The sequence below is a fragment of the Tenrec ecaudatus genome, chromosome 11 (genome assembly GCF_050624435.1).
Source record: "Tenrec ecaudatus isolate mTenEca1 chromosome 11, mTenEca1.hap1, whole genome shotgun sequence".
Classification (NCBI taxonomy): Eukaryota; Metazoa; Chordata; class Mammalia; order Afrosoricida; family Tenrecidae; genus Tenrec; species Tenrec ecaudatus.
In genome coordinates, this window is record NC_134540.1 from 22857467 (window position 1) to 23434182 (window position 576716).

Consider the following 576716-nt stretch of genomic DNA (forward strand, 5'->3'; position numbering starts at 1 on the left):
GGCAGGGAATGTGCAGATGTGCTTTATACAATTGATGTTTGTATATGTATGGATTGTGATAAGAGTTGTATGAGCCCCTAATAAAATGTAAAAAAAGAAAAGGGAAAAAAAAGAAAATGATTAGGGCAAAGAAAGTACAGATGTGCTTTATATCATTGATGTATGTATATGTATGGATTGTGATAAGAGTTGTATGAGCCCCTAATAAATTGTTTTTAAAAAAAAAGAATGATCACACATTGTGAAGATTATAACCAATATCACTGAACAGTTTGTGTAGAAATGGTTGAGCGGGAACCTGTACACTCCTATGGAAACCTTCCCCTAAAGAACAACACAATATTATTTTTAAATGGCTATGGCTTATTTAATCCATTTTTTTCAAATGCATATCAAAATGACAAATTTTGATGTTGTGCCCTCAAGGGCCTCAACAGTCAACAAATATGTTTTGAGGACGAGTGTGTGCCAGTCCACCGGGACTTGATCTCAAAATCGCTGCCATGAGTCAGTTCCAACTCACAGAGACCTATAGAACGGGGCAGAACTGCCCCGGTGAGTTTCCAAGGCTTTAACTCTTCATGGGAGTAGAAATCCCCCGTTTTCTTACTCAGAGAGGCTGGTGGTCTCGACCTGCTCACCTTGAGATTAGACCAATGTGTAGCCGCTGCACCACCAGAGCCCTTCCTGTCAATCTTGGGAGGAGTAGAAAGTCTCATCTTTCTCCCTGGGAAGAGAGCTGAATTATAAGAAACTGAATCTGGGCGCTTATACATTCAACTTAGTTGTTAGAAATGAAAAGCTACCAAAAACAAAAACAGGACACTATTGTACTAAAAACCTTAGGTAGTCTTCAGGCGAAGAGATCTTTTCAATAAACTCTACCCAAGCGTAGAGTTCATGTTTACAAACCGAATTATGCCAAAGCAATCTTGCATTCACTTAACAATCACAGTGATGGCAGGTTAGAACAGTGTAAATATTCCCTGGCCTCCTGGAAATTTCCTCTAAACTCATGCTTTGTAGGTGAAAGCATCTCCCTCTTGCTAATCGATAACATGATACCTGTTGGTTTTCTTTTGGTTTCTTCCGTGTGCATGATTTGTTGCGAATATGACTGGGCACGTGCTCAGAAGAGGTCATCAGTAAGGCCCTTCCCTTGGCTGTGCTTTCTCAGCATCCTGAAGAGTCGGGGGGGTGGGTGGCCGGGGGGCAGGGACGCAAGGGCTTTTTCTGCCCGCTGCCTGCGCACTGTTTGGTTGGCACCCATGTCCTGTCCTTCAGGCTTTCAGAAAGATGCTGAATGAGCTCTCAGTCATCCCTCCCCACACCAGGACATGCGCAGTGCTTCTCTGCGGTGCGTTGAATCACGTTCTCAGAAGGCTCCGGGGGAACGGTTTGGTTTCTCTCACTCCTTGTAGACATCCACTTGGAATGCGTATCTCCTCGAAGTCTAAACTGTATTCCTGGAGCTCCCAAGCTGCAACCATGGCCATGTTCGGCATCATTTCTCAGAAAACAATAACCAACTAAATCTAGAGACAGTAACCGGATTGATGGTTCCTTGGGGGTATGGGAGGAAAGGCTGGGGGTGGGGTGGGGACTAAGAGAGATGAATCCAAGCATGAAGAAAATGTTCTACAGCTGATTTCAGGAATGACTGTACAACTCTTATCGATGAGATTGAGCTATTGAATGGTATGGTATGTGAATTATACGCCAAATAAAACTGTTGGGGAAAAACACATGCAACCCAAACTTACTGCCATGGAGACGCGTGTCAACCTATAGGGCAGACCTATAGAACTGCCTTTGTGTGCTTCTTCTGAGACTGGAACTCTTGGCGAGAGCAGAAAGCCTCATCCTTCTTCCTCAGAGCAGCTCGTAGTTTCAAACTGCTAACTTTGCGTTAGCCCAACAGGCTAACAGCACGGAGCCACTTGTCCCTGAGAGTCCCTGGGTGAAGCAAGTGTTTAACGCTTGGGGGCTACCAGAAGGGTTGACAGTCGAAGTCCACGCAGCGCGGAGCATCCGAGAAAGACGCGCTGATCTACCGCCCCCAAAATGCAGGCGTTGAAAATGGTGTGGCGCACAGTTCTACTCTCGCACACAGGGGTCGCCTGGAGACTGAGTCCGACGCGGCACCCACTCAGCGCCAACCGGCACCCTCGCTCCCTTTATCTCTGCACCCTTTCTGTCCCCATACCAATCCGTGTTCTTTGCTTTCATCCCGTTCTTCCCTGAGATATTCTAACAATCTTCATGTACCCAGGCTTCGTTTCATAACTCTGGTAGCCCCAAACTTGAAGGAGATGAAGGCCAAGTGTTTTCATTCACCAGATCACCCAAAGTGGGACAGGCCGCTGTCTTTAAAGATATACCAAAGAAAGTTGGTGGTTTTTAAAAGAGAGATAAAGATAGTAGTAACTCAAAAGTACTTTTACCCCCTTCCTATGTTTTTGTCTCATTTAAACAATCCTTACCAAAGATTTCCTCTCCTAAAATCCAAATTTTCTCTTCATTATATTCCTGACAGCCACTACTTCATAGAATCTGGTTCTGGCTCAGTTATTTCCAGAAATTGGATAACTTTTTTTTTTAACTGGCTTTACCAGCAGCGTTCTGTTTAACGCCTAAATTAAGTTTAAAATCACTCTAAAAATAACTGGATCTCATCGTCTTTCCACTCAGCTCGAATCTATTTTAATGCCACTATTCTCTCCTCTACTATAAATAAATTGCAAGGCCTTAACAAACCCTCAGATCATTGTATATGGACACTGGTTTGGAATGGGGTGTTTTAGCATATTCTTACATCCCTCTCCTGGTATTTCTATTGTGAGACTTATCAACCTTCCTGCAATGTTTTATCTGTCTATCCAACTAGATCGAGGGCCCTTTGAGGGCAAGAACAGTGGGCTAGTATCAGATCAGGCTCAGAGCAGATGACCAATAAATGTTTGGTGGGTGAGTAAGCAAATTCCTTTATTTAGCGTGCACATCTCCATTTACAATTCCATCTCTCTAATTTCCAATATTTAGCTTCCTAGACCTAGTCTCCCTCCTGTCCTTTTGATTCCACACGCTCTCTTTCCTCTAGCAAAGCTTGAGGGCAGGAAGCCTCAGGTAACAAACTCACCTAGATTACTGACCACAATTCTATGGATTGCAAATCCAGATGTCAAGGAAGTCCTTCAGAGATAGCTTTAGGTCATCTTAAAATTTGCATATCCTGGATTGTAAATTAGAAGCATTTAGGGTTATTCATTTTCATGGAAATGCCTGACTTTGGATACAATGATGCAAGTCACCTGGAGTCCCCAGAGTCGGCCTATGGTTTAAATGTGAAAGGTGCTAGATACAATGGCACATTGGCAATAAAAGAGTCCAAATGCTTGGATCACAATCAAAGGGCAGGCTAGGGACAGGGCAAATCTGCATTCTCCCTCTTCCTGGTCTCCGTTGAGGCTTGAAACTCTCTTTTTTCCCCTCACCCACTTTGCTTGGTTTTCTAGCCTTTGTAAAGGGTCCAACCCAAGGGTTTGGACAATCCCGTGTCAGAATCGCTGGGGAGCACTCGTTACAATTCAGATGACTGTGCTTCCTGGTTTCCTTCCTGGGGTCCTGGAAGCCCAGAGTCAAATTCAGTGAGACTACAATGGCCTGAGGCCTCTAGATATCTGAATCACTCTCTCATTCTTAGTCTCACTGTAATGGATTCCTTTCCACCTCCGTCACCCTATGGGACCCAGTAAAACTGCCCCTGTGGGTTTCCAAGACTTTACAGCTCCTCTTCCCCCACAGAAGAGTCTCCTCTTCTCCCAGAGAGGCTGGTGGTTTCCAAGCTCTGGCCTTGAGGTTAGCAGCCCAATGCATAATCACTATACCAGGGTTCTTCGGGCACCTAAATCGCTTCCTAGATAATGCCACGCAGCCAGACTCTTCTCCCCCTTCCGAACCAGGGGGAGAATGGTTTTCTTTTTTACACCCCCTCCCCCACCCCCAGCAATTGCCTTAACTCTTGGTTCGTAAATGAAAGCGTTTTTCAGTGTTGAGAAGCACTGAGTGGAAGAAGCTGAGGAGCTGAACTCAGCTGGATAAGCTTTTGTTGTGGGGCTTTTGTTATTCTTGTATTAAAGGAGCTATGCAATGATGTGATGAGACAAAGAGGCCCACAGAGGCGAGCTAAGTCGCTCCATCAAGCAGTAAGCATCTGAGAAAGATGGCTCCATGTGTCTGAATAAGGACACGGGAAGAAGTGGAGCCACGGAATCATACAAGCCCAGATTGGAAGACAAATTTTCAACACAGGTGACTTTGGCTCCCACCTGCCAGGCTTTGCTCAAGGTGCGAGGGGCTCAAGGCTCTCCAGGCATGGGACTTGTCCTCAAGGAGCACAATTCAAACCTCGGGTCCCAGCCACCAGGCGCTAGAGCTTGTGCGCCAGATTTACCCAGTGTGGCCTTTGAGCTCTTGATACTGCTTCCGTGAGCATCATGAGAACAAAAAATGGTGAGGAAGGGGGGCATCTCTGACTTTTCTAGAACATTGCATTTTTTCCTGCTAGATGAGAAGGTCACTTAATTTCCTAATAGCATATCTCTTGGTCCATGAGGCACCACCCAACGCGGGCCTTCATTCCATTGCTTCCATGGTATTATCATCTGCTGCTGGTCTTACTGATTCTGGTCTTTGATATTTGGTTCACTCCTTTTTCATTACCCTTGCTCAAAAATACCCCCTGCCTCATCAACAGGGAGTAAAATAAGACACACACGAAAATGATTCCGTCTCTTAAAATTAATTTAAAAATCTAGATTCCCTGAGAACTAGTTTCAATATTCCTTTCTGTTAGTCGTGGTATTCAGTCAGCACTCATTCACTCAAGATATAATCGACTTGGCCTTTACTACTGATGGAGGAGCCTTGGTGGGGCAGGAGTTAGTGGTGGTCTCCTAATGGCAAGGTCAGCAGTTCAAAACCACCAGCCACTCCTTCAGAGAAAAATGAGGCTTTTTAGTCCTGTAAAGAGTGCTAGTCTTCAAAACTCATGGGGTCAATTTTACCCTATCCTTTTGGGTTGCTATGAGTTGGCATCACTCAATGGGCATGAGTTTGGTTTTGGTTTTGCTACCTGTGGAATCTTGGGGTGGCAGGAAATGTTAACTAGCTCGCCTACTCTCTGAAGGGTTAGAGATTCAAATCCACACAGAGGCACCTTGGAGGAAAGGCTTGGCTGTCTACTTCTTAAAAAATCAAGTATGGTGGTGCTCAGTTCTACTTCACCACAGAATGAGGTCATCACGAGTCACATCAGAGTCACCTAGAGGACAGCTGGCTTTTGTTAAGTCCAGAGCCTTGAGGTCACAAAGGATAAAAGGAAAACAAACCATAACAATAAACACCATGAAGGGAATGGAATTTTAACCCAAACATAGTGGCTGCATAAGAAGACAGGGCAAGTCTAGGGGGCAGGGTGGGGGTGGCAGTGAGAAAAGGGGTATAGGGGTACTAAGGCCGTCTGGGTAGGCTTCAGCAGAAGTGATTTTAGGGTTGGAACCAAAAAATGAGACCAAAAATTCCAGGTAAATAAGACCAGTGAAAGCAAATATGTTAGGTTGTCCCACCTGCCAGGAGTTCAGTACTGCAGATGAAAGAGGGGATGTGGAGGGTGAGGCTGGGCAGCGGGTTCTGCTGTTTAGACGTTGATCACACAGGGCATGGGGAGACAGTGACGAAGGTGTGCCCGGAGAGCAGTCCAATCACAGGGAGCAAGTTCAGCTCCCAGGAAGGCGGACGCTCAGGTGGAGAACATTGACGGCAGTGGTTGGCAGGCAGGAGCTGCTCGTGAGGAGACCAAAGAGCCCATTGCCATGGTGGGCGCTAGAATGGTGAGGGTTCCGCTCCAAATTCAAGCCAAACCATCCTCACTCTTGTTCCTCATTGCAAAACCGCAATTTCCTGTTTTATGGGCCTGTTTGTGCTCTTCTCTCATCAGGAAAGCTCCTGCTCAGCCGCCCCTGCCAAGCCTGCACGTGCACGTTCACCCCAAACACGACTGCTCCTGTGTGCTTTCCCTCAGACCCACGAGAGGAGACCCTCTCTCCGGGGTGACACTGGTCACATTTCATCAGCACTTCCACTGAAGCGTCCCCCTAGCGAGTGACTTCTGAGCGCCTGTGTGGGGTCTTCTGCTACCCCACACTGACAGAGAGGGAGCAAAGCAGGGGCATCCATCTGTGTCAATCGGTCCAAGGACTCAGAAGCTGATTGATGCTACTTCATAGGGAGCACTGCTCCTCGGTAGCATCTGGGGGTCCCTGTGAGTTGAAGCCAACTCAAGAGCGGTTTGGTTGGGTTGTGTGGGTTGGTTTGGTTTGGTTGTTCCTGACCCCCATTACCATCATCCCTGGTAGAATGAGGTGCCCATTCTGTGGTGGCTTGTGTGCAAGCAAGACAGCAGAAGCTGTGCCACCTGTCTTTCAAATACGAGCAGGGTCCCCTGTACTGGGCAGGTTTCAGCAGAGCTTCCAGACCAAGGCTGATGGGGGCCGAAAGGCCTGGGAATCCACTTCTGGAAAATAGTCAGTGAAAACCTTATGGCTCCCCACCGAACACTGCTCCTTGCACTGCGAGGCACTGGAAATACACGGTAACCACAGCAAGAGATTTGGGCATAGGAATGGCCACAAGGGTAGCAGAAGACTGAGCAGTGTTTTCTTCTGTTGCTCATGGGGTTGCCGTGACTCGGGGCCCAGGGTGCCAACAGCTAACAGGATCCCAGAGAGGCTCACTTCCTCATCTATATAACTGGACAACTAAGACCTACTTCTGCAAGGTCTTTTTGAAGAATAAACAAAGTGATAACTAGAAGGCACCTATCACAGAAGCTGAACCACAAGAGGTACCTCATATATGGTAGCTATTCGTGTTACTACAGGATTCATTATTCCATTGCTATGAAATCCATGACCGATCCCCATTTGACTCTGCCGCAGCATCGCTCACAGCGATGTGTTCAAAGTCAGAATCAATGCCCAGTGGCCTGGAACTACTGTAGACTCACTATTTTCATGCCCTCCTTGCTTCATTCGGGCAATCAATGAATCTGGTAGGTGTGCATTGGAAGGCCTGCCCTCTCACCAACCCCCATTGTTTGTGTACCTTGTGCCCGTCACTCAAGAGTTTAATCTGGACAAGTCAGCACTTCATGTATTTCCGTTCACAACTGGCCTATACTTGTATAATTAACTTTTTTCAACAGTGTTTTATATTCTATACCACTGACTGAACTAATGACACTATTAAAGCATAGCAGTTATGAATTTGGCTTCTAACTGCAAGTTCAGCAGTACAAAACCCCCAGCCAGCTTCACCGGGGAAGGATGAGGCTTTCTAATCCGATGACGACTTGCAGGTTTGGAGACTCACAGGAGGCAGCTCTACCCTGCCCTGTAGGCTCTCCATGAGTCAGCACTAACTTAATGGCAGTGGAAGTGATGCTTCCTGTGGACACCAGATAATGTTCTGCAGCATAAAATGACAACGATGTCTCTAAGGTGAACCAGAGACATATGTAAATCATAGATGCATGAATAAATTCTGGGCTTGCACTTAATCCTAGCCCCAATCCAAGAACAAGTACTTCTTTTTTTAAAATTTTGAACAGGTATTTCTTCTTTTTTTTTTTTTAAACATTTTATTAGGGGCTCATACAACTCTTATCACAATCCATACATATACATACATCAATTGTATAAAGCACATCTGTACATTCTTTGCCCTCATCATTTTCAAAGCATTTGCTCTCCACTTAAGCCCTTTGCATCAAGTCCTCTTTTTTCCCCTCCCTCTCCACTGCCCCCTCCCCTTGAGCCCTTGATAATTTATAAATTATTATTTTGTCATATCTTGCCCTATCTGGCGTCTCCCTTCACCCCCTTTTCTGTTGTCCGTCCCCTGTCTGGAGCCATGAGGCCCGGCCATACTTGGAACTCATTAGCCTGAGCTCTGGGTATTCTTGTACCCAGCACTGCAGCCGTAAAGCTTGAGCAAACAAGGTGTGATGATCTTTAGTTAAGCACCTGTGTCCTGCCTGCATCCCCTTGATTGGGTAAAAGATTGTCCTCGCCCGCGCCTGATTTACATAAACATGCCACTCCACAACGTACCTGGTTGAAGACTGTAAGCGGTTACTGACTCACGGGCAGGGAGCGCTCCCCTGAACTCCCTGATTGGCCTGTTGCCAAAGTAGCCTAATTTGCATGTGCGGCGGATGCTTCCCCCCCCCCCCCTGCTGGCTGATATAAGCTGTAACTCTTTGTTCATTAAACAAGACTTGATCAGGATACTGTCTTGACTTCATTCTCCGTGCCTCTTGTACCCCTCCAATTCCCACTCTCTCCTCCAGGATCCACGTTGAAGTTCCCGCGGGACGGGACAGTCCCCCAGGGAGGAGGTCATATGTAGATCCTTGTATTTCTTATGACATAGTTCTGCTCAACACTCAGTCCCATGAAGAGATAGCGGAAGATATCGATGTTACAGCAAAGTGTGGTGAAGAAACTAAGTGGGGACCAGCTATCAGAAGGAATAGTTCCTGGGGTCTTAAAGGCTTCTCTTCAAATACACAACCATCTAAGTGAGGTGTCGATGTGATCCAAGGATTAAACATAACTCAATCCACATCGAGAAGAGGGAATGGCATCAGAGCTTAAATTGTCAATATCTGGTTTGCAGGGGGCTGTGGATAGAGTAGAAGCACAAACTCCACTTGCAAGGTCCACACATGGATTAAGTCTCTGGTGAACTCCCTCTGATTCTACTTGAAGGATGTGAATAACCCCATTATCAGACAGAGAACATTGTGAAGTCAATTATGGCAGATGTAATTAGGTCAAAATAGAATATCTTATCATTTGATCTCCCATTTGACCTTTTTAAAGCTGTTTGGCTTTAGGAAGAGAAGGGGAAGTGCACATGGATTAGGCCCCTGGTGAACCCCCTTGACCATGGACTAGGAATACCAACAGCCTTGATAACATGCAGAAGGCAGTGAAAACGTGTATTGTTACAGATGCAGTTAGGTTAAAATTTAGCACCTTATCGTTGGTCTCCCTTAGGATCTGTTTCAGTTGTCTCTAAATTTTACTGTTTTCTGCTTTCTTTTTATCTGTTGAGGTTTTTTTTATCTTTCACGTTGTTCTTCTTGTTAGTTTTTCTTTGGTTGGTTGGTTGGTTTTTAATCTCTTCCTGTATATGAAATCCAGGTGGTAAATCTATAGGGACACAAACTGGACTAATGGTTCCTTGGGGATGTGGCAGAGAAGGTTGAAGGGAAATAGGCAGCTAACAATGATGTGTACAAGCATGAAGAAATGTTACCAGCCTATGTGATCAGGAGGTGTCAATAGGATCAGGTATCTGGCATCAAAGAACAAAAAATCATATCATTGTGAATGAGGGGGAGTGCAGAGTGAAGACCCAAAGCCCTTCTGTAGGCAACTGGACATCCCTGTACAGAAGGAGCGCGGGGAGGAGACAAGCCAGTCAGGGTGCTGTATAGCACCAATGAAACATACAATTTTCCTCTAGTTCTTTAATGCTTCCTCCCCCCTACCACCACCCAACTACCATGATCCCAATTCTACCTTACAAACCCAGCTAGATCAGAGGATGTGCACTGCTACAGATCAGAGCAGGAAACACAGGATATTCAGGACAGATAAACACCTCAGGACCAATAATGAGAGTAGAGATACCAGGTGGGTAAGGGGAAGGTGGGGGAGAAAGGGGAAACTGATCATAATGATCTATATATAACCCCCTCCCTAGTGGACAGACAACAGAAAAGTGGGTGAAGGGAGAATTGGACAGTGTCAGACATGAAAAAATAATAATTTATAAATTATCAAGGGTTAGGGAGGGAGGGAGGGGAAAAATGAGGATTTGATACCAAGGGCTCAAGTAGAAATCAGATGTTTTGAGAATGATGATGGCAACAAATGTACAAATGTGCTTGACACATGGATGGGTGGATGAATAGTGATAAGAGTTGTATGAGCCCCCAATCAAATGATTTTAAAGAAAAGAAAGTAAATGTTGTGAAACTGATGGTGGTGATGATTGTACAACTCTTCTTCATGTGATTGAACTATTGAATTGTATGGTCTGTGCATTCTATGCCCCCCAAAAAATGGTTTTTAAAAAGTCAGAATCTGATATATATATTTGATAAATAACAGTCGCTAACATTGTTTAGTCTGAGTAAGTGCTGGGCATTGTTCTAAAAGGGCTTACATGGACACCGTGTTACCACTTTGCATGGACATCATGTTACATGCATGCCAGTGCACCTGTGAAGAATGTTGAAATGGAAAATGGTTTGCTGCATCCCTATGTATACACACACACACACACACACACACACACACACTCTTCCTCTGAGTTACCAAAGAATGATCCCCTTCTGAAAGGCACTTGCAAGTTTAACCTGGTTGGTTCTGATCACTTCTTAACCTTGTAGTCCAACGAGCTCTTTCCAGCATTGACCACTGGACTTAGGACACTGGACCTCTGAGAGAGAAGGGACGCTGCAAGGACAAACCGGGGTGCGTCTGCTTGCCCTTACCAGCCCTGCACTCAGAGAAGACCACGGTCCAGCAGACATTTGTGGAAGGCAAACAAACAGGCGATGCCGTCAGAGCACAGCGAGTGGACTATTGCCAGGTTAGAGGGGATGGCAAAGGCTTTGCCAATGATTGTACCTCAGGCCCAAACCAGCCACGTTCGTTCACACATAACATTATCAGGTATTGAAGAATATAAAGGACTTTGACAGCTGGTAACATTATATGTGAACTCTTAGAGATAACACTTTCTAGGATCTAGAAAAATATTATCTCAACAGTGCTTCTCAAAGACAACCCCCCAGGGGACATTTAGCAATGTCTGGGCTACGTAAGCACTGAGCTGCTAGCCACAAGATCAGTGGTTCAAACCCACCAGCCTCTCCATTCCCTTAAGAATTTAAAGGCTCAGAAACCAAAGGGGTGGTTCTACCCCATCCTATAGGGTCGCTATGAGCCAAAATAGTTTTGATGACACAGAGTTGAGTTGGAGACTTTTTTTTACATTTGTACTGGCACCTAATCCACATATCGTACAATTCAATAGTTCAATCGTTCAATCAGCTCAAGAAGAATTGTACAATCATGACCACAATTAATTTTGGAATCTATCCCTCCTCCCCATGGTTAAATCATATTTAAAATGAGTCGTGTAATCACAATCAGTTCTAGTGCTTCCTCCCCACAACCCCCTTCATTGTTTACTCCGGAAATCCCCTCACCCTCCTGATTTCCCACCTCCACCCCCACGTCCCTATAAACTCTTGCATCAGTTATTATCTCTATGCACCCACTCCTTCTGTGCCCCACAAATTGGGAAACCCCATAGAAACAATCAAAAACAAAAGTGAAATCCAGTGGTAAGGATGAAATAATAATATAGAAATTAAAATACAAATAATGAGCAAGCAAGAAAAGACCCCCCTCAGTGTTTAACAAGCCAAGGAAGACACTCCGGTCACGGTAGAGACATTTTCTTAAGGAAGGCTGTTTCGGTAAAGGCTAATGCAGGCCCACAGCTCAGGGTCGGTAGACAGTCAGGAGCGTCTTCCATCCCCAGCAGCTCCTCTCTTGAGGCAACAGCAGTCTAGTTTCACCCTCTGATCTTCAGGGGAGACAGTTTTAGTTGTAGACTTCCGGGGGTGAAGCTACTAGCATTTCATGGGTCCAGGCCAGTGTGCTCCTCAATATCGACAATGCCCGAGCCTCCCCTCACCCCCCCACCTCCACCCCCCCCACTCCACCACCACCACCCCGCTCCCCATATACACACTGAGCTGAGCTGCCCCTAATGTCAATGCTGAGGAAACCAAACCCGGAGCTGCACAAAGTGACTTCTTTATTCCCAAGGAGCTCACGTACGTGGTCTGGGAAGAATGTGGGCGCATGTTTGTGCCCAGTTGGACTCTCTAAGACAGACAAGGCCAGAACAAATTGCTAAGAGACTGCTCGTCTGCATTATTATATCGGTTTGCTTGCAAATACTTTCTGTTTAATTCCACCTGGATGGCTTGGTCTTGGGGTCCTGCAGAAAATCTACTCACTTTCCTTCCATACTGAGGCAGAACGGATTGAAAAAGCCATCTTTCTGAATGAGCATCCAGCTTGGGGCTCAGGTGGCTTATTTATCTTAGTTATATAAATTCTTAATTATATAAATCACCTGTAAAGAGTGTTGTCAGGAGTTTTAAAACTTCTGAACTGCTGCCTTCAACAGGTAAGTGTTCTACATTCTTTGAGCTCTCAAGGCCAATGCTGAGTAATAAGAGAGCACTGGAAAGGGTTGGGGTTAGAGTCTCTGGCCTGGAGACAGACTCTCTATGTCCCCTTGGCAGTAAAAGAAGCTCTCCTCCCTGTTGCCTGGCCTGTGAGGGAGGACTTGACTGTGCCCAGCAGCTCTTCCCTGAATTATTCTGTTCCGGTCTTTCCATTTCATAACTGGGCTTCTCCTCCAGTGGTGAGTTTATCCACGTATTGCACGTCAATTATATCGTAATAAAAGAACCCCTGGTGGTGCAGTGGTTAAGCACTTCTAACTTACCAATGGCTCCTTGGGAGAGAAGACCTTGCAATCTTTTCCCGAATGAACGGCAGCCTCGGAAAGCCCCCTCTTCCTGCAGGGTCACTATGTAGAGTCTGAATGGACTGGATAACACATCACAGCCACGGCTGTCTCAGAAGACCGATCACAGCCAGCGTAGGAGCTGTGGGGGACTCTCTTGGGCAGGACGCAGATAATTCCCTGTGAGGAGTTCCTAAACCGGAAGGCCAGCCTCATGTTCGGCCACAATCTATTGTCTTCCTCTCAATTAACCATATATAATACAAGGAACGCGTAATGTTTTAGCATTTCCCACAGGAATAAGTGGGGGGCTGGTGAAAGGCTCTCATGTGCTCAGTAGGGCAGGGGCCCTTCTTTGGACATGGAAGCTGGCTATAAAGAATGACTTCTAGACCTGGAGCTAGGCAGCAATCCTTTAAGGAGCCACCCATTCACTAGCTGGTGCGGTTGGGGGAAAGGACTGGGCATGCGCAGTTCAGCCACTTCTCCTTGGGAGCCTTGTAGTCCCAGGCAGGGCGTTCGCGGGCACTCTGTCCCAGAGGACATGGAAGTGGCTGAGGGAGGGACAAGAGTCAGGGCGCTTCTTCCAACCTCAGGACGAAGACCACCCATTTGCCCAAATGCTTTATCAGAGTTGAAACTCACAACCAGGCTTTCTCCTTCACTTCCGTCTCCCCCTTCTCTTCTTTCGTAATTGTTCTGGATGTATGTGGGAGGAAGCAGGAGGAAGATGCGACGTTCTGTACCTGTATAGATGAATAGCCTCGGAAACGCACAGGGGTGGTTCAGTTCTGTCTTAGAGCGTCCATATGAGTCAGAATTGACTCGGTGGCTGTGTGTGTGTGTGTGTGTGTGTGTTACATAGCATAGCTTACTATCTAAACTGTTTTAAATGCACAATTCCGTGAATGAGTTCCATTCATAGTGCTGTACAACCATCACCACCATCTTGTATTTCAAGAATTTTTCATCTCAAACAGAAACTCCATACCCCTGAAAAGTTTATTCCAAATTCCACACTTTCTAGCCCCTGGTAAGCTTTATTCTACTTGCTGTCTCTGTTTCAATGAGAAGCAGGAGGAGGAGGAGGAGGAGGAGGAGGAAGAGGAGGAGGAGGAGGAGAAGACTTTCGATGAGATGGATTGACACAAAGGCAGCAACAATGGGCTCAAACATAACAGCAGGGTGAAAACTAGGTGGTGTTTTGGTCTGTTGTCCCTTGGATCACTGTGAGTCAGAGCCACTTACCAGCGACCACACATGAGGCTGTGTTTGCCTGTTCTGGATGTTTGCTATAAGTGGAATCATTCCAAAAGAAGGAACAAATATTATCACCTTCTTTGGAATTCAAAGGTGTAGGCTCATTATAAAGAAAAATCATAAAAAAGAATTAAGGCTTTTTTTTTGTTCTTTGCCTGCATTGTTCCGTTCAGTGTAGATTGTAAGATAGAAAGAATGAACATACACCTGGTTTAAAATAACAAACAAGCTTCACTTGTCTTCATTCAATAGAATCTTTTTTATGTTTTGTTTTTATAAAAAAATAAATCCTTTTATTGGGAGCTCTTACAGCTCTTATAATAATCCATATATCAATTGTAGCAAGCATTTTTTATGTTTCATGGATGAAATATCAGAAAATTTGCAGCTGCACTTTCACTTATGAATTATCGTAAGGGGTGGTCCCTGTCCACAGATGAATTCTGAATAATTAAGGAATGCTGAACGCCACCAGCCACCGACGGTCTCGAGCGTAGGTGACAATGTGAGTCCAATTTCCATCGTAGCTAACACTTTACTGTGCGCTGTGCGCAAATGATTTGAACATAACATTTCTGTCTCCAATAAAACTCTTCCATTGTTTGAGGGTGTTTTTTGTTGTTGTTTTTATTTCTGGGTTGTTTTTTCCCTCCTGCTAAAAGCACAAGCCTGAGGAGAGAAAACATCTAATTTTAATGTAATAGTAAATCCCAAGGCAGTACAGCTGTTTGGTTTTGGTTGTTTAGCTCAGCTGTTTTATTCCGAGAAAAGCCCAGCTGCCTTTTGATGTTGCCTGTTATTCAAGACTGTCCTTGACGGGGTTTCAATGTAGGAGAGAGAGTGCAGCAGGCCACGCTCGGCCCAGCTTCCTCTATTGCTACAGAGCTGTTTCTTAGCCCTGTTCTCTCATTTCAACATCAGCTAATGCAAGTTCCTTCCCTTGTATGGGGTCTTTCTCTCCAGAATTCTGCCCCTCAGAGCAAGCAGCTTCTCGGTGGATGTGTACATTCAAACTTTTTTTTTAAGACAAGTTTTGAGATACTGTGATACAACATAAGATGACATAGCTAGACAATATAAGGAAATTATTAATTTTTTAAGTTTAAAAAAGTAGTCTGGTGGTTACTTTCTAGCTTTCTCCTATGTGATCCTCATTTTAGAGATACATCAGGAGTAAGATGATATGACCTCTGAGATTTGCTATCCGGGAGAACAGGGGGAAGGCTGGGGTGGGGCGGACACAGAGGTCATTTAAGGTGGGTGGTATGTTGGTCACTGTGAAGAGCCAGATCAAGGGTGACTGAGAAGAGTGTTCGTGAAGCCATTCCCTCTGCTTTCGTGTTTGTTTGGAAACTTAGAATAGCCTATAACGTTACAAACCCACTCATTGAAAAGATAATGCATGGTTCTATATCGATCCTTCAGCTCCACATCTCACGCTTGTACACACTTATGTATAAAGATGTCCCTGCGGCAGTGACACAGTGGGTGTGTACAGGGCCTCAAACAGCAATTGCAGGGAGGGCCAAGGACTCGACTATATTTCGTCCTGTTACCGATAGGGTACTAGGAGTTGGATCCAGATTGATGGCCCCTCTCACCACAACAATGGCTTTTGAGAATGATGATGGCAACAAATGTACAAATGTGCTCAACACCATGGATGGATGGATGGATTGTGGTAAGAACTGTAAGAGCGTCCAATAAAATGATTTTTAAAATGGCAATGTAATAGCAAAAAAAAGGAACTTGTATTAATTTCCACAATATTGGGAGTGGGGAGTGATAGTAAATTAACTATAAGGCATTCAACTCTCCTGCTCCACCTAGTTGGATTTCCTATGTAAACTCCCCTCCATAACTCCCTGGATGCTACAGCCCAGCTGTGAGATCCTGGTGACAAAGGAGGAGCTTCTGGGCCCACCCCCTGAAAGCATGAGGGGTCTCTTGTCTTTGTGTGGACCCAGGAGCTATGCCTGCAGGAATTGTCTTTGAGCCACCTGCCCCAGGGCTGGCTGGGAAGCTATGGGTCTCCTGGAAGCGCCACAGGTAAGGCCTCATTATCTCCTGAGTATCTCAGCTAGAACTGTGTTTCCTTAATTTAGAGTTAGTCACTTTAGGAAAATGTCCACCGAGGTGAGAAGAGACTACAGTTAGAAGGACCATGAATGACATTCCAAGGAGATCTTGAAATGGATGGAAGTCTGGCCACTCACTGAGAGCGCCTCAGCACCATGCCAAGCCCGTGCAAGGAGAGTCAATCATCTACCTGGAAATCTTATGGATAACTTTACCAACAATCCCATGACTCAGAGTAAGAGTGGGCTGACAAACACAGGATGACATCACCATTTCCTGGCTCAGGAAGTCTCTTCAAGCGGGGAGGAGAGGGCCAGGGGCAGGTAAAGAAGATCAAAGGCCCGGGATCATCCCCCACTTTCCCTTTATTCTTGTCTCCCCTTTAGGGAGAGTCACAAAGAATGTACTGCTCATTCTTTTCCTACAGGGACTTATCTGAGATGGATAAGACAAGTTAGTGGATCCAGCACAACCTACGCTTGGCGGCTCTGATCTGCCACCATTCCTGTAAAGGACAATCAAGGTCTGCTCGTCTTTCTTTCTCCAAGAAGATAAATCCGCCCACAGCTTTCTTATCAGGCTTACCTGCAACTCTCACCAGGTCCAGGCTGGCAGTACCCTGGGATCGGCACCCATTCCAAAGGGAAGTCTGAAAAGCACGTCTAGAGGAACTGAAAATTGTCTCTTGGTTCAGATTTTTTAAGTTCTTGACACTGACAGTCTTCACTGCATGTACAGCGAGTCTCCTGACTCTTTTTTTTAAGTTTCATTGACTTATAATTCACACACTGTACAATTGAATCGTTTAAACATAGTTAAAAGAGTTGTGCAATCACGAGTCTCCTGACTTGACATCAACAAGGAGTCGAAATCAGGACTTCCAGCTCTGTCTCTTACCAGTGATGATTACAGGAAGTACAATAAGGGGCTTCACCTTCCTGAGCATTATTTCCCAATAAAAAAATTGCAGTACAGGGTCCCTAGTTGCTTGTTCCAGCAACGTTTCTCTGCTCTCCTAGTCACTGTTCATTTTGTTAACTGTGATTCACTGTGTCTGTGATCATGATGTGACGGTCACACATCCATGTCAGTTGGCTCATGTTGCTGTAACAAGCACTGTCACAAGTGAGCGGCTTTAAAGAACAGGAATTTATTCGCACAGTTTTGGAGGCGTGAAGTGCACTTCGATGCTTCGGTTCCATGGGAGAGTCTGTTTTTGTTAGTAACTCCAAAGCCCCTGGGTTTCTTTGGTCTTCTGTGGCATCTGTCGTCCCGAATGTGTGTCTTTGTGTCTTTTCTGGTCTTTTTATGGAGCAAAATGTAGTGCAGCTCTCTGCTCCCCTACATGGTCTTTAAGATTCAGCCTGGACTTGATGGGAGGGGAAGTGAGGCCCCAAGGGGTTGATTGATAAGGCTCTCTAACATGATGTGCCAAGGATGTGTCCTAGGTGAACCAGAGACATGGATAAACTGTAGGTGTATGAATGGATTCTGAACTTGCAGTTAACCCTAGCCCCATTCTAAGAATAATTAGTTCCTTTGATATGGCCCTGCTTGAGGCTCACCTTCATGAAGAGATCAGTGAAGCACTGGGTGCTTCAGGAAATTGTAGCGAAGAAGCTAGATGGTACCCAGCTCTAAGAAAGCATAGTATCTGGGGTCTTAGACACTTCTCTTCAAACAAGCAGCCATCTCAGTGAGGTGTGCCAACAAAGTCCACATGGAAGAAGCACACCAGTTTCTGTGATTAAAGGATCAGGAATAATACAATCCAAATATAGAAGGAATGGTATCAGAGCTTAAATTGTGAACACCTGGTTTGCATAAGGCTGTGGGTGAGAGCAGAAACTTGAATTCCATTTTCAGGGTCCACACATGGATTAAGCCTCAGATGAATCCCCTCGGATCATACCTGAGGGACATGCATAGCTCTGTTGTTAGACAGAGAACACTGTAAATTCGATTGAGGTTTTTATTTGCTTCACTTTGTTATTGATGTTAGTTTTGCTTTGTGTTTTAATATGTTTCTGTACGTGAAATCGGGGGTAGACAAATCTATAGAAACAGTAGCTGGATTCATGGTTCCTTAGGGGCATGGCAGGGGAGGTTGGGGGGAACGCAGAGCCAATAACAATGAGTAGACAAATGAAGAAAATGTTCTAAAATGGATTGTGGTGGTGACTGTACAATTCTTCTTGATATGACTAAACTGTTGAATTATATGATGTGTGAATAAATTATTTGGGGTGGGTGAGAAACAGAATTTAAAGGTAATTAAGTTTAGGACCCACCATTCTCTGGTATGGCCTTGTTAGTAGAAATAACAAAGAAACCCCTATCTCCAAACAATGCCATAGTTACAGGAGGGCCAGGGACTTCAGCACATATTTTGAGGGTTTACAGTTCAGCTTATAACATAATAAACTTCTTGTAGGAATTTGGTTATGGAAAATAAACAAAATGCTAGTTTTTAAAAAAGACATTGTCACTCTCTTTGTTAGCCCTCAGGGTAAGGAGGGTCCATGTGTTTCAGCTCTTTTTCATCCCTGACTCACGTAGATCAAAGGAATACGGCCAGCAAATAAGGTCCTTGCTGCATCCAAAAGTTTCGTCCAGAACGTCAATGAATGGATCTTGTTTTACACCTCTGTAACCAAAGATGCCATCCAGAGCATTGGTTCTGTTGTACCAAAAATAAAGAACAGGTCCCCGAAATACGGTGGAGAAAGCCTGTGCGCTCTCTCTCTCTCTCTCTAACACACACACACACACACACACACACACACACACAGCTTTTCAATCTATTAACATTAAATTGATGATTGATATGCATGATCTAGAGCCACCATTTTACTATTTGTCTCATGTACGTTTCCATTAACTTTCATTCTTTTATTCCTCCTGTTCTGCTTTCTTTTCATGCTTTTAAATTCCATTGTACTTTATTCATTTTAAGCCATATTTCTAGCTTTTTTAATGATTATAGACTACATCGTTAACTTTTCCCAATCTAATTAGAGTTAATATTGTACTACGATCCTGTAAAACATAGAAACCTCTTTGTTATTGTTAGGAGCTCTCAAGAGTTGAGTTGGTTCTGAGTCATAGTGACCCCATGCAGAACAGGACGGAACAGAACCAAACCCTGCCCGGTCCTGTGCCAACTTCACCATTGTTCTCTTGGAGCCCGTTGTTACAGCCACTGTGTCACTCCATCCTCCTTGAGGATCTTCCTCTTCTCGGCTGACCCTCTACTGTACCAAGCACGATGTCCTTTTGCAGAGATGGATTTCGCCTGGTAATATGTCCAATGTACATGAGATAAAGTCTCACCAACCTGGCTGCTAAGGAGCATTTTGGATGCTATTTCTTCCAAAACAAATTTGTTTTTCTAGTACTTTCAATATTCTTCACCAACACCAGAATTCAAATAGCCATTCTTCCCTGGTGTTCCTCATTCATTGTCCATCTTTCACACATTCATTGTCCATCTCAATACATTCCTGTTGACAAGCCACAAAGAGTTATGCTGATGGCAGCCAGAGCCCTGGAGCTGGAGGAGCCACGTGGAAACCAATGCCTGCCCTGAGATGCTTCCACTGCCACCGGATCCACATGACTTTTCACCCACTGGCCTGTGATCTTCCTGCATTTGGCATCATTGCATGTGCTGTGTGAGTTTAAAGAGGAATATATGGCCTGGTATTGGATATACAGGGCAATATCAGACTTATAGACTTGATTTGGACTGGGCTGGGATGTTGTCCTAATATACAATTACTCTTGGATATAATATTCTTCTTATACATACATGAGTGCTTCTGGATCTGTTTCTCTAGTCAACTCAGTCTAACAGAACATGCACCCGCACCCAGGGCAACTGAAAATACCGCAGCTTGGGCCAGCCTCACCTGAGTGACATCCTGCTCTGCAAAGAGGGTTTGCACAACAGATTTGCCCAAAGCACTCCAGCCTTTGACTTATTCTCAGCTCTTCCCTGAACACTCATTGTGGAGTCAAGCAAGCTGAAATCCTTGACAACCGGAAGAGTTGCTCATGCTATGGAGACGTTACGATGTTGGTCGAGTTCTGAGGGTGGTGAGTTTCTTTACTTTGAGATGGACTCCGTACTGAAGGCGGGGTGCTTTCACCAACGAGGGATTCTGGTCAAGCTATCAGCAGGCAAGGTTAGGTTACCTGCACATCAAAAATTGTTAATAAGCCTTTCTCTAATCCTGCGGATCCCTTCTCCTTCACATAGCCCAGCATCTTGGATTCGTTGTTCACCATAGAGATTGAGCAAGTAGGGTGAAAATAATAAAATCCTGACAGGTACCTTTTCTGATGTTAAGTCATGAAGTCAGTATGCCCTCGCTCTGTCCAAACTGTTGCTTCGTAGTCTATGTACCGGTTCCAAATGAGCACGTGAAGTGTTCTGGAAACCTCGCAACCAGGTAAGAGCATTTAATCATTCTTTGATTTTTGTCAAATGTATTGCACCTATATACGCTACAAACTCTATCAAACCATGTTATTATATTTGCATCAAGCTCACATACCTTTTAAGGAAATTACTAGGGACAAAAATAACCTTGGTAAAATATGTCTAATTACTTAAAGGAAAACACTTCCATAAAACAATTCTTAGTGTAAGACATGACAACATAATAATTTATAAATTATCAAGAGTTTGGTGGGTTGGGAAAGGAGAGGAAAAATGAGGAGCTGATACCAACGGCTCAAATAGAAAGCAAATGTTTTGAGAATGACGATCGCAACAAATGTACAAATGTGCTTGACACAGTGAATGGATGTAGGGGTGTGATAAGAGTTGTACAAACCTCCAATAAAATGATTTTTTTTAATAATTAAAGATGATTCTTAGTATCTAGAATATCACAAAAACCCATTTACTTCCTGGTCTCCCCAAGTCATGGGCACTATTCTTTTACATTTAAAGTTCAGTCCTTATGCTGAGCATCTACGACGCTATTCTAGGAGTCTCAATTCTACATTTGTTTTCATTTTTGGTCAAAACAGAGTTTCTGAGTGGTGCAGACAGTTAACACACTCACTGCTCACAAAAGAGCTGGAGGCACTTTGGAAGAAAGGCTTGGGAATCAACTTTCACAAGTTTACAAACAACAACCGCTCCCTATCACTGTGTCAATTCCAACTCATAGCAACCCTATATAGGGTCTCTCAGAGGTTGCACGTTGGCTGCGATCTGTGTGGTTGGCAGTTCAAAAGCACCAGCAGCTCCGGGGGAGAAAGACTGGGCTTTCTGTTCCCATAAACAGTTACAGTCTCAGAAACCCGCAGGAGTTCAGAGCCGGCCCTGATTCAATGGCAGTGAGAGTGAGTTTGTAAATCTTCACATGAGCAAATGGCCTCAACTTTTTCCCTTGGAGAGGCTGGTGGGTTGGCGTCACCAGGGTTACCCAACTCAATGTGATCATGTTGACTCCCATCCCCAAGCCTCTCACATAGGCACATAGCTACTCAGCAATTCACATAGTGACTCAGAGTGACACACTGAGCAAATCAAAGCAACTTAGAGCGATCCCAGATCGTTTCCGAGACTGTAAATTGTTACAGGAGCAGACAACCAACCTCCTCGTTCTCCCACGGAGCAGCTGGTGGGTTTGAGACCCTGGCCCTGTATTTCGCAGCCCAATGCTTACCGACCGTGCCATCAGGGCTCCTTGAAAATTCTATGGAGCATCGTTCCACTTTGACGAGCAGGGAGCCGCAATGAGTGGAAACGAAGTCCATGGCAACCTCACCATCGGCCGTGATTTCATAACGATTGCATTGTCAAGGCCGAGGAACTGAACACATCCTTCAACAAACCAATATCTCATCTTCCAGTGATCAACCTTGGAAGGTGGAAGGGAATCTTTGGAGTGCTATTCATCCTTTCTGTTTTATTTATAATAGCCTTCCCATTCGGTAGGCATGTTTAAGATGACCAAAAGAGCACTCAGCACATCTGTAGTTTATTTCCAAGTATTTAAAGGATAGGACTTTAATATCTCACTGTTTGGGAAGCAATAAATAAATAAATACTTCAATCAATTATACATGTACCCAATTAAAAACATTGGTTCATATTTATATAAAGGGTTAAATTCTCCACCACCTCCCACTAGTGCTGTGAAAAATGAGACAGAAAGGAGCTGTAAAGCTCACACGGATCATTTCACTGAGGTTTCAGAGCTCCACAAGGTACCTGGAGCAGTGGAAATGCAAAGCAGTGCAGCAAGTGAGCTCTTGGCAGCTACTCAAATCGTCAGTGGTTCAAACCCACAAGCTTCTGTACAGGAGAAAGGTATGGCAGGCTGCCTCTGAAAGATTGCAGCCTTGAACCTAGTGTGTCTGATAGACTCACCACGAGTTAGAATCAACTTGTTTACCAAGTGAAAGTAAATCTGGAACCCCAAAGCAATTAAAATTTGAAAACAAAAACCAAACTCACTGCCATTGAATCGATTTTGACTCATAGGTACCCTATAGAACAGGATAGAACTGGTGCTGTAAGCTTCTCAGACTGTAACTCTTTGTTTTCTTTGGATATCGTTTTATTAGGAGCTCATACAACTCTTATCACAATCCACACATACATCAATTGTGTAAAGTACATTTGTACATTCATTGCCCTCATCATTCTCAAAACATTTGCTTTCTACCTAAGACCCTGGCATCAGCTCCTCATTTTTTCCCCTTCCTCCCTGCTCCCTCGACCCTCATGAACCCCTGATGATTTATAAATTATTATTTTGTCATAGCTTGCACTGTCCGACGTCTCTCTTCCCCCACTTTTCTGTTGTCCATCCCCCAGGAAGGAAGTTATGTGTAGATCCTTGTAATCATTTCCCTCTTTCCAACCCACCCTCCCTCTACCTTCCAGTATCGCCACTCACATCACTGGTCCTAAAGGGATCATCGCCCTGGATTCCCTGTGTTTCCAGTTCCTATCTGTACCAGTGTCCATCCTCTGGTCTAGCCAGATTTGTAAGGAAGAATTGGGATCATGATATTGGGAGGTGGCGGGGAGGAAGCATTTAGGAACTAGAGGAAAGTTGTATTTTTCATCGTTGCTGCATCGCACCCTGACTGGCTCGTCTCCTCCCCAAGACCCTTCTGTAAGGGGATGTCCAGTGGCCTACAAATGGGATTTGGGTCTCCACTCTGCACTTCCCCACCCCTCATTAACAATGATATGATTTTTTGTTTGGATGATGCCTGATACCTGATCCCTTCGACACCTCGTGATCCCACAGGCTGGTGTGTTTCTTCCATGTGGGCTTTGTTGCTTCTGAGCTAGATGGCTGCTTGTCTACCTTCAAGCTTTTAAGACCCCAGATGCTGTATCTTTTGATAGCTGGGAACCATCAGCTTTCTTCACCACATTTTCTTATTCACTCACTTTGTCTTCAGCAATTGTGTCGGGAAGGTGAGCATTATAGAATGTCAATTTAATAGAAGAAAGTATTTTTGAATTGAGGGAGTATTAGAGTGGAGGTCCAATGTCCTTCTGCTACCTTAATTTTAAACCTATAAATATATGCACATAGATCTATTTCCTCATCCTTATCTATAAATATATCTACATGCCTTTATTTAGACCTCTATAAATGCCCTTTGCCTGCTAGCTCTTTCCTCTATTTCCTTTTACTTTCCAGACTGTAACTCTTTAAAGGCGTAGAAAGCCCCATTTTTCCTTCAAGGTGGTTTCGAAATGCTGACTTTGTGGTTAGCAGCCCTGTGTAAAGCAAGTTATACTATTTTCAACAAAGCTTACATTTACAAAGCCTTTTGCCTTTGAGAGAAAAGTATTATGGTAGTTTTGTGTCATTTTCGTATGCAAGAGGAGAAGGTGAGAAAAAATATTTCATGGAAAATTTTTAAGTGCTAATATTTTGGCAAAGACACAGATGAGTCCGAGAGGTTGATGCATTCAAACCAGTATTCTAAGGTTAATAATAGATGAGCCTCCCCCAACCCAGACCCTACACTCCTACATCCCTAGAAAATGAACTAAAGATAGGTCAAATAGATTACCCAATAATCTAGCACATTAATGATCATGGCTTAATTTTTATGGAAGTTTCAGATCTTTATTTTAAACCTTAGTGTCAAAGAATGCTTTAAATTAAAAAAATAATTTAAAAATACACTTTCACATGCTTTTCTTCTGTAGAACAAAGGTCCACATCCTTTCAGAAGCACCGAAAATGAGCAGTACTTATTACTGTGCTTTAATTTCAGCGTCTCTGCAGCAGATAGTCAAACAAGATACTAATTTACTTCACAGAGGTATGGCTGTGATTAATCATTGAATATTTTCACAGGACTGTGATGTTGTGGGGACAGTTTGCCATATAATTACGGAGGACATTATGTTTTTTTCTTGTTTTAGGGTCAAAGAGGAATGAAGATCACAATCTTTTAATCTTTGTTTCTTTTAGGCATATAAGAGATTGATGTACTTAGCAAGCTATTTAAGTCCAAAGGATGCTCAAAGTGTAAGGAGCCTGGTACATTCATTACTCAGCAGATCCGTATTGTCAAAAGTAGTTTTGCAACTTTATAAGATACAAACCTGAAAATTCTCTTATTCGGAATGCCAAACATCTCCTACTAGAACACATCAACAATAGCTTTTTTAAAGTTTCTCATAGGAATTCTTGACCCATGTTTATATGTTAGTCAGATTTAGATCACCCTGATTTTCTTAGTCTCACATTTCTTGAACGTTCTTCAGGATTTTTACAGGTTTCCTTATTTATTCAATACATATTTAGTGAGCGGGTACAGTGGACCAGGTCCAGTACAGACTATCAAGAAGCGTATAGACATTCGCTGACTTTTTTCAAAATAACAGCACTGCCTTGTATATTCATTTTTCCTAAATCATCCCAATCCCCCGCCATCCAATCAGTTCTGACTTGTAGCACCCCTGGGAGGGGTCCAGAGACGACATCTCTCAGGAGCAGAGAGCCTCCTCTTTCTCCTTGGTGTGTTCGGACTGCTCACATTGTGGTTACATCCAAATTCGGATCTAAATGCTGCTGGCTTACAACCACACTGTATAATCATCTCCAAGAAGCACCATCACTAACCCAAAAAAACTCCCTGCCACTGAGTGGCTGACGAAATAGAACAGGGCACAGCTGCCCCCCCCCCCCCCGCCCGAGTTTCTAAGACTGTGACTCCTTGCTGGAATAGAGAAGCCCCTGTCTCTCTGCCAGGGAACCTCTGAGGTTTTGACCTGCGGACGAGACGACTTGGCTTTTAGCAGCAGTGACCCAGAGCCACTGCGCCAATTAGTCCTAACTCCTTCCTACAGCTTGCACTTCCTTGCGCATGTGAGTGTGTATGTTCGTTCTTTTGGCGTTGCGTTTGTTTTGGGGGGGTACCACCTGCTGGCCTTTCCATGAGAAAAAGAGCCTGTCCTCACATCAACCGTCCAAAAGGGGGGTGAAAGGAGAGATTCAAGGCAACCATCTAAAAAGGTTCAGCAGTTCCTAAACACATCACAGAAGACACAACTCACTCTTTCTGATGAGCCTCTCCTCCTTCTCCTCACCTCCACCTTCTCCCGCTTATTCTTACAGAGTGTTACAAGTTAAATGGATCTCAGCCTTTTTTATGAAAAGTAGCAGTTGCCACCTCCTTCCCTCTGCCATCCCCTCCCCCCCTAGACCGACACCAAGAAGCAAACAAGCAAGCCCACCGCCTGGGACCCAGCATGACCCTGTAGGGCAGAGGGAATGCCCTCTAGGGCTTCCATGGCGGTGCGGTTTTACAGGAGCCAACTGAGACACGTGTGCCCCCCAAGACTGGACAGTGCGACCCAACCGCGAGTCCGTCCGGTAAGAGCCGCTGGTTGCGCTCTGAGGCACTAACTCCACAGTCAACTTTCATTTGTTCATGGCGTTTCCTTCCCTAGGTCTCCTCAGCAGGTTCCCTGTCTGCTTCTTTAGTTTTCAGATGTATGCATTTGTCTTGAACTCTCAATGCAGAGATTACAAATTTAGCTCGCTCCCTGATCACGCCTACTACGTTTATACATACGTGTTCTTTTTATTGTCCCATAGTGGGGACATTTATTTTAGGCTTTGCTAGCCACCTGCAGTTTTCTTTCTTTTTTTTAAATCGTTTCACTGGGGGCTCATACAGCTCTTATCACGATCCATACACCATCCATTGTGTCAAGCACATTTCTACATTTGTTGCCATCATCATTCTCAAAGCATTTGCTTTCTACTTGAGCCCTTGGTATCAGCTCCTCATTTTCCTCTCCTTCCCCAACCCCCGCCTTCATGAACCCTTGATAAGTTATAAATTATTATTACTTTGTCATGTCCTGTACTGTCCGATGTCTCCCTTCACCCACTTTTCTGTTGTCCATACCCTAGGGAGGAGGTTAAATGTAGATCCTTGTAATCGATTCCCCCTTTCCACCCCACCCTTCCTCCACCCTCCCGGCATTGCCACTCTCACCACTGGTCCTGAGAGGTTCATCTGTCCTGGAGTCCCTCTTTCTTTCTTTTTTGGCAAAGCACATATTTTACTACAATGTCATCACCCAAGCATATCATGTTGGCCTGTTCTTCTTGCCTTTGAATAAGGCCCAAAGGGACACATGGGCTCCTTTGACAGCAGACTGTAGGAGTGTCACCAACAGCATGACCTTGAGACCCAACCCAGCAGCCAGGGTGCTCCCTGGGTTTCCTCAGTCAGATGTGAGCCCCATTTCCTTGGACACAGAGGCTGCCTTTTCTTATTGTTCAGCATCAGTCGGACTCTCGACACTTCCTAGGGGGGTGTCCACCATTAGGGTGGTGTCCACCATTAGGGGCTGTCCACCTTTAGTTTGGCATCCACCCCCACTTTTGGGGGGTAGTGCCTCCAAAAGAATTGGCTTTCAGCACTGTGCCCACATGGGCTGTTTGGTGCGATTGACCCTACCATTTGGGATCCGGCCAGCAGCAATGGAACGTCCTGGCAGTAGGAAACTCTCCACACTTGTCCATATTGGCTTTTGCTGCCCACATAGAGTTGTTGTTTTTTTCTCACATTCTCGATCTGTTTTTCTTTTTCTCTCAACTCTTTAAAAAATGTGCACCTTCTACTTAGCTCATGGGTAGGAGGGTGCGGAAAACGAATTAGGTCATAGGTTTGATTTGGAATAAGGGCTGTATTCTGCAGATTCCTGGTCTTATCGCCTCAAAGGAATTCCTACACATCAGATATGCTATCAGTTTCTGGATCCTGGGGGAGAATGCCCCAAGGATCCTAACTTGGTCCAATCTGGATGGTTGTCCTTTACACCTGGTCCAGAGCTATCCAACTTGGATCTTCTTTCTCCACCCACCTCACCCCCGTTCCAAGGCATTCCCTTCACCTCCATCTGTGCTGGATCCGAAGGAGCCCCTGCGCTTCTCTTACTCGGTTTACCTCTTTGTTTGTGGTCCCAGGCAGCCTTTAACAGCGGTTCTCAACCTTCCTAAGGCCATGACCCTTTAATACAGTTCCTCATATTGTGGTGACTCCCCAACCATAAAAATGTCTTCTCTCTTTTTTTTTTTCCGCTCTCCATAAAAATGTTTTCGTTGCTACTTCATAACTATAATTTTGCTGCTGTTATGAATCAGGTGACCCCTGTGAAAGGGTCGTTCGACCCCCAAAGGCGTCTCGACCCACAGGTTGAAAACCGCTGCTTTAGTACCTTCTTGAGAGATTAAAAAGGTGAACTTTCTTGAGAACTCACAAAATATCTTTCTTCACACTCGATCGATAGTGAGACAAGTTATAAAATTCCAGATAAAAAATCCTTCAGAATTCTAGCAGCATCTCCCTACTGTCTTCCAGAGGCCTGTGCTGCCGGTGAAGTCTGAGCCCGTTTCCTTTCAGTGTGACTTTCACGCTCTCTCTCCGACCCTGTTTCTTGGGGATTTCTTCTTGAACGGAGGACTTCGGATTTCACCCTGATGTGGGTGTGCTTTACACTGATGTGGAGGGGCTCTCACAAGGTTTTAAAACCCTGAGAGTCGTGCCCTGTAGCTGTAAGATCTGTCTTAAAATCCCTCCTCCTCTGTATTTTCTATCCTCGTTCGGAAACTTTCTAGGACTGGAAGTCTAATTTATTTTCCCTTGCACATATTTCCTTTTTGTTCTACTCTTGTGTCTTTCATCCGTGCTATGGAAATTAAATTGTTTTTATTCTCCAGCTATTCTTTAAAGGACCCTGGATTTCTTCACATGACCATATTGCCCCAATCTGTCTGTCTGCAGCTATTCGGAATACTTTCTTTCTATTTCACCATGCCAACCACCTTCTGTAGTCATCTTTTCCTCCAAGTTGTTCTTTTTCTTCTTTGAACTCTATCTTTGAGAAATCTGGGAAACCTCGGTCCTCCGTCCCTATTTCTGAAGAATTCACTGAGCAGCTTACCAGAACTTCTGAGCATGCGTGCGGGCCCACTGTGTATGGGTTTCTCTGACTGGGCCGTATCATTAGAAACATTCCAGTGTTCCAGCTCTTTCTCTGGGGCAAGCACATTCTGAGAAGTGGATTTCAGTCTCTTGTCTGGCGGGTGCAGGCCATCCACCTCGAGGATTCTGAGAACCAAAATTTTATGAGCAAATCGGTTCCCCTTGTGCTTCCTCTGACTGAGGACTACCCCCCAGGACAGAGCAGACCTGCCCCGTGGATTCCCAGGACTGTCATCTTTACAGGAGCTCTGCTGCCGCGGTCGATTGCTGGCTGAACGCTCAGCAGTGGGAATCCACCAGCAGCTCCAAGGAGACACTATGAGGATGTTTGTTCCCATAGAGTTCTCGCCTTGGAAACCTGCTAAGATGTTTTATTCTGTCCTGGAGATTTGCCGTGAGTCTGAATTGGACTCAATGGCAGTAAATAGTGTAGTCTTCATGGATAGATGACCACTTCTTTCTTCCTCAAGTGACTGCTTGGTTCACGCTGTCTTTCTGCCTAGCTGCCAGTGGCTGCCCATGGCACCATGAAGCAAGGGAAAAAGAGGTGACAGGCTCGACAGTCAATGCACACTTCCACCTCATTTCTCTTCTTTTTTAATGTGTATATAATTTATTTATTTACCATGGTACAAAAATCAAGACAACTCTATGGCTGTTAATTATTGCTACCTATTTCTAAACGAGGCTTTTAGCATGGTTGCCTTAAAAGGCAATATTTAAAAAATCATTTTATTGGGGGCTCGTACAACTCTTATCACAATCCATCCATCCATTGTGTCAAGCACATTTGTACATTTGTTGCCATCATCGTTCTCAAAGCATTTATTTTCTATATGACATTCCTACCCTCAGCTGGGCCTGCTTCCATTCGTTTATAGACCGTTGCGGGGTGGGGCACATTAAAGCCTCTCTTTTTACTGGAGTGGTCACTAGCTGATTTTTCTCTATTCACAGGGACAAGAGACGCTTGGGCTTTAGTTGCTTACAAGTTGGGCTACTGACCACAAGATCAGCAGCTTGGAAGCAACACCTGGAGAAAGACAAAGCTTTCTGCTCCCATGAAGTCTACAGTCTCAGAAACCCACAGGGGCCCTTCCCTGTGCCATGAGATTCATGGGTTGGAATCGCACCATGGCAGTGAATTTGATTGGTTGGTTTAGACCAACTCTCAAATATCTGATCTTAGCTCCAATTCCAGGACAGGTGGCGCCCCATCCCTGAGACCTTTGGGGATGTTGCAGGGGGCACATTGTGCTACATAGCCGGCTGCTAAACAAAAGGTCAGCGTTTTGAACCCACCAACTACGGCAAGGACAAGAGATGGAGCTTTTTGCTCTCATGAAGATTTACAGCTTTGGAAACCCGTCAAGGTCGCGCTGTCTTCTAAGGTTACTATGAGTTGAGGTCAACTCAATCGCAGAGAGTTTGGGCTGATTTTGGTTTTGTTTCTGAGGTCAGTTCTTGACTTGAAGCTTCCTAATTCGGTGATCACTCTTAGGTTTTCTCCTATCACAATCCATACATACATCAATTGTGTAAAGCACATTTGTACATTCATTGCCCTCATCATTCTTTGCTCTCCACTCAAGCCCCTGGCATCAGGTCCTCACTTTTTCCCCTCCCTCCCCACTCCCTCCTCCCTCATGAACCCTTGATAATTTATACATTATTTTGTCATATCTTGCTCTGTCCCACATCTCCCTTCACCCAATTTTCTGTTATATGTCCTCTAGGGAAGAGGTCACATGTAGACCCCTGAAATCAGTTCCCCCTTTCCAACCCACCCTTCCTATGCCCTCCCAGTATCGCCACTCACACCACTGGTTCTGAGGTGACCTTCCTCCCTGGATTCCCTGTGTTTCCAGTTCCTATCTGTACCAGTGTACATCCTCTGGTCTAGTCAGGCTTGCAAGGTAGGATTCAGATCATGACAGGGAGGCAGGGGAGGAAGCATTTAGGAACTAGAGGAAAGTTATATTTTTCATAGTTGCTACATCGCACCCTGACTGGCTTATCTCCTCCCAGAGACCCTTCTGTAAGGGGATGTCCAGTGGCCAACAAATGGGCTTTGGGTCTCCACTCCACACTCCCCTGCTCATTCACTATGGTAAGATTTTTTGTTCTGCTGATGCCTGGTACCTGATCACTTGACACCTGTGATCGCACAGGCTGGTGTGCTTCTTCCATGTGGGTTTTGTTGCTTCTGAGCTAGATGGCCATTTGTGTTTACCTTCAAGCCTTTAAGACCCCAGATGCTCTCTCTTTTGATAGCCGGGTACCATCAGCTTTCTTCGCCACATTTGCTTATGCACCCATTTGTCTTCAGCGGTCGTATCAGGGAGATGAGCACACAATGAGATTTTTTTGTTCTTTGATGCCTTATATCTGATCCCTTCAGCATCTCGTGGTCACACAGGCTGGTGTGCTTCTTCCATGTGGGCTTTATTGCTTCTGAGCCAGATGGCCGCTTGTTTACCTTCAAGTCTTTAAAACCCCAGACGCTATATCTTTTGATAACTGGGCACCATCAACTTTCTTCACCACATTTGGTTGTTCACCCTTTGTCTTCAAGGTTGTGTCGGGAAGGTGAGCAGCATAGAATGCCATTTTAATAGAATAAAGTATTTTTGCATTGAGGGAGTACTTGAGTGGAGGCCCAATGTCCTTCTGCTACCTTAATACTAACCCTATAAATATATGCACATAGATTTCCCCGTCCTCAGTATAAATATATTTGCATATGTATATGTCTTTATCTAGACCTCTATAAATGCCCTTTGCCTCCCAGCTCTTTCCTCTAATTCCTTTGACTTTTGTGCCATCTATGATCTTTACCTAAAAGACTATGTAAGCTTCTGTCCTATAAAGATCCTTGCATTTTTGTGTGTTAACAGCTTGGCTTGCCAAGTGTCTTCAGTTGCCATTGGAGACCTCTCTCAATTTACCGGGGTCATGTATTATGCTCCACGATGTTGCCAATGGAAGGCTTTATGACAGCTCTGCCCCGTCAAGTCTAGACACATCATTTTCCCAACGCACACGCTTGCTTCTCCGTTCCCTGTTGCCGTAATTCTCACAGTAGTTCAAACCTTTTCTGAAGGCTGAAGTCACATCACAGACTAGAGCGTGAACGCGCCTTTTACATGTGCTGCGAAACCAGAATTTGTGACTCGCTATATTGGTGGCAATTCAGTGCTTAACCCAAAAAGCATCCCTTAAATTTGGCACCAGCATGGTATGTTAGTCACTAGTGTTGTTAGGGCCTTTGAGTTGATTCTCGCCTCCCAGAGGCCCCCATAAGGGAGCAGACCTGCCCAGAGGGTGATCGAGACCATGATGTTTACAAATGGGCGCTGATCCCCACATCTTTCTACCTGCTGCTGCGAGGTGGGGCCACACCACCAACCTTCCTGTTACCAGCAGAGTGATGAGTCATGTGCCACCAGGTCCCCTTTGGCGATTAATGAACTAACATTGATAGAGTATTGACTAAAACGCAAAGCTTTATTCAGATTTCCTCATCTCCCCCCTCATGTCCTTTCAAGAATCTATCTGGGACACCACTGTCCCTTGATTCAGTCATCCTGTCTCCTTAGGTTCCCCTGGACGGTTGCAGTGTCTCAGACTTGCCATGGTCTCTGATGACCTGAAAGGTGTTTTGTAGACTTGTCCCTCAGTTGCGATTTGTGTTTCACATGATTAGACTGGGCCATTGGCTTAGTGGGTAACTGAGGGGAAGATATTGGAGGAAACAGGCAATTCTTTGGTATCTGTGGGACCTGTTATCATCAACATGGCTTATCACTGTGGATACGTCCACTCATCACCTGGCTGATGTACCATTCGTCAAGATTTCCCACTGTACTCACTCTGCCCCCACCTTTCCAGACTCTACTTGTCACTACACACTCTACATTTGTGAAATTACTCCACATCCTTGAAGGTGAAGGATCTACAATGAATTAGAATTCTCATTAGAGTTCTTTCAGCCATTTAGAGATTCAATTATTTATATGAACCCATGAATATTTATTTTACACTTTGACTGCAACTCTATTTATTCTGGCCTGCACGGCACCCTTCCACTGTGCTCACTTGAGCCTTGGCATTTCCCTACTCTCTCACACTGCAAGGAACTTGATCCTCCGGTCTTAGAAGGACCCCCCCCCCCCACTCCCCACCCCCCCAGCCAAGGGCTGGTTTCCTTTTGTATTGGAGGAATGTTATGAACCAAGAGCTAGGCCCTGGGTGTGGTTTTTACTGTTGGGTGTTAAAAATAAAAGCAAATTTCAAGTGTTCAGTCTTTAAAAGATAGTTTTGTTTGCCTTGGATCCCATTGCCATACTAGCAAATTACAGTATTATTGTCAGCTAATGACTTTGATAGTGTTAGCAGTGTCTTGTCATGACCAGAAAAAATGTCAGCACTCATGAATCCTGTCTCGTACTTGTAATGAAATCTTATCTTTCAAAGGTAGGTATGGGGGGTTCAATGTGGCTCTTAAGGAAACATCTACAGGGACCAGCACAGGAACGACCAAGGCAAAAGGTAGACACTGGCAGTTGCGTGGACAGTGAAAGACAGTGACACATACACAATCCCACAATTTTAACAATAGGTGGGTAATGCAAGTTGAGCCGATGAGGGAAGGCACATGGGGGCGTGCTCATGAATACACATAGGTATGACAGAAGGTATGTCTACCTGCGTACAAGGGGACTTCAGAGTTTGTGGTAAAATGTATGGGATTTTCCTTCTCCTTTCCCATCAGCCTTCCGAAACCCCTTTGTATTTGCACTGGCTGCAAATACATCCAAGTGCAAATGCATCCACAGGTGTAGTACGGCACATACTGGCAAAGGGCTACACACGTCTTAGTCAGAAATAAGCAAACACGTTGGAGGATGACTCACTGACCTTGGGGACTTAGGGTTAACTGGCATCACACAGCCCACAAAAATATCTTACTTTGTGAACTTATTAAGAGACTCTTTAAATCTAAAATTTTGGCCGGGAGGGAAGGGGAAAAATGAGGAGCTGATATTAAGGGTTCAAGTAGATAGCAAATGATTTGAGAATGATGGCAACAAATGTACAAATGTGCTTGACACAATGTATGTATGGATTGTGATAAGAATTGTATGAGCCCCCAATGGGGAAATAGAGAAAAGAGCTAGGAGACAGGGCATTTATAGAGGTCTAGACAAAGACATGTACATGCAAATATATATATGTGTGAGGATGGGGAAATAGATGTGTCTATAGTTATAGGTTTAGTATTAAGGTGGCAGAAGGACCTTGGGCCTCTACTCAATCACTCCCTCAACACATGAATACTTTCTTCTATTAAATTGGCACTCTACGATGCTCACCCTCCTGACACAACTGCTGAAGCCAAAGTGAGTGAACAAGTAAATGTGGTGAAGAAAGCTGATGGTGCCCGGCTATCAAAAGAGATAGTGTCTGGGGTCTTAAAGGCTTGAAGATAAACAAGCGGCCATCTAGCTCAGAAGCAACAAAGCCCACATGGAAGAACACACCAGCCTGTGTGATCACGTGGTTCCGAAGGGATCAGGCATCAAAGAACAAAAAATCATACCATTGGCTGTACACCTCCATGATACAATCACTGAAGACAAACGGGTGCATAAGCAAATGTGGTGAAGAAAGCTGATGGTGCCCGGCTATGGCAAGAGATAGTGTCTGGGGTCGTAAAGGCTTGAAGGTGAACAAGCGGCTATCTAGCTCAGAAGCAACAAAGCCCACATGGAAGAAGCACACCAGCCTGTGCGATCACGAGGTGCCAAAGGGATCAGGGATAAGGCATCATCAAAAAAAAAATCTCACCATAGTGAATGAAGGGGGAAGTGCATGCAGAACGGAGACCCAAGGGCCATTTGTCGGCCACTGGAGATCCCCTCATAGAGGGGTTTAGGAGAGGAGATGGGTCAGTCAGGGTGCGATGTAGTACCGATGAAGAACACAGCTTTCCCCCAGATCCTGGATGCTTCTTCCCCCCAACTACCATGATCCAAATTCTACCTTGCAAGTCTGGATAGAGCAGAGGTTGTACACTGCTGCATCTAGGAGCTGGAGGCACAGGGAATTCAGGGTGGATGATACCTTCAGGACCGGGGGTGAGGGGTGAAAATGGGAGAGTAGAGGGTGAGTGGTTTGGAAAGGGGGAACTGATTACAAGGATCTACATGTGACCTCCTCCCTGGGGGACGGACAACAGACAAGGGGGTGAAGGGAGACGCCGGATAGGGCAAGATATGACAAAATAATAATCTATAAATTATCAAGGGCTCATGAGGGAGGGAGGAGGAGGGAGGGAAGGGGGAAAAAGAGGACCTGATGCCAAGGGCTTAAGTGGAGAGCAAATGCTTTGAAAATGATGAGGGCAAAGAATGTATGGATGTGCTTTATACAATTGATGTATGTATATGTATGGATTGTGCTGAGTTGTATGAGCCCCTAATAAAATGTTTTTAATTGAGGTGACATCTAAGATACAACTATTGGTGTTTATCTCCCCAACTGAAAACTGGAAGCCCCAGGAGGCAATGCGAGAGGTGTGGGGATCTTGACCACGTACCTCAAAACAAAATGTCTATATAAACTGCTGAGTGGAGAATAAACTTTTAACCCAAACTACACCACAAGCACAACAAAAAGGGTAACGTCTGAGAACTGGATTATTTTAACTGCCCTGATGCAATATTCATGTTTAAAAAACTAGCCATGGGAATGAATTTGCTGTTCTCCCCACTCCAGGTTAAAAAGAATGGAAGGCAAATAAATAAATAAACAAAACAATGGAAGGCAAAACACGAAATCTTTTAGGCACTTTTTATTTTCCAAAAAAAATTGTCGTTAATATATAAACATCTCATTCTTTCAAAAAATTCTACAACTATACAGCTGTTTGCTCCATTATTTGCATAGGAAATGACCACGATACAAAAATAAGAGGGAAAAAGAAGCAAAACAGCAACTGATTTATGCTTTTTATGTATGTATGTTTCCATGTATAAACATGTGAAGCCTTACAAAATTATTTACACCATTTTCAACTATTTACACAGGTTTTAAGAGCAACTCTCTAACAAACAAAACTATAATTTATCAAGTTATGAAAATTGTCTTCTAAAAAAACTTACTATATTACCACAAAATAAATAAAGATAAACAATATTTTAAAGACAAAATTAAAATTTCATTTTCAATTAAGACCCCTTTTGGCATTTTGTTTCGGAATCCTGCCTTTGGTTAACAGCGCCAGCATCTCACATTTCTTGTTTATATTGCATATATGTTGCACTTGCTTCTTTAAAGAGTTTTCAACATGTCATTCATATTTAAAGGCAGACACTGAGTCAGTATTAATAGATTAGCACTGTAATTTAGGTAAAATTACTGTGTCTCACTGTATATCACATGCAAAATCCACATAAACTGGCCTTGCACCAACAGTATCACACGAGCACACACTTCGGTACATGAAAACAGCATCGTGAGTCCAACAATGCCATGTGAAAACTAAGTTGTAAATCCTTTTTTTAAAAAATGATACTGTGTGTAGCTTATTGTAAGAGGTTTAAACTTTTGTGTATTGTAACCTTAAGCTCGAGTTCACGATTCATAAAATGTCTTTATTTAAATAAAAACGATCTTCTTTTGATCAGTGCATGAAATTTGCTTTCGTTCATTTTGAATGATTCTGTCCCCCACCTTAAAGAGATGAATTTGGTTAACATTCTGAGTGGCATCTTACCACAAATTCTATGTGTAAATATATTCATGCTCATTTTCAAATGAATTACTATTATGATTTCCCCCAAAATAATCCTAGAAAACTTGTAATAAACCTATAAAGCTGATTTGCATATTTACAAAATTTCAAATAGCAAAATATGCAACTCATATTAAAAACAAACAAACATTTGTTCAATGGCTATTTGTGAATTGCCACGCACACTCGGCACCTCAAAGGAATTATTCTGAATATTGAAAAGAGTACCCCGCCAAGTAAAATCTTGACACAGACTTCCCTCCTCCCTCTTCCTATGCCTGCCAACTGATAGGTTGACTAAGACGCGGTCACATGAAATGACGGGGTGCTTAGGTGGAAACACTGCAAACAGCCCCCCGCCTGCCCCCCCACCCCTCTGCTGCTCGGTGAGCTGGGGCTGACTGTCATTAGCCGGACCTGCTGGAGGAAAGCCAGTCACATTACAGCAAGCATTCCAGATTCTTAAAAGGACCAAACACTTTGGTATTAATACAATGTATTCTCCCTGTTTTCTCAAATATACAAAATATACATTTCCAGTTTTTCTTTCCTTTATAGATAGTTTGCAGTTTAAATTTTGCCAGATTAACGGCATACGTCAGTATAGGTTGCATAGGCTCGGGCCCCCCCGGCAGGAGGCCTCAATTCTGGTGCCTCTTCATGTGCAGGGCCAGGTGGTCGGAGCGCGAGAAGCTGCGGCTGCACACAGCGCACTGGAAGGGCTTTGCCCCCGTGTGCTTCCGGTAGTGGCGGGTCAGCTCATCGGACCGGGCGAACCTCCAGTCACACCCATCCCAGGTGCACTTGTATGGCTTTTCACCTGTGGCAAGGAACAAAGAGGAGGTTGAGGATGCCAATTCTAAAAAAATGTTTTACAAACACTGTCGCCTCCTCCCCACAAGGAATTAGGAGAAATATAAACGTCATGGTTCAAGATAATGTATTACAGTCAGGACTGAATACTGTTAAGCACTTCCCACGCCCCTGAAGTGAAGCGGTGGCCATCTCATAGAAGATCGTGCATCTAGCTATCTGATGAAAACACCATGCCGTGAGCCTCTGCCGAACTGAACTGGCTACCCTAAAGGAGCACTACTATTGCATATTGTCAAAAATGACTCGCTAAGCTTGGGTAGTTCGTCATCACTCTCTAAATGCAGTTTCTCTATCAACCAACTAATTAAATTCTGATGAGACTAATGGTTAGAAGATGGCCAGGGGGAGGGAAATAATCAGTGCCCGCCCCAGATGGAGCGGTTTGGATCATCTATACAATGAAATTAAGGCACCACAATCACCATGTTTTATCTGAAACGAGTCCAAGTCAGCCAAGCTGAAGCTTCCAGCACAGAAACCACTTCACTCGAACGCAAAGGTCCCTAAAATGGACGCAAGGCCACCCACTCTTCTCTGACTCACACTAGCAGAGCAAGCCGCAAGCCATTCAACGGGAACACAAAAATCGGAAATATGAATGAATGGGGCTTATCGCTTTATGCTTTGAGGAGCTTTTATGTGATGGATGAAATTAACCAAGATAAATCAATTAACCAAAATTCCTTACTGATAAAAAGGTCAGCTACTAATTAACTTTACAAAGTCTTAAAACAGCAATTCCAGTATCTTCTTACTACTTCTTTGCGGTGTTGTACCAAAAAGATAAAGTCCATCCCGTAAGTTACTTGTCCATATGTGTGCTATATCCCAGATAAGGTACTTGCCATGTGGCGGCCCTTAAATCCCAGACAGGACAGTCAGGACAGGACGGCAAAAACAAAAAATGCCTGTCCTCGTGGGATATAAAACGTTAGACCTGACAAGATAATAACTATGCTATTAACTTCCTCTAGACATTCACCGCTCTCGGCCTACAGGGAACTGACACTTGAGGACCTTGACATTTACATTATTCTTTGTTTTCCCTAAGTTTCCGAGCTTTTCTTTCAAAACGACTCGATATTTATAATAGAGCCTTAACTTATACTGCTTTGGAATTAATTAATCCTATATAACCATGGCCATATGTTCTCTAAATAAATCCCAGACCTTCCACTAAGCATTAATTCCTGCACTTGTGATGTTTTATAATTTTCTAAGAACCTGTATTTTGGGGGGCTGTTTTTTGTTATGAGTGGGGAGGAAGCTTGAGACTTGTGACCTCTTACACTCTCAAAAGATTTCTAAATGACACACAATATTTAAAGCTGTTGGGGGTTTGGGTTTTTTAAATTGTTTTCTTCATCCAGGAAATAGCCTCAAAGTTGCTTTGAACAATTACTTGTCGTATAGTGTGAATCACAGAGAAAGCCACCTCACCTCTCTGCTTGTTTGAAGCTTATATTCCATGTTTACAGTTATTCAACAGTCTAAATTCTCAGAAAACATTGTCTACATCAAGCGAGATTTCTATAACATGTGCTTCATATAGTTTTGCTGTCCAGATAAGCACGTCTTAAAATTCCATAAGCATAGCGTATATAAAGGGGCTTTCAAAGGTGGAAACATGGAATAAAAAGATCATTGTAGCACTGAATTAGAAGCTGTGGAATTGGAGAATGGTTTCTGTATACTTTTGCCACAATTAGGGAAAAAAGTTACATGAATAACAATGAGTACAAGGAAGAAGTGTTCTAAAACTGCATGTGGTGTGAGAACTTTACAACTCTTCTTGGTGTGACTGAATTGTTTGCCATGTAGATGAAATGCTAATAAAACTCCTTTTTTTGCGGGGGGGGGGGGGCGGAGAAGAATTCCATAAACTTTGCCTAGTTAGACATATACTGTCTAATATATATATATATTTAATTTAATCAATCATTTTATTGAGCACTCTCTTGGCTCAATTAGATCAAGCATAATAGTACAACTTCCATAAACTTTTTGAAGCTCCATCACATACAGAAATTTTGTCAATTATGTTTAAATAAGCTTGTTTCCCCAAAAACAATTTCATTGATAATTACATAAAACATTATTAATAGAAACATTAATACTACAACATGTATTAACAGAATCCCCTAATGGCGACAAGTCAACAGGACAGTAGCTCCAACTATCACTCTTGAAAATCAAACAGAAAAACAATTTTTACACAGGAGTGTTTGTGTTTTTTCCTTACCACAAGCAACAAAACAAACATGTTAGCTAAATACTTTGCCATCATTTAATGACGAGAAAGGTTATTTCTGATGTATGAGGCAGGGCAAGAAGACAGTTCCTTAAGTGCCTCAGTTTCAAAAGAAATCACTGTAGTCTTCTGAGTTATTTAATTAAAGTACATTTCCAAGAGTTCATGTAATAAACAAGGGACACTAGACTTTTTGTTCGGTACTTTTATTGGTTATAAAGCAATCAACTACACCAACTGTTTTTTTTTAAAGTTTACTTTACTGATTGGTGGAAACACCACGGTAGCCGTCAAGGTTCCTAAAATATTTAGATTTTGTTCCCAATGTACGCATATCTAGAGGCTGTCCGGCCAAGAACACTAGCAGAATCTGAAACTGCAGCTACTGGGGCCAAGTCTTACTCTAAAGCAAGGACAACTGCTTCTCCTTTGGGGCAGTTTCTATGGGATTTGTTCAGGTGTCGTCACAGCTCAAGCCAAACATCGAACAGGAAGCTGGTACCCCATTTTGGGCCAAATAGCAGACTCGAGCCTTTCTTCCTTAGCCAGAAACACTATGCAAAGTACTTCTGGGAAACCAGAGTGACTTCCTTTAAGTTGTATTTCGGCAGGATAGAGCTTTCAAGAGTTTAATTGGATTTTTACAGAACCTCTTTCCAATACCATCAATTTAAAATATTTAGTTAAGCTCTTTCAACATCAACTGTATTTTTTAAGTTCTCATGCTGTTAATGTGAAACTTTCCCAAGGCAAAGAGAACAAAAAGGTGACCACTGGTACAGCCCGGAAGACAAGCTTTGAGAGCCATGGCAAACAAAGCCCATGCTTTCTCCGTCCGTTTTTAAATTGGGGGGCTATTTCGCTAAGAATGCCTATCATTGGTGGTGAGGTTGGGAGGAGGGGAGTCAAGGTGAACATATGATCGCTGGTCTAATTACGAGGAGAGTGAGGAGCTTTACCAGTACAAAGAAGGAACAAGCAAAAGCAGTGCGCACATCGCCCAGCAATCACCTCACTTCATCCTTACAATAACCCCCTAAGTTGGAAGCAAAAACAATGAGCTCTCCATTAAGGATTCTGACCTGCCACTTTCCTTAATGTCCTACTTAAATCTGCCATTAGCAAACACTAATATGCTCTCTGTGAATGATTTAAGGAACACATAAATAGTGTTCAAATTTATTTAAAGATTATAAAGCTACTTGTGAAGGTCAGCTACAGAATGGCTTAATGGGCTCACAGCGGACCTTGCACCCCCAGACAGTTTGAAGCATGGGCCACACCCAGACAGAAGCGGGCCTCTGGTATGGAAGACCCCATACAAGACTGGTAGGTCCCCCAAACACAGCTGCATTCACCGGCAGTCACAATAGCAGTTAAGAGCAACCCGGTCCCCCGGCTAAGTGCCGTTCTGGAGGCTAGCAGTATGTAGGTACAGCCTGCAAAAATCTCAAGACTAAAAAAATTATCCCCCACCCCCACCCCGCCAACCCCGATGAATACATTCAAGAAACGCCATTTAAATCCATTCACAATGGAATGGGAGGTTTCTCTGCTCTACTGAACATACTCAATAAGATTCATGGCAAGGCTGGTTCCTAGAATGTTCCAGGTAGACATTCTTCTTACAAAAGGGGAAAAAAACCTGCTGGTGAAAAATGCTTCTCCTAGTCATAGTAGGTCACCTTAAGGTTTACAGTAAATGTACACATCACTTTTGTGATGGCTGGAGGACAAGCCAATCAATTTCATCTGACCAAAGATAAATGCTAAAACAAACAAACAGAATTAAAGCTGATGTTTAGTAAACAAGAGAGTGCATGATCTGAAATAATGCCTTGGCCACACCAAGTAAGAAAGACTTCATATCTGGCCTGAAGAAATTTAAAATCTATATGCTAGTCTGAGAAACAATGTACACTTTGGGAAAAAATTATTTCAATAGCGAGCCCGTATCTAATCTTAGAATTTAAGAGTCCTTGAGATTCAGAAATGAGCTCTGATTTCATGAGGAAAAAATTTTCATGAAATTCAATTAGATCCCCTGCCCCCAATCTCTACATATTTATGAAACTTGGGAGTTAAAAGTAGGAAAGACTTATAACATGATATGAAAGCCATGGGAAAATATTTACACGTATAAGACAACACAGATACAGGGGGAGGTCAATTTGGGCCGATTCTTATTTTTCTGTCTCTACGTCAGTAGTTTTCCGTTTAAAAATGTTTCAATCTGACTCACCATGCCCCTTCCAGAAAACCCCTGCAGAGTCCATAAGTGATCATTCCACTCCTCTGCATGCCCATCACTTAACTTCATTGTGAACTATTGATCTGCACTTGCAGATAGCAGTGCTTTCTGAAGGCTTCCAATAGCTGTATTTTGTCTCCTCAACCAGCTCTTATGGTTCCTCAGGGGTAGAGACTGCCTTCTATTTCTACTGTGAGGCTGTATTTTTTCTGAATGCAGCTTTGGAACACCGGCATGTTATTGGGTTATTCTCATTAAAGAAAAGAAGGCAGGTTTCAGCTAGGGGAAAACATCTTGGGGTGCTGTCAGACTGTCTCCCTTTTTGTCTGTGGTCCAACCTGCAACAAGACTTTGCCTGGCTTCAAGGCTGCTGCCTAGGACCACCAACAAAAGACCTGGTCAATGTGCAGAAACTGCAAATATCCTCAAGTCCATTTGTGTCCCTCCTGAAGTTGATACAGAACAACTCGATGAAAACCAAGAAGTTCTGGAGTTCTCTGTGCTGGACAAAGGCACAAGCAGACTTCCCAAGAAAGTAATGGAGTACTAAAGGAGGGACACTGTACACACGCTGTCAGGATTGCCCTTGGCAGTCCATGTCCTATGAGCTGCTAAGCTACTGGGACTTCTATGGGTTCTTGACAAAAACAATGGAAAAAGCTACTGTCAATTAATAGGGCTAATGAAATGAAATACCAACTCTTGAGTCTCCTGACAAGAACTCATTACTCAGTTTCACTTTCTTGTAATTAAGAACCCAAGGTGGTAGTTTGTCCCCCCCCCTTAAATAGTAAAAGAAAAAAGGTAGTACTGAGCAGCAAAGTCTCAAGACAAGATTTTAATTTTGCCATTTCATAACCAAATTGGAAAATTCTTTTTATTTGTCTAGCACTGAGTAACTAGATAGCTTTCCCTTTGGTTTTCATTTATCGTGATTACCCTGACTGGAGACTCGCCCCAACCCGTCATGTCTGCATTGATAAAGCAATCAGTTTTCAGAGTTACCTACTGTGCACCTTTAAGACACAAGGCAGCAATCACAGCAATTCACCCTTAATGAGTTGTTAGCTATCCCGGAATATAAATAATAGAGGCTGACAGAACAGGAATGCTGCTACAGAGAGTCTTACTAAAGTAGGCCATTTCTGTTTCTAATCTTTCACCAGAAAAGATGTAGGTCATCAAGTAAAGCCAACTAGTATATTCTATTGAGCTAAAAGTACCTGCGCCAAAAGAAAACTTCTTGAAAAATTAAATGATTTTTAAAAAATATTACTCTCTACGTTCTATTTTCACAACCCATTATCTCTATCTTGACTTGAGCATACTATTCACCCGTGGTCCCCAGGTTATGCAAGAGACCTGTTTCAACCTGAGTCCTTTAGTCCAATTCATATGTGTGCCAGAACAGGTGCTTCAGATCCTCATGCAGCCTTACCTGATGCAAAAAAAAAAAAGGGGGGGGGGGCTCCAAGCCTTTTCAAGGATTTTAGCGCTGTACATGCAGCAAGTGAAGATGGATTTTGAAGGATAATTTGTGAGTGGGGATTGGCTGGTTTTGAAAGTGAAGCAAACATTCCTTAAAATTCTGAGACACGTGTGAGTTGGTAAATCAAATATTCTGTAAATCGGACCCCATAATCTGGCAGCTTACTGCAATCTATTTACATGCTATCTTCCCTCAGGAGTTTAGGAACAAAAGGACAAGAAGAGATTATTCCTTTCCATTTTAGGACTCTCCACAGTGATCAGTCAACAAGGTTGCTTGAATCAAATTAAAATTCTTAACCTTTGATAAGGTCTATCATCTCAAAACAATGCTTAATCATAATCAATCTTCTATGTAAATGTTCTTCAGATGAAAGAACAAGTCCTCAAAGCAAAGTTTAATCCTTCAAGTGAGTCACTAAAAAGCTGCTGTTTCTAAGCTCTCATGCCCACCAACACCTTTCCAGGGGTCTGAACCCGCATCTCTAGTTTTTTTTTTTTCACCTTATACAGATTAAGCTCCCTAGATAAGAAGTTTCCATTGGGGGAAAAAAAGGTGTTTCCAATGAAAGGAGATCCCTGCTTTACTTTTTAAAGTCTTTCAGGTCTTTTGTGAGCTTCCAAAATATATTGAGAACATTCTCAGTGTTCTTATACGTGGTGCAATGGAAATATCCCTAAAGTGAACACTGTCAGCATTTCTACTCAAATGGGTGGGTGAAGAGTTCAGCACACAGGACTAGACCAGAAATTTCTAAGGTGTTGAATACCAATAATATCATTTTATGAAAGTTTCTATATATATTTGAGAGCTCCCGGGTAGATTTTTTTTTTTTTTTAAAGTACCACTTCATGGCACCTTCACAATCAGCTGCCACGGAAGAATCTAGTGTTCCCCAGAAGAAGCACCTGGGGCAGAACACAGCATTTACTTCCCTTTACACCTGTGCTGAAGCGTTGGTGGTTATCAGTTGAGCTGCGGTTTGAAAGCGCCAAGACCACCAACTACACGAGAAAGACCCCTGTAAGGAAGGGGTCTCCGAAACACAGCGGCAGTTCCATCCTTACAGGGTTGGCTATGAGCCGTCAAGACTGCATAGCAGTTTGGTTCTTTGGTTCTGGGTTAGGGCGTAAGCTCTCCACGGCGTATTGCGGAGCCCTTTCTTAAACAGGGAATCCTGACTGTAACTCAATGTCCTTTGTTATCCATTTTATTTCTTGAATAGTGTTTCCATTTTTTCCCTGAAGGATTTTGGTGGGGTGGGGGCAGTTTGGGGGTGAACTAGTGGTCAGTCTTTTAGTGTCCAGGTCTGAGAGATGCTTGATCCAAGTATAAATGCGGCCCAGGTTCAAATTTATATTCCATGGACAAATGCCATGTTCAGGCCCATTACAGACCGTTGATAGGCAAATACTTGAAAAATGTTACCATGCCCTCAACTTCCCAACAGCTTTCGTCTCGCTCTAAGATTTAATAAAATAAAACCACGCATCTGTTGCTGCACCGCTTTTTTCAGAATCTTCCCTTCGTGAAGTGCCAACAAATTCAGTTTCCAAAGAACTTCCCACTTCCAATGTAAAAGCGATAATTTTAGGCGTAACAAGAAACCAGTGGTAGTAGTAAAAAGAAATTCCAATTCTAGCAAAATTCTTTGTACGAGACAGAATGAGAAAGGTCCATGAAAAAAATCCCTTTACCATTTTCAATTTTTCAAGCTTTTTGAAGCCCCTCAGTCTTAATATTTTCCCCTATTATTGTCTGGCTTTTAACTTCTGACTCCAAGTGCAGGTTCACCAAAACTAAAAACCAAACTCCCAGCCAACAAGTCGGTTCCGACTCCTGTCTAGGACGAGAAGCCCTGCCCAGTGGGCTGTGGGAGTAGAAAGGCTCCACCGTTCATTCGTGGCGGCCCCATCGGTAACCACTGCCCCACCAGAGCTCCTCCAAGTGCAGTCGCGTTAACTTCCAGAAACGGACCGTGAGATTCCTTTGTACCGATGTTTTAGGAGCAACTGAATGATAGCAATGGGCATAATAACCCCTTGTGGACACACGTTGTGTACACCTTGTTTTATTATTAATACGTTGTTCATATTCAAATACTGCTAAAATAACAAATACGATTTGGAAATAGATCACTTATTGACCCTCTTTGTCTAGAAGCCACAGCTCACACCAAAAGCATGGTGCACACGTGCACACACACGAACAGCCATAAGGAGTGGCCAAGCAACCGTACATGTGTGCTCTTATACACACATGCCTTTAAGTGAAAGAGAAAAAGAGAGGCAAATTACGTTTCAGGTAAAAAGTCTAATCATTAAAAGAAGGCAGAACTTTTCATTACTTTTATGTTTTCTACAAATACAAATCAAACGTTGACTATGGAGTCCTGTGAGAATTCTGGTTCAAGAAACTGGTATCTTCTCTTCCGTCTCATTAAAAAGAAAAAGGTTCTACGCCTTGGAAAGATGAGGCACCTTACGTGGTGGCTAAAATCTAAAAATCCAGAAGAGGCAACAGATGTCGTTTTGCTTTTTGGTTTGTTTTAATTGCATTTTTAAAGCATTAGGGTAACTTGACATTTAAAGCAATTATATATATTCCCACAAAATGGTAGGTTGTTTCACACTCTGCCTGTACAGCGGCAATCATGTGAAAGCTAATGTGTTTCATGTCATCAAAACACAACAACATCCCCTCATAGTTCTTCAAAGTCCCCAGAGAAAAGTGACTGTCCAGGTGAGGAGGAATTTGGGGGAGGGTGCAGTCACAAAATGACAGAAGATATTTTAAAAACGGCTTTAGCTGCCAAGCCTTAGCTCGCTTCAGGATAGAATGGTTTTAAAACAACGGGTAGGGTGGGGAGGATGCAAGGAGAGAGGCACGGGACATTTTAAAAGCATTGTCTGGGAGCTAGAAATGAGGAGAAAACAACCTCAATGTACTATGATTACCCAGAACAAGTTTAGCCAGATGAACAAGTCGGCTACAAACCCTCCCCAAGGCATTTGAAAGACTATCAAACAAAACTTTATTAACTGGATCGCAAGGCCTCATTCATGAGACGTTGAAGGCCACACTGTTTATGATCAGGTGAAAAAGCCCATGTAGGGGATTCACACAAGGCCTGGATCCTCTTTTTAGTTTTTTTGTTTTGTTTTTTTTAATTAGTGCAAGCATGTCAAGCCAGGCCCATATTAAATTTCTCTCCCTGCAGGTCAAGTTCCTGAATCCCAGGTAAAACATTTAGAGCACTAAACCCTGACAGTTGAAAGGCCTTTCGATATGTTCTGATTACATCCCTGCAATAAGCAGGTGATTACATCATGATATGCAATTGTATTCCTTTTATTAGGAGACTTTAACCCCAAGATAGTAAGTTCCCTCCTTACTGTCTCCCATTCAAGGACTTCCAAATAAGGGAAAAAACACTGCCAACAACAAACAGTTCAGATGTCTCTAAACACTTCCCCCCACCCTACCCCACCCTAATCAAAGCATTCAGATGGTAAGACAACAATCGCATATTCTGTAATAGGACATCTAGCTCTTCTACTTATGGAACCTTTTTTGGTGTTCATTTGTATTTAAGAGTTTGGGGTGGGTTTTTGATTCGATGCTTCATTCAATCATGGGAGGTTTTTGTTTGAGAAAAGTAAACATTTCCACCTTAGGCTGCTCTCATTTTCTTCCTCCTTTCACAGAATCCATTTGTCTAGATCTAAAAAGCTCAGGCCTAAAGAAACTACTTATTTCCTCGAGACAAATTTCTCAAAAGTAAAACGGAAAGAAAAAAATAAAATCCCTTGGGTTTACACCTCATTTGTAGCTCGCACTAATAGTGGTCGATCACAAGCAGTGTTTATCTAGCGCGAGGGCCTCACACAATGTTTCCTAAGGTGCAAACAAAATGTCTGCGACCATATTCCTCCCAGTCCTGTATCAGCAGCGCTGACCTTTGTTCAAATGCTTTTACTTTTTAATGCAGCAGTTAGAGATAACTGCTTCATTTATCAAAACTCAATTTCCATAGTAACATCTAGCCTGGGGAGATTCAAGTCCTCACACTAATCCAACAACCCATTCAAAGGCACTGTTGAATACTTGGTTCCCATAGCAATGATGGAATAATACATTTTGCTAGGTCATTGCTTTTATTAGCAAACTTATTCCTTGAACTCTGTGCTTATGGGGGGGGTGGCGGGGAGGGGAGAGAATCACTTTATGTACGCAGATGCCATTAGCACTGTTCCTTTCAAGGAAGTCACAAACAGCAACCATACCCGGATTGGAAATAGGTATTTGGTGGCTTTTTAAAGTATGCCACCTACTTTCATCTTTAAGTGGGTTTAAAAAAAAATAGAAAAACTTTTGAATGTGATTGCTATAGACCTGACAGAACAAATAGTTATCAAATTAATGGGGCTAAACTTACACGCACACTTTAAAGCAAGGATGGAACAAACCAGAATCAAGTCTGAGACACATCAAATGTGGGTTGAGGCGAAGCGTAGAAGAATTTATAAGTCACAGCCCACTCTTGGACTGCCTGGTCCTGCAACTGCAGCCCTACCTTTCCGCAAGCACACACAACCTGCTAGTCCGAGAAAGGTGGGGCTAAAGGTGAGGTTAAAGGTAACAAAGTAAGCACTTAAGTTTTATATGCGGCAGGGAAAAAATCTAATACTTAAAGACGGCCTTCTAGACGTACAGTTGTCTCCCTTCCAGACAAGAATGGTGCCCTTCGCATGTGCTTAAATCCATTAGTGGATGCTTTTGTTTAGATTTGCAAGTAATTAATTCTATGTGAGGTGACAGGGCAAGGTCGTAGTGAAGAGAGCATCATCCTTCCTGGAACCAGACTTTTCCACTGAGCTGGATTCTGAGCCAAGCCAGTGCTGAAAAGGTAGGCCATTAAAAAATAAAAGTTGACAGAAGAAAGAGGAGATCAAACACGTGTTGGCTTTTAAAAGGATGAATACCACTTACACTATTTACACAACTCACAGAATTAACAAGAAAATTACATACCAGTGTGAGTCCTCAGGTGAGCTTTTAAATGAGAAGACTTTGTATAAACTTTTGTGCAGCCTAAAATAAAGGAGGAAGAACAGCTTGTCATTTTGGAGGCCCTTTTGAAATCTTCACATTGGATGATTCAGTGTTTAAAACCTGGCTTTAAAAGAAACCTCTCATGCTAGCTGAGGTATTTGAAGCTTCAGGTTTAAAAGAACTTTTAAAGGGCCCTCCCCCACTGCCTTATTAAAAAAGGCATAAAGCAATCCATCTTCCGCCATCACCTTTTCAGCAACCACCGCAGAAAAGGCAAAGCTATGAACAGAAAATGTCTGTTTGCACTCCAGCAGGTGCTACAAACGAGTAACACATACAGTAGTTACCCGAGGGCTACCACAGTAGATATGGCATGTTACATGTCACATGGAGGCTAGGTAAATGGAAGTGGCTCCAGGGCTGAGCATCTTAAAGCATTACCAGAGATGACTATAATTCAGCACCTTTCCATTTCGTGTTTTCAGTTCCACATGGTATGCCTTATTATGCACCACAGTTAACATTACCTCCTACAGCCGAGTCAATTCTGACTCAGGTATGACCTTATAGGAAAGGGTAGAACTGCCCCAATCAGGTTTCCAAGGCCGTAGTTCTTAACAGAAGAGTTATCTGGTAGACCCGCTGGTGGGTTCAACCCAGATCTTATAGTTTGCAGGGGAGCACTTAACTGCTGGGCTGCCTATTTTAGTACCATCCTGAAATCTAACCTGTGGACCAGCAGTTCTCAACCTGTGCGTCGCGACCCCTTTGGGGGTCGAACGACCCTTTCACAGGACTCGCCTGATTCATAACAGTCGCAGAATTAGTTATGGAGTAGCAACGAAAATAATTTTAGGGTTGGGGGGGGGTCACCACAATATGAGGAACTGTATTAAAGGGTCGCGGCATTAGGTTGAGAACCACTGCTGGAGACAGTCTTGTACCCAACATCAGGCTAGAAGAATTAGTCTGGTCAATCCTTCTCCCAAAGCAAATTAGCCACTTTTTGTTTAAACATGCAAAATAAGCAACAGATAATTAAATGGTTACGTATTCATATAAGGGTAAGACAGGAATGTGAAAAGTACATAGCCGGTTTCTCTTCAACTGTCAAGTACTATACTTTCCTATGGAAATTTAAAATCTTTTCAAGTCTGTGGCTAAGAGATGGGTGCTTGTGCACAGAACCCAAATATACCTGTGGCTTCTTTAACCAGGTAAAATTACCTACCAGGGTAATCACAGTAGTGGATGCGCCTTTTCTCCAAATCGGGATTACTCCTTCTATTGTATCTGACGGGCTGGATGCTTTGTGAATTCACGGGCAGGCTGGCAGGTAAATTCGGATTGTGGATGGCCAGTTTAGAAGCAATGGTGGCCGCATAGGACGGCGGTGGGGTTAAGTTCTGGAGCATTTCTGCTTGCCTATCTGGGCTCCCAGGCTCTGAGCTTGGTGGTGACGGGGGAAAGTAAGTGGCCTGCTGCTGTGGCAGAAACTGACTTGGCATTGCGTATGTGCAAGGGGGCATGCCCTGAAACTGTTTCATTGCAGTCTGTGGGACAGCAGAGGTAAGCGTGTTAAGGCCGGCCATGGCGGCAGACACGGAAACATTAAGCGAGTCCATTACTGCTGTCTGGTTTGTAGAACTGGGCATATCTAGATCCGGTGTGTTCAGGAGCTGGTACAAGTGGCCCTGCTGGGGAGGGACAGAGAGATGAAGATCTGGAGTAGGAAGTTCTTGCTTGATGAAAATACTGTTCACCTCTGGAGCTGCGGTCTGGTGGGAGCTGAATATACTGGTGAACTCGGGGAGGGCCTGGGTCTGGGCCGGAGGAGGGGCAGTCGGTTCACTCTGGTGGCTGAAAATGGTAACAGGTTCGGTCTTGATGTGTGTTACGCACGGTCTCTGGGATTTGTAGAGGCCAGTTCTCAGGTGAGTGATGTCAGGGAGAAAGACGTTCATGTTGATACTGTACGGTAGCCCTTCACTGTCAGTGAAGAACTGGTCTACAACTGAGGCACTGTCGCGTCTATATTTTTTATGCTCTGGAATTAAGGGAACGGGAGGAAGCTGAGGTGTCAGATACTTCTCCATCTCACATCTTGTCTAAAAAAAGAGAGAGATACAAATACATACATGATCCACCTGATCCATCATTAGCTCAGAGAAGCCCAACTGCTCACTGAAGAGCTCCCCCCACCCTCAGCCCCACAATCTGTTTTAAATATATACGGCAAACTCCTAAGTTGTTTTTTTTTTTTTTACAAACACACCGGGTTTATTTTGTCAATTTGTGGAATAATTGGTTCCCCAAAACCTTGTGAAACTGCATATAACTTGCATTTGACAAAATCGCTTCCCCAGCAACCCCAAAGTGAAAGAGGCAAATCAAGAAAGAGAAGCAGACTGGCATTCCTTCTCCTTTCTGATGCAATAAAGTATCACCCACCTACAAGTAAGATTCCCTACCTCGTCGCTTTACAAAGTATTTTAATACTGTCTACCTACCTAAAACACACACACACACACACACACACACAAACACCCCCAAACCTCCGAGAGAAAAAAACATTCAATATTCATGGCAAAGATTTTCACTTGGAGAAATACCTAATCTAAAACATATTCCTTGGCTATTTCGGCGCCTTTGCTTGTTTAAAGTTCAATGGAAACTTAAATACAGTGTTCTGACCAAAACCCAGTATCCACTGAAAAAAAAAGGAGGGCTTCTCATTCAACATTTGATCTGAATGTTGATTTTAATCAGCAGATTCTGTAATTGGTTAATACGATAATGAAACGTTCCTATTCATATCCCTATCTGAAACAGATCTTTAATTACCTAGTTGGGAAAATCACTCCCTTGGTAGAGTGGTGCTAAGAGCCCGTGGGTGGGGAGAGGCTGCTATATTGCTAGCACAGTCATCAGCAAAACATTTATCATGTCCTCCTCAGTGCCCCAATGCTACATTCCCCCTTACTCTGTAAAAAGAGCTCCGTCATCGTCATCCCTAATCCTCCTCTCCGGGTCCCCTGAGCAGTAAAGTGACAAACTGAAATTAACCCAAGAGCTTTCAAATGGTGGTTTCTTAGGACAGCATTCAGCGTGGACGCCCCCGTGGATTCTGAGCGATCGCCTCGCCCAGTGCAACATAAACTCACTTCTGTTTAGTTCACATGGAAAAGGCTAGTCCCAAAAGGACAGAGAGGAAAGAAGCCCCAACATTCAGCTTCAAGGGTAAACACACACCAGTCACTGTTTTCGCCACTACATTTCAAAAGCGTTTCCTTCCTACCCTCCTTCGGGGTGGATGAGGATGAGGTTTCCCCAATCGACTCGATTTAAAAATAAAAGGGACGCTTCAGCCCTGTGAATCACAGCAATGACAAACGCCCTTGCCCTCTCGCAGCACAGCGCCCGGGGTGGGTGGGCGCCGAGCTGGGCGACTAGCCCGCCCCGCCACGGAGCTCCCGGAGTGAGCTGCCTGGAGAGAAACCGACCGAAACGCCTTTCGTGCCCTGCGCTCGCGTGGCGGTTAGTGGTTTCTGATTTTAGCTCTTCCAGCTGTTTGCATGTGGGTATGTTTCCAATTTTTCCCCCCTTTTCCTTTCTCCCCCTTCCTCGGGACTGGCTGAAAGTCCCGGGAAGTTTTTCTAGGCTATCTGACTCCCTGCGTGGGCGAAAGAAACAGGCGGCTGCTCTAATTCGGCTGCTGGGCAAGTGCAAAGCCAACTGCCAGCTTTCAACGCGGCGCGGGGAGGAAATTTACGCGCATGCCACCTCTCCACCCCCATTTTTCTCTTGCTGCCCTTCTTAAGGAAAAATAAGAACTTCGCCACCACCACCTCAGCTCGGCTGCCTTCGCCTTTCCCAAACACGCGGCCTCGCCATCGCCTCCGAACCTGCTCGAAGCTTCCCACTGGCACCCCTAAGGGAACCCAGCCAACACCCCACCTTGAGTGGCTACTGAACCCGAGACGCCGTCGGGGGTGCGGGGAGGGGGGCTCCCCAACGTCATGGCACCGGGAAGGGGAGGGGGTCGTGCTGGCGAGATTAAAGGCAACTCGGCCGTGGGATCCGAGCTCGTGTCGGGGACACGAAGGCGAGCGCGGCTGAGGACCCCGTTCGTCCGGCCCCTGCCCCACCGCCAAACGCGCGTGCGCGCGCCCGGGCGCAGCCAGGCTCGGCTCGGCCCGCCCGCCAGCGCGGGCTCCCGGAGCGCCCCGACGCGCGCCCCAGCCTGGAGCGGCCCCTGCCGCCCGCCCGCCCGCCCGCCCGTCCGTCGCCGCGGCGGACCCGCCCGAGCCCAGGGCGGGGAGCGGCTCTTCCTACCTGGACCAGCTCCTCCGGGGGCAGCCGCGGGCCAGGCGCGGGCGGCGCGGGCTGCGGGGGCGCGGGCGGCGCCTGCGGGTGGTGGTGCGCGTGCTTCAGCTCCTCGCTGGGGAAGAGCGCCGCGTCGCGGGCCGGGTGCGCGGCGTCCAGCACGGGTTTGAGCTGCGCGAACACCGGCTGCTCCTGCGGGGCCGGCGGCTGGGGCACGGGTCCCAGGCGGGCGCTCATGGTCAGCACCCGCGTAGCCATGGGCACTCGGGGGCCGGAGGCGGCTGTGGGCGCGGGGCGAGCGCGGGTTCCCACCTCGCCCACTCTGGCGCGGGCCGGCGAGCTCGGCGCGGGGCAGCGGGCGGAGGAGGGGGCTCCGGGCGGACCCCTCGGCCAGCAGCAGGCGCCGCTTTCGAAGGCGCGCACGAAAAAGCAAAACTCTTCCGCGCGGTCACGCGTACAACGCCGACGTCCTCCGGGCGGCCACTTTCTCCTGCCCCGCCCCGCCGCGCTCTCTCCTCAGAGCCCGCTCCGGCCGCCGCGGATCGCTACGAACGAGCTCCGAGCGCGCGTACCTGCCCCGCGACTACTGACACTTGACGCTCGCCCGTATTTCACCCAACTCCGAGGGGGCGGGGCCCGCTGCACTGACTGGCACAGCGTCCGCCAATCCAGAGGCCGGAAGGCCGGCTCTGCCGGATCTCCCAGCCTACGAGGAGGGGGAATCCTGGACGGGGCTCCGCCCCCCACCAGACCGACCGCACCCCTCTCGGGCCACGAGCTGCGCGCCTAGAGGGGGCCGCGCAGTTTGTACACAACTTCTCTGACAGATTGGGCCGGAGGAAGGAAGGAAGGGGACGGGGTGGAATCTAGAACGAAGGGAACGGTCCGAGGGAGCTTTCTCCGGATCGTTCCCTACCAGGATGAGGGAGAAGCATTTTACACTTCTTAGGTGTTGTGCAGACAGACCTGACACTCAGAGGCTGAAGCCCAGACGTGGGCTCGGCGGGGGCGCCAGGGTTTCCAGAGCTCGCCTTGGGCGGAAAACGCGGGCAGAGTGGCAAACATTTAAAGCACATCTTGTCGCTCTTTCTCTGGCAGTGAATATAGCCAGTTAGCGAAACAAATTCAGAATGGCCTAAATAAAAAGTATAATAGCAATTTTAAAAATTCCTTGCATAAAAGCCTGTAATTTTCCTTCTGAATTTAAATTGGTTCGAAGTTTTCACATCTATTTCTGGTATCCCAAGTGGTGGCCAGAAGCGGGGGGATGGGCCCGATAAATCTTGGAAGTGTTTAATATGTAGAATAGTTCATCCACCCAAAGCACTTAATCTAATTTAAGCACTCGGGAGTAGATGAAATATGTATTTAAATAGCCATCCCAGCTTGGACTTAGATTTCCTAGCCTGTGTGTTCGACAAATGGAGGTGCCTATTAACAAGACAGGAGCAGCACATTTACCAAGCACCCTGGCTACACACCTTTTCCTACGAAAAGACAGACCGTCGAAGAAGCTCAGAGCCAGGAATCAAACTGTAGCAAAGTAATAGCCAAAGAATATTACCGTCCATTTACTATGTGAGTATAATGGGAAGGGGAATTGGCCAGCAATCGCCTCAGGAAACCACTTCCCTTAATCCCTAATGCTCTTGTACATGATTTTATCTGACTTATTGGGAAGCTAGAATAATCAACTGTAATAAAAACGCCTGGATTATTACTGCATATGTACTCTTATGTTGACAGTACACTACCATTAGGCAGCTTTACATATACAACGGCCCACTCATCATTTCACAGGAAGGCACCTTTATGAAAAGGAATTCTTAGAAAAACCTTCACTTCAAAGAGTAATCTCTATCGAAGGTATGGATCTCATGTTCGATATGACGATAAAAATATTAATATGCACATAAAATATCTGATGTACTTACTAGTTATGAAAAAGATACAATTATGATGCAAAATGGGTTTTCCCCCCTCCTTTTCTTTTCCTTCCTGTTAATTCATGATTCGTTTTTATAGCTATAATCACTGCTTTCAGAGAATGGACGATGACTACTTTCATGTAACCAAAGTATTTAATAAGTGTTTTTGCTAAGCAAACAATCCCATACTGTGCACCTTCATTAAAAAGAAGAAGAAAGTTGTCCTGTTTTTTTTTTAATACTAAACCTGCATTTTGAATTAAACACTTTAAAAACAGATTATAGAATTGGTATTGGATTTAATACAACATTACAGTGGAATACTTTTTAGTTATTTAGCACGACCACACCTATGTGTGACATAGATAATTCTTAATAGAACTTTTGCAGATCTTTAAAAAAATTTTTTCTCTTAGCTTTGGTGTAAATCTAATTAGACCATATCCACTAATATTTTACTTTTTAAAATAATCTATGTATAGATTTCCTTTTGTCTTTCTATCAGAGTTTGACTGGCCTGTTATTCCAACCCGTTTTGCCTGCGATAAAATCCCTTTTATTTTACTGGAAATGCTTATATACTTTGACATAATTTTTTTAAATGCTTTCATTACAAAGGCTTTCTCACTGCAAAATAACAAAGAACAACAAATACAAACACAGCAGCTATTTAATACATTTTAAACAATGTATGTGTATAGTCTTATTCAGTGTTTTCATATTTTCCACTTTTCTTAATGAACAATACACGTGAAACTAGCCATGATTGGTTTAAAACAAGCCGTGGACCATAGAAAACTGGAAAGCATTCTTTTTAGCTCAGATACAGAAGCATTTATTTACATTTCACTTCGGGCATAAAGATTCGTGAAATAAGACCGCCACATTCAATTGCTGGTCTTCTCGGAAAGGTCCAGCCCTGCCCAGCTCCCAGGAAATCACTAGCTCCACACCGTATAACAACAGTATGGACGTTCCACAGTCATCCTACTCTGAGACATTTGCCAGGCCGTTCTGAACATATATATGAAGGACACATCCCAGCCACGGTGCCTGCTGTTGCTGTCAACACAAACACTCAGCCGAAGACCTGCTTCAGCAATGTAGCAAAAAAGGGTTACAACGTGATAAAAATTTTGCAAAATGTTTCAGGTTCTACACTGGCGTGAAGCCAGGCAGTGTGAATGGACAGACCCTCCATTACTTTGAACTTTCCAGTTCTCTGCATTCCTTCTTGCTTAGTTAGCAGGCTGTACCATGAGGGAAGATAGGAGAAAACAAGAAAACAAATGTCAGGTTTCAGAAATCAATTAGTGGTCTGGCAGAGGTGTGCTAACCGAACGGTGCCAAAAGAGAGGTTTTCTGAGAGAAAGGAATTAAAAAAAAAAAAGTGAATAGTCAAGTTCGGTCGGAGGGAGGGTGTGCATAGAAGCAATGCATGCTTAAGTCCTTAGTCACCGGGCAACACAGATTTAGTCTTAGAATAAACCTGAAGTGTCACTATCTTTACGGGAATAAATTCGTATGAATGTGTGGGGGCTGAACAGGCAACAAGTGATAGGGGAGGAGGCATTTGAGGGAGGGGCAGGGGGAAAGAACAGGAGAAATAGCTTCTGTATGGCGAGACACAGGGAGATGAGAGCTTTCTCTAGGGCTGTGTTCACGTAAAGACTGGGCAGCAGAACTTCATGCTCAGTTGTTAGGAGAAGCTGCCAGAGCTTGAAATAAGGGAATCTAGAATGCTACGGCCAACACCCTTCCATTCACGTGGCTAAGGGAACATGCTGCTGGACTTGGGTCCATTTCTGTAATATCAGAATCAAACCACCTGGTGAGCTTGGAGCTAAGAACAAGCAGCGGGGAATGGGTACAGTCTCCTGTACAAGAGACTGCCTATGTTCTTTTCTAGGGGAAGGTTTAGTTAAGTGTTACTTTCTGATACTCATTGATTCTCTACTGAGTATTAGGATTTGTGTCAATGGACCCATAGAATTGAATTAATATCCTCTAAAGCACCTTACATGTTTTTTTTTCTTACATGTTTTTTAAAATATCATTTTATTGAGGGCTCGTACAACTCTTATCACAATCCATACACACATTCATTGTGTCAAGCCCATTTGTACGTTTGCTGCCCTTGATCTTACATGTTTTTAATGTTTTTACTTCCCCCCTCCCACGCGTTAAGCCATATTTTTTTTAAGTGGGGGGAATGGTAAAAAAGAACACAAGAAATAGAAGCTTCAAAGAAGATTAGTCAGAATCCAAACCATTTGACTCAAAAGGTTGAGAGACACAAGAGGAGATCCTTTGTCCCTTGCCTTTCTGATGAAAATAGTACAAAATTGAAATAGAACTGGTCAGTTAATACAGAGACGAAAATCGTATTGTCCTTAAGAAAAAAGCCCCATAATATTAAGGGTTTGGAGGGGGCCGTTTTACTGTCTAGTTCTTAACTTTTCCGTGTAAGCTTGGATTTGAATGTGTTCTTTATGAAGGGCTCTTAACGCACCCATTGTGCAGGGATTCCTACTTATGCTGTAATTTACCTAGCCTGATTTAAAAACCCAAGAAATAGTTACACACACGCAACACACGCAACACACGCAAAAATCCAAAACAGTAGATTTTACCTTTGGGGGAAGACTGCAATAGTTTTTTCCACCTTGCTAATCTAATAAGCAGACAAAAAAACACGACATCAATATAAATGCCTTGAACCAAGTTATGGGCCAGGCATCCTGTAGCTTAACTGTCCAGTATTTGAATTCTGCCTCTATCCCTGATAGAGAAGTGTAAGGCAAAACCCTGGACTAAACAGATACACCCAACAATCTTTTAGAACGGGCAGGAGACCACATCATCAGCATCACAATGGGCAGCGCTCTGAGCCAATTGCTGCTCCTGTTGTAACCACAGCAGTGGTGGCCCTTGGTGGTGGGCAGATGCAGAAAATGTTCAGAGGGACTGTTCTTGGTCTTAAGGGAACCGAAGACCATTTTTCAGGTTGATTTATACGTGAGGTGTCTAAAAGTAGTGCTGACACCAACATTGGCTTTCCATGCTTTTACTGTCATATACTTTTCAACTTTTGTGGAGGTCAATTTGGCAGTAAGTATTAAGGAGGCTACACATGTAAATAACCTTGAACGTTATAATTATTCCCCTCCTAGAAATGTATATACTTAACTATTTATTTCATGCAATATACTTTCTACATAGCATTATAAAATACATATTCAATAATATTACATGTATTATAATAAAATGGGAAATCACTTCGATGTCCAACACTGATGAGAGTTAGTTAATAATATCTCTATATACAATGGTTCATTTTTGCCACTAAAATCATGTTATTAAACAATACTTATGCGTGGGGCTTACGTGGAGAAACAAATGTTTTGAGAACGATGAGGGTTGAGAATGATGAGGGTAACGAATGTACAAATGTGTTTTATACAATTGATGTAGGTATGGATTGTGATAAGAGTTGTATGAGCCCCCAATAAAATGATTTAAAAATTTTTTTTAATACTTTAGATCTAGGGACATGGGAAAACACTTCATAATAGTTATGAAAAAGAAAGAGGTTTTGTAAGCACATAAAGACAAAAAGAAAACACAAAAGGTGTATACTCTGGTAGCTAACTCAGGATAGTCAAATTATGGGTACTTTTAAATTTCTTTTTTTTATTCTTTTTTTATTTTCCTTTTTAAATTTCTTTATACTTCTCTGTGTATTCTCTATTTTTTCTACCATACATTTTCATATTCTCCTTTGGGAGTCAGAATACATGATTTTAGTAAAAACATAAATAGTACAGTTACCAGTTAAGAATTAATTAGAACTGTCCGTGATAACACAAGATTTTCTATTTGATACCAGCAAGTACAGCCACACCTGGGAAATTATACAAACTTCATTAATTGACCTGTCAGATTTTCTGGATTCTCCACAGAATCAGCAAGCTAAAGAGAGATTATAAAGAAGAGTTTGAAGTTGCAAAGGGGCAGGGTGGGAAATGTTTTGCACGTAATTATAACATGCAAACTATGCTAAAATTAGTTTTCTAACTGATCAGCAAGACTTCATCTATAATAATCTTTTTACTCGAAGTTTAGGATGAAAAGTTAGGGGACTAGAGTTATTTGATCAGTTCTGTGTCCCCTATTTAAAAAACTAGATTACTTAGAGCTTTAAGAAAATCTTTCAAAGTTTAACCAAATTTATACGATTTTTTAACTGAGTGAAGGAGATTTATTTGAAAATTTTTATCTGACTATAAAGAAATTAGTACTGTCAGCATTCTTGTAGGACAAAAAGAAAACTTTACCTTTCATTAGCTCTATTTATCCCCTCCCAACTTATATATTTGAAGCCCTGGTTGTCTAGTGGGCTAAGAGTTGGGCAGCTCACCACAAGGGCAGCAATTTGAAACTACCAGCCACTCTCTGAGAGAAAGTTGCGGCTGTCTACTCCTATGAAGAGTCACAGCTTCAGAAACTTACTGGGGCTCTTCTGCTCTGCACTATAGGTTGCTGTAAGTCATGTTCCTCTCAGTGGCATTGAGTTTCATTTGGAGAACCTATATATTATCTGCTTTACCTTACCAGATTTAATATTCATTTAAATTCACCCATATATATACTCTTATTAGATGTTTATGTTGATTTTTTTCAAATTCTAAAATACATACATGTAGAAGATGTCAAATGAATAGTGTTCTGATGGGATGGACACATTATCTTTTCCCTCAGAGCTTTATTCTCTTCCCCAGCACCTAGAGTTACTCAAATATGATTCCCCAATTGGCTACTGGGAATTTAAAAATTAAAGGGAGGAAGCAGGGTCCTGGTCTAGAAATTTGACATTTAAAATATTTTCTATAAAGAATTCAAGAGATGAAAAAAATTCTGACTTAATGGCCCGTGCCCCTCCACATATACACCCACGAACCCAGCTCACATGTAAACCACACATTTACACCATGCCTGAAAATACTGACGGAATGTCCTCGGGTGCTGATGGCTGGAGCGGGCCTCATAAATAGAGAGGAGATTGCCCCTTTGAGTTTCCAAGAACAAATCGCAGGAATAGAAAGCCTCATCTATCTCCTGAGGAGCACTTTGGGGTTTGAACCGCGGATTTTGCAGTTAGCAACTAAATGAGTAACCTACTAGTCCTCCACCCCTCCTCAAATATATTTAATTCTGTGATGCAGCAAATTATTTAATATGGTGAGGGGTCAGCCCCAATCCCAACTACATGGACTCCTGGCCCTTCCCCCAGAAGAATTTTTTTTCAGAGGACAGCACTGAAGCTGCAGCTCCAGGAGAGGGGCATGTCTGCTCAGAGCACACGGGAACAAATGAAGGGGGAGGAAGAGAGAGTGGGGCACATCCTGGCCCACCAAGCCTTGAGACGATATCTCTGCTCAGAGTAGCCAATGCACAGAGATCATATGGCTGGCTCCACTCTGAGACACAACATCCCTCACTGACCCATATCCCAACACGGGACAACACTGGAGACACCGTGTGTGAATTGCACCCGATCTGATCCTACAACACCAAGGTAAAACACTAATGGTGTGCAACAGAACAGCAAGGGGAACAGAGCAAGGAAGTCCCGAGGGATTACCAAAAATAGACTTTGGGGCCAAGGCATGGCACCCTATCAGACTCAACAGGTAAATACTCCTAAATGTCAACAAATAGTCCTTGAACTTACTACAGGCTTTTCTTTCTTTTTTTGGATCATTTTTTATTGTTGTTTCATTTTCTTTTGTTGCACTCTTTTGTTCTGTCTTGTTTCTGTGCATGTTATTATCTCCACAGGTCTGTGTAAATAAAATAGGCTGGATGAACAATATGAAGGAGAAAACAATGGGACTGACAGCTCCTGGGGAACATGGAAAAGGGGGAGGTGAGGGAAAGGAAGTGGTGTTAACAAACCCAGGGACAAGGGAACAACAAGTGATCCAAATCAGTGGTGAGGAGGGTGTAGGAGGCCTGGTAGGGCTTGATCAAGGGCAATGTAAGAGGAATTACTGAAACCCAAATGAAGGCTGAACATGATAGTGGGACAAGAGGCGAGTCAAAGGAAATAGAGGAAAGAGCTGGGAGGCAAGGGCATTTATAGAGGTCTAAATACAGGCATGTGCACATGTAAATATATTTATATATGAGGATGGGGAAATAGATCTATGTGCCTATATTTATAGGTTTAGTATTAAGGTAGCAGATGGTCATTGGGCCTCCAATCATGTACTCCCTCAATGCATGAACACTTTGTTCTATTAAATTGGCATTCCATGATGCTCACCGACCTGACATAATCACTGAAGACAAGGCGGGTGCATATGAAAACGCAAAGCCCGGCTATCAAAAGATATAGCCTCTAGAGTCTTAAAGACTTGAAGGTAAGCAAACAGTCATCTAGCTCAGAAGCAAGAAAGCCCACATGGAAGAAGCACACCAGCCTATGTGATCACGAGATATGGAAGAGATCAGGTATCAGGCATCAAGGACAAAAAATCATTGTGAATGAGAGGGAGTGCAGATTGGGGACCCAGGACCCATCTGTAGGCAACTGGATATCCCATTACAGAAGGGTGCTGGGGAGAAGATGAGTCAGTCAGGATGCAGTGTATCAACGATGAAACATACAATTTTCCTCTCGTTCCTAAATGCTTCCTTACCCCCACTCCTATCATGATTCCAATTCTACCTTACAAATCCAGCTAGACCAGAGGATGTACACTGGTACAGATAGGAACTGGAAACCCAGGGAATGCAGGGCACTTGATCCCTTCAGGACCAGTGCTGAGAGTGCCGATACCGGGAGGGTGGAGGGAAGGTGGGCTAGAAAGGGGGAACTGATTACAAGGATCTACATATAACCTCCTCCCTGGGGGACGGACAACAGAAAAGTGGGTGAAGCGAGACATCCGTGTAAAACATGACAAAATAATAATTTATAAATTATCAAGGGTTCTTGAGGGAGGGGGGAATGGGAAGGGAAGGGAAATGAGGAGCTATTGCCAAGGGCTCAAGTAGAAAGCAAATGTTTTGAGAATGATGACAACAATCATACAAATGTACTTGACACAATGGATGGATGTATGAATTGTGATAAGAGTTGTATGAGCCCCCAATAAAATGATTTAAAAATTATTTAATATGACTTTTCTACCATAGCCTCTTCTACTGCGACCAAGTACCCTTCACTTTTCCCTGATAGGAAATGGTGGGGAAGGATACTGATTGGATTACATGATTCAGCTGTAAGTGATTGTGCATAGGGTCAATTGTGATGGTCATCCTGCTGGCTATAAATAAAGGTCAGCTATTTCAGAAGAGGAGAGAAGTTTTCTCTCTTACCAAGAGAGCAGAGCCTGATGTGGAGCTTGTCTTTCTGCTTCATGCCCCAGGGAGAGAGAAATGTGGCAAAATGTTAATGATTAGTGAATGACTGAATGAAGAGTATTATGTGAATTCTTGGTATCATTTTTGCAAGTTGTTGGGAGGGGGGTCGACTTGAAAGATTTCTGAAACAAAGCATAAAAGTCTGGAGGCTATCTCATTGACTTCAAAGATAAGATCCTGCTCTAGACCAGGGTTTGATTTTGGAGGAGTTAGCATTGCACTGAAGAGAACTGTCTCCTCAGAGACAATGCCATCTCAGTGGAAAGGCAATCCGCGTTCCTTTGTCTGTCATTGTTTGGAAGGGCGGAGTCTTAATAGCAGACTCATTTTCTCTCAGTGCTGGTGGATAGGAGCCTGCATCAGTGGGGTGGCTCTACAAAGAGAAGGTTCCTCGTCTACCTCAGCTGTTGGCAGTCCTTAGACTCCCTGGGTTTGTAGACACATCATTTGAAGTCTTCACCCTTTGTGTATTTTTTCCTTCTTACTGGAGCCCTCGTGGTATCATGGTTATGCGTTTGGGCTGCAACCCCCTTGGTAAGCAGTTCAAAACCACCAGGTGCCTTATAGGAGAAAGATGGGCTTTCTATTCCCATAAAGACTTACGGTCTGGGAAAGCCCAGGGGGCAGCTCTACCCTGTCCCAGAGGGTTCCTATGAGTTGGCACTGACTTGATGGCGGTGAGTTTGGTTTGGGTTTTTTTCTTCTTGCCACAACGGCCTTAATTCCTATCGCTTTGCTCTTTGGCTACACTTTTGAACTCTTCCTTGATGAGATTGGCTTGTGTTTTGGTCTGGGTTAGAGTGCTCCCCTACTGGTCTACACCATCCCTTTTCACGTACATGACTATGATAAAGAGATTCTTCTGATTGTGGGACAGACGTGAGACATGCTCCAAGGACAAGTGAGTTTCCTTGGCTGTTATGCACCTGCCACTTCTCTGCCACAGTGGCCTGATTGATGTTCTGAGCACCACCACACCTACCAAAGTCCTTTCTCTTATATCCTCCTGTCATAGTCACCTTTGCCTCCTGGGCCCACTCTCTGCTATAGAATACTGCATAAGTAGGATGTTTGTCTGAATGAAGCGCACGCAAACATACACACACCTTTACAGTTGTGAACCAACTGCCAGACCAGAGAGACTACAAGGGGGCTTCAAAAATTTTATGGGAAAAAAAAGGAATTCAATAATAATGAAAAATTACACAAACTCTTTGAAGCGCCTTTGTATGATTCAAGTGATGCCTAGCAACAAAATATTTACATCTACAATGAAAGGAACTTTGAAATTTGCTTAAAATAACCCAGAGAGGGTAAAGAATAAGTAAAAGTATCCCTGAAACCACGTGGGCCGTGGTTCAATCACGATTGAAGCTGTTCTCTCTTATTTTCATGCTGCTTTGAAACATCTTACAAGGAAAAAGGAAATAAAGAAAATATAATAGAATCAGCTATGAAATCACAAGCATGACGTTTAAAATGAATGAAATGATTCTGTTAATATATTTAAATTAGGTCGGGGCCTTTTCATTTTGAAAAACAAAAAAATGACTGGAAAGGAGGCCAACGCAGCTGCTATGGCGTCAAAGAAAAGGGATTGGATTGGGATACAGCCCCCTATCCACCGCGCCCCGGGAGCCCCTGAGTCTTGCAAAGGTTAACCCCTACCCTTGGCTGCAAATCAAAAGGTCATCTGCTCTAGTCCAGCCTGAGGCACCTTGGCCCCCAGGGACCTGACCATCTACCTCTGCAAGCCACCGGTTAGAAACCCTGCGGAGCAATACCAATTCTACCCTGACCCACCTGAGGGGGCGCCAGGAGGTGGGTTTTGTTCTGTTTTTTAAATCAGGACACAAGTTGGACTTTAGAGGAGAGCCTTTCACATTGGGGAAATACCAGATCCTCCTTTATGTCACCAGAGAATACGGGGGACACCTAACAGGATCCTCCGCGCTGTCCATCATGTGATGGTTGAGATTTAGAACCTCACACCCCGAGGTGGGCTCGTTGCCTGCCACCCACTGGCAGCACCAAACATACGAAGTTAGACAAAACAGATTGTTGATGGGACTCACATTGCCCGCGTTGCCCAAGAACGGGTCTGTGAGAAATAGCTGACAGGCTCATTTTTGTGTAAGAAATTTAAAAACAGCCCTCTATCTGAGGGGTGTCCCAAAAGCTCCTGGGAAGTTGGAGCGGCCCTGACTCCTACTAGGCGCAAAGCATCCTGAGCTGAGTCAAAAGCAAGCAGCTCCGTCCCCTGCATGGCGTCACCTTGAGTTCAATTTACAGCACACGGACGCAGAAAATATACATCATGTGGCAGATGAATAGTGACGAGCAGGGAAATCACTGCGGACTTTGACACTGGACTTGACCCTTCAAGAAAACAGGATTCCAAACGGTGGCTAGGTGAGGGACTAGGAAACACACCAGGCAAAGCCTGGCCTGGTGCTTAGTGTAAAAACAACCTGGATACCTTGGTGAGAACACGCACTTCGGGACTGATCACATCAGATCACCATGTGCCACTTAAAAGAATTTATAGATGAAGTCCAAGAGACTTTCTAGCACAGCAGAAATGCTTGTGAATCAGTATGACCATCAAAGTTAAAAGGTAAGTGCTGGCCCTTTGGAAAACATAAGTAGCCACCTGGGAGAAATCATTTGCAAGGGAGGATTCATGTCCACTAGCATAAAAGAGATGAGAATTTGCGAGGACTGGTCTGCCTTGGTGGCCAAGAGGCAAACTACAAAAGGAGATACGCAAATGGCCAATAAGTACATGAAAGGAGCCTTAGCCCCAATGGGAGCCCAGGAAATGCAAATCAAAACAGCCACGGACTACCATTTGCTTTTTTTTTGCTTTTGTTATTTGGGCTCCACTGAGTTACAGACTTTCAAAAGATTTGGGCAGGTTGTGGAGAAGCTGAGTCTCACAATGATGTCGGTAAAAACACGACTTTAAAAACCAAAAAATTACGACTTTTATCCACTCTGTAAAGTATATGTCTGTGAAGAAGGCCATTTCCACACAAATGTAAAAGTTTTCATAGCGTGGGATTCCACTCTTAAGGATCTCTTCCTCAAAATCACGTAACTGTACACAAAGATATATATATATATATATATATATATATATATATATATATATATATATATATATATATATATATATATTAATTACTGGGAGCGTTCCCATGTGACAGAGTAGAATGGTCCCTGTAGAGATTTCTAGACTGGAATCTCTTCAGTGCCAAACCCCCCACCCCTACCCTGCCCCCAACCCAGAACATTACAGGCCTTTGAATTAGCACCTGAGTGTTGAACTTTTGAGTCTCCAAGACTCCTTTGCCTACTGCTAAGGGTTCATACAATTTGTTGGGTTAAGAAGAATCGGGGCTCACATGTCCTGATAGAACCCTTTTAATTGCAGACAGAATTAAGAACCAAATCCACTGACATCGAGTCAGTGCTGACTCATAGTGACCCTATAGGACAGAGTAGAACTGCCCCTTCCAGTGAGTTTCTGAGAATGTAACTGTTTTTTTGCTATTATTTATTTACAATTTTATTTTCACATAAGCAACATATCAGACAATAAATTCAGTCACATCAAGAACAAACAATCATCCTCACAGTCAAGGTTTGACCCTTTCCCCCCATGGTTAAATTGCTTTTAACCAGAGTTGTGCAATCCCAATCATTTAGTGCTCCCTGCTCCTCCGAAAGTCACTGTTTGCTCCCCAAATCCCCTCACCAGCCAGTGAAGACATTTGTGTCATGGAACAAGCAAGGAAATCTTGCACCTAGAGCAAATTCAGATTGGGTCACCAGGGAGGTCAAGTGACCAAGTTTGATCCAGCATAATCAAGATTACAGTGATCTCTATCTCTGATGGTACAGCTGCTTGAGACCCTGGTCTGTGACCAGACGGGATCTGCCGGCAGCGTCATCTGACCAGACACTCTGCAGATGGGTTTGCGACGCCTGCTGTCCTTCACAACCTTCTACATATGGTGTGTTCACAATTTAAGCTCTGAGACTTCTCCCTTCATCATCTTTGAATTTTGTAATGGTCATCTTTGGATCACACAAGCTGGTCTGCTTCTTCCATATGGACTTAATTGACTCCTCTCTTAGAGGGATGCTATTATGAATACAAGCCTTTAAGACCCCAGACAATATCCCAATTGATAGACGGGCACCATCTGCTTTCTTCACCACACTTTGCTGTAGCGCCCTTCTGGTCAGTGATCATTTCATGAAGGTGAGTATTGAGCAGGGCCATGTTATCAGAAGTAACTGTTCTTGGATTGGGTCTGCAGTGGAAGCCCAGAATCCATCTGCTTGTCCATGGGATATGCATGACTCAGGTTGACTTTGGCAGTCATGTTGTGACAGAATCCAAACCCCATAAGACCAACTACACCAACAACAGCAACAAACCAACCAGCAAATAAACAAAACAAGCAAGCTAAAGGCAAGAAAACAAAAATCCATAAAAAACTAAACAAAGATATAAAACATTGTCAATCATCCTGCTGGGGTAGAAGGTGACCGCCCTGATAACATCATCAATGTTCCCAGTGACACAGCGCTCTGGGCCCGTAGGTGTGAGGAGTCTGTGAGAGTACAGCTGCATCCCCTGAGTTGCTCCTCACAGTTTGCGCTCCCATTCCATTGAGCTCTGTTTACCCTAAGTATGGGGATTAGTACCAGGGGAAAACTTTCTGGATCAATCCTTCCAAGTGCAGATCCTTGCCCAACAGATCCAAATCTGTCATGACACTGCGAGGTAGCCATCTCAGTAGGAAATAAATGGTGATTCCGGGTCCCTCTCCATTAGACGCTCCCCACCCCCAAATGGGGGGTTTCTCCTAAGGTCCAGTGACTGCCACTTCCACAGTCCTGGGGCAGGCACTCTCTGCTTCCTCTCTTATCTGAGTACCCCAGTCCTCAGACCCAGGGTGCAAGGACTCTGTTCCTTCAGCTAGTCTTCTATGGTAAGCCCTTCAGTAGTAACCCCTGGGTTAGGCCAGGCTGTCTACAAGGTCAGCATCCATGGTGCTTAGGCCTTGGCCTGGTTGACCAAGGTTTGAGTAGAAACTTATTTGCAGTGTCTACCCAGGAACATGAAATCTGCTCCATTGCCCCCCTTGGGTACCTACAATCATTTTAGCACCCCTTCCCAATGTGGTTCCTTCTCTCCAATCACCCTCCATACTCACCAACAGAACTACCAGTGTCTCCTCCACAATGTAGATGCTCCCCAACCCTGGTCTTGGCTTGATTTCCTGGCAAGGTTCTTCTTCCGTTCCTGTGGGGGCCCAATGGTTGGCCCAGCCTTGTCTGGATGTTGTGTAGCCTCGAGTGGATGGTCTTCTCCCATTTCCCCCCTCTTGAAGGAGGAACCTCAGACAATGTGAGGTCGCCTTCTTCAAGGTGGCTCTTGTGAAGGACACGACAGTGAGGTGATGCGTGATTCATACCGGTAGGTATGGGTACTCTTTATGGGAGTAGGAAGTCCCATCTTTCTCCTGCAGAGCAGGATGGTGGTTTTGAACTGCTGATCTTGCATATCACAGCCCAAATCATAACTACCGCACCACGAGGGCTCCACTCAGAAGGGAAACCTGTTATTCAGTAAACATTACTGAGGACCTACATGACATGAACTGTGCCAATGAACCCTAGAGACTTAAAGGGAACAAAAGCGTTATTACAAGTTTAGCAAAAAATAGACCAGAAATCTAGAAGACCAACAGGTTCTATGTGTACATGAGGTAGGTAGACCAGGAACCAAGCAGACTTGCCTTTGTGATTGGCACATGTTCTACCGCTGCACAACACTGCCTTTTATGTTACAATTGGAGATAGCCATTTTTCAGGAATTTATGAAAAATTATCGCATTAGAAGAGAAAAATTGAAATCAGTGCCACATTAGCACCGTGACACTCACTATATAGCTATCTTCTTCCCCAACAGTTTTATCTGCACAGAGATCACATGCAATTCAACTGTCCAATCCCATCAAGAAGAGTGCATGATCATTACCACGATCCGTTCTAGAACATTTTCTTCATTCTTGCCCTCAACCTTATCAGCTTCTCATTTCCCCCACCCTCTCCTGCCATACCCCAAAGGACCTATTAATAGTTACCTATCTGGATTTCATACACCGAAAAACTTAAAACAAAAACTAACAATAATAACAAAGTAAAAAAGATTAAAACCTCAATCAAAAAGACAGCTGAAAATATTAACAACTAGACCAAATTTAAATGGGTCATAAAGGAGATCCAATGATAGGGTGGTAAGTTTTAACCTAACTGCACCTGCTACAACCCACTTTCCAATGCAGGCTGCAGGATAGCAAGACTATTCACATCTGTGTCCGTGATCAGAGGGGATTGAGCAGGGGTTTAATCCACACGTGTTTCCCCTTCACTTAAAAAAAATTGTTTTAACCGAAACAGCTTTAAAATGGGTCAGAAGGGAGATTGAATGATAAGACATTGCATTTTTACCTAATGACATCTGCCATAATTGACTCTCCATCTGATAACAGGGCTATCCACATCCCTCAGCTATCAACAGAGGGGATTCGCCAGAGGCTTAATCCACCTGTGGACCCTGCAAATGGATTCTGGGATTCTATTACAGCACAGAAATGACACGGCCAGGGGGCTCTCTAGTTCGCTATGTTTAAAAAGGCAAGCATCAAATTCATAATCAAATATTTGTCTTAAAAAAAAAAGACAAGCCACTCCTCTGCGTTCATGGTTTCAAGGATACAGCCAGTAAGGACTGTTTTATGACAACTTGGGAAATCTCTTAAAGAAAGGGAGAGGTTTATGACAGAAATGACAATAAAGCTTTAAGTGTATGCGCATGGTTAACTGTCTTGCAGCCATTCAAGTTAACATCTAGCTGTATTTATGGGCTTGATTGCATAAAACATGAAGTTTGTAGGAAATACCCAGAAGATAAAGGTTACACAGACAAGTAATTTAGCTTTGAAAACAAACCACAGTTCATGCTGGGAAGCTAGTTTGTGAATAATTTGGTAACTATCCACATGACTATGTCACTCATTTCCAGAAAGAAAAAAACACCTTTTTTTTCCTTTTCTCAGCGTTAATATTATTAGGTGATTAATTCTTGCTAGAAACTCCTGGATAGGCAGTCAGTTAAGCACAGAAAGTAGCATCAGGAATTGATTAGTTTAAAAGTCAGGAAGTTACATTATAAAAAGGAAGATATTCAAACCAGCCTAAAGCAATGGGCGATTTGCAAGTAGGATGATGCCCGGTAAGAGACAATGGCTTCCTTCCCAAGCTTCATCCTGTGAAGAGAGTCATTTCTACTGACAAATAGTACTTGATCAATAGACCTTGATCAAGTTGCCCCAAGAATTGACCTCTCATGGGTAACGTGTGACTGATCAATGTTCTTTCTCTACAGGAGCCTCCATTTTACAGTGGAGAATATCCGGAGCACACACAGCCCCGAGGACACCCAAACCCGACCTGCGCTGCGGATGTACATTCGCCATTGTACACTGGCTCCGCTGCTTTCGCATTGTGCAAACCCAGTTTCAGGTCTTGTGCAATGTAAGTTTTGCCATAATATTTAGGAAGAAGTCATCGAGGATGTTCTTTTTACAAATCTCTTTTTTAAAAAAAAGAGCCTCTAAGGATGGCAACAGAGATGTTGAATGGTAATGTATGCAGACGAGAAATGTCTCCATTCTAATGAAAGCAAATTACCCGAGAATCTTTGTTGTGGAAAATTAAAACTAATGATATGTTCATGCTGTAATGCAAAATTGCCTGTAACCTAATTTCCCAGTGTGAGATGCAGTTTATTTTCCAACTTCAATAACTTGTCCCTTTAATCATTTGCGTTCACCCATTACTGCAAAAAGAGCCGTTTTAAACAGCCAACTTTTGCTTCCATTAATTGTCAAGAACCGTTTAAGGGAGTTTCATTCTTTCTCCTGTGATAACTTCATTTTTCTCCTCCTGTGATAAGTGTAGCAGATTAAACCATTTACAGTTACTCCTAGAGCTGAAAGCCCTAGCTTTTAAATAAGTGCAAATAAAATTTGCCACCTGATTTAGTAGAAAGGGGGCCGGACCTGTTTTCCCCTGGACTTGGTAGCGGTTTGCTACAGGGCAGGAACCAGGTGAGAGAAGTTCTTGGGTGGCAGGGGGCGGGTTCAGGCACCCTCTGGTGTGGGACAGCGCTTAGTGAAGTATTTCGCTTAGCCGGTGCAGGGAACAAAGCTAGGAACACTCTCTCCAGCTCGGGGGTAAACACAATTATTGTTCTTCATCCCAGCGGGCTGGAATGAATGCCAGGCTGCCAAGCTAATTGCTGCTATAATTAGCGAGGGGGAGGGGCGACCAACAACAGGAAATGACTCCAAATGCACGGTCTATGCTCCCGTCAGCCTCCTATACTGGTGTGGCAGGTTCTAGTTGTGGCCTTAGATGATGGATTTCAATGTTAACACACTATGGGGTGGCGGGGGGGTGAGGAGATCTTGTCTCCTTAGAAGGCAACTTTATACCAGGTATAAAGCCTAAGCGCTCTGGCCAGGTGGTCCAAAGCCCCATTTGCTGAATTCGTTGGAACTACCAGGAGAAAGGTTCCCCTATTGGGGCAGGCTCCTTCCCCACATGCCTTTGCCCCACACGATTTCACAAAGCATGCAACTTTCAAAGCATCTCCCCACCAGGCGATTTCACTGGGTGGTTGAGAAAGCCTTCCGCCTATCTAACTAAATCGCCCTATCTGCAAGTTTGGCAATCTCATTTCCTCCCATCTTCAGTAGTGGTATTTAACCTTCTCTATTAACGTACTGTCCCCCCTGGAAGCAAAGAAGGTAAGCCGAATGCCGCAAAATTAAAATACAGGGACTTTGAACTGTACTTTCCAAACTGTAGGACCCCCCACCCCCACCCCCCAGTCCCCTAATTAGATTGCTTAGTTGGGTTCAAATTTAAGAACAAGCTTTCAGGATCAACCAGTCACAGCTGAGGATCCCAGGGGATGCTTCTGGCAGGACAATGAGGGCAGCAGCTTCTGAACCGCCAGCTAGTTCTCCGAAGCACGTGAGCAAGCACAGCTCCAGGTGCCGCTTGAATTCTGTTACTTGCCTTTTAGATGAAAAAAAAAAAAACCCAAAATATCTCTAAGATTTACATTTTATTCTTCAATCCAGTAACTACTCTGGACGAGTAAAATAACGAAAACGCTCCTCATGGCTTTGCTCCTTGTCCTAAGTAGTCTTCCTACTATAATGAGATTTGAAGGGGAACTAGGAAAGACCTTCCATAAAATGCGGTCAAGAAAGTCCCTCCAAAAACACACAGGCTTGCCTGTAATTAAGGTGCATTTACAGATCTGATATTCCCTGAAAAGGGCATTAACATTACAAAGAGCAATTATTCATGGTCAAACGAAGGAGATTCAGATTCTCTGATCAAAGCACTCAGCTCGTTTACAATGGTTAGTTTTGAAGTATCTTCAAACAGGACAAACACACAGGGACTCTGCAAACAGGTCTGGCTGTGGGGCTCCTTCGCTCGCTTCCAGGGTCCAGTCCTGCTCCCACTGGGCTCCCGCTTGGCGTGGTGTATTCTGTTTCTGCTCCAGGCCCGACCGACCCTGCTGAGGCTGCGGAATACAGACACCCAAACACAGCTATTCGCAGGAGAGCGTTGTCAAGGTCAGTTGCCAGGACTTGGTCTGGTACTAGGGTGGCTTCCTTTTTGCTGTGATGCTGGAAGCTTCTGCCAATGGTCTTGTAAACACCACCAGTGGTGTTCCTGGTGACCAGGTTTCATGGAAGCTTCCAGGTGAAGGCCGGCTAGGTAGGGAAATCTGGCGATCTACTTCTAAAACAAAAGTTGGCCAGGTTGCTTAGTCGTACGTAGTATCCTTCTGAGTGTGAACTGACACCATAGGACCGAACAACAACTAAAACCAAAAACCCAAACTTCCTGCCATCTACTCAATGCTGACTCATAGAGACCCTGACTCACAGCGGGGTAGACCTGCCCCCTGTGGGAGTCCAAGGTGAACTCTTCACTGAAGTTCAAAGCCGTCTTTCTCTCGAGGAAAGGCTGATGGTTTCCAAGGACCAAAGCAGCCCAACGCATAGAGGCAAAGGTCATCTTATATCTCCCAGATAACCTTGCCTCTTCTCTCTGTTGTTGTTTTTTAAATAGTGATAAGCTTTTTAAATGATCAAAGGCTGAAAGGTCAAGACTTTCCTTGAAAGAACATTGAACTTGATTTGAGAAACGCTGCATTGGGGTGGACTTGAGCAACTCCTTAACAAGCCTCGATCTTTTTCTTGAGATGTACAATAAGAATACCTTCGCTTAAGGAACTGGGTCATTTTGAAGGCCAAATGAGGTCTCAGGGTGTGAGGCGGCCCTTGTAAACAGGACAGCCTAGCTGAGCCCCGTGAGGGCCTTACATTTACATAAGAATACATGTTTTAAACCACAGTATCTCTGGACAAACACGGGAGGAGGCCCAAAGAGTAAAAAGAAAACTATGAACACATTTTAAGGATTTACACCAAATCTGCTTCTGTGGAAACTCTAGCCCGGTGGCTCAGGAGAGCTCAAAGCATTTCTTTCTTTTCTTAAGAAGGCCTGCTCAGAGCCCTTGGAGTCTCCTAGTAAGATGAAATGTATGTCAAACATTTGATAGCACAGCCCCGAGGCTGTTAGGAACTAGTCTTCAGCTGAAAACACTTTGGGACATCTTGATTTCTGCAATGGGTCAAACCCCGCAGCCTTTCCTGAGGAGAAAGAGGATATTGGCCGTTCCCCTTAAAACTTTAAGGCTTAAAGGCTCAGGAACCCTAAATAAAGTTGCTGGGGAGCTCAAGGCGGGCTGCTGGTTGAGTTGGGTCCCTTCTGCAAAATATAAACCAAGTCTACTGCCATTGTGCTGATTCTCAGCAGCTCCATAGGAAGCTCACACTGAGCAGCTGGTGGATTTGAACGGCTGACCTTGTGGTTAGTAGCCCAACTCATGATCCACTACACTAGCAGGGCTCCATTTGCTTATGTACTCAGGCAATTTTACTCTTTGGTCTAAACCGCTTGGTACACATGAGCCATGGCTGAGGAGTCTCCTAAGAGAAATGACAGCATGGAGTTGCCAAAGTTTTTTCGTCTTTGAGAGAGTCTACAAGTGTGTAGCAGCTCCATCTGAGAGAGTTCCTATTGAAGTCTGTAACACGGGGGCTCTATTCCTACGTGTTGTCGTTGTTAAGAGCCTTCGAGTGGGTTCCAGCCCATGGTGATCGACAGAACAAAACACACAACAGAGCAAAACATTGCCCTGACTGCATTATCCTCACAATTGTTCCAGGGCTTGAGCCTATGCAGCTGTGGTGTCAGTCCATCTCCTTGTCCTTGGAGGCCCTCCTCTCCTTCGCTGCTCCTCTGCTTTCTCAAACTCGATGGCCTTCTCCAGGGCCTGGGCTCTCCTGACAACATGGCCATCCTTGCTTCTGAGGAACATTCTGGCCATACTCTTTCCAACACAGATCCATTTGTCCGTTTAGCGGCCCAGAGCACTTTCAGTATTCTTGTCCAGCACCCCAAGTCACATGCACAGATTGTGACAAGAACGCATGCAGCACAGCCACCCGTCTGGCAGATGGTATGTTTAGTTTAGGTGGTTTTTAAAGGTTTATTATCAATTTTAATCATAGAATAGCGAGTGATGTAGCAAACTGCTTAAAGGTAATATTTACTGGATTATATGAATACTACCAGTAACTTTGTTTTGTAAAATCTTTCTACATTGAATTACTTACAACATGGTTAGTTACAATATTATTAGCAATGAGTGGAAACCTTTTAAAACATTTTTTCTGCTTTTTTTAGCTGTCTTATAGGGTTGCTAGGAGTCAGCATTGACTCGATCGATCGCTGTGAAGGTGGCTGCCAGCCCGTCAGAACTGTCTTTATGGTCCAATTACAATAAGGCTGCAAATCACCTGGTTTTGTCCACAGGGATGACAAAATCTCTACTATTGTTTTAGTTTTTTAAAAATAATTTTTATTGGGGGCTCATACAACTCTTTTCATAATCCATACATTCATCCTTGTGTCAAGCACATTTGTACATTTATTGCCATCATCATTTTCAAAACATTTCATTTCTACTTGAGCCCTTGGTATCAGCTTCTCATTTCACCCCCTCTCTCTCCTCCCCTCTCTCTCTCTCATGAACCCTTGATTATATATATATTTCATGTCTTACACCGACCAATGTCTCCCTTCACCCACTTTTCTGGGAGGGGGTTGTTTTAGTTGTATACATAGTCATTGATTTTCTCAAAATTTCTGGTGTTTTAGTTACAATGCTGTAGTAATTAGTATTTATGAAACGGTATTGATAACGTCTTTGGGAATAAAGAAGTTACAGAGGTCAAAGATTTAGTTTTCTTTCACTCTCTCTTAAGAAAATGGGGAAGATTTCTGTTTCAAAAGCACATCTCCTTGCAGTGGGTGACTTGAAACAACATGTGGACCAGTTGTTAAATGTAGAACTGATAATCTGCTCTGTGAACCTTCACCTAATTCACAATAAAAAGTTTAAGAAAAACAACAGGGACATCCCTTCCTTAGGTCACACAGAAAGTCAGTGACATCGCTTGAAAGGACTAGAATTTGGGGACTGCTACTTGCCTTGTAGAGGAAATAAAACATCTTCCTAATGAATTTGAATCCACCTCTATCGACATCTTAGAATAGATTATAAAAGAAATGATAAGAACTAATGTAAATTTTCCATAAGAACAAGTGGAGCTATAAACGAAGACAGATACTTTTCTCTGTCGATGGGGCTAGTAGACTGGTCAAAGGAGCCCTGTGAGCTGTTAGGCAACTCACCCTCCCCCCCCAAAAAAAAACCACCCCAGCTCCCCAGCTGTTCCAGGGGAGAACAGCCCGGGCTATCTGCCCTCATAAAGATTACAGTCCAGGAAACGCTATGGGGCAATTCTGTTTTGTGCTATAAGGTTGTTATGGGTTGGAATTGGCCTAAGGCGCACAGCAACAGGGTTAGATAAGGAGGTAGCCAGGAGGGGTGTTGGAGGCATGCGGAAAAATATCCTTATTCTGAACAAGATAATCTGATATGTAAATTAGGTCACAATCCAGTAAAATTAATTTATAGCTAGTTGGAAAAACCCTACCAATAAAGCAACTGATTTCCGACTCCTCATGATCCTACGCCAGGTTTCCAAGACCACATCTTTTTTTTTTTTTGGTATGGAGATATTTAATAGACAAAGTAGAATTCCATATGAAAAGCATTATATGAGACAAAGGCAATATTAAATATTTGATAAAATAACTTCTCACTAAAATCATAAATCTTTATGCATCTAACAACAGCTTTTAAACAAGTAAGACAAATACTCAGGGAAATGGACAAACCCACTACAGAGAAGGAGTAAGACCACATCTTTACAGGAGCGAATCGCCTTCTCGTTCTCTGGTGGAGCGGCTGGGGGGGTTGAAGAGCCCACCTTTGGGTGAGCAGGTCAACATCTAGCGCACATGCCCAGACTCCAGCCAAAGTGACTGCCATCGTCGAGTCCTATCACTGGTGACCCAATAGGGCAGCGCAGAACTGTCCTTTTGAATTTCCAAGACTTTAAATCACTACAGGAGCAGAAAGCCTCTTCTTTCTCCTGCAGAGCTGCTGAGTTTGAACCACCGATCTTGCAGTTAGCAGCTCAGAATGCGCTACCAGGACCCCTAGACCCTAGCGCAGAGCGCTCTTGTTTGGATTTCTCTTGGTCAACATTTTACCAAGGATTTGGAGGAAGGCATGGGCTGCTTGCTGCTGTTATGGTCAGACTCATAGCAACTCCACATAAAACAGAGTGAAATACTGCTCAATGGTCCGACTCATAGCAACTCCACATTCACAACAGCTCCCTTGTAATAACTGCTGTGTCAATACAGCTTTTCTCTCCTTTTCATAAGGTTGTGCAGGGGTCTACATTCAGAAGACTTGTTCCACAAAGTTTCCCCCTGGCACCAAGCCCCATACCTAGGGTAAACAGAGCTCAATCGAATGGGGAGGTGGAACTGTGCAGGACAGCCACTGCTGAGGTGAAGCTCTCAGTGACACTGTACTTGCATAAACTCCACATACCTACAGTGTCCAGAGCAAAATTAATGACATCATTGAAATCACCTTATGCCCCAGGGGGCTGATTAACAATGTTTTATATTTTCGTTTCTATGGGTTTTGTTTTCCCGCCTTGAGTTTGTTTGTTTGCTGGTTGGTTTGTTGCTGTTGTTGGTGTAGTTGGTCTTATGGGGTTTGGATTCTGTCACAACATGACTGCCAAAGTCAACCTGAGTCATGCATATCCCATGGACAAGCAGATGGATTCTGGGCTTCCACTGCAGACCCAATCCAAGAACAGTTACTTCTGATAACATGGCCCTGCTCAAAACTCACCTTCATGAAATGATCACTGACCAGAAGGGCGCTACAGCAAAGTGTGGTGAAGAAAGCAGATGGTGCCCGTCTATCAATTGGGATAGTGTCTGGGGTCTTAAAGGCTTGTATTCAAATAAGTGAGGAGTCAACGACGTCAGTCCACATGGAAGAAGCACACCAATTTGTGTGATCCAAAGATGACAAGAACAAAATCCAAAGATGATGAAGGGAGAAGTCTCAGAGCTTAAATTGTGAACAATTTGTAGAAGGCTGTGGAGGACAGCAGGAGCCCGAAACCCATCTGCAGAGTGTCTAGTCAGATGAAGCTGCTGGCAGATCCTCTCTGGTCACAGGCTAGGGTCCTGAACAGCTTCACGATCATAGAGATCATTGTAATTTTGATTGTGTTGAATCGAACTTGATACTTGGGCGCTTGACCTTGCTGGTGACCCAATCTGAATTTGCTCTAGGTGCAAGTATTTCTTGCTTGTTCCACGACACACGTCTTCCCTGGCTCTTTAACCACTGATGGTGGTCTTTTCTTTCTTACTCCTTGCTTGTATGTTTAGCTTTATATTATTATTCTATCCTTACCACTTTATTTTGTTTTTTTATGGTTTCTGTTTGGTTTCCCAGTTTATGAAGCACAGAAGGAATAAATGCAGAGATAATAATGGATGTGAGGGTTACAGGGGATGTAGGGGTCGGTAGTGGGAGATAGGGAGGGTGAGGGGAGAAAATCATGCCTTCTGGGAGGAGGAAGTGATTCGTAGAACTGATTGTGATTCCGCAACTCCTTTCAAAAGTGATTTAACGGTAGAAGTAAGTGATGTGTGGCTACTATATCAAGAAAACCGCTAAAAAGAGAAGAAAACAGAATCCAAACTTGACCAGTGCTTACCATAGGTGAAGTGGAAAGGGTTGTCACCTGGGGTCATTGAGTTTATGTCAATGGTGGTGGAGTAACTTGGAAATGGTTGTTAATAGTGAGTGTGTGACATGAAGAGTGTCGTCCGTGACACTGGATTCTACCAGTAGGAGTTGGGGAATTGGAAGAGGTGAATGGGGCATGGCAGGGGAGGCCTGGGGAGAGATGGGGCGCTAACAACAATGAGCAAGAGAAGACACTGTTCTGAAATCGCTTGTGGAGATGATTGCACAACTCCTCTTAATATGACTGAGGGCTGAAATTGTACGATGTGTGAGGTATGTGCCAATACAACTAATAAAATAACTGTTTTTTTAAAGAAGTTACACTGTGCCAGTAAGAGGTGGTGCTGAACATGGAGGAATAGGAAAAGGGATTCTGTTAGTCGCTGCATTGTCTCAATGTCACTGCTCTGATTTTCATCATTGCACGCTGACTTTGTAAAAGAATGCCCTTGCTCCTAAAAAAATGTTCATTGGGAAATTTGGCAGAAAAAGTCTCTCAAACGTATATAAAAGAGGAAAAAAGAGAGACAGGTAAAAGGAGAAACCACACGCAGTAAGATGCTAATATTTTGAGTGTCTGTGGTAAAAGTTAAAGGAAATTATTCTAATATTCTTGAAACTTTTCTGTAAGTCTGAAATTGATATCAGAAAAAATATTTTTAAAGAATGCAAAGATATGTACGCTAACAAAAAGGAAGAAGAAAAGTGAATGTAAGAGGAATTATTAGGTAGATAATCCTGCAGGTAGTCTGTTACCACAGGTAGAAAAGACAGCGAGGAAGATTTGAAAGCCACGCATGCGATTGGTTGAGATTGACTGATTATCCATCTCTTTGATCCATCGTTCTGAAAATACACATCTTTACATAAGTGAACAAAAGAAACGCAGAGTATTTGATCAAAAAGACCCCTGGTGGCCAAATAGTTATGTGGTTGGTGGTATGAACCCCTCCAACTGCTCCGATGGAGAAAGATGAGCGTCTGTTCAGTAAGGTTTATAGCCTAGAATGTGCTACGCGGCTGTCCTACTGTCACATGGGGGTCCTATGGGTCAGAATGAACTCTGACATACCCAAGAGCAACACTTAGAGCTGACTTTCACCACCCTCTCCTCCAGGTAATGGGGACTTAGCTAGGTGGTGGGGATACAGCAGTGACAGAGAGGAGACTGTTTGCCTTCATGGAACAAATATTCTATTTAGGAGAGACAAGCAATGAAAATAAAACTTAAGTAAATGAGTTTCAGGTAGTACTCTAAAAACAGTTACACAGTATCTTAGGCTGGTTTCTTTCTTTTTTTAAAAAACATTTTATTAGGGATTCATACAACTCTTATCACAATCCAGACATACATCAATTGTATAAAGCACATCTGTACATTCTTTGCCCTCATCATTTTCAAAGCATTTGCTCTCCACTTAAGCCCTTTGCATCAGGTCCTCTTTTTCCCCCTCCCTCCCCGCTCCCCCTCCCTCATGAGCCCTTGATAATTTATAAATTATTATTTTGTCATATCTTGCCCTGTCCGGCGTCTCCCTTCACCCACTTTTCTGTTGTCCTTCCCCCAGGGAGGAGGGTTACATGTAGATCCTTGTAATCGGTTCCCTCTTTCCAACCCACTCCCCCTCCGCCCTCCCAGCGTCGCTCTAGGCTGGTTTCTCTAGAGAAGCAGAACTGTAAAACTTACCTCGGCAAAGCTATAAGGTGATCTCAAGACAACCGCTCGCACAGTGGTAGCTGTGGGCTGTGGCTGCAGAGCGGAAGGAGTCCAAGGTCAGCTGGTGAGAATTGTGGGCTCAGAGGCAAGTCCAGCAGGTCAGGTGGCATGAGGCTGATGACAACCAGAATTGACAGGCAATATGGCATGTCATTGGGTTAAGTCCAAATAACTAGAGTTCCGAATGTTAGGCGCTGCATCCACAGTCAGCAAACAGGATGCATCAACTTTTCCAGAGTGTCCGCTTACACTGGAAGCAGATCACAACCCTGAGGAAATGTCCTTTCAATCAATTGCATCAGGACTGTGATCTGAGTAAGGATGTTATGTTCCACCCAAATCTTCTTACAGCTGATTGGTTGCTTCCAGCAGATCCTATTATGGAAGTGATTCCATTTTGCTAGATTATATCATAGGAAATGACTACTTCTTAACTGTCAAATAATAGTGAGTTCTAGACAATCTGACACAAAATCTTAACTATCATAGTAAACCTCTTGTTACCTGGATATATATATATATATATATATATATATATCTCCTTTCTCTTATTTACTTTTAAACGTTTTACTGACATATAATTAACATATCATACAAATTAATGGTTTAAATACATCAAAAAGAGTTGTACAATCTTTACTACATGTACCCATCTTCTTAAAGCATATGTACTCTGTGTAAAGACAATTAGAAAGTCATTTGTGCCTAACATGGTACAACTAACACATGTGCAACTGGAAACCCACTAACTCCATCTATATCTAATGTTTTGCAAGTGAACACAATAAAAATATTTGATGCATACACTGAAGGGGAAATACTCATAGCAATTACAATTCTCATTTCTATAACTGAACACAAGCTCTGGCTGATGTTTAGAACTACCTTGTTCCATCACCTCGTCTGTATTCCCTTTGCCCTCAGTAAGCAGCCTGGTTATCAGTGATTCTTTGCCTGATGGGGTGACCCAAACCTTCATTCTTGAAAAGTCTGGGCCATTAGTAGTCATATCAGGATTGAGTTTTACTCAAAAGCATGGTAGTGCTGAGACCTCCTAAAGAATCTCATACTCCAGACATATTCTTTGTCACCCCATTATGTAATACCAATTCAGTTTCCCTTTGGTAATCCATATCAATCACACCACTCGATACAGTAACTCCCTTCTTTGCTTGTTGACTGAGTGACATCAGAGCCCAAAGTGCTAGTCTTTGTCATTCTTAACTTTCAGGTCAATGGAATCTGTGCGGTTTCTCCAGGTACTTCTCCCTTTGGAATCAAGACCTCCAGGTTTAAAGGGCGTAAGATTGCAGGGACAAGAAGCAAAGGAAACTTCCAGTGGGTCACTAGGAGTAATAGTGAGTACTCCCACTCCTTTTACCACCCTCTGCTTCCTGGACTTATGAATGCCAGCCATCGGGTAAATGGCACTACGTATTGGACTCTATGCGTTACTGTACTGGTTGTTGTTGTCAGGTGCCATCTAGTTGGCTCTGACACATAATGACATTGTGGACAACACAAGGAAACCCTGCAGGGTCCTGCACCGCCCTCACAATTGTTCCCATGCCTGCGCCCACTGCTCCAGCCACTGTGTCAACCCGATTCCTTGGGGGCCGGGGCCTTCCTCTCCTTTACTACCAAACATGAGGTCCTTCTCCAGGGACTGGTCTCTCCTGATAGCATGTCCAAAGTATAGAAGACAGAACCCTGCCATCCCTGCCTCTCAGCAGTACTCTGGCAGTACTTCTTTGACGACAGATCACTTTGTCCTTCTAGTAGCCCGTGGAGCTTTGAATAGTCTTCTCAGCACCAAAATTCAAATGCATCCGTTCTTCAGTCTTGCCCAGTCAAGGTGGGACATTCACATGCATATTGTTAAGCAATTAAAAATACCATGGCTTGGGTCGGGTGCACCATGACCTCAAAGTAAAATCTGTACTTTTCACTGCTCTAAAGAAGTCTTGTGCAGCAGATTACCGAATACAACATGTCTTTTCAATTTAAAGAAGACCAACATTCTCACAACTCAATTTAAAGAAGACCAACATTCTCACAACTGGACCAAAGGGTAACATGACAAATGGAGAAAAGGTTAAAGTTGTCAAGGCTCTTTGTCTTGCTGCTGTAGTTAGGTGTCTTACTTCAATGAGGGCTCTTTTCCACGGTCAAATCTGACTTACAGAAATAACAATCACAGCAGTCTTTAAAGATACTGGGGCCCTCTGCATACATTTGCACGCGTATGCTTCAGGCACTTGATGTGTGGGCTATGGGTCTGTACCAGCAGTTCTCAACCTGTGGGTTGCTACCCCTTTGGGGGTTGAACAACCCTTTCAGAGGGGTTCCCCAATTCACACCAGTAACAAAATTACAGTGATGAAGTAGCAATGAAAATAATGTTACGGTTGGGGGATCACCACAACACGAGGAACTGTATGAAAGGGTCATGGCATAAAGAAGGTTGAGAACCACTGCTCTATACTATAAATCCACTCTAAACAAAGCAATTTCCCTTAACTTTTGGATACATTCTTTACAGTTTACCAAGGTAGATCTGTAATTTCATCTTGACTTGCTGTAGGCCATCATGCAGTCCGTGCTTCGGTGAATCAAAAACATAAGCTATTAGATCCTTTCCTGACCTCTTAGCAGAAACATTGGATGAAGAACTTGTGTTTAGTAGCCTCCTATCAACAAATTCAGAGTGATCAAACTTTGCTTCTCGCTCCATCGTCCCTCACTCTTAATAGGCTTTCCGAATCTATTCTCCAGCTTTCTCTTTGTACATATTAGAAAACCCCAGCAGTTCTTTGGTGTATGACCTCCTCCTCCTGGATCACTCTTTGTACTTCATCTTTTGGGGCCTGCTGACACTTAAGTCAAGTTAGAGGTCTACGGCAATCAAGGGTCGTAAGGGGGTTTCCTGGCAGCATTCAGCAGTGTCTGGCAGATGCTTCAGGTGGTGTTCCAGAGCGTGTTCCAGGTACCATATCAGTTGCAGAGTTGGAGGGAAATCTCCTTAAACGTGTTTGGAAGGGATAATGGTTTACTGACAATGGATTAGCAGGCAAAGGTAGACTAATCTCTTCCAATGGGATGGCTGGTGCTATTGGCTGAAGTGATTCAGCGTGATTTAGAAGCCCAACTACCCCATCTTCCTGATCTTCCCGCCCCATCAAACTGCCCATCCCAGTTTGTCTCCACTCCAACTTTGTCTTGGGATGTCTCCATCCCACGTTTTAGAGCTCCATTTCTTCACAATAATAACAGACACCATCTGAGGTTGGGAATTCAGTTGGTGGTGTATTTCAGCCACTCCTCTTTTTTTAAAATACTTTTATTGAGGGCTCTTATATCTCTTATCCAATTCATACATTCATCCAGTGTGTCAAGCACATTTGCACATATGCCACCATCATCATCTTCAGAGCATTCTCTTCCCACTTGAATGCCTGATATCAGCTCCCCATCTCTTCCCCCTCCTCCTTCCCCCATATGCCCTTCCTCACAAACTCTTGATAAGTTATAGATTGTTTTCATTATCTTATATCGTCCTCTGTCGCCCCTCACCCACTTTTCCATTTTTTGTCCTCCCGGGAGGGGAGTCCTTGTGATCGATTCCCGCTTTCTCCCCCCAGCCTTCCCTAATCCTCCTGGTATCTCTACTCTCCTTGTTGGCCCTGAAGGGTTTATCTATCCTGGATTGGATTCCTTGTGTTGTGGGCTTCAGCTACTCTGATAAAAAGACTCTAAATTTAGTTTTCGCCAGTATTAACATTGTCGCTACAAGAATCTGGCTTTCTTTCAGGGCATGAAGTGAAAACGTTGAGGTTTTTTATGAAGCAATTGGTCTTTGACTCCAAAGCCCTGGGCTCATCTCTTTCCTTCACTGCTGTCTGTTGTTAGTAATACCAGCCAACCAGCTACCCCAAACCTCTCATGCTGACTACATTGTAGAAAATACCAAACACACAATTACCCAGAACGTCACTTCTGACCAGTTCTTCATTTACCGGTGGTGATAGTTTGCACATTAAAATTGCTGCCTCGTGGCATGGATCAATCGCACTGTCTTTACTAACAGAGGCAGAATTATCAGTGCCTGGAGATTTAATTGATCATATTTTAAAACAATTTAGAAAACTCAACCTTAAACTTTTGTTTCTCTAGAACCACTCTTGGTATAAAATGTCTTAAGCTGTTTTCACTAAAGAAGCACAATCAGTGTAGCATCTAGATGTAAATAGAAAAAGACACATTTATATCAAGCAGATGTGTCACACCATTGTAGAAGTGTACAGGTTCCAAGTCCATGGGTGAAACCTCGGGCTGGAGGCTTCTGCTGTCTCCAGGAGTTGTGCAGGCCGGCGCACCCAAGGAAGAGACAAGCATGTGGCTGCCAACGTGGAATCTTTCCTTTCCCCATGAGCTCCATGTCAGCAGGTCAGGCACTCGGTGGCAGAAACAAATGAAGCCCTGCTGGGTGGGCCAGATGAAAGGCCACTGCCGGCTCTCAGGATAGGGAGGCAATGGTGTAGGCATTTGGCTCAAGTTTAAACAGTAGGACAAGGAGCTGGAGGCAGGATCCAGAGCCAGCAAAAAGCAAGGAAACTCTTCCACAGTGTCTACTTATATAGGAGTCAGACCACATTCCCAAGGGGTTTATATAACTACATATTAAATAAATTATAAAATTCAGATAATTAAACAATTAATTCAAGATTAACTATGAGGCAAAAGAAAAACCACACCCAAATCTTTGCAATTTTTTTATGCTTGTGCCCCAAACTACTTATCCCTAATTCTTTTTTGTTGTTAAGATAAAAAAAAACAAAACAATTGAAAACAAAAGCCAAATCTCTGCCATCAAGTCCATGCTGACTACCGGGTCTCCATGCGTCGTTCGGTTCGGTGCTATCAAATTGGTCTGACTCACAGAAATTCTATGACCAACAGAGTGAAATGCTGCCTGGCCTCTGCCATGCTCACCATTGTTGTCAAGTATGAGCCCATTGTTCACCCTACAGAATTAAAATCATAATAATAAGGGGGTGGGAGAAGGGAGGGAAAAAAGAGGATCTGATACCAAGGGCTCAATAGAAAGTAAATGTCTAGAAGAGAATGATGGCGACATATGTACAAATATGCCTGATCCAACTGATGTATGGATTGTAATAAGAATTGCAAGAGCACACTATAAAATGATCTTTCAATAAATAATAATTAATTAAAAAAAGAAAAGATAATTTATGTTTTTTATCCCTTAGCGGCAAAGATGCCAAGACTTTGTCTCACATATTTTGGATATGTTGTTGGGAGAGACCAGTCCCTGGGGAAGGACATCATGCTTGGAAAAGTGGAGGGGCAGCGAAGCAGAGGGAGGCCGTCAGGGAGAGGAATTGACCCAGTGGCTGCAACAGGGCTCAGGCATGGGAACATGGGAACAGCCATGGAGATGGAGCAGGAATGTGTAGTGTCTCATGCTGTTGTGCATAAGTTGGAATCCACTCGTGTTTTATACCACATTTACTGAAGCAATGGATCCAGAAAGAATTTAGGATTAAACATGCTTCATGGACAAGCATTTCCATTGTATTTGGCCATGCAAGTTATTTTGATCAACTAGAAGAACACAGCATTTAAGCCTATAGTTGATTATATGTACATCTCCAGTCCCACAGAAATAGTGGATATGCTATAGTTCCTACTTGTCCGTTGATTCAATCAACCTATATTGTGTATTTGTCATGGACAAGGCTTTGCTCTAAGTTTTGTGCATACCAGCAGTAAATCTGACAGACAAGGTCTTTGCCCTGCTCAAGTTTGGTCTAGTTTACACAGAGTTTTCTCTCTCTTTGTACTCACCAAAGGTAACCGGAATGAGACAAATGATTCCATCATCTAGTTAAGGTCCTTTATTCACATCTTTATTCTTGCTCTTGGCCAAAGTATGTTAAATATATCTATACATGTATATACAATGTGTGAATGTAGCTTTTCTTTTTTTAAAAAGAAAATCCCTAAAAAAGAGACCAAAAGGTGAGATAACATTTATAAAGTAACTGGTGTGTTCCTGGAACTGTTTGCACTCAATAATGATAATGATGAAATCATACTAGTTATAGTAAATCAAGATAACTATACCAGAATAAATGAAGTGAACGGAAAGTTAAAGAGGCAGCAAATGTATGACTCTTCTTGTAGCATTATAAATAAATGAGGACATTAATGAGAGAGAAGACGGCAGGAGTTGACAATGCCTACACATATCTTAGAGCACAGTTTTTAATGTTAGTGACATTTCTGGTACATGTTTGCTACATAACATTAACAACTTGCTTAACAAAGCACTAACAGATGGTATTTAGGGAAATAACATATGCTATGAATTTGAAGGTTTAGAAGATAGAGATTTAATTTTAGAGTCTCTGTAAATATTTTAATTTTTCTATAGTTGTTAGAGTTTTATAAAGTATCAGATATAGAAACTATCTTTAAATAAATAGCTAAAGTAACAGGTATCAGAGAGAAACAAATGAAATGGATGCTATCATTCTGATTCAGGTGCCAAACAAGTATTAAAGAGAGAAAAAAAAGGAAGCTTTTTTTTTTTTTTGAGAAAAAGAGAGAATGTGCAAGAGCCCTCATAAGTAAATACATGGCCAAGTGTCATCGAACTTTCCAGATAATGATGTCATCGAAAATCTACACGAGTGGTACAAGCAAACCTTATTACTTAAAGATAATGTTTATAAGTTGATTAAAGTGACTCTTACATTTCAATTGTATTTAAATGGATTAGGCAAGTAATGAGGCACAATCTCCTTTCTTAAGAGGGATATTAAACAAAATTAGAAGTTTGAACAAAGACTTAAAAATCACATTAGGGATGAAATACAATTTAAGTAGCTGCCATAGGCTTAAAAACGTTGTGGCATGCAAGACTTGGGTAATAAAGTAAACCTCTAAGAATGAAGCTATGAAAATCACCACTTACTGGATTAAAGTGTTATATGCAGAGTGACCTAGACAGCAACCATAACCAACTCTTACTGCATTATATATATTTAAAACTCATATTAATTTATAGGTATTTTAAACCCATATATAGTTTAAACTCATATTAATCCTATAGGCCAAAGTAGAACTGCCTCAGAGGGTTTTCAAGGCTGCAGTCTTTTGCCCTCAACATTCTCAAAACATTTGCTTTCTACTTGAGCACTTGGTATCAGCTTCTCATTCTCCCCCCTCCCTCACTGGCCCCCTCTCTCATGAACCCTGATAATTTATAAATTATTGTTTTGTCATATCTTACACTGTACATTGTCTCCCTTCACCCACTGTTCTGATATGTAGATCCTTGTAATCGGTTCCCCCTTTCTATCCCACCTTCCCTCCACCCTCCCGGTATCGCCACTCTCACCACTGGTCCTGAAGGGATCATCTGCCCTGGATTCCTTGTATTTCCAGTTCCTATCTGTAGACCAGTGTCCATCCTCCGGTCTAGCCAGATTTGTGAGGTAGAATTGGGATCATGATAGTGGGTGGGGAGGAAGCATTTAAGAACTGGAGGGCCCCTAATAAAATGTAAAAAAAGGAAAAGAAAAAAAAGGAGAAAATGATTAGGGCAAAGAATGTACAGATGTGCATTATACAATTGATGTATGTATATGTGTGGATTGTGATAAGAGTTGTATGAGCCCCTAATAAAACATTAAAAAAAAAAAAGAACTGGAGGAAAGTTATATGCTTCATCATTGCTACCCTGCACCCTGACTGGCTCATCTCCTCTCTGCGACCCTTCCATAAGGGGATGTCCAGTTGCCTACAGATGGGCTTTGGGTCTCCACTCCACACTCCCCCTCCTTCACAATGATATGATTTGTTCTTTGATACCTGATGCCTAATCCCTTCGACACCGCGTGATCACCAGGCTGGTGTGCTTCTTCCATGTGGGCTTTGTTACTTCTCAGCTAGATGGCCACTTGTCTACCTTCAAAAGGCTGCAGTATTTACAGAAATAGTTGACTATATCTTTCTTCTGCTGCGTGGCGGGTAGTTTCTAACCCTTTTTGCTTAGCTGCTGAGCACTTAACCGCTGTGTCACCAGAGCTCCTCCAAAGTGAACAAGAGCAGTCCGTGGTTGGCAGACTCCCAGGACAAGAATGCAAATAGAGACCGTGAAGACTTCTGGCAAGATAGCAGACTAGGGGGCGCTCTACTCAGACCCTCTACAACAGAAGCCCAAGGGACCACATGAAACAGACACAGATGGTAATAGAGGAGAAATGGACCTAATATTGACTCGGAGAAAAAGCTGACCATAAGTATCGCATGAGGAGACAAATGGAATGGGCATAGTTTCAGTTGGCCACGCACAGTTTAGCCACATTTAGAACGTTTACAAGTAGTGTTTAATTGGGACAGTGACAAGCACCCATGCCAAGGACTGGTGACCAGAGGGATTCTCCTCCCCTTGTTCTCCACACCCTCCCAGTGACCATCAGATGGCCACCTCTATCCTTATACACCTGGTGACCAATGATAGCCCGGCCTTTGCCCAGCCTCTATTCTGTCTGAGATTGGAGGTACACCCTTCACGGATCAGGTGTTGAGATTGGAGGTACACCCCTCACGGATCAGGTGTTGAGATTGGAGATACGCCCCTCACGGATCAGATGTTGAGATTGGAGGTACACCACTCACGGATCAGGTGGGGCTGTACACAAACTCTTGTGTCTGGAGGCTCACACTCTAGATTCTTTGACCAGCAGAATGTGCAGTGCCAGGAAGATGCTTGGGCCCAGCCACTGCTGGCTGAGCAGAAATTCCTTCCCAATCGGGGTGGGCTCTGATGTCAGCTGCTCTTGGTGCCCACACCCACTCCTTCAAGGACAAAACACACTGACCCAGCTGTCTTATGTGTCAGCATGAACACTTCCCAGTTCACACGAAGAGACTTGTGGCTCAAACAAGTGACCAAAATACAAAGCAAGGAAATCTTTCTGAAGAAGAAAACACATTGGTATGTCCTGATGAGGAGTTCAAAAGGATGATATTTAGTACCTTCAAAGGATTCGGAGAAACACTGAAGAAACTATAGATGAAACCAAAGAAATCAGAAGATTTTGGAAGTGCTCAGGAAAACACTACAAAACCACCTGATAAAAAAATGGATTAGAAACCACGCAAAAACAGCAAATAGAAATCCACAAGATTAACTCTAAGATGTTAAAAATATAAAATGCATTGAAATATAAAGAAGTAGAATTAAATCAATGGGAGATAGAATCAATGAGAAGGAGGACAGATTTATTAATATGAATCTGCTGGAGGAATAATCAGAAAAAAACCTAATTAAAAAAAAGGCAAGAATTAGTTGGAGGCCATCAAGAAGAAGAATCTACATGTTATAAGAATTCTAAGGAAGAGACAAAAAACACACATAGACACACACACAGAATAAAAACCAAATGAGAAAATCGTCAAAGATTTGTTGAAAGAAAACTGCCCCAGTATCATGAAAGATGAGACTGTAATGAATCAGGAAGCTCAATGGGCCTTAGAAAGTATAGACCTGAAAAACAAATCTTGAAGATCCATCGTAGTAAAACTTTCCAAAACCATGGACATGATAGAGTAGAGAGAAATTACTCGATAAGGCTCTTGGAGCCATATTCTTCGTAACTTCCAATGGATGACTGATGATGTGCATGGGAGTGCAACATGAAGACTGAGCATTGTGTTATTCCCCTGGGTGTAAAGTGAACCATCTATGAAGCATGTGGAACCTCACAACCATCAAGAGTCAACTGAAGAGCCAAAAGTTATTTAAAAAGTTGAACGGAAAAATAGACAACTCTACCATAAGTAAAGCCTACTTTTTTTACACCACTTTTGATGAAGCGCAGAACCACTAGAAACACAACAAGAGAACGAATTAAACAGCACAATCAACCAACTTGACCTCATCGACCTACACTGAGCACCCATGCAGTATTCCCCAGCACAGACCACGTCTTAGGCCACTACTCAAACTCAAAACGAAACTCACTGCTACTGAGTTCACGTTGACTCATAACAAGTCTATAGGGTAGAACTGACCCTGTGGGTTTCAGAGACTGTGACTCTTTAAAAGAGTGGACAGTCTCTGCTTTCTCCTGTTTAGCAGCAGGTGGTTTCAAACTGCTGACCTTGAGGTTAACAACCCAGCACATAACTCTATGCTACCAGGACCCGTAGACCAGAAAGCAAGCCTCAATAAAATCGAAAACAGATTATGCCCCTGTTCCCCTCCTAAAAATCCTCCAGCACAACTTCTTCTTTTATTTATGTACACATCTGTGTGATCATTCTTTTAAAGCAGATTTTCAAAAGAAACACCTAACTCTTTCTTTTAAAAATACCATTAATAAGCCTCATGGAAGGATCTGCTTACCTTAAAATTAAAAAAATAAAAGGCAATTACAATATAATGTCAAAACAACTTCACAGTAACAACTAACATAAAATGAGCCTGCTAAGAATAGAGGCCAGGTCCCTAGTTTATTTTTCACACTTTACACAGTTTTAAAGTATGGCCCCAATTTTTAACTTGTCATCACACATTGTGGTATTTAAGCTTTAATGATTTTTAATTACAAGTAAAATATGTGCCACTGACTAAAATGCGAGACATTTTACAGACACCTACAGCACATCTATCTGCATTCTCTAAAATGCAGAGAATGCAATGACATGTGGCTACTTTTTACTACACGAAGGATGAGAAGCATTTCCCCCATCCAATTCTAAAAGGATATACCAAGGTACACGTTTTTAAGCATAGTGTACTTTTTAAAGAAAACATTTACAAAAAGTAATTTAATTTAGGAGTTTTAAGTTTAAAAAGGGGCCACTTGTTTCCATCAACTCACTTCCAGTTCACAGTGGTCAAGGGCACCCTAGTGTTCTTACAGCTGTCATCTTTACAGAGGCAGAATGGATGCTGGATTAATCTGTGCACACTGGTAGAAAACTATATTATTAATAGGCTGACAATTTTTGTGCTTTGTCTAGAGCTTAAGAAAATGGTAAGTGGGGGATGGGGTGGGAAGAACCAATCCTAGGTCATTTAAACATGTGTTTCTGCATGTTAAGAAATTTCAAAGAGCAGGCTGAGGTTTCAATAATTAACATATTAACCTATGGTGATATCATAAAATTATAGTCAAAGAATAAAAATATAGTAAAAAGATTTTAAAAATATTCAAAAGGCATGCTATATGAGGGTCACCCTACCCTGAAAAACAAACAAACAAACAAAACAAACAGAAAAAGCTCTGAATTAGTGCACTCAGTGGTGTCACCTGGGAAGGTTCTCTCTGGTCACAGTGAATTTTTTTTCGAAAAAGCTGTTTCGCTCAAACCCCATTTTTGTGTGTGTGCGATGGCTGATTTAAGAGAATAGCGTCCAGCTGTGAAATTGTGTTTCCTGCTGGGGAAAATGCCGCAGACATTGTTGGGATGTTGAACCCAGCTGACAAGGACAGTGCTCTGGGGGAAACTCGGGTGTATCATTGTTTTCCTTATTTCAAAAAAGATGAAATGTGGATTGATGGGTGACAAATCTCGTTCTGGGCGTCTGCCAACTTCCTGAAGGGGTGAAAGTATCAACAAAATTCGTGTACTTTGTGCTCAAAGACAGGTGACAGACCATCGAAGAAATGGGGTTGATGTAGATTACCTTGGAGTTGGGGTCAGCAAATTTTAACGGAAGGTTTGGGAATGTGAAGGGTCGCTGAGAAATTTGTGCCTTGGGTTCTGACTCACTATGAAAAAGAGTGTCAATCGGAAACATGCTTTGCTTTGCAAGAACAGCTACGAAGCAACCAGACTGTTCTCCCAAGGTCATTGCTGGTGGGGAGACATTGTGCTATTCTTATGACCATGAAAGCAAACATCAATCAAGCTAGTGGAAGACTCCAGGGTAGACTTGTCCCCAAAAAGCTCATCAAGGAAAATCAGAGATTAAGAAGATGCTCATTTGTGTTTGTTTTTTAAAAATCATTTTATTGGGGGCTCATACAACTCTTATCAGAATCAATACATCCATCCATTGTGTGTCAAGCACATTTGTACATTTGTTGCCATCATCATTCTCAAAACGTGAGCCCTTGGTATCAGCTCCTCATTTTGACCCTCCTTCCCTGCTCCCCCCTCACTCATGAACCCTTGATAATTTATAAATTATTGTTATTTTCTCATATCTTGCCCTGTCCAATGTCTTCCTTCACCCACTTTTCTGATGTCCATCCCCCAGGGAGGAGGTTATATGTAGATCCTTATAATCGGTTTCCCTTCTCTACCTCACCCTTCCACCAACCTTCCGGTATCGCCACTCTCACCACTGGTCCTGAAGGGATCATCTGTCCTGGATTCCCTGTGTTTCCAGTTCCTATCTGGAACAGTATACATCCTCAGGTCTAGCCAGATTTGTAAGGTGGAATTGGGATCATGATAGTTGTGGGGGTAAGGAAGCATTTAGGAATGAGAGGCAAGTTGTATGTTTTATCATTGCTACACTGCACCCTGACTGGTTCATCTCCTCCCTGCAACCCTTTTGTAAGGGGATGTCCAGTTGCTTACAGATGGGCTTTGGCTTCCCACGCTGCACTCCCCCTCATTCACAATGATATGATTTTTTGTTCTTTGATGCCTGATACCTGATCCCTTTGACACCTTGTGATCACACAAGCTGGTGTGCTTCTTCCACGTGGGCTTTGTTGCTTCTGAACTTGATGGCTGCTTGTTAACCTTCAAGCCTTTAAGACTCCAGATGCTATATCTTTTTGATAGCCGGTCACCATCAGCTTTCTTCACCACACTTGCTTATGCACCTGCTTTGTCTTCAGCGATCGTGTAGGGAAAGTAAGCATTATGGAATGTCAGTTTAATAGAACAAAATATTCTTGCGTTCAGGGAGTACTTGAGTGGAGGCCCAATGTCCATCTGCTACCTTATTACTAAACCTATAAATATATGCACTTAGATCTGCTTCCCCATCATCATATATAAATATATTTACATATGTACATGCCTGTATTTAGACCTCTATAAATGCCCTTTGCCTCCTAGTTTTTTCTTCTATTACCTTTTACTTTCCTCTTGTCCCACTATCATGCTCAGCCTTCATTTGGATTTCAGTAATTCCTCATTTGCTTTTTTGATGTTGAGGGGGATAATGCATTTAGAGTTTGTTCTACCAGGTCAGACTGTTAATCAAGCTTTCTATTTAGAGCAGTGGTTCTCAACCTTCCTAATGTTATGATCCTTTAGTACAGTTTCTCATGTTGTGGTGACGCCCCCTCAACCATAAAATTATTTTCATTGCTACTTCATAACTGCAATTTTGTTACTATGACAAAATGGGCGACCCCTGTGAAAGCATTGTTTGAGTCCCAAAGGGGTCGCGACCCACAGCTTGAGAACCTCTGATTTGGAGGTTCTGAAAAGATTGAGCAACAGAAGAAAAGCCTGATTTGTGCTGATGGGGGACGTTTTTGCCACCACGACAATGCACCTGCTCATGCAGCCCCCTCAGTGTGCCAGTTTTTGCCCCACGCACCTTACTCACCAGACCTCACTTCATGTGGTTTCTTTTTGTTTCCGTGAATGAAGAGGGGCATGAAAGGACAATGATCTGACAAAGTTGAAGAGGGGAAGAAAATACTGAGAGCGGTCCTGCCACCCAGAGTGATGAGTTAAAAAAATATGCTTCCAAGAATGGAATTGCAGATTTGACAAATGTATTATGTTTAATGGATAATACTTTGAAGGTGATAAGCTTGTTTGTAAAATAAATAAATAAATAAATAGCTTTGAAAAAAATTCAATTTGAGGGGCTATTCCTCGTGTGTGTATACACACTCGCGTGCGCACGCAGATATGTATGTGTGCGTATGCATATGTGTAGATATATGCTTCACTTTGAAGATAAGTAAATTGGAAAAGGCTCCATGGATTCTCCTAAAATGCGACAGCTAAAGCTCAAGTGATATGATCAGTTGCTCAAGTTTTCTAGTTTTTAAGAGGGCCTTGATTTTGATGGCTTGAGGGAAGAAATTACAATTACCTTATTTTCTTCTCTTGATTCGGTTCTTCCACAGACAGGACCTTTTAGAAAATTAAAGAAAAAATGTACTTCTTTATCTCTTTCTGTGCTTGAAACTACTTGTTATTCATATTATAAAGTTGTCTGTCAGCAATAAGGCACACGCTTCTGCATGATAAGCTGTGGAATTGAGCAATTTAAATATTCATAGTTATAAAATGCCCCCCCCCCCAAGTAAGTGGTACATAGATATTTCCATTATTAGAAGAAAACATTTTAAATATTGCAGCTGGGTTAAAAGGGCAGTTGCTTTAATTCTATTCAATATTATTATATTCTATTCGGGACAATTTTTTAGATAGGTCCCAAGCTACTTTTAGAACCTGTTTCTTTAGTCAGGGAACATAATATGTGGCGCTGTGTTTCTAAATTAGAGAGCTCATCAATGTTGTTTTTAGTTTTGAGTTGATGCCAACTCATGATTCATCTATAAAAACAAACAAAAACAAATAGAGCAACCCAGATGATAAAATAATAAAAATTGAATATGCTCTTAGTTTATACCTGAACTGCAACTTATTCTTTTTCTCAAATTCATGTTTTATAAATATCCTTTATAACCTGTGCATTACATTCTAAAAACATTGTAATGTGGGGGGAAAAACCCAAACACTTTCTGAAGAGAATGACTTGAAGGGAAGGAGGAATAGACTTAGGGGAATCAGAAAGGGGACTGGAAAATCAATCGGGGAAGAGGGTATGATGGTATGAACAGAGGACTTGGTAGAAACTTACCTACAGGGAATGAAATCCAAGTATAAAATAAAAGAAGTTGAAATATTTCCATTTTAAATTTGAATGGGAGCTATCAAGAAGAACTCATGATTTTCCTCCATTAAAAAACATATATTTCATAGATGTCTACTGAAAAGCCCTAGAAACAGCACATTTCCAATGCCCAACTTGCCATCACCAAGTACATCAAAAGGAGACAGGGGTTCTTGGAGAAATGGCTGATTTTAACTCTGGGGCATAAAAGGTACATGATGAACTTGAATTCAAGTTTCCTATTAAAGAATCTAAAGCTATCAAATAGCCAGTGGCCAGAGATGGGATCATTGGAATATGAAAAAACAATAATGACTTTAAGTAAATATTTTAAAGCCAAAGTTCATAAAAGGTGTGTGTGTGCGAGTGTGTGTGTGTGTGTGTGTGTGCGTGTGTGTGTGCGTGTGTGTGTGTGTGTGAAAGAGAGAGAGAGGAGGGAGGGAGGAAGATAGAGGATGGATAGATAGATAGATAGATAGATAGATAGATAGATAGATAGATAGATAGATAGAAAGGCTAACATGTGAGCCCAGCTGACTGCCTTGAGTGAGTTTCCAGCTTGTAGAACAGGCCGAGGGAATCCAGCTAAACTGTCTGTGGTGGACTCCCAGAGTTGAGAAGATGGAACTAAGCACTCAGGTACAACAAAATGTTAGAAGTTTACAGGGCAAATTTTCAGAGAATAGTGATCTTCAGTGAGGAGAAACCTAGGAATCTGGAGAAAATCTCCTTCAGTTATTCAGGAGCGCCCTGATCAGTGCACTAGGTGAAGGTTGGCGAATTAGAACAGAAAACAGTATTCAAATCAGGTTGGAGATATTGGGTTGGGTCCTATGAATCAGACCGGAAAATCTTATTATGCTCTGGTACTCACGAAAGTCTTGTTGCAGTCATGGAGAAAACTCTCCCTAAAAGGACTGCTGTGTTGGTCACAGCTAACAATTAAGCTGATGGTACACAGCAGCAACAGCGAGTCTCACAAACAAGACCCGGAAGCAGGTAACATAATTGCATTCCAGGGCAACGCTCAAGAATATTTCTACGCACACAAAACTATCTAGTCCAGCAAAGTAAAAATCAGAATTTCTGGTATCTAATTGAAGATTCCCAGGAATTCAAAGAAGCTTGTATCTAATACCCAAATGCAACAGATCATTAGTATTTTTGCCATACCTGCTACACTTATTCTCTCTCTGTTTTTCCCCTGGGAATATTTTAAAGCAAATTATAGACTTCATGCCATTCTGCTCTTAACATAATGCATAAAAGAAGAGAGCAGTTTTTACACACTCACGCAGCCATTATGACATATAAGCCACATTCAAACTCAGTGTCATCGAGCCCATTCGGACTCAAAGCAAGTCTCCAGGACAGAGCAGACCTCCTCTGTGGGTCTCTGACACTGGAACCCGGTGTCCTGAACACTTTTATTGGCACTCCATCCACATATCACACCATTCAGTACTTCAAGCATATTAAGAGGAGTTGCATAATCATTATCACAATCAATTTTAGAACATTTCCTTCCCTCCCCCACATGGTTAAATCACTTTTAAAATGAATTGTGTGATCACCATCAGTTCTAGTGAGCGCTCCCTCTGCTCCCACATACATTGTTTGCACCCCCCACCCCCAACCCCCTCACCCTTACCTCCCCTTTAAACCCTTGCGCCAGTTATCTCTGTGCATCTACTCCTTTTGTGCCTCGAAAACTGGAAAACCCAACAGAACCAATAAAAACCAAAAAAAAAATAAAGCGGTAAGGCTAAAATAATAAATAGGGAGATAAAAATATAAATAGTATTAATGAAAAGATCACGGTGAATATTTAAAAGGCCAGAGAAGAATTTGTTGTCATGGAACAAGCAAGACACACTTGCACCTAGCCGAGAGACACTGCAGCTCTCTGTGGGAGTAGAAAGTCTCGCCTTTCTCCCTCCAAACAACTGACCCTGTAATTATCAGCTCAATGCATAATCCCTACATTACCAGAACTCTTATTAATACACAGAGCAAAATAAAAGGTACCGGACATCACTGAATAACTAGATTACATTCCACTGTCGCCAATTGCGTAAAAGATTTTTGTTTAATATTTAGTTTTTTTAAATCCGGCCACAAACGAAGTGTACATACTGCACTTGGTTATGGTCCTGTCTCCTCCACTTTAGGCGCTCCTGCGCTGTCGTAATTACCCGCTAGGCCTGTAAAAAGTTACAGTCTTAGCATGGGAAGGGAAGGGATATCTTGGAATGAGTAAGATATGTCAATAAAAATGTTATTCGAGAGGGAAAAAAAAGTTACAGTCTTGGAGACTCACAGGGCACTTGTACCCTGTCCGCTTAGGTCGCTGTGAACTGGGGTTGACTTGATGACAGTGAATTTGGTTCTTCCTTTGAAAAAAATTGCCCTTGACTTGTAAGAACCAGTCAGTGGGTGTGTACAACGTGCACATTCTACATTTGGTGGCTTGCTTCCTCTTGATGTCATTTAACCTGATCTTCTATTGCTTGTTTTCCCTGGAGACCAGAAGATCCAAAGACTTGTGTGGTAGTTATAGAATTGTTTGTCAATCTGAGAGGATTAGAGTGAAGGGGTGGAGTCCAGCCTGTCAATCAGGTCATAGCCAATGAGGCCTCTGTGGGAGCATGGCCTTCTCCTGCGCATTCTGGAAACACCTGTATTTCCTCCTTAGAGGCAGGAGACACACACACACATTCTCTCTTTCTGTCTGCTCACTCCCTGGGAGACATTACAGTTGACAAGCCACATGGAGACAGACTGATGGCAGCCAGAGCCTGCGAGTTGGAGAAGCCACATGGAGACTCTTGTCAGTGCTGAGATGATTTACAATGCCACTGAACCACAAAATTTCCCACCTACTGGCCTGTGATCTTCTGCATTTGGTGTCACTGCATGTGTTTTGTGAGTCTGAAGAGGACTTTATAGATTGGCATTAGACATATGGGCTAATATTGGACTTATGGACTTGATCTGGATTGGGATGTTTTCTCAATATTCAATTGCACTTGTATATAAAGCTCTTTTAAAAATCATTTTATTGGGGGCTTGTACAATTCTTATCACAATTCATACATACATCCATTGTGTCCAGAAAATATGTACATTTGTTGCCATCACTCATTCTCAAAACATTTGCTTTCTACTTGAGCCCTTAATATCTGCTGCTTGTTTCCCCCTTCCCTCCCCACTCCTCCCTACCTCATGAACCCTTCATCATTCATAAATTATTATTATTTTGTCATATATTACACTGTCCCACGTTTCCCCTGCCTTCTTCTCTGCTGTCCATCCCCCCCAGGGAGGAGGCTATACGTAGATTCTCGTAATCAGTTCCCCCTTTCTAGTCCACATTATCTCCACTTTCACCACTGGTCCTGAAGGAGTCATCTGTCTTGGATTCCCTGTTTCCAGTTTTTATCTGTACCTATGTACATCCTCTGGTCTAGCCAGATTTTTAAGATAGAATTGGGATAATGATAGTGGGGGTTGGGGGGGTGGGAAGAAGCATTTAAGAACTAGAAGAAAGTTATGTTTCATCGTTGCTACCCTGCTCCCTGACTGGCTCATTTCCTCCCCATGACCCTTCAGTAAGAGGTATCTGGTTGGCTACCAATGGACTTTGAGTCTCCACTCTGCACTCACCCACATTTTCAATGATATGATTTTTTGTTCCTTGATGCTTGATACCTAATCCCTTCGACAGCTCGTGGCCACACAGGCTGGTGTGTTTCTTCCATGTGGGCTTTGTTGCTTCTGAACTAGATGGCCACTTGTTTATCTTCGAGCCTTTAAGACTACAGACGCTATATCTTTTGATAGCTGGGCACCATCAGCTTTCTTCACCACATTTGCTTATGCACACATTTTTCTTAATTGATCGTATCAGGGAGGTGGGCACATATGAGTGTCTATGAATTTGTTTCTCTAGTCAACCCAGACTAACACAACTTGATCTAGATTAATTTTTTCAGCAAGGATATTGCATGGGCATTTATATTTCACATTATATCACACGGTAATGCAATAATTTCTGGTTGTCTCACTTTTGGTGCTGCTAAATTGATTAGTGAATTTAGATGACTAGGTCTGACTTCTTCATGAAAAGGTCCCTATTATCCTTTCATCTAATTGCTTTCGTTATTTATTTCCATCGTTACTGAAACTACTTTTTTAAATGAAGAGTTGATAGATGTTGTCTTTTTTAATGAGATTGAGTTGATATTTTTAAAAATGTACAACCTGATGAATGTTGACATATGTCACAAAACTGTCCATTGGAGTAATGAACAGGTCCATCATCCCATGGTGTTTCCTCTGAGTCTTTGTAAGATCAAACGTTTTCATAATAAGAAAAAAAGAAAAGAAAAGATGTATGAGTCATATCAACAGGGTTTGGGGACTGAACCCTGGCTGTTAGTAACAAGGGAACGGTCTACACCAGGGATTGGCATACTGTCTCTCACGAGCCACCTCAGGCTCTCTCAGTGCGTATGTGCACGTGACTCTGAAAATAAAAATCATAGTTTCCCTTATAACCTTTCGAGAGGATATTTTTCAGATAGAGGTGATTTCATTTGTTTGTCAAAATACATTAGGGCTCTCCAATAGTGCTTAGCTTATTGTGAGGGCCAGGACTGGCTCTTTGGCCTCAAAAGTTTGCCGACTCCTGGAATAGAGTGACATCTCGAGTAGGCGGTGTCACCGTTGAGTAGGCGGCATCACCGTTGAGCAGGCGGTGTCGCCCTTGAGTAGGCGGTGTCACCGTTGAGCAGGCGGTGTCACCGTTGAGCAGGCGGTGCCACTGTTGAGCAGGTGGTATCACCGCTGAGCAAACGTTAAAATTGGGAGCATGGAGGAGAAACTGGTGGTTGAATTTTGTGCAACGGGACATTCAGGGAGAGATGCCAAGTAGGGAGGTATTCCATTACAGGAAAAAGTATCACATTAAAGGAGAAAGGTATACACTTGAGAATATTGTATGTAGTCATTAAATTCAGAATGGAAATTAGCTAAAGAGCAATGATAGAGTTGCTTGGAAAGGGTTTAGGGGGGGACGGAAACCCCCCCCCCCCACTGAGAAACCTGTTATGATCCGGTATGAGAAGAGGAGCCAGCTAAGAGGAAGGAGGAAGATGATGAGGGCACGGCGTCACAGAGGTCGAGGACAGCTACAGAGAGGCTATGCGAGCCGTGCCAACCCTCGTACTTCATACTCTGCTACCGGACTTTTACTTCTTTCTCAGAAAGGATAAATGAACGTATCTCATATTCTATTGAACGCGAGTACCCTCTGAAAGATGTGTGCCAGTGTAAAGCAATACATTATTTAATATGATTCTTTTAGATGTAGGCAAATGGCCTTCAGTTTACTGATGGGTCTGGGTAAGAAGGTGGGGGAAGATACTGATTGGATTATATGATTGGGCTGTGAGTGATTATGAACAGGTTTTTTTTTTTTTATTCCCATCCTGCTGGGCATCTGTAATAGTTACATAATCGTGTGTCAACTTGAGGGTATTAAGAGTGAAGGGTCGGAGTCTAGTTCTGTCTTTCAGGTCACAGCCTGAAGACGCCTCTTTGTGGGCAAGGTGGGCCAATTCTCTCTGTTTCACCATTTCTCTTGACAAGCCACATGGAGTCACACTGATGGCAGCCAGACCTCTGGAGATTCTTCCATTGTCATTATTTTCCACAAGACTTTTCACCTACTGGCCTGTGATCTTCCTGCATTTGGCATCACTGTGAGTGGCTACATGGGTCTGAAGAGGAATTTATGGACTAATATTGGAATTATGAACTATATTTGGACTGGGCTGGGATGTTTTCTTAATATATAATTACTCTTTGATATAAAGCTCTCTTAACATATATGAGTGTCTCTGGATTTGTTTCTCAGTCAACCTGGACCAACACAGTATCCAATCAGTCATCTCAGAAGCAGGGGGAGGGATTGCACTATCAGCAGGAGAAGAGCCAGGAGTGGAGTTGGTCCTTTGGATCTGGAGATCTTTGCACATAGAACCTCCTTGATCCGGGAAACAGCTTTGACATCAAAGGAGAGCCAGAAGCACATCTGTACACTCATTGCCCTCATCATTCTCAAAACATTTGCTCTCCACTTAAGCCCTTGGCATCAGCTCCTCATTTTTCCCTCCCCCTCCCTCCTCCCTCATGAACCCTTGATAATTTATAAATTATTATTTTGTCATATCTTGCCCTGTCCAACATCTCTCTTCATCCACTTTTCTGTTGTCCGTCCCCCAGGGAGGAGGTCACATGTAGATCCTTGTAATCAGTTCCCTCTTTCCAACCCACCCTCCCTCTACCCTCTCAGTATCGCGTCTCACACCACTGGTCCTGAAGGGATCATCCCTGGATTCCCTGTGTTTCCAGCTCCTATGTGTACCAGTGTACACCCTCTGGTCTATCCAGACTTGCAAGGTAGAATTGGGATCATGATAGTGGGGGTTGGGAGGAAGCATTTAGGAACTAGAGGAAAGTTGTATTTTTCATCACTTTCACCATGTTTCTTGTGGACCGGTGGCATAACTGTTTATGCATTGGGCTGTGACCCACAAGGTCAGCAGTTCAAAACCACCAGTGGCTCCTTGTGGCAAAAGATGGAGCGTTCTCCCTCCAGAAAGAGTTCCAGTTGAGGAAACCCACCAGGGCAGTCCAACCCTGTCCTAGAGTGTCGACATGAGTCAGTATCAATCGGATGGCAGTGAGTTTGGCTTTTTTGCTTTCCGGTGCGCTATCAGAATTTGATTTCCAGATCCTGCAGGGCTGAGGACTAGACTGCAGTGTGACAGAGCAACTGAAGTAAATGGTACCTTTTGAGGAGTCTGGGTAGCGAAATGACTAGTCTTGTCCGATGACTTCTAAACCTCAGGAAGTCTTTCTTTCAGGAACATAAGCATTGAGCTGCTAACCAACCAAGTCTGAAGTTCAAAAGCACCAGTAGCTCTGCAGGAGAAAGCCTGGGATTTCTACCCTGGTGAAGAATTAGTCTCAGGAACTCACAGATGCAGCTAGGACTGACTAAAAGGTTGCTAAGAGTCTGCACTGACTCCATAGCAGCGAGTTTAGGTTTGGTTTTTAAATTAAGTTTAAAATGAGTACTGTTTAAAAGCTGACTTTTTATTGTGTATTAGTAGGCTACCTAATATTCATGGCAAAATTAGTAACCAAAATTTTTATCCTGAGAGATTAAGCAGGGTGTAAAAAACTCTTGGTATCAATTTCACAGGAGGATATTCCTTTAGAAATAAGACATGTTTCCTTAAGACCATAATTTTAATATTTCTTTAGAGAATTAAATGGGAATTCTTAACATTTTATATACAAACAAACTCCCTAACATCAAATTGATTCTGACTCAAAACTACTGTGGTAGTTACATAATCTGGTGTCAATTTGGGACTTGAGAGGATTAAGAGTAAAGGGGTGGAGTCTAGTCTGTCAATTGGGTCATAGCCAATGAGGCTTCTCTGTGAACATGGCCTTCTCCTGAGATTCTGGGAACTCCAGTATTTCCTCCTTGGAGGTGGGACACACTCTCTCTCGGCTCCTTCCCTTGGAGACTCTCTACTGATAAGGCTCACTCCCTTAGAGACATCCAGGAGGAGAAGCCACATGGACCAGCACTGGGAGCTAGAGAAGCCACGTGAAGACTCCTGCTAATGCTGAGATGCTTACAATGCCACTGGATCCAAAGACTTCCCACCCACTGGTCTGTGATCTTCCTGTTGTTGGCATCGTTGCATGTGTTTTGTGAGTCTGAAGAGGACTTTTTAAATTGGTATCAGGCATATGGACTAATATTGGACTTATGAACTTGATCTGGACTGGGCTGGGAAGTTTTCTAAATATTCAACTGCTCTTGTATATAAAACCCTTTCCTATACACATATGATTGTCCATAAATTTGTTTCTTTAGTCTACCCAGACTGACACAGCTACCCTATAGGACAGAGTAGAATCATCCCTGTGGGTTTCTGAGACTGCAACTCTCTAAGGAAGTGGCCAGCCTCAGCTTTCTCCTTATCTTCAATTAGATAAAAATTATTTATAATATAGTACTGTCCCTGTTTGTTCGAGGATCTTAGCCTGAGAGGGAATCGAATCAACAAGTTCAAACTCCTTTTACTGCATGGATCTTGTCTTCAGCATTTCTGACAGCGACTATCTAGCCACGACCTGTGTACCCAGTGTGACTATGTGGTAGCTCTTCTTTTTAGGGATTTCTGCATTGAGGATTGTCAGAATAAGCTGCTTTTTTTGATGTCCAGGCTATAGCAGGTTTTTAGGTCCCTTTGAGGAAAGGATGAAGAAAAATGATCCATAGATTGAATATCTTCTACATGAGTTTTTCGTATTTGTTGAATCCAAGAATACACGAGTCAATAAAATGATGCCATTTACCGGGTTCTGACCAGTTCACCCTTTACTATTAGCCTAGTAAGAATTGTTAGGAGAACCTTGGAAGTCTTTTACATTAAGTCCTTTATCAGTAACATTAACATCTTCGGGAGCATCTTGAGCACCTGTGCTACATTCTGTGGGTCCCCATGCTGCTGAGCAACATTTCCTTCTCCCTTCCATAATGCTGCGAGTGGTGGTTGGACACAGAGAGAAAGCATGAGAAGTAATGCGTGTGTCAGAAAGAACCTTGTCATTGGAACCAGTAGATATGATTCAAACCCACTCCTTCGGTATGTGATCTTGGGCTATCTTCTTACCCTTGAGTCTCCATTTCCTCATTTTATAAATGAAGATAATGCTTTCTTGACAAATCTCCTAAATGAATTCAGAAAGAGAAGCCAAATTAAGTCTATTCACAGATAATCACCCACTGCCATTGAGATGATGCCAACTCCTACTGCCTCTAAGTAGGGTTTCCAAGGTTGTACATCTTTATGAAAGAGATGAGCCTCCTCTTTTCCCCAAGGAACAGCTCGTGGGTTTGAACTGTGACCATGCAACACACGGCAAGCCCAATGCTTACCCAACAGCGCTACCAGGGTAGGGTCCTATACTTAGAAAGCCCCAACGGGTTCACAAGAAAATAGAGCTAAAAGAATTTAGAAAAGTTTAAAGTTACAAGGTTAACAAACAAAAATTGGTTGAGTTTCTATATACTAGCAATGAGAAACGTGGAAGGAGAGTTAGGGAAGCAATTTTATTTATAGCAGTATCTCAAAGAATAATACATCTAGGGATGTGAAGCACTTATACAAGCAAAATAAAAAAAATATAAAAACACTGCTTAAAGAGATGAAAGTTGGCTTACTAAGTGGAAAGATGTTTCATGTTCATGAATTGGACAACGTAACATTCTTAAGATACCGATACTACCCAAACTCACTACCATGAAGCCAATTCCAACTCATGGCGACCCTAATGGACAGGGTAGAATTGCCCCCATGAGTTTATACTCTTCACAAGAGTAGAAAGTCTCTTCTTTCTCCTGTGGAGCAGTTGTTGGTTTCAAAGTGTAGACCTTGTAGTTAGTAGTCCAATGTATAGCCGCTTGACTACCACAGTTAGGTGCAACTTAGTCCTTGAGGTAATAGGATTAGGTTGTGTTAAAGACTATTGTTTGTTATGATAATGAGACAGGGCTATGATAGAATGCATCACCTTTAATGAAGTCACTACCCTTGCTTAGGTCACAGCCTGATCCTATACTATGGGAGTTTCCATTGAGTGTGGTTTGCAATACCTTTTATCAGATTAGATAAAAAGAGAAAGGAGAGAGCAGAGAGGGGTGCACCTGACTACCATGAAGAAAGAAGAGGTAGAATTGGTGTCCATACTTTGGACCTGGGTCTTGCAATGACAACTTCCTAAACTCAGGGTCAGATTGTTGCCAAGTCACCACAGTGGCATATCTCCAAGGAATGCCAGACCCACAAATGGGAACAGTTGACAAGGACTTTCTCCTCCGGAGTTGACACAGAGAAAGCTTTCCCCTAGAATCAGTTTGGACTTCTAGCCTCCTGGGGTAGTTACATGATCTGTTGTTAAATTGAGACTACAAGTGAAGGGGTGGAGTTTTACTTGTCAATCATGTTGCAGCTTGATGACCTCGTTTGGAGGTGCTGAGACAAATAGCTCACTGGAGGTAGGGCACATACTTGACTCCCTGCAAGACATTCCTGTTGACAAGCCACAAGGAGCTACGCTGATAGAGCCAGAGCCCTGGAGCTGGAGGAGCCCCATGAAGACCCACACCAGTGCAGGGATGCTCCCACCACCACTGGATCCACAAGACTTTCCATCCACTGGCCTGTGATTTTCTTGTATTCAGCATCATTGCATGGCTGAATGAGTCTAAAGAAGAATTTATGGACTCATACAGACATATGGGGTCATATCAGACTTATGGACTTGATCTGGACTGGGATGTTTTCTTAATATATAATTGTTCTTTGATATAAAGTTCTCTCTTACACACAAGTGTCTATGAATTTGTTTCTCTAGTCAATCCAGGTCAACACACCTCCCAACCTTTGAAGGCCTGAATTTGCTTACTAGCGCCAACCTTCTACTTGGTGGTGTATTTCTTTTACAGCGAGATCAGCTAACTAAGACAACTTCCTAAAAGCTGTCATATAGGGATCATTGAGAAACTCTTGGAAGTACTGGAAGGTATTCACAGTTAATTAGGGTAGGAAATGAAAGAAGAAATTAATTTTTTAAAAGTAATTCCTCAAAGGGATCAGGTATCAGGCATCATCAGAACAAAACATCTTACCATAGTGAATGAGGGGGGTAGTGCAGAGTAGAGACCTAAAGCCCATTTGTAAGCCACTGGAGATCCCCTTGTAGAGGGGTCTAGGGGAGGAGATGAGCCAGTCAAGGTACAATGTAGCAACGATGAAAAATACAACTTTCCTCTAGTTCCTAAATGCTTCCCCCCCACCCCACTATCATGATCCAAATTCTCCCTTACAAGTCTGGCTAGACCAGAGGATGTACACTGGTATAGATAGGAACTGGAAACACAGGGAATCCAGGGCGGATGATCCCTTCAGGGCCAATGGTGTGAGTGGCGATATTGGGAGCGTTGAGGGAGGGTGGGTTGGAAAGGGGAAGCCGATTACAAGGATCTACATGTGACCTCCTCCCTGGGGGATGGACAACAGAAAAGTGCATGAAGGGAGACGTTGGACAGGGCAAGATATGACAAAATAATAATTTATAAATTATCAAGGGTTCATGAGGGAGGGAGGAGCGGGGAGGGAGGGGGAAAAATGAGGACTGATGCCAGGGGCTTAAGTGGAGAGCAAATGTTTTGAGACTGGAGGGCAGTGAATGTACAAATGTGCTTTACACAATTGCTGTATGTATGGATTGTGGTAAGAGTTGTACAAGCCCCTAATAAAACTATTTAAAAAAAAAGTAATTCCTACCTAGAGAAACTGATGGCACAATGGTTAAATACTGAGTTGGTCACCAAAGGTTCGTGGTTTGAACCCACCTCTGGCTCCCAGGAGATTTGCTTTGTAAAGACCAGCGCGTGGGAAACCCTATGAGATAGTTCTAGCCTGTCATATAGGTTCGCTATGCGTTGGAACTGACTCAACAGTAAGCACATAACCACAGTTCATATCTAGATATGGAAGGGGGTGTGTGTGAGGACAAAAGTGGAGTAAGAAGGGGACACTTTGCTCATCCTCGTATTTCCTTTCTTGAATTAGCTTTACATTTTCTTTCTTCTGGGCTTTGACCCTGACTTTGATCCTGGTAATCAACCAATGTTTCTTTAAATTAAAATACAGAAGGTTTATGGAAAAATTGAATTAAAAGATAATGGAAGTTCTTCACAACTGTTTCAAGTTCCCTCGTATCTACACGTAACCAACTAGGCTGCTTGAACTCTATTTTTAAAATGCTTTTAGGATAATAGACTGGAAAATAAAAATGGATGTCATCTCCTAATATTTTAAAAGATGTGATTATGTCTTCCAGTTAATTTCGTTTTAATGCACTATAAAGTCATCCTGAATTTAAAGCAGACATTTGAGAGACCTTGGTTGTAGAGCGTCATGTATTCTAAAATGTATCTATCCAAATGAGACTAAAAGAGGGACAGGGCTTGAGAATTTTAGGCATTAAAAGAAAAAGCATGAGCATGTATTATCAGAGGGCCTTCCCATTTTCCTACACTGGCACAGCCTGGTGCTTCTAAGAACACACTGAAGGGACAGAATTCTTCTCTTTGTCTACAAGGGAGGAGTCCTGGCACTCTAGCGGGGCTGCATGCGGGGCTGCTAACCACAAGACCAGCAGTTCAAAACCACCGGCTGGAGAAACAAAAAGAGGGTTTCTATGACCCACGTGGACAGTTTTACCCTGTCCTGTATGGTCTCTATATGTTGGACCCAACTCAATGGCAGTGAACTTGTTTTTGAGTTTGTTTACAAGGATCATCGATATGCACCCCACAAAGGTTCTTCAAAGATGCATGTGTGTGGGGTCAGGATGGATTGCCACTCAGGGGACACGAGACAGTTATTGCTCGTCACAACTGGGGGACAGGGAGTTTGCTACTGGTGTCTAGGGGTAAATGTCAGGAGACAGCCTCCCATCTTATGAATCTGCTACCCTTACTAAAGAATGATCTAACCTAAATCATTGATGCTGCCCTGAGCTTGAACAGCCAACCCTGGAACCACCCCAGGATTGGATCCAAAATTCCCTCCACATCACCATCCCTGGATGTTCAAGTCTTTTATATAAAATGGCATAGTATTTGCATATAACCCACGCACATATTACTCTATACTTGAGAGCACCTCTAGATTGTTTCCAATGCCCAATACAATGTACATGCCATGTAAACAACACTCCATCCTTCCTTTCAGTCTTTCAGTGATTAAATGCCCCCAGGCCCTTTCTTCCCCCCTGATATTTCAATCCACAGTTGATTGAGACTGAGGATTTGGAACCTGTAGACTACATAGCAAGAAGTCAAAAAGTATTGCTAACACATAAGCCATGTTTTAACCTGCTTCTGCAGTCAGTGGGTGGCTGCAGACACACTCTCTCAGTAATGCACGTATCTTATTCTGAAAAAGGGATGCTTTTATTGTGCCAGAGGAAAACATAGATTTTGGTACGGGTTAGTAGAACGTTTCCAACAAAACTGAGGTGGAAATATTCCGAAAACTTTGGAACAAGTTTATATAAATATTGGTCCAAAGCATTGAAGCTTTGGAACAAGATTATAGAAATATTGCCCCATGTAAAACAAGTCTTTAGATGGATCCAGCATTTTAATGAAGGTTGACTTGAATTTACCCTTGATGTTTTTCACAACCTTCTATAAAGTGCTAGATTCGTCCTAAGAAGCCCCGGTGACTGTCCGTTTTCCTTCAAGAAAATCCACCCAGATGACTCCTTTGGAATAAAAAAAAAGCCCCCCACAGGCTTATACAGTTTTACAAAAACTGAAAACTCGTGAGAAAAAGGTCAGGAAAGTCGCACGGAGGAATTGTTTTCCATCGTGACAATGCACCTGCTTATTCCTCCAGGCCGGCAAGGGCTGTCCTGTGAGACGTTTGCTGGGAAACTTACCACCCTCTACCCCTCCACCCCCATCCCACTCTTGCTCATTCAGAATTCTTTTTGTTTTCCAAATGTAAAGAACATCGAAAAGGTACAAAATTTGCGTTTTTTGCCCGTCTGATGAAGTGTAAGGTCGAAGGGGTCAGAAATCTTCAGGCGAAGGTTTAGCGACGGGAACAAGGCCTGCAGAATTGCGGAGACCTCCAGGGAATACATGTTGAGAAACAATAGCTTCACTTTTGGATATTTTTATTTAATAGTTTTCGGGGTTTTCATAGCAATGGCTTTCAATGTACCGATGTACACACCAGGCTAAAAAATATACCCACACCCACAGTCCTGCCTCCTTGTTTTAAATGACAGGCCTTCAATGGCAAAGAGCACATATTTAATGACAAGAAACCCTGTCCATTCTGTATCGGGATATACATTATTCTGACCACTTAAAAAATATTTTATAGTTTATTAATTCTCTGGTGAAAAATCCACATAACCAGTGCAGATCAAGTCCCTGTAGATGCTTTATTCTGTCTTTTGCCAGCACCCACGCTGGCCTTTGCAGCCCCTGACTCTCTTCATTCTGCTCTTGCGCTCCTTGCGCTGCTTCCTGGAGGTCTTTTCTCCTCATACAGACCATGTCTAGCAAGTCTGTGTTTAGGTTCATTTTTCTTTGCATCATCCAAAGAATCGTAGATCATGCCGAAGCCAGTAGTCTTGCTACCACCAAAATGGGTTCTAAATCCAAATACAAAAATGACATCTGGTGTGGTCTTGTACATTTTGGCTAGTTTTTCACGAATTTCTGTCTTAGGCACTGTTGCTTTTCCAGGGTGAAGGACATCAATGACCATTTGTTTTCGCTGAAGTAGTCGGTTGGTCATGAACTTCCTGGTCCGGATGGTTACCGTGTCATTCATGATGGCACAGAACGCTCAGACAGCCAGGGACGAAAAGGAGCGACTCCGCCGCCGGCCAATCATATCAACGCGCACGAAGGATCCTATTCTGACCACTTTTACAACAGATTTCCCACTACATTTTCAGTTGACCCAGTGGTACGGCAGACTTTCCACCAAATTTTAAAGGTTAACGATAATATGAAATATAAGAAAAAGAGAGTACCCAAAGGGCAGCAGTCCACATTCAAGGCTGTGATTCTGAACACTGCTGCCCTTCTTGCCATCGAGCCCATGCTAACTCGCAGTGACCGGTGGGTTTCTGAGGCTGGACCTGTACAGAGGTACAAAGCCTCGTCTTTGTCCTGCTGAGTGGCTGCTGGGTTCAAACTGCTGACGTGCGTGGTTAGCAGACCAACATGCAGCCCACCTCGCCACTGGGGCTCCTGGAACACCATCATTGTTCCCCCGAAAGGCCTTCTAGTGAAGGCATTTACCAATGATTCTTATTTTAAAATGCAAACTAGCTTTGCGCTTTTTATGACATTTTAGATTATGATTTTATATAGTCTAAAAAGTAACTATCTTTCCACATATATATTTATTTATACAATACACACTTTGAAATGTACTGAGCTAACAGGAAATCTCTAAAATTAAAGTCACAAGCACAACAGTTCATTTCTTCTGTATCAAAAAAGAGAAAACCAAATAGAAAGTATACTATTTTTTGAGTTTTACCAAATTTTATTATTATATCAAAATATGTTGACTTAATAGTCAATTAAAATAAACAAAATTAATCATTAAAAATATTGGGTACATGATTAAGGTACGTTCCCCACCCCCCGTCAGAAGGAAGAATATCCAGAATATTACAGATACATGGAAGATCCTAGGTCTTCATCGTTACTTTCTTAGACCACTCAGGTGCTTCTTTTTTGGTCTGTGGAAAAGCGAAAAAGAAAAAATAAATTACAAGTAGGATAAGAGAGACAGGTCATAGAACTAAATACATACACTGAAGTGTTTTTTTTAATGTAAAACTGCAGCAAACAAGTGCTTTTCCTAATTCAGAAAGACATGTTTACAGGCAAAGGTTTTCTGTCTTTTAACAGAAAGAAATCTATTATGCACACACAAGAAAATACGTCTGCGTTTGACGCGGTTAGATTTTTTGGTCAACTTGGACTGTGTAGGGGAATTCCAAAGTGTCAATCAGTGGTAGCCTGGTGGTGCCTCCTTGAATGTGTGGCCTTTCTCTGTGAGAGGTTTTGGGAACTTTCCTCTCTTCTGCCCCACTTCTTTCCTATCGATCTAATCTCTCTCTATCCATCCATCCATCATTGGTTTTGTTTTTCTAGACAACCCAGCCTAACACGTTGTTTTTCTGTGATGAGGCACGACTCAAAGCTGGTATTTAACATAATCTACAGAGGTTAATGTTATAAACTAACCCTCTTTTCTTTCTTTAAAAAAAATCATTTTGTTGGGGGCTCATACAACTCTTATCACAACCCAAGCACATTTGTACATTCGTTGTCATCATCATTCTCAAAACATTTACTTTCTACTTGAGCCCTTGGTATCAGCTCCTCATTTCCCCCCTCTTTCTCTGCCCTCCTCCCTCATGAACCCTTGATAATTTACAAATTATTATTTAATGTTTTACACTGTCTGACATCTCCCTTCACCCACTTTTCTGTTGTCCATCCTCTAGGGAGGAGGCTATATGTAGATCCTTGTGATTGGTTCTCCCTTTCTATCCCGCCTTCCCTCTACCCTCCCGGTATTGCCACTCTCACCACTAAAGGGATCATCCGCCCTGGATTCCCTGTGTTTTCAGTTGCTATCTGTACCAGTGGTATAGCTGGATTTGTAAGGTAAAACTGGGATCATGATAGTGGTGGGGGTGAATCATTAAAGAACAAGAGGAAAGTTGTATGTTTCATCATTGCTATACTGCACCCTGACTGGCTCATCTCCTCCCCACAACCCTTTTGTAAGGGGATGTCCAGTCAATGACCATCATTCATAATAATATGATTTTTTTCCTTCGATGCTTGATTCCTGATCCCATCAACACCTTGTGATCACACAGGCTGGTTTGCTCCGTCCATGTGGGCTTTGTTGCTTCTCAGCTAGATGGCCGCTTGTTTACCTTCAAGCCTTTAAGACCCCAGATGCTATCTCTTTTGATAGCCGGGCACCATCAGCTTTCTTTATCACATTTGCTTATGCACCCACTTTGTCTTCAGCGATTGTGTAGGGAAGGTGAGCATCATGGAATGCCAGTTTAGTAGAACAAAGTATTCTTGCATTGAGGGAGTACTTGTGTGGAGGCCCAATGTCTATCTGCTACCTTAATACTAAACTTATAAATATAGGCACATAGATCTATTTTCCCATCCTAATATATGAATATATTTACATGTGTACATGCCTGTATTTAGACCTCTATAAATGCCCTTTGCTTCCTAGCGCCTTTCTCTATTTCCTTTTACTTTCCACTTGTTCCACTATCATGCTCAGCCTTCATTTGGGTTTCAGTAATTCCTCTCAGTTACATTGCCCTTGATCAAGCCCTATCAGACCTCCTACACCCTCCTCACCACTGATTTTGGATCACTTGTTGTTCCTTTTTCCCTGGGCTTGTTAACACCACTTCCTTTCCCCCCACCTTCCCCTCTCCCATGTCCCCCAGGGATCATTGGTCCTGTTGTTTTCTCCTCTAGATTGTTTATCTAGCCTATCTTATCTAGATAGACCAGCAGAGATAATAATATGCACAAAAACAAGACAGAGCCAAACAAACAAAAAAAAGAAAACTAAATAACAACAAAAAAATCAATGACACACAAAAAAGAGAAAAGCCTGTAAATAGTTCAAGGTCTGTTTGTTGGCCTTTAGGGGTGTTTTCTGGTCGAGTCTGATGGGGTGCCACACTTCGGCCCAAAGTCTATTTTTGGTACTCCCTTGCTCTGTTCCCCTTGCTGTTCTGTTGCTCGCCTTTAGTGTTTTGCCTTGGAGTGGTGGTGTCAGATCGGGCAGAATTCCCACACTGTGTCTTCAGAGTTGTCCCCTGTAGGGCTATGGGTCAGTGAGGAATGTCGTGTCTCATAGTGGGGCTGGCCATGTGGTCCTCCCTGTGGACTGGCTGCTTTGAGCAGGGATATGGTCCTCAAGGCTTGGTGGGCCAGGATGTGTTCTACTCTCTCTTCCTCCCTCTTCATTTGCTCCCATGTGCTCTGATCAGACAGCTTCAGTGCTGTCCTCTGAAGGGAATTCTTTTGGGGGGAGGGGCGCCCAAACTGACCCCATTTTCAAAGAGGATTATCAAGGAAGGACATAACTTCTTTTTAGTTGCTTCATCTGTACATATATTTACAGACACAGAAACACAACAGGTTGAAGGATCACTATGTCTAAATTGCTAGCTTTCTAGACCTTTTAACTTGCTCAGCGTTGACCAGCATGTTGCTCGGTTTATTGTTCAAACATTTCAGTTTGGCCTGAAAAGTTCCAAGAACAGACTACTAACCAACTGCAACACCCGCTACAAAGCTGACGGGTAGGGAAGGGTGTCTCAGGACTTGGCAGTCAGAGCTCCTTGTACAAAACAATGCTCTGGTCAAGGCATCGTAGTTTGCAGCCCCAAGCGTAGTGGCTTTTACACGAGCTCCAGCTTGTGTGGACGGTGTGTATGTGCAACAGAATGCACCGATGCGCCATCACCACGGAGCACAGCCACCCCTCGCCACTGTGCTTCCCTCCAGTGCACTTGGTAGATGATGCCTCGTTTTACAAATCGAACATCGGGGGCAAGCGGGGGTCGAGCAAGTCTATGGTGGACTTGTGCTGACTTCATAGCTCTGTGTCACGGTGCGGCACGTCTTACCTTTCAAGCCTTTCCCTAAAGCTAGCATAAACTTAATAGGCTTTGACAAGGCGGCATAAATGTAACTTTCATACGCATCAGGAAACTGAACTAATTCACGGAGCTCGCTTTATGGCGGTATTTACTTTATCATGGAGGTCTGGAACCAAACCAAAGTGTCTGGGAGGTACTTTAGTATCACTAATTAAATATGCAGGTTACTTCTTCCTGTACCCTTCCCCAAATCCGAAAGTTTGTTGCTTCTCTCCTTCCAGTCTTTAAATTCAAGTATCATCCAGTGTAAATGTAAACATCACAGTATTCTGAGCTTGTTTTCTATTCACTATGCCTCACTGCCTTGGGAGACACAGTCTCCGGCCGCACGCACGCACGCACACACGCACGCACGCACAGGACACTCCTGGCACCCTACCTGCAGCAGCAACGCTCGAAGAAACACCTTCCTCCCAAAACATCCCACTGACACCAGAAAAAGAAACCAATAATAATAACACCAGAGGGGTTCAAACATGTTGTGAGAAATGGCAGCGAGACTGGAAAACGGTATTTTTTCCTGTGTTAGTTACTGGGATTTGGCTGTTGTGAAAAAAAAAGTTATACTTTATTATACATTTTGCTTTACTTAATCTTAGCCAACAGGCTGCGAAGCGGCCCGTTTTGTACTCTACCTTAGGGAGACTTTAACACCCTGGGCCCTAAACGCTTCCGTAGTTAGTAGCTGAAGAGGCTTCTGTGTCGGAATCTAGTTCCATCTGGGCCTGTCCCCATTGGTTATGTTTTCAGCACCGAGACGAAGATGGACGCTAGCAAAACCCGGCAACTCGGAGCTGCGAGCACGCGCTGGAATGTCAAACCTACCCGTGTCTTCATGCGCCCTCCTACTCTGTTTACCTCTGTGGCCGTTACCCCTTGTCCACTTCTTAGATCATTTTTGTTTGTTTGTTTGTTTATACCCCAGTTCACCCAAGAGTGTAAGCTTCATAGAGGTAGGAGGTTTTATACCCTCCCTGCCTAAAAGAACAGTATGCGGCACACCGAAGTACTATTTGGCTCCGTAAACATTTTCTGAACGAATGCTGTCGGATTCTCCCCTTTAGTTATGTCTTTTATGGACAGAAAGTCTCCTGGAAGACATCCTCTGGGCATCTGCCTTACGCAACAGGATGAAAACCGCACCAATAATAACGAAGCACCATGAGCCCAGAGACTCAGCAACTTCGCCTTTAGACGCACGATGAGCCGTCTTTCTGTTTGAAGCAACACCCTCAAAATCTGTAATTATGATTACAGAACATGGATTTCTGATGCTCACCAAGCACATAGTCTTCGTTATTAGATATGAGTATCAATAAAGTGCTTTCCATTAGTGACCGCTCCTGACTCTCCTCACCAGCACAGGACAGCCCATGGAGACTGATCAGGAAGGCCCTTGGCAACTGTGGCCTGGGGACGGCTGCTGCACGAACGAGCTGCTTAGAAGGGCTTGTCTGTCTGTCCTAACAGAACGGTGGACGAAACAACCTCCAAACAAAGCTATGCAGGCGAGTGCGATGTGGCCCACAAACATGAAAATGCAACCTTGCCTTTTACAGAAATGGCTTCTGCTCCTGATAGGTGCCTTTTCAAAACGTGGGCACAAAAAATAATTCCAGCAGCAATCTACCGCTTTTGTTTCATTCCACTCACTTAGGTGTTTGCACAGTGATGTTTCTCACTGCCTTACATCAAAGATAATCAAAACCAAAGCCACTGGCATTGGGCTGATTCGGACTCATACAAAGCACCTCTAACTCTCTCACTCACTGTCATTAAGTTGAGGCTGACCCATAGGACAGGGTAGAATTGCCCTGTGGGTTTTAAGACTGCACATTTTAGTGGGAGTACCAGCCCAGTACTTCTCCCAATTCTCTCTAGGGTTTCTAAAACCATGCATCTTCAAGAGCGCAGAGAGCCTCGACTTTCTCCCACAGAACACTTCGAGGGTTTGCAGCCCGATGCCTAACCCACAGCATCACCAGGCTCCTTCCTAATGCAGCTCCTTACCCTTGATAAACATAAGATGACACATATATTTAGGAGCCCTGCTAGTAGGTTGGGCTGCTAACCTTAAGAACAGCGATTTAAAACCACGAGCCAACTTTAGTCCTGTCGAGGTAAAGTCTCAGAAACCCAGAGAAACGCTTCTACCCGCTCCCCACGGGTCACTATGAGTCAGACGGGACTAGAAGGCAAGGCGTTTGGCTTCGGCTTATACATATATTTGCCAGTACTTTATTGTTGCTTGCTGTCAAGCCAAGTCTGACTCATAGCAACGCTATATGGGGTTTCCTGGGTACAATCTTACTGTGAGGACTAAGGCACACCTGAGCTCAGTCAGTGTAGTATGCAGTCTTCTAGGCATGTGAAAGCTGGACACTCAATAAGGAAGCTAGAGGAAGAATCCCCGTGTTTGAATTAGGGTGCTGGCAAAGAATTCTGAAAGTACCGATGACTGCCTAAAGAGGAAGTACTGGCAGAATGCTCTTTAGTGTCAAGGATGGCAAAGCTTCATCTCATGCACTGTGGACATGTTGTCAGGAGGGACTAATCTCCGGAGAAGAACGTCACTGTTGGGAAAGAAGAGGGGCAGTGTGGGGCTACGACACTCCCATCGTCGTCAGGCCGTGCACAGGGCTGCTGCGGGTCGGAACCCTTCCACGACAGCAATCTGACACAGACATGATCTTTACCCTGACTTTATCGGGGGCTCTTAGAGCCCTTAGAACAAGTCACACATCATATGTATCCAACATATTTGTACATAGGTTGCCATCGTTCTTTTAGAAACATTTACTTTCTGCTTGAGAGTTTGGTATCAGCTCCTTTCTTTCTCTCCCTGCCCCCCTCCCACCATCATGACCCCTTGATAAATTATGAGTATTTTCATATTTTATACCAACCACTTTTTCCGTTCCCCCATGGCTTCTGCCCCACCTTCCCCCTACCCTTATAGGTAACTTTTATATCGGAAATAGTCCCTTCATTTTTATTGTTCTGGCTCAAATTAATTAGATGTGCCATCATTATAAAGGACCAGGATAAGAGTAATATTAATGAAAGCCTTGGGTTCAGTGGAGTGTTTCAGGTATCCAAATAAACTGCCCACGTATTCCAGATGAGGAAAAGCTCAGAAAGCTGTAGCAGAAGCAAGTGATGAGATTAACTAAAAGTCTACCAGAAGTGACTTGCTACATTATGATTCTGGAGATAAATAACTGATAAGATAGGTGTGTTTGTACCAGCTAGAAGCAGCCGACTAAAATATTAACACATAGTTTGGGGATCATCACACATTGAGAAAGCGTGTTACAAGAAAGCAGAGTGACTGCCACAGACTGGCAGAGACTTCTGAAAGCTAGGGAAGGGGCTGGAGATTGCAGACAGACCTACTCGTGGTTAACCAGGACCACTTCTCGCGGGAAAAGAGCGACGATGTCGACTACCTGTAGGTACTCTGCTGTCTGAAACACACACAGGCCATCAATCCAACACATGACTTTCTAGAATGTAAATGAATCTAGGATAGATTCTACCCAGCAGAGGAGACCTTCTTAAGATTATTTCACCCTCTTTGTCTTGCTTCTAAAGCAGAAATTGCTTATTTCCAGGGTAGTGTATGAGCTAAGTCACATCAGAAAGAGGCTGGAATTAGTAAACCTGACACTAGAGATTGAAAATGTGTTCCTTTTAAAGTGTGATTTTGTAGAGCCAGGTATCTTGAGGCCTGATCACACTTGAGTGAGATAAACCTAGTTTCATTTTGAGAAGTAGAAAAGCTCAGTGAGATCAGAGCTTCTCCCCCCACCCCCCCAAAAAAGTACCAAGAAACATCACAGCCCCACTGTCATCAGAGTTTATGAATCCTAGTAGCCAGTAAATCACAGAACCAAACTCACTGCCTTCAAAATGGTTCCAACTCACGCCAACTCTACGGCACAGGGTAGAACTTCACCGGAGCGGTCCTGAGACTGTTACTCTTTACCGGAGTAGAAAACCTTAGCTTTCTTTCCAGGGCCACGGGTGGTAGCCGCCTGCCAGCAGTGCAGTTAGCAGCCTGTGGTAGTTACATGAGCTGTTGTCAATTTGAGACTTAAGAGTGAAGGGGTGTTTAGCCTGTCAATCAGGTTGCAGCTTGAGGACCTCATTTGGAGGCGCTAAGGAGATAAATAGCTCGCTGGAGGCGGGGCGCATGCTCACTCCCTGTGAGACATTTCCGTTGACAAGACACATGGAGCTATGCTAGAGCTCTGGAGCTGGAGGAGCCATGTGGAGACCCTGCCAGCACTGAGATGCTTATACTGCCACTGGATCCACAAGACCTTCCACCCACAGACTGGCCTGTGATCTTCCTGCATTCAGGGCACCATTGCATGTGTTTCGTGAGTCTGAAGAGGACTTTATAGGTTGGTATCAGACATATGGGCTAATATTGGACTTACAGACTTGATCTGGAACTGGGCTGGGATGTTTTCTCAAGATTCAATTGCCCTTGTATATAAAGCTCTTTCTTATACACTTGAGTGTCTATGAATTTGTTTCTATAGTCAACACCAGACTAACACACGGCCCAACATATAACCACGAGGCCAGCCAAGCTTCTCTAATGCCAACAGCCTCTATAAATATTACTCTTTTCATGTATGCAGTGACATGAACAAGGCAGGGAGGTACATGACCTGGTGACAGCACTAGCTTAATGAGGCATTCTGTGTCACTTGTCTTAATGTAGTCGAGTAAACTCATAGGACTGGTATACTACAAATAATCACAAATTAATTGTTTAAATTAAAATGATAGGATTTCCCTCAGAATCAATAATAATGAGAAAACCTTTTTATAAGCTCCCTCTTGATTTCCCTCACTTGTTCTTACATTCTGAGCCCTGGGCTTGCAGCGTAGTCACAGTCCTCCACTCATACTGAGTTGACACATGGACTCAGCCTCAGCCGACTGCTGACCAGCAATGTCAAATGCTTTGCCCTCAGCCAGAATGCGGCTCCCCTGGGAGGTCCTGGAAGGTGCAGTCTCACCTTCAGGAATTTGCCTGGGTGTGCTTCTAGCAGACATTGGGGTACAGCGCCACAGGTCATGAGTCATACCACGGTGGTCAGAGCGCCCTGAACCATTCTTGTAAGCCTAGCCTGTCAATAGTGTGCTAATTCCAATCGCGGTCCCTCTACTGCTTCTGTTGTCCCACCTGTCAGTGAAGTTAACTGATCTGCCACCAATCGCGATTGTGTAGCAAGCAGTTCCTTTGCTCACATGTCCAATTCAGCAGTCATGGCTGTGAATATTTGGGACACCGGTATATCTGTATGCTGATGTGCTCTCTCATCTGGAAGATGTGTCTTTGTCCTGGGTTCGAATTTGTAAAGGGGCTTCTACAAAAGAGATCTGAAGTTAGGGTGGCAGACGACGCCAGGGTTTGCCACTCTGCTGCATGCAGCAGTGAGCCACCAGAAGCAGGAACAGAGCAACCCCATGACCACCAAGAAAGAGAAGACACCACAGCGTGTGTGAGAAATCGCTGCCTGATCACGTGACAGGGAAGAGGAGTCTCACAGCCCAGGAGGTGGAGTGGCAGGGAGACTACCTGGCTCTCAGAGGCAGAAGCCAAAGGATCAAGTGGCTGGGAGGCTGAGGACCAAGGATGTCAGCCAGCATGACTGAGAAGAGACAGAAGGGACCAAGCCACAGTATCTTTATGATTATGTGACATGGCGGAGTCCCAAATGGGCCCCATAACACTTAGTATTGTCTGTTTGGATGAGCAAAAGCAGCCGAGAAATCCAGTGCTAGCAGAGGGATGGTTGGCATCAGAATGGGGTTCAGAGGGGGTTAGACATGGCCCCCAATGCCATTTCTTCAGGGTCCTGTTTTCCTCTTTGACAGGTGAAAGTGTTAATGAGTGGTGAAACCTCTGCCATAAGATAAAAGAATGCACTACAAATGAATACAATCCATCGGCAGAAAATACAAACTACCCATCCTATTCTTGAATCACGAAAGAAGTACAGGCTAGGACACACTTCACGAGTATAGTATTTCCTTTCTACTTGAATTTCTAACCTCGCCTCATCTACATCTCTCAAAATTGTAGTCAATAAAATACAAGTAAATACCCTTTTAGTATTCTGTGCTTTCAGTCAAGATCCATCTGACATCAACAATGATACTTCTGGTTAAATGGCCTCTTTTGAATCCAGTTTGAATTTCCAGCAGCTCTCTGGTGCTGTAACGGCTACTATCAGTTTCGCATTATCTTAAGCCACAATTTACTTGACTGTTGTATTCCTAACAGTGGTCGATAATTTCTGGACTTTTGGGTCACAAATATGGACCTCTTCCAGTTGGCCACGCAGGGTGCTCTCTTCCCAAGTCCTTGGCACAGAATAATGAGTGCTTCCAGGGCTGCATCTGTTTGTTGAAACATTTCAATTGGCATTCTTATTGATTTATTTAATGACTTTATTGGGGGCTCGTACAGATATCGTAACATTCCATAATTCAATCAGATCAAGAACAATTGCACGATTGCTACCACAGTCAGTTTCAAAAAAATTTCTTTCTTCTTGAACTCCTTGATATCAGCTCCCCTTTGTCCCCTCCCTCCCCCTCCCAAACCTTATATTATTTGTTTATTGCCACATCTCACCCCGTCCGATCTGTTTATGTACAATTCTGTTGTTGGTTCCCCTTGAGTGGGGTTATACAGTCATCAGTGCTGTAAGCTATCCCCCTCCCCCCTCCGTTGATAAGCTGTTCATTCCTGAGCCTTGTTTGTCGTGAATCCCTTCAGTGCAGCTTGGAATTCTTTGTTCATTACTGTCGGTTCTAGATCATGTGTCCTCAGAGGCCTGAAATAGTTGAAGATGAACCAATTCTTTCTGGCGTAGTGACTGCATCTCTTCCACTGCCTTTGGATGTTTCTGTCACTGCGTAATATTTTACTCACAGAATTCTTCAATATTGCAACTCAAGGCTTGGATTTTTGCTTCAGTTCTTTCAGCTTGAGAAATGCCAGACATGCTCTTCCTTTTGGGCTGTGTACTTAGGTTTCTGTACATTCATTACAATACTTAACAGTGTCTGCTTGAGCTTCTTCAGGAAATCTCGGTTCAGCTCTTTGCCTTCATCATTTCTTCCACTCGTTTTACCTACACTATGTTCAAGGGCACATTTCAGAGTTTCTTTGGACATACATTCCGATAATTTCTTTCTTTCCTATATTTTAAATGACCTTTTGCTTTCTTCATGCATGGTCTTCTTGATGTCAACTCACAGCTCAGGTCGTCTGGTATTAGCGTTCAACGCATCGGCGTTTTACTGGATGAGGCTCCTTACATTTAGATACAGTGTGGTAGTTATATAATCTGGTTTCAATTTGGGACTTGAGAGAATTAAGAGTGAAGGGATGGAGTCTGTCAATTGGGTCACAGTCAATTAGGCCTCTGTGGGCATGGCCCTCCCTTGGGGATTCTGGGAAAATTCTGGTATTTCTTCCTTGGAGGTGGGAGAGACTCTCTCTCACTATTTTACTTCCTTGGAGACATTGCAGCGGACAAGACACATGGAACTACACTAGTGCCCTGAGCTGGAGAAGCCACATGGACCTACCCTGATGCAACCAGACCTCTGAAGCCGGAGAAGCCATATGGAGACCCCTGCCAGTGCTGAGATGCTTACACCACCACTGGATCCAAAGATTTCCTACTCATTGGCCTGTGACCATCCTGCATTTGGTGTTTTGTGAGCCTGAAGAGGACTTCATAGATTGGTATCGGACATATGGACCAATATCGGACCTTTGGTATTGGACTGGACTGGGTTGCGATGCTTTCTTAAAGTACAATTACCCTTTCTATAAACCTCTCTCTTATACACACATGCGTTTCTATGGATTGGTTTCTCTAGTCTACGTGGACTGACACAGACAGTATAACAGTATACTCAAGGTGGTTTCTTTTGGTTCTCATGGTCTTGTTTTCATTTCAGCTTCAAACTGACCTTGCTTGTGAACAGACGGTTGGGCTCTTGGCCTGGTTTTGGCTTCTGAGTTTCTCAAGGGTCTCTTCCTACAGATGTAGTCCAATGGACTCCTGTGTTTTCCATCTGGTCAGAGGTTCAGTATGTTTCCCTCGGTGTTGTTGAAAAATGGTTTCTGCAATGAAGACATCATTGGTCTTGCAAAATCCTACCATGCACTCTCCAGCTTTGATTCTATCAAAGCCACATTTTCCCACTACTGATCCTTCATTGTCGTTTTCAACTTTCAAATTCTGAATGCCAACAATTACCAATGAGTCTTGATTGCATGCTATGTAAAATGGCATGGGGCTCATATCTGACCTCCCTTGGGTACACAAGAGGGCGGATTCAACTCCTCTCCAGCCCAAGGCACATTGCCATGGGGCAGAGGCCAGATACACTGCCGCCCTCCAAGTTTCTGTTACCCTATTCTGATGCCTTTTGATCGGTAAATAATAAATATATAGTCATTGGTCCACGGCAACACTTCTCCTCCTCAGCCTCTCAACCACATAGTTCCTTGACATCTGCCTTGGTGGACCAGGAGGCCAGCCTGCTGCTCTGCCTCGCCGCTCGGAGTCTCTGTGTTGCTACTCTGTTCTGTCCCATGGTCTCCTTGCCTGGGCCTTTGGCCTCAGCCTGGCCCCATGGTTCTTTCAGACAGTCTTTGAGGCAGCCTCTGGTGCCTTTGGGTCAGCCTCCCCAACTTCAGGCAGAGCTTTCCAATGTGCTCCTCTGATGCTCTCCTCCCTTTATGGGCCCGGGAGTTCACTCTCTCTGCTTCTGAGATGGCTCGTACACACAGAGAGAGAACGCTGATGGAGGTCAGGTTCTCTTTCAGCAGACCATACACAGCCCACATAGAAACAAAGGGTAGTCACTCGATTTATCCCTTTGTGAGGTGGAGACTCACAATACAGGTCACCTGAATCTTGTCTACTAGCACTGACACAGAGTGCCCTCCAGAACGGGATTATATGTAACAACAGGCATGGAGGCTAGAATTTAGAACACATTGCATGAGCGAGTATGGCTAGAATATATCAATACTACATCGGTACTACAAAGCAGTCATAAAATCTCAACGCACATGGAGTAAAACGTCCAATTTCTCTTCCTCCCCTGCACTGTAGCTCTGCTGCTGTTTATTGTCACCAACTTGGTTCTGAGTGAGAGCGGCCTTAGGGACCGAATGAAACTGCCTGGTCCTGCACCGTCCTGCTCACAGGGATTATTTTTGACTCCATTGTTGCAGCTTTTGTGTCAATCCATCTTGTTGAGGGCCTTCCTCTTTTCACTGCCCCTTTACTGTTCCATGGCAGGATGTCCTTCTCCCGTGACGGATCTCTCCTGACAATATGTCAAAGTCTGTAAGAGGAAGTCTTGCCACCACTGCCTGCAAGGAGCACGCATGTCTTCCCAGACAGAGCGGTTTTCCCTTATAACCGTCCACGGCCCCTCGTTGTTCTTCTCCAGCACCACAGTTCACTTACATTGGTTCTTCTTTGGTCTGCCTTATTCAATGCCCAACTTTCACATGCACAGGAAGCAATAGAAAATACCCTGGCTCGGGCCAGGGGCACCTTAGTCCTCAGAGTAACACCCTAGTTTTCCAATACTCTGAAGAGTCCTGAGCAGCAACTTTACAGAATGCCAGACGTCCTTTGGTCTCCTGCCTGCTGCTTCCACGAGCACTGACTATGGGTCCAAGCAAGACTAACTCCTTGACAACTTCAGCCTTTTCTCTGTTTATTATGATGAATCCTTGGTCCAGTTGGGAGGAGTCTGGTCTTCTTTACATCGAGTGGTATAATCTGTACCGAAGGCGGAAACGCGTGATTTTCATCAGTGAATGCTTCAGGTGCTCCTCACGTTCAGCAAGCAGGACGGTGTCACCTGCATCACACAGGTTGTTAGTGCGCCTTCCTCCTAGCAGAGCTGTACTCCTACCTTATTAGCCACCTACCAGCAGTTCTTTTGTGGGTTTGTCCACATTTTGATGCACGTATAAACATGTATCTATATATTCATCAACCACCCATCTTTGAATTTTTTTTAAGGGAAAAAAAACAATAAATAACTTCAACCAAAGAATTTGGAAGTTATTTTTATTTTAGTTATAAAACTATAAGATTATGAGATAATTAGACTTTCTCTTTAAATATTTCTATCATAAAATCCCTATAAAAAGATAAGATCAGAGAAAATATTAAAAAATACATGGTTATGGCAAATTGAAAATATTGAAAAGAGTAACCATAAAAAATGACAATGTGTATTCTAAGAGTCATAGAATGTTAGTAAAAAAGCAGCCAAAAATTCATTCATATAACCTTCCATCCCATTTTATAGAAAGAAAAGCTCAAGGTGTTTCAACAATTAATCCCAGGTACCAGCCAGTTTACATGACTAGTTTCGCACTAGCACAAAGCCTTGATTTGTGTGATTTTCAGCACTAAACATCCAGACAAACCAAAAGCAAAATCAGTTCCTGATTTTCAGCTGATTCTACTGAGTCTTCCAGTCCCATGGCAACCCTGTGTACTACAGAATAGAATAGCTCCGTGAGAGGTTCCTGCTGTAATCATGATGGAGGCGGATCACCAGGCCTTTCTTCTTCAGCACTTCTGGGTGAATCAGCAGTCAAGCACAAACAGTTTACATCCACCCTTTCATTTTCAATAGTACAGAACTAATCTTATACCTTTTGGACAATTTTCTTCAAATTATAAAAGATACAGAACTTATTATAGGAGAGAGAAAGAGAGAGAGAGAGAGAGAGAGAGAGAGAGAGAGAGAGAGAGAGAGAGAGAGAGAGAGAGAGAGAGAGAGAGAATGAATACCGATGAACAAAAAAGAAGACAAATTCTACCCAATTAATACTTTAAATTTTGAATCTTAATTTTATTCTCTAAATAACCTATCTTAAGTAGAAGCTTGGATAGATACGCAGGCGTGGTTAGGCAAAAGGTATAAGAGAGAATGTGGGAGTACATCCACAAATATATATGGTTTGACAGGATATTTACATACATGTAGTTACTTTTGCTGCACATAAATGTCTATCGATGTGGGTGAGGATGCAGGGAGCCAAGTTAGGAAAACTTCTTAGACATTACCCAATACCTTGAGGGGATGAGCTGCTGGGCCTGAGGGATCAGGACCATAATCTTGGGGACACTCTGGTCAGTGGGGATAGTATAGTTCATGAAGACAATGTTCTACAACCTACTTTGGTGAGTAATGACTTGGATCTTAAAGTCCATGAGCAACCATCCAAGGTTTACTCATTGGTCTTTCCCCATCGGGAAGAACTGAGAATGAAGAAAACTGAAAGACAAGGAGTGGAGGGAGGGTGGGTGGAAAGGGGGAACTGATTACAAGGATCTATATATAACCTCCTCCCTGGGGGATGGACAACAGAAAAGTGGGTGAAGGGAGATGTTGGAAAGTGTAAGATAAGACAAAATAATAATTTATAAATTAAGGGTTCATGAGGGAGGGAGAGCGGGGAGCGAGGGGGAAAAATGAGGAGCTGATGCCAAGGGCATAAGTGGAGAGCAAATGTTGTGGGAATGATGAGGGCAACGAATGTACAAATGTGCTTGACACAATTGATGTCTGTATGGATTGTGATAAGAGTTGTATGAGCCCCTAATAAAATGATTAAAAAAAGAAAGGAAGACAAGGGAACATTTCATCCAGTGGACTAATGGACCACGGAAACAGGTGTCCATGACCCTGAGGTCAGAAGAACTAGCTGGTACCAGGCTGCCAAGATTACACTAGCAGTGCCTGGAGAAAGTGAAAGAACAAGGTGGACCTAAACACAAATCATAACAGAGACCAGCTTTATTGGTTGGAGAGAGAATGTTGGAACCCCCAAGACTAATGCCATTCTTGGTTATCCTGCAGGTCTGCAACTGAACTCACTCCCACGTTAGTCTACTGGACCGTTTAAGGTCCAAAGGGCAACATGTACTCCAGGACAGAGCACCGAGGGTCAGGAAAGGAGGAGGCGTGGAAACAGGAAACCCAGGAGGAAACACTGGAGGAAGTGGGATAAGAGACGGCACAGGGAGGGGACTGCAGTGGATGAACTGAAGCAGAAGACCCAGGAACCACTGACTGTAAAACTGAGATCTGCTCTGTGAACCTTCACCTGATTCATAAGCAACCAAAGCCATAATATCTGCAAAGCTCAGTCAGCGAGCTACGCCTGTATGCAGAAGGTACAGAGAAACACGTCTGAAGACAAAGGGCCCTGTGAAAGTTAAGATTATGAGGAAGTGGAAACTCTGCATAAGCAGAAACTAGGGGAGAAACGTATCCACAGAGAGAAGCTGATGGAGCCGTAGATGGAAAGATGCACGCGTGCAGTCGCTGAAGTCCCCAGAGCTGCCTGTCCCCACGTTGGTCAGTCTATGCTTCCTGATTCTGCACTGTCAGTCAGGTCTGCCGGATGTAGTCTTACAGCAGCGGTTCCTTACTTGATTTCGATGGCAACTACTATTCAGAAACCGAAAAGAAGGGCTTGAATTATATGTATAATCACTAAGAAATCACTCGAATCCCACTGATCTTGAGAGGCATTATCTGAATGTATCATGAAATGGTTTAGATCAGAAGTTCCCACGCTTGACCAGTTATTATAACCATCTAGGGAGTTAGCAAAATCAGATTCTGGGTACTCACGAATCAGAGTATCTTAGAGGAAATCTTTCTAGTTTTGAGTCTATATGTTCAGAAGGTTAAAAATCATGCCTTTTATTTCTGGGAAATGAAAGCATTGTTGGGAAACCATGCTGAAAAAAGAGTAAAATGTTTAATAACGCTACTCCTATTTTGATTCTGTAGTCTTTTGATTCCTATTTTTACTACTTGTTAAAAGATATAACTTTCAATATTGCATAATTTATTTTCTCTACCTTTAATTCAAAATTTTCTAGTTTCTGTTCTTTGCCTACTTTCTTTCTTTTATTATTTTTTTAAAGATCATTTTATTGGGTGCTCTTACAGCTTTTATAACAATCCATACATCAGTTTTATTAAGCATATTTGTACATATGTTGCCATCATTATATTCTAAACATTTACTTTCTATTTGAGCCCTTGGTATCAGCTCCTCTTTTTTCCCACCCTCCCCTCCTTTGCCTACTTTCTGTGCACAATAGTTTTAGTCTATTTTCATATGATTGGTTTCAAAGCTTATGAAGAAACTGCTAGAGCAAAATAGGCTATCTTACAAAAAGAAGAGATGAGTGATATTTTGCATCTCTCTTATTCTTATGTAAATTTAAAAACTATACAACAAAGCAGCTTTCTGATTTCCTATAATTAGTCCCTGAAGACTTGGGGGGAAGTAAGCTCTAGATTAGGGTAATTTCTGGAGAAGTCTTGTTCTGTGAATTGAGAACATTAGGCTCAAAAACAGGCTGTAAGACAGTTATTAAAATATTAAGATAATTTTCAATGTCCCCTCACAATCTTATGAAAATTTGTTTAAAACCAAAGTGAGCCATATGAATTTAAGAGATTTAAGGAAAACATATTTCATGAAAGAGATTACCATGAACTTTTTGTTGTACTTACAAAGAGTGTTGGTTTGGGTGTAAACACACTGTCTTCCTGGTCTCTAGGCACATCCAAAGCTTTTGATTTCTGATTTTCTGTCACATTTTTTGCATCCTCCTTAGTAAGGAGCAAGCTGCTCTCGGGGTGCTTACTGCGCATATTGAGGAGAATCTGCTTCATTGCTGCCAATTCCTGTTGGCATACGAAGAGGGAAAACATGATCTTCAGTAAGCAAATGGATACAGAGAGACATTAAAACATTAATTTCCATTCTTGAAGTTGAGACACCTTTAAAGCAATCAGCACATAGACAACAATTGTGAAAATGACAAAATATCCTTGCACAGTAGTGATGCTCATAAATTTTGTAATCAATACTTGTATTTTAATATGTGACCCACATAACATTACATAATCCAGCAGTTCCCAAATGATCAGGTTTGCACACGGGGATTGCCTGATGCCCGAGTCCCATTCCCAGAGCCTGGTTTACAGCAGGGCCTGGGCCGGGGGGCTGTTCACAGCACCTCTGGTGACGCCACTGCAGAGAAACTTGAAAATCATTATGGTTTGTCGACCCGATTGCTGCTGCGTAGATTGTTTCAAGCACTTCACCTTTTCTCCTTTTCACGGGCTGTTTTTACCTTATGGAGTCTTGTAACAATATGATAAAGTGTTCAAAGATCCCCCCACCCCACCCCGGCCACCTCAAACAATAAGCCTAATGCACAAGAGCGATTTTTAAAGTTCATGGGAAAAATAGAATGGAAATATACTGGAATTACTCCATATAACTTTTGAAGTCCCTTTGTAGTTTCAGGATTCCTTTAAGCACGATATTCTCTTAACCCTTTTACAAATGACCATTGGAGCGGATTTTATCACTTGCCTCTGGGAGAAAGAGTTTAGCTGAGTGCTGTGAAGAATTCAGATAGAAACTCACCCAGTTTCTCTTTTCGAAGTCTATCTTGTCTTATTGCTTTTCTCCATAGTTAAACCTTCAGCACCGGCTGCTATGACGTGCTTATTTATGATCAACTACTAAACAGATTCAATTAAACACACTACATGGAGAGATGGTAGACTAAACTCTCCTTTGCTTATTTAGACGAGGGGCAGGCGGTGGTGGACGCACTGCTGTTTTTACCTCCTCTTATTTTATTTTCTGCTTATGCCAAGAGACAAACGCTGTGGCTGAGAGATGTTCTTCTCCCATCTACGAATCTGTTTTTAGACAGCACAGCAAGTCCCTACAAGTCCTTCTTTCCTGGCTGTCATTTGTTCTATTTAGAACTACCTAGCCCGAGCGGGTATTTAAAAACAGATCTGCTGAGTTCAAGCCACGTAGCCTTAGCAGTCTCAGGGATAGGAGAGGAGCTGGAAGAACGGTGCCTGAATCCGCACTCTCTCTTTCTCTTCACGGGGGCTGGCTTGGTCAGTGCATATGGCAACGTAGTCGTGCACCTTTAGACACTCCCAATCTGGTGTGCGTTATTTGAACCTTTTTGGGGGGTGTTTTTATACTTTCAAGATTGTGCTATGCCAATTACACGCTCCCTTAGTACATCACCAGTGACTTAATGTTTAACACATCTGGTGGATTTCGGCTACCACCTATTTACCCAGGTAAGGAGAAGGGAAAGGGGAGATGGCGTGTTCCAGTCTGTGGAAACAACAACGCTATCTGAAAGAACATCCTTCTATTAGCCATGACTTTTGTCTGCTGGCATGAAGATGAGATAAACTAATAGGAAAAAGTGATTCTACGATAGCCTACAGCTAAGTAAAATGAAGGAGAGTTTAGTTTGTCACACCTGCTGGGGGCAGGGTCGAGGGCATGGGAATGAGAAGCGAGCAAAGAAGGACTTGAGGGGGCAGGAGGCAAAGATCTCTGGCCCCCGACTGCCCTAGATGAGCTCGGAATGTTGTTTCTATTTGGCTTCCCGCTGTTGCAGGTAGTGGAGCAGTTACAGGAAGCAGGTAATTTCTAGCATGAGTCAGAAAATGGCTAAGCAAATGCCACGAGGCTTTGCCTTCCTCAGCTTGTCCCAAACGGGAGGCCGACACAGCACTCCTTTGTTCACCTGCCGGGAGAGACAGTGGAATTCCGGTGTCTGCATCTACCTAAAGAACGCTCGAAGCATGCCGAATGGCGTCCCTAGAATTCATGTCCACTCAGAAGATAAGAATGTGAAAGAAGAGTCTTTGCAGATGTGGGCCCTCAATCCACTAACTGGAGTTCTTGTAAGAGGCACAGATAAAACTCGGCAGAAGATGGGCTCTTGAATATGGAGACTGAGGGGATTTGGCTGCCCAGGTCACAGGCTGTCCGGGCTCTGACAAGCTGGACATGTCCGGGAAGGCCTAGAGTCCTCAAAGGGAAAGCAGCACTGCTTATGCCTTCATTCGAACCGCTGGGCGTCCGAAACCAGAAAGAACACATTTCTACTGTGAGATGTTTTGCTAAAGCAGCTGTAGGAAACGAATATAATAAATGGCATAACACTGTAAAATTTCTTTTAGAATAACACAACTACAATGAATACCACAATCACATTTAGAACCTATTCCTTCAGTTACGTTTAATTGAGTGATGATCTCTTTCACAGCAACAGTAAATGAGAACTAGGAAAATACCATCAAATAGTATTCATAAGATCAAGATATTCTGATCACATAGAAAGCCAAGCACATGAAGTAGAAATAGTTTAGTATTTGGTCAGAAATTAAAAACATGACTATTTCTGACTCTGTTACTAATTATGTAAGCTTAGGCCAATCTGGTTCAGAGTTTTAATTTTATAATTGATAAAAGGCGGACTTGTGTAAGTGACAGACTGTTAATGTCAAGGTTGGCAGTTCAAACACACCAGCTGCTCTGTGGGTGAAAGATGAAGCTATCTAGTGCTGTAGGGATGGACAGGAAGTTGCCCCAGTCCCATAAAGAATCACGTGGATGGAATCTCCCCAGGGGTGGTGGTGCTGAGACAGGGAGAGGGAGGGAAGGTGGAGAACTGTCTAGAGCATGGGCAGAGCCCATGACAACATCTTACCTTCTAGAATTTATTTCCCCGAGTCTCTTGATACTGTGAGGAAAGTTCTTGAAAATCTCATGTGATTGGGAACCTTTTAAGAAGTTCAATAAACATGCTGGAGGCAAGAAACACTGAGTCTGGTCATGTGGCTGGGTCGTTTTCTTCCTTTTAGGAGCTTCTAAATAAAATTATTTTATGAATAATAACAATAAGAAGAAATATTTACAGGATGGCAGTGTTTTTGGGTTTTTTTGGTGGGTTGTGGGGGGGAGGGTTATGCTTTTTAAAATCTTTGCCGGTGTGGTAAGAATTTTTAATTTGTGTAGTTCCACAGTTAAGAGCCCTAGTGATTTTGTGGATTACACTTTGGGCTGCTAACCACAAGGTCAGCAGTTCGAACTCACCAGCCACTCTGAGAGAGGAAGGAAGAGGAGGCTTTCTGACCTGGTAGTCACAGAGCCACAGTCTTGGGAGCCCACACGGGCAGTTCTACCCCACTACCACCAGGATCACTATGAGTCAGGATTGACCCCAGGGAATTAAGGACGGTTTTGGTTTTACCGTACGTAAGCTGAGTACCTTAACATATATTTAAGGCTATTTTCTGGGAATACGCTGGGTTAATTTTTCTGGGCTATAAGATATCTTATTAATTTCTAGGATCTCTTTATATATTAGAAAAGTTAACCTTTCAAAATATGGGGGAACAATTATTTTCCCACTTTATCTCAATCTTTTAAAAATAATTTTTGGAAAAAAAATTTTGTTTTGAAATACACAACTGATTTTTTTTTTGGTAACTGAATGTATCAACCGTTTATTTAATGGCCTCATTTATGGTCTCCGTATTTTCTTCTCCCATCTTCCCTCAAGTTACTTCCAGGGTTTCATTTTTATACACTTAAATCTTTGATCTGTTTGACACTTTGCCTGGTTTATGGTGAGAGGTACCCCTACCTACTCCAGATGGCAATCAGCTAGTAACATAACTTGTATAAAAAACAAACATTTTCCCTTCACCGGTCTGACATTCTATCCTTATCATTAACCAAGCTTGCATAAGCACATGGTCAATTTCTGGAATTTTAAACTCTGCTCCAATGGACTTTATGTCAATGCTAATGACAAACTCTTTTAGAGTTTAATGATGACATATTTCCCCGACTATATTCTTGGGGATTAGAGTAGGATTACGATGAATTTTAAATAGAGAGAGAGAGGGAGGGATGGTGGTGGGGGGAGAGAGGGAGGGATGGTGGTGGGGGAGAGAGAGGGAGGGATGGTGGTGGGGAGAGAGACAGGGAGGGATGGTGGTGGGGAGAGAGAGAGGGAGGGATGGTGGTGGAGAGAGAGAGGGAGGGATGGTGGTGGAGAGAGAGAGAGAGAGAGAGAGATGGTGGTGGGGGGAGAGAGAGGGAGGGATGGTGGTGGGGAGAGAGAGAGGGAGGGATGGTGGTGGAGAGAGAGAGAGAGAGAGAGAGAGAGAGAGAGAGAGAGAGAGAGAGAGGGTGGTGGGGGGAGAGAGAGGGAGGGATGGTGATGGGGGAGAGAGAAAAAAAACTGGCTTCCTTGTGATGTCAAGTCTTTCTAACCATAAAAAGTATTTTACTATTTTCAAGTTTAGCTGTAGTTTATATATTGTACTGTCCTAATTGGTGTTACTAAAACAATGAAATGGTCACCACCCACAAACTGGCAAACAAACAGCAAATGTACCAAAATATTGTGCAAGGACTAAAGGACCTGTCGTCTCTTCAAAATGGAATCCTTGGAGCGATGAAGCACTTTGGGTTGGTCCCTACCCTGTGTTTGTACATACGCGCAGCACTGCCGAGCGTCTGTAAATGCTCTTCGCCATGGCAGAGCAGAGCGCGGGCTCAGACCTGCAGAAGAGGATCCGAGGACTCGCCAAGGAGCTGGTTTCAAGCGTCTACAATTTCACTGGGCTTTTTTTCCTATGTTGCATCTATTGCTCAAAATCATGCTGCTTACTTAGGTTCCTAGTTGGATCCTGACTTTCTTAAAGGGAAGTTTTCCTCTCTTCCCAGAGCTCCCGTCCTTTGCTTTTCTCATTAACAGAAAAAACAAACAAACATCCATGGTGCGCATCTCCACATCACTTAAGATCGGCCAGCCTCCTCGCCATGCTGCTTGCTGGGGTCATTTTGGTACCAACTGCCTTCGGGAAGGAGGCACAGCTGCTAGCCTCACTTCTTAACTGCGCAGCCCGGCACGGTGGTTCCCTTGCATCTCGCACCCTTTCTTGCAGCACACCATGCACAGCTTTTGGAGAGAAGGTACTGTGGCAGAAAGCTTTAGGATTCTGATATTCTGTCTTATAGAATCTAATTTCTGAGAAGAGGACAGATGTTTTGTATTTATTTGTAGATATTTTCTTCCTCTGGATATTCTATATTGCTTATGTTTTCCTTTTAAATTCCAATATTTGGATCTTTCCCTAAGTTTTCCAGAGTACCATGAGATTCCTCAGATCCTGCTCATGGCATTGTTACTTATAGTGACTTTGTAATTTTGAGTTTAGTTATTTGTGGAAAATTGCACAGATTGCATTTTGTTCCCTGATTCTTGTTTTATGGAAATATTGCTTTCTCAAAATTTTTGGAAACAGCTAATTGTATAGAAGACATTGTAATTGCTCTTCTGTTCCAGAATCCCTCCATCCAAGGTGGGTGTCATCAATTTCTCTCTTTGGTGGTATTCATTTCCTTCAAGTGTCTAATGGTTTGGGTTGCATGTTCTAATTTAAGAGTGAAGGACTGGCCAGTCACCTAAATGGCATGGTTGGCTAGGGGCTCAGCACATTTGGCCAAAGTAATATGTGAAGCGGGCTTTGCTCGAGGGTCCTTAGGTAGCAAGCAGTACCACCCTCCCCCAATGGACAAACGGTGTTCTCCTCGGAGTGCTTTCATGGTGGCCCTTCTAGCCCATTCCTACTAGATGCCCTATTAATCTAATGTCATTTCCCCCAATATTTAAAATTCCTTCTTTTTAAATTATAAAAGCATTACTTGTTCATTGTAAAATGTAGATACTAAAGTACCATGGCCCCAAACTCTCTTCCTTTTACCCCTTGTGTTCTACAAAATGGTCTTATTTAAAATAATACCCATTGACTTGGATGTATTTTTTACATTGCTTTCAAAAGTCTATAGTACATGTTGTAGATCCAGTATCCTAAATAAATTAAGAACATTACAGTATCTGAAAGAATAAACCATCCACTGGAATCAATAAGTGTAGACTTATTTCTGATGACATACTTGAAACATGACCTAAGAAAACCAAACAAAATGACAATAAAAACCCATATTTAGTACAATGATTACTCTTCAAAATGCAAAAGCCTAGCATTACGTATTTGCAGGGCAAGGGTATTCTTAGGAAATATCTAGATGATGATGATGCACAGATTTCCATAACAGAGATAAACGGTTCTCTTGAATCCCAAAGCACGCATCTTGGCCATGTAACATTCACTGTCTGCATTAAGTGGTGGCATCTTAGAGCCACTCAACTGCAGAGCGGCTGCTCCATGGGACTGCACAGCTTATGCCAATAAGTTGCTGAGAGTTGTGAACCCCGCAGAGACGTGGGCAAGGGGGCACAGAGATGGCATGCTTGATGAATATAGCGTGGACAAGTATAACGCCGCAAACCATGTGCTCTTTCACTTGAGGTTGGTGAAATGCAAGTGCTGTCACACAGGAGGAACAACGCATCACAACTGACCAGCCCGGTAATTCTGGGTGTCTCTCCTTGCGGAAGTAACACAAAGTTAAAAATAAGCAAACAAACAAATGCCTCAACCCTGTTTTTAAACTAGGTTTATATTTTAGGTACTTAATTTCACCTGAAAGGAATTTAAAAAATGTTTTATTATGGGGGTTTCAGAAGCAGAGAGCATAGCATGTTGAGCTGACGCTTGGGGAAGGGGAAAGGCAATGGCACAGAGAAAGGGCCTCAGCAAGATGGGCTGGCCAGTGGCTGCAGCGACGGGCTCTGGCTCAGGACGAGATGTGAGGATGATGGTGCAAGACCAGGCAGTGCCTTGTTCTGTGGGGCATAGGTCACTGTGGGTCACAACCAACTTGATGCAGCCTAACAACAAAAGCAACACCAAAGGCAAGCTCCAACTTGAACAGGGCCCCACAGTCTGTCAGTACTTTGAAACTATCTTTAAAGGAGCTAATTAACATGCCATACCATTAGCTCATTTTCAGTGCATGGTTCAATGGTATATAGTTACGTATGTTCGCAGATATACTGAATCAAACCGTTACCAACGGTGTCACCAGGGTTGGTGTCACGCATGCTATCATCCCCACAGGAACCTGCAAGGATTTAGGAAATACAGTGTCCTCAGTGCTAGTCAGGTGACTTTATGTCAACTTGAACAAGTACCAGAGTGTAGGGGTGGAATCCAGTGTAGGGGCGTCAGTCAGCTCACAGCCTGCTGGGGCTTCCTTGGGGTGTGGCCATCTTATAAGGAGGGTCCTGGGAACATTTTCCTTTCTCTCCCCCTTCCCCTGCCTGCTTGCTGGGACTGGGTCACTGACCTTGAGAGCTGCCAGAGCCCTGCGATTTCCTCCTGCACCCACCGGCCTGTGACTTTCCTGCACTCTGCACCACTGCATGTGGCTGTGTGAGTCTGAAGAGGGACTTATGGACTTGTATCAGACTTATGGACCTGAGTTGGATTGGGCTGGGACAGTTCCTTGATACATAATTACTTCTCGGTATAAAGTTCTTTCTTAAAACATACATGAGTGCCACTGGATGTTTTTTCTCTGTCCAAACATACTGTGAAGTTTTAAAAATCAATTTTATTTACAGAATAAAAATGAAATCTAGCTATGAATTGCTTAAATATAATATTTCTTAGTTATATAAAAAGTTTTATAAAATCTTTTTACACTTAATTATATTATTAGTGACTGAGCTTAAGTATTTTTAAATGTTTCATTCTTTCCCTTTAATTACTACTGCATTCTTAATAGCTATTGACAGAGGTTCATAAACACAAGCTACCACAATATCGTATGGATTGTATGGTTCTGCCCCATACAGATGTAACTAAGACATCCGATAATTTGACAAAATCAGTGATCAGAAACCCCCACTACGTGTCCGTCAGTGAGCTGCACTGTGGTGGGCTGTGTGCTACTGTGCTGCCGGAAGCTGTCTCACTGATACTTCAAATGCCAGCAGGGCCACCCAGAGTGAACAGACTTCCGCAGAGCTTGCAGTCTGAGAACAGACTACAAAGAAGGAATAGGCCGTCCACTGCTGAAGAATTAGCCACGGAAAACCTCATGAACAGAAGAACATTGTCAGAGACAGTACCAGAAGATGAGCCCTCAGGTCAGAAGGCGCTCAAAACATGACGAGCTGCCTTCTCAAAGGACAGTTGACCATAATGACATGGAGGAAGTAAACCTTCAAGATCTTCATTTGCGGATGGGGCATGACTCAAAATATGAAGAACATCTATTAATAACTGGAACTTGGAACAGATGAGGTATGAATCTAGAGCAAGTAAAGTCGTCACAAATGAAAGAGAACATATAAAGGTTGGTATTCAGTGATTCGTGAGTTGAAATGACTGTGCGGTAGTTACATGCTTTTATGTCAACTGGACACTCCTGGCCGGGGTGGAGTCACCCCTGCCAATTAGCTCATAGAGTGATGCTGCCCCCTTGGGAGTGTGGCCTTCTCATAAGGAGGGCACTGGACCCTCCCCTCATCTGTTTGTCTTCCTCTTCCTGCTTGCGGGCCACCCTGAGAGCTGCCAGTGCCCTGCCATGTTAACACCAACCTTGGGTCCACTCAACTCTGCACCCACGGCCTGTGATCTTCCTGCATTCTGCATCATTGCACGTGGCTGCGTGAGTCTGAGCAAGGACACATGGACTAATATTGGACTTAGGGGTCTGAGTAGGACTGGGCTTGGATGCTTTCTTGGTAAGTAATTACTTGGTGCCAGCGGCAGTGGTCTGTGCTGTCAATCCTGACTCACAGGGAGCAGAGTCCTTTCTGGAGGCAGACTGTGAGACTGCCTGGGGAATTAACCAGGAGTGCTGGTGGAGTACTGGGTTATGGGCTGCTAACCTCAAGGTCAGCAGTTCAAAACTACCATCCACTTCTTAGGAGAACAATGAGGCTTTTGACTCCCATAAAGATTTAGTCTTGATTGAGCCAGTCAGGGTATAATATTGCACCAATGAAACAGACAGCTTTCTTCTAGTTCTTTAATGCTTCTGCCTGTTCCCCTACCCCCCCACCCCCACCTCACTGCCATGATCCCAATTCTACCTTACAGATCCAGCTAGACCAGAGGATGTACACTGGTACAGATAAGAGCTGGAAACACAGGGAATCCAGGACAGATAAACACCTCCGGACCAATAATGAGTAGTGATACCAGGAGGGTAAGAAGGTGGGGAAGAAAGGGGGAACAGATCACAATTATCTCCGTGGGGGATGGACAACAGAAAAGTAGGTGAAAGGACACATTGGACAGTGTAAGACATGAAAAAATAATAACTTATAAATTGTCAAGGGTTCATGAGGGAGGAAGAGTGGGAGATGGAGAGGAAAAATGAGGAACTGATACCAAGGGCTCAAGTAGAAAGAAAATATTTTGAGAATGATGATGGCAACAAATGTACAAATGTGCTTGACACAATGGATGGTTGTATGGATTGTGGTAAGAGTTGTACGAGCCCCCAATAAATGATTAAAAACAGATTTATAGTCTTTTTTTATTAGTCATTTTACTGAGGAGCTCTTACAAATCTTATGACAATCCATCATTCAATTGTATTAAGCACCCTTGGACATAGGTTGCCATTCATCAATACTTCCAAAACATTTTCTTTCTACTTGAGCCCTTGGTATCAGCTCTTCTTTTTTCCCTTCTCTCCCTACCTTCCCACCCTCCTGAAACCTTGATCAGTTACGTATTATTATGGCTATTTTGTGTCTTACACTGTCTTGTCTCTCTCCATCCACATTTCTGTTATTCGTCCCCTGGAGAGTGGGCTATCTGTCCAAAGGGTGTACAGTCTTGGAAAGCCACAGGGGCAGTTCTCGTGGGTCGCTGAGTGAGAATGCACGTGCAGGCCGTGGGCACCTGGAGGGCGAGCGGGTTCAATCAATGGGCCTTTGGTCAGCGGCGGAGCCTGTGCAAGCTGCGCCTCCACAGCCAGTTTACGTTTCACTGCCTCAAGAAACCACGTGCCTTTCAGTTGTCTCCCTCTCCCCCTTCATTTCTCCCACTTTTCCATCCCACTCTAGCGTTCAGTAACCGAGAATCTACCGCTGACCTCTGCAGTTTGTGTTTGTGTTTGCCTACTCTGGGCATGGCAGGGACGAGAACTTCATTTCTCTGGATGGCCAAAGCATGTTCTACACACACACACACACACACACACACACACACACACACACACACACACACACTCTCACACTCTGTGCCCTCTCTCATCGATGAACAGTGGGTTATTTCTACCTCGGGGCTATCAAGAGGCAACATCTGTGTATGCGCTTCTGTGTGGATATGCGCCTTCATTTCTCAAGGGGGCGCACACATACGAGGGGAACTGTGAGGTTATGTGCTAACTCATGTTTAATTCATTTGCCAGACTTTCAGTTTTGCCAATATTGTTCTTATTTACCTTGTTATACTACTTTTTCCCCCTTGAACTATTTTAAAGCATATTTCAGACCTTGGATCATTTTGCATGTGAATACTTCAGTAGGGATTCTTAACAGGTGAGGGTTTAACAAAAGGTTAATCAATTGTCACCATAGCTCATACAGGAAACCATAATTAAAAGTGTTATATTTAATTCACAAGCCATCCTTATGTTGAAGTGCTCAGTAAGAAATGATAAAAATTATTATCGAGGCCACTTTTCAGCACAGCTTACTGTGTGTTATGATTTTAGAGAACTTGAATGCCAAAGCTACTACACTATAAACGCCAGGAAAACATTGTCTAAGAGAAAAGAAAAAAAAACATTTTGTAAGGCAAAACTTAGAAAATAGCCTCCCAATATGCAATGGCCAACCAAAGCTGTTTCCACAGCCATTGGGGGGGACGTCCCGGTCTACGGGGACGTACCCAGTGTGGGCTCACACTCATTTGAAGGTTACAGGTGCCATGGGAGCCAGGCCTGGTGACTGCTTACATAAAGATTGAAACTCCAAAGCAGAGAGCCTCACATTTCTCCTGTGGCATGGCTCGTGGTCTGAACTCCCGGCCTTGCGGCTGGCAGCCCAATGCTTACCCAACAGTACCACCGGGTAGCACAAGGGACCACTAGAAGTCAGAATCAATTTAAAGTTCATGGCTTTGGTCTTTCCATGTGCACACTGGCCCTGCCTTAGGCGAGGTATTATTAGTGTCTTGGTTTGCACGGAGGAGTAGGAGGGAAAGGCATGAACATTCACTAGTCTCCAGCGTGCAGCCCTTGGGTGATGCATCCTGTGAAGCGCTGTGTGACGAATGGCCTGGTGATCACGGTCACTGCAATCGCACAGAGCATGTCTCTTCTGCAACACGCAGGGGCGCCTTGAGCTGCGACTAGTTCCTATCTCCTCCGTGCCCGGCAGGCATAGCGGTAACTATTGGACACCATCATGGAATCTTCTTCCAGGCACCAGTGCTTTGTTGTGACTGTTTTCTGCTGTTGGGTCCAGTCCACCCGATGGGGACACTGGTGTGCGCACAGCAGGCTGCTCTACAGGCTTTTCAGGCCGCTCTTCAGGAGCTTCGGTGGATTTGAACCATAGGCCTTTCACTGAGTTGCTGAACTACTTGTGCCACCGGGCTCCTTAACACAAAAGCCCAAACCACCCCCACCACTGTTAAATGCATTCCGACTCACGGTGACCCTATCGCACAGAGCAGACCTGCTTCTTAAGGTTTCTTTACAGAAACGGGCGGCCTCAGCTTTCTTCAGGAGCGGCTGCTGGGTGTCAGTGACTGCTCTTCTGTGAGCAGCCCAACACATGACCCCCCGGGGCCCTGCAAACACCAACAGGCTGATACTGGTTCAAGTTTGAAGACCAGGAGTCTCAGGATCGGAAGACATTTATTCAAGTGGACTTCGCAACTGAGAAGTAGACCTAGGACTCAAAAAGTGGCCTTTTGAGATTCCCCGCTGTCACTATTTACACAATAATTCAGAGGTTTCTGTGGTTTCGAGCCATAGACCCTACTCAGGATTTCCAAGGCTTCATGGGAACAGAGTGCTTCATTTTCCCCCTCTGGAGTGGCTAGTGGGCTTGAACCGCTAACCTTGCAGTTAGTCCAACATAGACCGTGCCACCACGGTTCTGTTAAGACTTTAAAAAACTAAAAACCGAACTCACTGCCGTCTGTTCTGACTCAGAGCAACCTGTGGGGCAGAGTGGCGCTGCTCCTTTGGATTTCCGAGGCTGTGAGTTGTGGTGGGGTCAGCAAGCCTGGGCTTTCTCCTGAGGAGCAGCTGGTGGGGTTGAGCTGCTGATTTTACGGTTAGTGGTCCAACACTTAATCCACCACGCCCAAGACCTTGGTCACGCACAAGTTTAGGTTTGGAAAGGATCTTCACGTTATGCAGTCCGGCCCCTATACACATTTAAGCCTAGCTGATCAGAACTTGATGGCAGTGAGTTTTTTGGCTGACCAAAAGGTGACTTAGCGTGTAACGATTTTTCACAGTAAAATGCAAAAACCAAATAAAATTAAGGCAAAAGAGGAAAAATAAAAACTGTAAGCAAAATAAAACAAATGTCATTGTGCTGGTCTAAATCCCATGCTTTGGAGTCCTGTACTGAGCCTGTTACTGCCTATTTTGCATACGTGCTTTGAATATCTTATCATCACTCTCTGGGGCTTTGCTTCTCTCAATATCAGTTTACTCACCTCTCTTTTGACTAAAAAGAATCTTTCGCGTTGTACATTGTTTGCCTCAGGTTATTTCTTACAAGGAAAACTGAGTCCAAGATAAAAGTAAGGAAGCGGCTCTGGCAGGAGCAGAGCAGAATGTTCTTCCCTGGGGGCACAGTGGTGACACACTGAGCGGCTAACTGCAGGTTCTGCGGTTCAAACCCAGTAGCTGCTCTGAGGGAGATAGGTGAGGGGGTCTGTTCTCATAGAGAATTGCAGCCTCAGAAACCCGAGGGAGCCACTGTATGCTGTCCTATCGGTTCCTATGAGGAATAGACTGGATAGCAGAGTTTGGTTTGTGTGTGCGTGTGTATTTTTTATTATTCTAAGGAATGTAATATGGCAAACTTTTTTTTTGGAGTCTCATCAATCCTAGGACTGAAAGCTCAGTGAGATGTCAGGCATTTACATGACTGATGCTATGCTAACATACCTTAGGGATGCCAACATCACCTAGCACCTGAAAAATTCTTTCCTGGGCCTGCAGAGGATTTCAGGGTCATTCTCAAGTGACCCCGGAACTCCACATTCAAGTGGGCCCCTGAGAAGACATCTGCAGGCCCTCTTCACCTGTAGGAGACCCGATGCTCTTCTGATGGGTTTACCCAGGTCCTTTGGCACAACTGATCCCTGAGCACCACACACCGTGCACCTTGGACTTCTGGCTGCTCCTGCTCTACCTTCAGTTATTCGCATCCTCTTAGAGTTTGGGCTATATTGACCATGCGATGGCTTTGTCCTCTCTGGAGTACCAAATCAGACGAGCTCACTGCTGTCAAGTCAATTCTGATTCACAGTGATCCCATGGGTGTCCAGTAGCTCGTTACCGGAGTAGAAAAGCCTCTTCTTTCTCCCTCAGAGCATCTGGTGGTTTTGAACTGCTGACTCTGCTGTTAGCTGCCACACGCATCACCACTATGCTCCGAGGGCTCCTACTGTCTATAGTAGTACCCCTCTAGTCGCTGCCCCACAGGATCGTCCAGGGTTTCAGTCTGTTGTGCACAGGGTGGCTATGGGCTGGGACTACTCAAAGGTTCCCAACAAGCACGACTGCAGCCCACTTGCTGACGTCCACTATTTCAGCACAAAGGACAGGCTTGGAGGCAGTCTGCTGGGCATTTTCGGCATCAGCTCCAGACTCTAGCTATGTTGCCGTCCCACTTTCCTTCCTCGGCTTTAGCTCCTTGATCTTGGACTTGGGATCTCCTATGCTTACACGAAAGACCGCCCACGAGGTGCCCAGGAGAATGATGACCCTGCTTATCTCGTCCCATTGTAGATATGCTCTCCCGGCCTCACACACTTTCAGAGACTCCGGTTAAGGCTTTGCAGTTTGCTTTGTTTGTGCTTTGGCTCCTTATGTCCTAGAACTGTTTAGTTTGTTATAAACTGCTACTATTCTAAGGGAGTCATAGAAACACAGCATTGAAAATGATAGCAAAGGGTCATCTATTTGTTCCTTACTGATTAAAAAAAAGGGGTGGGCACAGAAGCGTATCTACTATTTGAAAAACCGCAGAGAAGAAAATAAACATTTTGGCTTTTAAAACCAAAAACAAATTGCCCAACAACCGAAATAAACAATGATGTAAAATCATGCAATAGACGTGGAACTGTAACGTGCATTTATTCACAAACTTTTTGAAGCTCCCTCATGTGTACTTTCATGACAAAATATTAGATTGCTTTGCCCAAGAGAAGTCTTGTTAAAGAGAGAGCTTTACTTGTAGGATGCCACAAACATACTTGTCATTTTAAAGATGACGAAAAGGTTAAAGAGGTCAAGATATTTACAGAAACCAAAATAATTTTTACCTAGTCCCAGTAGGTCTGTATAAGTCCACAGAAACCCGAGTCCACAGTGCACAATCTAAAAGGAATTCATGTGTACCTGTAATGCAATTGAAGGAGGCCAGTGTGACACCAGGAGCTCGGGAGACGTAGGCGGTCATGGAGGGGCTGCTAACTGCAAGGTCGGCAGTTTGAACACATCAGCCCCTCCATGGGAGAAGGCTGGAGCTCTGTGCTCCTGTAAAGATGGATAGCTTCGGGAAGCCACAGGGTCACTTCTAGCCTGTCTTGTAGGGTCCTAATCAGTCGGAAGTGGCTTGAAGGCAGGGAGTGAGTATGGCACGGGGGCGCTCATTTACTAGCTCAAAACCAGACAAGCATCTTGAAACTAGGCTTGGAGAACTGAAAACCCTACGGAGGAGCAGCTAGTTCCACTGTACACACGTGGAGGGGCTGTAGTTGTGCTTGTAGTTAACAGCTTTCCACAGAACGGGCACACTGGGGCTTAGTTTCTGGTACTTGGAAGTGGGTATGGATCCCAGGTAGCATAATGGTTATGTGTTGGCTGCTAACTGCAAGGTCGGCAGTTCGAAAACACCAGCTGCTCTGCAGGAGAAAGATGAGGTTTTCTACTGCTATAAAAAGTTACATTCTCAAAAACCCTGTCCTATAGAGTTGCTATGAGTCACGATCAACTCGATGGCAGTGAGCTTGTTTTGTGTTTACTGTAAAATGTATATCTAGCCACTGCAGGGAGGCTGTGAAGCTTAAGTAAAATATGTCACGTATAAAGGACTCCGTGAACGACAGACATTAAAAGGTCATTATTTACTAAAAGGACTATTTTGAGGAAAAGGCTCTTTCCTTCACTCTGGGGGAATAGTTAAGATTTTCATTTCTCTGATTCTTTATTCCCAGATCTACTTGGTTGAAGATAATCTATAACTGAACTCTGAATACAGTTGTAGAATCAACTTGAAAGTCTTTTATCCATGTAGGTAGAAATAAGTTATAAATGCTGATCAATATAGTATTACTCCTATTATACAGGTTTAATTTAGCTATGCTTAAAAGTGTGTAACAATTCCACACTTGGAATGAGTAGGTTTTGCAATATTATTTGCTCCCTGCTTTTCTTCAGACCTGATTTCACATACTCTTACTTGAAAAAAAAAAAAGTATTCTGAAACTTTGCACAGAAAATAAGGCTACAATTGTGTGTGAGCTTTTTGATTTACTCTGCCTTTAAAGTACTCACTGACGTCTAGTAAATAGAAAAGCGCAAATTTTAACATCAAGAAAATTGCTCTGATGAGAAATGTATAGATATTAGAATTATATATATTTTTAAAAATCAATATATCCAGGGTTGTTTTAAGTCATGCTGACTACAAACTTTAACTACGTAGGTATGTAGGAAAGACATGCAAAAAGGTATTCTTAAAGAAAATTGCAAGACAGTGTTAAGTACAAACAAAAAGGCGTGACACACATATAGAAATATGTAATTTGTTTGAAACCTTTATGAAGTGGATTGCCTAAGGGGCACTTGTGATGCCGAAATGTCCCTGAAACCTTCCGAGAACTCACAAAGAGCATAGGAGTTCAAATCTTGAAACATAAACATACCATAAAAGAATGATAATTACACTGTGACTTCACATTTCAGAAACCTAGCTAACTGCTGGTTTTTGTTTTCTTTTCCCTGTCGTCAGAGGGAAGTCATCGGGGCTAACTCCACAGGGCCCGAGAGAGCTCACTGGCAGACATGCTGAATAACAGGGCAAGAGCCAGCCCAGGTCCCAGAAACAATGTCTTCCATTCCACAAGCACATAGCATCCTGGGAGAGCCGGTTCCTGGTTCCTGAGCCGCAGGTACCCTGTGCGGGCGTCGGCCTGCACACACAACTCCCCGACAACACTTCTCAGGGGCTTCCTTCAAATCATTCTCTGAGATTCATTTCTTGCTCAAAGAGAGCTCCTGGGTCCTTTTCCCAGTTAAAATGTTATCAGTTATCAGAGTAGAATTCATCGTTTGAGGAGAGGGCATAAGGATCTATTAAATACCGGGTTTTGAAGCTGTCTATTCAAGTAGATTACACAGCTGCTACCACAATTATTAGGCACTGGAAAGGGCCATGATTATGTGTTACGAACATACAGAGGCTTAAGTACAAAGGGGAAATCATTGGGACATCATTGGGCAATATACACGTGGAGCTACGAACATTACATTGATGTAAGTATTCAAAGAACGTACTTAAAAAATCAGAAGATAAAAAAGACAAACCTTGCTTGGTGAAGTTAAGGAGGTCTTTAAAGAATAGCTGATCCGAGTACCATACATCCCGCTGCCATGGAGTGGATCCTGACTCATTGGGACTGCAGGACAAAGGAGGACTGCCCCGGTGAGGTTCTGAGACTTTAAATCTTAAGGGAGCCAGCAACTTCATGAGGTGGGTGGGCTGGAACTGCTGACCTTGAGGTTAGCAGCCCAATTCATAATCCCCTGCACTACCAGGGCTCCACAAAGGATAAAACTCACTCTCATAGTGTCAATTCTTAATCGTTTCCTATGGGAAAAAGTAGACCTGCTGCTTTGGATTTCCAAGGCTGTAAATCTTTATGGAACAGAAAGCCTCTACTTCCTCTCGAGGAGCGACAGGTAATTTTGAACTGCTGATTTTGTGGTTCGCAGCCAAATGTGTTCACTATACCACCTGGGGCTCCTGGATATGTTGTTGTCTTAATTAATGTTTTCTAGTTTACCTTCCTGTGTTCTAATAACCACTGCAATGGTTACACAGAACTCACAGACAGGATTCATGATTACAAAGTTTATTAAAGAAGTCAACAGGTTGTAATGCCAACAAGAAATACTCAGGGTAGTTGTTTATCAGGACATTTTACAAAGTTCTTTCAGGTTGGCACACCACTCGGCTCCACTTCAGTGGGTCAGCAATCCAGTTTCCCCGATTACCTTTAAGGGCCCAGAAGCATCCTATCTGGCAAAGGCAGCCTCCGGCACAACAGCACCCAGTACTTGCTCCCTGCGGGGCTAAGTCCACTGCTTTGCTCTGGCTCTGCTGCTGCTCCTCTGATGTGATAGCTGTCTTCTGGAGCCAGGAGGTTCACTGCACGGGGATCTCAGGTTTACAGTTTTTAAAAGATCCTTCATGACTTGGTTCCTGCTCACTCGCCTACACTCATGTTTATAAATGCCATATAGGCAGAGGCATAGCTTAGTCTTGTTCTGGACCATCTTAAAAATAAATACTTTATTGTGTTTTAGGCAAAAGTTTACATAGCGAATTAGGCTCCCCTTTAATAATTTGTAAATATGCATTGTTCCATGCCATTGGGGACAACTTTTATAACGTCCTCATTCTCATATTTCCATTGCACCGTTTTGTTTTTATCGATGTAGTTATGTAGCTTCTCTTCCCCTCAGTGTCTTCCTGTCCTTGCTTCTGGGTACATGCTGACTGTTTGGGCTCATGTAAACATATTGTTTACAGTCTTGTGCTGATAGTCTACTTACAAGTGCTACTGTTTATTTTAAAAGTCAATTCAGCTCGAAAGGTGACCTACAGCAATAGCTTCAAGTCAAGTTAAAAAGGAATCTTCAGGCAATACTGTGGGGTCCCTGTAGTCTAGTGCTCCAGGAGGTTAGCCATTTGTAAGGAATTTGAGTTTGGGTCTACATTTTTCGCTGATTCTGTCCTGGACCTTGGCCAGGATGGTCAGCAATGGTAGCCGAACACCATCTAGTTCTTCAAATCTCAGATTAGAAGAGGTTGTGGTTTGTGTGAGTCAGTATTCCCATGGGCTAGTTTCTCCACTGAACTACTGATTTCCTTCATTTTCTCTTGCTTCACCTAAGTAGAAGCCAAGAGTTGTATTTTGGATGGCTGCTTGCAAACTTTTAAGAACCCCCAGACACTGCTCACCAAACTATGATGTGGAATGTAATATTTACTAATTGGCACAGTTATCTTTAAGACTACCGATTCAAGGTATTTATATATATATATATATATATATATATATATATATATATATATATATATATCATACACTTATACACGAATGTACATTTATTTGTGTATGCATTCTATATCTCTATAGAACAACTACCCACAAAGCCACATATATATTGTTTGTTTTACTGTGGTTACAAACTTGTCTTTGTTACAGTGTTTACTGAGATTGTCCCTTTTGCTCATGTATTTTTTGGTGTCTTCCTTGACCATGGTCAAGTGGTGCTGACTTTATCTCTATGTAGTATTGCCTTTCTCACTGCCAACAGTAACTAGTGTGCATTATTCAGAAAGGGGATCCCTTTCATGCTTTCCCAGGCCTGGTAACAATCCTTCTATTGCTTTTGTGTTTTCTGTTTCACTTGTTTCTGCTTTGCTTTTTGTTCTTTTGCCGCTTCTTTCCTATTGCTTGAATTGCGGGGTTAAGTCACTGATTTGGGCCCTCCTTTTTTAATGTGTGGATGACAGGACTTCCAGAAGTTTGTGGGGAATTCCATTATGTTTAGTTCCATTTTGTTATAGTTTTTGAAGTCCCTTATACTTACTGATATACATTCTCCTTTGAGCACTAGTTTTGTTGTGTCCCAAAGCACTGAGAATGCTGAATTCCCATTCTCACTTGATTCTAGAATTTTCAATTTTAATTTTTTGTTACCCAATAGTTTTAAAGTGCTATTTACTGTTTCCATCTACTTAATTTTGTCCTTGTTTTGCTATTGATTTCCAATTGACAGCTATGATCAAAGAAGGTGCTTTGTGTTATTTCAGTGTCTTTTTATTGAGGCTCTCTTTGAGGCCAACACTATGGTCTATTCTGGAGAATGATGCATGTGTGTTGGAGAAGAATGTGTACTACGCTGGTGTTGGATGATGTGTTCTGTACATGTTTATGAGGTCAAGTCAGATGCTGTTATTCAGTGAATCGTTTGATAATGGCTCTTGGAGCTTTTGATAAAGCTCTTGTATTTATAACTTCCACCAAGTTGTGGGGTGGGACCATCCAGATTGGGTGCATTTCTTCTTCTCCTGATGGGTAGAGACGAGAAGATGGGGAAACTGATAGGGTTATATGATTCGGTTGTGAGTGATCATTCACAGGGTTAATTGTGATTATAAAAGCTTGGAGTTCCCAAATCATGACTGGTCAATTATGCCATCCTGCTGGATATAAAAAGTCGCCTCACAAGCAGGAATGGGAGCTTTCCTTGCCATCCATGAAGAGTCAGGATGGAGCATGCTTTTTGTGTTGTTGTTGTTAGGTACTATGGAGTCAGCTCCAACCCACAGCAGCCCTGTGCACAGCAGAATGAAACACTGCCCAGTCCTGTGAAATATTCATAATTAGCTCTTTTCATGCTTGAGGTTATTGTTTCAGTCAGGTGTCAATGCATCTGGTTGCCTCTCCACTTAACCAAGTATTTCTTTCTCCAGGGACTGGTCTCTCTTGACAATGTGTCCTAAAAAGTAAGTAGCACAGGCTTGCCATCCTTGCCTCTAAGGAGCACACTGGCTGTCCTTCTTCTGAGGCAGATGATCGGTTTGTCCTGTTAGCAGTGCCTGGTACTTTCAAGAGTCTTCTTCAGCGCCACCGTTCGAATGCATCAAGTATCCTTGGGTCGTCCTTATTCAATGTCCAACTTTCACATGCACACGAGTAAAAGGAAAATATCATGGCTTAGATCAGGTGCACCCTAATCCTCAAAGAAACACCTTCGTTTTTCACTTTAAGTTTTGTAAAAGTGTTTGACACAATGGATGGATGTATGGATTGTGATAAGAGTTGTACGAGACCCCAATAAAATGATTAAAAAAAAAAAGAAAGTCTTGTACAAGAGGTTGACCCAATGCAATGTGTCCTTTGGCTTCTTGACTGCTGCTTCCATGAGCAGCTTGCGGATCCAGGCCACATGAAATCCTTGACACCGTCAATCTTTTTCCCTTTATCATGGTGTTACTTAGTTGTGGGGATTTTGTTCTTCTTTTCATTGAGTTGTAACCCATACTTAACGCTAAAATCCTTGATCTCCATCAGCAAGTAATTAAGTCCTCTTTACTTTTAGCAAACGAGATTGCGTCAACTGAATATCAAATATCTATGCCACATTCTTCTTCACATAATCCCGTTTCTCTGATTATTTACTCAGCATACAGATGGGTTAAAATGGTGAGAGAATATCAACTCAACACACACTCTTCTTGCAGCATTCCTTTGTTCTGTTCATACAACGGCCTCTTGATCCATGTATAAATTCTCCATGAGCACAATCAAAATCGAATGTGTGGAATTCCCATTCTTTACAAGGGTATCCATAGTTTATTATGATACATATAGTAGATACATGTAGCCTTTGCATAGCCGATAAAACACAAGTAAACATCTTTCTGGTATTCTCTGCTTAAGCCAAGAGCTATCTGACATCATATTCCTTGTTCCACATCCTCTTCTGAATGCAGCCTGAGAGAATCAAGCTTTAAACCTCTCTGATCCAGGGGCAGAAAGCCGTGACACCAGAGGAGAGGTAGAGGAGCTACAGCAGCACAACCAAGAGCCAGAGCATGCGACAAAGTGATGGTCTCTCTGACCCACGGAGTAAGTAAAGCTGGGTCCCTTCAGGTAGGACACTTGCTAGTGGAGTAGGGTGTCTCTAGGCACTTAATTGGGGAATCATGTTTGCTGACCCAAAGAGCTAGAGTTGAGCACTTCCGGCTAAGTGCTGAGCCCTAAGGGCATTTATCAGCAGCAGCGTTATGAGTTTTGCGACTTGGTTTAAGCAGGGTAGGGCTAGGGGTCAGAGAAAGGCCTGTCTATGAACATTTTGGAGAAGAGATTGTCCTGACAAAAGAACTGTCTTCTAAATATTTCTGATCTTGTTAGCTTCTCTCATTTTTCTTTACTCACTGCCATGGAGCCAATGCTGACTTATAGCAACTGTAACTGTTTATGGATGTTGTGTTAGTCTGGGTTGACTAGAGAAACAAATTCATAGATACTCATATGTGTATAAGAAAGAGCTTTATATCAAAGAGTAATTGTATATTGAGAAAATATCCCAGCTCAGTCCAGATCAAGTCCGTAAGTCTGATGTTAGCTCATATGTCCGATATTAGTCCATCAATTCCTCTTCAGACTCACGCAGCATATGCAATGAGGCCAATGCAGGAAGATCACAGGCTGGTGGATAGAAAGTCTTGTGGATCCAGTGTCAGTGGAAGCATCTCATGCTGGAACAGGTCTCCACGTGTCTCCTCCAGCTCTCTGAGTGTCTCAGCAGCAGGAAAGGGAAGGCAGAGAGAGTGGGTCTGGCTTCCAGGGAGCTACTTATCTCCATTGCGCCTCCCAATGAGGCCATCAAGCTGCGACCTCATCAATAAGCTAGACTCCACCCTGTGCTTAAGTTGACAGACTATGTAACTGCCACAGGAGTACAAAGCTGTCTTTCTCCCAAGGAGCTGCTGGTGTTTCTGAATTGCCGCCTATGCAGACCACAGCTCAGTGCATAACCACTATACCACCAGGGCTCCACAGCTGCTCTCATAAGCCCCAGTACTGCCTGTGAGTTCTCCATGGCCACTGCAACAAAAGCCAGCCAGGAGGCCGAGCATGCCATGGCAAGTACAGCTGGTGGCAGACCTGACCAAAGAAGCAAGAGGGTGGAAGCATGATCCACCCTTACCTAATAGGAATCAGCTTTGAGCTGATTTTCTTTCCCTTTCACAGAAGATCAAATGTCACCTCACCACCACTCTTGATTCAATTGTGTCATTTAGATCGTCTGTATCTCTGAGTTTCTTTCTAGTCGATGAAAGTGGTATGCTAAAGTCTCCTACTATTATTGTACAAATGTCTATTTCTCTTTTCAACCCTTTTACTTTATTTTATGTATTTTGGAGTTCTGTCACTGGGTATGTAAATATTTATTATGGTTACACTCTCTTGCTACACTGCTTCTTTAAACATTATATGAGGCTTCAAAAAGCCTGTGGAAAAATTCCATGATTTTTTCATTCCATTTGTCTAAGAACTTTTCCAAGACCCCTCCTAAATACCCTTCCTTCTTTGTGTCATTTTCCTTTTAAATTTTTATGTATTTTGTTCTTGTTGAGACTATGAACCACAGCAAATGACGTTTCCACATGGACCAAATAGTGACTTTGATCGCATCCTTCAAATTGTCCCACCATTCATCTCTCCCTCTGGAATAGTTCTACCCGCATTAACATAAATCCACTGCTCCCCCACCACCCACCCCAAGGCTCCTATTAAATTACCTTTTTATCTCCTCTGGATGTTTTGATACACATTTGGAGGGGCAACTTTAGATATTCACCAACCTTACTGTACACTCAAACTTGCTGCCACGAAGTCAATGCCAACTCACAGCAACCCTATCAAGCAGGGTAGAAACGCCTCTGTGAATTTCTGAGATTGTAACTGTCTTTCTCTTGAGGAGCAGCTGGTAGTTTTGAACCGCTGACCTTGGACCAAAGCTCAACTTGTATCCACTATGCTGCATGGCTCCTAACTTTATTGCACACTTGTAGTCCAATGGAGTGTTTCTAACCTATTTCTATAGTCTTCCCAGCATCTTCATGGGCACTCTTTTCTATACATGAAGGATTTATATTAAGTAAAATATGTTCCCTTCAAGGGCATCCTTTGAACACAAAGGCATCAGTAGGGTAAAAATAAGTGGGCAGGGAAAATATACCAATCAAACAGAAGTCCCTATTATAATCTCTGATAAAGCAGCATTTAACTCAAAATCCATTATTAGCGACAAAGGGAGTATAACCTCACTTGTATTTAAAAAAAAAAGCAATTGTATAGACAAAAATTTATTTGTGGCTACCAGAGGCAGGAAGGAGGGTAAAGTTTCATTTCTTATGGGTAGGCTTGCACAACTGGTTATAGTAGTTGCTGTCAATAAGTTGCACATTGAATGGGCAAAAGTTGTGTTATAGATATATTTACAACAGTCTGGCTGCTGAGGCTACTTATGTACAACCAAACAGCTCATGAAATTTACTATCTTATTTGGAGGTTTAAGGTCATGATTTCTGGCACATGCTAATCAATTAGCCTAATGTGTTCCGGGATTCTTTTCAAAGTCTCAGTTGGTTGTGTAGTGCCTTGGGTGCTACAAGCTTGTAAGCAGTCCACAAGGGCTTCTATTCATCTGAACAACAGAGAAAGGATGAGAGCCAGGTGCGAGATGACAATAGGAAAATGTAACTGATGGCCTCAATGGACAACTGCCTCCTTTGCCAGGAAAACCCAATAACTGGACGGTGCCTGGCTACCATTACAGAAGCATCCTAATCAAAAGGGAGAAAGTTCCAAATTCTGATGGAATTCATACTTTCTGGAAACGTGGACTCTGAATTAACCCCTGAACCCTGAGTTCATCAATCCTTTAATGAGAAATAATCTCTGAATCTTAAAACCAAACAATAGTGTAGATAGTGTCGCTTAACTAGAAGTAATCTCTGCCTGAGCATTATGTTCATTTAAGATATTTCTATATGGGATCAACCTGATAACAGCAAATACTAAGAAAGACAATGTTAGGTATTTATTGAAACCAAAGTTGATTAATCAGGCAATCCACACGCTTTAATGTCCCACTAGGTAGATGCAATCTAGATAAGTTCACTTTCTAGCATAATGTCTGGAATAATAACAAAAACAAAACAAAAATCACCAACATTACCACAATGCTACGAGGACTTATTTATGTTGTGCTAAGTGTCAAGGATGGTTCTTAGTCTCCTTACTGTTAACTCATTTAATCCTTATAGCAATATTCTGTCCTGCTAGAATTCGCATCTGAGGAGACTGAGGTTCATAGATATTCCTAAGTAGCCTGCTTAAGTATCAAAGTAATGACTCGAACACAGCGGAAAGGTTCTAGAGTCTGTCCTCATTGCTAACTCAGAATGTGACTTTATTATATCGGAACACAGCAGGTGGCCTGCAAAGTGTTTGCTGGATTGTTCAGTAATATATAAACAACACAAGTCTCCAGTACATTATTTTGTAAATAGAGTGTAAATTGCTTTTAGATTATGGCAGAGGATGAGAGAAAGGATTTAACATCTACTAACTACCCAATGATAAATAAAATACTGGGCTGAACAATTCATCTTTACAGCTTCATTTTTAAATATCAGTGACCTAAGGTTCACAGATAACAGGCTGCCCACGTTAATGGAACTGAAATGCTGGGCTCTGGAGTTCAGTCTGAACTTGTCAAGTACACCTTTGGAGAAGAGGTGCATCATTTGGGTCTGATCACATGCATAGGGGAGAGAATCAGGTAAAATGCTGCTGACCAGAAAAAAGACTGCTGTTGGTGGACATTCATCCATGAGAGCCTATATATGGGGAGGCTTCAGAAAGTTTGGGGGACATGGAAAGGAAAGACACAGAAACTTTTCCATGCACTTCCTGAAGGCCCCTCATACTTATGGCCATACACTGACAGCGTTGCCAACTACTGGTGCCAATATTCCCTCAACACACCTTTGAAAGAAAACAGAAGAGGGTTTTTACACCAAGTGGTTTACACTTGAACTCGGCGGTCTGTTAGACATTGGGCTAATAGGGAAGACACCTTTGCTCATCTGTAAAGCGTGGATTCTAAGGACATCTGACCAAATACATACAAAGAAGAGGAGAACTAGGCCTTTCCAAAGGCGCTTAGCACATTTTGTTTCATTAAGGCACAGATGAGTGAATAAAAATGAAAATAACTAATGAAGATCACTGAGAGGTAGGTTCAAACACAAAAAGTCAAGACATCATATGCCCTGTACTCACCGTCCTTCCGGCCTGAAGCTTTTACGTGCAGCCACCGTGGCTACAGTGATCTACGAGGGAGACCCTGTCAGCTGATCTCTCCTTTTTTAATGCTCTCTTTCCTACCTAATTATTTAAGCTTCACATTTTAGCTATACCCAAGAGGTCTCAATCACAGGTACAATATATCAAAGCTCCCTTGTGGGAGACTGAAAAAGAGTTGTTCACAGGCACCAGGAGTTCAAAAGGAAAGAAGACTAACATTAACACCTGGTAAGACATTTGTCTCTGAGTTTTCTAGGAATGAAGACAAAAAAAGGAAAACATATTGAATTACATAGTTTTCATTTTCTGACCAACGGGCAAAAAAAAGTGAAGAAGAATATAACTTCATCTAGAGAAGTAATTTTCCTGGAACTAATACAAGTAATTATTCATCCTGAGATTTTAGTCTGAATGTGATTAAGGAAAGTGATCCGAGGCTTTTGTTCTGGGGAAGATGGCTTTCTTTTCAGTGTGGAAGCACGCGTGTTGTCGTGATCAAGTTACTTAACTGTTATCAGTGTCCGCCTCATCTGTACAAACAGGGACAGTGACATGTACCTTAATGGACTGCTGTGGAGATTAAGCTGCAACAGTCATGAAAGTAATTCGTGGCTTAAGCAGTTATATAAAACAAACAAAGACACCTCCAGATTTTACCCGGCGTATTGAGGCAGAAGGCCTGGACATTAAATTGTATTTCAATGGAAGGAACATTTTGAGGAGAAATTATTTTAGCCTGCCTTGAGAAGACTGAGCTTTCTACTCCTGTAAACAGTTACATTCTTGGAACCCTACAGGCGCCACTACGAGTCCGTGGAGGTGAGGGATTTCTGGAGGATCTGGCCTAACTCTGCTTTACAAATATTGCCCTAACCAAATATCGCAAGCATTTGGAAACAACCCAAATTTCCATCAATGGATGAATGGATTAAAAATCTGTGGTACTGATGGGCCGGCCCCAATCCCAACTACTTGGACACCTACCCCTCCCCTCAGAAGAATTTATTTCAGAGAACAGCACTGAATCTGCAGCTCTGGAGAGGGACATGTCGGATCAGAACACGGGAGCAAATGAAGAGGTCGGAAGAGAGAGTGGAGTACATCCTGGGCCATCAAGCCCTGAGGATAATATTCTCATTCAGATTAGCCAATCCACCCAGAAGACCATATGGCCGGCCCCACTATGAGATACGACATCCCTTACTGACCCATAGCCCAACATGGGACAACACTGGAGACAGTGTGTGAATTGCACCCGATCTGATCCTACAACACCAAGGCAAAACACTAATGGTGTGCAACAGAACAGCAAGGGGAACAGAGCAATGGAGTCCGCAGGGAATACCAAAAATAGACTTTGGGGTCAGGGCTTGGCACCCCATCAGACTCGACTGGAAAACATTTCTAAAGGCCAACAAACAGTCCTTGAGTTAACTACAAGCTGTTCTTTCTTGTGTTTTGTTTTATTTTTTTTCATTGACTTGTTGTTTTGTTTTCTTTTGTTGCTTGGTTTTGCTCTGTTTTGTTTTTTGTGCATGTTATTATCTACACAGGTCTGTCTAAATAAGATAGGCTGGATGAACAATCTGGAGGAGAAAACAAAAGGACAGACAGTTCTGGGGGGACACGGGAGAGAGGGAGGTCGGGGGAAAGAAGTGGTGTTAACAAACCCAGGGACAAGAGAACAACAAGTGATCCAAATCGTTGGTGAGGAGGGTGTAGGAGGCCTGGTAGGGTTTGGTCAAGGTAATGTAACCAAGAGGAATTACTGAAACCCAAATGAAGGCTGAGCATGATAGTGGGACAAGAAGAAAGATAAAGGAAATAGAGGAAAGAGCTAGGAGGCAAAGGGCATTTATAGAGGTCTAAATAAAGGCATGCAAATATGTAAATATATTTATATATGAGGATGTGGAAATAAATCAATGTCCATACATGCATAGGTTTAGTATTAAGGTAGCAGATGGACATTGGGCCTCCACTCAAGTACTCTCTCAATGCAAGAATACTTTGTTCTGTTAAATTGTCATTCCATGATGCTCACCTTCACGGCACAATTGCTGAAGACAAAGCGGGTGCATAAGCAAATGTGGTGAAGAAAGCTGATGGTGCCCGGCTATCAAAAGATATAGCGTCTGGGGACTTAAAGGCTTGAAGGTAAACAAGTGGCCATCAAGTTCAGAAGCAACAAAGCCCACATGGAAGAAGCACACCAGTCTGTGCAATCACGCGGTGCCAAAGGGATCAGGTATCAAGCATCATCAGAACAAAAAAATCATATCATTGTGAAAGAGGGGGAGTGCCGAGGGGAGATGCAAAGCCCATCTGTAGGCAATTCGACATCCCCTTACAGAAGGGTTACAGGGAGGAGACGAGCCAGTCAGGGTGCAGTGTAGCAACAATGAAACATACAAGTTGCCTCAAGTTCCTAAATGTTTCCTCCCCTAACCCCATCCCCACTATCATGATCCCAATTTTACCTTACAAATCTGGCTAGACCAAAGGATGTATAGGAACTGGAAACTCAGGGAATCCAGGGCGGATGATCCCTTCAGGACCAGTGCTGAGAGTGGTGATACCGGGAGGGTGGAGGGAAGGTGGAGTAGAAAGGGGGAACTGATTACAAGTATCTACATATAACCTCCCTGGGGGATAGACAACAGAAAAGTGGGTGAAGGGAGACACCAGACAGTGTAAGACATGACAAAATAATAATTTATAAATTATCAAGGGTTCATGAGGGAGGGGGAGTGGGGAGGGAGGGGGAACACTGAGGAGCTGATACCAGGGGCTAAAATGGAGAGCAAATGTTTTGAGAATGAGGGTAATGAATATACAAATGTGTGTTACACAATTGATATATGTATGGATTGTAATAGGAGTTGTATGAGCCATTAATAAAATGATTAATAAATATCTGTGGCACATACATACAATGAAGTACTACTACACATCCATAAAAAGCAGTGATGAGTGCATGGAGCATGTCACCAAATCAGAAGAATTGGAGGAAATTATGCTAAGAGAAATAAGCCAAGCACAAAAGGACAAGTACAACATGAGTCCGCTGAGGTAAGCTTAAAAATGCAAAAGGGGCATAGGGGAAGAGCTACTATATCCATACATTCCTGGGGTGAGATCCAGGTTCTATGGCAGGGGCCAGACTCAATCCAGGGATACATATGGGAGCCAACTAAAAAGGAGGGGAAAAATAAAAAAGACATGGGTAGCAGAGGAACAAGGCACTAACCCACCTAAGGGAGGGTATTGTTTCTATCTCCACAGGAGAGGGAGAGAGGACCAGACTTCAACCCAGTGAGCCAAGACGTGAGTGCAACATCCTGGCACAAAGAAGCAAATCAATGGAGAGGTCTGTGGGACCAGCTCCAAGCCCAACTACGTGGACAACCCCTTCTCTCCCCCTACCCCCACCCCGACCCCCCACAAGAATTCACTTCAGAGAACAACACTGCAGCTATAGTTCAGGGAGAGCCCGTTTCTGATCAGAGCTCACAGGAACAAAAAAAGAGGGAAGGAGAGAGAGTGGAGCACATCCTGGCCCACCAAGCCCCAAGGATGCGATATTCCTGCTCAGAGTGGCCAATGCACAGAGAGGACCATAGGACCGGCCCCACCATGAGAAACAACATCCCTCACTGACTCATAGCACTATGGGGGACAACGCTGGAGACAGTGCGGGAATGTGCTTGCTCTGACCCCACCACACAGTGGTGAAATGCTAAGGGTGTATAACAGAGCAGCAAGGGGAGCAAAGCAATGAGGTCCCTGGGGAATACAAAAAATAGACTTTGGGGCTATAGTGTAGCACCCCATCAGACTCGACTAGAAAACACTCCTAAAAGTCAACATACAGACCTGAAACTATTTATAGACTTTTATTTTTTTGTCATTGTTTTTTTTCTTTTTGTTTTGTCTTGTTTTTGTGCTTATTATTGTCTCTGCATGTCCATCTAGATAAGATAGGAGCGATAAACAAACTGGAGGAAAAAATAATGGGACCAGTGGTTCTGGGGGACATAGGAGAGGGGGAGGCGGGGGAAAAGGAGTGGGGTGTTAACCAATCCAGAGACAAGGGAACAACAAGTGATTTGAAATCAGTGGTGAGGAGGGCCTAGGATGCCTGGTGGAGCTTGATCAAGGGCAATGTAGCTGAGAGGAATTACTGAAACTCGAATGATGGCAGACCATGACAGTGGGACAGGAGGAAAGGAAAAAGACATAGAGGAAAGAACTAGGAGGCAAAGTATATTTATAGAGGTCAAAAACAGGCAAGTACATATGGGAAGAAAGCTAATGGTGCTGAAAAGATATCTGGAGTCTTAAAGGCTTGAAGATAAATAAGCAGATCTAGCTGAGAAGCAACAAAGCCCACATGAAAGAAGTACACCAGCCTGTATGATCATGAGGTGTTTATGGGATCAGATATCAGCCATCAAAGACTTAGAACAAAAAATCATATTGACATGAATGAGGGGGAGGGAGAAGTGGAGACCAAAGCCTATCTGTGGACAATTGGACCTCCCCATACACAAGGGTCACAAGGAAATGACAAGCCTGCCAGGGTGCTGTATAGCACGGACAAAACGCACAACCTTCCTCTAGTTCTACAATGCTTCCTCCCACCCCACTATCATGACCCCAATTCTACCTCACAAATCCAGCTGGACTAGAGCATATACACAGGTCCAGAAAAGAGATCAAAACACAGGGAATTCAGGACAGATAAACTCTCAGGACCAATAATGAGAGTAGTGATGCCAGGAGGGGAAGGGGAAGGTGTGGGGAGAAAGATGTAAATCAAAATGATCTACATATAACCCCATCCCAGGGGGATGGGCAACAGAAAAGTGGGTGAAGAGAGACAGTAGTCGGTTATAAGACATAAAAAAATGATAAATTATCAAGGTTTGATGAGGGAGGGAACATGGGGGAGGGGGAAAAGATCTGATACCAAGGGCTCATGTAGAAAGAAAATGTTTTCAAAATGATGATGGCACCAAATGTACAAATGTGCTTGACACATGGATGGACGTATGCATTGTGATAAGAGCTGTAAGATCTCCCAATAAAATGATTAAACAAAACACTTAGCAAACTAAACCCTGAAAAAAAATTAAAAAGGATTATATACCGTGAAAAAAATTTCCCTGACAATGTTAGATAACTGGAGACATTAGAACAAAGCTGTCTGAATAGGGGCAAGCTCACAGTTTTGCCTTCATGAGACTGGCGTGGGGTCACTGCCTCTTGTGGGCTGCATGCGTTTCTTGCTCTGCGGGCCCATGCCTCTCCTCCGGCCGCGGTGGACGGCAGGGTGCACATTATGGCCTGATCTCACTGCCCACTCTACCTCGGAGCCTGTGTGGAGCAGTGCTCCCTAGCTACCCAAAAGATGAATGATTCGAACTCACCAGGTTCTCGCGGGAGAGATGTGACTGCTTCCCTGGAGACCTACAATTGTGGAAATTCTTCGGGGAAGGTTCACCCCATCCTCTAGAGCAGGGGTGTCAAACTGACAGCCCGCGGCCCCCCGAGGTAATTTTTTGTGGCCCACAATGCTCTGAAATAAAATATAACAAGGGAATTGTGTGTACGTTATTGCCTCGATCTCCCCTAAGCACTATTTTCTTCATAACAATTTTTATCTATTTTCATTTTATTTTAGAGCATCGTGGGCCACAAAAAATTACCTCCGGGCTGCATGAGGCTTGAGGGCCGCCAGTTTGACACCCTTGCTCTAGAGCAGCGGTTCTCAACCTGTGGGTCGTGACTCCTTTGGGGGACAAACGACCCTTTCACGGGGGTCGCCTAAGACCATCAGAAAACACATATTTCCGATGGTCTTAGGAACCGAGACACCGCTCCTCTATCCACCTCCAGGCAGGTCCGCCCACATGCAGATAAGCCTACATGTGAGCATCCGTTTTGAAGACTGTTACCCGTGCTACACCATGATTCAAGACAAATTAGTCATTAGAAATAAATATTTCACAATATATAATTACTTATTGTTTTTGTGATTAATCACTATGCTTTAATCATGTTCAATTTATAACATGACAAATACTCTCTTCATATCATATATTTACATGATGATTCATAACAGTAGCAAAATTATAGTTATGAAGTAGCAATGAATATAATGTTATGGTTGGGCGGGGGTCACCACCACATGAGGAACTGTGTGAAAGGGTAGCGGCATGAGGAAGGTGGAGAACCAGTGGTTTTTATCTTTTCTTTTGGTCTCTTGGTTTAGGTATGTATGAGTAAAGGAGGACCGATCGCCATGATCGATGTACAAACCTCCCCCACCCCCAGGTGGGTGAACAACAGAAACGTGGGTGAAGGGAGACAGGGATGGTGTAAAATATGAAAACAAAATAGTTTGTAAATTACTTTTGGTGAGAGGGTCCGAGAAGGGAGGGGCACAAAAGAGGAGCAGCAAGGGCTCATGTAGAAATAAAATATTTGGAAATGCTGATGGCAACGTATGTACGAATGTGCTCGACACAACTGATGTATGGATTGTTATGGGAGCTGTGAGAGCCCCCAATCAAGTGATTTATTAAAATAAAAAAACATATGGTTGAGCCTTTTAGTGTTTTTTGTACCGCTCTTTTCGACTGATATATTTGCCCTTCCTAGTTGAGCACTGAAGTAAAAACACAACTTAAGATACACTACTTTTCCCTCATTTCCCTATTCGTCCCTTTTATATCTTTTTTTTCCTTACTAGAATTTTTTATCTGAAGAAAAATTGTAACAGGAAATCACTTAATATAAACTTTACAATTCTAGACAGAATTATGAGTTCTCCTTTTTTTCTTGATGTAAAGCTCTCTTTTATTTTTAAAATTTTAATTAATCATTTTATTGAGAACTGTTACAGATATCATATTTCATAGTTCAATCACATCAAGCAGTATTGTGTATTTTCTACCACAATCAGTTTCAAAACATTTTTTTTCTTCATGATATCAGTTCCCCTCTATCCCCACCACCCTCTACCCTACCTCCCAGGAACACCCCCCCATCCCCTTTTCTTTTCCTGTAATAGTGTTTTTGCCATATCTTAACACATTCCAATATATTCATTTCACACACAATTCTACTGTTCAGTCCCATTGAGTGGGATGCACACCTTTCCAGAATGGATTGCCCCTGGGGGTTTCTGAGGCTACGAATCTTGACAAGAAGAGCAGAAAGCCTCATCTTTCTCCTTCAAAGTGGATGTTTGTTTCTAACTGCTGACCTTGTCTTTAGAAGCCTCGTAATCAATTCACTAAACTTCTTTGGAAAACTATATAGCAAATAAAAATCTTTTGTGACTATACGTTAAATGTTGTGGAATTTTCAACCGAAAATCTGTTTAAATTTTCATCATATTGCATTAATTGACACCACTTAAAACATCCAAGACAAAAAAAGTCAATGAAAATCTAATGCTGGGAGAGTGGAGGGTGGGTGGGTTGGAAAGGGGGAACTGATTACAAGGATCCACATGTGACCTCTTCCTTGGGAGAGGGACAGCAGAGAAGGGGGGAAGGGAGACTCCGGATAGGGCAAGATATGACAAAATAACGAGGTACAAATTACCAAGGGCACATGAGGGAGGGGGGAAAGGGGAGGGAGGGGAAAAAAAAAGAAGACCTGATGCAAGGGGCTTAAGTGGAGAGCAAATGCCTTGAGAATGATTGGGGCAGGGAATGTATGGATGTGCTTTATACAATTGATGTATGTATATGTATGGATGGTGATAAGAGTTGTATGAGTCCCTAATAAAATGTAAAAAAAGAAAAGAGGAGAAAAAAATGATTAGGGCAAAGACTGTACAGATGTGCTTTATACAATTGATGTATGTATATGTATGAACTGTGATAAGAATTGTATGAGCCCCTAATAAATTGTTAAAATTAAAAAAAAAGTATCTAAAAAAAAAAGAAAATCTTTTACGTGTTCATTTATTTTTATGATTTACTAAGATGAATTGTCCAAGTTTTACTAACATTAATACTAGAGACATTTTCCAGAGCCTAATCTAGAGAGCCCTAGTGGTGTAGTGGTTATGAATTGGGCTGCTCACCTCAAAGTCAGCAGTTCAAAACCTCCAGCCCCTCCTTGGGAGAAAGATGAGTCGTCCTAGTCCTATTGCAGGGCTGGCAATAGTCAGAATGGACTTGCTGGTCATGGGTTGGGTTGGGTTAAATTAGGTTGAGGCAAACTAGGAACAACATTTCTAAGAATGGAAATTCCAGAATACTTAACTGCACTTATATGGAACCTATACATAGACCAAGATGCCTGTTGCTGCTGGCTGGTACCATTGACGTGGTTCAAATTACAGTGACCTCATGTACAACAGAATGAAACACTGTCCAGTTCTGCACCAGCCTCCCAGTTAGGATGAGTTCTTAAGACAAGCAAAACCCATAATGATTTTATGTGTGGGTAACTAGAAAAAGATATATATCAAGAAATGGCTCATATAGTTGTAGAAGTAAGTTAGTGTAGTCCAGTTCAAGTCTGTGGGTCAGATGTAAGCTGGAGGCTTCTCCTGACTCCTGTAGCTGCTGGGGCTGAAGAACACAAAGCAGGAAGATGAAGCAGGAAGACCACAGGTCAGTGGATACTGACCGGAATGAATCCTAGGTTGGCTCCTGCGATCAGCAGGCAAAACAATAGAGAGTCGATGAACCAGGCGCAGAACTCAAATCCAGCAGTCAAAGTGAGCTTCCTCAGACTGTCAACTTACATTAAGAGTAAGCTAAATTTTGGATGAAACTCTCTTCAATCATCTCAAATCGATGGCTAGATAAAGGAGGTCTATTCTCTCCACAAGTGTGTGGCTGCTTCACAGAAGATTCCATCTTGGAGCTGAGCACACTGCTAGGTCGTATGGAAGAATCCTGGCCCAAACAAGTTGACATCATCCTTAGTTATCACAGGGCTCATCTTTTTTGCTGATCCTTTACTTTACCAAACCTGATGTCCTTTTCCTGATAGCATGTCCAAAGTACATGAGACAAAGTCATACCATTCTCGTTTCCAAGGAACACTGTGGTTGCACCGCCGAGATAGATTTGTTTGTTCTTTTGGCGGTCAAGGTATCGCAACACTCTTTGCCCAGCACTGTAATGCAAATGCGTCATTCTCCTGTCATCTTCCTTTTCCATTTTCCAGCTTTCACAGCTAGAAGAGGCCACTGAAAATACCGTGGTTTGGGACAAGCACCAATCATCTGAAAAGTGACACCTTGGCTGTTTAGCATTCTAAAGAGCTCCCGTACGGCAGACCTTCCCAATGCAATGCATGCTATGATTTCTGACAGCTGCTCTCACGAATGCTGACTGTCGAACTTAATAAATAAAAAAGACATGCTTCACAACTTCATTCTTTTCTCCATTTTCCTGTTCTTCCATTTCTCCAGAATGCTGTTTACTGATCACGCTGGGAGAATTTTTTTAACCTCATTGAGTGGTAATCTGTACGGAAGGCTGGATTGCCTGAGCTTCATTATCAAGTGCTCCAAAGTCCTCTCTACTTAAAACCCGCAAGGCTAAGCCATCTGCATGGTGGAGGCCGTTCTCATCCTTCCTTTAATCCTGATGCCAGGTCTTCATACAGCCTAACTTTTCAGATGATTTGTTCACTGTAGGAGCAGCCCTGGCAGTGCAGTGGTTACGCATTGAGCTGCGATTTGCATCGTTGCCAGTTGAAACCACCAGCAACTCCTAGGGAGACAGACGGGGCTATGTGCTCGTGTACACAGTTAGTCTCGAACACCCACGGGGGTTGCCATGAGTCAGCCCTGACCCCAAGATGGCGAGTTTGGGTTTTATATAGATTACATAAATACAGAGAAACATACCTTTTCTGATTTTAATCACTCACTACACCCTTGTGCTGTTCAAAAACTGTCCCCTGGACTATGCACATCTCTATAAGTATACAATTTGGTATTCTGAAGTTTTCATTCTTTGCAATGTTATCTCTAGTTTGCTTTGGTCCACACAGTCAAATGCCTGGGCATAATCAATAAATTACAAGCAAGCATCTTTCTGGTATTCTGTTTTCAGCCAAGATCCATCTGGGCACAGCAATGATAGCCCTCATGTCACGTCCTCTTCTGAATCCAGCTGGAATTCCTGGCGGCTCCCTAGAGATGTTCTGTTGCAACTGCCTTTGAATCATCTTCAGCACAGCTTTACTTGTGTGCAATCTTAATGGTGCTGCTTGATACTTTCCACTCTCTCTTGGGGCTCCGACTTTAGAAAGCACGCAGATATGTCGTCTGTGGATCTTCTCCAGTCAGGAGCCCAGGGAGGAAAATTTACGGAGGGACTGGTTTTCAGGTGCCAACCTTGCACTTGCATGACTCTGAGCTAAGTGCCTTCTTAAATTGCATGTCCTACATGCCCTGCTTGCTTTACTGTACTGTTGATCCCAATACTTACTTTCAAACAATAATACTTACCAATATTCTTATGCAATTGTGAGTTGTTAGCTATTCTGAGGCCTACGTAACCCTCAGAGACAAAAAGTGAATGAATGAATCCTGCAGTCCCTTGGTTTTATCAGGGAAATATTTAATGGAATTCCCAAGTATTTCCATAGCCACCAGCATTTCCACAGTTTCTGCAACTGTATACGCTGTATAACTAGATAATAAATGATTTCTTAGAAAGAAAATAAGCAGATGGTATCTGATTTTTTAAATTAAACTTTCAGTTTTGCTTTCCTTTAAAAAGAAAAGGAAGTTACTTAAAAATGTTTAGCATTAAGAAAAGCCACAATGTTGGATTACTAAAATATAATTACTGAAATGAGAAGATATTGTGAAATGCATGAAAATTGACAATTATTTTACTAGTTATGTATCTACACAGCAGTAGAGAGTTTATGTGAGTAGTTTAATTTTTCTAGCATTTAGATATTTTATTTTAAATCTACTCAGTTCTCAACCTAGTAAGTAAAAAGCTTTTATTTAGCCTCAAGAGAAATGAACTTCCAGGTACTAAATATAAAAAGGTATAAATCAGAATTGCTCACATATGTTTTGGAGAGTCAATTCTAATCCTTTAAAATCAAATGAGACTTGCCATTTTGAAACACACACACACACACACACACACACAAAACCAACCAACAAAAACCAAAAAAACCAAAAAAATTGTTAGCTTATTGAAAAAAAGTAGTTGCTAAGACCAAATATAATCACTTGTAGTTAAGTATTAAGCAAACAAAACAAAACAAAACAAACACAATTGTAAAAGTTTGTATGAGAATAAATGTGGTAGTTAAGCCAGCGACGAGGGTTGTAATGGATAAGGTCAGAAATGTGAAGAATCCAAAGAAAAAATAAGTTAGCTTCGAAGATGCTTCTTTCACCTCAGCCAACCATTGTTAGATTTATCTACCAAAAGTTATCTCTTAATTTTCTACCTAAAGTTATCTATTTTAGATAGAAAAATGGAGTGAGAGCTTGAGGGAGATAAATAAGCCCCTCTGTCTTTCTCTTATATCATGGGCACATTGAAGAGAATTCAGTTCTAAGATAGAGTCAATTTCTCAGTTGTTCTGATACCATTTCCAGAACATGCCCCTTCAAACGTTTCTAGTAATAGTCCCCCGATTCCTCATTCCCAATAACATCCTGTCAAAAATACGAAATATCTGGCAGACATTCAGCAACCAGTGGCAGCCCTTGAGTATTTCATTTTCTTATGGGATTAGAAAATGGTACAACTTATGGCCAAGAAGAGGCATAATGGTGCCGAGTGGTTCAATGGATAAAGGTTTTGGATTTAAAACACTAGGTTTGAAGAAATCCACTTTGGGTAAGGATGTAGAGCTACTGAAAAACTCTCATCCACCACTAGTAGGAAGGGAAAGGGACAAGTCAGCGTGGGAAATGGTTTAGCAGTTCCTGATAAAGTTAAACACAATCCTGTTTCCAGGTATTCACTCAAGAGAAGTATAAACACGTGGTCACACAAACACCTGTACGTGATTACTTACAGATTCATCCAGAGATGACTAAACTGGAAATATCTGTTCATCGACTGGTAAATCGATAAGCAAGCCATGATGCATCCATGCTATGGGCTATGACAGCGAGAGGGAATAAATGACTAATATCTTCAACAGCAGACGAATCATAGATAGAGCATGCTGTGTGAACAGGCAGACTCAAAAGGCAAAACTATTAACTGGTACTAGTGGCTGCTAGGATTGAGGAATTTTGGGGGCAATAATGAAATTATTCTATCCACTGTAGTGGTGGTCACACAATGGCGTGTTTTAGTAAAAAAAAATCATAGAAATGCCACTAAAAAAGGTGGATTTCACTGACTTATATTGTATACTAGGCACTGTACATACAATGATGAATAAAAAGCACACTAACAAAAAACTGTCGAGTGGGGAAAGAGAGAAAATAAATGTTTCATAAATAAGGTAAAACATTCCGTGATAACCATGTGACTAAGGGGCGTCCAGGGAAACCAGGCAGGACATTCCAGGAATGAGAACGAAAGATTCCCACAAGCTGAATAAAGAAACAAACACAAATGTGCGAAGTCTGTGAGCAACAGAGACAACTGGGATCCAGCAATCTCTACTCAACACATACTTTGAAAGTGTGTTTATGAAAATCCAGGCAAATGAAAAAAGTACCTCACGATGATTTAGAAGTTGTTCCAAATCTAATGCCATTTGATTCTTCATCTGAAGTAAAGCTGACTTTTCTTTATTTAAATTGCTGAAACAGAAACCAACATATTTTAAAAAGTTATATTCTCCTATCTACTTCACAGTAAAAAATTCATTAAAAAATTATATTGGTACAAACTTAACAAATAGTAAATCACAAAATTGCAGGCATAAATCTGATGGTTTGAATTAAAGACATATTTATAGTCTACAAAAAGAAATAAAACCAGCTTTTGTTTTATCCTATTTAATAATGTTATTTTGTAATATATATTAATTCAAAATAAAACAATAATGTCAATGCCACGAAGATACTTTTGTGAGAATACGTCCTTGACTATTTAGGGCATAAAATTAACCTTTTAAAGAGAAATACTTCCTTCTGATGTGTAAAAATGTGGTGAGACTTAAAGGTAAAAATAAAGTATGTATAGGTACAATAATACAACACATAAATGAGAAATCAAAACACGTTCTCTTCAAACCTTGATGTCCTATTTTATATTTACACAGACAAAAATACAAGGAGCCCTGGTGGTGGAACAGGTTAAGTTTTTGACCACTAACCAAAAGGTTGGGGATTCAAATCCACCAATTGCTCAAGAGAAAGAGAGGGAAGCTGCTTCCTGTTAAGGTTTACAGCCTCAGAAGCCCTCGGGAACAGGCTATCCTGTCCTATAAGGGTTGCTATCAGGAGCCGGCTACCCTGTCCTATGAGGGATGCTATCAGGAGCAGGCTACTCTGTCCTCTAAGGGATGCTATGAGACATGGTCGGCTGAATAGCAGTGGATTGGAAATACCAAGGATATAGTTTGGTTAGGTAAATGGGCTGTGTTTGGCTGTGCTAAGCTTGGGAAAATATATATTTTTTAATCTCCAAATTCTTAGCACAGTCTTCAAATTCTTATTTTACATTGTGAATTTCCTTTTGGTATCATGTATTTAAGGAGCCCTGATAGTGCTGTGGGGTAAGAGTTGAGTTTTTAACTGCAAGGTTTTCAGTTCAAAACCCAGCAGCCACACTTTGGGAGAAAGGTAAGGTTTTGTAAAAAGACTTACACTCTGGGAAGCCCTGTATATAGCGCTGCTATGAATTAGAATCAACTCGATAGCAATGGACTTAGGGTTGCCTGGGGGTGGATCTGTGGGTTAGGTGTTTGACTGCTAACGCCAAGATTGGGAGTTTAAACCCACGGCCACTCAGGGAGAGAAAGGTGAGGCGTATTGCTCCCGGAGGAAACATTTACTACATCTGAAACCCTCTGCAGGGTTGCTCTGGGTTGAAGACACTGGATGGCAGTGGGCTGTTTATCAGTTTTTCTCATAAGAGAGGGTGGGAATGAACTATATTTTTGTTATGAAATGAACTGTAAGGGATACATCAATATCTTATAGTATAAATTGTTGGATTCACTCTGATGAACAATCAATTCTAATGGAAGCAGCAGTCAAGAGATCAAACAACGCATCACATTGGGTAAATCTGAAGCACAAGACCTCCTTGAAGTGTTGAAAAGCAAGGAAGTTACTTTGAGGGCTAAGGTGTGCCTGAAAGCCATGGTATTCTCCATTGCCTCCTATGCATGCGAAAATTGGGCACTGAACAAGGACTGAAGAAGAATCCATGCATTTCAATTACGGTGCTGGTAAAGAATACTGGAAGTACCATGAACTGCTAATGAACACATCTGTCTTGGAAGAAGTACAGCCGGAATGCGCGTTAAGAACCAGTATGGCAAGATTTCACTTCACATACTTTGCACGTTGTCAGGAGAGAACTGTGCCCGGAAAAGGACAGCATGTTTGTTAAAGTGGAGGGGCCGTGGAAAGAGGAAGGCCCTTGAGGAGAGGGGTTGACTCAGTGGCTGCAACAGTGGGTTCAAGCTTGAGGACAACTGTAAGGACGACACGGGAGCAGGCAGTATTTTGTTCTGTTGCACATTGGGTCACTATGAGTCAGAGCCAATTCAATAGCACCTAATGACATTTTATACTTTCTGGGGTTTTATTATTCAACATACACATAAATTAATTAGAACCCTTACTAAAACATGCTTCTAAAGTCACTGGGAAGAAGCTGCTCTGCTAACAGTGTAAGAAGAACTGCTTTTGTTAGGTGCCACTGAATTAGTTCCAACCCAGTGCGACCCTATGAGAAAAACAGTAACTGATCGAAACAACTCGTGATAGATTAAGACAAAATTTGGGATAGTAAAATTAATGAGGAATGTTTTGCTCCATAGGTAAAACATCTTATTTTCTTTTTAAAATAGAGATCTCTTTATTAAATCTTAACAAGACTAAGACAAGCTAGGCGGTAATGGTGTCCAAAGGATTCATGGCCACAAAGTAATTACAGAACATAGAAACCAATGCAAACTGTTACAAAACAATGGCTCAAGGTATTTCAATTCATCACTGTCTCAAGTGGGACTAGAGAAGTAGGAAGGGACCGTGATCCTAGTATGCATGCGACTATAGATTTAAAAAGCTTGCAGGATTGGTTCTGGGGCTCTCCAACCAATTCGGTTGTATATGACTCATGACCACGTAGTTTGGTTACCTGGATTTTCATTAGAGGCATGCCCAGGCAAGTCTTTGAGGTCATGATCACCCTTCCCTAGCTAGCTCGGTAGATCTACTTTCAAACACACTGTGTCTGAGAGCAAAGCATTGAACATTGCCTGTTTATAGTGAGAATGAACTCAACGGAGGCTGAATTTATGTTAAGAATCAAAATGGAGTTAGAGTTCCCATGGTAAACCATACATGTGTGTAAACCAATTCTTTAGAATTTAATCTGGTCAGATAAACCACTCAGGAACAGAAATGGGAGTAGCGATACCAAGAGGGTAAGGGCAAGGTAGGGAGAGGAGGGGAGGAATAATAGAAATCATGGGGGATGGGAGACAGTGGACAGTGTAAGATATGAAAATATTAATAAGTTATAATTTATCAAGGGGTCATGAGGGTGGGAAGGAGGGAGGGAGGGAAAAAAGAGGAGCTGATACCAAAGGCTCCACAGAAAGTAAATGTTTGGAAAATAATGATGGCAACACATGTACAAATATACGTGATATAACTGATGTATGGATTGTTATAAGAGCTGTAAGAGGCCCCAATAAAATGATCTTAAAAAATGTTTACACTATAATACATTCCCTTCGCTGATCATGGGTTTTATTAAAATTCCTCTAATCAAACTTAGGTTGGTGAGCTTTCTTTCCGCATGGACTCATTGATGGCTACTTTAAATGGCTGCTTACTTTAGGAAAAGTCTTTAAAATCCCAGATGCCGGGCACCATCAGAGCCCTTCACCACACTTTACTATCGATCCAAATCTTCAGTGATGGCCTTGGCATGCAAACACTGAGCATCCTTAGAGCTACTCGCCCAGTGATTCTGTCTGTGCCGTAAGGTGGTAGCTTCAGTTCCTCCGTAGGATATGCACATACCCACACACCCACTTCACAGATCGCATATTAGATTCTTGAATAATTACATTTCAAGTAACTTCCATATAACATTTGAGAGTTCTTATAATAATAGAATCATTAAACTAGCCAAACAGCACAGATTTTAAAAATATCAGGAATGTTTTTCAATCAGAACACATGGAAAGGCTCACCGATAGAAAGCAATAAAACAGTAGGGCAATGGAGAGATAAGTATAGAAGATTCAAAGGGATGAGTCTGACTTGACCAGTTAAAACCTTGGCATTTGAATGCATGCTGGACCTGATCCAGTTTTAAACATTTTCTGTAACTTTGTTTGTTCATAGTAGGGTTTATCTCAGATGTGTAGCATCCTTGGGGCCACCACCCTTTGGAATTTGTGTTACATGTTTTTTGGTATATGAAACCTATGATTGGTGAGCCTATAGGGACAGCTAGTAGAAAAAGGGTTTCTGGGGGAGCTGAGGGTGGGTACAGCAGTGATGGTGGTGGTGGCTCAATGTGTGTGCGTGTGTGTGAGAGTGAGAAGAGACGGTGTCAAGGAACCCAGGAAGGAAAAGAATGCTGGGGGACTGACTGTGGGAGCACCTGTACAACACTGCTTGATGGGATTGAACTGTGGGATGACGTATGCATTGTGTGTATGTACTAACTTCTACTTTAAATAAATAAGTCAGGCAGATTGCAATGGCAAACAACCCGCAAATTAATAGAACAAATTTACTTAAAATAATGAGAAGTAAGCACAAAACAATAATTTCAATAATATTCATAGGTAAGATATGTTAAATTACTCTTTAATAGCCAACCCCAATTTTAATGTTTATATTTTATTTTGTTGTTGAGAATATCCACAGCAAAAACATATATTAATTCAAGCTTCCATGTGTACAACTCAGCGGCATTGGCTATTGCCTCAGGTTGCGCAACTCTTCTTCTCTGTTGTTCTACCCCCATTAACGCGCCTTTACTGCCCTGTAAGATTTCCGTCTTTCAAGTTGCTATTGTAAACTTGATCCCATATATAGTTCTTAAAAGAGCATAATGCCGATCATGGCAGACTTTTTTTTCACTTAGCTAAGCTAAATTATTATTTGGTTTTAAGGATAATTAAAGGGATTATATTTGGCTTAAGGTTTAAAGATTACCTGAGGGGAAAAAAGAGAGAAAAGAAATAAAGACTACCTCAGGACAATAATTTCAGGGGTCCCTCCAATCTATGCACCCAGAAAGTCTGGGATTGGTGACCATTTGAAATCCTATTGCATTCCCCCACCCTCTTTTGATCAGGATTCTTCTATAGACTCTCTGATAAAATTGTCCAGGAGCCTGGCACCATCCACATCTTCTGGTCTCAAGTCAAAGGAGCAGTCATTCGTGGATTAATTAGCCACATATTTCATTTCTCCTTCTTAGTCCTGACTCTTTCTTCTAGGGTTGTGGAGACCAAAGATGACAGTTTTAAAAATAAGAGGCCATGCTTGTTTACTTCAAGGAATGACATTATGGTTTCTGGAAGAACTGGGGGATTCCAGGGATTTAAGAGGAAAGAGCCTACATATTCCCCCCTGTAAACAATTCACAGCTTCATTTAGATTCGTCCCCTGAGAATAATGACTAGTTTCCAACTGGGCCATAGACTCAGTTGTGTGGCATAAAATGCCAACACATATCACCCCGCCAACCCTCAGGTTTCTCATCTGTGGATGTTGAAAAATAATACTCAACCTAGCCACAGGGATATGTGAATTATCTAAGGAATGATCACTTAAAGTACAGAATTCATAAAACTCTCTATAAATGTATTACTAACTTAGATGAAAGACAGGCCTTAGAGGAAAACAGTAATTAGATGCCCATAAATGTAAGCATCGCAGCAAAACAAAACACAACAAATTGGTTTGGGAGTTAGGTGCCAGAGATCCTCCTGAGCTGAAATGAACTGAGTGATACAGAAAACAGGGTGCCCTGTTGTACAGGACATGGCCAGGATCACAACCTAATCAATCCTTAGCTGGAATTATTTCAAGGGAAACTATTTTTCACAATTAAAAAGGCCCAAAACACACAAAAACCAAGTAAAACGGATTTTTCAAGGAACATGTGTGTGCTTAGATTCATTGGCAAATACAGGCATACACACAATCTATAAGTATGGAGTGACATGAAGTGCATTACCTCACCCACACAAGGACCCTCCACTACCAACAGCCTTATTAAATGAAACGCAGTGTGGTAGGAATGGAATGCTGAGGGAATTAAACTATTTGGATGGAATAATTCCTAAGTTGTGTGTTACACATAGTATTATTTAAGTTTTTCAAGATCAAACTACTCTATAGTTAGATTTTAAAAATCACAAGTTTGTAATTGAGAATAAACAGTGGATGGGCAAACTTACAGAGTAAGTCAGTTATTTATTGGTAAGATGAGTTTGTCATGCACTGACTGCAATCCATGGACAATATTTCCATCATTAGAATATGTGGGTATATATTTTGAAAGTCTTTTCTGAAATATTCCTAAAAGTATACTTTTAAATCATAAGGGAGACTACCTTCCACATTTGGATGTTTAACGCTATGATGACAAGTACAGCAGGGCTCTTCCAGCATGTATGTAATAATTACACAATAGCAGGCTGGCCTTCGTAAGACACATTTCATAACCCTGGAAACTTACCTTGAAAAAGACAAAGCTTCTATGTGTGACTCATAAAGCAACCACAAAAACAAATCTCCTTGTAAGCACATCTACCTTGAATGGTATATTACACCCATAATTGTTCAATGCCTGGTTAATTATTACTCAGAAACTCATGTTTATGGCTCTGTTTCACCTGCAATATGAAAACATATTCCTGCTACACTGCTCCCTAACTTCCTGGATCAATATACCCAGGCTTAGCTGTAGAAGAGAGGTTGACAACGTACGCTATTCTTCTTTAGCTCCTGGTAAAGAATCAACCAAGATATGAAAAGAGGTCAAGGCAATCTATGTTAATTTCCATGCTTCCTTCAGTTCTGAATTATAGTCTGAACACGGACGGTCTCTAGTGGTGTGGAGGAGGATAGGTAACAGTACTAACTTTGACGAATGATTATTGCTTTAACACCAGGGAAATTTAAAGTAAATAATGGCATCTCCAGTGAGAGCTTTTAGAATGTTCACAATGATTTTATTTGAGTGCAGATTTTCTCTAACCTTTGTAGACAACGAATACAGGGGAAACAGCTAAATATTTCAGTGGTGGCTGAGGTATTTAATTTTCTAACAACGTCAGAAAATTCAATTCTTTAAAAAGCTTTTAATGTGTAAGCCAGAGAAAATGCTTTCTGAGACTCACACTTAGATACTTTACAAATACTTTCACTAAGAGAAAATACATCAGGCTCAACGTGTTTTTAAAGCCTGGGCCAAGGCCACGTTCCTCTAGGAGCCTTACTAAGGGCTTGGAAAGCAATGTCACTGGTCAGAGGAGGGGTCAGGGAACACAGGGTTGCGACCTATCCTGTCGCATCTGACTTTTGAGAGTACTGGCCTCTTTTATGGCTTCATCATTACATCCTTTTTAAGGTAACCGGAGTACACCTACTGCCGGACTTCAAAGCCTGTAATTAAACTACTGAAAGCGCCTTACTTTTTCATATTATAAGGTTGTGGTTGCTCTTAGGTGCCCTTGAGTTGGTTCTGATGACAAAGACCTTATGGGACTGAGTAGAGTAGAACCACCTCAGAGGTTTCCTAAGCTGTAATCTCTATAGGGAAGCCCCAGTGGCACAAGAGGCTATGCGCTTGGCTGCCATCAGCAAGGTCAGCAGTGTGAAACCACCAGCCACTCCACTGCTCCCACAAGCGGTTATCGTCTGGGAAACTCACAGGGGAAGTTCTGCTCTCTCCTACAGGGTCACCATCAGTTGGCACCAACTTGATGGCTGTGAGTTGACTAGTGGTAGTACAGTCTTTACACGAGCAGTTCATCTATCAGGTCTTTTTACCCATGGAGTGACTGGTGATTTTGAACCAGGAGCCTTTCAGTTAGCAGCCAAATGCTTAACCATTGTGACATCAGGGCTTTGTTCATTTAAAAAGTAGCTGCTTCAATTTGAAGTATGATTCCATATGCTGAGAAATTCCAATTATCAATCTACTAAGATATTCTCCAATAAAATTATGCAACAAGCCAGCTGTAAACAACTCAATGATGCCTAGCAAGGAACAGCAGTTAAATAAACAATTAGCATACCTTTCATGTTATTAGTTGTTATTAGTAAGGAAGTTCTAAATTTGGCCTAATTCAACATACTTGAGGACATTTTATTAGTAATTATTAAGATAAATTTTCATTGAAAAATTAGTTGAATATATGACTCTGGAACCTGCTCATAATTGAAGAATAGGTAAGGCAAATTGAAGAAATGATGAAGTAAAAGAGTTGAACAGCAAATTTCAGGGGAAGCTCAAGAAGACAAAGTAAAGTATTATAAGAAAATGGACAAAGACCAGGAGTTAGAAAAACAAAAAAAGGAAGAACATCCTAGCATCTTAAACTGAAAAAACTGAAGAAAAATTCTAATTCTGAATTGCAATACGGAGTCTATGAGCAAAATATTGAATGGTGCATGAAGTTTTAAAAGAATATGTATCAAAATGAATTAGTTAACATTCGACCATTTTCAGAGGTAGCATAAGATCAAGAACCAATGGTACTAAAGGAAGGAGTACAAGCTACAGTAAAGGCATTAGCCAAAAAACAAGGCTCCAGAATACCGACTAAAATGTTCAAACAAACCGACAAAGCACTGGAAGCACTCACTGGTCTACGCCAAGAAATTGAGACGACAGCTACTTACCAAGCTGCTTGAGTGGAAGAGATCCATATTTGTACCCATTCAAAAGAAAGATGGCCTAACAGAAAGCACAAATTACAGAACACTATAATTGATACTACATAAAAGTAAAATTTGAAGATTATCCAGCAAGAGTTGCCAGAAATTCAGGCCGCGATCAGAAGAGGAAGTGGAATAAGGGAAACCATTGCTGATGCCAGATGAATCTTGAAGGAAAGCAGGAAAACAGCATAAAGATTATTTATTTGTGACTATGCCACGGCGATGGACTGTGTGGACCCTAACAAACTATGGGCAGCCTCGAGAAGAACTGAACTTCCAGACCACTTGATTGAGCTCATGCAGAACCTGTGCACTGAGCAAGTGGTAGTTGTGTGAAAACAGGGGAATCCGCAGGTTTCAATTCAGGAAAGGTGTGTGCTAGGGTTGTATGGTCTCATTATATTGACTCCATCTGTGTGTGGAACAACTAATCTGACGAGCTGGACTGGAGGAAGGTTCATTACCACACTTTGATAATGCAGCCGAAAAAACCTCGCTTGTTCCAAGTGAAGAGTACTTGAAGCACTTGCTAGTGGAGATCAAGGATAAACTCTTTGCCATCCAGATGATGTCGACTCCCAGCAGGGTAGAGCTGCCTCGTGAGTTTCTGAAGCTCTTTACAACAGTAGAGGGCCCATTTTTCTCCTTCAGAGACGCTAGTCATTTTTTTTAAAGTCAGTTCAATTTTCATTTTGTGGGCACAGGTGAGGCAAAGCACAGTACTACCAAGGCCGTCATGAATGGGGCCCGCCACGTGTCCAAGGGTCCAACGTTAGGGGTGTATTTGACTCCACAGCCATCCGGGATGAGGCGCTTCTCAGCCACCATGTCCTCAAACTCATCCGCATTCAACTTGGTGAAGCCCACTTCTTGGAGATGTGGATCTTGGTGGTGACCAGGGAAGTTGAACTTGGCCCTGCGTAAGGCCTCAATCACAGGCTCCTTGTTTTGAAGCTGGGTGTGGATGGACGTGATGACTTGGCCAATGTGGGCTCTAGCCACTGTGCCGGTGGTTTGCCCAAAGCACCTCACATCCCAGGTTGGAGTCTGTCAGCCCCAGCACACTACACCATCTGGAGGCGGATGACGTGGACGGGGTGGAGCCACACTTGGATGTGGAAGCTTCTCCCCAAGTACTTTGAGCACACAGGCGGGCCGTCTGCAGGGCTCTGGGAGAGCTGCTCATACCCATCCGACTCCAGGTGGCCAGAGTGGGAAATCACCCACCTTTGCCTTCCCTCAGCAGAGGTCAGATGGGAACCTTGGCAACAGGGACGCCTCCGCAGAAGCGGGACTTTGGGTAGGGCTTGTTCTTACAGTATGGTAACATAGGGCAGTGCAGAGGCCCCTGGCGACACCAGGATTAAGGTGGCAAGCCAAAGGAAAAGGAAAGCTCCCAGGTCTGCGCTCGACTTAGAGTCCGCCCCCATCCCCTTTCTTTAAGTACTCCCATCTTCTTGCAAGTACCACAGTTCTCTAGAGACCGAGGGTAAGGGACGCTCTCTCACTCCCTCGACACGAGGCAGCAGCGCTGTGCGCATGCGCGTGCGTGCCTGGCGTGGCGCGTGCGTGCCTGGCGCATGCGTGCCTGGCGTGGCGCGTGCGTGCCTGGCGCATGCGTGCCTGGCGTGGCGCGTGCGTGCCTGGCGTGGCGTAGCGCGTGCGCAGAGCGCTGGGTGGCTAGCGAACCGGAGCCTCGCGTGTGGCGGGAGAACTCAGCGGGCCTTGCAGTGTGGGTTCCGCAGGCGTGACTGGGGGCTGAGTTTTCCACCCAAGCTGGGCCTTCTCTGTGAGAGAACTACGGTCTGAGGGGTGGAGGGCTGGTCCTCAGGGTGGACTTGGGCAGCGAGGCCTGGATTTCCCAGAGGGCAGGGCCCAGGCCACAGCCCGCCCCCTGGTCACTCCTGGGGCAGAGACTGCTAGGCAGATGGTTTTGAACGTTAAGGATTGCAGCCCAACTTGTAACCACGACACCACCAGAGCCCCTAAGATAGCATCTTTCAATATGGATTACAACTTAATGTAAAGAAAAGAAAAATCCTCACAACGAGACCAATGGTAACATCAGGATGATGAAGTTAGGAAGGATTTTCATGTTGTTTGCATCCACAATCAATGCTCATGGAAGCAGCAGTTCTAAGATCAAACCACATATTGCATTGGGTAAATGTGCTGCAGGAAACTTCTTTAAAGTGTTGAAAATCAAGCAGGTTACTTTTAAGGCTAAGGTGAGCCTGACCCAAGCCATGGCATTTTCAGTTGCCTTAGATGTATGTGAAAGTTGGCTACAGAATAAGAAAGACTGAAGAACAGATGCATTTGAACTATGGTGCTGGCGAATAATATGCAAAGTACCAGGGCCTGCCAAAAAACAAACAAGCAAACCTGTCTTGGAAAAGTACAGCCAGGATGACCTTCAGAATCAAGAATGGTGAGATTTTGTCTCACCTATTTTGAATGTATTATCAGGAGAGACCAGTCTATGCAACAGGACCTCATGCAGAGGGCAGTGAAAAAGAGGGAGACCCTCAAGGAGAAGGATTGAGGTCCTCGGGGTTGGTGCGCTAGAATGGGATCCAGTCCCATTTCTCTCTTTCCTTAGTTTGCCCTCATGTAGGCGAGGAAGGCCTGCCCATCTCCCTAGCATGTAGCATAAGTGTCCTCTGTAGAACATTCTTCTGGGTAGGTGGGCAGCATAGCTCGGATAACTGCAATGTGCCTTATGGAAGCAGAGTGTCAGGACTTTGCTGCCAGGGAGCCGCAAAATGGATTTGAACAGCCAGCCTTTTGGTCAGTAGTTGAGCACTAACCATTTGCATCACCAGGGCACCTGTGGCCAGTAGTTGTCATACTGGACATATGGATATGGATCATTTTTAACCTTATAGAAATTTCTGGAAACACAGGAAATCCAGACAAACCCCCTCAGGGCTAATATTGAGAGTAGCCATACCAGGAGGGGAAGGGGAAGGTGGGGAGAAAGGGGAACCAGTAACAATGATCTGCCTATAACCCCCTCCCAGGGGGGATGGACAACAGAAAAGTGGGTGAAGGGAGACATCTGTCAGTGTGGGACATGAAAATAATAATTTATAAATGATCCAGGGTTCATGGAGGAGAGAGGGAAGGGAAAGTATGAGAAGCTGATACCAAGGGCTCAAGTAGAAAGAAAATGTTTTTAAAATGATGATAACAAATTTACAAATGTGCTTGACACAATGGATGTATGGATTATGATAAGAGTTGTACAAGTCTCCAATAAAGTGATAAAAAAAGTACTAAAAAGAAAAAATTTCTATTGGACATGAGTTCAAATTAAAAAAACCCAAAATTCTAAGGTAGATTTGAACCTGTGCAGCCCATGTATGAAGTATCTAATCCCTTTAATTATATATACATATATACACATGAGGGATACAAAAAAAATCCCAATTTTTTTCAAAGCTATATATTTAAATGTTTTTATAAAACAACCTTATTATCTTCAAAGAACTCTCCATCACACTTAATACATTTGTCAAATCTGTGATTCCATTCTTGGAAACATTTTTCAAACTCATCTGTTTGGATGGCTGACAGCACCTCCCTCATGTTTTATTCATTTCTATGTTGTCAAGTTGCTACCTTTTCAAGTCCCTCTGCATTCGCAGAAACAAAAGTCAGATGAGTGAGGTGTATGGGGGCATGCTGGTGCACTGGGGCTGCATGAGCAGGTGCATTGTCATAGTAGAAAAACCAGGCTCCGTCTGCCATAAATCAGGTCTTTTTTGTCACACACTGTTATGCAATCTTTTCAGAACTTCTAAATAGAAAGCTTGATTAACAGTCTGACCTGGTGGAATGAACTCCAAATGCACGATTAGTCAACATTTTCATTTGTTCAAGAAGTTAATGGATGTCCACAATGAGGTTTGTCATCAATCAACATTTCACCTTTTTTGAAATGAGAAAACCACTTGTACACTTGAGTTTTCCCCATAGTGCTGTCCTTGTAAGCTGTGTTCAACACCACAATAGTTTCTGCGGCATTTTTCCTGAGCAGGAAACAAAATTTCAAAGCCGTATTCTATTCTCTTAAATCGGCCATCACAAAAAATGAGGTTCGAGCGAAACTACTTTTATGAGAAATTCACTGGGACCAGAGAAAAACTTTCCAGGCGATGCCACTGGGTGCACTAACTCAGAGCAAGTTGCTCCATGCTCGCCAACAGGTAAAATGTGTACTACAAAAGCTCTGCCTAGAGGATCTGTTGTCCATTTTGGGGGGTTACCCCATATATATATGGATATACATACATACATACAGTATATACAGAATGTTTTTATTATGGATTATATAAAAAGAAAACATAAGAAATATGTCACTCAACTTCAACAATTCCCAAGCCATCAAAGCCCCATTTTTAACCATCATTATACAGTGAATACAATGTTAAAATTCCCCCTTCTCTTCCTTAACATTACTTCAAAAATTACGTCAATGAAAAGGTGACGTCAATGAAAAGGTGTCCTTTCTGCGGATCGAACATGGGGAGGCAGTGTAACGCATGATTAAGAGAATAGAAAGTGCATAGGAGGCAGCTCAATCTGGATTCAAATGTGGCCCTGTTCCAAAGCTACCGGCTGTTCGATCAGGCTCGTCTTCAGTAAGTCCTCCCAGGAGGACAGACTGACATCCCTCGTGTTGGCTTTGCTCATCGTATGATTTTCTCTCACACATAGCTCTTATTTTTATTTATATTAAACTTACCAGCTTTCTTATTTTAATTCTAATAAACATTGAAAGAACTTTATTTCATGATAATTGTGGAGAGGATAATATTTCCTCATGGTTTTCCTATATCCTACCCTCCAAGGTTATAAAAGTAAAATAAGACTATTATAAAATAAAATAATTATGTAAAATACAACAGAAATATGCAACCTAGGCAAGTTTCATTTGGGCTTCCTATCTCAATTTTCCTACGATAAGTATCTGGTGAATGGTGACATACTTTATATTTTTCCTGATATTTATTTGTGGAAAAATTAATAATGATAATCTAAAGGGAGCTTCAAAAAGCTTCTGGAAAGATGGAAATAAAAGAATGATTTTTTCCATTACTCTTTTGAAGCCCCATATATGGTATAAATATAATTTTAAGAACTTCAAATTTAATCAAATAATCATTACTATTTATTTTGAAGTTAAAAATAAAATGTAAAGTACTTTATTTAATAAATCAAGATCTATAGGTAAAGTACTAGATCAATTATTTTGAGAGGGTAGAAATGTGAGGGGAAAGTAATTATTTTTCTGATTTATCAAAAAGAAAACTCATGCTTTGGAGCTAATTACTAATATGCCAATTCTGATGATGCAGTTGAGGAAAGTTGGACTTAACAACTACTTTCTTACTATTTCCCAGTCTCTTGATTTAACAATTTCTACTCCCAATCTCTCAGCTTCAAATATTTGTGTCATTTAATACTTTATCCAAAAAACTGTAAATTATTCTTATAATCTTAAATAGAAAACCAACCAACCAGTTATCCATGAGTTAAAATCTTTCTTTACACATTTTACTTCAATGTAAAAGAATTGAAATGATGATATGTAAGAACAGTTACAGAATTGGAATGGTTTCTAAATGGAACAAGTCTTTTAGATAAGCTCACAAGTAAGAAAACATTTTCCATCTAAAGAAGTGAAAGGAATTTATATATTTACATTTAGCTCCCCCCGCCCCCACCCCATGGGTGGGTTTTCATTTAAAGGGTCAGGAGAAGAAAAACCTAAAAATTCCTTGGCAAAGTCAACAAATCTAAGTAAATGTGTACCTTTACCTGTTTAAAATGTCAATTTGACCCCATGAGTGGCATGTGGGTTATAATCCTTTCTCCTTTTGGTCCAACCCATAGTCCATGACAGAACCCGACAGGAGAGCTGCTTTGTGCTCCAAAAGGACTAGAGTGACTATATATATATATATGTAATATATATATAACACAGCAACCAGAATACTTTTATTGCTGGGACCCCAAGTGACTGCTATTAAGGGTAGAATTGTTATTTTCTAGGTGAGCATTCTGATCTTAAGGTAGAATGTGAACACCTGACATGATGTGATCTAGTTTTTCTAAGGAGAAATCACAGTACTTCAAAGGCAATTTCATCACTGCGATTTTCTTTTCATTTACACCTGGAACAAATACAGAGCAGTGTATATTTGCAGTGGCCTTGCTATTCATAAAAAGATCTGTAGATGGCTTACCTGACATCTTTCTCAAGCTGTGCGATGCATTCCTTTAGTGAATCAATCTTGGAATCTCTCTGGCGCACAGATTCAATAAGATACCTGTACGGTTGCTGTGTTTGGTTTAGCAGTGAATTGGCCCTGTCAAGCTAAAGAAAAACACTTTATTAAAATTTAGAAAAATTTCCAACAAACTAAAATTACTCCGAATGCTGCAGGGCTCTGAAAATATTTTTCTTGTGTAATTTTGGAGGATTAAAAGATTGTCAATAATATTGCTAATAATAAAAACGATGTGAGCAGTAAAGCAGGTTTTAAATATTATATTAACAGTTAAACACTTTTGGAGATGAGGTCCCTGCTATTTTCTTGTCATTTGCTGGTCCAACAAATGAAGGAGCATAACACTGCTTTCTCTCTTTCTTTGGCAGTTGAGGCAGGGGAGGACCCTGGAGTATAGCCACTCCAGGGCCCCTATAAAAGTAAATTCTTTTAAAAAGAATTCACTAGTGAAAAGTGAAAATCATTTTTTTAAGCTTGACTTGTAGTTAAAACATTAAGAAAAAATTTATCAACTTGCCTCTCCCATCACTGATTTGAATATACCCACTCAACCTTAGTATTTTTATTTATTTCTTCCCTGAAACAGATATGGTGGGGTGGTTACGCATTGGGCTGCTAACTGCAAGGTCTGTAGTTCAAAACCACCAGCTGCTCCTTGGGAGAAAGAGGGAGTTATCCTGCCATGATTTACATTTTCTTTAGCCTGTCCCCCCCCCCCGATTTACATTTTCTTTTTTTTTTTTTAACAATTTATTAGGGGCTCATACAACTCTTATCACAGTCCATACATATACATACATCAATTGTATAAAGCACATCTGTACATTCTTTGCCCTAATCATTTTTTTCTCCTCTTTTCTTTTTTTACATTTTATTAGGGACTCATACAACTCTTATCACAATCCATATATATACATACATCAATTGTATAAAGCACATCCATACATTCCCTGCCCCAATCATTCTCAAAGCATTTGCTCTCCACTTAAGCCCTTTGCATCAGGTCCTCTTTTTTTCCCCCCCTCCCTCCCCTCTCCCCCCTCCCTCATATGCCCTTGGTAATTTATACATCGTTATTTTGTCATATCTTGCCCTATCCGGAGTCTCCCCTCCCCCCCCGATTTACATTTTCATAAAGCAATTTGACCTTGTTCTATAGGTTTGCTCATCAAGAGTCGGTTGGTGTTGACTTGATTGACAGTGAGATTTTTCTTTGTTGTTTTTTTTAAGTACATATAAAATATATGTCATTAGAGGACGAAACGAACCACTAGTGTATCATGCGCTCTGGAACAACAGCTAATAAAGCTGAATATGCAAAACGAGACAACTGTAGCAACACTGCTGGCTATCCACAACAAAGGCGAGGGTTTGGAGGCTCAGGAGTCGGTCGGTATTCTCTCCAGAGAACAACAGTATCATAAAGTTTCCAATATTTCAATGACTTTTGGATACGCTTTGACAATAAATTTCTACTCTTTAAAATATATTATTATTTTTTCTCTTTTCTCCAAAATTGCTAACAAATGTAACTGACACTACTGATTTGCTGTTTTTCTGGGAATTGAAATAATATATACTTAAGTAAATTATACATTTATGAGTTCTATGTACCTCTACAAAATAATGACCCAAACTTATTTATTTTAGCACTGAAAGGTTTTTGTTTTTCACTCATTTTAGTAAAATAATTAAGGAAAAATTCAATTAAATACGAATAATTTTACAATCATTTGACATGCAAAAATATCAAAATATTACTGAAGTTGAATTGTTGAAATTTGTATTCAGAATTTTCTGTTAAGAAAGGAAGTCAATGTATAAGATCAAAAAGTATAATAGTGTAAGTATCTCAGAACATCTTTTTTTTAAAAATTTTAACAATTTATTAGGGGCTCATACAATTCTTATCACAGTTCATACATATACATACATCAATTGTATAAAGCACATCTGTACAGTCTATGCCCTAATCATTTTTTCTCCTCTTTTCTTTTTTTACATTTTATTAGGGACCTCAGAACATCTTTTGCCAAAATCATAGCTCATCAGTACTTGTCCTTATTTTGCACAATTCTAGCAAGAATTTCCCTGAAAGAGTTTAAGTGAATAATACCAATCCCCACAGTGTGATGTAATGTCAGTTACCAGACTACAGTGCAACCGCACAGCAAACGGACTTCAGCACCAGCTCTGCAGCTCCGTCGGGGAGACACATGATGATCAGTGACGAGTCGCATTTCTTTCCAGGGCTGTTGAGGATTAATTACTGCACATCTGTTATTTACTTCACAGACACGCAGTCAAATAGTTGGTTGTGTTACTTCCTTGGCAACCTGACAAACCCAGGCGACATTTTCTAAAAACGGGTAATTAAAAGGAGCAATTGGCCAACAACAATGAACTACAGCACAGAATCCAAAAGGGACAATGGTGGTGATGGGATTTGCCCAGAAAGTAGGCAGCTGACTGTGAGAACTTATCGATATGAATGTGGAACAGGAGGAGGGGCTCCCTGAGGAAGCACCTGACAAACAACTGACACGCCAGAACCTCTCGGAGGTGTCCATCACGTTAACAGTGAAAAGGACCAGACGGAAGTTGATTCACACTTTGAGAAGAGTGCAACACTTCTCCTGCACGTAAAGGATGTTCACACAGAAGTGATCTTACCTGGCAAGAGTAAGGCAAGTAATAGGCAATGGACCATGGAGGAGATTTTATGAAAAAATAAATCACTTTAACTGCTTAATGCTTTAAGTCAGTGTAATAAATTTTAAACTTCTTTGGCTATGTAGACCATTCATATTTAGAGATTAATATAGTCGGTTTGATATTTACTATTTTTAATTTGTTTCTTGGAGTTCTAAACATAAGCTTGCTGGTGGCTCAACCCACCAGCTGCACCAGGATGTCTGCTTCAATAAGGACTTAGAGCCTCGGAAAACCCCACGTAGGGCCGGTATGAATCGGAATTGACTTGATGGAAATGGGCTTGGTTTCTTTGGTTTATATTTGTAACTGCTCTCTACTTATCCCCTTTGTTCTGTGTTTATTCCACTTTCCTGCAATTTTGAATTTTATGTATACAGAATGACATTTCTATCTTACTTTTTGTCTTTTCCAATTTTAATTGAAAATTTTATAGGATTCCATTTTCTCTACTTTCGGTATATCATTTATACTTAGTTTTAAAAATACATTTTTTTCAGTAGGTCTTCTAAAGTTTGCAATATATATGCCTAAGAGTATCTTGAAATAACATTATACTGCTCTTTGGACAACATGTCTATTTTGTAACAGAATATCATCAATTCTTCCCTCCCATTTCTTTGTTTTTAATTAGTTGGGTTTCTTCCCTCCCATTTCTTTTTTTTTTAATTAGTTGGGTTTTAACACATATAACATCATTTCCTATTTCAATCGCGTCAAGTAGAATTGCACAATTGCTACCACAATCAATTTCCAAACATTATTTTTCTACATGCGCTCCTTGACATCGTCTCCCTTTTACACCCCCCACCACTGTACCCCGACTCTCCCCAAACTCCTTTTTGTACTTGCTTATTGTATTTATTTTCCCTGTACGCAAAATGGAAAAGCATGTAATACAGCTTCAAGAGGGTGACCTCCATTGACACAATGCGTATGAGACACACTCTACTATAAACGAGCAAAAACCAAACCGAATGATACAAACTTAAAATAGCCATTTCTAATATTACTGGTCAGTAGCATCGTCAAGTAAGCATAGGGCGGCTAACTACCAACTCAGCGGTTCACGCCCTCCAGCTTCTCTGTGGGGAAACGATGAGGCTGTCTGATCATGTAAAAATGCACAGCCTCGGAATCCCTCTATAGGTCCACTGGGAGTTGGAAATGACTTGTTGGAAGGTTTTTTATAAGATAAACATTGAATAGATTGTTGCTATCTGTTAGAATAAGAACAATTTTTATTTTACCTTCATTAATTTTCTAAAATGTTCTTCCTTTTCTTATGAGATCTGAATTTTTGGACTACACTATTTTCCTTGTCTCTGAAGGTCTTTTATCATTTCTTGAAAGGTAGGTCAGACTAACCAAGCCTTTGCCATCAAGTTGTCGTGACTCCCAGGAAGCCTTCAGGGAACAGACTGGCCCACAGGATTCCCAAGGCTGCAATCTCTAGAGACCAGACTGCCACATCTTTCACCCTAGGAATAGCGATTCCGTTTGACCAGTAGCCACACAATTAACCACTGTATCACTAGGGCTCTCGGGGCAGGTTTAATGTCAATAAATTAACTCAATTTTGAGTATTTTTATTTATTTATTATTTTTTAAATTATTCACCTCTGACGGCTAATTTTGCTAGATGCAGAATTCTAGGCTGGTGACTTTTCCCCTTTCAACACTTAATTCAGCCTTTCCCAACGTGGGTATAATTGTCCCGGGGGGCTGCTGAAATGAACCAGAGGGGCTACAAAATCAGTTAACTATACTTTATCCTGGATTATGGGTTATAGTATGAACATTTTTAATTGCCAGTAGTAGGGTGGGGGAGCAATGAGTCATTTTTTTTCCTAAAAAGGGGGTTGTAGGCCAAATAAATTCAGGAACCTATGCTTTAAATGCTTCACTCTTTTCTCCCTGTTTGCATGTCTTGTGAAGAGAAGTTTGGGATAATGCTTTTCCTCATTCCTCTGAGTATGGTGTAGGTCTATGTATATATTTTTTGGTATTTTGGTATTTATCCTACTTGGTATTCCCTGAGGTCTCTGGTGCTTATTATGAATTTAGGCAATTCCTCAGCCGTTATTACTTGAAAAGTTTCTTCTTTGTGTATTCCCATTATGAATGTCATTTATTTGCAATAGTTTTGTCGTTCTTGTATATTATGTCCTTTGGGTTTTTTGTTTCCCTGTTTCCATCCTTTTTTCTCTCTTTGCTTTTCAGTTTGGGAAGCTTCTACTGATCTGTCTTCCAGTTCACTAACTCTTTCCTTTGGGGTGGCTGGTCTACTGATGAGCTCATCAGAAATCTTCTCCATGTTCCTGGAGGGAGGGATATGCGAGGGCTTTCCAAGGAAATCGTTTCCTCAGTTTACGAGTCAGGAGGCTGAACTCAGGGCTCTGGCTCTAGGAGAAGACTCTATCCGAACCAAAGAGATTCTTCATGTCTCTTACAGGTTGATTTTGCATTTTCTTTTGAGTCTTTAATTCTATCTCTCAGCTTATATTACTTATCTGTTCTGGTATGTTGTTTCCCCCCCCCCCCCCTGCCCCCCAGCACTCTCAGCACGTTAACCTTAGTTATTCTAAAGCCTCTAAAGTTTCTGCCACATCTGAGTCTTGTTCCAATGCTTGCTTTATCTCTCAAAGTTAAAAAAAATTTTTTAATCCTTTTTAACATGCCTTGTACTTTTTTGTTGAGAGTCAGACAGGATGTGCTGGATGAAAGGAATTGCCATGAGGGGGCTGGGATTTTTCTTATTTTTTTTTAAATTGAATTTTCTCATGGCATTTTTGAAGGCCCTTCATATTAGGTTTCATGTTTATCTGGCTAGAAGATAAGTTGTGTTTACTGTTTGCAGTGGCTGTGGCAGGCTAGCAGTTTGAGTGTCCCTGTTTTTGTCTTCTCTTCAGTCTTTGGATAGTCGTAGTAGACAATCCCTCTTCACGAGGCTCTGAGCCTGGCTCTGCTTTCAGCTGTAACATCCTCTTGTGATTCAGGAGCCTGATTAATGTGGTGGGGTAAGGGGTGGAGAAAGAGAACACATCTGTCATCTTATGATTAGGTCTCAGTACTTAGTGAGTCTCTTCCACCAGGCTGTGATTTCTCCAAGGGCTTCTAAGTTTCCTTTCTTTCGCTTCCCTCCTGCCTGCACAGGAAGGTTTTCTCTTTCCCTTCCCACATGTCAGAGGCCAGAGGGCCGTACACTGGGAATTTCCCTTGGACTACTAAGCACAGGCCAGCGGTTCTGAACTACCAGATGCTCCACAGGAGAAAGAGAAGACTTTCTAGTCCTGTTCGGGCTGACAGTCTCTGAAACCCACCAGGGCAGTTCTACTCTGTCCTCTAGAGTCTCCACGAGTCACACTCGATGGGAGAGCAGTGCGTTTGCACTTTTCTTAAGAAGGATAGAATGCTCCTGTGGAGCAGAAGGGCAAAAGCATGCTTGATTTTGATTTTCAGTACGAATACAGACCGTGAAAGCCGGGCCTCATGATCCTTCTGACCTTTTGGGTTTTAAGCAGGAGGTGTCAGAAAAGTTACCACAGGGATAACTGGCTTGTGGTGTTTTTTCTTTTCTTTTTCTTTTTAAAAAAAGAAGGATAAAATAATAATAATTTATAAATTATCAAGGGTTCAGGGGGAGGAGGAAGAAGGGAGGGAGGGGGAAAATGAGGAGCTGATACCAAGGGCTCAAGTAGAAAGCAAATGTTTTGAGAATGAGGATGGCAACATATGTACAAATGTGCTTGACAAAATCGATGCATGTATGGATTGTGATAAGAGTTGTACGAGCCCCTAATAAAATGATTTTTTTTTAAAAAGAAGAAGGATAAAATGTTCTTGGTATACCGCCGACCCAAATATTAGCCAAGGCACCTAATTTTATCACAAAAACTGCATAAAAATATGCTGGAAAACTCGGCTTACACATGAGTATATACGGTCATTCAAAATGGATGCTTGTCCCCTTTGCTTTCCAGAAACGTGGTGATTTTTCTCCAGTCTCCGCCCTGAGGCAGGGCCCTCTGGAGGGTTCCGCTCTCCAGTTACTCCACACGGAGCTCCCAGGAACTCAGTCATGACAGCGTAACCGTCCTCCGCGCAATGGCTCCAGGGCCTTCTGTTGGGCAGCTGTGATTCTCACCATCGCCTTTTCCTCAGCGCAGTGGCTTGCTCCGTGACTCCAAGTCTGACGGATCTGAACTGTCGATTCTCAGTTTGCTTTTTTCTTTCTTCTCTGTATAATTTGATTTTGATACTGTTGTTGAGAATATACCAAGTCAAACCTAGACCAATTCAACAATTTCTACTTGTACCACTTAAGAACCCTGGTACCGTCTTCAAATTGTATAAAGAGTCTTATTCTCCCCTTTTTTGGGGGTGGGGGTTATTCCTCCATCATTAACATAAATTCACCACTGGTTAACTTTTGTTGTTGTGAGAGTGAAATTGAACCAAGCCAAACTCACTGGCATGGATTTGATGCCAGCTCATGGCAACCCTATAGGGAAAATAGGATGGTGTAGAACTGGCCTTGTGAGCTTCTGAGACGGTAACTCTTTATAGGGGTGGAACTGTCTCTTACAGAGTGGCTGGCTGTTCCAAACTGGTGACTTTGTAGTTATCAGCCCAACACCCACCAATATGTCACCAGGGCTCAAGAGAGATGAATTCTACGCTCTATATGTTGATCCCTACTTACTTTAAAATGTTGATTTCCCTATACACCTATACATTCATAAGTGAGAGTGAGGTTTTAGTGTTCTGGAAAATTTTTTAAAGCTTTGAAAGCATCAAATTTCCCCCCTCGGACATTAAGAGCCGTTTGCCAGGTCTCAGAGCTAACATGGTCATTCTTAGGCACTCAGATCTATTTCCGACCACAGCCACACAGCCGGCGAGAAGAGCAGCCCCACGAGTAGGCTGCAACCTTCCCCAGGGCTTTGGGCCGCTGACAGAGTTGACTGGACAGAGGATGAGCAACTAGCAACCTTAGGGAAGCCAGTACAGATCTGCTGGCAACCTAATCCAGCCAAATCCAAAGTCATGATTTGGTGTGATCAGATTCATTCTTTTGGTGATTTGAGGTAAAAACCAGGGTTAAAATAAGGAGTTGTGAACAACGGTAGGTGGAAAAAAGTAAGTAAAAAAAGAAAGTATGTTATATAATTTTCATATAACGAATTGTGTTGTCTCTCTTATCTCTCTCACATACAAACATACAAAGAAAGTCTACTCTTATTTCACTATTAATTGATTTCTCTTTAAGGCATTTTGGAGCATGGGAACAGAGTAGGTTGGTAAGAGAGGGAAGCTTTGGAAAGAAGATATGCCTCTATCTCTAAAGACTGTACAAAAATACAATACAATAACTTCAAAAAGTTCATGGGAAAATTCCATTATCTTTCAATTGCATTTTTCCACAAACGTTTTGAAGCCCCTGTGTATACAGGCAGATGTGTCATTTTGGAAATTATGGGTGTTCCTGCTCTCTGGAAGCTGCTTTGTGAAGCAGAAGGCCAGGTCATTTGCGCAGGTATTGATGTGAAGAAAATATCTGCAATACCTTCTATGAAAAATGAGAAAGAAGGCTCAAAAACAAAAAATCTATGAAGCTACGCTGAGCGAACAATGGAAACTAGGAAGCAGGAATCCAAGCTGCTGCTGCTGCTGCTGCGGCATACGGTTTGGCGATTTCATGAGTCTAAGAAGCAAAGGAGCAGAGGACAGTGGGGCGGGTAGTAGAAGGCAGGTGGGAGAAAGCAACAAAGGCAGTGGTGGGAATGTGGTTCCGATCATGGATTCCAGGCCAGGCAAATGAGGGAAGAGAGGGAAGCCAGGGGCCAGCTGTGAGAGAGCTGTCTTTGCTGTCAGAGTTCCAGTCCAGGAAAACCTTCCTCCAAAAAAATAAGGGGGGTGGTGGTGGTGGTTATGAACAGTGAAAGAACAGCCGCCTTCCCCTTTGGGCCACAGAACTTATTGTGAAACCTGAGCCACAAAGAAAAGTAAAGACCATGCATATTTTCTATAGTTTGGATTTTAGTGTCTTTTTACTTTGTGATGGTAAAATTGTAGAAAATCTATTAAAGTCGCTGGAATCTTATTACTCTGTTAAGTTACTTTCTGAACATTCAAATATGCAGCTGGACGAAACTAAAATGAAGTCCCACTGACCTGTATAACCAGTTTCGCTAGTCAATTAACTCCAACAATTGCCTATGACCCTAACTGAATCAACTGAACTGACAACTCGCTCTGTGTTTCAAAGTGCACAAAACATCCGTGCGCGCGCAGGCACGCGCGGGTTGCTGTGGGGGTGAAGGTGGCAGAGAAGGAGAAAGAAGATTTACAAACTGCAGGTAACAGTGGTAGAGGGTGAGCTATGTTGGAAAAAAAGTGTCATCTTATTTCAACAGTATGCAAAAGATCTTATAAAAGCAATCATTCGTCTTAATTATTTTAGTTCACTTTCATGACAGCAATTACATATCTTTAGCTTCAATATTGTAAATAAAACTAAGGGTTATAAACCTTACTTGCAAAGCTATCTTGAATGTATACCTGATAACTTTCTTCCTTAAATCATAAAAACTCCTACACTACTGTAGTTTTAAAGACATATTTCTTCATAAATGTGTCTGAAGGCTTCTAAATCCCCCAAATTTATTTTTATTCCTTTGTAAAAAGTAACACTAATGATCTCTTCTTGAGGTTATGGTAATTTAACAAAATTTAATCCTTTCAATATGGTTTTTTAAAGTCTTCCCTTAACTACTGTAATTAATACTCAAAAAGTTTCACAATCACTCACTTTGCCTGTTTGTAATCTTTTCCTTTTAGGAAAGTCTTAGTAATTACTAAGAAATTACATACGTAATAAATGACTCAGGGTTAAATACATCATACAACATTTTATAGAATTGCTATTCCTCCTTTGTTTCTTTCTTTTTAAATCATTTTTATTGGAGGCTTGTGTGATTCTTATCACAATTCATATATCCATCCATTGTGTCAAGCACATCTGTACATTTGTTGCCATCATCATTCTCAGCTCCTTTGTTCCAATAAACTGTACATGACTCATAAAAAGCAATATCTGATAAAATATAACAATATATTTGATATAAATATTAATTAGCTTTTCCTGGAATAATAATCTAAAATTAACCCATGAAGCACATTTTAAAAATTCATGGAAAAAAATCACTCTTCATTCTCTGAGAGTACAGAAAGGGGCAGGGGAAGGGGAATTGATAGAGAGGAGGGAACAAATATCACACTGGCAGGTGAATGGATACATTGGATGGTGTAAGGTTGGAGGGTGGGGAAGGACTAACAATAATAACACTATTTAATATAGTAACAAGGGTTCGTAGGAAGTAGGGGAGGACAGGGCTAAAGGAGGGCTGATACCAAAGAATGTAAGAAAGAAAATGTTTTGAAAATGATGGTGGCAACAATTGTACAATCATGCTTGATCTAATTGAACTAGAGCTCCCAATAAAATGGAAGAAAAATTATTTTATGAATTTTTACTTTTGCCATGAATTCTTTGAAGCCCTTTCATATTTTTTCGTAAGCTTTAATTTTAAAAGTATGCAAAGGTATCATTTTATTACATGCGTTTGAACAAGGAAAACATATTTTCCTGGGGAGTTTCTTTTCATTGCCACTCCTAGAAATGGACATCTTTTTGCCAAGGATATAAATCCATTAGGTTGAATAAAAATTATAACTGAGTTTAGTTACTTTCTATGTATAAAACTTCTACAAGAGATCCTTTCTAATAGCATTGATATGTTGTGCTGGACACAAGCCCTTGACTAATCTTAATGATCATGCCACAGAATGTCAAATTCTACTTGTGATCTAATAGTGGATATTTTGGGTACTTCTTTGTATTCTCAAATGTAGCCAATTATTGGGGTGCTGGTTAATGGGAGGCGTCAACTTAGGCTGCCATGCAGACCCGCAGCATCCCCTCCCATCTTGCGCAGTTTAACGAGGTTCCTGGGTTGCACAGGGGCCTGAATTCAGGGAATAAAGTAATGTAGGTACATGCATTCTCTCCTGATCCTACATTCACCCTGTCACCCTCTGTCTTCTCCCTTAATCTTGGGGGATAACAAGCTTTCAATCAGAAGGCAGATTTTGGATATGTCAGCTCACACAACCATATGAAGACAGCAGCCTGTCCTCTGACCCCACCGGAAGTCACTGTGAATCAGCATGGACTCAGAAGAGAACAAAGCCAAAGACAATCAAGGTAATTGGGAAAACTTAAAAAGACAATTTGGGGCCAAACCCAGTCCTACCGAATCATACGTTCTCAGAGTTAGACCTCAGAATCTACACTTATAAAGCTCCCCAAGATGAACCTGCAAAGCCCAGAGCCCTAGTGACTTTCCCTCTGCTGCAGGCCATTCCCTGTAGCCATGCAGCATGTTTAGCTGTGCTAATTATACACCGTCGCGCTCCAGGGCAGCGGGTCACCATCCCTGTTAAAGCCAGCTCTTCCTCTTGTGTTCCAACAGTGCTCAGTGCAATAGCTGGAGTTAGGCCCCTCACAAATCTTAACCTCTGGGCCCTGGGGATAACCCCATTTGCGCATGGGTTGTCTTTGTTATGCGAATGAGGCAGGATTGGTGTAGGGTGCATTTGAGTAATCTCTTTGGGGATTAGAGAGATGAAACAAGTGAGCAGAGAAGAGAGATGAGTTGAGAGATTCTCAGTGTGACTCAGAGAATATGGAAAATATCATCGTTGCATGTGAAGATCTTTGAGAAAATAAGCATGAAATGAAGGCTGAAGTCACAGTAGTAGATAGGAATGGAGAGCATTATGCTTTCAGAGTGTAGGCCTGCATTGTTTGTATTCTGTGTTACAGGAGACATTAAATGGAGATTTCCAGTTCACATGAAAGATCTATGCAATCCAAACCGCTAAGGGTGAAAAACCAGAAGCCCTCCAAACTCACTGCCCTGGAGTCACTTTCGATTACACAGACCCTCCAGGGCAGAATAGAACTGTCTAAGGTTTCCGAGACCGTCAATCTTCATGGTGGCAGAAAGCGGCACCTTTCTTCTCTGCGGCAGCGGGAGAGTTTGAACCCCCGACCTGTGACTGGTAGCCCAACGCCAGCCCACTCCACGACGGGAGCTCTAAAACCTGTCAGGGTAGTGCCTGGGACCAGCATTTTAGATAAGAGTCCCCCAGGTGATCCTGGTACTAGGATTTGAAAGTCATTGTTAAGCTCTAAGCACAGGGAAAGGGGCAGATATTTGTGTGATTCTTTACATCTCAGGGTTAGAAGAAAATGAAGTCAGCTAGCAGGTTTAGATAATCTCAGTCTGATAACAGTAGGAGATCGGATGATGGGATTGGTGATTTTGGTTAACAGAAGTAGTCTCCTGTCGGACAGTGAAGATATGACAAAATAATAATTTATAAATTATCAAGGGTCCATGAGGGAGGGGGGACTGGGGAAGGAGGGGAAACATGAAGAGCTGATACCAAAGACTCAAGTAGAAAGCAGGTGTTTTGAGAATGATGATGACAACAATGTACAAACGTGCTTGACATAATGTATGCATGTATGTATGTATGTACATATGTATGTATGTATGTACTGTGATAAGAGCTGTACAAGCCCGCAATAAAGTGATTTTAAAAAAAAGAAAAGAAAAGCCTGATGGATGCATTTGGCGACAGAACAGTCCAGCGTGCCAGTGAATGTAACACTCAAATGGCTGATCAGACTCCAGGCTGGGAGAGGAAGAAAAGTGAAACCAGGAGGAGTCTGACAGATTAGAGAAATTCGAAGAGTTTATGAGACTAGGACTCATAATGAGGCCAAGATTTAATGAGAATGCAAGGACCAGGAGAGCTGGTAAGACGGGAGATTAGAATCCGAGAATGGAATTTCCGAGTTCAAGTGTTTGCAGTACTTGTTTCCTCATAGTGACCCCTGAGAAACTCATTTTATGTGACTGATGATGATGGGGGTGCATGGAGGATGAGCCGTGGGGCTAGGGGGGTGGGGAAAGAAACGTGATTCAGTAACTCTTCAATGAAGAAAAAAGTCACGGTCATTGAAGTAAACGTTTAAATATATTTGTTTAATGTGTAGATAAAAATCATTTATAAATCTAGTCACTGTTTCAGTTTCAGTTGTGGCGTGTGTGTGAGATTTGCATATCTACGTCAATAGGACCTACACAAGCAACCCTTACAGAACAAATTCTTGTACACTGTTCTAAATCCATGTAATTGATTTATTTCCAGAATGAACCACAAAAAATAATTTTTGTTTAAAGAATGTGGCAAATTTAGACACAAAGCTGTTACTGCAATGAAACTAAAGTTTTTGTTTATGTAACAAATTCAGACATTCATGATTGATGAATACATGGTTCATAATTATTTGATTAAAAAACCTGATTTTTATATAATTTCACATCAGAAGATCCTAAAAATATAAGAGCCAAAGTAAAAACAGTTCATTAAAATTATTCACATTAAATGTAATTTCTGATATCGGTTTTGATCATGTCACATATTATTACTTGTGAAGGTTTGGTCCAAACGCCTCTTCACAAAAGAGTCTTCAAGAATCTTTACCCTCCAACACCAATGTAACCAGTTCCTCAAATCCAGTTACATGATGATGTGTTCATCCACAAGAGAGGAGCATGCTAACTTTACAAGCGCAGAGCACTACATATAATATTTTAAAATGTGCAGGTAACCATGTCTCAACTCTGACATAATTTGGGGGGGGGGAGTTTGTTACTTATTCCAAAGTTATAACTGCTTGGATAAGATAGACTGTGTAACTGTATTTGATATGTTTTTCTTTGTATGTGTTATATGCCACAAATAAAAGGGGGGAAAGTAAAAAATGAATAAAACAGAGAGAGAGAGAGAGAGAGAGAGAGAGAGAGAGAGAGAGAGAGAGAGAAAGGCATACCCTTCAGATTCCTGACCCATCAGAAATAAGCACTGGGGTGAGTGGTTATAAGAACAGGAAAAGTAAAATTGAAACTGGTTTATTTTGTGACACACAGCTAGTTTCAAACAAACAAAAAGTATAATTTTTCAACAAAGTTACTTTCTATAGGGTATTTTCCTGTTACTGACAAAACTATCTTCAAGGATTGTCAAATTGCACACGTGACCAAAGGTGGTGTGGTGGTTAAGTCTGTGTGCCAACTCGCCGAGTACATGGTTCCCACTTGCCGCTGTTGTCGTCGAGGTGCCACTGACTCCAACCCTGAGCGACCCTCTGCACAACAGAAGCAAGCCCTGCGCGGTCCCCCACCAGCCTCACCGCTGTTCTTTAGTGTGAGCTCACTGGTGCAGCCCCCGTGTCAAGCTGTCGCATTCAGGGCTGCGTCTTTTGCAAACATGATGCACTTCCCGAGGGACTGGTCTCTCGTGATAGTATGTCCACAGTCTGTAAGACAAAGTCTCCCCCTCCTTGCTCTAAGGAGCACTCTGGCTGTACGTCTTCCAAGAAAGAGTGTTTGTCCTTTAAGCAGACCAAGTTACTTTCAATATCCGTCTTCTCCAGCACTACAATTCAAACTTAACCCAGGCAGCATCCCTTGTTCTGTTCAAACAACTGCCTCGTGATCCATGCACAGCTCTGCAGGAGCACAGCGGAATTCTCAGCAATTTCCACTCCTTACGGCTGCCGTAGTTTGATAACATCTATGTGGCTGAATGCCTTTGCACAGTCAACAATGCACAAAGAAACATCTTCCTGCCATCCTCTGCTACGAGCCAAGAGCCATCTGACATCAGCAATGATGTCCCTTGGTCCACATCCTCCACTGAATGTGGCCTGACCCTTTCGTCCATGTACTACTGCCTCAATGGTTGCTGGAGGAGCTGCAGCAACATCTTCCTGGCCTGCGATTTATCAGTGACATTGTTCTATAACCTGAGCATTCTACGGGGTCACCTTGCTTTGGAATGGATATAAACGTAGACCTCTTCTTGTCATACTCCTGTAGTCCTTGGCCAAGTATTTGTCTTCCAAATTCCCTGGTGAGGGCTTTCAGTGCTTCATTAGCTTGTTGTCATGAACGGTCGAGGGACCCAGGTCTCAAACAACAAAAGCGGGGTGGTGGTGAGAATCACATCACCGTGAATGAGGGGAGTGCGTGATGGGGACCCAATGCCCATCTGTAGACAGCTGGACATCCCTTGCAGAGGGGAAGTGGGGAGGAGATGAGTCACTCAGGGTTCAGTGCAGCAACAATGAAACTCAAAACCTTCCTCTAGTTCTTGAACGCTTCCTCCCCTCCCAATTATCATGATCCCAATTCTACCTTGCAGACCCGGTTAGACCAGAGGATGCACAGCGGTGCAGTAGGGATCTGGAAACACAGGGAATCTAGGACGGAAGAATCCTTTAGGACCAGCGGTGAGAGTGGCAACACCGGGAGAGAAGAGGTATAGAAAGGGGGAACCGATCTCGGGGATCTACATGTAACCTCCTCTCTGGGGAATGGGCAACAGGAAAGTGGGTGAGGGGAGATGCCGGGCAGTGTAAAATAGGATAGAGTAATAATTTATAAGTTATTAAGGGTTCATGAGGGAAGGGGTTGTGGGGAGGGGGGAGGAGGAGGGAAAAATGGAAAATGAGCTGATTCCAGGAACCCAAATGGAAGGCGAATTTTGAGAATGATGAGGGCAACGGATGTATAAGGGTGCTTTACTCAATTGATGTATGTATGGATTGTGATAAGAGTTGTATGAGCCCCAATAAAATGATTTATTTAAAAAAGAATAGCTGTCCTTTTGTGATTTACGTACTTCATGAAGCATAATGGTCTCCAGGTCTTTGCACGTCATGTGGTGATTCATGCTTTTGTGGCTGGTGTGAGGGATGCAGAGTATTCCACTGTGTGTAGGTTCCATGGTTTCTTTACTCACTCTTCCACGGCTGGGCATCTGGGCTGCTTCCAGTTTCTTGCCATTGCGAACTGTGCTGCTATGAACATGGGAGAGCGCACATCTACTCCTACTGTGTCTCTCATTTCTTTAGGGTATTTGCCTAAAAGTGGTATTGCTGGATCTTATGGGATTCCAATTCCCAGTTGCTTTAAGTATCACCGTATTTTTTTCCCATATTCTCTCCAGCTTTTGTTGTTTTTTTTGAATTGGGCTAGCATCGTAGGTGTAAAGTGGTATCTCATCGTGGGTTTAATTTACATCTCCCTGTTGGCTAGGGATCATGGGCATTTTTTTTCATGTGTTTGTTAGCCATTTGTACTTCATTTTTGGTGACATATATTTTCTTTAAATAACATAAGGCAAAGGAAAGTTAGGAATATAAGCCTGATTTTCAGAAATACATCTAAGTTAGGAGCTATCACATTCCAACAAATATGAGAGGCTCAGGGTATGCCAAGTAAACCCCCAAAACAAACTCATTGTCCATGAAGACTCATAGTGACTTTATACCAAGTAGAAGGTGCTTCATAGATAATTAGTTTTCATCAAACACAGATGTCAAAGAACAAATCTATTTTTAAAATAGGTATTAGTTAAAAAACTTAAAACACAATTAAAAATCGCCAAACTTGTTTTGCCGGTTGATATTCTCAGAAATCAAAGCTGTGTCTGTCTAGCCAGCATTTATATTTAGTCTGGGCAAATTAATCTCTCTTTTGATCTTAGTTTTGCCATACACTAAAAGTTGTTTTATAGGGCTCTAACATTAATTTAGGTTCATAAATTGTGAAATCATTTTACACTAGCAAACAGCTTATTTTTAAACTGCCCAGAAAACAAAGGAGCTATAAAGAGTTACAGTGAACACTGCGATTCTTTATGTGCCTCCTTTGTTGAAGCCATTCACCTGCTGTGAGAGCTGTTCTCCTTGGTTCTTTTGATGTCCCAGGTCTCTTAAGATGAGCGAGTTCTGTTTTTCTAACTGGAGCACTCTTCTTGCCAAGTGGACGCTAGGGCAAGGACAGGAGCACATTAGTGATCACAGACGTCAAATGCTCTCTAACATATTCAAAATGTGTTTCTGTGCTTGCAGACTGACTGACCATTTCCTAATGGTGTTAAAATAATAACAGAAAAAACATAGCCAAGTGTCACTTTCAGATATCAATAGTGGAAGGCTAATACCCCTCAGAATTTTCCAAGGAGCAACATTAAAATCTCCATGATGACACCACAGTGACGGTTCTAGCTTGTACGAAAACAGAGTTACATTAGAGTTGCTTCAAAAGACCACAGACAGCCATTTGTAGCCCCCCCACTTTTATAAGAATTCTCAATTACAAGCAAATTAGACAATTAGCTGAAATATTATGAAGAGTAATAAATTTGCTGTTTGAAATGTATCAGGGTTTTTACGAACTCCGACAAGTCAATACAAATAGATGTAACAAAAATTGAATAGATTTTCTATTGAAAGTAGAGATGGAAAAGACTTATGGAACCCAGTGAAAGTCGACAATAAAGGCAAAGACCCATATGGAAGGAAATCACTCCCTTTGATGAGCTGTATGCCATACCTTATTGTAGTGAATGTAGTCTTTAGTATTTAAAATCGCACTGTGAAAGGGCCCAATTAAATATTAAAATTGATTGAAGGGGGAAAAATGAAAAAATCAGTTATAAAATAATTAAAACCAAAAATCAAACCAGAAAAAAACAACAACCCTACTAGTAATGTAGACAAGGGTAGGGATCACCTGGCCTGAGGGTTGCAGAAGGCCTGAGAACTCATCCACCCTGGTAACATCACACACCTCACCAAAGAGAAGCGGTTTCAGCCATTGCATTAGGGGTGTGTGAATTAAATGCTTGATCAAAATATCCAGTGAATGGTGTGATAAATATCCAAAGGACCCCTTGACAAAGAACAGATTCCCTGTCCGACGAGGGCTGAAACCCACCAGACACAGTGGGCGAAATAGGAGGCCGTTCACTTCTGCAGAGACTTCCCGTCTTGGAAATGTTATAGGGTTGCTATGGAAACCACTGGAAGAGTGGGCTTGCTTTAATAACGTTTAGAAGAAATGTTGCTCCAAATACTTTTTCTGTAATTTCTAAGAAGTTAAGAGTTGCACATTACATTTTAATGTTTTTATTTCTACATGAATTAATCTACGAATATAATCCATGAATAGAAGGGATATGTGTTCTACAATGACAAGAGGAAATCTTTAAACAAAATAAAATTATAGGCCAGACACAATTCTGGGTTGTTTTTGTATTTCCTACCATAACACAAAGGATTATATATAAAACCTTAGAAATAACATACACAAGTATTTTTAAGAACTCATTATCTCAGATGAAAAAGAAGTTTTGGGGAAAATTCATATAATGAGTTGAATAGCTTGTTTAGAGACATTCAAAGTGAAGCCAATAGGCATAAAAGTTTGCTTTAGTAATCACTTGAAGTTAGAGATGGAAAAGACACAGTATTCTTGTATTTTTCACAGCTAGTCTTAAAAAAAAATAACATCATGGTATAAAACAATCTTTGTTAATATCTAATTTAATGACCATAATGTTCTACATAGGCCTACCCATTTAATAAATGAATGGTTTTTAGTATAAAGTTATACAATTATCACCTTTTGGAACATTTTAATTACCCCCCAAAAAGGAGTGATTTCCTATCTTCTCCCTTCCTGCCTCCCACCCCAGCCCAAGGGAACTAACTTTAAAGGAATTTACAGCTTGTGGCTATATTTTTTAATCCTAACAAAAATACACCAAGGTCTAAAAATCTAATGCTGAAATATCAAAAGCTCCACAAATATGACACATACTAGTGCTAATTTTATTATTTTTATATCTAAAATGTGTTGATGTCGGCAAACACCATTATATATCAGGTGTTTTAAAATTAAGTTACTTTTATTGATATTCTCTTTTTCTCATGCTTCATCTATTTTAGGGACAATCTCTTCATCTTTCTATCTCCCGCAGCACTAGGTCTTCCGTACAAGGTCCATTCTCTAAAGCGGCATATTGACGATCTTGACTTACTTGTATATTACGTGTATGGATAGGAAGGCTTAAATTAACATTGTGAAAAATCTCAATGTTACTCCAAGTGACCTAGATATATAACACAAGCCCAAACCAAATTCCAACAGAATTGTTGAAAACCTCGTGAACTTTATAGTGAAAGGAAAGACTCTGAATTAGCAAAGCACTACTAAACAAGAACAAGGTAGGACGCCTTGAATTTCCTGATACGAAGACCTACTACACAGCCAAGTAGTCAAGCAGCCTGACACTAGCACATCAGGCGCAATGACCAATGGAACAGAACGGAGCACCCAGAAGTAAATCTATCCACTTACAAGATTCCAAAAATGCATTAAGTGGGGGAAGAGAGAGTCTTTTTATCAACTGAGCCTGGCAAAACTCAAAATTCATTTGGAGAATTGAAACAGGACCTATATCTCAAACAATATACTATAACAAACTTAAGATGGATCTAAGACCTATATGTAAAACCTAGGATTATCAAGATCATCAATGAAAAAACAGGGACAAACTTAAGAGCTCTAATACATGGCATAAATACACTATCAAACATAACTGAAAACACACAAAAAACAGAAGACAAACTAGCTTGCTGGGACTTTCTAAAAATTAGACACGTGCGCATCTAAAGATTTTGCCAAAGAAATTAAAAGTGAACCTACACACTAGGGAAAAGGTTGCTTATTATATTTTGGAGAAGGGACAAATCTCAAAGATGTATACATACATATATCAATATTAAACATCAATATTTCAACAAGAAAATGAAAAACAAAAACAACAACCAAAAAACCCCCAAAAACCTAAGGCTGAAGGGATGAACAGATACTTCATCAAAGAGGACATACAGGTGACCAACAAACATCTGAAAAATACTCGAGATCATTAGCCATTCTCAACTCACTGCCATCGAGTCAATTGCGGTCATGGTTAAGCCTTTAAAATAGAATAGATTTGCCCCTGTGGGTTTCTGCAGAGGCTAAGTGGTTCTAACTGCTGACCTTGGAGTTAGCAGCTCAGCTCATCACACATTACACTACTATGGGTCTATTAGCCGTTAGAGAAATGCAAATCAAAACCCCAGGGGGACATCACTTCATGCCAGCACTCCCAGCAAATGCTGGTGAGGGTGTGGAGAAACTGGAGACCCACACACCCTGTGGGTGGGCCTGGAGAATGGTGCGGAGAGCACTACAGCACTTCCCCCAAAGTCGAAACTAGAAGTAGCGCACGACCCAGCAGTCCTCCCGTTGGTATTTATCCTCGAGAAAGAGGAGGCACACCTGAATAGACTGTGCACACCCATGCCATCAGATCACTATTAGTAGGAAAACGATGGAATCCGCCTAAATTCCCATCAGTGGAAGATTGGAAAATCAATCTATGGTACATATGCACAGGGGAATACTACACAATTTTTATAAATAATGAGGAATCTGTTAAACATCTTAAAACCTGCATGTAGTTGCAGGGTATATTATGCGGAGCGAAATTAGCCAATCACCAAAGGACTAATATTATCTGAGCCTACGAATGTGAAGTGTCAAGAAAAGATTTTCAAACTACAAGGAGCATTCTTTGATGGTCTCCAGTGTCGGGGGTGGGGTGGGGGGGGGGAGGGCAAATTTACCAGTCGCAGTGGGAATTAGGATGAAGGAGAAGGTAATGCTCAGTAAGAAGGAGGCAGACAGAAACATTACGGAAACAGAGGAAGAGTGCAGGCGTTAACAAGCAACAGAGGTAAATATATTGTTGCATACACAATGCTGCAGTAACAGCGACCGATGAGTAGACGCACGGATAGTCTGTGGAATAGCAAGGGCATGAAAAGAAGAGCAGGCACTATATCCACTAGCATATATCTAAGTTTGACAGAGGACATTTATACAAAGGCTGTTCAGCGTGGCTACAAATATAAGCAAGAATGTAATAAAACATACGGGGGCAAAACTGTGAAAACTCGGTTGCAGTTGTTGCTGGGTGTGGTCATTGTGAAGCTCTGTGCAGCAGCGCCCACGGCTGCACCATCCTTTCCGTGGATTTGCTAGGCTTCAGCCCATTGTCGCAGCTACTGCGTCACTCATCTTGTCAGGGGGCTTCCTTGCTTTTGCTACCCTGCCACTTTACCGAGCAAGGCATCTTTTTCTAGGGACAGTTACATAAATATAATGGTACAAACATTGTGCGATGCCAATTGGTGTTGGTGTCTCCCAAGATTAGGGCCTCAAACCCAAGGTCACCCCAGCCCCAGCAATTCATTGCCTCAGGTGTTTGGTTATGATGTCTAAGAAGTTTTCATAACTTGGTTTCCTGTGTGCTCCACCACATTCATGGCTACATGTAAACGAAGGGAAATACACATAATCAGCCTGCATATCTATCCAGGTATTGACTTGTAGATCACCACTACCACGCTGTTGTGGTTAAATGCCATCGAATCAGTTCTGAGACTCACAGTGACCCTATGCATAATAGAACGAAATACGTCTGGACCTGCGCCCTTCTCTCAGTCGTTGGACAGTGCATGAGCCCACTGTTGCAGCCACTGTGTCACTTCCTCTTTGGTGCGGGTCTGCTCCTTCACGGTCCTTCCACTTTGCCAAGCAGGATGTCCGTTCCTCCAGAAACTGGTCTCTTCCGACAAACATGCCCAAAGTATGTAAGATTAAGTTTGACATCCTTGCCTCTAAGAAGCACTCTGACTGTACTTCTTCCAAGACAGATTTGTTTGTTCTTCTGTCAGTCCATGGTACTTTCAATATTGTCCTCCTGCACCATAATTCAAATGCACTGATTCTCCCTCAGTCTCTTCTTTATTCAATGTCTAACTTTCACATGTGAGTGAAAAACTGTGATGTCTGAAAACACTGTGGCTTGTATCAAGCACACCTTAGTTCATAAAGTAACATTCTTACTTCTCAACACTTTCATTAGAGCTTGGGCAGCAGATTTTCCCAATGTGATGGGCCATTTGCTCTCTTGACTGCTGCTTCCATGAGCACTGATTGTCGATCATGTAAGCCAAAATCCTTGACCACTTCAATCGTTCTCTCTTTATCATGAAGTTACCTACTCGTCCAGTTGTGAGAGTTTGGGTTTTTTTTCATTGAGTTGTAACCCATACTTGAAGGCTGCAACCCTTGATCTTCTTCAGTAAGTGCTTAAAGTCCTCCCCACTTTCAGCAAGCAAGGCTGTGCCATCTGCATTTCTCTAATTATTAAGCCTTCCTGCACCCTGATGCCGTGTTCTCCTTCGTATTGTCCAGTTCTTGAACTGTTTGTTCGTCATACAGCCTGAGTAAGAATGGTGAGAACATCCAGCCCCGACACCGGCCTTTTCTGATTGAAAGTCACTCACTATGACCTTGCTGTTAGCACCACTGCCTCTTGATCATGTACAGCTTCTGCATGAGCACAAGGAAGTGTTCCAGAACTGCCAGTTTCCTCAAAGGCGTTCACAGTTGGTTACGATCTGCACAATTGAGTGCGTTGGTGTAGTCAAACATCTTTCTGGTATTCTTTGCTTTCAGCTAAGATCCATCTGATGTCAGCAACGATAGGCCTTGTTTCACATCCTCTTCTGAATTCATGACTGTAGAAAAATGTACATAACAGTATTTTCCTCCGTTGCCTCTAACTCTTATAAGCCTCCCAATGTCTTGCCCTGCTTCCATTATTTCTTCTTCTTCGTTTTTAATCATTTTATTAGGGGCTCATACAACTCTTACCATAATCCATACATAAATCAATAGTGTAAAGCATATTTGTACATTCATTGCTCTCATAATTCTCTAAACATTTGTTTTCCATTTAAGCCTGTGGCATCAGCTCCTCATTTTTCGTCCTTCTTCCTCTCTCCCCACTGCCTCATGAACCCTTGATAATTTATAAATTATTATTTTGTCATATCTTACACTGTGCGATGTTTCCCTTCACCCACTTTTTGTTGTCCATCCCCCAGGGAGGAGGTTATATGTAGATCCCTGTAATCAATTCCCTCTTTCCACTTCACTCTTCTCCCTCAACCCTTGCAACTCTCACCACTGGTCCTGAAGGGATCATCCATCCTGGTTTCCCTGTGTTTCCAGTTCCTATCTGTACCAGTGTACATCCTCTGGTCTAGCCAGATTTGTAAGGTAGAAGTGGGATCATGATAGTGGGGTGAAGAGGAAGCATTTAGGAACTAGAAGAAAGTTTCATTGTTGCTACACTGCACCATGACTGGCCCGTCTCCTCCCTACTACCCTTCCATAAGGGGATGTCCAGTTGCCTACAGATGGGCTTTGGGTCTCCACTACACACTTCCCTTTATTCCCAATGATATGATTTTTTTTTCTTTGATGCCTGAAACCTGATCCCTTTGACACCTCGTGATCACACAGGCTGGTGTTCTTCTTCCATGTGGGCTTTGTTGATTCTCAGCTAGATGGCTGCTTGTTTACCTTCAAGCCTTTAAGACCCCAAATATTGTATTTTTTGTTAGCTGGGTACAATCAGCATTCTTGACCACATTTGCTTATGCACCAATTTGTCTTTAGCGATCCTATCGGAGAGGTGAGCACACAATATGATTTTTGTTCCTTGATACCTGATTCCTTCAACACCTCGTGATCACACAGGCTGGTGTGCTTCTTCTATATGTGTTTTGTTGTTTCTCAGCTAGATGGCTGCTTGTTTACCTTCAAGCCTTTAAGACCCCAGATGCTTTACCTTTTGATAGCTGGGCACCATCAGCTTTCTTCACCAAATTTGCTTATTCACCCATTTGTCTTCAGCGATTGTGTTGGGAAGGTGAGCATCATGAAATGCCAGTTTCATAGATCAAAGTATTCTTGCATTGAGGGAGTACTTGAGTGGAGGCTCAATGTCCATCTGCTACCTTAATACTAAACCTATTAATATATGCACATAGATCTACTTCCCCCATCCTCATATATAAATATATTTATACACGTACATGCCTGTATTTAGACTTCTATAAATGCCCTTTGCCTCCTAGCTCTTTCCTCTATTTCCTTTCACTTGCCTCTTGTCCCACTATCATGCTCAGCCTTCATTTGGGTTTCAGTAATTCCTCTCAGTTACATTACCCTTGATCAAGCCCTACCAGGCCTCCTACACTCTCCTCACCAACTATTTGGATCACTGTTGTTCCCTTGTGCCTGGATTTGTTAACACCACTTCCTTTTCCCCCAACTCCCCTCTCCCACGTCCCCCCATAACTGTCTGTCCGTTGTTTTCTCCTCCAGATTGTTCATTCAGCCTATCTTATTTAGACAGACCTATGGAGATAATAACACGTACAAACACAAGGCAGAGCAAAACCAAGCAACAAAACAAAATAACAATAACAAACCAATGACGACAACAACAAAAACACAACAACACAACAGCAACAAAAAAGAAGGGCTTATAGTTAGTTCAAGGGCTGTTTGTTGGCCTTTCAGAATGTTTTCCGGTCGAGTCTGATGGGGTGCCTAGCCCTGCCCCAAAGTAGAATTTTTTGGTATTCCCTGTGGACTTTGTTGCTCTGTTTCCCTTGCTATTCTGTTGCATGCCCTTAGTGTTTTGCCTCAGTGTGGTGGGGTCAGATCAGGCGGAATCCCCACACTGTGTCTCCAGTGTTGTCCCTTGTACGGCTAAGAGTCAGTGAGGGATGTTGTGTGCCTCATAGTGGGGCCAGCCATATGGGCTTCTCGGTGGATTGGCTGCTGAGCAGGAATATTGTCCTCAATGCTTGGTGGGCCAGGATGCACTCCACTCTCTCTTCCTCCTGCTTCATTTGCTCTCGTGTCCTCTGATCAGACATGTCCCTGTCCCTGAGCTGCAGCTTCAGTTCTGTCCTCTGATATAAATTCTTCTGGTGGGTCGGAGAGGTGTCCACATAGTTGGGATTGGGGTTCCATCATTTCTTGCCAACCTCTCTCTTAATGTGTTTTTTCAAGTTAACACTTGTATATCCTCTAGCCCAGTGGTTCTCAACTTTCCTTATGCCGCGACCCTTTAATAAAATTCCTCATGTTGTGGTGACCCCCCCAACCATAAAATGATTTTCGTTGCTATTTCATAACTGTAATTTTGTGACTGTTATGAATAATAATGTAGATATCTGACAGGCAGGATGTATTTTCATTGTTACAAATTGAACATAATTAAAGCATAGTGATCAATCACAAAAACGTATGTAATTATACATTGTGAAATATTTATTCCTAATTACAAATAAATGAAATTTTGCCTTGAAGCATGGTGTAGCATGGTTAAGTGTTAATATAATAACAGTAAACTACATTGCTACATTTTGCGACCGTATACGTAAAAAGCAAACATCAGTGAGAAGACTGAGATATGTTTTCCAGTGGTCTTAGGCGACCATTGTGAAAAGGTCTTTCGACCCCCAAAGGGGTCACAACTCACAGGTTGAGAACCACTGCTCTAGCCCATGTCCAACTGTTTGGGGACGGGTCAGCCTGCTTTCCCACAGTCAGTGCACCACCTTACAGCCCATGACCACCACATGAGGCATTCAGACTCTGCACACCCTCACAAGCATTCAACTTTGCTAATGATGCTGGAGTTAGGTGACAGCTCATTGTTTTGGCTTGCATCTTTTGATGGCTACTGATCATAATATTCTGAAGAGGTTTATTCATTATCTTTGAGGTGAGCCGATACTATAATCATTTTTCCCAAGTTTAAAATCTTCTGTTCTATCTTGAAATATACTTGACTTTCTCTCTATTTGACACTCCAGTAACTTATACTATTTGCTCTATTTATTTTGTAATTGTGTTGATAGCAAATTTATATCTCTGGTTCCCTACTCTCAGTCTTTTGATTTGATGTATTTTAAAATTGTTGTTTAGTTCAACAAACTGAAAATAATATTAATATTTTAGCCTGTATTTCTAATGTGTTCTATCCATTATATAAGTTCACTAATGAGGGAACAATTTGAAAAAAAAGTTCACTAATGAATGAACCTTTGACTTTTAAAAGTTAATTACTGTATCAATTGATTTTGATCAGAATTTCAACACACATTTCTGCAATAAGGAATTAAACATAAGGGGAAAAACTTAAAAAGATAATATATGACTAATTTAAAAATTAAGTCTTAAATCACCTGAATTATTATCAACTATAATCCAAAACTTCTAACCAGTTCATTCATTAGACCTATTGCTGAGAATTTGCATTTCCACCATACATATCCTGAATAGAGAATCTACACCACCTTTTCACAAGATATACAAAAACCACCTGCCATGAGTCAATTCAAAACCCTGTTTAATCTATTATCTTAATAAATTCTAGGGAATTCATTATTATAGTAGAGCCACAAGAGATTATCTATTTATTGTATGTATTACCTGCACATATATATTGTTATTATTTAAATTTTACTTTTTTCAGAATGAAAAATTTTTCTCCATAAATGTAAAATAAAAGTGGGATACTTTTGTGATGAAGAAAGGTAAAACTGAAATATAATGCTTACTGAATAAAAGAAAACAATACAGTAGCAGTTTATAAAGATAAGAGTCAAGCTCCTCATAATCTGATTGTTCAAGAAACTTCTAACAGTGTGATGTAGACTCAAAGCTTTGTGCACAGATAAAACATTTTAAAATTCAATGCTCACACAGCAACAGTAAATGTTGTAGACATAGACATTTATATCACCCCTTTAAGTGACTGCAAAGTAATTTATTGTACAGCTGAACCTACCATAATTCAATGAACTAATCTCTTAATGGATTGTCAGGGTATTTCCAACTTTTTGCTATCACAAACTCTTTAGGGTTTTTAAAAAAGGAATAAAAGAGGGTGGGTATGACCTAGAGTCAGACTGCCAGAATTCACAAATAAATTTTGTCACTTTTAAGCTAACAGAGCCTTAGTCTCTCAGTGCTCTATTTCTCCATCGGTTGAAATCGGTTACTAATGCTACATACTATTACTGGTCATAGTGAGGATTAAGGAAGTTAATTAAAACATAGTACGTGCAACAGTATTTTGAATTCTATACATGGCTGAATGTATGATAATATCAGTAGAATTGACATGCCCCATGTGATGATAATGTTCTCCAACCAAATAATAATGAGGCTTCTAAAGGAACCAGAGTGTGTCAGTCTGAGCGGACCAGAGAAACAAATTCATAGACACTCATGTGTGTATAAGAGAGAGTTTTATATCCCAGAGCAACTGTAAACTGAGTAAACATCCGAGCCCAGTCCAGATCAAGTCTGATATTAGCCCATATGTCTGCTACCAGTCTATAAACTCTTCCACTCAACACATGCAATGACACCAAGTGCAGGAAGATCACAGGTCAATGGGTGGAAAGTCTTGTGGCTCCAGTGGTGATGGAAGCATCTCAACTCAGCACTGGCATGGGTCTCCATGTCACTTTTCCAGCTCCACTGCTCTGGCTCCCTCAGCATAGCTCCATGTGTCTTGTCAACAGGAATATCCAGCAGGAAGAGTATATGTCCCGCCTCCAGGAAGGAAGACAGGAGTTCCCTGAATCCTCAGAAGAAGGCCATGCCCACAAAGGGCCTCATTGGCTATAGTCTGATTGACAGGTAACACTCTATCCCTTTGTTCAAGTTGACAGCAGATTACGTAATGGCCACACAGGGCCATATATAAACTAGAAATTTATAAATGGATTTCACATTGCCAATTAATTGTAGCCCTGGATTAATAATTCTTAAAGCATAGTCTTCCTTAATATTTGCCCTCTTGAAGAGATCGCTGACTATATGGGTGCTATATTAAAGGGTGCTATATTAAAGTGTGAAATCAGATGGTGTCTGGCCGTCACATAGGATAGTGTCTGAAGTCTTAAAGGCTTGTCTTAAAACAAGCAGCAATCTAAGGTAGGCATCAGCTAAATCCATGAAGAAGAAACATACTAGCCTGTGTGATTCAAGGATTGCAAATAATAAAATCTAAATCTGGAGGGAATGGTATTGGAGCTTAAATTCTCTACGCCTGGTTTTGCAGAAGGCTGTATGAAGACAGTAAAAGCCCCAAATCCATTTTCAGAGTCCCCACCTGGATTAAGCCTCTGGAGAATTTCCTCTATGGATCAGGAATGTGAATGACCTTGCTATCAGACATATTACACTGTTGGGTAGCTTACAACAGATGAACTTAGGTTAAAATGTGATATGTTGTTATTTGATCTCTCTTTTTGACCCACTGTATATTTGTTCCAGTTTTTAATATTTTCTGCTTTCTTATCACCTGAGGGTTTTCTCTGTTGTTGTTTTTTTGCTATCGAAGTGGCTTTTTTTTAAGGGGGGTTTACAGTAGGGGGTATGTTTTTCTGTATATGAAATCCAGGATATGTAAATCTATAGAGAGCAACAAGATTAATACTTTCTTAGGGGCATGCAGGGGAGATTGTGGGAGAAGTGACGAGCTAACAACAATCAGTACAAGAAGAAAATGGCCTAAAATTGTGGTGAAGATTGCACAACTTTTAATAAGACTGCACTATTGAATTGTATGACATATGAATTATGTCAATAAAATTGTTTAAAATGATATGATTTTTTCTTTTTTGATGCTTGATACCTGATCCCTTTGACACCTCATGGTCACACAGGCTGGTGTGCTTCTTTCATGTGGTCTTTGTTGCTTCTGAGCTAGATGGCCGCTTGTTTATCTTCAAGCCTTTAAGACCACCCTAGACGCTCTATCTTTTGATAGCTGGGCACCATCAGCAGCAGAGTGGAGACCCAAAGTCCATCTGTAGGCAACTGGACACCCCCTTACTGAAGGGTCACAGGGAGGAGACGAGCCAGCAGGGTAGTAAATTCTTAAATACTTACTTCCCCCACTATCATGATCCCAATTCTACCTTACAAATCTGGCTAGACCAGAGGATGTACATTGGTACAGATAGGAACTGGAAACACAGGGAATCCAAGGCAGATGACCCCTTCAGGACCAGTGGTGAGAGTGGCGATACCTGGAGGGTGGAGGGAAGGTGGGGCAGAAAGGGGGATTACAAGAATCTACTTATAACCTCCTCCCTGGGGGATGGACAACAGAAAAGTAGGTGAAGGGAGAAGTCATACAGTGTAAGATATGACAAAATACTAATCAATTATAAATTATCAAGGGCTCATGAGGGAAGAGGAGTGGGGAGGGAGGGGAACATGAGGAGCTGATATTAAGGGCTGAAGTTGAAATCAAATGTTTTGAGAATGATGATGGCAACAAATGTACAAATGTGCTTGACACAATGGATATATGTATGGATTGTGATAAGAATTATAATACAAAAAGTTTAATGATTGGGTAAAGAGACATTTGCATTATACATTTTCAGATATTCTTTGAAGGCTGTACAAATTTAAATACTCATTAACTAAAGTGAAAGCTCTCCCAGTATAGAGCATTTTATTTTCTTTCCAAATATATACCAAATGTCTTGAATAATACCTGATATGAAGAAGGTACTCAGTAATTAACTGAGGGAATGAATTAACTTTCTATAAGACCTCATTTTTCTTCATGCCGGAGTCAACAACACTGGGGCACCATTGATCTTGAATAGTTCTGCTAACAATATAGATGAAGAGTAGAATTTTATTTTAAATTCAACTTGTTTATTTGTGAGGTTAAACATGTTCTTATGTGTTTGTAAGACACTGTCATTTCTTTCTAAATGAACTGATGCCTATGTCCCTTATTCCACCTACTTGAAATCTCACCTATTTGAATTCTCCTCCACAGTTAATTTTTTTAATGTCATGACCTTCTATCTCACCATAAGTTTTTTTCAGATTGTTGTAGAAAATTTTATTTTGCTTCATAGTACAAGGAGTTCCCACATGTGCAAACATACACACACAGGCATACACAGCGGAGACAGGCACTTGGAAGACTAGACCGCAACGGCCGCTTATCACTCTTCATTTACAGTTCAGACGGGGTACAAAGCCCATCTTCAGCTGTGGTTCAGACGGGGGTACAAAGCCCATCTTTAGTTGTAGTTCAGACGGGGGTACAAAGCCCATCTTCAGCTGTAGTTCAGACGGGGGGTACAAAGCCCATCTTTAGTTGTAGTTCAGATGGGGTACAAAGCCCATCTTTAGTTACAGTTCAGACGGGGGTACAAAGCCCATCTTTAGTTACAGTTCAGACGGGGGTACAAAGCCTATCTTTAGTTACAGTTCAGACGTGCGGTACAAAGCCCATCTTTAGCTGTAGTTTAGACGGGGGTACAAAGCCAATCTTTAGTTGTAGTTCAGACGGGGAATACAAAGCCCCTTCTTTAGCTGTAGTTTAGACGGGGAGTAGAAAGACCCCAGGCATGGGTTCTTGAGTATGGAATGGTGCCGGAGTTTGGGCCTCTCCAACACCTCTGCTCTGGGCCTTCCTCTTACAATAGTTTCTTGCTCTGGAAGCCCAGGCCCAGACCCAGGCTCACGTGAACTAAGTTTAATTCATATCAATGTCTACTCTACTTAGAGTTCCATAAATGTGCTATGTATGTTCCTTATCTGTACCTCTGTTGGTCCACTAGTCTTAAGAAGACAGGTTCTCCAAGGCTCGTGAGACCAACTACTTCTAAAAGTTCTCTTTCTATAGAGGTATAAACATAGGTATGGACATATGTAAATATATTAATATATAATGATAGGGACATAGGTCTATGTACATATATATTTATAGATTAAGTATTGAGGTAGAAGACAGACATTGGGCCACTACTCAAGTTCTCCCTCAACGTAAGAACACTTTCTTCTAATAACCTGGCATTCTGTGATTTTCACCTTCCTCACATGATCGCTGAAGACAAAGCGGGTACCTAGGGTAATATGGTGAAAAAAGCTGATGGTGCTCGACTATTAAAAGATATAGCATCCAGGGTCTTAAAGGCTTGAAGGTGAACAAGCGGCCAGCTAGCAGGGAAGCAACAAAGCCCACATGGAAGAAGCACACCAAGCTGAGTGATCACAAGGTGTCAACGGGATCAGACATCAGCTATCAGAAGACCCCAAACAAACATCATGGTTCTTTTGAATGAGGGGGTTGGAATGGATACTCAAAGTCCATTTGTAGACAATTGGACATACCTTCACAGAAGGGTCACATGGAAGAAATGAGCCAGCCAGAATGCATTAATGCACCGATGAAACACACAACTTTGCTCTTTAATGCTTCCTCCCTACCATCATTACCCTAATTCTACCTTACAAATCTGGCTAGACCAGAGCATGTACACTGGTACAGATCAGAGCTTTCAACACACAGAATCCAGGACAGATACACCCCTTAGGACCAATGATGAGAGAAGTGATACTATGAGAGTAGGGGAACGGGGAGGGGGGAGAAGTGGGTGGATTAAGGAGGAACCAATCACAATGATTGACATACAACTTCCGCCCCCCCCCCACCACTAGGGGGATGAACAACAGAAACATGGGTGAAGGGAGACAGTAGACTGTGTAAAATATAAAAATAATTTCTAAATTAGCAAGGGTTCATGAGGGTGGGAGGGTAGGGAAAAAAGAGGGGCTGATACCAAGGATTCAAGTAGAAAGAAAATGTTTTGAAAATGATGATGGCAACAAATACATTTGATGTGTGGATTGTTATAAGAGCTATAAGGCTTTTCCACCGGAGGCCTACACGCCGCCGCCACGTCTCTCGTGCTCCCCGAGAAGTTCCAGCACATCTTGTGAGTCCTCAACACTAACATCAATGGGCGGCGGAAAATAGCCTTTGCCATCACGGCCATTAAGGGTGTGGGGCGAAGATATGCTCACGCGGTGCTGAGGAAAGCAGACATGGACCTCACCAAGAGAGCAGGAGAGCTCACGGAAGATGAGGTCGAGCGCGTGATCACCATCATGCAGAACCCCCGCAGTACCAGATTCCAGACTGGTTCCTGAACCGACAGAAAGACGTGAAGGACGGCAAATACAGCCAGGTCCCTGCCAACGGTCTGGACAACAAGCTCCACGAAGACCTGGAGCGGCTGAAAAAGATCCGCCGCGCTGAGTTCGAGGCCAGCACACCAAGACCACTGGACGCCGTAGCCTAACTGTTGGTGTGTCCAAGAAGAAATAAGGAATATCAACATTGTCTGTTGATAAACAGTTCACACACACACACACACACACACACACACACACACACACACACACACACACAAACACAGAGAGAGAGAGCTATAAAAACCCCCAATAAATGATTTTATTAAAAATAAGTAAATAAAAAATAAAAGTTCTCTTTAAGTTCTATATCCTCCATTTCTGACCATACAGGGCCTTCATTGACCTCTATTCCCCTAATATAGTCTAAGACAAAATAGAATATTAAATGATATATTTGCAGATATTTCTTTAAAAAGTCTTTCATGCCTTAATCTTGTCTCCCAGAACAGATGTAACTTACACATGCCCCTATGGTGTTAGCAACAGAGCTGAGCAGAGTGACACTAATAAATACTTCCTAATTGGTTGTGGGACGACCCCTGGCAGCACAGCGGTCTACTCATTGGGCTGCTAACCACACGCTTGACAGCAGAGGAGGCTCCACGAGCAAAAGCCTCCCATAAAGAAACCCACAGGGGGCAGTTCTTTCCTGTCCTGTAGGGTCGCCATCAACTCAATGGCAATGAGTTGGGTTGAACTGGTGTGATAGTGAACGTTGTTCAAATGAATACATTGCTAGATACTATATTTCATGGTGGCAAAGTCTCAAAATTACAGGCCACCTAGTGAAGCACTGAGGTAAGAATTACAAAGTGCATTAATACGGCAAAAGGTAATTAAACGTGGAACCCTGGTGGCATCCTGGTTATACACTGGGCTGCTACCTGAAGGCCGGTAGTTTGAAATCTCCAGGTGCTCTTTGGGAGAAAGACGGGCCTTTCTACTCCCCATCTAAATGACGGGGCAGTTGCCATCTAGTCTTCTGAGTACCTGTTTCTGCCAACACGGAGTGAATGGCCTCCTAGAACCAGGACCCAGCTACAGCCAGTCTTGTAGCTGCCAGAAAGGGGGCTGATCCCGGAGGGGGGGGCACCTGTGCTTCTGCGAACAAGAGGTTACAACAGGAGCGGATGACTCACCCTAGCGATGTCTGGCGACAAAGAAATCTCTGCCTTCCTGGACTCAGACCTCCTTTTCAAGTGGGAAGGGCCATCCGTGCAGCAGCTGGCACCATCTCTGAAGACCTGAGGTGTAAGCTCTCCCTGGTGTCCCCGGTGGCCCCCCTCACAGTGCGCCCACAGTGAAGTCCCTCGCCCTGCTACCACCCATACATGGACCCTCTGGGTAGCACCTGCCTCCTGGACATACTGAAGGACAAGTGGTCTGCCCTGTAAGAACGACGTCACGACTGCTGCATCCCTTTGAACACACACTGCCCAACGCTGGAAAACCCCCCCGCCCCGCCTCTAGGAAGTACCTGCAGGAAACTACTCAAAGCAAGACTCCAGCCAAGAGCCCTGACCCGCTCGCTCTGTCCTTAATTTGTCTTCTCTTCCATAAATGTCTGTCCCTCTTCCCCTTGATTTCTGTGCAGACTCTGTATCTTAAGCTGTGGTATCATTTTTTTTTCCTCAGAAGCAATGATTCTGGAACTTTATTGGAGTCTTTCTTTTATTAAAAAAAATCATTTCATCAGAGGGTCTTATAGTCTTATAATATTTCATACATCAGTTGTATTAAGTATATTTGTATATATGTTGCCATCATCATTTTCTAAGCATTTACTTTCTATTTGAGCCCTTGGTATCAGCTCCTCTTTTTTCCCTCCCTCCCCCACCCTCCTACCCTCGTGAACCCTTGATAAATTATAAATCATTATTGTTTTCTTATCTGTTTTGTTTGCTTTTTAAAATTTGCACTCTTCTGTTGACTATATTAAGTAAATAGCATTTTGGGGTAAAAACCAAAACAAAGTCACAGTCTTGGCAACTCACAGGGGCAGTTCTGCCCTGTTTTGTAGGGTCAGTATGGATGGGCACCGACTTGATGGCCATGAGTTTTCTTCATTAACTGAATGTGGCATGCTGCCCTGGCGAGGGGTCAGGTGTTAGGGCGGACTCTGCATAGAAAGCTGGGATGTGGCAGCAGGAGCAAAGGGAGGAAGAATGGTTTCATTGAAATTCCAAGTCATACAAATGGAGAATTGCTTAATTATAGTTGAGTTTATGTCTCCTTCACCACAACGCACAGAGAATGAAAACAAGTCTTTTCCAAGTTCTTTAGAAAGAATAACTATGGTTACAGTCAGGGAAAATGACTCTTGCTAAAGGTTATTTTTTTTGTATAGAATGCATTGAAGAACTCATGAAAGAAATGCTTTTATAAGATATCTGCTATGACGCTAGAGTAAGAACAACATACAATACTTCTTTGTAACTATATTAATCACTGTGTGATTCTTATCTGAACCAAGATTAAGTTCAATGGGAACTAAAAACTAATACAAGAGCATAGGTTTTAATCTAACTATGAATCCAAAATTTCATCTGCTCCTTGATAAAAAGATTTCCCAAAGGTTATCTTTTGGCTCTCAGTGCTCCTGACTGTAAGCAAGCATGCTTTTCCCCTGGATCTGTCAATGCCAGTCAGCGATTCACTATTTTATACAATTTCCTAACAGTCCAGTTCAGCCATGGTGGTCATGCCCTAGTACTATTTACAACTGACTGATAGCCAAGAAAGATGGGGGATGGAAGCTCTACACTAAGTTCTTCCAGTGCGATGTAGCTCTCCTGTATGTCAAAATCCCAAAGAGAAATCCCCCTCAAACGCAAACTAAGTAAGTTTATTTGAGGGGTGCTAATGAGTAGCTTGGTCCCAGTCAACACTGGACTTGCTGATCTCTCTTATGTTTCTCTTGTCAAGGTGCGAAGTTGGGATGTGCCAGAATGGCCGAGCCTCAGGCAGCTTCAGGCTGGGTACTGTATGGTCTGCTCAGCTTGGCAAACTACCAAGGACAGAAATCATGGTCTCCTGCTGATTATCTTAAGTTACCTGGACCTTCCCTGGGGCAGTTGTCCTGAATCTTCCTAATGCCGTGACTCTTTCATACAGTTCCTCATGTGGTGATGACCCCCCGAACCAGAAAATTATTTTTCGCTGCTACTTCATCACTGTCATTTTGCTACTATTATGAATCGGGCGACCCCTGTGAAAGGGTTGTTCAAACCCCAAAGGGGTCGTGACCCACAGGTTGAGAACTGCTGCTCTAGGGTCTTCTAGATTTAAACCATCACATTGGCCATGAATGACCTAATTGTAATTTTTAAAAGACTCTTCCTAAAACCAACCCAAATGAAGTAAAGCAAACATTTTCTATACAAGGATAAAAATGGAAAATCATATTTGAGGAAGGGCCTCAAAAAGTTCATAGATTAAATTTTATCATCTCTTCAGAAGCAACAAAGCCCACATGGAAGAAACACACCAATCTGTGTGACCATGAGGTGTTGAAAGGATCAAGTATCAGGCATCAAAGAACAAAAAATCATATCACTGGGTGCTCACCTTCCTGATATGATTGCTGAAGACCAAGTGTGCATAAGCAAATGTGGTGAAGAAAGCTGATGGTACCTGGCTATCAAAAGATACAGTTTCTGGAATCCTAAAGGCTTGAAGGTAAACAAGCGGCCATCTAGCTCAGCAGCAACAAAGTCCACATGGAAGAAGCACACCAACCTGTGTGACCACGAGGTGTCAAAGGGATCAGGTATCGGGTATCAAAGAACAAAAAAATCATATCATTATAAATGAGGGGGAGTGCAGATTGGGGACCCAAAGCCCATTTGTAGGTAACGGGACATCTCCTTACAGAAGGGTCATGGGGAGGAGATGAGCCAGTTAGGGTGCAGTGTAGCAACAATGAAATATACAACTTTCCTCTAATTTTTAAATGCTTCCTCCCCTACTATCATGATCCCAATTAGACCTTACAAATCCAGCTAGGCCAGAGGATGTACATAGGTACAGATAGGAACCACAAACAGCGAATCCAGGACAGATGATCCCTTCAGGACCAGTGGTGAGAGTGGCGATACTGCAGGATGGAGAGAAGGTGGGGTAGAAAGGGGGAACCAATTATGAGGATCTACATATAATCTTGTCCCGGGGGGATGGACAGTTGAAAAGTGGGTGAAGGGAGGGAGATGTCAGACAGTGGAAGACACGACAAAATAATAAATAATTTATAAATTATCAAGGGTTCATGAGGGAAAGGGGAGTGGCGAGGAAGGGGAAAAATAAGGAGCTGATACCAAGGGCTTAAGTAGAGAGCAAATGATTTGAGAATGATGAAGGCAATGAATGTACAACTGTGCTTGACACACAATGGATGTATGTATGTATGGATTGTGATAAGAGGTGTATGAGCCCCCAATAAAATTATTAAAACATTTATTTTTTATCATCTTTCAATTCCATTTTTCCTTGAACTTTTGGGTGCTTCCTTGGTGAGGATAAAGGAAAGAGAAACACATTTCCATTCTGTGCCAACCTGTGCTCGTTTCCTCTGCTCAAGTTTTCCTTTTATTAGGAAGTGCAGCCTTGTGGGAAAGTTTCGACCTGAAGCTCTCTTTACAACTAGACAGAAACTAAAACAAGAGGTCCACCGAGTATGCAGTAAACCCTGCAACCTGAAAAGCCTAAACCCTTTAAGTAAGTTCCGCCTGCACAGCTGCCAAGCAAACAGAGGCGCACACGAAGAGCACGGCAGTGTCTGGGTGTCACCCGTTCAGTGTTGCAGATCAAAGAGCATAACCAAAACATGCAACCAGAAAAGCTCGTTTGCTATTTTCACAACAATCATGGCTGAAACAAAACATTACTTCACATTTACAAGTTCAGTCAAGTTAGGAAGAGCTATTTTATTTAATCCACCGTAATTGTATAAGCCCTTAATTTTCCTTCCCTGTGCCCCAGAAAGAGTTTCACACGATATTTCGTCATTGTTCACATGTCCACGGGAATTTCAAAATGTGAGTTGCCTTATTTTACAGAGCTGATATGTTTAAGAGGTGAGTCTCAGCATTCTTTTTCAAGCTAGGAAAAGCCATTACGCATTTCGACTTTGTAGAAAACTGGCCTCCTAGAACATGCTTTGTGAACCTCACAAATGGTTCCACGTCCAGGGGGTGGATCTACTAATTACCTCAGGAAGTCTTATTAAATTATCAAAACAAAATGTGTTTGAACTAAAGCTCAGAGTTTGCCGAGTGACAGTTCTGGAATTCTAGCTTTTCTTCCAAGACCAACTACGCCATGCCTTGCAGAACACGCTGACAGAACATAGCCCACACCCCTTGATGCGGACTTGCCTCCTGCACTTCGCCCCTCACAGGGCAGAGATCCTCCCACGGGCTTCCCAAGCCTGTGGAGCTTCACGCAAGCAGACCGTCACCTCCTCCTCCCACCAAGCGGCTGGTGGATTCGAACGGATGACCTCATGGTTAGCAACCAGGCGCTTTAACCACTGTGCCCAGGGTTCCTTAACAGAGACGGTAAACTAACGCTTATCGAACTTATTCTCTCCAGGCACTGTGAGATAAAGTTTATGCCCATTTTCTCACGTTCACTTCCTAATGCTCCCTGAGTGATCACTCTTCAGTAGCGACCTAAGGTATTCACACCAATACAGCACTCAGAAGTCTTACAAAGCTCAGGCTTTTGATAGCCACTAAACATGGTCTTCTTGAAAGATATTCAATGATGTAAGAAAATATCCAGGATATACTTCAAAGGCAAGAAAGTACATCACTAAATTCTACATAATCATATCTTTTTTTAAAAAAAAATTGGGGGCTCGTACAACTCTTATCACAAGCCATACATCCATCCACTTTGTCAAGAACAATTGTTGCCATCATTTTCAAAACATTTTCTTTCTATTGTGCCTTTGGTATCAGCTCATTTTTTCCCTTCATCCCTCATGAACCCTTGATAATGTATAAATTAATATTTAGTCATGTCTTACACTGTCCGACATCTCCCTCCCTTGACCCACTTTTCTGTTGTCTGTCCCCCAGGCAGAGGGTTATAGGTAGATCACTGTGATCGGTTCCCCTGATCTCCCCCCACCTTCCCCTTACTCTTCTGGTATGACTCCTCTCAATTTTGTCCCTCAGGGGTTTATCTATCCTAGATTTTCTGTGTTTCCAGCTCTTATCTGTACCCATGTACATGCTCTGGTCTAGCCAAATTTGTAACGTAGAATTTTGGGGTCATGATAGTGAAAGGGAGGAAGCATTAAAGAACTAGAGGAAAGTTGTATGTTTCATCGGTGCTGTACTCCACCCTGACTGGCTCACCTCCTCCCCGCGACCCTTCTATACAGGGATGTTCAGTTGCCTACAAATGGGCTTTGGGTCTTCACTCTGCACTCCCCCTCATTCACAATGATAGAAATTTTTTGTTCTGGGTCTTTGATGCTTGATACCTGAACCTATTGACACCTCATGATCACATAGACTGGTCTGCTTCTTCCATGTGGGCTTTGTTGCTTCTGAGCTAGATGGCCGCTTGTTTACCTTCAAGCCTTTAAGACCCCAGATGCTATATCTTTTGATAGCTAGGGACCATAAGCTTTCTTCACCATATTTGCTTATGCACCCACTTTGTCTTCAGTGATTGAGTTTGGAAAGTGAGCATCATGGAATGCCAGTTATATAACAATATCCTAACCAGGCTAAAAAAATACTTGTATCTGAGGAAATTTTTGAATGTTCACCTTTGGGTGATAAGGTTATCAGTAGTTTTTCATAATTTTAAAGAATGAACATATAGTATTTTTATAAACAGAAATGCTCATCCAATGAAAAGTGATCCTAACGGTTTTTTCTATGTCTGTGAACTACATGAGCTTTTATGTATAGACTCTATATTTTAATGTATAGACTATATTTACAGTCTGGAACCCTGGTGGTGTATCGGTTATACCCTGTAATGATGGCTGTAAGTAGTTTGAATCCACTAGCCACTCTGTGGGAGGAAGTCATACTTTTCTGCTCTGGTAAAGATTTATCACCTTAGAAATCCTAAAGAGCAGCCTTACATGTTTCTATAGGGTTGCTAGGTATTGGAATTGATCACTTAAAAAAAGTTATATAGTTAATGGGAGATACATTCCTTTGAAATTATAATATATTTCATTATAAGCATCAGCTATATATAATGGAAATGATATTATACAAATATTTCATTTGCTACTCTGAGGTATCTTAGAAGTCACTTTAAATATAGATTATTTGAAAGGCAATATTTTCTTCATGTGAAATTACACATAAAGCAGGAATAAAACCATTCATATTTTTTACAAATGTCCATTAAAAAATGGATCCATGAAAGTTAGAGGGTGGGAAGGGAGGGGGAAAAAAGAGGAGCTGATACCAAGGGTTCAAATAGAGGGAAAATGTTCTGGAAATGTTGATGGCAACATATGTCTGAGTATGTTTAACACAATTGAATGATGGATTGTTATAAAACATTTTTAAAAACCCAATGAAATAAATTTTTTAAATGACAAATGTGAACTTTGCAAATTTCAGAAAGACTACAGGTTCTGAAATGGGAATCTCTGGTCACCTTTGTGCATGCAGTAGGCACTCAATAAAAGCCACTGAATGAATGGAGGATGTGTATCAATGAGGTAAGACATCCTCTGCAGACACCTACACCCACCTTCACTCGGTTTGGATGACCCGAGATGCACTTCCTCGAAATAGCCCTCTGGGTCACCATGGGAGGAGTGCCTGCGCCAGCTGGCCAGTGATATTAATAGCATGCCCATCAGGCACGTGTTCAAGGCACAGAGATAGCCTTCTGAGAGAAGCTTTGGAAATACTTGGACTGTCAGATTATGCAGAAGATGAATCAGTTGTGGTTCCCTAAATCTTCACTCTGAATAGTAAGAAACTAACTTCTGTTTTTCAAAATTCAAAAGAAAAGTAAGGTCATAACAACAACTGCTTTAAAAACAAAAACAATAATTGCTTAATTTTAGAAGAACTCAGTATTTGGAGTGAAAGAAAGCAAGCTCACAAAGGAAAATACTCCCCCACCTCATGCGACAGAGCTTCTCTTGGAGAAGATCCTCAGAAGGAAATGAATGTCTTCCTTCAACCCTCGACCTTTTAGTACTTCAACTATCGTACCCATAGGACACCACCACCACTCTTCTCTAGGTTGGGCCCTAGAAAAGCAAAACCAAACCCAAACTGAGCCAGGCAGGCTCAAAATTATAAACTACCTTTCAGGCCATTTCTTGTGACCTGTGGAGGGAGTGAAAAAAAACAACAAAACAAAAACCGACCCATAGTGACCTATTGGGAAAGGTAGCCGTGGCCCTGTGGGCTTCTGAGACTCACTACTCACGGGGTGGAAAGCGCCCACGTTCTCCTACGGGGTCGGGGGGCGGGGCAGCCAGTGTATCAATGCACTGACCCTCCCACCAGGGACTGCAGGAACGCCTGGAAACCAGAGGGGTCTAACTGCTGAGTTTTACAGGAATGCCTACATCCTTTAGGAATGCCTCCTCTTTCAAAGGGGAGAATTAATCATTCCAGCTAGAAACTGATATTTTTTTCAGTCATCCATTTTTGATCTCTGTTGTGCAGATAATAAATCAGCAAAATATGTGAGCTCTAGGCTTCCTTTTGCTACATCCCCTAAGATGGTCCAGATGTTTGACATCTCACTTTATTATTATTATTTTTAACATTTTATTAGGGGCTCATAGAACTCTTATCACAATCCATACATATACATACATCAATTGTATAAAGCACATCCGTACATTCTTTACCCTAATCATTTTCGAAGCATTTGCTCTCCACTTAAGCCCTTTGCATCAGGTCCTCTTTTTTTTCCCCCTCCCTCACCTCTCCTCTCCCCCCTCCCTCATGAGCCTTTGATAATTTATATATTATTTTGTCATATCTTGCCCTATCCGGCGTCTCCCTTCACCCCCTTGTCTGTTGTGCGTCCCCCAGGGAGGAGGTCACATGTGGATCCTTGTAATCGGTTCCCCCTTTCCAACCCACTCTCCCTCTACTCTCCCAGTATTGCCCCTCACACCCCTGGTCCTGAAGGTATCATCCACCCTGGATTCCCTGTGCCTCCAGCTCTTATCTGCACCAGTGTAAAACCTCTATTCTATCCAGTCTTGCAAGGTAGAATTTGGATCATGGTAGTGGGGGGTATGGGGGAGGAAGCATTTAGGAACTGGAGGAAAGCTGTATTCTTCATCGGTGTTACATCGCACCCTGACTGACTCATCTCCTCCCCTAGACCCCTCTGTGAGGGGATCTCCAGTGGCCGATAAATGGGCTTCATTCACTATGGTAAGATTTTTTTTTGTTTTGTTTTTTGTTTCTTGTTGACTTTTCTTTTCTTTTTTTAAAAAACAATTTATTAGGGGCTTATACAACTCTTATCACAATCCATACATATACATACATCAATTGTATAGAGCACATTCATACATTGCCTGCCCCAATCATTCTCAAAGCATTTGCTCTCCACTTAAGCCCTTTGCATCAGGTCCTCTTTTTTTTCCCCCTCCCTCCCCACTCCCCCTTCCCTCATGTGCCCTTGGTAATTTATACATCGTTATTTTGTCATATCTTGCCCTATCCGGAGTCTCCCTTCCCCCCCTTCTCTGCCGTCCCTCTCCCATGGAGGAGGCCACATGTGGATCCTTGTTATCAGTTCCCCCTTTCCAACCCACTCACCCTCCACTCTCCCAGCATCGCCCCTCACACCCTTGGTCCTGAAGGTATCATCCACCCTGGATTCCCTGTGCCTCCAGTCCTCATATGTACCAGTGTACAACCTCTGCCCTATCCAGCCCTGCAAGGTAGAATTCGGATCATGGTAGTTGGGGGGAGGAAGCATCCAGGATCTGGGGGAAAGCTGTGTTCTTCATCGGTACTACCTCACACCCTAATTGACCCATCTCCTCTCCTGAACCCCTCTGTGAGGGGATCTCGATTGGCCGACACTTGGGCCTTGGGTCTCCACTCTGCACTTCCCCCATACACATACACACACACACACACACACACACACCTTTTTTTTGATGATACCTTATACCTGGTCCCTTCGGCACCTCGTGATTGCGCAGGCTGGTGTGCTTTTTCCATTTGGGCTTTGTTGCTTCTGAGCTAGATGGCCGCTTGTTCACCTTCAAGCCTTTAAGACCCCAGACGCCATATCTTTTGATAGCCGGGCACCATCAGCTTTCTTTGCCACATTTGCTTATGCACCCGTTTTGACATCTCACTTTAAGAAGTCATAAAAGACATGCTCATCCCTTGGGGGCAGGTCTCATGAAGGAAAGCCCTGTGCACTACAGTGCCTGACTGGGCCACTCCGGGCAACTGTGTCCTCGGCCCAAGAACTGTGTAGACTGGGAACGATGGAACCCAGTTGGTCGTAGGAGAGAGGGCTATTTGCCTTGGAAAGAATGAAATCTTCTAAATCAAAATACTCTTGTATTTAGTCTAAAAATGGGTAAGAAGCATTAAGCAAAAGTGTGTCTATAGGCTGAAAATAAAAAATACATTTTATTCTAGAAGTTAGCACCATCAATGTTTCTTACCAAAGTATCAGAGTTCAGATGGTTCTTTAAAAAATTTTTTTTACTTAGTATATACTGTCTTTAAAAATCTGAATTTATTAATATGAAATAAAAAGTTAAACAAACAGCTTTGAATTTTCAAATACTCAGATGAAGAACATCGCACCAATAGCTAAACTGCGTTCAAAATGACCAGCAGCTCCTTGGAGAAAAGACTGGGCTTTCTTCTCCTGTAAACAGTGGAAGTCCCAGAATCCACCTGGGTCATTGCGTGGGCACTGACTCGATGGCAGTGAAACCTGCACTATGAAGGAGCCCTGCTAAGGGCTTGGTGATTGGAAGCCACCTGTCACTCAGAGGGAGAATGAAGACTTATAGGCCTGGAAATGCGCGGGGACAGTTCAACTCTGTCCTATGGGGTAACCAGGAGGCAGTGGGTTTGGTTTTCTGGATTCTGTACTGTGGTAGGTAGAGACAATGGTGAATAAACAATAACATGCAAGTGTGGACCTTGAGGAACTTTCCTTCCACCTGGGGAAATTACAGGGGAAAGTATTACAAATGAGATAAGTACTCCATTGTGTGGTATGCAGAAAACAGATGTTTATAGATAAAGAGAGATATATGTACTTTCTTACTAGGTAGAGAGGCAAATGAGACTGGAGAGGTGGGGCCTCTTAAGGAAGTGTTCAGAAGTCTGGCAGAAACATTTACACTTGGTGTGGAAGCAAATAGAGAAGTAGTCAGTATTGTGCAAATAGCAACTATAGGTAGGGGAAAGGGGTTAAGAAAAAGAATCACTTAAACCAACTAGAAACCAACTAGAACTAGAAACTAGAAACTAATAATTTAGGTCCATGTTTCTGCTGGTATACTTCACTTATAGACCTCACAAGGTACTAGTGGAGCTTTAAAACATTTACTTGGTCTTTACAAAGCTTTGTATACTCTCGATCACAGTATATGAGAGGCTTCAAAAAGTTTGCTGAAAAGCTCTACTTTCTTTCAACTGCATGTAGTCTATGAACTTTCTGAAGTCCTCTAGTACAAAACGCTCTCTCCCCCTCTGAAGTTATGTGTCAAGGAACGTAGGTAAGTGGGTTAGGGGGAACAAAAAAGCTAGAAAAACTATTACTTTTAAGTTGGAAACTGTTGATAGATAAAATAACTCATTTGAAACTGATACAAAATTAAAATGGCTTCACTTAGCATTGAATCTAATTCCAGGAACATTTTAATGTACGCCTCTGCTCTACCGATCATTGAGTTCACTTAAAAACATGAAATACATGATTGTTACTGTTTTACTTTTCAATTGATTTAACAGCTATGCACACCAAGAACGACTGTCGCTCAACGAGACACTGGCACAAAGCACAAGGCAATGAGGCTCAGTTTCGGGCGAGGGGGCAAGTGCAGGCTGCGTTTACCTGTGCTTCAGCCGTCTTTTGGCTGTTGTGGGAACGTTAGCACCATAGCCATAGGAATACAGAATCCTTTCAGCTTCATCTTCATTTTCAACTGGAAAATATGAAAGTATAAAATGTCAATTTTTCTGCTCTCTTTAAAAGTACAGCAGAAGTGACAATAAAAAGTCATAATAGTGAACTAGGGCGCATTACCACAAGACATAGTACTAATGTATAATCTCAAACGGCTCATTTGTAAGTAGAAACTTATTTCTTGCCTGGGGTTTTTCCATTTATACCTACTTCTCACTTATTGAGGTCAGATTCCAAAGACCAGGTGGCTATGGAAAAATTGGTGTTGTGAACAAATGATGGCCAAATCAGATAAGAACTGGAGGATGACCATACCCTTATATGATGTCATATGACATCATTATATGCTGGCCACATTACATCCTTACGTAACTGCCCCGAGCCACTGAGAATCAAGAACCAGGCAAGCTGATGATAATAACTTTAATCATCACAGCCAGCGCTAATCTTGCCTGGTTGCTTAGCACCTGTTACTGTTATTAATGAATAAAAGAGTAGGAGAATAATTTTTTACTATTATTTTAAGTGCAAAATATAACAAGTGAGTTGGTGAGGAGTAGGTGAATTTTGTTAAATCATTGTATTAGGGGCTCATACAACTCTGATCTCAATCCATACAGACATCAATCGTGTAAAGCACATTTGTACATTCATTGCCCTCGTCATTCTCACAATATCTGCTCTCCACCTAAGGAGTAGGTGTATTGTTAAAAGGTGTAAGGGCATGCATCCTAAGGCACAGTGAGATTTCCTGTCCTTGTGTTATTTGTGTTGTTGGGTGTTTCAGAACGACCCTGTGTACAACAGAGGAAACCTGTACGCCATCCACACCGCTGCCATCTCTGTGTGCTCCACCTCTTTTTGAGTGACCTTCTCTCTTTCCAACCATGATGGCCTCCTCTAGGGACTTCCCAGTTGTACTTCCCCCAAGGCAGATGTGTTTGTGCCTCTGGCATTTAAAGGTCGTTTCAATACTCGGTGCCCACTCCATAATTCAAAGGCATCAATTCTTCTCTGGTCTTTTGTATTCACCGTCCAGCTTTCACATGGATAAGAAGTGGGTGGAAGTACCATGGCTTGGGTCAGGTCCATCTTAGTCATTAAAAGTCACAGTATTGCCCTTTAACACTTTAGAGAGGTTTTTTTTTTCTGGGAGGTGAGGGAAGGGGACAGTAAGCAGGCTGCACCATGGACAGGGGAACAAGTGGGGTGTTGGAGTCAATAACGAGGAAGAGATAAGGATCCGAGGTGGGGGTGGGTGCTAGAGCAACAGCAAACTAGCTAAAAGGAGGTACCAAGAGGCAGAAATAAGGGGAAAGTGGCAATGGGGCAGGAGGAAGGTAAAAGGAAACAGAGGAAGGACCAAGTAAGCAAAGTAATGGATAGAGGTATAAACATAGCAGTGTACATGTGTAAAGATATTAATCCACAAAAATAGAGGTATTGGCCCATGTCCATATGTTTATATGGCAATACACTGAGGTAGAGGATAGACTTTGGGTCCCTGCTCATACCCTCCCCTCAATACAAGAACACTTTGTTCTAACCAATCAGCAGTCTGAGATGTTCACCCTGCCCACACAATCGCTGAAGACAAAACAGGTGCATAAGCAAATGTGGTGAAGAAGGTGGATGGTGCCCGGCTATCAAAAGATATAGCGCTGGAGTTTTAAAGGCTTGATGTTACACAAGCCACCATTCAGCAGTGAAGCAACAAGTCCACATGGAAGAAGCACGCTGCTGGTGTGATCATGAGGAGTCATAGGGACCAGGTAATAGGCATCATCAGACACATAACAAACAAAAACATACTGCTGAGAATGATGGTGGGGGGTGGCTGGAGTGGAGATCCAAAGCCCATTTGTAGATAGTAGAACAATCTCCGTACAGAGGGTCCACAGGAAGGAGATGAGTCACCAGGGTGCAGTAAAGCATCGATGAAACATACCATGTTCCTCTAGTTGCCTGAAGCTTCCTCACCCCCCACTACCAGGACCCCAGTGCTGCTTCCCAGTTCAGACTAGACTGGAATGTGCACAGAGGCATAGAAAGGGATGGGAGCTCATGACACACAGAATCCAGGAGTGGGAATGGTGATGCCAGAAGGGTAGGGGGAAGACGGGGAGAGGAAGGGAGAAAGAGGGAGCCGATTGCAACGATCGACACATAACCATACACCCCTCTACAGGGGGAAGAACAACAGAAAACATGGGGGAAGGGAGACAGCAGTCGGTGTGAGAAATGAAAATAATAACAATGTACAATCTATCGGGGGATTATGAGGGTGGGAGGGGAGGGGTAGAAAAAAAGAACTGGTACCGAGGGCTCAATAGAAAATAAATGTAGAGAAGAGAATGAAGGCAACATATGTACAAACATGCCTGATTCAATTGATGTATGGATTGTAATAAGAGTTGTATGAGCCCCCAATAAAATGATTAAAAATAAATTTTAAAAAGTTAAAAAAATCATTTTATTGGGGAATCTTACAGCTCTTATCACAATCCATACATATATCCATTGTGCCAAGCACATTTGTACATTATGTTACCATCATGATTTTCAAAACATACTCTTTCTACTTGAGCCTTGATATCAGGATATACTGCATTAGGCAAATCTGCTACAGAAAACCTCTTTAGAGTGAGGGGTGGAGGGGGAGGAAAAACGAGGAGCTGATACATTGTTATTATTTTCATTTCTCACACCGACTGCTGTCTCCCTTCCCCCATGTGTGTCATGAGCTCCCATCCCTTTCTATGCCTCTATGCCTCTGTGCACATTCTTTTTTCCATAATTCTAATTTAACCAGGGTAAACTTTCATAGACAGGGCAATTAGTTTTGAGAGACATGCAGAACTAAAAGATAGTTAAATGATATCAGTTATGGCTTCCAGGTCTGAGAAGAGTTCTCAAATTCAGCTCTACCAGAAATAGAGCGGCAATTAGATGCATATATGATTCTTGTCTCTCTTAAATAATCCTCAGCTTAAGGGGGAGAAGAATAAATTAATATCTCCACAACTCATCTATTAGATTTTGAGAAGCATGCTAGATTTGATGTTCATACTGACAAAATTAGTGGCCAATAGGATATTTACTAGCTGCTAAAGTTCAGAGTCTGCTGAATAGTGGTAGTAAATAGATAGGTTGAGTTCCCATACTAAAAGGAACTAAGGTCTTTCTGCTAGGGTAACATGTTCAGGATTTATTTTACAGACAAAAAATCAACAGAGATAAATAAACAGGAAAGTGATAAGACCAGCAGTGGGTATTTTATTGTTGATGTTGATATCATTATAGGGTGGGGGGGGGGAATTCAGTAATGGTGAAGAAGATGAGTTACATTGGCAGCACAGGGAATTCTTTTTTTTTTTAACATTTTATTAGGGGCTCATACAACTCTTATCACAATTCATACATATACATACATCAATTGTATAAAGCACATCCATACATTCGCACAGGGAATTCTTAGGAAAACTACAGTAATAATTCCATTGAGATATGGCTAATGATTGCAAAGGAGAATAAAGAACGTGGCTTTAGACAGTGTGAGCAGTGTGGAGATGGTGAGGATTAAGGTGGAATTAAGGTTGACCAAAGCTATTTATTGGTGATTAGATAAACCCTAGGAAGCATTAGGTAGAGTTATTTAGAGTTAGCGTTAGGTAGAAGAAGAGCCAACTCAGGGAGAGGGACATGCCTGATCAGAGCACACGGGAGCAAATGAAGGGGGAGGAAGAGTGGAGCACATCCTGTCTAACCAAGCCTTGAGGACAACATTCCTGCTCAGAGCAGCCAATGCACAGAGAGGGCCACATGGTAGGACCCACTACGAGACACACGACATCCCTCACTGACCCATAGCCCCACAGGGCACAACACTGGAGACACAGTGCAGGAATTGCACCTGATCTGATCCCACCGCCCCGAGGCAAAACACTAAGGGCGTACAACAGAACAGCAGGGTGAGCACAGCACGGAAGTCCCCAGGGAATACCAAATATAGACTTTGGGGCCAGGGCGTGGCACCCCATCAGACTCTACGGAAAAACACTCCTAAAGGCCAACAGACAGACCTTCCACTATTTACAGGCTTTTCTTTCTTTTTTGTCATTGGCTTTTTGCTGTGTTGTTTTGTTGCTTTGTTTTGCTGTCTTCTTTTTTGAGCATATTATTATCTCTGCAGGTCTATCTAGATAAGATAGGCTGGATAAACAATCTGTAGGAGAAAACAACAGGACCAATGGTTCCGAGGGGATATTGGAGAGAGGAAGGAGGGGGAAAGGAAGTGGTGTTAATAAACCCAGGGACAAGGGAACAAGTGATCCAAAATCGATGGCAAGGAGGGTGCAGGAGGCCTGGTAGGGCTTGATCAAGGACAATGTACTTGAGAGAAATTACTGAAACCCAAATGAAGGCTGAGCATGATAGTGGGACAAGAAGAAAGTGAAAGGAAATAGAGGAAAGAGCTAGGAGGCAAAGGGCATTTATAGAGGTCTAAATAAAGGTATGTACATATGTAAATATATTTATATATGATGATGAGGAAACAGATCTATGTGCACATATTTATAGTTTAGTATTAAGGTAGCAGATGAACATTGGGCTTCTATTCAAGTACTCCCTCAATACAAGAACACTTTGTTCTATTAAACTGGCATCCATGATGCTCACCTTCCCGACGACACAATTGCTGAAGACAAAGCAGGTGCATAAGCAAATGTAGTGAAGAAAGCTGATGGTACCCAGCTATCAAAAGATATAGCATCTGGGGTCTTAAAGGCTTGAAGATAAACAAGTGGTCATCTAGCTCAGAAGCAACAAAGCCCACATGGAGGAACCACACCAGCCTGTGTGATCACGAGGTATTGATGGGATCAGGTATCAGGAATCAAAGAACAAAAATCATATCATTGTGAATGAGGGGGAGTGTGGCATGGAGACCCAAAGCCCACCTGTAGGCAACTGGATGTCCATGTACAGAAGGATTGTGTGTAGGAGTCGAGCCAGTCAGGGTGCAGTATAGAACCGATAAAACATACAATTTTCCTCCAGTTCTTTAATGCTTCCTCCCCTCCACTATCATGATCCCAATTCAACTTTACAAATCTGACTCAACCAGAGGATGTACACTGGTAGAGATAAGAGCTGGAAACACAGGGAATCCAGGACAGATATACCCCTCAGGACCAATAGTGAGAGGAGTGATGCCAGGAGGGGAAGGGGAAGATGGAGGGAGTTTCAGGTAACCGATCACAAGGATCTACATATAACCCCCTCGTTGGGGGACAGATACCAGAAAACTGGGCAAAGGGAGATGTTGGACAGTGTAAGGAATGACAAAATAATAATTTATAACTTATCAAGGGTTCGTGAGGGAGGGGGGTGGGGAGGGAGGGAGGGGAAAAACGAGGAGTTGATACCAAGGGCTCAAGTAGAAAGGAAATGTTTTGAGAATGATGATGGCAACAAATGTACAAATGTGCTTGACACATGGATTTATGTACAGATTGTGATAAGAGTTGTACGAGCCCCCAATAAAATGATTTTAAAAAGAAAACAAAACTAAAGTGATGAAGAAGTTTAAAAGACAAGTGATTCAAAAAGAAGAGAACAACGTTTTGAGAAGCAGGACAAAAGTGTGGCAGAGAGTCTGTGTAGGATGAGGCAAGTCACTGACTGAGACCACTAAAAGCCCATTCTTTTCTGATATATTTTTTAACTTCTAGGTAACATTTTCACTTTTTAGCAACTGGATAATATGTTTGAAAACAAAACCCTTCAGTTATCCAAATGAATTTTTGATGACAAAAAGAGGCTCCAGTACACAGAATACTGTAGGTTGCCCTGGTTGTACTTTAATCAATGAAACTCACTCAGCTTGTCAGGTGGAATTAGCTAAATCACCTCATACACCTTTGATAAACTATACTCATTCAACTCTAATCATTTTCAACAATGGAAATTTTTGGTCAACCACGAAGTATTCAACAAACAAGGCCAGTAATATTCTAATTTCCATTGTGAACTGAGAAATTTACCCAGTTTCTTGATCTTCTCAATACAAGTAACTACATTTCATCCTAAGGCGGTTTTAAGATCCTTAGTGTGACATCATAGGAAAAGTCAATTTCTATATTCCCTTAGCGATTTATTAATATTTACGTATATGGAAGAGCGGAATTGCTTTCCAAGATGGGATGGCACTACGTGATCGGGCAGAACCATCCACTGAGTCCCTTGGCTGTGCTCTCTATGGGACAGATGGCCAGGCTTGTTCTCCCACGGCCCTGCGGCTGGGATCAAGTTGCTGACCTTTCGGATCTCAACCGAGCATTTACCCCTTGTACCACCAGAGCTCCTTGGGCCAAGTGTACATGTAGCCAAATCCTAGATTCTAAATCAAATAGTTCACTATATTTCTAATCACACATATAACCATCCTATAAGCATCTATAAATTTATCTCACATATTGAGTAGCTCAATATATAAATCAGCTATGACAGTTCAATAATTTGCATGGCTCTTTTGTTAAAACAAAATTTACATATGATGTGAATGATACACATCTTAGCTTTAGCATTCAATGAGTTTTTGAGAAATCTATGACCATGTATAATCCAAACCTTATCAAGGCACAGAACATTGCCAGCACCCCAGAAAGTTCCCTCCGGCCTCTTTTCCCAGTTAATTATTGGTTTCAACCATCCTAGAGGCAACCACTGCTCTGCTGTTTTTCACCAAATCTGGTTTTTATAAAAACTGAATCATAAAGTATGAGCTTTTCAGCTAAGAATTCTTTCACTCACTAAGCATGTTCCTTTTTAGATCCAACCGTGTTCAGTCCATCAGTGTTTTCCTGCCTTGTGTGGAGCACAAGGATGTTAGCAGCGTCTCAGGAGTACCGTGGTTCAGTGCTCAGCTAGCTATTAACCGACAGGTTGGGAATTTGGACCTACCGTGCTCTTGGGAGACAGATGTGGTTGTCTGTGTCTATAAAGATTACAGTGTTCGCTGTAATCATGGCGGTTCTGTGATGCAACAGGGTTGATAGGAGTAAGATTTGACGAGGCAGCAATGGGTTTGACTTTCCTTTTTTTTTCTTTTTTCATACCACGGTATGAATGTGGGATGGTTTCTTTAACCATTTTCATGCTAATACGCACGGGGGCTGTTGCCAACTGTTTTTTAAGACTTGAGATTAAAGCTTCTATGCACAGTCTAGTACAAGTCTTTTTGCAGTAGAGTACTGGGCAAGATCAACCACACCACTTCATTAACATTAAACCTTTACTACCCAGCTGGTTTGATAGGGGCGATCGCCTGGAAAAACACTCCCGACCCTCAACAAAGAAAGCATGGAGTCTTTATAGTTCAGGCAGAGGGCTGGTTTAAAGGGGAGGGAAAACATGCAGGCAGTTACATTTTCACTTATCAGGCAGGCAGGATACCAGGGAGAGTCCCCAGACATCTAGAGAGATTCAAGGTATGTCAGACGTTTGGGGGTGGGGTCAGCAGCTAAGGGCAGCTGGCTGCTAGCAGGGAGTTGAAGGTCGTTTGAACCAAAATGGAGTTCCTCATGCTAAGCTGGGTTACTACAGTATCTTTTCATGTTTTTTTTTAGGGGGTGTGTGTGTGTGTGTGTCATGGTAATGTCAATAGGAATGAGATTACTAGGTAACTGGATCGGCTGTTTGTTCGCATTCTCAACAACACTTAGTATGATCCATGTCTGTAATTCTACCACAATGCCTTGTGTAGTGGCATTGTCCTCATGACTAATAAGACTGAAGACCTTTGCGTGCGCTTATTGACTGTTCATATTTCTGTCTGTCAAGTGTCTGTTCAAACTTGCGGCCATGTTTTAAATTGGAATGTTTTCTTTTCATCACAGAAGTGCACGAGTTACTTTCTTATATTTGCTGTATCAAATCACTAGAAACTTAAGTGTCTAAAAACAACTTAAGCAAAAAATAAATAAATAAAACAACTCAAATTTATCATTCAACAATTCTAGACATCCAAAAGATAAAACTATTTGCTCCCAAGTTGATTCAAAGTCCAGGAAATCCTAACCAGGGTTGGAACTGACTGGATGACTGGGCTTGGGTGTTTGTATGCCTATCCATACTTCTATCTCTCAGGGATTTTCATGTTTTGAATTTAATATTTAGGAGTTTGTTTTGGTGCATGGTGTGAGGTTTGGGCCCTGTATGATTTTTCTGCACCATTTTGCCATCACCACATATTGAAGAGGCTCTCGTCCCTCTCTACTAATGATCTCTGACCCTTGGTGGAAGATCAGCTGCCGTAAGGGGATGGATTTACTTCTCAAGTCTTTTCAATTAGTAAATGTAGGTGTCTGCTTTGATCACTGTGGCTAGACAGTAGGTTCTGAGCTTGGGAAGTATATGGCTTCCTATTTTGCTTTTTGCTTCTTCAATAATATTTTACTTATCCCAGGCCCATTTGTTTTCCATACATTTAATTTTGAAATAGGATTTTGTTGTTGTTTATTACTGGTATGTAACATTACAGCTGACTTTTAAATGAACATTTTACTAGTAACTGTGATGTTTGCAACAGTATGCGATTTTTGTTCGTAAGTCATAAATAACAGAGTATTCTTTTAATTGTAGACTCGTTATCAGCTAAAGATACATTATCTGTACAGCTAATATGAGAAATGTTTCTTTCAGACCTATCATTCTCTTAGTTTCCATTTGCAAGGTCAAAGACAGATAACTGCAATAGAATTCAAGTGTATATTTCACTCCTTTAAAAGAATTAGAGCAATCTGACTAGGTCATAGATGGGAGCACATCACGTCCTGGCTTTAACGCCTCACTACTGTCTTTACTAAGATCAAGTATCACCAGACTTCTTGTTGTAGGTGCCATCGAGTCAGTTACGACTCACAGCGACACTGCACAACAGACTGAAGCACTCCACAGTCCTGCACCACCATTACAATGGTTGCTATGCCTGAGCCCACTGTTGCAGCCATGGCGTCAATCCGTCGTGTGGAGGGTCTTCTCTTTCTCACTGCCTTCCACTTCACCAAGCAGGATGTCCTTCTCCAGGGACTGGCATCTCCGGACAACACGTCCAATGTGTGTAGATGAAGTCTTGCCAGTCTTGCCTCTCTAAGGAGCACTCTGGCTGTACTTCTTCCAAGACAGATTGTTTTATCCTTTGAGCAGTCCTTGGTACTTTCAATATCGTCTCCCGCAACACAATTCAAATGCATTGATTCTTCTTTGGTTTTACTGATTCAGTGCCCAACTTCCACATGCATATGAAGTGAATGAACACACCATGGCCTGGGTTGGGTGCACCGTAGTTCTCAAAGTAACCTCCTTGCTTGTCAACACTCTAAAGAGGTCTTTTGCAGCACATTTACCTGATGTAAATCTTGTCACTAGCTGCTTCCATGAGCGCTGACTGGGGGTACAAGCAGGTAAAGTCCCGGACAGGTCTCCATGTATCACGATGTCCAGCTGTGAGGACGCTGGTCTTCTTCATGTTGAGTAATCACCCACACTGAGAGCTGCAATCCTAGATCTCATCAGCAAGGGCTTCAGGTCCCCACTTTCTGCAAGCAAGGTTGTGCCATCTGCACTCGCAGGTGGTTAATGATCCTTTTCCCCAATCCTGATGCCACTTTCTGCTTCACATCACCCAGCTTTCCTGACGGTGTGCTCCACATACAGAGAGAACAAGTATGGGGAGAGGACATGACCAGGAAGCACGTTTCCTGATTGTAAACCATGCCGCATTCATTCCCTTGTTCTGTTTGCACAACTGCCTCTTGATCCACGTGCAAGTTCCTCAGACACACAAAGTGTCCTAGCATTTCCATTTTCACCCACAGTTTATTCTGGTCCACACGGGCGAATACCATTGCACAGTCAATAAAACAGTAAACATCTTTGCGGTATTCTCTGCGATGAGCCGAGGTCCACCTAACATTAGCAATGATATGCGTTGGTCGAAGTCCTCTCCTAAACGTCTTGGTTCCTTGTCAATCTACTGCTGCAGCTGTTGTTAGATGCTCTTCAGCATATGTTATCAATGGTAGTATTGGTCATGTGACTATTTTGAAAGACCCAAGGTCTGTCTTACCTCTATAGCTTTGCACATATTCCACTGTCTACAGTGTGCATCTGCCCTCGATGCAGTATAATCAGTGAGTTTCTATCTACCATGCAGGGCTCAGTTCATGTGTTATCTCCTGTTCGAGATATCCCCTACTATCTAGGTAGAAATAATATATGCTCTCTTTGTATTTTCACATACTGTTATCTATTTCTCACCTATAATACTTCTCCCAATACACTAGACTAGGAACCCTTATAAGGCTATGTGCAAGGACTTCATACCACACTCCACGCAATATATTAACAGTAATTGTTGAGTGAGTAAATAAAATAAAAAGATAAAATTTATAATATATGGCCTATTTTTTAATCTCAATTGCTGGAATTAAGATATAAAATACCTTTTAAAGATAAAATGACCAAAAATAAAATAAAACATGTATTTTAATTCCATTTTCCACCAACTTTTTGAAGTACCTTATATTTTCTCAAAATGAGAGCTTTAAAGTTTTCAAACCATGGAGACTTTGAAAAACATAGCATTGGTCTTAAATCTTACTGTAAACCAAGTCGTGAGCGAAGCGTGAAAAGCTGACTCACAGCAAGACAAATAGTAAAAGATTATCAAAGCACAAAAATAAAATTATAAAAAACTCTATCTTAATTAAATATAACAAAGCAGGTTTAGAAATCATATCAGCTTTGTGTTGCAAGAACAAAAGCCTTACGTGTGTGAGAGAGACTTACTTTCTGCAGTTTGCATTATTATCTCATCAAGTTCCTTTTCCAGTTTCTCATAAATGTCCAGCCTTGCTTGATGCTCAGAATTCTGTGCTTGAAGTTCAGTAATGCGTTTTTCAGAAGAGGCTTGGAGACTATAAAATTCTTTCGTTAAAACCTAACAGTGGAAGGAAAAAAAGAAAAATAATGGCAGAATGAAATATGTTAACAGTCAAGACAAAAACACGATACAAAAATTGTTTCAGGCCTTCTTTGCTTTTTAAATAAATTAACTGTTAAGAGAAAGTAGCTTCATTTAGATGATTAATGAGGAAGGAAGAAAAATATATTGATTTTTAAGATAAATAATGCAATTGTTTTTTGCTAAAAATCATGACAGATCTTAGGAAACCTAAAGAAAAATAAATTTAAAACTTCAAAAGTAGTGATAGGCATGAGATTAGCATTGCTGTTAATGTCAGATGCCTTTTTGTGGTCCCTCCTCATGGCAACACAGCATACAACAGATGACAGACTGCCTGCTCCTGCACCATCCTCACGAATGCTGCTGTCTGATGAGGACTGGCTTGTTAGAATTCAAAACAGGATAAACTTTCCAAGAGCTCCTTTATTTGTCAGTCTCCATGACTGGAGAAAGGTTTGCAAGTTGCTTAAACCAAACCCAAGGAAGCCGTGTGTGAGAACTACGTATTCCATGGGCCCCCATTTCCCAACATGTATAAGGAGTCTTGGTACCACAGCGGTGCAAGCTCTTGGCTGCTGCTCTATAGGGCAACAGTCGGGACCCAGCAGTTTCCAAGAGCAAGAGAACGACGTGGTCGGCTGCTTCTGGAAACACTACAGCATGGAAACCTCATGGAACAGGTTTACTCTGTCCTATCGGGAGACACTCGAGGACATTGAATGTGGCTTGGTTTTCACCAGTTTCATCATTTGTGATTAGTTTGGGCAACTACAAGTTCAACCAGCAAATCAGATCATAAGTATAAACATAAAAAATCATAAAATGCATTTGCACAGTAAGAAATGATCAAAACCATTTCTAAAAAAAAAAAAGAATGAAATGTAAAGAAGCATGGAATTGTGGTCATTTGTATAAAAGCCAAAACTCCTACATGCTTAATGATAACTCAAGAGAGGAGTCCCTTATGATGACAATAATGAAGTAGCTAACAAGAGACACTGCTAATGACAAAGGAATGCTTCGATGTCTGTGGTAAATTCTAATTGTCAAGAACGTTCATGGAACAGGACAGGCCACATTATGGAGTAGCAGTGCATCCGTCTCCAAGCACAGCACAAGAAATGCAGCATATTTCCTGAAAAGTAATAGAACAGTGTAACAGGGATACAGTTTAGTACCCAGAAATATCTCAATTTCAATTATGGCTTTAGCCCTTATGAAATAATTTCAAATTTACAATATGTGATGATTGTTATATGGAAATGGTTTTTGTTATTAGTTATACTTATATATTTCTTTCCTTATTTTCATTAATAGAAAGGTCATCTCCAAACTAACAATATAGTAAGTTTCATCTCTATTTTCATGTTTGAATTCAGCTTTGTAATTGTTCTGATTTTATTTTGGTACATACTGTGAAGCATGGATCCAGTGTTTTTCTTTTAAATATTGATGAGATTGCCACAAGTCCTTTATTGTCCTAGTTATTATTTTCCTACTAACTTGGAAAAAGCTCTTTATCTGAGTAAATTCGCAGAATACATGTGCATCTGTTTTCTGCTCTTTGTACTCTGTACTATTTCAGTTCTTTTATGTTTTAAATATTCTTGCCCCTGTATACATTTTAAAACAGAATATATATTTCCTATTAATTAAATATTGACTAGTCATATATTCACATATATGTACATAGTTATTACTTTTAAATAAAATAAAACTATAATATTCGCTGACTACTTAAGTGTATATTACTGAATATTCCTTTCCAGAAAGATGTGGTCCTTCATCTTATATACTTCAGTACATTTTTGTAATTTTCTTGATATAGGTCTTGTACTACTCTTACTAAAAATATTCCACGTAACAGTCTGATTTGGGTTGCTACTACAACTGTGATCTTGTCCCCATTTTTTAACAATTCCAGTCTTGTTTCCACATATTTCCATTTTATGTACGTGCAGGACAGTAATAAGTCCTACAAAACTCACAATGACAGCCTTGTACTAAGGTGCTTACATACTATGTCAATGACAAAAGTAAGGCTTTCACATATACCTCCAATTTTTTCTGATATTTTTCACATTCCAGTTGACATTGCATGAGATTCCTTGCAGTTTCCTCTTGTAGAAGCTGAACACGCTCACACTCAAAAGATTTTAATTTACTTTGATGGAGAAATTCTGATACTTTGCTTTCCTCACTCAGTTGCAATTCTCTGTATCTGGTAAAAGCAAAATGATTATATGAAAGAATTCGTATAGAAGGCAAATATATTGAGAATGATGATGGCAACAGATGTACAAATGTGCTTGACACAATGGATGGATGCTTGAATTGTGATAACAGTTGGATGAGTCCCCAATAAAATGATTAAAAAAACAAACAAAGCAGAAAACCAATCACACACACACACAAAGATCTGTAAGAGGGCCCAATAAAATAAAATAATAAAAATAATTTATATAAATCTTACTTCTAATTCGTGTGCCATCTTTTATACAGTTAATAATTTCTATCTATTTACCAAGGTTCTTAGAAGTAATTTAGATAAGCAAACATATATAAGTCTAGAGAAAACACCATAATAATGATCTTTTTACATTCCTCCCTTATTTTTCTTTCATTCACCCAAAACTACTATGATCCTTATTTTTTGTAAGCCACTTAAAAATAAATAGTAAGAGCAAGTTTTAATTCCATCTCAACACATTTCATACTCAAATCAAATGCCCCCTTGCAGAGTCTATGTTGAGACTGTAAGTCCTTTTGGAAGCAGATAGGCTTATCTTGCGTCAGAGGAGTGGCTGTTGGGTTTGAACCACTGACCTCATGGTTAGTCGTTCAATGCCGAATTCACAGCACTGCCAGAGGCCCTTAATACATTTCATAGTATTAATGCATACTTCTACAGCATTGTTTCAGAATTTTCTATTTAACTCTGTCTAAAAAACACTAGACGAAGAAGTACGGTATGAAATACGTACATTAAAGTCTGAGTTCTTAAAACACTTGAAAAATAAATGTTACATTATTAAGGATCTTATTTATTTGAGTATTACAAGGAAGCATAATGTAGAAACCACAGGTAAATAGAGAACTACAAGTAGTCTAGCACAATACAAATAAGGAATACTCTCAACCGCCCTACAAAATAAGGAATACTCTATTTTACAAATATAACTAATAATAAAAATGTTTCATTTAACATATCAAACTACATATTATTAATGTGAAACTATGTCAAGTTGATTCATTCTAACAACAACAGCCAAAAACCACAGGTCCATTATACCATGTCAGGCAGCTAGTATCAATTTATTTATTCAAATATTTACTGACCTAGTCACTATGCTTGGTAATTGATATACAATGAAAGGCAAGGTATTGCTTTTTTTCTTAAGGAACTTAGGAGCTTTCCCGTACAGACAGTAAAACATGAAAATTCAATAGAGAGTAAGCGTTTCAGTTGGGTAAAGCCTAGTCGCTGGCCACATACAGGAAGGAAATCCCAGGTCTGTGTGGGAGTGTGTTTGTATGTGTGTGTAAGACAGCAAGGCCGTGGGCTGGACAGAAGAAACAAGAGTGCACACAGGACAGGGAAACAGCAGAACCCACTGGATTGTTCACGGCAGCTCATCGAATCCTTCAAACAACCCTATTAGGCATTTTGCAGAAACAAAGAGAAAATGGAGGCTCAGAAATATCAACCAATTTCGTTAATTAGGAAGAAATTATCTTAAATTTCAGACTGGGACCCAAACCTAGATATATAGTCTCTGTACCACTGGACTATAGACTATGTAGTAATGGACCTTCCACAACAAGGCATTCTTCCACTACAGGACTGATATTTTTGAGGTTAGATAAACCGAGTGTTTCTTAAAAGGCCAATTCATTTCTGTGACACTAACGGTAACATTCAAAGTGCAAGCAGAGGAGATAAACACTGGCTATTTGCTGTGCGCTTTACAATGCTCACATTTTCCTCTTTAGCAAAAAGCATCTCATATTCAGGCTGGTGAAAGTCCTATACTATCTAGATGGTTACATATTACTTAGTGTCTGTCTGTCAAGATCTAGAGGTAAATTTCAGCTTTTATGCTTAGGTTTTAACATGAATTATATTTAAAAAACCCTTTCAATTTATAATTTTATTCTTAAAAATGCCTGTTATTGGAACATCTAGCACGGAAAAACTTTTCGAGGCTAACACTAGTTTTCCATATCAACTGGCATTTTTTTACAAGTAGTTTTTTAGTGAGACAATCCCTGTATCCTAAGATTCACCACTACCTAAGCGCGAGCATTTTATCTCGCTAAAAATAAACCAGTCCTCGATGGCAGTCATTCCTCTCAGGCACTAGCAATACTGAATCTTCTTCCAGGGACTATGGGCGTGCCTATTCTGGACATTTCATGGAAATGAAACCTACTCTGTGACCTTTGTGTGTGCCTTCTCTTTCACGTTAGTTGAACGTTATCAAGGTTCATCTAGGATTTAGCATGCATCAGTCATGACTCATCCCTTTTTGTGGCCATGTACTATTCCATCGTGCGGATATACCACACTGTGTTTACGGTGTCATCAGCTGGTGAACATTTGGGCTGTTTCTTCCTTTAGGCTCTCATGAGGAAAGCTGCTGCAGACATCCTTTGTTTTTTTGGGTTTGTTTTCACATCTAAGGTTCTTTGGGGACACAATCTTTTTATTTTTCTTGGACACAGTTATAGGAGTACAACTGCTGGATCATATGATAACACTATGCTGGACCTTTTAAGGAACTGCTCAACTTCTTTCCAAACCGACTGCCCTCGGAGCATTCACATCAGCCATGCACGATCTTGCCATGCTTTCGTCAGTATGCATTGTTCTCTTTTTGACTATTGCCATCCTCATAGGTGTAAGGTGCTAAAATGATTCTTGTATTTTAAAAAAAATCATGTGTTCAATATTTTCTTTCATGAAAATGTCCCGGTGTTCTTTGGGGCAAATAATCTCATAAATATGAATGTAAAAATATATATGAAATTAACATGTTAAACTATGGAACACGCCTAGACCATATCCCTGAAATACATATTGGGTAAGATATACAGAATGTTGGATTGACCTTTAAGATAAAATGTGCCTTTTAAGGAGGCAGGGAAATGTGAGTGAGTCTCTGATCAACGCAAACTCCACGTAGGAAATTAAATATGCAGATCTTAACCTGATGCACTCTTCTTATTCCTTACATGGCCCTGGGAAGTTATTCTAGTACTGATATTCTTCCTCCAGGGTGAGAAGTAACAATAGCAAAACATTTCTGTCCATGGGAGAAGCTCAAGCTTTCAAAAGTGATGCTTCTATAAACCAAATGATAATTCTAAAGCACTAGTCTAGTCCCATGCTGTTTTTACCGTGAAAGAAGTGAATCATTAAGCCGTTCTAATCATCCCAATTATTTTAACTTCTTAACTTCAACTATGAAAACACTGAGCAAACATTGGAGCTACAGAAGCCGCTGCCACACTGAGCTTTGGATGAAGGCAAGAGTACAGTGGACAGTTTCAGGTAACTCCCTTTTACTTGTTTGGCAAGATTAACATTTCACGCTGTTGACTCAGACTTCTTATCCTATGCTCTGAACCTGAACTTCTTATGAACATTACATCTGTTTTATTCACATATTAAAAACTTTTCTGCTTAATGCTGTAAATCAGCATACCAACCTTAAGAGGTCATGTGTCCTGTAACTTTAAAATATAATGATAATCTCCAATCATTCTTAACAACCATCCTGTTCTGGGCTCTGTATTTGGCTAGGTTTGTCCTCATGCTACATCAATCAGTAACTTTTTCAATTTTTTAAGACCCACCCATTGTCACACCTCACTTTAAATATGATGATACAGAAATCTTAAGATACACCGTTGCCTCTGAAGAAATATTCTTGGCCACAGAGTCTTTGAACTGGAAGGACAAGAAGGAGCTACTGTGTAGGGAGCTACCAACATGTTATTAATCCAGAAGAAATGCTCTCAGATGACAATGATTCAAACTCCAAGTAGCATGTTCTGCAAGGCGAAGAAATAACCCAAGGAAGGGCATCAGCATGGTGCTCAGTTCTCACAATTGGGAGAAAACATTTGAACTAAAGGACAGGAAAAATATTATATAAATAGCAAAAAATTTTAACAAGAAGATTGGCCAGCATTATTTCCATAGATGCTGTGACAACATTAGCTATAACACCAAAGGATGACCTGGAGAGAGGGCTATTAGATACTGTACTTGCTGTGGTTTTTTTCCCATGATCTTGTTACACTCTGAGCTATGCAGTTCATATACTACCAACAAAAGTTATCCTTGAGTAAGATCAAAGGCTGATATAATTTTTAACCTTTTCAGTTTATCCTAAATTAAAAAAAATTTTCAATGAGAAACAACATTTGATTTTTGAATCCAGTACATGCATACACAGAGTGCATAGCTTCTTCAGTGTTAAACTGATAATTTTTTACTGAGCCCATGTTATATTTGGTAGACAGCCAATCTACGGCAAAAATACCCCTACACCCACCACACAAAGTATTATGTCTGGTGATGAATTCGTCTCATCGTCGTGGCCTTAAGTGAGGATGCTTTGTTTTGTTTGGAAGAAAGGCAGTGAAGTGGCTGAGGTGAGGCAAGTAGGCTCCGATCTCACGAAAGACTGGCAAAAGAAGCTCAACAAATAAGTTATCAAGGGTTCATGAGGGAGGGGGCAACGGGGAGGGAGGGGAAAATGAGGAGCTGATGCCAGGGGCTCAAGTGGAAAGCAGATGTTTTGAGAATGATGATGGCAACAAATGTGCAAACGTGCTTGACACAATGGATGTATGGATGGATTGTGACAAGTGTTGTACGAGCCCCAATAAAATGATTTAAAAAAAAGTAACAGGTAGTCTAGTTACTGGTAAGAGCTCAGGGAAAGATTTTTAGTAATAAGTCACTAGGCAGAAAGTCCTGAGAGAGGCCCGGGGACAATACGGAGACTGCTGTGATGTCGAAGAACACCTGTGCAAGTCGTCGTGGCTGTGTCCCTCACCCGTCAGGAAGTGGGGCAGTAGCTGCTGACAGATGTCCTGCACTCGAAAGGAGCACTTAGAAGCACAGAGAGACTGGAGTCTTCTGAATGGAAGCCATTGATGGGACTCAGCTGTGGGGAATTGGAGCTGGAAATAGAAGATGACGTTTCTAATAAGCTGGGATTCCAATCTTGGTTACTGTGTTTGTCTGGGTTGACCACAGAAACAAATTTATAGACACTCATGTGTATATGAAAGAGCTGTATATAAAGAGCAATTGTACATTGAGAAAACATCCCAGCCCAGTCCAGATCAAGCCCATAGTCCGATATTAGCCCTTCTGCCCCAAACCAGTCTGTAAATTCCTCTTCAGACTCACTCAACACATGCAGTGATGCCGAGTGCAGGAAGATCACAGGCCAGTGGGTGCGAAGTCTTGTGGATCCAGCGGCAGTGGAAGCATCTCAGCGCTGGCAGGGGTCTCCACGTGGCTCCGCCAGCTCCAAGGCTCTAGCTCCATCAGCTTCACATGTCTTATGGGCAGGAAGATGAAGCAGAGAGTGTATGTGGCCTACAGTGAGCTGTTTATCTCTGTTGCATCTCCAAATGAGGTCATCAAGCTGCAACCTGATTGACAGGCTAAACTCCACTCCTTCACTCTTAATAGTCTCAAGTTCACCCCAGCTTTTGTAGCTACTACAGCTACTTAGATGGAAAACCAATTTCCTTATTCTGGTGTCTTAGAGTTTTTCTTTTCTCCTGCTTTTTTTCAGAAGGTCACAGTGAACTGATGTTCAATTCCATTGGAATTTTTCATCTAGTTGTTCTCAGGGGATGAGAACACTTGTTTTTAAAAGAACATTTTGGTGTGTTTTCTAACCTGTACCACATGCATTTATTTTTAGACCTATACCATATGTTCAAAAGCGGCTGATGAGTCACAGAATGATAATTAACTGAACCTTAAAACTCATGTACTGTAAATATGAGTTGAGGGGAAAAAACAACTCTCATCTCTTTGGATTTTGTGCATAGGAAAAGCTAATCCATGTAGGCTGATATTAAATCAATGAGTTTTAAATAATCTTCAAAGGCAAGTTTCTTGCTCTAGGTAGTACTGTATATATATTATGTGCACATTTAAAGCACAGTGAGTCTGAGATGTCACAAGACCTTTAATAATCTTTTTTTCTCCCTAAAGTGTGTATTTTCACGTCTTACTTTTTAAAAATTGCTATTTTGTATGTGACTAATTTTCCACAAACCAGAATATTTAATTTTTCACTAATTTATTTTACAACATGATGCATCAACAATAGGTTAGATCCTAGCAGTGAACACACAGTCTCACTGCTCTACGGGAGGTCACATTCCAGTGTGAAAGACACACAGATATATGGATGTGTGGCACCCACCACCAGTGCCAGGGAATCAATCCCTACTCATCGGGACCCTAGAGAACATAGCAGAGCCGTCCGTCCTTGTGGCTTTCTGAGGCTGTCAGTCCTTATGAGAGCACAGCACCTCATCTTCCTCTCTTCCAGTAGCTGGAGGGTTTGAATTATTGAGCTTGGGCCCAATACGTAACCTGCTATGCTACCAGGCTGCTTAGTGTATGCAATAGTTAAGTGCCTAATAGGGATAATGTGTTAGGCCATGTTGACCATAGAAACAAAGCCAGAGGCACTCGTGTGTCAGAGAGAGCTTTATACCAAAGAGCAATTGTATATTGAGACAACATCCCAGTCCAGTCCAGAAGTCCATAAGTTTGATATTAGCGATATGTCCGATACTAGTCCATAAATTCCTCTTCAGACTCACACAGTATATGCAAAGATGCTGAATGCAGGAAGATCACGGGCCAGTGGGTGGAAAGTCTTGTGGATCCAATGCTCGTGGAAGCATCTCAGCCTGGCTCCTCCAGCTCTTTGAGTGTGGCTCCTCAACAGGAAGGTGAAGCAGAGAGAGAATGACCCCCTCCCCCCAGAGAGAGGAAGTTCCCAGAATCCTCATGAGAAGGCCATGCCCACAAGGTGACATCATCAGGCTGTGACCTGATTGACAGCCTAGACTGATGCCGTCACTCTTAACACCCTCAAGTAGACATGAGATTATGTAAGTACAACAGATGAGAATAATGACAATAAGGAAGGCTGAGGGTGTAGAGAGCGACAGGGGTCTTAGTAGTAGTGCAATTTTAGAGGTTGGGCAAGGAAGTAAGAGAAGTCTCAAGTAAGGTAATACTTGAGCAGACATATATACCAAATTTTCATAAAACCTGCATTTTATAACTAGTTAATTAGGACATAGTTGCGGAATATCTCTGCTCTGCTCTACACCTTCGCTCACAGTTATCGAGTTTATACATAGTAAACCTGTAGGGCAGGACAGCACTGCCCCCGTGAGCTTCTGAGGCTATGACTCTTTACAGGATTAGAAAGCCCTGTCTCTCTACTGGGGAGTGACTGGTGGTTTCAAACTGCTGTCTTTGTAGTAGCCAGTGGGTAACCACCATGCCACCAGGATTCCTACTGAATACCTGCATAGCCAACATTTATGTTACGTATTGAAGGAACTGGGTCATGTGATTGTGGAGGCCTGGTAAGTTCCAAATCTGTAGGGCAGGTGACAGGTAGAGTAAAGCGCAAGAAAGTTCTGGTGAAATGTCTAATTATAGTTTGTAGCCAGAATATACCTTAGGGAAATTGTCTCTCTTAAGGCATTCAACTGATTGGTTGAGACCTATCCACGCCATGAAAGGTAATCTGCTTTTGGTTAGGGCCAACTTATTTAATAGCAGGCAACGACTTCCTAACAACTACCCGTCTAATATTTGACAAGAGACTGGGCACAACAGTCTAGCCATATTGACACATAAAATGAGCCATACTATTGCCAGATTTCCCTCCCAAATGGCTATATTAATTTAAAATCAACCAGAAGTATATAGACAACAGCTTCTCCATATCCTTATCAATATTTGATGTTATATATAAAACACTGACCTATGTATGGAATTCATGAGAACCATGATTTTATACAAAATTTACTACCCGTTTCCCTGATGTTATAAATTTCCAGAATATCAATTTTGGCTCCATTGCTTTCAGGGGAAATTATTACTCTATTGTCAGATTAATTTCTTCTAAATTCTCATCTCATTTTACACACCAAACAGTTGTACCCAGTTTATTCACCCACCCAATGCAGTACGTTGTATTTTGAATAATATCTGAATGTTCAAAACTGAAATATCTTTTTAAAGGTAGAAAACTGTCACAATGAAAGGCTACTCTATGCATCGTGCTGCAAAATCCCTATACTGAGCAATAAACTCTGTGAGAACCTAAGTCCCAGGGGGCCTTCTTCTTAAAGGAAACTCCCATTTACATCCATATGATCTGATGTGATTCTTTGGGGAAAAAAATGTAAACCCAACTCATTATTTAGAAATATTTCACAGATGTATGTAAAGACATCAAGAACTTTAAGTATAGCAATTTATAAAAAGTATATACCCAGAATAAATGATATCACTATATGGGATAGGAGAGGTTTGAGAAGAAAGTTAGCGGTTTTTATATCGCACAGTTCTATTGACAAGTGATCTCACTAAACCCGTCCATCGGAGCCCATTCAATCCAATCGCTCCTGGCCTGGGCGACCCCAACAGTGGCAGGGTACAAGTGTTCAGCAGAGCTTTCTTGGCCATAATCTTCACGGAGGCAAATCACCAGGCCTTGCCCCTGTGGCTCCTGGGTGTGCTCAAGCTGCCAGCCTTTAGGTTAGTCTGCAAATACCAACCACATTCATGTGACCCAGTGAGCTACTGAACGCAATAAAGCTTTTTTGTTCAGTAGGGCAAATTTAAAACTGCAAAATTGAGTGCTTTCTATTTAAAAAATGTAGGATCAGATATACATTGTACATATCCATACAAAACAAACTATGATGAGCAAAGTAAGGGCTTACTCTATATGATCAAAATTTAATAAAGTCTTTATTTGTTGCTTGCCTTTTGACATCCTAAAAATATTTGAAAGATCTCTGAATCTAGAAATAAGGAAAGCCTTAGACTACCACAACCAATTTACAAATTCAAAACTTTACTTTCAAAATGTAGCTTTAAACAATTTAGAATATGTGCACATTTATGTATACATATATTATACATTTCTATAAATTAATATCACTATTACTAACTGAATTTTGAAAGGTAGGTTTTTGAAAATGTACCAATCATCCCTTAAAGTAATTTTTCACATGTACACTGATAAAGATAGGAACTGGAAACACAGGGAATTCAGGACATATGATCCCTCCTGGACCAGTGGTAAGAGTGGCGATACCGGGAGGGGGGAGGGGCAGTGGGGTAGAAAGGGGGAACCGATTACAAGGATCTACATATAATCTCCTCCCTGGGTGAAGGGAGACATCAGTCAGTGTAAGACTGAAAAATTTAAAAAAAAAATAAATTATCAAAGGTTCATGAGGGAGGGGGGATGGGGAGGGAGGAGGAATGCGGAGCTGATTCCAAGGGCTCAAGTAGAAAGCAAATGTCTTGAGAATGATGATGGCAACAAATGTACAAATGTGCTTGACACAATATATGTATGTGTGGATTGTGATAAGAGTTGTACGAGCCCCCAATAAAATGATTAAAAATAATTTTTCATATTCTCATACATCTGGTATGTAAATATGATAGTTATTTCTTCAATTAAACAACTTTACACATAAGTTGGCAAGGAGGGAAGATCTTCATCTTGTTATTCAGGTCACTTATCAGCTAGATATATTGTAATATGCCCTCCTAATGGATTATACCTTTGCTCTAGTTGAAAAATCGCTGTATATAATGTGAGAAGTCACCGAGCAGGAGTACACTGTACATGTGAAAGTTCTGCATGTAGAAACATATTAAGGACTACTGCTACATATGAAGGGGTATCCCACCCCCCCAATGGATTTTTAAAAAATCAAAGGCATGTATTTAATTTTTTTAACCAAACAACCTTATCACCTTCAAAGTACTCTCCATTACACTTAATACATGTGTCAAATCTGCGATTCCATTCTTGGAAACAATTTTTAAACTCATCCGTTTGGATGGCTGATAGTACCTCCCTCATTTTTTTTTCTTTTACATCTTCTACATCGCCAATTTGCTGTCCTTTCAAGTCCCTCTTCATTTGCAGAAACAAAAAGCAGTTGCACAGAGGGAGGTCAGGTGCGTCAGGTCCGTGGAGCAGGAGAGGCATGCTGTTTTTGCCAAAAACTAGTGCACTTAGATGGCTGTGTGAGCAGGCGCATTGTCGTGGTTGCAAAATCATCCCCCTCTCTGCCACAAATCAGGCCTTTGTGTGTGCGTCACACACTGCTATGCAATCTCTCTAGAACCTCTAAATAGAAATCTTACTTAACAGTCTGACCTGGTGGAACCAATTCCAAATGCACCACAAGGAGCCATTTCCATCCCTTCAGGAAGCTGACAGATGTCCAGAACGAGGTTTGTCATCCATTAACATTTCACCTTTTTTGCAATGAGAAACCGTTTGCACACTTGAGTCTACCTCATAGCGCCGTCCTTGTCAGCTGTGTTCCACATCACAACTGTTTCTGTGGCATTTTTCCTGAGCGGGAAACAATTTCACAGCCATATGCTGTTCTTTTAAATTGGCCATCACAAAAAATGAGGTTTGAGCAAAACTGCTTTTATGAAAAAAGTTCACCATGACAAGAGAGAATCTTCCCAGGCAACTCTACTGCGGTGCGCTGGCTCAGAGTGAGTTCCCAGATGCTTGCGTGTGAGGGTGGGGGTTGGGATGTGTGTACTACACAAAAGCTATGCCCAGTGGAGCTTTTTTCCATTTTATTTGGGGGGGGGTATCCCCTTGTATTAAGAAATACATCTTAACAAACTTTTTGATAATGGGATTAAAATACACAGAAAATGCCATTTTACAGATTTTGTTTTTCTGTACCACCATCACTAAGATCGTCAGTTGTACTAACTGTTCTTTCTTACACTTCTGTTGCTGGGTGCCATCGAGGGTGCTCATTAACTTTTAGGGAGCCCCGTGGCAAGCAGCTTCAGCCCTGGGCTGTGAAGTAGTAGAGCCCTGGTTCAAAGCACCAGGTGCTCTGAAGGAGAAACGAGGGGCCATCTGCTCACAGAGACGGGCAGCCTCAGAAACTCTGTAAGGGCCGCTAGGAGTTACTGTCAACCCACTGCAGTGGGCGTGCTTTGGGTTTAATATTAGTAACCAGCAATAAGAAAATAACGAAGCATATAGTTTGCTTAGATGCGCTTATACTAAACAAACTTGTTTTCAGTAAAAATAGGGAAAGGAATGATAAAATTTAAAATCAATACACCAGGATAAGTCAAGAATTATTTCTGCTAGTCCCAGTTCATACGTGAACTTGCTTATTCTACACAAAACATGTTTGAGCATGGCTCTGTGACCACTGGATCAGTGTTGTCAAGATCTCTCAGTAATATACTTTCATAATCTTTTTAGGTTAACTTTCATGAAAAAGAATACTAAAAAACGAGCTCAAAAAGCAGATCTTTCCACCAGTCTTTTAAGTAAGATGGAAGTCAATGAAAATGATTGAATGGGATGAAGAACCAGGGATGAGTCTTGAGTAAATCAAATGATCCAGAGAGCAAGATCCAGTGGTTGCTGTGGGAAAGAGGTCGGCCCAGAAGACAAGTGGGAACATTAAAAAAAAAAATTCCCAAGGGGTAATCTGACCCTGGATGGTCATGAGGGCTCATTAGTAATTAGTTTTAAGAAATGAGGAGACTGAGCTGGTGAGAAAAAGGAGAATAGTCCGCCTGGGATTGGTTCTCTGTACTACAAGGTGGCTGCTCCTTCATCGTGCGCAGCTAGGGCTGCTCCATGAGAGTGTCATTGGTAAACATTGGTACACCCTACCCCATCCACCCCACAGGTCTGCTCTTGCCCTTCAGACGTCTTCTCTCCCAAGCTCAAAGGTCAGTTAAACAGAGCACGAGCGAGTCCCTTGAGGATGTCCACTTTGATGTGCAGCATCAACGGAAGGGTGCATATTTCCTCAGGTCAGAGTGAGAGAGGTGGAAAGAACACCTTCTGAAACAGAGGCTTAGAGGAAGGCTACCTTCAGAAACAACAGGTTCACATTGTGATACTTTTGTTTAATGCAGGGTTTTATGATTTTATAGCAACACTTGTTTATCTCTCCTCCTACATATATTTTGGCTTTGCCTTTTTAGTTGTGAAGTTTTCCAAACTGGAAAGGAAGCCGGTGGAAAGCTTACAAAACCACCGTGTAATTCTGTAACAATAAATACTGCGGGACTCCAGTAAGAATTTAAAAGACTTTGGGGGCTGCCCAAGAGTTTCCACCATTTAGAAAATTTCTCTGACTAGTTCCTTTCTCAGCTGTAATACTACCTACATCTGTCATTTTTGGCTTAGAAACTAATTCATAACTGAATGTGAGAGATCTTTTTTTTTAACGGAGTTAAAAACGCTAAGTATGTCTAACAACTGTAGCATGGGTTTATAAGAATTTCAAGCATGCATTTAGACTAATTCAATGCATCTATCATATCATGATCAAATAAACGATGTAATGCCATTAATAAAATAAACAACAAGTAGTAATATTTGAATAGCTTATAAAAGGCAAAGCAATAGGTACTTCGGGTATGTGAAGATTAAAAAAATACTTCAGTGAAAAAATAACGAAAGGAATGCTGTCTTAAAATAAATCAAAGCATACATGTGATTAGAGTAAAACATTGTATAACAGTGCTTGACTGGGTGGGTTCCTCCCTATACTTTTGTGGCAACGAACCCCCAAATGTCAGTTTGAATTGTTCTGTGAACTATTTTGTACTTTCAGAGTGTTGGATTTCATTGAAGTAAATAATAGTAATAAAAACAACATAATAAAACTGCATCTAAAAAAGGCAAAATAAAAAACGCTTTTCTGAAATGGTCTTATGAATAATGGTGTCAAATATGATCCATAGCAGAGTAGAGGCTGGACGTGTTTGCTGGTTTGTTTCCTTCTTTTTCCATAGAAAATAGCTCAATGCGAGGAAACCAACGCACTGTGGTGAACATGCAAAGTGCCGTACGGACGGAGCAAGGAGGGAGGATGACCCAGGGAAGCTGGGTAATCCAGTGACATTAGTAAGGATTCTTTCGTTTCTACGAATGAGAATGAGGTCTGGGACTGACATTCTCTTGCCGATGAGAGATGACTGTCAGAAACAGTTGTGAAATGTGGCTCTAGCCTCGACCTGCTTAAGCAAAATCTTAGCAGGGAAACTTGGGCCTGTTGGGTTCTTGGGGTATTTAAAGAGATAATACAAGTAAAACTATCAGGATAGTACCTGAAATATAAATTTATTTCTTGAGTGTAGGAGTTAATTACAGTGTTAATCCATCTGTGGATTCATAGAATATTGTATATCACCTGGTATGCTGTAACAGCTTTTAAAATGAATAAGTAGAATGATATTAATCAAGAGATTTTTAGGTATTATAAAATTTAAATTAAAAAGTAGACTCAAAGCAGGATGGAGAACTCCACCTATCGTGGACTTATCTGGTGAGGGGCAGTCACTGTGTAGTGTGGCGAAACCAGTGCATACAGATGCTGGGCTCCAGGTTTAGATGAAAAGAAATTACAGGGAACCAAGAAAAGAGAATCCAAAATGATTATAGGATAGGTATACAACTGAGCTTGAGGAAAGATTAGGTGTCTAAAAATTTACAGTTTGGCTAATGACTAAGGGGGTAGAAGCAGACATGACAACATTCTACAATCATTTTAAAAACAGAAAAGCCAAAGAGAGAGGAGTAAATTTAGTGTGACATGATAGGATAGATGCAAATTTTTCAATGTGCTAAAATTACTGCCAAATATATATATGACAAAAGTACAACTCACTGACCTACCTATGAGGAATTAATAAAAAATTTTGTGAGGGGCTGGGAGACAGAAACACAGAAGAAAAACACAACATACTGATGAGAAGAACTAAATTGCATTGTTGGGTCTGCAACCTCATCTCTTAATTTCTCTCATTAGACTTAATGGACTACAAACTACTTATTAGTTTTTCTGTAAAATACTACGTAAGGATTTTACAACAACTAGATATTCAATGTATTATGCCAGTTAGGCTTTCTGTAAGCATATGTCATCCTTTTATTTTCTATAGCCATTTGCCTGTAAAGAAACCTATCCCAATAGTTGAGAAAGGGTAATGTCCACATACAGTAAAACCTATGAAAGCCGTAATCTGAGTAAGGTGGAACTGTTAGAGAAGGAAAAGTCACTGGGTGCTCAGAAGGTAGGAAACCTGAATAAAAGAGGTCAGGAAAGGGTAGGTAACCTGTCAATTGTGGAAAACCTGGGAGACCAGGAAAAACACAGCAGTTCCATTGAGCTATGGCTTTTAGAGATCTCACTGTGCTTAGGTATCAACCAACCTATCTCTATACAGTAGAGGGTTACAAACACTTCAAGATAAAAGTAAAATAATAAAGTACCTAAGGAGATAATAAAATGCAATACATATTAAGTGAATGAACATGTTCAACATGCTGCATTACTTTCCTGAAGAACTGCCCCCTCTACTTGAGCAGTTTCTTGAGCCTCACTTACTTGCTCGCCCTTTCCCGGTGCGTTCCCATCTCCAAGTGCTTTCCTTGTCTGGTTTCTCTGCTAATCGTTCCCCCCCCAACCCCTCGTTTCTCTCACTTGCTGTTTTAACTATGGGCTAGGAGGGATTTGTGAGAAAAGGCCAGGAAAGGCATTTTTGTACATAAACCAAAAAAACAAACCCACTGATGCTGAGTCGATTCCAACTCAGAGGGACCCAATAAGTACAGCGTAGACTGCTGATCCGTTGGGTCCCGGGCCCCAGCCCTATGACAGCGGAAGCCTTGTCTTTCTTTACCTCAGGGAGCTCCTGGTATGTTCAAACTACTGGCCTTGCAGTGAGCAGGCCACGGAGTAAACCACCACACCAACAGGGCTCGACTCGGCCTGACTTCTTCTGTCAAGATGTGCAGCAAACAAGCAAAGGAACCTAACGTTTGCACGCCTTTTATTTATTTGCTTCCTTAGGGGGTGTGTGTGTGTTCTGTTCACTGCATCATTTGAAACCCTTAAGCAGAATGCAGTTATTCTGTTTCTAGACACAGAGAGACTGAGGCTCAGAGAAGTAAGTGGCAAAGCTGAAATTTGCACTCAGGCCTTCCTTTAATTTCGGTGCACCTACACTCTGTTGTCCTGTGTCCTGGAGAGAGGAATTACTTAAATAAACCAACCAACCACCAAATAAATACAACAGAACGAGAGTAGGAGGTTAAATCATGAAGAGGCAGAGGCAGGAAGCATACATAAATGAAACAGTACATTTGAGTTTCTTTCCTTGTGACATGTCTGTTCAAATCCTTTGCCAATTAAAATAAATTTAATAAGAAGCTTTTCTTCTTCCTATTAAAATGGTGCAAGATTTCTGGATAAGAGTCCTTAATTAAACCTGTATTTTGCAGATATCCCCTCCTCCCCCCAGCCTGTGGTGTGCCTTTTTCTTTCTTATCAGAACAAAATTTTCTTATTTTAATGAAGTCCAATTTAATAAGCTTTCTTATTTTATGCCTATTGTATCTATTTGTGAAATCTATTATTACAGCCTCAGAAACTCACAGTTCTGTCCTATATAGTTGCTATGAGTCAGAATTAACTTGATGGCAGCGACCTTTTTTTTTTAAAGATCAACTCAAAGTTAATAATATTTTTTCCTGTTTTTCTTAGTTTTTAGAAGATCTTGTCAATTCCCAGCACATGCTAGCAGGGATTCTGATCAGGATCACACTGAATCTACATATCAGTTGGGGACTAAATATCATTTACCAATACTAAGTGTTCCAAATTCTGGGCATAATAAGTAGAGATATACTTCTCTACTTATTTCATTCTTATTTTTCTCAACAACATTTTATAGTTCACAGGGTAAAGTCTTATACTTCATGTTTCAATACTCCTTAAGTATTTTATTTTAAAATGATCTTACAAATGGCCATTTAAAACATTTCAATTTCCAATATTTTAATTGCTCATTGCAAGTTTACACATGGTCGGCAATTCGAAACCAGCAGCATCTCTGCTGGAGAAAGACTGGGCTTTTTACTCCCATAAACAGTTATGGTCTCAGAACCCAGAGGGGCTGCTATGAGTCAGCACTGACTCGATGACAGTAGTTTAGTGAGAGTATTGCTAGTATACAGAAGAGGAGCCCTGGTGGTGTGGCTGGGTAAGAGTTGGACTGCTAATCTTCAAGGTTGGTAGTTCAAACCCACAAGCAACTACTTGGGAGAAACTTGAGGCTGTCTGCTCCTGTAAAGACAGATAGCCTCGGAAAGCCTAAATAGGGTTGTTATGAGTTAAAATATACTCGATGTTAGTGTCTGGGAGCATATAGAAACACAATAGAATTTTGTGTAAATGAGTTGGTATACTAGAACAATGCTAAAATAATTTATGAGTTTTGTTAGCTTACTTGTAGATTCTTAGCTGTGAATATTTTTGGAAGATTAACCTCTTGGAAATTAAATTTTCTTACTTAAAAAAATAAAATCCCTATGAGAAATACACAATGAGAATAAATGAAACTCACAAGAAGGGAAGCCCTCACATTGAGCATGTACCTGAGACCCACAGCAGACATTCTGCATCTGTTCATTTAATCCCTGGCAGAAATTCAAATTCTTGCTTTTTCAAGTTTTGACAATGCTGACAATATTGCAATTTTTTTAAAGATGATTTTACTGGGGACTCTTGCAGCTCTTGTTACAACCCATACATCAACTATATCAAGCATATTTGTCATATGTTGCCATCATCATCATTCTCTAAACTAGTGGTTCTCAACCTTCCTAATACCGTGACCATTTAATACAGTTCTTGTTGTGGTGACCCCCCCTACCATAAAATTATTTTCATTGCTACTTCATAATTGTAATTTTGCTACTGTTGTGAATTAGGAGACCCCTGTGAAAGGGTCATTTGACCCCAAAGGGGCCACGACCCACATGTTGAGAACCACTACTATAAACATTTATATTCTATTTGAGCTCCTGGTCTCAGCTCCTCAACCATGCTGACAATGTTGCGAATCTTTATTACTCGGTCTGGCTTTCTCTCAGGTCAAGATTCTCATTTCCACCAGTCTACTGTATTCCTACATCTGCATGGCGCTTGAGCACCTCGCTTACCCATGGACCACTTCTGCTTTCTGCAAATCCTATTTCTTTTTAACAACGAAATGACAACCACCCAGAAAAATCTCATAGAAATTATTGATCATCCTCTTATTATTGACCACCTACTTTTAACTTGAATCAGTCACTGACTCTTATCATAATTACAATACGCTCACTGCCATCAAGTTGATGTTGACTCATAGCAACCCTATAGGAAAAGATTGACATGCCCCTGTGGGTTTCTGCGATGATTTATGAGAGTGGAAAGCCTGATTTTCTCTTGCAATCATCACAACAGATACCATTTAATGCTTTTGAAGCCAATATTTCCTTTAGTAGTTTTTGAGTATATGGCAGTTATGGTCTCATTAAATCTTTACAACAATTTTCAGTTAGTATCATCTTTATTTAATTCATTTAGTATCATCTTTATTAAGGAGCCCTCGTGGTGACTGTGTTATACATTGGGCTGTTCAATTTCAATATTTTAATTGTTTAATTGATTAGTGCTAGTATTTACATGGTCGACAGTTCAAATCCACCAGCTGCTCTAATGGAGAAAGATGAGGCATTCTGCTCCTGTAAAGATTTACAATCCTGGAATCCCAAAGGGGCTGTTCTGCTCTGTCCAATAGTTGGAATTGACTCTATGATAGTCAAACACCAACTTTATTGTATAGATGAGAAAACTGAGGCACAGACTTGACTAACCCAGGGACTCGACCTGCAGAACTTGCTATATTTAAACCACCATGAAGTACATGACCTCTAAGGTGTACATCCTGTAGGATTTCTCTCTAGGGCGAGCTGCTATTAGATAATATTTGCAGGCATCCAAGAAATGTTTGAAGGCTTTGTTGGAACAAGCATCCTTCTGCACGAGGTTCCTCAAGGAGATCTGTGTGAAGGAGCCAAGGTCAAGTGGAGAGTAAAATCACAACTGCTATTATTGTCAGGCGGACACATTAGAGTGCCAAATGGAAAGCGTTTTACAGTTTAAGAGAAGCTGTTGGGCTCCAAATCGATCGTAACGGTAGTTGTCTTCTGGTGACTAAAACATCATATGTATGTTACAGTATATACATATGTAGTTCTCAACTGTATGGGAATGAAAAGGGGTGCGAGTGAGCCCTACCGCTTGTTTTCTAGTAACAAGAAAACAGGAAACAGAAGAGCAAGTTGGACTCATACTTGGGACCTTTCAGCTAGAAATTCCTTGACTAAGAACATGGCCCCAGAGTATGTATGTCTTGGCATATGATCAAAATAGAGTTGAAATTTCTTCCCTTTGGGAAAAAATGAATTTATAAAAAAACAAAACCCAAACAACTCACTAACATCCAGTAATACTAACTCATTGCGACCCTCCATATCAGAGCAGAACTGGCCCTTGTGGGACTCTGAGACTGTAATTACTTATGGGAGTAGAAAGCCTCATCTCTATCCCAAAGGTATAAAGTAGGGTAGAAAAATCTCTGCCATGTAGCACCCTCTAGTTGTACTTAAAAAAAAAATCATTTTATTAGGGGCTCATAAACTCTTATCACAGTCGATATATACATCAATCGTGTAAAGCACATTTGTACATTCATTGCCCTCATAATTCTCAAAACATTTGCTCTCCACTTAAGCCCCTGGTATCAGCTCCTGATTTTCCCCTCATTCCCCAGTCCTCCTCTCTCATGAACCCTTGATAATTTATAAATTATTATTTTGTCATATCTTGCACTGTCCGATGACTCCCTTCACCCACTTTTCTGTTGTCCATCCCCCAGGGAGGAGGTTATATGTAGATCCTTGTAATCAGTCCTCCCTTTCCACCCCATCCTCCTTCTACGCTCCCAGTATTGCCATTCACACCACTAGTCCTGAAGGGATTATCTACCTTGGCTTCCCTAGGTTTCCAGTTCCTATCTGTACCAGTGTACATCCTCTGGTCCAGCCAGATTTGTAAGGTAGAATTGGGATCATGACAGTGTGGGAGGAGGAAGCATTTAGGAACTAAAAGAAAGTTGTATGTTTCATCATTGCTACATCGCACCCTGACTGGCTCATCTCCTCCCCGAGTCCCTTCTGTAAGGGGATGTCCAGTGGCCCACAAATGGGCTTTGGGTCTACACTCCGCAGTCCTCCCCTCATTCACAGCGATATGACTTTTTTGTTCTGATGATGCCTGATACCTGATACCTTTGACACCTCGTGATCACACAGGCTGGTGTGCTTCTTCCAGGTGGGCTTTGTTGCTTGAGCTAGATGGTCACTTGTTCACCTTCAAGCTTTTAAGACCCCAGATGCTATATCTTTTTTTTTTTTTAGTTTTTGCTTTTCATTTTATTTTTTCTAATTTTGAAGACTGTTATTCCATGCTTAAAGCTAATATCAAAGGAAACCTTCTATGTATTTTTGTAGTTATAAAACCGTTTTCCATTGTTATCCCAACTGCCTTAATTTGGAAAATACTATTATTCTACCTTGCAGTTAGATATACTTTTCTCTAGAAAGACCCTGCTTAACACAATGGATGTATTGCATTGTTATAAGAGCTATAAGAGCACCCAACAAAATGGTTTAAAAAAAGAAAGGACTTACCAGTCCGTCATGTCTCTCTACTTCCACTAGCCACCTAAACTATAGTGAGATGTTGAGGGATTCACGGCACCCAAGAGACAATGACCCAATTAAAAGCTGTGTGTCAAAAATAACACATTTCTTATAATTTATGGATATTACATTGGTTGTCATGCTGACACATACAATCATATACTTAAATCAAATAAAAGTCAAAAGAACAAAGAACACATTCTCCCAGAAATCTTAAAAACTTAGCAGAAATGAATAAATAGTGTGCTCTCAGGAGATTTTTAAATGTTCGGCCTTTCATATAAATTAATATGCTAAAAATGTGGAAATAAGTAGGAAAGGGGATGGAGGGTAGACAGGAAGAGTAACTTCATGATTTTCTTCATTCCGGGGGTAAGGCCTTCTTGTCTTTAGGATGAACGACTTTCACTTCAAAAGTAGCAAAGTACCTGAGAAGGGAATTTACATCTTTCAGGTCTAGGTGGTATTCTTGTGCTACTTTCTCAGCAGTCCACGGATCTGGATGGAGTTTGTGGTTGTTGAGAAGCGTGAGTGCCTTCACAATGGACAATTTGCCCTTAGGAATGTTCACAAGATGCAAGGTATCAAAGGGATGAGGACCTTTTGGCAATTGGAACTCCTTGGGTGCTTGATGCATTCTACCATCTTTCACCTGAATGGAAGACACTGGATCTTTGGAATCAACATAAACATTTTTTAATAATGAAAGAAGCTTGTCATCTTTTCTAGCAATTTCTCCCTTAATTTCTGCATGGCGGCTCTTCTCCTCTCGAAGCGGGCTCTTGGTGGAGGGATGCTTGGGAGCGAGCGAGGGTTTCAGCCTGCTGATTTCCCGTGCCGCTCGGTTCTCGGCATTGAAGTTCCTGATGGCGCGAGCCACAGAACCGCCCGTGTCCGCAGAGCATGGTGTCCGGCAGGCCCCGGACGCACGGAGCATCAGATGCTATATCTTTTGGTAGCCGGGCACCATCAGCTTTCTTCGCCACATTTGCTTATGCGCACGTTTGTCTTCAGCGATCGTATCAGGGAGGTGAGCACACAATGATATGATTTTTTTGTTCTTTGATGCCTGATAACTGATCCCTACGGCACCTCATGATCACACAAGCTGGTGTGCTTCTTCCATGTGGGCTTTGTTGCTTCTGAGCTAGATGGCTAGTTGTACTTTTAAAAATCAATTTTCCCAATTCAGGCCACTGTCTCTCAGCTGGACTTCAGGTATTCCTCTTTGGGGTATATTGAATTTTCTTGCTGTGGGGGACGATGGCTGGATAGATGATAGATAGAGGTAGATAGATAGACAGACAGACATGCCAAATTTATGCCTACCAAAATACAACATTTTTTTGTAGGTAGCCAAATCTTACTAGCACACTACAAATCAGGTAGCTGAATGATTTATTGTTTTCCAAATAATTTCATTTTTCAAGTTTTCACTTTTTCCTTCTATTCTTGGTTTTTTTTTTTGCAAAGGTTGTCTCAGATCTGAGATCCAAAGTCAGTTTTTAAACGCTTACGTGGTATGTTACTTTCATTTAGAAGTTCGTGTCCAACATCTCTTTAAACTAGGTCAGGGTCTCCATTTCACTAGAGACTCCTTAAGAAATAGAGTTTGCTTTAAAATACTATTATGTACACTTGTTTCTACGTCTAGTTCTTTGACAATAGAAATCATGTCTATTGTTGTTTCTTCTTCTATGGTGTGCCATGTACAAAAGTGCAGTAAATGTTAAACTGAACACTTTCTAGCCCACTATAAGACAAGTTTAGAAAGATATTTTTGCTCCTTACAATTCTCTCCTAGATGACACTCCACCAGAGAGAAATCTGAGCACAACATACATATTTTTTCTCCACATTCTCCTCTGAAGCCATGGGGAGAGCTGTGTTTCTCTTTGGCCTTTTCATATACACAAGGAGGTGCACAGTTCGCATTGCTGGCTCTCATTTACAATAAAAGAAAACAAAGCAAGTGCTGCGAGGTATTTGGAACGGAGGGGAAGGAAACCTTAGGGCTCATCCACGTATTAATGGATCATAGGAAGAAACAAATGGTTCATGAAACAGGGTAATAGGATCTCAATTCTCAAAGGCAGTCTCAGTGATGAATTTCCAATAGTTTCGCTTATAAATCTTATTTTCATAATTCTACCTGCATGTGTCCCAAGCAATGCTAGCGCTATTCTTTTCAATGAAAGCTGGTGTGAATTTTCAGGTATTTAATTCAACATTGTTCTAATATCAAAAATGTGGATGTGACTAAGGCGGCATAAACAGGAGCTGTATCTGGGTAGAACTTATAATGTGCACATGCAGTACTGCAGAAAATATGTGGGTGGGAATCTGGTATATAAGCATGCAGAAAGGCAATTAGAGGCTACAATTTCTATTAAATGAAATGTTTAATATTTGCATGACTTATTGGTAATGATAAAAAAAAACTCACTGCCATCAAGTTGGTGTGGATTCAGAGCTACCCTATGAGGCAGGTTAGGACTGCTCTGTGATTCTCTGAGGCTTCAACCCCATGGGAGCAGCGAGCCTCCTCTTTCTCCCACTGATGGTGATGAGAGTCACCAAACACCAAGCTCACTGTGACAGAGTCAATGTCAACTCATGACTCCCCTAGAGGTCAGAGAAGAGCTGCCCCCATGATTTTCTGCGTGAAACTCTTTACAGGAGTTACTCTCTACATGCCTCTACAGAATGGCTGGGGGCACTGAAATGCTGACATTGCAGTCATCACCCCAATGTTAACGTGCTTGGCTGCTTTCCAGAAGATTGAGTCTATCAAAAGCACCCCAGTAGCACCTGATGATCTTTGCCCAAATAATCAGCCACTGAAAATCCACTGGAGCACAATGTATACACAAATGATTGAATTTCACAACACACATCTCTAATTGAAACATCTGTTGACTTATTTCTGGATCAAATGCACAGTTTAACCAATCGAAAAGATGACAGATGAATAAGAATAGACATGCTTTGGGGCACTGACATACAGAACATTCCATTCCCATAACCAACAGGCTATTTAGCATATTTTGATTTTCCTGTAAACTAGTTTAAGAATGATTCCAAAGCTCACATTTCACTGCCACTTACAGGTACAGGAGTTCCTGGTCGGCTTTCCTGAACAGCCTATCTGACTAGCACCATCAAGATGCACTCCTGCCTAGAGGCAAGGAGATCTTTTCTTCTGGGCACTCTCCATCTCTATGATTTCTGACAACAAGAATTTTAGGAATGAAAGGCATTGTTACAGTCAAGAGAATCTACAACGAGTCCAGCTAATATAAATTTACATCTGAATTCTAATAACAGAGAAGTAGATGTCTTTATGCTTTGCTATTTGAAGATTCACCAATTCATTGTCTACATTTTCCAAATGAGAAACATAATGAGTAGTAGAAACATAATAAATAGTAGAAACAGTAGAAACATAAGTTTCTTTTAAATTACAAAAAGACGCATGTATAATCTGAAGAGTATAACTTGCTAATACTTAGAATAAGCATTCAAAGCTGATGAAAGGGCCCTCTTTTTGCTAAGAAAGCTTTGTGGCACAGTGGGTTAAGCGCTGCTTTGTTAACTCTATAAGAGTGGTGGTTCACATCCACCAGCTGCTTTCTGGGCAAGAGATGAGGCTGTCTGCTCCCATAAAGATTTACACTCTCGAACACCCTAAGGAACAGATATTCTTTGCCCTACAGAGTCACTCTGAGATACAACTGACTTGATGGCAACAGGGTTGGCTTTTGTAATAGTGGAGAGGTTATCTATGGGTATGAAATAGATTTATCAGATCTGTTCAGAGCCTGAGTCTAGCCCATAGGGAGAAAGATGAAGATTTCTACTCCTGTAGGAGCCTTGGAAGTACAGTAGTTACACGTTGGGCTGAAATCTGAATGGTCAGCAGTTCAAAACTACTAATAGTTCCTTGAGAGAAATGCTAGACTTCCTACTGCTATAAACAGGTACAGTCTAGGAAACCCAAAGGGGACCGTTATGAGTCAGCACTGACTTGATGGCAGTGAACAAAAGAGTTACAGTCTTGGAAACCCACAGGGGCAGCTCTTCCCTGTACTACAGGGTCACTTTGCTATGAGTCAGAATCAATTTGATAGCAAATGTTTATCTAGCCCTTGACATCTAGGGTATTGAAAAAGGCACAAAGGCACATCTTACTTTCAAGATATGACAAAATAATAATTTATAAACTATCAAGGGCTCATGAGGGAGGGAGAAGCGGGGAGGAAGGGGATAAAAGAGGACATGATGATGCAAAGGGCTTAAGTGGAGAGCAAATGCTTTGCGAGTGATTAGGGCAAAGAATGTACAGATGTGCTTCATACAATTGATGTATGTATATGTATGGATTGTGATAAGAGTTGTATGAGTCCCTAATAAAATGTTTTAAAAAATCAGTCAAATGGATATTGGCCATAAATAATAATAGCTAACATTTATTGATAACGTATAAATAAAAATGTGTGAAAGGGGAAACCGATTGCAATGATTGATGTATAACACTCCCCTCCCAGGGGGACGAATAACAGAAATGTGGGTGGAGAGACAGCAGACAGTGTAAGATATGAAAATAATAAATATATAGAGTTTATCCAGGATTCACAAGGATGGGAAGCTATGGGAGGGAGGGAAAATGAGGACTCAAGTAGAAAGAAAATGTTTTGAAAATGATAATGGCAATAAACATACAAACGTGCTTGACACAATGGATGTATGTATGCATTGTGATAAGAGCTGAATGAGCGACCAAAAAATAATTAAAACAAATAAATCATGTGCATTCATTAACTCTTAATTCTATTAATTTTATCAAGCATTGCATTATTATATTATATATTATATTACTGAGTTAGTTAGTTTATTGTGCCAACCTAGCCAATAAACACATGTGGGGTTAATTGAAGGGCAAAGAGATAAATGGCTCGGTGAGCCTTGCCTTTTAGTTTTTGGGTTTCTTGCTTTGTGTTGGTCGCACCAGGGCGCAGCTGCCTTAGCAGTTCCCTGCTTCAGCTTGCAAGGGTGACTTCCTGCAAGACATCCCCAAGGAGAAGCCACATGGACCTACCCTGATGTAGCCCTGGGTGTTGGAGCAGCCATGTGGAGACCCCTGCCAGCGCTGAGATACTTACACGTTCACTGACTTGGCTTTCCTTCTGCAGTCAGCATCATTATGTCTGTTTTGTGAGATGGAGGAGGACTTTGTGGACTGGTGTTGGACATATAGGTTCATGTTGGATTTGTGGGTTAAGACAGCACTGGGTCGGGATGTTTTCTTGATGCACACTTAACCTATATATAAAATTCTCTCTTATACATGAGTTTCTGTGGATTTGTTTCTTCAAAGTACCCAGACTAATACAATTATACACTGGTTATGTTTCTTCTGTCACTTACAGTAACACAATTTTAATGGGTAAAAGGAATTGAGAGTATTTTCACCTCTAGCAATAATGATTTCTAGACTTTTTCCAGATATCTTAAAATGTATTTCTACGGTACATAGTATACTTAAATATTTTAATAGAATCAGAAAAGAGAAGTGTTCTAGAATGAAATAAGTGGGACAGAAGTGAATGTGAAATAGTGATTACATTAGTAAAGCATTCACAAAATCTTATCTAATGGATCTCAAAGAAAGAAAAAGGAGGTTGGCAAAAATGAAACAATACTAAATGGCCTATACATGACGTTAAGATACTTTTTTTAAACTAGGTATTTAGTTGTGTCTGTGTTAAACATACCCAATTCTATTTTTTTGAAAACCTAAAGTGCAACTGGTGTGCATGATGGTATTAAATAATGCTTTTACGCATTCACCTAAGATGGGTTTTTAAGTCACAATAATTGCAAAGTTTTTAAACCCATGGGTCCTAGATGTATAATTTAATGTGAGGGTGGTGGAATATTTGGTAACAGTCAAAGGTCTTTGAAAGAGCAATGATCAAAAATTAATTCAGAATCAAACGTCCGACAGACCTGAGATGTTTCTGGAAGCGCTTGCCCATGGAGTAGATTTCTCGCACGAAAAGGGGTTTTAAGTAGAAAGTGTTTAAGAGCAATGCTAAGGCATCATTTTATTTGGAAGGCAATAATGCACTAAATAGTATTTTAATAGGTTAGAAAGATAATCTAACTTAAAAAGAACTGGAAAAACTGATAAAATTTGCTGACATGTTATAAAACTTTGGCTACACATTGTACAAATAAAATGTCACTCACACGGAAAGATCTGGTTGAAGGGTAATTCAAATGACCTACAATGAGAAGATACGGCCATGTCAGATTTCCAGAACATTACTCGGAATAGGGGGTCTTTGCAGATACGGTAACTGGGAAAAGGATTTTAAGACAGGGATTTGTGCAGGATTATCGATGGACCCTAAATGCCATCCTGCGTGTGCCCATCAGAGCCGAAGAGAAGAAGCTGATGTGGAGACAGAGACACCAGAGTGCTGCGACAAACCAAGAAGGGGAGGAATGCATCACGTCCTCGAAGCTGGGCGGTTGTGTCTTGGAGCCTTTGTTGGAAGTAACTGCCCGGCTGGTAGCTTGCTTTCTCACTTTTGGACTTCAGGATTATGAGAGAACACATTTCTGCTGGTTTCAGACACCAATCTCATGGCAATTTCTTATGGCAGGCATTAGAAGAAATGACAGTACTGAATTTTGTGGTTCTATAGTACATTAGAGAATAAAAATTTACCTACTGATGTCATTCACCATCACATATAGCTTACAAATACTATGACACAATGGAGTGGGGGAATGAACAATTCCGATGGGAACAAAGAGGACTGATGTCTAATTTCAGGCTGGGATCCCAGCAATAGTGTAACTGAGAACATGTCACATGTTTCTTGATATTTGTTTTCTTGTTTGCAAAATGAGTGGGATATTTTCAATGACCTTGAGAGTTTCTCTCCAGGCTGAAATTTTTGAACATTTTAAGTACTGAAAATAAGAAGGCTCTATATAAAAATCATAATAAAAATATTAAAATATCAAAGTAGCAACAGTGAAAGCGTAGAGGTCTCAGTCAATCTGCCAGAAGACACATGGGACTCACAACTGCACACTCAGCTACAGAATGATAATTACTATTTAGAGTTGACACTAAGTAAAATTCCCCATACAGTGATTATCTTTGACAAGTAACATGCAGCTCTTGTTATATGCCCAGAACTGTGCCAGGCTCCATGTTCTATAATGGAAACAAAGTCTGAATGGTTTATTAAAAAATTAACTACTATCAATTATATGGGTAAATCATATCTTTTGAAGATAATTTTTAAAACTTCACAATCACAATCTTTTCTAGATAGCCTTAGACGGTTTATGCAGTAACATTTTACGACTTTAACTCTGATTCTGCCTTAGTGGGAACTACCCCCCACCCTACTTCTTCAAAACAGACTTCCAATCAATCCCGTTTCCTTTTTACTAAAAGGACTTTTCATGATGACAGCCATGCTGAGGTATAATTTAGAAGCAGTCTCTAAACTGGGAGTAATGTTCATCTAAATATGCCTGCCAAGTTTAAAAATGTATTGGGAGTTAAAATGAAACATGTTGAAAATGACTCATTGTGGACCAGAATGTACACTGTAGGAAATAAGAGCTCATTTACACGTGGGAGAATACCCTCACACTTCATCTGTGGTAATTCTTTGGACTTTCCTGCCAGTAAACATCATATTTTAAAATAATCGTGGAAAATATCTTGCTTTTAACTGAAGTTTTTATGAGTTGATTTAGTCAGCTAGCATTCCACTTTTTTATACATATCTTTTTTTGGACATGGGTATATTTACCAATGCTAAATCTATGACATTTCCCCTAAAGCAACAGAGCAGCGGCCTATAAAGAACGCTGTAGAAACACACACACACTCTCTCTCTCATGTACTTTCTCGCCTACACTCTTTCTTCTACTCTCGCTGGGTCAGTGCACATGCATAATGACCTCCTATGACTCGAGATTAAAAAAAAATCCTAAAGAAGTGTGCACATTTAATAATGTGCTTTCCTTTGTTTACAAACACGATCTTATCGACAAGTTACTAGAAGTGCATGTTCCCGAGTCTCTTTCCTAGCAGTGCTTACATATCTGTACTGATTCAATCTGCTCGCTGTACTGGTGACCCCAATTACACCAACAGGCAACTGGCTCCTTTAGAAAAGGCTCGTAACACAGGGAGAAAAAGGGAGGTCAGGGAGTGTGGGGGGGGGGGAGGGGGGACAGGGACTGAACATGAAACCTTGGCTTCAACCACACCGTCTTTTTAGCTAATTCATGAGCCACATTTTAAAATACCAGGGAACTTCCAAAAGTTTGTGGGAAAATTCCATGTTTTCCACAAACTGTTTGAAGCCCCTCATGTATATGTGGAGATAACGTCAATATGGCATGTTAGATTTAACTAAAAGGTGTTGATGAATTAGTATCCCATTATTGGACCTTTTGTGAGCTTTATTTCCTTATTTCAATTATGTACTGAACAAGACCTGTGGACACACACACACACACACACACACACAGTTATTAGGTGCTGTCGAGCTGGTTCAGAGACCCTGTGTACAACAGACTGGTACCCTGCAGGCTCCTGAGTCATCCTCACCAGTGTTACATTGAGTCCCTTATTGCAGCCACTGTGTCAGTCCATCTTGTCTGTAGTTTCTCTCGAAACTCTCTCCCCAACACCATGCACTTTTAAATGTGACTGTCATCTCTGGCAACAACTGAACTGTCTACCTGTGGACAAGTAGCACAAAGTGGTATGATAATATAATATTCCTGCCTGGTAATTTGATATAAAAACCAACCTGTGGACTATATTTTTATTGTGCACACACTGCTTCTCAAGAATCAAAGTGTTAACAAACTTTTAGTTTTAGATCCCTTATTATTATTTTAAAATCGTTTTATTGTGGGCTTGTACAATTCTTATCACAATCCCGTATATCCATCCATCCATTGTGTCAAGCACATTTGTACATTTGTTGCCATCATCTTTCTCAAAACATTTTCTTTCTACTTGAGCTCTTGGTATCAGCTTGCCATTTTCCCCCTCCCTTCCCCACCCTCCCTCCATCACAAACCCTTGATAATTTATAAATTATTATCTTTTTCATGTCTTACACTGTCCAATGTCTCCCTTCACCCACTTTTCTGTTGTCCATCCTTCAAGCAGGGTGCAGTATAGCACCAATGAAGCTTACAATTTTCCTCTAGTTCTTCCCTCCTCCCTCCCCAGGGGAGAGCGCGAGTCCCCCACTACCACAAATTATGCAGTCAAGTTTCCCACATTTGGGGAAATGGCACGGGTCAGCACCTCCGGAGTGCAATGGGTGAGCCTCGCCCTGGGAAAACCACCTTCGTGATCACGGTATCTCCCCTGCCAGGTAAGTATTCTCACATAGTTCTTTAATGCTTCCCTCCCCCCCGCTACTATCATGATCCTAATTCTACCTTTCAAATCTAGCTAGACCAGAGCATGTACACTGACACAGATAAGAGCTGAACACACAGGGAATCCAGGACAGATAAACCCCTCAGGACCAATTATGAGAGTAGCCACACCAGAAGGGTAAGGGGAAGGTGGGGGAAAAAGGGGTAATCTATCACAATGATCAATATATACATACATAGATCCCTTATTATTATAGTTTCATCATTTTCATTTTTAAATATCCTGGGAAGGAACAATATACATATATATTTTCTTTTTACTCTGTTTTTTCCTATATAACCAAGTTAATCGAATTTACCATCATTGCTAGAAAAGATAAATTCAGTCCTCTGCCCTCTTTCTTTATACTGGTTTTGCTTCTTTGCCATTTGCGTTTGCTATCAGAACCATGCTACCTTCCTTCCTTCCTCTTCTATAAATCTCTGCTGGTAATACGGAAAGTATATTATCTGTTTAGTTTAATTATTGGTTTCATTTATGACTATACAATGATATACAGGCATAAATTTCTCGATAAAACGACTTTTGTTGATTTTTTACACTGCTAATTCCATATATAATTATGATCAAGTCTGCATTAAAAAAGCAGTAATTTGGGCTTGATTTTACACTAAATGCTCACTGCTACTTTTTTTATACCTTGACATCTCAATTTATGGGTTCTTCATTTGACTCATTCTTTGCTTGGTGAGGCCTTAATTTCAAGTAAATTGTCAGTCTCCAAAGGTATCATTTTGATTTTGCTGTTTGTGAATTTTCTAGTTTATGCCACAGGAATGTAAATTCCATTAAAACAGATGCTTTTGCCTTTTAAAATTCTTAATCCTATGTCTAAGACAGTGCTGGGCCCACAGCAGGTGGTTAATAAATATTGCTGAATGAAAATTGTGGAGGAAAAACTGGAGCTCAGTTTGATTTATTATTTTCCCTTATACTTTGCTTAGAGGCTTTTAACATTCTTCTTTTAAAGAGGAAGAGTTCAGTGGCTTCACTTGGTTTCACTGCATTGTTTTTTTCCCACTTTTTGCCCCATCCAGAAGGTGGTGACGTCTCCCAAACTCTATTCTTTCTCACAAAAATTTTTCTTCTAGTGTATCTCTAAAGATAGTTTTTCCTCTTCCAAATGTTTTCTTTCTGAAGCACATTAATTACCTGAATGTTTATTCTGCCCTTCATTCCTGTCACCTCTTCTATAATTCTTTTTCTCTGCCTTTTTATGATTTGGTTTCTCGACCCTCCTTCAGTTCCCACTCTAGTTTCTTTTTCTTTAATCCCTTTAAAAATTTTGTATGAGGGGGGTTGAAAAAGTTCATGGGAAAACTGTGGATAACGATTGATGGAATTTTTCAATGAACTTTTTGAAGCTTCCTTGTATCATCAGTTTTTTGGGTGATTTCATTTCTTAACCTTGTTGGTTTCCTTTCATCTTTTCTGCCTTTTCTTTGGCTTCAAAGAATCTGTGCTTTCTTAGGTTTGTTTAGTGGTGTATAGCTATAATCTAAGATCTTCCTTTTAGATCCCGAGATCTCTCAAAATATTTTCTTTGACTAGAGATAGTTCTAGCCAGGTGTATGCTGTTTACCCCAAGCCAAACTCTAAAGTCTTCTGCCCATTGAAAAAGACCCTTGGCTTTCCCATTACCCTGTGACCTGGAAGACCATAAATGTATGATCTGCTCAGCAGTCCCCTGACTTGAAGGAAGGATAGCTGGGGTTATGAAATTTCAGCCAGGAAACTATTTTTGTTTGCTTTTTCCTAATTCCTGTTTTCAGCGTCGGACGGGGAGTTTGCTTATTTATTTATCTATTTATTTATTTTTCCATGCTAAGCAATTTGTGATTTTTAATAAGAATTTCTTCTTCTTATTAGGAGTTTAAAAATGTTTCTGTCCCTCAGATTTTGTACTATTTTTTCCTTTCTGGGAGCATTAGTCATACTATTAAAAAGTCAGTTTAGAATTGTTTTCTTATGATCCTGCAGAATTAAACAACCCTCATTCAATTTATGGGATAGCAGCTGCTTTTCTCTGCATATATATTGTTATTGTTTCTTCAAAAACCCCATTATAGCTCACAAGGCAGAACCAATATGGCTGACACTCTAGATTACATCAAGAAAAATAGGTCTACATGGCCAAACATCTTGGTCTCTATGCTGGTATCCCTGCAGCTTACATCTCGTCTGAGGAAACGGCATGGGGGCCAAGACAGGACAAACATGCCTCTACCTTCCATGCCTGTTTATTCTACTATGACACCAAACCATCCTTCTCACAGAATTCTGCTCTCAGGCTGAGTTCAATAGTTCGTTGCCATGGTCACACGGGATTCACAGATGACGTTCATGATTATGGGAGTTCTTGGGAAGTTAACAGGTTACAATTCGGGTGAGAAATGCTCAGGGTACAGTTGTTCAGTCAGGGCAGTTTCTTCTCTGCTATGCCCGAGGACAGGCTCTCTCTGGCCCTCAGCCTCTTGGCCTGACCGCTGCCTTCTTTGGACAATGTTACAAAGCTCTTGTGGGGCTGCCAATAAATGCTCAAAGTGCAATGGCACATGTTGCTCCAGGCAAGCCTCAATTCAAAGGTTCAAACTCTATAGGTCAGCAAATCCAGGTCCCCAATTACGTTCCCAGAAGCACTCCACTCCACAAGCCAGCATTCGCCTCAAAAGCACTCAGCTTTATTTGCCCTGTGGGCTGAGAAGTCAATTGCTGCATCTCTTGGCGCTGTTCCCCCTGCTCTGATGTCAGAGCTGTCTCCTGGATCCAGGAGGCTCAACGCACAGGGCCTGACGCCCAGTGATGTGCTCCATTCAGGTTCTTTCCTCTAGCTGGTAAGGAGATCCTCCTTCCTGGTTCTGAGAGGGCTCAATTTATACCCAGCACGGTGGCAATCACAACTAATCCTCGCAATGGCCCACAGCTGAATGATACAACTCAAACAGTGTCTTCTCTACCCTCTCACCCACACCCGCCTGGAGGAAAACGTTGGTTGGTGGGAATAACAAAGGATATGGCTAGAAGAGCCACATTGACGCTACGTTCACAGACATTTGTTATATGCCCATCTCTACAGACACACGTCAAATTGACACATGAACAAAAACCACACATTTTCTTTTAAAGCAACATAATTATATATGGTTAACTTATAAATGAAGCTATGTGGTACTACATATTTATATAAAATTTAACATTTTACAAATGTGGTAGTTACATACTGTATATGCTCGTGTATAAGCTGAGCTTCTCAGCACATTTTCAATACAGTTTTCGTGGTAAAATTAGGTGCCTTGGCTGATATTTGGGTCAGCTTCTACTCGAGTATATATGGCAATCTGCTGTCAATTTGAAACTTACAGAGTGAAGGGGTGGAGTTTAGCCTGTCAATCAGGTCGCAGCTTGATGACCTCAATTGGAGGCGCTAAGGAGATAAACAGATCACTGGAGGCAGGACACACACTCACTCCTTGTGAGGTATGCTTGCTCACAAGACACATGTAGCTCCGCTAGAGCTCTGGAGCTGAAGAAGCCACATGGAGACCCCTACCAGTGCTGAGATGCCTCTACCGCCACTGGATCCACAAGACTTCCCACTCACTGGCCTGTGATCTTCCTGCATTTGGTGTCATTGCATATGTTAGTGAGTGTGAAGAAGAATTTATAGATTGGTATCGGACATATGGGCTAATATCAGACTTAAGGACTTGATCTGGATTGGGATGTGTTCTCAAGATTCAATTGCTCTTGTATGCAGTTTAAAGCTCTTTCTTATAAACATATGAGTGTCTATGAATTTGTTTCTCTGGTCTACCCAGACTAACACACAACAATTGAGAGATTGGGTTTGTTGGATTTTAAGGGTCGGTTGGGTGGGTCAGTATGACAATCTTCACTGCATTGTCTGTCTTAACATTTGATGTTTACTTTCTAAGTACTTTTTGACTATGCTTATATTTACTACTGAAATAATGCTTTCATTATTTTGGAATTGGTTTATTGGGATGAATATTCAATTTGCATTCACGTCAAATTGATATTTATCTGTAGAGATAGGTATACCACACAGAGAATTTTGGGATTAGAAGCTTTGAAAACAATGAATTTGGATATATATTTGTCTCCTTAAATGAATAAAATTCAGTATACATGGTAGGAGGTAAATGTAAACGGTTTCTGTAATTTTCATTGAGGAAATCAACATGCATCAAAATGATGCTTCCCACAATTCTAGTGTTAAATAATTCACTGCCCTGCCATATTTGACCAATATTCTTTACACTGTTATTTTTAGAAGTCTCCTATAATCAGAATTTAGCAAGTCAGAGACTAATTAATGTTAAATTCTTCCTTAAACCATAGGTTAACATTTCCAGACTACGATTTTACATCAAAGCCAGCTGACTTCCAATTAAATTATTGTGCCACCGAGTCCACTGTGACTCAGAGAGACCCTGTGGACAGAGCAGAACTGCCCATTGCGGGTCCCTGGGAGCATGTGCGTCTACGGGAGCAAGAAACCTCATTCCCCAGGAGGACTGTGGGCGTCCAACTGCTGGCCTCGGGTTAGCAGCCCGCCAGGGCTCCGCCACGTGTCAGTTTTCTATTAATTACTGGGAACAGGGACTAAAAGGCACTCCATTCAAAAGTGTATTGTTTGCACCGGAAATTGGTACAGAGCCCCTGTACCCCTCTGCCGTCAGGGAAATGGAGTCCTGGTGAGGTGCAGGTCTGACCCAAGGGATGTAACCAAAGGTGGTTCAAAGTCAGGTCAAAAGGCTGGAAGTTTCTAACTTGCTTCCTTAAAATGTATCATCTGATTACCGAGGTAATTCTTTCATATTTTCTACAAATATGTTTTTAATCTTGATGAATGGTTTGCTGATATCAGGACACTTTCTATCATTGGCATTCTCCTCTAGAGGTCAAGTAAATACTTAAAAAAAGAGAAGCAAAAGTAGTTTGATAAGGTTAATAGTTAACCAATGGTGGCTTCCAGTTTTCACCGCCTCTATTTCTCAACCGCACCTGGTTACGACTGTTTTGGAATGGTCATGGCGGGTTGCACTCCGCTTCTGCTGGTACCGTTCGTGGAATTCCTTCTCTCTAGCCTTTCGGAGAATGAAGACATTTGTTGAATTGTAGACCTATGGTGCTTATTTGGATAGAAATGTTTGAACAAGACACCCAGTGATTTTTCCTGTGTTCATTTCCTCAAGTCTATCCAAACCTTGGAGTGCTAAAGAAAGAGAGGATCCATTGGAAAACGAGATTTTTCAGGATAGCACAAGAATGGAATGAAAAGCAGATCCAAGTGTGAGAGAAGAGGCTCCCATTGCTGCAAGGACGCCACGAAGGGCGCCGCGAGAGATGACCCCAACTCACAACCCGCCAAGTGCTCACAGAGGCTGTTGGGGTGCAGTGCTCGCCAAACACTTTGAGGAAAGGGGGTACGAAGGGCATTTTGCAGGAAGCACACATTCCCGAGGCCTCTTTGTGGAGACTTAACTTACTAGGAATGGAGGTGTGCAAAGAGACACGTTTTCTAAAACACACAGCAAAACAGAACAGAACAAAACAAAAATCAAGCGCTTCAGGCGACTGAAAATACTTTGATTTGGGAACCACTCGTGTAATGAACTGCAGAGAAGCTTGAGAATCTGACCAAAGGAAAACAAAAACAAACTCACTGCCATCAAGTCAACTCCAATTCAGGGCCCCTACAGGTCAGACATGGCAGAACTGCCCGTGTGGGTTCCAAGACACACTCTTTATGGGAATAGAGAGCCTCATCTTTCTTCTGAGGAGCAGCTGGTGGTGTTGGATCTGCTGACCTTGCTCCTTTAGAGTCTAAAAGTCCTGAGTATTCTTTCCAGTATTTTAATTGTATTCACAATAGAAAACTCTGGTCCATTGAAAATGATAAATATTTATTGAGATTTACTCATCTGAAAAGACAAACCAGACAGGACTAGGGAAGCAAAGATGGGAAAGATAATGTCTTTGAGCTCCACGAACCACAGAGGGAGAGATCTGTAAATAAATATATAATCACACTATAGTGCTGGAAAACAGAGAGAGGAGCATTAACTATTTCTGAGAGGGAGTTAAAGGCTTTATAAAAGAATGATCATGGCCTTAATTCTTCAAAAAGCAGATAAATGGTCCGATATGAAGAGAAAAGTTTGTCTCAATAGAGCCAAGGATGCACAAAAAGCCACAGAGGAGAGACGGAGAGTGCCACGGAGAGAACAAGTGAGCGGCGGCAGGAGAAGGGAAGGTTACCAGGAAGGTGTGACTCTGGAAGGATAGGCCGCATGGGTGGGAACGGCTTTGAAAATAAGTTGTGTAGTCTGGATGGCATTCTATCAAATGATTATATTTCTGACTTCCCAGAAAGAATGAATGATTTTGAAAATTACCCTGATAAAACAGGGGCTTAAACTAGAAGTGGAGAGACAGTTCTGACTCTTAATAATAGTCCACACCAGAGAAGGTAAACACTGGACACTGAAGCAGGGGCCCCTGAGATTGAGAAGAGGAAAATGATTTGGTATATTCAGGAGGCAGAGTCAATAGGTTAAGCTTAAGTGCCAAAGAGGCCCTTTTTGACCACCTTATTAAAGGATATGGTGCCACACTATTCTTTCTCAAGTAATCTAGTTCAACAACCCTAAAAGGACACAATCATATAAGTAACTGTTTATTTGTTTACTTTCTGTCCCCTTCCCCCTCAATTGACTCTTAGCTCTATAAAGGCAGGGGCCATCTCAAATGTATTTGTGAATGTACATGGGGGCTTTAAACAGTTCCTGGACAAATTCCATTATCTTTCAATTCCATTTTTTCATGAACTGTTTTTGAAATCCCCTTTTAGACATGCACCTAGCACAGCACCTGGCACGTTACTGTTATCGTTCCTGTGTTATTGTTAAATATTGTTCACTGCCTCCAAGTCGACCCCTGATTCATATCAAGGCAATGCATAATGGGATCAGACTGTTGTGATGCACAGGCTTTAAAAAAGATCGCCAGGCATTTCTTGTTGATACACGGTAGTATCAAATCAGTGCTGTGGTTTAAGTAACCGGGGATGGGAATGGTAAAGGAAGAAAACGTGAGTCACCAGCCCTCTCGTTCAAGCATCTAAACAAACACTTTCAGGGAGAATGCAAAACTATGGGAGGAAGAACGAAGGTTTAGGCAGAAGATGAAGTCGAGAGGGGCTAGAACAATCAATGAAGAGTTACTGTGCACAATTACAACATGCTAAACAAGTCAAAAAGTAATCAGTAGTTGACCCAAAATGATACCTACAGAAGTTGGTACTATTTGCCAATAGTAAATGCTATAGAACATACACAATTTTTCAAGAACAGTAACTATGAAAAATGTGTGTTTGCATAGTTAGGTATGTGTGTATATATTTGTATCATATTTTACACAAACAACCTGTGTGTCATACATTTTTTCCTAACCAGTTCTTACTCTTTGTAGTATGTCCATCAGCATGTTATGCTGACTTATTTTCCATGTTGTAAAAAATTGAGCACAGCACACTTACACAGCACACACACCTCATGGGGGAAGGGCACCACTGGAAAACTGGTTAACGTGCATGTTATTTATGTGAATGTACTGTACAGGTAGATATATGTGTGTACTTATGTGCGCATGTATAGGTGTTTTTATAGACATATGTGTATACATGTAGTTATGTACTGGGAATGTATCATACGGTCTGTGAAAGTTCTAACTTGTATAAGGCAGAAGCCTGTAAGTGAGAGAAAACTTTCCTCAAAAAGAAGCAATCGAAAAGTGGTAAGATTGCACACTAAGGTAGAAAACATGCTGGATCTGAAAACCAAAGCCGTCCCTTCATGTTCTAGATCTTACAGGTTTTTCTGTAACACAGCATATCAGGGAAATAGTTTGGGATATTTTTTAGATATACCCAAATACTTCAAGTGATTGGGTTCCTGAGTCAGAAGGCTTAGGACCTTAGACTCCAGGGAAAATTCAAGTCAACTGGCTTAAGTGTAGTTTGTAAAGTTGAAGTTTTCTTCGTTTGAGAAATAATCCTCTGGGATCTTACAACTCAGGAGCAGCCATCTAAGATGCACCTACTGGTCTGTCCCCACCTGGGAAAATGAAGATTGATAAAAATCAAAAGAGTGATGGAAACAGTCCGTCCAATGAGAAAGGACTACACACATATTAGTCTCCGTGTCTGTGAGATCACAAGAGCTAGATGGCGCCTGTTTACCACAACCAGTTACTCTCTAAAAGATCACATTAGAAGGTCCTGGGACAGAGAAGGAGAAAACTATTGAAAAGATCTCAAAATCATAAAAGAGACCATGCTTATTGGTTGGGTAGAGACTGGTGAGTTGACCTCCCCTCGCGTCTCCCCCCCCAAAAAAAACGCAACCATACCAAACCAAACCCAAACAAACAAACAAACAAAAAAAACTATGATCTTTAGTTTTTAAGAACCTTCATTTCAGGAACTGAACTAACCCCCATGTTAAAAAAAAAATCAACAACTTAAGATCAAAAGGGAAACCTTTACCCGAGGACAGAAGACTAGAAACGGAGAAAAGGAAAGGCAAAGCGGGAGCGGGACAAGCATGAGTTGAAACAAAGTGTGTCTAGATTGTTGAACGTAAAACCCATGATCTGCGCTATAAACCTTGATCTACATCACAATGAAAGTTTTAAAAATGTTTTCCTCATAAGCATTATCACCCTTGAGTACTGTGTTCGTTTAAAAAAAAGACTGATATAAGACCAAATGGTCAGCATTTATTTCACAGCAAAGATCAGAAGCAAAGCTGAGGAGTGAAGAAGGAAAAGTAGAAAATGGTGCAATCAGAACGGACAAAATGAGAATGCTGACATTCTCTATACCATTTATAAACAGAATTTTAAGCAGGAACCTAATTTACTGTGTAAGCTTTCACCAAAACACAGTATTTTCTAAAAAGCAAAAATCAACTAAAATACAACATTAGCAAAAGGTCAAACTAAGTGACTCCTTAGCGGGGATCTTGTTATTAGATGCCATCAAGTGGGGTCCAGCTCAAAGCCAGGCTCTGCACAACAGACGAAGCAATGCCCAGCGCTGTGGTCGAGCGTCACTCTGTCTCACGGGTCTTTCTTTTTCCTGACTCTCTGCTATGACCAGGCGTGGAGTCCTTTCCCAGCAACTGGTTCCTCCTGATGATATGTTCAAAGTGATGTGAGAAGAAGAATCACCATCCTTGCTTCTGTTGAGCGTTTGGCTGTACTTCCTCCAAGACACGTTTCTATGTGCTTCTGGCAGTGGATAGCCCATTTCAACATGCTGCTTCAACACCACAATTCACACGCATCTCCTTCTCCACTGTCCAGGTTTCGCATACGTGTGAGGTGACAGAAAATACCACGGTTTGGGTCAGGTCACCTTAGTCATCAGAGTGACATCCTTGGTGCAGCATATTTGTCCAACGTAATACATTTGTTTGATTTCTTACCTGCTACTTCCATGAACACTGACTGTGGATCTAGGTAAAATGAAATCTTTGCCAACTTCCATTTTCTCCCGGATTATTAAGATGTTGTCTATTGGTCTAGCTGTGAGGATTTTAGTTTGCTTTACATTGAATTGTTATCAATGCAGTAAGTGTTTCAAGTCCTCTTCGCTTTCAGCAAGTAAGGTTGGGCCACTTGAACAGCAGGCTGTTAAGAAGCCTTCCTCAAACCTGATGCCTTGTTCTTTTTGATATAATCTAGCTTTTCAGCTTATTTGCTCAGCAAATATATGGCAAAAGGACACAACCTCAACACACATCAGTCCTGATTTTAAGCCGTGAGCATTCCCTTCTGTTTGAATGGTTGCCTGTTCGTTTGTTTACAGGCTCTGCATGAGCACAATTACCGGTAAGTGTTCTGGAATTCTCATTTTTTGCATAGTTTGCTATGATCTGTACAGTCAAATGCCTTTGCAGACTCAATAAAACACAGATAGAACATCTGCTATGCTCTGTTTGCAGCCAAGATATCCCTCCCCTCCCCCCAAAAAATCCCCAAACGGATTTTTTTCAAAGCTATGTATTCAAATTTTTTTATGAAGCAACCATATCACCTTGAAAGTACTCTCCAGTACACTTAATACATTTGTCAAATCTGTGATTCCATTCTTAGAAACATTGTTCAAATCCATTTGTTTGGATGGCTGACGGCACCTCCTTTGTTTTTTTCTTCACCTCTTCTACATGTCCAATCGCTGTCCTTTCATGTTTCTCTTTATTTGTGGAAACAAAAAGAAGTCAAACGGAGTGGTCAAGTGAGTTAGGTGGGTGTGGCAAGAGAGGCACGCTGTTTTTTGCCCAAAACTGGAGCACTGAGATGGCTGCATGAGCAGGTGCGTTGTCATGGTGGCAAAAACTAGTCTCCTGTCTGCCACAAATCAGGCCTTTTTTATAGCACACTGTCATGCAATCTTTTCAGAACCTCTAAATAGAAAGCTTAACAGTCTGACCTGCTGGAATTAACTCCAAATGCACTCTCCTCTTCACAGAAAAACAAAACAAAACAAAACAAAACAAATGAACATCATTTTTGGGGGGGTACCTCCTTGTATAGCTGACATCAATAGTGATATCCTTCATCCTGGGGTCTCTTCCAAATCCAGCTTCAATTTTTGGTGGCTCCCTGTTGCACTGCTACAACCAGCTTTGAATTATCTTCAGCAAAATTTTATTTGCACGTGATATTAATAATATTGTTAGATAATTACCATATTCTGTTGTTTTGTCCTCTTTGAAATGGACACATTATGGATCTCTTATAGATTATATGGATATCATATAGATTTATAAATGTATGGGTTTTATATACTGAAAAATAAAAAATTAAATGGCATTTTAGGTACCTAAATAAAAACAGCTGGATTATAAATTCAGTTTATACTAATAACCACAGAATTAACATACTTTCTAATTACAAAAATGGCTTTTTAAATATTGCCTTTATTACATTTTTTTCATAGGTTAGATTTAAAAAGTTGTGAATACGAAAGTATAACAGTTTGAGTCATTCTAAAAGATTCTGACAATCAGTAAATTGTATGAAGCTTTGTGTAACATTTTAGTTTTATAAGGGGACTTCAAAAAGTTCATGGAAAAGTGCAACTAAAAGATAACACTAAAGAATATACATTTTATTTCTCAACATAAGTTCCTTCAAGATCAAACACTTTTGTAAGAGATGATTACAGACTTTTAGGCCATTCCTAAAGAATTAAGTGTCCTAGGAATTTAATCATGCCAATCCAGTGTTTTTTAATATTATTAACTGAGGGAGAAAAATAGGTGCCCTTTAAATACTTAAAAACATTTTTTAAAATTAGAAAACAAAAATAAATCAGAAGAGGCCAAACCAGGCATGGAAAGACAGATGGCTAATAATTTTTCATCGCGACTCTCACAAAATTGTCCTTGTTTGGCGAGAGTAATGAGCCGGCTTCATTGCTCAAGACCATATCTCCAGAACCTCTCTCGAGCATTTTTGGCAAAAGTTTTAGCTATCTCTCTCAAAACACTCTTCTAATAAGCAGATGCTCTTGTTCTTTGGCCCTCCAGAAAGTTACCAAGGAAACGGCCTTGCACATCCCGCCTAAATGGTTGCTGTGACCTTTGTTTATGACCAAATCTCTTAGGAGTCATTACTTTGGTTATCCTTTGCTTTCAGGAACTTAATTTCAAAAGTTTACTAATATTTGAAAACCTAGTGGTATTGGGACGATTCTGACTTGTTAGTGACCTACAAGGTCAGAGGAGAAATTTCCCAGGTTAAAAAGACAGCCGCTAAGTGGGAGCAAATCTTTGCAAATCACATTATCCGATAAAGGACTTGTATGCAAAATAAAAAGAAGTATAAGAAAACAATCAACCCAATTATAAACGGGACAAAGGATCTAAATAGATAGCACGCACCAGAGAGGAAACAGAGATGCAAATAAACTCAATATCATGTCATTAGTAAATTACAGATTAGAGCAATGAGATACTACTTAATAGCCAGTAGAAAAACTTGCTGCCGTTGCCTCATGACTTTGACTCATGGTGGCCCATGTGTGCAAAGTAGAACTGTGCTCCACAATTCTCAAAGACTTGTTTTAAGAAGCAGACGTCTTCCTTTCAAGAAGTCCTTCCCTGGGTGGATCTAACCTCTAACCTTTTGATTAGCAGTTGAGGGCATTAACTGCTAAAACAAAACACAATGCCACCATCAAATTCTGGTGAGGATGTGAAGCTGCAAGAGTTCTCCTTCTGACAACATAATGATGTATAAATTACCAAGGGCACTTGAGGGGAGGGGGAGCGGGGAGGGAGGGGAAAAAAAAAGAGGACCTGATGCAAAGGGCTTAAGTGGAGAGCAAATGCTTTGAGAATGATTGGGGCAGGGAATGTACGGATGTGCTTTATACAATTGATGTATGTATATGTATGGATTGTGATCAGAGTTGTATGAGTCCCTAATAAAATGTAAAAAAAGAAAAGAGGAGAAAAAAATGATTAGGGCAAAGAATGTGCAGATGTGCTTTATACAATTGATGTATGTATATGTATGGATTGTGATAAGAGTTGTATGAGTCCCTAATAAAATGTAAAAAAAGAAAAGAGGAGAAAAAAAATGATTAGGGCAAAGAATATACAGATGTGCTTTATACAATTGATGTATGTATATGTATGAACTGTGATAAGAGTTGTATAAGGCCCTAATAAATTGTTAAAAAAAAAAAAGAAAAGAGTTCTCCTTCTGCTGGTTGGACACGGCCACTCTGGAAGATAGTCTGGCAATTTCTTACAAAGTTAAACATATTCATAAAAATGCCAGCTAGCAAGTGTATATTGGGCTTTTATCCAAAGGCACTGGAAATTTATGTCCATTCAAAAACTTACTCGTGAATGTTTATTTATTCATAATTGTCAAAAATTCAAATCTTTCAGAGGTAAATGGATAAACAAAATATGAAATATCCAAACATGGAATATTACTCATCAATGAAAGGAAATAAACCATCAAAGCATGCAGGGCATAGATGCGCATTAAATGCATCCTGCTGGGTAAAGGAAGCCAGCTTGGAAGTGCTACGGAGCATGCGATGCCAATTACGTGGCATTCCGGGAAAGGCCAAACTGCAGCGGCAGGAAAAAGAAGAGTTGCTAAAGCTTTCCAGTAGGATGAGGGATGAATAGTTTAGTAGTGAAACAATTTTACATAAATTTGTATCCTAGCATGTATAACATTAAAATGGTTGATACATATTACCCATTTGTCAAAATCATTAGAACTACACAACACGAAGCATTAACCTCATATGTACCCTAACACAAACGACTGAGTTCAGGTACAAACAGTGCAGCAATACTGGCTACCAATGGCAACAAATGTACCACATACATACGAGATGTTAACACTAGGGGAATCTGGATGAGATGGGAGAGGTAGGGTATGGAAATTCTATGTTTACTCACCTCTTCTGTGGAAACTTAAAATGAGGTAAGTAAACCTAAAAGCTGTGGTTTATTTTTAAAAAGTAACACTTTCATTTACTCAGCATACAAGCAAAGTGGAGAAAATTTAGGGAGTTTCATGATGACGTGATGACATTTACCTTAAGACTCCTCAGTAGTTTTTCTTTTAATATACTATATATACATATACGAGTATATGCCGATCTGAATATTGGCACCTAATTTTACCACAAAAACTGCATTAACAATGTGCTGAAAAATTCAGCTTACATATGGCCAGCCGCACTATGAGACACTCGATCCCTCACTGACCTCAACCCTAGAGGGGACAAACTTGGAAACACAGTGTGTGAATTGCACCCGATCTGACCCCACCACACCGAGGCAAAACACTAAGGGTGTGCAACAGAACAGCAAGAGGAGCAGAGCAAGGAAGTCCTGAGGGAGTACTAAAAGTGGACTTGGGGGCCAGAGTGTGGCATCCCATCAGCCTCTACTGGAAAACACTCTTACAGCAGGTCAACAAACAGACCTTGAACTATTTACGGGTTTTTCTTTTTTTGTGTCATTGGTTTGTTGTTGTTGTTTTCTTTTGTTGTTTTCTTCTGCTCTGTCATGTTTTGTGCATATTATTATCTCTGCAGATCTATCTAGATAAGACAGGCTGGATAAACAATCTGGAGGAGAAAACAACAGAGCTGACGGTTCTGAGGGGGGCATGTGAGAGGAGGAGGTGGGGGAAAGGAAGTGGTGTTAACAAACCCAGGGACAAGGGAACAACAAGTGATCCAAAATCAGTGGTGAGGAGGGTGTAAGAGGCCTAGTAGGGCTTGATCAAGGGCAATATAACTGAGAGGAATTACTGAAATCCAAATGAGTTTGACAGTGGGACAAGAGAAATAGAGGAAAGAACTAGGAGGCAAAGGGCATTTATAGGGGTCTAAATACAGGCATGTACACATGTAAATATATATAGGAGGGTGGAGAAATAGATCTATGTGCATATATTTATAGGTTTAGTATTAAGGTAGCAGATGGACATTGGGCTTCCACTCAAGTACTCCCTCAATGCAAGAACACTTTGTTCTAAACTGGCATTCCATGATGCTCACCTTCCCCACACGATCGCTGAAGTCAAAGTGGGTGTATAAGCAAATATAGTGAAGAAAGCTGATGGTGTCCGGCTATCAAAAGCTATAACATCTAGGGTCTTAAAGGCTTGAAGGCAAACAAGCGCCATCTAGCTCAGAAGCAACAAAGCCCATATGGAAGAAGCATGCCAGGTGTGATCACAAGGTGTCAATGGGCTGAGGTATCAGGCATCAAAGAACAAAAAATCTTATCATTGTGAATGAGGAGGAGTGTGGAGTGGGGACCCAAAGTCCATCTGTAGGCAACAGAAGGGATGTGGGTAGGAGACGAGCCAGTCATGGTACAGTGTAGCAACAATGAAACATACAACCTTCCTCTAGTTCTGTAATGCTTCCTCCCCTCAACTAACATGAACCCAATTCTACCTTACAAGTCCGAGTAGACCAGAGGATGTACACTGGTACAGATTGGAACTGGAAACACAGGGAATCCAGATGATCCCTTCAGGACCAGTGGTGAGAATGGTGATACCCGGAGGGTGGTGGGAAGGTGTGGGTAGAAAGGGGGCACCGATTACAAGGATCTACATACAACCCCCTCTCTGGGGGATGGTCAACAGAAAAGTGGGTGAAGGGAGATGTTGGACAGTGCAAGACATGACAAATAATAATTTACTAATTATCAAGGTTTATGAGGCAGGGGGGATGGGGAGGGAGGGGGAAATGAGGAGGTGACACCAAGAGCTCCAGTAGAAAGCAAATGTTTTGAGAATGATGAGAGCAATAAATGCACAAATGTGCTTGACACAGATGGATGTATGTGTGGATTGTGATAAGAGTTGTATGAGCCCCCAATAAAATGATTAAAACCCCCGGTTTATACATGAGTATATGCAGTGGGCTTAAAAATTCTGTTTTCTCTTGATGAAGACATCTTTCTTCCCTTATGTTCAGTGCATGGGCACTACAACACAGAGTCTTCCAACAACAACAACAAAATGAGCCCCACATCAAAACAAACTCACTGCATTGAGTTGATTTCCACAGCAACTCTATAGAACAGGGTAGAAGTGCGCTCTGCCCACTTTCCAATACTGCAAAGGAACTGCTAAATGGTGCCACCATGTTGACCACTGCTTGTTGGCTAACGCACTTTATCTGCCCTACAAACACTTCCACTTCAATCTGTCCACAGAGGAGAATAAAAACACACGGGCACATAAAAAGAGTGTTCAGAACAACTTTCACCACAATAGCGCCACAATGAAGCAAGCCACATAGCCCATCAACAGGCGGATGAGTACATGGGCATACTCACAGATCTCTTCCGCCATGAGGAGGAGTGACTCAGCCGGAGGAAAGAAGTAAGGCAGGAAAGAGTGTATCTGTACGCGTCCACGATTAGGAAACTAAGCTACGGCGACAGGAAATCAGAACATGGTTGCTTCTGGAGGGAGCAGAGTTGAGACGGGAGAGAGTTCAAGAAAACCCTCTAAGATGATAGCACTATCCTGTACCTTGTTTCCAAGATAGCAAGTTACAACACGTTAAACATAGGGCGTGCAACTCATTCTTACATTGAAAATATAGATACATCTTTCTTTCTTGAAAATACTTTTGTTTGGTAAGAAAAAGTTACTCAATAAAGCTTAAGACTTTTAAACGTCCGATCTCATGATTCTTACCTGTCCAAAAGCTGGTCATGTTTTTCTAAAGCATCCTTTTCGCCCATCACTGCTCGGTCCTTTTCAGCCACGGCATTATCTCTAGCTTCTCGGAGATTTCTAATATTGAAATAAACACCGCAGTTATTTCCAGCACACACATTTGCAGCTTTTCAAGATTCCTAACTGCCATTCCTAAGAGGTGGGTCATATTGCTCTGACTTAAGAACGCACAAGAACTTGATACGTCACAATGTATACTTTATTAGTGTGCCTGGCCTGACGAGTTAGCACTTAACAGCGTAGGTGTAAACATGTTGATCTCTCCATATCATGTAATTTTTCTTGACGTGGGTGTTAAAGGGCAGGCTAAGCAGTTGTTTATAAAACCAAACCAAACTCATGGCTGTGGAGTTGAGTCTAACCCACAGAGACCCTACAGGACAGGGTAGAACTGCCCTTGAGAATATTCAAGACTGCCACGGCTTACAGGAAAAGAAAGCCTCTCATCGTTCGCCCAAGAAGTGGCTGGTGGTTTTGAACTGCAGACCTACCGTATCCACTGGTGAGCAGCCCAACATATAACCACTATGTCACCACGGCTCCAGCAGTTGTATATACAGTAGTTAATTGATTCCTTACTATCACTCTATAGAGCAGGTATAATTACATATTAGTCACAAGAAAACTGAGGTTTAGTTCTTAATATTCTATAAAGTATTTTAAGTTAAAATAAAAGAGAGGTGAATCACAATGGGATTAATTTTGAAATACAGGCAAGCAAACAGTTGAGACCATGGACATGGAAACCCTAGGGGCTGCTGTGGGAAATGGTGAGTGAGAGGCAGGCGTGCAGCTGATGAGCTTCCACGTCGGACTCATCGAGAGGCCACATGAAGTGCAGCTGAGATGAGGCTCCACATACATGTAGCGATCTAGGAAGGATGGGACCAGGGAGCTAACCTACTGTGTTCTAGCCCAGGGCTCGGCAAAATTTTGAGACGGAAGAGCCAAACCCTCACAAAAATTTAAAATTTCGACTTTATTTTGGAGACACATGTACGGTACGTATCGAAAGAGCCCCGTATGAGTGGGGTTAGTCCGTTCACCAGGCCACTATCTAAATCGCCTCGCTAACTATAAGGTGCTGTGTTGAGACATAAACAAAATTCTATGGCCATAAAAAGGGAATTATTTTTAACCAGAGGAAGAAAATGAACAGAGAAAATATTCAAAAAGGAAGAGACATGAAAGATGACAAGAACAGGCAATTCAGCAAAAGACAATGCAAATGGACGGTAGAATGTGCTAGAAGCTGAGGCTTCTTACCAAGAGAGCCACCCCCGCCCCCGCATGTGCTTGCTGGTAAGATTAAGCGTCTATGTAAACCACACTGTCCTTACCAGGCACTACCTTACGTCCCTATTCATAACCTCCACCGGCCAACAAGAAGCAACAGTCCATCAACTGACTTAAGGTTTTACGTTTATTGCTGAGACATACAAACAGAATTTTTCTACAGACTGTAGTAGTGACAGGAAACATATACAAAGTGCTCACCATGTATTGGGAACTAGTCTCCCACTTTATAGATAATAACTCATTCAATGCTCACAACAATCCCAGAAGGCGTTGGCTGTACTATCACCACCATTTTACAAATGAGAAGTCTGAAACAGAGGTTAAGTATGAGGCTAAGATTACAGTCTGGCCCCAGAGTTCATGCCCATCATCATGCTAGGCTACTTCTCTTAAGATTCCTCTGGTTTCACAGGCGATCTCCTAGGTCAGTCCAGATATTATAAGAGTTTTATTAAGTGATCATTTTGCAGACAAACACAAGGTGGTTTTTTTAAGAATCAGGGGAAAAAGAATGGAAAGACCATACATTTTTTTTCATGAAGTTCTTGATGCCCCTTCATAGATGCTAAATAAAAAAAACCTTGAAATAATTTTGTAGTTATGTTATACATGCATTTCTTATGTTACACTCATCTTGCGTAACATGCTCTTTCAAAATTAAGACTTATTGGATAAAACACCAGCTGGACCGCAGTCCTACCACAGATAAAGCAATAGCTGCCCTAACACGAACAAAGTGCCCGTTTCAGAATGTTAACTGCATTAGAACATGGAAGACAAACACCATTATAGAACAGGGAGCAGGAAGTCACTGTTTTCCAAAAGAGAAACTTCAAAAGCTGTCAGAAGCTTTCTGTAGCATGTACAAGCTAATGAAGCTCCATGTTTAAGTCTACACTGAGTGCATAATCAAATGTAACGGTAATGATAGACAAGGGTGTCAGGAGGTGGCCAAACGACCAATATTACTGTTGTCCGTCCCCCAGGGAGGAGGTCACATGTAGATCCTTGTAATCGGTTCCCTCTTTCCAACCCACTCACCCTCTACCCTTCCAGGATCTCCCCTCACGTCTCTGGTCCTAAATGTATTATCCGCCCTGGATTCCCTGTGCCTCCAGCTCCTACTGCACCAGTGTACAACCTCTGCTCTACCCAGACTTGCAAGGTAGAATTCGGATCATGAGAGTTGGGGGTGGGGGTGGGGGGAGACATAAGCTTTTAAGAACACTGTTGGTTGAACTTGCTAGAGTTTTCAAAGCTTCTACTTGAATTGGATGGTCAAGGAGAATTTTTTCATCTTTATTTAATAGATGTGAAAATGACTCATAAAGTAGTTAAGAATATAACTCAAATTATGGAAAGAGAAATATTTAAGCCACTGTGGTGAAGGAAAATTACCTGGTATAACTCTTCTACCCATGCCTTTGTAATGCCCACCAAAAGATTGGGTGGGATCATACAAATTGGGTGTATGAAACACAAATGGAGGGGATCGGTCCATTTTGCCTTTCCACAGGGTGTCTATGTGAGTCATCACAGGGCCAGGAAGACAGAGTCTCTCGTGACCATCAAGAAAGAAGAGTCACCAGAAAAATGCCAGTGAGCTCTCTGTCAGAAATGGCAGATGCAGCAGAGACTGTACAAGGGAAACCATGTGGCAGACAAGTGAGCTTGCTGGCCTATCGAACAAGGCATGGCGGAGAAGGGGTCAAATGAACTACTTCATGTTTTGTAGCCAGTTAGCTTCCCATCCTTGTGAGTACTGCCTGTGGGTTCTAAGTAGCCACGGAAATGAATTTTCAAGTCATCAAACCTAGCAAAGAAAGGGAGCCCAGGAGAGGGGAAGTTGGTGTTAAATTAGGGTAAAGAAGGATGGAGGGTGGAGGCATGTCTGACCTCTGCCATTTAGGCACTCAGCCTTGGGCAAGTGTGGAATTCAGATTCTCTTTCTCCTTTGTATGGCCAGAGAGGGCAGATGTGGCCCTCACTCCATTTCTTCAGCCGCCAAATGCATAATACTGACTCAACTGAAAAAGAACCCATCACTGAGGATCAGATACTCTGGCATGAGCCAGGCCAGACCAAACCATATGATATATATGTCATAAAAAATAAATAAAAGAAAAAAGATACAGATAGCTCCTGTGCTGAAAGACATCTTTCTACCCCAGACCCCCTGTTACATGCCTTTAAGGCCTACAGAGGGGATGGGGGAGGGGAGATGGCAATGGGGACCAGGGCACTAAGCCACCCAAGGGAAGTGGACTGTCTATGTATCCACAGGAAAGGGAGTGATAGTAGACCTCATTCTGGTGTGCCAATCCAGGAGGGCAACGTTCCTGCTTGAAGCAGCTCATTCAGAGAGGCCTGCAGGGCCAGCCTCCGCTCCAGACATGACGTCGCCTCCCCAGAGACAGCGCTACAGAGGACAACACTGAAGATACAGTGTGGGAAGGGCGTCAGTCTGCCCTGCGTACATAGGGGCAAACCAAGAGGGAATGGGAGCAAAGCCGCTGAGTCCTTGAGGAATTCCGATTGTAGACTTCTGGCTTGGGAGTAGTGCTTAGCACCTTATCTGAACTGGTTGAGGCTACTCACAAGGGGGTCACACTGAAAGTCTAATGGGGTGAGGGGGCACTAGGGCAATGGGAACTGGTAGAAGGAGCAACTCTTGGGCACGAATACTGAGGAATAAAAGTGTCTAAGTGCCGTAAGGCAGGTGGGTCCTGGGCCACGGAACCCTGGAAGCAAAGGGGACTGGGCTGGTGGATTATAACAGGTTCTTTCTGCCCACTATTTAACAGAGAGATACCCATCTACTCTGGGTCAGGAGAACAGTTAGGCTTGGAACTATTTACATGGGCTTTCTTTTTTAATTATTATTTTTGTTTTCTTTTGGTATCAATCTATATAAGATAGGCAGAACAAGCAATCCCCAGGAGACAGCAAAGGGGGCTTGGGGAATGGGAGGGGAGGTGTGTGTGTGGGGTCGGGGGTGAGAGGTGAACCAATAACAACAGGAACAGGGGAATAGCTAGGTTTCTAAAACTGGCGATGAGGAGGGTTTAGCGTTTCTGGTCATGTTTGATCAATTGAAATGTATCTGAAAGGAATTACTAAGAGGTGAATGATGTGTAAATGTGATAGAGAGCAGGAAGAAAGAAAAACGAAAAAGAGCAAAGAAGAAGAAAGTAATAATTATATGTATAGGTATAAATATAGGTATGTATATATGCAAATATATAGATAGGTTTATTTGTCAATGTATGTATATATAGGTAAATACAAACAAGGAAGCAGATGGTCCTTGGGCCTCTATTTAAATCTTACCTCAGTACAAGAATGGTTTGTTCTAATAATGTGCATTATATGATACTCAACTTCCCAACATGATTGCCGAAGACAAAATGGGTACATGAGCAAATGTGGTGAACATAGCTGATGGTGCCTGGCTATTAAAAAACATAACATCAGGGGTCTTAAAGGCTTGAAGTTAAATGAACAGTCATCTAGCAGGGAAGAAACAAAGTCCACATGGAAGAAGCACACCAGCCTGTCTGACCATAAGGTATTAACAGGAACAGGTCTCAGAAGGAGTGTGGACAAAGTGGAGACCCAAAACCTACCTGTAAGATAATTAAGACAGTCCCACACAGAAAGGCCACATGGAGGGATGATAAATCTAGGGAGCAGATAGCACTGATGAAACACATAACTATCCTGCAGTTCTTTAATATTTTCTCCCCTTACTATTATGGCCTTTGTTTTACTTTCCTCAACAATCTTATTAGACCTATGTAGGTTCACCTTCATTTGCATAATTAAGAGCATTCGATACATGAAAGCCAAGATAGTTAACCCTTCAGAAACGGTACTGGGAGTAAGGATTCCCTGAGGGCATAGAAGAGTGGGAGGGGGACTGATAACAATGACTAGGGAAATACATCGGATGGTGTAAGATATGGAAAATAACAATAATAAATAATAAGGGTTCCTGGGGGGTAGGTTGGGAGAGGGAGGAGCTGATATCAAAGAGTTCAAGAAGAAAATGTTTTGAAATTGATGGTGGTGGAAACTGTAAATATATGATTGATCTAACTAAATTGTGGATTGTTATAATATCTGTAAGAGTTCCCAATAAAGTGATTAATTTAAAATAAATAAATATCTGAGACAGATGGCAGTTTTTCTAAATTTCATACTTTTTTTACCTGCTCATAAAATTCTGATTTACTTTTAATAGCTGCTCAGTGTAGTTTAAAATACCTACTGCTTCTCTATAACTTGCTGCACTGTAAGGGCCTAAATTTGGTTTGATCTTGCTAGGCTTTCTTGTTTATGTTGCCTATGAGCCAAGTGAGCCAAGTCCATTCCAAGTCAAGTATGTCCCGGAGGGATTTTGTGCCCCCTCCACCTTGAAACAAGTCCCTAAGTGCTTCCCTTCCCCTGCTACGAATGAAAGGAGTGTCACCAAACCAGTGACTTCTTCTTTGCATTATTTCTATTTACAAAAGCTTCAGAGACGTCTCTGGCAGATCATATCTTACTATGAAAACTCTTTTTTTGCATTTCTCTTCTTTTTCTTTATAAATCATTTTATTGGGGGCTCATACAGCTGTTATAACAACCCATACATCAATTATACCAAGCGCACATGTACATATGTTGCATCATCATTTCCCAAACGTTTTTCTTCCTACTTTGGTATCAAAGCTGAGTCAGTGTACATGCTCCCGTCTAGCCAGATTTGTAAGGTAGAACTGGGGCCATGATGCCCCGGTGGGGAAGAGGAAGCATTAAAGAACTAGAGGAATGTTGTGTGTTCTGTGGGTGCTATATTTCAACCTGGCTGACTCGTCCCTTTCTTGCAACCCTTCTGGGAGGGGATATTCAATTGTCTACGATGGGCTTTGGGTCCCAACGGCAACCGCCCTCCCTCACCCCTTTTGAATTGATATGATTGTTTGAGTCTTCTGATGCCTGATACCTGATCCTGTCGAAACCTCATGATCACACAGGCTGGCATGCTTTTCCCATGTGGGCTATATTGCTTCCCTGATAGATGATAGCTTATTTAATTTAACATCAAGCCTTTAAGACCCCAGATGCTATATCTTTTAATAGCCAGGCACCATCAGCTTTCTTCATCACATTTGCTTATCCACCCATTTTGTCTTCGGCAATTATGTACAAAAATGTGAGCGTCACAGAATGCTAGATTATTAGAACAAAGTGTTCTTGAGTTGAAGAAATACATGGGTAAAGGCCCAATGTCCATCTGCTACCTTAATACTTAACATATAAATATATGTACATAGGCCCTATATCCCTATTGTTATATATTAATATATTTACATATGTACATGCCTATATTTATACCCCTATAAGTGTCTTTTGCCTCCTAGTTCTTTCTCTATTTCCTTTTACTTTCCTCCTGTCCCACTATCATGCTCGACTTTCATTCAGCTCTCAGTAATTCCTCTCAGCTACACTGTCCTTGATCATACCCCACCAGGCATTCCATTCCCTCCTTGCCATTGAATTTAGATCTCTTGTTTCCTTGTCCCTATGTTTGTTGGCTTCCCCTTCCCTTTCCACTACCTCCCCCACTCCCCTGTACCCCAAACCGTCGGCCCATTGTTTTCTCCTTGGGATTGTTTACCTTGCCTATCTTATATAGATAGACATGAAAAAAAAAATGAAGGAAAACAAAAGGACCTATAAATAGTTCCAGGTCTGCCTGATGACCCTTATGTATGTTTTCCGATCAAGTCTGAGGAGGTGCCAAGCCCTACCCTGTGAGTCTGAAGTCTATTTTTGGGATTCCTTGGGGTGACTTTGATGCTTTGTTCCCCTTTCTTCTCTGTTGCGCTACCTTTGTGTTTTGCCCCAGTGTGTGTGGAGGGGGGTTGGGGGATGCGAGACTGGGCACAATTCCAGCACCGTGTCTCCAGTGCTGTTTTCTGCACCACTGTGAGTCAGTGTGGGGACGTCGTGTCTTATGTGTGTGTGTGGGGGGGGTGGGGTGGGGGGGCTAAGGTCCTCTCTGTGGAAGGCTGTCGTCTTTGATCTTCATTAGCAAGCGCTTCAAGTCCTCTTCACTCTCAGCCAGCAAGACTGTGTCATCTGCATATGGATAATGAATGAACTTACTCATTTTTGATACTGTGTTTTTTTCATCTTTTTCCAACTTCTCCGATGTTCTCAGCATATAGATTGAGTAGGTATGGTAAAAAGATACAATTCTGACACACATTTCTCTATTTTAAACCCGGTCCTGCTCAAATGATTGCCACTTGATCTATATACAGGTTTCATATAAATAAAATTAATTGTTCGGGAATTCTTATTATTTACACCGTTAAACATAGTTTGCTATGATTCACATAGTCAAATGCCTGCGCATACTCGATAAAGTACAAATGTTCATCTTTCTTTCATTTTTGGCTTTTAGCCCGTCATCAATCTCCTCATTCCACACCGCTACTGAATTCTGCTTCCGTCAATGTACTACTGCAACTGTTTTGAATTATCATGGGCAAAATTTTACTTTTATGTGATATTAGTGATATTGCTCGGTATTTTCTGCATTCTGTTGTTATGGGCCCAATTATGGATCTCTTTCAGTTGACTGGCCAGATAGTTAGCTGCCGCCTAGATTTCCTGTCATACACTAGAGAAGGCGTCCAGTGCTGCACGAGACTGTTGGAACATTTCAATTGACATTCCATCAATTTGTGAAGGTCTGTTTATCACAAATGCATGTAATGAAGCGTGGATTTCTGCCCTTCGTAGCACTGGTTCTTGCTCAGATTCTATACCTCTCGAAATGGTTGAGTGGTACACAGACTCTGTAGTCATTGTATTCAGTACACAGACTCTGTGTATTCCTTTAATCTTCTTTAATGCCTCCTGCATCATTCAATATTTTGTCCATAGAATCCTTTCATATTGCGTAAGTTTTTCCTTCAGTTCCTTCGGCTTGCGATGTATCTTCCCTAGTTGGCTTTCTACCTTGAGATCTTTGCATATTTCATTACAATGCTTTCTTTGTCTTCTTGAGCAGCCCTTTGCAATTTTCTGGTAGCCCTTTTTATCATTAACTTCATCTGCTTTCCTTATGCTACAGGCAAAAGCAAGTTTCCGAGCCTCTGCTGACATCACTTTGACTTTCCTTTCTTTCTTGTCTTTTTAGTGACCTTCCGTGCTTTCTTCCTGGGTCACTTAATCCTTCTTCCTGGTCTGTTCTTAGTCTGGAAGCTCTGCTGAAACTTGCTCAGCACGGGCAATGCTGTGCTTATTTGAAACGCTGCTGGCAGAACTTCCAACCTGACAGCAGCCTGGACGCCGCCACAGCGTAACAAGCCGACAGAAGACAGGGATCTGAATGGCAGGCTTGCTCAAAACATTCGACAGCATAGTTTTCATTTAGATTTTCATATCTCAATAACATGCTTGCAAACTATTAGTTATGGATTACCTATTCTGCATCAAGCACTACACTTGGCCACTTAAATACTGGAAATACCTTTTCATAGAAGCATAAAGGCTTATTAACAAAATTTATAAATCCTTTCCAGACCGCTCATGATCCGTACTCAGCCCCCAAGTGGAGAAAGCAGATGCAATCTCTGACTTTCTCTTCTACATGAATGATCACAGAAATTTCAGCTTTGGCCAGAAATATGAGGGGCTTCAAAAAGTTGGTGAGAAAAGTCCATTAACTTTAAATTCCGTTATTTCCACCCACTTTGTGAAGCCCCTCCTATGTATCAACCTCCACAGCTTTGAGCATTAAAATAAAAATTTGTATTGCATTGCAGTCCCGTGTATTTGCTTTAGTAATGGAAATATTTGCAATCAGGCAAATCATACCCTCTCTGGAACTATCTCCCCGTTCACAAGATGGGGAATCTACCAGCTCATACAATGTCGGATTTAACTCTCTCCACAATACATGGAAGTTGTTGCTGAGTGTCACCCTAGATGCACAACAGGGGTCAGAGCACCAGCCACTCCGTGGGAGGACGGAGGGCTTCTACTCCCGTAAGCTCAGAAGCTCCTGGGGCAGACCGACCTGGTCCTCCAGGGTCACCAGGAGTCGGCATCCACTTGATGGCAGTGAGTGTGGTTTTACGGCATTCAGATATGAAATTCTAAATTAAAACTATGACGTGTTCACTGTGAGAGCAATAACTAGAGCAAAGTCTCACCGTATGTGGTCTTGTCTAAAGATGAAATATTTGCAGGGGCACGCCGGGAGAATGGCATAAGGCAGCTGAGGGGCTTCAGCAGCTGGAGCTCACTGCTGGCCCCCGAGAGCAATGGGAGTCAAGTCAGGGCGCTCAGAGAAAGGGTGACGAGAAACTGTGGTTTGGAGCAAGCACTTTGGGGCTTGGTCAGCTCCAGAAATCTTTTATGCCACCGTGAGCAAATAGCCCCGCCTGATCATTGATCGCCCACAGACTTCTAAACCGAAAACGCTGGAGGCTTCTCCGACGGCCATTTCCTGTCAGTCAGCAAGTGTTGCCAGTTCTACTCCCTCAACGTTCTTAAACCTCACCTCTCGCCTTCTCTTCATTCCCTTGTCGCCTAGGCCTGTCAGTCTCACTGCCTCCACATCCTCATCAGCTATAATTTCAAGAATAATCATAGCAGGGCAGTTGTTAAAAAAAAAAAAAGGAGAACTCATGTCACATTCCTTCTATAAAATTCCTCCAAACTCTGCTTTTCTATTCTGGCCATATTCTACTTTACCAAGGCGCCCAGTGGTGCTGGAGGATAAGCGTTGGGCAGCTATCTGCAAAGTCCAAGGTTCAAGCCCACCAAGGGGAAGTGAAATTACCAATCTGCAGCTTTTCCATGTCTTAGTGACTCTGCCCAAATGATTGCGCGGGTCCAATGGGGATTCGGCTGGCTCACACCAGTTCAGCAGAACCCAAACCTAATTATTTGTTGAGTTTGGCAAACCAGTTACTAAAATGGCACACAATCAGAGCTCTCTCTCAGGTGGGCAGCTGGGTGGCTGCCCAGTGTGGAAATCACGAATTTACATTCCTTACTCTTTTTGAGCGTTCGTCTGTGCAGTGGTAGTCAAGTTCATCTGTATAAAACACCATATGGAACTATGCTTACAACATGCATTTATTCATTTCAGAAAGGTCATTATACTTTTGATGTTGTGCTGTATTTCTACTTCCTTGCATTTGTTACTTCAGTAAATAAACATAGAATCATACAGAAAAAATGCCAAACAATCAGAGGGTGACATGCTGTCATTGGTTTCAGCTTTGTGCGATGCCCCAAACTCCCACATGACAGTAAGAGTGAACTGTGCAATTCCTGAAAGTGTTCAAAGCACTAAAAATACTCTCACAACAATGGCTACAGGTTAAGCTTTAGCCGAAAGGGGCTCTTCAAAAACGGACATAATAACGCAGAGGAGAGAAGTCGCCTCTTTCCACAAAGTCAAACACAGAGACTCTGGTCTAACTGTCTTACGTCTAAAGGACTGGGCTCCCTCTCCTACAGCGAGAAGACGGTTCAGGACAAATCACACAGACGATGATGCTCAGATAAAAGCAAAGAATATTACAAGTTAGGGTGCCAATCGAGAAGCAGTAAGGAAACCTATAAACCATTGTATTATTTTTGTTAGGTGTTATTTAATATTTTTCATTAATATTTAAAAATTAGTTCTAAGGACATAATCTAGTTTTGTGTACCTTTTATTGTTCTTATTTAAGTATTAACTGAGTGAAATAATAAAATAGCTTTCAGGATACTGGATGTTAAACTACTGGAATCCCCACTGGGTTAGACCAGGCAAAGAGGGTGTGTGCAACACTATCAGAAGGGATTGGTAAATTTTGCCATCCCGCTGGATATGAGTGAATCGTCTCAGAAGCAGGAAGTCAGCGAAATCCGTGATCAACTAAGAATACCAGACACCAGTGAGATCCCTGTCAGACGTGGCAGAGGCAGCAGAGCTCATGCCACAGAGAGACAGAGAGACAGAGAGAAACCGAACTGATGAACTGGAACCACGAGCCAGAGCAGAGGGGTAGGGCCAAAATGGTGAGGCAGAGTGAAGGGCTTCCTGGCCCATGGAATAAAGCAGAGGGACCAAAGGACCTTGAGGAGGAGGGGCTGAGGGAACAGGAAGAAACAATAGCTGTTGGCTGAAAAAAGGTAACTGTGGACAAAAGGCTGTATATCTTCCTGTGTACTGATTCTGACTCACTTGACGTAACTTGTTAATTTCCCTAGTCATCAAGGGCCTGACGTACATTTCACTTTCATATTATAGGTTGTTACTGGACCTATGACTGTAATTTCTTGAGGTCAAGATACTGAAAGTATTATCCAAAGTCATCAATGTCCAGAATAATCTAAATAGAGAATAAAGAATATTCTGACATTTTTATTAAAGAACTTAAAAAATAATAAAAATATCTGATAAGATAGTAACAAATGAAGCTGTGTTTTCTTATTTAAACAATAAACACGTGCCCTCTTAAAATGACTGATGGAACCTCTGATGGAACAGTTCAAATTCACACACAGTAACGAATCATGTACAATCAACTAGCCTTTGCAAATAAGCTTGAAGAACCATGGCTGTTTGATATAACTCCTATATTCTAGTTTCTGCTATTCAAGTTTCTTCTTGAGGAACTTTTGAAGATGCTAATTGTGAGCAAGATGATTTATAATGACATGGTGGAAAACTTAAGTGACTAAAGAAATACGAATTGTTATACTTAAAGCATCTTTTAAAGTCATCTCCTCTTACCCCACCCCACTACCTTCTCTCTTTCAAGCAATTATAAAGCTATTTAAAAACTGAATTTCAATATTCTGTTCAGGAGCAAGAGCTTAATGAATAACTCTAACAAATTCATTCTTATCCTTTATTACAATACCACTCCAAGAAGGGAAGTTTCTGTGTTTACAATAATGAGATTACCTTAGATAACTATATCTGTACTTTCTGGAAAACTAAAATAATTAGCTGAATTCATCATCTCAGTGTATTAATTAAGGAAGAAATAAATGAGTGCTACATGCAAAGAGTTAGAAACAAATAGCACAAAGCCCGTCTATCTCTATCTTACATCACTGAAGAACAATGGTTCAACACCACAGAGAGAAAAACACAGAAGAACTATGCATTTTGTGATAGTGCTTCTTAATGACAATAAGCAATTTTATCAGTTAATTTTTATAGAACGCTCATTTTACTTAAATTTCCAAAGAAATGGATAAAACCATTTCCCTTAAATATTACAGATAGGCAAAGGTATCAACCTAATTACTATACATATGGAACTGTCATAAATAATATAACATATATTGCCTTTGACCTCAGAAGTCACTCTGCGGAGTATTATTATTACCTCATTTTATAAAAGATTTAAATTTGAGGGCTATTAAATGATTTAGTCACTTGGGGTTTTGTATGTAGCAGAGCAGCTCCCTCTGCGATCTATTGAAAGTCAGCCCTCGACACAAGGGTTTGAAAAGAAGAATGAATAAGAAAGAAAATAAAGAGAAAGATGAAAAACAAACAAACAATGATTTATTCACTCAAGGATTAAGTGAGAGAGCTAGGCTTAACTTTAGTTTCATGAGCCATGTATCTTTCACAATATATTCCCAGTCATAAAATAATGTGTAAATTCCGAATGTGAAAGAAGATCCATAACATTTAAGTCTTATAAGGCATATTAAGAACTTATTTATATACTTAAGATGTTATTTATATAATAAATCTCACCAATGGAGTGAATTTTATTTTAAAGTAGCTACAAATACAGAAAAAGACCAGAAGGCTAACTCATAAACTAAGTTAAAACAATTCCAACTAAAATATTTTGGATGTACCCAAATAGCCAAGTTCTTTTCCTCCGTTTCTTAAGTCTTTGATATTATCTATTCTTCATAAACGATTTTCATCCTGAAGGGGAAGAAATCAAGACTACCCACTGATGGCCATGGAATTGATTCCAGCTCATAGTGACCCTACTAGAAAGAGCAGCCTGCCTCTTTGGGCTTCTGAGGCTGTAAATCTCCACCGAGGCAGATTTGTGATTGGTTTGAATGACTGACCGTGCAGTTCACAGCCCAATGATTAACCCACTAGACCACTATGGGTCCTTAATAGCAAGATAAGATGTCATGAATTCCATTATCCTTTCCACATTTAAGAAGGAAAAAGAAAAGACAACCTCTTAATATCTTCCAATGTCAAGAAAGTTAATCAAGGTAAAACATATTTCTCTAATCTTATCATTTAATTGCTCCTAAAATATATTTACTGGGGAAAGGAGGAGACTAAGTATAAATATGCAAGTGTAAGTAATTTATCCATTTTATTTTAGCTCAATTTGATTAATTTGATGACAAATACAACTGTCACAATCTAGCACCTAAGTCTACAACAAGTAATTAACCTTATCAAACAAAAAACCTACTTAATGCTTAAAATTTTCATTATTTTACAGGAAAAAAACTCAGTGCCATTGAATCTATCCTGACGCACAGTGACCCAATAAAACAGAGAACTCCCTGTGGGGGTTTCTGAGGCTGTAAATCATTTTAGAGCCAGAAAGCCCTATTTTTTGCCTTGGAGTGCTGGCCAGTTCAAACTGCTGATCTGGTGGTTGGCAGTCCAATGCACAAGCCAGCACACCACCTGCACTCCATATTGTATAACAACAACAGCAACAAAACAAACTCGCTGTCATCAAGTCGGGGGTGAGTCTCAGTGACCCTATAGGACTGTAATTCTTTTTAAAAAATCATTTTATTGGGGCTCATACAACTCTAATCAAAATTCATACATACATCAATTGTATAAAGCACATTTGTACATTCGTTACCCTCATCATTCTCAAACATTTGCTCTCCAGGACTTTAACTCTTTATGGGAATAGGCAGCCTCGTCTTTCTCCTGAGGAGTTGCTGGTGGTTTAGAACTGCTGACCTTGCAGTGAGCCCAATCATAACCACTATGCGACCAGGGCTCCATTTCATAACAAGGAACCCTAACAACATTTCCTTGACCATTGTAAGTTACATGCTACCAAAAGACATAAATTACAATGAATTTTCCTCTTTTGGACAATGAGGGGGATACAATTTCTAACCAATGTTCAATGATGCCTGTTAAAAGGAAAGTGAAATCCAAAAATACCCAGTCACACAAAACACTGGGTTAATAAAATCATACGAACTAACTAGGAGTCCCTTGGCCATTCAAATATATCGCCGTCCAAGTTGCTGTTTGGCACCACCTGGTGGCAACTTTTCATTCTTGTGCCAATATCCTTGGGCGCCAAATTTCTGGGCTCCAAGGCTGGTTGGGGGAGTAGTCCCCAATCCAGGACTCTGCAGGTCTGCTTACAGCCGTGTTGGTGGGATATGGTGCCAGAACACAAGGAACAAGGCATCGGCTTTCAGTTTCCTTGTTTCCAGAAATGGCGGCGTGCCCTTGCTCCTGAGGCTGTTTCCACCTCCACTAAGCCTCTGAGAAAGTGGGGCTCACGTACACATTGTTATCCAGGGGATGGATTTTCAAGGGGAAAAAAAGTTTGTTTTTTTAAGTGACAGAAATTTAAAATTTAGGAACTTTTCAAGATGGTTATATATCAAAGTTTATGTAGTTAAAGGAAGAGTTTAAAAGTAACCAATGTATTATACTATAAAAATGATCCTGGGATGGCTCTGTATGTCAACTTTGCTAGGTAGGCTATGACTTCTGGTGCTTTGGCCAGACCCTAGCTTGGACATTGTTACAGAGTAGTTACATGTGATTAATAAGTTTACCTAGGGTAGGGCAGGTGGCCTTCTTTAATGTAATTTACCTCGTCTGTCAGTTTGCCATATTGTGGTGGCTTGGGTGTTGTTGTGATGCTGGAAGCCAGGCCAGTGGCACATCAAATACCAGCAGGCTATCCATGGTGACCATGTTTTCATGGGATTTCCAGATGAACAACAGATTACGGAGAGTAGGGTGCTTTGCGGCCAAGGGATTAGCCACGAAAAGTCTTAGGACAGCAGCAGGAGAGTTTCTGAAAGAGTGTACGGGAAGATGAAGCCCTCAGTTTGGAAGGCACTCAAAATAACACTAGGGCAAAGCTGCCTCCTCAATGGGGCCTCGATGACAGGAATGGAGCAAAGCTTTTGGGGCCTTCATCTGCTGAAGGGGCACGAGTCAGAGAAGAAACAGCTGCAACGGTCCATTAACATTGGAATGTAAAATGTACAAAATATAAATCTAGGAAAATTAAAAGCTGTTAAAAATAAAATAGAATGCATACAGATCAGTGAGCTGAAATGAACCAGCACTGGGCAGATTTGATGCACCGAGCAAAGACCAGCTGCGCTGTAGGAGGACATCAGCCACATGATATGTGAAGAAAGTACGACGTCATTGAGAGGAGCTGATACCAATGGTTCAAACAGAATGTAATGTTCAGAAAATAACGATGGCAACATATGTAGAAATATGCTAGATACAATTGATGGAGGGATTGTTATAAGGGCTGTAAGAGACCCCAATAAAATGATCTTAAAAAAATGCAAGAGCCCCCTGTCTTCTCTGCACTAGGAGCAGCTCGCCTGCTACCGCCCCTCGTCCCCTAAAAATGTGCGCCTGTGCCAAATTCGTCTCCACCCCTGCCCTGGTCAGGAGCACCTCCCGGCTGCTGAGCCGACCACTGTCTGTGTTGGTGCAGAAACGGCCGACAGACGAGCGCTTCCGCAGCTTGACAGCCCCACGTTCCCTGACCTCACTGGTCCCCAGTCGCAGCTTCGAAACCAGCACCCTCTGAAGGGACATTGACACAGTCGCCAAGTTCATTGGGGCCATGGCTGCCACAGCTGGCGTGGCAGGCTCTGAAGCTGGCATTGGACTGTGCTTGGGAGCCTCATCATTGGTGATGCCAGGAACCTGTCTCTGAAGCAGCAGCTCTTCTCCTAGCCAGCCTGGGCTTTGCCATCTCGGAGGCCATGGGGCTTTTCTGCCTGATGGCGGCCTTCCTCATCCTCTTGGCCATGTGAAGGAGCCTGCTTCACCTCCCAGAGTTCTCTGTCCCGCAGCTCGTCTGCCCTAGATGCTGCTTTCCCTGTACCTCCCCAGGCAGCCCGGGGAAAGAAATGGGCTCAGGGTCTGACAGAGGGAGACAAATAAATACTGTATTAATTTTTTAAAAAAGAAAGAAAAAATTAATTGAAAAGAAAGAAAAGACCATAGCAGATGTTAGAAGAAACACTAAAACTTGCTCTTGGATGTGGACTACCTAATACTTGTGGAAGACATGATGACTTAAAAGAGTTGAATTGAAATTTTCAAGATAGTTCAAGAAGGCAAAGTATTATGATGAAATGAGCAAAAAACTGGAATCAGAAATTGAAAAGAGGAACCCATTCATTATATCTCAAGCTGAAGGAAATGAAGACAAAGTCAAGCCTATTTATTAATGATATTGAAGGATTTTATGGGTAAAATATTAAATGATGCAGAAGTAGAAGATGGAATGAATACACAGCCTGTAAAAAAAAAGGTCAATCATTTCAAGATATAGCATATGATTAGAAACTGATGGTAGTCAAAGAAAAAGCCCAAAATGTGCTTGAGACACTAGCTAAAAACACAACTGCAGAAACTGATGGACAGCAATGGCACTGTTCCGACAAGCTGACAGAGCACTAGAGCATTCACTCAGACATGCAGAGAAACACGGCGGAAGAGACAGCTTCCCAGCCAACTGAGGATACTGGGGTATGTCCCATTCCAGAGAAAAAAGATCCAACAGAGGGAGGAACTTATCGAATCATATCATTACTATCACATGCAAGTAAAATTTTGCTGAAGATCATTAAAAACATAGATGCAGCAGTAGATTGACGGGAGGCTGACAGGAATTCAAGGCAGAAGAGGAATATCATTGCTGATGTTAGATGTAACTTGGATGAAAACAGAGAATATCAGAAAAATTTTTACTAGTGTCTTATTGAGTAAGCATATCACAATACAAACTGTTGAAATGGGAATCCCAGAATCCTTACATGGTGTTCATGCAGAACCTCTACAAAGACCCAGAGACAGTTGTCCAAACAGGAAAAAGGGAATGATGCCTGGTTTAAGATCAGGAAAGGTGTACTTTAGGGTTGTGTCCTTTCACTATATTTACTCAATCTGTAGGCTGAGTAAATACTGAGAAGCTGGATTACATGACAAAGAACGTGGCATCAGGATTGGAGGAAGGCTCGTCACTAACCTGTGAGGAGCAGATGACACAGCCTTGTTGGCTAAGACCAAGAGGACCTGACCCACTCACTGGTGAAGGTCAATGACTCCAGTCTCCAGAATCCTGTACAACTCCAGGTAAAGAAAACAAACAGCCATACAGCTGGAATCACAGACAGTATCAGGATAAAGGGAGAATAGATTGAAGTTGCCAATGATTTAATTTAATCTGGATCCACAATGAATGCTCATGGAAGCAGCAGTCAAGAAATGGAATGATGTATTGCCCTGGGCAAATCCGCACAAGATCTCTCTGAAATGTTAAAGAACGAAGGTGTCTCTGAGGATGATGGTAGCCAGACCCAAGGCAAGGTCTTTTAATCAGGCCACATGCACATAAAAGCTGCGAGGAAACCATGCGTTTGCATCATAGTGCTGGTGAAGAATCTGGGAAGTAACACACATTGCCAAAAGAACAACCAAATCTGTCTTGGAGAAAGTACAGCTCGAATGCTCCTGGGATCTGAGGATGGTGAGGTTCCATCTCATGTGCTGTATGTCTGTATGTGGCTTTCTGCGACCGTAACTCTTTACAGGTGTAGAAGCACCTTTTTTGCTGAGGGGTGCTACTGGTTTCGAACAGCTGACCTTTCGTTAGCAGCCCAAAATGTAACCATTTACCACTAGGACTTCTTAAACAAACTTTTCCCAAGGAAGCGGTGTACATATTTCCAGGACAGATCAGACCAAACTCACTGCCATCAACTAGATGGCAGCAGGGCTTTGGGTTTTACTAGTAACAAAACTCTTTGCTGTTTTCACTGTTAACACAATTCTAAATTATGATTATATAATGACCCTTTTATAGTTCAAAACAGAGAAAGAACAATGCCGCCAGAAGAAAATAGCCACTAAATAATTAAGTGCATAACTAAATGACTTTTTTATGGTTAGTGTTTGAAAGTCTACGGTAACTGCCTTGGGCATATACTTTTATTCTGACCAAAGGTAGGGGGTGGGTTGGGAAATAAAAAAAGAAGATAAAAAGCTGTACATGTATGCTAAATTTATGAAGAGTAATAATTCCTTCATTAACTCATCATGAACTATATCAAGCTTAAAACCAAAAAAAGAAACATTGTCATAAATTGTGTATCTACATCTTCACCAAAGAAACAAATCATCCTATTTAAAAGAATTTCAGCAATATCATAAAAAATCCTCTCCTAATACCAACTTAATCATAATTTGAAAAATGCCTGCTAATTTATAATGAATGGAAAATGCCACATGTGCACCTCTCACATCTTTCTCCCAGTAAGCATCAACTTATTAATACAGTATTAGTCGAGCAGCTTTTTCCCTGGCATTGAGGGGTCAATTCTCATTTTGTCCCCTGTGACTACACTCCCGGGAACCCTGGTTCTGCAGTGGTCACTCGTTGGTCTGCGAACTGCAAAGTTGACAGTTTGCAACCACTAGCTGCTTGGCAGAAGACAGATGAGGCTTTATGTTCCGGTAAAGAGTTATAGTCTCAGAAAGCCATAGGGCCAGCTCTACTTTATTTGATGGAGTCACCATGAGTCAGAATCAACTCAATGACAGTGACTATTAGTATACTCTAGTAGACATGACGTTACTTGCTAATTACAGATGATTTAAGTTTGATTTAAAGTATAACTGATAGCAATGAAAACAGCATACATGCCTAATAGTGAGAAGTCAAATCCAAAATACTTTCCCCATTTAACATTTTAAAACTTTCAAAATCAAGTGATTTATAATGATGTTGTATAAAATTAATTTCTATTGTATTAAGTAGCATTATTTCCCCCCTAACACTGTCAATCACTAACCTAGCAGAACCTAATATCTATGGATCTAAAGGTCACTGAATAAAAAAGCTCACTACAGATTGCTTTAATGTGGCACCTTTGAGGGCAAGTCTCAATTCATGCCACTCTTGGAGGTAGAAAACGCTTCCAGGGGCAGCCCTTAGTGTGCTACAGGAAGGAGCCTCATCTCTCTAAAAAGTCCACTGCTCTTGAGTCGTTTCTGACCCGTGGTAACCCGTCAAGTGTCAGGGTACAACTGTGTGCTAAAGGTTTCTCAATAGCTCATTTTCACCTTCCCCCTCAAACTTAACTAGAGTAAAAGAATAAAATCAGTTACCAGGGTAATAAAGAGATGGTGGGAATACCAAAGTACAGGCCTGCTTTGCTTTATGGCACTTCCTTTGATTGCCCCTCCAGATACTGTGTGATGTTGCCAGTTGAAGGCGTGTGGCAGGTCCGTGTGATTTTCCTAACTGAGAGTGCTCACCTCATTTCTCTGCGTCTCATGCTGGTAATCCTCACAGGGTTTCACACTTTTCCAAAATACTATTACAAGCTTCCTGGGCTACAGTCAAACATAACCTCCGTATGCTCTGGGAAACCAAAACACGAGCACGAGTCCCTTTATTGTGAGAGTCCCTTCAGGAAGGTGCACTGGAACAAACTGAACCCGCACTGCCCCCGAAGAATGCTTGTAAAGGCGTCTAAAGTCTGGTTCTCAAGTTGCCTATCACAGATTTAGACACTTTCATGTCTCCATTATGTTCAGGCTTAGATTTACGACAAGTTGGCTTTAATGTATTTATCAAAAGAGCATTATCTTATAGAAATATAATTTAATTTTATAAAATTCCTACAGCCTCCACAATAAAAAAAACGAGAGAAAACACACATGTACTACCTTTTTTTTTCCCTTTTACCTGTTTTCCCGTTCATACATTTCCCTGGAGGCATTTCGAAGTTGGTCAATTTCTTGATTAGTTTTTAATCGGATTTGTTCCAGTTCATCACGGAGCTTATGTTCATATTCTGTTTTATAATGGTCCCTGCAAAGAGTCAGAGGGATATCCACTCAGTTTCTACAAATGCAAACAAACAGACTTCTGCCCTCCACGCAGCATCTCGGGAGCTCAGGACAAATGTGTTCTCCCTACATGTCATCACTTAAAAGACTGTACTACAAAAATAGTTTCATAACTCGTAAAAATATTGTTTTAAATAGTCTTCTCTAAGATGTAAGCTCATTAAACATATTGTCCTAAAGGGGTAATACTGCTTAAACCTTATTTATCCATGTTGAATACCTATTTACCTTCAAAACTATTTTGCTAACAGTTTTTAATTCATATGGTTTAAGGGCTGATGCATACAAAATACCTCTCATTTAAAATTTTGTTTTTGTTTTTAATATGCTGATAAAACCATCTCAAGGATTATATAATGGGATATGAACATATGAAGAAATCTAACAAAATAAAAGAACTACATGTGTATGTGTGATAATATAAAGCAATAATTTAATCCTGTGATTTTTTTCCCCAGTGTTTACAATGTGCCAGGAAGTATGCTTAAGTTTCCCAACTATATTGAAAGCTTACCTAAGCCCCATTAAGCTGTGATTATTATGGTTGCTTCTTTTACAGAGAAATAAACTGAAAAGCAACCAAAGTTAACATCTTGACCAAGGTTATATAACCTAATGGAAGCGGGAAGGCAGGATTCAAATGCAAGGAGCCCAATAGCCTGGATCTCCATCTTGAAACTGGAAGCAATGCTGTCTCATAATTCTTTTAAACTTTACAGCATCAAGAATAGGTCAGCACAGTCTGGCTTCTTATGATTGGAATGTTCTTTCTCAAAGATACTCATATGCAGATGCTTTCATACTTATTTTCAAAAAAGTATTATATAGAGAACTTAGTCATAGGAAATTAAAAATTCTGTGTCACAATAAAAATAGTCATACAATATATACACTGTATGTAAAAGAAAAATACTTTTGGATGTTTACGTTGAAAAAAACAAACCCACTAGCTTAGAAAAAAACAACAAAAAAAGAAAATGAAATACTATCTCAGTGTTGTCCTGTAGAATTAGACCAAAACAAAACATTCTTCCCGCATGCTAGCCAAGAGGTCACTCAGGGAACATGGTGTTTATTTATAGCTACTTATGTGAAAGATAATGGAAATCTTGCCTGGATGTTACATATTTTTCATACATCTCTTCTCTAGATTTTTTGGTTTCTTCCAGTTGAGCTTGCAGTCTCTCAAGGCGATCCTCCTCATGGGCACAACGCACGTTAAGCTCCATGTTTTGGCGATTTAGATACTCTTTATCTTTTTGCAGTAGCGTAACAGTCTGCTGTAAAGTGGCCACCTGTGTAGACGTTGAGACAATTGGTCAAGAGCAGGGACATCTTACTTCTGTCATGGGGCTTCTGTACTTAGGAGAGAAGACTTCTCCTTGATAAATGACGAATTCTTACCTTTCACTATGTGGTCCAAACAGAGTTACTAGAAGCCCCTTCTTTGCTGGCAATCTCATCAAAAAAGGTCATTTGTCCACTCCACAGTTCTGCCCCGGGCTATTTTCCACGACTCTGGTTTAATACAATTCAAGTGACTCTACAAGCTTACCTCTTTTGATAATTCACTTCTTTCTTTAACTTGAGTTTTGTGAGAGGTTTCAAGTATGTCGTATTTTCTCCTAAACTCAGTGACTTCCTGCTCAAGTGCATCACGCTCGCTATGAAAATAAAATGCAAATGTCGATGTCAAATATATATTTCTCTTCACAGTAAACATTTTAAAACGAGGGCTGCTTCAGGACAACGATCAGAGGTAAACAGTGGCTGCCTGTGGTTCCATTCCATGAACTATAAAGGATCTACCTTTCAAATTTAGAGGGTATCTCCATTCAAGACCTTGTTGCAATCATTCACAAATATGAATTTATCACCTTCAAAAACTGAAATGTGTAACTACAATAGCTAGGAAAGTAAGGGATAAGAAAGTTAGGGGCACTTTGGGAACTTTTAACTGATCACCTTCAACCGTATCTTGAAGGCCACACTTTAAAGCAACTCACAGGCTTTCCGTTCGGCTGGAGTAAAAAACAAGCACTTAAAACTTAGCTACCAGATCGCATCATACATCCATTGGAAGGCATTTTTGTGACTATTCCATTCCCAAATTTTGATTACGTAGGGATTCTGACTTCCATTTTCACATCATCTGGTTGCCCTAAAGTGGAAAAACTAAGAACTGGACGAAAGCTAATAGTCATCTTCAAAATGTGAGTGTGTAAATGTGTACATGTATAGGGGCAGAAAGATGAGCCACAAAATAGTGAAGTGTTAACGACTAGTCCTGTCCAGTCAGATACAGGGTCTCTGCACTATTTGGTGTTTCTATGAAGAAGGCTGTTAAGAATTGTTTTTGTCTTAGTGCAGGGGCAGTAGATTATTAAATATGGCTCTTCTAGCCAGTCTGTAATTTCCACCCACGACCTTTGCCTGTGTGGGTCTAGTAAGAAGATGGGGAAAGATTCTGATAGGATTCACTTGTGAGTAACTGGGAACAGAATTCCATGGAATGCCATCCTGCTGTGTATCAGATGATCCCTCTGAGAAGCAGGAGGACGGCTCTCATGAGCAGCAAGAGCCAGGAATAGGGTGTGTCCTCCGAACTCGAGATCCCAGTGAACCTCCTGGGTCCAGAACACAGCTCTGCTATTAAGAGCAGCAGCCGCAGCAGCAGCAGCAGATCAGGAGGCAGAACATGAATCAGGTGGCGGACGTGCCAGCCATGGAACAAGTAAAGCGGACTGCTGTGAGGGTAGGAGGCTGCCTTAGGGAGCGCAGTACTCTGGGCACTTCATTCAGAGAGTGCCCAGAGGTACCCCACTCCAGAAGCCACTTAACTGGGAGTTGGGTGTGCTAGGAGCTTCAGCTGAAGGCCTTCTAACTGAGGCTTCCCGTGGAGTGGTTTGGCCCTTTGGGCATTTATTGGCAGACCTGAAGGAACGTTGTAACATGCCTTGATAAACAACTGTAACCTGAGCATTTCTCACTTCAATATAACCTGTCAACTTCCTTAATAAATCTTTTAATCATGAATATTGCCTGTGAGCTCTGTGTAGCCATTGCAATGGCTATTGGAAGCTAGAGATTTACATAGAAAATACGAATTAAGACAACACACTTAACAATTTTTCAATAATCCATATATAAAACTACCTCCACCCACTAGGAACAGACTGTGTATACTGAACAAAGTCAACAGAAGCACAAGTTAAAATAATATGCCATAAATCCAGTAACTAAAAATGATTACCATAAATATTTTAATGTACACTACACAGCTATTTGGTGCTTTTATATGCAATATTTTTATTTTCAAAAATTAATGATCATGTTCCATTTGCTATATTTATTATAAAGCATGATGCCAAAAAAAGAACATTAAACTTACATTACAAGGTTAGCAATAGCAAATATTCATCCATATTTATATTAAATGTTTCTTTTTTTAGTGTCACAGATGAATTCTATCCCACAAATATTCTCCATTTTTTGAGCCGATGTAACTAATTACCATCCACTTAATGGTGTCAAAGATCCCCGGGGTGTAGGTTGCCAGCGGGAACTGTAAGTTCAGCTGTCCTCCGGGAAGGCAGAGCGTTCTAGTCACAGAGAGTCACGCTCTGAGAAGCTCACTGGCGCAGCGCTGCCTTGTCCTGTAGGCCACTCTGAGTTGGCGCTGACTCGATGGCAGTGAGCTTGGTTTTGCAAATGCTAACCCTTTTCTCTAGAAGAAGAGATCACGGTGGGAGGAGCAAGCATAGGGGAGAGACCTCACCACAGCCAAGAACGGAGAGCGAGGAGCAAAGCGTGTCCCCTCCACCCAGTGTTGCTGTGCTGAGAACCTGATGGCAAAAGGCAAGATTGGGCCACAGCACAAGTACCGTAGATAATCGCGTCTAAGCCGAGTTTCCAGCACATTTTAATGCCGTTTTTGGTGGTAAAATTAGGTGCCTCCGCTGATATTTGGGTTGGCTTATAGTCGAGTATATATGGTAGATCTCCAAGGAATCCTGGGCCCACAATGCTGACAGGAGACAGGTACCTTCTCCCATTGCCCAGAGAAAGAGAAAATCTTTCCACTAGAGCTGCTGCCTTGAATTCAGACCTCTAGTCTCCTAAACTATGATATACTAAGCTTGTTACAGTCATCTACTCGTGGTATTTGTTCCTGAAGCACGAGGTAAGTAAGAAAAAAATACTAAACTTGAAGTCTCTTATACTTTCCTCAATACTCCTCTACCATCCTCCCTAGATACAATCGTGTCTTTTGTCCACAACACTGTTTTAAAATGTTTTTATTATTTAGACATATATGGATGGCATTTTTAATTTATTATGTTTTTAAATCTAAACAGCATCATCATGTAAGTATTAATTTTGAAGTAATTTCAATCTTACAGCAGCATTGCAAGAGAAAAAAAACTCCCACATACTTTCAACCAGATTTACCAATTGTTAACATTTTGTAATATTTGCTATAAATAACCATGCCATGTTTATTCAATCCCTCCATTATGTTAACATACATTCATATGTGAATATTTATGTTGTGTGATTTCCCAAGATTAAAAATGTTTGTTTTATTGGCATTCACCATGAACTACAAAATGGTTTAAACATATCTAAAATTGTACAATATCACCACAACCAATTTCACATCACTTTATTCATCCTTGTATCCATTACTATTAGCTCCTCATTATCTGACAACCTCCCCAGCCATCACAGCCTAGAACTAGTCATCTAGTTACTGTATCTATGGCCTACTATGGATTTCAGATACAGAATTTTGAACTCACCATCAATCCTAAACTCTAATCTAAGAAGAGTTAGTTTTTATAATGTTCTACACTTACCCTTATAAAGTGATTCCTGAAGATATGGGTACTATAGTAAAGTGCAGTAAAGAAATCAGATGGTGCCTGGCTATCAGAAAATATAGCGTCTGGGGTCTTAAAAACTTATCTTAAAACCAGCAGCCACCTAAGTCAGGTGTCAGCTAAGACCACACTGAAGGAGCACACCAGCCCGTGTGATCCAAAGATTGTAAATAATAAAATCCAAGACCGTAGGAGGAAATGATATTAAAGTTTGAATACTGAGCACCCAGTTTGCAGGCTAGGCATGACAGTGGCATCCCAATGTCCACTTGCAGAGCCCCCCTTGGATTGAATCTGCAGTGAACTCCCTCAGACCGTTGGCCAACCTGTGACTGTTCTTGCCCTCAGAGAGGACTGGAAAGTGGATCGCTGCAGAGAAAGTTAGCTTAAAATTTAACATTTTATCATTTGAAACATTTTAAATCTGTTCTGTTCTGTCAGACTGAGGCTTTCCTGTGTTTCACTTTGTTGTTGGTCATTGAGATTTATCGTAAACATGCTTTCTGTAGCGTCACTATTCATTCTGAGTGTGCCTTGGTGCCTAGTGGGTTACTCGTTGGGCTGCTAACACAGGTCAGCAGCTCAAAACCACCAGCTGCTCCTCAGGAGAAAGGTGAGGCTTCTATTCCCATTCCAGTTACAGTCGCAGAAACCCACGGGCCTTCGACCCTGCACTAAAGGTCACTGTGAGTCGGACTGCACTCAATGGCAGTGAGAGGTCCATGTTGACGGTCAAGTTGTATCACATGTGACCAAGGGGAGCTCCTTCAAACTAGTTATTGTGTCACTGAAATGGAATGTGAGATACCAGTATGATCTCACTTACAGTTTGCTACGTCATCTTCCTTATCTCCTCCGCCTGAGTGAGGCTAAAGACAATGAACAACACAGCGATCACCCAGCACTGGGATCTTCACTTCTATAGCCTCCAGGACTGAGGGAAAGGGCTAAGGAAGTGAAATTCCTAAATAAAGCTGGGAACGCTTTGTTATGCCAGGGAATAAGAAAGACCAGGAGAAAAAGACAGATGTGCACATGCATGAACATGATCCTACCCTTACCACCTTAGCGTGATTTGTGTTTCACTGTCTACTTTTGCCTTCCCAGCTGTGAAGCACAGGAGGAGTGGATGTATTATGATAATAAGTGACGCAGGTAAGACAGGGAATGCCAGGGTTGGGGAAGGGCAATAGAGAGCGAAGGAGGATTTGGGGAGTAAAACTTGAAGGCAGGAGGAGCGAGAGAGCACTAGAACAATAGTGACTGTAAACTCAGTTTAAAGACGATTGAGCCATGTGGTGGAGGATACCATAAAATATATGTGGTGCTAATTGTACGATTCCCCTTGATATGATTGATTGAATTATTCAATTGTATGATACGTTAACTGTGTGCCAATAAAACTGTTGAAAAAATTTAGTATTATATGTGTGACTTATCCATATAGATCCATTTAGATTGAAAACAGATTTTTGACTGCTCTACAGAATTACATGATAGAAATTCCCATTTATTTCAAACATCGCTCCATTAAAAAGCACTTAAATTATTTTAAAGATTGTCATTATAAATAATGATGCAGTTAACATTCACATATGCGTTTCCTGTTGGCCAAATATGAGAATTTCTAAAGGATATAAAAAATTGCGGGTTTCTTTTTTCTTTTCAGTTTGCATTTTACATGTTGTAACTTGTCCTTTTGTTTTGTAACCCATTATCTATTGAGTCATTTGGATATTTCTTTTTTTTTTTCCCCATAGGTCACTTGGCAGACATTTTTTTCCTGGCCTGTTGTTTGCTTGTTTTTTTAACGTTGTTTCTGGTATCTGAAGTGGTACAATATTTTTCACTTTAATTATCAATTAAAAAAATATTTTGTTCTCCCTGTCTTAAATTTTTCCCCTTTATTTATATGTCATTTATAAAGTTAATTTTACTTATATTTCATAATTTAAAGTTTTACTTTCTCACACTTAGGAATTTAATATTTCTGGAGATTAAGTTTGTGGTATGGATTAAAGCAGGTGTCAAATGATCTTTTTTCACTAGAGAAAGTCTGTTGCCACATCACTGTTTACTGTGCTTTCTTCGCTGCTTAGTAACACAGGCTCTCTTTCGTTCAAGAATCTACAGGTCTAGGTCTTCGTGTGAGCTCTTACCTTGACATATTATCTCTGCATTAACATTAAACAGCCTTAAACAAAAGACGTTATTTTAAGAGGCCTGTTTGTTTCTGAGAGAGATACATTCAATTTACCACTTTTTCTCCTTATAACTAACTGTCACTTTGCTTTATAAACTTCTAAGATATTTTGTCAAGAACGTACGTAAGGTCATAATTATAATATCTTGTTAGTCAAGCTGCTCATGTTATTTTATAAAGCTTCATTGTACTTTTTAAGCATCTTTTCTGCGTTTTGTTTGTAGATGGAATGATTTCTTTAATAAGGCTCTTCTAGCTAAATTTTCTCTCTCTCTCTTTTTTTTTTTTTTTTTGTATAGCCAAATTTTCTAACTCCCACCAAACAACCTTTCCCTGCATGAGTCTGAGAAGAAGGCTGGGGAAGACACTGATAGGCTTCTCCTGGGAGTACTTGCGAACAGGACTCCCTGGAAGTGCCATCCTGCAGTTTATAAGCCCCGTGAAAGAAAAAAGCGGCCAATCTCCTGACCAGCAAGAGCCAAGAGTGGAGCAGGGCTTTTGGACTCAGATTTCTGCACAGAGAATGAACCATTAGAACATCAGAGGAACTGCAGTAGAACCAGCAGGCGGGCACTGAACAGAGCGATAAGCTTCCCAATCCGTGGAGCAAATAAAGGGCGGGGGGGGGGGGAGCTTTCATGTAGGTAGTGGACTTGTGGATTGCGGTGCCTCTGGGCACCTGATACAGGGAGCTGGGTCTGAATGACTTACAGAGGGGTGGTATGTCCCTGTGTGCATTTCTTAGTAGCTCTGAAGAGCTCTGTAACATGTCCTGACCACAATTCCACCTTGAGCATTTCTCATGGGCATTACAATGGATATTAGAACCTTGCAGTCAAGTAACGACTATTAAGATAATATGAACTGTAGTATCTTGCAGGTCCAGTTGTTCCTATTATTGTCTTTATAATGTTTTCCTGTACTTTTTTTGCATCATTTGTTCAACTTCTCTGCATTTTAAGTATGTCTCTTAAGAGCACTACATACAGTGGAGGGATTAGTAGTTATCAGGGTCAAGTGGGAGGGAGGAGAAAAGAAAGATACCCTGTTTAGGAAACACTGAGCTTCAGTTAAAACCTAACCAATCTCATTGCCATCGGGTCAGTGGTAACTCTTGATGAGACTCCTTTCAGGTTCCTTAATCACCTTTTCATTCATTTTAAAATCATTTTATTGGGGACTCATACAACTTAGAATAATCCATACATCCATCGTGTCAAGCACATTTGTATATTTGTTGCCATCATTGTTTTCAAAACATTTTCTTTCTACTTGAGCCCTTGGTATCAGCTCCTTATTTTTTTCTCACTCTTTCATTCTTGTAATTGTTTATGCCCAGTCATCAATTCTCTTCTCAATTGTGTATAGGCTAGATTTTATCTGTGCATTAAATGTTTTCCTTCAAATATAGCTTTTTCATTTCTGGGACTTTTACTTAGTGTTCTTTCATATTTTATCTATTTTGGTTTGCTTCATAAATTCCATGTTTCCTTCTTGATATTTATGAGAACCACAAACACAATTATTTTGAAGTATCTCCACATTGTTCTATTGTGACTTGTAATAACTGTTCCCTAAGAATTCATTTTGTCTGTGGCGCTAAGTCGTGTTGATATTCCTCATACATACTGGACTCTTCATCTGCAGGCTCATCTTGCCTGGAGGACGGGGTTGCTTTAAAGTTCTGTCTCATCCCTTCCACCCTATGCAGTTCTGTCAGCACCTTGCTTCCTCCACACAGCTGTTAGAGTTAGAAACCGGTTTCTCTTGGCTCAGTGAGCTATCTTCATCAAATGCAAAACCCATTTGCAGCTTTGCTTTGGTCCTGCTTCTGATGCACTCTGCTGCTTTCAGTTGTCCAAGGCATGCACCTTAGTATAAGCTTCAGTCCTCAAGGGACCAAGGCAATTCTCCCCAACCCACTGCCACCGCCCCAAAGCTGGGAACCCTCAGCTCACCAAGGCCCTGATTTTGAGCCATTTTTAGAGCCTGCTCCCCTTCAGGATTTATGCTCTCAGCCACTATCAGATGATTCTGCAACCAGAAGCCAAAGGTTCACCATATCAGTCTCACTTGTTGGTTTTTCAATTCCATTTCTAGCAGGGCTATTCCCCCCCCCCCATAAGCTTATTTATTATAAAAAAGGCAAACACATTAGAAAATTGATAAGTTATAATGAACCTACATATTTTTATCTTCTAGATTCAATATTTATCTTTTTTTTTCTTCTTTTTCACTTGACTTCGTTTGGTATATTATGTCTGGGTGTCTATAGTGGCAGCTCTCACTGCCATTGAGTTGCCTCCCGCTCACAGAGACCCGGGAGGTCAGAGTAGAACTGCCCTTGTGGGTGTCTGAGATTGTGGGTTTCTTGCTTCACACAGAAAGAAAGCCTCATCGTTCCCCCTCGAGGGGCTGGTGGTTTGGGAATGCTGACCTTGCAGATGGCAGCCGCGGGCGTAACCCACTATGTCACCAGGGGATGCCAGAAGCTCTGATCCCAGGACCACCTTACTATGACCTCACTTGACTTCATTTTCATACTTGACTTCTTTGAAAATCCATCTTTAGTCTAACAGCCCACTGTTAGTAAAGAAAGGCCAAACCACAGCTACTCCTCGTCGTTGAGTCAGCTCTGACGCACAGCGGCGTGGGGGGAGAGCAGGAAGTAAAGATGTAAGGAAGCGTCTTAGCTATCTTCTCCCACGGAGCCCTTGGTGGATTAGGACCACTGCCGCTTCAGTTCCAACCAAGCTCTCAACCACTGGGCCGCTAGTGCCCCTCCAGGGGGTGCAGGCCCCCTGTATCGCAAACGCTGAACTCGAGCACCGTATTCTGCCATAATGATATAAACCGCAAATCGGTCACGATGGGGACACGGATACCAATATCAAATCCCCAGGGCTTTGGCCTATTTATAAATACACTTACAGTCGTAGACGATTTTTGAGGCCATAGTTCAGAGATACTTTGAAGTACATTTTATTTAGGATGCACCTGCACGTATGTGAATGGGAACCATACCAGCAATACTTTGAACTTATCCTCATGTATATAAATATGCCTTTAAAGACATTCATAAATATTTTCTTTTGAGCCTCAGTTTATCTAGCATAGTTATTTGTATTAGCATCATCTCACAGATGACAAATTTAGGTTCAAAATTGTACATGTATATACTGTATTTTTAAAACTAATAACATGTGCATTGCAGTTTTTTCACATGACACAACCCCTTTGTGCAGCAGTTTCATATGTAATCCATATGCATAATTTATGCAGATGCATTATATGTGAACAATTTGGTAGCTAAGTAGTGGCTCATTAAACTAATGTACAAAGGACATAACAGTATATTTCAGTTGGAGGAAGATTTACCATTGCTACCTAGCAGCAAAGGAGCCTGTAGCAGTGGTTAAAATGCTTGGATGCAACACAAAAGGTGCGCAGCTCAGACCCACCTGCTCTGCAGGAGAAAAGAGTGGCAGTCAGCATCCATAACACAGCCTCGGAAGCCCAATGGGGCAGTTCTCCTCTGTCCTCAGGGGCAGCTATGAGTCAGAAAAGTGACCTTACGGCACGGGTTTTTGTGGTACTTAGTAATAACAAACTAGAAAATGTGGGTACAACCTCAGAGAAAGTTATATTCTGAAAGAGTATGTACCGTATATCTCATGGATAAGCCGAGTTTTTTAGCACATTTTTATGCATTAAAAAATTAATTAATTTATTTTAAGTCATTTTATTGGGGGCTCACAATATTTATCACAATCCATACACGCATCCTTGTGTCAAGCACATTTGTACATTTGTTGCCCTCATCATTCTCAAATTTTATGTAGTTTTTGTGGTAAAATTAGGTGCCTTGACTGATATTCATGTCAGCTTATACTCGAGAATAAGCGGTATACATCTTGCTTGAAATGATTAATTTTAAAGCATCAAGGGAAAACTCTGAAGCATCTACATGAATGAATCAAACATTAAAAAAATGTTCACCAAATCATATTTAAAATACTTAAACACCTGGGATCTTCCTGGCTCCTCTTTTAAGACTTTACATTATAAATGACATCAGCAACCTCTAAGTAAAATAAAAACAACAAATATAAAAATTCAATCCAAAGTCCAACCAACCTCAACATGCCTCAAATGACATGCTTTTGTGACATGAAGACGAAGGTACAGAGAATCGCAAGGGTACGAGTTCATGTGACTGGTCCATGAAACACGCGAGCTACTGTACTACTTGTTGCTGTTGGGGCCATGCTGACGGACAGTGAGCCGTCAGGGCAGGGTAGGAGTGGCCCTGTGGGTTTCCCAGACTATACCTTTCTCACACAGAGCATTCAGTGATTCCAAGCTGACCCCAGCATCGTCATGACTTACCTCTTGACTTTATCGTAGTTCTCTTGACGGTAATCCCCTTGCTGGATCAATTGCTTTGTGTCTGCTAATTCTAAGGCCAAACGCTGACATCTGTTTTGAAGCTCTGAGCACTTTCTTCGCTCTTCTTCATGTAGCTATAAATTAAAAGAGTATCAAATATTTCAAACTAAATATAGTTGGACAAATTCTATGTTGAATTAATCTGTCAAGCAGTACAACAACAAATTTTCACTGTTCCGTTAGTACTTTTTTCTTATGTGCACAGGAAATCTTAAACCCAAGGAGCCTGGATGGCACCACAGTGCAGCGCTCAGGCGCTGTGACAAAGCTGGTTACAACCCACATAGACTTTCCTTGGGAGAAAGACCGACCATCTGTTTCTGTAAACCGATGATTGGTTTCTACAACTTAGAAAACCCTACTGAGCAGTTCCTCTGCCACATGGAATCTCTATGGGTCAAAAGTTGACACGATGGCACATACAAACAATAGCAATCACCTCAAACATACACATTTGTAAATTGCTTACTAATTCATTTGTTGAAAACCTGAATTTTGTTTTTCATTACAAAATATATGAGAACCTAGTATAATACACAAAATGACTGAACCAAAAATCCATTATTGTCTACTAGATTTGAACGCATGGACACTGGAGGACAGAAGAGACCTGCCTCATAGGATTTCCAGGGCTGTAATCTTTATGGACAGAAACAGCCCATCTCTCTCCAGATGAGGTGATGGTAGCTTTGAACCACTGACCTTTCAGTTAGCAGCTGTAGTGTTGGGCTCTTCCATGAAAGGGTCATAAATATGAAATTACTTTTTTTACTATTAAATTACCTTTCTGCACTCAGCAAATTAACATTTACTGAGTTGTCATTATGTCATAACACACCAAAATGAATAAAATCAGTCCCTGTCTTTGAGGCCTTCATAAATTAGAGATGACAAAACCTATGAGTATCAGCTCCTATCTGCAACACAAAATAGCACCTAAGGTTAATCGTGCTGCTTCAATTATGGGATCAAACAGCAGCAACAAAAGGGCTCTGTGGTCTCGGGGCCCCAGTTCTGGCCTCTACTCACCCTCCCGCAGCCCCTAAGAAAGGGTCACTGAATAGTGGAGAAAAGGGGGGGGGCGACCTTAAAAACCTGCAAGGCTCTTCACAGCAAGGCCCTCATTTCTCACCGTCTCTCATGCTCCCAAGTCACCCTCCAGCCCTAGCAGAAGCATGTGGTTCCCAGGAACTAAACTAACGACCAACAAACAAACGCAATGCCATCGAGTCCATTCCAACTCATAGAAACCCTTTACAACAGGGCAGAATGGCGGCTGTGGGTTTGCAAGACTGTAACTCTCTACCGGAGTAGAAAGTCCTGTTTTCTCTGGAGGTGAGGCTCGTGGTTTCAAACAGATGATCTTGCGGTTTGCAGCCGAATGCATAACCACTACGCCACTAGAGCTTCTCTCTGTAGCTGAGCACCTGGTGTATAACTGGAACATCTGTCTACCTCCCTCAGAGCACTGAGTTAGTTCAAGGTATCAGTGTTGAATCACAGTAAGACATCTTCAAGGCAGACATGTTGTTTTGTTACTCACTTGACAGCCACATATCTGGTATACAGTAACAATAAAATACATGCTGTGGAAAATCTGAGAAATCAATGAACACAGAAATTGGGAGGGTGTGTTAATCCAGGTTGACTACAGAAACAAATCCAGAGACACTCAGCTGTGTGTAAGGAAAAACTTTTTATCAAAGAGCAATTGTATATTAAGAAAACATCCCAGCCCAGTCCAGATCAAGTCCATAAGTCCAATATTAGCCTATATGTCCGATACCAGTCTATAATTTCCTCTTCAGACTCATGCAACGCATGCAATGACACCAAATGCTGAAAGATCATGGGCCAGTGGGTGGAAAGTCTTGTGGTGGAAGCATCTCAGCACTGGCATGAGTCTCCATGTGGCTCCTCCAGCTCCGGGGCTCTGGTTCCACCAGGGTCGCTCCACGTGTCTTTTCAGTAGGAAGATGAAGCAGAGAGTGTAGCTGTATGTGGCCTCCCATGAGCTATTTATCTCTATGGTGCCTCCAAATGAGGTCATCCAGCCGCGACCTGATTGACAGGCAAGTTGACACAGATTATGTAACTACCACTGAGGGCAGCAGGACACAGACTGAGTGTCTCACTTTTGAACACACCTTATCTTGCAACCAAACAGCTCTACCTCCACGAGCCAGATGTTACATTTCTCCCCCATCCTAAGCTGCTAACCAGCTAAGTGCTGTCACATACATTCCTTAAAAACTGACTTAAGTTTTTCTATGTCATTAGTCATGAGCAAAGCACTCTATATACAAAGACGAAGACGCCATTTTTGTTCTCTTTAAGCAACTAACCATAACTAGAAATGTTTGTTCACAATTTTTTTCAAAAGGTTTATCTGAAAACTGTGATTACAGAAAGCAGTATTCGATGTTTTGCTTTAGAATGTTATATGTGCTTCCACAATGAGGGTTTCTCTTGGGAATGGAATGTTGGAACTCTGTTTATGACTGAATTTTAGCTGAGGCAAGTTTGCACTGTCACGTGCTGTTTCAGACCCAACTCAGGAAAGAAATTAGTTCCACTGAAGAATGCTGGGAGACACTGACTTGGAACGCAGTGCAGTGTAGCGGTTTGGAGAGCAGGCTCTAGAACGGAACTGTCTGGGACTGAGTACTTGCTGGAAAACTCAGGACTGACAGGCCAGTGTATGTGCTGTACTTCACGGTCTGCATATACCCCACAGCATGGTTGTGAGGATCAATGAAGTCATCCATGGAAAGGGCTTATAAGAATGCCTAGCACCTCAGGAGTAAAGTCAAGGGAAATAGAGGAAAGAGCTAGGAGGCAAAGGGCATTTACAAAGGTCTAGACAAAGACATGTACATATGCAAATATATATATGAGGATGGGGAAATAGATCTATGTGTCTATATTTATAGTTCTAGTATTAAGGTGGCGGAAGGACCTTGGGCTTCTACTCAAGCACTCCCTCAATGCATGAATACTTTCTTCTATTAAATTGGCACTCTACGATGCTCACCCTCCCGACACAACTGCTGAAGCCAAAGCGGGTGAACAAGTAAATGTGGTGAAGAAAGCTGATGGTGCCGGCTATCAAAAGAGATAGTGTCTGGGGTCTTAAAGGCTTGGAGGTAAATAAGGGGCCATCTAGCTTAGAAGCAACAAAGCCCACATGGAAGAAGCACACCAGCCTGTGCGATCACGAGGTGCCAAAGGGATCAGGTATAAGGCATCATCAAAAAAAAAATCTTACCATAGTGAATGAAGGGGGAAGTGCAGAGTGGAGACCCAAAGCCGATTTGTCGGCCACTAGAGATCCCCTCACAGAGGGGTCTAGGGGAGGAGATGAGTCAGTCACGGTGCGATGTAGCACCGATAAAGAATACAGCTTTCCCCCAGATCCTGGATACTTCCTCCTTCCCAAGTACCATGATCCGAATTCTACCTTGCAAGTCTGGATAGGGCAGAGGATGTACACTGGTGCATATGGGAGCTGGAGACACAGGGAATCCAGGGTGGATGATACCTTCAGGACCACCAGGCGTGTGAGGGGTGACACTGGGAGAGTAGAGGGTGAGTGGGTTGGAAAGGGTGAACCGATTACAAGGATCTACATGTGACCTCCTCCCTGGGGGATGTACAACAGAGAAGCGGGTGAAGGGAGACTCCGGATAGGGCAAGATATGACAAAATAATAATCTATAAATTATCAAGGGCTCATGATGGAGGGGGGAGAGGGGAGGGAGGGGGAAAAATAAAGAGGACCTGATGCAAAGGGCGTAAGTGGAGAGCAAATGCTTTGAAAATGATTAGGGCAAAGAATGTACGGATGTGCTTTATACAATTGATGTATGTATATGTATGGATTGTGATAAGAGTTGTATGAGCCCCTAATAAAATGTTTATTAAAATAAAAAAGAATGCCTTGCACCTCACGTAGAAAGGAAATGGTTTGAGAATGATGATGGCAACAGAAGTATAAATGTGCTTCACACATGGATGGATGGATGGGTGGATTGTGAAAAGTGCTTTGAGGAAGCTCAGGACATCAAGTGCTAAGGATTCAGGGGTAGAGAAAGTAGGCAGATTCGTGAAAACCCCACACCACTGTCCCTGAGCCAATTCAGACTCACAGTGACCCCGTACACGATCTCCGAAGCTGTAAATCTTTATGGCACAGATAGCCGCAGCTCTCTGCTTCAGAGCAGCTGGTGGATTTGAACCATTGACCTCACAGTTTAATAGTCCAATATCCAGCAGTGGTAAACTGCCAAAGGCTAAATCAAATAAATATAATTGCGTACTTACTATGTACCTGTTTTGTGCGCAGCATTTAAATGTATTATCTCCTTTCATCTTTAATGTTAGGGCTACGTATAAATATTAGCTGGTTTTGTATAGATGACAGAACTAAGGCTTAGAAAGGATAAATGCTTCATAAATAACAGTATGAGGACTCCAATTTCAGTTGTTAAATACCAAGAATGCAAACAAACGTTTCTCTGAACAGAAACAACAGAATCGCAGTAGGTGCGGTTGGAGAGAAAAGAAGATCTTTTTTGTACTGCCCCCTGTGCAGTCTCCTCTGGCTGGAGTTTAGAATAGACTTTTAAGAGAGGCCTCTCTGCCCCAACTCTGTGCCAAAGATCTATTTGACATCTCCCCATAGCACTCGTCTCCACCTCCGTTAGAGATTCATCACATGTACAGTGATCTGCCATGACTTGCTTAATTCACCATAATGAAAAAGTTAAAGACATTTTCTATAATCCTAATCCCTAGTACTGTTATATAAAACCTAATCCCTAGTACTCTGTTATAAAAATATTTGTGATTATACCTATAGAAAAAGAGATTAAATAGACTAAATCAAAGGAAGTAAAATATAACTTTTCAAACATATATAAGGAAACACATGTAAAATGCTAGGCCTTCCTAACACAAAATTCCTACAAAATAGTAAATAAGCTAACAGCACATCTTACTTTTCTTTTTTAATAATAAAGTATATTACATGGGGACAATAAGGACAATCTAAGACACTGGGAAGATTTCAACTGTTTGCCAGTTTCCTATATATGTGAAAGAGAACTAATTTTGACTACCAGGGTGAATGTCATCATTTTATCTCCTAAATTAGTCATATTAGTGAGTTTGGTTTTGGATTCTGTGCAAACTATAAAACTATTGATTCAGAAGTTAGTGTTATGTATTAGTCAAATCCATGGTGTTAAAAGAACTTTAATTGAAAACTTCATGGGCTCGGGTTCAACTCAGTATCGTGGAATCAATTTTATAGGACAGCAGAGAACTGTCCCTTTGGGTTTCTAAGACTTTAATTTTTCACAGGAGTTGACAGCTTCCGGGTACTCCTGTGGAGCCAAAGGTGGATTTGAACCACTGACTTTCTGGTTAGCAGTTCAATGTGTAACCTACTACATCACCTGGCTCAAAGAGAATACATTTAATTTCAAATCTCTTCAGAATAATTGCTATAATTATTCTTTACATATATTAAAACAATTATTCCTTATATACATATTAAAACAAAATTTGACACAATAATATTGGATAAAAATTGTTCAAAGATATAATTAAATAGGCACATTTTACACAGTTATCGTCTGTGTAAACCAAGAGGCAATTATTTTGGAAATAATGGAATTTGAGCATCGTTTAAATCTTCGGTCTTTCACACCATGTAAACTGAGAAGGAGTAGCCTATGTCTCAAAATAACTCTTTAAGAAATGAAGTGGTTTCCTGCCAGTGGGAAGATAGGGCAGCTAAGGAAATCGGAAACGGGATATAGAGACATTTACCTTAACGTCAATGGTTCCAATCAGTAGCAGTTTACATTGGCTACTAGGGACTGATTAAGACATGGCTTGCTTATCGGTTTGGAAAGGTGAGAATTCACTCTTCAACTCTCCCACAAGTTTCATATTATCAATAATCTAATCCAAGCAACTAAATACTAAATAGAACAAAAGGCACAATTAACAGTTGTAGACTTCCCCTGTAAGTAATAACAGCAGTCTGCTTTGCTGCCTGAGACAAAATGTGCTGTTAGTTAATATCTTCTGGAAAAATTACATGAAAAAAAAGTTTTGACACCATTAAGTCTTTTTTTTAAGGCAAACAGCTGAAGTATTAATTTAGCTATAGGCTAATAAGGAAACAAGAAAAGGTTAATACTTTTATTTTATGCTATTTTTCAATGATGTCCAGTAAATAATGGTGGTTTGAAACATTAATTTATTGGCCTTTCAACAATGAAAAATAAAATTAGATAAAGGAAAGAAGTGTAATAAATATTACATTGGGACAAGGGGCCTGGACTGACCCTGTGGCTGCTGACAACGGGCTCAGACATAAGAACAATGGTGAGGCTGGTGCAGGACTAGGTGGTGTTTCATTCTGTCATACACAGGGTCGCTATGAGTTAGATCCGACTAGATGGCACCCGTGGCAAAGGAGAGGGGTTTAGCCTGTCAATCAGGTTGCAACTTGATGACCTCATTTGGAGGCACAGTGTAGACAGATAGCTCACTAGAGGCTGGAGACACTCTCTACTTCGTCTTCCTGCTGACAGGCTACAAGGAGTTACACTGATACCGGCAGAGCCCTGAAGCTGGAGGAGCCATGTGGCGATCCACACCAGTGCTGAGATGCTTCCACCACTGGATCCACAAGACTTTCCACCCATTGGCCTGTGATCCTCCTGCATGCGGCATCATCACATGGCTGCTTCAGTCTAAAGAAGAATTTATGGACTAGTACTGACATATGGGCTAATATCGCACTCATGGACTTGATCTGAGATGTTTTCTTAACATACAATTGCTCTTTGATATGAAGTCCTCTCTTACACACATATGAGTGTCTTTGGATTTGTTCCTCCAGTCAACCCAGACTCACACAGCAGCTAAAGACAACAATTACATTGTTGAGACCAATTTCTAGAAAAGGAGCTCCTGTTTGGTAAAGTAGGAGGTCAGTGATAATGAGGACGATCCTCAATGAGAGCAACTGACTCCGTGCTCACAGCAATGGGCTCAAACATAGCAACAGTTAGAAGAATGGCCCAGGACCGGGCATCGCTTCATCTGTTGTACACTGGTCTTTGAGTTGGAAATGAATGGACGGCATCTAAACACAACAACTGGTAATGGTTTACTTCTGCAATTTGGGTTCTACATTTTTCATTACAGAAAATGGCACATTGTAGTTGAAGTAACAATAATTTCCTCCCCATACCATCTGAACGTGTGTGGACTCCAAGTTAAAAACCTCCAGGTTTGTTCAAGTAATTGCCTAAATTTTCTTCCATAAAGTTAAATTCACTGGGGATTGGTATTTGTATATGGTATAAACTGTGAAGACTGTTTTTATAAAACAGATGAATACCAGTTATGCTAACATTCTTTTAATCAATAGACAACTTTCACACTGAATTGAATGAGCACTAGTGTAGTACATAATTAGATATATGTCTATAATCTGTCTTATTCATGTTTGTTCCTATGCTGATAACGCATTTAAAAGATTATATTGTTGTGTATTGTGAGGCCATATGACTCTCTCACTTTCCTTGCACCCAATCTTCTTTTTTCATACTGTTCTTGGCATTTGGGGTCATTTGATTTTTCATAAAGACTAAATTTATTGTATATAATTTGAATCAATTTACAACACCTTTCTCTCTTTCCTCCCCACAAAAAAGAAAAGAAACAATAAAAATATTTAAACAAAAACTTCATTAGATTAATAAATTTACAGTGGACTAATTGTTAAGTGTAAATATTTATGACCTTGTTTCACTTCCATGTTACATATTGAAATTTTATAACTTTCTTCATGAGTTCATTACTTCTCTGGGAAATAAATCTTTTATCCCATGTATAATTCTAAAATCAAATGGTTACTCTAACTTGTTGATGTAATAAGTTATCCTTTCTGTCTTGGAATTTACTTAATAATAAAGTTTTATTCTTTTGATACAAAGCTATATTTCATTTGTGAACATTTTATTTTGAAGTTCTGCATCTGAAACAATAGGTAATGTTAGCTTATTTAACTGTTTAGTTTTTGAATAGTCTTCCTTGAGCCTTTTATAAGCCTGGAATATTTTAATTAACTGGAATCAGTTATCTTTATAGAATTTAGATATGAGCTAACAGAGTTAACCTGGTTAACTATGTAAGTGATATATAGGCACTCAAAATTTCAATACCTATAACAGAAATTGGGCGCTCTGGTGGTGTAGTGGTTATGCATTAAGCTGTGATCTGTGAGGTAGGCTGTTCAGCCAAAGACACAAAGACGAGTATTTCTACTCTTCTTAACAGTTACCATCTCAGAACCTTACAGTCCCAGAAACTCACAGTTCTATCCTGCCCCATAGGGTCATTAAGAGTTACCATAGACTCAATGACCATGAGTTTGCTTTGGTTTCAGTTATAACAGAAATTATACTCAAGTCCTCCATTTCTTTTGCCACTGATAGTCAACTGTGGTCTGTGGGAAAGCCTTTCGTGCAGGTTTTCTAGTCTACTAACATAGAGGTACATGTAATCATCTCAATATCCATGAATCCCAAAATCTAATTTCTATTATTATTTTTAAAACTTCATTAGATAAATACTACACATATAGTTTTGTTTCTCTTTCATATGTCCCTTTAATAATAAAGGCATTTTAAGGTTTTGCATTTCTGCAACAGTTTTAAAACTATATCCCATAGGTTTTAACAAACGGTTTTCTTCTTTTTAATGACTTCTGATTTTAGTTATTTTTTCCGCTTTGATGTGAAAAGATTGGGTATGTTTCCTTTAGCTTGTATTTTAATTAGTTCTTTTTAATAAAATTTCACTAAATTACTATTAGAAAAACAGTAGTTTGCAACATGGTCAGATATATACATAGAGGTTTTTTCATCACCTTTTATTGATATGAAAAAATGTATTCTCTGATTAAAGAATGTAAGGTCTGATGTACAGCAAATATACAGTAAAATGATTAATTATTCTGTACCTTATGTATTCTTCATCTATTAAACCTGCCCAATTCTGAAAGAAGTAGAGTCTTCCAGTATTTCTGAAATTAATAAAGCCCTCCTGGAATTTCTAAAACCTGTGATATTATACAGGACATTGTCATGTCATTTGGTATGCAGATGCCATGGCTATAAAATCACCAGTTATTATGAATGCTCTTGGTTTCCCCATTTTGTGATTTTAATCTTAAATTCTACCTTATCTGAGGGGCCGACTCCAATCCAAACTATGTGGACACCTGCCCCTCCCCCCAGAAAAATTTATTTCAGAGGACGCACTGAAGCTGCAGCTCCGGGAGAGGGACATGTCTGATCAGAGCACACGGGAGCAAATGAAGGATGAGGAAGAGAGACTGGAGTACATTCTGGTCCACCCAGCCCTTAGGACAATATTCCTGCTCAGAACAGCCAATCACAAAGACCACATGGCTGGCCCCACTATGACATGGCAGCCCTCACTGATCCATAGCCCTACAGGGGACAACACTGGAGACACAGTGCGGGAATTCCGTCCCATCTGATCCCACCACACCAAGGCAAAACACTAAGGCCGTGGAACAGAACAGCAAGGGGTACAGGGCAACGAAGTCCGCAGGGAATACCAAAAATAGACTTTGGAGCCAGGGCTTGGCGCCCCAATAGACTCGGCTGGAAAACACTCCTAAAGGCCAACAAACAGTCCTTGAACTAACTACAAGCTTATTTCCCCTTGTTTTTGTTGTGTTTTTTTTTTTGTCATTGGCTGGTTGTAGTTTTGTTGCTTGGTTTTGCTCTGCCTTGTTTTTGTGCATGTTATTATCTTCGCAGGTCTGTCTAAATAAGATAGGCTGGATGAACAATCTGGAGGAGAAAACAATGGGACCGACAGTTCCCGGGGGTGGGTCATGGGAGAGGGGGAGGTTTGGGAAAAGGTAGTGGTGTTAACAAATCTAGGGACAAAGGAACAACAAGTGATCCAAATTGGTGGTGAGGAGGGTGCAGGAGGCATGGTAGGGTGTGACCAAGGGTAATGTAACCGAGAGGAATTACTGAAACCTTAATGAAGGCTGAACATGATAGTGGGACAAGAGGAAAGTAAAAGGACATAAAGGAAAGAACTAGGAGGCAAAGGGCATTTATACAGGTCTAAATAAAGGCATGTACATATGTAAATATATTTATATATGAGGATGGGGAAATAGATCTATGTGCACATACATATGTATAGATTTAGTGTTAAGGTAGCAGATGGACATTGGTCTTACACTCAAGTTCTCCCTCAATGCAAGAGTACTTTGTTCTAATAAACTGGCATTCCATGATGCTCACCTTCTCGACACCATCACTGAAGGCAAAACAGGTGAATAAGAAAATGTGGTGAAGAAAGCTGATGGTGCCCAGCTATCAAAAGATATAGCATCTGGGATCTTAAACACTTGAAGGTAAACCAGCAGCCATCTAGCTCAGAAGCAACAAAGCCCACATGGAAGAAGCACACCAGCCTGTGTGATCACAAGGTGCTGAAGGTGTCAGTCATTAGGCATCAAAGAACAAAAAATCACATCATTGTATGCTCATCTCCCTGATACAATCGCTGAAGACAAATGGGTGCACAAGCAAATGTGGCAAAGAAAGCTGATGGTGCCCAGCTATCAAAAAATGTAGCGTCTGGGGTCTTAAAGGTTTGAAGGTAAATAAGCGGCCATCTAGCTGAGAAGCAACAAAGCTCACATGGAAGAAGCGCACCAGCCTGTGTGATAACGAGGTGTCGAAGTGATCAGGTATCAGGCATCATCAGAACAAAAAACTGTATCATTGTGAATGAGGAGGAGTGCGGAGTGGAGACCCAAAGACCATCTGTAGGCAATTGGACATACTCTTATGGAAGGGTGATGGGGAGGAAATGAGCCAGTCAGTGTGCAGTGTAGCAACAATAAAATATACAACTTTCCTCAAGTTCCTAAATGCTTCCCCCCCACTATCATGATCCCAATTCTACCTTACAATTGTGGCTGGACCAGAGGATGTACACTGGTACAGATAAAACTGGAAACACAGGGAATCCAGGGTGGATGATCCCTTCAGGACCAGTGGCGTTGAGTGGCGATACCTCTCATTGGGTGGAGAGATGCTGGTGTGAAAAGGGGGAACAGAATACAAGGATCTACACATAACCTCCTCTCTGGGGAGGGACAACAGAAAAATGGGTGAAGGGAGACATTGGACAGTGCAAGATATGACAAAATAATTTATAAATTATCTAGGGTTCATGAGGGAGGGGGTAGGGGGTAGGGAGGGGAAAAATGAGGACCTGATGCCAAGGGCTTAAGTGGAGAGCAAATGTTTTGAGAATGATGAGGGCAATGCATGTACAAATGTGCTTTACATAATTGATGCATGTATGGATTTGTGATAAGAGTTGTATGAGCCCCTAATAAAATGATTTTTTTAAAAATATGCTTAAAGCCATAAAGTATTAAAGAGATGTGAGGTATTATTGGGTCTGACATTTAATACAACATAATTAAAGCTGTTACAGTTTATTTTTAATTTAAAAAAACAAAATTCTACCTTATCTGAATTAAAATGACCCTTTCACTCTTTTTTATTATTATTAAGTACTTTTATTGGGGGCTCTTACATGTCTTATCACAATCCATACATTCATCCATTGTGTCAAGTACCTTTGTACATATGTTGCCATCATCATTTTCGGAGCATTTTCTTTCTACTTGAGCCCTTGATATCAGCTTATTTTCCTCTCCTTCCCCCACCCTCCTCCCTCATGAACCCTTGATAAATTATAGATTATTATTTTTATATCTTACATTGTCCTGTCACTGATGAAACTTTCCTCTAGTTCTTTAATGCTTCCCACCACCCCCACTAACATGACCTCAATTCTACCTTACAAATCGGACTAGACCAGAACATGCACACTGCTACAGATAAGATGCCACAACACATGGAATCCAGGATAGATAAACCCCTCAGGACCAACAATGAGAATAGAGATACCAGGAGGATAAGGGGAAGGTGGGGGGAGAAAGTGGGAAATTGATCACAAGGACAAATAATCCCCTCCCAGGGGGACAAATGACCCTTTCACTCTTAAACTGATCTTTTCATTTTTCAAATTTTCCTTATGAATTTGCATTGCATACATTTCAATGGCAAGAGATGAAGGTGCTGCTATGGTACTGGTTTACGGCCTTGGAGAATCTACACAGGGTCACCGTGAGTCGAAAAGGACTTGAGGACAATGATTTTGATTTTTTTAAAATCACTTTATCGGGGGCTCATACAACTCTTTTCACAATCCATCCATCCATCCATCCATCCATCCATTGTGTCACGCACACTTGTTGCCATCATCATTTTCAAAACATTTTCTGTCTACCTGAGCCCTTGGCATCAGATTCTCATTCCCCCCCCTCCCTCCCTCATGAATCCTTGATAATTTATAAATTATTATCTTTCCATGTCTTAAACTGACCAATGTCTCCCCTTCACCCACTTTTTTGTTGTCCATCCCCCTGGGAGGGAGTTATAGATAGATCTTTGTGATTGGTTCCCCCTGTTTCCCCCCCACCTTCCCCTTACCCTCCTGGTATAGCTACTCTCAATATTGGTTCTGAGGGGTTTATCTGCCCTGGATTCCCTGTGTTTCTAGTTCTTATCTGTACTCGTGTACATGCTCTGGTCTAGACAGATTTTTAAGGTAGAATTGGGGTCATGATAGTGGCGGGTAGGAAGCATTTACAGTACTAGAGGAAGGTTGTATGTTTCATTGCTGCTACATTGCACCTTGACTAGCTCCTCTCCAATTCACGACCCTTCTGTAAGGGGGTGTTCAGTTGTCTATAGAGGGGCTTTGGGTCCCCACTCTGCACTCCCCCTCATTCACAATATGATTTTTTTGTTCTGGGTCTTAATATTTCTTAGAGACAATACAGAGCTAGCTTTGGCTAGAGAATCAATTGCAAAGATTTGTGTTCCAATGGACCACTTTAGTCTGTTTCTCTGGTTTCTGGAGGCAAAGGAGTCTAAATGCATCTTATTTCTGAAGGAAGTAGACCCCACGGATTTATATAACTTACTATTTTCCTTTGAGGACTAGTCCGTACTGTCTTCTGGCTCTCGCTCAGGTCCAGGGAGAGAAACCTCAGCCTATCTTAGCATATCTCTAACAGGGCTTCCAGCAATGTCTTTCTTCCCTGTGTGTGAAGAGCTATTTCCTAATTGAGGAGAGTCGAATTCTCTTAATAATTTGCTTTATCAAAAGAATGTGGCCAAAGTAATGTCTGGGGACATCAATGCCAGGCCCTAACAAGGTTATCTCTGGGTCTCGTGAATGCATGCCTTGGAGGGTGCCAGTCACCATGGCCTGAGATTGCCATATTGAAAGATGTTTAATTTACACAGAAAGACCAGGTGGGAAGGGTGGTAATTTCAGCCGTCCTATCCTGGTACCAAACATCTAACCAAATCTTCCCATTTCTCCAGTCTTAGTAAAGCAAGAAACGTGCAGTTACATGTATAAATCTTCAGAACCATAACAAATAATACCGTTTGAAGACATGAGATTTTAGGGTGCTGTTAAGCAGCTGCTCCATGGGAGAAAGGGGAGGCAATCTGCTTGACTGGGGTACAGCTTTACCTAGCAGGGGGAATCTGCTCAACAGCAGTGGAGTTTGGTGAAGCAGCAAGAGGTAGTGGCAACAGTGGTTAAACGCTAACCTGCTAGCCAACAGGTCATCAATACCAACCCTCCAGTTGGGAAAAAGGAGGTGAATGTTTGTTTCCTGAAACAGAGTCTTGGAAACCCTAATGGGCAGTTCTACTCTGCTCTATAGGATTGGGATGAGTCAGGAGTCACTCAGCGGCAATGGGTGCATTATGGAGCAATGTGTAACCGAAACACTAGTGCAAGGACATGAATTATTTGATATGGCCCTTCTAGCCACATCAATTTGAATTATGGTGCTGGAGAAAAACACTGAGAATCCCATAGATTACATCTGTGTTAGAGGAAGCACGGTCAGAGCTCCCCTCGGAAGGAGGTGAGGATGGCGAGCCTTCGCCTCACCTACTTGGGACGTATCATCAGGAGAGACCAGCCCCTGGAAAAGGACACTGCGGTTGGCAAAGCAGAGGGGTAATAAAACAAACGAGGAAGATCCTCAAGGAGCTAGATGGACACAACGGCAGCAACAACGGGCTCAAACACAGGACAACTGTGTGGACGGCCAGGACCAGCAGTGTTTCCTTCTGTCATTGTGAGTTGGAACCATCTTGACAGCACACAACAGCCACAGAGCTTGTGATTTCTATTAAATGACAAGGTAGACTATGCAACTATGAAACACTCCTGGCCTTCCAAGGGGATTTTCTAGCTTGTTACTAATGTAAGTCAGGCACACAGCACCCCTGGCATAAGATCATGCAAGTACAGCAGCTGGCATCTTAGCTTGGAGCATGACTGGTCATCTCAGAAGCAGACAGGAGAAGATCAATGTCAGTACGAACAAAGAACAAGGAGTAGAGAGTGCCTCAAGGTCCCGGCATGGATCCGCCTCCGTCCAAGAGAGACAGAGTTCTGATACCACAGGTGGTGCGAGACAGAACAGGAGTGGCAGAGAAGCAGCAGCAACAGCGGCACAACCAGGAAACAGCCGTGGGCATCAACTTTCACAGAATGAGCAAGCTGAATGCCATTAGGCAGGAGGGTTGCTCGCGATGCAGGGGCCCTAGAACACTTGGACAGTGTTAAACGAGCTTTCTGACACTTGCCTGGGCTGGGCATGAAGCAGGCTGAGGGGCCCAGGACCAGAGAGACCAACATGTGTGAAGCCCTGGAGGAGAAGAGGCTTCTTCACAAGAAGAACTGTATGCTAAGTAGTTCTGATCCTGAGTTGTAATCTGTTCACTCCTCTAACAATCTCCATTATCATGAGCATTATCTGTAGGTTCTAGGAGGTCATGGCAATGAATTGCTGACCCTGGAAAAGTAGGAAAGCTGTGGCGGGGCAGTTGGTAAACAGGTCAGGGGGAAGAGGCAGGTCTCACCGCTTCCTGACAGGCGCCAGTCTTGGGCAATAGCGATGCTGACTGCCTCTTCCCCCACTGGTCTTAGAGCAGGAGGTCAGGAGCTGCCATCACACTTGGTTGAACTGTTTTTTTCCCAAGTACAAGACTTCACTAAGACCTAATTGCCTTAAGTTAGCTGCAGCCTGGCTAAGTAACAGAAGATAATTGGAAATAAAAAAAGAAAGAAAAACAATCTGATTCTGGTCATTATCTCTTAGAATGCCTTTATTTCCTTCTTAGTATATCTGAACAGCAGGCTTAATTCTATTCAATAGTTTATATTGACCGCGTGACCTTACCTTAAAGTGTTAAATTAATAGAAGCTTACTTAATTGTCAGTTGAGCATGGCAGCACTTAATAATGGACATGCTGACTCAAAATCCTCACTTCTCACCGCTTGGATGTGAAACGTCATTCCAACAGTGACGCATGACAGCATCTGCTCTTTGTTTGATTCCGCTGCATGTTTTACAGGTTAAGTTGACTGCTATTCTTTTAAAATTATTTCTTGTGGTGCTAATGGCATTACGAAATTAAATGTACGTCTGAGCACTGCCACGCTAATGGTAGTTCTGCTGTAAATGATTCATCCAGAGGAAAGAGCACATGAGTCTATTATTCTTTTCTCTGTATGATTACATACATAAAATCACGACACTAACAATGATCAAGACAGAACCACAAAATAAGGATCGAGAAACAGGATGTTGGTCGAGAGAATAACGTGGTGCCGTCTCTTGGTTTAGAGGTGGGCTCAGGCCATGGGGAAGGTTCCCTCCGAGCCGCTTCCACTGACTAACATGACGCTATCCCCTCTTGGCCTCTGGATTCAAAATTTCATATAAAGTCTTAGTAAACCCCTCAAAATGTGCCAAGAAATTAACAATTACAAGTGTGAGTGGATTTATTTAATATTATTAGAGGAAAAAAAAATCTGATTCTTGAAACAGTGGTTTCTTCATAGAGCCTGTGTGGAACATTCGACCAAATGCTGCTGCTTCCTGGTTTCATCTTTAAACTGCCTTCACTAGGCCCTCGTGGACTTTGCCCACGTGCGTCCATCTGTGCATCAGGTGTCGTCGTTGCAGAAATTCACCAGGCTCATGGGGAGGAAACATGCTTCAGGGAAGCGGCCACAGATGGGTGTGGCCCTAACTGTGAGTCCTCCGGAGTGCTGCAGCTATTGCTTCTTCAGATTGCCCTTGGCTGTGCTAAATACATGGCACTGGATTCCTGGGAGAGGAACGAGCGGCACTAATAACATACAACGCTTGAAACTCCGAGAGAGAATTAAGAATTTATAGGTTTTTTTTTACCTCAGTTAATAAGCACATACCACAAAATAACTTCTTTAAAATATGTGTGTGTGTTCATTGTCCATATACTCGCTACCCTTGAATCTCGGGTTGTTAATTTTATTATTTTGGGGGGGAAGATATTTATTAAAAAATATAGATTCACAAAAATTGAAAAAAAAGATTTATATCACCATCTCAGATCAAAATCAGCCCATACGCCTAAAGGTGAGGCGCTGCTCCTTAAATTTAACACAGAGTCAGAGCTGTCATTTTTCACTACAGATGTTTACACTAGAAGAATTTAAATCAATGCATATCACCACACAAATAAGTGTTATACAGGATATTTAAGTTCAGAGTTCAAATTTAAGGCAGTTTGAGAAAACCAATAACGAAAACATCTGCAAACCGATGACTGTGCCCTGAAGTATATAAACAAGTATGTGCCATTAACTAAATACCTAACTGTCTATAAACCGAATTCACGACATCACTTATATATTATATACTTAAGCTAAGCTTTGTTGATAGTGCAGAGTTTTTCTCAATAAATGTAACTATGTTTTGAACAAGGAAATTACCTTGAACAAAACACTCTGATTGCTTCCTAGTTACCGAAGTTCTCATAAGAGAAAAAGAGGCACCATTTCCTCATGAAACTTAATAGGGTGACTAAGTCGTGACTCACTGATGCCTTACATTTTACTGTTTACACGTCTTTTCTTTTGAAAGAAGTATGCTGACACAACGCTACAACAGGAAAGTAGCTTAGTTACATGTGATGGGGCAGAATTCTGACCTCTTTTATGTAGAATTTATAAGTAAAAATATAAAAAAGACATTACATACCATACACAAGACCATACACATGAAATATAGCTTAAACTAAGCTCTAACTAAATGATATTAACGTTTACAGATAAACACCACACTTGAAGTAAAAGATAAGCCCCATTTCTTAGCTTTAGATTTAGATATTTCCAAATAAATAAAGATGTAGAAAATTGCAACAACAACAACAAAAAACAAACAAACCCCAAAAGACAAACAAAAAAAACCCCACAGTGAAATCCATAAAACTTAGCATTCCAGGAAAAGTATCTTTTTTACAGAGCAAGGATCATGTCCTATTAAATTTCTAAAAGAGTTCTCCCCTCATCTGTCATAAGCCAATAGATTATGTGAACACAAATCACAGTCAAACGTACTGTGTCAGTGTTTGACTTTCATATTTCTGAACATTTTTGTTAGGCAGAATTTTGAATTAAGTACAATGAGAAACTTTTGCTATCATGCCAGAAGAATTTCAATTTTTACAATTCTTTCTCCCAGTTAGCAAATCTTCTGAATCAGACCAGAAAGACAGTGTCTGACCGGTTTTCAGAAGTTGATATAAAACAAGGAATATAAAACAGAATGAGGTAATTTAATATAATGCTTTGACTTCTAAATTAAAAAGGACATTTTCTGAGCAGACCAAACTGGTTCAAAAAAATAGATGGACATATGCTGCCCCCAGGTGGTAGAATAAATTAAGGTCATTTTGAATAAAATCAGCTCGAGTCAGGAAAGTCTCTGGGCAAATAACATCCAGTACAGGTCGCTGCAAAAGAGAGGAGGCGCCTCCGGGAGCTGGCTGACAGTGGCAACAGCTAGGGGCTCAAGTATGACCAGCATTGTGACGAAGGCACAGGACGGGGCACTAGGTGGCTCTCGTGCACATGGGCGGCGATGCAGCAGAAGCTACTTGGCAACAGGGCTGGGAGGGACAAGGAGGGCAGGTTATGAACGAGATGGTAGACACACCTTAACTTGGGTCAAGAGGAAGGTAATCAGAGGGAAGTCAGTCAAAAATGAGGGAGACAGGCAAACAGTGGGAAGGGTATACGAATTAAAAGAACAGAGGTTAAATCCTTTAATATATACATGATGCTGCAATAAACCTGATTTACAAGTGGATGCAAACAAAGATGTGTCATCTGAATTGGGGTGGAAACGAGACTAGGCCTATGTTCATGAATATATATGAAGAGGCTTCAAAACAAGTCAAAAATGAAATACAAAGATAATGAAATTTTTACACAAACTGTTTCAAATTCCATTATATAGGATTAGCAAAGGATATTTCTACATATGTGTTTACCTAACCTGAAAATATTTCCACAAATGTGACGGAGCATACGGGGGCAAAGTAATGAAAACTTCTGAGATGTAACTAAGCATCTACAGGGAATGAGTCACTGGGTCCTGGGGCTTAGGATTATGATCTCAAGGGACATGTGTGTTAACTGACAGATTCTCGTGCACAAAGACAATGTTGTTCTGCATACCACCCTGGAGCATAGAAATTGGGGTCTTCGAAGCTCATGAGTAGCTATCTAGGGTATAACTAATGTTCTCTCTCCGTCTAGAGGAAAGAAAGGTGAAGAAAAATTAATGTAACAGTTCAATAGACCAATTGAATTTCAGCCTCTATGACCCTGAGATCAGAAGAACTATTTGGTGCTCAGTTACCTTGATTGACAGCGCTGGATGGGATTGCATATGGAAGTTCTTGGTAGGATATGAGAAAAATGTGGTACAAAACTCAAAATCATAGAAAGACCTAGTTTACTGGTCGTAAAGAGCCTGGTAGAACTCCCAAGACAATGGTCCTTAGTTACCTTGCACCCTATGGCTAAATGTTCAGCCAAATTACGAACAGGTTCAACAACACTAGGGATGTATGCACACCTTAGAATAATAAGCATCTGAGAGGTGAAAAAGCGGTATTTAGCGAAGGACAAATTTCAGAAGCGCCAGGGAAGGAGGAGGAATGAAAACAAGACGTACGGTTAGAAAATGCAATGAATGAGATGAAACAAAATGTGTATGAGTTGTAAACTGTGAAACAGATGATCTGCTTGGTAAGCCCTTGCCCAGTCAATAATAAAAAGTGAAGGGGGAAAAAAGGCATTCATAAGCAAAAGTGAAAAATCAAAACAACCCCCACTTATTGATCTGTTGCTTTGAAAAGACTCTGGGACAAGTCTATTCTGTCTACAGGGTTCGTTAGCATCACTGTGAATTGGAATAGACTTTACAGTAGTGGTTTGTTTGTTGTTTTTTTTAATAGTCAAGACTTGGTCTTATTTACTTGTTCTTGACCGTGTTTTAAACTTTTGTTTACGTTATTACTATTAAGGAAAGCATCTGAAACAGAGAATTATACTTTTCAGCTGAGAAGCGGGAAACCTTTAAGGAGCAAATGTGCACATGGATGGGTTCATAAACGAGACTGTTCTCAATGTTCACGTGTTATTAGCACATACAAAAAAACACTCGAGATCTCTCAGAGTCAATTCCGTGCTCATTATCTTTGTTTCCTATTAATAAAATACTAAAATTGTGAGCAAGTTTAAAAATAACAAACAAAATTCCAAGATAGAAATGTGGAAAAGTGACTGGTTAAGCCTGTAAGTATTGTTCAGAGACACTTGCTTTACAAGGCAGTAGAAACAATGTTACTTCTGTTGCTAATTCTATGGCTGAAAACTTATGTTACTTTAAACCCAAGAAACCATTAGTTCAAAAGATGAGTTGTGGAAGCTCCAAATGTGAAGAGATTTTTTTTTTTTTTAAAGAATGCTTTGATAAAACCAAGGAAGAGGAGATGAGTCAGTCAGGGTGCGATGTAGTACAGATGAAGAATACAGCTTTTCCCCAGATCCTGGATGCTTCCTCCTCCCCAACTACCATGATCTGAATTCTACCTTGCAGGACTAGATAGGGCAGAGATTGTACACTGGTGCAGATAAAAGCTGGAGGCACAGGAAATCCAGGGTGGACGATACCTTCAGGACCAGGGGTGTGAGGGGTGATACTGGGAGAGTGGAGGGTGAGTGGGTTGGAAAGGGGGAACCGATTACAAGGACCTACATGTGACCTCCTCCCTGGGAGACAGACAACAGAAAAGGGGGTGAAGGGAGACTCCGGATAGGGCAAGATATGACAAAATAATAATCTATAAATTATCAAGGGCTCATGAGGGAGCGGGGAGAGGAGAGGTGAGGGAGGGGAAAAAAAAGAGGACCTGATGCAAAGGGCTTAAGTGGAGAGCAAATGCTTTGAAAATGATTAGGGCAAAGAATGTACGGATGTGCTTTTTACAATTGATGTATGTATATGTCTGTATTGTGATAAGAGTTGTATGAGCCCCTAATAAAATTTTAAAAACAAATAAGAAAAAAAGCAAAACAAGAAGGGGGGTAGGTTTCCTCCAGGCTCTGCTCCATCATAAGAGGGTGCAGAGCCACATGAGAAAACTTCTGTAAGTGCCGCCTCCCAAATATGACCTGAACCACCACCACCGGGGCATTTCACAGAAGGAACAAAGCTTCAATGACTTGCCCAAGACAACATAATTCGTTAGCAGCCAAACTGGAGGAATTTACCTTGATTATTTTGACTATAGATAAAAAATTTTTTTCTTAATTAAGAGCTAGCTTTACAAATGTACAGTTTACCCTGCACAAGGTGACAGGTTAGCAGCTAATAAAGTAAAAAAAAAATTCAGAATCTTGCAGCTGCTTCCACACCTACACACTGGCCTTCCTGGCATTGCTACCACTGACTTCGCTGCCCCGGTGAGGAGCTGGAGGAAGCTGAGCTGCCCTGCTGCCTGCAGTACTGGCCCTATCGTAATGACTGAAGTCCTGGCAGATTTGCCTAATACTAATAGCATAGTACAATAAGGCTTCAAAAGCATAAGATCAACACTAAAAGATGATCTTTTACCTTAAAGCAAAAGAAATGAGTAATAGCTCTTTGGTAAAACTGGCCTTGAACTGGCAATGAAGTAAAGATTTACTTATGACTTTGCAAAAATTGTGATTTTACTTTGAAACACTCTAGAACCATGGGCAATGCAATGTAATGAATGGACAAACAGGTACATTTTCTCCATTTAGCTATCCAGTAAATGTCCCGTGACATGTTCAAGGTCAAACAGTAAGCGAGAGTCTTCTCACCTAATGTCTACCTTTAATCTGTTAGAATAAACTCTAGAGGCAGACGTAGTCTCTCCTTGTGTGCACATCAGTCGAGTTAACACCGAGATCAGTACATTTTCTCAGGGCGAGTACTATGAGAGTTAACCACCTCTGATGAAGGTGGTAAAATGACAGGTGAATGAGTACCAGCTCCCCCTCATATCACGAACAAGGCTAGCCTTTGAGGAAGTACTGCAGACAGACCTTCTATGCAGCCTATAACCTTTCCCATTCTGGATTGATGCCCTAACTAGAAAACCTCGGAGTAAAACAGCGATTCCATTTTGGACTACAAAATGGAAGTATCACTCAAGTCCACTACTGTCTTTCCTTGGACAACTGTAACTGTAGGACAGTATTTGGATATAGCTGGTCAATGGGACAAGCAAGGCAGCAGCTAGCTAATGACTAGCCCACCCTCCCTCAAAGGAGATTTACAAGGGCAATGGCCACATCATTTATTATCCAAATTAGAACACTTTAAAACGAGATGGGACCTTAATAGTTATACATCATTAATAAGTGGTATTGTACTGGGAAAATGAGAACATCTGAGTAACTCAACCTTCTTCCTATGATACTTGTACACAGGTGAAAGATGAGGCTTTTCACTCTAGTAAAGAATTTATAGTCTCCCCTGGCCCAGAAGACTTCACAGGAGAATTCTACCAAGCCTTCAGGAAAGAGCTGATACCAATTCTGCACAGCTCTTCCAGAGCATAGAAAAGGACAGTAAACACCCAAATGCATTCTGTGAAGCTAATATAACACTGATACCCAAACCATGCAAGGACCCAGTAAGAATGGAGAACTACAGGCCAATATCTCTAATAAACATAGATGCAAAAATCCTTTTAAAAATCTTGGCCAACAGAATCCAAAAGTATATAAAAAGAATAACTCATCATGACCAAGTGGGAATCATACCAGGGATGCAAGGATGGTTCAACATTCGAAAATCCATCAACATTATCCACCCCTTCGAGAAGGAAGAGGACAAGAACCATATGATTATATCAATAGATACAGTAAAAGCATCTGCTAACATTCAATACTCATTCTTAATTATGACACTCATGAAGACTGGACTGGAAGGACATTACCTCAATATAATTAAAGCTATATATGAAAATCCAACAGCCAGCATTACAATCAATGGACAAAAGGCAAAAACATTCCTAATGGAAAAGGGAACCAGACAAGGATGCCCCTTGTCCCCACTTTGAGTCAACACCATCCTGGAGGTCCTAGCTAATAATGAAAGCAATAGAAGGATATCAAAGGTACACACCTGGGGAAGGAAGAAGTGAAATCCCCGCTATTTGCAGATGACATGAGTTTGTACACTGAGAACCCCAAGGGCTCGACAACAGGAGTGCAGGAAGCGATAGGGGAATATGGCAGAGTGGTGGGGCACAAGGTCGACAAGCAGAAGTCAACTGGATTGCGATAAACCATGGATGGGATTACTGAAAAAGAGATCAAGAAGGTAGTACCTTTCACAATAGCCAAGCATAAATTGAGATATCTAGGGAAATATCTAACCAAAAAAATAAAAGATCTGTATGAGGAAAACTACGGAACAGTGTTGCAAGAAACAAAAAGGGACCTTCACAAATGTACAGCACTGAAGATACAGCTCAGGAAGTGTGTCCGACCTGACCCCCTCACATGAGGCAAACCAAGAGGGGAGTTCAACAGGGCAGCAATGGGAGCAAAGCTGCAGACACCCTGAAGAATCTAGATTGTAGACTTCTGACTCGGGAGTCTTAAAGGCTTGAAGTTAAACAAGCGGCCATCTAGCAGGGAAGCAACGAAGCCCACGTGGAAGAAGCACAACAGCACGTGTGATCATGAGGTGTCAACAGGAATGGGTATCAGAAATCGAAGAACAAGCAATCAAATTGAAATGAAGGAGCATAGGCAAAGTAGAGATCCCCAAACCACCTGTAAGATAATTGGACAGTCAGTCCCTCACAGAAGGGCCACATGGAAGAGATGACATATCCAGGATGCAGTACATCACTGATGAAACAAATAACTATCCTCTAGTTCTTTATAGCTCCTCCCCTACTATTATGGTCTTAGTTTTACCTAATTAATCATGTGAGACCTGTGTATGCTCATTTGTCAATTATTTCTATTTTAACCTTTTTCCTGTAAGTTTATAAAACATTACAGCTGTCAGTACTCCTTAATTCTACTTCTCTACTGCTGAATTTTATATTCTTGAACAACTCCTTATAGAAATAGTTGGAGGCTCTTCCCACCAGCAATTAAGACCATACATACCTCTGTCAGTTGCTTCAGTTGGTCTTTGTGAGTACGTAGTTCTTCTGACAGGTCATGCTTTTTCTTTTGCAGTTCACCGACTTCCTTCCTTAATGGACTCACTAACTCATAGAAGCGAATCTTAAAAACAGAAACAAAGTATAAGCAAAATTAATGAGCAGTCTTGAAATCTAAAATCAAATTAACAGTTGCCAATGAACTGTCGTCTCTATTACCAGCAATGAAAACGAGGGCCTACAAAACTTAAAACAAGCCCGGCTCACGGATACTTCAGGTCTTACAGTTCTATTAAACTATCTACAGATGGGGTTCTCTGTAACTCCCCACCACCCTGCCAGTCTCCCTTCCTTCTTCTTCTACTCCATTTCTCCTACTCCTCTCCTGTTGGTGCTCACTCTGCACGATCTGCTTGCATTTCTTTACACATGAAATGCTCCGCGGTTTTGCTCTTCTTTCCTCTGCCAGAAACCATCTTCTTACCTAAGTGTATGACTACTGCCACCACTAAGAGGTCTCTGATCAAATGTCACCTTATCAGGAAAGCCTTCCCTTATCATCTTGTCGCAATTTAAGATAGCACCCTCATGCACAACGCTAATTCTTTATTCCAGCCCTTTCTCTCCCATAGCACTGAACACAAGCAGATACTGTACAATTTGATATTTAACTTATTATCTACTACTCTGTTAGAGGGGAATCCCGGTGGCAGAGTGCTTACAAGCCGGGCTGCTAACCATGAGTCTGAACCCACCAACTACTCCATGGGAGAGACACAGCCTTCTACTCCCGTTAAGATGGACCGTCTCAGAAGCCCACAGGGACAGCTCGACCCTGCCTTCTAAGGCTGTTATGAGGGGGATTCGATTCAGTGGCACTGAGTTTGCCTACTCTGCCAAAAGGTAAGTCGAAGCAACTTTGATTGGAATAAGCGCGTGGAGGTACAGATTTGGAATCCTAGTAGCAATACTACCACTTTTCTGTTAATTTGTTGTCCTGTGGTAGCTTATGTATTGCTGTGATGCTGGAGCTATGTTAATGATATTCAAAATACCAGTAAAAGTCACAAAGTGAACAGGATTCAACAGAGCACCCAGACTAAGAACAGACTATGAAGAAGGAATAGGCTATCCATTTCCTGGAATTAGCTACTGAAAACCTTATGAGCAGCAGCGAAATATTGTCAGAAACAGAAAATCACATGAATATTGTCAGACAAAGTGACAGAAGATGAGCTCTTCAGGTCAGAAGGCACTCAAAATATGACTGAGGAAGAGCTGCCTTCTCAAAGGAGAGTCGACTACAATGACATGGATGGAGAATGGCGGGACCTTCCATGAGAAGAAACAGCTGCAAACATTTATTAATAATTGGAACTTGAAAAGTATGAAGTATGAAACTGTGAAAATTGAAAGTCATCAAAAATAAAATGGAAGGCATGGAGATTGAAATCCTAGGCATTAGCCTCTGAAATAGACTGGTGTTGGTCATTTCCTGTGCCAGGGACAACAGATTCAAGAGGAATGACATCATATTCATGTCCAAAAGGACAGTTCAACATGTGACTTGAAGCACAAAGCTGTCCATGACAGGATAAAACCTATCTGCATACAAGGAAATCCAGTAATACAATTATTACACAAGTTTACACACCAACCACCAAAGCCAGTGATGAAGCAATTGAAGAAGTCAGCCAAAGTCTTCAGTCTGAAATTGATCAAACCTGCCATCAAGATGCATTGAGTTATTAGTGATTAAAATGCAAAAGTTGGAAAAAGGAAAGAACAGCAATTGGAAAATATGGTCTGATTCTGTGATGCTCACTCTCCCAATGCTACTGCTGAAAACAAAATGTGTGCATAAGCTAATGTGGACAAGAAAGCTGAAGGTGCCCAGCTATCAAATGATATAGTGTCTGGGGTCTTAACGGCTTGAAGTTAAATAAGCGGCCATCTAGCAGGGAAGCAACAAATCCCACATGGAAGCAGCATACCAATCTGTGTGATCATGAGGTGTCCACGGGATCAGGTATCAGAAGACCCAAAACAAACAATCATATAGATGTGAGTGAGGGAGGCCAGAAGGAGACCCAAAGCCCATCTGTGGATAATTGGACATCCCCTCACAGAAGGGACATCCCCTCATGGAAGGGATGAATGAGCCAGTCAGGGTGCAGTATAGCACAGACAAAACACACAACATTCCTCCAGTTCTTTAATGCCTCCTCCTCCCTACTATCTTACCCCAGTTCTATTTTACAAATCTGGCTACACCAGAGCATGTACACTGGTATAGATAAAAGCTCTCAAAACACAGAATCCAGGACAGATAAATCCCTCAGGATCAATAATGAGAGTAGCAATATCATGAGGGTATGGGGAAGGTGGGAGGAGAAAGGGGGAACTGATCATACTGATCGTTGTACAACCCCACCCCCAAAAGGAACAAACAACAGAAATGTGGGTAAAGGGAGACAGCGGATGGTGTAAAATATGAAAATAAAAATAATTTATAAATTACCAAGCGTTCACGACAGTGAGAAGGTGGGGGAGGGAGGGGGAAAAAGAGAAGCTGATACCAAGGGCTCAAATAGAAAGAAAATGTTTTGGAAGTGATGGTGGCAACATGTGTACAAATGTGCTTAGCACAATTGATATATGGATTGTTATGAGCTTTAAGAGCCCCCAATATGATTTATTAAAAAAATTTAAAGAGGTGAGAAAATAAAATATGATCTGGATGACAGAACTAAAGCTGGAGATTGCATGACAGAACTACAACACCAATGACTTCTTCAACCAAATATCTTTCAACAACATAAAAGGGGATGCACACCAGAAGGAACACACAAAAATCAAATCTACTACACCTATGGGGCAAGATGGTGGAGAAGCTTACTACCAGCAACTAAAACAAGGTCAGGAGCCAACTGTAGAACACACCATCAGTTGCTCTTTTGTAAGATCAAGTGGGAATTGAGGAAACGTGAAACATGTCCATCAGAGTCACAGTACTGCTTGAGTAGAACCCACCTGAATGTCAAGAATAGATTTGACTCACTGACTCCCTGATGAGCTGTGGGGCGACAGCAAGAACATCTCACATGAAAACAAAACAAAAAGTCTTTTAAAAAATTGAAAGAAAAAAGAGATAAAAATGGATGTCAGAAGAGACTGAAAGTTGTTCTTGACCATAGCCTAGCTAAGGTAAATGGAAGAAATGATGAAGTCAACGAGCTGAACAGAAAACTTCAAAGGGCAGCTTAAGAAGACAAAGTATTAAAATGAAATGTAAGGAACTGAAACTAGAAAACCCAAAAGGAAGAATATACTCAGCACACCATAAATTGAAAGAACTGAAGAAAAACTTCAACCCTTGAGTTGAAATATTAAAAATTCCTATGGGCAAAGCATTGAACAAGGCAGAAAACATCAAAAGCTGATGGTAGGAATATACAGACAGGGTCAATATACCAAAAAGAACTAGTTCACATTCATCCATTTTAAGAAATAGCATATGATCAAGAATTAATGGTACCGAAGGAAGAAATCTGCTGCACTGATGATATTAATGAAAAGCAAGACTCCAGGGATCGAAGAAATACTGAAAGATTCAATAAGCTGATGACGGCCTGAAAGCACTCATTCATCTTTGGAAGACAGCTAGCTGGTCAAATAACTGGAAGAGATTCATATTGACCCCATTCCAAAGAAAGGTTACCCAACAGAGTGTAGAAAGTATTGAACAATATCATTAAGATCAGATGCCAGTAAAACTTTGCTGACGATAACACAACCAAGGTTGTAGTAGTACATCAACTGGGTGCTTCAAGGAAGTCAAGCTGGATTTAGAAGACAACGTGGAACAAGGGATATCGTTGCCAATGCCATATGGATCTTTGTTTAAAGCAGGGAATACTAGAAAGATGTATACTTGTATTCAACTGGTGTGTGGATCATAACAAACTATGGATAACCTTGAGAAGAATGAGAATTCCAGAATACTTCATTGTGCTCACATAGAACTTGTACGTGGGCCAAGAACCAGTTGTTTGAATGGTCTGATATAAAATCAGGAAAGGTGTGAATCAGGGTTGTTTCCTCTCACAAAACTTATTAAATCTGAACGCTGAGCAAATCATCAGACGCCGGACTATATGACGAAGAACGTGGCATCAGACTCTGAGGAAGGCTTTTTATCACCTGGCAATATGCAGATGACTCAATCTTAACTTGACGACAGGGAGGAGGACTTGAAGCACTTGCTGATGAAGATCAAGGATTATTGCTTTCTGTATGGATTACAAATCTACAAAAAGAACAGCAGAATCCTCACAACTAGACTATTAAGTAACTTCATGATAAATCGAGTTAGATATATTGAAGCTGGCAAGAATTTCATTTTGCTTGAATCCACAATCAGTGCTCATGGAAGCAGCAGCCAAGAAATGAAATCACACACTGCACAACATATCAATCTGCTGCACAAGGCCCTTTAAAGTGCTGAAGAACAAGAATATCACTCTGAGTACACTTAGGTGTTTCTGACACAAGCCCTGGTGTTTTCCATTGCCTCAAATGCACATGAATGTTGGGCACTGAATAAGGAAGGCTCAAGAAGAATCCAGGCACTTGAGTCATGGTGCTGGCGAAGCCTGTTGACAGTGCCGTGGACTACCATAAGAAAACCCACATCCGTCTTGAAGGAGAGCCAGAATGCTCTAGGAAGTGGGGGTGTCAAGACTTTGTCTCATGGGGTTTGGACTGTTGTCAGGAGAAACTAATCCCTAGAAACGTACATCAAGTTTGGCAAAGTGGAGGGCCATCAAAAAAGTGGAGGAGCCTCAAGGAGATGATTTGGCACAGTGCCTCCACAATGGGCTCCATCTCAGCTGCCATGGTGAGGAACATGCAGGACAGGGCAAGGGTTTGTTCTGTTGCACATGGGGTTGCAATGAGTAGGAATCTACGTGATGGCATCTACTACTAACAACAACAAAAGCAACAATACCATTTGACTAACCCATTCATATAGAGCAAGACTGATTTTCAAGAATAGAAGGCAATTAATTATACAACTAAGACTAAGCAAAGTCAAAGAGACTATTCAATAGGCATAATCTCACAGGGGAGTCCTGATGGTGGAGTGATTAAATGTTGGGCTCTAAACAGTAAAATCGGCATTTGGAAACCACTAGCCACTCCAAGAGCGAAAGCTGCTGTCAAGGGTTACAGTGTCAGAAACTCAGAGGGGTAGTTCTATACTGTACTAGAGCATCTCTATGAGTAGGAACTGACTTGAGGGCAGTGATAATCTAACAGAGGTGTCTGGTAGCATGGTGGTTCCACATTGGGCTAATAACTGCAATGTCTGCAGTTTGAAACCACCAAAGGATCCTCGGGAGAAAAAGGAGGCTTTTTACTCCAGTGAAAAGTTAGTCTAAGAATTCTACCTTGACCTATAGGGTGACTGTAAATCAGAATCTATTGGACAGCACAGTTTATCATCTCATACACTCTCTTGTTGCTATTTTAAGTGTTATTGAGGCGGTTCAGATTCACAGAGGCCGTATGTATAAGCTACTGAAACCCGGACAGGACTTACACCATTCTTGCCACGGCTCTGATGTTTGACCCTGTCCCAACCACCTATGTCAAACCATGTGTTTGCAGGTTCTTCTTTTCAGTGAGCTTCTACTTTCCGAACATGATGTCTTTTTCCAGGGGCTTGTTCCTCCTGATGATCTACCATTCTTGCTGGTGTTTCTCCCAGCAGACTTGTTTGTTCTTGTTCATCCGTAATCACTCTCCAGCTTCCAAACACGAGGCGATTGAAAGCATCATGCCTTGGGGCGGGGCACGTTGTTCTTCAAAGTACAATCTTTGCTTTTGAGCCCTTTAAAAAGGTCTGTGCCAGTAAAACTCTTCCATGCAATTTTCTTTTCTTGCTTCTTCCATCATTGCACTGGGGGCTCGTACAGCTCTTATAACATTCTATACATCAATTGTATCAAGCATATTTGTACATATGTTGCCATCATCTCCAAGATATTTTCTGCTTGAGCCCTTGATAGAAGCTCCTCTTCCCCGCTCCCTCCCACCCTTCTCTATCCTTGATCAATTATATACTGTTATTTCATATCTTACACTGTCCTTTGTCTCCCTTCACCCACGGGCCCGTTATTCATCCCCTTAGTGAGGGATGGGGGGCCCTATATATTCAATATTGTGGTGGGTTCCCCTTTTCTCACTTTCCCCCCACCCTGATCATGCCCTACTCTCATGATGTTGCTACTCTCATTACTGTTCCTGAGGGGTTTAATCTTTCCCGAATTCCCTGTGTTGTGAGCTCTTATCTGTACCAGTGTGTGTTCTCCGGTCTAGCCAGATTAGTAAATTTAAATTAGAACTGGGTCATGGTAGTGGGTGGAGAAGTATTCAGGAACTAGAGGAATGATGTGTAATTTGTTGGTGCTATACTACACCTTGGTTAAATCATCCCTTCTTTATACCACTTCTGTGGGAGGATATCCAATTATCTACAGATGGGCTTTGTTTGGGTCTCTACTCCAACACCCCTCTTTTGCATGGATATAGTTGTTTTTGGATCTTTGGATACCTGTTGGCTGATCCTGTTGACACCTCATGATCACAGGCTGGTGTGCTTCTTCCATGTGGGCTTTGTTGCTTCCCTGTTAGAGGGCTGTTTGTTTGACTTCAAGTCGTTAAGACCCCAGGTTCTATATCTTTTGATAGCTGGGCACTATCTGCTCTCTTCACCACATTTGCTTATGCACACATTTTGTCTTAAGCGATAATGTCGGTAAGGTGAGTATCAAAGATTGCCAGGTTATCAGAACCAAGTGTTCTTGTGTTGAGGCCCAAAGTCCATCCGCTATCTGAATACTTGGCATATAAATATATGTACATTGGCCTCTATCTCTTTTATTATAAATATATTTACATAGACACATTCCTATAGCTATTAACTCTATAAATAGCTTTTGCTTCCTATGTCTTTCCTCTATTTCCTTTCACTTTCCTCTTATCCCACGATTATGCTCACCCTCCATTTGGCTCTCAGAATTTTCTCTAGGATACACTGCTCGTGATCAAGCCCACCCAGCATTATATGACCTCCTCACCATCAATTTTAGATCTCTTGTTGTTCCCTTTCTCTGAGTTTGTTGACTCCCCACTCCCCCTCCTCGCCCCCTACTCTTCCATGTCGTCCCTGGAACCACTGGTCCTAGTTTTCTCCTTGGGACTGTACATCCTGCCTCTTATGTAGACAGACATGGGGCAAAAGAAAGAGATAAAGAAAAACAAAAAACCCAATTAAACAAACAAATAAACAGGTCAAAACAGGAAAATAAAAAAAACAATAGACAGTTCCAGGTCTATTTGCTGACCCTTAAGTATGCTTTCTGATCAAGGCTGATGAGGTGGCAAGCCCTGTCTCCCAAGTCAGAAGTCTATTTTCAGGATTCCTTGAGGACTTGGTTACTTTGCTCCCCTTGCTGCCCAGTTGCACTCCCTTTGCATTTCATAGCACTGTGCATAGGGTTGACCAGGTACACTTCCCACCCAATTCTCCAGTGCTGTCCTCTGTAGCACTATGGGTCAGTGTGGGAATGTCATGTCTCATGGTGGGGTCAGCCATGGTCCTCTCTATGAACTGGCTGCTCTGAGCAGGGAGGTCATCCCTGGGGCTTTGTGGGCCAGGATGGGGCTCTCTCTCTCCCCCTCCTTTCCTCGCTCCCTCCCTCTTAGTTCATTCATATGTGGTCTGGACAGACCCGCTTCTCCCCTGGGCTATATTTTCAGTGTTGCCCTCTGTATTGCCTTCTTCTAGGGAAGGGGTTACTGTAGCTCAATTTGGGCTTCTCTGTTAGTTCACTGCTCCATGCCAGAGTATTGCCCTCAAGGCTTGGCGCTCTGGGGTCTGGTCCCTCTATGCCTTTCCTGTGGAGACACAAGCAATACCCACCCTCGGGTGTGTTAGTGTCCTGTTCCCCATCACTCTTGTTTTCTTTTATCTTTCTTTCCCTGAGTTGGGTCACCCATTTAATTTTCTAACTGCTGCCTCCAGTGGTAGTGATTGTGGATGCAAGCAAACATGAAACCCTTAAGAATGTCAGTGTTTTCTTTATTTTGACGTTGCTGGTTCAGCCGTGATGATTTTTGTTTCCTTTATGTTGAGGTGTAATCCATAGGCTCTGCCTCAGTAGTGCGCAAGTCCTCTATGTTTTCAGTTAGCAGAGTTGTGCCATGGGCATGCTGTCGGCTCCTCTGGAGCCTTCCTCCAGTCCTGAAGCTGTGCCCTTCCTCACTTAGTCCAGCTTCATGGTCACTCGCTCATCATACAAACTGCCCATGTAATGAAAAGCTACAATCCTGGCATACACCTTTTTTGACGTTACATGTCTGTGTAATGAAAGGCTACAACCCCGGCATACACCTTTTCTGACGTTATACTATATCAGATCTCCTTGTTCTATTGAATGACTGTCTCTTATTTTAAGTACGCCATAAAAACATTTATCAATTGAGTATTCCAAAAATATCTACAGAGCTTCAAAGGGTACTACACAAGTTGCATGCATTTAGTCAGGATACTTACAGACACATACTCGGGAATAGAAAGCTGATCTTCCGGGAAAGCTTTCAGTTTCATATATTGCTCTTCTGCCAACTCAAAGTCACGCAGATTTCGACGAACATCTCCAGCCTTCTCTCTTAGCTGGTGATTCGTCTCTTCTAATTGCTTTTGTCTCAGTAAAATAGTTTCCATTTCTTGTTTCAATAGTTCTTGATATTTTCTAAATTAAAAGAGAATTTACAACAAAGTTAAGAAACTTTTGAGATTTATATTTTATAGTAATAGAAAATTCAGAAAAGTCCAGCTAAATCCTATTTAAACAGATAAACATAAAATAACAATTCTATACTGATCATTAGGTAGACATATTGTAATTAAAGAGAAAATTGGTATGCTCAAAAATTATATTAAAACTTAAAATGGTAAAATTATACACTTCCTCTGCTTGAGGCTTAAGTCTCTGATATCTCTTTTGGACCCTACCCATTAAAAGAATTTTCATTATTGTTATCCAAGTACTTTAAAGAGTATTTCTTTTTTTTTTTTAAAGCATATTTCTTTAAGATGAAATAGTCAACCTTCATCGGCCATCCATTCAAATAATCAAGGAATGTAAACAGAAATCAGTACTCCCAAAGACTAAGTATATCTGGTGCTGTTGCCCTTGGTTGTCTAACTGGAGATCTGGAACAGGAAGTGACAATCCCTGTCCCCCCTCATTTTACTCTATCAACATACAAATATGCTATTTCTTTAATCTTAGAACAACTGAACAAACGAAAGAATACAATTATTGACTCCTTCTACCACTCCCTTAATTGTCCTCCCACTTAGCAAAGCTTCTCAAAAGTTATCTATAGCTTTATCTCGGATTCCTTTCCTGCGCCACCCGCACCCTCTCAACAAAGTCAGGCGTGCTGGTGGTAGGATGCTCAGTCAGCAGTTTGAACCCGGCAGCCGCGCAGAGGGAGAAAGGTGTCGCGGTTACCATAGTGATGCACAGCTTGGTAAGCCTATGGAGCAGTGCTACTCTGACAGTGAGTTCAACTACCGAATGAGGAAGGTCCCCAATGAGTGTCAGGCAGCTTAATCCAACGATCAGTTTTTAATCCTTTTCATCCACAACCAACTAATAGCATTTGACAAAATGACCTCTCTTTTCTCATACATTTATCTAGCTTCTAAGATACCCTCTTCATTTTCTACTGTTTTACTGGTGGTATCAACACGGTCGCCTTTTCTGGTTTGTCTCAATGTTGACAAACCTGGGTCATCTTCTGTGGGATTCACCCCCACGGTCAAACAGGTCCTTAGGAGTGGCGTGTACAAATTGAGGGAAATAAAGAAGACTGAAAAGGAGGGCACATGGGCTCATCTACAATGGTGGAATCAGAGCAAGAGAGAGAGGGAGTGCGAGTTTATTTAACAAAGAGTATAATGTAGTAGTACGGAGACATGCAAGTCTCTAGCAGGTACATAGTATGGGTGGCATCTTAACCTTGGGATGTCCCCTGAGCTCACCAGGGCAACCCCGGAAGACAAGTATCAAAAGGAAGTCACTTCTCCTTGATCTGGAAGGACAAAAGAATCTGATTGCATTTAAAGGTAAGGATTCTCCAGCTGCATAGTGAGCAGCAGGGGGCTCCCATGGAGGGCTATTGTAGGGAAATCTTTCTGTCTACAGATGTGTATTCGACTTCATCTGTCTTGGAATGGTGGGGTGTTCCTCCAACACCAGAACTGGTCTTCCATGCCCTGTGGTTACGAGCCCAGAGATTAGGCCACACACACTCTCCCTTCCACGTCCTCTGTTTTCCACTGTCTTCTCCACCTATAAATACTTCCTTGGGGAACAAATCCAGTTTCATGACTTTAAACACTATCTATAAATCTAATGATACCCAGGTTTATATCTGTAGGCCAGATTTCTCATGCGTCCAAAGGGATATCACCTTCCACTGCAGTTTTCTCTGAGAATAATTCCATCCTTTCATTTATTCAGACCAAAAGTGATGGCACCATGCTTGACTGCATATTTTATGCAAACCCCAGATTGAATATACCTTCAGTTCAACCTTCAGAGTAGATTCAGAAGCCAATCACTTTTCACTATCCTCAGCCATCATGAGAATTATTCTAACAGCCTCCTCAGTGCCATCTGGGCATCACTCAATCTACTGATGAATCATTTAAAGACTCAGAGTAGAAAAAATAAGAACTCAAAACACATTCACTCCCATTGAGTCAATTCTAACACAGTGATCCTATAGGGCAGTGTAGAACTGCCCCGGTGGGTTTCCAAGACCATAACTTTTTTTTAAAGACAATAACTCTTTACAAGAGTAGAAAGCCTCAGGGAAATTCAACACTGCTGGACTGCAGGACAGACCCACAAGGTTTTCAGAGGCTGCGGGCTTTTGGCTTACCACAGTGTTGGCTGGCTAGGGCTGGACCTTAGCCCTGCCACTGTCTCCGCTGGAGCTGGGACCATTTGTAGCCCTCAGGAGGGCTTAATCTCAACACAGCAACAGCCTGCCTCTGGGCAGGGACTACACCCTTGCAGCCCCACGGGCTGGGATCAGGGCTCAGCAACATTGTTATTTTTGTTTCCCTCTCTTCACTCTATTCCCCTACAGTCTCTGCGGGCTGCATAGGGGCTTTTCCTCAACACAGCCACAACTTGCGGCTAGGTCAAGGACAGGACTAAACCTTTGCAGGTACATTGGCAGAGATAGGGGTTCAGCTACATTATTACTTTTATTTCCATCTCTTATCTCTATCCCACCAAAGTCTCAGCCGGCTTACTTTTAAATTTTTTTCCTCTTCTTTGTCTCTTTCCTGTTCTCTCACACTCCACCGCAGACCTCCAGACCACTCCCTGTAGCCTAGGGCATTTACACCTTCCCCACACCCAGCTAGGTGAGCTCCACCAGGGAATACAAATTCCTGCCTGTGTGCATAGGGAAGCACTTATTTTTCCTCTGTTGTCCCATGTGAATGAAGGAACTTCCTCCCGCCTACCTTAGTGCCTTAGGCCTAAGGCAGCTCAGACAACACTTGTCAATGTTCCAAGCTGCAGGAGGAACCTCTGCCCAACCTCCACAACACCAAAACAGGCAACCCACCAGCCTTCTGGGGCACTCCCCTGAGAGGGAAGCCACAGGAGGATAAAGTGGTAGGTTAATTCAATAGTGAAATTAGCTGTAAGCAGTTCGAAGAAGCATTCCTATAAGCCTCCCAGAGAGAGCCAATGCTCTTTGACTCCCTGGAAAATGGTACCTGGCTCCTCTAAAACAACACAGTGTAAACAGCCATCAGCCCCAATGATATCAACGAAAAAAAAAACAGGAGAAAAGAAAGGCAATGGCAGAAGATGTCCTGAACATAATGACATGCATAGAAGAAGCAGACATTGAGCTGCCACAGAAAGAAATGTTCAGAATGCAGCTTGGAATTATACAGGATTTGAAGGAAACAATACAGAAAAAAGATGAAGTGATAAAGGAGATAAAGTGCATACAAAAAAGGGAAATACAAGATCTTAGGGAGGATAATAAAAACCAGTAGCAGATACATGGACCTCAAGAATGGACTGGAGGAAGCAGACAACCACACCAGTGACTTGGAGTACAGCCAAGCAGACTTTAACAAATGCGAACAAAAATCTAATAAGATCATCAGAGAAGCTGAAGAAAACCTAAAAGTGATGTCTGATGCTATGAAGAGGAACAACATTATAATTATTGGCCTACAGGAGGGAGACACAACAAAAATAGTGAGAGAATTCTTGGTGGAAAACTTCCCCAGCTAAATGAATGAAAACCAGGCAACCATTCAGGAGGCTGAAAGAACACCAGCTAGAATGAATGCTAAGAAGAAGTCACCAAGGCACAGAATAAACTATCCAGCTTTGAGGAAAAAGAGAAAATCATGAGGGCAGCTAGGGAAAAACAAGCAATCACATATAAAGGTTCCCAAATAAGAATATGCTCAGACCTATCAGCAGAATCTATGAAGAAGAGGAGAGAGTGGAGTAACATATTCCAAAAAATTGAAGGAAAACAACACAAACCCTAGAATACTCCACGCAGTCAAATTATCGATTAAGATAGATAGAGATGGAGATCAAGAATACGTTAGAAGACATCCAGCCCTACAAAAGATCCTTGCCGACCCAGTATGGGCAGAAGAACAACACTCACCAAGCATAAATAAGAGACCACCACATAGAACAACCTCAACCAGAGGGCAACAAAGAGAAAACAGACCCAAAGATAGCATTGGCTTATGGATGGAAAGAAGTCAACAATGACACGCCACATACGTACACACACTCACAACACACTAATGAGAAAGGAAGGTAGGAAAACACCCAACATAAAAGGTATAAAATGACAGCACAGAGTCCGTAGATGAAGACAATAACCCTGAATATCAATGGCCTGAACTCAGGCATTAAAAGACTGAGGCTAGTAGACTGGCTTCGAAAACAAAACCCATCAATCTGCTGCCTACAGGAGACACAACTCAATGCTACAGACAAAAGTTGGCTGAGAATCAAAGGCTGGAGAAAGGCATACCAAGCAAACAGCAATTTAAAAAAGGCAGGGGCTGCAATCCTAATCTCAGATAAAATTGACCTCAAAGTGAAAACCATAAAAAGAGATAAGGAGGGACACTATATAATGCTCAAGGGAATGATAGACAAAGAACCACTAAGCATTGTAAACATATATTCCCCGAATGAGTCGCACTGAGCTCTTTGTACTGCTTTATAATTTAACTGTTCATTTCTTGTGTTATATATCTATCTTTATAAATATATATATATATATATATATATATATATTTATCAGCAATCTGGTTTTATCTCTCTAGAGAACCCTGTATAACAAAACGATGTACCAAAACTTAAGGGACACAGCAAACATATATTCCCTGAACGAGAGACCCATTGAATACGTCAAACGCTCCAAAAGATGAAAAAAGAAATCCCAGTCTCAACAATTATAGTGGGTGACTTCATTACACTGCTCTCTGAGAAAGAAACTCAAGGAAATAACATGGAAAGAAACTCAACAAGGAGGCTAGAGATCTAAGCACTACAATTAGACAATTTGACCTGATAGATATTTACAGAGTTTTCATCCAAATATAAAAAAATTCACATTCTTTTCATATCTGCATGGTACATATTCAAAGATAGACCACATGCTGGAGCATAAGGCAAACACACATAAATTTAAGGACACTGATGTTATACAGACCTCTCTCTGACCACTGTGCCATAAGGCTGGATATGAAAAAAGGAACACACAGAAAACAAGAGCAAACAATTGGAGAATGAATAATGAGTGTGTGCTGGTACAGATCAGAGACGAAATTGTCAAATTTCTAGAAACCAATGAAAATGAGAACACGACTGAGATAGTTTATTGTGCCAGCCGGGCCGATAAACACAAGTGGGATTAAGTGAAGGGCGGAGAGATAAAGGGCTCAGTGAGCCCTGTCTTTCTTGTCTCTCACTCTTTAATCATGGAACCAGTGTGCAGCTACCTTGCTTGTTCTGTGCCTCTATTTAAAGGGCACACTACCTGTGGGGCGCCTAGCCTGTGAACTGTGTCGCTGTAACTTGAGGTCCCTATAAGACCACACGATTGAAATTTACATCTCCGGAGCTGAGGACTGACAGTTGGTGACCTGCCTTGCTGTTTGCTGCCTGTGCTGGGATAGCCTAGCTCTCTCTTTCTACAGTGGACTACCTGACGGCCCTCAAGACTTGAAGGACTACCACTCTCTCACAACTCTCTCACGGGAGTGAGTCGCACTGAGCTCTTTGTACTGCTTTATAATTTAACTGTTCATTTCTTATGTTATATATCTATCTTTATAAATATATATATATATATTTATCAGCAATCTGGTTTTATCTCTCTAGAGAACCCTGTATAACAAAACGATGTACCAAAACTTAAGGGACACAGCAAAGGCAGTTATAAGAGGAAGATTCATAGCAATACATGTGTACCTGAGAAAGGAACAGAGACTCATGATTGATAAGCTTGCACAAAATTTACAACAAGAGCAGGATCAGCAGCACAATGGTACTAATAGCAAAAGAAAAGAAATAATAAACTCCGGGCACAGATTCAGGAGAGGGAAAATAAGAAAACTATGGGAAAAAAATTAATGCTGCTAAAAGTTGGTTCTTTGAAAGGATAAACAAAATTGACAGCTGGCAAACCTAACCAAAGAAAGGAAGGAACAAATTTCAATAGCAAGAATAAGGGATGAAAAAGGGGACATTCTAACAGACCCTAATGAAATCAAAAGGATAATTACACAGTACTATGAAGGATTGTACTCCAATGAATTCAACAACTTGGAAGACACAGATTCTTGGAAAAACAATCCCTCCCTAGATTTTCCACAGAGGATGTCAAGAATCTTAACAGACCCATAGCAACAGTAGAAATAGACAAGGTTACCAAGGAATTACCAACAAAAAAATCCCCTGGACCAGATGGCTTCACTGGAGAATTCTACCAAGCATTTAGGGAAGAACTAACACCAATCCTACACAAACTCTTCCAGAACACAGAAAAAGATGGCAAACTCCCGAACAACTTCTATGAAGCTAGTTTAACTCTGATACCAAAACCGGGCAAGGATCCCACAAGAATCAAGAACTACAGACCAATATCACTAATGAATATTGATGCAAAAATCCTTAACAAAATATTGGCCAATAGAATACAAAAGTATATAAAATAAATAATTCACCATGACCAAGTGAGATTCATATCAGGGATGCAGGGATGGTTTAACATATGGAAGACCATTAATGTCATTCACCACATTGATCTAAAAAACTATAAGAACCAAATGATAATATCGATAGATGCAGAAAAAGCATTCAACAACACCCAACACCAATTCCTGTTTAAGACACGAGAAGATAGGAATGGAAGGAAAATTCCTCAAGACAATACAAGCTAAATATGAAAAAACAACAGCCAATGTGGTAGTCAATGGAGAAAAGACTAACACAATCCCGCTGAAAAAGGGGACCAGACAAGGATATCCCTTGTCTTATTTAAGGATATCCCACTCTTATTTAATATCGTGCTGGAGGTTTTAGCTAACAGCATAAGGCAAAGAAAAGACATCAAAGGTATTCATCTGGTGAAGGAAGAGGTGAAACTATCGTTATTTGCAGATGATATGATTTTATATATGGAAAATCTCAAAAGCTCCACAAGGGGAGTACTGGAAACAATAGAGGAGTTTGGCAGAGTGGCAGGATACAAGATCAGCAAACAGAAGTCCATCGGACTGTTATACATATCAGATAAGACCACAGAAGAGGAGATCAAAAAGGTGGTACCCTTCACAACAGCCAAACACAACTTGAAATATCTAGGTATATATCTGACTAAAAGAACAAAAGATCTATATGGGGAAAACTACAGAACACTATTATAAGAAACCAAGAGCAACTTCAACAAAAGAAAGAATATCCTATGCTCGCGGATTGGAAGACTCAATATAGTCAAGATGTCAGTTCTGCCTAATGCACTATATAAGTTTAATGCAATCCCAATACAATTACCCTCATCTTTCTTCAAAGAAATGGAAAAACTGATGACCAACTTCATATGGAGAGGGAAGAAGGCCAGAATTAGCAGAGAACTCCTCAAGAAGGACACAGTGGGAGGGCTTGCTTTACCTGATTTTAACACACACTATACAGTCACAGTTGTCAAAACCGTATGGTAGCGGTACAATGACAGATCCTCAGACTAAGGGGAAAGAACTGAAAACCTAGAAATAAAATCATCAGCATACAGACAACTGATCATTGATAAGAGCCCCAAAAATATCCAATGGGAAGCAGATGCCCTATTGACAAGTGTTGCTGGAAAAAAAAAAACGGATATTTACCTGCAGAAAGATGAAGCAAGGCCCTTACCTCACTCCATGCACAAGAATACACTTAAGGTGGATCACAGACCTTGAAGTGAAACCCAAAACTATTAGGGCCATCAATGAGGGAAATGGGACCAACTTGAGAACTTTGGCACAGGGAACACACAGGCTATCAGAAATAGGGAAGGACACACACACAGAGGAGGCACAAATTGACAAATAGGATATACTGAAGATAAAACACCTGTGTACATCGAAAGAATTCACCAAGAGAGTAATAAGAGAGTCTACGGACTGGGAAAACATCTTTAGTAATGACACATCAGACAAGGTCCTTATAACTAAAATCTACAATACTCTGCTAGCTTCCGAAAAGGAAAAAAACACTAATTTCCCATTGAGGAGGTGGGCAAAGTTCCTAAACAGAAGTTTCACAGGGGCAGATATCTAAATGGCCAACAAACATGAGAAAATGTTCCCGATCTTTAGCCATAAGAGAAATGCAAATTAAAGCAACACCCTCAAAGATAGCCCCATTCAAAAAACATAAAGCAACAATTGTTGGAGGGGCTGTGGGAGACAGGAACTCTCATCCACTGCTAATGGACCTGTATGTATGTACTGCCACTAAGGAAATCAATCTGGTGATACCTAAAACAGATGGAAATCGAGTTACCAAAACCCAGCAATCCCCCTACTGGCCATATACCAAGAAGAGGCAAGAAACAAACCAGGGTCAGTCATCTGTGCTCCAGTGTTCATTGCGGCACAGTTCACAATTGCAAGGAGTTGGAAACAACCCAAATTTCCATCAACTGACGAGTGGATTAAAAAGCTGTGGTACATACATACAATGGAGTACTACGCATCGCTAAAAAGCAGTGATGGCTGTATGAAGCACATCGCTGCATGGGAAGAACTGGAGGAAATCATGCTAAGCGAAGTAAGCCAAGCACAAAAGGACAAAGTACAACAGGAGTCTGCTGAGGTAAGCTTTTTAAAAAAATGCAAAAGGGGCATAGGGAAAAAGCTACTGTATACAAACATTCCTGGGGTGAGGACCAGGTAGTATGGCAGGGATGAGACCAAATACAGGGATACATATTGTAGCCAACTAAAAAGGAAGTGGGGAACAGAAAAAATAATAACAAAAAAAGAAATGGGTAGCGGGGCACAGTGCACTAACCTGCCCAAAGGGAGGGTATGGTTTACATCGCCACAGGGAAAGAGGGACCAGACTTCAACCCAGTGCTTCAAGGAGTGAATGTAACATTCTTGAGTGGAGTAGGGAACCAGTGGAGAGGTCTGAGGGGCCGGTCTCAATCCCAACTACTATGTGGACAGCTGCCTCTTCCCCAGAAGAATTCATTTCAAAGGACGGCACTGAATATGCAGCTCCGGGAGAGGGACATATCTGATTGGAGCACACGGGTGCTGATGAAGGGGGAGGAAGAGAGACTGGAATACAACCTGACCCACCAGGCCTTGAGGATGATGTTCCTGATTACAGCAGCCACTCCACAGAGAGGACCACATGGCCAGCCCCACTATGCGACACGACGTCACTAACTGACCCATAGCCCTACAGGAGACAACAAAGACATAGTGTGGGAATTGCGCCCCGATCTGATCCCGTCACACCGAGGCAAAACACTAAGGGGTTGCAACAGAACATCAAGGGAATGGAGCGGTGAGGTTCCCAGGGAAATGCAGAAGGTGGACTTTGGGGCTAGGTCTTGTTGCCCCAACAGACTGGACTGGAAAACACTCCTAAAGGCCAACAGTCCTTGAACTAACTACAAGCTTTTCTCTCTTGTTGTGTTTCCTGTCATTGGTTTATTGTTGTTTTATTGTATATTGTTGCTTGGTCTTGCTCTGTCTTGTTTTTGTGCATGTTATTATCTCCGTAGGTCTGTCTAAATAAGATAGGCTGGATGAACAACCTGGAGGAGAAAACAATGGGACCGACAGTTCCAGGGGGACATGGGAGAGGGGAGGTCGGGGGAAAGGTAGTGGTATTAACAAACCCAGGGAAAAGGGAACAACAAGTGATCCAAATAGGGGGTGAGGAGGGTATAGAAGTCCTGGTAGGGTGTGATCAAGGGTAATGCAATCAAGAGGAACTAATGAAACCCAAATGTAGACTGAGCATGATTGTGGGACAAGAGAAAAGTCATAGGAAATAGAGGAAAGAGCTAGGAGGCAAAGGGCATTTATAGAGGTCTAAATAAAAGCATGTACATATGTAAATATATTTATGTATGAGGATGAGGAAGTAGATCTATGTGCATATATTTATAGGTTTAGTATTAAGGTAGCAGATGGACACTGGGCCTCCACTCAAGTACTCCCTCAATGCAAGAATACTTTGTTCTATTAAACTGGCATTCTATGATGCTCACCTTCCTGACACAACCACTGAAGACAAAGCTGGTGAATAAGCAAACGTGGTGAAGAAAGCTGATGGTGCCGGCTATCAAAAGATACAGTATCTGGGGTCTTAAAGGCTTGAAGGTAAACAAGCGGCCATCTAGCTCAGAAGCAACAAAACCAGATGGAAGAAGCACACCAGCCTGTGCAATTACGAGGTGTTGCAGGGATCAGGTATCAGGCATTATCAGAATAAAAATATCTTACCATAGTGAATGAAGGGAGAATTGTGGAGTGGAGACCCAATCCCCATTTTTAGGCCACTGAACATCCCCTTGCAGAAGGGTCTCGGGGAGAAGATGAGCCAGTCAGGGTGCAATGTAGCAAAGATGAAACATACAACTTTCCTCTAGTGCCTAAATGCCCCCCCTCCCCACTATCATTATCCCAATTCTACCTTACAAATATGGTTAGACCAGAGGATGTTCACTGGTACAGATAGGAACTGGAAACACAGGGAATCCAGGGCGGATGATCCCTTCAAGACCAGTGGTGTGAGTGGTGATACTGGGAGGGTGGAGGGAAGGTGGGTTAGAAAGGGGGAACCAGTTACAAGGATCTACATATAATCTCCTCCCTGGGGGACGGGCAACAGAAAACTGGGTGAAGGGAGACGCTGGACAGGGGCAGATATGACAAAATAATAATTTATAAATTATCATGGGTTCATGAGGGAGGGGGGAACGTGGAGGGAAGGGATAAAAATGAGGAGCTGATGCCAGGGGCTTAGGTGGAAAGCAAATGTTTTGAGAATGATGAGGGCAATGAATATACAAATGTGCTTTACACAATGGATGTATGTATGGATTGTGATAAGAGTTGTATGAGCCCCTAATAAAATGATATAAAAAATAAAATAGTAGAAAGCCTCATCTTTCTCCCTCAAAGGAGTTAATGGGTTCAAACTGGTGACTGTACGGTTAGCAACCCATTATGCCCTCCGTGTGTCTTCCAATATGATAGTGACAAATAAGTCATATGGTATTTTTTGTTTTGTAAGTCAGGATTCTTTTTATGGATTTGATAAATCTTTGTTCTCGATAATTAAACCTATTGAGAGGGAGCTGGATTTAGGGACAGGGAGGGTTGTCTCCCCAATGCTTGCAAAGGCCCACATAAAGGGTTGGAAAGAAACCAGGTACTAATTGGACACCTTGAGAGACCCAAACAGGGCATGCACAGACTAGGACCCCATAGCACAGGTGAAACCTACAGCCTAGCCTTCACCTAGGCCCTGACATCACTCAGGTGGGCCTAAACTCAGCCAATGGGGCCAACCCATCTATACCTTCAACCACGCCTCCCCAGCCAGAGGTGTTAAATACGCCCGCCCCCCCCCCCCCCCCTTGAGGGAAGGCCAGGTCTTTCACTCTGGCCTTGCTCAGCTGTATGCTGTAAAACTTAACAGTGTAAATGGAGGGCCACCCTCTTGCTCTCTTGGACTCCGGGGGTTCCCTAGTTCCACACATGTGCGTGCTCTTTTCCACATGGTTTTTCATACCCATTTGTGAACCCCAGCATGGCTTCCATTCGGCATGCTTTCTAGAAATAGTGTGTCTCTTTTTAAGACTGTAAAGCCTGAAACTTTTCCGTTCCTTCATAAAAACTCACTTGGATTACAAATGTGCTTCTGTGGTGGAAATTCTTTCAGAGCCACGTAGCAAGAACCGAGGTTTACTGCACTCCAGAAACCCAACATTATTATGTCTACATTTAATTTAATCTTCTAAGTCACTTGATCTTTATTGGATTCTAAAGAATTAATTATGGTTGTTTAAAATTTTTTTTGTAATTTAAACTTCTCATTGTCAATTAGGTGCAAGTGTACAGAGCAGATCATTAGTTTTACAGTCAACAATTCATACACCTTTGTTTCAAATTCACCATGGCAATCCCCTCACTCCATCATCTCAGATCTTACTTCCTCCCTGTGTTTTCTGTTTCCATTCTGTGTCTTGCCTAGTCTTTCTTTGTTTGCCCAGGGGGATTTAACCATAATGAAGCAATGTGTCTTCCTTGTATTTATGTTTCATTTTAAACTAAACAAGTGTGTCAGAAGCACAACTGGCACAGACATAGTTGAGAGCAGTGCCCAGGTGGCTGATGAGCAAACACACCCAGGAGCTGGAGAAAGCGGCGAGCAGACCTGCAGTTTCTGAAGGCAGGTGCACTCACGGCGCCGTGGGGCACCGGCAGCATCTTTACAGAGCAAATGAAGACAGTTCATCCCGAGAGCAGGGAAGGGGCAGGCAGACCGGAGAGCTGCCACTGTCGCTGATGGTTTACCATCACACTGGCCAAAACGGGTTTCTTGAATGATTATTGAATTCTGACTGATCATCTTGAAGTACAATGCTCATTTTTTTGTATTTTGTATACTGCATCAAGTAACCTACATTTGGCTGGCCTGGGTGCAAACACTATCACCATCACTGACTTGAACATCTCCCTTATTTCCACTGATGCACATGAATAGGCTGTAGCTGTTAAGTAAGCACGGTCGCTGCTTTCAACACTTCTTACCTGGCATCCTTCTGCTGAAAAGTCAGCTGGCTGTCCAACCGCAATGCTAGCAGCTGCTTCTGGTGAAGAGCATCATTAAGTTTCTCTTCCAATTCTTCAATCTAAAGAGGAAAGGGTAAATTACAAGGCCGCTTTTCAAACTTCTTGTAAAGAAAGGCCTATTTTCAAAAATACTGAACGTATTTTTTAAAAAGCACTTAGAGGAAACAAGCCCAAACCAAATAAGGTCTTCTATGGGGTGGTGGTGGGAGGGCAGGTCTTACCAATGAGTGGCAGCCACAAACAGTGTTTTCTCAGACGGTCAACAACCACTGGGACTTCATGCTGGCGCCTTCCCTAGGGTGCTGGCTCCAGCCCAGATCAGCATGTCTTTACCACTTGCTGCCATCATGGGGACGGGTGGGAACCCGAACATTACAAAGCTCTTTTAGAGAGGCCCCTCAGAAGCAGCTGGCCAGCTCTTTCTCCCATGGAGCCACTTGGTGGGTTCAAGTTGCCAACCTTTCTGTTAGTGTGGTAGTTATATAATCATTTGTCGATTTGAGGATTAGGAATGGAGGGGTGGAGTCTCGCCTGTCAATCAGATCATAGCCAATGAGGCCTCTGTGTGGGCATGGCCTTCTCCTGAGAAGTCTGGGGAATTGGGTATCTATTTCCTCCTTGGAGGCAGGGCAGACTCTCTCACTATTTCACTTCCTGGCCCTAGGAGACATTGTGGCTGACAAGACACATGGAACTACCCAGGGCCCTGAGCTGGACAAGCTACATGGTTGCAACCAGACCTCAGAAGCCGGAGAAGCCACCTGCCGGAGAGAGACCCGTCAGCACTGAGATGCTTACAACACCACTGGACCCAAAAACTTTCCATCCACTGGCTTCTGATCGTGCTGCATTTGGCTTCATTGCATGGGTTTTGTGAGTCTGAAGATGACTTTATAGACTGGTATCAAACATATGAGCTAATATCAGACTTATGGCCTTGGACTGAACTGGGTTGGGATGCTTTCTTAATGTACAATTGCTCTTGTAAATCAACCACTTCCTTATATACATATGTGTGTCCAAGGATTTGTTTCTCTAGTCTACCCAGACGAACACAGTTAGCAACCAAGGTGTAACCACCAGGGCTCTTTTCATTAAAAACAACAACAACAACAAAAAAAACTTAAAACCAAACTCACTGTCATTGAGTCAATGCTGACTCACAGCGACCCTATAGAACTACTCTATGTTAGTTATAAAATTGTCAATTTAAGGATTAAAAGTGTAGGGATGGAATCCAGCCTGTCAATCAGGATATAGACAATGAGGTTTCTGGGAATTCCAGTATTTCTTCCTTGTAGGTGGGAGACTCTCTACGCACATCCTGGGAAACCATGCAGAGACCCCTTCCAGCGCAGAGATGTTTCTAATGTCACTGGATCCAAAGATTTTCTACCCACTGGCCTGTGATCTTCTACATTTGGTGTCATTGTATGTGTTTCGCGAGTCTAAAGAGGACTTTATAGATTGGTATTGGACAGATGGGCTAATATTGGACTTATGGACTTGATCTGGACTGGGTTGTTTTCTCAATGCTCAACTGCTCTTGTATATAAATCTCTTATGTGTGTCCTTAGATTTGCTTCTCTAGTCTACCAGGCTAACACATGCCCCTAGGGATATCTGAGACTGTCACTCTTTAATGGAGTAGCATGCCTCTTCTTTCTCCCATGGAATAGCTGGTAGCTTTGAACCACTGACCTTGCCGTCAACAGCCCAACAAATAACCACTAAGCCACCAAGGGTGCTGTCATTAGTCATTAGGGAAATACAAATCAAGTCATCATACAATACAGTCACATACCTGTAAAATGGCTAAAATTAAATATGGATACTAGAAAGTGTTACAAAGGTGTAACTACTATATAGGACTACAAAATAGTTCCATTACTCGGCTATAAAAACATATATGTCCACCCAAAGATTCATAGGTTAATGTTCATACCTTTATCTACAATAGGCTTTATTTACAGTAACCAAAATCAGGTAAATAGATAAAATGAATTGTGAAATACATAGAGAATTCCACTCAATGGTAAAAAGGTACAAACCAGTGATTCACCCATCAGAGAAGATGAATATCCAAACTTAAATAAGTCAGACATTAAATACCTTATTTTTATATTGTCTGAAAACTTCAAAATGGAATTCAAAAAAAGGCAAAACTAGGTGATAAAAGCAAATCAGTGCTGCTGAGTAGGACAACTAGAAACAAGCAGACATACCACATGGTCTTGGTTTCTCATGCTCTCAAGCAAAACAAACTCCCTGCATCGTCAACTACTCCAACTCATAGAAACCCTGGGCAACTCAGAGGGCAGGGTCGAACTAGCCCTTGGGTTTCCGAGACTAACAATGCCACAGGAATAGAAAGCCTAGGGAGCAGGTAGTTGTTTCAAACTCCTGACCTTGCTGTGAACAGACCAACGCATAGCCACTATGCCACCTGGTCTCTTTTTCATGCCCTAGAAGATGCCATATTAAAAACAAAAATTGTTGCTGTTGGGTGCCATTGAGTCAATTTTTTAATCATAGTGTGGTAGTTACATAATCTGTCAATGTGAGACTTAAGAGTGAAGGGGTGGAGTTTAGCCTGTCAATCAGTTCACAGTTTGATGACCTTATTTGGAGGCACTAAGGAGATAAATAGGTCTCTGGAGGCAGGACACAAGCTCACTTCCTGCGAGACATTACAGAAGACTAACATTGATGCAGCCAGAACTCAGAGGGCTGGAGAGCCATGTGGAGACCCCTGCCAGCGCCAAGATGCTTCCACTGCCACTGGAGCCACAGACTTTCCACCCACTGGCCTGTGATATTTCTTCCTGCATTTGATGTCACTGAATGTGCTGAGTGAGCCTGAAGAACAATTTATAGACTGGTAACAGACATATGGGCTAATATCGGATTTATGGACTTGATGTGGAGTGGGCTGGTTTCTCTAGTCTACCCAGACTAACACACATAGCTACCCTACATTACACAGTAGAGCATTCCTATAGAATAAAACCATGCCCATAAACTTCTTTTTCTATATAGAAACTTTGTTAAGTTTTATACTTTTTCGCTCCAGTGTTCAGGTCTATGGTCTATTTGGGGATATTTTATACAAGGCACAAGGCAAGGTTACCAAAGGGGAAAAACTAAGCTCATTGTCATCGAATCATTGCAACTCTAATGACCCTACATGATTTCTGTGACTGTGACTCCTACAGAAGAAGACAGCTTCCTCTCTCTCATGTTGGGTGGGTGGTGGTTTTGAATAGGCAACCTTGTGGCTTTCAGCCCAATACCTGACCTATAGCCACTAGGGTTTCAAGAGGTTTATCTTTTGGCATATGGATATCTAATAGTTCCAACATAGCTGCTGAAAATTTCTCCTTTCTCGATTTTAATGATCTTGGCACATTGTTGAAAATCTATTAATAATATAATTAGGAGGCCATTTGGGACTTGTATAGTCTGTTCCATTCATTCATATGTATATCACTCTACCAATACTAAACTTTCTTGATTACTGTAGCCTCATAGACTGTCTTGCAATCATGTAGTACAAGTCTTCCAACTTTATTCCTTTTCAAGATTATTCTGGCTGCTCAAGGTTATTTTGAGTAACCATATAAAAAATCCAGTAAGTCTGTCAATATCTACAAAAGAACCTGCAGAGTTTTTGATTGGGATTACCTTGACTATATGGATCAATTTAAGGAGAAATGATACCTTAACACTATAGTCATGAACAAGCAAAATATCTCCACTTAGCTGGGTCTTTATCAATTTCCCCCAGCAATGTTTTGTATTTCTCAATATACATCTATTACAGAGTTTGTTAAACATATTTTTGATGCTAACTTAAATTTCCAATTGTCTGACGCCAGTAAATGGCAATGCAACTGATTTTTATATGTTGACCTTGTCTCCTGGAATCTCGCTTTAGTCACTTATTAGTTCTAAGCACCATTTTTTGTAAATCCCTTGATGGTTTTATACATACACACCAGGCATCTGTGAATACAAGAGGTCTAATTCTTCCTCTCCACTTTGTGTTGTTTCTCATGTAAAATTTTAATAAAAATCCCACCAGGGATTTTGGGAGACCTTATATGTAGAAAATGCTAAAAAATAAGCTGGTCTGAAACGCATGTGGAAGATGCTGAAGAAAAGTAAAACAAACAATTGTTAACACAAAAACATGAGCACAGTGGAAGAGATGAGTGAGAAGTTCACTAAACCCATTATGTCTTCCTGAACATATAGTCAAACTGTATTCCCAAGTCCTTTGTCAGATAGGCGAAACCATGTGACTAGCTTTTGTCAATGGAATAAGGGAGAAAAAAGCCTAATTAAAATTCTAGATGGCTAAGAGTAGATGAGTTTGGCCATCTCAGCTACGACTACTGGTCTTTCCCAGTCTGGAAGAAAGGGATGAGACGCTTAGAAACAATTAGTGCAATTAACTAACGGGCCACACAAGCATCAGTTTCCACATCCTTGAGACCAGTACTGGTGCCAGGCTACCATTACAAACTGCTCTCTCTGAATGGAATCACACAGAAGGTCCTGAATAGAATAAGTGAAAAAATGTGGAACAGAACTCCATCAGTGACAAGGCTTACTGCTCAAGTTCCTAATTGGTGAGATCCCAAGACGATGCCTTTAAGTTAACTTTCAGATCTGGAACAGAACTCAACTGTGTGACTCAGTTTTCACCCAAACAACAGACAGGTCTATATCAGATGAACAATAACCCTACTGAGATACAAACACCTTACATCAGTGGTTCTCAACCGTCCTGATGCCACCACCCTTTCATACAGTTCCTCATGTTGTGGTGACCCCCCCAACCACAGAATTATTTTCAATGCTACTTCATCACTGTCATTTTGCTACTGTTATGAATTAGGCGACCCCTGTGAATGGGTCATTCGACCCTCAAAGGAGTCGCATCCCACAGGTTGAGAACTGCTGCCTTAGATGATCAACCATTTGAGATGAAAAGGGCATCATTCACCCATGAACAGAGATCAGAAAGGATAGGAAAGAAGCAAGAAAGTATGGGAGACAGAACTGCGAAGCTATTCCCCACAATGACACCCCCCCAGAATAATGCCGAATCTAAGGTGCTGTTTACAAGCACATGGTCCCCGACTGTATACTACACGCTCACTACACAGCTGCCTGAAGGTTATCAGCGACCTAAGGTAATCAGGCCTTACTGTCTGTCCCACCCAAGACAGGCACAGAAGGACCCACTCCCTTCTGATAAGTATAATGGACTGTTCCCCTGAAGAAGAACCCAAAGACACCTCAGGTCACGCCAACTCTGGGAGCACCAAGGTTACCCTGCCACCTGGACTCTAGAGCCTGCCTAGCTTGTTACGTGTATGCCATCCGATCACACTTGTGCCTATTGTACAACCCCTTCCTATTACGCATGTGGTTATCTGTAATCAAGGGACTGGCATGCCCCTAGAATGTATATTAGCCTTGGTTGGAAATATATTCTCTCTCCCGGCACGGATCTAGCTCCTGAAGTCATGATGGTCCCAGAGGTGAGCACTCACATGCTTTCTCTTTCTGATATATCTTTAATTTTATCCCCCAATTATACAACCACCACTTGGACCTGTTCAATTGTGGAGGCTGATACCCCACACTTTGGTGACTGAACAGGGACCAAGGGAAGGTCTCCCAGAGGAGAAATTATCACTGTGCAATGGTTGTGTAACCCCATCAGACGTGGAGTGAATTGGGGAAATTAATTGAAGTAAGGATCTGGTTAGGGGATCAGCAGGTAAGTCGCAGCAGCAGCAGCAGCAGTAGTAGTTTCAGTAGTTAGTAGTTAGTAGCAGCAGTAGCAGCAGTAGTAATAGAATAAGCATTTTTTTTTAACAATTTATTGGGGCTGATACAATTCTTTTCACAGTTCATACATATACATACATCAACTGTATAAAGCACATCTGTACAGTCTTTGCCCTAATCATTTTTTTCTCTTTTCTTCTTTTACATTTTATTAGGGACTCCAACAACTCTTACCACAATCCATACATATACATACATCAATTGTATAAAGCACATCCATACATTCCCTGCCCCAATCATTCTCAAGGCATTTGCTCTCCACTTAAGCCCCTTGCATCAGGTCCTCTTATTTCCCCCCCCCTCCCCTTTACCCCCTCCCTCATATGCCCTTAGTAATTTATACCTCGTTATTTTGTCATATCTTGCCCTATTCGGGGTCTCCCTTCCCCCCTTCTCTGCTGTCCCTCTCCCAGGGAAGAGGTCACATGTGGCTCCTTGTAATCAGTTCCCCCTTTCCAACCCACTCACCCTCCACTCTCCCAGCATCGTCCCTCACACCCTTGGTCCTGAAGGTATCATCCACCCTGGATTCCCTGTACCTCCAACCCTCATATGCACCAGTGTACAGCCTCTGTCCTATCCAGCCCTGCAAGGTATAATTCGGATCATGGTAGTTGGGGGGAGGAAGCATCCAGGATCTGGGGGAAAGCTGTGTTCTTCATCGATACTACCTCACACCCTAATTAACCCATCTCCTCTCCTAGGCCCCTCTATGAGGGGATCTCCATTGGCCGACACTTGGGCCTTGGGTCTCCACTCTGCACTTCCCCCTTCATTTAATATAATATATATATACACATACATATATACATATACACATATATACACATACATACACACACTTATATCTTTTTTTTTTTTTTGCATGATGCCTTATATCTGGTCCCTTGGGCACCTCGTGATCGCACTGGCCGGTGTGCTTCTTCCATGTGGGCTTATTTGTTTCTGAGCGAGATGGCCGCTTGTTCACCTTCAAGCCTTTAAGACCCCAGACACTATCTCTTTTGATAGCCGGGCACCATCAGCTTTCTTCACCACATTTGCTTGTGCACCCATTTGTCTTCAGCGATCCTATCATGGAGGTGTGCAGTCAATGATATGATTTTTTGTTCTTTGATGCCTGGTAACTGATCCCTTTGGGACCACTCGCTCACTCAGGCTGGTGTGTTCTTCCATGTGGACTTTGTTGCTTCTGAGCTAGATGGCCGCTTGTTTATCTTCAAGCCTTTAAGACCCCAGTCACTATCTCTTTTGATAGCCGGGCACCATCAGCTTTCTTCACCACATTTACTTGTTCACCCACTTTGGCTCCAGCCGTTGTGTCGGGAGAGTGAGCATCATAGAGTTCCAATTTAATAAAAGAAGGTATTCATGCATAGAGGGAGTGTTTGAGTAGAGGCCCAAGGTCCTTCCGCCACCTTAATACTTGACCTATAAATATCGACACAAAGATCTATTTCCCCAACCTCCTATATATATTTGCATGTACATGTCTTTGTCTAGACCTCCATGAATGCCCTTTGACTCCTAGCTCTTTCCTCCATCTCCCTTGACCTTCCTCCTGCCCTACTACCATGCTTCATCGCCACCTGGGCTAGAGTATACCTCTTCTCTAAGCAACCTTACCCTCGATCATTTCCCATCAGGCCTGCCACTCCCCCTTCTCCACCCTTTGGGGTCCCATGTTTTTCCCTTGTCCCTGGGTTTGTTAACACCACTTCCTTACCCCCCCTATCCCCCACCCCAAGTCCCCCCGGAACTGTCGGTCCCGTTGTTTTTCATCCAGATAGTTCATCCAGCCTGTCCTATTCAGACAGACCTGTGGAGTCACTAACATGCACGAAAACTAGACAGAGGAACACAAAGCAACAGTATACAACCAGACAACAAAACAACCAAAACAAACCACTGAAAAAGAACAGAACAAAACAGTTCACAAGAGAAAAGCTTGTAGTTAGTTCAGGGATCTTTGCTGGCCCTTAGGAGCGTTTTCCAGTCCAGTCTGTTGGGGCACCACGCCCTGGCCCCAAAGTCCACTTTCAGCATTCCCTAGGGACCTTGCCACTCCATCCCCTTGCTGTTCCGCTGCACTCCCCCAGTGATTTGCCTCGGTGTGGTGGGATCAGGTCAGGTGCAATTCCCACACTGTGTCTCCGGTGCTGTCCCCTGTATCGCCCTTAGTCACTGAGGGGCATCATGTCTCATAGTAGGGCCAGCCATGTTGTTCTCTCTGTGGACTGGCTGCTCTACTCAGGAACATCATCCTCACGGCCTGGTGGGCCAGGCTGTGCTCCACTCTCTCCTCCTGCCCCTTCATCTGCTCCCGTGTGCTCTGATCAAATATGTCCATCTCCCATAGCTGCAGGGTCAATGTCGTCCTTTGGAACAAGTTCTTTTCGGGGGAGGGGCAGGAATCCACTTAATTTATGGTGCTGGGGCCAGCCTCCCAGACCTCTCCACCGGTTCCGTCCTCCACGCCGGGATATTGCATTCACACCTTGCGACACTGGGTTGAAGTCTGGTCCCACTTTCCCTGTGGAGATATAAACCATACCCTCCCCTTGGGTGGATTAATGCCCCATTTCTGTCATGCTGATTGTACTTACCTCAGGGGACTCATGTTGTACCTGTCCCTTTGGGTCTGGCTTACCTCGCTTAACATAATTCCTTCCAGCTCTTCCCATGAAATAACGTGTTTCATGTGCTCATCGGTGCTTTTTAGTGCTGCATAATACTCCATTGTGTGTATGTGCCAAAGTTTGCTAATCCACTCGTCTATCGATGGAAACTTAGGCTGTTTCCAAGTCTTTGCTATTGTGAATTGTGCCGCAATAAACATTGGAGCGCATATGACTGGTCGTGTTTTATTTGCTGCTTCAACCGGGTATATGCCCAGTAGAGTGATGGCTGGGTCGTAAGGTAGATCAATTTCCATTTTCTTTAGGTATCGCCAGATTGCTTTCCACAGTGTCTGTACAAATCTGCACGACCACCAGCAGTGGAGGAGGGTTCCTATTTCACCACAGCCCCTCCAACACTTGTTGCTCTCTGATTTACTGATCTGAGCTAGCCTGAGGGGTGTTAGGTGGTATCTCATGGTTGTTTTGATTTGCATTTCTCTTATGGCAAGGGACTTCGAGCACTTTCTCATATATTTATTGGCCATATTGATCTCCTCTCTAGTGAAAGTTCTTCTCATTTCTTTTGCCCACTTCCTTAGGGGGTTAACTGTTTTCCTCTTTTTGCAGGTCATGATGGTGTTGTAGATTTTAGTAATGAGCCCTTTGTCTGACGTGTCATTACTAAAAATCTTCTCCCAGTCTGTGGGTTGCCTTGTCACCCTCTTGGCAAAGTCTTTCGAGGTGCACAGGTGTTTTATTCTTATTAGATCCCATTTGTCGATTTCCAGATCACCTGTGTGTGTCCCCTTCCCTGTTGCAGTGAGCCTATGTGCTCCCTGGGCCAGTGCTCTGAGATTAGTCCCGATTCCCTCCTTAATGGTCCTGATGGTTTGGGGTTTGACTTCTAGATCTGTGATCCACCTTGAGTGTATTCTTGTGCATGGGGTGAGGTAGACGTCTTGTTTCAACTTTCTACATGTGGATATCCATTGTTTCCAGCACCACTTATTAAAGAAGGCATCTGCTTCCCACTTGACGTTTTTGGGACCCTTGTCGAAGATCAGTTGTCTATATGCTGATGATTTTACTCCTGGGCTTTCTATTCTTTTCCACTGGTCTGAGTGTCTATCATTGTGCCAGTACCATGCTGTTTTGACCATTGTAGCTGTGTAGTAGGCATTAAAATCAGGTAGGGCGAGTCCTCCAATTGTGTCCTTCTTCTTGAGGAGTTCTCTGCTAATTCTGGGTTTCTTCCCTCTCCATATGAAGTTGATGGTCAGTTTTTCCAATTCTTTGAAGAAGGTTGATGGTAATTGGATTGGTATAGCATTGAACTTGTAGAGTGCTTTAGGAAGAACTGTCATCTTTACTATGTTCAGCCTACCTAACCATGAGCAGGGGAGCTTCATCCATTTGTGGGGTAATAGGGTTTTATAATTATGCTTATATAGGTCTTTAGTATTTTTTGTTAAGTATATTCCTAGGTATTTCAGTTTGTTCTTGGCTACTGTGAAGGGTACTTCCCTCTTAATCGCCTCTTCCATGGCCCTGTCCGATGTGTATAGAAACCCTACTGACTTCTGTTTATTGATCTTGTATCCTGCTACTCTTCCGTATTCCTCTATTGCTGTAAGTATTCCAACTGTGGAGTTTTGGGGGTCTTCAATGTATAGGATCATGTCATCTGCAAATAACGATAGTTTCACCTCCTCCTCTCCCAACTGGATCCCTTTGATGTCCTTCCGCTGTCTTATGTTGTTAGCCAGAACCTCCAAAACGATATTGAATAGAAGAGGGGACAGGGGGCATCCTTGTTTTGTACCCTTTTTCAGTGGTATTGTTCTTGTCTTTTCTCCATTGACTATGATGTTGGCTGTTGGTCTTTCATAGATAGCTTGTATGAGCTTGAGGAACTTACCTTCCAATCCTATCTTCATGAGTGTTTTGATTAGGAATGGATGCTGGATGTTGTCAAATGCTTTTTCCGCATCTATGGATATTATCATATGGTTTTTATCCTTTTTCTTCTCGATGTGGTGTATGATATTGATGGATTTTCGGATGTTAAACCATCCCTGCATCGCTGGGATGAATCCTACTTGGTCGTGGTGAATGATGTTTGATGTTCCTTTGTATTCTATTGGCCAATATTTTGTTAAGGATTTTTGCATCTATGTTCATTAGAGATATTGGTCTATAATTCTCTACACCTGTGGGGTCTTTTCCCTGTTTGGGTATCAAAGTAATGCTGGCTTCGTAAAATGAGTTTGGGAGCTTGCCGTTCTTTTCTATGTTATGGAATACTTTGTGGAGGATCGGTGTCAGCTCTTCCCTGAATGTTTGGTAAAATTCTGCTGTGTAGCCATCTGGCCCTGGGGCCTTTTTCCTTGGTAGGTTTTTGATGACACTCTCTATTTCTTCCTTCGCTATGGGTTTGTTGAGGTTCTTGATCTCTGTCTCAGATAATCTAGGGATAGATTGTTTTTCTAAATATTTATCCATGTCTTCCAGGTTTCTGAATTCATTAGAATACAAACCTTCATAGTACTTTGTGATTATCCTTTTTATCTCATTGGGGTCTGTTGTTATTGCCCCCGATTCATCCCTCATCCTGGCTATTGATGATTGTTCCTTTCTATCTTTGGTAAGCTTTGCCAGGGGAGTGTCAATTTTATTAATTCGTTCATAAAACCAGCTTCTAGTTGCGTTAATCCTTTGCATTGTTCTTTTGTCTTCCCACTGGTTTAACTCCGCCCTGATTTTTATTATTTCTTTTCTCTTGCTATTGAGAATAAGCATTTTAAAGAGGACAATGGTGCAACATATAAGCAAACCTGAAATGTATGGTATTATGCTTATCCACTTACTGAATAAACAGAGCATAAGAGTAACAAACAAAAAGATACACGGACCCCAAGTTAGACAATAGTGGCCTACTGGGGTCCTTCTTCTAGACCTTTCAACCTTGTTACACCTCTGCTCAGAAAACAGAAATATTCGCTCTTGTACTACTCTTCAAAGATGTAAGGCAGCCTATCAATATAATCAGTGAGTCAGTGCATAGAGTACAAGTGAATTCTTCCATTGAAACAGACCCAAACTCTGATATTGGTAAGTCACTCATCATTCTACAAAGTCAAATAAGGTCTCATCTCCATCTGTTCTTCATCGGGCACACGAGGGCACACATCCAGTTGCCAGGGCCAATTTCTATGGGAAATGCCTAAGCAGATGAGTTGACTCAAAAGGCATTCGCTACTCTGACACTCCCAAGAGCTGAACATCAAGGTCTACACAACAATGCTGCTGGCCTATGACAAAGGTATCATCTAACGTGGGCCTAAGCCAGACAAATCATCAAAAATACACTTACTTTCAGCAAGCATCATGTAGCCAGAAACTTGGGAGTTATTCCACGTGGAGACCAGTCTAATGCACTTTGGCAAGTGGATGTCACTGTCATCCCCTCATTTGGATGCCTAGTAGCTGTACAAGTTACTATACTTTCTCAGGATTTTTATGCGTGTCAGCCATGACTGGTGAATCCACAAAGCGTATCATCAGCCATTTATGATCCTGTTTCACTGTGATGGGCACTCCAATGCATCTAAAAATGGACAATGGCTCCATGTACATCAGCAAACAGTTTTGCAGTTTTTGTCCACATTGGAATACTCATCACTTACAACCCCCAAGGCCAGACCCTTGTGGAATAGGAACACGACACACTGCAATCTCAATTACTAAAACAGAAGGGGGAGTCAAAAGGCCATTCTGAATATGACAAGCTTCATTTAGCTTTAGTAACTCAAAATTTTTTCTCCCTACCAGAAGTTTCTAAAATTAGATCGGATAAACACATTTCTACACCTAGAGAAAGCTGACCCAAAGAACTGGTGGAAGGATGACAATGGTGTCTGGAACCCGGGTTTGTTAACAGCTCTTGAGAGGGACTATTTGCTTTGTGTCTTTTCAGGGGAAGGAATGAGTAAATGAAATCCCTCTTGGCGACAAGTTAGACCTAGGCCCAAGAAGGAAGGAAAGGGTACTGGTAAGACATGGAGAACAGGAAGACAATACAGAACCTCGCTTCTCGTTTCCTGTTGCTGAAGTTACCCAAAGCACCAGGAAGACCTTGCATGTTCATGAGAATGGGAATTGCTGCCATCCTTATACGCATAATCATGTCCATCATTGCTGACATTACCAGAGAGCTTCTCTAAAACTCTATCATAACTGAATAGTTTTTATGTAAAAATGATTGAACTACTACAACAGACTGTTCATTTACTAGAAGATCAGATTATGGACTTTCAACATCGTTTAATGTTAAATTGCATTAAAATGTTAGTTTTTTAATCTTATCACAATCCATCCATCCATTCATTGTGTCAAGCACATTTGTATAATTATTGCCCTCAACATTCTCAAAACATTTGCTTTCTACTTGAGCCCTTGATATCAGCTCTTCATTTTCTGCCTCCCTGCCCTCCCCCACCTATGAACCCTTGATAATTTATAAATTATTATTATTTTGTCATGTATTACATTGTCTGACATCTCCCTTCACCCACTTTTCTGTTGTCTGTCTCCCAGGGAGGGGGTTATATGTAGAACCCTGTAATCGATTCCCCCTCTATAACCCACCTTCCCTCTACCGTCCCGGTATCACCACTCTCACCACTGTTCTTGAAGGGATCATCTATCCTGGGTTCCCTGTGTTTCAAGTTCCTATCTGTACCAGTGTACATCCTCTGGTCTAGTCAGATTTGTAAGGTACAATTGGGATCATGATAGTTGAGGGGAGGAAGCATTTAAGAACGAGAGGAAAGTTATATGTTTCATCGTTGCTACACTGCACCCTGACTGGCTCATCTCCTCCTCTCAACCCTTCTGTAAGGGGATCTCTAGTTGCCTTCAGATGGGCTTTGGGGCCCCACTCTGCACTCCCCCCCATTCACTATGATATGATTTTTTGTTCTTTGATGCCTGATACCTGGTCCCTTTGACCCCTCGTGATCACACAGGCTGGTGTGCTTCTTCCATGTGGGCTTTGCTGCTTCTGAGCTAGATGGCTGCTTGTTTATCTTCAAGTCTTTAAGACCCCGGACACGGTACCTTTTGATAGGTAGGCATCATCAGCTTTCTTCACCACATTTGCTTATGCACTCGCTTTATCTTCAGTGAGTGTGTCAGGAAGGTGAGCACCATGGAATGCCAGTTTAATAGAACAAAGTGTTCTTGCATTGAGGGAATACTTGAGTGGAGGCCCAATGTCCATCTGCTACCTTAATACTAAACCTATAAATATATGCACATAGATCTATTTCCCCATCATCATATATAAATATATTTACATGTGTACATGCCTGGATTTAGACCTCTATAAATGCCCTTTGCCTCCTAGTTCTCTTCTCTATTTCCTTTTTCTTTCCTCTGTCCCATTATCATACCCAGCCTTCATTTGGGTTTCAGTAATTCCTCTCCGTTACATTGCCCTTGATCAAGTCCTACCAGGCCGCTTACACCTTCCTCACCACTGATTTTGGATCACTTGTTGTTCCCTTGTCCCTGGGTTTGCTAACACCACTTCCTTTTCCCTACCTTCCCCTCTCCCATATCCCCTGAAACCTTCGGTCCCACTGTTTTCGCCTCCAGATTGTTTATCCAGCCTATCTTATCTAGATAGACCTGCAGAGATAATAATATGCACAAACACAAGACAGAGCAAAACTAAGCAATGTTGCAGATTTTATGTAATATATACCCCCTTATCCACACAATGTAGCCTTAGATGACTGGGCATTAATTATAAACCATTGGTGAAGATTTAAGGGAAACATCTAATTAAATGTGAATAAGCTAAAAAAGGACATTTTATATACATTCAAAGATAGACTTACAGCATCCCCTAGCTCCGAGGTGACGAAACAATTGGTGCATGGTATAGACGGGTGGCATCCACACATTTGGGTTCAAAGTATTTCACATAGCTTAAGTTCTAGTCTAACTGTGTTGTTCATTATCATAATTTTGATACCGACACTCCAAAGCAATGGGTGGGGCTTGTCTTTTCCGAGCCTTCTTTGCAGGTGTGTCCTAATCCCGTTTAAGGATCCAGTTTTAATGGCTGAAGACAAGTGGGCTTACAAACTCTCTATTTGCATATTTCCAAAGAAACATTTCTCTCAATCATTATATTAATAATAAGCAAAAGAAATCAGAATAAACAAAGTAGAATCAGATACTAAATCCAATTCTTATAAGAGTAAAGCTCAATCCTTATTTAGCGTATCTAAATCCTTATCTCAACTATTCCATTGATACAAAGTATGGGATTAGGCCTCTTGAGTGCATCAAACCAGAGCCAAGCTTTCTGTCAGCCATTTTCTCTATGCAGCTCTGAGAAATTTAAGGGGCAATTTCTACCCAAGCTCAAAATATATATAACAACATTAGTTTTTGCCATTCTCACACTGGAATAACCAGAGACTACCACCAAACAAACAATCAAAACTGTAACTTCCCATATTCTTTCCAGAAAACAACCCATTGAACCCCATGGACATATCTGACTTCTGGTGAGACAAAGAAGAAAAACTACCACGAGGCAGAGGTCAGACAAGGATCCACTCTCCATCTTTATGATTTGTTTCTCTAGTACCCCACTCCCAAGGTACTATATGTGTTACTCTGGGTGGACTAGAGAAACGAATTCATGGACGCTCTCATATGTATAGGAAAGAGGTTTATATATAAGAACAATTGAATATTGAGAAAACATCCCAGCCCAGATCAAGTCCATAAGTCCAATATTAGTCCATCTGTCCTATACTAATCTATAAAGTCCTCTACAGACTCACAGAACACATGCAATTAGCTGAATGCTGAAAGATCACAGGCCAGTGGGTGGGAAGTCTTGTGGATCCAGTGGTGGTGTAAGCATCTCAGCGCTGGCAGGGGTCTCCATGTGGTTTCTCCAGCTCAGGGCACTAAAGTAGTTCCATGTGTCTTGTCAGCTGCTAATGTCTCTCAAGGTGTGAGCGCAGAGAGAGAATGTCTCCCACCTCCAAGGAGGAAATACTGCAATTCCCAGAATCCACAGGGGAAGACAATGCCCACACAGAGGTCTCATGATTGACAGGCTAGAGTCTACCCCTTCCCTCTTAATCCTCAAACTGACACCAAATTAGATAACTATCACAGTCAGGGACCATGTGTTTGCAAAAAGCACCTTAGGTTTGGCATTACTATGTGGGGACAACCTTAGGAGTAACTTTTCTGTTTCTTTCATCAACCAAGATCCATTTGAGGTCAGCAGGGATATCCCTTTTTTTAGGATACATTGCATTGGGTTCATCTGTTGTAAAAGGCTTCTTTAATATGGATGTCAGTTTTGAGGACTAAGGTGCACCTGCTGTCAGCCATGGCATTTTTAATTGCCTCATATGCATGGGAAAGTTGGACTTTCACTATGGAGACCGAAAGACAATCAATGGATTTGAATTAAGGTGCTGGTGAAGAATACTGAAATACCATAGATTGCCAAAAGAGATAACAAATCTTATCTTTGAAGAAATACAGCCAGAATGCCTCATAGAAGCAAGGATGACAAAACTTTGTCTCACCTATTTTGGACATGGTATCAGGAGAAACCAATCTCTGGAAAAGGAGCTCAGACTTGGTCCAGAGCTGACCAAGGAAGAAAGTCTTCCCTCAAAGCCAGCACCCCAAATTTGGACTTTAAGCCTCCCTAAAGATGCATCTGCTTGTTCACGCCCTCCACAGGTAATTCTTTGTTGTAGCAGTACTGGGTAACTAAGGCACTATGCACTGCTAAAAAGCAGTGGTGAACGCATGAAGCATATCACCGCATGCGAAGAACTGAGGAAATTATGCTAAGTGAAGTAAGTCAAGCACAAAAGGGCAAGTGCAACATGAGCCCGCTGAGGTAAGATTATATATGCAAAAGGGGCACAGGGAAAAAAGCTACTGTATACAAACACTCCAGGGGTGAGATCCAGGTAGTATGGCAGGGGCCAGACCAAATCCAGGGGCGCATATGGTAGCCAACTAAAAAGGATGGGGGGAGGGACGTGTGGCAGGGGAATAGGGCACTTATTCACCCAAGGAGAGGGTTTTTTGTTTGTGTCTCCACAGGGAAAGATGGATCAGACTTAAATGTTCTGGGACGAGAAGGCTGTGTGCAGGCATGGAGAGGAGAGCCAGTGGAGGGGCCTGAGGACTCGGCCCTCAGACCAGCTACATGGACAACTGCCCCTCCCACCAGAAGAATTTCCTTTAGAGGACAGCACTGAAGCTGCAGCTAGGGGAGAGGGACATGTCTGATCAGAGCACATGGGAGAAAATGAATGGGGAGGAAGAGAGAGGGGAGCACATCCTGGCCCACCAGGCCTGGAGGAAAATATCCCCACTCTGAATAGCCAATGCACACAGTGAACCAGAAGGCTGATCCCACTATGCCACATAATGTCCCTCACTGGCCCATGGCCCTACGGGGGACAACAGTGTTGGGATTGGCCTGGAATGACCCCGAGACACCGAGGCAAAACACTAAAGGCTTGCAGCAGAGCAGGGAGCTCCAGAGAGAATGCAAAGGAGAGACTCTGGGGCCAGAGCATGGCACCCCATCGGACTGGACTGGAGGAGACGCCTAGAGGTCAAAAGTCAGACACTGATCTATTTACAGAGTTTTTGTTCCTTTTTAAATTAATTTTTTTTCCTTTTCTTAAAATTAATTTATTGTTTTCTGAGTCATTGGTTTTCTTTCTTTGTTGTAATCGTTGTGTTTTCTTTTGTTACTTTCTCTTGATATGCCTTGTTTTTTGGTACATATTATCTGTGCAGATCTATCTAGATAAGATAGGCTGGATGAGCAGTCAGGAGGGAAAACAACAACGGGCCGATGGTTCCGGGGGACATGGGAGAGGGGGAGGCTGGGGTAAGGAGGTGGTGTTGACCAATCCAGAGACAAGACAGCAACAAGTGATCCAAAATTAGTGGCAAGGAAGGTGTGAGAGACCTGGTATGGATTCAGCAAGGGCAATATGACCGAGAGGAATTACTGAAACCCAAATAAAGGCTGAGCATGATAGTGGGACAAGAGGAAAGTAAAAGGAAATAGAGGAAAGAACTAGGAGACATATGGTATTTATAGAGGTCTAAATACAGGCATGTACATATGTTAACATATTTATATAGGATGGTTGGGAAATAGATCTATGTGCATGTATTTATAGGTTTAGTATTAAGGCAGCAGATGGACATTGGACCTCCACTTAAATATTTTCTCAATGCAAGAACACTTTGTTCTATTAAGTTGGCATTCCATGATGCACAGCTTCCCAACCAGATCACTGAAAACAAATGTGTACATAAGCAAATGTGGTGAAGAAAGCTGATGGTGCCTGACTATCAAAAGAGAAAGTGTCTGGGGTCTTAAAAGTTTACCGGTAAACAAGCAGCCATCTAGGTCAGAACTATCAAAGCCCACATGGAAGAAGCACACCAGCCTGTGTAACCAAGAGGTGTAGAAGGGACCAAGTTTCAGAGGGTGCCCACCTTCCCAGTATGACCACTGAAGACAAAGCGGGTGCACAAGCAAATGTGGTGAAGAAAGCTGATGGTGTCCGGCTATCAAAAATATGGCATCTAGGGTCTTAAAGGTTTGATGATATAAACAAGCGGCCATCTAGCTGAGAAGCAACAAAGCCCACATGGAAGAAGCACACCAGCCTGTGTGATCATGAGGTGTCGAAGGGATCAGGTATCAGGAATGCAAGAACAAAAAATCTTATCATTGTAAATGAGGGTGAGTGCAGAGAGGAAACCCAAACCCCATCTGTAGACAACTGTACACCCCTTTACTGAAGTGTCCCAGGGAGGAGACAAGCCAGTCAGGGTGCAGGATAACAACGATGAAACATACAACTTTCCTCTTGTTCTTAAATGCTTCCTCCCCTCAACTATCATGATCCCAATTCTACCTTACAAATATTATTAGACCAGAGGATATACATTGGTACACATAGGAACTGGAAACACAGGGAATCCAGGACAGATGACCCCTTCAGGACCAGTAGTGAGAGTGGCGATACTTGGTGGGTGGAAGAAAGGTGGGGAGAAAGGGGGAACCAGTTACCAGGATCTACATATAACCTCCTGCCTGGGGCATGGACAACAGAAAAGTGGGTGAAGGGAGACATCGGACAGTGTAAGATATGACAAAATAATAATAATTTATAAATTATCACGAGTTCATGAGGGAAGGGCGAGCGGGGAGGGAGGGGGAAAATGAGGAGCTGATAGTAAGGGCTCAAGTACAAAGCAAATGTTTTGAGAATGATGATGGCAACAAATGTACAAATGTGCCTAACACAATGGATGGATATATGGATTGTGATAAGAACTGTATGAGCCCCCAATAAAATGATTTAAAAAAAAAAAAGAACGGGGCAGTGTTAGTTCTGTTGAATATCGGTCACCCTCAATCAGGGACCATCCGGTTGCCAGTTAAAAGCACAATGACTTTTGCCCTTTCTTTTTTCAGGACTCTTTATTTGGTATGCAGAAATATTTATCCAATTATAAAACTAAATTTTAATATGTACACCTAAATGAAACTAACTACCCTCCTGTGGATTCAATGGTTTCATAGGGTCTCAGAGGCTCTCAATCTTTACTGGAGCAGACGGACACATCTTTGTCCCACAGAGTGGCTGGTGGGTTGGCACTGCTGGTAGCCAAGTGTTTTAACCACTGTGCCAGTAGGGCTCCTTAATGAAGTCAATGCCAAACCAAAGAAACCTAAACCCACAGCCTTCACATCCATTCCAGATAACATCCATGCCATCCAGTTGATTCTGACCCATAGGAACAATATGGGAACATTGTTTCTAAGGCTATAAGTCTTTGTGGGAGTAGACAGCTCATCTTTCTCCCAAGAAGCAGCTGGTTGATTTGCACCACTGACCTTGGAGTTAGCAGCGCAAGAAAACATACTAGACCCAAACTCACTGCCATCAAGTTAATGCAGACTCATAGCAACCCCATAGGACAGAGTAGAACTGCCCCCAAGGGTTTCTGTTTTCAGGAGTCCAAAGCCCTGTCTTTCTCCTGAGGAGTAGCAGGTAATTTCGAACTGCTGACCTTTTGGTCCACAGCCCAAAGCATAACTAGGTCTCCAAAGAAAGCACACAGATAACAAAATTTCTAGTGGATCTTACCTTTGTAAGATAATCCATTTTCAAGTTGTCAATCATCATATTTTTCTGGGACAGCTCTATTTTCAGTAACTGAATATTATGAAGTAATTCTTTCCGTTCAATTAGCTGTCTTGTGATTTTGACTTTACCATCTCTTTCTTCTGACGAGGAAATATCATCTGTAGGTATCGTTGTTTCCAAACTAATGTCTTCAGATTCCAAAGAACTAGAGATGTTCACTTTTTTTGACTCCTTCGGAAGTTTTCGAGACATCTTTTTTAGTATAGGTCCGTTTTTGTCTCTGAAAATCAATTTTAGTGGATGAAAAAAACATTACATGTATGCAAACATTCAGTAGAATACAAAGTGATCATAATAAAGCAATACTAAGGATTCCCAAGGCCATCATGAAGATCCAATATTGAGGGCAGATTATTAGAGTAAATGAGTGCTGAAAACATAGACACATTCAATCCTATTATGGTTTTGGAACACTTTGGTGAATAAAAAGCCCAGTTCCTGGGCACAGAAATGATTCCCACAGGAACAACAAACAAACAAATATGCACTTGCCAAGATAAAGGACAAGCCCTAGATCATTATTCAAGAATTTTACTGATTAAGGCAATGGGGGATCAAAGAGAAGAGCCTCTTCTGAGCTGGTTAGGGGACGGCTTTGGAGTTAGGACTTGTGCTGTACATACTGTTGTCTTGGGTCGGAACATACGCCACAGGCCCTAACAACAGTGAAAAGATGGGGGTTCGGAGCATGCAGGTAGGAGGTCGCTGTAGCGCTACGGGTAGTGTAAATCAACAGCAGAAGGTAGGGATGTTCCCTTGGGGTAAAATCTTTTGAGAACTGGAGTAGTGACTCCTCTCGCTCTCTAACCACAAAGGCACACATGAAACCTTCAAGGACGTCTGGAGAAGGTGGTGGAAGACCCTGAATGTGAAAGTTAAGTTTCAGTTTTAACTACAGGCAAATGGACATCACCGGACACATCATAAGGAAAACACAGTGACAAAAACTTGTTTTTATATATACTAATCAGATTCCGCATGAAAACAAGGTCAAAGAAGAAAAAGCTCAAGTGTCCTAAGAATGTTTGCCATTCCTATGTTTTAATACTAGACACGTTATACTGCAGCTTTCAAGCTGTCCCCATGTCAGTACAGAAGTGTGCTGGGGAAGGGCACGAAGCTCCGTAGGACTGGCCACCGTCTAACGGGAAAGCGGGAAGGAAAGGTGAAATACAGGGCAGGAACGTCTCCAGGACTGCAAAGGAGTCCGGTAGAAGCAGCTGCCAGCCCCACGTTTGGCAGGATCGGGCCATTATTTGCTCTGCACAGGAAAGGACAAGGGGGAAGCGAACGGTCGCCGCCAGCTACCTGCAGAGCTCCAATTTCTCTACGTCGAAGGCAGGACCAGCCGCCACCCCCGCACACTTCGAGGAGGCGAAAGCGCTTCCAATTTGCAATCCAGAACGCAGCCCCTGGGCTCTCCAAACTGGAGACCGTTAGGACCCGTCACCAAGACAACGCTGCCAAAGCCCGGGAGACAACGGAAGGAGCGATGGTGAGTCAATGCGCACGCCGCCGGAAGTCGACGTTACCAGGGCCAATGAAGTTCGGCAGGCAATGCATGCTGGGTACTGGAGTCCACACCGGTCCCTCCCAGGGAAGGGCGGTCACGACGTCTATCCCCGCCCACCACCCGCCGCTGCCCAATCCTCACGCACTACTAAGGAGCCGTTGACCAATCCTCACGCAGTACTAAGGAGCCGCCGACCAATCCTCACGCACTAGGAAAGAGCCGACCAATGCGAATCGCGGCGTTTCCCCGCCGCCGGCCCTGCCTAGCCCACTGGAGCTGGCGGCTGGGAACTTCGGGTTGAGGCACGGTGGTGCCGGGCAGTTCCCTCACAGACTTTTTCCCCCGGAAGAGCCCTACCGAAGTGCGGCGGTCCGCGCGCGGTGGCAAGATGCTCAAGTCCAAGACCTTCTTGAAGAAGACGCGATCTGGCGGCGTGATGAAGGTAGTGCGCGAGCACTACCTGCGCGACGACATCGGCTGCGGGGCGGCCGGCTGCGCAGCGTGCCGCGGGGCGCAGGAGGGGCCGGCGCTCGAGCCCCAGCCCCGGGACCCGGCCAGCAGCCTCTGTCCGCTGCCGCACTACCTGCTGCCGGACACCAACGTGCTGCTGCATCAGGTACGCTGGCCGGCGGGGGACAGATAGGAGAACGGGGCCCCCCGGGCAGGGCATGTGGGTGCCGTCCGACGCCCCGGGAGAGGCGCGAGTGACCGGAGTCACGCCTCCGCTGTCCCAGCTATTTCAGGTCCCTTCATTTTTCAGCCCTTGGGTCGTGAGAAGTATGGACGTGTAATACTCGAACCCCTGGTGTCGCCTGCCGTAGATTATTAACGTCTAGAGGCCCGAGACCTTGCTGAATCCATCCAGCCTTCGGCCTGCGACCCCGGGCAGCTTGCAAGTGTCCAGGCAGTGGGCCGACATATTTCTTTATGAACGGACTTAATTCTACCGAGTTTTCCAATCGCTCTGTTTGTCTCTTGCCCTTCTTTACAAGGCTCGAACTGTGGAAAGTCCATTATCACTTTTTCCATAGCAAAACTGCTCCCTTGTTCATGCTTAATCGGTGTTTGTCCGCCGAATGGGTTTTATTTATGTTCGATCAAACAACGTGTGACTTAACGTAGTTTTTGAAAAGTAACTTTCCCGTTCTTTCTTTTTAAGATTGATGTTCTGGAGGACCCGGCCATCAGGAATGTCATTGTGTTACAAACCGTTCTCCAAGAAGTGAGAAATCGTAGTGCCCCGGTGTACAAACGAATCCGAGATGTGGCCAGTCATCAGGAGAAACACTTCTATACGTTCACTAATGAGCACCACAAGTGGGTAGAAATCCTATGAAATGTCAGAGAACTATGAAACTGGCTAAATTTAGGGAAGGAGTACTTTGTGTAATTGCCACAAGCTGTGCAAAAAAGGAGCTGGTGGAGCAGTGGTTACTCTTTGGACCGCTAACTCCAAGGTCCATAGTTTGAAAGCAGCAGCCGCTCTATAGGAGAAAGATGGGGCTTTCTACAGTTCCACTTGGGAAACTCGCAGCGGCAGTTCTAGGCTGTCGTACAGGGGGTCTCTGTAAGTCAGAATTGACTCGATGGCAGTGAGTTTGGTTTGGTGCAGGAGATACTGCCTGTGAGCCTCACTGCGCTCACACAGCCTTAGAGGGCAGCCTTCTGGTCTCTGGTGACAAGGCCTTAGCTGCCTTCCCAAAATCAGGCAGGATCTCTAGCGAAGGTGCTCCTCTGGTGGATCTTCCTTGATGGCTCCAGGAATTCCCTTTCCCTGCTTCTGAGATGCCTGGTTCTCATCCATAGGAGAGAGGCGACTAAAACAACCCCCTATGGTATTGCACACACCCTATTTGCAAAATCCACTCAATCATTTAGTGGGAATTGGAAGAAGCATGGCCAGAGTGTTCCGTAGAGGCGAGTATGGCAAGACTTTGCCTTCCGTACTTTGGACATATTGTCAGGAGAGATGAGTCGGTGGAGAAAGACATCATGCCTGGTGAAGTGGAGAGGCGGCAAAAGAGAGGAGGCCCTCAGTGAGGGACCAGACAGTATGTTCTCTTGTGCATAGAGTCGCTATGGATCCGGACATACTCAATGGTACCTGACTACAACAACAGAGAAATTCACTGCCACTGATTCTGTGCCAACTCATGGAGACATGGTTAAGAGAGCCATATCAAGAAAGTTCACTTCACCACAGGCTTATAGTTAACAAATTTAAAACTTAGAAATTCTATCTATTGGTCAGTGTCTTAATTATCTTGCACACCAGTAAAAAAAATACCACAAATAGATGCCTTTAAAGAGGAGTAATGTAGTGTATCAGAGGTTTGAATTTCAGCAAAAAAAAAAAAATCCCTTGTCTTTTTCAACTCCTGACAGCTCTGGGCATTTCTTGGCCTTCCTTGGTTTTTGGCTCCTTATACACATTCAGCGGTTGTCAGGCATTTATGTCCTAGAATTTTTTAAATATCTCTGTTTCTATTTGCTGTTTACCTTTTACTTATTTTTCTTCCAATTCCTTACATTTAGAGAAACCTATGTTGAACAAGAAAAGGGAGAAAATGCGAATGACAGAAATGATAGAGCTATTCGAGTAGCCGTCAAATGGTACAATGAGCACTTGAGAAAACTATCTGAGGACAGTCAGCTGCAAGTTATCTTAATAACAAATGACAGAAAAAACAAAGAGAAGGCCCTAGAAGAAGGGATACCGGCTTTCACTTGTAAGTAAATGTGCAAGTTGTTAGTAATGCTTGCAAGTGCTTATTAAACTCCTCCGCAGACCCACGGCCATATGTCTACTCACCTAGTACAGGTATTTGCATCGTTATGAAAAACTACCTTTGACATCTTTGCAGTTTTTAATCATCTCCACCTCTCTGCACCACCTGAATTTGACTTAGCAACCAAAGCTCAGAGATAGGTTTGTCCCATTGCTTCTGATCAGTCATGATGGCATCACGGGTCTCCTGCTTTCCCCAAGTAATAGCTTGTCCCACACGAGATTACCTGTGTTGTTTCACAAGGGTGGGTGGCTAAATCAGCATTTCTTGAGACTGTCATTTTTTTCAGGTGAAGAATATGTAAAGAGCCTAACTGCTAACCCTGAGCTCATTGATCGTCTGGCCTGTTTGTCTGAAGAAGGGGTATGTTTGGGTCTGTTTCATTTTGCTTTTGAAAAGTGAAAATATATATTTTTAAATTTTAGGATACTTTTGACCTTATAGTTACCAAATTTAAAAACCAGAATATTGTTAGTTATCTTGTGCTCCCGTGACAAAAATACCACAGATGAATGGGTTTAATGAGCAGTGTTTTCGCTATCACAGATTTGGAGATAAAACCTAAGCCCCTTGCTATCTATTAGGTCAATTCCCACTCACAGAGACTCTATAGTACTGAACAGAACTGTGTTCCTAGGGCCTCCGCCTCATCTTTGTGCCAGGAGCTGCAGTCTGGTTCAAACCTCAGACTTCTCAGGCAGCAGTTGAATGCATTACTCATAACACCCCAGAGCACCTTGGTTCTGAAGGACTTTCAGGAGAAAGGCATTCCTGTCTCTTCCAGCTTTGGCAGCCCTGAGCAGGCAGTCTGGCCTGCCCTGATCTGGAGGTGGCTGCTTGCAGAGCTGCAGAGAGATGTGCCTTTGTTGCTACTCTGCTCCTTCCTTTGAGGCTCCTCAGAAGGTCTAGACCCCAATCTCCTCTGTCCTAAAGGGTTACTAGGAGTCTCTAGTACGGGCTCATTACCAGAACAAAAGCCACTCTGATGCTCATCCTGATCAAAGTTCAACTTAACCTTTTGGAAAACACAGTTCAATCTGTATCAGTAGTAAACAGATTACCAGCTGGATTACAAACAGGAGTGCCTCCAGGAGACTTACCAAAAGGTCATTCTGAAAGAGCTGACTTTCCCAGATGCTGTCATTCACTGAACTAGCCCAGCAGCAGCATGAGTGGGGTCTGTCATCTGGTGGCTCTCTTTGTTGCGTGAGTGAAAGGGACTGCCTCTGTTTCCATCCCCACCAGTCAGGTGTGAGGGTTCTAGTTTCTGCACATTCTTGCAGTCACTGGTCTTTTTCATTCTCACCATCCTGGTGGCTGTGATGCGATATCCCTGTGACGTGTGTGTGAGTGTTTCTAACGATATGATCCTGAAGACTTGCCTGTATGAGACTTGTTTTACCTTGTTACCTGTGATCCTCTTTCATGTGGCTATTTCTCTTTTTGATTTGTAAGAATTCTTTATATATTCTAGCAACAAGTCCATTTTCTGGCATATGGTTTATGTATTCACCCAGGCAAGCTTCTGGAAAGGGCTAGAGAATCAAGCAGTCATTGACAGAAATAACATGAGCACGGCTGTGTTTCAGTACAACTGTATTTAACAAAGACTAGTGGTGGGTTAGGTGCGCCATTGACTGAGGGTCACTGAGCCCTGATCCAGGGAGTGAGTGTGGATGGAGAAGAGAAAGGCGCAAACACTGAGTGAGTGAGGTAGTGGATTGTGCCAAGCTGGCCGATAGACACGTGGGGTTAATTGGAGGGCTGAAGGATAAATGGCTCCGTGAGCCTCACCTTTCGAGTTATCGGGTCTCTTGGCTTTCTGATGGTCGGACCAGGGTGCAGCTGCCTTAGCAGTTCCCTGCTTTAGCTGCAAGGCTGACTTCCTGCAAGACATCCTCAAGGAGAAGCCACATGGACCTACTCCAATGCAGCCGTGGGTGCTGGAGCAGCTGTGTGGAGATCCCTGCCAGCGCTGAGATGCTTACACATTCACTGATTCAGCTTTCCTCCTGCAGTCGGCGTCATAGTGTGTGTTTTGTTAGCTGGAGGAGGACTTTGTGGATTGATGTTGCACATATGGATTAATGTTGGATGTGTGGGCTTGGGCAGCACTGGGTTGGGATGTTTTCTTGATGTGCACTTAACCTATATATAAGACTCTCTTATACGCGAGTTTCTGTGGATTTGTTTCTCTAAAGTACCCAGACTAATACCCTGAGCCACATGTTCATGGGAGTCAAAAACATCAGGAGGAACTTATAGCAGAGATAAAATAAATAAGAAGAAAGCTCAGAGTAGAATGGGGGACGCGGTGGCCATCTGGGTCAAGTGTTCCAGATAGCTCAAGTGAAGGAGGGCTGAGAAGGACAGTTGGAAATAGCACTGGGAAAGTCCTGTCAAAAGTAGGTTTGGTGGGATGGGGGCAGAAGGAACTGGAAGAGTGAGTACTGAGAATTCAGAGACAGTGTTGGAATACTCTGAGCAGTTCTGCCGTGATGGAAAGGAGAAAGACAGAAGGTGCTGCCAGAGACAGACAGAACCCGTGATGTTAAATTGTCTCAGGGAGGCCATGATTGACTTTTTCAACTCTGCTAAGATGGAGAATAGACCACCCCATTTGCCAAGGTAATCTATTAAAGGTTTGCCAGTAAAGTTTCGGTTGATGTGAAGACTGGAGAGGAGGATTAAGTAGGCACACAGAAGTTGTCGACAGTGGCTTTGTGGCATTTTGAGGATCAGGCCAAATGTCTAGAAGGGGATCCACATTTTATTTTTAGTAATTTGAGAGTCTCTGGGTGGCCCTAGTGGTTAAGCACAAGGCTACAAAGGAAAGGTTGGTGGTTCCAGTCACCCCGAGGACCTTTGGAAGAGTAGCTATCTATTTCCAAAAGACTGTAACCATTGGAAGCCCCTGGGAACATAGTTATACCCTGAAATACACAGGGTCAGTGGGTCAACTGGACAGCAACTGGCTTTGTTCTGTTTTCATGTTTGAGTGCATGTAATGGTGGGAGAGACGGTGATGTGTGAGAGAAGGTAATTGCAGGATCGAATTCTTAGGGAGCGTGGAGATGGTGTGCAGTGCCTGGACATTCCTTGTTACAGGGGTTTGCAACGCTGAGGTTTAGGTGGAGCTTTAAGCCCAGGCGTTTATCTTTAGTGGTAGAGAGACAAAGTAGTCTCCTGCAGCTTGTTTTTTATTCTCAGTGGAAGGGTTGAGGTCTGCAAGGGAGCGTGCGGGGAGAAACGCAGTGAAGCCCCCACGGGAGAAAGTGTGGCATCATCTGGAAAGGTTGGAAATGAGGGTGGGCAACTAGGAAGGAAATAAAAGTGGCCAAGCAGGCAGGATTCTGGATCTCCAGGTCTCTAAGAATCGCATGGAGCATTGTGGTGTCTCTAACGGGGTTCCCAACCAACATCCATGTTCTGTCCTTATTTCCAAGGGCCCTGGGAGAATACAGGTGTGTTATGTTGAACAGTCAGTAAGTAGCCCCTCTCCTCAATGAACCGAGGCTTCGGATGCGCGTCTCTGCTCTGCTCGCCAGCGCCCTGGGGTGGATGGAGGCGGGCACACGCACAGTTTCTTAGAAACTCCTCTGGGCCTCCGCTCCTCGGGGTCATTGTAAAGATGTAAATATTTGTGTAAGTTGCCCTAAGGATCGGAAACATTTCTCATCCCTTGTTCTCTCAGATTCATGCTCGTTTCTGCCATGCGGAGATGGGTCTGCTGCCGTTGCAGGCGCTTATCACTCCCTGGCAATGGTAATAGCTGTCTACGCGTGTACAGAAGACCGACTAACCTGCGCCTTTTGGTATGCCTCTTTTACAGAAAGAGATAGAGAGTGGGAGAATCATCTTTTCAGAGCATCTCCCCTTAAGCAAGCTGCAACAAGGCATAAAATCTGGTGCATACCTTCAAGGGACATTTAGAGCCAGTAGGGAAAACTACTTAGAAGCTACAGTCTGGGTGCATGGAGACTCTGAAGAAAACAAAGAGGCAAGTGGGGAGTTACGTTCCTTACCCAGTGAATATTGTTTTTGTTCATTACCTCCTTTAATAACTATTTAAGAATTTGTAAGAGAATTGAAATTCAGCTTCTCAATCTGTAATCTCAAAAGTCTTTATGGAAGGTTATAGGCATTCAGAGATTACTAAGAGTAAAAAAAATTGGGGGGGGGGGACTTTACGGTAGAAAGTTCTAGGAACATAGGGTCAATCAAATAGTTAAAAAATGGATACTTCTATTTTATGACTTATATTTTATGCTTCTGTTATGCCTTAAAATGGTCAACATCATTTTCACAGCATATAATTGCTCCCTAGTTATCCATACAATTTAACACAAATAGCTACCAAATTTTGGAGTGCTCATTATATGCTGAGTACTCTTCTGCTTTAAGACCTATGTTCTTCTTCATTTTCAATGCAGCCCATAAAAGTAGGTTTTCATTTCTCCAGTGAGGACCCTGAAATTTAAACAGGATAAATGATTTTTCTTGTGTTCTTCTAAGTGCAGTGGAACCTTGAACGCCACCCGTTTTCACTTGGTGTTTGCTGATGAGGAAACGGTGGTACATAGAAACTTGTTCGTTGAACTTCCTTTATTATTTTGCCATTGGAAATATTTGAGCATGGCTGTGTACTGTTTTCTTCAGATACTCTTACAAGGGCTTAAAAACTTAAACCGAGCTATTCATGAAGATATCGTGGCTGTGGAGCTTTTACCCAAGAGTCTGTGGGTAGCTCCTTCTTCTGTGGTGTTACATGATGAGGGTCCAACGGAGGAGGATGCGGAGAGGGACGAGGAGAAAGAAAGCCTGGTAAGAGACTGAGCCCGCGTTGTTCTTGAGGCTCTATCAGCTAGAGCCTGGGGGTCTGGGTTAGCGTGACCAATTGGAGAAGGCTCAACGTCGTAGGGCTTGTTAATAACCATAATTTATCTTGAAATGAGCCTTAAGTAAATGGATTTAAAAACCAAAAGATTGTCAACCTAAGAAGCCAACTATAAATATATACAAAAGTATATGTACATGAACTGATTTTGTGAGATCTTAAGTAATTACCAACTTAAAATTTCAGGAAATGTTTTTATGCACTCTTTAAAAAACTGCTCTTAGATGTACGTGTGGGCCCTTGTGATTTGTGGTTTATAGTTTCTTTCATAGTATGAAGAGAATATCCTCACTTCTCAGCTAAAAAATGACCTGATAAGACCTTGTTATATCCCACGTTTATCATTACAAGAATAGTACAAATATTTGCAGTTGGTAGTAGTTTTTCCATCAATTCCATTGGTCACTGCCATTTTATTAGAGCATTTTGCTTGGGCGACTCCCCAGAGCGCAGGAGAGTGGCAGAGAGGTGCAATATTACAAAGTTCTGATTCTTTCTGGAAATAAGCATATTTCGGGTTTTTATTTTCGGTAAGGAAGGACTTTTAAAGATCCACTTCTTTTTCAAATCAATTGTTAAAGGCTAACAGAAAGCTTCTAACCCGTGAGCACACACATCTGACATGTACAAAGTAGGTTCTCTCTCCTTGCCATCAAGTACAAAGTAGTCATAATACCTAAAAACTTTTACTTTGAGGTGATGTGTTTATTTTTGTCACCAAATCCTCATGATCAAAACTGAAAGGAGTTGAATAGACTCCAGCGTCTTTCTTTGGTTACAGTTGTTTTGTTCTTAAAATGTCTGTGCCTTGCTTCGCTGTTGTGGGCCTATGGGGAATAGCTTGGCATACATGGCCTTGTCCAGAATTTTGGAGCATCAGGATTCTTCAGTGTTATGTCATAATTTAATGCTCGCATGTATTAATGCCCATATGCATATTCTCATGCTGGAGGGAAATTGACTTGCAGTTTTGAAAAGCAAACATGAACTGAAGATTTTTTTCTTTCGACCTCAGCTTAAGGCGAAAGCTATGAGTGGAAGCATGCTGAAGCCCACGGGCAGAGTGGTGGGCATCATCAAAAGGAACTGGAGGCCCTATTGTGGCATGCTGTCCAAGTCTGACATTAAGGAGGTACGCGAGGGGCCGTCTCATAAAGAATGATATGGAATGCAGCAAACGTCGTTGTTCTCATTCCAGGGCATTTTGCTCTGTTCTCTTTTTAATTCCCACAAGCTTCTTTTCTTTCTCTAGTCAAGAAGACATCTCTTTACACCTGCTGACAAGAGAATCCCTCGAATTCGTATCGAAACCAGACAGGCTTCGGCCTTAGAAGGAAGGAGAATCATCGTTGCTGTCGACGGTTGGCCCAAAAATTCCAGATACCCAAATGTGAGCTCGGAGCGTTCGTTTTATTTTAGGATGCTCTACCTATTAAAATATTTGGGAATACAGTTGGTGTCTAATGAAACTGGAATCCACTTTCTTATAGAATTTGTACTGAAATGTTGAGCGTTTTCTCAGTGCCACCTGCTAAGTAGTATATGCAATTTGAAAAGCAGTTTATGAAATTCTTTTACAAACAAGGTAGTTAATTTAACTCAGTTTTCTAAGCAAATGTTTTGGTCATAAATATGAAAAAAAAAGTTTGGTATCTAAATAAACAAAATTCACTGCCATCGAATCAGTTTCAACTCATGGCGACTCTATAGGACAGAGCAGAACTGCACCTCTTGGTTTGTGAGACTGTAAATCTTATGGGAGCTGAAAGCCTCACTTTTCTCCCTCAGTGCAGCTGGTGGTTTTGAACTTCTAATCTAGTAATGCTTATACAGATACTAATGAATACATTTGTGCACTACTGTATCGATGGCGTAGGAGGTTATGTGTTGGGCTATTAACCACAAGATCAGCAGTTTGAAACTACCAGCCGCTCTCTGGGAGAAAGATGAGGCTTTCTGCTTTTGTAAAATTTTAAAGTCTCAGTAATGGACAGCAGCTGTCTGCTCTGTCCTGTAGAACTGCTGTGAATTGGAATTGACTCAATAGCAGTGTGCTTGGTTGCTTGGTTTTGTATTTGAAACACATTTTAAACTTTAAAATAGCAGGACATAGATGCTTTGTATTTCCTGCTTTTTTTAGATTTTGTTTTCAAATGCCTGTGTGTTATACCTTGTTGAATACCATGCAACCCGTTTGTTTTCTATACCATTATTTATTACATCCGTGTGGTCAGCAGTTTGAAACCACCAGCCAAAGACTGGGCTTTCTACTCCCGTAAGCAGTTACAGTCTCAGAACCCCACTGGGGGTCGCTCTGTGTCAGCTTTGATGCAGTGGCAACGAGAGCGCTATCTTCACGCTCCTCTTATGTTTGTTTTTGTGTGCAGTGGATTTCATGTTAAGTCAGGCTTATTTCTGTAGAGGCTTGGCTCTCCGCAGCAGGCCTCAGCAGCCTGCCTTTGAGTTTCCAAAACAGCGCCTCTTCCTGCAGGGTCCCTTCTGTGCATGTAGACCGTTTTTTCAGGGTAGGAAGAAATCATTTCTCTGCTTCAGAAGTCGGTGTTGGTAATGCTGTGAGTCTCAGCCCAGGAGGTGCTTGGGTCTGCCCAGAAAGGCCACTTGGGCAAGTAAAGATAAGGGCCATAGTAGCCATGTGCCGGATGCCCTCTTGTTTGGCTGACCGGACACTTGGTTCAGCCCACTGGCCTTGCTGCCCGTGTGACCGCTACTGGGTGGGCTTGAAGGCCATAGGTGCACAGAGGTCATGTGTCACTTGCTCAGATAACACAGTTCGAACTGACTCCTGGGAGCCCTGTGCGGCCACGTACCCTCCCTGCCCAGTCATCGCCTGAGCAGGCTGGGGCTGGGGCAGCCCTGTCTGCCTGGCCCTGGTGCAGTGGGCTAGGGCACAGAACAGCTACGAGAAACCCCACCACCCCTCGGCCCAGTGAAAACAAACCCTCCGCCTTCTCATTGTTAATACCAGGGTGCTGTCAGACTTCTTCAACAGGGCTTCTACCTTTCTGATACAAGCATGGTCAAAAGTGAAATGTTCAAGCTTGTGAATGAAGCCAAAGTTCATTTCTGGAGATAGAGTGTATGCCTGGTGACACACTGCATCAGAACGCCTGGCTTCATTTCTGTGTGTTTGGGGGCAGGGGTGGGGGAAGAGTACTCCTTTCTTTTGTTAAGGGCACACACTTTCTGATGAGGAAAAAGTAACAGCAGTGGGCAGAACTGACTGAATGCCAATGGATTTTGTGGTTAAAGGATGGAATCCTCACGAAGGGTCCAGGATAAATGATTTGAATGGCTCAGTCATCTTTAGCTGTAAGTTACTGACATGTCAGCTTGAAGAAAGCGTAGGGAAATATTAGGATATTTTAGAGTGATCGAATTAATTTGATTGAAATTAATTGACTTAAAGAGAAACATAAATTGCCAAACCGAAAACTATAAAGTATACCTGTCTGAAACTAAGTTTTGATTTCAGGGACACTTTGTGAAAAATCTGGGTGATGCTGGAGATAAAGAGACTGAAACAGAAGTTTTGCTACTTGAACACGATGTTCCCCATCAGCCTTTCTCTCAGGCTGTTCTCAGCTTCCTGCCCAAAATGCCCTGGAGCATTACTGAAAATGTAAGTCAGTGCTTAGTGACTTTGTCCCGGAACGTGCGCTTGTTTAGGTTCAATATGGACTTTTGGATATGTAGAAACCTCAGTGTTTATATACCCCTCTGCATTTAGCTGGGCATAGCTATTTGAAAGGAACATTGGTGGTGTACTGGTTACGTGTTCAGCTGCTAGACTCAAGGTCAGCAGTTCAAAACTACCAGCATCTCCGTGGGAGAAAGACAAGGCTTTCTACTCTTGTAAATGATTACAATCTTGAAAACCCACTGGCGCACTTGCACCTAGTCCTGCAGGGTCACTACGAGTCAGAATTGACTGGAAGGCAGTGTGTTTGGTCTTAGAGTTTGAAACCCTCTCTTGTACCAGAGAAACCATTTGCCTTTTTACTGGAAGAGCAGGTTTTGAGGAAGGAGATGTGTGGATTTGTCAGAATTATCTAGCGCCAAGAATCTGCCAAGAGTTAGCAGATGTGCTTCTTGTGAAGGAAATAGCTAGGTTCTTAAATAGATACCACTGAGTTCCCGAGAGCTTTGTTGCATAGTGTTTTCAGAGTGATTGTGCATTTCTTTGTGATCTGACCTCTCGCAGGACATGAAGAACCGAGAAGACCTGAGGCATCTGTGTGTCTGCAGTGTGGACCCACCGGGATGTACGGATATAGATGATGCTCTACATTGTAGAGAACTCAAAAACGGGAATTTGGAGGTATTTTTAATGTATTGACTTTAGTTCTGCTCCCCTGGAAACACATTCCCTGACAGCTCCCAAGGGTAAAGAAGGTGAAAGGTAAATCACTAGAGTATAGGCACCTAATCGCTTGAGTGAAGAGGGAAGCAAAAAAAGATTGAGGAAAAGCAAAAAATAAATATAATTCTGCTTTTGTAGTTCCTTTCATTTGAATCAGTATATAACTTCTGTTTGAGAACACGTGAGCTAGATCTAGTTAGTTGCCACTGCAGAAATGGAGAGGCATTTGTCAAAGACGGAAATCGTAGATGTGACTAAGGCTATTTCTATTTTAGATAAATGTCTTTTCGTTAAAACTCTGATTTATACGTTTACCCAGTAAACATTCTGCCATCCTTTTATTTTTAAGGTTGGTGTTCACATTGCTGATGTGAGCCATTTCATTCGACCAGGAAACGCTTTGGATCAAGAATCAGCGAGAAGAGGAACAACAGTGTATCTTTGTGAAAAGGTAAATGTTCAATTTCCGTTGGAATCTTAATACTTTTTACTTTTTAAAAAACTTCTGTACTCTATTGTTCCTCCCACATTAACGTCAACTCACTGGGCCCTAAGGTCCCGACTTAATAATTCAAATTACAGTGGTCAATTTGATAACACATAAGTAGATCTTAAAAGGGCAAAAGTACTCACAGTACACATTAATTCTAGTGCAGCTAAACTATTGATTGGTTTAAGATGCCTTCAGACCATGTTTTTGGTTTAAGGCATAAAGATCTTCTCAGGGCAATAGTTTCAGGAGCTCATTCAGCTTTTATGGCGCCAGAAATCTGGAGTGCATAAGAATTTGAAATTTTGTTCTTTATTTCTCCCTTTAGACTAGGATTTTTTTTTTTTTTTATAGAATCGTTGAATAAAAGATTCAGTAATGAGAAGGGAAGCACCGCCACTATCTAGTTCTGGTCTCATGGCAGAGGAGGCAGTGGCTCCTGGAGGCAAATAGCCACACATTCCATTCCCTCCTCTGGTTCTTCACTCTCCGCCCCCCTCACTTGTTCCAGGGAAATAGAGATCAGTTGCTGTGTGCATTGGTTGGCCCCTGGCAAGCTCTTAAAGACCCCAGGCACTATGTAATGAACTGGCAGTAGAACAGAGCACTGAACATGTTATTTAGTCTGTAAAACCATGACCCTAAGCTTGTGTATGCATATACTTGTTTTTGCATATACTTTATTTTCAGTAAGAAAATTTTCAGAGAAAAGAATAGCTTCAGTATTTTCAGTAATTTGTAAAACGTGCTGACTCATGTTAATTGTGCATAGCTAATTACATTACCACGGGCTCTTCGGAAGTCTGAACAGCCATGCTTTGAGCTTGGTAAAAGAATACCTAGCATGGAGTGGCCTTTAGTCAATAAAGGTAATTGCGGTGTGTTTTTTTGCTACTACGTTTACCAAGAAACAGGTAGATGCTGATATAAATTGTGTAATGTGTTACTGTGTGTGGATAACTGGCTAAAATATATTTTCTATTTTTATAAAGTTTAAGTCATGAATCTGTTCTGCTTCACCTTATTTTTTATTATTCCTTAAGTTTGCTTCCCATAGACTTAGAAGATTTTTGTAGCTAGAGAGGAGGTTACTTTTCATCTGTTTCAGATTCATTGTCTAAATTCTATAAAAATTAAGTGTCTCCTTTTGATTGTTTTTGAAACATCATGTAGTACGCATTGGGAAGAAATCCAATGGTAGAAATAAGGAGGACTTGTGGCTATTGTCTAGCACAAATTATTACACAGACCAGAGACTTTAGACTTTCATAGGACAGCAAGGTTGTAAGTGTAGAGATAAAAGGAAAACGTAGACTCATTGGTAAGTCCAGTTTTCTTACCTTGTATGAGAGTTTTGTGTGTTTTTGGGAAACCGGCTGTTACATTTACTTGGTTTTCTTGTTTATAAAAATCATAATACTGTCTTTTTATTACTAATTACTATTTGAAAATTTCTAATGCAAATATACCTATAACTAAGCATTCTAAGACTGTATTGTTTTGTTTTTGTTTTTCTACGACTGTGTTTTTATCTGTTACAGAGGATTGACATGGTTCCTGAACTGCTGAGCTCTAACTTGTGTTCCTTAAGATGTAATGTGGACAGGTATTTATGGATATTCTTTCATAAGAACATTATATGTGTTTCCTGAACTGATTTCCATTAACAAGTAACTGTTTTCTATTTTCCTCCCCACAGACTAGCATTTTCATGTATTTGGGAAATGAATCATAAGGCTGAAATCTTAAAAACAAGGTTTACCAAAAGTGTCATCAATTCAAAGGTTTGTCGCATGATTAATTTTTGTTGGTCAGAGCCTTAGGTACAGCAAAATGTGTTCTCAATTGTTTTGAAAAACAGGCTCATTAAGCAAAGTGATTTTTTATCCCATTGTTGGCGGCAAAGGCTGCTTTTATCACGTGTCTGATAGATTCTTGGTATTATTCAAGAGTCACTTCCAGTGTCAGTTGTGGATCTTATAGTCAGAAGCTTAGAAAACTTATATATTGAGAAGACCTAATACTCTGGTCCCAAACTTGAAACTGTACCAGCTTTTAAATGGTTAGTGTTTAAAAGTCAGGGTATACACCATTTTCTTTGTTTTACCAATCTGAAATAATCTTGTTAAATCATCGCTGGGATCCGGTAAAATTAGCCCAAGGTCTACGTTCATACAGAATGGAGCACATTGGATTTTCTCTTCCTTTTTAGTATTTCTCCCCTGGACGCCCTTCTTCTTTTGCCTTAAATCATCTTCCGAGTTTGCCAAACCCCCTTTCTTCAAGTGAGCCTTATTCTGAAGTTAAATACTTTTTCTTTTTCGTTCATATTCTTCTATTCTGATCAACTAGTGGTTTGGACTTCGATAATGATATGTGAATTGCTTAAATGTGTTTAAAAATTGAGAATGAGCTTACTCTCGCTCCAGACTGGATCAAACAAAACTACATGAAAAAACCCACTTGAACATAAGATAAACCCTTTTTGAGAAAAGTTCTATCTTCCATCGAGTCGAGCCGATTCTAGCTCCAAATGATGCTCTAGAGCAGGGTAGAGCTGCCCCTTTGAGCTTCTGAGACTGTCGGTGTTAATGGGAATAGACAGCCGCTTCTTCCACAGAGCAGCTGGTGGGCTTGGACTGCTGTCCTTGCAATTAGCAGCTCAGACACCCATGTGCCCCCAGGGCTCGTGTTTGTTTTTTGTTTTTTCCCAGAAGGAAAGCTCATAGTTACTGGCCCTCACAAGAAACTGACAGGACCTGGGCATCTTCTAACTTTCTTTGGCTGTTCCTGATTTTTTGTTTGTTTGTTTAATTCTGAAGCTATTTTTAAGTTATTTTTCCATGTGCCAGAAACAGAAGCAGCTGTTTGTGGGTTTGCATGATTTTTCACTGAACATTGCTTTAAATTCCTTCAATTATAAAGTGTATAATTTTGTACATACTTATTTTTAGGAATACAATAGATTTCATGCTGAATATGGTAGAGTGGATTTCCATTTACAATTGTTATGAAGGAATGGCTCTAACTTGCCTTCCTGTTGTATTTTAGCCTGACCTAAATATTTATACATTAATTGGAGCATGAAGGTAATTAAAGCTTAAACAATTCGTTCACTAGCTGTCATTTTACTTTGTTTTAACCTAAGTTTGCTGGAGTGGCAAATGCTTCCTAGAAGAGTTAATGGACCAGAAATGATAGGTGTGACGTAAAAATTACATAGCTCCAAAGTCGTCTTTTGTTACTACCTTCAGGTTTTCTGTAATTACGAATTCTATGTTGTGAAAGGATAAGAGCACAGTAAGCCAGTTTTGTCATTAATCAGGGTTATATGATTCTATGCTTTCTCTTTGAGGCTTCTCTGACGTATGCTGAAGCTCAGATGAAGATCGATTCCGCAACCATGAGTGACGACATTACCACCAGTCTCCGTGGGCTCAATAGACTAGCGAAAATTTTGAAAAAGCAGAGAATCGAAAAAGGGTACATATTAAAATATCCGTTTGGATGACGTAATTCATTTATCATTTGTAATTCATATATCTATCGTTCAATTCATTTATCATTGTCTGAAGATCATTTTGAAAGTGTTTTTGGATAATCTAGAAGCTTTACATTGGACACTTAGAAATTACTTAATTGACTGAAAAAGATTTTTAAGTGGAGATATCCTGTTTCTTCCAGCTGTCATTTAAATATGAGCATCTTAATTTTGAGCTGATTTTTGTTTGTTGTCCTGAGAACAGATGTATTTGCATGAAGTATCTTGAAGAAACACCCTGGCAAGATTTGTCTGTGGCCTGTTTCTGGTCTCAGTGAACTTACTACACTGGGTTTCAGTTGCTCAAAGCCATGTCGATGGTGCCCTTTACTCACTTTCATTCTTAAACAAAAGTTGGTGCATTTATCTTCCCAAAGATCTGATAGCCATGGGCAGAGTTGGATCTTTTAGCTAATTTTTTATCATGGTGTTTGCCTACCTAATTACAGAAACCTAAAAACAGTACCAACTCAAACTTTTTGAAGTAACCAAACAAATTTACCAGAGGCAATCAAGTCTGTCCAGTGGTAATCGCTCTTCTGGTGACTTAAGCAGTGAGTTACTAAAGTGGTTTTCATTCAGAATGTGTGACTGTTTAAATTTAAAAAACTAACAACTCACTCCCTTGGCTGCAGTAGTCACACTCCCTCCGATATGCAGGGAGCCCAGGTGGAACGTGGCTCCCATGCTGGCAGTATTGATATAAGACCTTTCCACCCCTTCATAAGGATCCATTGGGTGGTGTTAATTTTGCATAAGAAGGTCTACACATTTATTTAGCTTACCACTCTGGCAATTAAAAGATGTCGTGCTCTAGCCCATTATCCAGGATAGAGTGTTGGGTGGGTGCTTTTGCAGCCTCCCTCGATCATTCCAGTGGCCCCCCGTGGGCAGTGTCACCACGTTAGAAAACACTGATCTAGCGTCCTATCCCCATCTCCACTCTCCTGATCCTCCTGGGCATTATTCACAGGAGCCTAACTCTGAAGCTTGGATTATTTGGATACAGTGAGAGTTATCAAATCAAGAGGAAAACTGTTACCCAGAGTTGCCATTGCCATGGAAGTCTGACGAGCATCATTGGATTTTTTAAGTATTCAAAATCCAGGCTCTGTTGCAGACAGACTCCAATTTTATAAACTTTGCTTTTGTGTGGTTCAAGTATGATCAAAGGCACTCTTTAGAATGTATGAAGGGACATATTTATGACACATGAGTTGGTACATTATTCAGTTTATTGTTTATTGAAGGTTTACCATCTATACCAGGCATCAGAAGAATGTTTGTGTAAAGGTCATGTTGCAGCCTGACACGGCAATCCTGCCGACTCCCAGCTCTCCCAGGCTGCACTGTTATACTTGTGGGTGAACAGAATGAATTAAATATAGAAAAAGACCAAAATACTGATTCATGGTTCTTATAGGTCAACACATGACTGAACATGAGATCTGATATGGAAAGTTGTGTCTAAAGTATAGTAAGACAAGAAGAAGAGTTTATTGGTGAGACTGAGAAGTCTAGAATTCTGTAGAATTTCTTCTGCAGCCCTTTTAGTAGAGGTGAAAGATCCAGGAACAAGAAGACTCAAACATTCATTTAATTTTCCCCATCTCAGGTCCGTCTTTTCCTCCACTATTTTTCCTTCTCTATAATGTTTCCAGCCTCACTAAAATTCTTAGCTTGATGTGGTGCTGACCTGAAAAAGTTAAAAACAGTACCACGGCAAGAGGCATTAGTCTTGCTGTAGGGGAATTTGCTTTCCCAAAGAGACCTTGCCAACTCATTAAATGAGCCGCAGATAGAAAGCACTTGTTAGCACAGTGCTTTATCTAATACACAGCTTTCAAATATCTATAGCTCTCAGTATTCATAACAGTACTAGTGGTGTAGAAGCCAGCGTTCTTTTGGTTGAATCTGCGAGGAAGATGCTTGTGAACTGAATCTCCTGATGTCTCTGCTCTACAAGGACTACTTTCCCTCTCCCCTCGACCCTGCACGTTGTTTTTATTAGTATTTAAAAAAATCTGACCTCCACTTTTATTTTTAATAGTGATTACAAACTCTTGTAGCTCAATAAAAACATCAGCTTGGGCACAGAAGCTACTTTGACTGAGAAGTTTGGGGGGCTAAGATGTTTGTTGCATTTGAAGTCTGTTAGCTATTCATAAAAGTAGAATGTCAAATGCAGCATCAGGTCATAAAGCCTTTACAAGACCAACTGGCACATACTTCAGGGTCATTTTCTATTTAAAAAAAAATCATGCCACAATTCTCTTTATATTGGCTGACTTAACTAATTTACCTCTCTTATGTTTTATCTAGGGCACTAACTCTTTCTTCCCCAGAAGTCCGATTCCACATGGACAGTGAAACTCATGATCCGATAGATCTGCAGACGAAGGAACTTAGGTATGTCATTACTGTGATGTGCAGCAGACAAGATTGGGAATATAAATGTAATGTGTGGCTATTTACTAACAGAAAGCCTGCTTGTTTTCTAAATGCCCGTTTTTGATAAGATGTGCTTTCCATAGATAGGCTTAGCTCACAAAACATATAGACTTGGAAACATGCGCTCATTATTCAAGGGTTCTCTGCCCCATCCCCCCTCAAGAGAGACTTGAAAAGTTTGTTAGAAAAAAAATGAAATGAAAAGATACAGAAGTTTTTCCATGAACCTTTTGACACCCCCAGTATAAAAAACTTAACCTCAGAATTATATTAGAAAATTACCAATTTGTGTTGGTCTGTCCTAATGGATGATATATTCGAACTTGCCTAGTAAGCATTATGGTAAGCAACCGCAGCTGGCTCTGATTTACTTGCTGGAGTAGTTAGTCTGTGACATGCTGTGGTGGGATAGGAAAGTGATCACTGCCCTCGGCTTTGAAGGCAGACTGGGTAAGGCTTTGGGTCTGGACAAGCTACGTGGCTTTGTTTCAGGAGCCCTGCGAGATGGTGGGTAAGCCTATAGCTGCTAAGTGAAAGCTCAGTGGTTTGGACACAGGCCTGCTGCTCAGGAGAGAGATGTAGCAGTCGGGCTCCTGAAAGAGTCCAGCGATGGAAGCCCCGGGGGGGCAGTTCTGTTCTGCTCTGTCCTAGAGGGCGTTATGAGTTAGAATCCACATATGGCAAGTTGATTTTGTGTGTGCGCCTCAGTTTTTCTGCGAGCTATGATAGATAATAGTACCTATGTGTAACTCAATATTGTAGTGAACATTCAGATTTTATCTATTGCTGTTATTTTATTGGTTCATAACATTTAGGAAGCAAGAGTACTTTGGGTGAAATCAGTTTTATGCTTGCTTCTTTTCATACAAGGTAATTCTTAATCCAGACATGCATTTTCATGTTTCTACCTGACAACCAAGGATGAAAAGTGACTCTAATGTCAAAAAATATGTATGAAATTTTAAATGGAAAACTACCGTGTACACTCATATATAAGCCGAGTTTTTCAGGATATTTTAATGCAGTTTTTGTGGTACAATTAGGTGCCTTGGCTGATATTCGGGTTGGCTTATACTTGAGTATCTACACACTAATTTCCCTTGTAAGCTGTCACCAAATCACACTTAAAATTTATATATTAAGCCAAATTTGATATGCCTTTACATGGCTTTTAATTCTCTAGTAATTTTACTTCTTGATTTACAGTAAAACGAGTTTGCCTTTGTATTTGTTCCATTTTTTAAAATAAGAAAGTGAAATTGTTTCTGTTGTAGAGTAAACCTATTGCCGGTGTTAGTAACGTTTCTGTTTTTACGCACCAATTGGAAAGCCTCTTCCAGCCTGAGATGGACTGACATGATAGTCATAGATAGCATTTAGCGGAGAAATGAGAGGGGCATCCGTCATTAAAAACACACACTCGTGCATACACACATGTGCATGGTTGTATAGGAGATGCTTGCGTTAGCTTGTTCGTAAAAAGGTCCTTGAATAGAAAAAAATGTAGAAGTCTGACATTCTCTTTCCTTATTGAGTGTGTTTTTCATCGGTAGAGAAACAAACTCAATGGTGGAAGAATTCATGTTGCTTGCCAATATTTCTGTGGCAAAAAAAATTCATGAAGAATTTTCTGAACATGCTTTGCTTCGAAAACACCCTGCTCCCCCTCCGTCGAATTATGAAATTCTTGTGAAGGCAGCAAAGTCCAAGGTGAGTTCCCAGTTTAACAAGGCGTCTCGGTTTTTGTTATGATCTACTCGTTGCATGGAAATAACTTCTGTTCACAAGTCAAAGACTTTATTAGTTTGAATAAGGTCATTTCTGTCCTCATTAAAACCACTCCATTTAGTAAACTGTTTTAATGCTATTCACACCTCACCTAAGAACACTTTCTGCTAGAGCCAGGTGTCCTGGACTAAGTGATTTGCAGTGTCCTGGAAACAGTAAGCTCTTCCATAGTCCTTTACCTGCGGCATTCATGCCTGTTGCTTCATGGCTTCTGTGAATGGGCTAACATCAAAGATGTACAAGCTGTCTGTGCTTTTTCTCCTTGGCTCCAGCTCCAGCCATCTTTATATCATGTCCTCCAGAAAGAAATGTATGTGCTGGATGCACAGGAACAGGAAACCCATAGAAAGTGCCCCGTTTTCCCAGCTCCTTGCAGCCTTTGCCGGTAGCTAGCTCATTGTCATTTTTTAGCTTTTTATTGTTTCAATTGAGTGAAGTTTTACAGAGCAGATAAAACTGTTTTACACCCAACAGCTCACAGATGTTTTACTTCATCTCATTTACTGCTGCCCCCATCAACACAGCACCACTCACTCCACCTCCTTCCTGGGTTTCCCTCTCAACTCCTTTCTCTCCGAACCCCTCGAAACTGTCCAAAATGCTGCCTTCTTGATGGCAAAGGGTCGATTATTCCAAGGCCATTGGTGTTACCATGCACAATGCTGTCATTCCCCTTATAGATGTCGCTCTCGTTTGGCTGAAAATTGAGCCGTGTTCCGGTTCCCTTGTAGATGCTAGTGTTTGACTGAAAATGAGTTCACTGACTTTTACTAAGACTCAGTCGCTTGTCATGGTTTTCTCCGAATCATTTGTTCAGGTCTGTTTTCCAGCCCGGATGAGCTCCGCAAGGGGCAGTATTCACGTTCAGAACTGTGTTCTACTGGGCGGTGTTGACCTGTGATAAGGGCTCAGACCCTCGTGGTGGGATGACTCTTGCTTCCCCTGCCGAAGCAAATCAGCCTCTTACACCTTCCTCAACGCTTAGAGTAGAAATTGAGTGGTTTTCTGTCTTTATCTCCCTTCTTCCCAAGACTTGGGCAAGTAAGGAATCACAAATTTTTTCTTAGTCTTATTCGATGTAGGACCAACTGAATGGGGGACATGTTTCTGTCATAATGACCTAGGCAATTTTATTTTGTTCCTGGGTTTTACTTCTACTTTAAAGAGAAGAAAAATGTGCACAAAGATACCCAGTATCTGCACCTGCTTTTTTTTTAATCCCACCAAAGACATGACAACACAAACTAGAGTGGGAAACAGCACACCTGCCAACACGATCCCTCTCCCCACTGAGACTCAGAGCATCCTGACTCCCTTCAGTGAAAGCAGCAAAACTGCACTGATACGTTGTCAAAGATACTGTATTTTTTCAGTCTGATTGGCTGTATTTTGAAGATATGATGTGCTTAATTGAAAAACACCTAATGCACCTTTTCCATCCTTTTCTCTACAGAATTTGGAAATTAAGACAGACACAGCAAAGTCTTTGGCGGACTCTTTGGACAAGGCGGAATACCCAGCTTTCCCATATCTCAACACGCTGTTAAGAATATTAGCCACACGCTGCATGATGCAAGCTATCTACTTCTGCTCTGGAATGGATAACGATTTTCATCACTACGGCTTAGCATCCCCGATATACACACATTTTACTTCACCCATCAGAAGGTTCGTTTTCCTTGTGACGTTAAGGAGATAGAGATTTTGAATTAAAAAATTTTATTTCTTTGCTAACATCAAGGTTCTTCTCATATATTTAGATATGCAGATATCATTGTTCATCGGCTGTTGGCTGTGGCTATCGGAGCAGACGCTACTTACCCAGAACTGACAGACAAACACAAGCTTGCAGATATATGTAAAAACCTCAATTTCCGCCACAAAATGGCCCAGTATGCCCAGCGTGCGTCAGTAGCCTTTCATACCCAGGTAGGGGTCTTTTATCCGAAATGCATGGGAGGTGAACTTTTGTTCCTTTTTAGAATTTTCTTTCAAAATACTTTGACTTTGCAATCATGTTGTAATTTGTTTTGCAGTTATTTTTCAAAAGCAAAGGAATAGTAAGTGAGGACGCTTATATTTTATTTGTAAGAAAGAATGCCATCGTGGTATTAATTCCAAAGTACGGCTTAGAAGGCACAGTCTTTTTTGAAGCGAAGGACAAGTCAAAGCCACGGCTTACCTACGATGATGAGGTATGGTATGCTAACGTTTCTACTAAGGTGGGCGGAGGAGGGGCAGCTTCTTCTGTTGCCAGTCAGAAGTGGGACCTGTAAAGAGTTAAGACCATCTGTGCTCCGGCAGTGTAGTCCGTCTCTCAACACATACAATCCAAATGGTCTGAAGCCTACTGAGCCAGTGGCTGTACTGTTTCTCACTTCATTGTGATGAGGGCGCTTCAGAAAGGTCGCGGACAGATTCCACGATCTTTTCTTGTATTTGTCCATGAACTTTTCAGAGCCCTCCCCACACCCTAATACTTGCTGTTCTTGATTTATACCATGTCGTTTCCCCCTCTGAGGGCAACTTGGGCTAAATGGTCCCCTAGGTAGACAGATAAATGAAAAGAAAGGAAGGAGGCAATGGCTGTGTGGTGACTCACGTCCAGTGTCTCTGACCTGGCAGATCCCGCAGGACGACAGGCTCCAGGAGGCTTGTCGGAAGTCAGCCTGCAGTCCTCACAGACGTTTCCGCTCTAAGTTCCTGGAGAGGACATTCCCAGTTTACGGGCTGCAAATTGCCACCTTTTTAATAGCAAAACGGAAATGATACACGTTGCAGTTTGGTGCCATCATGTCAGATCCAGCTTCCACTGGCGGGCCCCGCGCCCCCGCCCCCGCCCGCCTCCTGTGTTGGGCCCATCACTGCATCCGTTGTTTCAATCCACCGCACTGAGGGCCCGCTTTTACCAACACGATGTCCTTCTCCAGGACTTTGCCACGAATGGGCCGTGTTTATCTAAGTAAGCCTAGTAGATTACCATTTCAATACACGGGAAAGAGCATCAAGATGTTTATCAATATTAATATTTATTCATGTGCGATAAGACAGAATTAAGAGTAAAGCTTTACATGTATGAAAGCTATTAAGAATGATAAAATGTGTTTTGTTTAGATTCCTTCCCTTAAAATAGAAGATACAGTGTTCCACATATTTGATAAAGTTAAAGTGAAAATCATGTTAGACTCATCTAATCTTCAGCATCAGAAAATCCGCATGTCGTTGGTGGAGCCACAGGTAAGTTCTCACGCACAATGTCCAGGTTATGAAGGGACAGACTCGCCCCACCCTCGCTGCCATCCAGCTGATGACCGACACCATCCTATGGTGACCCTATAGGATTGACCTGCCCCTTGTGCGTTTCAGAGACTGGAACTCTTTGGGGGAGTCAGAAGCCCCATCTTTTCTCCCAAGGAGCGGGGGTGGCAGTTTTGAACGGTGGACCTTGTAGATTGCAGCCCAACATGTAACCCACTATGCTACCAGGGGTCCTGATGGAACAAACAGCAGTACATGTTTTGTGAAGCAGAGCCATTTGGCTATAAAGAATGTGTCTTAGTAGATGGAATCCCACACGTGGTCCAGGCCAGCTGTGTTCAGAGTAGATCTTATTTTCTCACTCATCTTAAGAAACCTGGAATCCCAGGCATTGGAGGTTCTTCTGAGGTCCTTAGTTACAGTATCGAGATGAGAGGTCTTTCAGATCTCCCACATAACTTCTTTCTCTTAAGCTTTGAAATCTGCACTTTTGAAGATTTAAGACAGTGTAGGTGTCTCACCATTAGTTCGGAATCTCTGGTCTGTTCCAATTCACTTATGACCCTCGTTCATTCTGTGTAGTTCACTAGGATAAATTGAAGGTGAGCTATAAACACTTTCCAAATGACCTGCTTCTCACATCCCGAGACGATAACTTTGTTGCTTGGTGTGTAAAAACCTTTATTCATTCACCCTTTTCCCTCTCTAACCCTACATCCTTTTAAATTTGAAAGGGGCAGTGGAGAAGGGAAAATGAAGATGATATTGATGCTTTTAATCACATGTCTTCCCAATTGCTTATTTTCAGATTCCAGGAATAAGCACTGATATTTCAGACATGAGTGAACCAGAGAGAAAGAAGAAGAAGCTTGGAAAATAGCGGTCTACAAGAGCAGAAGTTCCATTACTTTTTTTACCACAAAAAGGCCTGATCCAACCCTTCTCAGCCTAAAGAAATGTGATACAATTTGTTACTTTTAAGCACATTTTAATAATTTTTTACAAAATTGCATTTGTACGTAATTATTTGCTGTCATGGGACTTTATTTCCGAGGTGAACAGAACTGGTAATGGGAAACATTCAAATGAACATCCATCATTTAAATAGTGACAGGGTAGCTACTTCAGGGATCTAACAAAGCTCATTTAAATGGAGCAAGCATTTGCTCATTGAAAAGATTAATTCTGTGTAAGTAATTTGATTACTTAGTAGGAACTCATTTGTGTGTGTGACTCATGCTGTTAAGAAGGAAAGAAACATTCTTAAAAGCAAGGAAGAATTTCTAAGTCTCTCAGTGTGGCAGTTTTTAGAATTTGAAATTGACCAAAATGTCCATTGATGGTCGCAGAGCACCATGCAGTCCTGGTCTCCTGGCAAAGGAGGCAGTTCTTCATGGAGCGCCCAGCCACACATCGTTTCTTCCTGTTCCTGGCTGTCCTTTCTGGGTTGCTGTAAACAGACCGTTGATCGTACACAATTTAGTCACCATTTCTTGTCATTTGACATTAAGAATTGCAGGGATGATGGCTCTTAACTTTTAAGAATCCAGAACTCTCAAGTCCAACAATGGTTTTCAGTTTAGACAGACTGTTTTGCCAGCGGACTGATAATGGTAATTGGTGGGGGAAGAGGATGAGCAGGATGTACTCACAAGCTTTACAGGTTCGCCTTACACTAAACACGAGTACAAAAAGAAAACACAATGAAAATGCCCGTATTTCCTAAAGCTTCATATGATTTACTTTCAAATGAGACAAAGTAAAACAACAAAAAACAATGACTCACTGCCATCAAGTCCATCCCAACCCACAGTGACCCCATGACACAAATTCGTGAATACACATTCTCCAAAATAAGGCTATTTCTTTAAATGTTATGGTACACCCACCCGATACCCAACATGAAACTAACTTTTAAAACTGCAGCTCTGCTACTTTACAGGTTTGTGCCCTGCAAGGAATTCGGCTGCTATCCCAACCCCTGGTGGCTGGCCTACCATTTATCAGTTTTTCACACTGCAGTGGTTTGCATGTGGCTGTGATATTTAGAAGCTGGGTCAGTGGGTATTTCAGAAAGCCAGAGTCCTCCAAAATGAGTCTGTCGCAGAGCTTGCAGACCAGAGAGAAGGAACAGGATGTTCACTTTGGAGGGATTCATCCCTAAAAAGTTAGGAATAGCAGCAGAACAGTCAAGTATACAGAACACTTCATCAACAGCAGCAGAATGTTGTGACAAGTGGACTGACTCAAGTATAAACGGGGACATGTCAAGGCTTTCATTTTGTTCATGGAAGGAACAGTCAAGAAATAAAATGCATTATTGGGCACATCTGCACAAGGCCTCTAAACATGTTAAAGAGCCAGATCACTTTCAGGACTGCCTGATCCAAAGCCCTGGATGGTATTTTCAATCACTTCATGAGCATGTGAAAGTTAGGCATGAATTAAGGAAGATCAAAGGATGTATTTGAGTTAGTGCTGGAGAAGAATTTTGAAGCACCATGGACTGCCTGAACAATCAAATCTTAGAAATGCAGACAGAACGTTTCCTGTCTCATGTATTTGGACGTGTGATCAGGAAAGACCAGGCCTTGGAGGCTATCATGCTTCAGCAGGGTTTCAAAAAGAAGGTACAGAAATAGAAGTAGCCATAGCAGGAGGGTTGGGGGAACATGGGAGGAAGGGGTAACTGATGGCAATGACTGACACCACACCCACCCAGCCCCTCTGGGGGACGAACAGAAACCATGGGGGAATGTAGCAGTCAATGAGAAATTAAAGAAAAAACGCATCCAAGGGGTCCTATGAGGGGGAGGGAGGGAAAAAGAGCTGACATTGAGGGCTCAAATAGTAAATATTGAGAAAATGGCAACATGTACAAATATGATACAATTGATGTATGGATTGTTTTAAGAGGTTTATGAGCTTCCAAGAAAGTGATTTTTAATAAAATAAATATTCCTGTTTAACTTTTGTGGCTGCAGAGGTATAATTGGGATCACAGTATTACCTTAAAAAAAAAAGTGTAGACGAGATAGATTGACAGTGGCCACAATGGAGTCAAGCCTAGCAATTGGGGATGGCGCGGGCCGCTGCTGGACCCAGGGTCGCTGCAAACAGAACCCACTTGAGAGCTCCTAGCCAGTTACTCATGACCAGCAGCTGAGCTGGAAAGGATTTGCCCACCTAACGGATACTTATCTATTCAAGCACCCCACTTTACCCCTCATCTAAGGCATGATCTTAGATACTGTCAGTACTGCCCTTATGTTCTATTTTAGAAGATAAAATAGAGCTATCTTAACCGGAACTAAAAATTTCCCCACAGGTGTGAGCAAGCCAAGAATTAACAGTAACCGTGTAAGAAATATGTTTAACTTCCTTTCTGCTTTGATTAAATTGTTTTATCTCTAAATTAGACTTTCACAAAGCTTATTATTTAACTTAAATTCATCTGTAAGCATGTTTGATTCTATGAACTAAGGCGGTTATAGTAATAATGCCTCAAATTTTAATGTTACTTCAACACATTGTCAGAACTACTAATTCAGTGCTGTCAATTGGGCTTCAGTTCATTGATCCTTTAGAATAGGAGCAAAGTCAGCAGCTGCCACAATTTATTATTTTATTAACATAATTACAAAAATAGATTTAAAAATAAACTTCAGCAAGTTGTCGAAGTTCCGGGAGCTTCTCTGTGGTCCTATGTCTTCACATTTGGAGGGAAACCATGTTTGCTGGTGGAAGCCCTTTTCTCTCCATCACAATTTCATTGTTGACGCCGTGCATTAAAAGCTTGGAGCTACTGGGCCAGTCTTTGGTTCTGCGCGAGGTAATCTGTGGGCTGCTGCATGCACAGGGGTTGTGTGGTCTCCCTATGGAAGACCAGAAGGAAAGGTTTCCAGTTAAAACAGAGCCATTCAAAGATGCAACTAGTACGCAACACAACGTGAATAGAGCCTTCCTTGCTCAACTCTGAAACTCTGAACGAGGTGAAAAATATTTCTAATCATTTTATTAGGGACTCATACAACGCTTAACACAATCCATACACACATCAATTGTGTAAAGCACATTTGTACATTCATTGCCCTCATCATTCTCAAAACACACGCTCCAGTTAAGCCCCTGGCATCAGCTCCTCATTTCCCCCACCCCAGTGGTGAAATCTTTTTTTTGTTAACAAATCAATATTATATTTAACAACAAATTCCTTACCTACAAGTGGCTTTCATGGGTTGGATTAGTCACTAGTGACTAAGCACCATGATGATATACGTACACCAGGAATTGATAAACCTGTAGTCAAATCTGGCCTGCCTCCTGCCCACAAATTACGAAGGCTACTTCATGATATGAAAACTGTCTAAAATGTAATTTTCAGTGTCCATAAAATTTGCTGGAACTTTGGGGTGGGATCCTTACCTGTATCTGACTGCCTACGAAATGTTTAAGTGGACTATACCCTAAGTCCTGCGTTATCCTGAAACTTCCAGGGTGAGGAAGAGACTTGTCTTTAACGCTCTCAGAGAGATACAACGGAGAAAAGGGAAGATAGGGGCTTCCTCCTATTGCGTCTTATTATTTATTTGGAGACATCCAATTGCCTATTTGCTAGTGTATATAGTGTTTATTAGCAATGGCCATATAAAATTAAAGATTTTAGTGGCTAGAACTGAAAAATGATGTGTTTCTTCATGTCTGAGCACAGAGTTATACTCATCATTCAGGGTTACATCGAGTCAATTCTGTCTCATGGCGGGGAGCTGGGTTCTGTGTCAACGTGACTGGGCAAAGATTCTCAGTGGTTTGACAACTGACACCTAGTCATCCCCTTCAGGACTCAACAATAATCAACTCCATGATCGGATCTGCTGTGAGCAGCCAAACAGTTCTAAGATTAGGTGGAGTGCAGCCGCCAAACTCAGGTCACAGGCCTGCTGCAATAGAAAAAAGGTTTCTTCGGGAGTGTGGTGTGGCAGGCTTCTTATGTAGGCACTGGAAGCCTTGCTTGGTTTTTGGTGGGTCTGACTCAAGCCTCCGGTGCTTTGGAATCAGTGGCTTACCATATTGCTGCCAATCCCAGGAGCCATCAGCAGCCAGCCAGCTGACCTAGGATTCATCAACCTTTGCAGCCTATGATGTTCCTACCAATCCGGGTTCATCAGCCCCCAAAGCTCCTCAAGTCAGAAGCTTCCAGCTTGCTATCTGACCCACAGACTTGGAAGCAAAGAGGCCTTGACTACTGTGCGAGCCATTTTTCTGATACAAATTTCTTTCCTTATATACACGTGTAAGCATTACAGGATGTTGCTGCTTGAGCAAAGGAACCAGGCCACCACACACGATGACCCTATGTGTTACAGAGAAGAGCGCCATTCCGTGGGCTTCAAGGCGGTGACACACTGCGGGGCCCTCTTCCCAGGAGTTCCTGGAGAGGTTCAAGAGAACACCAAGGGTCTCCTTCGTTGCATGTTAAAGTATTTATTACCCAAAAAATATTCCCACCTCAGGGCGTCGGAATCTGCAGTGGCTATCACTGGCTTTAAGAAGACAGGCCTCGCCTGTAGTGCTTTTCATCTGATGTACAGACTTTTCACCATTATATTGTTTACCTCACAATCAAAGTTCTTGTTAAGACCTCTTATAACACCTGTGGATATTTACATGCGTGAAAGGCATCAAATATGAAATATTTCAAAAACAAAAGACAATATTCAGAAGTCTCTGACACTCAAAAAAACTAAGAAAATTTAATTGTAAGGAACTTATTTTGAGTAGGGCTCTCTCCTCTCCCATAACTACTCTTACTTGAACCCTCATACTGAAAGAACTAAGGAAATGTTTTGATTTAAAGTAACTTGGTGCTGTTAAATGAACTGCAGCAGGATGAGCCACAAGCATCAACTAAATATTTCTAAGAGAATGTGGGGAACAACATTTGGGACGAAAAGGGGTAGGGGGAGGCACATTTAATAAATGCTCTTAGCCTACTGCCCTAGGAAGCTTTGGCTTCAGTTTCTTCATACCTTTGTATTAAGAAATGCAGATTTATTCTTAACGCCACTGGTCTGCGCATCGCTTTCTTCGCCGTAACTCTCCGCCCCAACCGTATCCATGATGTTGCTTCCGTACGTCTGTGTAGTGTAGCCACTGTCCATCTGACAGGAACAAGAAGGAGAAAACCACATCACACCTCGGGAGAAAATGTCAACTCGTTTATCAGTAGTAATCATAAAATTCCTAGGAACACAAAAGTTCAATGTTTAAATTCAGTTCCTCACTATGATATCACTCGGTAACACTGCAGTGTTGGTCATGTTGAATGAGATGCTTGGGGATCACTTCCCAACTCATTTACCAAGACGGTCCCTACAGACCTGAGCTGCACATCTAATTCCATCTACCCTCACAGAATGCTACCACTGCGCCTGCGGGAGGCCATCGGGTCAATTCTGACTCACCGTGACCTGAGCATTCAGAGCAACACGCATTTTAAAAGGTTGGCTATGTTACAGTCACACCTAATGGTTAAAATAAAAATGGCAATTTTATTCTACATATACCGTTGACTATTGTTATTAGTTCAACACCTTGCATTCATTAAAATTGTAGCATTTCAAGGAGCAGTAGAAACAGAAAAGAGGAAAAAAGCAAACTCACTTTGGGACACATCAGCATTTACTGAGTGATTAGAGATACCAACAACCCCAATGCTTCACCAACCAGGAAGGTTGGCAAGTGCCCTCCTGAGGTTTCCGACCGCTTCAGAGAGGTTAACGTCCACTAATGGCAAACAGTAGTGCGGCAAGCCATGACAGAGCACCGCCCTACAAGTCTACACACCCCCCGCCAGGCTTCATGTCAGGACATCCTGCAAACTAGAATCAGAGGGGAAGAAAAACAATATGCCTTTGTTCCTTTACAAATCCAAAACAGCTTAGAAAGTACCCTCTATCATTTGTAAGTTTAAGAAAAATAATTCTAGTTTCCTGGGGGGCCTATTTCCCGTTTCTCGGAGTGAAGGTTTATCGTTTGTGATGTGTTCAACGGATTCCAACATTCCACCTGGGAAGCACCTCAATCCGTTACTCAATAGCCAGTTAATGAAAACCATAATGATCCGATCGCACCCAGAAAGTCTACCAATTACTCTGGAAGTCCATCCATCAACTACTGACCACTGCCAAGCAACGGGGGCCTGTCAGTCAGTCAGAACCAACACCTGCCTGAATCTATCCAGGGACAATGTATTCCACCATACAGGAGGGTAGTTTCCCCGTCAGAGGCTCAATGGGGACCCTGTAACACGGCTGACATGCCTCTCACCTTCCTGTGTGCCATCAAGTCAACTTCAACACAGTGGCCTGAGGTGACAAAGCAGGGACATCCCCTACAGTTTCTGAGGCTGTCACTCTTATGAGAGCACATCTCCAGGCCTTTCCCCCAAAGAGACCATGCTCACTGTCGGCAAGTCGGCTCCAACTTCAAACATGCAGGACAGGGCAGATGTGCTCTCGTGGGAGTCCGAGACTGAGGGCTGGGACCAGGTGTTAATCCTTACCTTGAGCTAAGACACCACCATCTTTTAACCATCTCTTTCTTCTTCATTGATCAGGATGCTGCCTATTTGTCTAATTGTGAGGATTTTGGAAACCTCGTGAAAAATGCAGAGAAGTTGAAGCTGTCGAAGATTTTGTCTGGCTTGGATCCAAAATCAATGTTTATGGAAGTAGCAGCTGCAGGATCAAATGTCGTGTTGCATTAGGTAAACCTGCTGCACAAGACTTCTTTAGAGTGTTGAGAAGCAGGGATGTTACTTTGTGGGCTAGGGTACGCCCGACTCAAGCCACTGTAAATTCAATCTCCTCAAGCTTGGGAAAGTTGGACACGGAATAGGAAGACTGAAGAATGTATGCATTGAATGGTGGTGGAGAACATTGAAAGTACCGTGGACGGCTAAAGGACAAACAAATCTATCTTGGCAGAAGTTTGTCCAGAGTGCTCCTTAGAGGCCAGGATGGGGAGACTTCATCTTACATACTTTGGGCACGTTGTCAGAGACACCAGTCCCTGTGTTGGTCAAGTGGAGGGGCCCTGACTAAAGGGGAAGGCCCTCAGGGGTTGATCTCATGGCTGCAACAAGGGGCTCAAATGGAACAACTGAGACCACAGACGGGACCAGTGTTTCCTTCTGCTGTACAGTTGCTCTGGGTCGGAAACCTCAGGAGGGCACTTGCCAACTGTCTTCTTCGTGTAAATATGCTTTTCCTCCCATATAGAGTACAAACAAAAATAAAAACCGACACGAGGGACAAGGGAAATGAGGGAAGCAGAGGAGGGGAAAACTATTGTAAGATTTGATGAGGACTTTAATGTCAGATTACAAGGTTGACGATATGAAATGTCAATCCCGCCTAATTTACAAAAATAAAAACCCATTAAAACAAAAATGCCATCAACGGGCTTGGTGCCCTTCACAACTAAGCTTCTGTGGACCGTCTACACTTTATCTCATTACCTCGCCTTCTGAACCTTCCTTTCACTCTACGTGGCCTACCCCACTGTGCCTGCCCCTAATTCCTTCTGTTAATCAACTCTCACTCCAGAAGGTCTGTACCCCCACCTTGGCTTCCCCCCCGCCCCCCCCGACCACTCTCTCCTTGTGAAGCCCCAGGGGCTCTGCTTCCTTTCCCCGACCATGTTTCCGGGGTTCCAACCTGGCTGCTGCTTCCTCATCCTGCGCAGTCCCTGTGGCTGAACTTCCAAATGCATTCACTCTGCTTTCATTACACAGGTACTGAGTCAGCTCGCTCTTCTACCCAGGTCAGGCTTCCACACAAGCACTGGAGATAGAGACATCCAAGATGGCTGGGTAAAGGGTGTGCTAGTCTGGCGAGAGCAGGGCAAAATGTGAAACCGTGTCATGAGATCCGGCCTGGCCGCAGTGATCAGGAAGGTTTCAATGAGGATGAAACAACGTAGTCAAGAACTAACGAATTAATGACCAGGTAGTATAACAGGAAGTGTGCCAAACAGGTTCAAGGAGGAAGCGGGGTAGTTCAAAATTCGGGAGAGCCGGTGAAGACTGAGACGGAGAATGGGGAGACACAGATGGAACTGCACAGTCAAGGCCCTGTCACCGCAGGAGAGAGTTGAAAGGTCATACTGGAAGCAGATGTGAAGCCTCAACCGATGATGGTACCGCAAAAAGAAAGCAAGGGAAGAAGACAGAAACAAAAGAAATTAAAGACATACAAGTGAAAAACTCAACAGGACCTTGTGAGGTAAAGCTGAGACCATTATGCGGAAATTTAGACCAAAAGGCGGCTTTAAAACAATACGAGACAAGTTAATAAAGGATGGACGTGCCCGGAAAGTCCAATGGCAAACAGTGAGGACAGGATGGCCAGAAGGGAAGGAAAAGGCCTGAGTTCCCACACTGTACCGAGGCCAAGGGCAGAATCCAAGGGATGAAAGTAAGCCAAAAGATCAACAATGAAATTTCAGAAAACTGGGCACAAGAGAGGGAGCCCTGGTGGCGTAGTAGGTTACTTGCTGGGCTGTGAATCACAAGGTCAGCAGTTCAAAAACACCAGCTGTTTCTCAGGAGAAAGCTGAGACTTTCCATTCCCATAAACAAGTGCCGATTCCCCGTCTACAGGGTCACTAGGGGTCAGAACCGACTCCTCAGCAGAGTTTGGTTTTCAGTTCTTGATGGGACAAAGGAAAGGTCCTAAGTATTTCCAAAGAGACAAATGAACGATACTTTAAAAAAAAAACAGGGCACTGAAATGCTTTCAGCCCTTCACTAGCAATCCAGAGATGGGATCAATGAAAGCATGTCTTCAAGTAAGGACAGGTAACTACTTCTAATCATCCAATGCCTTGAAACGTGCACTCTTCCTCAGAAAGCTACTTGAAAACGTGTTCCAGTAAACCAAGAAGGAAACTAGCACAGAAAACAGAACTCTAACCCAGTAGAGAAGCCCCTTTGTGTATGTGTGTGTACAAATAAAAATATGCAGGCACCTATATTAGAGGGCTTCCAAAAGCTCACAGAAAAATAGGATGATGGGATAATGTAATATTTCCACAAACCTCTGGTGTGTGTACACACACACATAAAAGCGTAAGTTTTAAAAAAAACTACAAAAAATTGAGAAGTTTAGACAGAACTATCAAAGTGAACGTTAGCTATTGTTACGAAGTTAAAGTTCTTCCAAGATGAAGAACCTGACAGCACTGTCTCCGGACATTCCGGTGATGTCCCTGGGAGGGCAGTGTCTCCCGGATCTCCCAAAGAGTCTGTGCGTTTCAATCTACAGAATGTTAAAACAGCAATGTACCCGAGGAGTCGAATCAAGTTTCTTTAAATGTTTTGAGAAAAGAAGTCTGAAGGGTCAAGATCAGGGTTTAAAGGTGGACAAAACAAGGTTTCCCAATGGAACTCTCTTAGGACAGCCTTATGACCCTCTAAGAATAAGCAGGTGCATCGTTATGATGGGAAACAAAATCTCAGTACACTATTCTGGGGCTTTTTCTCACCTGTGCACTTTTCAATTTTCTTAAAACTTCTTCATAATACGCTTCCTACTTCCCACTAACATCCTATCTCTTTCAAGAAAATCTGTCAAGATTATTCCTTCAGAGAACAGGTATCAGGCATCATCAGAACAAAAAATCACAGCATTGTGAATGAGGGGGAGTGCAGGGTGGAGACCCAAAGCCCATCTGTAGGCAACTGGACATCCCATTACAGAAGGCTCTCCGGGAGGAGACAAGCCAGTCAGGGTGCAGTGTAGCAACAATGAAACATACAACTTTCCTCTAGTTCCTAAATGCTTCCTCCCCACTCCACTACCATGATGCTAATTGTGCCTTACAAATCCCACTAGGCCAGAGGATGTACACTGGTACACATACGAACTGGAAACACAGGGAATCCAGGGCAGATGATCTCTTCAGGACCAGTGGTGAGAGTGGGAGGGTGGAGGGACGGGAGAGTGGAAAAGGGGGAACCGATCACAAGGATCTACATATAACTTCTTCCCTGAGGGATGGACAAGAGAAAAGTGGGTGAAGGGAGACATCGGACAGTATAAGATATGACAAAATAATAATTTATAAATTATCAAGGGTTCGTGGGGGGGCGGGCAGCAGGGAGGGAGGGAAAAACTGAGGAGCTGATGCCAGGGGCTTAAGTGGAGAACAAATGTTTTAAGAATGATGAGGGCAATGAATGTACACATGTGCTTTACACAATTGATGCATGTATGGATTGTGATAGTTGTGAGCCCCTAATAAAATGATTTAAAAAAAAAAAAAGATTATCCCTTCAGAATGCCAAAAAAGTCACCATGACCTTCTAAGCTGATCCCTCCGCCCTGAACTTAATGGGCGGGGGAGGTCCCCGCAGAAGCGGTTCAGATGGGCGGTGCACTGTGGGTCAGTGTTAAATCTAAGACTCATTCCTAATGAGAAGTCATTTCAGAACACCATCTCCACGAGCTTTGATCGAGCTTAAAGGACGGGTGCAAAGACCATCGCTCTGAGGTACCTCATCTTCGTGCAATGCTTTTGGCACCCAACAAGGTCGAGTCTGTAGAAGTCAAGATGCTTACTTAAAACTGAATGCCAAAGCATGCAAGATCCCCCCGTCAATGGCTAGCACATCAAATGTCCATTCTACATAGGTCTGGATTCCAGGCAGTTTCTTCATTTGTGGAGGCTGGTTAAGTCTTCCTGTACTTAGCTTACCTCTGGGGTCTTTCCAACTTTCTTAAAATGCTTGATCCATTAAAAAAAAAACAACTCGCTTTATACAAGGCTAACTTCCTATAAACCTAATGCAACACTTCAGTGATTTTGGAAGATGTCTACTTGCGTTTTGTTAAAAATTTGTTATTAGACCTGATCTACTGTTTTATGGTACAGAAAGATCCTGGCTTTGAAGGCAGATACCTGAGGCTAATAACTCAACTGTTACTGAGTAAACTGTCCGCAGCTGCCCACAGATTGCAGACACTTTCAACATGTTTGTTTGGGGAAACTTGTCCATGCAGTGACTGGAACTCTAGTCGCAATACTTGCTTGACTTAATCTTGTGTGTGTCTCCGTGCATCAACTTATTGACCATCTCATCCGTTAGTTTGTGAAGTCTCTCTCATTTGTGCATTAACAGTGTACATCTGGCAGTTATGAACTGCGGTATGAGGCAAGAGTACTGCTGGTGGTGATGATTAATGTTGTGTCAACTTAGTTGTGATTCTCTGTTGTTTGGCAGCTAAGCAGTGATATCAATTAGCTGCAATGTAACAGTGCAGTTTAGCAGTTATGTAATGATGTAGTCAACCTCCGTTTTGTGATCTCAGATGGCCAGTCTTCATGATCAAATAGTGCCTATTTTTGCATCATGATGCGGCCTTTGGAACCTAAACATGCTGTGAGATGTGTGTGTGTGTTGCATACACAAGAGATTTCAAAAAGTCTGTGGCATCCCTGACTCCCATCTGATCCTGGCCAAGGATGTGAACAGCCTGGCTAACATGCAGAAGGCACTGGACAGTGGATTGTGGCAGATGCAGTCCGGCTTAAGTTGATTAGGCTATCATTTGGTCTTCTTTATGATCCACTTAAATTTGTTCTAATTTTTAATATTTTCTGCTTTCTTTTGGAGGTTCGCATCTGCTTTACTTTGTTACTTCTTGTAAGTATGCTTGTTTGTTAATGTTTTTCTGTATACGAAACCCAGCACAGGAAACCTGAAGAGCCAGTAACTGGATTAATGGCTCCTTGGGGGTGTGGCAGGGGCGGTTGAGGGAAATGGGGAACTTTTGAAGTTATGTGTGTATATATAACATTTTTGGAGTGCCTTGCACATCACGATACTGTGCAAACATCAGCTAATATTATGAGATAGTAGAAACTTAGGTTAAAGAAGAGGAAGTCTAAAAGCAGACCACCAGGATTCAAACCAGGGCAGTACGCCTTAGTAGTGATATGAAGTAGTCAGACCCGTGCTTCCAGGGTCAATCAGAGCTACAAGAGGCCAGCTATGGGATTACCAAGCGCTGGGTAAGAAGTGCCTTTCCGACTGTTTTAATTAAAGTCTTTTAAAAACCAAAGGCTACCATAATCAGCGGAACAAACGTCTCTGAAAGTGCTGGCTCTGAAGTTTATCTGCCAAATGCACCCTGGACTCTTGTTGCCACATACCGCAAACTTCAAAATGTAAGACTACACAACAATGTGTTGGCTATAAAAACCACATTATCTTTAAAGAAAAGTACGAAAGTACATTCTGATTTCATTCCTACACAATATCAGAAACACAAACACTATTACCGTATTTACTCGAGTAGAAGCTGAGGCACCTAATTTTACTACAAAAACTGCATTAAAAAGGAGCTGAAAACCTGGCTTATACACAAATATATACTGTATGTTTTTAAGTACTAGACCCAAAATCGTATCTTTGCAATTGAAGATAATTTTGAAAGCAAATGAAATTCTGGGAGGCTGTTGACTCGAGCATTCTGTAAAAATACCTCATCCTTTCCCCAGAAGCCCTGGTGGCACAGTGGTCATGTGCTGGGCTGCTACCAAGGTCAGCACTTTGAAACCACCAGCCACTTCTTAGGAGACAGCTAAGGCTGTCTACTGCCATAAAGAGCTCGGGTCTCGGACATTCCCACGGGCAGTTCTGCATTGTCCTACGGGGGCGCTATGAGTCAACACTGACTCGATGGCAGTGAGTCTGGTTTGCTTTGGTTCTCATCCTTTCCTGCTCCGCATACCACTATGCACTGGGCCGCTAACAGCAAGTCAGCCGCTCCAAACTGCCAGCACCTCAGTGATAGAATTATTGTATATACTCAAATATAAGCCGACCCGAGTATAAGCTGAGGTACCTAATTATTACCTGGGAAACCAGAAAAACTGATTGACTCGAGTATAAGCCTAGGGTGGGAAATGCAGGATGTGAATTAACACAGAGACCAGAGGGGACAGACGGAGCGCAGCCACAGACACATCCTTACCAGTTCAGCTGCCGGCGTAAGTGAATCACTACGGGTGCTTCTGCGAATTGGAGCCCTCCATGTCATAGGACGGCTCTGATTGGTTAGATGTGAGTAAACAAACATTCAAAGCCCTACAGTGTCAGCGGGGCTTTGAATGAACAGCAGAGGAACGGCAATCACCCACGAGATGTTACACCTTGCTGGGGTACCACTGATCCGTGTATAAGCCAAACCCCAGTTTTTCAGCACATTTTTTGTGAAAAACTTGGCTTATACACGAGTATATATGGTAGTTTCAGAACCCCCTGGGGCAGTTCTACCCTGCCCTACTGGGTAGCTATGCGTCTAGAATCAACTCAGTGGTAGTAAGGTCTTTTGGAATTTGTCCAAATTTGACTTGGGTTCATCTGATGTTGATTACAAACATACGCATAGTTTAAACTTATCATATAATGCTACTTTCTTGCACATTCTCACAACGGGCAAGATGAAGAACCCCAAAGGACCAGAGCAGTAAAGTACCTGCATGTTACTGTTCTCAGAGGGGATGACACTGCTTTCTGCAAGAGGCACCATGCACATATGAGAGTGTTCGATACTGAAAGCGATTCCACTCATAAACTCAGCCACGGGGAGACTCCGATTGTGAACCACCTCCTTTAGGTGGAACGGGTCCTCGTCGGCTGTGTCCGCGGGATCTGCCATATGCACGGTGTTATTCTCCGCCTCCACCTCGACATCCTGCAAGAGCGCCAGATCTTTCTCAGAGGCGCTGGCCTGACTCTCCGTGAGAGACATGGCTGTCACCACTAAATGTGTGCCATGTGGCAAAGCACCGCTGTCCACCTGCTGCTGCTGCACCCCGGCAGCAGCATCTGCGGCTGCTATCGAGATGTCAAGGGGAGGTGTGTTCTCTTTCTCTTCATCTTCGCTGTGAGTCTCAAGGGCAAAAGGAATCCGAATCAGCGAGGCCCGATACTGAGCACCACGGCCACACATCTCCAGTCGCATGGGAGACCAGCTGTGAACTGAAGAGTGGCCATCTCGATAAGGACTTCCCATGCGCGGATGAGTAATCCCATGAGGAGTTGGTCTAGATGAAGCATCCGGAGAATGAAATGCAAGCTTCCTTTGTTCTGAAAGATTGGGAGGGAGGAAAATCAGCCCTTCAAGACCATGACAATGGAAAACTACACACAGCATCCATGTTTCATGTCAGAAAAAAACCCTGGATTCCTACAAGTGTTGGGTTGTTTACTGAAGTCAGCTGTTACAAAAACAATGACAGATGTGTTTCAATAAGCAGGGTAAGGCTCCTCAAAACACCATTGCTCTGGCATCTTCCTCCTCTAAATTACACAAAGTACTTCACTCCTAGAGGATTATTTTCTTATGTGCATAACAATACTGTTCATGTAACAAGGAAGACCCCTAGCAATCTTCTGAAAGCTACAACTTAATAGCAGAACCTGCTAAGTGTAATATATAAAAATCTACTTGTATGTTAATGTCAAATACTGCAAGCATCATTTAAAGGCAAATGAAAAACTGGCATACAGCATCTGCAACCATGAAGAACTTAACAATGACAGATCAATTTTTATAACTTTAATTAAAGTTTTAAAGAATGGGAAGCAGCAACGTGATCTTCCCAATGGTAAATAAACATAAATAGAATTCAGCTTCCACAGATAATGTTTTTCAAAAAGGAAAAATTAAAGCCACGAGTGACTATAGGTTTAAGAACAAAAAGGAAGCTGCAGCTGACAATGTCCTCTAGAAAAACAAAGGGCCAGCAAACAATAAGGAGTTTAATATCATTAATGATCAAATTATAAAAAAACCAATGAGTCCTTTGGTAATGTGCCACATAAATAAACATTAAAACAAATGACAAAAATTTCAATTCACACATTCTTTTAGGAAAAACTTTAGCAAATTCATCAAGTCTTAAAGCCTTCACTCCGTAATTCTACTGTGTATATAAAATAGGATGTATATATAATGATAACCAGTAGTTTTGAAACAAGGAAAAATTAGGGGAAAAATGTATATATGCATCAATAGCTAAAAACAAATGATGCAACATGAAATGGGATGTTATAATTCCTATAGATCATGTTTTAAGACTAACTGGCTAAATGAAGTATGCAAACATTATAATATTCATAATTCTTTATGAAAAATGGTACATAATTATGTACACACGAGCATAAGTGTAAACCTGCACATATGTTGTATGCAGGAATTATGTACACATAATTTCTAAATTATGAGTTACTAGAAAAACATAATTTTACAATTTCCAAATTATTTTACTATAAATAGGCTTCTTCATTATAAGGTTTTCAAAAAAAATTAGTTTCATAAAAAAGAAAATATGCACATGTAAAAATATTCATATATACACGATGCAAATTTACCTTAAAAAATTACACACTTACATTTTCCTAAAATAGAAATATCACCTTACTAAGGTTATAGGCAAGAAGGCACACGAAACACAACTTCCCTCCAACGCTGTCCTATAGCTTATTTGGTGTACTGCCAATCAAACCCGTTAATCCTCAGAAAGGACTTGGCTTGAATGGCATACTTTGAAGGAAAGCTTTATCGTTAAATCAGTGTTTCTGAATTTTAGTGGTTAGTCAGAGATCTAAGGTTAAAACAAGGGGGTGCTATTTAATAAGTGAATATGGATAGCACAACAAACTGAATGATATATTTTGAGACATACCCGAGAGTGGTACCTTTCCTATTTGAAATGCAATTGGTGACAATGTGGGTGAAGAAATAGGGGAATGACTCGCTATGCTTCCCAGGCTGTATTTTTTCACATTATCCTGAATTGGGCTAGAAGAAAACTGCCCCTATGATTAAAGACAAGACAAAAACAGACATATAAATACATGCACATCTGAGATCATAGGGTTTGCGCTTCCTTATGACTGCACACTCTGCCTAAAACTTCAAAACACACTTACACACCAGGAAGCATTCAAAAGAACAACCCAAAGGCATCCATTATCAAAGACCATTAAGAAGAGCGCTATTAATATTCTCAACTAGAATGTGAATCAACACACAAATGCACGCTGTTCACGTAAGTCATGTAAGCTGTCTGCTAACAGATTTTATGAAAAAGTTCTAAATAAACATGGGATATTAATGAGGATTCAGTTATGTAACTCTGAGAATCTGACATGATGCAGTAAAGATCTGACATGATGCAGTAAAGATGACAAATTCCTTTATCCTATATACCGTATATACTCGAGTATAAGGCAACCCGAGTATCAGCCGAGGTACCTAATTTTACCACAAAAACTGCATTAAAAAGGTGCTGAAAAACTCAGCTTATACACCAGTATATATGGTACCTTATAAATACAAAACAGGAGAGTCAAACAAAAACATCCCTATGAATGGTGACCACATGCGAATATGAAACACAGAGGGCGGAAGACTCATACATGCAGTTCGGCCAGCTATCTAGATCCAAGTCTGCCTGTAAGTAAACAAACCAGTACTTTCTGGAACATTTCTTTTTGATTTTCTTTTTAAAATCACTTTTGAGGCTCGTACAACTCTTATCACAATGCATCCATCCATCCATGGTGTCAAGCACATTTGTACATTTATTGCCATCATCAATCTCAAAACATTTGCTTTCTACTTGAGCAACTGGTATCAGCTCATTTTTCCCCTCCCTCCCTGCCCACACTTCAAGAACCCTTGATAATTTATAAATTATTATTTTGTCATTCATACACTGTCCGACGTCTCCCTTCACTGACTTTTCTGTTGTCTGTCCCCCAGGGAGGGGGTTATGTGTAGGTCCTTGTGATCGGTTCCTCCTAACATATCTTAACCTTACCCTCCTGGTATCGCTACTCTCATTATTGATCCTAAGAGATTTACCTGTCCAAATTCCATTTACAGTTCTTCTCTGTACCAGTGTACATGCTCTGGTCTAGCCAGATTTGTAAGGTAGAATTGGGGTCATGATAGTGGGGGGGAGGAAGCATTAAACTACAGCAAAGTTGTATGTTTCATCGGTGCTATACTGCACCAACTGGCTTGTCTGCTCCCCGGGACCCTTCTGTAAGGGGATGTCCATTGCCTACAGATAGGCATTGGGTCTCCAATCCATGCCCCAACCCCCACCCCATTCACCTTGGGTATGGTTTTATTCTGAGTCTTAAGATGCCTGATACCTGTGCCACCAACACCTCGTGATCACCCAGGCTTGTATGCTTCTTCCATGTGGGCTTTGTTGACTCTGAGCTGGATGGCCACTTGTTTATCTTCAAGCCTTTAAGACCCAGATGCTACATCTTTAAGCCTTTAAGACCCAGATGCACCATCAGCTTCCTTCACCACATTTGCTATGCACTCGCTTTGTCTTCAGTGACCGTGTCGGGAAGGTGAGCATCATGGAATGCCAGTTTAACAGAACAAAGTATTCTTGCATTGAGGGAGTACTTGATTAGAGGCCCAATGTTCATCTGCTACCTTAATACTTAATCTATAAATATGTGCACTTAGATCTAGTTCCTTCTGGAACATTTCTTACCGAGCTTGGTGTTTGGGCAGGGCTCTTGCATCGTACAGGAGACAGATCTATTGAATAGAAAACCTCACGTGATGCCTGGGTTTCACCATGAGAACTGCGGGGAGAAGCTGGAGAGGAGTCAGACAAACTTCCATTCCCATCCAAGAACAGCTTTCTTCTGAGAGATGAAGAGCTGAGGTTTCCCGGAGACTGGTCTGGATATTCATCAGGTTTGAAATAGTCACCTACATGAAATGTGAGCAGGATGGAAGGTAAAGCTCACTGTCCTCGAAAGCAATCACACTGCTATAAAAAAAAAAGTAAATAAATTTCTATGTTCCGTGTTTGAATTTTTTAAGTGGCAAAGGTTAACTGCCCGTGTGATGATCTTAAAAACATTCCTTCTTTTTAAATGCCGTGTTTACCAGGTTGCAGATAAAACAAACATTCCTTCTCTTTGGAGCGTTTCCTTATGAGTATAGGTCATAGGCTCCCAAACCTCTGGCCTCCCTCGTGGCCATCACCTAGATGTGAACTCAAGTGGCTCCATAGGACAGGGCACCTGAGCACCTTCAAGGCTGAAGCTCTTTAGGGAAGTAGAGAGCTTTGGCTTGCTGCTGAGGAGCAGACGATGGTTTTGAACTGCTGACCTTGCAGTTTGCAGCCCAACTAGTAACCACTACGCCACCAGGGCTCCTCCTTTACAGAAAAAAATATATTTTTTTAATTACTCAGCACCACCCAGGCAATTAGTAACTCTTGTACACATTAAACTTTAATTTTTCCCCTTTGTAACATACTGTATTAAATACTTAAGGTCTTATGTACATGGGTTTGATTACAGAAACTAATATTCTCTAAATAATTTAAAATAAAAAACAAAAACTCTTATGCTACAGCTTAAAGGTCAAGATAAAATGAAGGTATCTGCACTTACAGCCCCCACTCCCTTCTGGATCACTCCAGCTCCTACCCAGGGGCAGCGCTACCCACGTTGGGAAGCACGGATAAAGGTGGTACCGGTAGCTGTGTCCCATGAACAGTTTTAACAGCAGAGTTCGTTACAATAGAAAGCAAACTTAGGCCATGTTAAAGAAAAGAAGCTGTTTCCCCATTTCCTCAGGAAGCACTATTACTGCAAATTCCAATTACGAACAGGCGACAAAGTAAAATCTTCTATTTCAGTTATGGGAAGTTGGCAACAAACACAAGATTTACCGAGTATATTTTCTAGGTTAAAATCCACAGGAAGGGAGAGCAGCGTCTGGCAGGCAGCTGGAAAAAACCAAATACAATTATGAACATACGCCGAATACAACTTGTCATGGGCTGTACAATCTCCCATTGCTTATGATACCTCCAACCAAACAATGGCTTCATCTCCATATTCCACTACTGCACCTTGCCGCCTTCCTGTAAACAGCCTGCTACGGTAAGAGGCTGTGGGGCTGTAGGAGTCCTGGTGGCAGAGTGGCTACAAGTTGGGCTGCAAACCGCCGAGGCCAGCAGTTCAAAACCATGACATGCTCTGCAGGAGAAAGATGCTTTACGCCCATAAAGAAACCCACAGAAGCAATCCTGTGAAATCCTTCGGGGTGGCCGTGCGTCAGAATCCACCTGATGGCAATGAGTGCGTGTGAGATGGGGGCTGGGATAAAATTAAAAAGGAACCCAGCCTATATTTGGGGATAGATTTGTCACTATTACTACTTTTCTAGAGATTACCTTCCAGGAGCAATCATCACTTCCTGTGCTTTGAACAAGAAAAACCACACACTGGTGCTGTTTCTGACGCCTGGCTGGATCTATCTATTCCAATGCACTTGTCTGTAAAAGTCAATCTCACAGCATACTTACACAGCTCATTCATACAAAGTAAATAATTATGATTCCAGAAATGTCACCATGCCTGAATTTATAAAAAGAGTTGCTTACATGTGGGCACATATAACACTTTATAGATTGTATTCATACCTACCATGGCTTTTCTCAGAATGAACGGTCAACTTTCCTCCAATTGGAGATTCACTATTTACGTTTATACCTGGAAAAGGTTTTAAATGAAAAGCCTTAGACTTATATATTCTTACATTATTTTAGGATTACTTTTTCTGGAGTAAAAAAATAAATGAAAAGGAAACATTTAACTTAAAATATTTAAAACATATATGCCTCTGCATATAAATATACATTTTGGCACGTTTCTGTTAGGTTCCCTTGGTTTTAAACTAGAGGAATTACTATAGCAAAGAAAACCAAAGCACCAAATTGATCAGTGTGATGACTGCACAATTCTTATGACTGAATGATTAAATTAGATGATATATGAACTATATGCCAATAAAACTATTGAAAACAAACAAAAACCCCAAAGCACCAAGCCCATTACTGCTCAGAAAACTGCAATTCACATGGTGAGCCTAGAGCAGAGAAATGAGCTACCCTATGGGTTTCCCAGGCTGTGATCTTCATGCGTGCAGACTGCCACATCTTTGTCCTGCACCAGCCTTCCATTTGAGAGCTTAATCCATGCGTCGCCAGGGCACCGTATATACTTGAGTATAAACCGACCCGAGTCTAATTTTACCACAAAAACTGCATTAAAAATGTGCTGAAATATTCAGCTTATAGCATATATAGTAATTAAGAATCAGTTAAGGTCAAACTACAAGTAAGAGGAGGAAAAAGAAAATCATTTTCTATGTGTGCGATGGGTAAAGTGCTACACTGTCAAGTACGCCCATTCTGGTATCAGGCAGCCAAGTTAAAATCCTGGCTCTGCCACCTTTTAGCTCTGTGACACCCCTCCCCCTCCACCCCCCAAAAAAACAACAGCTGCAACTCACTTCATTGTGACATTCTTGGCACAGAACCATAATTATCTGAGGTATGATTGTACCTGCCATATAAGCAAATCCTCAGTCCATGTTAACCATTTTGTTATGTTTGATAACAAATAGATAAACAAACATGTCCTCATATACGAAAAGTCAAGGCATGCCACATACAAGAATAGATACTTTCGTTGCAATAAGTTAAATAGTTAATTTTTGAACACGGCTCACAAAACAGAGGGCATTGAGAGGATATATTACATAACTATTCTTGAAGGTAGAAAAATATCTGAAAGTCTACTGACTTGACTTGTAATTAATGTACAAGATAATCAGCTGTATTACACGGCACAAGAGGCCCTTTAGTAGTTGAAAAGCACGGCCTTGGATGAAAATGAAGCTAGAGATTCACATAATAGATTTCTGCAAGACTTCATCATTGCAAACAGCTTTCTTCAATATAAATGGCAAGTATACCTGGGGACCTCCCATGATGAAATACACATGAATCAAACTGCATACATTTGTGGAAAGAGACAAGGAAGAAGCTCAGTATGATCATGCAAAACATGGACAGGGTGGCTGTGAAACAGACCATGAAATGTTCCCTCACATGCAAGTTCTGGTTGAAGCTGAAGGAAATTATAACAAGTCCAGGAGAACTAAAATTCAACCTTGAGTCTATCCCATCTGAATTTTGAGAACATCTCAAAAACAGATCTGACACGGTGAACATGAATGACAGAAGCCTGGATGAGATGTGGAAGGACATCAAGAGCACCCTACACGAAGCAAGCAAAAGGCTATTGAAGACAAGGGACAAACATCAGCAGTGGACGGATGTAAACGAGAGCAGTTAAACAGAGCGGGTAAAGCAAGTGGAGGAAATAAAGAGCTGAACAGAAAATGTCAAATGCCAGCTTGAGAAAGTGATTACAATAAATCATGAAAAAACGTGGAGACAGAAAGTCAAAAGGGAAGAACACACCACGTATTCAAGCTGAAAGAATTGAAGGGGGAAAAAATTTAAACCTTAAGTTTCAGTACTGAAGGACATCACTGGCAAAATAGTGTCTAATGCAGGATGTCTGAAAAGAAAGTGGAACACAGTCAGTGTACCAAATAACTGACCAATGGGCAATGATTTCAAGATGAAGCATGCAGGGTAGCTGGTAGATAAACAAGAAAAGAGCCAGTGGCAGTGAAGGAAGACGTCTAAGCTGACCTGAAGGCACAAACAAGGCTCTGGAACCGTGTACTAACTGAGACGGTGCAACAGCTGAGGAAGCACTGACTCATCTGTGTCAAGAAGGCAGCTGGAAGACAGCTACTCGGCCAGCTGACTGAAAGAGTTGTACCTATCCCAATGAAAACCAACCCAATAGAATACAGACAGCATCTCATGATTCTATTACGTAATCATATATGGGAAATTTTGCTGAAGATAATACACAAACGGCCACAGCAGTGACCGAAAGGAGCTGTCAGAAATGCAAGCTGCATTCAGAATAAGACCTGCAGAGATGTATCACTGCTGACATCAGATGGATCTTGGCTGAAAGCAGAGAAGTACTCTTGTATTTTACAAACTATGCCAAGGTGTTCCACGCTGTGGATCATAACAAACTACAAATAACTCAGTAAAGCATGGCAATACCGGAATGCTTCATTGTGCTAATGCAAAATCTGTAAGCAGAGGTCATTCTAACAGAACAAGGGAATAGTTCAATATCAGGTAAGGTGCCTGTCTGTCTGCTGAACAAATAATCCGAGGAGGTGGAACTTGACTTGAGGATTGAAGGAACACTTTGTAACAATCTGCAACAGGCAGATGACCCACCTTTGCTTGTTGAAATCTAGAGGGCTTGAAGTGCTTGCTGATGAAAATCAAAGAAAATCCTTCAGCATGGATTGCAATATATTACAAAGAAATAAAAAAAACACCTCTCCACTGGACCAACAGAGAACATTATGATAAACAGAGAAAGGACTGAAGTTATCAAAGATTTCATTTGACTTGGATCCACCAACAATGCTCACAGAAGCAGCAATCAAGAGATCAGATGATCTGCATTGGGCAAACCTGCTGCACGAGCCCGCTCTTAAAGCTGTGACGAACAAAGATGTCACCCCAGGGATCACGGTGCACATGGACTAAGCTATGGTATTTTCAATCAGGTCCCAAGCACGGGAAAGCGGGACAATGATGAGGAAGACCAGAGAGTAACGGACGCATTTGAATGATGGTGCTAGGGAAGAACAGTGAAAGCCCCGCGGATACCAGCACAAATAACCTGTCTTGGAAGAAGTACAATCAGAATGCTCCTTACAGACAAGGATGGCGAGACTTCGTCTTACTCACTGTGGACATGTTCTCAGGAGAAACTGGTACCCCCACAGGGGCATCATGCATGGTAAAGTGAAGGCAGTCAAAAGAGGAAGTGATGGATTGATACAGTGGCTGCAACAATGAGCTCCGATGTAGCAACAATGAAGAGGATGCCCCAGGACCAGGCAGTGTGTTGTTCTCTTGTGTGTTGGGTTCTGAGGTGGCCCTGACTCAATGGCACCTAACAAGAGAGGTCATTTACGTTTTTATCCTACACGCTACCTTTATTAGGAATCAATACATTGACAAAAACACAGAGAAAATTAAGGATTTTATTAGAGAAAAGTATTAATCTGCAAAAATCATGATTAATTCACATCTATACTCAACACTAGTTTTTGAATGTATGGATTCATGAAATGGTCATTGACATAAATTTAAATTTAGAATAGAATGGCCAAAAACAGAATTTAGCATGTTTTGTTGTTTTAATCCTACTTTCTAAATTAAATCCTGTCATCCAGCAATGCTGTAAATGACAGCAAATGCCTTATCAAAGCAGCCAACTGAAATTCACTCTAAGACGGGGCTTCTGAAATTTCCCCATGAGCTTTTTGAAGTCCCTCTCGTGTGTTGCTTTACACATATTTATATTTGTCCTTATGATCCTTATCGTCTGCATAATGCCATTTTATTTCTACATTTCTATGGTTTTCAAATATTAATCTTCCCCAAAAACATCAGCACGTTTAGTACGCATGAAAACTTAAAAGTTCTGGTGCATAAAACGGGAGAAATAACCACACATTAGAAAACCTTCAGTTCAGACAAACATTTGATAGCAGAGCTAATGTGTAGTAAGAAGACGACTCCACTGCTGGAGCCATTTTGCTATACAAGAAGCATTGAACGTACTGCCGATGAGTTAAAAGGAGCCATTCAAAGCCCCTGGTCAAGCAGGAGCCAAGCTAAATGAGAAACTCACTGAGTCCAGTCTAGGGAGGGATCTGCAAGGCCAACATTCTGGTCCCAAAGCCTTTGGATGAAAACTGGATAACTCACATTTACTGGAATGATGCTGCGCCAGCTGCTTTCCTTGATCCGTCCATGGAGAGGGCACGATGGCGTCTTTGGTGAAAAACTGAAAAAATCAAAGTCATAAAATTGGGCATAAATTCCCCACCAAATAAAGCATTACAGGCACCACTGTTTAGTTTCATTTGATCATTTTTAAACATGTCATAAGCTGATTTTATAGCTATACTTAAGGATTTTAATACTTAAAAGCATAAATGACTAAAATTGAAGCAGAAGGAATTTAAAAGGATATGCAAAGAGAAATCTTACTATTGCAAGCTAGCCACTTAAAATGAATCTCGAAAGGTAAGCAAAAAGGCATTAAACTTAGAGAAAATACTTTTAAACCCTCTTTCCAAATTTTTTTTTTGAACAAGAGGGGAAGGAAGAAATCAAAAGCCATAAATACTCAAAAATTCATCACTTGCTATTTACCATTTTATCATCTATTAATGTGTGCTCTTTAGGTCAATTGTTTTTTGTATCTACATGGTCAACTACTGTAGAGAGTAGTATGCCATTACCGAGTTCTTCCTCTTCAGTGATGTCACATCACTAGCTTGAAACTGGCATTCGTTGACGAGCTGAGCCACAGAAAACAGCACTCATCAGAACCCTCCTTCTCTCAACTCCATGATCAGAGAGCCAAGTGTCTTAATAGTTACAGCACTCCACTGGCCAAAGATACATCATTGGGATACTTTCTCTTCCATCCCAGATAAAATCAATCAGACTGTACTTCTGTCTTCCCTATGTTTTGGGATAGTTGAAAATATTTTTCTTTATATTTTGTTACACCTGTAAAAAGGGTGAATTTCCCTACTCACACAATTATGAATTTTGAGGAAAGATTTTTAAGGAAAGAAAAATAGGCATGAGGATAATACAGACAATTACGGGGGTGGGAGTGGTGACAGATAAACATGAAATGATGTATAAACTCAAAACTAAATTCAAAGCCAAATAATGATATCATTTTACTATAATAAAAAGTGAAAATTAATAAACTTGGTAATAATTCACATTGCTGATATGAAGAGACAGGCAATGTCATATATGTAGCCAGGAGTATAAATTAGGAAGTTACTTTGGGGGAGTATAATAGGGCAAAACATACCCAAAATTATAACTTACAAAGCCTGTGCCTCAGCAAGCCCATTGCAAATCCACAAACATGTATGTTCAAGTATGCTCACTGCAGCATTGTGATAGAAAAAGGACAAATGGAATCTAGAGGTCTATCAATAGGGAAAGGGTAAACAAAATAACATTCCTTGCCATGGAGTCAATTTTGACTCAGAGTGACCCCTCTAGGACAGGGCAGCACTGCCCATGTTGGTTTCCTAGACGGTAACTCTTTATGGAAGTAGAAAGCCTCATCACTCTCGCACAGAGCAGTTGCTGGTTTCGAACTGCTGACCCTGAAGTAACCACTACACCACCAGGGGTCCTCAGTGCCTCACTTAGGTTACAATAAATAGAATTGACTACCATAGTATTTTTAAAAGCAGGTGTTAATTAAAAAAAAACTATTCAGATGAAAAGCAAGGTATAAAACACGTAAGAATAATGATCCTATCGGCCTAAAATATTTAGAAGACTTTCAAACTCACAATTCATTGTCGTCAGATGACAACTCGTTGCGACCCCGTAGGACAGGCCAGATCTGCCCCTATGCTTACCAAGACTGGCACTCTTTGCGGAATTAAAATGCCTTGTCTTTTTCCTGTGGAGCAGCTAGGGGCTTCAATCAAACAGCTGACCTTTCAGTCAGCAGCCCACTGCACCATGACATTTTATGCTCGTTACCTCTTCAGGAGGTAAGGAGGAGCGAACAAACGAGGAAGAAAATGGCTTGTCATTTTTGTTTCAAATCTTTCTCTTTGAATTTGTTTGCTTTTATTATGTGTATTTATTACTTCCAGTTTCAAATATATAAAAAGACATTATTTGTCCATATACAGTAATCTGAAGCTTTACTCTGACTTCATTTTCCTAAATTCTGCCTTTTGAGTTTCCCTTAAAGAGGAAGATTCCAAAGAAAAAGCATAATGTCCCAAATGCTAGGAAACGGGAGAATCTAAGTATATTCAAGTAGGGAAGAATGATGTCATCGAATCAGAACGAAAATTGTGTGTTACTGGACCAAGGAAGTAGATAGTGTGTCGCGTGAAGCCAATGGAGTTGTACTCTATGAAACAGGCTCTCTCTGAATGTAGGGAGACATCAACCAAACTAGAAAAACAAGTGCATGAGCAACCACGGCACCATGTGACCTCCACACATCACAGCGGGAGTCTTTCTACCCAAGAACGTGGGGACCAGAGAGACAAAGTAAGGAAAAGAAAGGTGGCACACGAATACTTTCTGAGGAAAGAGAGAAATAACCTTTATACACTAAACGAAGGAGCTCAGTAAACAAAGCGCAAAACTCCATTCATGGTTTTCATCAAAGAAACAAAACTCCATTTGCAAGACAATGTTTTCTGGCTAGCCGTTAAGACATTTTGCCTTATGAAACACGCTACCTTACAAATCCAAAGTCACAACACCAACAACAAAGAAAAAACCACTACCAATGCCCACCTAGATTCCTCAATTGGTAATATTCAACTTGCTCTCCTCCTATCAGTGTTTCCCTGTGATGGGGTGCGGGCTGAACGAGCCCGGGCAGCTGCAAAAGCCATCTGGATTAGGAGTCGTAGAACGAGTGTTTCATTGCCTGGCGGGGCCACAAATAAATCCCCACCCACCCCCAGAAGAAACTATGCGCTACATAAACTCAACCTGAAGGGATTTGGGGCTCATCAGTATTCCTGAAGACAAACTGTACATTTGGTCTGAGGAAGAAACGGTGACTGAGGCACATAATTGACCAAAAAGGAACAGTTCAGAACAGAGGAGACAATCAGAATGGTAATTATTTGGAGAACACTGGCTTGTGGGAGCACAGGGGGGGGGGGGGGCGGCAGGATGCTGGGCAATGGCACAGTGAGTGAGTTGAAGGAAGTCTCCCAGAGAGACAGTACACATGCAGTATTGAAGTTTTACTAGGTTAATGATCAGTAACAGTTTCAAGTTACCTCTTCAATGGCTTTTTGTCTTCTGTCTTCCACATCTTTATCTATTCTACAGAGCGATAAAGAAGAAAGAGAACCATGCCATTACTTTAGTTTATTGAACATTCAAATAATCTTTTAAAGGAATACTTTTCCTCAGTTGGAAACTCAACAAATGCTAAGCTCACTTCAGTACAAAAAGCGGTACCTTATAACATTCAGTAAACGTGAATTTAATATTGTGAAATTCAACATTCCATCTCCCCCTTTCACATTCAAAATTTGAATGGATTAACATTTTTGTTGTCTTCAGTTAATAGTCTTAAAATTATTCTGTATAAGAACTCTGAATAGACTATATTTTAATTCACTACAGATTAAGTTACTGTTTTCATAGCAATCTAAAAATTGTCCAAATTCTCTCTCTCTACTTTATAGCAAGTTTATCACAGCAAGACAATTAAGAGCAACTCTTCTTTGACACAGAACGTCTTTCCTTACAGTTTCTGAATAAACAGGAGAAAACTGTTCATTGTGAAGTTAAATAGATTATAAAATTTGGTCCAAATGAAATTTTTGCACATTAACACATATGCAATTACAACAACACACACTTCTCAACTAAGGGGTTTTAATACAATGTCAGGTCAAGCACAAAGCACACACTTGCCAAGGGCGAAGCAGTTAGCCTTGTAGGACCACTTCTTTATTCGACTACAGAATCAAAAATTACTATTTTTCCATTAGTAAATTGTCAAGATCATTGACATGGATGCGATTCTGAGTCATAGCGACCCTAAAGAGCACAACAGAAATGGCCCCATGGGTTTGCTTCATTGTGAATCTTTAAGAGAGTAGAAAGTCTCATATTTCATCCATGGAGTGACTGGTGGTTTCAAACTGCTGACCTTGTGGTTGGCAGTGCAAGGGAAACCATTATGCCACCAGGACTCCTTAGTAAAGCAGTTGTTTTGTTTTTATCACATTAATGGAACATAATTTTCTCTCAAAAGGCTTTCCATTGTATATTTGTTTGTGACAAATAGTCTAGAGTATTAAATCTCCATCTATCCAAGCCTCAAAAGTTGCTATTTGGGGGATAACTCAGTTCTTTTCATTTCTACCACGGACAAAATGACAGAACACTATAATCATGACATATATTAAATAAGCTTCGATCCAATATTACCTCCATCAGAAACCTTGACCTGCTGCATCAGGGGGACTTCATGAACCTGAACCATTCAGGTAATTGCTGGAAATGACAAAATCAATCTGACCGTATATTATTGAGCCAGATAACGGACGTTTTCAGAAGTCCTGCAGGGTAAAGCATCCCAACCAGAACATTGGCATTTTGCAAACAGGGTACAGGCATGCCTTGCATGTTCACCCCTGTACCGGGGGCACTCTCATGATGGGACAGACTCAGGTGTCTACATCAGTACGCCTTACAGCTATCATCTCCTAGGGCCTGCCCTGATCGAGGAAAGGTGGGAAGTGTAAGAGGGAGTGGCTTGATTTGATGGGAACAAATTTAGAAAGCCACGGTTTGTTTCTACAAATGCATCAATGAACTTCTGTGAGACTCTACTTATTAAAGTTGGTAGACGCCATAACCATTCACTGAACCACATCAGGACAGTCCATGTAAAATTCGAATGCTTTCCCACTCTTCTCTCTCCTATGCTGTGAGCTACAAGACCTTCCCATAAACCCACTTATGCAATAACGCAATCAACCCAGTATCATGGAATTGATGCCAAAGCTATACATCTTTATGAGGGCAGATAGCCTCATCTCTCTTGAGACGCAGCAGTGCGCCAAACCCAAATTTACCTGACATAGCCAGTAGCTCCTCCAGCTAGTAACGCATCACTTAGTGAGTATACCAAAGTTCTGTCTGAATCGTGTAAAGTTGCGTTGTTGACTCTTGAGAGCAAAACAAATACCCTATATTTCTCCAGTGTTTCTCACAATGTCTTAAGGTGATCAATTAATATCTCTTGATGGACAGATTTGTTTTATAATAGTTTTTGTCAATGATTGCCTACAGTGAAGTGTTGAGACAAGACAATGAAGCAGTTTGTGTGGAACAAAAAGCTAGTCAGTAATTGTGATTCGTTTGGTTTTAGATTTTTTTCTTCTTATAATGGCTCAGTTTAGGTTAATAATCCTTTTATGGTCTACAGCCATTGTATTCCACTGTGGACGGACATTAATTAATTTTGAAGAATGAACATCAAGCTACCAGAGGAGGGGTAGAAAAATGTCAGAAAAGTATTCCCATGAACATCTTGATAATGCAGACATCATATGATTCAGTCACAGTAATTCAAACTCAAGTGCCGCTCCGTGGGAGAAAGACCACAGCACTGGAAACTCTACTGAGCATCCTGGAAGGCCAATACGATTCAGAGCCAACTTCATGGCAATAGGTTTGCTTTGGTTTTGCTTTTTGGAGGGGGGTTATACTACATCAGCTCTGCATGCTTTCTAGAAAACGACTCAACACTGATGGTTACCCTTTCGGTTTATATATCTTAACTCGGCAAAGAGACGTTCAGCTTCTCCAGTTGTAGATGGCAGCAAAATAGCATTTATCCACACAAGGAAAAAAGGAAATGAGAGAAAGAAAACTTTAAGAAAGGAAAAGAGAACTGACAACAGTCAATGCGGAAACCACATCACTGCAGAAAGGTAACATTTCCGACCACCTGGCCCTCCCCCAGTGCTGAAGAGGAAGAGCTGTCGGGCGAGTTCCGAGAAAGATGGCTCTCAGAGAAAAGGACCCCGGCTCAGATGTGGCACTCTCACCAAATCTGGATAGCGTTTTCGGACTACCTCTTCATTTAGACAAAGGCATGCCAAACATCCTCCTCCCGCTATCTTTACATAGAAAAATATTCAACCTTGGGAACCTCCTAGCTCTCATCACTGGAGAGCATGTGTTTTTACACTTGGGGGCAGGAGAGGCAAAACTTACCGCGAATGACTTAAGTATAAGGCTTGGCGATGAATGTCCTCTGGGTCTATTTCTACAGGATTTATTACAGCTAGTTGATCAATAGACCATCTAAATTTCCCTGGAGTCTTAATAAAAGAAAGTAAGCTTATGAGTAAATGCAAACTAAACTAGTTGAGCAAGATGCTAAGCAAACTCCCCTTCAAAACGTCCATCTCAGAGCTATTCATATGAAAACAGTTTCAAGTTCTTATCTCAAAATTGAACTTTACTCCTAAATTCAGTGGTAAATGGAAGTCACCATACCAAATCAACTTACTTGACTGAATCTCTCTGGATAACATCAAACTCATCAAACTGGATTATTAAAGAAATTACACATTAACAGAAAAATCTCAATAGAGTAACAAAGGTAAAAATTAATTATGTAAGTAATATTTATCATGGATGTAACAAATCCATGTAAAAAAAAAACCTTTTACAGGTAACAAAGGTCTTTAACTTCTACCAAAGGATAAACTGAAACTAAGCAAAGTTCTAATAAAAAAAGTGGGTGCAAAAGCTCGCGATCCTGAAAAGAATTATGAATAGTAACTCAGTAACAAGGGCTGCCATTCCTTATTCCACTATCCACTGGGGTCAAAACACTGATTGAAATCCTAATCCCTAATTAGGAATTTATTAAAAAATATTCAGGCCTAAATCCCAAAGTATCATCATTTGAGGATATAAGAATAATTTTATACACATTCCATTATTTATTCTCATGATAAACACACTGCTAAAACTTTGAATCCAAAGAGAAAAAAAAAAAATCAATTACATACCACCAGGTCAGATTAATGAAAAGACTCAATAAAAACTATAAAATCACCATTTTTGCTGCATATTTGCTCATTGTCGAGGCGTATAGAAAAGTAACATAAACAGTCACCCAATTTGTAGTTTTTCTGTGTAACTTAACTAAGGTGAAAACATTAGGCTTCAAAAGAATCATTCCAGTGTAGTAAATAACAATTAAAAACAATGTAGTGACGAAGCTTCCCCTAAATGTCCTAAAAAGAATTTCCTGCCGTATCACGCTGGTGTTTAAACACAACACGTAGCGCACTCTCTTGAAACCATTAATCCTTTCCTGTTAGAACAAGCCTTGAATTCTTTTTGTACAGCCTCCAACATAAGAACAGTTTTGGAATTTTCAGTGATCGCGAAAACTCCGAAGGACCATTAACGCGTCACGACAGGGGAAAACTATAGGAAATGGGCATCGGATGCTACTAAGTGAAGGTATACTGGAATCAAGTCGAGTTTATCTGTGTATGCACTGTCTCTGGCTGTTCTGAGAACCGCTGGATTATACTGAAAGCTGCAGCTTTAAGAAGCACATTCCAGTTGCACACAGTCCAGGAAGAGATCGCTCCCTCATCATCTACAGAAAGGGTAATTCTGCATTTAAAGTTATTTGTCAGCACGAGGTGAGAAAAGCTTACCGGTAACTTTGCACATTTGAAGACAGACGGGCTGGACAGAGTTTGCTCGTGGAGGTTACAATAGTCACTAGGACTTTCGAAAGGGTTTAAAACAGGGATCCTTCCTGGAGTTTCTGGTGTTATTTGCATTCTCGATTCTTTGGCATCTCCCATAGCACAGTGCGAAAGCTAAAAGGAAATCACAAGCACGTACAATAAACAATTACAAAACACCGGGGATATTAATTTTGAAATATTAAAATGTACTCAAGAAGCCTGTAAAATGTCTGAAGACATCATCTTTGAGACAAGTAAATGTGACCAATAGGCACAAGTTCCGTTTCAGGAATGGGGTTTCTCATACCCATCGCTCTTTAAATTCATCATCTAAAGCCTGGGAGCGTTTGAACATTGTTTGGACACCGCAACAATACTCAGTCAAACAGCGAGGAAGCAAGGGCGCTCTTATTCACATCACTATGGTCAGAAAAGACGTTATGGTTGTTAGGGGCCATCGAGTCGGTTCCGACCCATAGCGACTCATCTATGTAGACAGAGCGAAACGCTGCCTGATGCTGGGCCATCCTGAGCTGATTCGAGCCCGCTGGTACAGCCAGTGTGCCAACCCATCCTGTTCAGGGTCTTCTTTCCTTTTCGCAGCTGCCCTTCCCCTTTCCTAGAGAAGATCAGGGCTAAGAAATTAACGGCCTTAGAGATCACCCCCCTTCAAACATCCTCCTCTCGCCCAGACACCCAGACGGCCGACAATGCTCAACTTGCAGCTAAAGAGGAATACAAACAACGCAAGATACAGAAGACTCTGCTTCTTGGACGGCTGGGGAGCAGCTGGCTTCCTTGGGTCAAGTCCAGCGGGAGGACATCAGCGTTGGTGTCACCCCCTACCACCCACTCCCAAGTGACCAGCCTTTCTGGGCGCCCCTGTCTTTCTCCCTAGCTGTTCCCATTGGCAGGGAGAAGGCGAGCTGGGGGGCGTGGAGCCAGGAAACGTGGATTTCCTTACCAAAGACAGCAGGAAAGGCCAGGAGCGACAAAGAACGTACCTACTGGCGTGTACAAAGAGGAAACCACGCTCCCCGGGGCGGAAAGCCCTCCCTAGCGACTCCAGGGTGCTGCCTGCCGAACGAGGTGCTGCCCCAGAGCGCAGAGCAGGCCGACTCTTTAACTCCCCGCTTCCGTGCTGCGTGGGGCCAACCAGCGCACGGGGCTTGCGGACGACGAGCCAATCGCGTCGCAAAGCTGTCTGCGAACCAGCCAATCGCATCGAGGCCGCGTAGTAAGTTCGAATGGAAACTCACCGCTTCACGTTCCGCGCAGAGCAACGCGGCTCTAAATTCAAATCAACGCAGCGGCACGCCGGCGGCGAGCGCGAGGGGCGGGGCTTCCCCGGCGTGAGCGGCGGAGCGCGGGGGGAGGGGGTTGGCCGCGAGAGGAAGGCGCTCCAGTTCCGGGTCAGGCCCTTCCCCGCCCCCTTCGGCCGCACCTGCCTCGGCCATGGCGAACAGTGGAGGCGGCGGCGCGGCGGCGGCGGCCACAGCCGCCAATCTGAATGCGGTGAGAGAGACCATGGACAGTGAGTTCCCGTTTCCTTCCCTTTACCGCGCCTCCGCTCCCGCAATCGGGGCCCCCCGGCGAGGGTGAGCCGGGCGACCTGAGGTCCTCGTCCTTTCCCCCGCGGCATCGTGAGGGAACGTTAGAAAGAACGGGCTGACGGCCGCGCCCCTTGAGACTTTTCCCTCGGCTCCTGCGTAGTTGGGCGCGCGCGCGCGCGACGTTAGGGCGCCCACGTCAGCCCGGCGCGCGTCCGAGCCTGCGGGCGGACCCTCGGCGCGCCCTCCCGCGCGGGGCCGCGCACCCCTCTCACTCCTGGCTCGCGCTGCTGCAGCGGGCTCTGCAGCTTGCAGCCCTCCCCGACGGATACCGCGCGCCCGGACTCTGGGTCTGGGGGCCACGGTTTTCTCTCTTATCTTTGACACTTGGAACCAAATTCACTGTCATCGAGAGTCATTTCAGACTCAGAATATGCCAAAGGGGAGGGTAGATTTGCCCCTGTGGGTTTCTGAGACTAACTATAAGAGTAGAAAGCCTCATCTTTCACCTGTGGGGTGGCTGGTGGTTTCGAACTGCTGGGCCTTCTGGTTAGCAGCCCAACCAATAACCATTATGCCATCGGGGCCCCTCTTTGACATGAAAAACTCTAACCCAGTGGTTATCAACCTTCCTGATGCCGCGACCCTTTAATGCGGTTCCTCATTAACCATAAGACTGTTTTCGTTGCTACTTCATGACTGTCTATAAGTTAGGTACTGTTATGAATCGCAATGTAAATATCTGATAAATAGGATGTATTAGGCGACCCCTGGGAAAGGGTCGTTTGAACCCCAAAGGGGTCACGACCCGCAGGTTGAGAACCACTGCTGTAACTCATTGCCATCAAGTCAAAGCCGACTCATCAACAACCTCATAGGACTGGGTAGAATTGCCCCCTGTGAATTGTCCCAGACTGTAACCCTTTACTGGAGTAGAAAGCCCATCTTTCTCTCGTGAAGCAATTGGAGGTTTCCAAATCACACTTTCAGATCACTGTCCAGTGGATAACCACGATGCCACCATGGCCCCATCCTCAGAAATACGCCCTTCCGGCTGGATTGGGATAACGGCAGTGCCAGGTAGTTGTGAGACTTGTTGCCACAAAGCACGTGGGAGTAAAGTCTACACATGGTGGGTGGAAGAACACTCCCCTAGACTCTATAGTGAGCGTAGACAATCGACTTAAACCATCTTCATCTCGAAGCCTTTCATGTAAAATGCAATTTTCCTTGGCTTAATTGTATCTGAGCAAGATGGCTAGGTAAGGCATAGCTAAGGTGATGGGTAAAGGTTAGCGATTCCATTTGTATTTATCGAATGTTCACGCCACCTGCAGAATCCTTTCCTTGTCTCTATACACACCCATGCATGTATGAGTGTGGGGGGGAGGGGGTTACATTTTTGTATCTGCAGTCACTCATTTTCAAGGGGATACTTATCCCCCATGATCCTTTGTTTCCGCTGAACTGATAAGCCCATTGAGTCTCCACTAGGTAGTGTCAGCCAGCATGCTGTGAATGTGCCTTCACTGTATGGGACCAACCACTTTATGATTTAAGGGGGGGGGAGGAAACCCTATGCCGTCAAGCCCAGTCCACATAGCAACCCTATGTCGAGTTTTCAGAGGGTAGCTGACAAACCTGTTTTTCTCCCAGGGAGTGCCTGATGGGTTTGAACCTACCACCTTTTGCTTACTACTCCGAGGCAGCACCCCCAAGGCTCCATACTGTGATATAGCTCCCTTATATCATTCGTGAGCTTTTTGAAACCGCCTTGTAGATAACACCACTGTCTTGTATCTTTACTGCAAGTGAACTTGCCTTGGAAACAGACAGGTGACCTTGCTTCTCACCATTTATGTTATCTCTGCGTAGGTCCATTATTATTGTGGCCACAGAATTCCATTCGAATAGAAAACGTGCATTTTCTGTGATGGAGCTTGTCATGTGAAAATGAGAATGATGACTCATTTGTGTTCTTTGCCCAGAGACCTCTGTGTAGCTACTATAAAGAGTGTTACTGTGGGGGAAGGTGCCTGCAGGTTTGGAAGAAAGGATGTGTGGATTAGAGAACAGCACTCCTGCGCATGGAGGTTCCAGTCCACCCTGACGACGCTGATGAAAGGCCGCCTGAGCCTCCGCCGTGAAAACCCACAGAGCAGTCCCACCCTGCCATGCAGGGAGCCACCCTGCCTTGTAGTTGACTCCACAGCAGCTCGGTTTTCATTTAGTTGGGGTTCTTTGTTAATGTTTTGTTTGTGTGTTTTTGGCTTTGGTGAGCAGTTTCTTTTCTCACAGTGTGAGAACTGGAAGCCCAGTTCACGGTAGCACCAGCTCTGCGGGAAGACTTTCTCTGTCAGCTGCCTGCTTTGTATTGCAACTCCTCTACACACTTTATACTCAAGAGGTAGAAAGCAAGACACCAGATCGCACTTGTCAATTACAGTGTACAAATTATTTAATGTAGCTTTTCTAGCTGTTGTCTTTGCAACTCCTGGAAAACAATCTTTTCCTGATGTGTCTGGGTAAGAAAAGGTGGGCAGAAGGCACTGATGGGATTCAATTGTGTGTAGTTGCTAACAGGGTTGATTGTGATTACCTTCCTACTGAGTTTCAATGACCCATCTCAGAAGGAGGAAAGAGGGCTCTCACTACCAGCAGAAGAGAAGCACCAGGAGTGGAGCCTGTCCTCTGGTCCTGTGCATTGAACCTCCTTGATCTAGGAGATAGCTCTGACACCTGAGGAGCAGCAACCACAGAACCATGAGACAGAGTAGGGGACTTCCCAGCCCACAGAGCAAGTAAAACTGAGTGCTTTGAGGCAGGAAACTGGTATATGGAGTGGGGTCCCTCTGGTCACTTCATTGTGGGGAGCAAGGATTGCTGACTCCTGGAATTGGAGTTGAGTGTGTTTGGGTTGAGCCTTACCACAGAATGGCATGACCTTTGGGCATTTATTGGCAGTTATAAAAGAGTTTGGAACATTGCCTGAGCAGAGGTCAAGCTTAGTGGCTAGGTGGCCAGAGAGTCCAATCTGTGGGGTTGGCAGAAATGTCCCTGACTGAACAGTTAAATTCTGAGTATTTCTTATTTGACTGTAACCTGTTCACTATCTAATAAACACCATAATCATGAGCATCATTTGAGCTGAATGTGGCTATCACAGTGAAGTAATGAACACAAATATAAGGCAGAAAGTGCCTGGGGAAGGATGTTTGGAGGGTGGGGTAGTTCCGATCTGGGCTTCATAGAAATCAGCTTTGGGCCATGCTGATACAGAGCTTGATTATCTTTCCGTCCAGTGAGATGAGGCCTAGTGGCCATGGGGTGGGCTCGGCATTGGGCTGCACCACCATGGATGCTTTTGTGCCTTTCAGTGTTAGGACATTTCAGATACTATTTATTGCTATCATCATACCTTTTCCCTGGTGTTCTAAAACATTCCTTATATTTATAATTTCAACTTTACAAGTTAGGTTTTGAAAGCCAGAGACTTCCGTGGATATAAACCAAAAAACACTGCCTTTGTGTTGATTTCGACTCGGCATGGCCCTGCCAACAGTTTTATTGGCATATAATTCACATATACAATTCAATAGTTCACTGGCATCGGGAAGAGTTGTACAGTCATCACCACAGTCTGTTTTAGAACATTTTCTTCATTGTACACTTTATTAGCTCCCTATTTCCCCTCAACCACCCTTGTTATACCCCCAAGGAATCATTAATCCAGTTACTGTCTCTATAGATTTACCTCTTGGATTTCATAGATAGAAAGCCATTAATAAAAATAACAACAGTAACAAAATAAACAGATTAAAACCTCAAAAAGAAAGCAGAAAATATTAAAAACTACAAGTTTAAATCAATTATAAGGGAGATCAAGAGATAGGGTGTTAATTTTAACCTAGCTGCATCTGCAACATTGCACTTTCCAGTGTGTTCTGCATGTTAGCAAGGCTAACATCCTTGGTCTGTGGTTAGAGGGGATTCGTGAGGGCTTAATACATGGGTACCCTCCCCCATTATTTTTTAACAAAAACAGCTTTCAAATGGGATCAAATGATACAACACTACATTGTGACCTAATTATGTCTATCATAATGGACTTTACCATGTTGTCTGCCTGATAACAGGGCTGTTCACATCCTCAACTATGATCTGAGGGATTCACCACAGACTAAATCCATGGACGGACCCTGCAGATGCATCTTGGCCTTGCACTGTCATCCGTAGCCTCCTGGAAACCAGGTGTTCACGTTTTAAACTCCGATGCCATTTCTTCCTTTGGATTCGGATTATTTTATGTGCAATCCTTATATCACATACACTAGTGTGCTTCCTCCATGTGGACTTTGTTCATTCCTCACTTAGATGGCCACTTGTTTGAAAACAAGCCTTTAATAAAACTTCAGATGCTACTCTTTCTTATAGTTGGGCACCATCTAATTTCCTCAGCACACTTTGCTATAGCACCCTTTTAAAAAAAAATCATTTATTCTTTCTACTTGAGCCCTTGGTATTAGCTCATTTCCACCCCCCTTCTCTCCTGCCTCATGAACCCTTGATAATTTGTATTTTTTTTTTCTATGTCTTACACTGACTGCTGTCACCCTTCACTTTTCTGTTGTCCGGCCCTCTGGGAGGGGGCTATATGTAGATTTAGCACCCATTTCTCCATTGATCTCTTCATAAGGTCAAGGATCAAACAGGGCCATGTCATAAGAACTTACTGTTCTTAGATTGGGACTAGAATTAAATGCAAGCCCCAAATACATTGATGCATCTACGTTTTGTGTTTCTAGTTTGCCTTAGAAACATCATTGTCATTTTATGTTAGAGAACATTATCAGTCATCCTGTGGGACATCATTTACACTGCCTTCAGGTCAATGCTGACTCAGCAACCCTGGAGGGCAGGCTCTAAGTCTTTAATGAAGCAAGAAGCTGACTGCCACATCTTTCTCCCTTGGAGACCGGTGGGTGCAAACCACCGAGCACAGTGCCATCAGGGTTTTTTCAGTGTTATTAGGCTTTACACAAGCTGGTTTCACAGAGTAGGGGAAAATTCCATTATGTTTTTATTCCATTTTCCCATGAACTTTTTGAAGCCCCCTCATATATTAGGTAATATGATTCAGAAATGGGTTATAGGAGAAAGAATTAGGAAAGTCTACAGGATATTGATTCCATATCACTCTCCCCCTAGATTGTAATGTGAGGAATGAGACCATACCTGTTTTGTTTACCACTAAATTTCCAGCGGCAGCACTGTAGGTAAAAAATGCTTGGTCAAGTGGAAGAAGCAGCAAAAAGAAGGACAACCTTCCACAAGGTGGAACACAGTGGCTACAACAACTGTGAAGATGGTCCAGGGCTGGGTGCTGTTTCATCTCTTGTACCTTGGATCTCTCTGAGTCAGAACCAACTTGACCTCTAGCAACAGCAGCAGCTGACTACACAATTGACACTGTAAAAACGAAGTATTGACTACTCAGATAGTTTAGGGAATAAAGAGAAATATGTATTTTAAAGAAAAGCTTAAAAGAAGGAAAATGTACTAGACCTGAGGTACCTGAAAGACAACATGGGGGTGGGTGGGATGTGGGGAATCATATATGTGTGTTCTTGAAAGAAGTACAGCCAGAATGTTCCTTAGAAACAAGGATGGTAAGACGTGATCTCACTGACTCTGGGCATGTTATCAGGAGAGACCAGTCCCTGGAGAACATCATGCTAGGTAAAGTAGATGGGGAGTGATAAAGAGGAAGACACTCGACAAGATGGCTTGACACTGGCTGCAACTATTGTGAAGATCGTGCAGTACCAGGAGGCAACGTTTGTTCTGTTGTGCATCAGGTCACTATGAATCAGAATTGAGTCTGCGGCACCTAACAACAGATTGTGTGTGTGTGTGTGTGTGTGTGTTTAAACAGAATAGATAATAGAAGAAAAGGTGGAGTAAAATAAGCATGAAGAAAGCCAGTCATTCAGCACTAAATAGGGGCTGTAACTGGAGCCTATAGGAAGGAAAGTCAGCTGGAGGGAAAGGAGAACCTAACTAGTCAGGAGATGAGGATGAAGATGATAGGCTCTAGGAGAGTTTGAGTAGGGTCGGGATATGTGTGTAAGATATCTGTTGCACACTACCCCAGATTTAGTGGCATAAAACAAGAATGACGATAGTTTTTGTGATTCTCGGTGTTGACCTGATTCATCTAGGTCTGTGTTGTTGAAGTTCTCTCATACACTGCAGTTTGACAGTGGCTGAGTGTGGAGGCATCTCAGGATTCTCCCCTGATTTGGGACCTCAGCAGAGTTGTTTGAAGCATGCTATGTGGATTTTCTTACATTAATGGCTGGGTTCCCAAGGGTGTGTCTTGAAAGATTCAGATAGGACACTGTATGCACTTTCTAGTCTACTCCAGAAGGCATGTGGTGTCACTGTTGAGAGAAGTAGTCGGCATGGGCCTTGAAAGTCCCTGCACTTGTTGCTCAGTGTGCCAAGACCCTGGTCCCTCTTACCTTGATCCATTTCTTAGGGTTGAGCTTCTAGCAAGCATCAGTGAGGAATGAAGTAACGTCCCCCAGATGGAGAGCAAGGTAAACCCAATGCATGCTCCTCATCAACCGGGGCCCTTCTCTGCCACCCCTGTGGGCTATGGGCCCATGCCCCTGCACTAACATACAGATATTCTGGCTGCTGGTTCTGCTGTAACAGCTTCATGAGCAGCAATGCAACTGGCAGACTAATACATAAAGTCCAAGAGAGTCTTCACTTTCTACAGGAAAGACTCAAAGAGTTTGTAGAAATATTTCAAAACTATGTATGGAAAAAATTTTAAAAATCAGTTTTGACATGCCCATGGTATACAATTTTTCCAGTATCATGTGTACAGTTCTTTGAGTTTAGCAAATGTTTATAACTATATTACAAGTGATCGAGATAACAATGTTTTTATCACACTACAGATTTCCCTCGAGCCCCTGTGAAATAAAATATCTACCCTCGACCTCTGTCTCTTAACAACCACTAATTTGCTTTCTGTCACTAGTTTTACCATTTTTAGAATGTCACTTAAATGAAATTGTAGTGATGTAGATTTCTGTTTCTGGCTGCTTTAGTTAGCACACTGCTGTTTAGATTACCACATATACGCGTGTATAAGCCGAGTTTTTCAGCACATTTGCAAATGCTGTTTTTTGTAGTAAAATTGGGTGTATCTGCTGATATTCTGATCGGCTTATACTCTAGTATATACAGTATTCCATTTCATATGTATTAGAAATTCATTCTTCATTGTCAAATAGTATTTCATTGTGTGGATAAACCACAAACTTCATCCACTTAGTAGGTGCTGGATATTTGACTTTCTAGATTTTAGCAAGTAGTAAAATTACAATGAGTACTCATTACATGTCTTTATGTGGATGCACATAGCACCCAGTGTAATCACAACCTTGAGTTACCATGTGAATTACCACAAATGACCATTGTCTTGTTAGTAATATGTAGTATATATGAGAGAATTTCATGGAAACTTGCAATTAAAAAAGTGGAATTTTCCCCCAAAACTTTTATGCTCCCTTGTACAATGTTAAAATGTACCTGTAAGTTGATATATATTGACCCCTTACAAAGACTGGATTCATAAAGACACTGATGATAAAGGGCAAAAATGAAAACTAACGAAAATGAGATTGCAGCATTTGCATCTTGGTGGTTCTGTTTTCATAAATCTGGCTTCTCTGTGGTCCCAGTCTCCCTTCATTAGCCACTCTCCACCCCTCCCTCTCTAACTTAAATTAGAGACTAGCTCCCCCCCCTTTGTTAAGGAATTTGAGATACTTCATTTTTCTTCCATTCTATCTGATGATTCACGTTTCGAAATATTGTGGAGTGTGTGATTGTTGGTTGACGAGTTATTTTGTTGTTTCCCTTTCATCAGCTTTCTTGACTAACATCTGCTATTGAGTCTATGTTCATTCTCTTTGTTCCTATGTGTGTGTTGAATCTTCCTCCCCTGTCTCACTGTCACGGTGTTCCACTTGTCTGAGTTTCTGTAATTTGATGCTGATTGCTGTGCTGGCCTGTGTGTTTTCGTCAGCTTGACAGTTATTGATCCTGGTTCTCTGTGTGCTTAATGTTTAAATTTGGAGACATTTTTATCTTAATTTCACCAAATATTTTCCTGCATATCTCCTTTTCCAGGAGGCCATTTAACGTGTCTTAGATCACTTGATCTAAAATATCCATGTAAATCTTTCTATAGTTTTTAGTTTTTAACCCTCATTGTGTTTGTTCTTGATCCTAATCATGCTTGCTGTTTTAATGTTAATTTCTATTAATTCCTTCATCTCTGAGTTTATTTCTGTTCATGGGTTTTTGTTGGATGGGAATCAATATTTTCCTGATTTTTTGAATGCTGAATATTATTTTCCTTTAAAGGGGTAAATTCTGTTGGATGCTTCTTAATGAAGTATGAAATGAGATTGTAAAAAGGCTCTTTTGTTTTATTTAAATAGAAGGAAAATGATAATATTTGAAAAAATCATATAAAACTTTTTTTCCACAAAATTGAAAAAATATATATGGCATTGAGTTTTTCTAAATTTGACATTTTGCCAGGTGACTACAGTAGGAGAGAGGAAGCCTGTACCAGAGTAATTCAGAGGTACAATAGGCCCTGCTGGGAGGAGGACATAGGAAACAATGAAAAGCTGTGGGGTAAACATAAGCTTATTAGAGTGAAAGGGGAAAACATGTGCAATAGGAAAAACAGAGTAAGGAAACTAGAAGTATAGCCAGAGGATGCTCAAAATCTGTGTTTAGGAACTTCTACAAAAAGAGGAGGTAGCTATAAGACAGAGTATGATGATAGCATCGGAAACTGAGGAAGTCTAGAAAATGAAGTTTAGATGGAGAACTGTATACGTAGTGGTAGACGAGAGGTAAGAAGTTTATTGAAAGGATAAAATTTGCTAAATCTAAAACTGATGTTTGAAAAATAAACAGATCCAGCATGGTCACGAAAAACAAGACAGATGTTTAACATGAGAAATAGGACATAATCAAAATCCCAAAGAAGCATTTACGTTAAGCCAGGAACAATCTCATACTGAAGCATTGAAAATGTAATTAAAATGGACAGTGTTGAAAGAACCATTGGAGAATTCACAAAGCTGAAGAAATTGAAGATGTAACTTAAAATTCACTCTATAAAACATGTCATCCTCCGATAACTTTAAAGGAGCTCTCTCAAACCTGCAAGGAACAGATGTTTCTGTATTATTATTTAGCATTCCAGAAATAATAAGAGGAACATTTTTTCTTTAAAGTAGAAACCAAGAGTTTACTAAAGACAAGCTTAAAACTGATTTAGGTTTTCTTCCAGGTTCAGAATTAGGAAGTGTCCATATAGTGTTTTACTTTACTGGCCCGAATGAGAGACGCTGCTCGATTGCGCTTCAGGGGTTAATGAATAAGTGATGACAAGACTTGACCTTTTTTTTCCTGATCAATAAAAAGTTTTAGTAAAAGTTAAGGAATTTTTTTCATTTGCTAAAAGACAACTCTTTGAAACCGGTGTCTTAACATTAATGTTAAAGGAATTTCAAATAAAATTTGCATATTTCTGCGTAATTTTTTTAACCTGTGAACAGAATGGCAATTCTTAAGGACACTGAGAGTACGTTGTTGCTCAGACGAATGTTAAAAAAGAGTAAGGGATACAAATTTGTGATTTCCATCCTGGGAGGCCGCTCACCTTAGAGCGAACCCTTGTGCTTTTGTTTTTATTAGAATGATGATTTGAAAATTTTCACAAATAAGCCGGGATACGAAAAGGATAAGATGAATACTATTGTTCAATATGATGAAATGACTAATATATTAAAACAAGAGAATCCCTGAAAACCTATTAGGAGCTTCATTAAGGTGACTGGCTACAAAATAAAAATTAGTATACTATATGTCAGCATTAAGTATTTAGCATATACAAGTATGAAAGGCAGGATCTCATAAAAGCAATCAAAACTTAAAAAGTTGACAGTTTAATATGATGGATTAAGCATTTGCTGAAAATTATTTTAAGCTGAAGTTAAGCTGTGTACCAGGCACATAAAAAATAAGTAATGCTAAAATATAATTATGTGGTAACTTATGTTCAAAAGCAAGAATGAGAAGTCTTTATCGATTAGAAAGATACAGGCTTTTCCCATAAAGGGAGCAGATGGAAACCACAGCGGGGGATTGAGAATGGAACCTAACCGAGCATACCGCTCTGCCGGAGTGAAACTTGTGGCCCAAAAATGTGCCATCTGCCATATCAAGGGATCGAAAAGTGCCATCTATGTATGTTCTGGGTGTGGAGCCAAGCTGCTTCCAGAAGGCCTGACCTAGAGGGCTAAGGCCAGGGTGAGACCAGCCCTTTAAGAACGCAGCAGCCATTCAGGACATCCACGAGAAATCTCCTGTGGGAGATGTGCTTTCAGCCAAGAACCATAAAGCACGTAAAGTAGACCAGAAAAGCTAACTTAAAAAATGAAAGTGAAATGTAGTGTTAGATCACTAGCATGTGTCACACACCATTTTATGTGTGTCACTTAACGCTCAAAACAAACCTATAAGTACCCTTATATAATCTACATTTTATCCAGTGATAAAGGCACAAAGAAATTAGCATGCATTTGGTGTTAGAGATAATAGAGATTACACTTTTAATCATTTTTGTTGTTTGCTCATTCTTAAGAAAGAAAATAAGAGCAATCTCAAGTGTTTAAGACTGAAGCCTAAAATATATAAAGGCAAGAACAGCAACCAAGAAATGACTATGTAATTTAGTTAAGAAACTAGAAGAAGGGATTTTGGGGAAGGACAAACTTTTAAATGTCTTCAGTAGTTAATAGGAATAACTGGCTGGATATAGTTAAAGGACAAATGAGTAGTAAATTGGAATATCAAAACTGAAGAGCTTCAGCCAAGATGGAGTAAGAGGGACCACTGTTCTACAAACAACACACAAAAACCCTGGAGGAAAACTTGAAACAAGCTTGTTAATCCACTGGCTCTCGGGCAGCAAAGTACCAAGATCCCTAAATCATAGGAGACAAATGAGGTGTGTCTGTTTTTCTGCCTTCAGAGAGTTTCAGGCCTCAGTTAAAAAGAGAGGAACACAGAACCTAGTGAACCCTGAGCTGTTCAGGGACACACAGCCTAAAGCTTACAGGACCTGGAGAGAGAGACGTGTATATTGTTAGGCGCCCTTGAAAAGCCGTGCCCCATACTCAGGCACTAAACAGAATGGAAAACCTCCTAATAAATGAGACATTGAATACAGTACTCACTAGTGGGAATAATTAGGTTGAGACTAAGCAGAATTCTGGTGTAATCTGTTATAATCTTAAAAGCAAGATTTAAAGGGACAAGTTTCTAGAGAACTTATATCTTATTACAAAGTTCAAGAATGTTTATAGCAATGTAAAATGTACACTACCCTCCAGGTAAAATCCAGAATGGCCTCAAATCAAGAATTACTAGGCATGCCAAAACAACAAAAAGCAAAAAAAAAAAGGGAGGATAATATAACTGATGATAATAAGGTTAAAAAAAATAATCGAAACATGCAGAGCTGATACAAACGTTGGAAATACCAGAAAAGAGACACAACCCTAGTCATATGTTCAGTAAGTTACGTGGAGCTATGGGTGAGTTATTTTTCAGATTCATGTTGAACTAAATGTGGCAAAATCTAGGATACTCTACTGGTTGTTGTCGTCAGGTGCCATTGAGTTGGCTCCAATCACAGCAACCCTGTGCACAACAGAATAAACCACTGCACGGTCCTGCGCCGTCCTCACAATTGTCCCTATGCCTGCACCTGGGGATACAGCCACTGCGTGAACACACTAATACATTCATTTAAAACAGAAGTACTGTGAATAAGCAGTGTGGTGAAGAAAGCTGATGGTGCCCGGCTATCAAAAGATATAGCGTCTGGGGTCTTAAAGGCTTGAAGGTAAACAAGCAGCCATCTAGCTCAGAAGCAACAAAGCCCACATGGAAGAAGCACACCAGCCTGTGCAATCACGAGGTGTCGATGGGATCAGATATCAGGCATCATCAGAACAAAAAAAAATCTTAACATTATTGAATGTGGTGGGTGGAGTGGAGACCCAAAGCCCATTTACAGGCCCCTGGAGATCCCCTTGCAGAGGGGTCTCGAGGAGGAGGCGAGCCAGTCAGGGTGCGATGTAGCAACGATGAAACATACAACTCTCAAGTTCTTAAATGTACACCTCCCCCCCACTGTCATGATCCCAGTTCTACCTTACAAATCTGGCTAGACCAGAGGATGTACATGGACAGATAGGAACTGGAAGCAAAGGGAATCCAGGTCAGATGATCCCTTCAGGACCAGTGGTGCAAGTGGTGATACATATAACCCCTTCCCTGGGGGATGGACAACAGAAAAGTGGGTGAAGGGAGCTGTCGGACAGGGCAAGATGTGACAAAATAATAATTTATAAATTATCAAGTGTTCATGAGGGAGGGGGGAATCAGGGAGGGAGGGGGAAAAATGAGGAGCTGATGGATGCCAGGGGCTTAAGTGGAGAGCAAATGTTCTGAGAATGATGAGGGCAACGAATGTACAAATGTGCTGTACACAATTGATGTATGGATGGATTGTGATAAGAGTTGTATGAGCCCCTAATAAAATGATTTCTTTTAAAAATAAATAAAACAGAAGAACTTAAAATACCAACAAAACAAGTGCTGGGTTCAAATTTAATATGTTACATGCTATTTGGGATTGCTTTTAAAGTTTTTTATATGCCCCCCCTCTTTTTTTTTCAGTTCTGCTTGAGATTTCAAGAATTTTGAATACTGGCTTGGATGTGGAAACCCTGTCTATTTGTGTGCGGCTTTGTGAGCAAGGAATTAACCCTGAAGCGTTATCATCGGTTATTAAGGAACTTCGAAAGGCCACGGAAGCACTAAAAGTTAGAGTTCCTTCATTTTTAAGAAAATTAATGCTGATGAAATTGTGTGAAAGATCTTTCTTAAGGTTAAATTAGCTTTCAACACTGTCCGAAGACTTTCTGAAGACCAGGAATGCAACAGCCTATGTTCAGATTAACAGAATTATTACTGTCAATGGGCTATGTTATTCTCCTTTTTTTGTTTTTAGGATGAAATTCACATAACATAAAATTAACTATTTTAAAGTGGAAAATTTAGTGACTGTACATTTACAATGTGCAATTACATTTGTCTCATTACAAACAACATTTACCACCAATAAGAAGATATCCATTGGGTTTGCTCCCCATTCCTTGCTGCCCTAGCACCAGGTCACCACCATTCTGTGTCAATAATGAATTTACATATTCTGGGTATTTCATATGAATAGAATCATACGTTTTGTAGTCTACCTGACTTCATTCTCTTACACTAATATTTTTTAGGGGTATCCATGAAGTTGTACCGTGTTAGTATTTCCTTGTTTGTGTGTGTGTTAATGTTCTTAGATGGTGGCAAGGTGATTTTGATTCACAGCAATTCCATGTGTTACAGAATAGGTTTTTCTTGGTTGTATACAGATCTTTCTCACATACAACTGCCATCCTTTTTGCTAACAGCCGTGCACTTTGTGCCGGTATTTTGTTATATGTGTACACTACATTTGTTTATGCACTCATCCATACAACAAATTCTGCTTGGGGAGGGAATGGGCACTTCAAAAGGTTCCTGGAAAAATGGAAATAAAAGATAGCAGAATTTTTCCTTGAACATTTTGAAGGCCCCTCATATATAAAATGGAATATCACTGATGAATATTTAGACAGTTTCTACTTTAGGATACAAGTATATATTATATTTGCATCCTTGCTCTCAAAAGCCTTTTGGCTATCTGAGTCCTGCTGCAATCTTTGTACTGCAGCTTCTGAAGAGCTGTTGGGCTGGCTGGCTTCTACCACAGCCCCCAGTTTGTAGTCCTGCCAGCAAAATCCACCAGCCAGCACACATTTTGTTGCCTCAAATGTTAGACTTGTTTTTAGATATAGTCGCCTTGGTGATTCCTAAAAGGGCACCAGTTTCCCCCTATCGGCTATGGTTTTTAAGCTATAAAACACATGCCGTAGGCCACTCTTTACTCTGTTAGCCCTTAAAAAAATCAGGTGGTAGCTAGCCTGAGATAGAGACATTGCACGCTGGTTTTATTTAAAGTAGTTTGTAATAGTTTGAATAGTGCAAATCACATGAAGTTGGAATTTTCCCCAAATAATCACTTCACCTTTATTAGCAACTGAATAGCAGGCAATTCCCATTTGTACCTTAAAGGCAGGCAGAACTAAGACTGAGTAGACAATAAGTAAGGAGACCTGATGGCACACTGCTAACCACCAGGCAACGAACAGTGGGAGCTCACCAGCTCTCTGGAAGCAAAAGGTGAGACTTTCTGTTCTCATAACGATGTACAACCTCTGAAATACACAGGAGAAGTTCCTCTGTTTTATAGGGTCCCTGTGAGCCATAATCAATTGACTGGTAGTGAGTTAAGTACAGTAAATAGAGGAGACTCAAATGTTCTGAAACCTAAAATGGGTCTGTCTGTTCAATCTCTTTGTTAAAATAAAAAGTTCCAGCCCTGTTAAAAGATGACACAACGTCTCCTGTGAACAGAAACTATTAAAAATGAAAGCTAGAAAAACTTCTGGTTGTGTAAAGAAGCTTGAAATCAACTTCACCTCTGAAACATTTAACATGAATTAGCCATTGACTTCTATTAAAATGTGTTCTGAAGTATTTATAATTTTAAAAAATATAGTGTGAAATATTTCCCTATTTTAAAAAATCATTTTATTGGGGGCTCGTACAACTCTTACCACAATCCATACCTACATCCATTGTGTGTCAAGAACATTTGTGTATTTATTGCCCTCAACATTCTCAAAACACTTGCTTTCCACTTGAGCCCTTGGTATCAGCTCCTCATTTCCCCCCCTCTCCTCATGAACCCTTGATAATTTGTAAATTATTATTATTCTGTCATATCTTACACTTATAATTTAAAGAAGAAAAATTTAAATCTTCAAAATATTTATGTAAATTGCTATGACGTCTTACATCTTTGGCACTGTAAATTACCCTCACACCTTACATAACTATATACTGAAGTATAAGCCGACCTGAATATCAGCCGAGGCACCTAATTTTACCACAAAAGCTGCATTAAAAATGTGCTGGAAAACTCGGCTTATCCACGAAGACATACAGTATATATGCCTCTTCATTTTCTTTGTTATTTTCCACTCTTCTCAAGCTGTATCCTGGCTTTACTTGTAGTCTTTGTACAGCCTCCTTTTCCCAAAAGGAAAACCTGCTGCCATCTGATTGATTTTAACTCAGAGTGACCCTGTAGGACAGAAAGAATTGCCTTTGGTTTTCTAAGCCTTTAACTCTTTTAAAGGCTGCAGAATGACTGGTGGGTTCGAACCACTGTCTCACAACTGGCAGCTCAATATATAACCACCTAGCCACCATCGATCCATGTAGCACTTCCTTTGGAAGTCCCTTAATAATTTAAAAAATATTTCTTACCTTATTTGTCTTCTGTAAGTTGAGTCTTAAGTTTTTCTCCTATTTAAATTAGAGTGATAAATGATAAATTAGCATAACTGAATAGCTGAATATATAGTGCAATATCCTAAGAAACTAGAGCTGATGCCATCTGTCCAGTACACTTTCCTGAATCATTGCCCCCAAAATCCCAAGAACAGGCCTAAAAACCCAAGACACCAAAGGGAAAAAAACGTGTTGGTCTGTGCAGTGATTACAGTCTCATCACATCCTTGCCAACACTTGCTTTTTTCTAGACAGCCATCCTAGCAGGGGTGGGGAGGGCCCTGGTGGTGCTGGCAGGTAAATACTGGACTGCCAGCCTTCAGATCACCAGTTCAAACCCACCAACCACTCTCTGTAAAGAAAAGATGAGATTTTCTGCACTTAACAAGATGCACCGCCTCATAAGCCCTAGGTAGGGTTGTAATGAATCAACAAGAGCTCTATAGCAGTTGGTGGTAGGGGTGGGGTGTTATCTCATTGTAGTTTTGATTTGCATTTCCCTAATGGCATTGAGCATCTTGTTCTTGTTGGTTCTGTGTGTGTGACATATATATATATATATATATATATATATATATATATATATATATATATATATATAGAGAGAGAGAGAGAGAGAGAGAGAGAGAGAGAGAGAGAGAAAGAAAGAAATGACTACATACATTCTTTACCCATTCTTTGGGTTACTGGTCTTTTTTGCTGTTTTGTTGGAGTTCTTCATATATCTGGATATTTCGCTCTTATCAGATGAATGTCTCCCAAATAGTTTCTTCCGTTTCATAGTATAATATGCTCTGTACAAAAGTTCTTAAATTTGATGAGGTATAGTGTATTTTTTAATTTTGTTGCTCTTGAAAAACAGTTGCTGAATTCAATGTAATGGATTATTTGTCAGTATCTTAGTTAATGTCCAACTCTCACATGCATATGAGGTGATTAAGAATACCTTGACTTGTGTCAGCTGCATCTTAGTTTTCAAAGAGGTATCATTGCTCTTCAGTATCTTAAAGAGGTATTGTGAAGCAAATTTACCTAATGTAACTCAAGAAATCAAATAATGTATTACATAAGGCAAATTATAGCTTTGTGCAATATGTTTTAAAATCACACAATCTAGGCCCTTGACTTTATTCTTTTTCAAAATTCAGGATCCCGTGTAATAGAAAATAAATATTTAATATTTATATACTAAAATGTCATAAGATATAAAAATAAAATTAAAAGTGTTTTTTTCATCTTGTTATATTAACCTATTTGTGTAGTTCGATTGAAGTGGCTACAGAAAATTCAGAGATAACACTCCTGATTAAGGGGATTTAATCAGGAAGTTGATAGGTTAACCACAGTCATAATTAGAAAACAATAAGGATATAGTCATTGGTCTATAATCATCTCTCTCATCAGGCAGCAACCAAGTAGCTCTTTGGTTCTCCCAAGTGTCTCAAGGTTCTCAGCCACATGGTCCCATGACTTTCACCTCAGTGCACCTGGAATCCAGCCTGCCTGTCACTATCTCACAGTCCCATAGTCTCAGACCAGATGAGAGAAGGTACCGCCGTAGCCTTGGCACTGTTCTTCTGAGTCTCTTTGTCAGTCTCTCAGCGGCCTCTACCACTTCTACATAGATCTTGGATGTGTTCTTTCAGTGTTCTCAGATTTTTCTCAGTGTTGCAGATGACCCTTACACAACAAGGAATGGCTTTTCAATGGTGGTGTTTTTTTTGTTTTTTTATCTTGTACTGATCATGTCCCCAAGGAAAACGAAGAAATCATACCCCATAGTACAGAAGACTTAAAGGTACCACCACAGAAACAAAGGATGTGATTTGGTTCATCTCCTTCACTAAGATCAGAACTTCAATTCACGGACATCGAATCTGTGCCCACCCATAGCAACTCCATAGGACAGTGTAGAACTTTCCCTGAGAATTTCTGAGATGAATTAACTCTTTATGGAAATAGAAAGCCCAGCCTTTCTTCTGAGCTGGCAGATTGAATCCCAGTGCACAATCAATATGCCACCAGGGCTGCCAACATCAGGACTTTAAAATCTCCTTAATGATGTAACAAAGACCACACCAAATTCATTGCCGCTGAGTTGATTCAGACTCAAAGTGAGCCTATCACAATACATACATACATTGTGTCCAACATTTTTGTACATTTGTTTTCCTTATCATTCTCAAAACATTTACATTCTACTTCAACCCCTGGTAACTGCTACTCATTTTTCCCCTCCCTCCCCCCTCATGAACCCTTGATAATTTATAAATTTTTATTATCTTGTCTTTTTTTTACACCATCGGACATCTCCCTTCACCTACTTCTCCACTGTTCGTCCCACAGGGAGGAGGTTATGTGTAGATCCTTGTAATTGGTTCCCCCTTTCTCCCTCACTTTCCCTCTACCCTCCTGGTATTGCCGCTACTCTCACCACCGGTCCTGAGGGGTTCATCAGTCCTGTTTTCCCTGTGTTTCCAGTTCCTATCTGTACCAGTGTACATCCTCCGATCTGGCCGGATTTGTAAGGTAGAATTGGGATCGTGGTAGTGGTGGGAGGAAACATTTCAAGAACTAGAGGAAACTTGTATGTTTCATCATTGCTAAACTGCACCCTGACTGGCTCATCTCCTCCCACGGCCCTTCTGCAACGGGATGTCCAATTCCTCACAGATGGGCCCTGGGTTCCCGCTCCATACTACACCCTCATTCACAATGCTATGATTTTTTTTTTTGGTCTTTGATGCCTAATACCTGATCCCTTTAACGCCTTGTGATCTCACAGGCTGGTGTGCTTCTTCCCTGTGGGCTTTGTTGTTTCTCAGTTAGATGGCCACTTGTTTATCTTCAAGCCTTTAAGACCTCAGGTGCTATAGCTTTTGGTAGCCAGGCACCATCTGCTCTCTTCACCACATTTGCTCGTGCATCTGTTGTCTTCAGTGATCCAGCACATTTTAATGCAGTTTTTGTGGCAAAATAAGGTGCCTTGGCTGATATGTGGGTCGACTTATATTCAAGTATATACGGTAGATCTTTTTATTATCTTTTTGGTTTTCCTTGATGTTTCTTATTTTGTTTTTTACTTTTTGTGAATTTGGTTGAAGGCTTACAGAGCACGTCATCCGTTTTCTGTTCAACAGCTCATACACATTGTGTTGCGCCTCCTGCACTGCAGTGCTCATGCAGAAGTAAACAAACGAATGGTGTTTGTGGGGGTGAAGTCTGTTCTTGGCTATTTTTCCAAGTAGCAATATATTTCTGATAGATATTCATAACTGTTATTTAAGAAGATATATCAGTGATCTACTATCAACCTAGCAAGAAGTTCACAGGGTAGCCCAAATGCATGGCAACAACACAAACCACTGTGTTAAAGGGAGTTTGATACCTGGGGGAGGTTTATTTGTTCAGGACAGTGTGGTAGTGACAAATTTATCTCCATGGTCTCTTATTTTCTGTAGTTTTAGTATAATGAATCTTTCTTTTCTAGGCTGCTGAAAATATGACAAGCTGACCTTTGTGAAGAAATCTTGATAAGATATGTCAAGCTCTGCAAGAAGATGTGAAGATTGCATTGTAGCCAAGAACGTAGAATGAAATTACTGCATGCGGCAGCGTGGGAGCATTTTCCTTTTAACGAGAATTACAAAATCATAGCTTAATAAGTCAGTGGAAAGTGGCTTACAGGGAATCCTGATGTGTTTACTTCGCATCTTCTTTTTAATAGTCCTAATGCTTTGGCCTCACAACACACATCATATTCATGTACTCCTTACTTATAGCCAGGATAGCTTTACTTTTCTAGAGAGTCGACCAGAGGTGCACGTCTGCTGTGCCTGGTTGCAGGTATAGTGGAACCCATCAGTGGTGATGTAGTTACGACCTGTTGACATTTCCATTATAGACTTTAATTTTGAATTGTTTATGCATATAAGATCTGTGGGTATATGTTGTATTCAGCTGATGTTGGCAGAAGTACAGCCGTTTGTGAATTTTTCAATTCATTATATGCATCATAATCCTGTTTTATATGTGAGCATGAAGAACATTTCTTAGAATTGTCTCATTAACACAGATTATTTAGTTTTTTAAGCATAAATTTTAGCTGGCAGTTCATGTGAACCAGGTCACTTTTGTATTGAAATATAAAAAGTAATGACAGGACTTAGTATTATTTATGGCTTGAATCATTTAAATCTGAGAATATGCATTGAGAATGTTTCTAAGTTTGATATCCTATAAATAAAAAGACCTAAAAAGAAAGATGTCTGAACTGACACTGAGCCAGCATGCAAAATTCATTTTTACTTTTATTATGTAAAAGTAATCCGAGTGCTTACCTAATAAATCTTTAGTGACTAATAAATCACTGGGTGGAAAGTGTCTTTCAGATAAAAGTGTTAATTTTCTTCTGAAGAAATAGGATCTTCTAGTCATTGTCAAAAACTAAATGATCAGATGTTCTACCTGAGGGATCATAACTACGTCTTTTGAAGATCAATTTGGTGTCATTATTTTCGCCTTAGATGTTTCATCCAACCAAAGTGAGCATTCAAAGTAAATCTTTGAAAAAGATAGTGACTTTGTTTCTGTAACAGATTCTCAGTGGAATTTTTTTTCTGAAATTAAAATGGACACAATCTGACTTTGAATATTAGATTTTTTTAAAGATTGTCTTTCTACAACTAACATTGGAACAAAACCTTCACTCATTTGTTGCATTTTCTCCCCCGGACATCGAACATGCTTTTAATGTAATTTAGTAGTTAATTATCTACTTGCTGTAGCACCCAATTAAAAATCAGCTTATTTGGTCATTTTGAGTTCTTAAACACACAGTGTCTCCAAGTGCACTGGAAGGTCTATTTTATTGGCATACCTGGTACAATAATAACTTGAGGTGTTAAGTCCTTTGATAATAAACACTGCAAATACTGCATGTAATCTGTAAAAGTCAAATTAAAACTTCTCGGTCTCATAAAATAAGCAAAATTTGTATAGTTTTAGGCCAAGAGGCCTGATGGTCTTGTTTATGAATTTGTCGATTAAGTTATTTATATATATGGAGCAAAGTAGGAAAATATATTGAGAAGGGGTTATGTTTACAGGGAACTTCTTAAGTGTGTTGCATTTCTGAAATGGAAGCATATTTTTTATGCAGACTTCAGGAGTGTTCAAGGAAATCTAAGTAACATCACACTGGCCATGTCACACATGATGTCAGCAACAACAGGAATAAATAAAAAACATTTGGTGATATTTGCATGTATTTTTATAATAGTACCTCGATTAAGCTTAAATTTCTGTATGTATTTTATCAATATTCTGTCAATTCTATCCAAAAAAGTATCTTTGTTTAAAGAATATTTAAAGATAAGATAATATAGTTTAGACATCAACATCAGACATGAAGTATAAAATGGAATGTTTTTGCCCTGAAAATGAAAGATCTCCATACTAACATTGCCCTAGGCTTGCTAACAAAGTTGGCAGCTCAAATGAGGTGATCTTTTTCAACACTTCAAATTACAACTGCTTTACCTAGCAGGACTTTTTGAAATTCTTCACGTATAGGCTGTGTGTGGAGCAGTGTTACTTTACATTGATACATTTTCATCATATATACCTTTTTGGTGTATATTTTGTCTGTGTTTGCAGGAAATAAAAGATACATGCCTAAGTTGTTCAATTATACTTCAATTTGTTTTTCTGCAGCTGAATCAAGTATCAGTTTGAGAAAACTCAACTCATGACATGATTCAATCCCAACTCATAGTGACCCTTTAAGGCAGAGAAAACTGCCCCAAGATTGTAAATCTTTACCGGAATAGAGAACATTGTCCCTCTCCTGCTGAGTGCCTAACCCACTGTGCTACTAGAGTTATAAAACATTTAAATAATCTGAAATGAATCGTTCAGAGCCTCAGTCCCAGAAACCACAACTTAGGTGGCTAGTGATCACATGTGGACAGCACAGCTCTAGATGCACTTTCTGGTTGCTCTCAAATCATATTTACTTCATCGTCTCTTGTTGCTTTATTTAGTTTGTACATATTAGAACCGACCGTAAGTATGTGTGTTAAATATGGTAGAGAATGGCCCTTCAGTTGGGTGAACGTGTAGGATGCTTGTTCAATTAGACCATTTCCCTGAGACAGTGGAGAAGAGAGCATACCCAGTGTTGGATGAGTAACGATCCTGGAGAACCCAACAGTTAAACACTGGCCTCACTCGGAATCTGTGTTGGTGCTGTCAAGTTGACTTCCACCCTGAAGCCTGTGTTGCAGAATGGAATGCGGCCAGGCTCGGTCATCCTCAGAAGTGTTAGCTGGAGCCTCAGTGCTAATCTATCGTGTTGAGGGTCCTCCTTTTGGCTGATACTCTACCAAGTGTGCTTTTTCCCCGGGAACTGGTCCTGTATGCTAACGCGTCCAAAGTGAGACGACATCTTCATCCTCAATGCTAAGGAATGTTCTTAACCCTTTTCTGGTATCACTCAGCCTAGGACAGCGGTTCACCTGTGGGTTGTGACCCCTTTGGGGGTCGAATGACCCTTTCACGGGGGTCACCAGATTCATAAGAGTAGCAAAATTACAGTTATGAAGTAGGCACGAAAATAATTTTATGGTTGGAGTCACCACAACATTAACTGTATTAGTCGTGGCATTAGGAAGGTTGAGAACCACTGGCCTAGGAGGTTGTCAGGCACGGCCATTTCCCAATCAGCTACTGATTCTGGGTGGCTTCAGGATTTGCCAGCTGCTCCCCACTTCCAAGATGCACAGCCTGCTTGGTTGATCATTAACTGCGCCTCTGAAGCACTGTCACTGCTAGTGTGTTTGTCTGCGCTCCCGGCACGGGAGAATGCTGGGTTTTTGTTGTTTTTCATGCATTTGATAAACAGAGTCAACTGCAATCCCAGAGCAAAACAAAACACGGACAAGCTTCTGACTGCCTTGGACTTTTCACCCAGGTTGGCAGCAGCACGTAAGGTGGCAGGCGTGATGAGTGCTGGTTGAAACAGATTACATCCTTGGCGGGGTTTCCAGTGACAGCTCAGCAGACTTTTCTGGCAAGAAGGAACAGGCCTCAGGTCTGGGGTGGAGAGCTTTGCAGGCAAGGCTCAGTACAAAATCAATACGGTGTTACGGGCTGAAATTCCGCCCTTAAATAGGTATTGGACTCCTGATCTGCCATCCCATTTGGGAATAGAGTTTTGTTGTGTTCACACAGGCATACCAGCATAGGGTGTATCTTAAACTTAAGAATTAGATGGTACATAAAACAAGCAGATTCTACAGCTGGGAGAAGATAGATTCCCTGGGGGATCACCAAGGAACTGACAGCACTGAAATTTCAGGCTAAAAGGAGTTGGGCGAAAGAGGCCATCCCTAGAGCCAGTCCCCTGGACGTGGAGTCTCCTTCAACCGGAGAAATGAAAAGTAAGCATTAGCATTCAATAACCAAACTCACTGCCATTCAGTACTCATTGACCCTGTAGGGCAGTGTAGAACAATAGCCCTTGTGGCTTTCTGACTTAACTCTTGACAGTAGAAAGCCTCTTTCTCACGCAGAGTAGCTAGTAGTTTCGAACTGCTTACCTTGCAGTTCAGAAGTTTACCGAGTAACCACTGTGCCACTAGGGTCTCTAGAGTAATCAGCATACTTTACGATTGTTACACTGAGGCAAATACTATCAGTCCCTTAAGAGCAAGCAATATGATTCCGAAGGAGGCAAACACCGGGAGAGCATTGCTTCCTTTTTTTCTAATTGTGTTGGAAGAGAAACCAGGAATCAATGGATCTGTTGTTAGAAGCAATATTAAAAAAGACCAAGTATACACAAGGCAGAGCATACACTTACCACTGCGAATTAGAAGGTACTCAATGGCAGTGATTGAGAAAATGGGAATGAGTTTTATTTATTTTTTGTAGATGTATCGAGCATTTTAAGAATGGTCAGAGGACCTCAGAGATAATTCATGACAGAGGGGTTAGCTCAGCAGGTTACAGTGAATGTATTTTAAGATTTCAAAGGGATCATCTTTTTATTTTTTTGAGTTTTAAAACATCTTTAAAGAGGAAATGACATATTTTTGAGTGCTATTTACAGGTAAGGTGGGCTCACCCCTTTTTTAAAGAAGTCATTAAACAGCTCATCTATCAGGCTGCTACCTAATTTAAGAACATCCCAACAGTGCAAATATTTTTGAACTACAACAAAGTGCTTCTTACCTTACAAACAATAGAAAAAGCCCAGAAACGACTGCTCTGTAAATCGTGATGCAGACTTAGTCTCCACCTTATGGCCATTGAGTCCATGCTGACTCAGAGATCCGCTGTGGGTTTCTGAGACTAACTCTCCTGCAGATGCTGCTGGTTTTGAACTGCCAACGTGTGGATCACAGCCCAACATGTAAACACTGCACCACCAGTACTCATGTAGATACTTTGTAAAGTCAAATAATGCCTATGATAATGGTTCCTAGAAAATAGTAATAAAGTTGCTTTTCCCAAAAGCATCAGAATTAGTGAATAGTTTATTTATATGGTTCTTTCCAGTTGGTAGCGAGTTTGGTTTGAGTTTTTGGTGTTTTAGTAACAAGCACATTGATCCTTACAGCCTATCATGTGGTTAGGAAACTACTATGCTTGCTGCCTCTCCATCTGATAGAAGACAAAATTAAGAAATAAGATGCATCTGTGGTTGAGGTACAAGGTTGACACGACTGAAGGTTGCCATTTAACAAAAGTCCCATGTATTCATGTGACAGCAATGTGCTCTCACTGGTCTGAAAGCCTGCAGGCAGGTTGAATTGCTTACATGCAGGCAGCTTGAAGAGTCTCAAATGCCCAATGGTCCTGACAAGTCAAGTTGGCCGCTCATTGTGGATCAGGACCTCAGAGAGCATGCATTACTGGTGGCATGGGTATTTTTATAGAAATCCCATAAAATGATGAGTTGGATTTTTTGCAAACCAAAAATAGAAAATAGATACACTTTCTAAAGACTTTTAATCACTCGAGATTAAAACAAATGTATTTCCAAATTATAAACAGAAACTACTTTCTGCGCCTGTGCATAGTTGTTATGTCTACACAAGGAGATGGAGTGACACTGGCTGCAGCAGTGGGCTCAGTGATCATAAGTAAGGGTGCACAGCATCAGGCTGTGTTTCGTTTCTCTTGTGCATGGGGTCACCATCAGTCAGGACCCACTTGACACCCAACAACAACAACATGACTTTCAAAAACCAAGATACCTAAATAGGTATTTTTTTATGCAAGTTTGGAACGAAAGGGAACACAGGATTTGTAAGAGAGGGACAAAAACCTGGGAAGAATGAATTCCCAGATAATAATGAATCTTGTTTGCACACTTTTGAGGGTAAACAGATTAGCTGACATTCTATCCTTGAGGAGGCTGACTAAAGAAAGGGTGGGGGAGACGTGGGTAGCAGGGGAACAGGGCACTGATCCCCCCTCCCCCTCCTGAGGAGAGTGTTGTTTATGTCTCCATAGGAGAGGGAGACAAGGAACAAATTTCAATCCGGTGTGCCAAGACGTGAATGCAACATACTGTCATGAAGCAGGGCACCAATAGCTCTGCAGGCGGCCCCAATCCCAACTACATTATGAACCCCTCCCCCCTCCCCCCCAATCCAGAATAATTCACTTCAGAGGACAGCACTGAAGTTACAGCTCAGGGAGAGGGACACATCTGATCAGAGCTCACAGAAGCACATGAAAAGAGAAGGGGAGAGAGTGGAACACATCCCGGCCCACCAAGCCCTGAGGATGATATTCCTGCTCAGAACAGCCAATGCACAGAGATGTAGGACTGGCCCCACTTAATGACCCATAGTGCTATGAGGACAACAGTGGAGGCACAGTGCAGGAATTATGCTTGATCTGACCCCATACACCAGGGCGAAACGCTAAAGGTATGTAACAGAGCAGCAAGTAGAGCAAAGCAATGAAGTCCCTGGGGGAATAGCAAACATTTATATGGAAGGCAGGGTGTGGCACCCCATCAGAGTCGGCCAGAAAACACCCCTAAAGGTCAACAAACAGATCTGGAACTATGTATAGACTTTTATGTTTGTTGTTTTGTTTTTGGGGTTTCTTTTGTTTTCTATTGTTGCTTTGTTTTGCTCTGTCTTGTTTTTTGTGTGTGTGTGCATATTATTATCTCTGCATGTCTCTCTAGATAAGATAGGCAGGATAAACAAGCTGAAGGAGAAAACAACAGGACTGACGGTTTCTGGGGTGACATGGAAGAGGGGGAGGCTGGGGGAAAGGAAATGGGTGTTAACAAACCCAGGGACAAGGGAACAATCAAGTGATCTAAAATCGATGGCAAGATCCACATGCCTGGTAGGGCTTGATCAAAGGCAATGTATCTGAGAGGAATTACTGAAACTCGAATAAAGGCTGAACATGATAATGGGACAAGAGAAAAGTAAAAGGAAATAGAGGAAAGAACTAGGAGGCAAAGGACATTTATAGAGGTCTAAATACAGGCATGTACATATATAAATATATTTATATAGAATGATAGGGAAATAGATCTATGTACATATATTTATTTGCTAAGTATTAAGGCAGCAGACAGACATTGGGCTTCTACCCAAGTAGCCCCTCCATGCAAGAGCACTTTGTTCTAAGAACCTGGCATTCTGTGATGCTCCCCTTCCCGACACTATCACTGAAGACAAAACAGGCACATAAGCAAATGTTTTGAAAAAAGCTGGTGGTCCCTGGCTATTAAAAAATATAGCATCAGAAAAAAAGAAAGGTACAGCATCTAGTGTATTAAAGGCTTGAAGATAAACAAGCAGCCATCTAGCTAAGAAGCAACAAAGTCCACATGGAAGAAGCTCACAGGGTTGTATGATCACGAGGTGGCGATGGGATCAGGTATCAGACATCAAAGACTCAGAACAAAAAGTCACACCAATGTGAATGAGAGGGAGTGCAGAGTGGAAACCCAAGGCCCATCTGTAGACAATTGGACATTCTCTTATAGAAGAGTCACAAGGAACAGATGGGCCAGTCAGTGCAGTATAGCAACGAAGAAGCATACAACTTTCCTCTAGTTCTTTAATGTGCCCCCCCCCCACTATCATGATCCCAATTCTACCTCATAAATCCAGCTAGACCAGAGCATGTACACTGGTACAGATTAGAGCTGGAAACACGGGGAATCCAGGACACATAAAACTCTCAGGACCAATGATGAGACTAGAGATACCAGGAAGGGAAGGAGAAGGTGGGGGAAAATAGGGGAAGTGATCACAATGGTCTACATATAACCCCCTCTCTGGGGGATGAAAAATAGAAAACGGGGTGAAGGGAGACATCAGTCAGTGTAATATATGAAAAAACAATAATTTATCAATTATCCAGGGTTCATGAGGGAGGGGGAAAACTGAGCTGATACCAAGGACTCAAGTAGAAAGAAAACATTTTGAAAATGATGATAGCAACATATGTAACAGATGTGCTTGAGACAATGGATGGATTGTGATAAAAGCTGTACGAGTCCCCAATAAAATGATTTTTTAAGGAAAACAAACAAAAGATATAGGAAACAATCTCAGTGGTTAGAATTCTCCAGAAAACAGCCACATCAGACTGAATTTGCGTGGAGCCAGTCTTTGCTCTGATCAGCATCTGCCCTGGCCGCTGCACCACCACCCCTTGATTACATGAAGTCCACATTTCCCTTAGGAAGTCAGCTCACCTGTGAGTCCTTTCAAAGTCAAGTTGCTGTATGTAAAAGTCCTGTTAGTATGTTAAATTCCATACAATGTCTAACCCTTTAACAAAGAGAAAGAAACCCAGTAAGGCAGCTTTAGAAAATAACCGACTCCTGGTTTAGGTCTAGAGTGAGGATATTATCTAGCTGAAATGGAGAGCAATTATTTGGGGACAGTAGGAGAGAGCTAGAAAGGCAGATTGAGGGAGATTATGAACATCCCTGAAAGCACTCAACATTTATTCCATGAGCATTTGAGAAAAATATGGCCTTGTCTGACCTCCACTACACATGAGAAAAGGCAAATCCAACTCGGGTCTGCCTTCTGTGAGGTAGTGGTTGGCTATTCCAGGCAGAGGTCAGGTATGCCTCCACCCCCAGCATTCTTTAACCTATTCTGACACTATCTGTCTCTCCCATGGCACTCTGCTGCTCTGCTGGGTTATCAAAATAAATCCCTTGCAATGGCTACACAACTCACAGTCAATATGATTATGGGGCCTTACTGGTTACAAGTCAGGATCAGAAACATTAACGATCCAGTTATTTTATCATCAGAGGTCCTTCTCAGCCATGCTGGCATGCACATCTTGCTCTGATCCTAAGCTTCTCTACTGTGGCGTCCCTTGACCTCTGTCCTTCCCTGGAAATTTTTACAAGTCTCATTTAGGCCTAATAAATGTCCAAAGGACACCCTACTCTGCAAACCAGCCTAATACTCAGCTAATACACCTCCCTAATATTCAGCTCTACTCATTGTGTGGACCAGGAAGGCGGCCAATCTCGCTGTGAGCCTTTGCCACCTGTTAGTTCAGGGGTCTCAGATGCATTCTAATCTTGGCTATTATTTCTTGATAGTCATGCGATTTTCGCCTCCTGCTTCTGGATAGCTCTCTTTGTCCCCAGTGGAATGGCAAACGAACGAATCTCCAAGTCAGAACCCTGCACCCATTTATATCCTCCCAACCAGTCATTTGCTCAGACTTGCAAAGACACGGGCAGAAGAACCACACCAAGTAATTTTCTTTTTCTTTTTTTTTCATATTTAAAGATCATCTTATTAGAGCCTCCTACAGCTCTTATAACAATCCATACATCAATCATATCCAGCATATTTGGACATATGTTGCCATCTTTATTTTCTAAACACTTTCTAAAGAGCCCTTAGTATGAGCTTCTCACTTTACCTTTCCTACCCTCCACCCTCACGACCCCTTGATAAATTATGTTATTATTTTCATATTTTACATGGACAGCTGTCTCCCCTCATGATTTCTGTTGTCCGTCTCCCTGGGGTTGGGCGTGGGGGGCTTACACACCAAGTAATTTTATTTCACTGCATCATGAGAGGAAGAAAGAGAGAGCTCTGTTAGGAGAATTGCCGTGCTGGGGACATGCAGAATGGGTGAGAGGGGAGAGAGACGAGGTTGGAGGCTATGGTAGTATTCCAGGCCTAAATGCTCAAATCAGGAGAGATTCAAGAGGTGTTTCCTAATGAAAAACATGGGATTCAATGACAAGTTATAAAGGGAAACAAAATCTTTTCTTTAAATTTAATCATTTTATTTGGGGCTCATACAGCTCTGATCACAATCCACACATACATCAATTGTGTCGAGCACATTTGTAAATTTGTTGCCATCATCATTCTCACAATATTTGTTTTCTACTTGAGCCCCAGGTATGCGTTCCTCATATTTCCCCCTCCCCGCACCCCCTCCTTCATGAACCCTTGAGAGTTTATAAATTATTATTATTTTGTCATATCTTACACTGTCCAATGTCTTCCTTCACCCACTTTTTGTTGTCCGTCCCCCAGGGAGGAGGTTCTATGTAGATCCTTGTAATCACTTCCTCCTTTCCACCCCACCTTCCCTCCACCCTCTGGTATCACTACTCTCAGCACTGGTCCTGAAGGGATCATCTGCCCTGGATTCCCTGTGTTTCCAGTTCCTATCTGTACCAGTGTACATCCTCTGGTCTAGCCAGATTTTTAAGGTAGAATTGGGATCATGATAGTGGGGAGGGGGTGTTGAGGAAGCATCTAAGAACTAGAGGAAAGTTGTATTTTTCATCATTGTTACGCTGCACCCTGCCTGGCTCTTCTCTTCCCTGAGACCTTTCTGTAAGGGGATGTCCAGTGACCTACAGATGGGCTGTGGGTCTCCACTCTGCACTCCCCCTCATTCACAATGATATGATTTTTGTTCTTTGATTCCTGATACCTGATACCTTTGACACCTCGTGATGGCACAGGCTGGTGTGCTTCTTTCATGTGGGTTTTGTTGTTTCTGAGCTAGATGGCTGCTTGTTTAGAAGGGAAACAAAATTTAACCTGGGTAACAAAGAATGATTCTCAAGAAGGAACTCTAATTACCGTATATACTCGAGTATAAGCCAGACCAAATATCAGCTGAATAACCTAATTTTACAAAAAAAAAACTGTAAAAAATGTGCTTTAAAACTTGGCTTGTCTGGGGTCTTAAAGGCTTGAAGATAAACAAGTGGCCATCTAGCTCAGAAGCATCAAAGCCCACATGGAAAAAGCACACCAGCCTGTGCAATCACGAGCTGTAGAAGGAATCAGGTATCAGACAACATCAGAACAAAAAATCTTATCATTGTGAATGAAGTGGGGATGCGGAATGGAGACCCAAAACCCATTTGTAGGCCACTGGACATCCCCTTACAGAAGGGTCTCGGGGAGGAGATGAGCCAGTCAGGGTGCAATGTAGCAACGATGAAACATATCTTTCCTCTACTTCCTAAATGCTTCCTCCCCCACTCCCTGTCCCCACTATCATGATCCCAATTCTAATTTACAAATCTGGCTAGACCAGAGAATGTACACTGGTACCGATAGGAAATGGAAACAGGGAATCCAGGACGGATGAACCCCTCTGGACCAATGGTGCGAGTGGCGATACGGGGAGGGTAGGGTGGAAAGGGGGAACTGATTACAAGGATCTACATATAAACTCCTCCCTGAGGGACAAACAACAGAAAAGTGGGTGAAGGGAGACATCGGACAGTGTAAGAGATGACAAAATAATAATTTATAAATTATCAAGGGTTCATGAAGAAGGGGGAGCAGGGAGGGAGGGGGATATATGAGGAGCTAATGCCAGGGATTTAAGTGGAAAGCAAATGTTTTGAGAATGATGAGGGCAATGAATGTACAAATGTGCTCGACACAATTGATGTATGTATGGATTGTGAGAAGAGTTGTATGAGCCCCTAATAAAATTATTTTTAAAAAAACCTTGGCTTATACACAAGTATATACAGTAACCTTTTAAAATGTTTTACTAATATTCTATTTAGCATATATAGATATATATTAATAGCACCTTTGCTAACCCTTTCCATCTCTGTCCTTCCCTCTGTTTTTCTCCTCCAGCATGGCTTACCAGGGCAGTAGTGGTTCAATAGTAGAATTCCCCTTTCCCATAGGGGAGACCTGCATTTGATTCCCAGTCAACAATGCACCTCATTCATGTGCAAGCGCCATCCATTTATCTGTGGAAGATTGCATGATGCTGTGAAGCTGAACAGGCGTCAGAGGTGTTTCCAGGACAAATGGCCTGCTGACCCACTTCCAAAAATTAGCTACTGAAACCACGTGGACCACATTAGCCCAGTCTTCAACCGATCATGGGGATGGCAAGGGGACATCAGGAGTCAGAGGTCGACTTGACAGCAGCCAACAACAACAAATATAGTGTGCAACGGAGGTAGTATAATTACTGATGGTTATTGGTCATCCTTACCTGAGTAACAAAGAAGCCAGGGGGTGGGGGGCACCAAGTCAGCATTAGACTGCTCACCACAAGGTGGTGGTGTTAGGTGCTATCAAGCTAGTTCTGATTCATAGCGACCCCATGTAGAACAGAACAAATACTTCCAGATCCTGCTGCATCATCGCTATTACAGCCGTTGTGCCAATTCATCTTGCTGAAGGCCTTCCTCTTTGTTACTCCCCCCACTATTTTACCAAGCACGAGGTCCGTTCCAGGGCCTGGGCTCTCCTGGCAACATGTCCAAAGGACTTGCAATCAAGTCACTCCACCCGTGCCTCTAAGGAGCATTCTGGCTGTACTTCTTCCAAGACAGATATTTTTTTGTTCTTTGGCAGTCCACGGTATTTTCAATATACTGTGCCAACAACACTTATCAATGGAATCAATCAATTATTCCTCACTTTTCCTTATTTAATACCAGCTTTCATTGCATATGAGGCAATTGAAAATACCATGGGTTGGGTCTGGCTCATCTTAGCCCTCAAAGTAACATCCTAGCTTTTCAATGCTCTAAAGAGGTGTGTGCAGCAGATTTACATAATTCACCTCATACTTTGATCTCTTGACTGCTACCGTAAGTATTGATAGTGGCTCCAAGGAAGATAAACTCCTTGACAACCTCAATCTTTCCTAAATTTATCATGATGTCACCTATTGGAACAACTGTGAAGGTTTTTGTATTTTTTTATATTGAGTTATAATCCATACTGAAGGCTGTAATCCTTTATCAGCATGTACTTCAAGTCCTCCTTGCTTTCAGCAAGCAAGGCTGTGTCATCTGCACATAGCAAGGTGTTAATAAGCCTTCCTCCAATCCTGATGCCACATTCTTCTTCATATAATCCAACATCTCTTGATTATTTTCTCAGCGTACACATGGATTAACTATAGTGAAAAATGCAACCCTGTCACACATCTGATTTTAAACCATGGAATATTCTCTTACTCTGTTCACACAACTGCTTCTTGATCCATGTACAGGTTCTGCGGGAACACAGTGAAGTGTTCTCGAATAATCATTCTTCTCAGGAATATCCACACTTTGTTATGATCCACATGCCTTAGCAGAGTTAATTAAAACCAAGTCCGGCCAGAGCACGCCTTAGAGGCAAGGATGGCGAAACATCGTCTCACAGACTTTGGACCTGCGGTCAGCAGAGACCCGTCCCTAGAGAAGGACATCGTGCTTGGCAAAGCAGAGGGGAAGCCAAAAAAGAGGAAGGCCCTCAGCAAAATGCTTAGACACAGTGGCTACAATGGGCTCAAGCACAGGAACAATTGGGAGGATGGCGCAGAACCAGACAATGGTTCACTGTTTTGCACAGGTTGCTCTATGGATGAGAACCAACCCAATGCAACTAACAACATCAAACATCCTGCTGTCTGTGCTTTCCAGCAAGATCCATCTACCATTAGCAATGGTATCTCTTGTTCCGCGTCCTTTTTTGAATCTGGCTTGAATTTCTTGTAGCTCCCTGTGCTGCACCCATTGTTGCATGACCTTCAGCAACATTTGATTTGCATGTGAAAGTGATGATATTGTTCTATAACTTGGGTATTCTGTTTGCCCATCTTTCTTTGGAATGGGTACAAATACGGATCTTTTCCAGGTGGTAGGCCAAATGACTATCTTCCAAATGTCTTGGCATGGAGGATTTGAGTGCTACCAGTTCATCAGCTTGTTGAATATTTCAGTTGGTATTCCATCAATTCTTGGAGCTTTGGTTTTGGCTTATGCTTTCAGTACACTTTGAACTTCTACCTTCAGTACCATTGTTTCTTGCTCATATGCTACCTATTTTTCCCTTCGATTATGATTATAATTTACTACTATAAATATTTGCTGTAGAGGAAAAGCTGGGGCGTGAAAAAGAATGATTTTATGAGATTACATGTTTATCCAAAGAATCCAATATCAAATTTCCCATTTCTAAATTAATGGTTCAAATATGCATTTTTTCATTCAACTTTAGACTCCTGATATGTCCCTGTCCACTTAAAACTCTGACTTTAATAGTCTCACCAAGACCAACATTATGAGGCACTATGAGTATGAGGTGAATTGCTGCCACCATCATTTTCAAAACATTTTCTTTCTTCTTGAACTCTGATATCAGCTCCTCTTCATCCCCTCCCTCCCCACCCTGCCCCCAGGAACAATTATTATTTTGTTATATATTATTAGTATTATTTTGCTCTGTCTTACACCATCCAATGTATCATTCCCCTACAATTCTGTTGTTTGTTTCCTTCGAGTGGGGTTATACAATCATCATTGCTATCGGTTCCACCTTTCCCCCCCTTACTCCCTCTTCCCATACCCTCAGGGAATAATTACTCCCATTACTATTTATGAAGGGTTTATCTATCTTGGACTGCATGCATCGAATGGTCTTAATTATACAATGAACATACACAGGTCTCACAAGATTAATGAGGTAAAACGAAGACCTTAATAGTAGGGGAGGAAACATTGAAGAACTAGAGGACAGTTGTATGTTTCATCGGTGCTGTACTGCACCCTGGATGGAGTATCAATTCCATGTGGCCCTTCTGTGAGGGACTGGTCAATTGTGAGACTAAATCTTTAGGAATGCAATCAGCTTCATCTTTTGCCCACAGAATAGCTGGTTGAGAAAGCAACCTGGCAATGAACAGCCTAATACCCGATCCACATACTTATCAAGATTCCTTAAAAGGCTAACAGTTAACACATACTGATACTTATCCACCGCACACTGTGATTTGCATGCATGGCCTCATTTAATCCTTAAAACAACTCTTTCAGATTTTCTATTATTATTATCCTTATTTTACAGAGAAGGAAATTGGGGTAAACAATTAACGTCTTTTGATCTGGGTCCTATAACACTGTCACATGAAGGAAGTGGCAGAATTAGTGGAGAAAAGTACAGGACCTATTTGGTACGGCATATAGGCTACCTCTTGCAGTGATTGAATGTCAACTAGTTCTTTTTTTTGTACAGTAAATGTGTATTCTTTCATCTTCCTTTGAAGCTTCCTTGGTCATTTGGTAATTTGGCCTTAGAATCATTCAACATTGCAATGTGATGCTTGACTGTTTTCTTGACTTCTTTCAGTTTAAGATGCTAGACATGCTCTTCCTTTTTGGTTTCCAACTCCAGTTCTTTGCACATTCAAACCCACGAATTGCATCTGTAAAGACTTAACAGCCTTGGAAATGCTATCTCAGTGTTATTACGAGTTGGAATGGACTTGATGGCAGTTGATTTGATTTGGTCTTCGCTGAGCAAAGCTTCTAAAGGGCAGAGACTTCTCTTGGATTTGCTCAGTGGTGTATGGCAAGAGTCTTGACCAGTGGCTAGCAGGTATTAGGTGTTCAAGAAATGGCAGTTGGACGAATAGATAGCCTGGGCATCCCAAGACAGTATCTACCCAGCACCTGAAAAGAAACACATGGTGAGCAATTTGGTGTGCAAGGCGCTGTTTTTGGTGCTTTATAGGTATCAACCTGTTTAATCCTCAGACTGACCATAAGTCTTTAAAACAAAAACAAAGAAAACACTGTTTTAGAGTTTATTCTGACCCATAATGACTCCAAAAGGGCAGACTAAAAAACTGTCTTACAACGTTTCCAAGTTTGTAAGCCTTTATGGAAGCAGACTGACTCATCATTCTCAGAAGGAGGAATTGGTGGGTTCGAACCACTGAACTTACAATTAGCAGCCCTAAGCTTAAGCCACCGAGCCATGGAAATTCTAGGAGGTAGTTACTGTCCAGCTGCAGATAAGAAACTGAGGCACAGATTGGTAGTAGCTTAGTACTACACCTCAGGAGGGTTAGCTTAATGTAGGCTGACACTGGAGCCCCTGCTGCCACAGTGCCCCCCACTAAACCTCCCTGTCTCATGGAATGAGAGGCAAAGTGGGAAGAAAGGCTGAAGCTGAGTGGGAATCAGGTACTCACAGGTAGTAATGGAAGCTCCGGAAATAAGCTTGTAAGAACAGAAGAAATGACTAATGACAGCACCTTAAATTGGCCAGCTCGCCCATTTCCGCCCCTAATGAGCTTGCTAACGTTGGTGGACTTGTTACCTTTTGAGACTGTTCAACAGGTCAACACGACCAGTTGTCACTGAGTTGTCACTGGTGACCCCACAGGTGTTTAGAACAGAACTGACCTCAGTAGGGTTTTCAGTGACTATAATCGTTCAGAAATAGACTGCCAGACCCTTCTTCCAAGGCACCCCTGGGTAGTTTGGAAGCACCAACATTTGGTTACTAAGTGAGCCTGTTTGCACCATACAAGGGACCCCACAGTTCTATGTGGTTGTTAGCTCTATGTTAGTCAGTTCTAACTCCCTAATGACCCTGTGTAACAGACCTGAACAATACCTTATCCTGCACCGCCCTCACATGGTCCTATGTTTGAGCTCATTGTTGCAGCCACTGCATCAAACCATCTGGGAGGTCTTTTTTGCTGACTTGTGGACTTTCCATTCTCACTGCCATCAAATCAATTCCAACTCCAAGTGACCACAGAGGACAGCATAGAACTGATCCTGTGGGGTTCTGAGACTGTAACTTCTTTTGGGAGTAAACCACCTCGTTTTTCTCCTGCCGAGAAGCTGGTGGTTTCAAACAGACCTTGTGTCTAACAGCCCAGCTCATCGCCATGACACAACCATGGCTTCGCCCATCACAACCAAACACATCCCTTTTGCTTACAAAGCCCGACCCCCATTCTTCCTACCCAGCGGAGTGACGTCAGACCTATTAGTGCTAGCCCCCAGCCCAGTGGCACCAAAGGACCCAGCCAGAAAGATACTCAGTGTTCAATGCTGGTGGTGTAGCAATTTCCATTTGTTTTAGGTACTGCCAAATCGATTTCCATAGTGACTGTACTACAGGACCAAAAGCAGTGAATGAGAGTTCCTGTCTCCCCACAACCCCTCCAACACTTGTTGTTTTCTGATTGTTTGAATTGGGATACTCACTAAATAAACCTTATTGTTAAGATTTATTGTGCTAACCTGGCCAATGAACCCATGTGGGATTAATTGAAGGACAATTTAATTGAAGGTTGAAGAGATAAATGGCTCTGCCAGCCTTGCTTCTCTTGTCTCTTGCTCTCTGATGGTCAGACCAGTGTGCAGCTGCCTTAACTAATTCTCTGCCTCAGCTGGCAAGGCTCGCTTCCTGTGAAACATCCCCGAGGAGCAGCCACATGGACCTACCCCAATGCAGCCCTGGGCGCTGGAGCAGCTGTGTGGAGATCCCTGGCAGCGCTGAAATGCTTACACATTCACTGACTCGGCTTTCCTCCTGCAGTCAGTGTCATTACGTGTGTTTTGTGAGATGGAGGAGGACTCTGTATATTGGTGTTGGACCTATGGACTAATGTCGGATTTATGGGCTTGGACAACACTGGATTGGGATGCTTTCTTAAGGTATACTTACCCTTTATATAAAACTCTCTTATGCACATATGAGTGTCTATGAATATTGTTTCTCTAGTCTACCCAGACTAACACCAGGAGTAGGGTACTAGAGCAACAAATCATAAAGATGAAGAGTGAATGGTTATTTGATTTCTGCCTCACGGTAGTATTTCCTCTTTGGCTAGCCAGAAATGTCCATGAAGTTTACTGGGTTATTTTCTAGGAAGAACATGGGAAGTTAAAGTTTTGATTATTATGTTTGGTTGTAGTCTTTGGTTATTCCTGTGTGAAATGGCAAAAGTGAATGCTGTTAATGTATATGTTGAGGTCAGGGGTAGAAATCGCTATTTGAATTTCTCAGAGACCATGCTGCTTAAGGAAACTGGCTGACAGAGGTCAAATGAATGACAGAGTCTGGATCTGGTTTAATGCTCTCAGAGACCTAATCCCATATTTTGGTATAAATCGAATAGTTTAGCTAAGGAATTAGACAAGCTAAGAATTGAACTTGACTGTTTTAAGAACTGAGATTTAGTATCTGATTCTATTCTGTTTATACTGATTTCTTCTGCTTATTGATATAATGATTGATAGAAATGTTTATTGGGAAGTATGAAAAAGAGAGCTTGTAGGCCCACTTGCATCAAGCCATTAATTTGACCTTTAGATGGGTGTAGGACAAACCTGGAAGGAAGGCTTCCAAGAGATTAGCCCCACCCAGTTTTTTTTTGAGTACTCAGAGGACATTTGAAGGTGAAGAGACATGTTTAGGGGGTTGAGGGAAAAAAGGAAGTCTTTGGATTTGAAGTTTGAACTCTTGTGGTCTTTGTCAGAGCTGGAAAAAATATGGAACCCTGAAGAAAACTCTCCAGGACTGAATGTTAAAGGGAGCCGAGCATGTGGGCAGGCAGAAATGCTTGCTAAGTGACCACCTTGATCCACGTGTTGAGTGGAAGTGGGAGAAATGCAGCAATAAAGAGACTGGTTGAGTCTGGTCACTGACACTTGTGGACTTGGTTTATAGGAAAAAGAGGAGAAGGCCAAAGTAGGTTTGTTAGATCTCTCTGGAGATAGAGTTACACCTCGGTCCATGGCTCCTCAGGAGAAAGAATTCACGCCGAAGCCTGGCTCATGATCTAGGTGAGTTTAATGAGAGTTAGAAGAAGTTCCAAGTTTTACACGGCACTCAGGATTCCTCCCGACCATGAAGCCTGGCAGAGACTGCTCTGCATCATGCAAATATCTCTTTCCCTGAGACTCTCTGTTAGATCTCTCTCCCAAGTTCTCCTCCAAAAAATCTCTCTCCCTCTGGGCTCCTGCCTTTTCAAGGATTCCAGGGGGAGGCGTGGTGGATGACCCCAGATCGACCCCATTGGCTGAATTGCATTCACCTGGCCCAGGTGGGTCGATCCAGGTTTAACGCCCACCCGTGTCCACTGTGGGAAAACCTAGGCCTCTGAGCATGTGCAGTGTGCTGCCCTTTGTTCTTGTGCTTGGCTCTCTGGGTATGCGTCAATGGACATCCCATCCCTGCCTATCTGCCTAACAGGTTGGTCTAAAGTTCATGACCTAGCAGGAGGGGGTTAGGTTTGTTGAGTGTATGTGATGAGCCCATGGTCTAAAGGCAAGGAGATCATCGAGTATCCTGGGGAGGCTGAGTGAGGAAGCCCACATCGAGTCAACCAGAACCCAACCAGATGAAGAGAAGTTATTTGAGCCTGTGAACTGATGCATATTGCTGAAGACTTTATGGAAGGCCTGTCTTGATTTGACTTTGCTTATGGATGCAGCCTCACAACTGGAATGAAGATTCTTCGCGTCGAAGAGTGTGATTGTCTCCTCAGAGCACTGGGTTGTTGTAAGTAGGCAGTATAGAAATTGGATACCCAAAATTGGGGGATAAAGGCATGAAGTGTTTGGCTTACAAACTTTCATAGGTGGGGGAATGTATTCATAGGATTATAGGATTAAGGTGTAGGTGTTACTTAACTGCAGTTGTTAGGCATAGGATATTTTTGTTTTGTTCATTTATAAAATGTTATGTTTAAATGAGGGTGGCACATTTTTTAATTGTATGCATTTTTGTTTTATGCTGTTAGGTACAGATATGATTTTATTGTTAGTTTGAAAATTATATATATGGCTGAAGAATTGTGTACAGGTGCCAAGTTAGCAAGGAGTGGATTGTGATAGTTAGGGTTTATTGTGCCAACCTGGCCAATGAACACAAGTAGGATTAATTGAAGGGCAGTTAATTGAAGGGCGGAAAAATAAATGGTTCTGCCAGCCTCGCTTGCTTTTTCTCTTGTTCTTTGATGGTCAGACCAGTGTGTGGCTGCCTTAACTAGTTCTCTGCTTCAGCTGGCAAGGTTCATTTCTTGGGAGACATCCCTGAGGAGAAGCCACATGGACCTACCCTGATGCAGTCCTGGGTGCTGGGGAAGCCATGTGGAGATTCCTACCAGCCCTGAGATGCTTACATGCTCACTAATTTGGCTTTCCTCCTGCAGTCGACATCATTGCATGTGTTTTATGAGATCGAGGAGGACTTTGTAGATTGGTGTTGGACGTATGGGCTAATGTAGTCGCACTTATGGGCTTGGACAGCACTGGGTTGGGATGCTTTCTTAATGTACACTTAGTCTTTATATAAGACTCTCTCTTATACACATATGAGTGTCTATGAATTTTGTTTCTCTGGTCTACCCAGACTAACATAGCTATCTTTGAGGGTGTTAGGTGGTATCTCATAGAACCCACTCGTTTTCAAGAAGTACTTGGGGACTCAGGTTCTAGTCAAATTATGAAGGGTCTGCTTTTACAAAATTCAGTAGGGGACCCATATATTAGGTTTGAATGTTAGCTGTTAAGGAAACTGGTGTATTCAAAAAAGTAAATGGCAACCTCTGGAAATGGAGAATTTGTCAGCACAAGACTCTCTTTTAGGATATTGCAGAATACTGGAGTATCTTGAATGGAAAAGCAGGCACGTCAATATTGGAAACATTCTACCACATAGCTTCTAAATTACTGAAAGCAGTAAATTGCCAGATGTACATTTAGAGAGTTATATAAAAATTTTTTTAAAGAAGTTGCTCTGATAATTAATCTTTCAAAAAGTTATTTTGGCAAACTATCTCACCTTTTAACTCTTTTTAGAGTAAAATTCTTTAAAATGTCTGCAAATGGTATTTTTAAAATATATCATATACCATTTATATTTGAATGTACTTCTGGGTGTGCATGGAAATATCTAAATTCCCTAGTGTAAATATCCAAGTAGGGAGATCTTGTTCTGGTTCAATCTGAAGGCCCAGTTTACCAAGATTTTTTTTAAAATTGCCCTCATTCCAATTTTAAGCCATTCCACTCAGAAGAAAACAGCAACTCCTTGACCCCACTGGAAAGAGCCAGGTCTTTAGGTTTTCTCATTTCTAATCTGTTTTTATTCATGGAAACATGGCGAGGGCGCCTTAGGGGAAAACAGAGACCAACAGTGCGTATTGACTTGCTTGGGGGAGATGGTCTTGATTTATTTTATTTTTTTTGCCTTAAAGGCTTTATTCAAATTCATCATTTTACCATTTGTCGCATTTGCATCAGCATCTTTCTTATTGCATCTGTGGTGTGTGCAAGTGTGTCCGTCTGTTGGGGAGGGGGAGCCATTTGAGACATTATGCACCTTTACCTCCATATGCTTTAGTAAAGGCCATCCCCAGATGAACATTGACCACCTTGTGTACAACAGATGGTGTGTTGGCTGGATCCTCTAGAGGGACTAAACCAGTGATCCTCTAATATACAAGGAAAGACAGAAATTTGCATCATGGAAATGGAAGTCTGGTTCACGGTCAGATGTTAAGTTGCCAGGACACGGGAAGATGAAGCAAGAAGTGATGGTCTTATTTTAAAAGGCAAAGGATGAAGTGTCAGTAGTTGGGGAAACTTGGATGACCTGGCAACTTAACAACATGACCCTAATACTTGGTTTCTTCCATTGTGTCATGCGCGTTTAGACTAAATCTCCATAACTACACCCCGAGGTCTAGCTGTCCGGTGATGTCTTCATGATTTGTATATCTGTGGGTGGGTGGAACTACTATGATAAGCATTTCTCTTCAAAGGAGCTCAGTAAAAGAAGCTAAATCCATTTAGATGAATTTCTTTTCAAAATAAATATTTACCTGATGACTGAAAATTTAAAACTGGCATCATTTCCATAACGAGAAGGTAACTGCAAAAAATAAAAACACATTTTTAAAACGCAAGGCAACAAACACTGAGTTAAATCTCTGCTAGATTTCATTGTCTTTAAAAACTGCGATTCTGCGATCTAGTCCTTCTTCGATATTGAAGGCGGTGAGCAAGGGTAGAACTGTTTCCCACCAAATGGAATTTCTTCCAGATACGATCAGACCCATCAGGTGGCCTTCCTTGTATTTTAGGTGCGTTGTCCTGTGTTCCACCCCTGTTGATACCCACCCTACCTTTCTGTATTTTCATTTTCACACATTTTCTGGCTAATTAGATGGGAGTTCATTTTTCAGATCCATCTTTTCATAGTCACCAATTTAAGCACCGTATCCAACCCCCCAATACTTTGACCTGCTCCTCATCTCTCCCCCCCCTCCCTCCCGCCGCTCTAACTTTGTAGAAAAACAACCTCCCCTTCACTCTAGTCCACATCTGTCTACCCTCTACTCTCTTGCTTCCCCTCCTCCTCCCTTCCCCTCCCATCGCTGGTAACCACCACAGTCTGTTTCTTTTGGTGTCAAAAACCTTTACTCTTTTTAAAAAAAATAATCGTCTGATAAAGTATTTGTTCTTCTGTGACTGACTGACTTCACTCAGCATAATGTCCTCCAGACCCATTCATGTTGCGAGGTGTCTCACATTTCATTGCTGTCCTCTAGTGATGTGTGGTAGTCTGCTGTGTGTGTGTACCAACGTTTATTCATCTATTCTTTCGCGGAAGGGCCTTAAGGTTGCTTCCATCTTCTTGCTATTATGAATAAGGGGGTGAATGCAGCTGTTTCTGCTAAGGCTTGTATTTCTTTAGGGCCTATGCCAAGTAAACATACTGCCAGGAAATAGGTTATTTCATTCTACTCCCGGTTGTTTGCAAGTGGCTATAAAGTGTTCAGCTCCTCAAGCAGCATATGAGTGTTCCAATCTCCTCACACCTTCTCCAGCATATTTACTTTGTTTGTTTTTTTGTTTTTGTTGTTTGGTACTTTGCTATCAGGGCTACTCTGAGGTGGTGTGTTAGTTGGGTAGACTAGAGAAACAAATCCGTAGACATTCATATGCATATCAGAAAGAGCTTTATGTACAAGAGCAATTGAATATTGAGAAAACATCCCAGCCCAGTCCAGATCAAGTCCATAAATCCAATATTAGCCCACATGTCGGATACCAATCTATAATTTCCTCTTGAGACACATGCAACGCATGCAATGATGCTGACTGCAGGAAGATCACAGGCCGGTGGGTGGGAAGGCTGGTGGATCCAGTGGTGGTGTAAGCATCTCAGCACTGGCAGGGGTCTCCACGTGGCCCCTCCAGCTCAGGGCACTAGTGTAGCTCCATGTGTCTTCTCAGCTGAAATGTCTCCCAGGGAGTGTGCCTGTGTCCTGCCTCCAGCAAGATATTTATCTCCTTAGCGCCTCCAAATGAGGTCATCAAGCTGCAATCTGATTGACAGGCTGAACTCCACCCCTTCGCTCTTAAGTGTCTCTCCAATTGACAACAGGTTATGGAACTACCACAGGTGGTCTCTCATTGTCTCAACGTTCATCTCTCACACGGCTAGTAAAATAAGGATTTCTTCATATTTGTTGGCTATCTGGTTGTCTTCTTTGTTGATGTGTCTGCTAATGTCTTCTGCCCAGTTTTCATTTGGACTGTTTGTCTTTTTCTGGTTGAGGTGCTGCAGTTTTCTAAGAATTTTAGCGATGTTTGTCCAATGGATCACCGCCAAACATTTCCCCAGTCTGTGGCTATCATTTCACTCTCTGGAGGAAGTCTTCTGGTTTATATAAAGGTCTTACTTCTCGGAGGTCTCCGTCACCTATTTGATCTGGGGCTGTGTGTGATTTTTTGTTAGGTTTGATAGTGTGTTTATGCCACATATTAGGGATCTTAAATTTGTCCCTATTTTTTCATCAATGATCTTTCTAGTTCTAGTGTTTGGATGTAGCTCATTGAACCATCTGGAGTTCGATTTTGTATACGGAGGGAGTTGTTAAAACCCACTGTCATCAAGCCGATGTCTACCCATGGTGTTCTTTAGGACAGGGCAGAACTGCCTGTGGGAGTCACCTAAACTGGTGTCAATTTAAGGATTAAGAGTGTAGGGGTGGAGTCTAGGCTCTTAATTGGAAATAGCCAATGAGACTTCTGTGTGGGCATGGTCTTCTCCTGAGAATACTGGGAAATTGCGGAAGACACCTCTCTGTCTGTGCTACTTCCCGGGAGACATTGCAGAAGACAAGTCACATGGGCACAACCAGACCTGGGTCACTGGAGAAGCCACAGAAAGACCTCTGCCAGCTCTGAGATATTTCCAATGACACAGGATCCAAAGACTTTCTACCCACTGGCTTGTGATCTTCTGCATTCGGCGTCATTGCATGTGTTTCGTGAGTCTGAAGAGGACTTTATAGATTGGTATCGGATATAAGGACTAATATCAGATTTATGGACTTGATCTGGACTGGGCTGGGAGGTTTTCTCAATGTTCAATTGCTCTTGTACATAAATCTCTTTCTTATACACATAAGTGTGTCCATAGACTTGTTTCCCTTCCCTAGTCTACCCAGACTAACACCCTGCCCCAGTGAGTTTCTGAGACTTTAACTCTTTATAGAGGAAAGCCCACCTTTTGTCTTTGGAGCCGCTGGTGGCTTCAAACTGCTGACCTTGCAGATTGCAGTCCCACTTGTAACCACTACGCTACCAGGGCTTCTTGGAGCAAGGTATGGGTCCTTCTGCAAATGGAAACCCGATTTTGTCAGCACCATTTGTTGAAGAGGTGATCTCTTCCCCATTCAATGTATTTTGGCCCTTTATCAAAAATTGGTCATCTGTAGGTCAGACAGATTAACTCTCTGCATTCTCTTTTCTGTTCGATTTGTCCATGTATCTCTCATTGTACTCGGACCAGGCTGTTTGGACTACCACAGCTGTCTAGTAGGTTTTTAGGTAGCCCACGATATGTTTCAGAATCCTGTTTTCGTAAATGATACCAAAGATTCCTTTTGACTGTAATCTTCATACACGTCAGCAGAAAGCACAGGTCTCGGGGTTTGATGGGCATGGGTTTGGTGTGCTCGCTCTCAGTGACAGTTTGCTGTCTCCAGGACGAGGATGACAATATCTCAAAGCTGGTGAGGACTAAATAGAGATCACGCATGTAGCATCCGTAGCATTCTACCGACAGATAACAAGTGGAATCTTCATAAATATTAATCTCCATGTTTTGCTTTGTATTAGTTGTACTGGTGCCCAGTGATTCTTAAGTGACTTTGATTTGAAATTCACTTTCAGCAATAGACGCGGTCCTCATGTTTTCATAAGCCCAAATTGTATATGCTATTTTTTGAAACATAGATAACCTGTAATTGAATATCAACATACGCCTCTGTATTTGTATAGGAAGAAAGACCATGATATCATACTAACAAAATTTTAGTGTCAAGAATTGCATAGCTAATTAGTCAAAGGAGCCCATGGGGCTAAGATGGTACTGGAAGAAGTGAGGATGATAAATAATTTTGAAATCTCTATTTTCAACATAAAAGGGCTCATTGTTCTAGGTTGCTTGTGATGAAGCCAATGGAAATATCAGTGATTTTGGTTCCTGCTGGAAACTGGGAGCCTTCCTGTAAAATAGAAGCCAAGAGCTGATGAAATGCACGTTTCCTTGAAAGTCTACTGAGGGAAGATTGGAGCTGTGGGGGGCGGGCGGGAAGTGCAGACTGGGAGAGGCAGAGAGCTCTGAAAGGCTTCATTTCAGTGCTGGATAAACAACGTTTCACCTGTCTTTACCTAATAGAAATGGAAAGGATTTTTATCAGTCAGGATCAAGTTCAGACAGCGAGAGATAAGAGCATTTTATGGAGAACAAAGACCTCCATTTCACAAAATGAGTCTTCTCCAGGTCCAGTGACAGCAACACAGCAAGCTGGGGTCCCTGGGCGGCACCAGCAGTCCACGTGCTCAGTGGCGAACCAAAAGAGGGAGCCTCCAGTCCACTGCGCTGTCTCAGAGGAAAGGCTTGGCGATGCATTTCTGAAAAAGTCGGCCTTTGAGCCCCTGTGGAACACAGTTCCACTCTGACACACACGTGGTTGCCGCGAGTCCACGACAGCTCGTGAGATGGCGTTGTCATGGGCGGCTCACCCCAAGATCAGCAGCCCAAACCTCCACCTCTCGGTGGGAAAAGAGGAAGCGTCTGCTTCTATCTCGATTTACCGCCTGAGGAGCAGACCGGCTCTGCCCTCTAAGGTAGGCTATGAGGTGCAGTGGATTCAGTGGCGGTGGGGTGGGGTTGGGGATCTGCGGTGCCCAATGAAATGTGCCCAGGAACGTGAGTGCCTGGCAATCTCAGGGAAAGTTGTTCCGGACCTGACCCAGTCACTATCTAGCCTGACTCAGACATTGCGATGCCTGATAGGACTTTGGCGCTGCCATTTCCTTCAGAAAGCTTTGGGTTAGACTCTCTGCTGGGACCTACTAGTCAACCTGGTGACTTAGCAGGTAGGCCTGAGAAGGTGCTTTCTCATTTGCTATGTCTTAGCCTTTTCTTCTTTCCCTGCCGGCCTTTGCACCAGCTTCTCCTGTGTCTCTCACAAGCTGAGGTCAGATCAGATGAAGCCACACTGAGCTGTTAATAGTAATGAGGCATGTTCTGTCTCCGGGAAAAGCCAAGTCCTAGAGATACCATTGAATTTCAAGAAATGCAGATACCATTGAACTCCAAGATACCATTGAACTCCAAGAAAGTCCTAGAGATATCATTGAACTCCAAGAAATGCAGCCAGTTGGGTCGGGGTGAGTCTGGAGGGCGAGGGAGGTTGGATTCTGTCTGTACCTTTAGGACCTTCCGTGTGCATGCTGAACACAGCACTGCCCTAATCCCCTGAGCACATCACCAGTGCTTCGCCTCAACTAAACCCTGTCCCGTGATCCATGAGTAGCAGAAAGTAAAAACAGCCCAGTCCTGCCTGGCATCTCTGCAGGCACAGCCTTGTCTTCAGTTTCCTTCCTACACCCAAAATAGACTGGACTTCCCCTGCCGGTTAGCCCATCACTGGCCCACAGCCTATGCCCTTGGTTGCTCAAGAAGAACGAAGGAGCCGCCTGGGTGCTGCAAATGGTGCATCATTCGCTGCTAAGCACCAGGCTAGTGGTCCAAATTCACCCAGCAGCACCGTGGAAGAGAGCACCTGGGGATCTGCCTCCCTCAAGGCCACATCTTGCAAGGCCCCGCCGAGCAGTTCCGACCTGTCACCCTTGGGAACACCATGAGACGGAGGCTGCATCACTGGCAGGTGAAAAATCTCCCAAACAACCAGCCAAACAAATTCATTGACATCGCGTCCAAGTCCAACTCGCGGTGGTGACCCTACACCTAAACCCAAACCGAACTCAACTGCCATCAGCTCATTTGTGACTCAGCTACCCCCTCGGACAGGGTGTAACTGTCACTGTGGGTTTCTAAGATAGTAATTCTTTACAGGAATTGAAAACCTCTTCTTTCTCTGGCGGAGCTGCTGGTGGTTTCAAACTACTGACCTTGTGGTTTGCAATATAATGCATAACCCACTATGCCCCTAGGGCTCCTTGTAACCCTAAATAGTTTCAAACTATATAAATCTTTATGAGAGCAGACAGGCGCTCTCTTTTTTTTATTGGAGCAATGGGTGGGTTTGAACCACTGACAAAGGTATGATTTCTGATATGTATTTTTTGGCTCACAATGTGTTCACTGGCATACGCTGTCACTGAACTTGGACATTTCTGTATTCCCATTTTAGGTTTATATTCTTCTTGTGATTTTGTAATTCCCTGGCTTCCTGGTCAAGTGGAATTGCCAACAAACTTTGGAATAGTGTCCTCTGCATGAGTACTTGGTGAGAGCAAGAGAATTCTGCTTTCCTCTGTTAATTTCCCTGAGAGGCAAACTACAAGCTTTGAAAGGTCTTTGATTGTGTCTAGTTCCAAAGTCTTGTTGTTAGGCAGTCGTCAGGTTGGCTTTGCCGCAGAGCGACCCTATAAGCAACAGAACGGAATACCGCCTGGTCCCTATAACCAACAGAACGGAATACAGCCTGGTCCCTATAAGCAACAGAACAGAATACCGCCTGGTCCCTATAAGCAACAGAAAGGAATACCGCCTGGTCCCTATAAGCAACAGAACGGAATACGGTCTGGTCCCTATAACCAACAGAACAGAATACCGCCTGGTCCCTATAAGCAACAGAACGGAATACCGCCTGGTCCCTGTAAGCAACAGAATGGAATACCGCCTGGTCCCTATAAGCAACAGAACGGAATACCGCCTGGTCCCTATAAGCAACAGAACGGAATACGGCCTGGTCCCTATAAGCAACAGAACAGAATACCGCCTGGTCCCTATAAGCAACAGAACGGAATACCGCCTGGTCCCTATAACCAACAGAAAGGAATACAGCCTGGTCCCTATAACCAACAGAAAGGAATACAGCCTGGTCCCTATAAGCAACAGAACGGAATACAGCCTGGTCCCTATAACCAACAGAAAGGAATACAGCCTGGTCCCTATAAGCAACAGAAAGGAATACAGCCTGGTCCCTATAACCAACAGAAAGGAATACCGCCTGGTCCCTATAAGCAACAGAACGGAATACCGCCTGGTCCCGCACCAGTCTCACAATTGCTCTATGAGCCCATAGTTGCAGCCACTGCGCTAATTGATCTTATCGAGGGACTTCCTCCTTTGCTCTTTCATTAGATAACCTTCATTGCATCAAAGCACCATGGACAAGTCAAAAGGAATCATCTAGACCAGTGATTCTCAACCTGTGAGTCGTGACCCCTTTGGGGGTAGAACGACCCTTTCACAGGGGTTGCCTGATTTATAACAGCAGCAAAATTACAGTTATGAAGTAGCAAAGAAAATAATTGTATGGTTGGGGGGGGTGTTACCACAACATGATCCTGCATTAAAGGGTCTCAGCATGAGCAAGGTTGAGACCCACTGATCTAGACTGTAGCTGGACACCTCTTACATCTAATTCATCAACCTGCGGAATTGTTCCTTTTTCAGAAACATAGATATCATCCAAATTTTTCCGGCTATCCGTGTTTTTTAACTGTCATGGCTTGCTGAATTAAAGCCTGAATTTGATTCAAGCTCAATGTTGTTTCCTTCAAGCATGAACTCATCTTTCTGGGCGTAAGAAACAGAACAAGCAACCCCTGTCTTCATGCACCCCCTCGGTTGTATTTTTCACCCCAAAAGTTATGGTTTTCAACCAGAGACCTCTTCTCCAGAATAACCATGTTGATGGGGACATGACCAGACACAGTCTGCCTCTTGTACCAGGATGCCCGGGGCAGCACCCTTGGTCATGTTCTGTATGCTGGTACAGAAATTGCCGACTGTAGCCAGTTCCTTTCCATTTCCCCACCATTTGTCAGTGTGACTCCCCTTCTTTTCTTTCCAAGGAGACTGAGTTCTGTGCTGATGTGATTGTAGTCTGGCCACAGAGTTCCCTGGGGCCCTTCACACTAACTGTGCTCCCCTTCAGGGTACTGTGACATTCTCTGAGCAACAACAGGCTGGTTGCAGAGAATGGTCTTCATGCTCACAGTAGATGCAGCCAAAAGGGCAAATGTTCCTTTTTGTTGCCCCTCTACTGTTTCAAGCATGATGTCCTCTTCCAGGGATTGGTCCCTTCTGACATGTCCCAAGTATGTGAGGAGCAGTGTCACCATCGTTGCCTCTGAGGAGCATCCTGGTGGTACTTCTGCCAAGACAGAGTTGTATGTCCGTACAGCTGTCCATGGTGTTTGCAGTACACCACAACTCAAGCGCATTGGTTCTTTGCCAGTCTTCCTTATTCAGTGTCCAACTGTCACTTGCATATGAGGTCATTGAAAAATACCAAGGCTGTGTCTGGTGCACCTTAGTCCTCAAAGCAACACCCTTGCTTTTCAACACAGTAAACAGGTCTCGTGCAGCAGAGTTACCCAATGCAATGCACTGCTGATCTCTCGACTGCTGATTGCCCAGCACACATCCAAACCCAAACCTAGTGCTGTCAAGTCTACACTGACTCCTAATGTCCCTGTAAGAGACTAGAACCGTCCTCTAAGGGTTTCCCTGGCTAGGTGTCATTACAGAAGCAGAGTGCCACGTTGTCTCCTGCGGAGCAGCTGTGGGGATAGAACAGCTGGCCTTTTGGGTTAGCACCCAAGTGCTTTAAACACTGCACTACCAGGGCTCCCTGACTGGCATGTCAACCAGAAAATGGAAACTGTCATCAAGTTCATTCTGGCTCATAGTGACCTTAAATGACAGAGTGGAACTGCTCCCTGTGATTTCCAAGACTGTCGATCTTTAGAGAAGTAGCTAGCCTAATCTTTTGCTTGGGGGACAGCTGGTGGCTTCAAACCCATCACCATTCAGCGATCACTGCATTGCTTAACTTGCTGAGCCATTGGAGCCTCACCAGCCCATGAGAAGTGCTTAATTAAAAAAAATCACTGGGGTTCTTGCAACTCTTATCACAATCCATACATATATCCATTGTGTCAAGTACATCTGTGCATATGTTGCCATCATCATTTTCAAAACATTTTCTTTCGACTTGAGCCTTTGGTATCAGCTCCTCATTTTTCCCCTGCCTCTCCCACCCTCCCTACCCCAGGAACCCTTGATAATTTATAATTTTCGTTCATGTCTTATACCAGTCACTGTCTCCCTTCACCCACTTCTCTGTTGTCTGTGACCCTGGGAGGGGGCCATACATTGATTCTTGTGATCAGTTCCCCCTTATGCCTCCCCTCCCCCACTCCCCGTAACCTCCTAGCATCGCTGCTCCCCTTATTGGTCCTGAGGGGTTTATCTGATCTGGATTCCCTGTGTTATGAGCTCTTTATCTGTACCAGTGTACATGCTCTGGTCTAGCCGGATTTGTAAGGTAGAACTGGGTCATGCTAGTGGGGTGGGGGTGGGGAGGGGAGAAGCATTAAAGGACTAGAGGAAAGTTGTGTGTTTCGTCAGTGCGATGCTGCCCCCTGACTGGCTCATCCCTTCTTGTGGGCCTTCTGACAGGGGTGCCAATGACTGGATAACTCCCTAGAGCTTCTCCCTTAATGCCAGGGTGGTCTTTAGAGCACTGTTGGATGAAAAGGTAGGCCCAGTCTGTTCATTTTGACTCCTATGTATGCCCCAGGCAGCAGACCCTATGCTAAATATACACTGCCTCGTGGAATCTTCATAACAACATTGTGATGTAGGTATTGTTAATATTCCAGTGTTACAGAGAGAGGAACCAAGAACTAGAGAAGTCGGTCCTGAAAGAAAATAGATTCATTGGAGTTTCTTCTTCCTCAAATATTTCTTCCCTTCCTTATTGCTTGACCAAATCACATCCAACCTCGGAAAAACAAATTACGGCTATCAGAGGAAAACTCTCCACTGGCATTGTGCATTTCTGCCCCCATTCTGAGGAAAAGCGCTGCTGGCTCTTTCACTGAGCTATCTTTACAGGAATGTTTGTATAGCAAACAGCTTTGGGACATAGAGACAGCGTCTCCCTCCAGGGCAGAGGGTGGATTTGTTTTCTGACCAGGATAATAAAGAGTATGTCTCCTTCCGGGGCAAGATGAAATAGATTTTCTAGCAGACCCCTTTATAGGGGTTTCTTTAGTGTGAGGTGCCTTGACTGTCATGCAAACCCACAGCATGTGCAGCATCCTACTGCTGTGTCTCACCTTCTGTCTCAGAGGGAGGGACGGACGTGAGGACAAGGAGAATCAGTGTAAACATGACGTCTGGGCGGCTGCTGTGCTGTGAGGAATAACATCCTCTGTGTCTGACCCAGGAACCTCATGTCTCTGCCAGCGTCAATGAAAATGGCAGACTCACTTCTCAACTTCGAAGTAAAGTCAAGTCTCACACTCTTTACAGTTCTTGCCGAAGACCTTCCCTTTGGGGCACCTTTTTGTAGCCACTCCAGTTTGAAGCAGTAGCTCGGACGTACATTTATTTTTCAGGAAAAACAAACTGAGGAATGTGAATACTTAGGGATATTTTTGTTGTTGTGTGCTTCTTATTTATTTCTACAAGACAAAGGAAATTTCCTTACACTTCTTGCCAAGGGTCCAGCATTTTTCCTGGAAATAGAAGTTGACTCTCCGTTCATGAAATCAGCAAAATTGTATTTAGGTAATTTGTTCTCAACAGGCCCATTAGTGCCTGGAGGATGGAAAGAGTCACTAATGCTTCTCTTTTATTCCCAGTAATTCTCTGTGTCACACTCGTGACCCTGTCATTCAGTAAATATTTACTGAGCATCTACTATGAGCATCAATAATGTTAGTTGCTGAGTATTCAATTAGCTACTCTCAAAGAGCTCCTGGAGACAGATACATACAATTTAAGGAAGTAATACAGTGATAAGGTAAAAACAAGTTATTATAGAACACAGACAAGGGTCTCCTGCAGCATCTTCCGCAGTGCACACAGGTGGCTGCCAGCTCTTTCACGTGTTTTTTAGCAGTAGACAGTGCTCAGTCAATACTTGTGATAGTTACGGTTTTATGTCAACTTGGCTGGACAGGATTCTCCGTGTTTGGCAGCTAAGATGTAGTCATCTACCATAATGAGATCTACTCTAACGTAATCATCTTCACGACGAGATGAGCACATTAGCACATGGATTGAAAGAAGTTTACTTAGGAATATGGGCTACTTCTAATATATGTGGATGCTGTGGAAAAGCTTGCTTGTTTTTGGCTGGGTCTAGGTCCTGCACCTGCTCCCCTGCTTGCTACTGTTCCGGAAGTCCTAGGGCCTCAGAGGACTCAAGGTGTCCTTGGAGATCTTACTTAAGTAGAGATGACTCCAAAGATTTTATGCAGATACATTAATTTTTGTTTTCCAGTAAGTGAAAATGGAGGCAAAATTAGCCCAAGTGGGTAAAGGGACTGCCTCTCTGAAGAAAAACTCACAAGGGTTTTAGGTGGAAAATATCATGTTTATTCATTATACTTTGGGGGAAAGGAGAGGTTTTCCAGAAAAGGGCTGTGTTATGCTAATAAGGGTGCTTGTGCAGTTCTTCAAGAAGTCACTTTGGTGAAGGGCTCTGTTCCTACCACTCATGTGCACTTCACTGTCTTCTCCAGGGATCTGGGTTCAAGTCTCCTCTCAGGTTTGGTTGCTTATTTCCACCACTCCAGGAAGGTCACACAGTGGTCAGATCCACCTTCGCTGTGCATGCTTGGCACCTGCAACCAATCAGAAGCAACTTAAAATCAGGAACTTGTAGTAGAGACAAAGATGTTAAGCTACAAGGACAGAACCCTTAACCACAAAGCAGATCGTTTTAAGGCCATCTAGCATCTATTTTAATAACAGTAGTCTTTGGTCCCTAAATTCCTTAGGCTTAGATGGGGGTCATTTTGCCTCTTAGGTTGGGTCCACTTTTCAGCCTCGTCTCTTCCTGTCTCAGTCTGACCTCCGGTGCCTTGAACTTGAGTCAGTGGCCTGTCCCATTACCTGTTGATCTTGGAAGTCATCAATAGCCTGCTCTTGCCTTAGCAGCCAGGAAGAAAGATGCTGGGACTTTGTCTTACCTACTCTGGACGTGTTGTCAGGAGAGCCTAGTCCATAGAAAAGGACATCATGCCTTGTAGAGTAGAGGGGCAGTGGAAAAAAAGAAAGGCCTTTGACAAGATGGATCAACAGTGGCTACAACGATGGGTTCAAACACAACAATTGTGAGGATGTCACAGGACGGGGTAGTGTTCTGGTGTTGTAGAATCACTGTGAGTTGGAACCGACTCAGCAGCATCTAATACCCAACAACTGCAGCCAGAGGCCTGCTATCGGATGGGCTGATCTTGGGTCATCAGTCCCTGCCACTCTATGGATCAGGAGAAACATCCTGTCTGACATGACCCATGGATTTGGATCTTTCCCACTTCTGCAACTGCATGTGCTGTTCCCTTGATATAACCCTCTCTGTATATATATCTATCCAAGCCTCCCTGGTTTTACTTCTTAAGAGAACTCAACCCAAGACAATACTGAAAGGGAACATTAGTGGCTAGACTGCTAATCTACACCAGAGAGCTTAACCAAGTCCCTATAAATACACTCTAAAATAGCTCATCTAAGGTTTAGGTCAAGGAACTTCGGTGAGCCTTTACTAGGAATAGAAGCCCTGGTTGTATAGTGGTTACATTTGGGCTGCAATCCACATGGTAAGCAGGTCAAAACCACCAGCAGCTCCAAGGGAGAAAGACTGGGCTTTCTACTCCAGTAAACAATTACAGTCTTGGAAAACCACCGGGGGGACGCGGGGGGAGGTTGGTCACTATAAGTCAGCACTGACTCAAAGGCAGTATACTAGAAATGAATGTCAACAGGTTCCAGTTCTACTGATTTAAACTGCTGCTAGTGTGCTCAAGTAACACATACTCATTAAACACGGGGTTGAACCAAGGACTGGAAGGTGTATGAGTCATGTTTCCTCTCTTTAGAAAGGTCAAAATCAAGGGAGACAAGCACATAAGCACAATCTAAAACTAGGCAGCCAGCGTTAAGCTGTCTTAGTTTCCACAAGCTGTGGGCATTCATTCTGCTGGGGACCAGGGTGTTTTTTTAGCAATGGGTACACATGAGCTGGTATCTAAGGGGTGAAAAAGGATTTCCATTGGAAGAGAACCTAGCACAAGGCAGCCCAAGGAAAAGCTTAAATAAATGCATATTTAAGAAATGGTTCTTAATAGTCAAATGATTAGTTATTGACTGTTAATTATTCTAAGCTAAGAGACTTCAGGAAATGGTTAGTAGAACTGTGATTGGTATATAGGGTACACATATGTGGTAGACAGAGTTCTCTAGAGAAACTAAACCAGGACATACACAGTACAAAGGAATACAACAGCTAATCGGTCCACGCAGCAGTACAGAGGGCTTAGTTCAACTCACTTCTGTGGAACAGTTAACATGCTGGAAGGGCTGTTGGGTCCAAGGTCAAGGAAGCAGACAGCTATGTCTTCCACAGAGCAATGCAGACAGTCCTGCCACAGGCAGCTAACAGCAGAGCAGGTAACCAACAGTTAGCAAGACGACAGGATCAGACAGTCCTAAATTCAAGCAGCAGCGTGGTAAAGCAGGTCTCAAAGGAACCTCAAGCTCTAGCGACACAATCCACAGGTTGGCAGTCTCACAGGTAGTGTAGCTCAGGAGTTGAGACAGAGAGCTAGCAGTCACATGCTAGTCCAATCATAAGAGAGCAAGAGAGAGAGAGAGAGGCGGGGTTTGCCGAGGCATTTATCTCTGCCCTCCAATCAAATTGTGACCTTATTAATCCCACATGTTCCTATTGGCCAGGTTGGCACAATAAACCTACCTATCACAACATAGGACTAGGCTCTGGAGAAAAATATCGAAAGTACCATGGACTGGTAAAAGGACAAAACTGATCTGTAGTGGAAGAAGTAAGGTCACGGTGTTCTTTAGAGGCAACGATGGCAAGACTTCATTTGACATACTTTGGACAAACTATCAGGAGAGACCAGTCCCTGGACATCATACTTGGTGACGTGAAGGAGTGGTGAAAGAGAGGAAGGCCATCAGGAAGATGGATTGACCCAGTAGCTTCATCAATGGCCCGAGCCTAGGAACGATTGTGAGGATGGCGCAGGCCCACGCCATTTCGTCTGTTGTGCATAGGGTTGCTATGGGTCAGAACCAACTGATGACACCTAAGAACAGCAACAACAACATAGGACTAGAGAGATCTGAGGGTCAGAAAGCAATCGTGCTTAATTGTCTCAATAAATAGCTACAAAATATCTGCTGGGCCAAAGATCCAGCCACAGTTGAGTTGATTCTGACTCATTGTGATCCTGTGTGAATCCGAATAGAACTGTGTGCCAGAGGCTTTTCAGTGGCTGCTTCTTCAAAGACAGATTGCCAGTCCTTTCTTCTGAGGGGCTTCTAGATGTACTCACACCTTCAACCTTTGAGTTAGCAGCTGAGCATGCTAACCATTAGCCTTACCCAGGAACACTGTGCAAATCCACGGCCAAAACAAACCCACTGCACTGGCGTTGATTCTGTCTCAGAGCAGACTAGAAAGGGCAGAACTGCTTCATCGGGTTCCACAGACTGTATAGCTTTATGGAAGCAGGCTGCCTCACTTTTCTCCCGCAGAGAGGCTGGTGGATTTGAACCACCAACCTTTGGGTTAATAGCACTATACTCACCACGCTGTGCCACCAGGTCTGCTTCCAGGGCAAATGTATAGTCAATCCAAACCCACTGCTCTCATGTCGATTCATGCTCAGAGTGATCCTATAGGGCAGGGTAGAAGTGCATCTTTGGGTTTCCAAGACTTTACATTTCTATGGGAGTACACAGCCTCATCCTTCTCCTTAGGAGTAGCTGGTGGGTTCAAACTGCAGACCTGGTTAGAAGCTCAATGCTGACTAGCAATATAAGGAGGGGAAGGTGGGGTAGAAGGGGGGAACTGATAAAAGGATCTATATATATAATTCTCTCCCAAAAGTGGGTGAGGGGAGACATTGGACAGTGTAAGACATGACAAAATAATAATTTACAAATTTTCGAGGGTTTGTGGGGGTGGGGTGGGGAGGGAGGGGGAAATGAGCTGATACCAAGGGCTCAAGTAGAAAGAAAATGTTTTGAGAATGCTGATGGCAACAAATATACAAATGTGCTTGACATAATGGATGTATGGATTGTGATAAGAGTTATATGAGCTCCCAATAAAATGATCTTTTTAAAAAAGCTCAAAGCTTAGCCCACCATGCCACCAGGGCTCCAGAACCCAACACCAAAGTCACTGCCGTCTAGTGGATGCTGACTCATGGCAACTCTATAGGGCAGGGTCGATCGTCCCCTGGGGTTTTCGGAAATGCTAACTCTACATGGGAGTGGAAACCTCCATCTTTTTCCCAGGAAGCTGCTGGAGGTTTGGAACTGCTGACTTTGCAGTTAGCAATCCAGCACACAGCAGCCACTGTGCCACTAGGACTCCAGTACACATCAAAAGAGACGAAGACATCACCAATGCTCACAAACTAAGGGAATAATATATTATTATTTCAAAAACGATATCTTTGAGAATAGTAAATGTTATTAAAGTATCAGGCAGGAAGCCACCTTAAGGGGTTTGACTTTCATTCATGAGGCGGAGAGATGGAGAGTCAGCCTGGCAGCTCAAGGAAGGATGGACCAGAAGGGTGGCAGATGGAGCCACAGAGAGCAGGAAGGAGGCGACTGCGATCATCCAGGGAAGAAACGAGAAGCGTCCGAACTAGATAGAGCTGCAAAGGAAGACTCCAAGGCCCGTGTGGTGAAGAATCTGAGCAGTCTGGTGACTGACTTGATGTGAGAGGTGGCTCATAAAGAGATGCTTGAGCTTTTATTTCTGGGTGGTAGAGAGAATGTTGCTAGTGTAGATAGCTAGCATGATCAAATACTATGAACAGAGAAGACCTCAAATGTATTTTTTATTAACCAGATTCTACTATGTCTTCATTCTTCACACTTTTTGTTTTGCTGTAATTTCCCACCTACTGCCACGTGTTTTTAAAACAGGGCAGTAACTCCTTAGGTCTGCTTAGGAAACACACCCATATTTTTCAATTGTTAGGCACTTTGATGCATCCTAAAATCAATTTAAAATGTGGTAGCACAATACCTGAAAAAGTGAAATGGAACAATATGGAACAGCATGTGAAGTATCAGACAATCACTCATATGCAAATAGACAAGCCCATCGCCATCAAGTTGACTCTGGCTCATAGCGACCCTGTGGGACAGAGTAGCACTGTTTGTAGGGGTCCCAAGACTAAACTCTGATTGACCTGCAAAATGGCTGGTGGGATTGAACCACTGACCTGGTGGTCAGCAGCCTGTCACATAAGCCAGTGTGTTGCCAGGGCTCCTTGATTACGGATAGGTCACTATTTTAGGGAATTTTGTGCTCTCATACACACACACACAGATGCACAATGCCTGTATTAGTGTAAGAGAGTGGTCACTGTCTTAGTGTGAGTTGTAGTAGAAAAAGTATGAAATCTAATCTAGACAGAGTCCAATAAGTCATCTTTCTCGTCTAAAGACGCCCGTCTCTCGTTTTTAGGGTTATAGTGTTGCAGGAGCAATAGGGAGCTTTCGCCACTGTGACAATAAACAATAATTATGTAAGATAATGAGCACAGGTATCTTGTTTTGAAGTCTTCGGTGATTTTTACTGCAAGCCTTATGCACCCGCGCCTATCTCTGAATGCAGGCCCTTAGGTAACACGGAGAAAGCCCAGGATTAGAAGCATCTGGTTCATCTGCAAAGCACATCAGAAACTGTACATTGTTTTTTACCTTCCTGGTACTTCATAGAAGTCGTTGCGAAAGATCTCAGGAGACAATAGAATTTTGAAAATGCACATTGTTGCGCCTGCGTAGATTTCATTGTTCTCCACTAGATGGCAGAAAAGGCACTCGTAATGGAAGGTACACTACGGTTTAATCAGACCTGTAGACTGCTTTGAAATAAAGGGAAGTGTATTTCATTTCAGTTTGAACAGTGGAATATGATTATAAGAAAACCAATTATTTTATCACTGATTTAATCACTTTAAGCTTTAAGTTAAAGAGAAAACTTTAAATTAGTTTGTGTTTATAGATGTTCATATATGTCCACTTATCTCCATTGGGAGAGAGACATGACAGGGCTTTGTTGACTTTTAGAGTCCTGAAAACTTTTAACATGAAAGGTAGCATTTCAATTCACTCAAAAAAATCATTTTGTTGGGGGCTCATACAATGAACACAGCAACTTTTAAATGTCTGTAATTGGGTGTACAATATGCAGGTCTACATAATTAAAATATATCACAGATCATGAAAATAATATAAGTAAAAAGATCAATGTCTATAGAAGTCCATGTTTAAAAACTCAAGTGGGTCTTTTTTTTTTAACAAACAGGAAAAAAGCAGATGGACTAAGTAAATGTAACCTGAAAAACTAGATGTAACCTATGGTTTTTCTCACCCCCTTAACTTCATGGAGGGTCTTTGCCCTACCTCTGTGTTGCTTCTCATCCTCTATCGGGAATAGCTCTGCAGAGACATCTGCCACCAGCACACTCTCCTGGGCACCTGAGCAGAGTTTCAAGGACAGGTATACCCTTTCCTTGGTTCGTTTACAATAAAAAAGAAGTTCATTGATAGGCCTAGGAAGAGTAAAATGGTCAATAGCAAACCAGGGATAAAATAGCAGAAAAGGCATTGGGAAACTCAGACACACTTTGCAAATGTAATATCAGTTTATCATATTAAAACCAGCTCCGACACACAAAATCACTTATCTTTGTTTCAGTCATGATTGTGCTACCGGGTGTCTTCTAAGAGTGGTTCTCAACCTGTGGGTCGCGACCCCTTTGGAGGTCGACTGACCCTTTCACAGGGGTCGCCTGATTCATAACAGTAGCAAAATAACAGTGATGAAGTAACTACAAAGATAATTTTATGGTTGGGGTGGGGGTGGGGTGGGTCACCACAACATGAGGAACTGTATGAAAGGGTCACAGCATTGGGAGGTTGAGAACCACTGTCTTAGAATGAGGAGCCCTGGTGGTGCGCTGGTTAAGATGGTTAAACTCTCGGCTGAAAGGTCTGGAGGTTTGGAGGAAACATACTCTCTCTCACCACCATGGAGTGGATTCTGACTCATAGGGACCATAAAGTGACCCATAGGGCAGCGTGGAACTGCCCCTATGGGTTCTGAAACTACATCTTTAAGGGTCTAGAGAGTCTCGTTTAGCGGCTGGTGGGTTCCAGTGGCTAATCCTGTAGTTGGCAGTCCAACGTGTTTGTAGCCCAGGGGCTCCCTTGTTAAAGATGAGAGCCTTGGGCACTCTATGGGCCCAGTTCCACTCCAGCCTACCAGGCCATTCACTGCCGCTGGTGAATTGACTCAGCAACAAGGATCGTCGACCCGGCTTTCCAAATGTTGAACAGGAATGACCCATCAGGAACTGAGGAGAGAAAAGGAAGGATGGAAAGAAATAGGTGATGAAAAGGGAGTAAACCCAATCTTTCTCCAGCCTTCATCCATCCCTGGGCCATGCTTTATGTCAGGCTCTGGCAGTGGAAACATGAACCGGGCTGCCTAGCTTTATTCAAAGGAGTAGGGAGATGCTGGGTACATAAATGGATGGGAAGAAGTAAAACAATTGACACAAAGTACATCAGGTTGCCATGGTGCTGTTGAGTGCTGTCACGATTTTCTTTTCCCAGTTCTTCCTTCCTGCCACCTTCCCAACAAAACAAAAACCAAACTCTGGAGCAGGTCAACAAACCTGCAGGAACTAGGGACAACCTGGGAGAGGCAGGCACTATGGAAGGGGAGGGGGTAGGGGTCACCATCCTGAGACACTGACTTCCACATGATCTGTAGTTCTGAATACAGCCCAACCTGAATAAGGCAGAAACCCGGCAGAGAAGATGTGATCACTTTTGTGTCAGCTTGGCCTGGCCAGGATCTCCATGGTTTAGCAGGAAGCCTTCCTTCCAAAGGTGGAGGTCACCCCATGATGATATTTGCTTGGGGGGGGGGTTAGGGGGTGGCCAATATCGACGTCTATAAAAGTTATGCTATGGTGAGCTACTTCCTTTCCCTCCCTTCCATCCTGACCAAGTGTGGTCTCTTTGAATGAGGGCCTGCAGGACGGGATACTGCCTGCTGGCCCGGGGAGCTATATGTGAACCGCTATTCCATCTCTGCCTCTAACACCCCTGATCTCAGGGCTTCCAAGCCCCAGGCAGCCCGGTGAGTTGGGAGAAGCTGCCAGTGTACCATCTGACAATCAACCTGGACTTTGAGGAGCCTTGGTGGTGTAGTGGCTAGGCACTGAGCTCCTAACTGCAAGGTCAGCAGTTCAAAACCACCAGGTTCTCTTCAGAAGGAAGATGGGATTTACCCATCTTCTCAACCCTTGAAGAGTTACGGTCTCCACTCAACAGCGATGAGGTTGATTTGGTTTCTGGAATTGGACTTCTACAATGGTGGGAGCCATTTTCCTTAGAAAATTCTCGCTTCTATATATTTATAAGTGTCACTGATTTTTTTTCTGTAGAAAACCCAGCCTCGCGCGTTTAGCCTAACACAGAAGGAAAAGGCAAACATTCCCCACTCTAATGAACCAGAGGACAGTGACAGAATGCATATGCCCTGTCAAAGGCGGAAACCCCTGAAAGCCTGAAAAACCCGGGAGAACAAGAAGAGTCTCCTTCGAGACTCACAGGTTGCATTTTCCTGAGCCCCAGGGTTTCCCACGCAGAAAATCATGTGCTGATCAAAGATGCCTGATCGTTCTTTGAGTCAAGGTGAGCAAACACCTTTCTGGGAATAAGTGGCTCACGTGGTGCAGTAAATTAGTTTTCAGGACAATAAAATTTCAGACTAAATAACTTCCCCTGCTAGGCTGAGAGGAAGATGATTTTTATGCCAGTTTTTTGGTTAAAAAAAGACACCTGTGGGTTAAACACAAATAAAATAAATTGTGAAATGAAAGGGAATATAATCTGGGGGTATGTTGTATCAAGAAGCATTCCATTAGATTTGTGGGAGCATTCATTGACAGAGACAAATTAATTAAATAAGTCTGTCTCAACCAATGCGCTTTGTGAGCTGATGGCTGCTTATTGTGGGACCCTCCCTGTTCGGTCATTTCATGTTTCTGGGACCCAAATTCTTAAATTATGTATTATGAGGGAGTTAGACTTTCTGCAGGAGAAGAAGAGAGATCCCTAACAGTTGACAGTGGAATTCCAAGGCTCTCCCCCACTCCCATCCACTACTTAGGTCCACAGCTCCCTCCCCAAGCCTCCACTGCCATGAGGCCCTTTCAGAGCATCCTCCCAGGGTTTCCAAGACAGACCGGAGCAGACAGCCTCACTCAACCTCTGCAGGGGAATTTGACCACCCCCATCCCTGCTTCCCAACATCCCGGGCTGGTCCAGGTCTCTCCCATGGAAAGCGCAGAACGCTGTGTTGTACATGTGGATGCTGCCCTTCCCAAGGGTTCGGTATCAAGTGCCTTCATCCATCTTTGCGGGAGCCCCGTGTGAATGCCTAGCGTCTTAAGGGCTGCAGGAAGACTTCTCTGCTGCTGACCCGGCCCTGCAGAGACGCTGCCTGACCCCCAGTTGTTCAGTGGGTTGTGTCTTCCTGCTTAATCCTGGGAAGAATGTGTCACAGGTCCCCTTAGAATGCGCAGCCCTGTGGAGAGATACTCAGCACATCTCTAATGGGTTCAGCCCAGCGACAGCTGTGACGAATACCATAGCAATTTCCCAGATAAGATTGTATTGGAGTGGGGGCTACATTTCCTTCTGCAGCCTCGCGGAGGCCATTATGATGCTTTGGAGAGGAATTCGGAGGAGGAAATAGCAGATTCCAATGCCTGCTGTCAGTTGCCAAAGAAATAGTTACAAAATGCAGCTATAAAGATGTGGAAGGCTGCCCATTGCTTTGGATTCCCCGTATCGTGTGCTCTCTGCCATTCATCATGAGGTTTCCCTTTGAACCAACCAGCTGCATAAGGATGGGAACTCTGAGGCTCTCATGAGCTGTCTCAGTTTCGGGTTAAGGAAATGATGTGGGGGCCACGCCTGACCTCCACTGGCTCCACCAAGGTAGAGGGGACCCCAGTTCCACCAGAGCCCAAGGCAGAGGTCAGACATGCCTTCACCCTCCATCCTTCTTTACTCCATTCTCCCGCCACCCACCCCTCCCACAGCACTCTCTTTCTCGACTGGATTTGGCAATATGTTATCAATGACTACACAGAGCTCACAGGCAACATTCACGATCACAGGGGGTTGTTAGGGAAGTTAACAGGTTTACCACACAGGACCCGAGAAAACATGAAGGGGCAGTCATTTTGTCTGCAGTAGGTCCTTTTCTTAGCCACACCAGCGTCCACGGCTCCTCACCTCTCACCGTGCTACCCTTTGGCCTCTGCCCGGCTCAGGGAAGTGTGACAAAACTCCTTGAACACTGGCGGATGCCCAAAGAGAACCCCATTTTGCAAGTCAGTCTCCTGCCCCCAGGCACTCAGCTTAGCGGATTCCCTCCTAGTGGTCCTCTGCTGCTGCGCCTGAGCTTGGTATCCAACCTCTACCGCCTCTGCCACTTCAGGAGGGATCTCACACTTACTCCTCTGCAGGCTCTTCTTTCTTAATAGAGTGCCATGGCCCGGCTCTACTTCTGAGACAGGGCAGGCAGAATGGCCAAAGCGACAGGTCTGAGAATTAAAGTCTTCGGCACCTTATTTCCGCCCCTGGCCTGTCAGTTTGTTGTACTGTTGTGGCTTGTGTGTTGCTATGATGCTGGAAGCCGTGTCACCGGTGTTTAAATTCTCGCAGGCTAGCCCAAAGTGCATAGGTTTCAGCACAGCTTCTAGACTAAGAGCAGACTGCCTACGATGAAGGAACAGGCTGTCCGCTTCTAAGGAATTCACCACTGAAAACTTATGGGGAACAGCAAACCACTGTCAGCTCCTGAAAACCTCTTGAAGCACAATGTGTCTATGATAGGATATTAAGTATCCAAATACAAGGAAATCCAGTCAATAGAACTATTATTCAAATGTATGCACTAACCACAAAAGCTAATGAAGAAATTTATATTTCGTTTTTCAAAATTCTATCATGCAATCTCCTGCTTCCTTTCTATTCCCATGGCCATATTTTCAAACTCCTTTTCCTTTCTCTTTGTTTCCAACTTTTGAATTCTGATCTCCAATAATCATCCACGCATCTTGATGCTTAATTGATCAATTTCCAACGGAAGATGTTGGTAGAATTCTTAAATTTTTTCATGTTTTAGAAGAAGGAACACATGTTGAGATGAAAAGGAATAGAAATGGAAGAAATTCAAGTTGAATGCCCTTTATCATCCATGTCAATTGGTAAATGGTTTTGAATTAGGGATATGAGGACACTAGACAGGATATGAGTAAGTCACTAAAGGGGTTCTTGCCACGCGGGAGAACTTGCATGAGATGCTGTCCCAACCCAAAATCCACCCTGGAGAAATTAAGAAGATAAAGGAGAAACTTGGTTTCTAGGAACAAACACCAACCAACCAACCCAACTACCAACTAGCATCAAAAAACCCTTAAGGAGAGGGAAGGTGATCCTAACAGGTGTGTGTAATTAGGGAAGGATGCTGAAGGCTCTTTTTGCCTTTTCTCTCACACGTGTTGCCTTGAAATAATCATTGCCTACCTATCTTCTGAAGCAGTTTTCAACTTCAGGCGCAGTCAGTAGTTTCCATGGTGAATAACTTGTAGGTAAAGAACAAAACCTAGTAGAACTGCCTAGCTGCCCTTGAGCACTCACTCCTCAGTTTTCCCCTTTCACAGTCTCAAGGCTGCCGGATCTCAGGAAAAGGTGACTGCTTTACTCCAATGTTGTTTGTTTAAAGCTAAGATTCCAGAACAGGAAACCCTGACCGGATGTACTGCCTGGAGGGGTGGCATCAAACCAGCAGTGGTTTAGTGGGGATGGCATCTCTCCCTTGGGCCCTATGTCCTTCTATGGTCTTAATTTCACAGGGACCAAGACAAATGAAGAACTGGCTTTTAGATCTATACCAATAAAATCACTAGACAGATACGCGGATACTCTAGGGCACAGGTTCTCAAACATTAAAAAGGTAGCTCAGCATCCTCCCCCCAATGGAAATTAAAAGCATTTGTTCTAGAGCCCATATTCCAAGATAGAGTGCAGCAATCTGCTTTTACAGCCCTTTGGATTATTCCGGGGGTCCCCCAGTGGGTGGCATCGTCTACTTTGGGAAACCACTGCTCTAAGGGAACAGACTCACAGGCAAAAATATCAAGACACCCAAGGAGCACAACTACTTCACTAGAAAAGCCACATCCAACAACCAATACTGTTGGAAGTGAAATGATTGGATCTGACGGGCCAACAGGACGGATGACCTACCAGTGGCCCAGGATAACTGATGGCTTAAGAGTTGAGGTCAAATGCACGATCAGTGAGCTTAATGAAAGATACTAGCAATGTGAAAGAAGAACAAAAATTATCAAAACATTAGAATAAAAACCAAGAACAAAACCTGAAATAGGAGGAAGGCAATACTTAAAACAAAGGTCCCAGTAAACCAAAAACTCAAACCCAAACCTTCTAGTCATTTCTAATCCACAGCGACCACACAGAGAGGGCGGAACTGCCCCTGTGTGTTGCAGAGACATGTGCTACAGTGGACTTTACAGTGTCTGAAAGGAAGGCTAGTCACATCCCTGGACCATGGTCAGAGGGAAGTCACCGCAGGCTTAATCCAGGTGGAGACCGTGCAAATAGATTTGGGATTTCCACTGTTGTTCATACCCTTCCTGCACACCGGATGTTCACGATTTAAGTTCCGATACCATTCCCTCCTTTGGATTTGGCAACTATTGTTTACAGTCCTTGGATTACACAGGCTGGTGTACTTTTTCCATGTGGACTGAATTGGTGTACCTTGTGGATGACTGCTTGTTTTAAGATACACCTTTCAGACCCCAGGTGCTATCCTGATAGCTGGGCAGCAACTCACTTTGTTATCGATCCTTCAGTGATCTCTTCACGAGGAAAAGTATTGAGTGGGACCATGTCATAGGAAATAATTGTTTTTATATTGGGACTAGAATTAAGTGTGAGTCCCCAATTCATTCATATATCTATGGTTCCTATGGGTCTCTGGTTCAGTTTAGAAACATCATTACCATTTTACGATAGACAACATTATTGATCATCCCCCTGGGGCATAAGATAATTTTATTGATAGTGCCACTAATTTATTCAATGGTGTAGACTTTAAAACACTTTTGAGAAAAGGAAAATATATAAGTATAGGTCAGTTTCAGGCTACAATACATGAATTGTTGACTTGTATACATTAAACTTTGAAGTAATCGGATACTATTTACACAAGCAATTGAGATGGGTAACAAGGCAAAACTTTTCTTTAAAAAATAATTTTATTGGGGGCTCTTACAGGACTTATAACAATCCATGAATCGATGATATTAAGCAAACTTGAACATATGTTGGCTTTGTCATTTCAAAACACTGTCTTTCTAGTGGAACCCTTATTATCAACTCCTTTTTTCCCTCCCTCCTCCACATATTAGCCTCCTAGACTAATACATACATATCATCAAAAAGTAAGGAGAGCATTAAAATAGCAAATACATGTTAGTTGCAGGCCACCATTCATCAGGCATTCCAAAGCAAGAGACCAGAACCAAAGTCCAAGGACCACCAATTTCATCACCAATTTCATAACATAGTGGTCATCTAACTTTTTTTCCTTTGAAAGAAGAAAATATACATGGTCAGAAATGAGAAAATTTATCCAAAAACCTTCAAATCAAAATTCTATAAAATACTTGTGTAACAGAGATAGGATAGGGAGAAGAGACTCAAGGAAATTATCCTAATGTATTTGTCCTGATGGGAAAAAGCATCCATATCAACACATTCATCCCTAATGTACTGTTGGTATGAGCTGTAGAGTAAATTCTGACTCAAAGTAACACTATGTGCAATAGAGTGAAATACTGCCTGGTCCTGAGCTACCCTCACCATCCTTGCTGTGGCCACGGTGCCAATCCTTCTAGTTGACAGTTTTCCTCTTTTTCACTGCCTGCTCACTGTACCAAGCATGATGACCTTTTCCAGAAACTGGCCTTTTTTGATGACATGTTGAAATATGTGAGCTGATGTCTTGCCATCCTTGCTTCTCAGGAGCTTTCTGAGTACTTATTCTTAAAGCAAAGTTATTTGTTCTTCGGGCAGTTCACAGTATATTCAATATCTCTCAACACCATAATGCAAAGGCATTGATTCCTCTTCAGTCTCCTTTACTCGTTGCCTAGCGTCGATACCTGTGAGATGAATGAACAACCAGCACTTGAAACAGGTACGCCTTAGTTCTTGATGTGAGATGCTTGCACTTGATCATTTTAACGAGGTCATTTGCAGTAGGCTGACCTAACGCACTAATACGTCGTTAGATTTCTTGACTGCTGCTTCCATGGGCACCAATTGGGGATTCCAGTAGAAAGAGATCCTTGACAACTTCAGTCTTTTCTCCATTTATCATGACACGGAGAGTTTTCAGCAAAGCTTTCAGACTAAGATGAAAAGACCTATTGATCTACTTTCAGAAATCAGCCAATGAAAACTCTATGGATCTACCTTATTTTATTCATTGATTAAAACAAACAGAAACAAAGCAAACTGCTCTGTGGATCACAGCAGTCTCAGCCCTGGCCAAACGTGGGCTCTGATTGCTCTTTGTTTCACTGTGCGTGGGATTCCAGTCAGTTCAGGGCTGACTGCCAAGAAAGTAAGAACAATAGCAATTATATATCTTCTATTAATTTGCTAATATATACTTTATGCTGTACACCGAAATACTATCAAACCCCAAATCAAACTCACTGCCATTGAGTCGATGCCAATAGGACAGGGTAGAGCTGCCCCTTTGAGTATCCTACATTGTTACTCTTGAGGTTAATGTGAAATATTCATTTATCATCAGAACAAATATCTTTTTTGCTCTCAATGTGAAGTGGATATGCAATATTGTTTGAAATCTTGCCTTATTCGTTTGTGATTAGGCAATCTGAAGGCTAAATGCCAAAGTTTTGTTTTGCTTTTCTTTAGTATGTGGTTTAATGGCTGCCTTAGCTGGAATAACTCACAAAGATACTAACTTGTAATCGCAAAAATGCTGTGCTTATAAATCATAAAGATGCATTTCCCAATCTCATTTAAAAATGATGCAGAAGTTTACACTGAAATTAAGCAAGAAATCTCCACCTTTACTGAGGTTTTTAAAATATAAACTGTTACAAAGAGTTACAATTTTTCAGTTTTTTTAAATAGGTTAAAAATATGGAAAGCATTTAAAATTTTTTTGATATTATTGAAAATACACTTCCTATGTTTTTACAGAACATACATATTTAAGTTTTCACATTTGACATGTTTTAATTTTTTTCAGCAGTAAATCATCTAACAATGAAAACATTTGTCAATTGTTTTGAAAACAGTAGATTATTTATTGGAGTGCTAACCACAAGGTCAGCAGTTCAAAACCACTAGTGGCTCTGCAGGAGAAAGGGGAGACTTCCTAAATCTGTAGAAACTTAGTTTTAGAAACCCAGAGGGGCAGTTCTACTCTGTGCTTAGACGGTTGCTGCGAGTCAGAATCAACTTGATGGCAGTAGGTTTAGTTGTTTACATGTCTGTTTAACATCTTTCCTTTACAGATGGTTACCTTTCCCTTGGTTAATACTTTATCTTTACTTTGAAGAGGATACTTTATTTATTATTTTAAAAATGTACTACTGATTATTTTAAAACAATCCCTTATCACAAAAATATAGGCAAAATTGGTTCCCATCTTCTTGTAAAAAGAAAATATATAATCAAATCTATCTTTAGATTTGACAGTTTTTTAGTACTCTGTCAAGAGATAATCAGAAAACCACTGCTTTATAAATTATTTTCATCATTGCTTCTTGGCCTTTTGGCTAAGACCCAGTGTGAAATATTTTCATCATCATTTCCCCTACTCATTACAACTAATTGCAAATAATTCACTATTAAAGATAACGGAATCCATAAATCCATATAAATGAGCACACAGTTTTCCTAGAGCTACCATAACAAATGACCACAAACGTGAACAATACCGGTTGATTCTCTTCTAGAGGCTGGTGAAAGAGGAAGGCCATCAACGAGATGGGGTGACACGTGGCTGCGACCATGGGCTCAAACACAACCATGGGGAGGATGGTGTGGAACCGGGCAGTGTTTCCGCCTGTTGAAGTGACTTAAGGGCACCCAACAATAACAACACCAACAACAGAGGGTAGGCAGAAGTTCAAAGTCAACTTCACTGAGCTAAGGTGACAGCAAGTCCGGAGGCTCCAGGAGGGAACCACGTCCTTGCTTTTCCGGGAGTCTAAGAGTTCCGGTGCTCACTTCCTGTACTGGTTCGTTTTCAAAGGGTACTTGTTGGAGTTCTGCAACACACCAAGGCTCCTCCTGTGAGTTCCTCTTATAAAGACTGTTGGACTTACTCAGACAAAGCAGGACAATCTTGCCATCCCAAGACACTTTCATTGCCTCTGCAAAGGCCCCATTGCCGTTTCCAGTCACATGTTCACAGGTTCTGGGGAGAAGGACACAGACGACCACTGCCCCTCTGATAAAGCTGCCTGGGGCCTGTGTCCACTGCCTGTCTCCAGACACTTTCACGCTCCTGGTCATGCGTGTTTGTGACGCCCCACGTATAGACTGAGCACAGTTCTGGGGCCAACCTGTGAAGTAAATATTGCCTGTGAGTTAAATACTGCCTAAAGCAAAACCACCAGTCTGCGATTAGCAGCTCAGCGCTCATCCGACAGCGCAGCCAGGGTTCGCTGCATTAACTGCAGGGAAAGGTGACATTTGGGGGCACAAATACAAATAACAAGAAATTCCCTATTCCCCCCCCCCCTCCCCCCCGCCCCTGCAGTACTCATCTCATAAAACTCTCTCACTGCCTCCGAGCGGATTCCTATTCATGGTGACTCTGTGGGACCCGGTAGAACTGCCCTGGTCAGTTTGGGAGACTATAACTCTTCATGGAAGTAGAAAGCCTTGTCTTTCACCCATGATCGCAAATTCCTGACTTTGCAGTTCAGACCAACCACCGCCATCTAGTCAATTCCGAGGCAAACAGTCAAGAATATTTCTTGGAATGGAGTCTTTCCACTTGGTGATCGTGGAATTAGGAAGCACGTTGACCCTGCGGGAGGGTGTGGCTTGAGGGTTGATGACAACTCCTTGGATCAAGAGTACTTTAAATCCATTTCAACCCCCAAGCTAAAATAAAATCCAGGATTGCGTATTCTCACTCTAAATTGGCTCTCCTTTTTATCAAATTAACCTGAAATAGTTTCATCACATGTAAGGCTAGGGTGCCTCAATTCTGGCCTACCACCCCCCCCAAAAAAAACCCCTAAAATTGCATAGCTATTGGGATTGGAAGAGAGTCATTCTGTTAATTTATCTCTTTTCATGATCTTACTAACTCTATATATTATAAAACCAGTTGATATCATTGTTACAAATACCATCTTTCCTTTTATACAATAGCTTTATAACGATTTGTTAATTAAAACTCTAAAAGCCTTGGCATTAAGCAAAGAGAAAGCATGGCTCGCTGACTTCTGGAATTGAATTAGACAGTCACAGTAACATCACATTGTTTCAAGGAAGAAAGCAAGAAGAATGACATTTGAAATCACGGGAAGACTAAGAACAGGTATAATATAATTGCTAGACTTGGAATTTTGCCAAAAGACAAGTGCTAATAATTTTTGCCATTAAAAAAAAAAGTGCCAAGGACACACTTTAATGACAACCACTACTGTGAATTTCTGGGTCTCCAACTCATCAGAGATCAGCATTGCTATCAAAAAATTTCCACTTAGATTTCAGCATTTGTTAAATACTGCCTCATAAGTGGTTTTCTGGATCCTTGCAGCTAGTGGGGATATAGGCAGATGTATTCTACTATATTAAAATGAAATATAGAAACATATACAAAAGTTTCTTTAACTTTCTTCTTTTTTTAGGGCAGTTTCCGTTCCCTTTATGGACACACATATTGGTTCCATCTTCTCTGGGATCTGACACCTGGGTTGAAGCAGGAGGGTGGAGGGAGAGGCATGAGGATAGGTCCTGTACATGTGGAGGATGACTTATGTGTCAGGTGAACCCTACACGTTCAGACAAACCTTCTTTAGTGAAAAAATTCTAGAAACGATCCTTGAAAGTTCAATCTTATACACAGACCATCTCCTCTTAGAGATGTCTTTAAGGTCCGGCACTCTTCTTCTTTGGTGTTTTGGCCTCTCCTCTGCCTTTTAATATCCTTTCATCTATAACCCTCAGATCTTATGCTCAACAGTCCATACTGATGTACAGTGTTAGATGCTCTATTGAAATGCAACTCTATACTAGTGGGTCATGATGAGTAGGAATTAACAAGATCACAGTCGGTAGGTGAGTGTATGTGTGGAAAATATGACCAAATGTAAGGGTAAATAGCAATAATAACTGATTTGCTTGCTCACAGGTCTGTAAACTGGTGGCAACTAGGCTGGGCTAGGTTACACTGTGGGCCTTAGGTTCTGGGCCACTGTCTCCAGGTTTATTTTATTTTAACAAATGTATTGGCATTTAATTCACATATCATACAATCCATTCAGTCATGTTAAAAAGGATTGTACAATTATCTCCACAATCCATTTTAGAACATTTTCTTCTTTCTTATACTCATAAATATCAATGTCCCCCCCCCCCATTTTTCTCCAATCTCCCCTGCCATAACCCCCCAGAAACCATCAAAGTAGTCATGGTCTCCTTAGTTTTACCTATCCTGGATTTCATAATTTTATAGACAGAAAAACATACACACACCTCTCCTCGCCATATCCCCCCCAAACACACATAAAAGCCCACAAACAAACCAGAAAACCACTTCCCTGTGCCTCCTAGCCAGGCTAGTCCCATCCCTGGCCTGCGGTCGGAGGGGACTCACCAGAGACCTAATCCGTGTATGGATGCTGCTAATGGATTTGGGGCTCATATTGCCACCCATAGCCTTCTGCAAACTGGATGTTCCCAATTTCAGCTCTGATATTATTCCCTCCTTCAGATACAGATTTTATTATTTATAATCCTAGGATCACACAGGCGAGTGTGCTTCTTCCACGTGGACTTAGTTGATGCGTCACTTAGATGGGTGCTTGTTTGAAGACAAGGTTTGAAGACCTCAGACTCAGGTATGCTTTCTGATAGCTGGGCACATGTGGTTTCTTTGCCACACTTTACTATAGCACCCATATCTTCAACGATCTTTTCATGAGGGTGAGTACCAAGCAGGGGTATGTCATGAGAACAAATTATTCTTAGATTGGGGCTAGAATTCAATGTTTGGGCTCCGGGTTTAATGCAGGTTTACACTGTCCTGAAACTCCTGGAATCATTGGCTTCCTTCGGCAGGGGCTCCGACCATGTATTTCACTATGTGGCTGAAGGTGCACCATCTAGCGGATCACTAGAATGCGAACCAAGTTCATGATCCATCTAAGGCCTTTGCTTACTTCTGCTGTCAGTCACATGGCCAAAGCCAATGTCGAGCGCACAGGGAATTATAGTCTGCACACCATGGAAGGGGACGAATGTCATCAATTCAATTTTAAAAGTAGATCATAATGCGTATAACTTGCAGCAAGCGGCATTTCTAAAAATGTACCTGTGGTTTGCAAAACTATATTTTAAATAATTTTTTGAGTCTTCAAGAAGAGATTTGGTGATGTTATCTGTATTGTGTTTCCTTGAAAAGTTTTCAAGGAAGACCAGAGGCTCTATATTGAGGATGACAACCTAAATCAGTGAATTTCTGCAGAGATGATGGGGTTGTTTCTAACTAGTGAAATCAGATAAAGCAAACCTCTGGAGCCTGACATCCCATCAGCGTGGTTGATCACTGCATGGCTAAAGGCAAGAGAACAGTTCGGGCACCCCAGTTTGCTTGCTATCTGTAGATAGAGGCTTAGTCTTGGCATTTCATCTCCCAACTCTCCAGTATTACTTCCCCCCATCTGAAAAAAAAAGGTGAAAAAAATAAGAATTCCTTACTTCAATTGAGCTAGAAAATTGCCTTTTACAGTGACTCTTAGCATCTCAACTCTGATTCCCATAAGTGGAATATACTGGCACTTATTTATCTGTACTTCTGTGTCCAGCTCCTTCCATAAATATGAGCAGTGGACTCCAGCTATTTTTTAACAGCAATAACAACAATGCATATTGGACAGCTTCTTTCTCAGCCATTTCTGCATGCATATTTCCACAGATGGCCTGCTTAGCAGGGGGGCGGGGGGGAGCTCTTACCCACAGCACCTCGCTATCCTTCTGCTCTGAAGCTTTCTCCTTCCTCACTCACAATTCACACCTATCCAGTGCGACAGCAGACAGATCTGCCCTCTGACAAAGTAAGCTTTAATTGACGGTCCACGGTTAGGGTTTTCACGCCTCTATTGCATCTGCAGAACTCCTGGTGGCCCAATGGCTAAGCCCAGGGCAACTAACTCAAAGATTGGCGGTTCAAATCTATTAGCCATGCTGCAGGAGAATAGACCCGGAGGTCTGTTCCTATAAATAGTACAGCCTAGGAATCCCTATGAGGCAGTTCTAGGTTATCACCCCCAAACTCACTATCATGAAGTCCATTCTGCATCCTATAGGACAGAGTAGAACTGCCCTCACAGGTTTCCAAGAGTAAATCGTTAAGGGAGCAGAAAGCCTCATCTTTCTCTCACAGAGCAGCTGGTTGGTTTCGAACATCTTTGAGTTAGCAGATCAGCTCGAAATCTACTACATCACCAAGGCTGCCTTTCCTGTATGGTGTAGGGTTACCATTGGCTAGAATGTGCACTACGCTACTGTGATCTATATCTCTTTATCAGCCAAACTCTAAGCCAAGCGTCCTCAAACTACGGCCCGCGGGCCACATGTGGCCCACCGAGGACATTTATCCGGCCCGCTGGGTGTTTTTGCCCCGTTTGTTTTTTTACTTCAAAATAAGATATGTGCAGTGTGCATAGGAATTTGTTCATAGCTTTTTTTTTAACTATAGTCCGGCCCTCAAACGGGTCTGAGGGACAGTGAATTGGCCCCCTGTTTTAAAAGTTTGAGGACCCCTGCTCTAAGCTTAGATTCTCTAGGAAGGTCAGATGCGAAGGATGGTTTAATTGGATGCCAGCTCTGCTCCTAGCTGGGCAAGAGACTTGACTTCTGATTTCCCACTGCTACTTCTGATTTCTTTGTAAGGATCTACTGAATGGTAGTGAATTTTGTTTAGTTTGGATTTGCCTAGGCAACAGAAAACCCAAGAAGCTTTTTATCACTCTGCCTTGAAGTGTGGACCAGAAATGCCCCTTAGCAGCCAGCTTTTTGCATTCTTTTTTCTCTGGGTCTCAGGCTGATTTCTCCCAATTCCACTTTATGCTCCTCAGACAAAGGCTCTGGACGCATCTGGCTCTGAGTCGAAGCAAAAACGGAACAAGAAAGGGCTGAAGAAGGGTCTTTCCACTTCCCTCAACACCAAGCGTTTGTTCATTTAGTCACCGCTTATTGAGAACTTAGGAGATCTGGGGGCATAGTGAACGATAGATTGGACCAAAAGGTTGGAGGTTCAAACCCACCAACTACTCCTTGGGAAAAAGACAAAGCTTTCTGCTACCAGAAAGATTTGCTACCTTGAGAATGCACCGGGATGGTTCTACTCTGTTCTATAGGCTGTAATGAGTTAGAATGGACTTGAAGGTAGTGGTGGTGATAGTAGTTGTGCTCCATGTAACAACGTAAGCTTCTCACTCTTGAAGCATGACATTCCGTCTTCCCCTCTGGTCAACTCTGCTACTCATACTTGGCCATTATCTTTTGTCAAGTTCCTTCCTGAGGAACGTGGAGAGAAGCAGAGAAGGTGAAAGTGTGAGCAGTAAGTGCAGGAGGCATTAATTTATAATCTATGGAGAGACAAAATGTACCAAGCGCAGAACGTTGAAGCGCTCAATAACTGCTCCTCCCTGTATCTACTAGAAGTTACTATTTTTATCAACCCAATATGTTGTCAAGAGGCCTAATGGACTCATTCTTCACTTTCTTCCATTCATATTATCATTCCAAGATGTCTTTTCCCCAATCAGAGAAAATATGCCCTCCTCTCATTACTAGTAGCAGCCCTGGTAGTGTAGTGGTTATGAGTTGCACTGTGATCGCATGATCAGAAGTTTGAAACCACCAACAGCTCTGGGGGAGAAAGACTGGGTTTTCAACTGTAAGCAGTTACAGTCTCAGAAACCCATACGGTGTCACTACGAGTCAGCATTAAGTTGATGGAAGAGAGTTTTTTTTTTTATCATTACGCATGGAGATCTACCTTTCAGCCAAAATGAAAACTAACCCATAATCGTTTTTCAGTACTTACTATTATCATCTTGAGAACTATAATGCTGCCATACCATTTACCAAATTACATCTAAAAGCCATTCACTCTGCTATCATATCCTGGCAACCTGGACTCGTCCCTTCCTATGGCCTTTCTTGGGCGTTGAGCCTTCTTCAAGGGTCAGAAGAGTCTTTCTACTCCAGCCACCTTGCCATTTACAGTAACCCCTAGGAACAACCCCTAGGAGTTACTTAAGGAGCACGGTGGCACAGTGGTTATTTGTTGGGTTGCTAACTGCAAGTTCAGCAGTTCAAAACCACCAGCGTCTCTGTGGAAGAAAGATGGGGCTCTCTACACTCATAAAGAGTTACAGTCTCAGAAACTCACAGGGGCAGGCCTACCCTGCCCTGTAGTGTTGCTACAGGTCAGAATCAACTCTATGGCAGTGAGTGTGGGCTTTGAGGACGGCCTTGAGGTGCTTGGTGATGCCCAGTGTCCATCACACTGTGCAGATCGTTCCTCATAATGCAGAGGAGCGTAGAGAGTGCAGGCATTCCAGATCCTATCACTACGATCTCTCCCTTATCAAGGGTGAAATGAACGTTTGTGGGTGTCCTCGGGGCTCTATCCACCCACCCGGCAATAATGTTTCTGTGTGTCAGTGTTTCCTAGTTTGTACACAAACTTTTAGAGCCTGAGGCATTCTGGCTAAACCCTGTTTATCTGAACCCTCCCTATCTACACGAGGGGCAGCGCGCTGTCCTTTGTATTTGGAGTTGCCCTTAGTGTGGGCTGACTCAGTGGCAGCTCAAGGACAAGCACATGTGACGAATGTGAAAACTGCAACAGAAAGACTAAGTATGTTGCCCGAAGCCAATGGAGGAGCTTGGATTTGAACCTAGATCCTCTGGCTTCCGAGTTTAAGTTTTTAAGCAGCACAGTAACCTGCCTCACTTGAAATTCTGTTACAGAAGACTTAAATTAATGCTATCTTCATAAAGTACCATAGTGATAAAACAGTTTGTAAAAATAGGAACCTCTAGTTAGTAGACACGGGGAGGATTAGATATTGAATGCTTGTAAATTCCCTTAAATGTGAAAATATCTGTTCGTATGCTTAATGATAATGACTAATAATATTGTAAACTTGTTCCATAGTTAAAATGATTAAATAGTCCCTCTTGAATTGATTTATGCATACACATCACTCATTACTTACTAGATATTCATTCATCTAAATTTGCCCTGGAGTTATGAAAACCGATTAAGGAAAATGTTATCAATGTATCTCTCTGGGAATTTGGTAAAATATTTGCATAAGATGTATATCAATTTGTGCCCCTCCCTCCTTTAAAAAATCCCATCTAATCCTGTCCATTGCTTAGTTGTTGTTGTTTTTGTAATGTCCACTGAGGTCTATAGAGCTTAATTCAGGAGGATTCCATGACACTGCATACATGGAAGTGTCTTATAATCCGGAAAGCAAGATAAAGCGCTGGCTTCATTTATTCAAATGTCTAAAACTATCATCTTTGTTTTGGATATTTTAAAATAAGCCCCACGCTCAAATACATAACTGAGGTGAAAATCTTTGATCAGGTTTCAGTCTCTGACAATGTTCAAAACTTCCTTCCAGACTTATTTTCGGTGGCCAAGTACAGGGATGCATTTCAATTACTCCAAGTTCCAGGAGTGTGTGCTAAAGCTATGTGGAGCATGACAAACAGCATTTATAGAAGATCAATCACCATTTAGGACCCAGCAGTCCTTCTAGTCCTCCCATGGGAGCCTAAGCACTCTCTTGGGGAAAGCTTATCATATCCATTCAACAACCCTGATTTTGCCCCCCCCGCCCCCCGCCAGATTTCTTTCTGCTTCTTACATGCAAAGGCCATTAGAAAGGAACATGATTGCAGCCACTCTTCCCCCTCCTCACTGCCATCAAGTGGCTTCTGACTCATCGCGACCCTATAGGACAGGGTAGAGCTGCTCCAGTCAATTTCCAAAACGGCAACTCTTCATGAGAGTAGAAAGGTCCGTCTTTCTCCCTTTGAGGGCCTGAAGGATGCCCACACGGTTGTTTTAGACTGGTGCTAATCTTTTGGGAAGGTGCAGACAGACAAAAACACGTGCTTCAGAAGTGGCTAGTTCTAGATGGAGGACCTACTAAGAAACATTATAGCTTCACACGTTGACTTTTCTGTTTAATAAAGGTTTCTATGATTTTTCAGGAACAATTTTGTTACTATTCTTTCTGGAGAAGATTTGAGCAAACATACATAATTAAGACAAAGATCTCCGCTCCTCTCCAGTGTTGCTCTGTCTCTGTTGTTTTATAATGCAAACAGGAAGTTGTAACATGCCATGTTACAGGCTAAGGAACTTGCAGGCTCAGGAGACCCACGTGAGTTCCTACAATTAATTCGATCCATTTTCTAATGGATTCTGACAGAACAGTTGGAATTCCGATGTCAAATGAATCATCCTAGCATAGTGCTTTTACCAGGACAAAATGAGATTAAAAAAATTTATTTAAATGTTGTATTTATTTCTTACTGCACCTCAGAAACTGATTGTGGTAGTCACCTAATCTGGTGTCAATTCAATTTAAGGATTAAGAGCATAGGGGTGGAGTCTAGGCTGTCAATCTGGAGATAGCCAATGAGACTTCTGTGGGCATGGCCTTCTCCTGAGAATTCTGGGAAATCTGGTACTTCCTCCTTGGAGGCAGAAGACACCTCTCTCCCCTCTCCCCTCTCCCCTCTCCCCTCTCCCCTCTCCCCTCTCCCCTCTCCCCTCTCCCCTCTCCCCTCTCCTCTCTCCTCTCTCTCCTCTCTCCTCTCTTTCCTTCTTCTTCTTCTTCTTCTTCTTCTTCTTCTTCTTCTTCTTCTTCTTCTTCTTCTTCTTCTTCTTCTTCTTCTTCTTCTTCTTCTTCTTCTTCTTCTTCTCTCTCTCTCTCTCTCTCTCTCTCTCTCTCTCTCTCTCTCTCTCTCTCTCTCTCTCTCTCTCTCTCTCTCTTTCTCTCCTACTACTCCCTGGGAGCCAATTGCAGAAGACAAGCCACATGGATGCAACCAGACCTCAGAAGCCAGAGAAGTCACAGAGAGACCCCTGCCAGCGCTGAGATGTTTCCAATGACACTGGATCCAAAGACTTTCTACCCACTGGCCTGTGGTCTTCTGCATTTGGCTTCATTGCATGTGTTTTGTGAGTCTGAAGAGGACTTTATAGATTGGTATTTGACATATGGGCTAATATCGGACTTACGGACTTGATCTGGACTGGGCTGGGATGCTTTCTCAGTGTTCAGTTGCTTGTGTATATAAATATCTTTCTTATACACATATGTGTGTCCATGGATTTGTTTCTCTACTCAGATAAACACACTGGTGAAAAAGAAAAAGAACAGTGTTTACAAAGAAATCCCAAAGAAAGAAAAAGAATCATGAACAGTGGGAATAACCAATTTGCTGACAGGAAATTCTATAAGAATCAGAAGGAAGTGTCATTTTTTAGGCTATTGTAAAATAGCCTAAATCATTATATATTTTTACATGCTGAAGTTCTATTTAGGCAGAGTAAACAAAATCAAACAATAAAGAATGTAAATAGTAAAATTTCGATCCACTCTGTGGTGGGAAGTCATGAAGAGGGTGCTCAGCTCTCTTCTTCGTCTTTTGCTGTTCACATGTGGATTCTACTTACAACTTGTTTCAAGGAAAACATTCCTTAGAAGTGAGGAGGGTAAGATTTGGGGTCACGTACTTTGAGCACCTCATCAGGAAAAGCCATTGCTAGAAAAGGACAGCAGGCCTGGGGAAGTCAGTGCAAACAACGGAACCCTCCATGAGATCGATTGACGCTGGCACAATGGGCACTCAGACGTGGAGATGGCGCCAAATGGATCAAGGTTTGATTCAGTTATTCATAAGGGCATCATGAATCGGAGCCATTGCATTTCACGAACAGAATGTGGCATAAATGGTGGAATGTCACCACTGTGATTAGGCTACAAAGAGACAGTCACTTCCATGCTGGGCACTCACACACTCTAACCCGGCCAACTCTCAGGATCCAGTTTGAAGACGTCCAGACTGCTTTTCTGGAGAGCCCACACAAGAGAGGCCCGAGAGCAGGTGAGGTCACCAATGGAGTCCTGAAAGCCCTGTCTAGTGTTCTGCCTGGTGAACTTGAAGACCTTCTGAAACCTGCCAGCCACCATGAAAGTGGATCCTCCCCTCATTTAACTCTTGAAGCAATCCAGTCAACACCTTGATGATATCCTGTGAGCAGATGCTAAGCCAACACCATCAAGTTTTCTGATTTCTTCCCACCCACAAGTGATATAATACATATCTTTAATTTTTTTCTAGCTATGGAATTGTGGGAACTTTACGGGTGATGAACATACTGTTTACCCACAACAGGTAATGAGCATACTGTTTACATTCAGTTACTACAGGAAAAGACTATTAATAATGAAATGCTTATCATTCTATCCTTTTGTCTTTACTTAGATCACTATTGATTTTGAAAGGTAAAAAGTAGTTAACTGGTGGCAAACCCACAGAGGCAGTTCTATCCTGCCCTATAGGGTCGATATGAGCCAGAATGGACTCGATGGCAATGAGTCGCTTCTACGCTTGTGATTGTAGTCCCATTTTGGAGAGAGTTGTTTGTGATGCTGCCAATGTTGTTGGTAGAAGCTCTGATCCATAGCGACCATATGCACAACAGAACGGCCCGCAGCACTGTCTTGTACCATCCGCACAGTTGTCTCTATACCTGAGCGCATTGTTGCAGCCACTGTGTCAGTCCATCTTTGCAAGAACCTTCCACTCTTTTGTCACCCCTTTGCTTTACCAAACACGATGTCAGGGGCTGGTCCCTCCTGACAACATGTCCAAAGCATGTAAGACAAAGTCTTGCCCTCCCAGTCTCGAAGGTGCACTCTGTCCTGACTTCTTCCAATATACATTAGTTTTTCAACTTATCAATCCATGGCACTTTCAATATTTTTCTCCAGCACCACAATTCAAATGCGTCCACTCTTCTTCTGTCTTCCTTATTCAATGTCCAACTTTACCACACATATGATGCAATGGAAAACACCATGGCTTGGGACAGGCGCACCTTAATCCTCAAAATAACATCCTTGTTTTTCAATACTCGAAAGATGTCCCGTACAGAAGATATACCTAATGCAACTCATTTTTTTGGTCTCTTGACTGTTGCTTCCATGAGCATTGATTGTAGATATAAGTAAGACAAAATCCTTGACAGCATAATGTTTTTCTCCATTTATCATGATAGTACCTATTGGTCCAGTTCAGAAGGTTTTGGTCTTACTTACACTGATTTTTAATTCATACTGGAGGTTACAATCCTTGATCTTCATCAGCAAGTGCTTCCAGTCCTCATTCCCAGCAAGCAATGTTGTGTCATTTTCATACTTCAGGTTGTTAACAAGCCCTCTTCTAATCCTGATGACACACTCTTTGTCATATAATCCAGCATATCTGTTGATTTGGTCACCATACAGAGGGAATCAGTATGGGGAAAGGAAACGACCCTGTGGCACACCTTTTCTGATTGGAAGCCATGCAGTATGCCCGCGTTCTGTTTGCACAACTGCCTTTTGATCCATATACAAGCTCCAAATGAGCACAATGTAGTGTTCTGGAATTTTTATTTTAAATGTTATCCACAGTTTAGGATCGTCCACACAGCTGAAATGCCGTTGCATAGTCAATGAAACACAAGCAAGCATCTTTCTAGTAATCTCTGCTTTCAGCTAAGAGCTATCTAACACAGCAATGGTATTCCTTGCTCTATGTCCTCTTCTGAACCTGGCCTGAACTCTAGTAATGTATTGCTGCAATCGTTGTTGGATGATCTTAAGCAAAATTTTACTTGTGTGTAATATATCAATAGCATTGTTCTGTAGTCTGAACATTCTGTTGGGTCATATTTCTTTGGAATGGGCACAAATATGAATCTACTGATGAAACAGGATTACAAACCCATCAAGTCCATTCCAATTCATATAAACCCGATCGGAAAGAGTAGAAATGCCCTTTAAGTTGACAAGACTGTACATCTTTGTGGGAGTAGAAAGCTTAAGCTTTCTCCCAGAGGTCAACACAGGCTGTCAGATTGCTGCCCTTGCGGTTTGCAGCCCTGCGTGTAACCCACTATGCACTAGGGCTTCTGGAAGACAGCATTGTGGTTTCTATTTGATGCCATGGAGTCCCGACTCACAGACAGCCTATGTACAATAAGGGCAGACACCGCCTGATCCCGGCCATCCTCACGGTTGTTGTTATGTTTTAGCCCATTGTTGCAGCCACTATGTCAATCCATCTCCTGGAGGGTCGTCCTCTTTTATGACGACTTTCTGCTTTATCAAACATGATGTTCTTTGCCAGGAACAGGTCTCTTTTGAAAACATGTCCAAGGTACATAAGATGAAGTCCCACCATCATCATGTCTCAGGAAATGTGCTTCTTCAGAGACACACGTATTTGTTTTTCTGGAAGTCCATGGTACTTTCAATATTCTTCACCAACACGCTAATTCAAACGCATCCATTCTTCTATGGCCTTCCTTATTCAATGTGTAGCTTCCATATACATGAGTGAAACACCACGGCTTGGGTCAGGTGCATCTTAGTCCTCAAAGTGGCATCCTCGCACTTCAGCCCTGTAAAGAGGTCAGTGCAGCAGATCTACCCAATGCAATGTGTTGTTTGACCTCCTGACTGATGCCCCCATGAGGTTGACTGTGAGTTCAAGGCTAGAGGGAATCCTTGACATCTTCAATCCATGTATCATGGTGTTGCCTGTTGGTCCAGTTGTGTGTCTGTTTGTGTTTCTTTACATTTTGTTGGATTCCCTATTGTGACTGAAATCCTTGATCTTCATCAGCAAATGCCTCATATCCTCCTCACTTCCAGCAACGAAGATTGTGTCATCTGCGCCATCTGCATGTCACAATTTGCTAACATACATCCAATCCTGATACTGTGTTCTTCTTAACATAGGCTAGATTCTTAGATTATTTGCTCAGCATAAAGATTGAATAAATTTGGAGCATACATATTAAATAAGTATGATGAAAAGTTATAATCCTAATAATACTTCTGATGATTTTTAAACCACACAGTTTTTCCTTGTTCGGTTGAAACTACAGCTTCTTGATCCAGGTGTAGGTCCTGCATGAACATGGTGTTTATTTTTGGTAGCAATGCATTACTTGTGTTACTTATTTTATTCACTGCCACTACCACTGCTATGGATATTTGTGAGTTAATATTCCACTTTAGTTTGAGAGAACATTTATTCATGTTCTTTTTTATAGAATTTAATTTAGTCTGTTGTTGAGAATATACACAACAAAACATACATCAATTCAACTCTTTCTATATGTACCACTTAGTACCACTGATTATATTCTTTCCTTATGTATTTGTTCATCTCCCTTAACATTAATTTACCATGCCCTTAAGTCCCTCTCTAGTCTTCCAACTTGCTGTTGTAAATAGATATAGCTATTTACATATAGATAGCTCTTAAATTAACACAATGCCCAAGACCTTTCTAACTAGTTAAACTGAATTCTCTGTTTTAAGATTACTTCTGGGGATATTTTTGGTTTGAGGTTAGGTAGTTTATTGTGCCAACCTGGCTGATTAAACACATGTGGGGTTAATTGAAGGGGGAGGGATAAATGGCTCAGTGAGCCTCACTTTTTGAGTTCTCTGGTCTCTTGCTTTGTGGCGGTTGGACCAGAGTGAAGCTGCCTTATCCAGTTCCCTGCTTCAGCAGCCAAGGTTCACTTCCTGTAGGACATCTCCAAGGAGAAGTCGCATGGACCTACCCTGATGCAGCCCTGGGTACTAGAGCAGCCATGTGGAGACCCCGGCCAGTGCTGAGCTGATTACACATTCACTGACTCGGCTTTCCTCCTGTGGTTGGCATCATTGCACCTGTTTTGTGAGATGGAGGAGGACTTTGTGTATTGGTGTTAGACATATGGGTTAATGAGTTAATATTGGGCTTGTGGGTTTGGGCAGCACTGGGTTGGAATATTTTCTTGATGTGCACTTACCCTTTATATAAAACTCTCTCTTATACATGAGTTTCTGTGGATTTGTTTCTTTAAAGTACCCAGACTAACATAGAGGTTTAAATATCTTCTTAGGCAATATTTTCAGGAGCTCATGCAACCTTCATGGCTCCAGGAAGTCTGTAGTTCATCTTAATTTAAAGTTTAGTGTACAATTCTCCTTTCCCTCCTTTCGATCAGGATACTTTTAGAGAAAAATGGCAGATCCAGAAGGAGCCACAAGCTCTAGCAATGCACAGCAAAGCAACAGGATCCACAGGTTGACTCAGCCCACAGGTAGCACAGCACACAGTTGAAGCAAAGGACTAATTCAGGCAGCAGTACACTGGCCTGGGCACCAGGGAGGAAGAGAGGAAGATGGTAGCCTCAGTGGAGCATTTATCTCCCTCAACCTTCAATCAAGCTGTGACCTGATTTAACTCCACCCACACTGTCCTATGGGAGTCTAGTTAGTACAATAAACTTAACTATCACACTATGTTTATGACCTGTAATAGGGTCCTTAAATTTGTTTCTATTTTGTAATAGACAATTTTTATATTTTTAGGATTTGCATAAACATCTTTAATCTACCTTGAATTCATTATTTTATAAGCAATAAAATATGAATCCTGTATCATTCTGCTGCAAATGGAAATTCAGTTATGCTGGCACCACTTGTAGGAGAGGCTCTCTCTTTCCTATTTAGTTTAATTTGTCAAAAATTAGTTGTCAGACTCTACTCAGAAGTCAACACATTGAAAACAGCTCCCAAGATAACATTGGCTCAACAGTGAAAAGAAATCAGAAATGAATTGCCCCCCGCCCCCTGCACAACACACATATAAGAAAGGAGGTAGGAAAACATCCAACACAAATGGTACGAGATGCATCACAGTGTCCAGAGATGGATGTTATAACTCTGAATATCAATGAACTGAACTCACCCATTAAAAGTCAGAGATTAGCAAACTGGCTGAGAAAACACAACCCACCAATCTGCTGCTTACAAGAGACACATCTCAAGCTTGCAGACACAAATAGGCTGAGAAGCAAAGGCTGGAGAACAATATAACAAGCAAGTGGCAATTCTCAAATAGCAGGGGTTGCAATCCTAATATCTGACAAAAGAGATCTCAAGGTGCAAGCCATAGCAAGAGATAAGGAGAGGCACTATATAATGCTCAAGGGATTAGTAGACCAAGAACCAATGAGCATAATAAATAGATCCACACCCAATGAGGGAGCCACAGAATTCATCAAGCAAATGCTCCAAAAGATGAAAAAATAAATCATAGGTTCAAAACTCAGAGTAGGGGACTTTAATACACCATTCTCGGAAAATACAGACCACAGAAAAAGAAGCTTAACAAGGAAGCTACAGAACTTAACTCTACCATTAGGTGACTTGACCTGATAGACATTTTCAGAGTTCTCCACCCAAATGCAAAAAAATATATATATATACACATTCTTTTCAAGCCCACATAGTCAGAGGGCTTGCTTTACCTGACTTTTGTACCTATTACATAGTCACAGTGGTCAAAACAGCATGGTATGGGTATAATGATAGATATTCCAGACCAATGGAAAAGAACTGAAAACCCAGAAATGAAATCATCGGCATACAGACAACAGATCTTTGATAAGGGACCAGAAATATCAAATGGGAAGTGGACGCCTTTTTCCACAAGTGGTGTTGGAAAAATGGTTATCTACCTGCAAAAAAAGTGAAGCAAGACCCTTATCTCACTCCATGCACAAGGATAAATTCAAGGTGGAAGCACAGACCTCAATGTAAAACCCAAACTATTAGGGCCATCAATTAGGGAATTGGGACAAACTTAAGAATTTTGGTGCAGGGAACACATAGGCTATTGGAAATAGGGAAAGACACAAACACAGAGGAAGCACAAATTGACAAGTGGGGTATACTGCACATACAACACCTGTGTACATTAATAGATTTCACCAAGAGAGTAATAAGAGAGCCCACAGAAAAACAAAGGCCTTATTACTAAAATCTACAATACTCTGATAGCCTAAAATAAGAAAAAAGAACAAAAAGACCCAAATAATCCATTAAGGAGGTGGCCAAAAGACCTGAACAGAACTTCACAAGGGCAGAAATCTGAATGGCCCAGGAACATATGAGAATATGTTCCTGATGACTAGCCATAAGGGAAATGCAAATTAAAACAACTATGATATACCACCTGATATCCTCAAAGACAGCCCAATTCAAAAAATCAGGAAGCAACAGGTGTTGGAGGGGGTATGGTGAGATATGGAAATTGATTTGGCAATACCTAAAACAAATGGAAATCATGGGCATATATCCAGAAAAAGTAAGAAACAGACCCTGACCAGACATCTATGCTCCAATATTCATCACAGTGCAGTTCACAATCACAAAGAGTTAGAAACAACCTAAATTTCCATCAATGGATGAATAGATTAAAAAAATTTGATATACGCCACACATCCCTATAGAACTACATATCCCTAGAAGATCAGTCATGAATGCCAGAAGTACATCGTGTCATGGGAAGAGTTGAAGGAAACCATGCCTAACGAAGTAAGCCAAGTACAAAAGGACAAGTACATGAGTCCTTTGAGGTGAGCTTAAAAAACACAATGGGCATGGGGCATAAATTCCTGGAGCAAGGTCCAGGCACTCGGGCAGGGTCAGACCCAACCCAGGGATGCATAAGGCAGCCGACTCAAAAGGGGAGGGGAAAAAAGATGAGGGTAGTGGGGGAACAGGGCACTAACCCACCCATAGGGAGGTTATTCTTTATGTCTCCACAAGAAAGGGAGAGACGAACCAGACCTTATCCCAGTGCACCAACCCTTGAGAGCAACAGATCAGCATGGAGCAGTGAACTCACAGAGAGGACTGTGGGGCTGGCCCCAATCCCAGCCACATTGACTCCCTCTCCCAAAGAATGCACTGCAGAAGCCAGCACTGAAGCTATAGCTCAGGGTAAGTGGTGGGTCTGCCCAGATGATGTAAGAGCAAGAGAAGGAGGAGGAGGAGGTGGAGGAGGAGGAGGAAAAGAAGAAGTAGAAGAAGAAGTAGAAGACAGAAGAAGACAACATCCTGGTCCACCAAGCCTCAAGGATGACATTCCTGCTCAGAGCGGCCAATGTACAGAGAGGACCATAGGGCTGAATCCCACCATCAGACAAAATGTCACCTCACTGACCCACAGCACCACGGAGGACAGCACTGGAGTCACAGTGCAGGAATTGTGCCTGGTATGAAACCCCCCACTGGGATGAAACATGAAGGGCTTGCAATAGAGCAACATGGGGAGCAAAGCAATGAAGTCCCTGAGGAATCCCAAAAACAAACATCTGACTCAGGGGACAGGGCTTAGTACCTCATAAGGCCCAATCAGAAAACATGGATAAAGGTCAGCAGACAGATCTGGAATGGTTTATAGGCTTCCCTCGCCCCCCATGTCTATGGAAGATAGGCAGAAATGCTTACAATTTCAAGGAAAAAACAATGGGACCAGTGGCTCCAGGGGGAAATGGGAGAGGAGGAGGTGGGGGAAAGGGATTGGGGAGTTAACAAACCCAGGGATAAAGGAACAACAGGTGATCAAAAATCAATGGCAAGGAGGGCATAGAATGCCTGGTGGGGTTTGATCAAATGCAATGTAGCTGAGAGGAATTACTGAGAGTCAAGTGAACACGACAGTGGTACAGGAGGAAAGTAAAAAGAAATAGAGGAAAGAATTAGGAGGCAAAAGAAATTTATAGAGGCATAATATAGGCATGTACATATGTAAATATAGTAATATATAATGATAGGATTTAGGTCTATGTATATAGCTATATGTTAAGTATTAAGGTAGCAGACAGACTCTGGGTCTCTACTCAAGGAGTCCCTCAACACAAGAACAGTTTGCTCTAATAACCCAGTATTCTGTGATGCTCATTTTCCTGACTTAATCGCTGAAGACAAAAATGGGTTTATAAGCAAATGTTCTGAAGAAAGCTAATGGTGCCCAGGTTTTAAAAGATATAGCATCTGTGGTCTTAGAGGTTCTAATTTAAATAAGCAGCCATCTAGCAGGGAAACAGCAAAGCCTACATGGAATATGCACACCAGCCTTTTTGATAATGAGGTGTCAAAGGGATCAGGCATCAGAAGACCCAAAACAATTAAGGAAGTCGGAGTGGAGACCCAAAGCCCATCTATAGACAATTAGACATTCACTCACAGAAGGGTCACGAGGAAGGGATGCAGTATGGCACCGACGAAACACACAACATTTCTCTAGTTCTCTAATGCGCCCTCCCCCCACTATCATGACCCCAGTTCTCCCTTACAAATCTGACTAGACTGGAGCATGTACACTGGCACACATAAGAGCTCTTGACACACAGAATCCAGGGCAGATAAACCCCTTAAGAACAGCAATGGGAGTAACAATACCATGAGGGTTGGAGGAAGGTGGGGGGAGAACGGGGAGAAAGGGGAAATCTATCACAATGATCGACCTATAACACCCCCTCCCCACTCCCTGGGGTATGAACAACAGAAACCTGGGATTAAGGGAAACAGCAGATGGTGTAAAATATGGAAAAGTAATAATAATCATTTATAGTTTATCAGGGATTCATGAGGGTGGGAGGGTGGGGAGGGATGGAGAAAGAAGAGCTGATACCAAGGGCTCAAGTAGAAAGAAAGTATTTTTAATTAAAAGGATGATGTCAACTTATGGACATATGTGGTTGACACAATGGATGTATAGATTGTTATAAGAGCTGTAAGAGGCCCCCAAAAGGATTTATAATAAATTAAATTAGTTGTTAGTAAATAAATGGATTTTTTGAGTTCTCAAATCTGTATCATTGGTCAACATATCTATTTTTGTACTAGTACCAGGTGATGTGGGGTAGATGGAATGAGAAGGGAATTGTAAAACAAAAATAAACAAGCTGGCAAACAGACAGACACTTGCCCCCTACTTTTCCCTGCCCCCCCCCATACATCACCCATGCTGGTACCAACAGTTGCTTTCTCTTTCTGTCATCAGTGTGCGCTTATCCAGATCCCACAGTACCACCAGGATGCACATGGTAGGAGAGCATGATGTTGAGAGTGATGACATTTTGGGTCAAAGGATGTGGTGGGGGAAGGTTCCATTCCTCTTGCATTCTGTGTCTCCCTGCTGGTGATTTATCAAGACAAAAAAAGAAGAGGCTTGCCCTCAGAAAACAACCCCAGCCCCTCAAAAAAAGTACCTAAAGCCAGAAATGGCCATTTATTGCTTTTCATGAAGATGCCCTTCCTGTAGCTAACTTTCATCACCATCAGGCCATGTTGTCTGGGCATTAGAGATGGTGTTGCACCTCTTGTGGCTGTAATGGTAGTTTATCAAAACAAATGAAACATGAAGGGAAACATTCCCTCCCCTACAAACCAAATCCAACCCAACCCAACCCAACCCAACCCATCCCAACCCAACCCAACCCAACCCATCCCAATCCAACCCAACCAAACCCAACCAAACCAAACCAAAACACACCAAACTAAACCAAACCAAACAGCCCAACCTGCTGCTGCGTTGAGGGTTGCAGGGTGCTGGAACCTCTCCTGGATCCTCAGCTGGACCTGAGAGGAGGAGAGTCCAGCCTCCGGCAACACAAAGCATGTGACTGTTTGTGGGCTCAAGCCCCCTCTGGGCTCACCAACGTGCTGTGGGGGACCTGGGATGGTTACTTTCTTCTTCTTCTTTTTTTTTTTTTCTCTAGTTCTTTTTTTTTTTTTAATTTTAACAATTTATTGGGGCTCATACAATTCTTTTCACAGTTCATATATATATATACATACATCAATTGTATAAAGCACATCTGTACAGTCTTTGCCCTAATCATTTTTTTCTCTTTTCTTCTTTTACATTTTATTAGGGACTCATACAACTCTTACCACAATCCATACATATACATACATCAATTGTATAAAGCACATCCATACATTCCCTGCCCCAATCATTCTCAAGGCATTTGCTCTCCACTTAAGCCCCTTGCATCAGGTCCTCTTTTTTTTTCCCCTCCTCCCTCCCCCTTCCCCCCTCCCTCATATGCCCTTGGTAATTTATACATCGTTGTTTTGTCATATCTTGCCCTATCCGGAGTCTCCCTTCCCCCCTTCTCTGCTGTCCCTCTCCCAGGGAAGAGGTCACATGTGGATCCTTGTAATCAGTTCCCCCTTTCCAACCCACTCACCCTCCACTCTCCCAGCATCGTCCCTCACACCCTTGGTCCTGAAGGTATCATCCACCCTGGATTCCCTGTACCTCCAACCCTCATATGCACCAGTGTACAGCCTCTGTCCTATCCAGCCCTGCAAGGTAGAATTCGGATCATGGTAGTTGGGGGGAGGAAGCATCCAGGATCCGGGGGAAAGCTGTGTTCTTCATCGATACTACCTCACACCCTAATTAACCCATCTCCTCTCCTAAACCCCTCTATGAGGGGATCTCCATTGGTCGACACTTGGGCCTTGGGTCTCCACTCTGCACTTCCCCCTTCATTTAATATGATATATATATACATATATATACATACATATATACATATACACATATATACACATTGTTTATATCTCCACAGGGAAAGTGGGACCAGACTTCAACCCAGTGTCGCAAGGTGTGAACGCAATATCCCGGCGTGGAGGAGGGAACCGGTGGAGAGGTCTGGGAGGCTGACCCCAGCACCATAAATTAAGTGGATTCCTGCCCCTCCCCCGAAAAAATTTTTTTCCAAAGGACGACATTGACTCTGCAGCTCTGGGAGATGGACATATTTGATCAGAGCACACAGGAGCAGATGAAGGGGCAGGAGGAGAGAGTGGAGCACAGCCTGGCCCACCAGGCCGTGATGATGATGTTCCTGAGTAGAGCAGCCAGTCCACAGAGAGAACAACATGGCTGGCCCCACTATGAGACATGATGCCCCTCAGTGACTAAGGGCGATACAGGAGACAGCACCGGAGACACAGTGTGGGAATTGCACCTGACCTGATCCCACCACACCGAGGCAAATCACTGGGGGAGTGCAGCGGAACAGCAAGGGAATGGAGTGGCAAGGTCCCCAGGGAATGCTGAAAGTGGACTTCCAACAGACTGGACTGGAAAACGCTCCTAAGGGCCAGCAAACGATCCCTGAACTAACTACAAGCTTTTCTCTTGTGAACTGTTTTATTCTGTTCTTTGTCAGTGGATTGTTTTTGTTGTTTTGTTGTCTGGTTGTATACTGTTGCTTTGTTTTCCTCTGTCTAGTTTTCGTGCATGTTAGTGACTCCACAGGTCTGTCTGAATAGGACAGGCTGGATGAACTATCTGGAGGAAAAACAACGGGTCCGACAGTTTTGGGGGGACTTGGGGTGGGGGGGTAGGGGGGGGTAAGGTTACTTTCTTCTTATTGGCACCCAATTTACTTATCATACTATTCAATAGTTCAATCATTCATCTCAAGAAGAATTGTGCAATCATGACCACAGCAGTTGTAGAGCATTTCCCCTCTCTCAATGGTTCCATCACCTATAAAATGAGTTGTGCAATCAGTCAGTTCTAGTGCTCCCTGCTGCTTTCATTGTTTACTCCTGAAATCCCCTTTCTCTGTCAGCCTCCCCACCCCTGCCTCCTCTATAAACCTTTGTGTTGGTTATTATTACTAAACATCCACTCCTCCTGTTCTTCACAAGCTGGGAAACCCAACACATACAATAAAAAACAAAATCGAAATAAGGAAGTAAGGATAAAATAATAATAAAGTAAAGATAAAAATACAAATAATGAGTAAGAAAGAAAAGACATCACCCCCCGCCCCCCCACACACACAATATTTTAAAAGCCAGGGAAGAAACTTTGTCATGAAACAAGTTACAGATACTTGCACCTAGAACAAATTCGGGTTGGATCTATAGGAAGGTCAACTGGTATGGTATGAGTTCGATCCAGCATAATTAAGATTACACTGGTCTCTGCCTGCTAGTAAGGCTGTTTGGGCCTGTGACTGGAGAGGCTTTGCCAGCGATCAGCCTGAGTAGATTCTCTGCTGATGGGTTTTGGAAGCTGTGGTAGTTACATAATCTGTTGTCAATTTGAGAGGATTAAGAGTGAAGGGGTGGAGTTTAGCCTGCCAATCAAGTCATAGTTTGATGACCTCATTTGGAGGCGCTGAGAAAAATAGCCTATTTGAAGCAGGATGCAGGCTAACTCCCCGAGAGACATTCCAGCTGAGAAGACACATGGAGCTACACTAGTTCCCTGAGCTGGAGGAGCCATGTGGAGACCCCTGCCAGTGCTGAGATGCTTAAAATGGCACTGGATCCACCAGCCTTCCCACCCACTGGCCTGTGATCTTCCTGCATTTGGTGTCATTGCATGTGTTTTGTGAGTCTGAAGAGGACTTTATAGATTGGTATTGGCCATATGGGCTAATATTGGACGTATGGACTTAGGCTGGGATGTTTTCTCAATGCTCAACTGCTCTTGTATATAAACCTCTTTCTCATACACATATGAGTGTCTCTCTGGATGTGTTTCTCTAGTCAACCCAGACAAACACAGGTTCCCACTGTCCTCCATAGCCTTCAACAATTTGATAATTTTTCCTCTGATACTTTTCCCTTCACCACATTCAGATTTTGTAGTTGTCATCTTTGGATTACACAAACTGGTGTGCTTCTTCCATTTGGACTTAGTTGACTACTGGATGATTTATTTTTTCCCATAGCTTCTGTGCGTTCTGCTTTTATTTTTCCTGTCAGTGTTTGATGTGGTCACTTATCTTTCTTCCCTTGGAGATTCAGGGAACCAAGCTTTTCTTCTATATGTGCATTCTCACATTTTAGTTGCAGAGGGTTTATGGGGGCCATGAACGTAGTCTGCCATCTTGCCATCAGTCCCCATGCTTTAAATCTTTATGGGAGCAGCCTCATTTTCTCCCTCAGAACAACTTGTGGGCTCAAGCCACTGACCTCAAGGTTAGAACAATGTGTAGTCAGGACATAGAGTTCTTTCACTTAAGATTAAAAAAGAGTAAGAAGTCTGTTTAATTCAGGTCTTTTCCCCCAACCTCCTCATTTCTTCAGATGAGTTCTGATAAATTGAGATTTGGTCATTATATGGATTTTGAAAAACAAATTTCAGTTTTCAGAACTTTTGGGATTTGGGAGTTGTGGATAAAGGATTGTAGACTGTATTTAATGTAAATTTATTTCAAAATTTAGTATCACTCAGTCAGCTGAGAGGGACTGTGATGTGGCCTGCCTTGGGTCTCACAGGCAGTCTAAGAAGAGAGAAGCCAGCATGCTGTGAGCTTCTTACACGGAGCTAAAGCTCTGCCACAGCACTTCGAAAGGGGTCTTGCAATTTAATTCTAGAGCAAAAATGTGGCAAGAGAGGAAGAGCCAACAGGGTTACCTGATTTCATCAACTCATTTAGGGGTACAAAGAGACCCTAGAATATAATGAAACAAATTGTGACCATTTGGGATGTTAATGTTTCTTAAACCGAGTCTACCATCAAGTTTGATTTTTCTTGTTCAGTATTTACCTTCTGTCACTTCTTGAAAGTCTCTCATACTTTTCACATATTATCTGTTTGATCCTTTGAGTGTGATTTGAAACACAAGCAAATAAAAACCAATAGGGGGAAGAATCTTTGCAACATATTTATGCACCTAGTCAGCACCACCCCTTCTAGCTGAATAGAGAAAATTATTAGTGATTTTTCAATATGCCTTCAAATTCCTTTATAAGATTTCTTTTTTCCTTAAAGCCTGGTATTGTTAAAAGTAGGAAAAACAAGGCAAAGACTAACAGGAGAAAAAGATTTATGCATTCATTTAAAAAAAATTCAGTTGCATAAGTAGTTTCAATCCCCCAAATGGCTTAAGTCAGTTATAATAACTTCAATACCTCTCCTTGACATAAGGACATGTTTGTGAACATTTTCATAATGAAAAATTATAAAATGAAGGTTAGAAAGGTCAAGTTTGTAACTATATGTATTTTTATGTATTGATTTATAGACTCCAAAGCCCTTGTGTTCTAATAAGTACCAGTTCACGTTCATTTTTTACTATTTGGAGTATAGTTTTATATTTTAAATTATTATAGCCATTCATAGCTGTTGTTATGATTTTAATAAAATGTGGTTATAGTTTTGATTTGTTCAGCAAAGTTCAATTGAACCAATATGCCCCCCTATGTGCTACCCCAACCATTATTTGATGGCAGTGCAAAACCATGGCTGGCTTCATGAGGACTCACTGAGGACCCATCTTCTAGGAATGCACAGCTTTGCAAAGTAAGTATCATTTATATTGAATGTCATTTGGCCTTTCCTAGGAGCATCAGGTTATTGTTTCTAACTGCTGGGGCTTTTTTTGGTGTGTGTGTATGTGTGTGTGCTTTTGTAAAGAGTTGATGTCTGATTTTTTTAAACGAAACATTGCTTTTGATGTTGAAATGGAACTTGACAAGGAGGAAGAAAAAAGAAGATATTTGTGTGCATTCACTTATATACATACACAATAAGTAAAATATATATGTACCCACATATCTATTTAATCTTTTTTCTCCTTGTCAAAAGTTTCTATTTTCAATATTACAATCAATATTTCATTAAAAATCAGACATACCAACTATTTACAAAACCATTATTTGTTAGTAGAAGAAAAAGTGTTCCACAAAAGCAAAATTGAGACCAATAGAGAATCAATAACCTTGGCCAACACACATTTCGGTGCCTCAAATGTTGGGCTTGTTTCTGGATATATTTGACTTGCCGATTCCAAACATACACCAGTTTTCCCCTATCTGCTCTGGCTTGTTTTTTATAGTTTACTTTTACATGCTTATTTTCCAAAAAGAATTGTTAATATTTAAACATTTATTTTTTTCAAAAAGTTCTACAATTATATAGCTGTTTGCTCCATTATCTGCATAGAAAATGACCATGATACAAAAATAAGAGGGAAAGAGAAGCAAAACAGCAACCAGACCATGCTGGATCTACATATGTTTCCATGTGCAAACATCTGAAGCCTGATGGAATGAGTAACGTTGTCAACTCTCTACACAGGTTTTAAGAGCAACTCTCTGACAAACAAAACTATAATTTATCAAGGTATAAAAATTGTTTTCTAAAAAATAGTACCACACAATTAATAAAGATAAACAATATTGTAAAGACAAAATTAAAATTTTATTTTCCATTAAGACCCCTTTTGGCATTTTGCTTCTGAATCCTGCCCTATTGTTAACAGCACCAGCAGCACATTTCTAGTTCATATTGCATGTATGTTGCACTTGCTTCTTGAAAAGTTTCAACGTGTCATTCAGATTTAAAGGCAGACTCTGAGTCGGTATTAACAAAAGATTAGTTAAGAAAGCCACACTGTCATTTATGTAAAATTATTGTGTCTCACTGAAGATCACATGAAAAATTCACAAAAATTGGCTTGGCACCAATGGTACCACATGAACACATGTTTTGGTACATGAAAACAGCATCGTTAGTTCAATGATGCCATGTGAAAACTAAGTCGCAAACCCTTCTTTAAAAAAAAAATCAGCTCTAGCTTTTGAGAAACATAACATATGCCACAGACCATGCTTCACTCTGCTCACTCTTAAAAAATCAGGATGTCTTAATGTAGTATTAACTAGTCTGAGACAGAGGAAGAGCACACTGGCTTTCTTTAAAGTAGTTTCTATTGTGCTAAATGTTTAAATCAAGTTATACTTCATGTGGTGTCCATTGATCCAAAGGTATATTTAAACAATGAAAAATTATACAAACTTGGAATTTTCTTCAAGTATCACTTCACATTTATTAGGCACCGGGTAGCAAGCCGTTCCAATTTGCTCTCTTTCTTAACAAGGGGCCAGAAATAAGAGTCATAGTACAATCAATAGGAGCCCTGTTTGACTGCTAACGTAAAAGTCAGCCATTCAAGCCCAAGCTCGGCATGAGCCAGTCTTTCTGCTTCTAGGAGGATTTACGGCATCAGATAGCCAAGGGAGAAGTTCTTCTCTGACCTGTATGGTCACTATGAGTTGTAATTGATTGGCTTATAGTGAGTTTGGGATTATAAATCAAGGGTCAAATGTTCTGAAACCCAAAATGGGTCTGACAGAGTTCAAGCTCCTTTATTGAAAATTAAAATGTCTGGTCTAGTTATGAGATGGCACCATTTCTCTACCTATGTACAGAAACTCTTGAAAGTTAGAATTTTTCTTATAAAGAAGCTAGTAGTCAACCTCATCTCTGAACTATTTAACATGGATTATCCATCAATTTCTATATATTAAAATATGTTCAGGAATATCTATTGTACAATTTGAAGAAGAAAAATTAAGATATTCAAAATATTTATGAGCATTGCTATGCAGTCTTACATTTTTGGTGCTCTAAACTGCCCTCACATCTTCTATATACGTCTTTTCAATTTTCAATTTTCTTTTTTATTTTCCATTCGCCTCAAGCTATGTTCTGATTTTGCAGTATTTAACTTATAGTCTCTGGACATATTGCACAGCCTCCCATAGCCCACACCCCCCCAAAAACAAACAAACAAGCAAACCCCAAACTGGCCATCTAATCGATTCTAACTCCTAGTGACCCTGTAGGACAGAGAAGAACTGCCCTTTTGGGCATCCACACCTTTGAGTCTTTAAGGGCACAGAGTGACTGGTGGCATCACCACTAGCAACCATGGCGCCACATGCAGCTTCCTGGGAAGTCCCTTAATACTTATTTCTTTTTCAGATATTTCTTCTCTTTTTGTCTTATCTCTGAATCCTTCTCATATTTAAAACTAGAATGATGAATGAATAAATTAGCAAAACTGAATAGATGAGAATATAGTGGAACACCCTATCTAAGATATTAGAGCGTATGTGGTCTACCCAAGGCGATTTTTTTGGATCAGAGCCCCAAATAACCCCAGGAACAGGCCTGGGAACCAAGACACTCAGAACAAAAAGTTATTGTTGTGCAATCTTATTCCCGAAGAAAACCTTTGTTAATATTTGTTTTTCACAGTAAATATTTACATGAATTTGTTTAACACACAAGTGCCTACACAATCCTTCCTTTTAATAAAAAGATCTTACATATTTCTTAACCTTTCTCATCCTCTTTAATGTATGATTGCACATTAAATTAGTTTTGTATTTGCTGGAAATGAGGCAATTAAAAAAGCCACATATATTTATTTACTGAAAAAGCCATGTGGTAATGAAATGTTAGAGAAAGTAAATATCGTTACTGACAATGGTTCCTTTGGTATGATCCTTTCCCCTGGAGAACATTACTTAGATTCCTCCACAATGTCTAATAAAGACTTCAGACTTTATCAACATATCAGAATTATGTTAACATATCGGAGGGAAATAACTCAGTTAAACGATGCAGGTTAACATGTTAACAATCACATACAAAGGAATCATGTAATCTGTCAGCATCTTCCCCACCTTATCTTAATCAGAGCCCTCGGGAAAAGAGGAAGCACCTCCAGGTTGCATGGTTTCCACTCAGTGCTTGGGCTTACAAAGGTGATGGCTACAAGGGCTGCATTAAGTGGTTCATTGCACTGTCATTGGTAGGTGCCAAATAGTTCTGACCCACAGTGACCCAATGCACAACAGCACTAATCACTGCCTGGTCCTGTGCCGCCCTCACAGTTGTTTCTATGCCTGAGCCCATTGATGCAGCCACCTTGTCACTCCATCTCATTGAGGCCCTTCCTCCTCTTTGCTGCCCCTCCCCTTTACCAAGCCTGATGCCTTTCCCCAGGGATTGGTCCCTCCTGACATGCGCAATGCATGTAAGAAGCCTCACTACACTTGTCTCTCAGGAGCACTCTGGCTGTACTTCTTCCAAGACAGATGGGTTTGTCCTTTTAGCTGTTCATGGTATTTTAATATTCTTCCGCAGCGCCACCATGCAAATATATCCATTCTTCTGTCTTCCTTGATGGGGTGGGTCAGGCACACCTTCGTTCTCAAAGTAACATCTTTGTTTTTCAATACTCTCAAAATTCAACACTTTGCCCTTAGAATCTTTCAATATTGCAACCCGAGGCGCAAACTTTTTCTCGAGCTCTATCGATCTGAGTTATGCTGTGCATGTTCTTTCTTCTTGGTTTTCTAGTTTTAGGACTCAGGACATTTCATTATAATACTTGACTTTGTCTTCTTGAGCTGCCCTTTGAAATTTTCTGTTCATCTCTTTGACGTCATCCCTTTGTTCATTTTCTTTAGGTACTCTGCAATTAAAGAGCAAGTTTCAGAGTAGTCTCTGCAGTACCGTGGTTTAGATGGTCCAGTACTCTGCTAAGTGAAAAGTAATTTGAATCTACTGAGAAGTGACTCAGAAGAAAGTATGTCACTGATCACAGCTACCGTAGAACCCCGGTACTCGATCACATCAGTACTTGATATAATCGGATTTCGACATGAAATGTTCAGAACATTTTGCATCGGAGCTCGAACAAAACATTGGAACCTGACCCAATGCAGGTGATTCTTGTAAACAAAAGCAGTTTAGCAGTTTTTCTTTCCGTCGTTGGCGTTGTTAGGACGCATCCTTTAAAGCTTTTGCAGCTGTGTTCCAAGTGTTTTGTTGTAACTAGTTTTTGTGGCTTTCTGTCCTGTTTTTAGATGAAAAACATGGGACCTAAGAAAGACTTTTTGTGAAGAATCATCACGATAAGGAAGTTGTTAACCGGATTACCGATATTGTTGATGATAATTTAGTAAACGCTTTTAGAAAGAGTTAAGAAAACCTCACCAGCAAACCACATTAGACAGGTGTTTTGTTTTGTTTTAGAGAAAGCCAGTCAGGTCCTAGTGAAAAAAAGGCAAGGAAAAATATTCCTGAAAAGCAGCTACCAGCTGAATTCATGGAAGGGGATTCCCCTTCCAAACAATGCATCTCTCTTCATCCCTCCTCTCTGCGTCCGTGTCCACAGATCCAGATCCTCATCAACCTCAAGCTATGGGCCATACTGTAGTTGTTCAAACCTTTTTTAAGGTTGTGTTTAAATTATATTATTTAACCCTGAACTTATTTACTTTGAAATTTCTGTGTGATGTTTAATATAAAAAGGTAAAATTAGTGTAAAAACTTGGTGGTTGAGAACGGATTACTCCATTTTTAGTTATTTCTATGGGAAAAATTGTTTCGAAACGTGGCTGCATCGCATCTCGACGCTCCTTCTCGCGTGCATGAGCGTAGAGGGCGGGGTTCTCCTGCCTTGAAAACCTGTGGAGCGTAGTTCTACTCTGACCCACCTAGGGCCACCTTGAGTCAGAACCACTCAAGGGCGATGGTTTTCTTGATTAGATTTGGCCAAGAGGTTGTCTGCGCTGGTGCTCTTTTCCAAGAACCAGCTACTGAGGGAAGTTATTACACCTGGTGATATCTATTCTTATATTATTAATTTCTAAATTTTGTTCCTTACTGCGCTTTCCTTTTGTTTGGGTGTTTCTATGTCTTCTTTAAGTTCTTTAGTTGAGTGCTCATTTATGTTTCTTTTTTCTTCTTCAATGATGTAATCATTCAGAGCCAAGACTGTTCTGTGCTTTGGAAACATCTCCTGAACTTTGATCAGAGGTGATCAATTTGTAGTCTCCTATTGGAAATAGTATTTACTTAATGAGAGTTTTTAAATTTTCCTACCTATTGAATGTTCGTGTATCTCTTGTTCTTCACATCTAATTTTCTGATATTTGGATTGAGGAGTCAGAACTGACTATAGGACGTACAACAACAAACGTGTGTTACAAACGTCTTCTCCACCTTCACTGAGATTAATGAATGATTTTTGTAAAGTGCAGAGAAAGAGGAAGTTTGTTTTCTGTTTATCGAACATGAAAACTGACTTTTATATATAAATCTTATTATTTGAACTCAACATTTTGTGTATTTGGTTGTAAAAAGGGTTGAATGCAGAGTAGATGAAAAGCACATATTTGATAAACATAAATAGAACGGAATAAGCATATACTTATGTAAAGTAACTGCTTAGATTTGGAAATCTATGAATTTAAGAATTTTTAAGAATTTTTATGCACCATCCACAGTATTATGAATGAATTTTTTGAGTTTAATTCTGGAACTAGTCCATATACAAGCTCAAACTTTGCCCATTATTACAGTAGTACACAATTTTGATTTTTTCTGTTACTAAAATTTCATAAAAACTGTCGCATGTTAGGATTCTTAAACAAAAAAAAACTAAGTAAATTTGTGCAAGATGCATATTGACATGGTTATTCACAGAGGGATATTTGAAAAGGTGGATGATTTTGCTACAGCCATTTTCTCTCTTTTTTTTGTGACTGAGTATCTGAAGAGGAATTGAATTTAAAGCATTTTGTACTTAAAAACTTTAGTGGCTGTCGCTGAGCAGTTAATCTCTAAAAAAGGCTATCGGCCCTTAATGATAAATGATTAATGAAAAACTAAATTATGAAGACACATTAAGAACCAGCATTTACTTCAAAGGGGGCATTATTTCATGGTTCTGGAACTTGTGTAAATCAAAATTTAAGTAAAAATAGAAATTTATGAATTTTACAAAGGGTAATAGATCTGAAAAATATCTTTTTAAAGTATATGACCCACTGGAATTTCTTAAATGTTTCTGCTTAGTTGACTTAGAATATTAAATAAAAGGAAACCACCAATCTAGACAGTAATTGAGAAGTGGAACTATGTAGATTTTGTAATGGAAATAACACTGAAGCTAAATTTGCTTTTTCTGGAGTTTTTCCCAGTTTTATTTAGTTTTAGAGGAAATAACATTTCCTTAATACAAACAAAACCATTTTTAATAAAAAACAACTAACAAAGATAACAATAAATAAATGTCAGAACAATTTTGTTGATGTAAAACTCTCAGCAGATAGGAAACATGTGGACACTTATAAAGCTTACTCTGTATCCCAGAGACATTGAGATACTTAAAAAAGAAAACCTTTCTTTTAATGAACTTCCTCAGAGAGATCATAGATCACAGTGTTTCAGCTTTTAAAAGGAATTCCAGTTTCCATATCGTTGTATTCAATACTTATTTCAAAAATGTTATTTGATTCTTATGGTGGGACATTAAAACCCTGTGTTTATCTCTTCAAAGTGAAATTGATGCTTGAAAATTATGGGAAAATCTTAATCTCCATAGATCTCCTCCCCCTAACATACCTAATTTGGAAATAATTAGAGATATTAAGAAATTAAAACAAAGAAAGTCTTCATATATGAAACAACAAAACTAACCTCCTTCTACCTCCACCTAATCGCATCACTCAGCTTATTGCTCCAAGTTAAATTAAAGTGTGTGGTATAGAAAGAGTGTTGGGGGACATGTTTTATGCTAGAAAACGAACGTTATGGGACAGTTTAAACGCAAAGCAACGTGGGAATTGTGCTCAGCTGTTGATTTGGTTTCCGAGTGCTGTAAACAAGGAGTTACAAAACTCAGCTTTTCGAACCCGTTCCCTCTTCCTCTGATCTTTGAAGTGTGTCACTCTTTCATTTTGCCATTCGGCAGTCTGACATGCAAAAGCTTTGTTCAGACAGTTTAATTTAATCACCGCCACTGGTTCAACAAGATGATAAAATCCCCTGTGCGGTACAGCATCCAACGGCCAGCTCACTGTTATCTGATACTGTTTGAAGCTTCTCTCATGAATGCGTGCTGATAACACAAGAACTCCAAACATGTCATAAACAATATATGAACGCCCCAGTTGGAATTCCATTAGAATAAGTAGATGAAGTTTAGGCCATTTAAGTGGGCCCATGTAATAAAACGTAATTTGGACTAATCTTCCCAAAGAATGTCCCGCGTTTGAAGCTCAAGGTCTCCTATCATATGCAATAGTAATTGCTTGTTGACTGCACGGAAGACTATTGAATCACGGCCTTTGTCCTCATGCACTTCCAGGTGTTTCCCTAGAAGACAATCTGCCTCTTTGTTTCAATGGGAAGACATCGAAACTACCCCCCAAAATTAATAAATAAAACAAGCAATGAGTATTTTAATGAATATTGCTCTGCCAGACTAGAATTTGTGGAAATCGGAGACGAGAGAAAAGTCAAAACACATTTGAAGTGCTACTTTCCATGGACTTGTCTGGGTTTTGTTAAAACATTTGAAAACACTACATTGAAATAGGTAAGGTTTATTCCTTTTAGGAAATACAGACCTATTGGAGGGAAGCTGGCGTTCGAATTCTGGACGTGGGACCACGCAAGAGCTCGTGATGGAAGATGGCCACTTTAGGGTGCCTGCCTTCTCTACAACCCCTTTATTGTGCCCCGGACAGCTGATTTTAGTTTAGCTGATTTTGTTTAGGCATTCGGTGGAGACAATGCTCTTTATCCCCAGTCTAGTGGGTAGTTATTGGTGAAAAGCTGGCTTACCTGCATAGCTGCAGGGCTGTATGTTGTAGACATTCTTGAGAAAACGAAAGCTTTGCTCAGTCACTGCACAGTTTATTGTTAGGTAGGTGCGGTCAACTCGAGTCTGACTCATAGTGACCCTCATGCCAGAGGAGAACGTCTCACAGGTCTCCTGGCCTGTAATCGTTGCAGCATTCCACAGCTGGTTCCTTGTTTCCCGGAATGACGAGTGGTTTTAAACAGCCGCCCTCTTGGTTAGTAGCAGTGTTTCATCTGGGTTTCCTTCACTGTGTAATCAACAATAGCAACAACAACAATAATAGCAGCATGTGCAATCCACAGGACGTGCAAGCAGTCCTCTAAGTGCTTCTCCTTATCCCAAGACCTTTAAACCCTACAACACCCCATTTTATGAATAGCTGAGGTAACGAGACACTGAGGGAAGCTCTTGGAGGAAACAGGGTTTAAACCTAGCAAACTTGGTCTTGTCTTTCATGAACCATCTCAAGCCTCCCTTGAACACCATTCAGTTCCTTGGGTGGAGTCATCTGTGTTGGTCTGGGTCCAATATCATTCTCTGCAAGCTTCTGCTAAGGCTCTTTCACACTGTTGCACTTCATGCTTATGATCTGCCTTTCCAGTAGACTGTGTTGTTTCTACTTTGCGTCTCTTGGAGCCAGTATAGTTCCTGACACACCACACAGGGCTCAGTTAGTATTTACAGAATGAATAGAGGAGTGACATCACCATATGTACATGCATGCTCTTCTGATTTGTGAAAATCCGGACTTAGTCTGGAAGACTGGGACTGTGATTCGGGTGAAGAATGCTGTGTGTGGTGTACTCTCTTTTTAAGAATTTCCAAGCTGATGGCTTTTTAAGGCCATGTTCTTTGTAGATCCACAATAGATTCTACCAATACTTAAGATCAGCCCTTTTTTCATCACTGTAAGGCAAACCTCACAGTTTTCCACACCCTTTCTTATGCGTGTCTGTTTCCTCATCTCTGTTTCTTTCTGGTGGCAGATAATTTATCACAAGGCTATGCAGCAGGAAGTAATTTAGCAGAGTTTGAATTCAAACCCTAGCTAGCTCCAGTACTAATTGGGTGCGTGACCTTGGGCAATTCGCTTAACCCCCCTGAGCCTCCATCTCCATTGATATAAAATAGGAACAAGAAGGATGTCTACCTCATGGCTTATTGTGAGAACTAAATGAGATAAAGCATATCAAGCATTTAGACCATGTTTTGTACATAGCTTGCCTATAATAAGCTTTTCAAAGCCCGCTGAGTTTCCATGACATTCCCAACAATTTCTATGCTTTCTCTGTTTACCATGATGCTGCTTATGGGTGACACTTTTTGTTTTCTTTATGTTGAGGTGTAATCCATTCTGCAAGCTATAATGGTTGATCTTCATCAGCAAGTGTTTCAAATCCTTTTCACTTTCGGCAAGAAAGATGGTGTCCTCTGCATACTGTAGGTTGTTTCTGAGTCTTCCTGTGATTCTGCTGCCTCGTTACCTATATGCACGTGAAAACTAGATAATGAAACGGAAGAGCGGTGACGATGCATTTGAATCATGCCATTGGCTAAGAATATTGAAAGCATCGTGGACTGCCAGATGAACCAACAAATATGTCTTGGAAGAAGTATAATCAGAATGCTCCTTGCAAGCAAGGATGCTGAGACTTTGTCTCATGGACTTTGGACAAGTTAGCAGGAGGAGCCTGTTCCTGGGGTAGGAGGACATCATGCTTAGTAAGGGAGGAGACAAAAGAAGACCTTCATGGAGATAAATTGTCACAGTGGCTGCAACAATAGGCTCATACACAACACCAATGGAAAAGATGGTGTGGGGCCAGGCATTGTTTCCCTCTGTGGAACATGAGGCAGCTGCAGGTTGGAATAGACTCCACGGTACCTAACAGCAACAAGAAGCCGTGTTTAGAGGTCCAGTTACTCCACATTCTTGCCAACATTTGATGCGGTCTGTGTTTTTTTTTTTTAATCATTTTATTGGGGGCTCGTACAATTCTTATCACAATCCATACATACATCCATTGTGTCAAGAACATATGTACATTTGTTGCCATCATCATTCTCAGAACATTTGCCTTCTACTTGAGCCCTTAATATCTGCTGCTCATTTTCCCCCTCCCTCCCCTCTCCCCCTACCTCATGAACCCTTCATCAGTCACATATTATTATTATTATTTTGTCATATATCACACTGTCTGACGGCTCCCCTGCCTTCTTCTCTGCTGTCCCTCCCCCAGAGAGGAGGTTATACGTAGATTCTTGTAATCAGTTCCCCTTTCTACCCTACATTCTCTCCACCCTCCAGGAATCGCCACTCTCATCGCAGGTTTTTTTTTTTAATCATTTTACTAAGACCTCATACAACTCTTATCACAATCCATACATATATCAATTGTGTCAAGCACATCTTCACATTTGTTGCCCTCATCATTCTCAAAACATTTGCTCTCCACTTAAGCCCCTGGCATCAGCTCCTCATTTTTATCCTCTCCCTCCCCGCTCTCCCTCATGAACCCTTGATAATTTATAAATTAACCGTCCGTTGTTTTAATGTTAGCTATTGGAACAGTGGTACCATGGCTAAGTACTCAGCAGCTATCCCCCAAAACTAGGAGTTTGAATCCACCCAGTGGTTCTGTGAGAGAAAACGCAATAATCTGCTCCCTTAAATTTTGTAGTCTAGAACACCCTGTGGGGACAGTTCTGCTGTGTCACGTGAAGTGACTGTGAGTCGAAATCTCCTCCAAGAGACCACACAACCGCCACAACACATGCACAGGAGTACCTTGGGGCTTTAGTTCACCTCTCCCGAATGGCCAAGGATGCTGAGCATCGTTTTCTGGATTTTATTTGTCACCAGTAGACCTTCTTCGGTGAAGTGTCTTCAAATATTTTTCCTGTTTTAAAAAAGCAGAGTTAAAATCGGTTCCCTCTTTCTACCCCACCTTTCTTCCACCCCCAGGTACCGCCACTTTTATCACTGGTCCGAAGGGATCATCTGTCTTGGATTTCTTGTGTTTCCGGTTTCTATCTGTGTATGTACGGATTGTGATAAGAGTTGTATGATCCCCCAATAAAATGATAAAAAAAACCACCAGTTATTTTCTCATTTTAAAAGTTTTTTTTCTCCCAAATCTTCTAGATACAAGTCTTTATCGGGTATGTATATTTAGCTGACAGAGCAATCTATGTTTCAGGAAGGTCTGCTCTCTGACCATCTGCAGGCAGCAACAGAGCAACAAGCAGCTTTGTCGCTGGCGGAGATGAAAAAGTCCCTGTCTACATAAAGCAGAGGTCACAGAACCCAAGTGGTAGTTAGGGAAGGAGAATGTTGTTGTCGTGAGAGGTTGTCTGGTTGGTTCTGACTTGTTGTGACCTTGGCACAACGAAGGAAGGAGACAAAGTCTGATGATGCGCCATTTCCACAATTGCTGTTCCAGGGGAGCCCATTGTAGTCACTGTGTCTGTCCACCTCACGGAGGATCTTCCTCTGGTTCTTTTTCCGTTTTTATTGTGGACTGGGTGCATTTGGTTTCATTTCATTTATTGCAGTGCTCTCAATGTGCCCTCGCATGTCCTACTTGCTCTGTAGGCTTCCTGTTTAAATTCTTCCTTCAGATACATGGTTTGCAAGTGCTTTCTACCCGTCTAAAGACTTCAGTCCCTTACCAGTGTTTTTCAAAAAGCAGACCATTCTGATTTTGATGAAGTCACACTTCTCAGTTTCTGTCTTTCGTCCAGCACGTTTCTGGTGCTACAATCTAGGAAATCTTTGCCTAGCCCAAGGTCACATACGTTTTTTTCCTGTTTATCCCCCTTCTTTTAGAGTTTGATAGTTTTAGATTGCACTCTTAGGTTCATTTTCTGTTCATTTTTGTATATGGTACTCAAAATACTAATTGGGATCATTGATTTACTCACTGGGAAATTTCTTTTGTCTGGAAAACCCCAGGAAAGCAAGAGACTGGTCCTTCTTCAACACAGGACCCTTCACTTGCCATCCAGTTTCATATACATCTTGACTAATGTGGGCAAATGATATACATACTATGGACATAACGTGGTTTTCTCCAGAGAATGCATGCCTTAAAAGAATTCCCATTGCCCAGTGCACAACTGAGCTGCACGTTTCTGAGTCTAAGGGGTACCTTAACTACAACTCTAATGTTTCTACTAATGAATTACCTAAATGAATTACCAGTGTCTTGAAAATGTAAATGTACCTCCCCAGAATTTGAATGATGACTAGCAAACAATTTAGGCACTAGGGAGAATCAGGCTCAGGTTTATTTTCTTAAGAAACATTGTATTTTCTCTTGCAAAGTAGTTGCTGCAAATTTCACTGGTATCCTGTGCAAAGCTCGGTCTTTAATCGTTGCCTGCTCAAAATGGATGGCCTGAGAAATTGGATTAGATGGAAAATAGCGTTCTTGTTCGGTATTTTTCCTAGAATCTAAGACGTCATTTGACTCTCTCTGTTCCTGTCTCTTACTAGAGTCCCTTGAGTATATGCATATGGCTTTAATGTTACTAATTTCAGCAATTGTGAGTAAACAGAATTAGTAGTGTTACATATAATATCACGATAATGGCACGTTTTGCATAGTTTCAGCTTCCTTGGAGTTTATTGGCAGTGGCATTACTCTATTATATCTTAGCGAACAAAACAAACTACCTAATAGATGTAGCTTCGGTCTTCTGAAATTCATAACATTTATCAACAGCTATAAAAACACTTTTAAGGAAAGAATTCCAAGAGATTGATTGCTTCACTTTTTTGCTTAGGAAAGTGAGCCCCCCCCATAAAAAATCAATTACAATTGTTTTATAAATATGCCTACTATGCACCAAGTACTTGCTTCCTCTTTTAACAAAATTTATCCATCCATTAAGTCATAGACGAGTAAACAAAAATGAATTGTCATTTGTGTTATTTTATTAGTGTCATATGAGATTACAGCATGATATTGACTTTTCAAGAATATTTTACTTGCGGAAGCAGTTTAACATGCACAAATCAAGATCAATATTGGCTATGCATTAATTTTTCTAAATATGCTGCAAGGCAATTTTTCTATACAAACCCCCTGTTGGTATTTATAGTGCTATAAAAAATGATCATTGTGGTCAAATTATAGTTTACCTAAGCTTTAATCCTAGAAAAAATTGTTATTTGCATAGCTTCTTTGCATCCCAGACATATTCACTGGCCCTATTAAGTTGCTTGCTCACCCTTTCCCAAAACACATTTGGAGAGGGCGCAACACACGTGCTGACTTAATGTAGTTTAATATCACCTGTTTTTCTTTTAATTAGGAACTGCTAGTAGTTCAGGAGTTGTTATTTAGCACTCCCAGTGGGCACACGAGACTCTTTGATGCTTTAAAGAGCTAACCAGTGATGTGAGGTGAACAGTTACAGCTGGCTCCAAAGATCGGTCAAGTCCTCTGCAAAGGATTGCACCGTGTAGACACCAGTCTTAGGCTGGGTTGCCTAAAGAAGCACAGCCAGGCCTACAGCTATAAAGAAAATGGCTCACATCACCGTGGAAGGGGTTCAAGGCTGGGCAGGTTCTCAGTCTGTGGGTCAAATGTCTCGTTGGAGACTTCTGACTTGCATAGCTTCGGGGCTCTTGAACCCAGGACCGGCAGGAAGGCAACAGGATGGTGGCTGCAGAGATGAATGATTCTAAAGTTGGCAGGTAAGATGGCAGGCTGCTGATGACTAAGATTAGCAGACCATCCAACCAGCTGCCAGGAGAAGTCAAGGTCAGCAGACCAGCCAGATACAGGGTCCACACCCAACACAAAGCAAGCAAGTTTTCCATATTAAAAACAAACAACTTAAACTGTCAAACTCACAGCCATTGAGTAGATTCTGACTCACAGTGACCCTATAGGACAGCGGAGAACTGCCTCTGTGGGTTTCTGAGACTGTATCTTTTTATGGGAGTGGAAAGCTTTCTCTTCTCCCAGAACATCTGGTGGTTTCAAACTTGGGGCTTGCAGTTAGCAGCTGACTAATAACCACTACGCAACAGGCCTTAAGGTTTTCAAAAGTGTCCACGGACATGGAAAGCTGCCCACATTTCCAAGGAAGTTTCTTTTCAATTGCATCAGGGCTCTGGGTGAGGGTGTTGCATGCCATCCTAATCTTTATACAACGGATTGGCTGCTCAAATCTGATCCCACTGTGGAGTTGATTGCATTATGTTAAATCACACTGTGGGGGATTACTAGGTTTTAATTGCCAAAGCGCCGAGAATCCTGGCCTTACCAAATAGACACAAAACCTAAGTATCGCAACATCGTAACCATCCAAAGTCAAGTTTTGAGTTTAATAATTCTATCTGACCTAAAGTTCAGTCAATGGATTGGTTCATGTGCCACATTTGTCAAGTACTTTCTTTTTTTTTTTGTGTCAAGTACTTTCATAGCAGTAGGAGTTCATCATAATTTTTTCCTCAATGATAAAAATATAAGAGAATATTAGTGTAAGCTAATGTCACATATACATCCTTTAAAATTCCTCTATGTGGTACATCTGGCTCAAATAACCACTTACTTCTTTATAGATATCTTCTCTCATATTTGTATCAAGTATGCTTTTTAAATAATTCTATTCAAATAAAAAATGCTTTCCTCTTTGATTCCCTTTCTCTATCAATTTATATTTCATGAATCTTATTTAAAGCTTCTCATATTTCTAACTAGAAACACATTTTTTCTCTAAGTAGATCATAAGTTTCCCAAGGGCAGATATCACCTTTTATTCTATGGTCTTTTCTATAACAACCCTCAATACATCCCTTCTCAAGGAGTGCACTTCTCATTCGATTTCTCCTCCTTTTCCGCCTTAGTCTTCTTGACTGGTGTTGATCTTCATGTTCTTTTCTCTTGCCTCTATAGCTTCATCTTTTTTAGGGACATGTAATGAGGAAGGGCTTCATGTGAAACTATGAAAATGTCCTGGAGGTCATATCTGATCACCCCTGGCTTCAATAGTCCAAGGCTGATTGCCAATAGACAGAGATCAGACATGCCTTCATGTTCCGTCTTTCTCTACCCTATTCTGACACCAAGAATTTCTCCCACTGTACTCCACCTCTAAGCTGGCTTTGATAATCTGTGGCAATAGCTACACAGAACTCACAGACAGTATGCATTATTTCAAGGCATATTAGGGAACTTAACAGTCAGGATCACCAAACATTAAGGATACAGTCTTAGTCCACAGTAATGCCTTTCCTCAGTCAGCAGCCAAGTTTCTCTCTGGTCCTCTGTCTCTCAGGCAATGGGCCTTTGGCTTCTGCTTGCCCTGTGTGCTGGGAAGCCCTCCCTCTGCTCTGTCTCACATCTCAGTGTCACTGGCCTCAGCGCTTCAGCTTTACTCCTCTGGGGCCTTTGCATGGCTTCTTCTGTGTCTACCACGTCAGTCTGATTCGCCTTCTAAATCAGATCTCAAATTAATGGGCCACAGGGCTCCAGACTGCCAAGTCTGTCCAAGACTTCTGATGCCAGCTGTGAGGTTAGAGGTCTCTTCGGACCCTTGTTTCTGACCTGCTTGGCTGCACCTTCAAAAACGTCATACTATTCCTTTAACAGACCAGGCCTAAGCTTGAGAGGCCCCAGCTTTTAATTCCGCCTACTCCTCTCTTGATCTCAACAATTCACTGAAGTTCAGGACAGCGTGACACTGATGATTGCAGCTTTATTACAGCAAACAGGATGCAAATGAAGAGATACATAGAGTGTGATCTGGGAGGGTGCTTGCTCAATGCACAACGTCCAGTTCCCTAAAACGGCACATGCTCTCTTTCTTTGCACCAACGCCTATCAACCAGGAAGCCTATTGAGCTTGGGGGCCTGGAAGCTTTGTTGTTGTTGTTTTTATGGGCCATCGAGGAATAAACTCTGGGCTTCAGTATTCACTGTTGCCCTCCCAATACTTTCTGCCTTTTCCAACCCCCCCCCCCCCTTAATCCTCATCCCCCCTTTCAGGACTGTTTGACTCATCGGCTGGCTCTGACACAAGGTCAAGGGAGCAGACAGCTGCATCTTCCAAAGAGCAATGCAGGCAGTCCGGCCACAGTGGGGCGGGTCACCAATAGTCAGCAAGACGACAGGATCAGACAGTCCCAAGCTCAAGCAATGTATACAGCAGCTGATTGGTGAAGCAAGCCTCAAAGGAACCTCAAGCTCTAGCAACACAACCCGGGGGTTGGTAGGCCCACAGGTAGTGTAGCTCACAAGTTGAGGCAGAGAACTAGCAGCCACACACTGGTCTGATCACCAGAGAGCAAAAGAGAGAGGTGGGGCTCGCCGAGCCATTTATCTCTTTTCCCTCCAATCAAATTGTGACCTTATTAATCCCACATGTTCTTATTGGTCAGGTTGGCACAATAAACCTACCTATCACAATATCTAATCAATTTCAGACTCAAGACAGTGGTAGAATTCTTTAATTTTTTTGCCACTAGTTTCTGTGTTTGGTGCATAAATTTTAATAATAGCTGTATTGACTGGCTTTCCTTGTATATGGATAGATGTCGTCCTATCCCAGACAGCACTGCACTTCAAGACAGATCTTGAAAGTTCTTTTTTGACCCAGAGTGTAATGTCATTTCCTTTTAACCTATCACTCCTGGCATAGTAAACCACAAGATTCTCTGATTAAAAATAGCCAATACCAGTCCATTTCAGCTTATACTAATGCCTAAAATATCCATTTTATGCATTCTATTTCATTTTTAACGATTTTCTAGATTCATACTTCCTACCATACAACGTCTGATTATTAACTGATGTTTGAAGCTGTTTCTTCTTATCTTGAGTCAGGCCCCATCAGCACACGAAGGTCCCAAAAGCTTTCCTCCTGCAGGCATTACATCATCTAAGTCATTATGTTTGACTCCAAATGGAGAAGGCAGCTCCCGCTCAGTCATATTTTGAGTGCCTTCTGACCTGAGAGGCTCTTGGACAATACTCCGCTTCTCTTCATTCGATTATCAGTATCTTACAATGTTTTGATGCTATCTTCAAGGCTCCCAGAGGCTAATTCCTCAGGAGGCGAAAGTCTATTCCTTCTGTGTAGCCTGTTCTTAGTTTGTAAGCTCTGGTAAACCTATTCACTTTGGGTGACATTGCTGAGCATTGAAGTACCAATGACTTAGCTTCCAGCATCACAGCAACACACAAACCACCATAGCATGACCGACTAACCAACAGATGATGGAGAGTCTTTATAATAATTAGGAGACTCGTTACTTAGCCCAGATTAATGGAATCATTTCTTTCCCCAGAGTTTGGTGAATCTCATTTGGTAAGTCTTTGTGACCTTATCTGTCCCCAAAGACCATTAGCATAATCCCTGATATGTGATTTGGGGAGCTGCTCAATCCTTGAGAAAACTCCAAGGTTTAGGTATCTCTCAGGAATCAAACACAAGGGACAACTTGTTTGGAAAAAGGAAACCCCACACTCACAAGTAACTTCTTCAATTATAACTCTTCTCAAGCAGCCCTTGAGTATGCTTTGCATGTCCTGTGTGGCTACGACTTAATTTCATTCTTATCTTAGTTATATCTCTCCCTTTGATGTGCAAAATGTAACTCTCTTGACCGATGTTTTTTTGTTTGTTTGCCATTTGCTTCCTGCAGTTCATATTGGTTTCACCGCCTGCTTTTCCTGTGGAGGCTTCCTTTCCTCCATCTGAGCGTTTGCTCCTTTAGAGCATCTTCTCTACTTCGTGTTTTTAGCCACGACCCCTTTTCCTTGGCCAGATGGACATTTCCTTATGATCACTTGTCGAACTACTCCTCCCACTTCAAGTTCTAACTCCAAATCTCTTTTCAAGGCAAAAATACTGGCTTTTTCCCTGGATCCACTTCATTCTTGTCTTTATCTTTCTATGACATGCACATGTGTGTGTGCGTGAGAGAGAGAGAGAGAGAGAGAGAGAGAGAGAGAGAGAGAGACTTGGAACAAAATACTTATTTGCCTTGTAGATTGTGGAGCCCGGTGACATAGTGGTTAAATGATGGGCCCCTAGCTACAACCCTCCGCTGCTCCGTGGGAGAAAGACAAAGCTTTGTGAAGAGCTGTGAAGAGTTACAGTCTTGGAAATCCAGAAACAAAGTGCTACCTTTCTACAGGGTCTCTGTGAGTTGGAATCAGCTCAGTGACAGTGAGCTTGCTGGATTGTTTTGTTTGATAGATGATAAAGTCCAGATTGTGAGCCTTTTGAAGGGAGGATCGGAGACAGTGTTTGCACATTATATATTCCAATTTAACCATCACTGGGTGAGCAACACAGTAAAAAAAATTGATTACATGGGTCTAGACTCCCTGTATCTTTCTATATGAACTCTATCAACTCAATGTGTTAGTTAATGGTAAGAAATGAAGTGTTTGTTGAAGCCACCACCTTGAGATATTTTTTGTTATGACCACACAGGATAACTAAGGTAAGTATCATGAATGTTGAGGGAAGACTAAAAAGGGAATTATTTTGGAAACCTATTTTGTCACAGCCAGACTGGAGGAGGGAACAGTCCAGTTAGCATACTACACTTCATTCTCCCAAAAAATGAACTCACTGCCATTGAGTCAATTCCTGCTCCTAGTGACCCCATGGAGAGTACAACTGCCCCTGTGGGTTTCCAAAGCTGGACATCTTCATGGGAGCAGAAAGCCTCGTTTTTCTCCTGTAGAGCAATTGGTAGGTTTGAACTGCTGACCTTGTGGTTAGCAACCCAATATGTAACACACTATGCCATGAGGGTTCAAGACAAAATGAAACTGTGAAATTTGGATTAATTGTAATGTATGGGAACCTCTTACCTCTTGATAATATTCTCATAACCTTGGCATAGGTTACTGAAATATTCTATTTGAGTTGTAGTTAATTAATTTGGTCCTTCTTGCCATAATCCCTTATGTAATGTATTATCACTCTGGGTTCTATGCCTGTGGCTAGAATCCCCTTTTGGAAGGCATTCTTTGTTATAGTAATGGACCTGATGGAGGTAGAATTAAGTCATGACCTTAGTATAAAGTGTGAACTAAGTCACACCCTTGGTTTCCTTGGGGATGTGATCTGCTGAAAGACAAACACCATGAAAGCCACTTCTTTGTGTGTAAGAGACATCTCGGATAGAGAAACAAGCCCAGGACTATCAGAAGAGCATATTCCAGGTTCCTTTCTGAAGTGATGGAGGCCTAGACCAGAGGTACCAAAGATGATGGGCTGGAGCCGAGGGGACAGAGCAAGAGGAGCGGAGTCTAGCCTATTAGACTGTGAGACAGAACGACAGACAGCCTTCCTAGTCCATAGGGACCCAGGGACCATGTGGTGAGGGTTGAGGATGAGAGTGAGACTTGGCTATTGGATGAGGAGTAATGTTGCTACGGACCAAGGACTATGTTCTTACCATTTGCAGATCCTGACTTGTGGACACGTATCAACTTCCCTACTAACCTCCCATAATTGCGAGCATTGTCTGTGAGTTCTGTGTGGCCAATGTCATGAATGATCGAATCTGGGATTGCTGCAGAGTGCCTGGAAGGAGCAGCTAGCATCAGAATAGGTACATAAAGGTGCAGTGTGGAGGCATGTCTGACCGTGGGGCAATGGGGAAGCCAGAGGGGGTCAGTATGGCTCCTCTGTTCCATTTATTTCCCTTGTTCTATTGAGTTTATTTGCAGGCACACGCATCGATATGCAAGACATCACCTTCCTTGAAAACACTCTCACATGAGATCATTGTGAGTTTGAAAGCAGGGCTCATATCCGATTTTCACTAGCTTGGTGACCCCAATAAATCACTTAGTGTCAAGGCATTTCAGGCTCCCCGCACCTCTTTCTTTCAGTAGCTTTATTGAGATATAATTCATTTTACCCATTTAGGTAATTGTCCCAAGCAGTATTTACTAATATATATTCACAAAGTTGCGCAAACTTTCCCACAATACAGCTGCAGAAGATTTTTTTTTTTTTTATCAATTCAGCTTACCACCACTTCGCCTGCCATCCAGAACTGTGAGCACTTCACCCGGGACTCTTTTCATTCATTGTCCAGTGTGCGGCCTGCAGGGAACGAGAGAGCAGCTACGAGTCTCTCCACCACGTTGCTGTCTCCGAGCCTCAGTTTTCTCACCTGTTCAACGGCGAGTGGAGGAGAGTGATGGCAGCCTTGTGGAGCTGGTATGAGAGAGAAACGAGTTACTGCACAGGAAGCAGGGACACAGGAATTGTCCCACAAAATGGGCTCAGTACCCCTCGAACATTGGCTTAGTGGGTTCTCCGGTGACTCTTGAACCCTTTCAGAAGCCACGAGAGAAAACAGAAAGATTGGCAATGTCATTTGACAGGTCCTTCAGAGTTCTGCAGTAAAAAGTTCCCGAGAAAATAACATTTTAATTTTTTACTTTGGGCTTTAATTTTCTGTAACATATATCTGTTCACCCGCATACATGAGTGTCGTGAATGATAAATCCAGAAATACAATATTAAGTAAGATCATATGACTCACAAATTGAATCTTGCATGAGAAAGTTGTTGAGAAGGGACAAAGGTGTTGTTCTTCCATTCATCCCTCTCACTCTACATATATATACTCCATATACATACATACACATATGTACTCATACACACATATACACACACACATAAGATGAAAAGATGTGACTAACATTCATTCATGTATTCAAAAACATTTTTGAGCTTTTACTTGCTATGTGCCAAGCAGGTAAGAAGGTGCTCAGGACAGCAAGGAAGCACATCTGGGCTGAGAAGGGCGATAGCCGGAAACCGAGATTTGAGTGAGAGGAAAGGGAGAGAAGTTTAGCAAGCATTCAGCACAGGGTGCTACAGTGGAGACCTATGTAGGGAGCGGAGGGAAACAGCTCATTCAGTGTGGGACTGAGATGTGGAAATGCTTGGGTTATTTGTGAAAGACAGGTGGGAGTGAATCAGGTCAAGACAGCGAGGGAGGGTCTTCCAAGGCAGGGGATGAGGAGAAAAGCGCGCATTTCCCCGAGTTGTTTAGGTGAATCAGGAGCTGTGGTGTGCTGCCGTTGAGCACACAGCTCCTACTGGAAGGCTGTTGGTGAGATTGGTGTGAGATGGAATCACTCCATGGCAGGGTTTGGTCGATGGGGGTGCTGTTAGCAAGCTGTCCGGGAGGACTAAGGAGGAGGGGAGGGCACAGGAGAAGGGAGGGTGCTGGACCAAGGGATTGGGACTTGAATGGGGATCAAGAGTGGAATCCAACTCGGATGAACTCGAGTTGTATAAACGTGGGCTACCTATTCAACGGCTCCATTTGTAAAGTGACTGCAATGATGGTAGCTGCCTCATAGGCTTTCAGGAGAATTAAATGGAATAATCCATGTAGAAAGTGCTTAAGTGCCTGACAAAAAGGTAAGTCCTCAATAAATATTAGTTATGACTATTGCAATAGTGGAGAGATTTGCACCGTTTTTCAGTCGAGGGTGTGATTCATTCCACCAGGTTTGTGCCAGGAAGTGCTTTATCTCAGGATTTTGCCAAGCAGTGACGTCAGAGGGAGCAGTAGACTCTGAGCAAAGAGGTGTGCAAAGTTTGGGGTGTTCAAGGTCAGATGAGCTTTCTGTGGTTGAGTTCAAAAGGTAATGGTCATAGAAAGTGGGATTGAAGGATAAACCAGGGGAAAGCTTTCAAGCAGGCGAATGGCCCGATGCGTTTTTAGCTTTCGCAAGATCACCTGGTTGGCCTTTGGGAAGATTGAGATACAGGGTAGTGGAAGACAGCAGAAGTCTTCCTGGAGGGAGGGAGACCAGTTGTGGTTGTTGCTCTTAGGTCCTGTCAGGTTGATTTTGACTCAGAGTGAATGTGCAAAACTGTGCTATGCTATTCTCTCTCTCGCTCTGACAAGCAATGGTATATTATTGTAGTTTGGGTGAAAGTTTACAATGCAAATTAATTTTCTATGAAGAAATGTGTAACTATTTTTGTCCATGATATTGGTTTCAACTCGCTCAATGCAATAGCATTCTTCCCATTTCCTCCCTACCGTCCCTGTTTCCCATTGTGCGTGTTTCCTGTTATCTTTACGGGAGCAAATCACAATGCCTTCCTCCCATGGAACTGCTGCTGGGTTTGAACCAAGAACTGTTTGGTTAGCAGGTGAATGCTTAGTCTTTGTATGCTCGGGGCTCCTTAGGAAGACTAGTAACTAACAAAGAACCCAAACTCGTTGTTGAATTGTTTCTAGTTCATACTGACCCTATAGGACAGAGTGGATTAGTCACATATATTTTCCAAAGCTGTAATCTTTATGGATGCAGATGGCCACATTGGTCTCCTGTGGAGCAGATGGTGGGCTTGAACTATTGACTTTCATTTAACAGCTGAAGTCTTTTATTATTATTTTTTTGCTTTTATTTTAAAAAACATTTTATTAGGGACTCATACAACTCTTATCACATTCCATACATACATCAATTGTATAAAGCACATCTGTACATTCTTTGCCCTCACCATTTTCAAAGCATTTGCTCTCCACTCAAGCCCTTTGCATCAAGTCCTCTTTTTTCCCCTCCCTTCCCGCTCCCCCTCCCTCATGAGCCCTTGATAATTTATAAATCATTATTTTGTCATATCTTGCCCTGTCCGGCGTCTCCCTTCACCCCCTTTTCTGTTGTCCATCCCCCAGGGAGGAGGTCACATGTAGATCCTTGTAATTGGTTCCCTCTTTCCAACGCACTCTCCCTCTACCCTCCCAGTATCGCCCCTCACACCCCTGGTCCTGAAGGTATCATCCGCCCTGGATTCCCTGTGACTCCAGCTCCTATCTGCACCAGTGTACATCCTCTGCTCTATCCACACTTGCCAGGTAGAACTCGGATCATGGTAGTTGGGGGAGGTGGGGGTGGGGGCAGGAAGCATTTGGGAACTGGAGGAAAGCTGTATTCTTCATCGGTGCTACATCGCACCCTGACTGACTCATCTCCTCCCCTAGACCCCTCTGTGAGGGGGTCTCCAGTGGCCAACAAATGGGCTTTTGGTTTCCACTCTGCACTTCCTCCTTCATTCACTATGGTAAGATTTTTTTTTCTGATGATGTCTTATACCTGATTCCTTCGACACCTCGTGATCTCACAGGCTGGTGTGCTTCTTTCCATGTGGGCTTTGTTGCTTCTGAGCTAGATGGCCACTTGTTCACCTTAAAGCCTTTAAGACCACAGACACTATCTCTTTTGATAGCCGGCACCATCAGCTTTCTTTGCCACATTTGCTTATGCACCCGTTTGTCCTCGGCGATCGTATCATGGAAGTGTGTAGCCAATGATATGATTTTTTGTTCTTTGATGCCTGATAACTGATCCCTTCGGAACCATGTGATCACAGACTGGTGTGTTCTTCCATGTGGGCTTTGTTGCTTCTGAGCTACATGGCTGCTTGTTTATCTTTAAGCCTTTAAGACCCCAGATGCTATCTCTTTTGATAGCTGGGCACCATCAGCTTTCTTCACCACATTTGTTTATTCACCCGCTTTGGCTTCACAGCTGAAGTCTTAACCATTCCACCACCAGGCCTTCCTAGGAGATAAGTTCAGATGCTACTCTAGTTAGGACCCTGGTGGAGTCTGGTGGAGTTTGGGGTAGATGTTGGATTGCTAACTGAAAAGCAGGTGGTTCAAACCCATTAGCCACTCCATGGAGGAAAGATGAGTTTGCTTGTTTCATAAAGATGTATAGTATTAGAAACCTTACATTGGGTTGCTAAGAGTTGGAATTGACTCAATGGCAGTGATGTAGTACTCTAAAACAATAGTGTAATGATTAAGCATTGTTACAGATTTAATTGTATCCTACAAAATTAGGGGTCTAAATCTTAACTCTAATCCCTGAGGGGTACAGTCTCATTTGAGACTAGTTCTCTTTGTTGTTTTAGTGAGGACCTATCAGTGGATATCCTAAACCTAATCCTTTCTGAGTTACAGGAAGCGGCATGGGCACAGAGATAAGCAGGCAAAGAAGGACCTCGCCCTAGAGCCACATTCCTAATTCGGACTCCTAGCTTCCTGAATAAATTTCTTTTTTTTAAAACTACCTACTTGTGTATTTTTGTTACAGCAGCACCAAGAAATTAAAACAAGCAGGGGCTATGGGATGCTGACTTTCTGTCCATCTTTTTTGGACACCACACATACAATCCAGGCTCTTAGGAAGTCTCAGCTCATTCAATGAAAACACCTCTCCTTTGTGCCGCTGCTGCACCAATTTCTACCACTGCAGCCAATCTCGCCATGTGGGAACAGCTGTCTTTATTTCTGCCTCTCTGACAAGATGTAACTTTCCCATCTCATTGAGCAATGCATCTGTGTTAGTCTGGGTAGACTAGAGAAAAAAATTCATAGGCACTCATATGTGTATAGGAAAGAGCTTTATACACAAGAGTAATTGAATATTGAGAAAACATTCCAGCCCAGTCCAGATCTACCCGTGAGTCCGATATTAGCCCACATATCCAATACCAATCTATAAAGTCCTCTTCAAACTCAGGAAACACAGACAATGATGCCAAATGCAGGAAGATCACAGGTCAGTGGTTTCAAAGTCTTGTGGATCCAGTGGCGATAGAAGCATTTTAGTGCTGGCAGGGGTCTCCGCTTGGCTCTTCCAGCTCCCAGGGTACAGGGTCTATCAGCGGAGTACCATGTGTCTTGTCAGTAGAGCATCTCTCAGGAAATGAGCAGAGAGAGAGAGAGCAGTGTCTCCCACCTGCAAGCAGGAACAATAACAATTCCCAGAATCCTCAGGGGAAGGCCATGCCCATAGAGAGGCCTCATTGGCTATGACCTGATTGACAGACTAGACTCCACCCCTTCACTCTTAGTCATCTCAAGTCCCAAATTGAACTCTAGATTATGTAACTACCACAACATCCTTTATGCTTAGATCATTCCCTAAAACAAACCAAAAGAAGACAAAAATCCCTGATCCGACTGCAGTGGAATCGATCCCAGGTCATGGTGACTCACAGGGTTTCTGAGACTGTGAATCTTTATAGGATCAGTCAGCCTCATCTTTCCACCAAGAAGCAAGCAGTTGGTGGCTTTGAATCACCACTTTTAGCAACCCACCCCCTACCTCTCAGCACCAGAACTCAGTAAATGTATGAACTAATTGAAATGAATCAGTAATAACTCAGTAAGAGGGAGAAAATGAGGGTGACTCTGAGTTACCTAGCTTGTATAACAGAGTACCCTCAAGGGAGTCTAGACTTTGCTTCAGTAACAAATCAATCCTGCAATATCAGTGGTTTGGAAAAAAAAAGTTTACATCTTGATTATACAAAATCCCAAGCAGGTCTATCAATCCTTCCAAGCATCTCCTTCCATGAAGCCACTCAGGGATGCAGGGTTCGTCCGCTTTGTAGCTCTGCCATTAAAACTCTGGCCTCTAGAGTCATTACTGATTGGGAAATACTACCTGAGAACTCACACCTGTCCTTGCTGCCTCCAACTAGAAGCAGTACATGTCTCTTAAAACCAGGCCACTCACACCTTCAAATTCAGTGACACAGTAAGCAAGAAACACAGAAAACTGCCCAAAGAGAAGAGGAAACATACATAATACTGATGTATGAAATATGAGATTTAGAAATCAACTGTTTGGAAACTTTAAAAAAATTCATTAGCTTATTTTTCCCATTTCCTCTTCTTTTAAAATATTTTTATTGAGTTGTTTGGTGAAAGTTTGCACAGAAAATTAGATTTCAATTAAATGATTTCTTCACATACTGTTCAGTGATATTGGTGACAGTTTCCACACTGCATTAAAAGTCTCCTTATTTCCATTCTGAATTCTTGTTTTTCTTCCCTCCCTCCCCACAGTCCCCGACCTTTTCAGGAAAAATTCTATTTTAATTTCATTTTGGCATGAACTTTTTGAAGCCCCTTTGTGTGTGTGTGTAGCACAATATTCATGGGTGATTTATAAGCCAATTTATTATTGAAAGATGACTTCTGAGATTAGATTCAGTTAAGGTTATAGGGTATCTCAGGGTGATAGTGTTGTAGATCCCCTATTCTCTGTCAGTAAACCAGTAGTTTTGGCCTTTTAAACATTTTTTTGATTTTGTTTTATAATTTCTCCCAGTCCATCTGGGGAGATGTATTGTGGCCCTGCTCAGAATGGTGGTAGTGGTAGCTGGGCACCATCTAGGTTTTTGGTCTCTGTATAGGTGAGGCCATGGCTCAAGTTGATTCTAAAGAGAAAGAAAAAGAGAAAAGTAGAAGAAAATCAAAGACTCAAAAAAGAAACCAGCTACAGACCAGCTCTAAGTGTTTGCAGTGTAGATAACTGCTTCTGTAAACTGGTCTACTGTGTAGACAATTGGTACTGTTAACTGGCTTCTTCTCTGAGTCTTTGGTTTTTCCTTGCTTTTTGCTCTAGGTGAGTCAAGATCAGTAGTTGTATCTTAGCCGTATCTCACAAGCTTTGAAGACCCTCAGACACTACTGACCAAATAAGAACGTAAACGTTTTAAGCTAAGGTGTGCCAATGGGCTGCGATGTCACGTAGACAATGGTCCTTCGCCTTCATACTGTGTAAAGCAATCCCATGAGGTGTGTGTCTGCTGGGGGAGGCATTTGTGAGTATGCCTCTCTGTGTGCTTTCTATGTGTGTATTTATGTGCAGCACTCATGACATGTACATAGATATGCCCACTGGTAAAATCATATACGGTCACTAATCTACACATGTGGACCTTTCTTTTTCTCCATATGCATAAATAGCTATGTCATCATTCATGTACTTGTTGGCTGATACCGCTGTGGTTGCCAGATTGTCTATGATATGGTAGTTCCCAATTATGTCCTTTATTCTTCGTATCATCCCACATGCACAATTTCTTTTAGAAGGGGAAGCATAAGGCTGGTCCCTAAGAAGTGGAGGTTATGCCCAACTTTTCCAAGATGCTGTGCCGCTTCATCATCTCTGAGTTCAACTACTACTTCCTGAGTCTACCAGTTCCCCCTCAGTGTCCTCCCTCATGTTGTAGGGTTTTGTAATTCACAGAACTCAAACTATCAGGGAAATGGCTCACCAAGCTGGGGAGGCCGGCAAGTCCCAAATCCATAGTTCAGGTATGTCTGTAGGATGGTCCTTGTTTGTGTGGCTGCAAGGGCCAATGAGCCCAGACCGCAGGCTCTTGACTCACAAGGGTTCTGAAGCTGGAGAATCAGGACAGGCCACAAGCTGTGTGACCTCCTCAGACTGGTTTGGTGTGACCATCGAAAAGCAAACTGGCTGAAAGTGAAAAAAGAGGTTCATACGTGGTTGGCCAAGCAAAGGATCAGACTGAGACCATGTTGCCAAGATGGCTCTCCATGCGCCGGGCTCAGCGTCTGACATCAGGGGCTTCTAGGCAGGACCTGGCATCTGATTGCTGACTAGACACAAAACTAGTCTTCTCTGTATCCTTAGTCAGGAAGGAGACGGTCACAAAGATAATGAGTGGCCTACAGCTGCGGCATTGATGGTGATGTGTTTTCACCTCAGGATGTCAAAAGGAGGATATATTGGTCACTACTGTGATGTTAAGTGGTCCATATCTGGTCTCTGGCAGTTTCATTTTTTTTTAAATGAAGCAGGAAACTAAAGGTTTGCCTAAAAAAAAGGAGGACCTTAAAACAGGAAGTTACTACCAATTTTAACACAGATAGCAAAGATGGGGACTCATTTCAGAAAAGCATTCCTTGATTGGATGCAGACCACACCCCTAAGGACAGACACTAAGGTCGGCGACTTGTTTCACACTTTCTATGGCATCCTACCTTAATCTTCTATCGTTAACATAACTCACCTCCCAAATAAGACCATGACCACAGGCAGCAAGACTACAATGCATCACCCAAAACAGAGGACTCTGGCTACAAGGACCATAGCAAGTAATTCATTGCACTACACATCCTTCTCCCGGCTTGGACTGTGCTCACTCCACCAGCATTTGCTGTTCCTCTGCCATCACCAAAACTTAGCAAATGTGTATGGTCTAGAGCAGTGGTTCTCAACCTTCGTAATGCTGTGACCCCCCAACCATAAAATTATTTTCATTGCTACTTCCTAACTGTAATTTTGCTACAGTTATGAATTGTAATGTAAATATCTGATATGCAGGATGTATTTTCCTTGTTACAGATTGAGCATAATTAAAGCATAGTGATTAATTACAAAACAATATGTAATTATATATTATGAAATATTTATTGCTAATTACAAATAAATAAAATTTTGTCTTGAAGCATGGTGTAGCATGGATAACAGTCTTAATATAATAACAGTAAACTACTTTGCTACATTTTGCTACAGTATGCGTAAAAAGCCAATGGCAGTGTGAAGGTTGAGATAGCTTTTTTCTCATCAGATCAGAAGTTCCCAGCCCGTCTTTGAAAGGGCACAATGAAGATCATCTTCCACAACAAGTCTACTTCTGTATTTAGATTGATAACCAACACGCTGGAAAACCCTGTTTCATAAGGATATGTTGTTGGAAATGGAAGAAGACTCAACACAGTCTCAGACAGAACAGGATATGACTGCAAACACTGGATCCAGAATTATGTAACTGGCATTGCAGAGAAATCATTTCTCACCGCATCGCTGTTAATAAGTTCAATGAATTCCTCTTGTGCTGTCTCAGGAACATCTTCAACTTTGACTGTGAATGGGGTTCTAGCAAGTGCAAATGGGGTGTCAGGTAGATTTGGAAAGTATGGTGAAATTTCGTCTGCAAACCTGTGCAAGTGTTCTTTCACAGAAATTATCATCACAATCCTTGTCTCTAGTTCAAAGTCATGTTCCTCAAAGAAAGTAGATAAGGTAAGCAACATGTAAATTTTATTTTCATCCAATTTTTTTTTGCCAAAGTTGAATTTTTATTTGGAGTGATTGGATCTTTCCAGACAAATCGAGGCATGTTGCATTTGGTCCTTGTAGTGATGAATTTAACTCATTCAGGATGGCAAAGATGGCAACCAAGGAAACTATTTTCTGCACTTCACTTTTTTCGCCAAAAAGTGCTTCGAACTGCAGTCTTGCTTTCTAATTAAAAAACGTTTTGAGTTCATCACGAAGCTTTTCCTCTCGACAACCATCTCGCTTCAGTGTGAAATAGCAGAGCAGTATTTGGTGCATCCAACTTGTTGCACACTTGTGAAACCGGTCACTGTTTAAAATGCTCGCCTTTACAAAATTGACAGAACTTATGACGCTTTCATTGCTTCTTGTAATTCGCGTGGCAGTGTCTTTGTTGCTAATATTTGCCAATGAATCATACAGTGAGTTCCGATGACTTTTGGTGACTCATTCAGTACCAAAACGCTGAAGTTCAGATTGACATCCTAGCATAGCTGGAGCACCATCTATGCAAACACCCCAAACCTTTTCCCAAGATATCTTATGCGCTTTCAGAAATGAACCAACTGTATCAAATATGTGCAGTAGTTGTCATTTCAAGAAGTTTGCAAAAAAGAAACTCATCTTTAAAGTCGCCATCATTAATATACCTCCTGTAAACCAGTAACTGTGAACTGTTTGCAACATCTGTGGATTCATCAATTTGTATGCTAAATATTGGAAGTGGAGCAGATTTAATTTCCTGGATTACCTGAGCAAGAATATCAGCAGACATGTCACCTATTCTTCTGTGGATGGTGTCGCTAGATAAGGAAATTGACTCAATTTTGCAACAACTTCATCTCCCATCATAACTCGAACTATGTCTTTGGCTGATGGCAACAGTAAATCCTCAGCAATGGTGTGAGGTTTCATAGCTCTGGCGATTCTGAGTGCCACCAAATATGAAGCTTCAATGGCTGCTACATTTTGTTTGTGGTACTTGCTACCTGTGTAAAGTCTGGCTTTCTTGATTCCATTAGCTTTGTTTCTAAAATAGTTGGTATCCTTGCCATCAAAACTCAGATGCTCGCTATCAACATGGTGGTTTAGTTTGTTCAACTTCATAGATTTGACTGATAGAACTTCACAACAAATAACACATTGCAGTTTCTCAATTCCTGCTGTAAATACTGAGGTAAAACCATACTGTAAAAAATCCTCACTATATTTTCTTTTCTTAACATTCTTTTCTACATGATCCCTTGTCATGAGATGGTTTGTTAATGAAAATAATATATAATAGCTTTAATAATATGAAAGATGATACAGGGCATAGTTCAGTCAATACAGTTCATTAGTTTCCCATGATTGTGCTCTTTTACATACTTGTTACTATCACAAGGGGGCAGTATTCACATCACAGCTGAATCTAAAGAGACTGATCAGCATCCAGATTAAGTTCCCACGATATCTATATCTATCTATATCTATACCTACATCTATATATATATATATGCAGTAGTTGATGATTTTACATTTACCCAGTAATTATAATTCATGGAGTATCATTTTACCTCTAGTACTGCTGCTTTCAACACAGTAGCTGCTTTTCACAGAGTAGCTGCTTTCAACACAGCGTCTGCTTTCTACACAGTAGTTCCTTTCCACATATGTATGACTGATCCGCATAAGTACATTATGGTGCCAACCCTGTCACATACACCTGTATTTGTATGGGGTATATGTGATTTGGTTGGTGTGATGATGTCATCACGCTGGGTGCTCATATGGGTGTATCTGCATGTGGGTGGACCCACCTGGAGACAGATAAAGGAGCAGTGCCTTGGTTCCTAAGACCATCGGAAATATGTGAGAACTGCTGGTCTAGAGAGTGATCTCTTCTCTTCCCCCTCCCATTCCTGGGAACTGCCACATTTCTCAATTTCTATGGGTACACTGAATTTTGTCTTTACATAAAAGTGGGTCATATAATACTTGTCCTTTTGTGCTTGACTTATTTCACTCAGTAGAATGTCCTCCAGTCTCATCTTCATTATAAACGGTGGACTCATCATTATTCAGTTATCACTGTACACCTTCTCATTTCTAAATGAACAGTATTTGTGGGTGGGAATGATTTCAACTGCCAAGGACCCCATCTGATAGGGATCTTCACATAGAGACCCCGGTAGCAGAATAGCAGTGCCTTGTAGAGTTTTCTAGGGTGCTCTTCATGGAAGCTGACTGTCGGGTCTTTTCCCCATGGAACCACTGGGTGAAGCTGAACTGCTGACCTTTCAGTTAGCAGCCAAGTACTTCACTGTTTCACCTCCAGGGACCCTGTGCAATGTGCTATGGTTCTAAAAATGTCTCTGTCCAATACTTGTAATAGTCCCCTTCTTCTACTCCCATCACTCGACCTGCTCAGCTTTCTATGTTTACTCTCTCTGGATAGCTTTCTGGTGGTTTCTCAAATGCCAGGCAGGCTTTTTGCTTGCTAGCTAGAATTTACCCTAGACAAATAAAGATAAAAAGAGTGGAAAATGTTTGGCTTTTGTGAACTAACATTTGAATTTTGTATTGTACATTTATAGGGAAAAGGTAGCTAAATAATATTTATATAGTGCCTATAGTAAGTATATAGATCATATAGTACATAAATCATTTAGCCATTTAGTAGGATTTTGTTAATTTAGAATATAAGAGCAAAGCAAATATGTCTTCATGAATAGTCTTAACACAGAATAGTCAAACTGAAATGCAGTTTTAATATCTTAAGGACACAGTACATATATTAAGTTAAACTACAAATGGATAATACATAAAATTATGTAATCTAATTAAAAACTTACAGTTTGCAATGGGTCTTTAATGCACTAGACAGTAATGTGTCAAAAATATGTCTTTCAATAATTTCTGAAGTAGTTAAAAGTATTGTAAAAATTGTCAGCCTTTAGTTTAAAGTATTCATGGCTTGAATGTTATAGAAAGAAATTGTTGTATAAATTTGGCTAAATTGGAATCATATGTGTCATATTAAGAACATCACAGATTCCAAGGAAGTAGACATTTTTACTATATCTGATCATGCTTTTGGTTACATGCAGCTTAATAAGTAATGACTCACTACCCTCCTTCATATAAAAATAATTTTGAAATATGAGGTTCTTTATTTTACAAATCAAGGAGTTATGAATACCATACCGGACACATATATTTCTGTTATTTTTTATTGTTCCAATGCTGAGACCTCCTGCAGTTAGGTTTGTATAATAGACTTATTCAGCACCATCCCCTTTCCATCCTCTTCCTTGAAAAGTCATGTCCTTTCCAAAGTGATTGTTCACAGTACAACCTTCGTGGATAAAAATTTGGACGTAATGTGATTTCTCCAGAAAATTAACCCACAAGAATAGCATGTTGCTGTGGTTAGGTGCTGTTGAGCTGATCCCACCTCCTAGGAACCCATGCACAGTAGACTGCAACGCGGCCTTGGCCTGAGGCCTCCTCACCACGACTATTACCTTTGCTATCAAGTTTGCAGTCACTGTGTCGACCCGTGTCCTTGAGAGTCTTCCTCTTTCCCTCTGACCTTCTCCTTTATCAAGCATGATGTCCTTCTCAGGGACTAGTCCCTCTTGATAGCAGATCCAAACACATGAGACAGATTCTCCGCCCCCATGCTTCTCAGGAGCCATCTGGCTGTACTCTCTCGGTGACAGAGCTGCCCATTTTCCTGCCCCAAACCAAACCAAACTCACTGCCATCAAGTCAACACTGACTCGTGGTACATCCTATAGGACAGGATAGGACCGTCTCTGTGAATTTCTGAGCTGGTAACTCTTTATAGGAGTCGAGAGCTCGTCTTTCTTTTCGGAGCAGCTGGCAGTTTTGAACGGACGTTAGCAGCCAGTGCACAACCACCAACACGGCTCCTGCTTTTCCGGCAGTCTGTGGAGTACTGAATATTTACAACTCCAGACTTCAAATGCACCAATTCTTCTTCAGGCTTCATTGTCCTTGTCCAGCAAGTGAAGCAACTGAAAACAGGCTTTCCTCAGTCAGGCTTTCCTCAGTCCTCTCAGCGACTGCTCTGCTTTTAACCCTTCCACGGGGTCTTTTGCAGTAGATTTCCCTATGGACTGCATCTGATGTCTTGATGCTATTTCCACGGCCGTTGGTTGTGGATCCAGGAAAAGCAGAACCCTTGACCACTTAATGCTACGCAGCCAAGCGCGCTGATGTGTGAAGTTGAGGCACTTCTCAAGATAGTTTAAAATGCACCTGGCCCTCTGACGTTCAGTCGGAATCACCCTACCTGGCTTCTGACATGACTTGGATTTGCTTAATATTTGCTCCATTCTCCTCTTAACACACATCATGTTAAGAAACACACGTGATCTCAGAAACCTACTTGGTTTGGGACGATCTCAGGAAATGAAGCTGACCCAAAAGAAGTGCAACACACTAACTGTTGTTTTTTTTCCCACTTACACCAATGGCAGCCTCATATGGGTGAATCTAATAGTTTAGATGTAAAATAAAAATGGTGAATTTGTCTAATGTGCAAAGTCAAGGTCATCACCTTGCATCAAAATTCCCCAAAGGCAAGCCCCAAATGCATTTCTATCCATTATTTTAATGGGACAGACAGCAATATGTGTTCTGTAGTTCACCAGGACAACATTGCAATTCTAGCAGTAAATGGTGTACGACATTAAAGAAACAAGGACCAAGGCAGAGAAATCCTTCACACTTCATATTTACTAATAGTATTCGATGTGCCTCCCCAACATTAATGTGAAGTTTAGGTAGGAGGTAATTTGTCAAGTCTGCTCACTCCCTTGCACTGAAGAAGCAAGTGAGTGTTAATCAGTTGTGGGCGGGGTGGGTCCTAGAGCCCACCTCTCATGGCCTGTTGGAACTCATCTAGAAAGTGAGCCCAGGCTGTTCCAGCCTGATTCCTTTTAATGTCACAGTTCATTTGCAGAACCATAACTGGAATCAAGAATTAAAAAGCCTTGTATAAAAGTCAGTAACATTAAACCTTTAAGACTCATGTTTCATGTGTCATAAAAAGTCTATGAAAGGATTTTATATTCTGTACAGTGTTTTAGCACTTTCAATCACTTTTTTTTTCAACATAACTTTTGTGAACACTTTTATAGCCTCTAAATGAAAAACTAAACTATGTGTCATTCAAAAAAAGGTTTTATGGATCACAGAATTTAATAAAAGTTCTGCACCATAACAAGTGCCTGATAAACCTTTATTAAAATTCATTAAAATATTGAAAAATATTTTAGCAGAAATTAGACCTCACGTTTTGGTAAACATGACAAATTGCTCTTCAAAGAATCTGCTTGTTTATCACATATGCAGATTCCATAGCAGTGAAATGATGAAGTTTAGAAATAAATAATCTGCTATTCAGCATTAAGAAACGATTTCTTTTTGTATATGGTAGGAATAATATCGGTTTCCTGTCTGTAGAAAATTTTAGTCAGTGTACAATGTGGAGTGGAATTTACCATAGGCAAATTAAAATAAAAACAACGGAACATGTTTCTGAAAGCACATACTGTGCAATCTGATATTTCTATAACGAGTCCAGTGACATTGTTCCACGGGCGTTCTCAGGGTCCAGAGGGCTGATAAGACTAGACTTTCCTAATACTTTTAGAAATTCATGTTTTTAGATGCATTTTCTTGTAATAAAAACAAAATTAGGTGGGGTGGGCCATAAAATCAAGTATCTATAAAGGCTGTGGTACCCTGGTAAATGGATTCACATGATTTTATTTTATATCTCCAAGTAGAGATATATCAACATGTAATACTCCAGAATCTAGAAATTATATTGCTATCTACACATATCTACATACATATAGCTATGTAGTAATAACTATATCCTTCTATCCACACAAAGAAGACATTGAAGATTTCTTTGGAGGATGATGTAAGTTTGGAGGTTTGGTGTTTGAACAGTGTGTGTATGTGCGTCCCGTAGGTTTGAAGAATCTCTCAGTGGTAGGCAATCTTCAGACCCCAAACCCAATTCACTGCCATGGAGTCAATTCTGACTCAGAGAAACCCTTTGGGGCTGAGCAGAACTGTCCCTGTGAAGTTTTGTGGGAGCAGAACACCCGATCTATCTCCTAGGGAGCAGCTGGTAGGTTAAAACTGCTGACCTTGTGGGTAGCAGCCCAACTGGTAACCCATGACACCACCAGGGATCCTTAGGTCACCTTAACATCCATCAATTCTAGCCCTTCTAATTAATCATGGGCCCTATGGCAACACTCCCAATGAAGTGCCCAACCATCCTCTCATGGAATATAACCCTCTGGAGTGACTCTCTGCTTAAAGGGATTATTAGTCCAGGCACAAAGAAATCTGGTAAAGTTTCCCAGATCCAAAAATAGGCCCAAGCTTCCCTTGTCTTCAAAACAAGACATGGATGTACCAGAATGCCCGTGCTGCAGTTCTGACCCCTCATTTAATGTTTTGGCGCCTTTTGGCAGCGGGAGAGTTGTTTTCTGAACCTTACTATGAGGCTAGCTTGGGACGACCATGTGTAATTGAAAGAAGGGGCTGCCCCTCCCTTTCAAACTCTTAAAATAATTGATATGATTATGTTCTGACTTAGAAGGCAGTTGCCAAATCACATTCATTAGATACTGCATAAGACTCCCTGAACTTTGTATAAGATTAGAGGTTTCTACTAGTGTACATACCCATAATTTCATTTAAAAAAATGACAGCTAGTTGAGGCTACAACCTCTTCCAGTGCCCCACCAATACCTCCTCATAACTCCTTTTAATATCTGTGCAGTGTGTATCAGGAAAAGAAAGGGCCTGGTAAAAGACAATAGACAAGGATGACCCACCTTGGTTTTCTTGTTACAAAAATGAAGTAACTTTTAGGTGGATAATTTATAGAAAAAAACACCCATGGTTCACAAGTATTTCAGGTCACATAAACCTAACCTATTTCTGTATTATGATCTAAATTTCGTTGTTAATGTCTGTTGTCTTGGCAGCAGCCATAATTTATGCTTTTAATTATGCTTTTTTTAGCTGCAAACTCATATTGTTTCATTGCAGTAATGAAGTCACTGTACGGCAATGTCATTGTCATAAAGTGATAGGACATAATGAGAACATGATTGGAAAAAAATCATGGGCAGAGCATCGGGGCATATTTAAAGGTGACTGGGGGAAAAGTCTGTAAGTAAATAAAGATCAGTGGAGAGATGTGAAGGCCAAGCCTGGATGTGATCAGAGTCTTACCAATACTATACATTATTTCTAGACTTGGTGGCATCTGCCTGTTGCTTCTTTGTCACAGTTATAGCACTAATGGATTATATGCACTTTTGCCCAGACATCGCCCAAGCCTTCAGCTACCAAAGAAAGATGGTGCCATCTCATTTTGAATACCTCTGATTATAAATACATTTTGTAAGAAAGTATTTCTAAAGTCCAAATACTCATGCTATGTCTCCTTTTTCTCAGCATGTGATATTTTCTGTAATTTCTTAACTACTGGCCATTTTTGTCCCCAATACCTTGCCAGTCAGTTACCTCCTTTCTATTGTTCTGAAGCTTCAAAATTCCACTCTAATTTTTCCAGCACACTGCTACAGGAAAAATAACTCACACCACTTATTCCTTTACTTAAACATTCTCTATATGCTTTTACTTTGCCTTTAGTGAAGTATTGAACACTGGTTATGGCACCAAGCTGCCTCCTTACTGGGTCCCTCTGTGCCTAGTTACCAAATATTCAATGCTTTGGAAAACTAATTTTAGTTGCTTTCATTTTCCTTTAGATAAATAAAATCAGACGGCATTTTCAGACCCCTGACCAAGTGTCAGGCACTCTGCTATGCAATTTTACATCTATTTGAGCTTAGTGACGTCATGGGTTACACATCGAGCTGCTGAAGCTGAAAGGTCAGCAGTTCGAACCCACCAGCTGCACCATGAGAGAACAATGAGGTCAAGTCTTGGAAACCTGCAGGAGACAGTTTTACTTTGTCCTAAATTGTCGACCTGAGTCAGAATTGAGTTGCCAGCAGTAGGTTTAGGGAATCACAAGCTGTTATTTATTTGTAAGACAAAAGGAAACCATTTTCAACTATTTTTTCCTCTATCTTCTTCTTTTTTTAAATGTAGACACTGTGTGCTCACAGTGTGTCAAACACCAAGGATAAAGATTGAATGATAGGACAAACAGCCCTGTCTTCTTGGAGCTTACACGACTCTTTTTTCCAGTTAGTCCCAACAAAATTAGGTGAACTCTGGATCTACAAAGGAACCCGGAAATCTCCTTTATCCAGAATAAGGAGGAAGAGTTTGCAGTGGAGGGGCAGAGGAAATAGTACGTGGTAGGGAAAGGGGATGAGGAATCATGAGGGTTCAATGATTCAATCCGAAAAGGTCAAGGAAATCTGAGGCACTATGATTTCCGCTTATCCTTCACTCTGCATGCATTCCATGGGCACCGTGTCCAGAATCACCCGCGGTTGTCCAAGCTCCCAAGGTCTCTCAGCTCTTCCTGTCTCTGCTTTATGCCATGAAGCCTCTCAAAGCAGGCTTCACACAACATTGTGTCACCCAGACCGCCTCACCCAACGCGTATCCATAGGGTAATTGTACTTTACAAAGTTGTAATCAAGTTGTTTCCAACTCATGAGGACCCCATGTGTTTCACAGAACTGGGCTCAGGAGGGGCTACAGTGTTGGGAATCCTTAGGAAGCCCTTTGGTGGAAACTGTATCTTGATGGGCTGGGATCACCAACCTTTGGATTAGCAGTTGCACTCATCTGTTGAGGCCGAGGCCCCCAAGACTCCACAAGGTAAGAATTGTGTTAAGCCAAAATAAACCAAAAAACAAACCTACTGCTGTCAAGTCTATTTGGGTGGGTTGTGACCTTGTGTAGGGTTTAGAAGAAGGTACATCTTTAGGGGAACTGACAACCTCATCGTTTTGCTGCAGAGTGGCTGATAGGTTTGAACTGTTGACCTTGCATTTAGCAGCACAACGTTTACCCCACAGTGCTTTAGGGAATCTTAAGACGAATACGAATCCAATCCTCAATCATAATATCTCGCTTACAGACGCATCGGTTACTCTGAAGAGTCTCTAAGGACATCTACCATTTGTTTATACAAGGTCACCAAGTTCATCCCTGCTCAGTGCTCACACACCCCTTTGACACTCATTTGGAGTCTCACAACCCTTGGTGAGATGCAGTGGATGCTGTTCTACACCAACTATTGACTCTAATGGACTCCAGGTGATACAGGGGTCCATGGAGCCCTTACTACATGAAAGCAGAAGCCACACAACGGCGTCTCCACTCAGAGTGGACGCTGATTTCTGATCCCCAAAGCAGCATGACCAGCAGCCCCAAGCATCACAGAGTACCTTGTGAAGACAATGCTTGCCTACAACACAGGGTCAAAGAAAGGTGAAGGATTAGGGCTCCTTGTCCTTTCCATTATTCTCCCTCCCATAATCCTCTTTGACCAAACTTTCCCTCACCTCCTACCTCAAGCCAACCTTCCAGGTAGCCTGCCTCCCTGGGGGCTGCCTACAGCCAGAAGCATCCAAATTCCTACTTAGTGTCAGGCAGGAGCCCAACCGGGTTTTTTGTTGGCCTGTCCCTGTCTCCCATTCCTTGTTTTTTGTTGGCCTGTCCCTGTCTCCCATTCCTTGAAGGCAGAGGATGAAGTTCCTCACCTGAATCCCCATGTCCGACAGCAATGGTCTCCTTTAGTCCATTGTTTTTCTTGCCATTTGTTCCCTTTGTTAGCTCAGGTTCCCCCGCCCCCCCAGGACCTACCTTTTTACTCTAGTCAGAACTTGGAAAATTCCACCAGCCCCATGGACTCCCGCTATGTCTTCCACAGAGCTCTGTCTCCTATTGGCCTCGGGGACACTTTTTGGACTTCAGGTTTTCACTTGAAAAAATTTCAATTGAGAAAAAATTCACTTGAGCATCCTGGTTCTCCTGGATTGAGTGTGTGCTCTTGGTTGACTTATTTAACACCTGTGTGCCTCAGTTTCCCCATCTGTTAAAGGGGTAAGACCTCAGCCTTGCAGGGCTGTTAAGAGGATGGTATGATGGCAAAGCACTTACAGCAGTGCCCGAAATGTAGCACTAAGACAAATGTTTGTGACGTCAATAGCCATTGTATACCCTCCATTGTCAGCTGCTGAACTATGGAGGAGGGTCGAACTGGATTTGATAATAACCATTCATCATTCCACGGTATATTCTAAGAATAATGGAAAAGAACGAAATTATTTATTAACCATTATTCTTTTTAAAAAATGATCCTACTCCTGCATTTTCATCTATAGCAACTATAGAAAATTCAGGAACATAATGGGGGAATTAAAACATCTACAACTCATCCCTCTAGACCCAAGGCTAGCAAGCAAACTACCTGTCAAAGGTTGAGGAAGCTCAAAAAAATAAATAAAAAAGAAGAAGCTAAGTGTGGCTGTGTCCCAATGAAAATTTATTTACAAAAAAGTCACAGATTGGCTTCGATTTGGCCCTTGCACCATCTTTGTTTCCTCCCACTCTTTACTAATTGCAGACACACTAATGTATCTCTTCCTTTTTGTGGGCTGTGCTCCCATTGGCTTGGAAGTGGCTGTCTAGTCCCATGCCATGGCCCTGTCACATGCCACCAGTGAGGACAGCTTCCCTGGTGCCAGGAGTCCTGGCTGCAGATGGTCGCATGCCTTGTTGAAGGGACATTAGGTTTGAGAGTGTCGGAATATTCAGGCAGGATGCCTGTTTTTTGTGGTCTACTGCAGAGCGGGTTTTTGTCTCTGACCCCTACGCCTCTGACTTTCGACTTTAGTCAAGGTCCTGAGTTGAGTCATGACTGGTTCTCAATTTTCTCCCTCATGACCCCACTTCCTGTAGGTTTTTATGTAGATGGCACTTTTTTAGTGAAGTTACTTTGACCATATTAAAAAAAAATAGACACATGCTACTCTTGCATCATCCCTTGCCAATAGAAAGAATCTATCCATAGGTATTACCAACAACTGACCTGCTGGTTATTAAATGATGCTCTTATTGTCTCCTTCCCTCCACCAGAATATCATCTCTATCAGGGCAGGGCTTTTGTGTGTCACAAACTAAGCACTCAAGAAACGTTCAGTGATTGAAGAGCAAACGGGCCATCTGGTCAAGTTGTGGTCCAGATTCCTACTGTCAAATTATTTTCCAGAGGGTTAAGCAATGTCCATTTCTACTCACAGAGGGCGTGTAAGCATGCGCTTCTTACTGCACCATCAGGAGCATCGTGGGCAATGATCCAAAGAGGATGGGGAACGTCTGGCCTGTGGGACATATAAGGCCCACAGGATCATCAAGACCAGCTAACAGCAAACGCCTCACCAGAGAGAAACAGCCCCAGTGACCACACTAAGGGTGAGTTAATCAAATGTTCAACCAAAGTGGTCTGAGAATGATGTTATAAATATCCAAATGGCCCTTGGCAAAAAAAAAAAAAAAGAAAGAAAGAAAGAAAGAAAAAGGAGGGGAGCTACCCCTGCTCTAAAACATCTCTTAAAAAATAGATTTCTCTTCCTTCCTTCCTTCCTTCCTTCCTTCCTTCCTTCCTTTCTTTCTTTCTTTCTTTCTTTCTTTCTTTCTTTCTTTCTTTCTTTCTTTCTAAAACCCCATGTGGCATTTCTTTAAATTGTTTATTTCCCTTGCCCGATTGAATACACAGGATAGGTTCTTTTACTCCTCTCAATGTGTCTAATGGATTTGTCTACACTGGGCTTGTGTGAAGTCAGAATCCAGGTGTTCAGCTTCTTGTGGAGAATGCGTTTGAACCAACACCTTCTCCCTAGCTTAGAAGGCCCCCTGTTACGGCTTTGAAATCATGGATATGTTGGTTAGCTTTATGGAAATAACTGAAAGATGGGAGGTTTGGGCAATCTTCCAGAATGTTCAAGTAGTAAAACTCCACTGGCTTCAATATTTCTTTAGTCATGGGGTGCCTCATAATGATGGGGACACATTTTCCACTTCAATGTGTGACTACTGACGGATGCCATATGTCTGTGCTAACAAAAGCGCCGTGGAATACGCTGGCAACCACGAACCTGGTTGTCTGAGCAACCACAGCTGCATCCCAGAGGTGGACATGTCAATCACCCAGCGTCATTTAAATGCATAGGTACCTTCAGTTGTTTCTCAGACACAGTCTTATACCGCAACCTGCATATTCATTGCCAAATCACTTACCATGTCTATTTTGAGGGTATACCTTCAGCCACATCAATTATAATACAGTTGGATACCCACTGGAAAGGCAGACATTTCTACCAATACACCGTTCCACTGTGTCTTAGATCAACACAAGACACTATTGGAGCATAGTGACATGGAATGATGGGTGGGTCCAAGGAGAGCAGGTGTTGTTGTGTAGTGGTTTTATTTTACTTCTTTAATCTCCAGAATTTTCCTTCTCACACGACTAGACACGGTCCTCTAGTCATTGGTAGGCACCACCTGGTAACCACTCCATCTGCAGCTCTCCCATATGACAGCGTAGGGTCCCGTAAGCTGTAACTTTTATGGGAGAGTGCTGGGCGCCTGCGGGTTAAGAACTGGGTTAGCCCATTATCAAACCCACGAGCCAGCTCTGAGGCGACGGACGAGGCAGGCTGCTCCCACCTAGATTTCGTTTCAGAAACCCCCAGGAGCAGTTCTAGGATGTCGTTCAGGGTCACTGTGAGCTGGGGCCGACGCCAGGACTGTAGGCTTCGTTGGAGTTTTCATCTTCAGCGCAGCACATTGTCGAGTAGCTTTGGTTGTTGGGTGGACTAGACAGCCCCTAAGTTGGCAGGTGAGCGCTTCATCGATGCCCCACACCGGTTTCTGGCCCTGGTAACTGAAGCGTGTAGCGACTGCTAGGAATGCTTCGTTTCTATGATGATGGCTGCTATCAGATCTCTCTCGACACCTGTACATTTTTATAATAGTTCACACACGCCCCCATGCTTAAATTTCTGTGCCTGTTGAATATTTTCAGCCAGCTAATCAAATAAGGACTCTTTGCCTATAAATTACGCAGTATCCTATAAATAATTAATACTAGAATGTTAGCTTCCACCCCCACCCTGCAACCCCATCTCTCTTTCATCATGCGGGGAGACGATTTCAGTCAAGCACGAGTGTGCTTTTCTTTGTCGCACCACCAAATATCCCGTTGGAAAATCATTTCTAACCTTGGCATTCCTTTTAAAGTGACTTGTACACATGCCGGTGTTTCTGCATGTTTTGACAAATGGTACGTTTCCTTTGGGGCTTCCTTGTGGGTAACAGTGTGTGAGGATGTGGGGCTGGAAAAATTTATTACAGTTATTTTGTAGTTGATATTAAAGAAGGTGATGTATTATACCAGGTGCCTGACCTTTAAAGATCTTAGGACCTAATTCATTACAACATAAAAATTTACATATTATTCAACCTGCTGCAGATCTTTTATGAAAAAGTCATGGCGCGTATGTATATCAGGATGGAGAAGGGAAATTCAAAACTCACGCAAGACCTTGCGGTCTGCACCCTGCGCTCAGAGCGGTTTGTGTGGTCCCTCTGTGGATTTAAATGACACGAGAATAACCACTTCATTGCTTACATTGAGTCTAAGGAGGAAAAGGCATGGAGTTCAAAAGAGAAATTTTGTGAATGAGGGAAACACCCATTTTCTTATATTCTTAGCTTTGTCTGCTCCAATATGGGGCACAATGAGAAGAGACAGAGGTGTGAGACCCAGTCCCACAAACATATCTTTAAATAGTTAAAAGAGATGGTACATATCTGGTTGGAAATGTAGTGAAAAAATGCTTACACAGCTGTTTTTTCAAACTTGATCTAAAAATACAAGGCAAGACATTACAAGTGAAAAAAAGAAATTTTTATAAACTACCTCGGGAACAAAATGAATGTGTTTGAAATATAGGATAGGTAACATGTTAAGAGCAAACATTTGTAGTGCATGGTTCCAACTTCCATCTGCATATTCAAAGCGTATGCGCTACGGGGAATTGGGTAATGCTATCATAAGTCTTGTAAATATACGTTCAATCATTTCCTTTTCCGCAATTGCTACAACAGTCCTCATCTCATCATTTGCTGTCATTTTTATTCAGAGTTGGGATCAAACAAGTATCTATTAATGTCAGAAGGTCTGACTTTTAAAAATTGCATATTTTCCCAGGATGACAATAGAAACGGTGTCCCAGCCTGGTCACTCATCACTCGTGCATTCACAAAGTTCTGTCTGCTATGAACCCCTTCCCTGAGGAAGCTCACCATCTCATGGCAGAAAAATCCGTCGAAACCCTTCTGTCTATCGAGGCTATAAAATGATTTGAGTTCATGCCAATGGGTTATTAATATCAACCGAAGGCAAACGCTATTTAAAAGTTCAGTTTGCTAGCAAAGATAATGTTTCCTTATCCCGCAGTTTAATTAGCAAGGAGGAAGCATTTTATCTGAAATACTGATTTTTCTAAATTACTTTGCTGGAAGGTAAAGAAATAGACTTGACTTTTCTCCTTTTTTTATGAAGGATATTACTGGTTTCTAATAAATATGTGGTCGCCATGGAAAAAAGACAGGATTTTAATTTATTTTTTATTTTTTAAAAGGCAGGATGATCCTAACGATGAGTTGTCTAGCCAAGGTCAGCCTAACTGGGATTCGGGGCCCCTTAAGAGAAGGAGCGGTGTGCACGCAGTAGAGGGCGCTGCCTCCCACTTTTCTCGCCCGCGAACAGAGAAGGTCACTCCGTCTATTGATAAATCACACCGCAGTGATTCCTAACTGACAGCTCAAACTAACATCAAGCTGGATGAGGGAGAACAAAAGGCCATCAAGCAGCCATTTTCTTGACACTTTTATTCAATCACCAGCAGATTGCTTACGACAGCAATAGCAGCTGTTTTGTCTTCATCTTTCCACATTTGATAAAAGGTGTCAACTCAAATTTTTGTAAATAATTCACTTACCCCTACTGCACACACCAGCACTGTTCAGCATATGCATTCTGCGTGAGCAGATCACTGAGGCAGGTCAGAGCTCAGTGACAGCAGCTGAAGGTCATCTGTGATCTGAAGGAAACCCGGAGAAGGTGCGACAGCCCCTCAAGGTCAGAGATAAGAACTGCTCAGTGGATGTATGTGGTGGGAACAAAACGGTGAGATAATGGGGAGAAGAAGGAGAGAACGCTTTCTTTCATCTATGCAGACTCTTCTTTGTTTAAGAAACCTCATTCAGAGCTCCCTGGTCAATTACCAAGGGAGGGTGTTCGTAGGCCCACGGTGGAGATTAAAAATCTAAATTGTTTTGGGGGGAAAATATTATTTGTAGCATGCTATTCATCATGGCTGTACAGCAGCCAGAGCTGCAATTTGTTTCTATGTTCTTTTGAAAAGAATCATAAAAAGAGTGTCAGAAATTAATACAGTTAGATAGAATTTCATTTATCTCGTTCATTTAAAATTCTACCCTGAAATGCATTTAGGCTTAAGAGCTGAGGAGAGAGGGAAAAAAATAGAGAAAGAAGGTGTTTTATATCCTGAGAGCTTCATTTGCTTTAAGGGCTTAGAGAAACTAATAGAGAAATCCTTGAATTATTGCAATAAGATACTCTATCTGGTGTTGGCAGTAGCTAAAAGTGCTGAGATTAAAAATGATACATCCTTCAACACTGGATAGTTTTTTCAGTTACATTACTCACAAAATAAATCTAAGAAACAAATAGTCACTATTTGGTTTATATTTTCTAATAGGAAAAGTCCATATGCTTTTGAGATGCTGTCTGAGCTCCAACTGCAGGGAGATTTATTACCTGTAATTGATGTGCAGGGAGATCAAAGAGCAGCTTCCTTATGTTTGCTCCTATTCTTTCTCTCTCAGAAGTCGGCGGGGGAGGGGCGATAACTCTTGCTCTTCCATTGGAATAGGTGCGGAAGAATGAAATGAACCTGAGTCAAGTGCTGCCCTAACAATATGGGACACTAAAAACATTAAAACAAAACAAACCCATAACTTAAGTAGGTACATGAAAAACAACAACAACAACAACAAACACCCGAAAACTTAAGTAGGTAATCGAATTGCTGAGTGAAAGTAATTCCCTTCCCTCAAGAAGATATAAGTATGCTCACAATTTAAACATTAATAAATTGGGAGGTGTGACTGTCTGGGTACTTTAGAGAAACAAATCCACAGAAACTCATGTATAAGAGAGAGAGAGAGAGAGAGAGAGTTTTATATAAAGGTTAAGTGCACATCAAGAAAACATCCCAACCCAGTGCTGCCCAAGCCCACAAGTCCAACATTAACCCGTATGTCCAACACCAATACACAAAGTTCTCCTACATCTCAAAAAACACACACTATGATGCTGACTGCAGGAGGAAAGCTGAGTCAGTGACTGTGTAAGCATCTCAGCGTTGGCAGGGGTCTCCACATGGCTGCTCCAGCACCCAGAGCTGCATCAGGGTAGGTCCATGTGCCTTCTTCTCAAGGATGTCTTGCAGGATGTGAACCTTGCCAGCTGAAGCACGGAACTGGCTAAAGAAGCTGTACCCTGGTCCGACCACCACAAAGCAAGAGATTAGAAAACTGGAAAGGCAAGGCTCACAGTCATATCCCTCTGCCCTTCAATTAACCCCACAAGTGTTTATGGGCCAGGTTGGCACAATAAACTAACTACCTCAGGAGGCAAGTTAAGAATTGGAATAAGGTTTCATTCCTTGAATTTAAAAACACACTGTTACAGTCTCATATACTCTCCCCCCAAACCAAGGGTAAACTCACTGCCACTGAGCTGATTCCAACTCATAGGGTAGGGTAGAACTATCCCTTATGGTAACAGACAGCCTCATATTTCTCCCATGGAGGGACTGATAGGTTTGAACCACTGACTTGTAAGTAGCACTTCAATGAGTAGCCCACTCCATTACCAGGGTCCTAGCATGTAGGTTAGGTTGTACACTTGTGCTTTCTGCCACAAAGCACATGCCAGTCATTTTGCACTGTAACTCTGCTTTGTGTACAGTTCTAGTCTTGTCAACTGGATTGTGGGCTAGCAGGGAAAGAACTGTATCCTAGTAATCGAAGAACTTTGGTCCTTTCAATTTCATAAAGTGTAGGGTAGCAAGTATCTCAGTGGTACAAGCTGATTGAAATTGGCTGCTAACTTAATGTTTGGCAGTTCAAATCTACCAGGCAGAGCCATGCTAATTTGCTGAAATATACATCCACGAAAAACCTATGAACTTATTCTAATCTTTAAACACATGGGTCCATATTGAGTTGGAATTAACTGGAGAGCAACAGATA

General features: G+C 42.0%; 6 protein-coding genes, 1 non-coding gene and 4 pseudogenes across 9 annotated transcripts; 4 read left to right on the forward strand and 7 right to left on the reverse strand.

The window, feature by feature from the left end:
• Positions 1-35387: 35387 nt before the first annotated feature.
• Positions 35388-53161, reverse strand: KLF5 (KLF transcription factor 5). Its single transcript, XM_075562979.1, has 4 exons — positions 52589-53161; positions 49485-50361; positions 48233-48292; positions 35388-37151 (listed from the first exon to the last, which is right to left on the reverse strand). The coding sequence occupies exons 1-4, from the start codon at positions 52835-52837 to the stop codon at positions 36973-36975; spliced, it is 1365 nt and encodes a 454-aa protein (XP_075419094.1). The 5' UTR covers positions 52838-53161; the 3' UTR covers positions 35388-36972.
• A 54943-nt stretch (positions 53162-108104) lies between these two features.
• Positions 108105-108595, reverse strand: LOC142461239 (small ribosomal subunit protein eS24 pseudogene; annotated as a pseudogene).
• A 136-nt stretch (positions 108596-108731) lies between these two features.
• PIBF1 (progesterone immunomodulatory binding factor 1) lies at positions 108732-380335 on the reverse strand. The gene is made up of 18 exons (XM_075562981.1): positions 380146-380335; positions 378778-379057; positions 359004-359104; positions 346143-346341; positions 337524-337643; positions 313703-313836; positions 303783-303891; positions 303341-303522; positions 302064-302189; positions 281713-281811; positions 236038-236203; positions 233805-233955; positions 222879-222969; positions 195686-195788; positions 179056-179186; positions 164416-164500; positions 126070-126243; positions 108732-109458 (listed from the first exon to the last, which is right to left on the reverse strand). The coding sequence occupies exons 2-18, from the start codon at positions 379027-379029 to the stop codon at positions 109408-109410; spliced, it is 2274 nt and encodes a 757-aa protein (XP_075419096.1). The 5' UTR covers positions 379030-379057; positions 380146-380335; the 3' UTR covers positions 108732-109407.
• LOC142461540 (large ribosomal subunit protein uL16-like) lies at positions 173489-174131 on the reverse strand (annotated as a pseudogene).
• Positions 209661-210951, forward strand: LOC142461541 (small ribosomal subunit protein uS13-like; annotated as a pseudogene).
• LOC142461542 (NADH dehydrogenase [ubiquinone] 1 alpha subcomplex assembly factor 4-like) lies at positions 256186-256848 on the reverse strand. Its single transcript, XM_075563546.1, has one exon. It carries the CDS (start codon positions 256846-256848, stop codon positions 256273-256275), a length of 576 nt encoding a protein of 191 aa, XP_075419661.1. The 3' UTR covers positions 256186-256272.
• LOC142461794 (U1 spliceosomal RNA) lies at positions 265195-265353 on the reverse strand. The gene has a single exon (XR_012786990.1). It is a non-coding gene; the product is annotated as a U1 spliceosomal RNA (small nuclear RNA).
• LOC142461667 (ATP synthase F(0) complex subunit C2, mitochondrial pseudogene) lies at positions 297705-298119 on the forward strand (annotated as a pseudogene).
• Positions 380336-380599: 264 nt separating the features above from the next.
• Positions 380600-406888, forward strand: DIS3 (DIS3 exosome endoribonuclease and 3''-5'' exoribonuclease). The gene is made up of 21 exons (XM_075562982.1): positions 380600-380966; positions 381510-381667; positions 382886-383079; positions 383429-383502; positions 386972-387139; positions 387799-387963; positions 389052-389168; positions 389289-389426; positions 391530-391676; positions 392259-392375; positions 392767-392868; positions 394449-394513; positions 394607-394691; positions 396263-396390; positions 398771-398857; positions 400453-400609; positions 402141-402355; positions 402448-402616; positions 402724-402882; positions 403802-403924; positions 404754-406888. The coding sequence occupies exons 1-21, from the start codon at positions 380739-380741 to the stop codon at positions 404823-404825; spliced, it is 2868 nt and encodes a 955-aa protein (XP_075419097.1). The 5' UTR covers positions 380600-380738; the 3' UTR covers positions 404826-406888.
• On the reverse strand, positions 404964-437944 carry BORA (BORA aurora kinase A activator). Of its 3 annotated transcripts, none has more exons than XM_075562984.1 (12): positions 437574-437944; positions 436279-436446; positions 434810-434916; positions 431848-431893; positions 428750-428828; positions 424503-424568; positions 423743-423799; positions 422546-422769; positions 420707-420839; positions 418492-419105; positions 409975-410106; positions 404964-407820 (listed from the first exon to the last, which is right to left on the reverse strand). In XM_075562984.1, the coding sequence occupies exons 2-12, from the start codon at positions 436429-436431 to the stop codon at positions 407734-407736; spliced, it is 1698 nt and encodes a 565-aa protein (XP_075419099.1). In that variant the 5' UTR covers positions 436432-436446; positions 437574-437944; the 3' UTR covers positions 404964-407733. The 3 variants fall into 3 exon arrangements, with proteins under 3 accessions (XP_075419099.1, XP_075419100.1, XP_075419098.1); XM_075562983.1 differs by lacking the exon at positions 437574-437944 and adding an exon at positions 437319-437447 and having other exon boundaries at positions 404965-407820; XM_075562985.1 differs by lacking the exons at positions 423743-423799; positions 437574-437944 and adding an exon at positions 437319-437447.
• On the forward strand, positions 437689-459171 carry MZT1 (mitotic spindle organizing protein 1). Its single transcript, XM_075562986.1, has 3 exons — positions 437689-437848; positions 450720-450865; positions 456982-459171. Exons 1-3 carry the CDS (start codon positions 437770-437772, stop codon positions 457003-457005), a joined length of 249 nt encoding a protein of 82 aa, XP_075419101.1. The 5' UTR covers positions 437689-437769; the 3' UTR covers positions 457006-459171.
• Positions 459172-576716: the final 117545 nt, after the last annotated feature.

Coding starts and splice junctions, on each gene's coding strand:
- PIBF1 (XM_075562981.1), bottom strand. CDS start 379,029: ATGTCTCGAAAACTTCCGAAGGAGTCAAAAAAAGTGAACATCTCTAGT. Junction 303,892..313,702: donor AACTACGATAAAGTCAAGAG/GTAAGTCATGAC, acceptor TTATTTTCATAG/CGAGCGTGATGCACTTGAGC. Junction 126,244..164,415: donor AACTTCTAAATCATCGTGAG/GTACTTTTTTCA, acceptor GTATGCCAACAG/GAATTGGCAGCAATGAAGCA.
- MZT1 (XM_075562986.1), top strand. CDS start 437,770: ATGGCGAACAGTGGAGGCGGCGGCGCGGCGGCGGCGGCCACAGCCGCC. Junction 437,849..450,719: donor GGTGAGAGAGACCATGGACA/GTGAGTTCCCGT, acceptor TTTTTTTTTCAG/TTCTGCTTGAGATTTCAAGA. Junction 450,866..456,981: donor AGGCCACGGAAGCACTAAAA/GTTAGAGTTCCT, acceptor TTTCTTTTCTAG/GCTGCTGAAAATATGACAAG.
- KLF5 (XM_075562979.1), bottom strand. CDS start 52,837: ATGGCTACGCGGGTGCTGACCATGAGCGCCCGCCTGGGACCCGTGCCC. Junction 50,362..52,588: donor CCCCGGAGGAGCTGGTCCAG/GTAGGAAGAGCC, acceptor CTCTTTTTTTAG/ACAAGATGTGAGATGGAGAA. Junction 48,293..49,484: donor CCACTACTGTGATTACCCTG/GTAGGTAATTTT, acceptor CCTTTATTTTAG/GCTGCACAAAAGTTTATACA.
- DIS3 (XM_075562982.1), top strand. CDS start 380,739: ATGCTCAAGTCCAAGACCTTCTTGAAGAAGACGCGATCTGGCGGCGTG. Junction 402,617..402,723: donor CAGTAGCCTTTCATACCCAG/GTAGGGGTCTTT, acceptor TTTGTTTTGCAG/TTATTTTTCAAAAGCAAAGG. Junction 402,883..403,801: donor GGCTTACCTACGATGATGAG/GTATGGTATGCT, acceptor TGTTTTGTTTAG/ATTCCTTCCCTTAAAATAGA.
- BORA (XM_075562984.1), bottom strand. CDS start 436,431: ATGGGAGATGCCAAAGAATCGAGAATGCAAATAACACCAGAAACTCCA. Junction 431,894..434,809: donor TTATACTTAAGTCATTCGCG/GTAAGTTTTGCC, acceptor ATCGCTCTGTAG/AATAGATAAAGATGTGGAAG. Junction 410,107..418,491: donor CTGAGAACAGTAACATGCAG/GTACTTTACTGC, acceptor TGTTCCTGTCAG/ATGGACAGTGGCTACACTAC.
- LOC142461542 (XM_075563546.1), bottom strand. CDS start 256,848: ATGCTCCGTGCGTCCGGGGCCTGCCGGACACCATGCTCTGCGGACACG.